This window comes from Schistocerca cancellata, chromosome 5 (genome assembly GCF_023864275.1).
Source record: "Schistocerca cancellata isolate TAMUIC-IGC-003103 chromosome 5, iqSchCanc2.1, whole genome shotgun sequence".
NCBI lineage: Eukaryota > Metazoa > Arthropoda > Insecta > Orthoptera > Acrididae > Schistocerca > Schistocerca cancellata.
This window is the reverse complement of record NC_064630.1, coordinates 434,684,269-435,260,984: the sequence shown is the minus strand read 5'-3', so window position 1 is coordinate 435,260,984 and position 576,716 is coordinate 434,684,269. Positions and strand designations below refer to the sequence as shown.

Below are 576,716 nucleotides of genomic sequence, written 5' to 3'. Positions count from 1 at the left end.
AGTATCGAAAATACGAAGGAATGGTTTATTTTTGTTCTGAAGTTGAAAGTTTACGAATTTCGTAACATAAAGAGAGAAGTGTTGTTAATATTATTGACGGGCTTTGCCCTAGAAACAAAACAGATCGTTGAATGTATCTGTCAAAATGTCACCTTTAAAACATAGTTTGGATTTTTGGTGAAGGTAGTGCCCGTAACTAAGAAAGTAGCAAAATATATAAACCTTTACTGTGATTTTATTAAAAGGGAAGCGCGTTCATTTTAAGGTCTGTGGATTATGTTAAAAGAACGGTCTGACCTGTGTATTCATAGTAGCGATTCCTGGCTACTCTGAAAGGTGAGTTAGAAAATTAAATTATTTCTGTTACAGGGACAGTTCTAGAGCACTACGTGTTACATACGTGTTTACACAAAATAATTTCAGACTAATTTCGATCAATGTATGGTATTTAATCTTTGGTATTACTGGACAGTAAACGATTAAGCAACTACATTTTTCCGTTAGTGCATTGACGTCATTATAGGAGGAACTACCTATCAAAAGTCACTGCTATTGTTCTTAACATAATAATAATACATAACGGAAAGGTGTTTAAAAACTAAATCGCTAACAATCTACGCAAATAGCTGCCCTCTGTGTGCTCAATTTTGTCGTCAGTAATGATTAGTTTGCGTAGTAATTAGAACAAAAATAATTTCATAAACATATATTCAGCTTACTGAAAAATTAATGTATAATAGATCCGTTTATGTTTCTATGCCAGAATTCGATTTGTTGTGGTAACTATTTAATAGATTTTTAGTTCACAAACTGCAACACCTTCTAAGCTTTTCATGCAAATTGATGCCATAGGACTGATGTAGGACATCTGTTAAGTCATCAGGGAATGACTTCCATGGTTCTAGAAGGAGCTGTAGAGGGTAAAACTGTAGAGGAAGACAGAGGTTGGAGTACATCCGGCAAATAATTAAGGACGTAGGCGGCAAGTGCTACGCTAAGATGAAGAGTCTGGCACAGGAAAGGAATTCGTGGAGGGATGGCATCAACCTAGATGGTCTTTTCCGAACGTACTTCTGACCAAAAAGTGTTTCTGCTTTCATAATGAAATATTTTCTTAAAACTTTTCATCCCCTATTTCAATCCCTGAGCGATGGAGTTTCGAAAAATCCCATCTTAACCGATGCCGACAGTATAAGATCAACGCCACCCCCCCTGCCCCCCCCCCCCCCCCAAAGTATGAAGTTACCATCTTTCGCCGTTTTTGCTGGGTGATGGTACGTCAGTGGCAGTCACAACATTTATTTTCATATATAGAGATTGTGTTATGTGTTAAGTATGAGTTTGTATTTTGTTACTGGTGTAGTAACAGAGAGAAATGACGTTTCATACATCTGAAGATCCATATGTTAGGCAGCATCCAGGTTACTCCAGGATACACGACGATCGTTACGTTCCGACCCAGCTGTCTGGCTACGAAACAGAAGGATCTGAACAGGTGCGAGTAGAATGGGTGGACGCTTGACGCACATTGAGTTTTTTATTGTGTGTCTGGAGATGTGTAACTGGTGAGTTGTGGAGAACATGACATGGGGGCGCGGATTGCGGTCGCTACGCCTGTCGGCTTTCGCCTGCGCCGGTCGCGGCTCGGTTTGTGGCGCCGGCAGAGTTTTTGTGTGGGTGCGGGGTGGGCGGGCCGCGACACAACACGCCCACTGTGGCCATAAGAGGGGGGGGGGGGGGCGGAGGGGGTTGCTACTGCGGGCCTTTTTGCCGCCCATCAGAGGCGCCGCCGACCGCCGGGCTGCGCGCTTCGCGGGCAGCGGAGTTTGCCAGGGCGGGCTCACAACTCCAACGCAGCGCTTTGCTGCCGACTACCGAACCAGAGCGTCCCAAAACCAGCTCTTTGTGATCAAGAGGGTTAATTCTCTTTTTCATTTTTTTTTAAATAATCAGTTCAAGATAATGTTACGGAAAGACAAGAGGAAGCAGATGAGATGAGAGGTATGATGTTGCTGTTGTGGTCTTCAGTCCTGAGACTGGTTTGATGCAGCTCTCCATGCAACTCTATCCTGTGCAAGCTTCTTCATCTCCCAGTACCTGCTGCAACCTACATCCTTCTGAATCTTGTTAATACATTCGTTTCTTAGTCTCCCTCTACGATTTTTACCCTCCGCGCTGCCCTCCAATACTAAATTGGTGACTCCTTGATGCCTCAGAACATGTCCTACCAACCGATCTCTTATCTTCTAGTCAACTGAACGCATTATTGTGGCCAAGATAGACACGAAGCCCACGCCTACTACAGTAGTACAAGTTTGCGAAGAGTTTCGCAGAGCACTGAAAGACCTATGTCGAAGCAAGGCCCCGGGAGAAGACAACATTCCATTAGAACTACTGACAGCCTTGGGAGAGCCAGTCCTGACAAAACTCTACCATCTGGTGAGCAAGATGTATGAGACAGGCGAAATACCATCAGACTTCGAGAATAATATAATAATTCCAATCCCAAAGAAAGCAGGTGTTGGCCCGCATCTCGTGGTCGTGCGGTAGCGTTCTCGCTTCCCATGCCCGGGTTCCCGGGTTCGATTCCCGGCGGGGTCAGGGATTTTCTCTGCCTCGTGATGGCTGGGTGTTGTGTGCTGTCCTTAGGTTAGTTAGGTTTAAGTAGTTCTAAGTTCTAGGGGACTTATGACCACAGCAGTTGAGTCCCATAGTGCTCAGAGCCATTTGAACCATTATTTGAAAGCAGATGTTGACAGATGTGAAAATTACCGAACTATCAGTTTAATAAGTCACAGCTGCAAAATACTAACGCGAATTCTTTACAGACGAATGGAAAAACTGGTAGAAGTGGACCTCGGGGAGGATCAGTTTGGATTCCGTAGAAATATTGGAACACGTGAAGCAATACTGACCTTACGACTCACCATAGAAGATAGATTAAGGAAAGGCAAACCCACGTTTCTAGCAGTTGTAGACCTGGAGAAAGCTTTTGACAATGTTGACTCGAATACTCTCTTTCAATTTCTGAAGGTGGCAGGGGTAAAATAAAGGGATCGAAAGGCTATTTACAATTTGTACAGAAACCAGATGGCAGTTATAAGAGTCGAGGGACATGAAAGGGAAGCAGTGGTTGGGAAGGGAATGAGACGGGGTTGTAGCCTCTCCTCGATGTTATTCAATCTGTATATTGAGCAAGCAGTAAAGGAAACAAAAGAAAAATTCGGAGTAGGTATTAAAATTCATGGAGAAGAAATAAAAACTTTGAGGTTCGCCGATGACATTATAATTCTGTCAGAGACAGCAAAGGACTTGGAAGAGCAGTTGAACGGAATGGACAGTGTCTTGAAAGGAGGATATAAGATGAACATCAACAAAAGCGAAACGAGGATAATGGAATGTAGTCAAATTAAGTCTGGTGATGCTGAAGGAATTAAATTAGGAAATGAGACACTTAAAGTAGTAAAGAAGTTTTGCTATTTGGGGAGCAAAATAACTGATGATGGTCAAAGTAGAGAGGATATAAAATGTAGACTGGCAATGGCAAGGTAAGCGTTTCTGAAGAAGAAGAATTTGTTAGCATCGAGTATAGATTTAAGTGTCAGGAAGACGTTAGTGAAAGTATTTGTATGGAGTGTAGCCATGTATGGAAGTGAAACGTGGACGATAAATCGTTTGGACAAGAAGAGAATAGAAGCTTTCGAAATGTGGTGCTACAGAAGAATGCTGAAGATTAGATGGGTAGATCACATGAGGAGGTACTGAATAGGTTTGGGGAGAAGAGGAGTTTGTGGCACTGCGAGAAAAATTTGACAGACCACAGGAAGACCTATGTCAAAAAAAGGCCCCTGGAAAAGGCTACATTCCCGCAGAACTGTTGATATCCTTCGGGGAGAATAGGTGTTCACATTTCGCTTTTAAACTTCTCATGTTTGCCTGTCAGCCAAACAGGCAAGTCACCGCCTGTTATCAGCAGAACGGGCAGGCCACTTTACTCCCATCCAAGCCAAGCTATGCCTAGCCCAAGCTGGCTAAAAGACTCTAATGTAAGTCTGCAGGCTTTCGTGACCGTTGTCACTGAAGTTAGAATCTTCTGCGTTATTAGGCCGCGTCATGTTTCTTCTAAAATGTTCGATGTTTCGACCCCTCTGCTGGGTAGTGGACACCAAAAAATCCTGAGGAAGATCCCAGCAGAGGAGTCGAAACGTCGAACATTTTAGAAGAAACATGGAGTGGCCTAATAACCCAGAATATTTTAACTAATAGAATCTTGCTTGTCTGCTCGTCTTCCCGCTGTGCTACACTACATAGCAGTTTATTCTGTACACTTTCATTCTGGTATAAGTAGGATTCGGAAGTTGATGAAATGTATTATTTTTACCCGAGTGTCACAAGACGAGGCTGAATGAAATATACATTCATTTTCGGTCACTGTAGGTAAAAATATGGTGGATTTCATGTGCCCATTTTTTCCTTTATTTCGATATGAAAGATTTTCTCTGCAACTTCATCAACTTTGGACTAGTAATGGCTATTCTCAGTTCGAACCATCACCAGATCAGCTCTAGTACATGTCCTCTGAAAGTCGAGATCCTTTACACCTATGAATCTGAAGTTGTCTATTATACTAACGCTAACTACAGCAAGGTTTAGGAAGTCTGATTTCCGTAGCCTAATTGTGTTCTAGCCGAATATGACCCCAGTTATACCGATTTTAATTACTTTTTACAGGATGTGTATTGAATGTTCGGTGAATTCATTCTAAGCGGCCAGAATAATTCAGTCTAAATTCCTCAAATTTATTTTAGCAAACACGAATTTCGTTTTTCGTATTACGTTAACTCAAAAAAAAACACATGTCTGAAAGACGATGCTTTTCTTTCATACTAAGATTTTTTCGCACAACGTTGCGTACCAACCGAATATGGTTTTTAATATCCACTCACCTATACCTTTTTCCTATTTCAGTTAATGTTTGTGGTAAATATAGATAGCCTATGTACTGCTAAAAGGCCTCAAGATTTTAGCACACATTTCCACCAAATGTTTGTCCTCTTTCAAAATATTTATGGAGTGAGGATAATGCTGGTCAATTTTACAAACATGTCGTAATATATTGGGAGTTCCCGAATGAGTGCATAGTAACTTTTACACAATTTGCATTGCGAGACAGCCACCGTTTTTTTTTTTTTTTTTTTTTTTTTTGGCTGTCTCTTAAACACACAACTTTTCGTCTGCTGGACTTAGACTCTGCTTCGTGACTGATTTATATTCCCCAATTCTTAATTTCTTCTCAGTCTTCTTCAAGTTTGGTTTGTTCCATTTGCTGCACCTATTTTTATGATAAATGAGCTGCAGTGAAATTACCTGCGCAAACGCATAAGATACCTGGCTAGTCATGTTGGATTGATAGCGCAACTGTTGTCAGGTGCTACAAGCTGAAAGGGTCCCGTGAATCCTGCCAGGCTTGCGGGCACCCAAACTGGCCTGTTTTAACCACTGTGTTTCAGTACATTTCTATCCTTGCGACTCCGTTGCCGCAGGTTGAGGTGCTTTGACGGTTGCGGCGGAAATAGGTCAGGCAAGCTGGAAGGAGAATTTGTGCACGTCTGTGGGAGGACCAGCATGATAAGACTATTCCACCTGGCATGTATCATGTATGAGTCAGACGAAAGGTCCTCAGACTGTAACAATTCCTATTCCAAAGGAGCCATGTACTGACAGTTGTGAATAATACTGAGCCATTAATCTTATAAGTCACGTTTGCAAAAACTGACGCGTATTATTCACAGAAGAATGGAAAAAGCTGGTAGAAGCTGACGTCAGGGAAGATCAGTTTGGGTTCCTGAGGAATGGATGTGGCGAAGCAACACTCGCCCTCCTTCGTACCTCACAAGACAGTCTAAAGGAAGCAAACCCACGCTTGTAACATTTGTGGAATACAAACAGTTTTTGACAATATTAACTGGAATACTCTCTTACAAATTCTGAAGGCAACAGAGATAAAAATTCAGAATGTAAAAAGTTATGCTCAGCTTGTGCCGAACTCATACTGCAGTTATAAAAGGCGAAGGAAATGAAAACGAATCAGTAGTATAGAAGGGGACTGATACAGGATTGCAGCCTATCCCCAGTATTATTCAATCCGCGCATTGAGCGATCCATGAAGGAAAATATGGAGAATTTAGGAAAGGGAATTATTATTTTCAGGGGGAAGAAATAAAAACTGATGCTTGTAGATGCCGTTCTAATTTTCTCAGAGAGAGCAAAAGTATTGGAAGAGCATTTGAGTGGAATGAACAGTGCCTTGAAGAGAGGTTATAAGATGAACGTCAACAGAAGTAAAACAAGGCTAATGGAATGTGGTCGAAGTATATTGGGTGTTGCTGCTGGAACTAGGTTAGGAAATAGGAGACTTAAAATTTTTGATATGCTTTGTTATTTGGGAAGCAAAATAAGTGATTATGTCCGGAGTATAAAATGCGGGATGGCAACAGCAAGAAAAGCATATCTGAAAGGTGCGACGTTTGTTAAAATCGAATATAAATTTAAACGCTGGAAGTCTTTTCCGAAGGTAAACGTATGAATCGTGCCTTTGTAAAAATAGGGAACGTCTACAGTAAACAGTTTAGACAAGAAGAGATTAGAAGTTTTTGAAATGTGGTGTAACAGGAGAAGCTGAAAATTAGATGGGTGGATAGGATAACTAGTGAGTAGATACTGAATCAAACTGGGGAAAACAAATGTCATAGCTTGATTAAGAGAAAAGATGAATGGATAGCATACACCCTGCAGCATCATGGGATCGTCGATTTTGGAATGTGGGGAAGTATTCGGGGTAGAAACTGTAGAGGGAAATCAAGGCGTGACTACAGTAAGCAGGTTCAAATTGTTGTAGGTATCTTAAGTTATGCAGAGATCTTTGGACTGACTATCGTAAAAACAACAACAACAACAACAACAATCACAACAATCTTCCGACTAATTGGATGCTGTAGTCCAGCTGTGTTTACTCTTGTTCTACTCCTCTCCTCCTTACGTAACTACTACACCCAATATCCTCTATAGCCTGTTTTGCATATTCTAATCTTTGTGTGCATCTCTTATTTTCCTCCTCTGCTGCTCTCTGCTGATCGAACTTAATTATTCCTGGATACCACAGAACATGTCCCACTAAACTGCCCCTTCTTGTAGCCATATTTTCCATAGACACCAGTCCCCACCTTTTTTTGTAGTACTTCGTTTGTACTTCATCTGTCCTGTTAATTTTTTACATTTTTCCTGAGCACTACATTTCAAATGCTTCCAATTTGTTCTTCTTCGGATTTCCAATGGTCTATAGTTTCTACCATCTTTCACTCTATTTCGATGATTATTAGGAGTCAGATATTTTATTGAAGGTAGTCGTAAATTATTTACCTGGGCGTGAAAAATTCGCAACCTGATAAACGAGGAAAGGTCAAGTGCAGAAACTTATTTAGAAGGGGGGGGGGACTAAAGTTCTAAAATTTCCATATTTGAGATGACTTGTTCAGTGAGTTTCAGGACGTGTCGTAGCCAGAGATCTGTATTTGCTATGAATTACATATCTTATCAACGTATGCATTTGAGAATAGAGGGAAGTATTTGAGGTAAGAACTGCAGAGGGAAATCAAGACTTGACTATATGTGGGTGTATCAAGGTGATAGTAAACCTGCTTGACTACCATCACCACCAGAAATTTCAGAGCATACAGGGTGATGAAAAAATGCCACACTTGGCAGTCGGCATGCGATTGAGGACAAAAGTGTAACTAGCAAAACCTAGTCCCACCAGCAGGTTTAATAGAAACGCGATTTAGAAAATGAGGCTCCGGCACCGCTGGAATTCGGTGCAGCGTGGCCAGTTAACAGTTAACATGAACTTTGCCTTGTACCACAGCTGTCCCATTTGCTCAGTGAGAGCCGGCACGGTAGCTCAACATGTTCGGTTAGATGTTCTCTGTAATAAAAAACTGAGTTAATGGATCAACGATGAACTTGAACAAGCGCCATGGGACGTCCGCCCTCAACAAATACAACGACCAATAGCTAACAAAATGAGACCAACAAAAAATAAAAGTATTACGAGGTAATGATGTGGGCAACGGATATGCAGACTCGAGTCGAGTTCACACAGACTTTTGTTTCGTTTAAAGAATCAAATTGTGTCCAATTCACACCTCCACAATGAGGTATCTTACGTATTTCTTTTTGTTATTGTTACCTTTTTCAAACATTAAGACATAACATAACTTCTTGCAGACGTAAACGACCACTTGGTTTCATTCATGACATAAATAAAGCCAAGAGAAAGTAATAGTGTATACGGTAGTATCAACTGCATCCATCGAGGAACAAAAAACGAAATAAGTAAGCTACAATAGATTACACATTGTGCTAGGCATAATAATTCCATTCTGTATGTTTGACGTTTAGGACTATCGTCACAGAGCCGGTACGCATACGTACGACCAATGTTCACTTTACAGAAGATGTTCAAAGCGACCACTTCGCGTTTGCAAATACTTCGCCAATCACTGGATCGCACTTACCTGCATCTACCATTGCCGATGTGGCATGCACAGGAGCTATTAGATCATGTACATCCATAGGTGGAACACTATAAGTGCTCTCACAAAAAAAAAAAAAAAAAAAAAAAATGGATTAAAGTCCGGGGAACGTGGAGGCCAGAACATTGGACCTTCACGACCGACCCATTTCCCTGGAAACGCTTCATTTAAATAGTTGCACAAATTCAATCCAAAGTGTGGCGGCGCTCCATCATGATGAAAACATAGCTGTCGCCGAACACCAAGTGGAATGATTTCTAATACGTCAGGCAAAGTATTGCAAAGAAACGTACAATACAAGGGTGCATTCAAGTAATCCGGCAATAGATAAGGGCCCAAAATCAGCTCTCCCACGATTCCAGCTCGCCAAACCGTGGATGAAAGTCATGTTAATGAGTGACATGTCGGTTGTGTTTCGACTAATAATGACTGTTGTGGAGGTTGAAAATATCTTTTCGAATGAAGACATTGTCGTCAGACTTCGTCATGTTATTAATAAAATGTTCGTTATCTACCACTTGGTGGCAAAAGGCATTCACAAAACTGTAATCATCGAATGTAGTCTTCAGGGTGTTGGTGATGAGTAAACGTGTAATGATATTAATGCAATTTTTCATCTTACAACACTTCAACAACCAGTCTTTGAGACGTCTGGAACTGTCTTACAATATCATGGACGTTTCACTGAGATAATTGGTTAACAGCTTCAAGAATTGCTTGTGGAGTGCATATAGTCCTAGGAGGACCGCTATCTGTTATTTGTGAGTCGCGCGGGGTAGCCACGCCGTCTTAGGCGTCTTGTCATGGTTCGTGCGGCTCACCCCGTCGGAGGTTCGAGTCCTCCCTCGGGCATGGGTGTGTGTGTTGTCCATAGCGTAAGTAAGTAGATCTTACCACACATTTACATTATTTGTGGGCGAAGATTACCGGTTCCCTGAAGGCGTTGCTTCTGGCGACGAAAAACATTTTTATCATGATGGCGCCTTTGAAGGTAGTGTACAGCATATGCACGAGCAGCAGGAGCAGTTTGGTTATCGGATGCATCAAGCACACCAAAAGTATATCGACGTATTCGTCGTTTGTCTATTTCTCTGGGAAGCCGCCCTCCAAAAACTTGACAAAACGAGTTACGGTTGTGCAGTGCACGCTGTTTGCTGTTTAATGAGACCCACTGTCATCTGGTTGGCTATTGTCAGGTGACAAAATGCCGTCCTGCTTATAAACGACGAGAACTAGAAAATGAACGTCTTAAAAATGGATATGACGTGGATTCGAACCATAGCTCTATGATTGATGCGGATTTGATATTTCAGCATGCTACTAATCTTTTTAAACTCATTTTGTTCGTTGTGTTTGTTCGGGGTGGACGTACCGTGACACCCATTCTAGTTCATCGTGATCCGTTCAATCAGATTTTTATTACCGAGGGTAGCTAACCCTCTGACCGAAACGCCTTTTTTACATGTTGTTCTTTAGCGTTCGTTGCGTCTGGTCGTGTCGGACGTCACATGACAATTTTTGTTGTCTCATTTTGTTCATTATTGTTCGATGCATTTGTTCGGGGCAGACGTCCCGTGACACCCGTTTAAGTTCACCGTTGATCGATTTAATCAGCTGTTTTATTATAGAGGGCAGCTATCCTCTGACCGAACACGCTGAGCTACGGTGCGGTACTCATTGATCTACAATGGCTGGTATGGTAGTGTCGGGTTATACATATTCCGCTGTACAATCTGATGCGTTGCAAGATGTGACAGTATCGCCAATTTATGTTCTTCATGGAGTTGTTTTTTAAATGCACCTGATCTGATTTTGCTACATAAATTTTTGTCTTAATATGGATGAGAAATCGCATGCTAACCTCCAAGTGCAGCATTTTTTTTTCTTTACCTTGTTTATTAGTTGTATATCACCACAAAAAGAGCTTAGTATACAACAACATGTGGGGACACAGCGTTAAGTTACTGAAGGGCAGAAAGCCATTTGACGGAAATTACCATTGCTGTAATTAGGACATAGCAGCGGGAACATTCTCTATCGCTAACGTTTCAACCAGTAACAGAGAGTAAGGAGATGCTCTGGCAAATTATGGACAGAGGTAGAAGAGGAGAAGAGGAAGGAAACACTATTATCTATTACATTAACAAACACTGCAATAGAGAGTTTGACAACATACATGGGGTTAGCTAGGATGAACCACATATGCTAGGTGCTCACCAAACATATTTGACCAAGAATGCAACATAGGTTGAGAATATGATATTTCAGAAAACACCTGGTTAATAGTGCTAATATTCGTCCTGGAAAGTATCCACCGAAAGATAGGCAAGCATATACCGAAATATTACGTGTGACTAACGTACATGCCCGCATCTCGTGGTCGTGCGGTAGCGTTCTCGCTTCCCACGCCCGGCACATGCAGCTCTACTGTATGATTAAATGATGATGGCGTCCTCTTGGGTAAAATATTCCGGAGGTAAAATAGTCCCCCATTCGGATCTCCGGGCGGGGACTACTCAGGAGGACGTCGTTATCAGGAGAAAGAAAACTGGCGTTCTACGGATCGGAGCGTGGAATGTCAGATCCCTTAATCGGGCAGGTAGGTTAGAAAATTTAAAAAGGGAAATGGATAGGTTAAAGATAGATATAGTGGGAATTAGTGAAGTTCGGTGGCAGGAGGAACAAGACTTTTGGTCAGGTGATTACAGGGTTATAAATACAAAATCAAATAGGGGTAATGCAGGGGTGGGTTTAATAATGAATAAAAAAATAGGAGTGCGGGTTAGCTACTACAAACAGCATAGTGAACGCATTATTGTGGCCAAGATAGACACAAAGCCCATGCCTACTACAGTAGTACAAGTTTATATGCCAACTACCTCTGCAGATGATGAAGAAATAGATGAAATGTATGACGAGATAAAAGAAATTATTCAGGTAGTGAAGGGAGACGAAAATTTAATAGTCATGGGTGACTGGAATTCGTCAGTAGGAAAAGGGAGAGAAGGAAACATAGTAGGTGAATATGGATTGGGGGGAAGGAATGAAAGAGGAAGCCGCCTTGTAGAATTTTGCACAGAGCATAACTTAATCATAGCCAACACTTGGTTCAAGAATCATAAAAGAAGGTTGTATACCTGGAAGAATCCTGGAGATTCTAAAAGGTATCAGATAGATTATATAATGGTAAGACAGAGATTTAGGAACCAGGTTTTAAATTGTAAGACATTTCCTGGGGCAGATGTGGATTCTGACCACAATCTATTGGTTATGAACTGCAGATTGAAACTGAAGAAACTGCAAAAAGGTGGGAATTCAAGGAGATGGGATCTGGATAAACTGAAAGAACCAGAGGTTGTAGAGAGTTTCAGGGAGTGCATAAGGGAACAATTGACAGGAATGGGGGAAAGAAATACAGTAGAAGAAGAATGGGTAGCTCTGAGGGATGAAGTAGTGAAGGCAGCAGAGGATCAAGTAGGTAAAAAGACGAGGGCTAATAGAAATCCTTGGATAACAGAAGAAATATTGAATTTAATTGATGAAAGGAGAAAATATAAAAATGCAGTAAATGAAGCAGGCAAAAAGGAATACAAACGTCTCAAAAATGAGATCGACAGGAAGTGCAAAATGGCTAAGCAGGGATGGCTAGAGGACAAATGTAAGGATGTAGAGGCTTGCCTCACTAGGGGTAAGATAGATACTGCCTACAGGAAAATTAAAGAGACCTTTGGAGAGAAGAGAACCACTTGTATGAATATCAAGAGCTCAGATGGCAACCCAGTTCTAAGCAAAGAAGGGAAGGCAGAAAGGTGGAAGGAGTATATAGAGGGTTTATACAAGGGCGATGTACTTGAGGACAATATTATGGAAATGGAAGAGGATGTAGATGAAGACGAAATGGGAGATAAGATACTGCGTGAAGAGTTTGACAGAGCACTGAAAGACCTGAGTCGAAACAAGGCCCCGGGAGTAGACAACATTCCATTTGAACTACTGATGGCCTCGGGAGAGCCAGTCATGACAAAACTCTACCATCTGGTGAGCACGATGTATGAGACAGGCGAAATACCCTCAGACTTCAAGAAGAATATAATAATTCCAATCCCAAAGAAAGCAGGTGTTGACACATGTGAAAATTACCGAACTATCAGTTTAATAAGTCACAGCTGCAAAATACTAACGCGAATTCTTTACAGACGAATGGAAAAACTGGTAGAAGCCGACCTCGGGGAAGATCAGTTTGGATTCCGTAGAAATGTTGGAACACGTGAGGCAATACTGACCTTACGACTTATCTTAGAAGAAAGATTAAGAAAAGGCAAACCTACGTTTCTAGCATTTGTAGACTTAGAGAAAGCTTTTGACAATGTTAACTGGAATACTCTCTTTCAAATTCTGAAGGTGGCAGGGGTAAAATACAGGGAGCGAAAGGCTATTTACAGTTTGTACAGAAACCAGATGGCAGTTATAAGAGTCGACGGGCATGAAAGGGAAGCAGTGGTTGGGAAAGGAGTAAGACAGGGTTGTAGCCTCTCCCCTATGTTATTCAATCTGTATATTGAGCAAGCAGTAAAGGAAACAAAAGAAAAATTCGGAGTAGGTATTAAAATTCATGGAGAAGAAGTAAAAACTTTGAGGTTCGCCGATGACATTGTGATTCTGTCAGAGACAGCAAAGGACTTGGAAGAGCAGTTGAACGGAATGGACAGTGTCTTGAAACGAGGATATAAGATGAACATCAACAAAAGCAAAACGAGGATAATGGAATGTAGTCAAATTAAGTCGGGTGATGCTGAGGGAATTAGATTAGGAAATGAGACACTTAAAGTAGTAAAGGAGTTTTGCTATTTAGGGAGTAAAATAACCGATGATGGTCGAAGTAGAGAGGATATAAAATGTAGACTGGCAATGGCAAGGAAAGCGTTTCTCAAGAAGAGAAATTTGTTAACATTGAATATAGATTTAGGTGTCAGGAAGTCGTTTCTGAAAGTATTTGTATGGAGTGTAGCCATGTATGGAAGTGAGACATGGACGATAACTAGTTTGGACAAGAAGAGAATAGAAGCTTTCGAAATGTGGTGCAGGGGACTGATGACCATAGATGTTAAGTCCCATAGTGCTCAGAGCCATTTGAACCATTTTTTTTGACTAACGTACATAAACAAGATAGGACTGTTGATATTTTTAAAAATATTAGGAATCTAATATATCGATATTTAAAAAATATCATTATCGGCCCCCGATATTTCAAAAGAAGTATTGATATATCGACGAAAAAATATCGACAGAAAAATATCGACGTACCAGCCTACAAGTATCGGCTGCACATTGTAAATATGCTGGAAGTTTTAGACCTGTATTTTCAAGTATTGATTTGTTATTAGATATCTATACGTCAACAAGCTTGCAGCCCGCTTATCCCCCTCAGAGCAAGAATTGAAAGGGTAACGATGCACGTTCACGCTCGGCGATAATCACTTTGCTAACAACGGTAACTGCAAGTAAATGGTGCAATGGCAGGTGTCCGATGGGTCCGTCGTTCGATTTCGTCACATATCGGATTTGTCCAGAATACTTCAAGTCGACTTCCCGTTTTTCCATTTCTGCCAGTGTCAAAATGGTGAGGTGAAGTTCAACGTTGCTTTTTCTGTTGGTAGCGCCGAGCGCCGATTACGTCAGAATTTCCCTTCACACGTCTCCACCCACTGCAAAGACCAATTTGTCGTTTAGATTTTTATTCATAATTTTCAACAACTGTTTTTGAAGAATGCCGATGTGAAGAAATAGCATCCTAGTTAGGTTTTTTTTTTTTTTAACGCAAGTGGTGTGCCATTTCGTCACGTAGGGAATCTTGTTATTTCATTGACACTGCCACTCCCCAGTGTAATCGGACATATGCTCTGTGCCACCTATACCTGCTTCACACAGTCAAAGAGAAAGAATGGACGTGATGAAAGCTCAAAAAGTAATAGGATATCTGGACACAATGAACGTAAATTACGTTCTACAATAATTTCGAGAGAACAGTTACAAATATTTACCGAAAATTGTGAAATAATGTAATATAAAAGAAAAATATCGGCACTCGGTACTACCATATCGATATCAAAGTATTGATACGTTGTGGAACAAACTATCTCTAGTGTATATCGATAATTTTCGGAAAAATATCGATATTCCATCTACAACCCTAATGCTAGACAACAGCCCAAAAGGGGGAATAAAAGGCCAAAAAAGAAAGTAATACAATAAAATTATTACACTCATTTTAAATGGCATTTATGATACTAGCAAATGCATTGACACTCAGCATAAAAGACTGAATACTCTACCTGTGGAGTATATATCCTATGATGACCTGACAATGTTCAAACAGACCATGGAGGTGGAATTTACTACAGACATATAAAGTCGGTAATGGAATGATATGGAATAAACCATTAGTTTACATTCTCCCACGTGAAGGTGAGTGTTGTAGAATGTTTGAACAGGACAATAAGAAACCATATGTGGATTGGTAGACTTTCTCCTGCAAATAACTGAGCAGTATAGCTGAACTAAACATATTATAATTAAGACGATGTCAGCTGCTACAGATGATAATGGACTTCTAAATAGAGTATACAATCTTATTAAGATGGTCGATAGTACAAGCAGAAATTTAATGTTCGTGATTTGGTATATATTTTAAGATACAAAATGGCATTTGAGAAGTTGAAAGACGTGCACTTCATTCACCATTCAGTGCTCGTATTTCATATTCCTAATCCCAGCATTCTGGTATTCGGTAATTCAGGAATTCTGGTATTGGGTAATTCAGGCAATATTAATAATTTCTATGGGTTGCCTGATTTATTTGACGATTTTCACAGTTTGTCTCACGCTGATCTGTGAGGCGCCAGGAATTTTCTTTATTTATGAGCGAGGGCGGCAGTCTTCCTAGCAGCCATGATGGCTCCCCGTTTCCTATCCTTTTTCCGATCGCCAGGGTAGCACGTGGTGTCGTTTGGATGTTCAGTAGTGGCCAAAGTTTCTCCTGTTCTCAGTTCCCCAACCTGCCTTACCAACCTTGTGAACGCTATTTCTGCTCAATTTTAACGCCGCGAGGCCGCCTCCCTGTGAAATTCCGGCCCTATGATTGGCCAGTTCAGGTGCGCGCCTGTTTTTCGCGGGCGGGCGCCAACCGCCCTCCGCGGATGGGTGGTGGACAAAGGAGCAGTAGGGTAGTTTTAGTGTGACCGTGCCGGAGACTGGAGGTGCCGCTTCCAGGAGATGAAGTTCGGTAAGCATGAGCGCCGACGTGCACTGTAGATTCGCGCCCTGCGGCCCAGAGGGAACCTGATAGGTCATTGTGAATAGTTTCTCGTCTTGTGGGTTCTATTGCTTTAGTACGGGAGGCTACCGAGCGATTCACGCACAGTAGCATCTTCTTAGTCTTTATCTAATTCCTGGTGGTGGTCGTTGCACGCCTGCAACCCCTTCCTTTACTAAATGGAATTCTATTTGGTAATACGGCGATCGTTACTAAAATTCCTTTCCTCCTGCTATCGTGGCGTGTTATGAACGTACGCTAGGGCAGGCTGCTGAACTCGAATCTTTCTTCCCCCCACCCCCATTTGGTTGTATTGTTGTTCGATTCTCAACTGTTTAAAAAATGAGTCCGTAAATCTTACATTCTCTCTCTTTCCTTACGTGAACTCACCCCTAGTGTAACAGAATAATGCGGAACTATAACGGTTGCTATAAGCTCGTGCAGGTCTCGCGCCACTAACGATAGTATAAAGATTCTATATCGCGCGCCTGGCACGACCATTGCACTCATGGCACCGATAACAGTAGTAATCATGTTCAACTATTCCCCACTGATAAACTGGGAAGTGTTCACGGCTCAGTGTGAGTACTTGAGTACTAAATCCACTTGATGTGGTGGAAGTAATGGCCTCTGTTCTGCCTCGCTGGTTTAGACAACAAATATCAAAAATCACAGCCCCTACAGCAAGGAATAGTAACCTGTAAAATATAAAAAGTTTTACCTGCCAAACTGATCAACGGAGATATTCATAGCTTCCAAAGTGCATCATGCAAACCTGAGAACTTACATCTTAGAGGACAGGGTTGTTAAAAAATTGCTGGAAGTCTTTACACAGAGAAAAAACAGAGATGTTCTGAACCAAATGTGTTTCTCGTGGAGTGTGTTATAAGACTCCAAGAATAAGTCTTTACTTAAGTGTCTATGCTTCTCATTAAAGAAAACAGCTGGTTGAATGTTCTTGATTTGGTATACAAGCAGGACACATAAACCTCAGACTATGCCGTAGCTCGACATGAGTGCTAGGGAGCACAAAAGAGGTGGTGGCTGTATTCTCGATAAATTACCGTTTGAACTGCGCTTACCTGGATACAATTACTGTGGGCCTGTAATGAAGATGAGAAAGCATCTAGCTTGTAGTGCTAAGGGAACTAATATATTCGACGACACCTGCAAGGAGCACGATACTGCTCATGCTACAAAAAAGATCGCTGTGTTGTAGATCGAATATTAGCCAATGAAGCTAGATACATATGCGGAAGAAATGATACAGGAATAGGGCAATGTAATGCAGCATTCATACTTGAAAAAGCAATGCATGAGAAACTTAAATTGGGCGCTTGAATAAATTTCAAGCATATTATGGGTGCAGTTAGCCACACACTAAATAAGAAAAAACCTGTAGGGTATTTTTCGAAAAAAATTGTATCCAATCAGCCATGGCAGCGGCTGAAAGTGCTTTGAAGCCGAAAGGAAGGAGAAGAGGAAGTTGAGTTAAGACGCCTCGGGTTCTACCAATACCTAAGACATCAGGTGGAATCGTTCTAATTCCAGCACTCACAGGCCTATCACCAGTCGGTTCACTCGCTGGAGGGGCTGCTGCCCCAGCTTCAACAGTGAAGGATGCACAAAACACAAAGAAGCAACTACAGGAAACTGAAACACATAATAGGGCAATGGAAACCATCGCTATCAGTAAAGGATTATGTTCAAAACCACACAAGTAGGACTTGGATTGTTTATAAAAAAAGAGCTGTAACTATACTACTAGGTAAACTAATACAGATCTGATTCAGTTCCTCAAGTAATACAAAATCCAACTATTTCATGGAGTGTTGTGAGCCGGATTCTTTGGTAAAGACAATGCGGAAAGAGAAGAAACGTTGCATTGTTAATTTAAATATTGCAGGAGGATATGACATTGACTGGGTTGCATGTGTTAAAAAAAAAAGACTCATCATCTGCTACTTTGGCTCGTACGGTGATTTAAGACCACCCGAAGAATTGTGTCGATACTTTACTGACAAGAACCACGTGTTGTACAATTTTCGCGGCTACCAAGACTTCAGTCCATATCTCTGTGCACATATCTGTTTACTGCTTCCCCTGATGAGTACATAAAAACCAGCAATATTGTAAGGTGTCAGGCAAATCCAACACCTTCCATGAAAACCCTGACATGATAAGCATATCCAGTAGTATGTCACATAGCTCCGAATAAATCGTGACATTAAATTAACCAAAGTAATACGAGTAACGAGTGAGCAAATGGAATACCACAGACTAACACAAGAATGCCTAAATGCATGTCATACCTTCCCTCCGTGAGACAGATGCAGTTCCGAGGGGAGAAACGAGAACAGAAGCCGAGAGCAGAACCGTGTTAAGCTGAAGGCCCTAAGATAAGGGACGGACACCCACATCGCCAGCTAACCGCTAGGACCACCCCCAGCCCATGTTAAAAGCTAGAGCCCTCCAGAAGAACAGTATAGATCTTACGATAACACAAAAAGGACCACCCCAGCCGCAAGTTTTAGCATGAGACGTTTTCGCATCTCTGTTACGTCAGGACCACCCCCCAGCCCATGTTAGAAGATAAGCCCTCCAGAAGACCAGTATAGATCTTACGGTAACACTAAAAGGACCACACCAGCTGCAAGTTTTAGCGTGAGACTTTTTCGCGTCTCCATTACGTTGCAAACTTTAAAAACATTGCCCCACCACGAAAAGTATAACGTTTCTCATTGGATAGACAGAATTTTTGTAGGCAGAGCTTAAGGTTAACATTGAGACCCTGATTGGTCAGATGAAAACACAGCCAGATAGTTTTTTTAAACCAACTTCGGTAAATTGTAGTAAGGAGAAGTTAGGAGAGAGTTGCTTCCGAGACGGCGAGGTGAGAAGAGCTGTGCTGCCCGCCGCCCCCTGACGAACGCCGACAAGGTAATGAATGCACGCGATGCCACATAACAGCGCATAAAGCTTCACTCAGAACCGCAGAAGTCTCATCTGTTACACCCCTTTTTGCGTAATACTAGTGTCGATCGTCAATTAAAGCTCATGGTGTTCACATTTGCCACTTGAAGTAAAAATCTGAAACGCGATGATTTTTCTGTTACATAGTTATTGAGAAGCCACATCAGCCACTGTAATTTACGACAAGTTAGATAAGGAATTAAAGATAATTGAGGGTCACTGTAGACCATTTTGATAGTTTTCTCTCTTGTGGAACTTAATTTAAACCTAGATTATAGATGTGATATGGCATAGGTCATCCTTCGATCCATTGTAGAACTTGGAAACCCATTCAGGGAATATTCGTTCACATTTTTGTTGAACGCAGTTGGTTTTTACCATCCTGTATTAAAACATTTCCTTTTATCAATAGTGCAATTTATAAACAATGTTTTGTGAGTAGAATAAAATTTCCAATGGTAAACTTAACTGCTTTTTCGACGTTATTTTACCAGCTAACTAAAAATAGGAAAGACTTGAACCCCTTCCACTAAATTTAGTTAGTATTAAGATTCTTTTACAGGGAGTGCAGTGGAGCTGACGCTGAAATCATTAAGTATTTGGTTATATCATCGCTAGTCTCACTGAACTCTTCTGAACTCTACATGCCATGTGTGGTCTGGCGTCTCCTTACCAGCAACAGGTCCCAGGTTCAAACTAGTCAATTCCCTAAAAAACACGCTCTGAGCGTCGTTGCGCGAAAGTGGTAGGGAGACACGTTATAGAACAAACAGACACCACGCAGAATGTTAGAATATGACTACCACTACGTCAGTTGAGCTCTAGCTCTTAGTTTAAAAGAGCGCTCGTTGATATTAAGAGCAAACTACTGTAGTTTTACAACTGATTACAGTTTATGAGTGACTCTCGAAGATGGAGTATTCCTGGTTACAGAATACTGCGGACATACAAATAATGTGTAGGGAAACAGTATGTAGTATCGGGAAACGCCAAACGATTGTACAGAGAAATACGTTATGTTAACTGGAAAAAAATTGTTTCACAAGCAGAAACCACTGAGAAACTGTGACAAGGTTCACCCAGTATAATCTAAGGACTCGGCGATGTTTGGTGTGGAGAGAAAATTCATCGACAAACATCCTTCAGCTTGTTCCTGAAGCGCACATGTCGATTAATACAGCCTGGAGACAACAGGAGCAGCAATTCCGTCCCTAAACATAAACAAGTTGTGCACCCAAAGGGGTCAAATGATTGTGAACCTAGACATCAGCTCTCTCAGAAGAGTATATTGCAATGAATGCAACTGAACTATTGCTTGATGTTCAACAGTTTTAATCTATGAGCTGAGGTTAGTGTCAGGTGTAAGCTTTTAACGCCAAGAAAAAAAAAACTTGTTTTTGACCATTTGTTCTCAGTTCAAACGGTTCAAATGGCTCTGAGCACTATGGGACTTAACTTCTGAGGTCATCAGTCCCCTAGAACTTAGAACTACTTAAACCTAACTAACCTAAGGACACCACATACATCTATGCCCGAGGCAGGATTCGAACCTGCGACCATAGTGGTTGCGCGGTTCCAGACTGTAGCGCCTAGTTGTTCTCAGTTTAGGGTTATATACCGTCTGTACAGGCTGCCTACATAGCTGGGTGATTGGCATGGCTGACTGACATGCAGAGGGCCTGGACTCATTTCTCAGTGCGGCCAATGATTTTTATTTGGTGGGAAGGCTGGAATGGAAACCACTCAACCTTGTGATACCAGCTGAGAAATACTTGAATAAGAAGTGGCGGTTCCTAGGTTTGGAAAGCCGATATGACACGGCGGCCGCTCAGCGTCGTGTAGCCCTCTGTGCCTGATCGCACATTCACCTTTTTACCTTTACCATGTGTACAGTTTTTACCTAAGAAGTCCCAGGAAGCGCTGATACATCTAGTAATGTAACGTCGTACCCACTCTCCACCCACAAGGTGAAACTAATTTTAGACTGGGAGATACTAAGAAACAGAGATAACAGCTATTATCTTTGAGTCCATGTGAAGGTATATCTATATCGTATAAAACCAGAAACGTTGTTTTAATTAAAGACTTCGAAAGCCTTCTGTCTTTAAACTGTAACGAGTAAACGAAATGTGTGACTTAAGTAAAAGGCCCCTATAATTTGTCCGTTTATGCAAAACATTGACCCAAAATTAATTACTAACGCTATCTGATCACGGGTTAGTGGAAATATTCAAACGTAGGGGTTCTTTCATTGCACAATGAGAAAGAAATTGAGCATGGAAAAATGTTTTAATGACCCATAAAGATCACGGTTTACACGTGGTACTGACCTAGCACGACTGAGAAGTGTGAAAGTAACATTCCACGCTCACTTTTTTATTTTTTAAATCATTTGTGAAAGATTGCGACTGTGAAAACAACGCGTTTTTTTTATAGATAACTGTTCTGCCATCAGTCACGACAGTCAGGATTTTCTTTTATTAATGTTTTGAGCGACGCGTTTCAGGAAATGATTCCCATTTTCAAGTGCATTTTTCTCTGTGTACTATGCCATTTTTTAATGTTATTGATTTGTGAGGTTCTGCATTGTTCTGCTGTCTTTACCGAAATGCATAAAAGCGCTCAATTTTCAGTTGATTATCGATCTTTCTACGTACTGGGAAAATTTGGAAGATCTTGTACTTACAGTTTCCTTGTTGGTCATTTGAGCAGAGTCTCACACATGATAAGCATCACACACAATTTTCTGTGCACGATACAGGCCACCCATTTGGAAAAATAGAGCAAGATGTCAGAGCACTCCACCGGATAAATAAAGGGCATAAAATGGATCTGTTGGAAGAATTGGAGATTTCAGATTGCTGAATGTATGAAGATAAAATACTGAACGAAAAACTTGACGGCGAATCAGTGAATTTCTTCAAATGCTTTGACAGCGTTCTTAAATAAAAATAGTTACGCATAGAAATAAGCACCACTGTGAGTAGATAAGAAAATTATGATCCAGATTATTAAGATAAACAAAAGTATATCATATTCTGTGGAAGATCCATAGCAATATCTCTGTGGACTACAGCTAAAAACATCTCCGTAACTATTTGTTTATGTACGTTTGTTCTTTCGACATATACTGTGGACAGAAAGTTATATGTGATGTTCAATATGTGTCAGACTCTACACAAATGGACCACAAGAAAACTGTAAGTACAAGTTCCTACAAATTTCGCCACTAACCATATATAAAGATCGATAATCAGCCACAAAATTGCGTGTTTTTGTACATTACAATAATGACAAAAGAACAATGCAAACTTCACACATCAAAAACATTATGAGAAAATGACATAGTGCACAGAGAAAAAGCTCTTCAAAATGGGAATCATTTCCCGAAACGCGTCGTCCAAAATATAAATAAAAGAAAATCGTGACTGGTAGAAGAATAAACAAACCCAGTGACCTCCCTTATAGTCACATCATATTAGATGATACACAACCTCACACTGTAAGTCTAATATTAAACACAAAAAATATTAAATGTAACAGTTACGTCGACCACAATATTGAGCAGTATGAAGTCTCGTAGTCCCTACTGAGGTGTCTTGGCTTGTCACGGTTCGCGTGGCTGCCGCCCCGCCGGAGGTTCGAGTCCTCCCTCGGGCATGGGTGCATGGGTGTGTCCTTAGTGTAAGTTAGCTTAAGTTCGGTTAAGTAGTGTGTAAGCTTAGGGACCGATGACCTCAGCAGTCTGTTCCCATAAGATCTTACCACGAATTTCTTTTTTCCCGTTCACTTACCTTATGAGCTTTAAAGGCATGCAAAGAATTCGAGATATTCCTGTAGCTGTCACTCTGACTAATAATTCCGCTAAAGGCAGAATTCGCCGTAAAGTTCGTGTCCAGATCAAGTACAGTTTCAAGAGCAAATGTGCAGTCCAGGTATTGGGCGATTTATGAATGCGTGGGGCAGGAAAGTAAATCAAAGATGCTTTAGTGAAATTACTGATTATTAATAAGCAAGTAAATGACTAATGACGAAAAATGAATTTACATTTGTCCCACGAAGGGTCACGTGTTATCGAAAGTTGCGACGAATGAAAATCAGAACAAAAGAAAACTGTAGCAAAATCCAACGCCTTAGAAGAGGTTTCCAAATTTTTCCTCTGACGGAACCCTTTGTGAATCCTTGTACGTTGATGGAACCCCTTGTTTATTTTAAGTTTAGTAAGCATTTTAAAAAAAGAAAAAAGGCTTACTTTGTTCCGTAATTACTTCACTTTTATATCATAACTAATAACACAGAAATCTAATACAATTCTGTAAAATATAATTAATATCGTCAAAATGTCGAAAGATAGCCATTTTATTTATAGTTTCTCGAGGAGCACTTATCCACTTCTCGCGGATCGCCAGTGTTTCACGGAACACAGTTTGGGAAACCTTCACTTAGAGTACATCAGAATTACTTTAAAATAGTTGCATTTCTCTCCTCTGTAATTTCTATTACTTCAGAACTAGAACAAAACAGATAGAATAACATTTAATAATGCTGAAATTGTATCGGCGACTAATTAGCCAAGCATAAAGGGAAATACTAGAGCTTGACGACAAGGATGGAAAGAAAATGTACCACTCTCAAACTAGAAAAAATGGAGGTGAACTCTCGGAACCTCAGTCAAGATAGTACCTGAGTTGTGAGCTGTCGCCTCAGTTGCGAGGTTGCGACTAAGAAGAAGTCCACAGGCAGCTGAGATACGCACCACACAGCTGCACCGCCTGTTGGAAATGAAGTAGCCATAAATGTAACGAAATTGAAAAGCGCAAATGCTCCAGGACAGGATAACAATCACACCGAGGTTCTCAAACAAATAAAAGTGAAAGCTGTTACATTCCCATTCTACAAGGGGTATGATGCCTGCCAGGTGGAAATTAACAATCGGAAAGTCCAACTATAAAGTACTGGCTATTTTTAAAAGCTATAGAATAATCTGTCTGATCAGTACACTTGTCAAGGTGGAGGAAAGAGTCCAACTGAAGATGAGTTAAACAAGGCAATCGAAACAACAGACATATACAACAAAAATACGCAATTGTAAAATTAGTGCTTATCGCGGGAACATTCGACAATTTACGGTGACCTAAGTTGTTCGCACTTATGCAAGGAATATAGGTGCCCCAGTGTCTTTACTACGGTTCAACTGATTACTGTAGGGATATAATTGTAGAATGGTCATAGAATACACAAAACGTAATCAAAAGAATTACATTGAGGTGCCCACAGGGTTTGATTTGGCAACCGTCTTGGGTCAAACGGAAGAAGATGATCAAGTCGATAGTGTGGTGACGTCGATTGACGGTATCTTGATTGTGGTGTCGAAGAACTAAAGAGCTGAGGTGGAAGGAGTGGTAAATGGGAATGGGATCCTCTCACGCATCTAGCGACGCACTGTAGATAACAAATGAACTACAGCCCAGCAAACAATTACATACATATTCTTCAAAAGTCAAGTTACATCACGTACAGATCCTATAATTACAATAGAAAACTTCATCATCATCAGAAAAACAGTAACACAGTACTCTGGAGTCCAGCTGGACGAAAAGTGTAATTTCCTACAAACGTTCAGACAACTGTATACAAGAATGGTAGAGCACTTGCACTTGCCCGCGAAAGGCAAAGGTCCCGAGTTCGAGTCTCGGTCCAGCACACAGTTTTAATCTGCCAGGAAGTTTCAACTGTGTACAAAGCTAGCAATATTACGCACGAAATTTCCAGTGTCCGCACAACTAACCACAATCTACGATGGGGAGCTATCTCGATGCCACTTTCAAGGTCATAACACACGTCGCAGAATGTGTTTGGCTCGGAGACGCTTTCGTTTTATATCCTGTGCTATTCCCAATCAGTTACAATACCCGGGATCGATCCAGTAGACATTACGGTAATATGTCATGTGGCCTCCTAGTTTTACGTTAAGGGATTCTGACAAAAATACAACATATCGCAGATCGAAGAATAAGAACCAACGCTCAACTTCTGAACTCGAAGATAAAGGCATGGCATAACAACTGGAATAACAGTGAAACGGGCCAAAAAGTCCAAGTACTTTTTCAGAACGTTCACATTTCCACATAGACGCTACCCAAGGAATAGTACATCACGTAACGGGACACGGCACATATTCACTTTACTTACACAAGTTCAGCATGACACATAATGATATCTGTTAGTGTGCGGGAGCATCCGTACATATCATTTTGAACACGGACGCTTATAATAAAATTATCAAAGCAGTCGAGTCTAACTTGTAAACAAACTTTTAAGCAATCCCGAATAGTGGACGATAATATTTGTCGCAGAAATCTTTTCGGGATATAAAAGAGACAAATACGCTGACGGAAAAAAATCATAGCATCAAGAAAGAGTTGTGCGACATAAAGAAAGTTGGTAGCTGTGTTTCTACACCTGGAAGGTGATGTCTATTCAGATTTCTCGCCAGTCACATAAGAGCGGCGGAAGTAGTGCCACTATGAGGATAGAAATCAGGTTTGCCTTAAATACACGTTGTAACGGTCGTGAGTGTTAGAGAAATTGGAAGTGGTGAGCTCATGTTAGTCTAGAATGCCTTTAACGCGACAGGCGATGTCGGTGGCTGACACTGTCGCTGAGCCAGATGCTGTCGCTTGTCCGGTTGCAGAGGAAAGCTCTCAGCCTGCAAGATCCGGACAATCATAGAGGGTGGGATAATTGATAGTTGGGAGCTCCAACATTAGGCGCTTTATGGGCCCCTTAGTGACATGGCTGCTAAGAAGGGAAAGAAAACCAAAGTGCACTCTGTGTGCATACCGGGTGCAGTCATTCCAGATGTGGAACGGGTCCTCCCGAATGCCATGAAGAGCACAGGCTGCAGCCAAATACAGGTGGTGTGTTTCACTTTGGATCAGAAGGGATTCTCTCTGTTTTCGAGCGGCTTACAGAAGTGATAAAAGCTGCCAGTCTTGCGTTCTAAAATGAAAGCAGAGCTGACCATTTGCAGCAAGGTCGACAGGACCGATTGCGGACCTCTGGTACAGAGCCGAGTGGAGGGTCTGAATCAGAGGCTCAGACGGTTGTGCGACCGTGTAGGCTACAGATTTCTCGACTTGCGCCATAGTGTGGTTGGGTTTCGGGTTCCGCTGAATAGGTCAGGTGCCCACTATACGCAGGTGGCTACACGGGTTCAAATGGCTCTGAGCACTATGGGACTCAACTGCTGTGATCATAAGTCCCCTAGAACCTAGAACTACTTAAACCTAACTAACCTAAGGACAGCACACAACACCCAGCCATCACGAGGCAGAGAAAAGCCCCCCCCCCCCCCCCCCCGCCGGGAATCGAACCCGGGAACCCGGGCGTGGGAAGCGAGAACGCTACCGCACGACCACGAGATGCGGGCGGCTACACGGGTAGCACGGGCTGTGTGGTGTGGACTGGGCGGTGTTTTAGGTTAGAGGGCCTCGGGAAAACACAAGAAGGGCTTCAGTCACAAAGGGTGCAGGCCGCACACAGGAAGAACGTAGATACAGAAACCATCGGTAAAACAGTTGTAAATTGTCGTAGCTGTGTGGGGAAAGAACCAGAGCTCCAAGCGCTAATAGAAAGCACTGATGCTCAAATCGTTATAGGCACTGAAAGCTGGCTAAAGCCGGAGATAAGTTCAGCCGAAATTTTTGCGAAGAACCTAACGGTGTTCCGAAAGGATACGCTAAACACGGTTGGCGATGGCGTGTTTGTTGCTGTTAGAAGTAGTTTATCTTGTCGCGAAATTGTAGTAGATACTTCCTGTGAGTTAGTATGGTCAGAGATCATTGTTGGCCGACGCTCGACGAAAGATTCGTACCCAAAGACCAATATTCAAGAAAGGTAGTAGGACCAATCCACTTCATCACTGGCCCATATCAATAACGTCGATATGAAGCATGATTTTGGAATATATATTGTGTTCAAACATTATCAATTACCTCGAAGAACACACCTCTATTGACACACAGTGAACATGGGTTTAGAAAACATCGTTCCTGTGAAACACAACTAGCTCTTTATTCACATGAAGTGTTGGGTGCTATTCACAAGGGATTTCAGATCGATTCCGTATTTCTGGATTTCCGGAAGGCTTTTGACACTGTACCACACAAGCGGCTCGTAGTGAAATTGCGTGATTACGGAATATCGTTTCAGTTATGTGACTGGATTTGTGATTTCTTGTCAGAGAGGTCACAGTTCGTAATAACTGACGGAAAGTCATCGAGTAAAACAGAAGTGCTTTCTGCGTTCCCCAAGGTAGTGTAATAGGCCCTTTGCACTTCCTTATCTATAGGGTGGTCCACTGATCGTGACCGGGCCAAATATCTCACGAAATAAGCGTCAAACGAAAAAACTACAAAGAGCGAAGCTTGTCGCAGCCATCGTGGATTTTCCGTTGACCAGTAGTGCATATTATGCCGGTTTACGTAACCGCTGTTGGTGAATGACGCATCGTCGCTAAATAGAACGCATGCAAAAAATCTGTCATCGTCCTGTAATTTCTCTTGTGCCCAGTGGCAGAACTGTACACGACGTTCAGAGTCGTTGCCATGCAATTCCTGGTGCATAGAAATATGGTACGGGTGCAATCTATGTTGATGTAGCATTCTCAACACCGACGTTTTTGAGATTCCCCATTCTCGCGCAATTTGTCTGCTACTGATGTGCGGATTAGCCGCGACAGCAGCTAAAACACCTACTTGGGCATCATCATTTGTTGCAGGTCGTGGTTGACGTTTCACATGTGGCTGAACACTTCCTGTTTCCTTAAATAACGTAACTATCCGGCGAACGGTCCGGACACTTGGATGATGTCGTCCAGGATACCGAGCAGCATACATAGCACACGCCCGTTGGGCATTTTGATCACAATAGCCATACATCAACACGATATCGACCTTTTCCGCAGTTGGTAAACGGTCCATTTCAACACGGGTAATGTATCACGAAGCAAATACCATCCGCACTGACGGAATGTTACGTGATACCACGTTCTTATACGCTTGTGACTATTACAGCGCCATCTATCACAAAGCGAAAAAAATGGTCCAACTAAAACATTCATATTTCTTTACGTACTACACGAATATGTAATAAAAAATGGGGGTTTCTATTTAAAAAACGCAGTTGATATCCGTGTGACCTATGGCAGCATCTAGCGGGCCGACTATAGCGCCATCTGTTTGCTCCCTCAAGCTAGACGAGTTTCGTTCTTTGTAGTTTTTTCGTTTGATGCTTATTTCGTGAGATATTTGGCCCGGTCACTATCAATGGACCACCCTGTATATAAACGATTTGGGAGACAATCTGAGCAGCCGTCTTAGGTTGTTTGCAGATGACGCTGTCGTTTATCGACTAATAAAGTTATCAGAAGATCAAAACAAATTGCAGAACGATTTAGAAAAGATATCTGAATGTTGCGAAAATCGGCAGTTGACCGTAAATAACGAAAAGTGTGAGGTCATCCACATGAGTGTTAAAAGGAACTCGTTAAACTTCGGTTACACGATAAATCAGTCAAATCTAAAGGCCGTAAATTTAACTAAATACCTAGGATTACAATTAGGAACAACTTAAACTGGAAGGAACACATAGAAAATGTTGTGGGGAAAGCTTTTTATTGGCAGGACACTTAGAAAATGTAACACATCTACTAAGGAGACTGCTTGTCTGTCCTCTTTCAGAATACTGCTAGGCGGTGTGGGATTGTTACCAGATAAGACTAATGAAGTACATTGAAAAAATTCAAAGAAGGGCAAAACGTTATGTATTATTGCGAAATATTTGAGAGAGTATCACTGAAATGATACAGGATTTTGGCCAGACATCATTAAAAGAAAGGCGTTTTTCGTTGCGACGGAATCTTCTCACGAAATTCCAATCATCACCTTTCTCCTCCGAAAGCGAAAAAATTTTGTTGACACCGGCTTACACAGGGAGAAACGATCTGCACGATAAAATAAGGAAAATCAGATTTCGTACAGAAGGATACAGGTGTTCGTTCTTTCTGCGTGGTATCGGAGATTGGAATAATAGAGAATTGTGAAGGTGGTGCGATGAACCCTCTGCCAGGCACTTAAATGTGATTTGCAGAGTACCCATGTAGATGTCGATGTAGATGCCATTATCAACACCTCACTGAGTTTCAATGAGGCCGTGTAATAGGGCCACGAGTAGCTGGATGTTCCTACTGCGAAATACTTGGAAGGATTGTAGCCACTGTACGTGATTGCTGGCAGCTGTGGTCACGACAGTGTACGGATGCAGGAAGGACGGGCTCCGGACGCCCGCGTGGCCGTACCGAGATGATAGACGATTCTGTGTGGCGTACGGCTCTGGCGCATCGTACTGCATCTGCAGCAGCAATTTCAACAGCAGTTGACACCACAATGACACAAAGAAATGCTACAAATCAGTTACTCCAAGCCAGATGCCTTGCGGCGTGCTTTCCATTGACCGCGACCTCAGTGGTGTCAAGCGACAGCTCATTGGAGGATAGGGTGGAAGTCTTTTGTGTTTTGTGATGAAAGCTGGTTCTGCCTCGCTGCTAGTGATGGTCGTGTGTTGGTTAGACGGCGGCCCATTGAGGGCCTGCAACCTATCTGCGTGCTAGACACAGCGGACCTACACGTGGAGTTACAGTTCGGACGCTCTCTCGTTCTTATCCCACGCATCCTGAATGCAAATTTGTACGTCAGTTGGTGATTCGACCTGTTCTGCTGCCATCTGTGAACGGTTTTCTTGGAGGGGGGGGGGGGCGTGCTTGTCAAAAGAATAACGCTTGCAAGCATATCACTATTGTGGTGCCGAGTGTCGACATGTTACCCTGGCCTGCTCGATAATCAGATTTGTCTCCAATCGAGCACATATGGCACAACATCGGACGGCAACTTCAGCTTCATCCACAAAAAGCATTAACCGTCCCTGTATTGAGTGCCCATGCGCAACAGGCATGGAGCTCTACCCCACAAACTGACACCCGACAGCTGTACAACACAGTGCATGCACGTTTGCATGCTTGCATTCAACATTCTGTAGGTTACACTGCTTATTGATCTACGAGCATTTCATATTCGTAATAGCTCATCTCAGATTACTTAATCTATGATGTTACAATGTTGCTTCAGTCTGGAACCGCGCGAGCGCTACGGTCGCAGTTTCGAATCCTGCCTCAGGCATGGATGTGTGTGATGTCCTTAGGTTAGTTAGATTTAATTAGTTCTAAGTTCTAGGGGACTAATATCCTCAGCTGTGGACTCTCATAGTGCTCAGAGTCATTTGAACCATTTGTTTGAAACGTCCCCTTTGAAAAATTATACAAGACTGTGCTTAAACTGACACAATATTTTTATCGCAACGCAATCTGACTTTCAGAAATCCCTACAAAGGAATGGCCCTGACTAACATTAACCTATACCTTTCACAAATCACTTACCTCACAAAAATCTTCGTTACTCAAGCTACAGCAATACAGCGAGCGCCACTACTGCCAGCTAAATAACAGATTCAAACTACGGAAGGGACTAACTACTAGTAGGCATAGTTAGCAAATGAAAGATTTTAATAGAGAACAAACATTGTATTTACCTTAATAGTCATAACATATATAGCAGTTCATAACATCCATTCTTACAAATATCAAAACTCCGCCATTTCTCTCCCCACACCCACCACTGCTGGCGGCTCACCTCCAACTGCGCAACGCTACGCGCTGTTCACATCCAGCTGCCCAACACTACAATGGCTGACAACAATGCAAACTGGCCACAGACTGCACACAGCACAGCCAGTGATTTTCATACAGAGCGCGCTACGTGGCGGCGGCGTTACCAATATAAGAACCTGAACAGCCTACTTAGATAGCCCCCTTGCTCCCCACAAAAAATTTGATAAATTGTTTTGGGCAGCGGCCAATAATGATTTGATAAAATTTTTCATAATTACAATAACAAAGATATCAAATGCACACACTTATTGATAGAATGTTGGTCAAAAGCTAAAATTTTCTCACAGTCCATAAAGACAGTCCTGATCATTCATCACAGTAAAACTGGCGTTTCTTTTCTCAAAGTCTGAGTAGTCAAAGACAATGCACACGGAAGTAGTGGATTTCCATGCAGTCTTGAAGAAGTAGTGTTGTCCTTCCAACGGAAAGACAGTGCTGACTCTTGACATGCAGACAAGTAATGGGCCACAACAGAGCAAACCCACGCAGAGTCAGTCGAAGTTTTGAAGAATATAGGTAGGTAGGTCATCACAGAGCAGACCCACTGTCATTATTGTCACAATATTTCACATGACAACACAGAAAAACACAATTTGAAGAGCAAAAATAGGGGAACACATTAACATAGCACTGAAAATAATATCTAGTTAATTGCAAGCGCAGCTGCGAAATACTTGGTGCAAATCTACATGCATGCCTCAACTGTTTTACTGTACAAGAATGAAAAACTACAACTACAAAGGAAATTCTCTCTACAATTACGTGCTAGCAATAAACAAAAGCTACACTAATTACACAAACTAGAAGAAAATATCAGAAGATTCCAGTGATGTATCCTCGGCTAAGGGTCGTCATATGAAACGTCCCCTTTGAAAAATTATGCAAAACTGTGCTTAAACTGACACAATATTTTTATCGCAACGCAATCTGACTTTCAGAAATCCCTACAAAGGAATGGCCCTGACTAACATTAACCTATACCTTTCACAAATCACTTACCTCACAAAAATCTTCGTTACTCAAGCTACAGCAATACAGCGAGCGCCACTACTGCCAGCTAAATAACAGATTCAAACTACGGAAGGCACTAACTACTAGTGGGCATAGTTAGCAAATGAAAGATTTTAATAGAGAACAAACATTGTATTTACCTTAATAGTCATAATATATATAGCAGTTCATAACATCCATTCTTACAAATATCAAAACTCCGCCATTTCTCTCCCCACATCCACCACTGCTGGCGGCTCACCTCCAACTGCGCAACGCTACGCGCTGTTCACATCCAGCTGCCCAACACTACAATGGCTGACAACAATGCAAACTGGCCACAGACTGCACACAGCACAGCCAGTGATTTTCAGACAGAGCGCGCTACGTGGCGGCGGCGTTACCAATATAAGAACCTAAACAGCCTACTTACATGTTATAATGTTGTTGTTGTTGTTGTTGTTGTGGTCTTCAGTCCTGAGACTGGTTCGATGCAGCTCTCCATGCTACTCTATCCTGTGCAAGCTTCTTCATCTCCCAGTACTTACTGCAGCCTACATCCTTCTGAATCTGCTTAGTGAATTCATCTCTTGGTCTCCCTCTACGATTTTTACCCTCCACGCTGCCCTCCAGTACCAAATTGGTGATCCCTTGATGCCCCAGAACATGTCCTACCAACCGATCCCTTCTTCTAGTCAAGTTGTGCCACAAACTCCTCTTCTCCCCAATTCTATTCAATACCTCCTCGTTAGTTATGTGATCTACCCATCTAATCTTCAGCATTCTTCTGTATCAACACATTTCGAAAGCTTCTATTCTCTTCTTGTCCAAACTATTTATCGTCCATGTTTCACTTCCATACATGGCTACACTCCATACAAATAGTTTCAGAAAAGACTTCCTGACACTTAAATCTATACTCGATGTTAACAAATTTCTCTTCTTCAGAAACGCTTTCCTTGCCATTGCCAGTCTACATTTTATATCCTCTCTACTTCGACCATCATCAGTTATTTTGCTCCCCAAATAGCATACTTCTTTACTACTTTAAGTGTCTTATTTCCTAATCTAATTCCCTCAGCATCACCTGACTTAATTCGACTACATTCTATTATCCTCGTTTTTCTTTTGTTGATGTTCATCTTATATGCTCCTTTCAATACACTGTCCATTCCGTTGAACTGCCCTTCCAAGTCCTTTGCTGTCTCTGACAGAATTACAATGTCATCGGCAAACTTCAAAGTTTTTATTACTTCTCCGTGGATTTTAATACCTAAACCGAATTTTTCTTTTGTTTCCTTTACTGCTTGCTCAATATACGGATTGGATGACATCGGGGATAGGCTACAACCCTCTCTCACTCCCTTCCTAACCACTGCTTCCCTTTCATGCCCCTCGACTCTTATAACTGCCATCTGGTTTCTGTACAAATTGTAAATAGCCTATCGCTCCCTGTATTTTACCCCTGCCAACTTTAGAATTTGAAAGAGAGTATTCCAGTCAAGATTGTCAAAAGCTTTCTCTAAATCTACAAATTCTAGGAACGTAGGTTTGCCTTTTCTTAATCTATTTTCTAAGATACGTCGTAGGGTCAGTATTGCCTCACATGTTCCAATATTTCTACGGAATCCAAATTGATCTTCCTTGAGGTCGGCTTCTACCAGTCTTCCATTCGTCTGTAAAGAATTCGCGTTAGTATTTTGCAGCCGTGAGTTATTATGCTGATAGGTCGATAATTTTCACATCTGTCAACGCCGACTTTCTTTGGGATTGGAATTATTATCTTCTTCTTGAAGTCTGAGGGAATTTCGCCTGTCTCATACATCTTGCTCAGCAGAGTTATTAATGTCATACTGGCACCATATTTCACCACAATTCTGCCCAATGCCACCGTGGGCGTGACGCATGATCAGAAACTTGTCACACTGCTTCTTACACACATTTCAATCCTTCTCTGGGCTAGAGGTGAGAATCGCGACGCCTAGCATTGAAACAGTGCACTTTTCATACGAGCGCAGAATCGGCACGGAAAGACCGCAAGGTGTGGCATAATGGACTTCAGTGAAATCACCCTTCCCCTGAGCCGCCGATTCCCACACATTTCGCTTACGAAAAAGTAAGATCTCAGTGCGATGAGCATCAGGAAGATGTTCTTCACAGCCTTTGGCACTGATGTCACCCTCGGTCATTTCAGTCCTCCCTTGAGAACATTGTGGGACTGTCTCCCTCCCAATCGTACGTAATAGCACCCTTTAGAGCGCAATATTTGCTCACATGTACAGCTTGACACCATCAGGAGCCGTTCAAAACCATTCGACGAAATTTGAACGTTAGCCGAGTCAGCAAAGGGTGCTAATGCTTTTTCAGCGGGTATATTTTGCCTTCTGTGGCATGATCACGGAGCAGCGTGACACTGACATACGCGTGAATATACAACTAGAACGGCAAACTTTCTCTGTAAGACCTCGACTCACCCTCACCCTCAGTGTCACCGCCCCCCCCCCCCCCTCCAACTTTGAGAATTTTAAAAATGTGCCTCTGCGGATAGAACCTATGACGAAGTCATAGGTGCTTGCTTACTGACAACCTCTTTAACACCATCTGACTCCGGTTGGCTTAGTACGAGGGTTATTCGGAGAGTAAGCAACGATCGGTCGCGAAATGGAAATCGCAGTGAAAATCCGATGAAGTTTTGCACAGGTGAGTTGGACAGTGTCTCTAGTATGACCGTTGATCTCGTTACGTCGTTCTTTTCAGTTCTGAGCACACATGAAGATACCTAGAACAATAGTGTCTCCCGCCAAGTACGAGGGCGTGGTGAGAAATTTTGCCTGAAGCTATGCAGCCAACGTTACATAACTATTATGTGTTTTCTTCTTCAAGAAAATTCTCAGCCGCATTCTGCAGGCGCAATGAAGATGCTCCTGCATCGTTTTCAATTGGAAATGTTTGATTACCCACAATACAGTCCGTAATTGTCTTCCTCTGAGTTTCATCTCTGCTCACATGAACCACTGGCTACGGAGACAACATTTTGGCACAGACAACGAGCTGTAGGCCAGCATAGAGAATTGGCAGAAAGCACTGGCGACTGCCTTCTATAACGATGGTATTGGAAAGTTGGTACGACGCTACGACAACGTCTAAGTCGGATTGGCGACTATGGAGATAAGTAGCTGGAAGCTGTAGCTAACTGTTGCAAATAAAACGGTTTTGATTTTCACTGTGGTTTCCATTTCGCGACCTATCGTTCCTTAACTTCCGAATAGCCCTCGTATAAGGCGGAAGAACAGCAGTGTAGTGGCGAAATAGCAGCAGCGAAGCCTGCCTGCATGCCCCTGGGACTCTCGTCACGGGTTCTATCTGTGTTGGTACATTTCTTAACGTGCTCAACAAAGGCAGATGTGTGGCACCGAGGATTTTTTCGAAGTGTGGGGGTGGGGGGTGGTGGTCTTAGAAACAGCCTTTGCTGTTTCATTGACGCGTGTGTCAACGACGCGACTTCCTCCCCCCTCCACCCATGATCACGGCACAAGAGAACACGGAATAGGAGGGATTCAAAAGCATAAGCAACTTCTGCTGCGCTGGATCACGTTCTAATTTCGTCTGATGGTTTTAAATTGTCCCTTGTCGCTCCAACTTGCGCACTACAGCGAAAGTTGCGGTCGCGCTGCACTCCAAACGAGAGCGATCACGTTCGAATTGGATGCAGCCCCATAACGTCCTTCAAGAACGGTTGAAAGGATGAGGGTGTCAGCAATGTCAAAGGTTGCGATGAACGTTTTCTTGTTGCTCATCGCACTGCAAATTGACATTCGCAACTGTGAAATGTCTGGGAATCAACAGCCCAGGTTTTATTGACGCCCTTTGTGCTACCCCTTGCCACCTTCTCGTGAGCGGCGATGTGTCTGGAATGTTCTTCTAAGACACTCATAAGAAAACCGGATGATTTCAACACTGGGCGTCTTGTTCTGAAATGGCTCTGAGCTCTATGGGACTTGACTTCTAAGTTCATCAGTCCCCTAGAACTTAGAACTACTTAAACCTAACTAACCTAAGGACACCACATACATCCATGCCCGAGGCAGGATTCGAACGTGCGACCGTAGCGGTCGCGTGGTTCCAGACTGTAGCGCCTAGAACCGCTCGACCAGCCCGGTCGGCCGACTTGTTCTGACATCCACGTCTAAAGAAGAAGTGAAACATGGGTTAGAATGGGTGTGGCGAACTTCTCATCGTGTGACACATCCATGGTGGCACCAGGCGCTATGAGGCACGCAAGCTGGATTATGCAGCCACCTCCAACTGTCCACCGTTGAAACTTCGCACGCGGACCAAACAGAAAGACAGCTAAATGTTACACAGTTAAAGAGTCACAGCAAAATCAACATGATTCAAGTTTCCACGGAAACTAATTCAGTTCATTCACTTTAATTAAACATGACCAAATTAGACTCACCCGTCATTACTTGCTGCAACTACACGCTCCTCCACAAAAGTCAGTAATTCACACCCGCAGATGGGAACGTATTTACAAAATCGTATAACTCTTTAGAAGAAAAACTTGGTCGAACATTGTGATCCACTAAGTTTCGACTTCACAAACATATAATACTTTTGCCTACCATCTCCGCTTTATAGGGACCGTGACTGATCTCTCCCCTTGCCTCCCCCACCCCCTCCTGACTATTCATCTTTCTGGAAAGATCGACAACCAGGTATCAAAATTGTTCAGTCAGGTCTTTCAGCCAAATAAACCTAAGTCTAGGACCTTTGTTTTTGTTGGCAAATGCTCTACTGACTGAGCTACCCAAGCGCCACTTACTTCCCCGACCTTACATCTTAACTTCCACCAGCACCTTCCTCCTTCTTTCCAAACTTCGCAGAAATTCTCCTTAATTTAGCTTACACTGGTTCAAGTCCTGACCGGCTCTCAGTTTAACCCTTGGATGGTTGAGTAGCAGGACTCGCACAAAAATGCGTGATAGTGGTCTATTAGGCCCTACCTTAAGACTGGTACAAAGTGTTAGCAATAAAACAACATTATCAAATTTTTATGGGTTTGGTGACTGAATGAATAAGAAAATATTTATTGACCTTTATTTTAGGAGGATATGAAAAGAAATATTTTAAGTTATACTTTTCAGATATTAAAGAGCAAACTTTCATTTTTCTGGGCCCATCCCCGAAGTTTTACTTTAAAAAAATACACTCTATACAAACTCTTACATTACGTTTTTTACAAATATTTTCTCTGAACTTGAGTATGTTTGATCACTTTCTATATCTAAATATATTTTGCTGAAAAAATACTGAATATATTTGCAACACCCTCTGTACGGGACAAGTTGTTTGTCTTTCATTAATGTAACATCGGGATGCATCCTTCGTCGGCAATTTTCTGCGGAAAGTTCCCAGACGTAGTGAAATTGCGCCATGTTGTCACTCTTGCTACTGTTGTCTAGGATCTGCTCCTCGTCAAATATCAAAACTCTTAATACATTTTCAAATACGTCAATTGATGATGTGTCGAAGTAAGGAAGGGTGGTAAAACTGTAGTGATCTAATTCTGATTGACACACCCCTTTTCCAGCAACACCAGCAATAATCAACATTCCAAAAATGCATTCGTTTCCTATTACAAAATTGTTAAGGGTTTCGTCAGAAAAATCATTAGATGAACGTCGGCCGAAGAACCCGAGACAGAAGCCAATAGGCAGTTTGTCGTTTCCTATTAGGTAATATTGTCTAATTTCTTTCTTTATATCAACAACGCGCCTATCTTTTAAATTAATACAATGTACGATCTGCTCTGACATTCTTTGTGATATAAAATAATCCCATGCGTCGTTAGAAGAGACAATTACATCACCTCTTACTCGATTAGCTAGAATTTACATCATGTTGTGTACCTGAATTGCCGGCCGGTGTGGCCGTGCGGTTCTAGGCGCTTCAGTCTGGAACCGCGTGACCGCTACGGTCGCTGGTTCGAATCCTGCCTCGGGAATGGATATGTGTGATGTCCTTAGGTTAGTTAGGTTTAAGTAGTTCTAAGTTCTAGGGGACTTATGACCTCAGCAGTTGAGTCCCATAGTGCTCAGGGACATTTTGTACCTGAATTCTCTTCAGTGGTGGTGATATTTGCCCAACTGAGTTACAACATGAGCGATACGCAAATCAACACTTCCGTAATTTGTCTCATCAGATTCTCTATGGCGTTGTTCACATGAGAGGCTAGAAGACGCGGAATCATTGTCTTAGGGCCCATCAGTGTCTCACTGTCATATTCAAGCTATTCAGATATTGTTGCTTCAAAATTTCGATCACTTGTGCCGAAATGATATAATGTTTTATTGTCCATTGCACGGAATATGGTATTCATGCTGTAAAAGAAAGGATAAAATTATCCCGCAGAATTATTTTGTTTATGGTACTGAACTTGCTCATGGAAACCTGTTTTGGAGTAAGGAAATACACTCGTCGGTACCATTCAACAGAATACTCAGTTGTAGCTTTCACAGTGCTTATGACTTTACAACAATAGTGAAACTTTATCAAATTGCTAATTGTTACCAGACGTTTTGGCAGTATAACGTGCTATTCACTTCAGGTGTTCCCAAACCTTTCGATTGACAGAACACTTTGGGGATCTTGGTACTTTGCTGGAACAACTTGTTAATTGTGAAGGTTAATATTTAAAAAAAATGAGAGACTTGTTTTATTCAGTGATTACTTCATTTTTAAATCATAACTAATAACACAGAAATCACAATAAAATTTTAAAAATACAGTATCGTCAAAATTACGAAAAAACCGCATGTTATCAATAGTTTTTCGCGGAGCACTTATTCAGTCCCCGACGAACACCAGTGTTCCTCGAAACACAGGTTGGAAACCCCGGTTTAGATTATTAACTAGTAACACATTCGATAGGTCGCTTGGTCGCTTAAGTATCATTAGATTCATTAGGCGTGTCGGTTTATAACTTTCATAAATAAAAATAATTTATTTGATTTCCGTCAAATATCGTTTTTCCTCTAACACGTCGATTGTATTTCCAGAGATTACGCTAAACATAGACTAAAAGAAACTAACAAGTTTGTTTGTGTGGCCATCCTCCGCTGAATGCGTATAAATACTTGTTTTGTAAATAAAACTGCCTTTTTCTGCTGATAGTTACTTTATTTATCCCATACGCGTTTCGACTTTTCCTGTTATAAGGCATCATCAGTGGGATCTATAACGATACAGTTTTGTTAGTTTTAGATTATTAAACAGTTCACTTCGCGATGTTTTGTAAAAAAGTAATTACTTACGATTTGCCGATCTGCGTTTCCTCACATCTGGTCTGGAGGTCGCACTACCACTTTTATCACTGCAATATAATCACAAGGAATTGGAAAAAGTGTCAAACAAAACTCATCTGACCAGATGGCTTTCTTTCATTGTCCCATAGCTCAGGTTTTATCGACACGTTTTCCTGTTACCGGAATCTGCATCAATGATGACAGGTTTTGGAGTTCCAGATCGCCATGCCGTTCCCTGATTTGTGTTGTTTTGCTTCTGACTGGGTTCGAGAGTGTGACATTCAGTTCTCTAATGACTTCTGCATTTGTCGTCCTCTTATTTTTCGTCATCTACATCTACATGGATACTCCGCAAATCACATTTAAGTGCCTGGCAGAGGGTTCATCGAACCATCTTGACAATTCTCTATTATTCCTATCTCGTATAGCGCGCGGAAAGAACGAAAACCTATATCTTTCCGTACGAGCTCTGATTTCCCGTATTTTATCGTGGTGATCGTTTCCCCATATGTAGGTCGGTATCAACAAGATATTTTCGCATTCGGAGGAGAAAGTTGGTGACTGGAATTTCGTGAGTCCGCCGCAACGAAAATCGCCTCTCTTTCAATGATGTCCAGCCCAAATCCTGTATCATTTCTGTGACACTCTCTCCCACATTTCGCGATAATACAAAACGCGTTGCCCTTCTTTGAACTTTTTCGATGCACTCCGTCAGTCCTACCTGATAAGAATCCCACACCGGGCAGCAGTATTCTAAAAGAGGACGGACAAGCCTAGTGTAGGCAGTCTCCTTAGCAGATCTATTACATTTTCTAAGTGTCCTCCGAATAAAACGCAGTCTTTGGTTAGCCTTCACCATAATATTTTCTATGTGTTCCTTCCAATTTAAGTTGTTCGTAATTGTAATTCCCAGGTATTTAGTTGAATTTTCGGCCTTTATATTTGACTGATTCGTGTAACCGAAGATTAACGAATTGCTTTTAGGACTCATCTGAATGACGCACACTATCATCCGCTTTGCGACTCAGTTGATGATATTTTTTCGTTTTCCCCGTATGCATTGTATAAACCTTCGGTAAGGTGCACCTTGTAACGGCAGAAACTTCGTCTGGATTGATTATGGAAGCACCCATCGTACTACGACCAACAATTTGCCCACGTTCGAATGCAGTGAGCTCCGACATAAGGCACCCAAAATTACACAGAATACTGTTCTGACCACGAATGACACTCGTAATGTATTGAGAACGTCACACAGGTGCAGCTCGTGGTCAAATTCAACAGCGCAACCGGAAGGGTTGGTTAGCATCTGCCTTTATGTTCAAGCATGGAATTCTCGCGATGTTTCCATACTTTCGTGCACCCTCTGCAGAGTACAACATTAACATCGTTTGTTTTGTTTCTAATGTTTTGTTCTTAGTGGGGCAGTTTGAAGTGTAGCCCATGTTCTAGGTTGCACTGGAAGGTGGCAATCTGAGTGTGAATGAGTGAAACCAACGAATGTGAAGTGATGAGGATAGCATCATACTTGTTAGGAAGTGCATTTTACTCATATTGGATTCAGATGAGTGATTTATACGCAACAATTTCATGACGTCGTGAATCAAATCAGACTTGTCGTATCTGTAGGTTCAATATTTCCGTAGCTGCTTTGAGAGCAGAAAGGAGCTTCCAACTTGAGGCGGAGCCACAATTTACTCTCCATTTCTGAGACGCATCCTGCATAATAAACATGGCTCGTGCCAACCGGTTGGGTTTTCTCTGGAAATGCGTAATTACCGCACAAACAGAAGTGGTCCAGAGCCAACAGGCGGCGGGTGTTACTTACGCCTGCGGCCGGCCGGTATGAGGCGCTGTTTGACCGCGGCTAGCGAGCCCGGCCGCGTGGGGGAGAGGGCAAACAGCCAGCCCGCGGGCTCCGTAACTCGACACGGCGCGCCCGTAATGGCGCTGAATATTCATGCCGCCCTGGTGGGAAAGGTACACGGCTGCTAATCTCGCCTCCGCGCCTGCCGCAGCCGCCGCCTCATACCACCCTCTTTCACTCATCCGTTGCACCAGCACTACATTCAATAAATTTGCTCCAGTATGCCACCATTAGGCAAGTACTTTTTTCTTAGAGCTTACCCTAGCATCCTGCGTCTCTTCATCCTCCGTAACTCACAGAACACTTTTCATATTTCCCTCCTCTGCCTTCAACCTCTATCGATAGTCCGATGTTCTGTAGTTTCGGTCACCAGACCCTAGGATAGTTTGATGCAGTCCTCATTCCAGCTTTGCCAGTGTTCGTCAGAGACAAGGGCATCGCCAGGAGTGCCCCAGGATAATGTTATAGGACCGCTATTATTTTCTGTACAGAATGAAAAATATTCACAAAATACCGTACCACGCACACTATTTTTAGCAAATGAAAATAAATATGCCTCGACCCAGAATCGAACCCTTTACCTCCTGCACGGTAAACCAAAACACTAGTCACTGCACCAACTACACAGCGCTGTTCTAGGCGGCTGACACAGGTAGTTACCGTACATGTGATTACAGCGTTGCGAGATTGCCGGTCTTTAACGTCCATTTACTGCCCGAAATATGAGCAGGACGAAATTTTGTGACAGACATTTTTGTATTGCCAGAATGTGAGGAATCACGCTGCGAAGTCCGAGTGCGCGAATATTTCTTCACCTTGTATACATAAATTACCTGATGCACAGGGTGCGCAGCAGTCTGCGGTTGTTTGTTGATGATGCTGTGGTGTACTGGAAGGTGAAGTTGAGTTAATGTAGGTTAATTATTACAAGGAATAAAACAGCAACCAGCCACTATTAATACTGCTATTCATTTACTTTTGCAGGGCTGCTACGTGCATTAATCTTTACTTTTAAGTAGTTTGGTGTTACTTTTGCTGATAGACATTGCTTGCTATATTTGATGTTGAGAATTGTCTTTGTTAGGTTTCTTCTGCATCTTTTGAAATCGTGAACATTTCTCAGTACCTGGCGAGGTATGCCTAACGCTATTTTGTCTAAAACTGACATGGTGAGACTGTGGCTGTGTACAACTGGCTGGTTGCTGTTTTCTTCTTTGTAAGAATTAACCTACATTAATTGTACACAGCCACGGTGTCACCATGTCAGTTTTAGACAAAATCGCATGAAGTTGAGTGACTGTAGAAGGATACAAGATGACTTAGACAAAATTTCTAGTTAATTTAATGAATGGCAGCTAACTCTAAATATAGAAGTATCTAAGTTAATCTGAATGAGTAGAAAAAACAAACCCTTAATGTTCGGACAAAGCATTAGTAGTATCCCGATTCACAGAGCCATTCCGTTTAAATATTTGAGCGTAACGTTACAAAGCGATATGAAATGTACCTTCAGCTCCCGGCACTCCCCAACTAAGTGGAGTTCTAACGAAGACCCCTCGAAGATGATGGGAAAATAAAAGTCGGTAACATAGCGTGTGTTCGAACGCTGCATAGCTCTTTGTAAATAGGTCCAAAAGTAGAACGGAGAATTTTGATCCCTCAGGGAACAGGTAACTGACTGCCCATCCTTGACCCATTCAGTGGTACGATATTTGGCGGTGGAATAACATGTGTCCTCCGAGTGTGCAAACATACGTGGTTTGATCGCGTCTGGTGGCACTCGAATATGACAGGCAGCCATTTGCGGCAAGAACTGTCAGACATTGTGAGACGAGGCGTAGGTCAGATGGTGGTCACCAGGGTCGAGTTGCTGGCAAAGGAGGCAAAGGGGGGAGTCCGACAAACTGATATTGTGCAGTTGCCGTTTTGTGGAAAATTTCCTGTTGACTATGTGATACCATCATCTGTAGGGAGGGAGGGCTGGCGGATGGTACTCCACACTATGGGGCATTGGGTGGAGAGTCATTTAGTCTGCACCACGTTACGAGGAACTCGGCACAACAGTAGCAAAAATCCTTGGTACAGGGAGGACGCATATCTGGGAGGCCGGTATGTGTGCAACTATAGTCGACGAGAAAGGGTGAAAGTGAAACAAATGAGGTGCGATGAAGCCGACAGACACCAGTGGTGAGGCAGATGCAAACAGGAGGACCTCATGCAAGCTTCGCATAGTACTCATATACACAGATGGAGCCTGCATACCGACGTTGATGAGGCTTGGGAGCAAGATAAGTGTCCCACAACAGACTTTAAACAGGGAACCTGCCGTAAGATTACAGCCAAGGACCGCCTGAAGGTTGCGCCCAATCGCCGTTATCAGAAGGAGCACTTGTGCTACGTGGACCAGTTTTGATACTACATAACGATTAAGGAACTCAACATGTTGAAGTGTGTGCTGGCAGCGCAGGAGGTTGTGGCGGCCGTTACTGTGGATGACGTGTAACAGGTGATTGAAATTCGTCGTGGCTGTGCATGTAATGGTGACTGTAAAAGTAAAGACCAGGTACCAGAACGTTCGCAAGAGTGTCACTTCACCATCCTGGAGGCCTCGTCTGATGAACATCACAGAAGATTTGGCTAGTTCATGGCACTGCCTACAGCAGCCCCACAATGTGTAATCAATTTATGGACTGTCGAATCTCAGAGACTGAGCAGATTAGGAGGAGTACATCATCAGCGTATGTCAAGCAGTGAAACGTGTGATACCGAAGGGTGAGTCCAGAGAGCTTGGTCGTCAGGCTCCCAATAATGGGTTCTTGGGCAATAACGTACAAGAGGTTAGAGAGGCCACACCCTTGCCAAATTAAGTGGTGGATGAGTATCGGCCCTGCCAAAGATCCATTGACTTGGACTCATGAACTAGCCCGGTTTAAAGTCGCCAGATGACGTCGATGAAGGGAGGTGGGATGCCCATGCAGGCTGCCGCCGAAAGCAGGAAATGGTGGCGCACTTTATAGAAATCTTTAACAACGACCTCTACACAGGATCTGCAGGTCGCCGCCACCGCAATTAAGTCGCGGCATTCTCCTGTGACAGTCTGTACGTTAGCCTGTTCGCCAGGCGTCGTTTGCTTTGGGGAGACGACACGAGGGAGCATCATCTAGAGGCGCATCGCCAGATGAAAATCTTGTAATCTATGTTGAGTAGAGTGGGTGGTCTATAGTTCGATAGTTCGTGACCATCAAACCACAGGCTTGTTTGTGGGCGAGAATGATGCTCTCAAGAAAGGCTGGTGGGACTACTTGGTCATATGTCATCAGTTCCTGGAACATAGTCGTCCATCACGTTGCCATGAGCCCTGGAAGGCTCGGTAATACTCAACTGGTAAGTTGTCGATGCTGGGCGACCTGTTGACGGCACCCTTATATAATTGCGTCGTCGATTTCGTCTCACGTGACCGCCACTGTTAAGGTATCCGCTTCCGTGTCAGTGAATGTGTGCGCGATGTAGTGCAATACGTAGTCTGCTACTTTGGGATCGGCATCTTCTTTCCTATAAGTACGTTGCAGTGTTCGACGAATATGTTAAATGTATCATTCTGGCTGGTCACCTGCAGCTCATGAGACGCGACAAGAGTGTCGATAAGTTGTCGTCGGACACCATATTCCAATCCCACCTCATCCGAGGGTCGCATCTGTGTCACCAACCGGGATCGAAAAGTAGAATTTGACGGTGTTGCGATGCCATTCATTGGTGTCCTCCGGATCGCTGGTTTGGCTCAGTCCATCCATCACGTCAATGTCGGTCGGTAACTGGGAAGGCGTCGTTCACAGGATGCCCATGTCTCGTTGACTTGCTGGTGACAAGCCGGGTCGTACAGTTTTCATGGCGCACGGCTGCGCCATGCAGATTGGGTAGAAGGAGGACCATGCAGACAGAAGTGCAACGGTCAGAAAAGGCCAGTGGCTAGCAGTCGGCGTTCCATGCCGCTGATGTCAGATCCTGTGAAATATATATCCTATCTAGATAGCTTACAAAATGGCTGGTAATTAATTAACGGCCAGAACAGTCGCCATGTTGAGCTTCTCAGGTATCATGGAGCAGGAGGTCATGCACCACTACACTTAGTTGCTCGCACATAGTATAATGTGGAATCCGATGTTTTGGATACACAATGCAGTTAAAATCACCACCTAGCAGGAAGGGTTTTATCGCCCTAAAAACAGGCTAGCGATGTCCTGAGAATAAAATTGGGCCCTTTCATGTCATTACTTGGTGCCCAATGGGCATAGACATTAATGAATCGTGTCCCCATGGTAGTGAGTGTCATGCCCCAAACTGATCCAAGGAAGATGACATCAGTGACAGGAAGCTCTTCGCAGATGTAAGTTGCCATTCCACAGCCCAGGGGATCACCTGCAGAGGTATGGTCATTATAGCCATTGATATCCAGTAAACTGGCCAAGTGTACTTCCTGCAAGAGGGCGAAATCAACATCAGAAGCCCAGAACATCTCCTGGGTAAGGTGGAGTTTCACCCTTGAATGGATGTTGTTGGTGTTGATTGCTATCCAATAGTCCCGGTGGCAGGCCGCTGGAGGCTGATCCACTGTGGCGTCAGTCGAAAAACTTGGGTGTCATTCCACTCAATCCCAGAGGGATCAGGAGAGAGTCTGATTATTATAGCGGCGTCGACGCTATGAGTCCTGCTCGTCGACCTCCTATTCGTGCTATGCCGTGGAGGCGGGAACCGGTGTATCGTTTATTTTGTTCTCAGAAGATGGAGTAGTGGTTCGTGGTGTAGTTTCGGCCGTGCTATGTCCATTAAATAGTTCAGCACTCTTATGATGCTTTTGGGAGATGGGCGCAGGCACACCGATGGATATCGCGGTCCTCACATTCTCCTTCGGAGGGGGAGGTTTCGAGGGGGTCGTTCGGGTCGACGGCGGCCTCGTCTTCGGCCTGCAACGTGTCCTGTTGGTCAGTGACGGTTCGGCGCCTTCTCTTGCGACGTTTCTGAGAACGTTGTTTCATTACGAAATCTTCAGCGATCGACGATGGTAGGGAGTCGCGTCGCTCCGGAAGAACGGCCGCCATAGGGACGATGAGCGAGTCGATCTCCATCTTGTTGCCGAGGATTGGTCAGCGGCTGGCAGCGTCGGCACCTTCGAGGCGGGGTCGGCTGCTGGCAGAGGCGGCGCGCCGTCCGAGGCGCCCTCTGCTGAGATATGATCTGGCTCAGGTGTGGCGTCAGGGCGTCGCTGCGGGGCGGCAGGAGAAGCGAGATCACCGGTAGCACCGTATTTCGCAACGCAGGTGGTCTGTTGGCGCCTGAAAGTTGCGTAATGCGACGTTGCAAGCATTAGGATCTAAGGTGGCCTTCGCCGCACCCAGAACGGGCCCGAGGCTGGTCGTCACACATAAAAGGCTATTTTCCTATGTTAAAAATTTGGTTCGGGTTATTATTCTGATTGATTATAACATTTGAATAGCATTTACGGTCAATATTCTCACAAAATAATCTGTTATTTCCCTGTAATTAAAGCTTAAAAATCATTAAACATCACGATCTGGTCAGCTTTATTGGCTGATGCTCTGCTGACATCACATACTAGTAACACGAAGCTGTACATGTGTTATGGAAGCGGAGCCGAAGTTACAAAGTTCTCACGTACTTTTTCTGCAAACAGCTTAGCTATTTAATGATGGAAAACGAAATTATAACCTTTAAGTAACAATAGGAATTTTGCGAACGCTGTCAATGGAAGTCTTGCTAAAGTTGATGAGGTTATGCTCTACCCATTTAGAGCGGCGATATATGCAACGATAGTCATTCTTTTCCTGCTCCCTGCAACATCATTAAACTCACTCAAAACTAAGGAATTGTAGAAATTTTGCAAATGGGTCCGTCTATTATAACTAAATTATCGACTATCAGTCATGAGCTACGAACAAAAGCACAATAAATTATTCTTGGCAATACTTAGTGCTGATTTTCTTTCTAGAAGATACTCAGTAGATATTATACAGCTAGCAGGCGTTCGTTGGCGCAATATATAGCGTTGCAAAGTACGGAGAAGGAATGCACATGTCTGAATCCACGAAAAGTGATAAACTTTTAAAAAGTTTTACACGAAATACGAAAATAGCGTTAGCAAGAAATGATTGCAGCAGTTGTTTCTACTGTGAGCTATATTGTATATAGCTTCATATTAGTTTTAGTCTGAGGAATGGATAAGAGAGGACAAACGCATTTACTTTGCGAACAAACAATTAACTTTTTTGGGAAGCATTCCTATTAGTGAAGATATCATCATACGCCTACAGTACAACAAGCTGTAGGACGATGTTATACGAAGAAATATAAAGCGTGTACAACATGCAGGTGACAAAAACGTAAGGGCTATGATGTTTGTGAGTGTAAACTAACGTTAGAGTCTGAGGTAGACTTACTTCATCCTTATGTAATATGGTGAAACTGCAAACGTTTCAATAATAAGGATCATAGCTGAACAGTACGAAGATAAAAACATTGTTTCTAATAAAGTAAAAAGTGTGTGGTCACATTAACTGGAAAATATCTTTTTGAACGTAACGTGCGTGAACAATGATTACAATGTAAGCGCATATCAACAGCAAGGAAAACACAATAACATTCTCTTTCTCTTTGGTGTGGTGTAGTTTTGTAATTGCGATTTGGTTTTTGTAGGAGAGGACTGTCGAATCGTTTTACAAATAAGTCAAAATGTTCTTTCGGATTAGAGTCGAACCAGCGATCCATCGGCAACATCTTATAAAATTCGACGGTTTCCCTCTTTAATAACTGAGCTACCGAATGATTGAGACGTTCAGTGGTAAAACGACAATTTTCAGTAGGTGTTTAATTTCGTTTAATGACGTAAGCCTTCGTTATAACAGTGCATATCTCGGAGGTAAATGAATGTTAGCTTTACAGTGCAATACATTTATAATTTAGTGAACTTGTGCGTCGACGTGGTGGCAATTTGCCGGTACAGTTCAACCACATTTGCGCATGTTCTCATTCTCTGGAACATTAAAAAACTTTCAGGAGATTTTACAGACGTATTTGTACATTATGGTACTACACGCCATTTCTAATCCGTTTTCTGAAATGTAAATTACATAACAAGACATCGCTGTGGATTAGCATTATGACAGTAGGAGCATCGAGCTAGGCAGTGATCTCACAGGCATCACGTGACTCGAATGGAGCGTTTTAGCGAGCTTTCAAATTATTTGAATTTCATTTTCGTTTTTGTAAAAGAACGCTGAAATTCAAGAGGAAGGAAAGCATGTTAGGAACATAAAATGACATAAGTAATCATTTGAGACAATGTCCAGAAAACACTGAAATACCGTGTTATTGCGCGGTATCCTCCGATCTGTAGGTAGGAGACCAATGGTGACATGACGAACGCCGTTTAGGACAGGATATGTCCGAAACTGCATCCATTTTTCCGCAGTATGGCCGTGGACTATGTCGTATGATCGGAATGCTACAACTGCTGGAAGTTGAAATGGCAATTAGAAATTGCGTATTGTAAGCATACCTAAGCCTGCATGGTCGATGGTCACCGCCCCGACAGTACCGTCAGGATGACAGAAGCGGAACCCCTGTCTGGTCTCATGTAGGATGCGCTTGCACGTCGCGTCGTTAGCGATATTAACATAGACCATGCTGTTCACGATAGATAACTGTATTCCTATGATGTCAGTCGGCGGGGTCTTGACTTCCTCGCGCAGAAAACGCCCCGCCTTTAGTGCTTTGGGTCGAGCTAACTCGTTGCAGACAGTAAATCGGAGTGTAGATTAATGGTAACGGTTCGCCATGTGTCGTAGACGCTAAGCCGGCACGCAAGTCACTGCCGTCAAAAGGTAAACAAGGCGGGCTCGCACTCCGCACACAGACACACTAGCGTGTCAGCTCCGTTACCCTTCCAAAGGCAGACTGACCACTTCGGCAATCCGAGGACACTTCCAGATCCAAACCTCCATGTGTAACATTGTCACAACCCTTGTGCTCGTACAATTCGTAATTCTCGCGTAGGGAGACAAGCATTATATCCTAATTTTGGCCCATCGATGCATGGACACACCTTTGATGGTTACAATTCTGTTTATACAGTGTCCGTATCTTCACAATACAATGTCTTTGAGACATTGTAACCACCACTGGTGTATCCTGTTCAAGCCTCTGCACCTATGAGTACTGCCGCAACCAATATCCATTTGAACTTGCTTTCGGTCCTCATGCTAAGGTCTCCTTACACAATCCCCCCCCTCCCCTCCCCCTCTTTCTCCACTCTCACTCACTTCCCACCATTACAAAATTGAGATGCCTCAGAATGTATTCTATCACTGAGATCCAGCTTTTAGTTTGGTTGTACTGTAAATTTCTTTTCCCTTAATTCGATTCGCTACCTTCTCATTAATTATTCAATCTACCTATCTAATCTTCAGCATTGTTCTGTAGGGCCACGTTCTCAAAGAGTTTTACTCTCTTATTATATGAAATGCTTATTTATTGGCCATGTTTCACTTCCATGCAAGGCTGCACTCCAGATATCTACCTTCAGAAAAGACTTCCCAAAACTTAAATTTGTGTAAGATGTTAACGAATTCCTCTTTTTCAGATATGCCGGTTTGCTATTAATAACCTCAATTTTATGTTCTCCCTACTGCGGCGGTTATCACTTATTTTACTGCCAAATAGTAAAACCCATCTACTATTTTTAATGTCTCATTTCCTAATATAACTCCCTCATCTAATTTAACTATGCTATGTTCCATTACTCTTGTTTTACTTTCGTTGTTTCAAGAACCTATCCATTCTGTTCAACTGATCTTCCGAGTCCTTTGCCGTCTCTAACAGAATAACAATATCATCGATAAAATACAAAGATTTTATTTGTGACCAATGAACATTAATTCCCTATAATTCCCTGTGGCTTTTATAATGATGATTTTCTGAGTGAGTCAAACAAGTTCCATCCTCATTACCTCTTAAAATCACAAATTAAATATCAATGTTAACAATGCACATTACACCTTTTCTGGGCTTGGCATTTCGCGGCATCCCGTAGCTATAGGCTACACCATTTCGCTTCAAATAAAAAGAATGAATTCCCGTCTTACCCCTGCTGTTATTGCAAATCTGCCTCAGAATGGAAGACATTTCATTCCATTCTACATTAGCAGAAGCTCTGCGTAAATTCAGATTGCGTTTGACAAATTTTATTTTGGACAATGCGTACTTTTAACAATGGAAAAACATATTGTTTTTTATGTCATTAAATTCTGTTATCTATCCTGACTACATTGATTTACACTTCATTTGATTTGGAATCAATATGACTAATATGACTATATTTGGAGTCATGGTCGTGTACACTACTCCACCGCCATTATTTAAATTACAGGAAACTATTAGTATTTCGCAAAAAACGTGAAATATTTTTGTTCATAGAACTTCTGTTTGAGATATAAACAGAAGTGACAAAAGTCATGGGATACCTTTGCTCAGTGAAGTGCAGCAGCTCGACACAGACTCAAAAAGTCGTTCAACGAGGAATTAGAGGGATTTCAAACTGGCAGGTACCCTTTCCGGAGCTCTAACCACGGTCCTTCCGGGCGGAAAGCCCAAGTGCACAATTCAACAGAGGGAGAAAGTCCAGATGCAGGAGAGGAAGATTAGTTTAGTATATTTTATTTATTTTGGGTGGGAAACGGAAGTAAAAAGCGGCACTAATTACGTAATTAATCACTGGTCCCAGTTAAACATTATATGCATAGCGCTACACAAGGAGCACCCAAAATCGCAATATAGGTTAAAAATTGCAGATGTCACACAACTGGTGTTATCCTGCTGGAAAAAATTTCACAATACCACTCAAAACTAGAGGCAGACATACTCAAACTCTACATAGGATGAGCCCTTCACCTACGAGCTGGCAAGAAAGAAGGCTGGAGTGGAAGGTGCTATCTTTATTTTTGGTGGGAAATATGTTCAACTGACCAGATGCTGGTGTTCGACAGACAGAAGTCTAATAATTGTATTGGTTGTAAGCAAGCAGCTGAGGACGGTCTATCGCTGTTTGACGTCAGAGTTCGCTACAGACGCCTCCCTCTGCATTGCTCTACAATCACCTTGCAGCACAGGTGATGAGCGGTTACAAACTAATCAATTTAGCGGTACTCATGCTTCCCCTCATCCCTCCCTCTCTCTCCCTCTCCCCACCATAGTTAGGGGTACAACAGGCCTGTTCTATCTTGTCACCGAAGATCTCCACCTAGTGACAGTGATATACTGTCTCCAGCCTGTGGAACTCAGAGATGGATGCTCCCTGCAATCTGTTGAACGTATTTCTCAGAAGGACTGTAACGACAACGAAATTCCAGACACTTTCCAGATCAATTTTTCAAACAGACAGCTACTACCGCTTCTGCATGCAGGCACGCAATCTAGCCCCCCCCCCCCCCACCCCAACCCCCCATCCCCCCTCCCCGCCCGGTCGCTAACTGTGCTCAGAGGTCCAGGTGATCCAGGAGGTCGGTGAGCACTAACGATGCCAACATACACAACGGGGTGAGATGCCGGCGAGTCACAGAACAAAGTGAGACAAATGACAACTACACCGACAGTGATATGTTTGTCTAAACTTCAGCTGGGCTGCACTGTCACCCGTGCTGCCAACATACCACCCCTGCAAGCTCCTGCAGTTCTGTGATGAAAACACTTAACTGCAACAATTGTATTTAACACCAACACGGCTCCTATAAGCGAGCATCTGTTAAAAAAGAAAACACAATCACAACAATAATTAACGTCCTGTTTCCATAAAAATAGGTGCAGTCCACTACGTTTTAATTTTCTGCGCAAAATCGTTATTTTTTTACTTTCGACTGCAGGATACAATTTGGCTCACTCTCTCTCCCAGCCTCCTGTTATTTTGCGACATTTGACGAAATTAAAAAAAAAAGATAACTACTGTACTGCCGCTGATTACAGATGACCAAACTGCATATGTATTAACTTATCGCACATCTCCTATACATGTCAATCATGCATAAAACCGAAAAAAATCCAATAATTTGCTGCAAAAACTACAATCACTGCAGAAGGTCCTCCTTATTTCTAAACTTTTATCATAGTAAAGAAAAGGCGGGAATTTAAACTCCAAAGAAACAACATCTATGCTGAGTGATTTCTTTCAGTCCGATGGACAAAATTTCATGATTTTGAGTGCGTCCCTCACATTCAAATCAGTATCTGTATATAAGATCTTCCACGTGTGTGTTACAAACATTTCAGATGCGTGAAATAACATTACAGAACACACCCTTTCACGCCATTTGCTCACATATCCGAAAAAAACACTGTAATTTTAAGTTAGACAACAATCTGTAATTCAAGAGGACATTGTTGTTTTGTATAGGTCCCATTTTACCAGTGCAATGCCCTATCGCGCTGGCGTTCTCGAAACGCAAAAGAATGTTTGATAGCATGTATTGTAACAGAACCTCCTAATGACATCTAGTAGAGAATCCTGTAAGATTCCTCCGATACATCGAAAACAAATACCATCTGCATGCTGACATATGACATTTTTGCTCCATAACCCCTCTCTACCGACTTGCAATATGGTTTCTACCAGCCGTACTTGAAGAAGAAGTCCACATCAAGCTTACTATCATTTGGAACAGAAGCAGATTCTTGCACTATAGTTTTGAAAGCTATTTGACCCTCATCAAACAGCCTGTTTTACACAATCTACTCACATTTCGGGAAAACACTATTATACTTCCACAACGAGCTATAATTCAAGTGCTATCTACTGTATGAGGTTATGAAATCTGGAGTAACATAAGGTTATGAAATGTGGAATAACACAGAACTTGTGGTAGTTCATAATTTTAAACATACGATCGCGATGATAATAATAAAACAGTCGTGATTCCACAAGAATACATAAAATCATTTCCATTAGTTCTATTAGCGAAATTGGTGTAGTTTGAGAGGATTTCCCTTACTGAAATCACAAATTGTCATGCACGAGAACATTACATTCATTTCAGACCTATGAAATACTGATACAGATCAGCATCGATACACTCATTTATTAGGTTTGAGAGCATTGTTATTTTGTAACAGCTGGAGTAAGTTAAAATCTACAAACTATCTGCATCCAAACTTTAACCTCTCATACCACTCCTTGTAATAGAACCTCCTATAAGATTTTACCACATCTCTCTCTCCCAATATATCGAAAAATAAATACCATATGTGTGTTGGCATCGAAAATATAGCATGTATGTATATATTGGTCCACTGAGGCAGGGGGCCAGTGATCGAAGTTGCTTGCACAGGTCTGTGTAAAGTGTTGTACCCTGTACTGGAGGAAGATCATAGGCTACCGACTGCCATTCACAAGAGAGAGTTCCTGTGTTGTTCTTTCATAAGCAGTTTGATGCAATGTTTTTCAGCTGTAACACATCCAAGTAGTGTATGACCACAGCTTTGTACCATACTCTTTGTTTGTCTACGATGACTTCGAGGTCTGTGTCAGGTGCTGAACTGAGATTAACACTTTTCAATGCATTGCCTCTCACAGAAAACTGAACATTGCATGGTGTAAAACATCCTGCTCCCACAGTACACAGGGTGGTAGATGTAAGACACAGAGGCGATGGTTCTTATCGACAAAAATATGGAAGACATCACAACATATGGAAACTGGAAGAGTTTGCGGCATTGTGGAGCGTTTGCAAACAGCTGACCGAAGATGATGACCCGTACAGTTAATCTCATCTTCCACAGTGACAGGGTAGCAGATGTCTCAGTGTTCCGATTCTAAGAGCATTGTCTCCTCATTTTGCAGTCATGTACATGATCACTGTTCCAATGTTCCATCGCTGGTAGGGTAGTAAAAATAAAATGAGGTACTGTTAACTAACTAGTGAAAAAGATGTGGAGGACATTGTAGCATATGGAAATAGGATGAGTCCGCAGCATTGATGAACATCGCCAAACAACTGTCTGAAGGTGATGGACCTCGACATTTTACCTCATGTTTCACAGTAACAAATAAGAGACGTCCAGGCTTCCACCAAGGCTCGCTCCATCTCAAACAAGTAGTGTCAGTCGATCATTATGTGGTAATCAGCAGTGTACCATTGGACAGATGCCATGGAAAAGACACCATTGATATGGGATGCTGTACTGTAAAAAGCACTGCAGTTCATAGTCTGATCAATTTTAGCAATTTCACCAGTTGTTCTGTAATTTCAATGCCAGCCAATGACATAGCAGAATGCTTCCATATTCTTGTATCATCGCTTAACCACCCCTCCATTACTTTGCAATTACCATACACTAGACTACAAATACAGATAGATGACTGTGCAGTACATCCATTCTTATACTCCAAAGTACGCCAGGCAGTGTCCTTTACCGATGAAGTTAGGTTATCTACATATTTCTAGGACATCGATCATAATGCAGCATTTACGATTGGCCATCTTTCCCTATGTCACAGAGTATTCCCGCATTCATAGGACAATGTCGGAGATTGACAGATTCCCCGGCATTGTCCTTAACCAACACTCCCTGCAACATGGTAACCGATTTACTCTGCAACTTACCAGAAGTAGGAGGGTACTATACCCACTACAATGTATGTTTCTTGAAGGAGAAGAGCGAGCTGCGTCCACGAAAGCTGTTCAGCGAACACAGCTCCACACTGGTCTTACTCACAGAAGCCATCCAATTGCACAATATCTCACCAGATGCGTGCATGTCGAGGACGTTAGCACACTTATCAGTGTATAGTAGACATGAGATTGTTGTGGTGATATAACAGATGGTTGAGAAGAAATCAGTGGTTAATAAATGATGGAGCTCCAGATGGATGGAATTTGAAACGCCGGTCGAAGTGGCCGAGCGGTTCTAGACGCTTCAGTCTGGATCCGCGCGACCGCTACGGTCGCAGGTTCGAATCCTGCCTCGGGCATGGATGTGTGTGATGTCCTTAGGTTAGTTAGGTTTAAGTAGTTCTAAGTTCTAGGGGACTGATGAGCTCAGATGTTAAGTCCCATAGTGCTCAGAGCCATTTGAACCATTTGAATTATTGAATTTGAAACATTTTGTCTAAATCAACTGTGCTATCAATTCTGGAATATTATTCCAGTGTCTGAAGTCAGTACCAAGGCAGTACCGACACAAGAGAAGAGATCGTTGAACATAAACACACTCTCCTATGACTACACGGCTCTGCATCTAAAAACGCTACATTGTTAAAGATATATGGTTTCTGAGGCGGAATGCAATGCTCTTAATACTCTAATCCATAACATACCTGTCCAACATCAGACATACCACTACCCTACAAGTTTCCTACCCCAATCACTACGGTGACAAACTTTAAGATGATAAAAGTACTTTCTTTTACAGTCCTAGGAAGTGACCGAGCTGTTCCTCGCTACGAAGGTATCGTCGCTGCATATCCGCCGCTCGAACTGCTTGTGAACCAATTACAATGGAGTCAAGACACCACAGTTCTGTCTCTTAGGAAACTGATGGATTTTATGTCTTTCTAAGTCGGAAATGTACGTACTCCCAATCACATTTCCCACATCATCCTTGCTTATTAGTAGTAGCAGCGGTTTTGACAAATGCAGCTAAACTCACTAGGAAGTAGAGCGAGGAAAAAACGACATGAATATTTTCGATACTTGATACACTGAGTTACCACCCACGCCCAGCAGCAAGAAAATGCACACGAAGGAACAGCGACTTCTTACAAGGGAGTAAGCGCCAGAGACAGTAGCCAAAGGAGATGTAACAGTCTTACTGCTCTTTACAGTAGCATCACCATGGCTCTAGTAGCATTTTTCTTGCTCATAGAAGTCATGGCCTGATGTCAGATAGTTTTGCTCCTATGTAGGATAATACAGCATTTTCCTTCTAACACCACACCTTCAGAGTACACCCTCATCAAACTATTAATCTGAGTCCACTCTCCTGCAGAACACACCAGGGAATAGTTTAAGTCTCATAAATACACTGATTCTTCTTCAGAATACTTATGGAATAACATTGCTTGTGAGAACCAACCGTAATTCGGTTGTATCTATATTCAACGGCACGTGTGAGAACACAGTCCTGCACTGGGATACATGCGTTTCGCCCGTTTTAATATAGCGCTTCTGTGTAATACTTATATCGCGGTTGTTGAAGACTGTGTTATGTAAAACCACGTAGTTTGCAGGGGCACGGGGAGTATTAAAACTGAGCACAAAGAGAGCATAGTTTTTCAGAATTTCTCTATCGTGGGTGTCCGTTTACCCCCAGCCCACCTCAGATCCCCGGATTTCATGGTAATTTCTCTCAAACTTTATGTATTTTCAGTCAGTTTACGTAATTTCGCAAGTTGACATATTTTCAGTCTTACTGAGAATACGATTAACAGAATGCAGGAAGCTTCCATCTGTCACTGAGTTTTTCAAACCGCAGACAGTTTACCACAGCCACCAGATGGATCTCTTTGTACACCATCAGTGACAACATGGAGCAGAACTGTCTTTATCCCTACCTATGATGGGGAGACGGAGGGAGAGAGAGGGACGAGGGGCAGCATGAGTGGCTCTAAGTTGGTTAGTTCGCGACCGAACATTGAGGAGAACACATATGCAACTGCTACCACTCTTTCCTGGTGCAGTATTTTGGGACGACGATTTTCCCCAATACCCTTTACATGTGTTACATTACGACCCATTGATTGTGAGTGCTCTTTTTTTCATGACTATTTCGATGAGTAATTAGAACAGTTAAGCATTTTCTATGAATTGTGGTAGCATGTTTTATCTTTCCTGAATTTCAATTACCTGGGCTGCTGGGTGATTGTCGAATAATGCAGCAGCAGGTGTCTGCAGAGAACTCTGACGTCAAACAGTGATAAACACATTCCTCAGCTGTATGCTTACAGCTATATACAATTATTAAACTTCTCTCTGTCCAGTACCAGCATCTTATCACTTAAACATATTTCCCACCAAAAACTAAGATAATACCTTTCACTCCAGCTAGATTAGTATGATATTGCGAAATTTTTTCTCAGCAGGATAGTACCAGTTGTATGACATTATCAATTTTTGAGCTGTATTGCGATTTGAGGCGATCTTTGTGCAGCGCTATTCCTATAGTTGTGTAATGAGGCCCTGTCTTCATGATCAATTGTGTATTTAGGACTGATCTTTACATCAGTCCCCCACCTAAAATAAATAAAGTACACTAAACTAATCTTCCTCTCCTGTATCTTGATAGTTTCCCTGTGTTGCGATGAGCACTTGGGCTTTGAGCCCAGAAGGATTGGGTTTCGAGCCTTGGAAAGGGTACCTGCCATTTTGAATTTCCCGCCAATTCCAGCGTGTGGGGTGAGAGGAGACGTCAACAAAGCCTTAGGGCAAAAAAATTCAAACTATTTTTTGAATTTCCCGCCAAAATTCGAAATTTGCACCAAAATTCGTAATTCCCACCTATAGTGCTGGCGGGGGAGCGGGAGGGGAAGGGGCTGGGTAGGGGAGGGCACGGCAGATGTAGGGGAGTGGGAGGGGAGCCGGCCAGGTCAGGGACCCTCTTGTGGGGTGGGGAAAACACATGATGTCATCTGGGGGTGTGGTTGGGGGGAATGGGTGGGGGTGGGAGGTAATTATTTGATCAAATTCATTATTTTGCATATCAATTATATCAAAATTGCGCCCATGCTGCCCTCATCTGGCTATTCATGAATGGCTGAAAATGCTCACCAAGTAGCCAAATATAACCAGAGGACGGTCCATTCCACGTAAACACAGCCCACACCTTTTAGCTGCCTCTACCAGTTTGCACAGTTCCTTGTTGACAACCAAAGTCCATGGCGCCACATTCGATCCCTACCATCAGCTTTTACCAACTGAAATCGGGATTCATCTGACGAGGCCACGTTTTTCCAGATCTCTAGGTTCCAACCGATATGGTCACGAGTCTTGGAGAGGCGCTGCAGGCGATGTGCTGTTAGTAAAGGCACTCGCTTCAGTCGTCTGCTGCTATAGCCACTAACGCCAAGTTTCGTCGCACTGTCCTATCGTATACGTTGATCGAACGTCCCACATTGATCTCTGTCGTTATTTCACGCAGTGTTGCTTGTCTGTTAGCACTGACAACTGTACGCAAACGCTGCTGCTCGTGGCCGACGGCCACTGCGTTGTCCGTGGTGAGAGGTGAAGCCTGAAATGTGATATTCTTGGGAGTGTCTTGACGCTATGGATCTCGGAATACTGAATCCCCTAACGATTTCATGAATGGAATGTCCCAAGCGTCTAGGTGCAACTACGATTCAACGTTCAAAATCTGTTAATTCCCGTCGTGCGGCCATAATTACGATGGGGACCTTTTCACATGAATCACATGAGTACAAATGACAACTCCGTCAATGCACTGCCCTTTTGCACCTTGAATAGGTGATACTATAGCCATATTTTGTATGCATATCGCTATCCCATGATTTTTGTTACTTCAGTGTACCGTATGTGTCGGTAAAACTGCTGGTTTCCAGCACGTAAACAGTTTTCCTTGCTCCCCTTTATTTTCGATTTTGTGAAGTGCTTTGTTTACATCGTACTGAAGGTTTGTTAACTAAGTTCCACAGGTACACGTGTGTGTAGATAAGCATTAGTTCACAGTAAATACTATATGAAGGAGCAGTGAAAGTGACGTCTGGTGGGGTAAGTCTAGAAGGCACTCCCTCCACCTTCTCTGTACGATTCCGTCACTCGTGTTCTCGCCGCACACCCAAGTTGCCCGAAGTCGGAAGCCTTCGGTCCGCAGATGTCGAGCCGATCCCAGACAACTGTGCCATCACTTACTGCTTTCTGTATCCTCAACGCATGAAATGGCTCTCACTTGAAAATATGGTACACGAAATCGGAGGATAGCACATTACAATAATGATTTTAGAATCGAAAGGGGACACTGACTTATTTTAAACAATTTAATATGGCATCGAAACCGTACGTCAAGAAAATGCTTTGAATATATTGTAATGAAACAGTAGCCTCTTGGTATTAATGTATTCTCATGTGTTTTAGAAGGAATTTTACAGGCAAATATATTCTTACTGCTCATTTGTTAAATCATAAATCTATTTCGATGTTAATAATGTACACTTTTAAGCATTCCTTTGTAGGTTAGTTTTAATGTTGGTGGAAAACAGAAAATGTGGATCATCTGCTTCTCACAAATAAAACAGATGAACAAATCAGCACAGGCAGTTCTGGCAGCTTTCTTCTTCACATTTATTTATTTTGGAGGGAAAGGGGAGGAAAGAAGAAAGGGGAGACGATAGGAAAAGACAGCGAAGAGAGGGAAAACAAAGGTCACAACTCTAGGGACGGGTGGAACAAAAATCAACATTTAATGCAGTTTATTGCTCTTTAATTATCCTGTTCTAAGCTCGTTATCCGAAGAGTCATTTGAAGCAATGGTAATGCTTTCAACGAACTTTCCGACGATGCCTTCATTCACAAAGTCATTTTCACGCAGAATTTCAGCTTGGCCTACATACTTAATCCAGACTTGCACGGTGCACCAGGGACGTAACATGGTGGAGGGGGAACGGGGAGGGGGGGGATGTGTGGTGTACAACCGTGAGGGTAGGTATTTGTAGATCGCCGGACTGTGTCTTTGTAGTTCCCTCCTCCATAGGTATGTAAGTGCAAGTCGAGCAAGTGATTCGCCACTCTGTTTACCCCACCACGTCACAAGGAGAAATTACATGTTGTTTCACACAGTTATAAGGACCCTCCAGAGTGTGTCTTGAGAATAACTGGCAACGCAGCCAGAAGACATGACGAGGGGTGTTTGTTCTTAACGCTACATGGAAAGCAGTTGTGAGTTACTAATAATACTAACGAAAGTTACGCAGATGGAGGGATTCTACGTAAATCTCTTCACACTGTTCTAAACTGCTACAATGAAAATTGGTTCTTAGTCATCCTGTATTACCAAACTTGTGTTTATATTTTGGAATCATTTTCAGTTTGCCGGCCGCGGTGGTCTAGCGGTTCTGGCGCTGCAGTCCGGAACCGCGGGACTGCTACGGTGTCAGGTTCGAATCCTGCCTCGGGCATGGATGTGTGTGATGTCCTTAGGTTAGTTAGGTTTAAGTAGTTCTAAGTTCTAGGGGACTTATGACCTAAGATGTTGAGTCCCATAGTGCTCAGAGCCATTTGAACCATTTCATTTTCAGTTTATTGGATGACAGCTTATTTGCGGTTGTCAACTAAAGTTTTACGTAAAACACTTCACTATAAACAGTGTTTGCAGTGCTGGTGGGAAAGGTATTGGACTGGTATACAGGGAGAAGCGAAATTCGCGCACTCGGGCCCCGCAGCGTGACTCCTCACATGCCAGCGGTGAAAAAAAATGTCTGCCGCAAAATTTCGTCCGGTGAGTGCATACGGCAGAAAATGGACGTTGAAGATTGGCAATCTGGCAACACTGTAACCACATATATGGTAACTACCTTTGTCTTTAAATGTTATTCGTGCTGCGCAGTTGGTGCAGTGGACAGAGTTTTGTGTTAGCATGCAGGAGGTCGTAGCTTCGATCCGGGGTTGGAGCGCATTTTTTTTATTTGTTAATTTCATTCTGACATTTCATACTGTAATATAAGCCGTTTCTTAGATCTCATGTATACTAAATTTACAACATTTTGTAACTCTGAACGTAACAAATACGTGGTTAGACAAATAAGAAATAGACAATTGAAGCAAATGACCTGTCACAGGACAGAATAGCTACAAAAACAATATCAATTTCGAGATGCTAAAGATGTGCCTGTTCCATGTAAAGCGCATTACCGCTCCGACAGATATTGTTCTGCATGATTCATGCCGACTAATTATGGAATGTTCTGTTTCTAATAACACTGTGTCCCTAACAGTAACAGACGTGATGTTTCCACAATCCCATCGATAGAATAATAATAATAATGCGTTGAAATACGTACTAAACAGCATGCGGCTACCAGCCTCAGTGTTGAAAGGCATGGAACCAAGGTGTTAATCCATACAAACAGTAACCGAGTTTGGATATTATTCGCAAAGTACTTTGGTAGTCCTATTGGTAACGTAAGGCCCTTCGAAATGTATGGACCTGAACAAGGCAAGAATAATAGTTGCTACTAATCTCTGGGCGCCGGCCGCGGTGGTCTAGCGGTTCTAGGCGCTCAGTCCGGAACCGCGCGACTGCTACGGTCGCAGGTTCGAATCCTGCCTCGGGCATGGATGTGTGTGATCACCTTAGGTTAGTTAGGTTTAAGTAGTTCTAAGTTCTAGGGGACTGATGACCACAGATGTTAAGTCCCATAGTGCTCAGAGCCATTTGATCATTTTGAACTAATCTCCGGGACCATTGGAGGAGGATACAAAAAAACCGGTTTCGCATCTAGTGGATGAGGTAATTGTGAAATTCCATGACATGAAAAGGGCTTCTTTCAAAGCTGACCAATCTTCCATTTCTATGATTGTAGTATGTAAGTGCAAGTGTTTTCTAGAGGAGCCGCTGCAATTGCTGTTGATGATTAAGATGCCAGATACCGTACCACCTGCACTACATTCAGCAAATAAAAAACGAAAGCCTCGACCCACGATCGAACCGTCGATCTGCAACCTAAAACTTTATCCACTGCTCCAACTGTACAACACAAGGATGTGCTGACAGAAGTAGTTACCTTACATGTGGTTACAGTGTTGTCAGATTGCCCCTCTTTAACGTCCATTTTCTGCCGGATCTACTAGCCGGACGAAATTTTGTGAGAGACTTTTTTTATCCTTGGCTTGTGAGGAGTTGTGCTGCGAAGCCCGAGTGCGCGAATTTCTCTCCACCCTGTATATGGCCCCTTGCTGCTTTCTATTCTTGACAGTGTATTGTAAAGCTATGTAATTCTGTTTTAGCCACTTGGTGATGGATTAACGAAGGACCAAAAGTTACTGCACTTCTCTCATCATGAATTGTGTTAGTGGTAGACTGCATAAATCTTTCTGGCACTACTAGAGTGGGCTGCACTCAGTGGAGTCACATATCAGACATTCCCAGTATACCTTCTAAGATGGATGTGAATATGTCTGATTGTATGGCACCGATCATGTTGTAAGTAGGCTGTCTAGGTTTCTATGTTGGTAACGCCACGTAGCGCTCTGTATGAAAATCACTCACTGTGCTGTGTGCAGTCTGTGGCTGGTTTGCATTGTTGGAATCTGCTATTGTAGTGTTGGTCAGTTGGCTGTTACCAGCGCGTAGCATTGCGCAGTTGGAGGTGAGCCGCCATTAGTGGTGGATGTGGGGAGAGAAATGGCGGAGTTTTGAGAGCGGATGATCTGGACGTGTGTCCATCAGAGACAGTAAATTTGTAAGACTGGATGTCATGAACTGCTATATATTATGACTTTTGAACACTATTAAGGTAAATACAATGTTTGTTCTCTATCAAAATCTTTCATTTGCTAACTATGCCTATCAGTAGTTAGTGCCTTCTGTAGTTTGAATCTTTTATTTAGCTGGCAGTAGTGGCGCTCGCTGTATTGCAGTCGTTCGAGTAACGAAGATTTTTGTGAGGTAAGTGATTTGTGAAAGGTATAGTTTAATGTTAGTCAGGGCCATTCTTTTGTAGGGATTATTGAAAGTCAGATTGCGTTGCGCTAAAAATATTGTGTGTCAGTTTAAGCAAGTCATTTAAATTTTTTCTAAGGGGACGTTTCATTGTTCAAGTCTAGAACAGTCATCTGCCGTAATCCATTATCTGACTTATGCTGAAATATCTGAAGTTTTATAACTCCTATGTGACCTACTTCTGTTTCAGAGTGATGCATTTGATACCCCTCATTCTTTGAAAAATATTCCAGTCAGAGATAGTGGGGAGAATGAAATCGATATTGCCGAATACATACTGACAAAACGTTGCATTTGGAAGAGGCTCTTCAGTGTGGTAGACAGTTGACAGCTTCTGATACTGAATTTTTTACATAATACCTCAGTAAACAACTGCAAATGAGTACTCGTTCAATAAACTGAAAATAACTCCATTCTATAAACACGAGTTCAGTGCGGTTATTTTGTCTACTCACATAAAGGAACTGGACAGGAGATGGGTGAGGTATATAGTCCGTCTGTGAACTGAAAGATAAGCAGCACTCATGGTGAGGTAAGTTAGGTTTCCCGGAAGAACAATAGAGCTGCTGTATTGGTCGACTAAGAATCATTTTCCCCGCTAGCAGCGTAGAACAGTCTGCAGAGATTTACGTAGATTCCGTCCATATGTGCTACTTGCGAAAGCATTAATGATAACTGACATCTGCTTTCAACGTACGTAAACGCCCTTTGTAGAAAATAAATACCTCATGGGCATGTCTACTCACTGCGTCGCCAGTGATTTTTTAGGCACGCTGTGGGAGGGGGGCGGGGGGGGGGGGATATAATTTTTTGGAACATCTTGTATTTGCTTGTGGGGTAGACAGAGTGGTGAATCACCTGTTCGAACTACAGTTTGCCCACCTATGAAGGAAGGAACTACATGAACACAATCCAGGGACGTACCCTCCGTCGCGCTTCTACCCTATGTATCTATATATCTCCATCCCCCCCTCCCCCTTGACCCTGTTACGCCGGGGAGCACAGTTTGTTTCTTAAAACGAGTCTACTGCACTTAGGTGCTGTACACACATTTAATAGTTGTTTTTAATCCACTTCTTTTAAAGATAATTAGTTTTACACTGTTAGAACAGTATTTTCAGTAATGTGCGACTTTTCCATACCCTATAACGCGGAAACTTAAGTCCTAGAGAAAAAATGAGTGGGACCTTTTTGTAGGAAATTTAATGTAGTTCAATATTTTACTGGAAAACATTTTAGCTAGGAGCCGCTGTTTTCGAGTTATTAGAAAAAAACATATAAAAGTGATCTTTAAACGATCCCCAACCATTACGCTCGCGCCCTACCGGTCTGGATTTTTAGTGTGTTATCCAGAACACTCCCTGCTAGCACTGTGCAAAAATTTGCGACTACACGAGTTTTCCCCTAATTTTCCTTCTTTGACTGAACTAAAAGATTATTGCGATGCCTTAATTCCTCGAACATCTCCGCTTTTGTGTAGTGGCTAAAACTGACTTTTCTCTTCTAACCATAGTGCAATTTCTTCCTCGTCTGCACTTAAATTACGAATAAGCTTACTCTCTTTTTTTCTTGAATGAGTCATGAGGATCACAAACCCGCTTCTAAACACACAATAAATCTAAAAAAGTATTTAAATACATCACTATTCATTTGTTAATAATAATCTCTGTATTTTCAGTACGTAAGTATTAGCTTGGCGTTTTTGCTAAAGTCATATTCAGATGATCCTGCAGTTTCCCTTGCCACTCGATACTTTCATCCTGCCATTGCCTTTCGAATCCTGTTACATGATTTTGATTGATCCAGATCGCATACAGATAAATAACAGAGCGATCATTATTTTCTTTCTTGACCTGCCTTTTTTGCAGAAAAGTAGCCCTAGCTGCAACAGTATCGGATGTCTCCAAGGGATATTCCATCGTCACATTTTCTGTACCTAAATCCAAAAGGTTTAAGAATTCTGCCACTCGAATGGCGGTCCTCTGTGCAAGCAATCTTGTCGTTTAAAACATGTGCTACTTTTTGCCTTGTGCGATACTCACCAGGGTTATAAAATTATAATCCAGTGAAAGGATATCAAATCAGTGACAATTATTATTCCATTCCAATGTCTTTTCCCACAGACTGAAACTTCATCCCTTGTCCTCAGGTTTCCATTGTCCGTCCTTCCACAATTATTCTCTGTACGGTTCGCGGTGAAACACTTCAGGGATCTGCTGTTGCAGTCAGCGGCGGGGAAAACATTTCGTCTCTTTGGCATCAAAAATGTCTCTGAGCACTATGGGACTTAACTGCTTAGGTCATCAGTCCCCTAGAACTTAGAACTACTTAAACCTAACTAACCTAAGGACATCACACGCATCCAATCCCCATGCAGGATTCGAACCTGCGACCGTAGCGGTCGAGCGGTTCCAGACTGTAGCGCCTAGAACCGCTCGGCCACTCTTTGGCATCGCCTTTAAGGTCACGCAGAAATTCGTATACATTGTTTGGCTCTGTGTTTCTTGAACTTCAAGCCATCTTAACTTGGAGACGCAATACTACCCGATGATCATCATTGTGCTCTTCCACGTAGCGCAGACATAAGTGAATGCTGGATTGCGGATAGCAAAAAATTTGTAAAGCCTTGCTAGCAGCAGTCGCATGAATGAAGAGCAGTGCGGCCACACAAACCCTGTTAACAATAGGTGTTCGTCTGGTAGCCGTTGCTTCTTACGATGCTATCTGGACGGCACGCTGTGGGGAAATGGCACTGTGGCAACAGTGTGAGCTTACAGTCGCGGGTCAAACCAGGCTAGGCCAAAGGCTTATCAATGGCACCTACATACGAAGGCAAGACAAGGAGTGGAGAACAGACTTATCCTCAGCCATCACTTTCGCTGCTCCCTACAATAACAATGCCTCACTTCAAGCAGTTCGATAAAAGAAAATTTAGGGGCAGGTAGTTTACAAACAAAGCAGCCCATGCTGCCGGCCGTAGTGGCCGTGCGGTTCTAGGCGCTGCAGTCTGGAACCGCGAGAGGCTACGGTCGCAGGTTTGAATCCTGCCTCGGGCATGGATTTATGTGTTGTCCTTAGGTTAGTTAGGTTTAACTAATTCTAAGTTCTACGGGACTAATGACCTCAGAAGTTGAGTCCCTTAGTGTTCAGAGCAATTTTGAACCAGCCCATACTATCGAGAGGAACCCTCGCGTAAGTTATTCAGGGGTGATTCAAATTTTTATGTGAACTGTGAAGTTTTATGTAGTGGATCCTCAACGTTTACTATTAGTTAGCTGTTCAGTTACTTTCAGACAGTCTACACCATTACGTCGTTTACTTTTCACCATTTCTCTTACGAAAGAAGATGCTCTGATAATCAATAACTGATTATGAAATTATTTCACAATACCCACCAGAATTTTACACATAATGATAACTTAAATGTAGAATTGTATTGCTATTGTTATTGTTATTGCTCGGAAGCCGTCATATATTCATTTATGTAAAATATATTTATCTCCGTATTAACCTCATGCAAGAAAGAGAATCCAGTAGTTATTTTTACTGAAGTATGTGAGCATAAACATAACTAGCATACATTCTCCAATGAAGCAATATATATTAAAAAGAATGCCGACACAAATCTCGGAGGTGAACGAATGCCACAGGGTGAAGACTATACTTCAGTAATTTTCTGAGGCACATTTTGATACGGCTCAAAACTTAATTCGCAATTTCTCACAAGTTGTACTTTTGACAATTTAGGTACATATATCTCCTTAAGTTTGTTAATCATTGCATTAATTTTTTCTGTAAACTTCAAGTGTCTATACCTATCTTGCAGAACTAAACTTGTAATAGTCGAAATTTTAAGGCCATTGAAATATATAGAACTGCACTTGAACGTGGCAATACCACATTCTTTAGAAATGGTTATGAGCTTCAGCAGGAAGAATTTAAGAGGATTAGTCATAAATATTTATTTGTAGAAGCAATATGCCTTTCTACCACCGTTAACCAAATAAACTTCCAAATTCAACTTCTTAATAAGGAAGGAAATAATAATTTGCCCACTACCAATTACGTCAGGGGTGACCAAAAGTTTCCGTTTGAGAACGTTGCTGAAGGATATATGCAACATAGTGCGACACCGATGCGGGTATATAAGCACCGACATGTAGGAAAGAGATTATTGTGAGATTTGTGTCTTTCTGACTTCCGTGCGGAAAATGCGGAAGTGTGGAGATTTTGTTAGACCCACTTTCACATTATGTCGTATTTGGATGGTTCTGGCTTGTCGCTGGGCTGTATACTCACGCCACATTTGCTGTATTGTTACCATGAACGATGAACGACATAATGCTGATGGAAGAAACGACGAACACGCTAATAGCGCTCCAGAAACTCTCTTTTTTTGCACTTTGAGATTAGTGCCAAAATAGGGTCTTAATCTGGCTCCCGTCGACAAAAATTTTAAAACAAGGCGCCATCTTATGTAAGTAGCCTCTAAATTCCATTTGCGTTTTTATCTTTAAGCACAGACTTCTTCACTGTTTGAAGGACATTTCATATGTCTTGGGGTCAGGAGCCTTTTGAATGGCTCCACGAATATGTTAAATAAAAGAAAACCGGAGCATATCTCATTCACAGCGTGTGAGAACCTATTGATTTCTGTTTTACCGACCGTGTCTGGTAATCTAAATGAATTAAATATAAAATTACCCAGTTTACAAATAACATTTCGTTTTCTAATATGTGTGTTTGATATCTGTGGGTGGCGATTCTATTGTTATTAATTCGTTATAACGCAGTGCGATGTTTGGCGGAGAATTCGGACAAAGTGTAGGCCTATTGCAGAATTATAAAGTTATATCGTCTTAAAGCTCTCAGGGAAAAGGATTGGGGAACTATTCTTTTTCAGTGAAAAACTAATAGTTCGGCTCACTTGGGTTACTTCCTTTAGACAACGTGAAGCGTAATTTTATACTTGACATTCAGGTACTATCGTACGACTTAGTAAGAGTCTCACGTCCTCGTATACTAGAGTTTGGTGGGTTTTATTATATTTACAGGAGTTTCAAAGAAATTCTTCTTATCGGTTTCTATTCTAATATTTAGTCAGCATTACTTGCCTCCGAACACATTCTACAACATTCTCCATTTTCAGTTTAAAATAATGTTTTCGTCACGGAGATTGTAAATATATGTCCTACGAGTTTGGCAACTACTTTTTGTATCTGTTGTCTGTAATTATTGTTACCAGCTACTTGGTAAACGTAGTCGCTTTTTTTCTGTACTTGACTTACTCACCGAATATAGTTAGTATGTAGTATGGTTGAGAATGCGCTCTTTTCAAATGTTGATTTCGGTAGCGATATACGAAACTCGCGGGTACATGTGCTTTGTTTATTTCTCGTTGCAGCTCTCGATATGACACAAATGGCTAAACTTGCTATCAACAAAAGTGGAACACATGAATGGCTACGACAGTCGACGATGTTGAATTGCTGTTTCAATGGAATTACAGGCAGGGAAAACTGACGAACATTGACAGTATAGCCCCGTCCAGTCACATATAGTCGGCTAACACTAACAGTCACATATGGAGGTTTACTCTACCAACGGTAAAGCGCTAAGCGCATGCTCTATTCCACCACCTTACATTCTGATCGGAGTGAGATAGTATAGCGTTTAACACTGGACTCGCGTCCGAGAAAACAACGTTAAAATACCCGTACGACCATCCAGGTTAATATTTTCCGTGGCTTTTGCTAATGATAATGGTCTTATTTTACGTGGATTAAAACTGAAATTATAACCAGTTTGTTTTTGCTTTATGTACAGTGACACACAGAACACTGCAATAGATTGGTACCATTATTAAATCAACTGATTTTTGATAGTTTTTTCTGTTTAAATTTTTACAATCACCGCATAAAACGAATTGATCATATTTTTATGAAATTTTCATTGTCATAGCCGCTGAAGTTTCGAGTAGACCGAATTCCCTTTCAGATAGGTCGACCTGCAGGAACAGGAATTATACATATTTGAATTACACGTGTATGAAATCTTATTTTTATAGCATAAATGACTGGCCTAAATACAAGTCACAGTCACTGACTTCTTAAAATGTGCTAGTGTGCTCTGTGCCTCAGCTTCTTAAAGCCGATATTACTTACAAAACAAGTCTACTTACGGACATTTATCTCTAATCTTCGTTAAAATTACACTGAACCTCGTAATTATTGTGACGATAAACGTAGACTCTGTCAAACTCATTGGAAGATGCTTTGTGACTTAAATATTTATTTCTTAGTGCTAACGTCATCATCATGGTTTCAGGGATTAGCGACCACAAGGCAGCAGCTGCTAGGCTGAATACCGTAACTCCTACAACCATCAAAAAGATACGTAAAGTATATCTATTTAAAAAAGCTGATAAAATGTTCTTAAAGCCTTTTTAAGAGACAGTCTGCACTCCTTCCGATCTGATCATGTAAGCGTAGAAAAGTTGTGGAATGATTTCAAAGAGATTGTATCGACAGCAGTTGAGAGACATATACCACATAAATTAATAAGTGATGGAACTGATACCCCACGGTACACACAACGGGTCAGATCGCTGTTGCCGAAACAGCAAAAAAAGCACGCCTAATTTAAAAGAACGCAAAATCCCCAAGACTAGCAAAGTCTGACAGAAGTTCGAAATGTAGCGCGTACTTCAATGCTAGATGCTTTCAATAATTTCCACAACGAAACTTTGTCTCGAAATCTGGCAGAAAACCCAAAGATATTCTGGTAATATATAAAGCACACCAGTGGCAAGACGCAATCGGTACCTTCACTGCGCGATAACGACGGTGATGACAGTGCCACCAAAGAAGAGTTATTAAACACGATTTTCCGAAACTCCTTCACCAGAGAGGACGAAGTAAATATTCCTAAATTCCAATCAAGAACAACTGCCAAGATGAGAAACGTAGAAATAGATATCCTCGGAGCCGGCCGGTGTGGCCGTACGGTTCTAGGCGCTTCAGTCTGGAACCGCGTGACCGCTACGGTCGCAGGTTCGAATCCTGCCTCGGGCATGGATGTGTGTGATGTCCTTATGTTAGTTAGGCTTAAGTAGTTCTAAGTTCTTGGAGACTGATGACTTCAGATGTTAAGTCCCATAGTGCTCAGAGCCATTTTTTAGATACACTCCTGGAAATGGAAAAAAGAACACATTGACACCGGTGTGTCAGACCCACCATACTTGCTCCGGACACTGCGAGAGGGCTGTACAAGCAATGATCACACGCACGGCACAGCGGACACACCAGGAACCGCGGTGTTGGCCGTCGAATGGCGCTAGCTGCGCAGCATTTGTACACCGCCGCCGTCAGTGTCAGCCAGTTTGCCGTGGCATACGGAGCTCCATCGCAGTCTTTAACACTGGTAGCATGCCGCGACAGCGTGGACGTGAACCGTATGTGCAGTAGACGGACTTTGAGCGAGGGCGTATAGTGGGCATGCGGGAGGCCGGGTGGACGTACCGCCGAATTGCTCAACAGGTGGGGCGTGAGGTCTCCACAGTACATCGATGTTGTCGCCAGTGGTCGGCGGAAGGTGCACGTGCCCGTCGACCTGGGACCGGACCGCAGCGACGCACGGATGCACGCCAAGACCGTAGGATCCTACGCAGTGCCGTAGGGGACCGCACCGCCACTTCCCAGAAAATTAGGGACACTGTTGCTCCTGGGGTATCGGCGAGGACCATTCGCAACCGTCTCCATGAAGCTGGGCTACGGTCCCGCACACCGTTAGGCCGTCTTCCGCTCACGCCCCAACGTCGTGCAGCCCGCCTCCAGTGGTGTCGCGACAGGCGTGAATGGAGGGACGAATGGAGACGTGTCGTCTTCAGCGATGAGAGTCGCTTCTGCCTTGGTGCCAATGATGGTCGTATGCGTGTTTGGCGCCGTGCAGGTGAGCGCCACAATCAGGACTGCATAAGACCGAGGCACACGGGGCCAACACCCGGCATCATGGTGTGGGGAGCGATCTCCTACACTGGCCGTACACCACTGGTGATCGTCGAGGGGACACTGAATAGTGCACGGTACATCCAAACCGTCATCGAACCCATCGTTCTACCATTCCTAGACCGGCAAGGGAACTTGCTGTTCCAACAGGACAATGCACGTCCGCATGTATCCCGTGCCACCCAACGTGCTCTAGAAGGTGTAAGTCAACTACCCTGGCCAGCAAGATCTCCGGATCTGTCCCCCATTGAGCATGTTTGGGACTGGATGAAGCGTCGTCTCACGCGGTCTGCACGTCCAGCACGAACGCTGGTCCAACTGAGGCGCCAGGTGGAAATGGCATGGCAAGCCGTTCCACAGGACTACATCCAGCATCTCTACGATCGTCTCCATGGGAGAATAGCAGCCTACATTGCTGCGAAAGGTGGATATACACTGTACTAGTGCCGACATTGTGCATGCTCTGTTGCCTGTGTCTATGTGCCTGTGGTTCTGTCAGTGTGATCATGTGATGTATCTGACCCCAGGAATGTGTCAATAAAGTTTCCCCTTCCTGGGACAATGAATTCACGGTGTTCTTATTTCAATTTCCAGGAGTGTATCTTCGGTGTCGGGAAGCAGCTTAAATCACTTAATAAAAGCAAGACTGCCGATCCAGATTGTATACCAGTAGGGTTCCTCTCAGAGTATGCTGATACAATAGCTCCCTGTTTAGCAATTATATACAACCGCTCGATCACAGAAAGATTCGTGCCTAAAGCTTGGAATATTGCTCAAGTCACACCAATACCCTAAAATGGAGGTAAGAATAATCCGTTGAATTACATGCCCATATCACTAACGTCGATTTCCTGTAGGATTTTGAAATATATACTGTATTCGAACATTATGAAGTACCGCGAAGAAAACGATTTATTGACACGTAGTCAGCAGGGCTTCAGAAAATATCGTTCTTGCGAAACACAACAAGCTCTTTATACTCATGAAGTAATGAGTACTATGGACAGGGGATGTCAAATTGATCCATATTTTTAGATTTCCAGAAGGATTTCGACACCGTTCCTCACAAGCGTCTTCTAACCAAACTGCGTACCTATGGAATATCGCCTCAGTTGTGCGACTGGATTTGTAATTTCCTGTCAGAAAGGTCACAGTTCGAAGTAATAGACGGAAAGTCATCGATTAAAACAGAAATAATATCCGGCATTCCCCAAGGAAGTGTTATAGGCCCTCTATTGTTCCTGATCTATATCAACGACATAGGAGACAATCTCAGTAGCGGTCTTAGATTGTTTGCAGATGATGCTGTCATTTACCGTCTTGTAAAGTTATCAGATGACCAAAACGAATTGCAAAATGATTTATATAAGATATCTGTATGGTGCGAAATGTGGCAATTGACCCTGAATAAAGAAAAGTGTGAAGTTATTCACATAAGTACTAAAAGAAATCCGCTAAATTTCGATTACGCGATAAGTCACACAAATCTGAAGGCTGTAAATTCAACTAAATACTTAGGGATTACAATTACAAATACCCTAAATTGGAACGATCACATAGATAATGTTATGGGTAGAGCCAACCAAAGACTGCGATTCATTGGCAGATCACTCAGGTGCAACGGGTCAAAGAGACTGCTTACACCACGCTTGTCCGCTCTATTCTGTAGTATTGCTGTGCGGTGTGGGATCCGCATCAGATGGGACTGACGGATAACATAGAAAATGTACAAAGAAGGGCAGCTCGTTTTGTATTATCGCGAAGTAGGGGAGATAGTGCCACAGACATTATACTTGAATTGGAGTGGCAAAAACTGAAACAAAGGCGTTTTTCGTTGCGACGGGATCTTCTCATGAAATTTCAATCACCAGTTTTCTCCTACGATTGCGAAAACATTCTGTTGGCTCCCACCTACATAGGGAGAAATGATAATCACGATAAAATAACAGAAATGAGGGCTCGCACAGAAAAATTTAAGTGCTCGTTTTTCCCGCGCGACGTTCGAGAGTGGAAAGTAGAGAGACAGCTTGAAGGTGGTTCATTGAACCCTCTACCAGGCACTTTGTTGTGAATAGCAGAGTAATCACGTAGATGTAGATATTTTGATTTATTCTTTCAGTACTGATTCTATATATTTATTTTAAATAATTAGCTTGCCTAATGAAACACAAATTATGACATCATCATAATGTTATGTACTTGTCACTAACCCTGCTCACGTGGTATCATTATCCAAGGTGACGGAATCCATGCCATCATGGTAGTGTTTCTTTTAATGTTAGATATGTGCTGTGAGCAGATAATTTGTTTTCAAGACCTGCATAACGCCACCATGACATCATCGATTCCACCATCTGTGATTGTGAAAACATGCAGTCCAGGTCAGTGATCCATATGTGATGTCATTATGATGTCATAGGAAGGGAGTGTGGAAGTGATGTCATGGGAAAGATACTGACCTGTTGACATGATGTCAAACATCTAATTAAGCATTTTGCTTGTTGGAACAAGTCTGCACACGCAACTTCTTGACTGTTCACTTTTGTTTCTTGGAACAAATCACAACTTTCCAGAATAAGTCTGAACTTCATAATTAGACTTCCTTATGTCTGTGCAAGTACACTGATGCAATCTCCAAACATGTCACAGTTTGTTGAGCCAACGTAAATGTACATACAATTTTATGACAGTCATCATATCACCTGATTATCACTGCTCCACCCAGTAGTATACGCAGCTAATGCAGGTCACCATATCACCTGATCATCATTGTCCCTAATGCATTACATGTATGAATTAAATTCTGATCAATTCAGCTTTTTAAAGAAATTCCGATTCTCTGAATTTTATTCTGACCTGTTCTGTTCAGACCCATTCCAGCCAGCACATTCCAATCCATTCCATTTTTTTCTGTTTCTATGTCAATGATATTCCAGTCCATTCCATTCTATTTCATCACTGATACAAGCAACAGTATCCAGCGGGTTACGACAGTTACCATCAATTTTGACGTAATTTGGCGATGTATGAAGCAATTTGTTACATTTTTTGCTGCAACAAGAGACAGCTTTTACAAATTTTCTGTAACATGGGCATTTTGTTACAATTTTTCTATATCATAAAGATCAACATGTTACAGATTTACAATATTGTCCACAGTTTGTTACAATTTCACTGTAACTTGATGGTGTGACTCAAAACTATTCAAAACTTAGTGAGTGATGTAAGGGACGCCACGGTGAGATGTGTGTGTACTTATGCTTATACACTACTGGCCATTAAAATTGCTACACCACGAAGATGACGTGCTACAGACGCGAAATTTAACCGACATGAAGAAGATGCTGTGATATGCAAATGATTAGCTTTTAAGAGCATTCACGAGAGGTTCGCGCCGGTGGCGACACCTACAACGTGCTGACATGAGGAAAGTTTCCAACCGATTTCTCATACACAAACAGCAGTTGACCGGCGGTGCCTGGTGAAACGTTGTTGTGATGCCTCGTGTAAGGAGGACAAATGCGTACCATCACGTTTCCGACTTGGATAAAGGTCGGATTGTAGCCTATCGCGATTGCGGTTTATCGTATCGCAACATTGCTGCTCGTATTGGTCGAGATCCAATGACTGTTAGCAGAATATGGAATCGGTGGGTTCAGGAAGGTAATACGGAACGCCGAGCTGGATCCCAACGGTCTCGTATCACTAGCAGTCGAGATGAGAGGCATCTTACCCGCATGGCTGTAACGGATCGTGCAGCCACGTCTCGATTCCTGAGTCAACAGATGGGGACGTTTGCAAGACAACAACCATCTGCACGAACAGTTCGACGACATTTGCAGCAGCATGGACTATCAGCTCGGAGATCATGGCTGCGGTTACCCTTGACGCTGCATCACAGACAGGAGCGCCTGCGATGGTGTACTCAACGGCGAACCTGGGTACACGAATGGCAAAACGTCACTTTTACGGATGAATCCAGGTTCTGTTTACAGCATCATGATGGTCGCATCCGTGTTGGGCGACATCACGGTGAACGCACATTGGAAGCGTGTATTCGTCATCGCCATACTGGCGTATCACCCGGCGTGATGGTATGGGGTACCATTGGTTACACGTCTCGGTCAACTCTTGTTCGCATTGACGTTACTTTGAACAGTGGACTTTATATTTCAGATGTGTTACGACCCGTGGCTCTACCCTTCATTCGATCCCTGCGAAACCCTACATTTCAGCAGGATAATGCACGACCGCATGTTGCAGGTCCTGTACGGGCCTTCTGGATACAGAAAATGTTCGACTGCTGCCCTGGCCAGCAAATTCTCCAGATCTCTCACCAATTGTAAAGGTCTGCTCAATGGTGGCTGAACAACTGGTTCGTCACAAAACGCCAGTCACTTTTCTTGATGAACTGTGGTATAGTGTTGAAGCTGCATGGGCAGCTGTACCTGTACACGCCATCCAAGCTCTGATTGACTGAATGCCCAGACGTACCAAGGCCATTATGGCCAGAGGTGGTTGTTCTGGGTACTGATTTCTCAGGCTCTATGCACTCAAATTGCGTGAAAATGTGATCACATGTCAGTTCTAGTATAACATATTTGTCCAATGAATACCCGTTTATCATCTGCATTTCTTCTTGGTGTAGCAATTTTAATGGCCAGTAGTGTACATGGTAATGGCAGTCACGCTCTAAAATTTTCATCTTCACCCCACTGTAGTACCAGTCATTTGTTCAGGGTAATGGCGTCACCGACTGCACATACACAAAGCGAGCTACTGGTGCTACAATACGGTTATAACAAACAGTAGCCGATATCTGCTGTAGCTGACAACCTAGTACCTGACTCCTGCAGTAGTTGACATCCACAGCAACTGTACTGTGGCATAGGGCTATTTGTTACGATTTTGCTGTAACATTAGGCAATATACAGGGTGAGTCACTAACTATTGCTACCTAGAATAACTCTGGACGTATGATAGTAGCTGAAAGGTTTGTGGGACATACGTTGCACGGGACAAGGTGGGGTCGCGTCAGAGATATGAAGGTCAACTTTTTTTTATGGTATGATATAGTTTCGTACCTATTTTTTGATAGCGGCTATCGAGACAAATCCAGTGACGTGTAACAGTAAGGTCTTTGAAGGTCAGCGAAGGTCAAAAAGGTGGCATGAACGTCTATTTACAGAAGATGTTCGAAGTGATGACCTTTGGTATCAGTTCAGTGCTGCAATCTTCTTATCATGGATTGAAAGGTATTCCTTATTACTTCGGAATTTATTGAAGCACATGCTCTGACAATCCTATCTCGAATATTGTTCAAATAGTAAATATTCGCTGAATATGGCGTATCCGTCTAACTTGCCATTGACATATAAACACCGTTCTACGGTTTCGCAGTACAACACTAATAGGAACGGTATGACTAGTATCGTCGAATAAAGCGAATATGAATATTGTATTCCTTCGAAGAACAAGTTGATTTGCTTCTCGTTTATGGAGAATGCCAACAAAATTCATGGAGAGCTAGAGACTTACACGCTGAAAGATATCCTCCACGTACTCACCCTACACGTCATACATTTTAATATGCGTATGATAAATTGAGAACAACTGGATCTTTAACGCACTGAAAATATACCCGGCAAAGGAAAGTTACTAACGAGGAAACGGAAATTTGTTCTCTTGCCACTGTGGTTCGAAATCCTTGTGTTAGTTCGCGTCAAATCGCAAGGGAATCTGGCGTGAGCCAGAGTAGTGTTGTCCGTGTTCTGCTTCGCCATAAATATCATCCTTACCATATCAGTCTCCACCAAGAATTAACTGGTACGGATTGTATGCATCGCATTGAATTCTGCCGATGGGCTCAACTTCAGATTCAGAGGGATGACACGTTTATTAATTTGATTTTATTTACTGACCAGGATACATTCAAGAACCATGGAAATGTTAATTTGCATAACATGAATTACTGGACAACTGAAAATCCGTGTTGGTTGTGGCAAGTTGCACACCAAAAACCGTGGTCGGCGAATGTATGGTGTGGGTTCTGTAGGACAGAATTATAGACCACTATTTCATCGAAGGAAATCTTAATGGTAGGAAGTACACCACATTCCTGCAAGAATCATTAGGTCTGTTATTGGAAGAAATACCTTTTCGAACAAGGAACAGAATGTGGTATCAACATGATGGGTGTCCGGCTGATGGCTAGAAATGAGATGCAGAGACAACTCCCAAATCGTTCGACTGGATGGGGAGGAGATGTGTCGTGGCCGGCTCGTTCGCCACACTTGACGCCTCTGGATTTTTTCTAGTAGGGATTCGTGAAAGACATTGTTTATAAAGACGTTCCAACTACACCTGAAGTTATGCGGGAGAGAATTGTCAGAACATGTGCTTTGATAAGTGCCGATGTGATAAGGAATACCACTCAATCCATGATAAGAAGATCGCAGCACTGCATTGATACCAATGGTCATCACTTCGAACACCTTCTGTAAATGGACGTTCATGCCGTCTTTGTGACTTTCGTTGACCTTCACAGACTCCACTGTTACACATCATTGGATTCGTCTCGACAGCCGCTATCAGGAAATAAGTACCAAACTGTAGCATCCCATTTAAAGAAACAAAGTAGACCTTCATATCTATGTCACGACCCGACCCAGCAACAAAAAATCAACTTCATATTATGGCCCCCATTGTCCCATGCAACATTTGTCTCACAAACTTTTCAGCTACTATCACATTTTAGGAGTTATTCTAGGTGGTAATAGTTAGTGACTCACCCTTTATAACAATTATTCTGTAAAATTACGTAATTTCTTACAACTTTTGCTTTAGCATGAGAAAGTTACCCACAAATTTTGCACTAACATAGGACAATTTGATACAACTAATGATAATCATCCCTGTGTATAATGTTGGTCACCCTGTAACTTGACCATCATAGCCACATGGTAATCATGTTGTAAATTGGTTGTCATTGCTCCTAGGGTAATCATGATGACCTTGAACCATCTCTACCCTAGGTCACCCTGTAAAATGGCCGTCATTGACCCACCTGTAAACTGATCATCATTGTCCCTCTGTAAACACAGGATGTATGACACATTTTTGCTGTAACATGGAAGCCAATTTGTTACAGTTTTACTGCAAAATAAGTCAGTTTTTTACACATTTGCATTAATAAGGGATAATTTGTTACAGTTTTGCTGTAACATGGTAATTTATTATGTTTTTTTTCTGTAGCACGCGGAAATTCTCTACATCATTGCAGTAACTTTGTGCTGCATGGACAGTTCGTTGCAATAGTGCTGTAGCATCGTCGTGTATGTGGCAAAGTGTTATGTAGTCACCAATGAAGACGACCTTTTTGTAATGCAAGATGAAATTAACATCCTAGCTTCAGGGATGCTATATTGTTTGCTAACTTTGAAAGTGGCTAGTTTAAAGGATTGCAACGTTCATTTTTCATGTACATGAATGTGTGTTAGTACTATTCATTCTACTATTTCGTAAAAGTGTCATATATCTTTCACTGTATGACACTATAATGTAGCATTATCAGCAGAATGTGACAAATGTTTTGAACTGCGAGATGAAGTTGATACCACAACATGAGGATTTTGTTTGACTGACTGTGAATTCGATTGTAGAGACGAGAGTTTGACAAATGACATGTCAATAACATTGTTTACTTTGGTAATTCTAATTAATAAGTCCGATTTAAGCTCTAGGTTAAATCATCAGTTGTGTCTATGTGTCGTTTGTAATGTTACAGAACAAATTGTTATGTATTGTGGTTTCTTTAATGTGTTGTACAAATGCAGAATTGTGTTTATCGACTAGTCTATAAGTTATTTCTGTAGGGACAATAACTGAACCATGTCTATTTTGATGAATAATATGGACAAATTAGATGTGGAAATATCTAATTTGGGGGTCCATTGAGCTTTAAAAGTGTGGTACAAATATCGAACTTTGGTAATCAACAAATGGTGCTTAACTGTTATCGCTGTGTCAATAACCACAACATGTGTTTTTTAAATCTTGTAACACAATTAATTTAGAATTGTAGCGCCATGTGTGTTCTGCGCTCAAAATGTTACATATTTTATTTATTTATTTGTTAGATCAGGTTAAATAAATAAATCATTATTTTGCGAGAGAATACAATTTTATTTTGTGTGGAGATGGAATTTTCTTTCATAATCAGAGATCTGTAATTATACCTCTTTATTACGATAAACCAAGTGTATGTGTGCTTTTGAACACAAAATTGTTATGCAATTCGATAAATACGTCTTTTGGCACAAAGTTTTCATTTTTTGAAATATGCACCTTTCATCTCTGTGTTTTTACACAAATGCCTTGGGCCATGTTTACATTTTGTATTCAGAGGACTGTGAAATTACATTTGCGTATTTCGAAAATGGGGTTTAGTTTAAGAATTACAATGCAGTAGAGTAAGCATTGAAATGTCTTCTTACCTGCTAAAATTGCGATTGGTCAGTGTGTTTGTCTGTGGCTATGTTGAATATCTTTACATTGTATATTAAGGATCACTATGATTAAATTTTTGGCGTTATTTAGTGGCTGATTCTGGAAATATGTGTATAGTGTGTAATTCAGTTGCAACCTTCCCCAAAAGATTATATTTGCACATAAGCTCTAGTATACCTAATTCAAATGTAATAAAAGACATGTTAGCCTGTAAATAACAACAATTATATGTTTCTAGTGTAGAATATGATGCATTATTTTCTTCTCCACGAAAACGGTGTTTTGCAGGGTGAAGTTTTACTGAAAACCTGCAAGAATGTCAGGTGACATCATTTTGTTCTCTGTACAGTCGAAATGTCAGCAACCTTTATGTATTTTATTATGTATTACAGATGCAGATATACCACTATAAAACTTGATATGAACATTGTTTGTGTGTGTGTGTGTGTGTGTGTGTGTGTGTGTGTGTGTGTGTGTGTATGTGTGTGTTTGTGTGCATGTTTGAGTTTGTGTGGATGTATGCATGTTAGTATTTGTGTACATGTTTATTTTTGAGTAAATGTTTGCCTTTGGATGCATGTTTGTGTTGTATGTTTATGATTTTGTTTGTGTTCGTATGTTTGTAGTTGTCTTTTGCTGGAGTGTGAATGAGATCAGAGATAAGGGGGGCCTGGTTTGTCAAGTGATGATGATGACATCATCAATAAATGGGCACAGCTTGTGATGCCGTGGGCAATATAGTTACGGGTTTTCTAACTGGCTTGCCCTTTTCAAGGTCATTTAAGTGCAGAATGTATCGCCTTGAACATTGCTCTACTATTGGTACTCAGCGTCCAGGTTCCAATTGCTTACATCTGATGGCCACAAGAGAAGATTGCCGAACTCTGCACTTTGTAACCCATTCGCATCTGCACCTACTGTCAAAGAACGAGTAATGAAGTTCCTGCAACATTCTGCATCATCCCTCATTATTGTACAGAGACTAGCAGCAAACGGACTAGAGAATTACCATCTGAAGTGTAGACTGCTGTAAAAACCACAACACAAAAGGTTGGATTTGGAGTGGTGCCAGGACAAGAATGGATAGTGATCAGTGTGTTAAGCAATAAAAGTTGTGGTTCTGCAATACCCTTTATAATCATTGTTGGTGAGTACAGTGACGACCATCCTTACAGTGTTTCTGAGAGCTACAGCTGTGTTACTCCTGTTGCTGTTGCCATGGTGTGGCGAACGATCAGGTCACAAATGGTGGTGATCGAGGGAACTCTGACAGCACAACTGTACAAGTTCTTGCATTCTCACAAGTTATCTCTTGTGTGACAGTATCACTGTGCTATTTTTCAATGGGAAAATGCTCGTTCTCTTGTGGCACTTATCTCTATGAACAGTCTGCGTAATGTTGAGCTGCTACTGTGGCCATTAGGATTCCCAGACTGGTGATCAATACAACATGTGTGGGACCAGCTTAGATGGCAGTTGTGTTCTGCAATCAGTGTCTGGATACTGAGGACTAATTAAAACAGTTATGGGGCAGCTTTCATCAGGAGAGGATGACACCTTTCCCAATAAAATCAGTGCATGCATTCAGATGACATGGGATGCAATGTCATAATGATAAGTGGGCCCATACTGCCTAGTTCTTTGCAAATCTGACTCGATTTTGTCCTCATTGAAATAACGTCACATACTTCACAACCCATCTAGTTTCATTTCGTTTCCTCTTCTCCTTCTGGGTGCTTCACTTATTTGTCAGGCAGTGTGTATTGTGCCAGATCCAAGGTCAGGCAGTTAGCTGGTAGTACAGCTATGTCTGATACATGTCACTCGAATTTGTGAACCATGTCAAATGACAAAATTATGGACTTCAAATATTTTCAGCTAATGTGTCATATGAAAAAAGTACTTTAGAAATTTAGACTGCTTTTCGGGCTTGGTTTCTGAATGTGATACAGTGCCAACATTAAATAACTCCGCTGTACAAACTACGATACTAAATTTATACATATTGCCAGTATTTGTCTACAAATACATCTAGATGAGATTTTCAAAAATTTTAATTAAAACGTTTCTATGTGGCACTCTGAACATTTACATTTGCATTCAGTCCCTTGCTACACTCCTGGAAATGGAAAAAAGAACACATTGACACCGGTGTGTCAGACCCACCATACTTGCTCCGGACACTGCGAGAGGGCTGTACAAGCAATGATCACACGCACGGCACAGTGGACACACCAGGAACCGCGGTGTTGGCCGTCGAATGGCGCTAGCTGCGCAGCATTTGTGCACCGCCGCCGTCAGTGTCAGCCAGATTGCCGTGGCATACGGAGCTCCATCGCAGTCTTTAACACTGGTAGCATGCCGCGACAGCGTGGACGTGGACCGTATGTGCAGTTGACGGACTTTGAGCGAGGGCGTATAGTGGGCATGCGGGAGGCCGGGTGGACGTACCGCCGAATTGCTCAACACGTGGGGCGTGAGGTCTCCACAGTACATCGATGTTGTCGCCAGTGGTCGGCGGAAGGTGCACGTGCCCGTCGACCTGGGACCGGACCGCAGCGACGCACGGATGCACGCCAAGACCATAGGATCCTACGCAGTACCGTAGGGGACCGCACCGCCACTTCCCAGCAAATTAGGGACACTGTTGCTCCTGGGGTATCGGCGAGGACCATTCGCAACCGTCTCCATGAAGCTGGGCTACGGTCCCGCACACCGTTAGGCCGTCTTCCACTCACGCCCCAACACCGTGCAGCCCGCCTCCAGTGGTGTCGCGACAGGCGTGAATGGAGGGACGAATGGAGACGTGTCGACTTCAGCGATGAGAGTCGCTTCTGCCTTGGTGCCAATGATGGTCGTATGCGTGTTTGGCGCCGTGCAGGTGAGCGCCACAATTAGGACTGCATACGACCAAGGCACACAGGGCCAACACCCGGCATCATGGTGTGGGGAGCGATCTCCTACACTGGTCGTACACCACTGGTGATCGTTGAGGGGACACTGAATAGTGCACGGTACATCCAAACCGTCATCGAACCCATCGTTCTACCATTCCTAGACCGGCAAGGGAACTTGCTGTTCAACAGGACAATGCACGTCCGCATGTATCCCGTGCCACCCAACGTGCTCTAGAAGGTGTAAGTCAACTACCCTGGCCAGCAAGATCTCCGGATCTGTCCCCCATTGAGCATGTTTGGGACTGGATGAAGTGTCGTCTCACGCGTTCTGCACGTCCAGCACGAACGCTGGTCCAACTGAGGCGCCAGGTGGAAATGGCATGGCAAGCCGTTCCACAGGACTACATCCAGCATCTCTACGATCGTCTCCATGGGAGAATAGCAGCCTGCATTGCTGCAAAAGGTGGATATACACTGTACTAGTGCCAACATTGTGCATGCTCTGTTGCCTGTGTCTACGTGCCTGTGGTTCTGTCAGTTTGATCATGTGATGTATCTGACCCCAGGAATGTGTCAATAAAGTTTCCCCTTCCTGGGACAATGAATTCACGGTGTTCTTATTTCAATTTCCAGGAGTGTATAACAACCCCTTCCAGCTATGACAGATTTCGGACAATTACAACTGTTGCTTTGACCATTCTACAGTTAATAATACAGTAAATTACTTTGCTTGGGTATAGTTCTCACCTGGCTCATCCCAAAGCCCACATAAGTTTATGTACATACAATTTGATAGATGTATACTTTGTACTTCCTAATTGCAAGCGCACGCGCGCGCGCGTGTGTGTGTGTTTGAGTTTATTTACTATGTCTTCAGCTATTATTGACAATGACATATTAATAAAGTTTATCTTCGCTCCTGATAGATTTTCATTTTCTGGTGTTGACATCTTGATTCGATAATTTTCTTGTAAAGCTTGTCTGCTCATCTTATGAGTACTCTTTTGACTATTTTTGTGTCTTCTGCTAGTATTTGAGTGGTTGTTTTAATTTTATACATATGTAAAACAATATTGAATGATTTTATTCCAATATCTTCGGTGTATAATCCATTTTTTTCTGCAAATGGATTCTGAGTACTGTTTTAGATAGGTATTTTATAGATTTATTCGTATTTCTTCTGCTCGTAAGGATGTTTATCTGCAGTATGTTATTTGTATTATAACTAAGGTCGGGACACTATTTTTGAGTATGCTTCCTACTGTGTGCATTAATTTGTGGTTCATTGGAATCTTTTATATCTGTATGCGATCTCATTAGCATTTGTGATTTGCGTCTTGATGGTTGGTGAGGTGCTAAGATGCTAATTATCTCAATGTTGGATTTCTTTTGCAGCTGCGTTCTAATCTTCCTACACACGTTGTGCAATTGTTGTCTATCACAGCCACTATTTCAAGCTATGAATTCAGTGGGGTTTTTGCTTCTGACAGGACTTTTCAGTGAACAAGATTCCAGACTGTACAGCATGTATTCCACTCTACGTTGTTATAATTGTTTGGCACCAAGAGTACATCTGTTGCTATGGATCCTTGCATTTATTAATAGAGTCTTTCTTGTTATAGTTCTTAATTTATGGCCTAACAGAATGAAATAAAGAACTCTTACTATTGAAGTTTTCTAAGCTTTTGTGAGGTTTACGTAACGTAGATAGATTGTCAACCTTGTAAGTACCTGCATAGGTAACTTTGAACTATGTGATGTAACTATATGAAACATTATACTTTCAATGTAATTAATGAAAATATTTCTAAATACCTCTAATAATGTGGAGGCCATTGGTAGACACTTCCAGCATGTAGACTCTTCTAGACAGAAGTCAGTAACGGACAGTAATTTTGTTCTGTTCTTATGTTCAGAATATGTTTTAGTTCAATGATATGTCACATATGAATATACTTACCAGCTTGCTTTTGGATTTTCTTTAATGAAATCCATTTTTTCATCTACTGGGAAAGAACGAATCGCTCTCTCTGTATTATATAACAGTTGTATTGTTCTTGGTGACATGTGATGATTGTGTTCTACCAATTTCTTGGTGTTCTTTAGGGTTCTATTAGTTGTGAGCTCATTTCTTACATAAATTTGCATCAGTAAACAGTTATCTCCGTAAAATTTACAATTGGTCTAATGGAAATATCTGCTTTCTTAAGATGTTGTTGGCAGCCAAATCTTCTGTTTAATGGATTATATTGCTCTTGATTGGAAAGAACTTTAGTATTCGTTTTGTTTGTGCAAAGTAAAACTTTCATTTGTTAAGTAGCTTTGTTCTGTGATCGTTCCTTATTGGAGAGAACTGTAGTATTCTTTTGTTTTTACAAAGTAAAGTTTTCGTTTTTAATTAGTTTTGTTCTGTGATCTTTTTCCTTTCTCATGGCCTTTGTTTGGTCTATTTTCAGTTTGGTTATTTTATTACTAGCTTTCTTGTATGATCTACGAGTGTATCGTGTATTTTGCTCTCGCCTTCGTCTTCTTGCTCTCAGTCTATTCCATTTCTATGATGAAGTTCTCAATATGTTTTTCATTGTGTTTTGAATATTGTGATTTAGACCTTTCTCCCCAAGCTGTCTTGCATCTTGATTTAGTTGTGTATCCTTACCTTAGAGTGTTGTACGGCTTTTATTGTGGAGTTTAAAATGCAGCCTCTTGTAGATATTGTGAAGATTTGAGTTGGATGTTTGACTTGACAAAAATATTTCCGTGTGATCTGTTTAGCTCTCAGTTGAGTTCCCACTGGAAATTGTCGCTTTCTTCTATAATAATCAGCGGTCACTAAGTGTTCGTGTTTACACTCAGAACAATTTCAGTTGAATTTCTTGAGATAACAGTGAAATTTGGGTGGAGTGGAGAGAAAATGTGAGACTTCTTCTCCTTGTCTGAATTTGGAATATTAGATATGGTCGAAGGCACAATGAAGGCAGGCGAATATGAAAACTTGGTACGTAATGACAGGCCTCCTTAAATGTGACGACATTTTGGAACTGTGGTTTGGGTGTCGATGTAAGAACGGTCCTGTTCACAAACCAGAGAAAGAGCTCGACGTCAAAGGCTTTGTAGGTGCATAGAACACCTCTGTGACGAACCACTCAATATACTGCGTCGTCATATGCCCAGCAACAGCGTCTCATCGTCTTTTAGGGAGAAAGGAACGAATTCCGCCTTCATTTAAAAAGAATAAAATACATTTCTTTCCCGAAGATTAAGCGTTGCAATAATAATAAGACTTAAGAAAACTCGAGAAACTTTCATAGAATTTATTAGCCTAGAAAACGCGTTCGGCATTGTGAAGTAGTGCAAGACGTCAAAAATGATCTGTGAAATTTATACGCTGTAGGAAAAACGCGTGTAACATACGCGATCAAGAACATAGAAGGAACAATAAGAATGAAAGATTAAGAGAGATGTGTTGGAATTAAAAAGAGTATAAGGCAGGAATGCACTCTTTCTCCCCTACTACTCAATATGTGCATCACGGAAGCGATGGTGGAATTAAAAGAAAGGTTTAGAAGCGACACTGAAATTCGTAGTGAGAGGTAATCATTGACAAGGTTTCCTGATGATACTGCTGTCTCTGAGAAAGTGAGAAACTACTGAAAAACAGTCTACTGTGAAGAGAACTAGCATTAAGAGTAAAGAGCCAGGAGCAGCAGATATGATATTAGTTACAAAGTTAACAGCAAAATTAAGGACCCTGCAGTACACGAAGAAATTCTATTACCTTGGTTACAAAATAATGCATAATAGATGAAGTAAGAAGATCGTAAGAACCAATGTAATACGAACATAGAATTCTTCTGCAAAGAAGCGAAGTACCAAACAGAAGCCTAAATTTGAGAAAGAAACTTTTGAGAACGTTCATCTGGAACACAGTAGTGAGTGGAAGTAAGTCTACAGAGGAAGGGACTCGAAGGAGTTAAGATGTAATGTTACACCAGGATTATGGATATTAAACTGATCGACAAGATAAGAAATGAAAAGATTATTTGTAGAATCGGCGAAGAAAGGAATATGCACAAACAGTAATTACAAGAAGCAACGAATGACGGGCTATGTGGTAAGACGTTCGGGATAACACCCATGGAAGCTATGGAGGGTAAAATTCTGGGAAAGACAGAAATAAGCGTATATACAACGAATCAGTACGTTGGGTGTGAGGGCTTCACTGCCCTCAAAAAGAAGTTTTGATATTGGAAGAAAAGACGAGAACTGGCTAATACAAGAAAGGAAAATTTTCCTCAGCTTTAATGTAGTCTAACATGGCCTTCGAATTAAGGACGATATAGTACTCGAACGTTCTATAGAGAAACTCGTATCACTGGCGGCATGTGAACGTCATTGCTCATGGGGATATTAGAAAACTGCCTTAATAAGTAAACAACATAGGAGTAATAGTGCTGTTGCGCTCTTCAGTCCGAAAACTGGTCTGATGGAGCACTCCGCGTTATTATATGCTCTGCAAGTCTCTTCATTTTTGCGTCACTATTGCATCTACATCCATTTGAACCTGCTTTCTGTTTTCATCCTTTGATCTGCTTCTCCCATTGCCTCCATTACCCTACTGACAAGTTCTCGAGGGCTCAGGATGTGTTCAAATGATTCCTTCTTTTAATCCAGTTGTGCCATAAATTTCGTTTCCCTCAGTTTGATATAGTATTTCCGCTTTAGTTACTAGATCTACTCATCGGACTTTGAGCATTATTCTGTAACACCAAGTTTCAAAAGCCACTACACTTTTGCCTGATCTATTTGTTGTCCACGTTTCACTTGTGCACTAGGCTACATTCTGAGCAAACGCCTCCAAAAGAGATTTACTAACCCTTAAATTTATATCAGACGTTGACAGATTCCTGCTTCTAAGAAGCACTTTTCTTTCTGTTACCGGTCTGCACATTATATCCATCCTACATCGTCTATCTCGTCTAGGACGATGATTATAACAGGTGAGCTGATTTAAACAGACTGTCGTAAGACTGGAAGTAACTGGGAACGACGTCGAATCAAGGCAATATAAGGGGCATTCAGTCACGTGATACTGAGACAGATGAAAAAAAGTAAGTAATTTGTTTATTCTTCCAAAAGTAAATGCCGTTAGTGGTAATACATTTATCCCAGTGTAAGAGAAGACATCCAGTGCCTACATGGAAATGTTTGCAGTTGTTTCCGGAACCATGTTTGTATCCAGGCGCACCCACTTGTTGCCAACGTTCTTTCGACTACGTTTCACTTGTGCTCTAGGCTACATTCTAGGCAAACGTCTCCAAAAAAGACTTACTAACCCTTAAATTTATATCAGACGTTGACAAATTCCTGCTTCTCAGAATCGCTTTCCTTGCTGTTACCGGTCTGCATTTTATATCCATCCTACATCGAAGAAGTTTCGCTGGCAAGCCCTTACAAATCCTGGGTACGGTTCTGATCTCTCCCCATGCGATTTCCATAATTTGGAGCCCTGAAGAAAAACATTCGTGGCCGCCGATTTGCTTAGGACGAGGAGGTGAGCAACTGGGTACAATCATAGTCCCGTAGTCCCTAGGCAACCATTTTTCCATGAAAGCACTGGCCATCTTGCCTCATATTGGGATGAAAGAATTAACAATTACGGTGATTACTTTTGAAATTATACACAGTTTACCTACTTTTTCCCATGTGTCTCGTCTTTACACGATTGTTTCTTATACTAATACCCCGTACGTTGCCTGCACAGGTAAGAAAGCGAGGGAGAGAAAGAGAGAGAGAATGAGAGAGAGGGGGCTAACCTACTGTTTTGCGGACTACGACAACTACGGTAAACGGCTGCTGTAAGATTGTTAATTTGATATTGTGGAGCTACAGTCTTTCCTGTGCAGTGTGCGATGACTATTCGGAAAGTAAGGTCCGATAGATCTCGAAATGGGAACGACAGTGAAAATCCGATGAAGCTTTGCGCAGGTGTGTTGGGCAGTGTCTCTATATGGCTGTCGATCGCCACGTCGCTCTCCGACCGAGCGAGGTGACGCAGTGGTTAGCACGCTGGACTCGCAATCGGGAGGACGACGGTTCAATCCCGCGTCCGGCCATCCTGATTTAGGTTTTCTGTGATTTCCTTAAATCGCTTCAGGCAAATGCCGGGATGGTTCCTTTGAAAGGGCACGGCCGACATCCTCCATCCTTCCTGATGGGAGCGATGACCTCGCTGTTTGGTTCCTGTCCGCAAAAGCAACCAACCACTCTCCGGTCGCGTATGGATGCCCGCTGCAAGGTTTCACCTCATTTCATGCAATGATACATAACGTACCTGTCTTGTATTTCCTTCTTTATCGGCCAAACACTGCGCTTTCGATGGGTTGTTTTTCATCACACACCATACAAAATTGTTCAAATGGCTCTGAGCACTATGGGACTCAACTTATGAGGTCATCAGTCCCCTAGAACTTAGAACTACTTAAACCTAACTAACCTAAGGACATCACACTTATCCACGCTCGAGGCAGGATTCGAACCTGCGACCGCAGCTGTCGCGCGGTTCCTGACTGTAGCGCCTAGAACCGCTCGGCCAACCAGGCCGGCCACACACCATACAGCCGGGACTTGGCTCACTCAGATGATCATCTCTGCTCACATGGCTATGAGGACAACATTTTGGCACAGACAGCGAATTTCAGACCAGAGTAGAGAATGTCGGAAAGCACAGGCGGCTGCCTTCTACGACGAGGGTACTATAAAGCTGATACAATACTACGACAAAAGTCTAAGTGGGAGCGGCGACTACATAGAGAAGTAGCTTGAAGGTGTGTCAAACTACTGTAAATAAAACATTTTTGATTTTTATGTGCTTTTCATTTCGGGATCGATCAGACCTTCTTTACGAATAGCCCTCGCAGTTACATTGCTGTAAAGCGTGTTCTGTACAGTGAATAGTCTTTTGGGAGCATCAGTAGATGCTATTTAAATGAAAACAAGAATTTCTTTTGGCTCTAGACATTTGTTGGTAATCGGAAAATTGATTATGACCGCATTAATGGGCGAAACGACAGCGCTCGGCGGAACATATTGCTTCGCTTCAGCACGCTGGCTGGTGCGCGCCTCCGGATCAAAGGCTACTCACCGGGTCAAGGACAATAGCTGCAGCGATGAATGGCCCCCTGTCCTAGCAGAGCTCTCGTGTGGGGACGACGCAGGACACAAAGAACAAGACAACACCACTCTGTAAGCAGCTAGTCTTTTATTTCAAACTGGCTTTCATTTCTTTTCTTAAAAAAAAAAAAAGAAGGAAGAGGAACTTAGCACAGTAACAAGGACAATTTACTGTACACGCAATCACTCGGAAACAAAAGATATATGTATATGTATGTTACAGAGAGAATATTTACAAATGAGACAACATCGTGATTAACACAACGGCAACAACTGTGCTCTGTACAGTGACAGTCTCCCACACAGCGGCTGTGCAGACGATTTCACGATGAGCTGCACAGCTTTTAGTCTGTTAACCCTTACGTTCGAACAAAAATGGCAATTACTCTTCGTCGCACTATCACACTGGTGTGATGCACTTTGAAACTCAACGTCCCATAAATATTTTCTTAATTCGGAGAACAATCACACTGCAAGGAGGAAAGTAAGAAAGAAACGATCGGTGAGGGCTCGGCACGGCTAACATTGCGGCACTCGGAAGAAGCACACACAAACAATGTCCGACGGTTATCGGTTTGTAGCTGTCTTTGAGAGACTGGAAGCACTCGAACGCAGTGGCGACACCTGAGCGCCGGTGAAAGATGAGCGCTCCGTAGGTCGCGAAGGCGCGCGCGGCGGCGTCCACTCGTCTCGCGTAGTTGGCACGGGCGGCGTACCTGGCCGGCCGGCCGGCTGTACATCGTCTGGCCACGCAGACGTGACGCGGAGCACAGCGGCGCGCTGTGGCGCATACAGAGGGCCGTCTGTGCGGCGTCCCGACGCCGCCTCTTGCCTTGGAGGCACGCCAGCTGTGGGAACATGGCGACGAGCAGAGCGTCCCGATGCTGCGGCGTCGTTTCCTCATCGGTTGCTCTTCAGTTCTCATCACAATCTTGACTGTCGTTGTTGAGCACCCGGAACAAGTACGACGGTATTCTCGACGTTTCACGTCGGAAATCGGCAGGAAGCACTTTTGAACATCACACTGACGACAGTACCGAACTACATTCACGCACTGCCAAATGTACAGTTTTCCATCACAGATGTTCAATAATTAGAAAGAGGTGCACTCCGAACTAAACTGACAATCTCATTTGTAGCTCCCGAAAGTTTCGACTGGCGATTTGCGTGTGCTCCGTGCACTCTGAACTCACAAAGTGTTCCGATATGTGGACACAGTGGCGACTCGTAATTTAAGGCTCTGGAGCGCATCGGCATGAAAATATATACTAAAATTTATCATTCCAGTAAGGTATTACGGAACTGAATTATCAGGAAGCATTTCAGATATCTTTCACAGGGTTTTAAATAACAAGAAAAAAAAAGGTTCAAATGGCTCTGAGCGCTTTGGGACTTAACTGCTGAGGTCATCAGTCCCCTAGAACTTAGAACTACTGAAACCTAACTAACCTAAGGACATCACACACATCCATGTCCGAGGCAGGATTGGAACCTGCGACCGTAGAAGTAGCGCGGTTCCAGACTGTAGCGCCTAAATAATAAGAGTCAGCGTTTTTAGAGCTGTTGATATCGAGTGATGTTCCTTAAACAGGTACAGCCTGAGGTCCACCTCTTCCCAACAAGATATTTCGATGTCTTAGCATGGCGTCTTCAAATATGGGAGCCGGTCAGCAAAGCCGAAACACCTCAGCCGCGCGGGATTAGCCGAGCGGTCTCAGGAGCAGCTGTCATGGACTGTGCAGCTGGTCCCGGCGGAGGATCGAGTCCTCCCTCGGGCATGGGTGTGTGTGTTTGTCCTTAGGATAATGTAGGTTAAGTAGTGTGTAAGCTTAGGGACTGATGACCTTAGCAGTTAAGTCCCATAAGATTTCACACACATTTGAACATTTGAAACACCTCATGAGGATGCCGAGTTACGACGTCGAAATATCGTGTAGGGAAAGCGCGAGCCACCGCCAGTGCACCCGATTCTACGAGATGACAACGAATCGCCGGGAAAGTCTAACAAATTATGGGTGTTAGGTAGTGTTAACGTTGCGTCTTCAAATTTCGGTTACCTCCTCCTAGTCCTAGCGTGCTACGGAGTATAGACGTTATTGCCTTTTACAAGAGTGAGTAAGTTGAGTCTCAAGGGTCGTAGCATCTTGGACACGATTTCCACATTTCGCTGCTTACAATAAGGAGAATCAACGCCATCTTAACTTGCCCTTTCGAATCCCAGTCCTTCTATCTGACTTTTACGATGTAAGTGCGTTGTTAAGGAAGTGCGGTGTTCACGACCTTAACAATTCTTTCCAGTAAAGTTAAGGAATGGCAAGTTTGTAAATGTCTTGCCAGAGTGCACTAGAATGCGGTAACGTAACTGTCATTATTTAGCGACAGTTTAAAGTATTATAGTTTTAGATGAAACAAGGGTACAAAATATGTTGCTAAAGGCGTTTTCTTGATAAAGTACATTATTTGCAAGATTATTATTTTTTTCCAGTGTATTTTGACGATTTTGGCAAAAATTCGAATTTTGAGACATAACTGAAGGAGTGGAAAAAAATCGCTGGGATTCTGCGGAAGGTAAGAATTTGACCGCATTGGTAACAGTTTCACAGCCTTCCCCAAATTACGAGTTGCCACTGTGCAGAAACGAGTTTTAAGTCACTGGTGTCAGCGAGTAGCTTCTGTATCACTTTAGTCCAGACGCGTCGAGTTCGTAATATTCTGGAAAGCATTCTCGGCAATCGCAGTTTGTTAGGTGAAACGGCAACAGCAGCGCCGTCCCCGGGACTGGCGGTGAGAGGCAGAGGCGGAGCAGCCGTTGCGCTGAGGGCTGCAGCGGCCGCAGCGGCAGCCGCGGCTAGAGCGACGTGGCCTGCCCCGCCGCGGCCGCCGCCGCCGCCAGCCCGTGGTGCGAGCCGCAGCCCTGCAGGTACATGTAGTAGCTGCTGTAGTTGTCCGCCGGGCCGGGCGCCGCCACGGGCGCGGGGGCGGCCGTCGCCGGGTGCTGCGGGGGCGGCGGCGCGCGGAAGGCGGCGGCCGCGGCTGCCGCTGCGGCGGCGGCGGCCGCGTGGTGGTGCGCCAGGATGTCCGACACCGAGTGCGACGACACGGACACGGGCCACGCCGGAGGCGGCGCCGCGCCGCCCCCCACCGCGCCGCCCGCCGTCGCCGCCACGGACGGCGGGGAGGCCCCGGGCGCGCTGGCCACCTTGCCCGCGGGCCCCGGCCCGGCCGGCTGGTAGGGGTAGGCGGCCGCCGGGTAGATGGAGCCGTACAGGTGCGGGTGGTGCGCCGCCGCCGCCGCCGCCGCCACCACCGCCGCCCCCGCTGCCGTGCCGGCCGCCGCCGCCGCCGCCGCGGACGCCGGCGAGTGGTGGTGCGGGTGGTGCACGAGCGCGCCGATCTTGTTGCGCAGGATGCGGCTGATGCTGCTCACCGACGGCACGTTGTACTTGTCGCACACGCCGTCCGACAGCAGCCGGTCGCGGATCTCCCACGCGAAGATGCCGGGGTCCTTCTGCTTCAGCTCCTTGATGTACGCCACCACCTGTGGTGCAAAGCAAACCAGCTACACTTGAGTTTCTGTTATATAACAAAACAGCAATTTCTTTCTTTCTTTCGCTTGCGCCTTTTCCCGCAACGGCTCAGGGTCGGCAAGGTTAATCGGATTTGGCAAGGTTAACTGAAGGGGTGGGCCGATGCCGTTTCTGCCGCCACCCCGTACCCCCCAGGATGGAATTAGTGTACCCCAACTGTCTGTGTCCAGTATAATCCATGGAATAGTGCGAATGTGTTTAGATGTCTGCGAGCTTTGTAACTGAGGCGGGACGTGGGGACAAGCTCGGTATTCACCTACTGGGATGTGGAAAACCGCCTAAAAACCACATCCAGGCTGGCCGGCACACAGGCCTCCGTCGTTAAGCCGCTGGACGGATTCGATCCGGGGCCGGCGCGCCTACTCGAGTCCAGGAAGCAGCTCAAGGCTAACCTCGCGTGTGTAACAAAACAGCAATTGCGGGTCATAAAATGGGACGACATGGGCGTAAAATCATCCAGGCGCTGACCATTGACGCTCTGGTAAATGAATACAGTTGCCTCTTGCTTGTTCCCATGTTTTGGGACATCGCAGTCTAGTCCCTCTGGCATCTCATACACGAGGGTTGTCGCGAGCGCCGACGACCTGATACTAGTGGTTTCTTCAGACAGCCAGTCATCAATGGAAATTAAAGCCAGTGGTATCCTGAATATTATTCAACATTGGTGCTACACAAACAATTTCAGCACATAAGAGAGTCGAAACAAGGCCCCGGGAGTAGACAACATTCCATTAGAACTACTGAAAGCCTTGGGAGAGCCAGTCCTCACAAATCTCTATCATCTGGTGAGCAAAATGTATGAGACAGCCGACATACCCTCTGACTTCAAGATGAATATAGTAACTCCAATCTGAAAATTACCGAACTATCAGTTTAATAAGTCACGGCTGCAAAATAGTAACGCGAATTCTTTACAGACGAATGGAAAAACTGGCAGAAGCTGACGTCGGTAAAGATCAATTTGGATTCCGTAGAAATATTGGAACACGTGAGGCAATACTGACCCTACGACTTATCTTAGAAGAAAGATTAAGGAAAGGCAAACCTACTTTTCTAGCATTTGTAGACTTACAGAAAGCTTTTGACAATGTTGACTGGAATACTCTCTTTCAAATTCTGAAGGTGGCAGGGGTAAAATACAGGGAGCGAAAGGCTATTTACAATTTGTACAGAAACCAGATGGCAGTTATAAGGGTCGAGGGGCATGAAAGGGAAGCAGTGGTTGGGAATGGAGTGAGACAGGGTTGTAGCCTATCCCCGATGTTATTCAATCTGTATATTGAGCAAGCAGTAAAGGAAACAAAAGAAAAATTCGGAGTAGTTATTAAAATCCATGGAGAAGAAAGAAAAACTTTGACGTTCCCCGATGACATTGTAATTCTGTCAGAGAGACGTACAGCACAAAAGCGTACAGGCCGACCTCGTCTGTTGACTGACAGAGACTGCCGACAGTTGAAGAGGTTCGTATTGTGTAATAGGCAGACATCTATCCAGACCATCACACCGGAATTCCAACCACATCAGGATCCACTGCAAGTACTATGACAGTTAAGCGAGAGATGAGAAAACTTGGATTTCACGGTCCAGCAGCTGCTCATAAGCCACACATCACGCTTAAATGCCAAACGATGTCTCGCTTGGTGTAAGGAGAGTAAACGTTGGACGATTGAACAGTGGAAAAACGTTATTTGGAGTGACGAATCATGGTACACAATGTTGCGATCCGTTGGCAGGGTGTGGGTATGGCGAATGCCCGGTGGAAGTCATCTGCCAGCGTGCGTAGCGCCAACAGTAAAGTTTTGTCTGTCACTATTACAGCACAGACCTACATTGATATTTTAAGCACCTTCTTGCTTCCCACTGTTGAAGAGCAATGCGGGGATGGTGACTGCATCTTTCAACACGATCGAGCACCTGTTCATAATGCACGGCTTGTGGCGGTGTGGTTACACGACAATAACATCTCTGTAATGGACTGGCCTGCGCCGAGTCCTGACCTAAATCCTGTAGAACTCCTTTGGGATGTTTTGGAACGCCGACTTCGTGACAGGCCTCACCGACCGACATCGATACCTCTCCTCAGTGCAGCACTCCGTGAAGAATGGTCTGCCATTCCCCAAGAAACCTTCCAGCACCTGATTGAATGTATCCCTGCAAGAGTGGAAGCTGTCATCAAGGCTAAGGGTAGCCCAACACGATATTGAATTCCAGCATTACCGATGGAGGGTGCCAAGAACTTGTAAGTCATTTTCAGCCAGATGTCCGGATACTTTTGATCACATATTGTATGTTGCTGAAAAGCATATTCAGTGACATCCATCGATCAAAATACGTAATATGAACAATTAAAGAAAAAGAGCCACACGGTACCTGAGAGCCCGCATCGAAGAAAAACACAGTTTCAGCCATCACGAATGCATGGCTACTGGTAAAGTAGAGAAAATATTCTACAAACACGCACGCATAAGCGCTCCACAGTACAGACTGCCAAGCACACGCATCAGGGCATAACACTGCGCTCTCTGCGAATCGGTGGTGAGCTTCACAGCAAGTGTATGGGCTCATAGGCTTGCTCCAACAGAACTGCAGCGAGGCTTGGACAAAGGAGACTACCCCTCAAGCTGTCAGGGCCTTTCGCACTACCTCAACAGAGCTGCTATGTGTGGTGTTGAGTGTCTTCCTTATTCACATAACGAGTATGCCGTATGCTACTGCCTTAATAAGCTCAAGGAAACAACAGGGGAAGATATCGAACACAAACGTCAACCAAACAATTGTCACTGGGATGTCTGCCAATGGGAGATGGACCAAAGTGTCAAAAGTCCTGAACATCAAGGGATGTATCGTGCCAACCTTGACCGTTCCTGTCTGGGCATGATCTATATCCAGCGCGAATACAGCGCTTTTCACGTTCTGTGGACGGCAACTGCCAATGCGGTGAACGTTGTTCCTCTGAATGCATGGTGATGTAATGTGAGCGGTACTCACACGTATGGCGAAACATAGCAGGAATCACAACGGAAACATTACAACTCACACAAATGGGGCTACCTAAATGAACTAACAGACCTCATCTCCAGGCAGAACACACCATCTATAAACACATGAGATCTTACAGGCATTGTACCAGACGTCAAAGAGGCGACTGAGTTAGTTCGGATGAGGACTCTGGTACTACAGGCTCCTCCAACACCGACACAGAGGACATAAGACACGAAGAACAACATGTAGATACCCAAATACAGGAACATTAAACATAGATGAACCACAGAGTCATATGTTTCCATGTAATCGTGACTGGTTATTGTACCAAGCACCACATTATATGTGTAAAACATTAACCTAGCGTGAAGTAGATTGTCTTACCAACATATCATAGTAAATAACCTTAGGAGGCGCTGCACAGGGGTGTCGGACTCCCTTGGCAGCACTGGTGAAGGGACCTCTACTATACAATCTATCCAACGCTCTTTCATTGCTCTTCTTCAACAGTTTTTTCTTTTATAATTTCCAGTATGATGTGTAATATAGCTGCTCTTTCCACAAAGAAAGAGGACAACGGATCCCTCGGTCACAGCTGCGCAGCGTGAGAGCTGCGTGGTGAGGGCCGTTGGTCCCGGCTAAGTGGACGCAGTGGAGCACTGCGGCCGGCACAAAACTCGTTAGATGGCGGGCCCTACTAGTCCAAAGACAGCATGAGACAAAAAATTCGAACATCGATAAACACCCACAGATTGAATTTCTTTTGGGGGAAAAAATTAAAAATAAAATAAAAAAATCATGATAGTCGAAGGAGTCCAATATGTTTTAGTACATTCGGAAAGCCGAAGCGATTGCCATGACAGACCGCCCCTCAAACACTCTGTAATTGGAAGTCCCATCTGACAATCGGTAATTCCAATACGAGCGCGCGTCTTAGCAAGAGGCATACACTGGTGTCTAAAATTGAAGTAATAGACTGTTATTTCCCCGTCCTATATCTAATTCACGATATAATCCTACAAAACGTCAACAGGTGTTTTTACGATCTTGTTCAGCACGGAAGATGGTATTCCGATCAACGGACAAGCACGCCAGCGATGACGTCAGGGTAGCTATCAAGCGGGATAGTGTTGCCTCCCTCCACAACCACTGTGTACACGCTCACATACGGTGCAGTATGCCACAGAGAAGACACCTACAGACTCTCTGCTGAAGAGAGTCACATGAAGAATGGAAGCAGGAGAGTCGCAAACTTATTGGCCTGGTGGCTTATTGTGAATCGTTTTGTTAATTCTTGGATGAGACGACAGTTTATACAGACTGAAACTGTATCCTGAAGACCAGGACAGGGTCGACCATGTGTGACATCAGAAAGAGTGGACCGTTATTTGACTGTAAGGACACGACGGTACCGCCTTACTACTGCACTGCAACTGGCGTCTGGCCTCAGTGCATCCCCTGGACGAATTGTATCGAGGGAAACGGTGTACAGAAGGTATTCAGCAGAGTGCACTTTATTGTTAGAGATCTGCTGTCTGTTTACCTCTGGCGTGTCTTCCAGAAGGGAACGTCTAGAGTGGAGCCGTCAACATGCTGCCTGGACGGTCGAACGTGGGGCAGTGTTGTTTTCGCAGATGAGTCCTGATTTGGCCTGGAGAGTGATTCTCGACGGATTCCCATCTGGAGGGAACGTGGAACACGATTTCGGGACCCAAACGTTGTGGAAAGAGACCGATATCGAGGAGGATCCCTAATGATGTGAGCAGGGATTATGTTTACCACTGGAATACCTCTTCATGAAATTGTACGGGGGAATCAGCAAGATTTAGCTGCTGTCAGATACCGTGAGGAGATCTCTGGATCTCATGAGCGGTTGCTGCGAGGTGCTGCGGGCGCAGACTCGTATTGATGGACGATAACGCCCGACCTCATAGACCATGGGTGGTTGATGCTTTTTTGGAAATTGAAGATATTGCATTCATGGCCTGGCCTGCTGGCTCTTCCGATTCGAATCCCATGCAGAATGACTGGGACGCAGCAGGGAGACGGGTTGCATGACGTCAGCATCCACCAACCACTCTCCAAGAGCAGCTCTGCAAGAGAAATGGGCGTTATTGCCTCAACATGAGATTGATGTCACCATTCACAACATGTCCGTCATTGTTAGGCCTGGTCCAAAATGGTTCAAATGGCTCTGAGCACTACGGGACTTAACTTCGGAGGTCATCAGTCCCCTAGAACTCAGAACTACTTAAACGTAACTAACCTAAGGACATCACACACGTCCATGCCCGAGGCAGGATTCGAACCTGCGACCATAGCGGTCGCGCGGTTCCAGACTGTAGCGCCTAGAACTCCGGCCGGCTGTCAGGCCTGCACTGGTGCCAGAGGTGGCCATACCCCATACTGAGCACATTAAGCAGTTGTCAGAATGTGTGAGCAAATCGGTAAAGTTGGAAAAAAAAGAAGAACATTTTTGTCTACCGTTACTCAAGTTGTAGTTGATAACGTTGTCTACTCTTTGCAGTGTTTCTACTTTACTATCACCTGTTTATACTGTTTTGCGGCAAAATAAACGCAACCTTGCAAGGTATCCGTTTGTTGCTTTAATTTTGGACACGAGCGTATTTCAATTACCACTTATTAAAGGTCGAAGAGAGGAACTTCGGTAATGCGAAGAAACAAAGTCTCGATACAGTAGGACTAAAAGGATGTATATTTCGATGTTACGACTTCCAGATGTACTACCGTCTGCTTAAAACAAATACCCATCTGAACAACTAAATTGTTCTTCTAACCTGATAGTGTTGCATAGCTATGCAGCCATCATAGTGCAGGTGCAGTGTTTCAGTGAACTTGGCAAAGCTACGTTCAACGGAAGAGTGTGCATATCTGACTAAAACCTCATTTATACAATCAGCATCGCTTCTGCATTCAAGCAGTCTACATCGAGGCACATTAATTAAATTTTTAAATGATGATATTTGTATGTCAGTGTCACAGTCTGCCTTTCGTCGATCATATTGTAACAGTGGTGTTAGTCAGATACGCATATCCTTTCGTGCCACTTTGGTTTTTCCACTTCATTGGGATTACACACCTACACTTTGAAGACTGAATAGCTATGCAACACTATCAAGTCAGTAGAATATGTTTGTTGTTACAGACGCAATTATTTTAAGCAGACGGAAATATAGCACCAAGTCATGATATTGAAATGTGTGTGTTTTGGTGCTATTCTAAAGAAATTTTGTTTCTTCGTTTTACCAAAGTTTCTCTCGTGCACCTTGAATAGACTATCGTTCAAACGTCTCTCGTGTTAAGACGTTGAGTTTTCCATGCGAACGGCTCGCACCACAGTTTTCAAGGTGACCGATTCATTTTCGTGCGGTTCTGTGCGTTCGAGGTCACAAACTCGTCCATTGTCGGAGAAGTACGTTTGACATTCGCAGAAGGCCTTGGAAGAGAAGCGAACAAATGCATGTACCGAAAAGTATGTGGATTCCGTCATCCAAGCTGCTGACAATTCTGAAGCAGAAGGAAAGATTGCTAAAAATATGTCATGGAGAGGCAGAAAGCGAACCCGGCGAGATGAGTTCCCGCCTCATGAAGAAGGCTTCATGAAATGGGTTAGTTAATGGAGAGGACGAAACAAACTTGTCGGAGGTTATATAATTTAAAAAAAAAAAAAGCTATGTTACTCGCTGTTAGTCTGGGCATTGAACAGTTAGTAGCCAGTGAGGCAAGGCACGCTATAAATTAGTGAGACACAGCTTCGGAACGCGGAGAAAGTACTTGCGTTGGTGACACTGTTTGTTCAGCTTGGAAAAATGCGTGAAAATGAAGTTTTTTAAATGTTTTTTCGTTTAAAATGTTTAAATAAATAAAAGTAACTAAAGATCAATTCTCTCTTATTATGAGTTTTAGTTGTCACTGGTTACTTCACGTTGAGGTATGTATGTTTTTGAAACTAAACACTACTTTTGACTTATAATCGTATTCTTATTTCGACTACTTCGCGATTCCAGGCTGATCAGTCATACTTCCGTTATATCGAACTCAATGTTATTAGACCTTTTTGTTAGGTCCCTTGAACTTCGAACTATGGAGTGTCGACTGTATTTGTTCCAGTCCCCTTAGTCAATGACACCATATTTAAGGAAAAAAAGAAAGAAAAAAAGAAAGATTATTAGAGACGGAACGCATCCTCGTAATGGGAAAAAAGGGAAAGGAAATTAGGCTGTTCGCTTTCCACACGAACCAGACCGGCATTTACTTTATGCGATTCAGAGAAATCGCGGAAAATCTAAATCGAGAAGTCCAGACGGGAATTCCCCATGCCATAATGTGACTAGTTCTTCAAAGGTCTCAAACAAATTTCCTTCTTTATCCTTTTCCAACTGAGTTGGTGCTCTATCTCCACTAGCTTCATTATATACATGCTGTTAAACTCTAACATCCCTCCTACCTTCTGGAGATCAGAAGACAGAAAGTTCCTTCCTGAATCGTTGCTCTCTGAGGACCCAAGTCATGGAACGGACTGTGTTGGCAGAGAATTTTCTTCGAAAATAACTGCAAGGTGCGCCACCTGCGTCATAAGCACTCATGTGCCAGTCAAGACAGTTGAAACAGGCGAGAGCAAGCAACAGCAGTTGAGCTCCCTGCGTATCAAATTCGTGGTTACTTGGTTAGCCATCAGAAAAATACTTGCTTTCGTGCAAAAAAAAGCAGCTAGTTTAATACAGGTGTCTTTACCAACATACTGGTATCACATCATAAATTCACGAAGTGTTGAGTGCTGTCTGTCCAAGAGACACCAGACGTGTAACGAATATCATGTAAGAGCTGTTTTTGCTTCCGCTACAGACTTAATAATTGGGGAAGGCTTTCACACTAAAGTATGATACACTGGAAGCGGAATTTATTAGCATTCTTCCTCAAACCTAGTGAATAGCAATTGCCAAATTAATTCCTTGGGAAACCTACACACAACGTAGATAAAGTCAGAGGTTATCACACTCTTGACATAGTGGTCATTAGACGCGGAGGTCAGTTGTACGAAAATGAGGTAAGTTACCGGCAGTGGCCTTTTTAAATGAACCATATACAGATTTGCCTGAACTGATGTATGATAGCAGGAAGACCTCGGCTAGATATAGATTTGTCACACGTCCTGCCGAATGTCAGTTCCTTCTATTAAACACTCCAACATTGTTCTCGGTGTGCACCACCCATTTAAACCAGAACAGATTCCTCGAGATATTGGCGAATTCAGCAAACTTCACAGAATTTCTTCGGGTCACGAGGCAATGTCCTTCGTTCTAGTGGTATAGAAAAGGTCCACTTCTAAATTGTTGCCTCACGGTGTAAAACATTTTATTTTCTGAAATGCTTTCATTAAAACTTCTGTTCGTTTTGGGATTGCGAAATTAGTTACTAGTTAATGTCATCTCCAGACGTTCATTTAGCAGACTTTTATCAAAATTATGCGGAACGAGTAGGTTTACAGGCTACGTATACGTGAGTGTCTATGACATTTAGAGGTTAATAAATAGAACGGTAGCTTAAACTTAGTAAAAATGAACGTATTAAAGTGTCTGACAGATAAGAAAGCAGAGTTTAAATTTTAAATGTAGCCTAAACTCATTTCTTCAGAGTAACTTCTTCTTTTTTTATAGACGATTATTTAATTTTAATATTATGATTGATTATACGTAATGAATTTCATGAACGAATTCATAAATTACGAAGATGCAATTGGAATGCACGTCTCCGTGAAGAGGCAACTCCAGGGTGAATGTGAGCAAAAGCCAAATATGATTCTCACTGCTCACTTTTGCGCAATCGGTATTTTTTTTTTTCAAGCAATAAGTTGCCCCAGAAAATTGTACCATAGGACACTAATGAGTATAAACATGTAAATTTTTTTTGTTTCGAAGTGCAGCAGTTATGCGAAAAGCAGACGCTGTTGAACTTAGTTGTCTGAGCAGATAAACATCATGTTTCTTTCGCTTCAAATTTTCAGCAATATTTATATCCGTATATTTTTTCCATTGACATATTCATATGCTTAATTTACTGTTAATGATATCCTAGTTGTTGTACAGAAGTGAATATACTATGTTTTTCCGAAATTAAGGAAGAGTCCATTTGTAGACAACCACTTATTAATCTTTTGAAAAATAATTAACAATGCTCTATAAGCAGATTGATTACAACATTTGTGTCATCTGCAAAAAGTAGTGGCACTGTCTGATATTCGTTTAGTTGATGGCTCCAAGATCAATAAGGATAGGGGCCCCGCACGACGACTCTCCCTCTACCGGCTTACAAAGCTGGCACAACGCAATGATGTATGCACTGTTTGACATGAAACAGTGTGAGCCATATACGCCCATCTTAGCAGTAAATCAAGTAACGTGAAAAATCACTGCATAAAATCTTTTTTCTTTGCTTTTAAGATTAATGACAACGTCTTTTGCACCTCACTAAGCGACATCGTGCATTCATTCATGTGGACAGTTGCTTCACCGCGTCCACAGAAATAGGCTTGTAATTCTCCTCGGCAGATTGTAAGTACGGTGCGCCTTGAATGTCGGCAGTTCATGTTAATCAGTACCTTAGATCTAGCAGTGCAGTGACTGGGTACGACACTTGCCTAATGCTTCGTCCCATAGTAGCATCTCTGTACATGCTTAGGTCTAAACATATCTTTCTTTGGCAATGACCGAACTTGTGGATCCAGAACTCAGTCAGACTTCTTCGCTGCCTCAGAGTGAAAGAAAACACGTCTCTGATCTTCACACACAGTGAATACTTTGTGCAGTGAAAGTAGCAACACAGGATGCTAGAACAGCTCCCATTGATGTCTGGTGGCGGAAGTAGTGCAGCTCGCTAGCTATCAAACACCAACTAGTTTAAATCGAACTATAGATAGTCGGAAATTTGGGGGGAAGTTGGGGAGATGCTAGCACCGAGTCAGAGGACGAGGATACATGGATAGCTCAGCTGGCAAGAGCGCAGCTTTTGAGGTGAAAGATGAGTGTTCGAGTCCCGGTCGAACAACATTATATAATTTGCCAGTATGTTTAGTTTCCAAATTCTTATGAAGTGGCACATTCGCGTGAGTTCCGTGAAACACAAAATTTGCTGTACATACTGTCTCAGCATGGCAGCAAGTATTTTGTTCACAAAAGAACATCATGGAACCATCAAAAGCTGTTGAGTTGTTGTTGTTGTTGCAGTCTTCAGTCCGAAGACGTTCTTCACGCTACTCTCTCCCTTGCAACTTCATTTTTAAAATGATGTTCCCATCTGTGTTAACTACTGTCACATGCATCCATTTTAACCCTCTTACTGTGGTCAAGCCCGGATTTCCCTCAGTTATATTTACCACATATAATTCCTTTCATTACCAAATTGAAGATTCCTTGAGGCCTCAGATTGTGTCCTATCAACCGATCCCTTCTTTTGTCAGGTTGTGCCACAATTTTTCCCTCAGTTCGAGTGAGTATGTCCACATTAGTTATTCGGTCTATCCACCTATTCTTCAGCATTCTTCTGTGGCATCATGTATAAAAATCTTATATAAAAATACCTTCAAAAAACACTTTCTAGCACTTAGATTTATATTTTATGTTAACAACATTCTCTTTTCAGAAACTCTTTCTTGTAACATGCCACGTTGCATTTCATATCCTCCATACTTCATCCATCGTTAACCATTTCGCAACCCAAAAATTAAAACGTCTCGGCTACTTTTCGAGTCACATTTCCTAATCTAACACCCTGAGCATCATCGCCTGATTTAATTCGAAAATATTCCATTGCTCTTTTTTTACTTTTGTTGATGTCCATCTTACGACCTCCCATCAAGACACTACCCATCTGATGTAATATATATATATATATATATATATATATATATATATATATATAGGACGACAAAAAAAATCTGGTGCTGTAAATATTTCATGCACTTTAAGTGCCAACCCAACATACATAATCGACACCCCAGGGCAGATGATGGTAAGCTGCGCTACCAATCTTAAGGTGCATGAAATATTTTCCAGGTCTGCATTACAAATGGTTCAAATGGCTCTGAGCACTATGGGACTTAACTTCTGAGGTCATCAGTCCCCTAGAACTTAGAACTACTTAAACCAACTAACCTAAGGACATCGCACACATCCATGTCCGAGGCAGGATTCGAACCTGCGACCGTAGCGGTCGCACGGTTCCAGTCTGTAGCGCCTAGAACCGCTCGGCCACCCCGGCCGGCCTCTGCTTTACAACTAGTTTCTGTCTAGCAATAATATTCAAGTTACATATAAAGATTACATCAAGTCAAAGGAAGGTTCCTTGGCGTCAGATACGTAATTGTTTTCATTAACAGTATTTGTTGCGTAACTGTTCAGAAGTGGATAAAGAATCTGATAGTCGCAATGCAAGTTTTTCAGCATGGGTGTCGTATGTTCACACTATCAAATAAGTGCTTTGTCTAATTTGAATTAGTGGAATGTTGCTGTAGCGAGGGTTGTTTGAATGTTAGAACGTGAAAACGAAAGGGCACCCTTTGGACGACAACGCTACATCTGTCATTGAAGTAAATAGGTTTACACTCACATACCGCCTGTCCAAAATGTTCCGAGACTGATTCTCTTCCTAGCGTGTAAGCAGCGTTAGCGCAGTAATTACTGTGGTAGTTTGAATGTTCAAATGTGTGTGAATTCAAAATGTTCAGATGTGTGTGAAATCTTATGGGACTTAACTGCTACGGTCATCAGTCCCTAAGCTTACACACTATTTAACCTAAATTATCCTAAGAACAAACACACACACTCATGCCCGGGGAAGGACTCGAACCTCCGCCGGGACCAGCCGCACAGTCCATGACTACAGCGCCTGAGACCGCTCGGCTAATCCCGCGCGGCGTGTGTTAACTGCTAAGGGACCAAACTGCTGAGGTCATCGGTCCCTAAGCTTACACACTACACTACTTAAACTACCCTACGCTAAGGACAACAAACACACCAGTGCCCGACGGAGGACTCGAACCTCTGGCGGGAGGGGGCGCGCAATCCGTGACATGGCTCCTCTACCCGCGCGGCCATTCCGCGCGGACGGTAGTTTGAACTAGCAAACAACTGTGAACAATAAATGCGCATTCGACCAGTCAGTTGGGAGCAGGCATTGTTAACAGACCATGACGTATCAATATTATTGCATCACAAATCGGAATGGAACAACATTTCTAAATCAAGTTTTCAAGACATTCTGCAGAATGTTTTCATAAACAGAGAGGTGCGCTCAAAGTTTGTATCGTGCACCTTGACTCCCGAACTAAAACGACACGTGCACGCCTGTCGCGACTGCATGGATGTCCAAAACGTGGACAATGCTTTTCTAGAAAAATACCATCACGGGTGACGGGACTTAATGTTGTCGGTTTGAAACTATTACAAAACGACAAAATGCAAAAATTCACATGGTCAACACTTTGAATGACATTGGAGCCAATGTGATAAACGAGTTGAAGAAGGACTTTTCTGACAGTTCCACGTGATTATATGAACATTCTGTGCGTTGTACTCTAGTGGGGGGGGGGGGGGGGAGGTGCGGGGGAGGGGGAGCTTTCAAATGGCTCTGAGCACTATGGGACTTAACTACTGAGGTCATCAGTCCCCTAGAACTCAGAACTACTTAGACCTAACTAACCTAACGACATCACACACATCCATGCCCGAGGCAGGATTCGAACCTACGAGGTTCCGGAATGAAGCGCCTAGAACCGCTCGGCCACCGCGGCCGGCGGGGGACCTTTATAAGGCACCTAAACCATTGAAGCCACCATCTTCACCTTTCTCTATTTGTATTAATCCAGAACCGAAACAATTGGGACAGGCCGGGTGCAGTGTAAAAATACGTGACCCACAGTGAAGTGACATATTTGAGTTAATGGAATGCTGCTGTAGCGGAATGTGTTTGGATAACGTAGTGTTAATACGTTACCTGAAGACAGTCGCTTGTCTGAAAGTGGTTGACTAAAAATAAATATACATGTCAACAGCGTACGTTTCCATAAACTAGTTCTTTAGCTACAGTGGAGGTGTGCAGCAGAACCTACAGGAAATATAATAAACTGAGCGTGTGCGGTGCCTACCTTGGGCGTGGTGACGCGCGGCTTGCTGCCGCCGATGGCGCCGGGCAGGATGGAGCCGGTCTCGTGGTAGCGCGCCAGGATCTTGGAGACGCAGCCGTGCGAGACGCGCAGCTGGCGCGAGATGTCGCACGGCCGGATGCCCAGCTGCGCCAGCTCCACGATGCGCATGCGCACCGCGTTGGGCAGCGGCCGCCCGTTCACGAAAACGCCGCCCAGCTGGTTCACCTCCCCGTACTGCTGCTGGCACTGCGACTCTGCAACACAGCACGGCACGCCAGCCGTCACATCTCTGGTCGCAGGCAAACGCACTCAGTGGAAGTACACTACTGGCCATTAAAATTGTTACACCACGAAGATGACGTGCTACAGACGCGAAATTTAACTGACAGGAACAAGATACTGTGATATGCAAATGATTAGCTTTTCAGACTATTCACACAAGGTTGGCGCCGGTGGCGACACCTACAACGTGCTCACATGAGGAAAGTTTCCAACCGATTTCTCATACACAGACAGCAGTTGACCGGCGTTGTCTGGTGAAACGTTGTTGTGGTGCCTAGTGTAAGGAGGAGAAATGCGTACCATCACGTTTCCGACTTTGATAAAGATCGGATTGTAGCCTATCGCGATTGTGGTTTATCGTATCGCGACATTGCTGCTCGCGTTGGTCGAGATCCAATGACTGTTAGCAGAATATGGAATCGGTGCGTTCAGGAGGGTAATGCGGAACGCCGTGTTGGATCCCAACGGCCTCGTATCACTAGCAGTCGAGATGACAGGCATCTTATCCGCATGGCTGTAACGGATCGTGCAGCCACGTCTCGATCCCTGAGTCAACACATGGTGACGTTTGCAAGACAACAACCATCGCCTGCGATGGTGTACTCAACGACGAACCTGGGTGCACGAATGGCAAAACGTCATTTTTCGGATGAATCCAGGTTCTGTTTACAGCATCATGACGGTCGCACCCGTGTTTGGCGACATCGCGGTGAACAACGCACATTGGAAGCGTGTATTCGTCATCGGCATACTGGCGTATCACACGAGGTGATGGCATGGGATGTCATTGGTTACACGTCTCGGTCACCTCTCGTTCGCATTGACGGCACTTTGAACAGTGGACTTTACATTTCAGATGTGTTACGACCCGTGGCTCTACCCTTCATTCGATCCCTGTGAAACCCTACATTTCAGCAGGGTAATGCACGACCGCATGTTGCAGGCCCTGTACGGGCCTTTGTGGACACAGAAAATGTTCGACTGCTGCCCAGGCCAGCATATTCTCCAGATCTCTCACCAATTGAAAACATCTGGTCAATGGTGGCCGAGCAGCTGGCTCGTCACAATACGCCAGTCACTACTCTTGATGAACTGTGATATCGTGCTGAAGCTGCGTGGGCAGCTGTACCTGTACACGCCATCCAAGCTCTCTTTGACTCAATGCCCAGGTGTACCAAGGCCGTTATTACGGCCAGAGGTGGTTGTTCTGAGTACTGATTTCTCAGGATCTATGCACCCAAATTGCGTGAAAATGTAATCACATGTCAGTTCTAGTGTAATATATTTGTCCAATGATTACCCGTTTATCATCTGCACTTCTTCTTGGTGTAGCAATTTTAATGGCCAGTAGTGTACTATTGCGCACAAGAGAAGAATCATAAGCTAATGAACTGCCGATGGATTAGCATTTGCCTCTAGCCATCACTCCACCATCGCATTCTACCTGCACGGTGGACCTGAATGCCACCAATAAAATTTCGGAAATTGTTTAGGGTTCATCCTGTAGATAGTAATTGTGGTCGTTATTATATGATCTGATAGTATGTATACAACCTGTGCTTAAAAGTTAGACGGCCCTTTCTTTCACAGCGGTTTTTTTATTAAGCACAAGTTTAGACGAGCCAGTGCCGTGGCGTAGCGGCTGTAGGCAAGTCTGGTAAACTGCATACGACTCGTGACGTAAAACATAAACAATCGCGAGACTGAGTACCGCCTATTGGCGCTAAGGGCACATGACACGGCAAGGAAAATGTACAAGCGCAGCAGAGACCAATAGGGAATCATTCATGCGTCAGTACGGGCCGCATATGGTGAAGCAGGTTGACATAGACAACGCTGATAATCATCAGGTAGCTATAGCACGGAGGCTGGGAACAAGCACATCAAACGGCGAAGCTGGTAGGGTATTCGTGTGCTACTGTCGTAAATATCTATGGAAAGTGGTTAAAGGATGTCGGTGCCGCGTGTAGGCAACAAGGTACTGGACGTCCTCGCCTCATCACAGAACGTGGAGGCTGGTGACTCGTCCGCTCTGTAAAGTGGGATAGGCGGAGTTCTGTGGCAGATCTGACAGCACAGTACAATAGACACAAGCGTTTCAGAGCACACCGTTGAGCCCACACTGTTAATAACGGGGCTCCGCACTAGACAACACGTATGTTCCCCCAACGACGTCTGAATTACGATTGAAGCGGAGATCATCGAGATTAAGCCGCTGATCAATGGAAACGAGTCATCAGCTCGGTGAGTTACGGTTCTTGTTGTAGCAGGTCGACAGTCCTCTTCGGATGCTTTGTAATCCATGAGAAGCCTGCTCGGAACCTGTAACACGTCACGGACACACGCCGCTAAGTGTTGTATTATGCTCTTCGAGACATTCACCTGGCCTCGAGGTTTGTGGACTACTAGAATATTACTGAAGACCACGTGCATCCCTTCATGCTTAAAGACTTCCCCTGCAGGAAGCAGGGTAACTGTCCCTGTCACAAGGTCAGTGGTTTGCGGAATGTGCTAGCAAACTCACGTTGATGTCTCGAATACCAAATTTGACTGACCTTAACCCTATGGAGCAAGTCTGGTTCGCTATCGGGCGATGTTTCCACTCCCGAAAGCCACTTCGGGAATTGCTTGACCGGTGAGTGGACATCTGGTGCCACATACCTGTGGAAACCTACCAACCACTTGTAGAATTTTTGCCACGTGAAATCACAGCGGTATTGCGTTCCAGAGGGGATCAACCTGCTGTTTAGCGGGTAGTCATAATTTTTTGGCTCGTCAGTGTACACATTCTTTTGACAAGATATATGAGCGCTAAAATATACTTCTTGTTCCTAACTGCCTCTTCAATCCGAATAGCTCTATACTCCACATATCCTCCACCTTATTTTCTACTAGTCTGAGAATTCTCCTAATGAGAGTCATTGTTGTATGTGATGCGAAATTTTTGGCTGCCTCCTCCTTTGATATGGGAACCATGATGCTTTTCTGGAGACGGTCGGTACATTTTCCGTGCTATGCACGAAAAACTCGACGTCTATTAAAAGTCTGGAGGCTGGCCTGGGACATTTTCCGGTAATTTTTGGCGCAACGGACCCATGGCCTCTAGTGGCTGATCGCCATTTGCCTTTGTATCTGTACCGCAGTGAAAACATCTGAACAAATTAGCAAATTCGACGGTATGCACTGTGTGTTTTGTTCGGAAACAAACATGTCCCATTCGCTCGCGCTACTTTCAGCTGACAACAGTAGTACCCCCTGCACATTTCGCTCTAAAACTTACATTCAGTGCTCCTCGGTTCTGCCTCTGGCTTGCCTTTACCGCAGTGATACTTGTACGGCTATAGTGAAACACAGCAGAATGTATAGGAGTACTGATGAAGCTGGCCGATATGCACCTCGAGTATGTGCTCACAAAATGCACAAAGGTAACTGTCGTAACAAACCGAGGAAATCATAATTACAGTATTAGTCTGCAACAAGCCATTGGAGACAATCGGTACCCTTGACTTCTTAAGTAATAGAACACAGTACGTTGTCCTCGATGGTGAGTGTTCATCAGAGGTGAGGGTATCATCTGGAGTGCCCCAGGGAAATGTGGTAGGTCCGCTGTTGTTTTCTATCTACATAAATGATCTTTTGGATAGGGTGGATAGCAGTGTGCGGCTGTTTGCTGATGATGCTGTGGTGTACGGGAAGGTGTCGTCGTTGAGTGACTGTAGGAGGATACAAGATGACTTGGACAGGATTTGTGATTGGTGTAAAGGATGGTAGCTAACTCTAAATATAGATAAATGTAAATTAATGCAGATGAGTAGGGAAAAGAACCCCATAATGTTTGAATACTCCATTAGTAGTGTAGCGCTTGACACAGTCACGTCGATTAAATATTTGGTCGTAACATTGCTGAGCGATATGAAGTGGGACAAGCATGTAATGGCAGTTGTGGGGAAGGCGGATAGTCATCTCCGGTTCATTGGTAGAATTTTGGGAAGATGTGGTTCATCTGTAAAGGAGACCGCTTATAAAACACTAATACGACCTATTCTTGAGTACTGCTCGAGCGTTTGGGATCCCTATCAGGTCGGATTGAGGGAGGACATATAAGCAATTCAGAGGCGGGTTGCTAGATTTGTTACTGGTAGATTTGATCATCACGCGAGTGTTACGGAAATGCTTCAGGAACTCGGGTGGGAGTCTCTGGAGGAAAGGAGGCGTTCTTTTCGTGAATCGCTAATTATATTTGAGGCTGATTGCAGTAAAATTTTACTGCCGCCAACCTATATTTCGGGGAAAGACCACAAAGATAAGATAAGAGAGAGTAGGGCTCGTACAGAGGCATATATAGGCAGTCATTTTTCCCTCGTTCTGTTTGGAAGTGGAACAAGGAGAGAAGATGCTAGTTGTGGTACTTGGTACCCTCCGCCACGCACCGTATGGTGGATTGCAGAATATGTATGTAGATGTAGATGTACCCTGATAATAAAATACTCTGAAAGAATCCTTGAACAGTCTCTAAAATATTTGTCGGTGGTGTTAATTTTCAGCATGTGTAGTAACAGCCGCATGGAATATGGAAAGCGGTACACTAGAGCAGGGTAAAAAGCTCTCGGGTTGGTAGTGAAGGATTGCGCTAATGTGAATAATCCGTTTATTTTCTAAGTATTCTCGATTAAAGTCAATGCACTTTGCATCATCGGTGACATCAGTTTCCTCAGGATTAGGCCGTAGCGAATTCTCGCAAACGATTACCTCCATTTAGATCTATATTTATATTCAAAGAACCGCTGTGTGACAAAGGGTTCTCCTTCTTGTACCACACCTTAACGTTTCATTCCATTCCCTTCACGGGAAAGAGGACTTTTTGTACACCACTATGTGAACTGTCGCTTACCTATTTCTTTCTTCGCAAGGCGCAAAGAATATCGCTTGTTTACGCCCTGAAAGACAGATTTCGAAGTTTTCTGAGCAGGTTCCCATGAGATTTAATCGTCTTTCCTCTACTGTCTAACAGTAAGTATGTGAGTTGTGCTGTTATCTGTACTCCCTGCCTGGGCTCCAACCAGACTATGAACCATTGTTGCACACGCGCCGCTATTTGTAAGATGGATGTGAGTTCGACTCGCATCTACGCCCTTTGGCGCTCTTTAGTTTTTCAGCGCCCGTGCTGATATTCGCTCAAAATCACAATCTCTTAGCATTTTCCAGCTCTGGTGGATATGTCTGCAAGCTATATTTTAACGACCGATGACCTCAGCAGTCTGGTCCCTTAAGAATTCACACACACGTTATATTTTAACAAACTGAATTCCGAACTCCAAGCTTTTTTCCAAAAAAAAAGAAAAAAATAAATAAAATAAAATAAAAATAAAAAGTAAAATAAATGAAACCACCATTCATGTTTGTTACCTTTTCCGACACATTTACTCGATAGACTCCTTAATTAGACTCTCCCAGATAGTTTGCGTTTGCACCACGATGCTGGTCTCCTCGTATTTCATTTCGTGATTATATTGAGGACATTTCTGGGCAACAGTTTATTTGCTTCTTTGATTTAGTCAGGTGTGTCGCTGATGTTTCTTGCCTCTCTCCTCGACTGTTCTGATAGGCTGCCCCACGTAAGACATGCCAAATTCGCATGGAATGCGGTACAAACCCGGATTTCGGATCGTCTTTAATATTACGAAGAAGGCTATTTATCTTTGTTGACGCTAGTAAAATGAAATGATCCCATGTTTCCGTAGAAGTCTACTGATCTTTCCGGATATTGGACAGGGTAGCCTTAAAAGAACCCTTTTCCCCTGCTAGCAAAAATGGAAACAGGGACAAAATCTTTCTGTCAAGGCAGTGGTACAGTACGTTATCAGATATCTTTTTCTATTGGCAGCGTGAAATTATACCAACCCTTTCTACTCAGTCATGTTTTTAGACGATAGTTGTTGTTGTTGTTGTTGTTGTTGTGGTCTTCAGTCTAGAGACTGGTCTGATGGTTTGATGCAGCTCTCCATGCTACTGCAGACGATTAGCAACACATAAAAATATATACTGCAGGAAGGGTGCTTTACAAACAAATAAGAGTCGTATTGAGAGTCTTCAAAAGTACAGACAATTACGAAACACCGATTGAATAATAACACCACTGAAAATATGGCAAAGAGTGCACGAATTATCGCACTTAAGCACAAAAGACATACCGGCAATCATTGCCAGGAAAATGGGATAGTTACGGTCGCAGGTTCGAATCCTGCCTCGGGCATAGATGTGCGTGATGTCCTAAGGTTAGTTAGGTTTAAGTAGTTCTAAGTTCCAGGAGACCGATGACATCAGATGTTAAGTCCCATAGTGCTCAGGGCCATTTGACCCATTTGAAAATGGGATAACAGGAGTTAATTGGAATCAACAAGGATTAAATAAGGGTAGCGAGGAAAAGACACTGATAGAGGGAGATTCGCAGATCACCATGAAGCGGCAGCAGAACTTTTTTTAGTGATTACCTGAACGGCAGCTTGGTTGACGCTTGGCTTGGTGATGGTCCCCCATTCTTGATGAAATCGTAAAATTAGCATTTGTGGTACCTCATTTTGCGTGTGTGCTACCCCAATTCTTCTGAGCTTCAGAATTCAGCGACAACTTAAATTTATATGTTGTCGAACCTACAAGTCTGCTTAGCCCGGCCTCAGACTATACCGACCGTGAAAGCGCGTATTCTCTCTTCAAAGTCCACCCATCATGTGTGGGATGCCTGCTCACTCTGCGTACTGTTTCTGCATAGAAAAAATAGACTACCGAAAATGACACTAATTTTTGTGACCGAGCTGTGTCTTACTGCAACAAGATCTAGCAGGACCCGTCTGTAATGTTAGGATTCTATCCTGCTCGCGACTAGTGTATCGCCAAAAATGGGTTTCCTTCTAGCGTCAATCGCCATTTTAGTGTTAACTGCCAACTTATTAACGTCAGTAAATATTGATCCAAAAAACCCGGGAAATAACTCTCACACCCGAGAGACCTCAGTACGTTATCGTTATCTCTCGATCTTCTCGGGAACACTTCTGAAATAAATATTCGAATTTCAATACTTCATAACTCACAATTTTTATATCAATGTTCCGATCATATCCTCTGCTTGTTTTACGCGATTTTTAAATATAAGTACAACATTGCCATCCTTTGTGAGTGTGACATCACGTCCTCCTACACTCCTGGAAATTGAAATTAGAACACCGTGAATTCATTGTCCCAGGAAGGGGAAACTTTATTGACACATTCCTGGGGTCAGATACATCACATGATCACACTGACAGAACCACAGGCACATAGACACAGGCAACAGCGCATGCACAATGTCGGCACTAGTACAGTGTATATCCACCTTTCGCAGCAATGCAGGCTGCTATTCTCCCATGGAGACGATCGTAGAGATGCTGGATGTAGTCCTGTGGAACGGCTTGCCATGCCATTTCCACCTGGCGCCTCAGTTGGACCAGCGTTCGTGCTGGACGTGCAGACCGCGTGAGACGACGCTTCATCCAGTCCCAAACATGCTCAAAGGGGGACAGATCCGGAGATCTTGCTGGCCAGGGTAGTTGACTTACACCTTCTAGAGCACGTTGGGTGGCACGGGATACATGCGGACGTGCATTGTCCTGTTGGAACAGCAAGTTCCCTTGCCGGTCTAGGAATGGTAGAACGATGGGTTCGATGACGGTTTGGATGTACCGTGCACTATTCAGTGTCCCCTCGACGATCACCAGTGGTGTACGGCCAGTGTAGGAGATCGCTCCCCACACCATGATGCCGGGTGTTGGCCCTGTGTGCCTCGGTCGTATGCAGTCCTGATTGTGGCGCTCACCGGCACGGCACCAAACACGCATACGACCATCATTGGCACCAAGGCAGAAGCGACTCTCATCGCTGAAGACGACACGTCTCCATTCGTCCCTCCATTCACGCCTCTCGCGACACCACTGGAGGCGGGCTGCACGATGTTGGGGCGTGAGCGGAAGACGGCCTAACGGTGTGCGGGACCGTAGCCCAGCTTCATGGAGACGGTTGCGAATGGTCCTCGCCGATACCCCAGGAGCAACAGTGTCCCTAATTTGCTGGGAAGTGGCGGTGCGGTCCCCTGCGGCACTGCGTAGGATCCTACGGTCTTGGCGTGCATCCGTGCGTCGCTGCGGTCCGGTCCCAGGTCGACGGGCACGTGCACCTTATGCCGACCACTGGCGACAACATCGATGTACTGTGGAGACCTCACGCCCCACGTGTTGAGCAATTCGGCGGTACGTCCACCCGGCCTCCCGCATGCCCACTATACGCCCTCGCTCAAAGTCCGTCAACTGCACATACGGTTCACGTCCACGCTGTCGCGGCATGCTACCAGTGTTAAAGACTGCGATGGAGCTCCGTATGCCACGGCAAACTGGCTGACACTGACGGCGGCGGTGCACAAATGCTGCGCAGCTAGCGCCATTCGACGGCCAACACCGCGGTTCCTGGTGTGTCCGCTGTGCCGTGCGTGTGATCATTGCTTGTACAGCCCTCTCGCAGTGTCCGGAGCAAGTATGGTGGGTCTGACACACCGGTGTCAATGTGTTCTTTTTTCCATTTCCAGGAGTGTATTACATACGTGAAATTAGACAAGTAGTACACCTCTATCGTCACCTGAACGCTATTTTTGACTCACCACGCAGATTTTATCGAACTCCTCTGTAGATGAGTGGCCAGCGCGTCTAACTGCCGTGCGGAGCATCTGGATTCAATTCACTGGAGCTACTAGGCAATATTATTTGGCGGGAGGACTGGAAAGGGGTCCACTCAGCCTCGTGATGCCGATGTAGGAGCTGCTTAAATGACAAATGGTAGCTCCAAGGTCTGGAGAAACGACAACGGCCAGGAGAGCGGTGTGCTGAACCCATGCCCCTTCACACCACGTCCGAATTACATCACATGGGAAAGGATGACAAGGCGGCCGGTCGGTTAACGCGGTTCTCTCTGACTGATTCAGTTTTTAAGTCACTTTCAGCTGAATCCAATCGTTGATGATCATATCCCGTGGAGTTATCAAATGGCGGTGACGCTGATTGCTCATCCAAGTAATAAATAAAAAATCTGTGTGAATTCCTAAGGGACCATACTGCTGAGGTCATCGGTCCCTAGATTTACACACCACTTAAAGTAACTTAAACTAACTTATGCTAAGGATAACACACACACCCATGCCCAAGGGAGGACTCGAACCTCCGGCGGGAGGGCCGTCCAAGTAATAGTCCCCACATTCTACATCTTATCACTATCTATATACATATTCCGTAACCCCTATACGGTGCACTACCAAATATTCCCTTTCATTTTCCACTGTCAAATGAAGCGGGCACGCTTGCGTAAGAGCCTTAATTTCTCCTATCAAGTTTTTAAGTGAAACGTAGGTTGGCCGCAGTAGAATCGTTTTACAGACAGCCGCAAATGCCACTTTTCTAAATTTTCTCGACAGTGTTACGCGAAAAAAACGTCTTCTCTTCTCCAGGAATTCCCATTTGAGTTCACGAAGCATCTCCGTAACAGCCGTGTGTTGATCGAACTTATCAGTAACAAACTTAGCAAAATCCTAGCACCTCTGAAATGCTTCCATGTCTTCCTTTAATCCGACCTGTTGTGGATCCCAAACACTCGAGCATTGGCTCAAATGGTTCAAATGGCTCTGAGCACTATGCGACTTAACTTCTGAGGGTATCAGTCGCCTAGAACTTAGAACTAATTAAACCTAACTAACCTAAGTACATCACACACGTCCATGCCCGAGGCAGGATTGTAACCTGCCACCGGAGCGGTCGCTCGGCTCCAGACTGTAGCGCCTAGAACCGCACAGCCACTCCGGCCGGCACACTCGAGCGTTACTTAAGATTGTGTCGCCCTAGTGTTCTCTACGCGGTCTCCTTTATAAACGAGGTACACCTTCCTAGATTGCTCGCAGTAAACCGAAATCGATCATTCGCCTTCCCTATTACCAGCCTAGTGTGCTTGTTGCACTTCATACTACTTTGCAACATTGCGCGTAGATTTTTAATAGACACGACTCTATCGTGCAGTACACCATTATTACTATATTCGGATATTAGACACTTGTTTATTCGTCTATTGGTCTGCATTAACTTACATTTTTCTACATTTAGAACAAGCTGCCATTCATCAACCCAAATAGAAATTCTATCTAAATCATCCTACATTCTCCTCAAGTCATTTAACGAAGACACTTCCGGTACACTGTAGTAGCATCAGTAAACAATCCTAAATTGCTGCCCACCCTATCCGAAAAACTGTTTGTTTATTTTCTACGGTATTAAGATCAGATGTTTTAGCGGACAAATCGCTGTGCGATAAGATGACTGACAAGGGAATGGTCAGACTTGTCATGTCGAAACCTGTGTTGCTTTTTTTACCACTGTGAGTTAACATTGCAAGAAGTCTGTATGCAGAATTTTAGCTGCTGACATGACCTGGAAGTCTGTAAACAATTTTATGAAGTAAGACATTATTGTCGCATGGTTTCCGCGCTTATAACTGCCTCTTGTACAACCCTGATCTCTCGCTACGTTATACCAACGCCATCTATGGACAAGGTGGCGTTAGCTACGTGCCGCTCTCTTGCCACAGCAGTGAGAGAGCTGATTCCCCAGTGAAAGCGATCGTATGATAATTAAACATTCGTTGACAAATATGGCTGATATGTTATCTACAACATACTTTCCAAATAGCTATGAAATAGACACAAATAAATATACGGTTTAGAACACGTCCAAATTTTATTTCTTGTAATCACCGCAAAAATGCGAAATATGGATACAATGTTCAAAACATAGTTTTTTTTGTGCACCAAGAACATACAAGCCAAGACGACACATGGCAGCCCTGCGAATCACAGACGTTGTTAGATGTCCGTAGACAAAACTGGGCTCGTGTTAGGAATGAATCAGGCCTAGTATCAGTATATTTCGAGGAGTGCCACGCATATTTAATCAAATTCTGGAACCGTGGGGAGGAAAATTGATAATGTACTACTGATTGCAGCTTGAGAATATTGTCACGGTGATAGACAGGAAATTTCAGTGATCTGCACACAATAATTTTCTCTGTTAGTTTTCTGTAAAAGGCCTTCCACTGACGGAAAAATTCTCTGTCTAAAGGTTGAATAACGTTCGTCGTGCCGGGTGGAATCTGAAGTATCTCTACTTCTTTGTCAGGGTGGGCTCGAAATACAGCTTTTCATGAATCAGACCTTTTATGACCTGACCACGAATCTAGGAGAAGAAGAGATTTGTTCCCGCAGAACGGAAGAAAAGCATGACGCATGAAAACTGTAACGTTTTAATTTCCCATTTTTCAAGACTTCGATGCGTCTACCACAAGATTGTTTGCGTAGAACATTGTTCTTTTGACACATGGTCCAAAACGTGCAGTTGTTTCTTGAAGACACACATATAGTTTAGGCAGCAATGAACCATCCAGACTAATTATGGGCATTATAGTGTATGAATGGGTGAGTGCAGTCGTGGACTGTGCAATCGCCTCAATATGTTTTTCCCCTTTGAATGACAGTGTTCTTTTCGCACGCATTTCTTTTTGAAAACCTGACTGATCTGCATTATACACGTACGATTCAATAAAACTAGCGATCTTATTTTTTGCATTCGTAAGAAAAGCTTCTATCATTTCGATTTGTGTCACTTCATTTTCCGACCTGTTTCTCGATACAAATTTTGTTATTTTTCTTGCCACAATTTTATGTGATCTTTTGAAGCGACTAATCCAACTTTGAGAAGCTGTAAATTCTTTAGCGCCTATCGCGTTGGCAATCTCTAACGCCCAATCACGCAGTTGTATCGCTGACACTAAATGACTGTTGTCTGGCATCGGTAAATAGCTCAAAGTCGCGCATTTATCTCCGTAGCAATTTCCAGTCGACTCTTACGTCGTCCAGCGACTTCCTTTTTCCATCTATACAATTCACGTTCAGAACGGACAAAGCGATACTTATTTTGAACAGTACTGACACGTAGGCGTTTCTTACCACTTTTGTTCAACCAATACGTCACCGCTTTTTCTTTGTCTGATAAGGTAATTGTAGTTGCTGGTGTTACTTTCGGAGATAATTGATGATAGTACGTGGCACTATCACTCGAAGAGTCTTCATGAGTGCAACTTTCGTCGGTGTCTTTGCCTTCTGTAGATTCACAGTCTGCAATATCGAGTGTTTCAGTTGTTTCTAGCCACATGTCTGCGCCATTTACATGCTCGTCTAGAAGTTTAACAACCATGTCGCACAACACATAGTCTTCCGCGTGTTTTCTGTTGATTGCTTCATTTGGTGTCTATGGTATATCTCCATGGCAAGCAACAAAACATTTACAGGGTTCGACATCACCTGTGAGGGGAGATTGAATGTTCACCGTAAAGTGGCTTGCGGAGTATAGATGAACATGTACAGAACATCTTTCACATCTCTAACCAGTTTCCGGACGGTATGTTTCGAAATACGTACCAGAAATTAAAAGGACGTGCATGCCCCAGAAACGAATATTCGTTTCCCCTTTCCACCAAAACCGCGCAGCGATATTCCTCTTTAGTGAACGCCGCGATAAGACGGCCGCACTTCCCGACCATGCGCACAACGCTCGCGACTCGCCATTTCCAGGGGTGGCCAGCCGTCACTGCAAGCGCCAAGCAGGAAACACAGCCATGTTCGTGATTTTTTTTAGGTGACTTCCAGTTCATGTCAGCAGCTACAATTTTGCACACGGACCTTTTGCACAGTTAAATAACAGTACTAAAAAAAGCAATACATGTTTCGGCATGACAAGTCTAACCATTCCCTTGTGAGTGTTCCCCAAACTGATAATGTATGCGTGTAGGGCCCGTGAACGCGGCTGTTGTTATCCTTCAAAACAGGAGTGTCCACAACATGCTCATGCCCCTCCATACAGCATCCAAGTGACGCCATACGGCTGAAAGTGACACAGCACCCGAACGACATGGCGCAATACTCCAGCGCTTATCGCGGAATTTAACTTTTTGCAGTTACTATCCGCTCACTTCATTCCACGCCGTATGCATACAGGATGGGCAAAATACGGGTAACACTTTCCACAGAATAACTCGTGCACTCCAAGATAGGCAGCCATTGATGCGGGTGATGTAACCTAGATTACCTATCTCACAGTCAATCAAGTAGAGGGTGTTAAAAAAGTATCCATATTTTTAGAGGTGGTAGGGTGGACAAAAAAAGAGATAAATGTTCAGTTAACATGGTGTCTAAAATGTTTACCTTAAGATCTCTAAGTACTTGTTCACATTCGCTACTGTGAATCATATCTTCCAGTGTAAGCTCTCAGCTATTACGAAAGACATACAGAAAGCAGTAAACGAATGAGGATACATTCGTCTGTTGCTGTTCATGGATACAGTATGATGTGAACATCTGTTAGTGTTGTTACAGTAAACACTGTTCACAGTTCTGGGCAAGTGCAATACATACATATAGGGGGCGATCAGAATGTTTCCGTTTGAGGTGGTGGCTGCAGCATATATGCAACGCAACGCGACTACGATGCGGGTATACAAGCACCGACCTATAGGCCAGGGCTAGTGTGGCATTCGAGTCTTTCCGGCCCAGCACGGAATTTGTTGCGATCCGACACAGTAGTCCCCCAGAAGGCAAATGTCATAACGCATAGTCCTGATCTCTCCCCATGGGATTTTACGACTTCTTTCCCTCAGAGAAGGCCTAGAAGGGTCTACGATTCCTGTCGGACGAAGATGTGCAGCACGCAGTGACGGACTTCTTCACGCAACAGGAGACGATGTTTTACTAAACGGGTTCCTTCAACCTGATGCGTTGGTGGGTTGAATGCCTCAGTGCTCACGCCGATTTTGCCTGATTGGCATTTCGTTCTGGACTGTACGGCCTTCGAATGGAAACCTTTTGATCGCCCCTGATTTATTAGTTCCAAAGAAACCGGCTTACATTGTGATAGTTTGCGAAAAGCTGTTACATTGTAGTTTTAGCTCTGCCCTTAACAGCATAATGGAAGTCTCTTATTCCACAAGGAAAACGGCAAACATGATCCTTTAGCGATGGTTCACAAGCACAGGTTATACGTAATTGACCCTGAGCACTATGGGACTTAACATCTGAGCTCATCAGTCCCCTAGAACTTAGAACTACTTAAACCTAACTAACCTAAAGTCGTCACACACATCCATGCCCGAGGCAGGATTCGAACCTGCGACCGTAGCGTTCGCGCGGTTCCAGACTGAAGCGCCTAGAACCACTCGGCCACAACGGCCGGCTATACGTAATTACAAGACCAGTATACTGGAAGCCCTGTTGTTTCACAGTAACAGAGTAATACGTTGTCTTTTTTTTTATTACTTTCTGCAAGTCGTTCGTAGCGGCAAAGAGCTTGCTTCAGAAGGCATGTGCTTAACAGTTGCGAAGGTGAACAAATACTCCTAGCTCTTAAGGTATGCCTTTTTGATTCCATGTTTACTGGACGTTTTGTCTTATCTTGGACCATACTACCATCTCTCAAAATATGGAACGCTTTATTATTTTTTTATAACACCCTGTGTTTGACGGACCAGTTTTGCTTTGCCACCTCGTACGAGTACATGAATTTAATGTCAGTTTCGATATGGCAGGCCATTAAATGTTTATTCAATGAGGAATGGCTGAGGTACTTTACGAAAGCTGTCTACAAAGTCTACGCCTGATCTGCCACCAGCCCCTACCGGTGCGCTCTGCAGGTGTGGCGGCATTGTCCCTAGGCCGTGCGGAGCTAACGAGCCGGCGCCTGCCTTGCCTCGGAGGCCGACCTGCCCACTTCCTGCAGGGGACGCGACACGTGCTGGACCGGCCGCAACCTCCCCCCCCCCTCCCTCCTTCCCAGGCGCCACGTTTTCAAGATTCGCTGCAGAACCACTGGACACGCCAAGTGCGACGAGGCGTGTCTGAGAGCTGCAGATCGAGGATCGAACTCGTTTCCCAGGACATCGCCTTCCGAGATCGATTGGCACAGGACGCCAGCGCAACAGAAGGCTACGTCGCCATCATTTCGTAATGTACACACACTGATAGGCCGTCAACACAGCGTCACTTCTGTTAGCCTAATACCTAGTACCTAGGTTATGAGATACCACACGTGATATAGAAGTCAGAATATAGTACCAAAATATAGTACTTCCTGTGTCATCAGAACAAGACACAGCCAAGGCAGGAGCATCGTAGGCGCAAAGATGCGAACTGGTGCCAGTGGCATAGGGACTCGCCACTTGCGCGAGTTCCACCAGCGCGATGGGCGACGCTGAGGATGAAGACATCGACTTCGCCTCGGCCAATTGCCGGCCGAGTACAATCCGCCAATGACCGGACGACAACGGACAGAAGCCGACTCGGGAGACAGAAGAGCAGCTCTCGTCCACTTGGTTATATATCATCGTCCAGGGCTGACTTAAATAGGAAATGTCGTTTAGTGAAATCTTTGAAGTGGACAGATTGTTGTTGTAAATGGTTCAAATGGCTCTGAGCACTATGCGACTTAACTTCTGAGGTCATCAGTCCCCTAGAATGTAGAACTACTTAACCTAACTAACCTAAGGACATCACACACATCCGTGCCCGAGGCAGGATTCGAACCTGCGACCGTAGCGGTCGAGGGTTCCAGACTGAAGCGCCTAGAACCACTCGGCCACAGCGGCCGGCCTGTTGTAAATTGCATTTGTTATGTACTGTAAAGTTCACTTACGATTATTTGCACTTATCCATTGAAGGCCTTTTTTGTGTTATATTACAAGCAGCGTTGCAGACTTTTTAACCCATTTGTGTGACTTTGTTACTAATTTGATGGAGTGTTGCAGAACCTTCCTTTTCCTATACTGTTACCTGACCCTGGGGCATAGCTGAGTAATAGTGGCAGAGAGAGAAATTGTCTTAGCGGTGTACTGTACCAGGCGCCGTTTCACGAAGTCACTAACTCGGCAACTAGGCCTCCACAGCAGTAACGAGATGCCTTTACGAAACTGGCGACGGGGGTTTACAAAAGTAGTAGCAGTGATAAAGTTCATTAATGGCCAAAGCAAAATTCGTAGTGAATGTTCTTGACTAAGTCTGCACGGTAAACAGCTGTGTGGTGGCGCTCGATCCGGAGGCAAACAGGTTCGTATCCTGGTGGGGATGAAATTTTCACTGCCAATATTTAGCCGGCAAGGAGAGGAAAAGTGGGTGCGTGAGCTCCTTACCACCAGTCATTGAGCGAATGTCCCGCATTAAATTCCAAACTTCTCCTAAGGGCCTCTTGAAGTGAGACTGCTGATGGTGATCCGCCCACCAGATGGCGACGTTAGCTCTGTGGCCCTTCGGGATTATTAGAGAGGAGTAGGATATCTGCCGGCACCTGTTTCACCCCCTGCCTTCTCTCATCATCTTCTTAGAACACATACATAACGCTGCAGTGTACACACTTGCACCACATTCGCCTACACTATAAAAATACACATACTTTCGTCATGTCTCGCACACACACGCTAGTAAAGGACCAATGCGCGCGAAGGAAGAACACCCTTTCCGCGGAGGAAGAACACCTTTTCTCACAGGTGGCTTTACCTACCCAGTGGGTTTCCAAAAATGGTTCAAATGGCTCTGAGCACTATGGGACTTAACTACTGAGGTCATCAGTCCCCTAGAACTTAGAACTACTTAAACCTAACTAACCTAAGGACATAACACACATCCATGCCCGAGGCAGGATCCGAACCTGCGACCGTAGCGGTCGCGCGGTTCCAGACTGTAGCGCCTAGAACCGTTCGGCCACCACGGCCGGCCCAGTGGGCTTTCCCAGCCAACAATGTCATATGACTTGGTTTTTTTATTTCTGTAAAGACATACATGCAAATACATCATACAATATTTAGAAGGAAATACAAAAGCCCTTTTTACCTTATCCATTGTGTTTTTGTTCTCCTTCTAAGCGCCAAATAACGTCAAAAACCTATATTTCTCTACTTAAATAGACCTACATCTTAATTTTTTAAAAATGTTATTCATTTCATAATTTTACCTGCTTTTTTATGCATGGTGTGGACTTTTTCTGTGATAAGGTATTATAAAATCTAAATCATTTGTCGTCTTTTGTGGATTCAGTAAAAAATATTCTTGTGCTACTGGAACTTTTAGACTGAGTCACGGATAAAAAGCAAGAAATAAAATAGAGATTAAAAAGACACGAATGCTCAAATTTCACTACCATATAAAGTGGATTCGGCGAGAGTAGCTTAACTTCCGAAGTTAGCAGATGACGCCACCGTCCTCTCACCAGCATCAACGTCAGAACTTTCTTCTCGTGGAAACCTGACGCAGATGTTCCGCACCGTGCCATTGACGGCCTTTGTGAATGCCGCCATTTGACATGCGTTATGGAACGTTTAGACGTTCGGTTCCGGCTCGTGAATTGAGAATTGACTTTCGGCCAAACTGTCGGATGTGTTGCGAAGTTAATTTATATGGACAGCGGCGCAAATGGGAGTGTGTTACGAAGGATACATCGTAAAATCCTTTCGACCGCTCAACAAATTCGCAAGACACTGTATTCAACAGCACCGCGAGTCAAACTCCTGCGCGGCCTTGGAGATTCTGGTATCTATGTCATCTTATTGCGTCTGCGTTCCCACACTGAACTCGCTTCCGGAAGGAATTTAGATTTTCCGTGGTTTTCCTAAATCGCTAAAGGCAAATACTGGGACGCTTCTTTTGAAAAGCACACGATTAATTTCCTTAGCCACCTTTCTCCAACTCGAAGTTGTGCTCCGTCTCTAATTACCTTGCCGTAGACCGGACATCAAACCTTCATCTTCCTTCGTGTCTGCTAGAGACTTCTACACTTATCTACAGTCGTACTTATTAAGAAGATGTTTTTCTCTTCAAACGTGTACTGCGTTATGACGTTAGCGAACTTGAGTTCATTCTGAGAGATGGAAGTGGACTCCAGAGCTGAGATACGCAACATTAAAGTGTGTTTGAGTTAACGACATCAGTTTTGAATTTCCTTGAAGATCCACCCAGATACCTAGAGTAATAATGTGGTAAGACAGTCTCTATACTTGTGGGAACGTGGAAATCTTAGATATTTGGTTAAGGACTTATTAAACCTACAACCAAATTTTTACTCAGTTCTGTACGAAAACTAACTACATACATGGACACGAAGAGTGGCCTGTCGACAGTTTTGGCGAAGTTTTTGGTTTTGTAGGTTAGCTTAGTTAGGTTAGTGTTGTTTAACGTCCCGTCGACAACGAGGTCATTAGAGACGGAGCGCAAGCTCGGGTTAGGGAAGGACGGGGAAGGAAATCGGCCGTGCCCTTTCAAAGGAACCATCCCGGCATTTGCCTGAAACAATTTAGGGAAATCACGGAAAACCTAAATCAGGATCGCTGGAGACGGGATTGAACCGTCGTCCTCCCGAATGCGAGTCCAGTGTGCTAACCACTGCGCCACCTCGCTCGGTTTGGTTTTGTAGCATAACCACGTCTATCGTATGACTGTATTTACATACAGGCTGCTTCTGCAGTATGATAACATATCAATGTTAACAAACAAAGATAGCATCCAGTTATGAAGTTTAATATCAGTACTGAAATTTAGTAATTTTTTAGACGTTTACGTCACATATCTATAACGTGCTAGCTACACTGCGCGATGTCCATTGAAAAGCGTCTGATGTATATGGTCACGTCGTGCGGCTGTGGGGGGTGGTCCACGCGCGTGTATTTTCTACAAGTGGTCTGGAGCAGCAGGTGGGTGTTGGCTCGGCTACCCTTGTGGATCCTTCGCCACCCCAAGTTCCCAACAACCCTCCCCAGGAGCAGAGGGGAGCGTTGCCCTTGTCCCGACAAATAAATTTCTCGCCCCATTTGTGTTTATTTCGTTCCGCTCCAGTTTGTCTCTCGAACCACATAGCTGGTGGCTCAGTTTCTTTCTTTCTTTTTTTTTTTTTCACTGTTACCTCGAGTTTTATGACTAACAGCGTGACCTACAACCCCAGACAGAATAATATTCAGATGTCTAACATGATGCCTGAGAAAGGGGAATAACGTTAGCCATGGATAATATATCAGTCTTGTGTATAAAAACGCTGTTGAATTACAGAAGGATGGAGTGGCCTCTGCATTCGTAGTTATTATTCCAACGTTCTTAAGCGTTTCTACCATGAATGCAGAAACATGTAAATTTATCTCTTGACAGCATAGACCACATGAACTAATTAATGTATAAAAAGATTCTGGAAGACAATAACGGTCAACGAAGACGAGTGTTCATCGTGTACTGATGGACAATGAAATATGGGTAGAGGTTTCTGCGTGCTAGACATGTTGATCTTTAGTGAGTGTTCCACAGTACATAGGAATTCGTTCGGTTGAAAAGGAACACAGTTGAAAGCTTCCTTTTTAAAGATAGTAAAATGCTTCTCTTTCCTAGTGTTTATCGTGTCATATGGGATCCACTGTAGTCATGATTCGGCACATTTATTGCTATTTTAACTTGGCGGCCAGATGCCATTTCTGTCGCCGTAGTGATCTTTTAACATAAAGGAAGGAAATCCTATCTATCTGTGAATCGTGTAAACATCTTCATGTATGTTCTCGTACGTTAATTATTTGTGTAAAGTACCGGGTGATCAAAAAGTCAGTATAAATTTGAAAACTGAATAAATCACGGAATAATGTAGATAGACAGGTACAAATTGACTCGCATGCTTGGAATGACATGTGGTTTTATTAGAACCAAAAAAATACAAAAGTTCAAAAAATGTCCGACAGATGGCGCTTCATCTGATCAGAATAGCAATAATTAGCATAACAAAGTAAGACAAAGCAAAGATGATGTTCTTTACAGGAAATGCTCAATATGTCCACCATCATTCCTCAACAATAGCTGTAGTCGAGGAATAATCTTGTGAACAGCACTGTGAAGCATGTCCGGAGTTATGGTGACGCATTGGCGTCGGGTGCTGTCTTTCAGCATCCCTAGAGATGTCGGTCGATCACGATACACTTGCGACTTCAGGTAACCCCACAGCCAATAATCGCACGGACTGAGGTCTGGGGACCTGGGAGGCCAAGCATGACGAAAGTGGCGGCTGAGCACACGGTCATCACCAAACGACGCGCGCAAGAGATCTTTCACGCGTCAAACAATACTTCATTTTTTTGGTTCTAATAAAACCCCATGTCATTCAAAGCATGTGTGTCAATTTTTACCTCTCTATCTACATTATTCCGTGGTTTATTAAGTTTTCAAATTTATACTGACTTTTTGATCACCCGGTATCTTATGAGACAGAGATTGAAGACTATCTCACCATTTGTCTAAAAAAGCGTGGAAAAGAGACCAACAACCACACTCGGGTTGCCTTGTGTCCTAGGCTAACGGTCGTTACTCTCCGGGGTGGTATTAATCCAGGCGTGGCTCACTTCCTCGTCTCGCAAGCTAGCGTGCTGAGTGTTAAGCTGTAGGAGCAGGTTAAAGGAACTCTCTGAACTAAACACACACACAAACACGCGCACGCACGCACGCACACACACACACACACACACACACACACACACACACACACACACACACAAGCGCGCGCTCAAACGACAGAGACATGCGCGCATGTATTAAAAACTTGGGTTTCATCATTCATCCAAATACAGACTTCAGTCCAGATGGGAGTTAAATACTAAAGCCGATTTATATGATTCGCTGATCACTAAATGACAAGTGGACGAGCCAGCCACTCTCCAAAAACTGAAACATCTAGTCCATAAGTTTAACCCAGACTCTGGACAATTCGTAGAATTTTAAAACATGTACTGCTCTTGTCTCGTAAAGAATTAACAGAACAGACTCGCCAATTAAATGTACCGCTGCCCTATAGTCAGAATGCAAAACACACTCCACAAGCACCACAAACTAATGCAATATGTTGCCGACTAGAAAGCTGTGGGTAAATAACATCTATGAGAACAGGCTAGTGTCACCTCATTCCGCCTGTGCCACGAGAAGGAAGGACGCCACCACCGAACTGTTGATTTCACCGACAGCAGCTTATTTTCTGCCACTTACAGACATTCTTCCCCTTTTGGTCCTCTGTCTCAACAGCGAGGATGCGGTTCAGAAGTGGCTAGATACAACATTGGCGAACTGGCGTGAATCTCTGTTCAGCTCTGTTCCTTGTTGAAGAGTAAACGCAAAATGACGAATAGAATTCTACATTAGGCTGACACAAGGAAAAATGTACCAAAACCATGTTTAGGAACATATTTTATTCTTCTCGTATGCAGTCATCCTAATCATTAGTCTGTGAAAGAACTAAAGTGCTCAAAAGGTATTCCGCACTTATATCGCTATAGTACTTCAGAAATTTTAATATGAACTAACCTACTTAAAAGTCCTAGTGTTTTCACAACTAATATTTCGCTTTGTACAACAGCTTCCTCAAAAAATTCCAGCTCATGCTGCATCCAGTAGCAAACTAATATTGTACTCGTATTTGCGCAATATGGTTATTATCTGCTGCGTTTTCACGCCATATGATTTCATATGTGGGTTTCAGGTGCTCTCCAGGACGCTTCCATTTTACTGAGAGATAGTTCCAAAGAGTCATCTTTGTGTTATCTCTTGTGAAGGCATGTTACAACTGTTCTATGAGTCACCAGGGAGATTGTTACGCACCAACTGTCAAACGTGTGATATACGTAACACAATATATTTCGAGACTACGTTATCTCATTATTACGTGCTATAAAACAAGGAATAATAAATGACTAACCCATACACAATGGCGACTATGTAAACATCTATTTATTCCTGTAGTACAATGTACCTCAAAGGCTTCTATGCCATTAGACACGGTCAAAAGTAAAAAGCCAGCATGAATTACCAAACATAAAAGGAGTTACCAAACATAAAACCTTTCCTAAAACATTTCATCTTGACGCATCATGCTCCCTCAAGGCCCAATTGTAAACTAAAGGCAGTTGCCTCACATAACAAAGATAATACTAACCCATAATGAAGGTACCACAGTCCGGAACAATGCTACCTCTGCATTGAAAATCTTTGACGTTATTTGACAAGTCTCAGAAAATTCTAAAAACCGATACTGCACCTACGCTGCAGTTTGTGCATCCATACAAAAAAAACCAACAGGAAATATCACACCTAAGGCCGCTAATTAGAATAATTTGGTAGCTGCTTCTCAAGAAGGGCGTCGCTAAAATGGACCCAGAAATGCTTCTTGGCCACTTTTTTCTTCTCATTTAACGTGAGAACACATTCATGAATAGAATCAGTAATCGCCACTATTTCTTCATAAGGATACCAAGAATTTGACGGAAAAGGAGACCCACTTAGCAATGTTCTCAGCCCACGAGTACATACTGTGATTAAAGTACATGGAAAAAGTAAGCAGTGATTTAGACGCTATGTATGTAAAATTTGTTGTTTTGAAGGCAAAGGTTACGTTGATGTTTTTTTGAAAAAATGAGTCCGATTCAACACATTTATTTAAACAGACGAGGTGTCAATTATTAGTCAGGAAATGTTCAAAAGTGCCTCGTTACTTCTGAGGTTAAGACTTGTAGATTCACAACCATCATTTTAAGAAAATGATGCCAGTGACATTATCTACCAACAAACAAACCAAGTTCATAAATTTTATGTTAAAATAAAGTAACTATAGAGATAACAATGTTTACTTGGAAAACAGAACACGAAACCGCAATTCATATAATGTTTTTAGTTTTTGTATTGGATAAAACTTTTTTTGAATGTGATAAAATTTGTTTCCTGTTTTGTTAGATCCAAAAGAGATTTTCACTTGTTCCTATTCACCCCAAAGATCAATAAATCGACAAAATAATAAAATTCACAAAGCTGTTTGTGCTCACTCCTCTCTAACTTTACTTTTTATGTTATAAAAAGTTGAGCTGTGTCCCAAAACTAAAAGTAAGTTTGAAGTCACGCATAGGACCTGTAATCTCATATAATCTTGACTTCCATATTACATTTAAATTTATAACTTTTTCCTTTTGAACTTGAGAACTATTTCTATTCATCCTACTTTGCGGTACCTATTTTGAACGACCACGTAAATTCATTAGTTGGGGAGGCCGATGCCAGACTCGGAGCTATAGGGACAATTGTAAACAATGTTAAACAAGAAACAGAACGATTACAAATCCCTTGTTCGATTAAACCTTGAATAGTGTTCGATGGTCTGAGCTAGTTACTGACAGAGAAGAGGAGATTGAAAGAAGAATTTGGAGCATCGTTAGAGGTTCGTTTGTTTATGGCGTCACAGAAACTCCCAACAAACTGTAGTAGGAAATACTACAAGGAAGGAGTTTCGTCGCGAAGAGTCTTTGAGAATTCCGAAACGAGTCAAGAAACACAGTACTCCCCCTAACACGCAGCTCGCGTAATGACTGCGATGGGATTGTGTAGAGTGATACTGACAGTCTTCCCGTGTACTAGAATAAAAAAACAAATGTGTGTGAAATCTTATGGGACTACGCTAAGGTCATCAGTCCCTAAGCTTACATACTACTTAACCCAAATTATCCTAAGGACAAACACACACACCCATTCCCGAGGGAACCTCTGCCGGGATCAGCCGCTCAGTCCATGACTGCAGCTCCCTAGACCGCTCGGCTAATCCCGCGCGACATATTGGAGTAGGAGGGTTGGTAAGGGGGGGGGGGTGATGAATACGTTGTAGTGTACGCTGTCCACCACACTCCGTACTGTGGCTTGCCGAACGCAATTGTGGATGCAGAGTGTTCGATTCCGTCGCTATATAACGTAGTTTTGTCGCAGTCCAGATGAAGCAAGGGCGGTAACCGTGTCTTCCCTGAGCCATTTCGCCCATCATCCGGCAAAGACCTCTCACAGTGCGAACAAAAACCGCCCCGGCCGCGCACTAAACGACTGCTGTGGCGTAAACAGTGATACACGGTTCGGGGAAAGCCGCTTGCCGCAGCCGTGACGTCTGCCCGGCGGGAACAGGGCAGATCAAAGGGCAGGGAGAGCGGAAGCTACCGCCCCCGCACGGCCGAAGCGAGCTGCGACGATCGCAGAACGACTGCGGGCGTAAATTGCGACAGTGAGCGGGCGAGCGGGCGCGTAGAATGGCGTCGCCAGGGTGTTCCCCCGGTAACGCCGCGGGGCGCTGGGTGCGTCGCTTTGAAGCGGTGGAGGGCGCGCGCCGGAGGAGGCGAGAGATGACGGACGGCGTAGTCGGGTCCAGTTGCACAGCGGAGCGCAGTCTTTACGACTGGCGGCTCTCAAAGCGGTCGGGCCCTGCAGCTGCGGCCTGACCCTCAGAAATAGACGACACCGGCCTCCCAGCCACAGCTGCCGGCCGGCCGACACGCGGTTCCGGTCTGCTCCTCGTTATTCCCGGACCGCAACGCTACAGACACTCTCACGGTCCAGCTCGTGGGCGTACCACGGTCCTCAATGATCTTGAACTTCCAAAACGTAAAGACAATATACACTACTCTCCTTGATTTTCAAAATGCGGGTTCTGTGGACGAAGAGGTTTTATCTGAGCGAAGGAAAGGAAAAACTATTGGTCTCATCAATAAATTTTTCATGTCAGCATTATTTTTATTACGAGGGGCGTCCATAATTAAGGCAACACTTTTTTTCCGAAAGAGGTACACTACTGGCCATTAACATTGCTACACCACGAAGATGACGTGCTACAGACGCGAAATTTAACCGACAGGAAGAAGATGCTGTGATATGCTAATGATTAGCTTTACAGAGCATTCACACTAGGTTGGCGCCGGTGGTGACACCTACAACGTGCTGACATGAGAAACGGTTCTAACCGATTTCTCGTACACAAACAGCAGCTGACCGGCGTTGCCTGGTGAAACGTTGCTGTGATGCCTCGTGTAAGGAGGAGAAATGCGTACCATCACGTTTCCGACTTTGATAAAGGTCGGATTGTAGCCTATCGCGATTACGGTTTATCGTATCGTGACATTGCTGCTCGCGTTGGTCGAGATCCAATGACTATTAGCAGAATATGGAATCGGTGGGTTCAAGAGGGTAATACGGAATGCCGTGCTGGAGCCCAATGGCCTCGTATCACTAGCAGTCGAGATGACAGGCGTCTTATCCGCATGGCTGTAACGGGTCGTGCAGCCACTTCTCGATCCCTGCGTCAACAGATGGGGACGTTTGCAAGACAACAACCATCTGCACGAACAGTTCGACGACGTTCGCAGCAGCATGGACTATCAGCTCGGAGACGATTGCTGCGGTTACCCTTGACGCTGCATCACCTTCAGCAGCGCCTGCGAAGGTGTGCTCAGCGACGAACCTGGGTACACGAATGGCAAAAGTCATTTTTTCGGATGAATCCAGGTTCTGTTTACAGCATCATGATGGTCGCATCCGTGTTTGGCGACAGCGCGGTGAATGCACATTGGAAGCGTGTATTCGTCATCGCCATACTAGCGTATCACCCGGCGCGATGGTATGGGGTGCCATTGGTTACACGTCTCGGTCACCTCTTGTTCGCATTAACGGAACTTTGAACGGTGGACGTTACATTTCAGATGTGTTACGACCCGTGGCTCTACTCTTCATTCGATCCCTGCGAAACCCTACATTTCAGCAGGATAATGCACGACCGCATGTTGCAGGTCCTGTACGGGCCTTTGTGGATACAGAAAATGTTCAACTGCGGCCCTGGCCAACACATTCTCCAGATCTCTCACCATTTTAAAACGTCTGGTCAATGGTGGCCGAGCAACTAGCTCGTCACAATACGCCAGTCACTACTCTTGATGAACTGTGGTATCGTGTTGAAGCTTCATGGGCTGCTGTACCTGTACACGCCATCCAAGCTCTGTTTGACTCAATGCCCGGCGTATCAAGGCCGTTATTACGGCCAGAGGTGGTTATTCTGGGTACTGATTTCTCAGGATCTATACACCCAAATTGCGTGAAAATGTAATCACGTATCAGTTCTAGTATAATATATTTGTCCAATGAATACCCGTTTATCATCTGCATTTCTTCTTAGTGTAGCAAATTTAATGGCCAGTAGTGTAGTTTTTATTCACGATTTCGATGCACCACACTTTCCACACCCTTTTGGTTACAAAATCCTGTTATCCAACATAATCTCCGTTGAGTGCGAGTGCCTTACATCACCTTATTGTGAGGGTACCATTCTAATGGTCGACATCTGAGCCACCGTCTTCCTTCATCTCCACGTCATCTACATATTGTATCCTTCATTCGACCAAACTGATGGAAGTCTGATGGTGCAAGATTCGGACTGTAGGGTGGACGACGAAGAACCGTCCAGCGAAGTTTCATAAGCTCCTGTCTCGTGCGCAGAGTTGTATGAGACCTTGCGTTGTCATGGAGAAGGAGAACTTTGTTTGCATTTTTTTGGCGACAAACGCGCTGAAGTCGTTTCCTTAGTTTCCTGAGAAAAGCACAAGATACTCCATAGTAGATCGTTGCGGCATGAGGGAGGACATCAAACAGAATAACCTATTAGGGTCCCAGAAGACCGTCGCCATGGTTCTACCGGCATAGGGTGCGGCTTTGAACTTTTATTCGGGGGAGCGGTGGTGTGGCGCCACTTCATGGACTGCGTTTTTGTTCCGGCTCGAAGTGATTAACCCATGTTTCAACGTCTGTGATGGATGTTCGACAAAAAACTGTCACCATCAGCCTATCAATGCACAAGGAGTTCTGCGTAGATTGTCCTTTGTTGCTCTTTATGGTCTTTTGTTGGGCTGCGAGGAACCCAGCGAGTACACACCTTTAAGTACCACAAATCGTGGACGAGAGTGTCATCACTACCAACAAAGGCGTCCAGTTGTGCAGCGAGGTGTCTGATTGTGATCCGTCGATCACATCGAATGAGAGTGTCCTCAAATTTCAATACTGATCACTGATGTCTCGCCCAACGTCTCACCGTGCTTTTGTTCACTGATAGTTCTCGCTAGGCATTCTACAAGCGCCTAAGAATATCTGCGAGACTGTGGATTTCCACCAAAAGTAACTGAATGACAACTTTCTGCTTTGAACGTACCTCTGTTACATTTACGGAATTATTAAGATCACACTACTTGACAACGGTCTTCATTGCTCTGCAAAAGGCCGGAATTATACAGGCTTGTCAAAAGCTTGTAAAGGTATTTCAGGGTAGGTTCTGCTGAGAAATAATTGTTAAGAAAAAAGTTGACACGTTTTGCCGTTTACGAGTTAATTGTCCCCGAAGTTAGCCAATCAGGTAGCTGCATGTGCAGATTCAAACAGCCCGCCAGCTTGTTACCTGCTCATCCTTAGGTCTGCGTTTGACCCTTGCTACCATGCCATGTCCAGTGTTTGCACCACTCTCCTGTTCGGCTTAGGAAACCAAATGAAAAACACGATTGGCGATACCATCCTTGGCGGACCGTGTACTCAGGGCGTTTCAAAGTCTTTACGACAAACATCTAGCGGTGATAGATCACGTCATGGGGAAATTTTTTTTGTTAGAGATAAAATGTTCGATGACGCTTCCCAGCGACAGTAGGTATCGTTTAAGACTGGTTGTATCCCTGAGACACGGGAGGGCAAAGGGGCTCTGCTGCATTCGTATGCAGTAAATGTTGCCTATGATCCAGTCACCAACTCCGCGTGAAATGTGCTTGGCTGAGCAAAACTGAAGTTCGTAATTCGCTTCTAAAATATATTTCTCTGCATAGTGGCACTTATGCTTGTGGTTTTCTTGTCGATAATCAATTTTCTGGGATAGATGGTATGCAGCACACCCGGTTAAAAAAGTGGTTCAAATGGCTCTGAGCACTATGGGACTTAACCTCTGAGGTCATCAATCCCCTAGAACTTAGAACTACTTAAACCTAACTAACCTAAGGACATCACACACATCCATGCCCGAGGCAGGATTCGAACCTACGACCGTAGCGGTCGAGCGGTTCCAGACTGTAGCGCCTAGAACCGCTCGGCCACCACGGCCGGTGCACACCCGGTTAGTAGACCCTGCTAGTTCGATGAAATCTCGTGGTCTCAGGACCGGCGAACATTGAAAGACGCCCACTGTCACTGGGAAGCGCCAGTGAACATTTTGTCGCTAAAAGTCGTTCCCCTTGACGTTGTCTATCGCCCCTAGACGTCTGCTGCAAAGACTTTGACACACACTATATATTTTTTTCTGCACACAGAAATTGAAATATATCTTTATCCGTGCTCTTTCGGATATTTTCAAGCCACTCAAAGTCACCAAATAGCTACAATGCAATAATTTTCCATTTGTGATTAATCCGCACAGTTTTCCACATCATCCTTAATCTAATTTGTTGTAAAAAACGGTTTCTTTTTGTTCTTCTTCACTTCATGTATGAGGCAAATTGCTTGTTACATGCCGGCCGGGGTGGCCGAGCGGTTCTAGACGCTACAGTCTGGAACCGCACGACCGCTACGGTCGCAGGTTCAAATCCTGCCCCAGGCATGGAGATGTTTGATGTCCTTAGGTTTGTTAGGTTTAAGTAGTTCTAAGTCTAGGGGACTGATGACCTCAGAAGTTAAGTCCCATAGTGCTCAGAGCCATTTGCTTGTTACATACTCCATCTCTTGTATGGACGTCCTACATTAATTCTTCACGTCAATTTATCTTGCCCTTCGTCGTAATCAGGTAATCTGTTCTGTGAGGCTAGACAGAGTACTGTGAGTACGTTTATTGCGTCCCTGAATCGAATACAGGACCATCGCAGATGTTACAGGTGACGTGACTACCATTTCTGAGCTTTATCAAACACAGCTCTTAACTAACGCTCATTAATTGGCGTGGGTAGTATCTTTAAATATCTCTTCTTGAACAATCTCCTCCTTCTCCTCCGTCCAATTTAACGTACTTCATTCTTTATTAAAGAGTTGGGAAGGTACGGGAAATCATTTTTCACTCTGATGACGACATCAAAACAGCCTCTTTACGGACAGCATTCGTATAAAAAAAATAGACGGATTGGCAACCGACACCTGATAAGGCTAACAAGATAGATTCAGGTCTAATATGTAAATACCAAAGCGGAAATTGATTTTTGAAATTCTTTTGAACGCAAGTAATTAGATTCTCCGTCTCATAATCGAAAATGTCGCAAATCAAAAATAAAAGGAAGAGGAACCCATAGAAACGCAAAGATTTGCTGATAAAAGATTAGTCGCTTTAGTGAGGGAAGATGAAAATTTAACGTCCCTTTGACAAAGAGACGATTAGAGATGAAGCACAATTTTAGGTGAGGAAGAGCAAGGAAGGAAATCGTTCCTGTCCTTCTCATACGTAACTTACCAGTATTTGGCGTAAGCTATTTAAGAAAACCTCTGCAGCTCTCTCTATCGACAAAAACTTTTGAAGGGAATGGACACTATTTACATCATTATAATCTTAATTTTATATAGCCTAAATGAACTACTGAAGGAGCCTATTTTAGGTGCCTAAAACACACTTTTTTACGACCTAAAATTCCGTGGTCTAGTCATCAACCTCAACGCAAGAATGACATCGGCGAATAATATTCTGAAGCACCCTGACAAATATCCCTGGTGTGGCTCTCATGTTGCCAGGTCCTTCGTTTCTTCTTTCCAATAAACCAGTCTCCCGCGTTCAGTCGATCGAGAGAAATAAACACTCGTTCTGACAGAAGATGATGCCTGTTAGGAAATCGTTCCCTGTACAGCGTTTCGGCAACGAGTGCGTTGCAACGTACTTCGCCATATACGAAGTACATGTCATTGAGTTCTGCTTTACTGTACCGGTACTGCTCCATCGCATTGTACTGTACGTCTCTCAATAATACTGAGTTTGTCGTTGATTCACTGCACGTTCTGTCATGGGACAATGTAAATACGGTACAACAGAGCCACCTTATCGACAAGTTGTTGTTGTTGTTGTTGTTGTTGTGGTCTTCAGTCCAGAGACTGGTTTGATGCAGCTCTCCATGTAACTCTATCCCGTGCAAGGTTCTTTATCTCCCAGTACCTACTGCAACCTACATCCTTCTGAATCTGTTTAGTGTATTCATCTCTTGGTCTCCTTCTGCGATTTTTACCCTCCACGTTGCCCTCCAATACTAAATTGGTGATTCCTTGATGCCTCAGAACGTGCCCTACCAACCGATCCCTTCTTCTAGTCAAGTTGTGCCACAAATTTCTCTTCTCTCCAATTCTATTCAATACCTCCTCATTAGTTATGTGATCTACCCATCTAATCTTTAGCATTCTTCTGTACCACCACATTTCGAAAGCTTCTATTCTCTTCTTGTCTAAACTATTTATCGTCCATGATTCACTTCCGTACATGGTCACACTCCATACAAATTCTTTCAGAAACGGCTTCCTGACACTTAAATCAATACTCGATGTTAACAAATTTCTCTTCTTCAGAAACGCTTTCCTTGCAATTGCCAGTCTATATTTTATATCCTCTCTACTTCGACAATCATCAGTTATTTTGCTCCCCAAATAGCAATACTCATTTACTACTTTAAGTGTCTCATTTCCTAATCTAATTCCCGCAGTATCACCCGATTTAATTCGACTACATGCCATTATTCTCGTTTTGCTTTTTTGATGTTCATCTTATATCCTCCTTTTGAAGACCATGTCCATTCCGTTCAGCTCCTCTTCCAGGTCCTTTGCTGTCTGTAACAGAATTACAATGTCATCGGCGAACCTCAAAGTTTTTATTTCTTTTCCATGGATTTTAAGTCCTACTCCAAATTTTTCTTTTGTTTCCTTTATTGCTTGCTCAATATACAGATTGAATAACATCGGGGAGAGGCTACAATCCTGTCTGACTCCCTTCCCAACCACTGCTCCCCTTCCATGTCCCTCGACCCTTATAACTGCCATCTGGTTTCTGTACAAATTGTAAATAGCCTTTCGCTCCCTGTATTTTACCCCTGCCACCTTCAGAATTTGAAAGAGGGTATTCCAGTCTACATTGTCATCATGGACAAGTAAAGTAAGTAAAATCTGCATCGTGACTTCCTAGTAAACAGGCTTGTCCTCCTTGTTTTCTTGTAAATATGAATAAAGAATGTTTGTGTAAATATATAGCACAGAACGTGAAACATTTACATTGTCAGCATGGACAAGTAAAGTATAGTAAAGCATGTTAGTTGTAAATAAGCTGGAAAACAGTAATGCTAGATAAAGCGGTAGACAAGTTTACTGTCATATCTCCTAAAGCTGGCTTCTCCGACCGGAGGTTTTCTATCTCAAATTGTTTATTGAAGCACTCTCTATGTCCTGTTACATTTTTGCACCCTTTTACGGAAACACCCTTTATAACGTACTTTGAAAGAAATTGCTTCCTACTACAGTTACCAAATACACTCCTGGAAATGGAAAAAAGAACACATTGACACCGGTGTGTCAGACCCACCATACTTGCTCCGGACACTGCGAGAGGGCTGTACAAGCAATGATCACACGCACGGCACAGCGGACACACCAGGAACCGCGGTGTTGGCCGTCGAATGGCGCTAGCTGCGCAGCATTTGTGCACCGCCGCCGTCAGTGTCAGCCAGTTTGCCGTGGCATACGGAGCTCCATCGCAGTCTTTAACACTGGTAGCATGCCGCGACAGCGTGGACGTGAACCGTGTGTGCAGTTGACGGACTTTGAGCGAGGGCGTATAGTGGGCATGCGGGAGGCCGGGTGGACGTACCGCCGAATTGCTCAACACGTGGGGCGTGAGGTCTCCACAGTACATCGATGTTGTCGCCAGTGGTCGGCGGAAGGTGCACGTGCCCGTCGACCTGGGACCGGACCGCAGTGACGCACGGATGCACGCCAAGACCGTAGGATCCTACGCAGTGCCGTAGGGGACCGCACCGCCACTTCCCAGCAAATTAGGGACACTGTTGCTCCTGGGGTATCGGCGAGGACCATTCGCAACCGTCTCCATGAAGCTGGGCTACGGTCCCGCACACCGTTAGGCCGTCTTCCGCTCACGCCCCAACATCGTGCAGCCCGCCTCCAGTGGTGTCGCGACAGGCGTGAATGGAGGGACGAATGGAGACGTGTCGTCTTCAGCGATGAGAGTCGCTTCTGCCTTGGTGCTAATGATGGTCGCATGCGTGTTTGGCGCCGTGCAGGTGAGCGCCACAATCAGGACTGCATACGACCGAGGCACACAGGGCCAACATCCGGCATCATGGTGTGGGGAGCGATCTCCTACACTGGCCGTACACCACTGGTGATCGTCGAGGGGACACTGAATAGTGCACGGTACATCCAAACCGTCATCGAACCCATCGTTCTACCATTCCTAGACCGGCAAGGGAACTTGTTGTTCCAACAGGACAATGCACGTTCGCATGTATCCCGTGCCACCCAACGTGCTCTAGAAGGTGTAAGTCAACTACCCTGGCCAGCAAGATCTCCGGATCTGTCCCCCATTGAGCATGTTTGGGACTGGATGAAGCGTCGTCTCACGCGGTCTGCACGTCCAGCACGAACGCTGGTCCAACTGAGGCGCCAGGTGGAAATGGCATGGCAAGCCGTTCCACAGGACTACATCCAGCATCTCTACGATCGTCTCCATGGGAGAATAGCAGCCTGCATTGCTGCGAAAGGTGGATATACACTGTACTAGTGCCGACATTGTGCATGCTCTGTTGCCTGTGTCTATGTGCCTGTGGTTCTGTCAGTGTGATCATGTGATGTATCTGACCCCAGGAATGTGTCAATAAAGTTTCCCCTTCCTGGGACAATGAATTCACGGTGTTCTTATTTCAATTTCCAGGAGTGTAATTCACGAAGTACCAATATGAAATGCCTTTTAGACCTACTACAAGCGAAAAGTTTTATGTTAGGAAATAGTTTCATATTTCATTCGTACGCTACAGTTTCTCAAGCATGAGATCGAAATGTGATAGTACGAAATTTTTATGTAAATTTGGTACCGTCATATTTTCCATATAATTTTTTTGATATCCCCGTTTCTTTTGCTTCCTCGTCCTAAAAAAATTTTGTCATTACTAATTATGTAACTATCCCTGTCATTGTCAAGACTTATTCTCCGTTTAACTTCGGTACCACTGCCAGAATCACCGGGTCAGTTATCCCACGTTTATTTTCCGATTAGGCGTTATTAAGTACTTTTACAATGCGTTTTTCGCGCTGTTTCGAGAATAGAACTTAAGCGGCTGTGAACCAGGGACTGTACAACTGGCCCTTAGTAGTGTAGCATTCTGACAAATATTTTTCTTGGATACACCGAGAAGATAATATGTAATCTTTCTTACCTGTTATTCCTGTTAGTTGTTTATTTCCAATTTGTAGTCTGAGTCTATGGATTTCGCTAACAATTACAACAACGCTTATCATTTGCATACCAGTCAACCACACAAGCAAACAACGATTGACATTCACGCGTTCGTGTTTTTATTCGGCCCAGCTCGTAGAGCCCCGCTCCCTATTGTCAGCGGGAAAGCTTTTTATTTCTAGATGCGGCGAGGATTCCCCGGGGAGACACATCACGTACACCATGTACACTTCCAAAAATCAACTTATGATTCGTTCAGAAATCAACTTAGAATGTGTTCAAAAATGTTCAAAAACCAACAGGGATGCGTTTCAATATCATATGAACAATCGATAGACCAATGTGCGCTGGATGCTGGGGCTTGTCGAAACAAGGTTTCTTCCTTCAAGAATATGATTTTGGCGCCCCCTGAAACTGCCGCCCAGGGCAGATACCCCGGTTGTCATCCGGCGCCCGTCCCCCACTCCCTCTAGATCCGGGCCTGACAGCACGCGACACTGGGAAGAAGTCTGCAATTTATTCCAGGACGCTGGAGCAACATCTGGTGATCAGGAAGAGTACACCACCTACCCTGGCCTTGCCGGCCCTTCACAGGCGTTGAAACTTCCTTCCACTTCTAGGGCAAAAGTCTCGTCAGGAGTGATTCATGGAAATGCCTTGGCGGCGCTCTTCATAGACGATATGTCGGACAGAGTGAGCAGCTATCTCCGACTGTTTGCTGATGAGGGTGAGTTTTACGGAAAGAGTCGTCGTTGAGTGACTGTAGGAGGATACGATATTACATGGACAAAATTTCTGTTCGTTGCGTTGAATGGTAGCTTTCGCTAAATGTGCAAAAAAAATTAATTAATGCAGATGTCGGAAAAACAATCCTGTAATTTTCCAGTATAGTATTCGTGGTTTGTTGCTTGGTACAGCCACGTGGACTAAGTATCTAGGCGCAATTTTGTAAAGTGACATTCAACGGAAAGAGCACGCAAGGTCAGTTGCAGGGAAGGCGAATCGTCGACTTCGGTTTATTAGAAGAATTCTAAGCCATTTATAAAGTAACAGCGTATAGTGCGTTTGTGCAATCCATTTCTAAGTACTGCTTCCGTGGTCGGAATCCCCACCACGTCGGATTAAAGGAAGTCATCGAAGCAGTTCAGAGCCATGCTACTAGATATGTTAGCGGTAGGTTGGACCAAGACGAGAGTATTACGGAAATGCTCCGTGAACTGAAATGGGGATCCTTCGCGGGAAGAAGACGTTCTTTTCGCCGGACACTATTCCGAAAATTTAAAGAACCAACATTTGCGACAGAATGCAGAACAATTCTACCTACTACGGTGTTTAATTTGCAAATACACTTAAAATGTTCGGTTAAAAAAAGACCCGATTTTTTTTACGTTTCTTGTAAGTATACTTTTACACATTCGGGTACTGAAATCATAAAGAAAGTTATTATTTAGATAGTTTAACGTATTTATCATTCAAACTGCATAATGGAATAGTACAACAATACAGTAATCAAATACTATAATTATGCGTGTGTTGATCTTATTGAACTATACCTAACTTGTACTAACAGTTTTTACATCCGTATGTAAGATGTTTCTTTCAAACGATTTTTTTACAATTAAATCATTTCACTGAACTTTAGTTATGAGTTTTTCCACGTGTACGACATCTGCCTCCCTTCTTATTCCTAGAATAACTTTCTTCTGATGTGGAGGGTGCAGATTCAGACGATATTCTTCTCTCTACAGCTTCTCTTGTAGCATTTCCTCTTAGAAGATGTCCTCGTCTCTTCATTCTCCACCAATTAGCTGCTCGCCAAGAATAGGAATAGTCTTCTTTGCTGTAGTGTGTTTTCTTTCCAGTTGGGGTTAGTTGCCTTGTACAGCACGTAAGAGTTATACGCAGGTATGTCGATGATAGTTGAGAACACAACAATAGGCCTTCTGTTTGCCTTTTTCTTTACTATATAATTCACCACCATCTTGTAGAGTATGTCCACAGCTCGTTTCGCAGACTTAGTTTAAAATAATTTCAGCTTTTCTCTTGTTGACATCACTGATTCAATTGCATCATAGTGCAGAGCGCTTTTCACAATAACTCATTTGTTTTCTTTACACTCTATGATACAAGCGTTGTGTCCTTTGTGAAAGCAAATGTAGATGTGTAATTAGGAATTCTCCTGGTCTGCAATAATTTTGATGGGATGAAATGCTTGCTCTTTGTACATTTCCAATCATTGTGATATTTCTCTTCATCAGCATTTGTCCTAGCCCATAGGAGGTGAAAAAATTGTAGCAGGTAATGTTGTGCCCTTTCAAGCCATAAGACAAGTCAGTTACAAGCCTTAGGTCTTGGACCTTTTCAGGTGCACTACCTGGTCGTTTCCCAGTATATGGCTGAATATTCCATACATAACTTTTTTCACTATCAAAAAGCACCCAAAATTAGATGCCATACGTTTTCTGTTTCTAGGCATATCCCGGAGGAAAGGGTAGTTTCTCCTGAATGCAACAACTTGTTCGTCTACTATAACAAATATATTGGGATTGTATAATTTAGGTAATATCTCTACCCGTTTCTCCCACAAATCCCTTATAGATGCAAATTTGTCTTGATCACGTCTTCGTCGTCTTGTCTCGTGCTGATCAAATCGAATAACCCCTGATATCTTTTTAAAGTTTCTAGTGAAATTGTATCTCTGAAAAATGGGCGACCCTTGTACTCATCCCGTAAACTTTCAGTTGATTCATTGTGTGACATATAAACTCCGGCTAATAACAACAGAGCTAAGTAAACATTTAGGTCTAGAAGATCTAATTTCTTTCCAATTGTCGCCATATAAACGAATTCCTTCAGCATTAGAACGGGCGAGTATAATGTTTTGAAATGCTTCAAGAAGGAACAATTTGAAAGTCGTGTATTCATTTTTAATGCGAGAAGTGGCATACCTTGTTGGTCTTCGAATCAGGCGTACTATATATTTCATGTTGCATACCATCCAAGTTGAGGTAGCGGTCTTCCATTCAACTGATTTGTCATTTGACGTTATAATTGCACTGCTTACCATTTGCTGCTCTGGTGTATCATTTACGGCTTCTAATGTACATGAAGAGCTGCAGTCCGAAACATGACCTTCATCCTCGAAAACTACATAATCACTATCATTCAACAGTATGTCTGCTGTTTCATTATCTTGCAAAGAGGCAATTATCTTGAGGAAAAAAAACTCTTACAAAATGTATGAATTGTGAAGTTAGAAACTTAGTGACCTGAGCAGAAGTGAATCACTTTACAGACTAATTTAGTTACAGGAAGAAACTGTGACTCCCACTGCCCCTTCCCTCCTTTCCTCAAAGGTAGACATTCCATTGTTCAAAACAACAATAACCTCACCACCTCTTCATACCAGTCTTACTGCGCCCACACATGTTCCATTGCTGGCAAATTCAATATTGTCAGAATCTGCTGTAATAATGAAGGTGAAAATACTCAGGGTCTAAAAAGACCGTAACAGCATGAGAAGTACTATTTTTGTCGATGCCAAACTAAAGCTCTCAATATTTATTTTTTTCTGTCAGAATATACTTCACTACGGCACAAACAAATTTAATGAAGGTAATTTATCAAAACGAAATATTTTCAGAGTTATGGACAGTCAAAAATCCTTGTGGGTCAAAACAGACAAGAACGCTTTATGAGGGTTAAAGGAAGGCATCGAAGCAATTCAGAGGCATGCTGCTAGATTTGTTATCTGTAGGTTCGATCGGAAATGCTTGACGAATTCGAATGAGAATCGTTGACGAGAAGAAGACATTCTTTACGCGAAATTCAGAAAATTTACATAACCAGCATTTGCGACAGACTGCAGAACAATTCCACTGCCACCAACGTACATTTCGCGTAAGGACCGCGCAGACGAGATAAGAGGAATCAGGGCTGTTAACCTCAGCTACTGAAGGGGCTTTTGGCTAGACACTACACTACTGGCCATTAAAATTGCTACGCCAAGAAGAAATGTAGATGGTAAACGGGGATTCATTGGACGAATATATTATACTAGAACTCACATGTGATTACATTTTCACGCAATTTGGGTGCATAGATCCAGAAAAATCAGTACCCAGAACAACCGCCTCTGGCAGTAATAACGGCCTTGATACGCCGGGCATTCAGTCAAACAGAGCTTGGATGGCGTGTACAGGTACAGCTTGCCCATGTAGCTTCAACACGATACCACGGTTCATCAGGAGTAGTGACTGGCGTATTGTGACGAGCCAGTTGCTCGGCCACCATTGACCAGACGTTTTCAATTGGTGAGAGATCTGGAGAATGTGCTGGCCAGGGCAGCAATCAAACATTTTCTGTATCCAGAAGGGCCCGTACAGGACCTGCAACATGCGGTCGTGCATTATCCTGCTGAAATGTAGGGTTTCGCAGGGATCGAATGAAGGGTAGAGCCACGGGTCGTAACACATCTGAAATGTAACGTCCACTGTTCGAAGTGCCGTAAATGCTAACAAGAGGTGACCGAGACGTATAACCAATGGCCATCACGCCTGGTGATACACCAGTATGGCGATGACGAATACATGCTTCCAATATGTGTTCACCGCGATGTCACCAAACACGGATGCGACCATCATGATGCTGTAAACAGAACCTGGATTCATCCGAAAAAATGACGTTTTGACATTCGTGCACCCAGGTTAGTCGTTAAGTACACCATCGCAGGTGCTCCTGTCTGTGATGCAGCGTCAAGGGTTACCGCAGCCATGGTCTCCGAGCTGATAGTCCATGCTGCTGCAAACGTCGTCGAACTGTTCGTGCAGATGGTTGTTGTCTTGCAAACGTCCCCATCTGTTGACTCAGGGATCGAGACGTGGCTGCATCTTCTTCGGCCGGCCGGAGTGGCCGTGCGGTTCTAGGCGCTACAGTCTGGACCGCTACGGTCGCAGGTTCGAATACTGCCTCGGGCATGGATGTGTGTGATGTCCTTAGGTTAGTTAGGTTTAATTAGTTCTAAGTTCTAGGCGACTGATGACCTCAGAAGTTAAGTCGCATAGTGCTCAGAGCCATTTGAACCATTTGAACCCTCTTCTTCCTGTGGGTCAAATTTCGCGTCTGTAGCACATCTTCGTGGTGTAGCAATTTTAATGGCCAGTAGTGTATTTGCAGGTCAATTATTCGACGAGTTTTTCGGCAGGCCTGCACAAGGGCACAGTGTTCGCCCGCCCTACTACATCAGAGCAGTAGAACTGAAAGAACGGGTGCTCCTGTAATTGAGGTCCGTTGCGGCTGGCATCGGTTGCCGCGGATCACAGAGAGGTTACGGAAGCTAACCAGGCGTGTGGCGGCGGCAGACAAACAGCTGGCCCGCCCCCAGCGCCCTGAGCTATTGTAGTACTGTACTCCCAACTGCAGGTCGATACAGCCGCTGCGCTTTCATCCAGCCGCAGAGACTCGCTGTACCTCCCACAGCATCACTTTTGTCGCCAGACGCTGAAATAACGAACAGGTAGAAATGAACAGCTAGCTGACTGAGAGTTCCACACATCTTCAAAATCTGGGCACAAAAAAAGGTGGCAAGGGGGGGGGGGGGGAGTTAGACCAGGAACTGCTCTTAGGATCTTGAGGTGCCTCCTGTAATGTCCTGCCCCGTACAATGCCCATTTGCAACAAAGGTCATTTTGATTGTAAACAAAATGTTATCTACGACATGATTGTAATTTGACCCGTCCAAACTTATCTAATCAAATATTTCGCTCAAGGATATTTATTGACGAAGACGGAAATTCACGAACAACGGTCTGTGTTTCCAGCTTCGACTGTGTACCTGCTCCTTCGCCGCACAATGCTGTCTTGCAGTTTCGTAACCCTGCAATACGATCCAGTTGCGACGACAACCCGGAATTGAACACCAAACGTCGATGCTGGAAACACTGACGATTCTTTATGTTTTACAGTCACCATAAGTAAAAAATTAGCGTAACAGGTGAAAAATATGAGGCAGTGCTGTCGTTTGGGCACTTAAAATTACACTTTACACGACATTTCGCTTGTAATGGAAACCAAGATAGTTGCAATGACAACTACGTCGCTTAAAACACGTTATACAATGTTGAAAGAGAAAATTAACGAACAGATACTACATAAATATTAAAAGTTCGCAGAAAAAGAATCAAACACGAGAGGTTGATATTACGAAATATAGAAGCTGCGAAGGCTGACCCCGTTACGGGAATAGTTCAAGTTAATAATTACTACCCGTTGTAACAAATCGTTTCTGAGGTTTCATGGGAACAATTATCGGATTTAGGATATTATTTTGCGTCCATTCGGTCTGATCAACCGCGCCTTGGAAACGTGGTCTTGCCTGTTAGCGACGCAACAGTTGAGTTTCCGCGATCGCTTTGAAGCTGGGACCAGATTCGCAAATTTTCCCTAATCCACGTAAAGAGAGCAGCATGTCTGTTTCACATCTCCTGCCGAATGTTGAATTTTGACGCTACTGGGCTGCTTAGTGGTTACAGACTTTTTAATGCCATCAAGTACTCTCCCAGAAGTTTCAAGCTGGAAATAATAATTCATCAGTCCAGCCGGAGACGTTCTGTTGGAGGGAAAATGGGTCGAGCAGTGAAAATGTCCGCATTTGAATCATAAGTTAGGTGGTTATAGACCGTTTGAACGATTCTATTGTCGAAATGATACAGAACGAGTTGTTTATATGATGTGTATATATGATTGGTTTTATCATTAATGACCATATAATTTTTCCCTATTCATGGAACTACACTGAAAAATAGTTTTTTAGACTGCCAGTTTTTAAATAAAAATTCGCTCATGGAATAGAAGAAATTAACCAGGAGAAATGATTTTAGATTAGATTTAAAGCTTGCTTTGCTACTTCCCAGACATTTTATGTTATTGGACAAATGATCAAAAATTTTTGTTGTTGCTTATTGAGGTATTTTCTGAACCACTGACAGCTTAAATATGGGTAATAAACGCCTTTTCTCCTCTAGTACCATGGGCATGGACATATCTATTCCTCCAAATGAGTGAGAGATTATTTGTGACGAATTTCACTAGCGAATGTGTTGTGATAGTGTAGCTGAAATGCCTAACAAAAGGACCATCGGACCTATTAGCCGCAGATTTTGATGAGTGTTAGGTAAGGTGCGGAGGGTCGTATCCTGAACACCTGGCCGGCAGCGTTTCATGCGACGGCCCCTGGTTCGCAGAAAATAGCTGTTGAAGTCTTACGCGTAACTCCTACACCAGTAATGTTACTCACGTTTCGACGAAGCGAGCGTACCGGCTGAAATTCAATGCTAACACGCTGGTGGTACGGGTTCGAAACCTGCCCGCGTTATTTATTTTCTTTTTTTTTTCAGTTTCATCGTTCGGAATAGTATTAAATCGTACGGCTCATGCAAACTTATTCAAAAATGGTCATTTTCGGCGTAATAATTTCGTTAATAAATCAATATTTACGACAAACATTCTTCAAATGTTACAGAATGGATTACAGAATCGTCTTACATGCTATCGCTTGCTGTCCTGGAACAGAATTTCCGATAGTATCTGTCGTAGAAGCAACCAAAACGCTTTCGTAGAGCACCACACACATTTAATGGAAGCTATCGCCTAGCATCCGCACGAATTTTTCAGGAGCGACACTACAACATAACATGACACCGTAGTCTTCGCGCACCAGTCACGCAGGGAAAGTTCTTCCCGTTTGGGCATGCGTGTTTACATGCAGTGCCGTTAATTATTGTAGGAGGTGCAAACGAGAAGGAGAAACTCTCATTAAAAACTATACTTCATAAGATTGCAGGAAACACCAACTATTCAAATCACTCCATGAATAGAATGAAGATGGAAGAGGAAAAAATTGATACAGGTACTTCCATGGCTTTATTACTTCTAAAAGACATGTAGGAAGGAGAAAAGCTGGCCGGGGTGGCCGAGCGGTTGTAGGCGCTACAGTCTGGAACTGCGCAACCGCTTCGGTCGCAGGTTCGAATCTTGTCTCGGACATGGATGTGTGTGATGTCCTTAGGTTAGTTAGGTTTAAGTAGTTCTAAATTCTAGGGAACTGATGACCTTAGAAGTTAAGTCCCATAGTGCTCAGAGCCATTTTTGAAGGAGAAAAAAATTCAGTTTTTAGGTAACATTATCAAACAGGTTATTAAGAGACTGAAACATAATAAGCAGGCAAAAAGGAATACAAACGTCTCAAAAATTAGATCTACAGCAGGTGCAAAATGGCTAAGCAGGGATGGCTAGAGGACAAATGTAAGGATGTAGAGGTATATATCACTAGGGGTAAGACAGATACTGCCTACAGGAAAATTAAAGAGACCTTTGGAGTAAAGAGAACCACTTGTATGAATATCAAGAGCTCAGATGGAAACCCACTTCTAAGCAAAGAAGGGAAAGCAGAAAGGTGGAAGGAGTATATATAGGATCTATACAAGGGCGATGTACTTGAGGTCAATTTTACGTAAATGGAAGAGCATGTAGATGAAGATGAAATGGGAGATATTATAAGAGTTTGACAGAGCACTGAAAGAAATGAGTCGAAACAAGGCCCCGGCAGTAGACAACATTCCATTAGAACTACTGATAGCCTTGGGAGAGCCAGCCCTGACAAAACACTACCATCTGGTGAGCAAGATGTATGAGACAGGCGAAATACCCTTAGACTTCAAGAAGAATATAATTATTCCAATCCCGAAGAAAGCAGGTGTTGACAGATGTGAAAATTACCGAACTATCAGGTTAATAAGTCACGCCTACAAAATACTAACACGAATTCTTTACAGACGAATAGAAAAACTGGCAGAAGCCGACCTCGGGGATTCCGTAGAAATGTTGGAACATGTGAGGCAATACTGGCCCTACGACTTATCTTAGAAAATAGATTAAGGAAAGGCAAACCTACGTTTCTAGCATTTGTAGACTTAGAGAAAGCTTTTGACAATGTTGACTGGAATACTCTCTTTCAAATTCTGGAGGTGGCAGGGGTAAAATACAGAGAGCGAAAGGCTATTTACAATTTGTACAGAAACCAAATGGCAGTTATAATAGTCGAGGAGCATGAAAGGGAAGCAGTGGTTGGGAACGGAGTGAGAGAAGGTTGTAGCCTATCCCCGATGTTATTCAATCTGTATACTGAGCAAGCAGTAAAGGAAACAAAAGAAGTAAAGACTTTGAGGTTCGCCGATGACATTGTAATTCTGTCAGAGACAGCAAAGGACCTGGAAGAGCAGTTGAACGAAATGGACAGTGTCTTGAAAGGAGGATATAAGATGAACATCAACAAAAGCAAAACGAGGATAATGGAATGTAGTCGAATTAAATCGGGTGATGCTGCGGCAATTAGATTAGGAAATGAGACACTTAAAGTAGTAAATGAGTTTCGCTATTTGGGGAGAAAATAATTGATGATGGTAGAAGTAGGGAGGCTATAAAATGTAGACTGGCAATGGCAAGGAAAGCGTTTCTGAAGAAGAGAAATTTGTTGACATCGAGTATCGATTTAAATATCACGAAGTTGTTTCTGAAAGAGTTTGTGTGGAGTGTACCCATGTATGGAAGTGAAACAGCCGCGCGGGATTAGCCGAGCAGTGTAAGAGCGCTGCAGTCATGGACTGTGCGGCTGGTCCCGTCGGAGGTTCGAGTCCTCCCTCGGGCGTGGGTGTGGGTGTTTGTCCTTAGCATAATTTAGGTTAAGTAGTGTGTAAGCTTAGGAAGTGATGACCTTAGCAGTTAAGTCCCATAGGATTTCACACACATTTGAACATTTTGAAGTGTAACATGGACGATAAATAGTTTAGACAAGAAGAGAATAGAAGCTTTCGAAACATGGCGCTACAGAAGAATGCTGAAGATTAAATGGGTAGAGCACATATCTAATGAGGAAGTATTGAATAGAACTGGGGAGAAGAGAAATATGTGGCACAAGCTGACTAGAAGAAGGGATCGGTTGGTAGGACATGTTCTGAGGCATCAAGGGATCACCAATTTAGTACTGGAGGGCAGCGTGGAGGGTAAAAATCGTAGAGGGAGACCAAGAGATGAATATACTAATCAGATTCAGAAGGATGTATGTTGCAGTAGGTACTCGGAGATGAAGCTTGCACAGCATATAGTAGCATGGAGAGCAGTATCAAACCAGTCTCTGGACTGAAGACCACAACAACAACGTTGTAGTACGGCAACTGTAACTAGTTTTGTTGGTCACAGCGTGGCAGGTGATCCTTGTTAGTCTGTTTCACTAATGTAGCAATGCGTAGAAGTGATGTGGGTCTGGCGATAGTCAATGCTGCAATCTGTTGCATGATTTGTCTCGTGCTCAGCACTAGAAGCACGTGGATTCCGGTTGCAAAAGAGAGTGAGAATCTACGCGATGCCACGACACAACAGACGCAGGTTTCATAAAGCGTAAATGTCGAAGCGCACTTGTATGCTTAGTTATCAATGAAGAACACGAGATATATAACTTCATATGACAAGCATTAGAAAAAATAATGAACCATGCCATGGAAGCGGACTATAGTTTGATGACTGCTATGGTAAGCATTTGCAGTCAGTGAAAATCATCGATTGCCGGCCGCGGTGGTCTAGCGGTTCTGGCGCTGCAGTCCGGAACCGCGGGACTGCTACGGTCGCAGGTTCGAATCCTGCCTCGGGCATGGGTGTGTGTGATGTCCTTAGGTTAGTTAGGTTTAAGTAGTTCTAAGTTCTAGGGGACTTATGACCTAAGATGTTGAGTCCCATAGTGCTCAGAGCCATTTGAACCATTTTTGAAAATCATCGATAACAAATCGGGATACCTTGTAGCATTAGTACTACTGTTCCTCCACTTAGAACGTTTTTGAAGTGTTTTGAGACAATACTTCGAAGCATTATTAGTTTAGACTACAATGATCATACTATTCCGATTTGCCGCCTTATTGTATAGTGGGGCAAGGCTAGCTTATGTTTTAGTACAAGGAAGTTTTGATCGTCTTTGGTACGCTACCTACCACTAAGAACATTTGCTACATATGGGAAGACGCAGCGTACAAAGCCAGAGCAAGTCTTTAGACCATTCCCACTTCAAGACGACAACGCTCCACTGCATACTGCGATGCACGTGTCAAGTTTTTCCACTGCGCAGGAGGTATTGTTTCCTCTCTTCCTTGCCTATTAAACTTCAATATTGTCGATTAAGAAGACATACTTTCAGTTGACAAGTGCTGCAAAAGCGCCAGAGTGAATATTTCTTTCTGTAAAACAATGTATGCTGATTATCAGTGTGAAACTGGTTGCCTAGAGTTAATACCCGTGAAATGTGGGTTCGGATAGAAAGAGTGTCGCGGAGTATACCCTACAAATTCACTACATACTTTGAAGCTAAGGCAGATCGGTAAATCGACGCAAGACACTTGGTACTCGGCAGTACAGTCCCCTAACTCTGAACATTTTTTGCTTTAATATCATCAGCAGTTCTCTTCGACTTAATTTTTATGAATTTCCTATGACTGCTGATGGTGATGTAATTCCTTGGTCCAATTTTGTGTTTGACGGACCATAAATGAAACTGCGGTTCAGTCTTGACCAACTAATGGTCTGCCGCCAAGAAATAGAAACACGTTTTACATGTCAGCGGACATTTTCAGTGGCTCTTCCGTTACCTTTGCGTGAATGTCCTTTTGGAAGATATGTGGGCGGAAATGGTGTAAAACTGGGGAGGGTAACATGTAGTTACGGCTGCATTGCTGAAATATGAATATCTCTGGGCTCGCACGTGTTTCCAACTCAATATTTTAAAGACTTTGAATGGAGAATGAGTTAAAAGTAAACAAATTCTCCGTTTTAGTTGTAACATTGTTAAAAAGTATCTTAAACTTGTGTAGTAATTTATTGAAAGTAAAATATTGACTACTTTAACACATAGCATTATTTAAGAAAAACTTTAAGAAAAACATAGCTGCACAGTACTAATAATTTAAAAGTCAATACTATCGCAATAGAAGAAAAAACGCGAAGTAAAGCATTGGGGAGAAAATGCGTTCTTACTCTGCAGTATATGGCTTTGTGGTCGCATTACTGAGGACTGTTTGTGGGAAACGGTATGAGTGTCAAATGGTACTTTTTCAGCAAACGAAAAAAACATCTCAAATCTTCTGCAATGTGTATTTTCGGTTAATGGTTTTATTGGTCACAAATACAAATATAACTAGTATTGAAAAGCAAAAATATCCAAAATAGCATACACGGAAAAAGAATTGGCTCAAATGACTCTGGGCACTATGGGACTTAACATCTGAGGTCATCAGTCCCCTAGAACTTAGAACTACTTAAACCTAACTAACCTAAGGACATCGCACACATCCATGCCCGAGGCAGGATTCGAACTTGCGACCGTAGCGGTCGCGCGGTTACAGACTGAAACGGCTAGAACCGCTAAGCCACAGCGGCCGGTGAAAAAGAATTGTTAGGTGTGTGTTTTGAAATTTTACTCCAATTCACTATTTATTACAATTGCTTAATTGACAAATGTTTCTGTAAACATGCGATACTTCTTATCCACGTAAAGAAGCGTAGGCAGAAGATCTTTCCTTTTTTCGGAACTTATTTCAGGTGATGGATTTAACTGTGAAAGATACTTCAAATGTGTCACATTTTGCATTGTATATCCTTTCTTAAAAACTGAACAAGAATTCCATTCCTCAATTTCACTAAAGGTTTCCTCGACTAGAATTTAATTTGAGTTACTCACTTTAACTGAAGAGCGTTGGGTCAGCTTTTGTTTGGGTTTATTGATGAACGGATTTGCTGTAGCTCCCGTATCAAAACTGTCTTCACCTTGCATGTGAATGACTGTGAAGGGAGCTTTCAGTCTGGCTGACCTGACCATATTTTAAGGTTATAAAGACAATACATACCTTTCGTACTGGAATATTTGCTGGTTTATTCATACCCGTTGTGATGCAGTGTAAGCCTTTCCACGAACTCTCAAGTCTTTCCTAGCAGGCGACATTATGTATTGAGGTCCGTCTTAACGGAATAATATAATGAATAACGAACTGAAGCACGTAAATCTGCGAGGGTTGCCCAGAAAGTAATGCACTGCATTTTTCTTCTCAGTCGAAAACAGTGCTACGAATGCTAAACGTTACGTATGTATTATACGAAGTCTCCTGAGTGAGCACTTCCGACAGATAGCGTAGCTGCAGGACTGTTTCAAAATCGTGTCTGTAGTTGATGTACGTTACAAGCAACGTGCCGTCATTCAATTTCTCACTGCAGAGAAAGAAACTGCAGGGAATATTCACAAACGCTTGTGCAAAGTCTATGGAGTATTTGCTGTCGACAGAAGTGCAGTTAGTCGCTGGGCACGGAGGGTGACGTCATCAGAAGGCGTTTCGGCGTAGATCCACGATTCGCAGCAGTCGCGGAGGCCATCCACGGCTGTCACATCTGACATCTTGCAGGGAGCTGATCTTGTCATTAGCTGGGACAGACGCTTTACGACTCGGAAGTTGGCGCTGCATCTGTCAATGAGCAAAGGAAGTTCACACAGTGAAGCAGTGGCTCCGCCACCATGAAAAGGATTGGTACCGACAGGGCATACACACCCATATTTCGCGCTGGAGGGAGGCCATAGAACAGGACGGAGATTACGTGGAAAAATAGGGTGTGCAGATAAAACACCATTCTTTGGTGTGTGATATTCTCATTATGTTTAATAAAGAATTGTTGAAGAAAAAAATGCGTCGCATTACTTTCTAGGCAACCCTCGTATATGTTCTCGGATAAAGCACAGAAAACAGAACTTACAGGAGGCCTCTACACTAATTATCAATGTAGATGGCACTTATATCGGTCTCCATGGAAAGTGTAGTGGAGATACTCCAGGTACCATATTTGGACAAGTCTGTTGCTCGACAAATGTAGACTTAAGTTAGAGCCGTGCTAGATTTTGTTGTCGCGCGGCTATACACGTTGCTAAAAACTATTGTTACCGGGCTGCGCTGCGATCTGAGATGTAAACGTAATTTATTTGTTATCAATAAAACACGCTGTTAACTTTGCGACTGTCGGCTCCTGTTCTTCACTGGTTCTTTTGAAACGTATTTTCTTGTACGAGAAATATTTAAAAACTCTTGAAAAATGATAGTACAAACCAACAGCTGTATTGTAATTCAACATCCAACTAGATTCATCCCTTATCTGACCATTGGTGGGGTTGTTACTGCTACGAAGATATGGATTCCAATTGATTTTGGCCCCGCTGCACTCGACTTGGCTGGTCGCGCATGCTGGTATAACATGCTTAATAAGTTGTACAGTTTCCATTTGAAAAGTCTGTTACTGTGGTTCGTGTGTGATGGTGGATTACGCTTGAGGCCTGAAGGTGACGGATTTTGGCGTCGAAACTGGTAGCACGTTTCGAATGAACGACGCTGGAGTACAATACAGCTGTTGGTTTCAGTTATCGTTATTCAAGCACACCTCGTCTGGCTGCTGTCCCTCTGTCCTCGATATATTACCAGAGACTTTAAAAATCTCTGCAGTTCTGTTCCGCGTATCACGACCAAAACAATTATGACTCTGTGGGCGGCACGAAATGACTTCGCGGGCCGCACGTTGGCGACCACTGGTCTAGAGGCAAAGAGAAAGATTTTATTTAGAATGCGGCAGAGTGAAACAAAAGAGGAACGTAGAAGACAGATGCGGTTGCCGAGACGTATGGGCAGTGACATGCCCTCTGCGCAGGATCTGAGGGTGACTTGGAACCGGGAGCGGCCGCTCTCGCTGTAGCGCCGTAGAGTGAGTCATCCGGAGACAATAGGGATCAGCGTTTTATTTGTAAGGCAGTCGCGGGCGATTATTTAGATAGGCGTCGCGCCGGGACGAATTCCTGGTGGCCCGCGGCCCGGCTCTGTAGGCGAGGAACTAAAGCGACCCGGGCGCGGGTGAGCGGCGGCGGCATCGCCAGCCGGAATGTTGGCTGCCTGCTCTGCCCTCTGTCCTCTGCCCGGCCGCCGTAAACAGAGAACGTGTCGCAAGCTTCCGCGGCGAAACTCAGCTCTGCGCACGCGCTCACTCGCGAGCCGGCGCTGCTACCAGAGATGTACAAATTCTCGTTCCATCCTGTCTGCAGTGCAACCACTAAATCAGCTCAACCTGCAGCAACGGAGACACAAGACTGCAAGCGTACTGAAACACAGTGGTTAAAGCAGGCCAGCTACGGTTTCCGCGAGCCTAGCGAACTTCACGGGACCCGTTCACACTGCTGCAATGTGACTAGCCAGGTTGAACTACCAATCCAACGTGTTCAGCAGGTAGTTTCACTGCAGCTCAATTATCATAACGGTAAGAGCAGCACTATAAACGAACCAAACTTAAATAAAATAGAGGGAAAATTAAGAACTGGGTGGTTACAATTAAACAATTAAGAACCGGGTTGTTACAGGTAAACTTTTCCTATTTAACACGTTTGTAACATGGAGACAAATTACTGTACGAGTCCAAACTTCCGTAGCAATAATGTTAAGGACATGGGGAAGAGATATAATGCAGAATTAATCCAATTGAAACACTTTTAATGTGCTGCTACGGTACATCATACCATTACATACCGGTAGTATTACTGCTACGAAAGGGGCTCAATATGGCGCCAATCAGTGTCCACAAGAATCTGAAAGTGCAGGATTGCATTCAACACAGCAGAACGAAGCATGTCCGTAGATAATCTATGCGCTTCAGATCAGCACATGTATGAATGTTCTACTAGTAAACGCTGTCCTTCAAGTAGCCCCAAAAGCAGAAGCCACAGGGAATGAGATCAGGTGATCGTGCTGGCCGAGCATTTGGAAACGATTGGCAGGTAATTCGATCGTTTCCAAATGTGTTTCGCAGAAGTAGGTGACTTCACTAGCGATGTGCTGTGGGGCCCCATCTTGTATGAAAACTGTTGTGTTCAATGCGTCTCTCTCCTGTAGGCCGAGTATTATATGCTGACGAAGCATGTCGCAGTAACGCTGGCCAGTCACACGTCACGTCTTTGGTCCTTGGGCGCCAGACTCTTCAAAAATGAATGGGCCAATGATGAACGTAGCCGTGAAGCCACACCACACGGTGACACGTTCACCGTACAGAGGAACTTCATGCACAGTCACTGGAAGTGAAGATCACCACACTCGGCAATTCTGTGTGATCACCTCACCAGTTAGAGAAAAATGAGCTTCGTCTGTGCAGAGCGTGGTCCAGGGCCAGCCCTCGTCAACTTCAATTGTTGCGAGAAAGTAGAGAGCGAAGTCAACACGTCGTTGTGCGTCTTGTGGTACAAACGTCTGTACGATATGGATCTTGTGCGGATACCATTTGAGAATGGTACAATGGACTACAGGATGTTCAACTGCACTGCCTGACGCTCGGGAATTGCGCGCAGCGTTGTCTGTCATAGCAACAGTTATTACATCAGCCACCTATGGTGCAATCGGTCGTCGGCCCCTTTCCGGAGCGGCGCCCAGTTCTCCAGCTGATTCGAACTTCTTCATCATGTCCGCACAGCAGGTGGAGAAAGAGGCCTCTTCCGTAATCCTTTCAGCTGCGATATTCTCAAAATGCAGCTGCAGCATTACTGTTGTTTCGATAATAGAGCGTCGCCAATAATGCCCTGCTCCTTTTGTCCAAGCTCATGCTAACACGTCAACAAGTGTTCTGCGACTGGTCAGGTGTGTTGAGACTATGAATCACGATGATTGATCACGGCACCTGGTGGCAATAGTTGGAACTGGACGGTGGCGCTGTGACGTATGGAAATCATGCAGCCCATACTCTGGACGTTAATGCTACCATGTTTGATACTCGTACCGTAATTAGTTTCCGTGTTATAACGTGTTATGTAGGGAAAGTTTAATTATAACCACCCGGTACATCGGTCACGAAATAGAGCCCAGGTCCATAAGGGGAAATGTTTTCTTGTGTTTATGGGGCAGCTTCAAACAAAACGTTATGTGTCTCAATACAAATAGTATAAAAAATTACGCAACACTCATTTGGGAACATCGAGTTTTTTCGACAGAATTTGACCAGCAGTTTCCTCACTCCATAAATACGAGGCGTGTTTTTTAAGTAAGTAGCGTTTTGAAATTAGAAAGAGACCTGCTAAGATATCTCAATAATTTTATTTTTAGATGAAAGCCTGTACCTTAATCTACTTTTCTACATAATTTCCGTCAATATTGAGGCACTTGTCATAACGTTGCACCAGTTTTTGAATACCCTCCTCATAGAAGTCTGCCGCCTGACTTGTTAACCACTGCATCACCACTGTTTTGACTTCGTCATCGTCTTGAAGACGCTGACTGCCCAACTGTTTCTTCAGGTGCAGGAACAGATGGTAGTCACTGGACGCAAGATCGGGGCTGTACGGAGGGTGATCTAGAGTTTCCCATCGAAAAGATGTGATGAGATCTTTGGTCTGATTCGCCACATGCGGACGGGCATTGTCTTGCAGCAAAACGATGCCCTTGCTCAACTTCCGTGGACTGTTGCTTTGATTCTGGTGTGACGTAGGCCACCCATAACAATTTGGCTTAAGAAATCATCACCGTGGTTGTGGTACCGCTCAAGGAAAGTCAATGCACTGTCTAAACGTTTGGCTTTGCGCACATCCGTCAACATTTTCGGTACCCAACGTGCGCACAATTTCCGGGAATTCAAGTGCTCGGTCACAATGCCATACAAAACACTACGAGAAACATTATGAAAGTCATCCCTCAAGGAGGAAATCGTAAAGTGTCTGTTTCCTCTCACCTTACTGTCCACTTCCTGCACCAAACTTTCATTAACGACCGAAGGACGCCCACTCCGTTGTTCATCATGCACATTTGTGCGGCCATCTTTAAATGCTCTCACCCACTTTCTTACCATTCCATAATGTTTTCTCCGTAAACTGCACAGATCTCACGATGAATATCGATCGCTTTTAGGCCTTTAGCACTAAGAAATCTTATAACAGCCCGTACTTCACAGTCGGCGGGGCTCCCGATTATCGGAGGCATCTTAAACACTCAGTACACAACGTAAACAATGAAAAATCAGACTGCGCGTAGATTAAGGTGCAGGTTTTCATGTAAAAATCAAATTATTGAGATATCTTAGCACGTCTTTTTTTAAATTTCAAAACGGTACATACTTAAAAAAAAACACGCCTCGTACATTAAAAGAGGATTCAGACTTAGAGGCTGACAAGTGTGCGGAAATGTATGCTAAGTACTTAAGGCCGAATCATTGTATAGGCTTTCTAAATTTAGAGCCAATATTGACTCAGATAGGGAAAAAAGGCTCAGTGGCTATTAAAAACCACATTCTGGTGGTATAAAACGTAGCGCGAAAATAGCTTACTATGAAAGAAAAGCTTCTTCTTTCTAACCCGTACTTTTTAGATTAACACAATGTGAAAAACGGACTTCGTGTTAGCTAGAATGCATTTTGGGAATTTAGAATGAACTATTTTGTCCACTTAGAACGAATTCAGCGAGCCTGAAATGCACATTCTGGAAGTAGTAATTAAAACTGGTATAACTGGGACCATATTTGACTGAAACACAATAAAGTTACAGAAACTAGACTTCCAAAATTTTACGCTAGTTGCGTTTTCCAGTATAACAGACGTCTTCAGATTCTTAAGTGCAAACTATCTCGACCTTAAAAGATGGTTCTGTTTACTACAGATAACGCATATTAGAGGTGAACTGATGATGGTTCGAACTGACAATAGCCAATACTAATGGAAAAGCGATGAAGTTGCATAGAAAACCGTTCATGCTGAAATAAGTAAATAAACTCTAAGTACGCCGAAAAGGAAAAAGGGACAAATAAAATCCACCTTATTCTGGCCTACAATGACCCAAAATGAATGTATATTTCATTTGGCTCGCCTTATGACACTCAGGTTAAAAAAAAAAAACATATTTCATCAACTTCCGAACTATTCATAAGACTACAATGAAGGCGTACAGAATAAACTGCGACGCAGCGTCGCACTGCAGGAAGACGGACGGGCAGGCAGGTCAGCAAGACACCTTTAGCCTGATTGGATTGAACATGGCTTGTCTTGGATGGGAGTAAAGTAGCCTGCCCGTTCAGCTAATGATGCGCGGCAGCTTGCCTGCCTGACTGCCTGCCTACCAGCGAGCATGGGCAGGTTAAGAGCGGAATGTGTACACCTCTGGCTGCAACACCGAAGCCGTCGTGAATTTGTGCTGGCAGCCTGCTGCACTAAGGGGAGGAAAACACTTCAGGATCTGATGGAGCGTACAAGTATTTCTCCAATGGGCACGACCAGTGCAGTGAGGAGAGGGCTGTCTCGTAAGTCACCTTTAGATTAAACTTGTCACTAAACACGCCGAAGCAACGAATTAAGAATCGAATATAACACCACATAACTACATCTACCTACGTCGCTAGATTTGTAAAACTACTGTAGGATAACATAGACAGACCATCGTAAGTAAGGGTAGTGTACAGCAATTTTCCTAAAAGCTTTGGTCAGTTAAAGACGTAACTGAGTTACCTGCACGTTAGGTGTGTTGCATACCTATCGGGCGTTATCTCAAATGTTCAAATGTGTGTAACTTCCTAAGGGACAAAACTGCTGAGATCATCGGTCCCTAGACTTACACACTACTTAAACTAACTTAAACTAACGCAGGCTAAGAACAACACCCACACTCATGCCCGAGGGAGGACTGACTCGAACCTCCGGTGGGAGGGACCACGCAATCCGTGACATGGCGCCTCTAATCGCGCTGCCACTCCTCGCGGCGGGCGTTACCTCATTTCGATCTCTTTCTTTGCGCATGCGCTCAGCGTCTTACTACATTCTCCTACAAACCGGAAGTGGTGAACCATTTAGAAACTGAGTGTAGATATATAAAGGGCTACATAACCTAGGGATCATTTTTTTCAACATGCTTATCCCCCCGTATTTTATTTAAAAATAAACAATATTTATAGCAAAATTGAATTTGTCATTGTTTAATCAGGTTTTACTTGAGAGTTGTTATTTTATAACTTCGAGCAGACGGATGTTGTAGGAAAAACAAAATACAGCTTTATCATATAGCGCTAGAAAACGCAATTTTCTCAAGAAAGGTAAAAGTAAAAAATATGCAAAACAAAAACATATCAAAGATTTCAAAATAGTTCACGGGTGACCTGCTAGATGTCAGATAAGAACGGGTACAATACTTCGGCAGACGAACTCGTTTCCATCGTCAGGTGTGCTGCTGCACTGTTAATCAGCGCACCTGATGACGCCAACGTGGTCGTTTGCCGAAACATTGTGCCCGTTGGACACTGCCATCTAGCAATTCATCCGTAAACTACTTCGATATGAAGTGCGTCCGGAGAAGCTGAAGAACCACATGTCAAACATCGCTTTAATACTTCGTCGAGCTTCTATAAAACATATTTCTGTTACTGCTAAAAAACTTTCGCACTTATCAGTTATAACAGGAAACTCTTGGCTTCGATCATGATGAAGAACGTTCTATTGAGTAAAAAGTAACAACAATAATTATGTGTTTTCTTTTGCATTTGTGCATGTAAACTACACTTGTATCAAAAACAATTATTTTGATTACATAAAAGCGCAGAAGTTACTTGAGCAGCTACTTATAAAACTCATTTTATATTTTTTAGGTTATAAAACACAAAATAGACTAACTTGAACGATGTACAGTTCTAATTACATGCAAAACAAACAAACAAACAAACAAAAACGAAGATACGTCGTCGGCTCACTCTCTCATACGTTCATTTGGCTTTCTTCCTCTAACAATATTATGAATACTACTGCTAATTCCGTGCCCACCCGGCTAGCCGCGCGGTCTAACGCGCTGCTTCCCGGGCCGGAAGGCGTGCCGGTCCACGGCACGAATCCGCGCGGCAGATCAGTGTCGACGTCCGGTGTGCCGGCCAGCCTGTGGATGGTTCTTAAGGCGGTTTTCTACCTGCCTCGGCGAATGAGGGCTCGTTCCCCTTATTCCGCCTCAGTTACACTGTGTCAGCGATTGCTGCGCAAACACCGCTTCCTTGTACGCGTACACCATAATTATCCTACCACCCAAACATCTGGGGTTACACCCGTATGAGATGGTCCCGGGGGGGGGGGGGGGGGTTAACTGGGGGCGAACTACACAATAACCCTGGGTTCGGCGTGGGGCGGCGCTGGGGTGGGTGGACTGCTGTGGCCTATTGTGGGGTTGTGAACCGCTGAGGGCTACGGCGGGACGATGCCTCTTCGTCGTTTCTAGGTACCCGGTTTAATATTCAATACACACCGATAATCCTACACTTTTGTACGTCATTTATATCTTGTACCAAACATACCGAGCCGTAGCTTTGACGTAGCGCAACTATAGCCTCCATCTGATCTCGAATCACATTCATGGCCTCTTCCCGAAATATACGCAGGAGAAAGAAACATATTGGTTGTCTCTTTTAGGAATGAACGCTCCTTTTTAATACTAAATCCGATGCAGAACGCGTCTCCCGTAGCGTCCACCAGTGCTGTTGATTGGGAATGTCCGCGACATTTTTGTACTTCTTAAAAGAGCCTGCAACAAAGCGCGGTGTTTCTCTTTGGATCTTCCTATTTCCTCTGTCAATCGTATCTTGCACGATCCTAGACTGACGAGCAATATTCAAGTATTCATCAAACGAGAGTTTTACAAGCTACCTCCTTTCTGGTTGCACTACACCCGATTCTTCCAATGAATCTCCGTCTGGCATCTGCCTTACCTGCGATTAGTTATATGTGGTCGTTTCACCTTAAATCGTTCTGTACGCTCCCTCCTAAATGTTTTATAGATGTGATTGCTTCCAGCAATTGTTTTACAATCGTTTGATCATACAGCAATCTTTCTGCACGATAATACACAATAGTTAGGTCTGTTTATGTTGGGGGTCAATTTACAATCCATGCACCAAGCGTCGATTATATGCAGGTCTTCCTGCATTTCATTACAGTTTTTTGGCGTTGTGACTTCTCCGTATACAGCAGTATCATTCGCGAAAAGACTCGTGTAGCTTCCGACGTTATCCACTACGTCATTTATATATATCCTGAAAAGTAATAGTCCTATAATACTCCTTAGGGTACGCTCAAAGCTACTTTGACGTCCGAAGATTTTCTTCTGTTAAGAATGACACGCTGTATTCTGTACAAGTAGCTTAATACAACTGGTATGCACTCAGACACGTCAGTTATAGGACGCAGTTACAGGACATTACCGTTCGTTTTGTTCGCCACTAATCGGAAGGGAAATATGGCAGATTAATTTCTGTTATCATTACACAATAATGACATGGCAGATAGAATCAGGCAGTCTCTGACTTCTCGCATATGAGTCAACCACGCACCTTCTCTAATATTTCATAAAATTTTTAAATAAGATTTTCGGTAAGTTGTTGTATGAAAATGGCTGCGAGTTTTTCTTTAAGGCTAATGTTCTTAACATTTTAATGCATTGACATATAGAAGTAACATTTAAAAAAAAATAAAACATGGTCCATTTTTCAACAACGTTCGATACCTCGCGAAAAGACAAGTGTCAGCTCCGGTTTGGAGGTTCACTTCTTGATGGGGTCACAGTCTATCACTATCATCCCCCCTTCCTCCCAATAATAACGTGTCGGCACTCACACTTTCAAATAAAGTAAAAAAAACATGTATAAATGTTGAACAATAACAACAGTAGTGATAATTTTTACATCAGTGCTTAGAACATCAATTTTACGTAACTTTCAGGAAGTTGAAGTTTAGAGAAATACGTCATTTAAAATGGATTCGTCTCGAAATTTGAGAAGTGCCTATGTCATTCAATTAATTTAAAGAGTATAATAGCAACAAACGCTCACAGCTTTGACAACGGTACAGTTTGCACGATGTAAAACCGAAGTGTGCACTCATCATTACCAGTGATTCACTTGGTCCTATCATTGTGAACACAGGGCTGCAGACAGCAACAGTGTGAGTCTGTGAATAAGGAGAATGTTGTTTCTTGTAAAATGGTAAATGTCCTATGGAGCGGTGGGGGGGGGGGGGGGGGGAGAACGGGGAAAATGAAACATGACCCCTATGACCCTCCCTTGGTTCCTCGTCAGACTACTGCAAGAATACAGCAGACAGCGTGGCAATGCTTACATTGCAATTTCCGCAAAAATGCCGAAAAATATACTAAACGTGCGTTCGGTACAACGCAGTAGGGATGGGAAAATGAGACCGGTTAAAATCAATACCGGTACTTCAGTTATGAATAACCGGAATTTTTCGTTATTTGTTTGGTTTCGGTTATGACATGTGTTTTCTATTTTTTACTAATAACCGAATATAAAACCGCATATTAATTACCCATAGCAGCAATGCTAAAGTTTTCATTTTTAAGGAAGTCCTTTTTATAAAAGAACTAATTTTTATTGGTCTGAAATGCGATCAGTGTAATTTTTATAACAATGCCGACAGAAACGAGAGACAAACACATGGCTAAAAATTGTTACAACATTACTGAGTCAATAATGTCCCTTTTGCCGCGTGTCGTGGCTTAAGGTGCGCGTGAACGAGCAATGGGCAAGTCTTGCACCCTCCTCCCCCCCCCCCCCACCCTAGATTATCTGTGTGGCAGTTTCTTGCTGTTCCCGCCGGACATCCGTTGTGTGGTAGAACAGCACCAACCCTAGTCTGGAAATATTTTTATGTGGTGACGCATCAGTGAAGTACAAGTACAATGCTTCATGTGCTTGAAAGATTAAAGATCTGCCTGCCTTCTCTATGAAATAACAGTAATAAATTAAAATTTTATAATTCATAGTACACAATAAAAATAGAAAGTAGCTGACCTGCTGCCTGTGTCTAGATAATATGCCTTTATCTGCTTTGAGCCACGGAAAACATGAACGACAGATTTCTATAACTGCAGTTTTCACCCTTCAGCACTGACTATTCATAATGCGCAAATAGCGATATGATCCCCGATTATAACATGATTTTTGAGCAGGGTTTCAGAAAATTTGATCAATGGAAGAACACGTGATTTTTTGTAGTATACAACCACTTATCACTTTTCGAGAAAAGAGCGAACGGTGAACGGACAAAGATTTCTTTTATTTGCCTATTTAATTTAATATTTTTTTCTACATATCTTGAAACTTAGAGAGTTAACAATTTTTCAGTCTTTGTTCGATTTTTACGTTTGTTACAGGAGACAACAGGAATAAAAAATCGGAAATTGATTATCTCAGAAACCGGTGATTTTGAGTGGTTTTAACACTCAGGTGAAACCGGCATGGAAAAACAGGTATAACTGAAAACCGGTTATTTCAATAACCACCGTCCCTACAGCGCAGTTTCATCTTAATAGCCTATGTTTACAAGGAAGTCATCAGTGATGGACAAGCCAGTTCTCGCTTTCGTCGTGGCATATTCGGCACATTCTCAGATTCTATTTTTACGGCAGGTTTAACCGATAACAGTGATATGCGCTGTATTACTGAACACGTGTTTTCAACAGAAATCGAATTCCTTAAAAAATACTTATTTACATTAAGAGTAAGTTATACGCTTCTACAACTTTCTGAATGATAAATGTATACAGTATAAAGACCAAAGCGAAAAGTCCACTTTCATAACATCAATCTGCAAGACATCAGATAACTAAAAACAATTATGTGTTCTTAACTAAATTTTTTGTGCTGATTTTAAATCTGTTTTAATAGTCTTTTATCACGTACAGTTTTCTCTTAATAGAATAAAGTCTTTTAATTTTAGATAATGCAAATCTGTAACGCAACCATCTGTGTCGATTGCTTATAATTATGTATTATTTATATTTTAGGAAAACTAATCAATAAAGAACGCACCACATATTCTAATGAAAGCATGCAAGCCGTCTGACGATGAAGTGTAATGATTCGAAACCGGTAATGGTACCTTTTGAATAAAGGAACTTAACTTTGTGGCTGCTTTCTGCCTCAACACCATCAACATTTGCTGTAGAGCTTCTTTTGCGATACACAATTTGTTTTCTTTCATATGAAAAGATATAGCGTTTCTTGTAATAACTATACTGATTTACTGCTGATAACTACGTACATCCTTTACTGTTTACTCCATTCTCCACCTGAGCTCTATAGTTGAAATGTATTTTCCAATGTTAACTTCGATTTATTTACAACCTCTTTTAGTTCATCCTGTGTATTTTGGTCTCTAATATTGCTGTAGATAATCGATTCGGTTTCTTTTCCTAAAATGGTTAAAGCTGTTCTTGTCAAATCAGGCGACGAGTTACGACTGGAAAGTGACGAATTACTTTACAGTGTATCTATAATATTATTAGACTGAAAATATGTCTACAGAAATGTTTCTAAATTAGAAGTGTGTAGCTTTCCTGATTCACCATTGAATGGAAAACACAGACCAGTCATACAGCACAGACGAGACAGCGGCAAACAGCGCCATGATCTAGTTTTACAGCTGTGTGTATGTTTTGTCGGCTTGTTTACTTCGCGCTGAGTACGTCTATAGATGTCATATTAGAGATTTGTGGTGCAATGGCACATTTGTGGCTTATAGTGCGACATATTAGTGGACAGTACATGGGTAGCCCACTCTCAACAGTGGTAGCGAATTTGTACATGGAGAACTTCGAGGAGGAAGCCCTGTCGTCATCCGTATGGAAACCTACTTGCTTTTTCCGTTACGTGGACGACACGTTCGTCATCTGGCCACATGGTATGGATAAACTCCTTGACTTCCTTACACATCTAAACTCCATACAACCCAACATCAAATTCACTATGGAGACTGAAACGGAGGGTAAATTACCTTTCCTTGACTTCTTGGTCAAGAGAAGGGCTGGCGGCACCCTAGGTCGTGGGGTGTATCGGAAGACAACGCACACTGATCTGTATTTGCACGCAGACAGCTGCCACCACCCTTCACAGAGGAACGGGGTACTTAAAACTCTAGTATATAGGGCGCGCACTATCTCTGACGCAGAGAGTCTACCCCAGGAATTGGAACACCTGAGAACTGTATTTCGAAAAAATGGGTACTCAGAGTGGCAGATTCAACGTGCTCTCCGCCCAACCACTGCAGCACAACCTGTTGAGATGGATGAAGTCACGAGGGAGGAGGTAGGCACTGCATTTATTCCATACACAGGCGCACTCTCGGGCAAAATCGCCCGCATTCTGAAGAAACACCAGGTCGGAACTGTGTTTTGTCCTCCAAATAAAACTCGTGCACTGGTGGGGAGCGCCAAAGATGACCTCGGTTTGAGGAAGGCCGGCGTGTACCAGATTCCGTGTCAATGTGGCAAGTCGTATATTGGTGATACGATGCGTACCGTCGAGGATCGATGCCGTGAACACCAGAGGCACACCCGACTGATGTATCCGAGCAAGTCGGCGGTCGCTGAACATTGTTTGTCGGAAAATCACGCCATGGAGTATGACCGCACGAGGATTCTGGTACAGACGTCGAGATACTGGGACAGCGTTGTTAGAGAGGCCATCGAAATTCGCAACAATGACGATCTCATAAACCGTGACTGTGGCTATAATCTTAGCAAGGCTTGGGAACCAGCGATTGGGTTAATCAAGAGTAACTCTAGCAAACGTATAGTTGTGACGACCACGGGGGACAGAGCCATCACACCGACGTCATCTCAGACGCCGTGGCAATCTGTTCCACCGCGCGACCGTGGCGCTGGGCGCGGACGATGGAGGGAGCGCGCCGCGGGCGGAGGGTATTTAAATCGGCCGCCGCAGCGACCGAACCCAGTTCCCTCTGAAAATCCATAGCGTACGGATCTCCGTGCCGGCACGTTCACAGGAGCTCAGTCCGTCAGTTCACCTGATGATGGGGACTTGTATGATCGCCGAAATATTGTGCCCGTTGGACACTATAGACCGGTAGCACACCCGTGGATATTTTGATTATTAAATACGCCGGGATAAACTCAAGAATCACAGTACTGTAGTGGTTCATATACCATATATAGGCAACGACATTTAACTTGTTTGTTTTTCCTTGACGCGTATTAAGTAGTTGACACTGCTAAGACAATATAAATGTTTTGTGTTTACTCACTGCATATATAAGACAGCGTTTAGAGATAGCTGGTGGACGTTTTAGGGAAAGTGAAGATCAAATCGCATTTTTTTTTTTTTACACGGTTATTGTTAATCATGCAGTACGATTTTATTTGTTGGGCTGTTTTACCTGGGTATGAGAGACAGTGTCAGACGTGATTTTCAGCCACAATATACAGGGTGTTCCGAAATTCCCCTTAGAAACGTCTCGGACCTGTAGATAGCAGCGAGTACATAATATTTTGAACAGGACTCTACGTGTGGAAACGTCATCCAAAGACCCCCTATGTGTATACAGAGTGACTCCATGATGGTGTTACAAACTTTTAAGACTGATGGAGACGATTAAATGTATTAATTTGAGGTAAGGGTTCCTGGTTCGGAAACGAAAGAGTCGAAAGCTACAAGGAAGGTTACATGTATCAATTTGAGGTAAGAGGCGCTGTACCCGAAAAGAACAGGTCGAAAGTTATACGCGAAAATCATTCTTATACCTTGACAACAAAAAAAAAAAAAAAAAAAAATGGCTCTGAGCACTATGGGACTTAATATCTGAGGTCATCAGTTCCCTAGACTTAGATCTACTTAAGCCTAACTAATCTAAGGACATCACACACATCCATACCCGAGGCAAAGTTCGAACTTGCCACAGTAGCAGCAGCGCGGTTCCGGACTGAAGCGCCTAGAACCGCTCGGCCACAGCGGCCGGCTAACTTTGACAATGGAATACTTTTAAAGGTACTGTTGTTGCTAAGAATGTAGGGTCTGCAACTTTCAGAGGTGGTAGTATGGGCAAACACAAGAAAAAAAGTCTAGTAAACATTGACTGTAAAATGTATACCTGAGGAGATATGAGCACTTGGTCGTCTTCGCGAACGTGAAACACATTTCCTCAACTGAACAAGTGCTTATAGCTTTTAAGGTATGCGTTTTATAACCGGTGTATACTAGACATTTTGCTGGTTTTAGTCCATATTGCCACCTCTGAGTGTTGCCTACTCTACAATCTTAGCAACAACACTACCGATACGTGTACCCACTGTCAGAGGTATCAGAATGGTTTTCACTTATAACTTTCGATCTGTTCGTTTTCCGGTACGTGTGTCTTTGTCCATCATCCTTGTACGTTTGTAAAATCATCACGTTTGTAAAATCATCTCCCTGCATATACCCATATATACAGGGATCGACGCCTGTAACACTGAGGCTCTGTAGCGTCGTTGGATGACGTTTCCGAACATGGGTTCCTATTCAAAATATTATGTACTCACTGCCCTCTACAAGTTCTAGAAGTTTGTAACGGGAATTTCCGAACACCCTGTATGTTCCCTTTTAGTAGCCAAAAGCTTCTGTTACATGGGTCGATACTGATTGTTCAGCGTGGCTGACTGCCGTGCGGAGGACCCGGTTCGATTCCCGGCGCTGCCAGTGATTTATCTTTGGTGGGAGGACTAGAACGAGGTGCACTGAGCCTCTTGATGACAACAGAGGAGCTACTTGATCAAGTTGAAGCTGCTCCGGGTCATGAAAACTGACAACGGCTGGGAGAGCGGTGTGCTGACCCATGCCCCTTCACCCCGCCTCCAATTACGCCATTGACAGAGGATGACACGGCGGTCGGTCGGTTTCAACGGGCCCGCCAGAACCTGTTGGCAGAGCTTACGTAAGTTTATTCTCTGTTACATGGGCCATCTTTGTTCGCATCGACTTTTCATTAAAAGACTGACAAATGAAATGGAAAGTGTGACGTGTAACGCTTTGAGCAATGTTTCCGAGACGAAAATGTGAAACATACAATGCAATGATGTAATCTGCAGCAGAGACAGGCAGTGTAGCGTTTAATAAGTGGATTTCCTATACTGTGGAATGCGTGTACTGGTCTATGCACAGATATACCGATTTAGATTCTCCGCAGTTTCCTCATACCAGTTCATACCGAATATCTGATGGATCTTTCGGGAAGACTGTGGCTGGTTTCCTTCCTTATCCACGTGCAACCGAAATAATGCTACATCTCTGATAACTGCGCTATCGACGAGCCATAATGTTCTAACCATGTTTCCACCCCATTAATCTGTGCTTCGATGTAATCACTGATTATGTGACTCATCCAGTGCCAGACGACGATGTCTGAGCAATCTTATCCAAGCATTACGGCAAATACCAGTAAGTTTCATGCTTTCCTTCTCACAGAGCGCGTGCCGCATCTTGCACGCCCCAGTTCATTTATATTCTCAGTCGTTTCTTCGAATCACTTCAGACTAATGACGAAAGTTACTGCCTGGAAATGTCACAGAGAATTTCTTACTGAATTATTATCGTGTTAGCATATTATCTTGTGGTCACAATGACATTGCTTGTTGAACTGTAAACCATTTTGAAAGCAACAGCAGTTGTAAGCACTTATCTTATCGAAACCCAGAGAGATGGAGTGCTTAACAATTTCATCCATATTAGTGAGAAACGTAACTGCCTGTATAAGATCGACAGGTTTTACAAGCAAATCGGTGATGATTGCATGGAGACGCGACGGAATGCATATTAAAGTACTGCTGCGAATCTCATTTTATACACAAGTTTGAGAAACTGTTCGGTTATAGAGAAGGAATAGAGAAAATGAAACGTTGTATTATTAATAAAAACAAGAAAAACGGACAGACAGCACACTTCGAATTAAAACACGACACGAGTAGACAAGCTGGGACCGTTGATAAAGAGAAAGACATTTAATGGATCTCCAAATAATGCTGTAACGAAATGGAAACATGTGACAAAACCGAAAACTAATACATTATATGCCTGTATTACTTTCATTTCATCTAGTAGCCTGAAGAGCATACTATGTTCCAATTCCAGATAAAACAGTCTTTCTTCCTACACTCTCTTCCATAATTGTTCTTTCCGGTGAATGAGGATTTATACGCTGTTTTTTCAGTTTTCTTCGAGACACTCTCTATTAAACTAAAGTGTACAAATTTTCAAGAACATGAAAGGTATTCTCAGTTGCGAATATGGAAAACCATCCGCTGTGTAGTGGAATGATGGCAATGGAAGTTTGTACCGGACCGGGACTAGAACCCAGATTTATCGCTTTTCGCGGGTGGTTGCCCTAACTTTAGCCTATCTGAGAACGCGTCACGGCTAGACCCAAACTTCGATATGCCGTGAACCACGTATCTACATGCAGCCACATGTCTACATGCGTGTCCGAAGAAACAGTGCATCGAAATTCTGAACAACACAGGCAATGCAATATCTTATTTATTCGCCGACATCGCGCAAACGACTTTCCATTAAAATGCCTCCCGTGTACAGGAATATACGTAATGAAAGTACGAATGTAGTTTCTAGACAAATGATTGACAATGTGTGGAAGTTTGGAACTGGCCATGTAGCATGCACGGGCAGCCTAATGGTAGCGCGATCGATCGCAAAAAGTGGGAAATACGGGCTGGAACCCCGGTCCGGCACAAATTTACACTGTCGTCATTCCGTTATACAGTTGATGGTTGTACATATTCGCAACTGCGAATACATATCATGTATTTCATGACGACTGTAGTCGCCGTAGAGCCTGTTCCTTCAGACATGCATGCATGACTAGTATCCTACAGTGTACCTTCCTCCACGTCCCCTACGGTGGCTTGTGGAGTATGTATGTGTGTATGTCGACGATATTTCATCTACATTTTTCCTCTCTAATGAAATGACATAAACTGCCACTGTTCGAGCTTAACATTTCTCCTTCTACAACTTATTCTCTTTGCTGTATCTGCCAATGTGAAGAGTGTGTTTTACAGACATATATCCCCATAAATCAATGCTTACCATGTCCTACTACAACTCGGGTGTTGTATTCCATCTTCGGTACTTCCCTGAAAGACTGATGTCCAAGAAGTCACTTGAGAGCTCGTTGTACGTTTATTGTAGGTAAAACAGTGACTCCGCTTACACAGATCACATCAAAAGCTAGAGTAGCATGCAACAGATAACGCAGAACGCACACAAAAAATTTTAATTCTTTTGTGAGATAGTCGACAACATTCTCACAGAAATAAATTATAATAATCCCAACCTCCCAGTCCGAACACGGTTTTCAGGAGCTTTCTGTTGATCATCAACCAATGCCAGAAATGAAAATCCCGACTCAAAGTTTTTCCAACTGCGTTTCCCGCTTCCCCACCCCCCAGCCAATTGGGATATTTCCCAGTTTTCGTAAAAAGTAATAACGCCGACATCAGCTGAAACAATATGCTTTTCTGTAAAATGTTATATTGCCTTTCCTCTTATAAAAGGCTAGTGTTACAATATTTTTCACCATCATAGACACATATTTAACTTCAGACTGAACATTATCATCAGCTTTAGGTTCACTAGCACTTACAAGAACACCTACATAAAATGGATTAGTTTGGAAAACAGTATTTCTGGCACCGCCCTCTTTTTCAATACTTGTCCAATCACTAACTTTACTAACAGTTACAGATTTCTCTGGACCATTGTAGGTCACAAAAGGTATGTATTTTTACTTGTATACTTCCTCCAAGGAACACCTGTTGAATCATATCCTTGGATACTGAATTTACCAAGCTTATTACTAACACAGAACTTAACTTTCTCCATATTACTATGTTCTTCAAAAAATTTCTTATTAGCACTACTATCCAACTTAGTCTCTCTACCCTAACATTTATACGATAGATATATGTCTTCAGATTGTTAATTATTACATTCTGATATGTATTAGCAAAAAAATTAAGTTCATCCTTAATATTATAATGTCTAAAAAAAGTCAATTGAACGGCATATGTATCGAATTTTCCTTCCACACGATCTGTTTTACCACCATATTTAAATTCGACGTTAATAGTTTCCACATATTGCGTTCGCCAACGACACATGTTGCCCAAAGTAATAGATGACGTGATTTGTTGTATTCCGGTTTCTACAACAGCCCAACCAGCTCTCAGGAGAACGGAATAAAAGATATGAAAAAATGTGATAACCACATGATACTCCAAAGACCCCGTCCAATGACGCCTTAAGAAGAAAACTGGACGATGGTATCACGAAATCCCCTAGTCTTTATGGCAAAATTAACTATAAGCGGTGTGCCGGGAATGGTATTTCTGTTCCACATTGCGCTCTGCATCATACCGCTACAATTAGTGCTCCGATTGTGATGCTTTGAAACACTAGTTGCACTCTGGAACCCAAATAGACATCTCATCTTAGCTTTCACTCAGATTAATACCAACCAAGGATCTACAAAAAAGATATCTCACCTACTTTAATGAAAATAGCAGATTAACTGCAATGGACAGGCAAGAGGTAACTACCATGCGTATTTCAGATTTCAGCAAAGTCTTCGATAATGTTGACAAAAGACATTTTACTTATCAAACTTAGGGTCTCAATTTTTCGAGCGCTATAAATGGCTTCGCTCGTACCTGAATTCCAGCCATCGCCCTGGAATCAACTGAGTTGGCGCAGTGCTTAGACTTTGGACTCATATTCGAAAGGAACGGTTCAGATCCACATAATGCTGTGATATATTGTACTAAAGATTGTACAATATTTATAAGAAGATTATTTAAAAAATTACCAAGTGCAGTAGTAAGATAAATTTCACTCAAACCATTACCAAACAATAACATTACAATAGTTTCAAATAAAATACTGTAAAGCAATGCCGTATGTGAAATACCTTATAGAATACACGACTATTTACAAACTGCATGCAAGCTACTGTAGCTTAGATTTTTCACTGCGTTAAAGAAATTTATTGGCCTTTTATGCGGGTCTTTTCACTCACTTTATTTTATGTGCATTTTTTATGTTCGTCATCTGCTAAATATGGTTCGGCGCACTTTTGTTCAAAAATGGCTCCAAGCACTATGGGACTTAACATCTGAGGTCATCAGTCCCCTAGAACTTAGAACTACTTAAACCTAACTAACCTAAGGACATCACACACATCCATGCCCGAGGCAGGATTCGAACCTGCGACCGTAGCAGTCGCGCGGTTCCGGACTGAAGCGCCCGCTCGGCCACACCGGCCGGCGCACTTTTGTTCTGCGACAGTTTAGATATAATGAAAATGTAAAAATATGTGGCATTCTTGACTGGAATATCCTACGGGGTGGGTTCCACCGTCTGTGGTGAACGGTGTTGTTACTCAGCGCACATTGGCCCTTGTGGACACATGAGACAGGTGTGTAGGTGATGTGATGGATGTGTGTATATGTAGTGTTATATTTGTGTCGTATGATGGTGGTGGTGATGAGAGAAGGCAGAGGATGAAATTCGGTGCCGGCACAAAGCATACGCCTCTCGAATAGCAGCAAGTGGACTGCCAAGCTTAACGTCCCCGCCGGCCGTTGTGCCGAGCGGTTCTAGGCGCTTCAGTCCGGAACCGCGCGACTGCTACGTCGCAGGTTCGAATCCTGCCTCGGGCATGGATGTGTGTGATGTCCTTAGGTTAGTTAGGTTTAAGTAGTTCTAACTTCTAGGGGACTGATGACCTCAGATGTCAAGTCCCGTAGTGCTTAGAGCCATTTGAACCAATTTTTTTTAACATCCCCATCTGACAGTCAACTGTTACGGCGTAAAGACAAGCGGCGACACGCCAGTCGGGAACGAAAGAGAAGACGGCTTTGAGAAGAAATCAGCCAATCGCACGCTGACCGGACCTCCTCCCCCCCCTCCACCCCCCACCCCCAGGACGACAACACAACAGCAGCGGCCCCTATGTGGTGCAGAGGACATTAGCGCCGCGACCGACTGGTGAGGGCCCAGTTCAATAGCAGCTCCAAGATTAGCGACTCACTAGCTGCGTCAACGCTAGTCACTTCGCTTGTAGTCTCTATGCAGCACAGACTTGGGTTTGTCTATACTAAAAAAGATTGATTATTTCGTATGTGGTCTTTTGCTTGCCACACATCTGTGTAATTGACAAAGTTAAGTATTGTATCTTTTCTTATAGTAATAAAAGTCATAAATAGGACTTGTTCGTGTATTCGTCTAGCGAACAGTGTATGCAGCCTTCCGAGACACTACGAGATTGACGACTAAGCTGGACAAAAGATCAACAGTGTCAGATGCCCTCACTTCTTGAGACACTGCGGGGAGTTTGGATTTAATCCAGAAGATTGGGAAATATTCGTGATCAGGAACTGTCCGCCACCACCTCTGCTCTCCTCGCTGGCCAAGTACTGGCAGTGAACATTTAATCGACGACCAGGACTCAGATCGGCTATCCCGCAAGTCGAGAGCCACCGCACAGGCCTGCATTAGCGACTTTGGTTACAGAGGAATGTATAATTATGATAAGGCAACCTCACGGTTGAGTTCAGTTAACCCTACGCCTTCGGTTATTGGTTTCAGGTTTTTAAGGTTACAGATGTGAATGACATTACCGAAACGCTAAGTGGAGACTGTAGTAAGATTTGCAACGCATTACGTCTCAATCTGCTCTATACCCTGAGGTGACAAAATTCATGGGAATATTGTGTCCGATCTCCTTTTGCCCGGCATAGTAGTGCAGGAACTCGGCCCCAACACGTCTTTAGAAGTCGCCTGCAGAAATATTGACCAGTGCTAATTGCGAATGTATTGCCAGTGTAGGATTCTGTGCAAAAACTGACCTCTCAATTATGTCCCATAAATTTTCGTTGGGATTCATGTCGGGCGATAGCGTGAATTGTCCAGAATGTTCACGCAAACAATCGCGAGTAATTGTGGCCCGGTGACATGACGCGTTGTGATCCATAAAAACTCCCAACATGTTTGTAAATATGGCTGCAAATGGTCTCCACACAGCCGACGTAACCATTTACAATCAATGATCGCTTCAGTTGGATCAGAGGACCAAATCCATTCCACGTAAACACAGCAAATACCATTACGGAGCCACCAGGTGTCACAGTGTTGTGTCGACAACCTGGGTCCACGGTTTCGTGGGGCCTGTGCCACACCCAAACCCTACAATCAACTGTTATCAGCTGAAATCTGGACTCATTTGACGAGGACACGGTTTTCCAGTAGTCTATGATGCAACTGATATGGTCACGAGCCCGGGAGACGCGTTAAAGGCGATGTGCTGTTAGCAGAGGTAATCGCGTCGCTCGTCTGTTGCTATAGCCCATTAACCTCAAATTTTGCCGCACTGTCCTAACAGATATGTTCATTGTACGCCCCACATTGATTTCTGCAGTTGTTTTACGAAGTCTTCCTTGTCTGTTAGCACTGGCAACTCTAGGCAAACTCCGCTGGTATGGGTCGTTAACGGTAAGTCGTCGGCCACTGCGTTGTCCGTGGTGAGAAGTAACGTATGAAACTTGGTATTCGCGAAACACTATTGACACTGTGGATCTCGCAGTATTGAATTCCCTAACGATTTCCGAAATGGAATACCACATGCCTCTAGTTCAACCACTATTCCGCGTTCGAAATCTCTTAATTCCCGATGTACGGTCATAATCAAGGCAGAAATCTTTTCATAAGAGTGATCTGAATACAAATGACAGCTCCGCCAACGAACTCCCTTTTTATACCTCGTGTAGGCGACACTACCGCCATCTGTATATATACAAATCGCTACCCCATGACTTTTGTCGCCTCAGTTTATTGGACTGCGGTACGTCGGGTCTTTCCCAATAGGGTCTGTCAACTTTCGCTTCTTTCATCTCTGGCAATGATTTGTGTACGTACGCGTGTAAAAAACTTCCATATACAGATATCAAAAAAGTTTTGCATCACCCCGGATCCCAGAAGTCCTGAAGATAGACGTTGACTGTGGATATTTTATCACAGACACAGTCACTTTGACTGTTCAGAGGTGTCCCACCCCAAAGATCTAAACAACTATGCATGAGCAGCGCCTATTAGATGGAGGGAGTCAGACGGCCGATCAGTTCCAGTCATTCCAGCAGGAAGGAGGTACACGGCTCGTACTGTCTGTACTTCAGCCATGCCTAGACTGTCAGTACCGCGGTTCGATCGCGTCCGCATTGTTACTTGGTGCCAGGAAGGACTCTCAACAAGGGAAGTGTCCAGGCGTCTCGGAGTGAAGCAAAGCGATGTTGTTCAGACATGGAGGAGATAGAGAGAGACAGGAACTGTCGATGACATGCCTCGCTCAGGCCGCCCAAGGGCTACCACTGCAATGGATGACCGCTGTCTACCGACTATGGCTCGGAGGAACCCTGACAGCAACGCCACCATGTTGAGTAATGCTTTTCGTGCCGCTACAGGGCGTCGTGTTGCGACTCAAACTGTGCGCAACAGGCTGCATGTTGTGCAGCTTCACTCCCGACGTCTATCGCGAGGTCCATATTTGCAACCACGACACCATGCTGCGCGGTGCAGATGGGCCCAACAACGTGTGAATGGACCGCTCAGGATTGGCATCACGTTCTCTTCACCGATGAGTGTCGCATATGCCTTCAACTAGACAATCGTCGGAGACGTGTTTGGAGGCAACCCGATCAGGCTAAACGCCTTAGACACGTTGTCCAGCGAGTGCAGCAATGGAGTGGCATTATGTGGGGCCGACGTACTCCGCTGGTGGTCATGGAAGGTGCCGTAACGGCTGTGCGATACGTGAATGCCATCCTCCGACCGATATCGGTAGCCTATTGGCGAGGCATTCGTTTTCATGGACGACAATTCGCGCCCCCATCGTGCACATCTTGTGAATGACTTCCTTCAGGATAACGTCATCGCTCGACTAGAGTGGTCAGCATATTCTCCAGACATGAACCGTATAGAACATGCCTGGGATACATGGAAAAGGGCTGTTTATGGACGACGTGACCCACCAACCACTCTGAGGGAACTACGCCGAATTGTCGTTGAAGTGTGGGACAATCTGGAGCAGGAGTGTCTTGATGAACTTGTGGATAGTATGCCAAGACGAATACAGGCATGCATCAGTGTAAGAATACGTGCTACTGGGTATCAGAAGTACCGGTGTGTACAGAAATCTGGATCACCACCTCTGAAGGTCTCGCTGTATGGTGGTACAACATGCAATGAGTGGTCTTCATGAGCAATAAAAATGGCGGAAATGATGTTCATATTGATCTCTATTCCAATTTTCTGTACAGGTTCCACAACTCGCGGAACCAAGGTGATATAAAACTTTTTTTGATGTGTGTATTTTGGAGTCGATATTAACAGCAAATCAGTTCAACGGCCGGAGGAATGCAAGAACATACCACCTGTAATAGCATCGTGAAACCAATATTTGGGTTGAGCACACATTTAGTTCCCTTGTGGTTCGCAAGAAGGACGTGGTAGCACGTAATTGGAGTAATAAACCGTGAAGAGGAGAGGGGACAAGAAGTCGTTACGAATTAACGACAGCACAAGAGCTCGCCCAGCAGCCAAGTGCCCAGGAAGAATGGGTACAGACGTTGGCTCACGCCGCCGGCGAGACATTTCGGCGCGGGCACGTCATCCAGCCGGCGGCGCGATTTGTCCACGAGGCGTGGCGCGCGTGTGTGGCCCACTCCATTCCGCGCGCGCGTGCCCTGCCAGCAATGGCCGGCGCAACAAATTGCTTGTCCTGTGACCTGAAAATTGGTCTTTTTAATGCCGGCGCGCCGCGGCGGGCAGAGCGCGCCCGCCTGCGCCTTGATGCGCTGACAGCGGACGGATCGCTGCCCCGGTTGGGAATGCCGTCCTCTGCCCGGCTAAAAGTAGAGCGGCGAAACGGGCCACCTCGCCTCTCACCCCGGGGGTGTGGCGGAGGCGTTTGTGTCGTCACTACCCATGTCGGAGGCTACGCAGCTAATTTATAGAAGTCCGAGTCCTAAATATTATTGCTCGAAAACACCAACACTATATGGAGTTTATGTCGTTTTTTATTCAAATAATAATAGTAGTATTAATATACGCTCATCAAAAAAGTTAAGCATATTTCAAAATTACAAACCAATAGTCTCTATGGACGTTGCTTTTGTGTTTCTATAGGAAGTTGGTTCTGTACATAATGCGAACTCTGTCTCATCAGGGGCCGTGCAATCGCTTCTTGTAAACAAGCGCATTACACCAGACCACACATGTGCCTCGTAGTGCAGTACACACATCACACTGATGGGACAAAACGTGAGGTAAGTTGCCGTTGCGAATATTGTTCACGTTTATCAATGTGTTGTCTCCAGACTGCGGAGAAAATTCCAGGAAACGCATTCAGTAGCGGATCGACGTCCACGCAAAACTACAGCAGCTCAGGACCGGTATGTAACGACATCTGCATGGAGACACCTACAAAGACAGTGACTGCTCTGCGCCACGAGCTTCGAGAAGCCACAGGGGTTACCGTAAGTACCCAAACTGTGCGCAATAGACTTCATGATGGCGGACCTTACAGCCGAAGACCTCTCAAGACTCCACCGCTCTGTCCACATCACAGGAGTGCTCGAGTAAGGTGGCCTAGTGCACACGAACATTAGACACCAGACCGATGTACCAAACCGCTGTACACAGACGAATTGCGAATAAGCTTGCACCCTGACGACAACTCTGTTCGAATATGGAGGCGAACAGGGGAAAGCAATCACTCCTCAATGCCTATGGAACATCACGAACAATCTGGTGGCTCAATCGTATTCTGGGCAGGTATCCTGTACGGCGTGTTTGGTGTGCATTATCGGCCATCCGATTGTCTTTTAGTATCAGCCGGAAGCAACATAAACTTTTGAATTATGTTTTCTTCTTCTCAATCCTTGTCAGACTGAAATGGATGAAAATGAAAAAAAGTAGGAGGAAAATGGAATGAAGATTGCATGAAAATGGCTGTGAAAAAGGTTGCGTGTAGCAAAATGACCACGAGAGAGGCAGCTGAAGCGTTTTCAACAATTAAAACCGAAAAAATCAGCACCAAGGAGAAGACAGTTCAAAAGCAGAAAAAATAAATCCTGAAAGAGAGTTGAAGAAAGCTGAACTTAAGTATGATGTTCCAAGATAAAATAAACACCCTAACTTGACAATGGAAACCCAATTACAAAGCGGCGAAGACAACTGGAGTTTACTGGAAATACTTGGTCAACAAAATAGACTAAAACGACTGTTATGTGTTTGGAACCATCTGAAGAAGACTAGGTACTGTGTATCAAATGCAGGCGCAGGGTACTCATACATGTTGAATGCGTCGACTAGGAGAATATTTTATTTATTTTATTTGCGATCTCAGTAAAAGAGTGAGCTAAATATTAGTGAAGTGAGTTGAAATAGTGACAATAAGTTCCCTAGCTTCTGTCAGAGGAGCGTAACATTAACAACCGTAATTATCACAGAAAAGACAATGGTCGATACTGCAAGACACTTTCTGCAAACCTTGCTATTGTAGCTTTCTTACTTCCTATGGTTCATGGTGTGGGTTCCTGTAGTCATGTCCTAGTTCATGAACCACGGGCAACGTATGAGTGGCCAAGTAAGTGGTCCCGACAGTCGGGATACCAGTTACTTTGGAAGAAGGCTGGGCATCTCGGACATATTCTGAGTCGTGGTCATCTTTGTGATCATACGGCAAAGACTACCAAATCCATCGGTTAATCCCTCAACCGTTAGGGGTAAAACCCAATGGGACTCGGGGCAAGTAAGGCTAGCAACCTGCTTCCCTGGTACTTTAAATATGATGCTGGCAACAATCAGAGCAAAATGCCTCAGACCTTTGGAGGTGACGGAGTCCCACCTCTAATTGACAAACCAGGGACTCCTAAGATACGACTTGGCAAACAAATGGTAATGAGATGGGGAGCTATTAATATCAATGGGGGCTACTCTGGGAAGAAGGTAGAGCTGGCAGAGGCTGCAAGTAAGATGGGGCTGGACGTTTTAGCTGTTAGTGACATTCGGGTAAGGGGTGAGAAAGAAGAGGAAGTGGGAGAATACAAGGTCTACCTGTCAGGAGTCAAAGCAGGAATAGCACAATGGGGTGTAGGGCTTTACATCAGGAAAGAAATGGAACCCAGCGTAGTTGGAATAAGGTATGTAAACGAACGACTGATGTGGATAGATTTGACAGTGTCCAGCAAGAAAATTAGGATTGTGTCAGTATATTCGCATTGTGAAGGGACAGATCAAGATAAGATGGATAGTTTTTATGAGGCACTCAGTAATGTCTTTGTTAGAGTAAAGGACAAGGACAGTGTTCTGCTCATGGGGGATTTTAATGCCAGGATTGGAAATCGAACAGAATGGTATGAAAAGGTTATGGGTAAATTTGGAGAGTATACGGAGGCCAACAGGAACGAGAAACAACTCTTGGATTTCTGTGCCAGTATGGGCTTAGTAATCACAAACTCCTTTTTTAAACATAAGAAAATTCATCGGTATACTTGGGAAGGCAGGGGAACCAGATCTGTCATTGACTATATAATAACAGATCAGGAATTCAGGAAGGCTGTGAGGGACACACGTGTATTCAGGAGATTCTTTGATGACACTGATCACTATTTAATCTGCAGTGAAATTGGGATTGTGAGGCCGAAAGTGCAGGAGGTCAGGTCCATATGTAGGAGGATAAGAGTGGAGAAACTTCAGGATAAGGAAATCAGGCACAAGTACATAATAGCGATCTCAGAAAGGTACCAGTTAGTTGAATGTAGTCAATTACATTCATTGGAAAAGGAATGGACAAGGTACAGGGACACAGTACTAGAAGTGGCTAAAGAATGTCTTGGAACAGTAGTGTGTAAAAGTAGGATGAAGCAAACAGCTCGGTGGAATGACACAGTCAAGGCAGCCTATAAAAGGAAAAAGAAGGCGTATCAAAAATGGCTACATACTAGAACTCAAGTACACAGAGAAAGTTATGTTGAAGAAAGAAACAAAGCCAAACAGATAATTGCAGCATCCAAGAAGAAATCTTGGGAAGACTTTGGACACAGGATGGAGACTATGGATCAAGCTGCTGGAAAACCATTCTGGAGTGTAATTAGCAGTCTTCGAAAGGAAGGTAAGAAGGAAATGACAAGTATTTTGGACAGGTCAGGAAAACTGCTGGTGAATCCTGTGGATGCCTTGGGCAGATGGAGGGAATATTTTGAAGAGTTGCTCAATGTAGGTGAAAATACGATCAGTAATGTTTCAGATTTCGAGGTACAATGGGATAGGAATGATGATGGAAATAGGATCACATTTGAGGAAGTGGAGAAAATGGTCAATAGATTGCAGTGCAATAAAGCAGCTGGGGTGGATGAAATTAAGTCGGAACTCATCAAATACAGTGGAATGTCAGGTCTTAAATGGCTACACAGGATAATTGAAATGGCCTGGGAGTCGGGACAGGTTCCATCAGACTGGACAAAAGCAGTAATCACACCAATCTTTAAACATGGAAACAGAAAAGATTGTAACAACTACAGAGGTATCTCTTTAATCAGCGTTGTGGGTAAAATCTTCTCAGGTATTGTTGAAAGGAAAGTGCGAGTATTAGTTGAGGACCAACTGGATGAAAATCAGTGTGGGTTTAGGCCTCTTAGAGGTTGTCAGGACCAGATCTTTAGCTTACGGCAAATAATGGAGAAGTGTTATGAGTGGAACAGGGAACTGTATCTATGCTTTATAGATCTAGAAAAGGCATATGACCGGGTTCGTAGGAGGAAGTTACTGTCTGTTCTACGAGATTATGGAATAAGAGGCAAACTTTTGCAAGCAATTAAAGGTCTTTACATGGATAGTCAGGCAGCAGTTAGAGTTGACGGTAAATTGAGTTTGTGGTTCAGAGTAGTTTCAGGGTGAGACAAGGCTGCAACCTGTCTCCACTGTTGTTCATATTATTTATGAATCATATGTTGAAAACAATAGACTGGTTGGGTGAGATTAAGATATGTGAACACAAAATAAGCAGTCTTGCATATGCCGATGACTTAGTTGTGATGGCAGATTCGATTGAAAGTTTACAAAGTTATATTTCAGAGCTAGATCAGACATGTAAGGACTATGGCATGAAGATTAGCATCTCCAAAACGAAAGTAATGTCAGTGGGAAAGAAGTATAAACGGATTGAGTGCCAAATAGGAGGAACAAAGTTAGAACAGGTGGACGGTTTCAAGTACTTAGGATGCATATTCTCACAGGATGGCAACATAGTGAAAGAACTGGAAGCAAGGTGTAGCAAAGCTAATGCAGTGAGCGCTCAGCTACGATCTACTCTCTTCTGCAAGAAGGAAGTCAGTACCAAGACTAAGTTATTTGTGCACCGTTCAATCTTTCGACCAACTTTGTTGTATGGGGGCGATAACTGGGTGGATTCAGGTTACCTTATCAACAATGTTGAGGTTACGGATATGAAAGTAGCTAGGATGATTGCAGGTACTAGTAGATGGGAACAATGGCAGGAGGGTGTCCACAGTGAGGAAATCAAAGAAAAACTGGGAATGAACTCTATAGATGTAGCAGTCAGGGCGAACAGGCTTAGATGGTGGGATCATGTTACACGCATGGGAGAAGCAAGGTTACCCAAGAGACTCATGGGTTCAGCAGTAGAGGGTAGGAGGAGTTGGGGCAGACCAAGGAGAAGGTACCTGGATTCGGTTAAAAATGATTTTGAAGTAATAGGTTTAACATCAGAAGAGGCACCAATGTTAGCACTGAATAGGGGATCATGGAGGAATTTTATAAGGGGGCTATGCTCCAGACTGAACGCTGAAAGGCATAATCAGTCTTAAATGATGATGATGTAATTAAGTACTTTAAATAAAAAATAAAAATCATTTTACTGTGCTATTCATAGAATATGTCTCGAGGTAAGAGAACAGTATACTAATATTCACATCAATCACCAAAAACGTGTAACTGTAAAGTATGTAAATGTATAGTTATGTAACTGTGAAGTATGTAAAGACAAAAACTTAAGCCTGCCGATACTACACCTCTCTCCGCTATAAACGTTACAATTTTATGCATTTCATCTTTAAGTCGTCTTTGATATCTGTTAGATAAAAAGAAACAAACCAGGACTACAATTTCTAAGACTTTCCCGGAGATTTGTTGTCATCTCGTAGAATCAGAGGTCAGAATACCTGATGAAGACGCCGAGTTACTACGTCGAAATATCGTGTTGGGAAGACGCGGACCACGGCAGAACACCCGACTCTACGAGATGACAAACCAGGACTAGTTATCTTACGAAGTCTAATTTACGAATACAGAATGAACCAAAACTTGACCGACAAATTTTCAGGAGTTGTTCAGAGATGCCTTTAGAGTATTTTGGTATAAGGAATCCACGGTCTCCCGCGACTCGTTACAGATTAATAATGTAATTATGATTGATTTGGCTTATTACCGCGATCACACTTGTTACAGTGAAAATACCTCCAAAGCAGTGAAGAATCCTGTAATATGCAGCAACCAAAACGAACAATACGCAACACAGAGTAATGCAACAACCCTCAGACGGAACACTGTACTGCGGTGTGATTGCCGTCGCTATGGGCAGATCTCAGCATAGCGTCACTGGGCCGGTCTTCCCTTACATTCAGTGAACCCACATACGAGGTGCTTATCGACTTACTCTTCATCGGCATGTCTGTCCATATAGCTGAGTATCACTGTTAACATGCAATTAACACTGCCGGAGAAGGTACTGAATTCAAGATTTGACATGAGTAAAACGCATATTGCTGTTGTCAACAACAGGTACCTTGTGCGAACAGAAAAAAGAGCATATCGTCGACATTTGCATTGTTGAGCACTATTCTGCGTCCGATACAGATAATTGGGGGTGAAACCAAACGAAATGCAATAACTCTGTAACGAGCCACCGGATACTGTGGGCTCCTACAGAAAAATACTCGAAAGGTATGCCTGAACAGCCCCTGAAAGCTTGTACGTGGAGTTCTGGTTCACCCTAATATGAAAGCGAAAAATGTAATATTAACAAAAATGGCTCTGAGCACTATGGGACTTAACATCTACGGTCATCAGTCCCCTAGAACTTAGAACTACTTAAACCTAACTAACCTAAGGACATCACACAACACCCAGTCATCACGAGGCAGAGAAAATCCCTGACCCCGCCGGGAATCGAACCCGGGATTAGTATAAACAGGACGTCGATACTCAGTATCATGTAAAATATTCCTGTGTGCATGAATACCATGGACTAGTGCTACTGTTTAGTGGAATAGACAGTTTCAAGTAAAACAGGGTGTGGCCTTCAGCTGGCGTTAGCGCAGACACGCTTACGAACAGAGCATCTGCAATGTTTGATATCGGCCATACAATCACTTTCTATTAACAAGTGAAGTGTATAAACGCGACAAAATTTATTATGGATTAGTGTGGAAGTAGAACCAGTTTAACATATAACAAATATTAGCTGTATAAACAGCCATAAGTTCTTTTCTTTCCAAAAAAGTATGTAGAAGCTAACTTAGAACTACTTAAACCAAACTAACCTAAGGACATCACACACATCCATGCCCGAGGCAGGATTCGAACCTGCGACCGTAGCGGTCGTGCGGTTCCAGACTGAAGCGCCTAGAACCGCTCGACCACACCGGCCGGCTAGTACCAGCAGTCTGATTTCAAGATATATATATTTTTTGAAACTACACAGTGGGGAAACGGGACCTTTGAAAAATGAGCGCTTCAGTGAAATTGTGAGTTGAGACGTGAGACTTCGAAATGAAACAGGCGATCTTGAAAGCCAATCTTTTCACGAATCAGTCCAGATGCCTCACATGCAAAGTAAGTGGACAGGAAACGAAAGATTACACTGAAAGACTGGCTTTAGAGACTGTTCGGACCTCTAACATGCACCTGAAGGCTATTTGTGTTCTGTTTGCAGTTTCAACAACCTGAATAATATTTTCGAATAAAGCAATTTTTTGATATTAATTCGCTCCATTAAAAAAGACTGCAACAACTAAACCACTGACGTTTCGATCGTCTTTGCAGCGGTCCTCTTCAAATTGATCAACTAATTGACCAACTACTGTTAGTCGCCCCGAAGAGAACTGTTGCAAACCCGATCGAAACGTCTCTGGTTTAGTTATTCAAGTGTTTTATAATGACGCGGTGAGGTTAATATCCAGTATTAACTTATTAGAACTGACCGTGGCCGTGGAAGCCTACGAGCTTGAACCTGCATGCTCCTTTTGGCAGGGCAGGCATTAAAGGTGTGGGGGTGGGGGTTATGATGTTCTGGAGTACATTAGAAATAGAATAGAGTACAAATAGAAGATGATGGAGAAGCTGATTAGCAGTAGGTTGGGGACACTAAAAAAGCCTCTATGCAGACGATCCTTGAGAAATGGACTAGGATCTTTCCTACAGGTCTGATTCCCACTCACCAGAAGCATTTCGGAAGTTAAACGTTTGAACAGCGTGCGAAGGAGTATCGATGAGATGCTATCGAGCCTCGAACTGCCAAACGCGTCACGCTAGAAACGAAGGCGGAAGTACAGCCCGCTAGGTGGCAAAAGCGAATCTAAAAGCGGAAATAGCAGAAAGTTGGCGGCGCTGGCGGCGCCGACCCCAGCGTCGCTTTATAAATAAATGCCGCGCCGGCGGCGGACCGGGGCTTCCCGGCGCGTCAGTTCGTTCGCAGCTGCCCAGCTGCCCGCCCAGCGCCTGCCGACCACCCCGATAACCTGTGGCTGCAGTCACACGAGGTCAGGGTCAGCTGGCAGCATTCAAGGCCTGAGATGGATTTCCGGACTCAAGCACAACGGAGACAAACCTGGGTTTTTAAAAAACTCCGCTTTCTGTAAAACACGATTTGTTTTTCTCATTCTTTATCCAAAAAAGACTCGACATCATACCGTCATGCTCAGAGGGTATTGCTTTACACTAAGCGGCCAAAAGTCATGAACAGGACTGGCACTACGATACGAGTTGGTCGTCGCTACTGAAACTGACACTGTCTCATCAAAAGTGTCCGAACGCTACTAGTGGATACTAACATGAGCTGTATCCACCCATCGTCTTTATAACGGACTGGGGACAGTTTCAATGAGGTGTCTGAATGTCAGTGGAAGAATGGCAGCCCATTGTTCGCCGATAGCCGAAAGCAGAAAGAGATCAAGCCGAGACTCGGAACAGGACAGCCCATTTCACGAATGTTATTGTCCTCAATTCATTGCCTCACAGACGGTTCCTTACGACTGGCTGCAGTGTCATCAGCATTATCGTCTCCAAACTGTTCGTCTACTTTCAGCAGTCCACAATTCTGTAAATTGTGTTCATATCCTCCCACGTTCAGTATTTTCTTAAGCTTATTAAAGGTGCCACACCCTAACCACGAAAAACACCCCAATACCATAACATCACCACCTACGCACACACTGTTGGTAGATAATATTGTCTAGGAAATCGCCCGAACCAAACGCTTCCATCGGATCCCCGCTAGGTACAGCGTCATCATCGCTACAAATCACTCATTTTCGGTCATCCACTCTCCAGTGGCATCGCTCGTTACTCCGCTTAAAGTATCCCTTGGCAATGACTAGAGAAACGTCAGGCCTACGAGAAGCTTCTCGACCATTCTACCCCATTCTTCTAACTCTCTATGCATTGTCATTGTCCTAGCCGGGCTGTAGGTATCACTTCAGAGCACACGGTTCATTCCTTTCGCTGATTTCACGTGAATTTTTAAACCAACCTCCCCAATGCTCCACGGTCACTGTCCGTCAATACACGAGGTCTCCCTGGTTCTGATTTAGCTGTGGTTGACAAAATAACTCTCGGGTGAACAGGCTGGTATGTGTCCGCCCGCGGTAGCTGAGTGGTAATCGCGACAGAATGTTAATCCTAAAGGCCCGGGTTCGATTCCCGGCAGAGACGGAGATTTTTCTCCGCTCAGGGACTGGGTGTTGTGTTCTCCTAATCATCATCATTTCATCCCCATCGATGCGCAAGTCGCCGAAGTGGCGTCAAATAGAAAGACTTGCACCCGGCGAACGGTCTACCCGACGGGAGGCCATAGTCACACGACATTATTTTAAGCCAGGTATGTACATCAGTGCACTTGATGATGGCAACGTGGTCGATTGCCGAAATACAGTGTCCTATGCACACTCATATCAGGCTGTTCACCCGAGATTTATTTCGTCATAAAATACGCCTGGAGAAATTGAAGAATCACATTAGCTGTGGTTGTTCATTCACATCTCCACTTTACAATTACATCATCAACAGTCGACTTGAGCAGCTTTCGAAGGCCTGAAATTTCTCTGGCGGAGCTGTTCTCAGGCGACATCCGCTGACTAGACCACATTCGAAGTCACTGACCTCTTCTGACCCATCCATTCTGCTTACTGCTTTTCCACTGATAATACAACACTCCCCGCCCGTTTTATATTGCCGGGTCCGCCTCTCGTAACATCTAGTAGTCAGTTTCGAATTACATAGCGGTGTTCGGATATTTTTGGTCAAGCAATGGATGCGACGCAATTGTCTCGTGGTACAGTCCTGCTGGAAATCTGTTTCTGACTCGGCACCATCTAAGAGGCGGCAGTCTGACAGTGGACCGTCGATGGCCCACTATGGCTCTGCCGAAATGACGTGACAACCGTTCGTTAGAAACTTCTCGTCGTTCTATGAGGCGTTTCACACGTGTGCAAACATATTACTTTCTACAACTAACATATACTCTAAACGCTGTTGACCTCGCAGAATCCGAATTCTGTGATGTACTACGATCCGTTCATCTTGCACCGATTATCGTACCTCGTTCGAAGTCGGTTAACTTGTAGTGTACTCCCACGTGCACTACACACTTATTTGTAACACATTGTTCATATACCTCATCTACATTCGTGCTATACGCAAGATGTAGCCTCAACATTCGGCCATCATACACGGCCGCCGGCCAGAGTGGCCGAACGGTTCTAGGCGCTACAGTCTGGAATCGCGCTGCCGCTACGGTCGCAGGTTCGAATCCTGCCTCGGGCATGGACGTGTGTGACGTCCTTAGGTTAGTTAGGTTTAAGTAGTTCTAATTTCTAGGGGACTGATGACCTCAGAAGTTAAGTCTCATAGTGCTCAGAGCCATTTGAACCATACAGGGCACATCTTAAAGGAAACAACGCTTCCCTCTTTTTGGTCTAATTACCCAGTACATTGTAAACATGTGTTTAATAACGTCTTGATCTATCTTTGGAACGTGACACAGCAGCGACTCCACGTGGCATAGATTTGACAGGTGTTTGGTAGGTTTCAGGAAGAATGTGGCACCAGATGTCCAGACACAAATTACGCAATTCTCGTAGGTTACGAGTCAGTGGTTTGTGGCTGCGGACCTGGCACGCGGTAGTGGATTGAGATTAAGTGAAACTGGTCATCAGGACGGCAACCTCAGTTCACTATCATGCTCCTCAAACAACTGTAGCGCGATCTGGCCTTTTGACACAGACAGTTAATCCTGCTGCAGATGTCAACGTCGTCGGGGAAGACATCAAGAGTGAAGGGACGCAGGTGATCCACAATAATGTTCAAGGAATCCACATCTGTCATAGTGTCTTTAGCTACCACCAAGTTCTATGATGTGGAGTGGACATCCAACACCTTATCACCCGGTCGTGGATTCATTCTCCTTCAGCCACTTTCCTTAGTTCCCCACGATAACAGCTTGCGAATAGCCTACCAGCTTTGCCATTTCCGAGATGATTGTCCCCCAGCGGCGGACCACAACAATCTGCCCTTTGTCAGAATCTATAGCAACGCGGAGCATTGCGGGCAAGCACCGTTGTCGCAAAGCGCCTTGGCTCGCTGTCGGCGACCTTCCGGGGCTATTGGTATATCCATGTAGAGCTGCATGTCAGTAAATTCCCCCATTTGCGGCCCACTTCATCACTAGATTGCCTCCCCATTCATCTCTGCACCCCTTAGATATACTTAGCTTAGAGCATCGTGTGTCCGAAACGCCACCAGCTGCCATTCAATATCACTTTGGGCAATGGTCATAGTGTTTTGGCTCATCAGTGTATTTCTGTAAAATATTCTTCCAAACTCTTCGTTTATTTTCCGTTTCAGGTTTAAAAACTGCAAATCGTACGTTTTTTTATTTCGTTGTGAGACTTCACCTGGAACTGCATTAACTTTAAATGTGGGCTCCTATAGATTGGACTCTTTGTATTTGTTTTACGGCTTGACAGCAAAACATCTACAAAGGATAAATATTTTACATACTTTCCCGAATAACAAAAATTACCCTTTGAACAAAGAAACATTCTTCCGACTACTCTGGACGTCAAGACAAAAACCTCAAAAATATATGCCAACCTGTACAATCCCATCTTTAAAATTAATACAATTTGAGGCGAGCAGTACGAACTAAATATTTAAAATGTACATCTTACAGTTTTTAGGCTCAAAATAGAAAACTAACCGTTTCTTTAGTATAATATTTTGCAGAAATTAAATATGCTTCACTGAAGGTGGTGCTCAAGTACCGAAACATAATTGGGTAGATAATCAAAAATGTATAAATATTACATTTTAAAGAAGGCCGGAGTTTTATAAAACATAAATTTAGTTCGTCAATACCGAAAAGCAGCAACATGAGCTTCCAGCTCCATGAGGATAACAGTTGGATTACCATCCATGAGTCACTATCATATTGCCGGCTTTCGAATATAATTAATGGTGGCCATCAACTACGTACCCACAGAGACTCAGAGTTGAAATATTAAAATTTTTGGTCTGTTTCGTTGTCTAGGAGCAGGGATACGTAGTTGCCACATTACAAGCCAAATACTGCTGAGTCTACAGTATACAATACGAATATACACATGAATCGAATGGTCGAAGGTTCCTATCAGTCGGCAACTTCGAATTTTGAATGTAACATAGAAATTTACAAACGAAAGATTGCAGTTAAATAAAATCTTACAAAGTTACTTATAATCTTGATTGCAAAATGTTTATTCATATGACCGGTTCCTCTAGAACCATCTTCAGATCTGATATTTCGGTTACAGGAGTAACCCGTCCGAAAACAGCAACTTTCACATGCTGCGTCACATCTGTAGGTACTGTTTTAACGACTTTAAATGATGAGTCGATAGCAGAGGTACCTTTAAGAATGCCATTTATTACTGCAAAACACTTATTGGTGTCGATGGTCCAGCAATTAAATATAATATTGGTTGAATAACAGGGAAACAATAGAATCCTACATCACGTAATTAGTTATGAGCAACATCATAGCTCGCGAGATATTCACTTCTAAACGCATACTACGTCTTCACTGCAGAAGCCACGGAAATATCAAAAGTGCACCAGTCGGCACTACGAGCTATTTCTATCTCCCACGACCACACGCAAGCTGCTCAACCCCCTCCAAGTATTTCCTGCAAACCGTCCGTCGCGCCTTCCCGTCCAGCACTCCCCCCATGTCCTCTGCCACCCGATGCTCCTCCCACCATTGACTTCGGTAGTCGCCTACCATCGTAACGAGCACTGTGATTGCCTAGAGCGCTCCCACCATGTCTCCAAGCCAACGCTCACTCACAAACATATTGAAACACGTATGAAATACTGGATTTACATTTAAATAACTTGAAATTAAATAAATATTCCTACGGCTAGACCATAAACACGCTCTACCACACATTTTTAAATACATAAACAAATTAAACAAACTTATATCAAAGGAGTAGAAGCAAAAGGCAGGCCAGTAGCCTAATGTCTCTATGCTTCCTAAAACACAGTAAATATTTGACCAATTTCTTCATGAATAGTATATGTCGGATATAAATAGCGACATAGAAGAATAAATATATTTATAAGCATGCTGCTACCATTTTTTTTTTTTTTGTGTTACTGTGAAGTATTTACGGCCTGACGCGATCAATAGTAATCGGTCACTTTGACCTCCAATAAGTCATGTACTATTCAAGTTACATGCCTGTGATTCATACCAATTTAGGTTTACACTAATATCTTTCTAAAGACACGTCGATCGACAAAATCGGATGAACTGTTTAGATTTTGGAAATTCGTTGCTGGGAGTTACTTGTATAATTTACAGTTAGATACTAAACTTTAAACTAATAAAGATATTGAAAATCTGATTACACCATCAGAATCGTCGTGCAAATAATGGTAATGTACATGTTTCTTTTTAAGGTATCATGATTCCTCTGGCTATTATTAATTTCTACATGAACCATGAAATGTCTGCCATTATGGTTTCACAAAGTCCGCCATCTTTGTCACTATCGGCATATAAATCTCCTTCATCGACACAAAGCACAGTCCTCGACACAGCGTCAACGTGGAATTCCCAACCACGCGGTCGGCCTGGACCACGTACTGGGGCTACCCCACTTGCTCCGGCTAACGTTCGGAACCACTCGATTGCTGACGAGCCCCGGCTTTTTTCAGGGCGCTACAACTCGCCCGTTACCTCACAACATGCAATACAGAAAAGATGAAATCAGTGATACACTCTACAGTCACAATACTGTGAACACCTGTCAGGAGTCTCAGTAACCACTTTCTGCAAAGCCAACTGCTGAGGGGCCGTGCCGGAAGGGATTCAGTGAGGTTCTTGAAGGTACCGACAGGGATGTGGAACTTGCCGACTCCACTGCCGCGGACAGCTACGCTAAGATTTCGATGGAGGACCCATGACGCGAACAGTGCGATCGAGGTGGTCCCACAGATTCTCGATCAGGTTTGATATGAGGAGTTTGGTGGCCACGGGAGTACGATAAACTGATCCTGGTGCTATTTGAACCACATCCGTACGCTGTGAGTTGTGTGGCATGTTGCATTGTCTTGCTGGTAATGCTATCGTGCCGAGGAAGAACAAACTGCGTGTAGGGGTGGACATGGATCCTAATGTGCCTTCCAGAATGACGAGATCACCCAGGGAATGCAACGAAAACATTCCCCAGACCATAACGCTCCCTCCTTCGGCCATGACTCTTCCGCTGGTTGTTGCAGTGTGTTTGCTTCCTGTCCGATGGAGCATAAAACGTGATTCATCTGAAAAGCCCACCTGTCGCCACACAGTGAACGTCCAGTTGGGGTACTGGAGTGCAAATTCCAGCCTTCGTCGCCGATGAACAGCAATCAGCATGGGTGCAAGAGGCCCACACGCAGCAACGTTCGCTTAGCGGTCGCTGAGGAGACACTGGTGCTGGCCCTCTAGTTCATCTGGGTGGTCAGCTGCGCAACAGTAGCACGTCTATTCGCCCGTAAAATTATCCGCAGCTGCCGTTTACCCTTTTATCTGTGGCCCGCGATGCACCACAGTCGCCTCAGCCCCACTTTTATGGATAGAACTATTTTGCCATGCATGATATACTTAACCACGGCGCCAGGTGAGAAGTTAACAAACTTAGACGTCTTAGAAATATTTCCAACCTTGGACTTGCGCTTTGGACGTTACATAAATAGCTCCGTTTCTGCATTACAACAACGACTGCAGTGTTTTCCGCGTTTCCCGACACCCATTATATACCCTCCACTGCTGTGTTACCACCGGCCGTCTGTGATTAGTTATTACACGTTGACGTCGAACGTAGGCGGTGGTCAAATTAATGTGATTGGACATTTATTTTCGAAAGTGCATACGCGCATCGTAAACAAGTACAGAACCAGTATCACTTTTCCTGTCTGCTATCGATATATTTTCATTGAGTTTGTGTATTTCAACTCCTACAATGTAATTTGAAGAAGTCCAATGAGTATTCGATAATTCATAACGACTCGAGAACCTCAAACATTTCCCTTCCTTCTTCGGTTTGTATTTCGAAAATGTGGACTACTGCAGAGGAAGGTAGCACATAATGACTTGGATTCGGACAAAATAAAAGGGCCTCCACTCTGAACTCTGGAACCAACAGTCTAGACCTACGGCATCTTATGATAATATTTAAGATGCTGAAATTCACGATCTGAGAACGTCGACCAGTTGTCTGGCCGCTCATCATGAAAAGTATTGACTAATAGTCTAGCATTAAACAGAAATGCTCTCGAAGAATTATTATTATTATTTTTTTTAAAGCACTATGCGACTTAACTTCTGAGGTCATCAGTCGCCCAGAACTTAGAACTACTTAAACGTAACTAACCTAAGGACATCACACACACCCCTGCCCGAGGCAGGATTCGAACCTGCGACCGTAGGGGTCACTCGGTTCCAGACTGTAGCGCCTAGAACCGCACGGCCACTTCGGCCGGCGAAGAATTTTTTATCAGAATTTGGCACAGGAGGAGAAGTGTGCAATTAACCTGCGACAGATTCTAGATCCTACCTCATTATTTTACGAAGCAGTCGACGGAAATCCGCTCCATCTGGAGAATAGGTTAAGCACAATAGATCCATAATGCTTTTCGAGAAGACTAGGCGAATACCGGTACAGAGTGAGACGTCTCTCATCCATCAATTACATACACAACATCACAACCATGACACTACATTTCATAAGAAATTCTCATATCTGACAACTTTGCCGGCCGCGGTGGTCTAGCGGTTCTAGGCGCGCAGTCCGGAACCGCGCGACTGCTACGGTCGCAGGTTCGAATCATGCCTCGGGCATGGATGTGTGTGATGTCCTTAGGTTAGTTAGGTTTAAGTAGTTCTAACTTCTAGGGGACTGATGACCACAGATGTTAAGTCCCATAGTGCTCAGAGCCATTTTTTCTGACAACTTTGCACATTACACATTTGTGTGTCAAAGTACGTAACGCTAAAGAATTTCCATTAAGGCGTCACCATCCAGAATTTCCACATTGATTTCGAAGCTCATGAATGAATGTGCGACTTAAGTTTACCAGCTGCTGTACGTCTAGGTGATACGAGATTTGAAACCTACGCACTGGTTGGTATTCGCGTAAATCTCTATTTCAATTCACACACTAACTCAATCTCTTAAAAGTGATGTCACATTATTTGTATTGCATTGTACCACATACACTTTTTCAGTTTTATTTAAAAGTTAATAGCTTTAAAGACGATGAAACAGATGATGTTTCAAACCAAATGACAGCTTTTCTTGATTAATATGGGGTTCAAAATAGAAAAACAGATTATTTTTATTTTAAGCCTTATCTTTTCCTAGTGTCTATCACCCTATCGATATTAGTAACAGTTCGGATTCATTTTTACGAGACATTACAATGGGTATTATGAAATTTAAGTTACAATTACATTTTAAACTGCAAACAGTACACTTCATTCGCAACTGTGTGATTGTGCGCTCGTTGTTGGATGCTCTGGATTCCTATTCTGCATGAAGGCAATCGGACTTTGGTGAAAAATAAAATTTTATCTCTTGTCTCGGTGTCATTGCTTTTCTTTGGCCAATAAATATATGAGCAGGCACTCTATTCTCTGGTAGTGCTAAGATTTTAGGACTAGGGAAGTTGATTTAGGTCGTTATACGTGGTATCTGTAATTAATAAATAGAAAATAGTTATACAGTCACCGTGTTTATTTGAAGGACTACAATGGCTTTTTTTCATTGTTAATGTGTCACACAGGTGCGTCCGTCTACTGCAACAACCAAAATGCTAGAGGGCGGTGTATTAAAAAGAATCTTCGTTTATTACAAATATCAGCTAAGTGTGATATTCTTACATATAACTGCAAAATACTAATACATTCATGTCTGTTTTCAGCGCCGTTTAGCAGGGTAGAGATGTTAATTTTAGAAATGACAGTAACGCGAACGTTGATGATGGCTTGCGGTAATGTTCAAGAAAATTGATACGTATGTCGCGCATGAATTTATACTGTTCCTGATGTATATATGCAGACTGAAGCGACGTATGAAAATTTGTGCGAAAGCTAGGATTCGAACCCAGATCCCCTGCTCGCTACGCAGATGCGCTAACCACTACGTCACGCTGGTACAGCAGCTATGCAGAAGTGCATGGACCACCCTAGTGCCTCCTCAATCTAGATTCCCGTTCACGCATCATCCCATTTCGTATTCCCCCTAAACTTGATAAGAATTGCAGAGGTTCTCCAACTGTATTAGAACAGCATTTTAACATCAAAAGAAATGTAGGATCCTGCCTGAAACACATGCATAGGTGCTTAATGAAATGAAACTATATGGGTCCAGAGACTTTTCAAGTCAAGAGTTTAGGGCAAAAACCAAGTGGGCTAAGACGTGAATGATAATTTGGATTGAGGAGGGAGGCGTGCTAGGGTAGTCCGTGGAGTTGTGCTAAGTCACTGTGACAGGGTGGTGTAGTAGTTAGCGCATCTGCCTAGTGAGCAGGAGTCACCGTTTCGAATCCTGACCTTGGTACAAATTTTCATTCGTGGCTTTAGTTTGCATATATAATCATAGATGTTTGAGACTTGAAAGTGTCCCTGGGACCATACAATTTCATTTGACAAATTCATACCGAAATCCGTCAGCCGCCGAGAGTCATCTACAAACACGTGAAGTCTACGACGAATAGATTACGGGTATATCAGTGGTACGAAGGCGAGTGCAATGGTTCCGTAAAAGTCAGGAAATGTTCACGATGAGGAGTGTTGTCAGCGACCGTCTCTGGTGGCAGATTACTTGATCTGTATTGCGGAAGAGAAGATGAAGGAGAATTAATTCTTGGAAAAAATGACGTACTGTCTTGGAGATTAAGTGCCTGTGTTATGATCTCTTATTTTTTATCTTTTTACGACACACGCGTATGACCATTTCACAATGATTACAATTAGTAAAAAATATTAAAAAAGTGATCTGACGATTTGGCATCACTATTGTCTCTGGATATTTTCCACGAGTGACCAGCTCGCAGCTGTACGACCTCATGACGCAAAAACTGTGTGCCCGCTATAGACCACGTTTACTAATAGATGACCTTACAGTGCAGCTAACGACGAATATATTAATGTCTTTGTAATGAAGGAAGAGTTATGTCGTGTTGGGTAACATCTGATTGGAGAAGAGTTACGGCTGTTGACTCTAGAAACGACACGATAATTCATGAATGGGAGGCGCACATCCTCAGCACTAAAGACCAAAGTCAAGACAGTTGTGACGTCCTTAACGCCCAGCACTCAGCGTCTTGAGACAGTAATGTGTGCTGCTAACTGAAGGTTCGCGATTTAGCTATCAACGTCAACACATATTGTTACATTCCATCGACAAATAGAGTAATTGATGTTACTGAGACGTTATTTCATCAATGAAAATGATCGTCTCAAAGCTGTGGCTGCAACGCAACGATCCCAACGAACGTCGTCCGAAAAATATTTTTCTCCATGTTGCTCCGACCCCATTAGTTCTGAATTACATCTGCCTTCGAATCGGAAAGGTTTCTCATCAGGCAAAAGAAAAAATATGACATTGCTACTAAAGAAGCTTTCTTCGTTTTTCTTTGAAGTGGAATCGTTCTTAGAGGTGGGAAATTAAAATATGAGTCTCACTGCGCCAAATGTATAACGACAGACAGTAAAAATACTGTATCGTAGATTTTTTTAATCCGATTCCATAGCTTAGTTTCTAAATATGCCATGTATATACGCACGGTACAGTCACATTAAGGCAAGCACCTGTCAAAAGCCTGAACACTTTTTGGAGCCTAGCCTTTCAGGAAAAGAATCAGTGAGGTTCTGGAAGGTACCGACAGGGATGTGCAACCGTGCAGAATCCAGTGCCGTGCCCAGATGCGCTAGGTTTGACAGTTCAGGATCCATGGTGCGAACAGACCCAATGAGGTGGTCCCACAGATTCTCGATTGGGTTTACATCCGGAGGGTTTGGTGGCCAAGGGGTAAATAAATGTAAATGTCGTGTGACTAGGGCCTCCCGTCGGGTAGACCTTTCGCTCGGTGCAAGTCTTTCGATTTGACGCCACTTCGGTGACTTGCGCGTCGATGAGGATGAAATGATGATGATTAGGACAACACAACACCCATTTCCTGGGCGGAGAAAATCTCCGACCCACCCAGGAATCGAACCCGAGCAGTTAGGATTGACATTCTGTCCCGCTGACCACTCAGCTACCGGGGGCGGACGGCCAAAGGGAGCGGTAAACTCACTCTGGTGCTCTTCGAACCACGCACGTACACTATGAGCTGTGTGACACGTTGCGTTGTCTTGCTGATTGGTGCCATCGTTGTAAGGAAAATAAACTGCATGTGGGGGGTGCATGGCCCCAAGGATAGATTCGTACTTGAGCTGGTCCATTGAGCCTTCCAGAATGACGAGATCACCCAGAAATTGCCATGAAATCATTCCCCAGACCATAACGCTCCATCCTTGTTTGCTTTCAGACATTTTGATCGTACACGCCAAAGGCCATCTGTCCGATGGAGCGTAAAACGTGGTTGATCTGAAAAGACCACCTGTCGCCATTGACTGGACGTCGAGTTGCGGTATTGGTGGGCAAATTCCAGCCTTCGTCGCCGATGGGTGCCAAGAACAAGGCGCCTGCTGTGGAGGTCCATATACAGCAACGTGCCGTGCCGTGCCGTGCTGTCAGTTGCTGAACAGTTACACATCTGTTCGCCCGTACACATCTTAGAAGCCGTCATTCACACGTGTCGTCTACGGTTCATTATGCACCGCAGTTTCCTCGGTGCCGGTTTCCGATAGCCTCATTTTGCATGCTCGGTGCACTTTGACTACTAGGACACGCGGACAGTTTACAAACTTAGCTGCTGACCGGGGGAGCCGAGCGGTTCTAGGCGCTACAGTATAGAACCGCGTGACCACTACGGTCGTAGGTTCGAATCCTGACTTGGGCATGGATGTGTGTGATGTGCTTAGGTTAGTTAGGTTTAAGTAGTTCTAAGTTCCAGGGCACTGATGACCTCAGAAGTTAGGTCCCATAGTGCTCAGAGCCATTTGAACCAAACTTTGCCGTTTCGGAAATGCTTCCACCCTAGGCCAGAATGGCGATGACCGTGCCCTTTTGGACGTCAAATAAATCTCTCCATTTCCGAGTTAAGAGGACTGTACTGTTTCTGTTTCGCCTTGGAACGCTGTACATACCCTCCACTACTAGTGTTGCCGCCTGCCCTCTGTGAGTGCTCATTCCTCGTTGACGTCGAATATTAGCGGTGGTCACATTAATGTGACTAGAAAGTGTATAAATTTACTGGAAATTCCGTGATTTAGTATCAGTTTACAGTGAAAGCTTTAAACTCGTCCACATAGTAAATTCATTCATACCGCTGTGTTACCGAGCCAGCAGTCTCACTTTGTGTAAGGTAATCATTGTATCTTGTTCATTACAAACAGTATGATATAGTAGCCGAAAATCTTATAGCGCTAATTTACATATTAAATGTCGTGGGGATTTGAAACTGAAGGATTACATAGGCTCATTCATGATAAAGTAGGTGGCAGACTTCGATTCATTGGTGAGATACTGAGAAAATGCGGTCTAGAAAGGAGATTTCTGGTGAAACACTTTTGCAAGCCATCCTAGAACATTTCTTAAGTATGTGGGACCCATAGCGTGTATGACTAACAGGGGATATAAACATATACACATATATAAAGAAGGGCAGGACGAATGATCACGGGTTCGTCTAAACTATGGATGATCATCACGGAAACACAGAAGAACCTGAACTGACAGACGGTTGAAGATAGGCCCAAACTATCATGCAAAATCCATAATGAAGTTTCAAGATCCAATATTAAGTGGAGAATGTACGAATACTACGTTTCGCTCCCATAGGGACTCTGTGACTTGCCCAAAACTGCCCTTACTGCCATTACCAAAATTGCGTAACTAACAGCAGACTTCAGGTTTTTCCCCTGACCACTTTCAGCGAAACATCAGTAAGCCATATTACAGGAATTAAGTAAGAGGGTAGTATTACATTTTTATTGCAGAAGTAAAATTATACTAACTATAGTGCATAAAGAGGCATTCAAGCAGTCATTTTTGGTTATGTTCCATATACCATAGGAACAGGTAGAAACCTTAATGTGTGACAGAATTCCAAGTACCGTTGCTATGCATGTTACAGTATTCGGAGATTATGGATATGAATGTTAATATGAAGACACGGTGTCCCTGGTCGGTATTTATTGATTTGACAGGAACGGCCATTTGAAGCAAAAAACTTCATGTGGACATGGCCTGTATCCTATTCCGAATTTTTTCCGCTATAGAACACATTTAATGTACGTTGTTATTTATTTTATGTATCATTCAGTCCATTTTGATGTTTATACATGTATGACAGTTAGTAAACATTGCGGCATGCGCTTTACAAAGTATCAATTGAAGAATACGTATTTTTAACATAAAGACCTCGTAAGCACTATCGTACACGTCACATTACATCTGTTGTACAGTTCACGATAAATGTTCGAATATTCCAAGACCACTGCAATTGTTCACTCTTGGAAGAAGATGTGTTGCTTATCTGAGTGTCCATGAGGCAACAAAGCAGTTGATTTCGCCTATTCGCCTTTCACTTGTACACATCACGGACTTCTTCCAAGCCCATAAACAGAAATCCAGTGAAGTGAAATCTGACGATCTTGATAGGCAATTAATTGTAGTACCACGACCAATCCAGCGATTAGGGTAAGAGCGATTGAGATGTTCCCTCACATATCTGGTAAAATGTGGGGGAGTTCTGTCATGATGGAAGTACATTGCACTCCGCGTGGCCAAAGGGCCGTCCTCAAGGTATTCAAAAAATGAATTTTCCAAAATTTGGAAATTTGTGGTAAGGTCTTATGGGACAAAACTGCTGAGGTCATCGGTCTCTTAGCCTACACACTACTTAATCTAACTGAAACTAACTTACGCTATGGACAACACAGCCATGCCCGAGAGAGGACTCGAACCTCCGACGGAGGGAGCCGCACGGAACATGACAAGGCGCCCAAGACAGCGCGGCTACCCCGCGCCGCGAATTTTCCAAAAAATTCAATTAATTCTGTCCCGCCATTCGCTCTTCTAAAATAACTGGACCTTTTAACATGTTAGCGATCATACCGCTCCAAACACTAATCGAAAAACGAACTTCGAAAATGGTTTCCATTGTACCGTGTGGATTTTCCTGCGACCATCGATGATTATTGCGTGTATTGTTGATACCAGATCGTGTAAATTGGCTTCATCGGTGAATAGTATTAATGGAAGCAAATGACGATTGCCATTAAACCAGTAACAATGTTGAAGTCATGTGGCATTGTCTCCATTGTGAAGATTGTGGATACGATATAAGCGAAATGGGTACAAGTTTTGCACGTGTAATGCTCGCCACATACAAGTGCGTGGGATTCTGACACGCGCAGAAACTCACCGTGTGCAGGAAGTAGGACTACGGTGCAGCATTTCAACAACGTGTTGCTGCTCCTGTACAGGTTGTTGAACTACAAGTTCAGAAGAAAAATTGGGAACTTGGAAGAATATCTGTTTCATGCAAAGTGCTGAAAACCCTGTAAAGTCTGTAAAATCAGGGATTCGACGTGTCGGAAAGCGCCAACGGTATTCTCATACAGCAGCAGGAGCCCCATCCTCGCGTAAGCCGTAACCGTACACCATATATTCATATTCTTCATCAGAGTAGGTGTGTGCTATCCTAGCGCATATAGCCGGTGATTCTCTCTGATACACCCTCAGTCCCTCTCATTACTTTACCTACGACACACCATGGACAACTGCGTGTTCAAGAGTATAGTTTAGTGGCAGAAAGAAATCCTGGACAAAGATGAAATTACATTCTCCTGGAGACACATCGAGTCTCAACTTTATCTTCGATAAGGATAGAAGCTGAAGTAATGAACTAAAATTTGCACCAACGCTAGGACTTGAACGCAGATAAAGTGCTTAGGTGGCAGACCTGTTACCCACTACACTACCCTGGCAATGTGGGTAGCACAGGTGCACCGTCTACCCTACTTCAATGCCCTTTCCTAACACAAACTTCAGTTCACACCTCAGCCCAACTTGATTTTCCCCTTTTTAAATCGTTAGTATTGCCGAGATTCTCATATTGGAAGAGCACCCCAGTTTTGTATGTGAACGGAAAATCCTGTCGGTTCCTCAGGCATAGATGATCTATTAATGTGATGGAATTATAGTTTCCTGGAGACATACTGAGCCTCAACTTTATCTTCGATACAGATAGAAGCTGAAGTAATGAACGGTCTAACGCACGGCTTTCCGGAATGGGAAGGCGCGCCTGGTCACCGGCACGAATCCGCCCGGTGGACTTGTGTCGAGGTCCGGTGAGCTGGCCAGTCTGTGGATGGTTTTTAGGCGGTTTTCCATTTGCCTCGGCGATTGCGGGTTGGTTCCCCTTATTCCGCCTCAGCTACACTATGTCGGCGATTGCTGCGCAAACAAATTCTCCTCCACGTACGCCTACACCACCATTACTCTAGACGCAAGTATTTGGAGTTACACTCGTCTGGTGTGAGACGGAGGGGCGGGGAGGGGGGGAGGGGGGCGTCCACCAGGGGGCCGAACCGCACAATAACCCTGAAAGAATGGTTCGGTGTGGGGCGGCGGAGGGGTGAAGTGGACTGCGGTAGTCGTCGTGGGGTTCACTGCGGCTGCGGCGGGGGCGAAGCCTCTCCGTCGTTTCTAGACCCCCGGTTCAGATACAATACAATACAAGGAACTGGGATGCTATTCCAATATCGGCGAACCCCGGAAATACTGAGGATTTAAGAAGGGGAAAATCAAGATTGGCTGACGTGTGGATTTAAGTTTGCGCTAGGAAGGGCATTGGAGCAGAGAAGTCCGTGCAGGGGTGTCAGCCACAGTGACAGCGTGGTGTAGTGGATAACACATCGGCCTCGTAAACAGTAGACCCAGATACAAATCACAGCCTTCGCACAAATTCTATCCCGAGCAGAGATGTTGAAAGCAACGCTGTAGGTTGAGCTAGAATAAAACGTCGGAAAGGTTGGGTGGGTAAGACACATACGTATTCGTCACTAGCCCCAAAACATACATTAAGTGTGTTCTATGTCAGTAACCATACGGAACGGGGCATATGTGCATATGAAGCTTTTTGCTTCAAATGGGCGTTCCTACCACATCCTTAAATGTTCGCCATTCCTCCTGGGACATCTTGTATATTTTCTTGACAAACTAACTAGAAATACAAGTGTATTGATTCTGGCAATACAGGTGAGAAGTACACTTATTTATAACCTTTTGTATCTGAAAATATCACAAAGGCCTCTAAATTCCCATTCCCAATCGTTCTTGACATTTACAACCGATGCATTCCAACTTGTCTCATCATACACCTCTTCCTGGTGGCCGTATATCAACTAACAGTCCTCATTTAGGTGTAAAGTGCAAGAAATTCCCGTCACTCGTAATTACCAATAGAAATACGCCGAGTCAGCGAGGAATTCCTCAGAGGCAACAGCAGAGATTTCGTCTGATGAATGAGTGACCTACACATAGTTTCTTCACAATGTGACGGCCGATGCGGATCGTTTATGCCTGCCGAGACGGGAGAACGGAGGGGTGTTGTGTGTGTGTGAAGGCAGCCGGTGTCAGAGAGAGAGAAAGTGGAGACGTGGAGATAAAAGCGGCCGCACAAAGAGGCGGCAGGTGCGGCTCGGGCAGGGCGAGCTGGCGATGAATACGGGAGCGCAGAGCGGCGCCAAGAGACACAGGCGGACACGGCAAATGAGAGCCGCGGCCACGGCTAGGCGGCCGCCGTCCACACGGCACTGACTGCGCGTGTCGCGGCGTGGCGTGGCGCGCACACGCATGCCTGCCGCGCGATTCCACCTGCTGTCAGCGCGCTCGCATACCGCGGGTTTTAAAGAGTCCGGAAATATGTCTCTCGACCGTTTGCGGAAGCTCCCAGGGCCAGTTCTCTTATAGGGGTAGGTCAAGATGGAAGGCTAGCACAGTTGGGTTTAACATCCCGGCACGGGGTCCCGGGTTCGATTCCCGGCGGGGTCAGGGATTTTCACCTGCCTCGAGATGACTGGGTGTTTGTGCTGTCCTCATCATTTCATCATCATCCCGGAAAGTGGCGAGATTGGGCTGAGCAAAGGTTGGGAATTAGTACGGGCGCTGATAACCAAGCAGTTGAGCGCCCCACAAACCAATCATCATCATCATCATCATCATCATCATCATCATTTAACATCCCGCCGACGAAGAGGTCATTGTATTGTATTGTATTGTATTGTATGTTAACCGGGGACCTAGAAACGACGGAGAGGTTCCGTCCCCGCCGCAGCCGCATTGGTCCACAACTCCACGACAAGTACCGCAGTCCACTTCACCCCTCCAAAATGGTTCAAATGGCTCTGAGCACTATGAGACTTAACTTCTGAGGTCACCAGTCCCCTAGAACTTAGAACTACTTAAACCTAACTAACCAAAGGACATCACACACATCCATGCCCGAGGCAGGATCCGAACCTGCGACCGTAGCGGTCGCGCAGTTCCAGACTGTAGCGCCTAGAATCGCTCGGCCACTCCGGCCGGCTTCACCGATCCGCCGCCCCACACCGAACCCAGGGTTATTGTGCTGTCTGGTCCCCGGTGGACCACCCCAGGGAACGTCTCACACCAGACGAGTGTAACTCTTATGTTTGCGTGGTACAGTAATGGTGGTGTACGCGTACGTGGAGAACTTGTTTGCGCAGCAATCGCCGACATAGTGTAACAGAGGCGGAATAAGGGAACCAGCCCCGCATTCGCCGAAGCAGATGGAAAACCGCCTAAAAACCATCCACAGACTGGCCGGTTCACCGAACCTCGACACAAATCCGCCGGGCGAATTCGTGCTGGGGATCAGGGGCGCCTTCCCAGTGCGGAAAGCCATGCGTTGTACCGCACGACCAACTGGGCGGGCTAAGAGGTCATTACATACGAATTCGGGGAAGTTGGGGAGGAAATTAGCCACGTACTTTCAAATGTACCACACCAGCACTCGCTTGAAGCGAGTTAGGGAAATTTTAGTAAACCCTCTGGAGGCGCGAATGTAATTGTTGCAAGTGGAAATTACGTTTTGTACGTTAGTGAGTGTTGGGATCTCATCGTTACCCGATGTGTCAACAGTTTGTGCTTCATGAACCGAAAAGTCGTTTCCACACAGTTTGTAAGGTGGCTATAATTCTGCACCTTACAAGGACTTATCCACATACTTTGCCGTGAACTACAACCACAATTAGGTATCATTTGATAGGGTGTACATCGTATATATGAATATTTAAAGGAGACTGACATTGTACGTCTTGTAAATAATTGTTAACACTTATTGCATGAAAAGTGACGGATTGTCTTTATTATCACAATGGCGCAATGAATGATTGCCTATAGTCTACTAGTAGAGGTTGCAACGCCAGTGGAGAGGAAACGGCAGGCAGAACTCAAGCTCTGGGTGGAAGGCCCGCACAAGTATTGGTCCTGTTTAAAAAACGGGAAGTAGCTAGACAGACGTCGTGGCACCTGAGCTCTGGAGCACAATAAGGTGACGGCCGGCCACTATTGAAGCAGGACTGGAGGGAACTCTGCAAATCTTGGACGCAGGTGAGAGGAAACCACACAGGCTGGGTTATTTCCAAGGATTTTTACTCAGAAGCGTACCATTGTACAGGTATAAGTTTTCCCCTGCAAACTTTCCGCGCTGGACGACAAAAGACTACAATATGATTGGTCGGTGTTCGGAAGAATCTGTAGAGAGCTAGAAAGTTCCGTGGTTTCGGGAATATGATTCGTTTTCGGAATTACGAGGGTGCGGAGCCGAGCCTTGCTGGGAAGCCAGCAGTGGAGAGACGAGGTCTTCCATTGTGAGCGCCCCTGTGTGACGGTCACTCGGTATCAGCGTTGTTTGTACAGACGGACTTGCTGTCTTTGCTCGCAGAAGAGTTTATAGTTAGAACAGATAGGCACTCTACTATTGCGAATGTATACGATTCTGGACTTCACCTCCGGGTTCGAAGTCATCGTTGAGTATGCAGCGTTCAGTAATTGAGAGCACTTCTTCTGCCTATACTTACTTTCAGACGTTATCTGAACTCTGTCCTTGTGCCTGGGAGTTCGCGTTTCCCGTCTGTAGAACACAGAGAGGAGAAGACAGTATTAGAGTATATCAGTCAGAGGACCGCCTTCTGCCAACCTAGTGTTTGAAAGCGTTTATTTGTGGCTGGGGTTCTTCCATCATCACAGACGAGTACGAGAATCATCACTTCGACGCACCGGTTACAGTACATACGGTGATATCGCAAATTGTTTCGGCTTATTAGGGCTATAAAGCTAAACAGCTGTGAGCACGTTAGTTTATTTCCACTGAGGTTCCACACCACCGTAGATCATCTTTGAAAGTAGCGTCTTCTAGGGTTCGGTACGTAGATGATCTCAGTCATTTCGCGTTAGTCATATTAGACCACGCAGTCATAATAAGGGGCAGAGTTGAGGAATTGATTAATAATTTTAGTTAGGAAATATAGACAATTTTACTTAAAGGGTTGATTTCAATATATAATAAATATATATTGAACAACAACGTTTATTATTTAGTAGTATTAGTTGCCTTCATCATAATTTATGTTTAGAGTGTAATTTATATGATAAAAAGAGCATTAAGAGATCCTAAGATCTGCTTCAGGGGGTAGTCAGACAGGGCCAAATCATCATTTTAGCGTTTATTATTTTCCGTTGCGCACATTCACTTTTACACCCGCCTGGAGTAGCATCTTGGAGGCTGAAATTATGTTGAAGAACATAGGGTAGATATATCAAATGCATGTTCTCCTGCTAGAGTATGTGGATGAACAGAGAATGTCTCCCAAAGCGTCATACTGGTCCCATCAGCCTGCATCCGTGGCGCGCTGCTTGTTTCGAGCTGCCGTTCACCTCTATTACGGCATTTGTGGACACGACCATCGACGTATTTTAGCAAAAATGTGATTCATCGGAACAGCCGACTCGTTTCCGTTGATCGACTGTTGAGTCCTGATGATCCCGTGCGCATGGCAATCGCAGTTGACAATGTCGTTGGGTCGACAAGTGAACGTGTAGGCGGCGGGGGGAGGGTCTGCTGCGGAGCTGCGTATTCAACAGTGCACGATGAACGGCGAGCACCGAAACACTTGTGCGTGCACAAGCATTGTGCTCTTTCGGCAGATGTGCCACAGATCACGACCTATCCTACTTTCCAGACCAGACAGGCCTCCGAACCACGCATTCTGTGAAGAGTCGTGGGCGTCCAACCATTTAGCGCCTAGTGGTAGTTTCAGTATCCTACCTCTTTCCGTAGATGCACACGACAGTAGCACGTGAACATGTTCCCAGCTTCGCCGTTTTCAAGATATTCGTTCACAGACTCTGCGTGATAATAATCTCCCCTTCCTCAGAGTCGCTTATCTCAGTGGATTTCCCCGTTTGCAGCCTATATCTTCACTAGGGTGATCCCCCTTCTGTGTCTGCTCCATTTACATAATTTTATTACAGTTTCACGTGCCCGCAACCCTACCAGGCGGCATTCATCGTCGTGGTGATCAGTAGTCATTACGTGTTTACCTATCAGTGTAATTGCAGACTAGCAATAGCAGGAACATTTTTTTCTGAAAAAGACGAGTACGCCAGTAACTAATATAAACTTTAGTGTTAGGAAGTCAGCAAAAGAATTTATCTGGAATGTAACTTTAGACGACAGGGAAACGTGGACCATATAATCAATACAGACAAAAGGAGAACAGACGTTCTGAAACGTAATTCTACTAAAAAATTCTGAGTATTCGATGAATAGATCTGGAAATTAATGAACTTGTACTGCACCTTTCAGAAGAAACATTAATGGCAAAGCTTGATTAATAGAAGGAATCGATTGACAGGCCATACGTTGTGATCGAGCGGTTCTAGGCGCTTCAGTCCGGAGCCATGCGGCTTCTGCGGTCGCAGGTTCGAATCCTGTCGCGGGCATGGATATGTGAGATGTCCTTAAGTTAGTTAGGTTTAAGTAGTGCTAAGTCTAGGGGACTGATGACTTCAGATGTTAAGTCCCATAGTGCTTAGAGCCATTTTTGATAGGCCATATTCTGAGACAAGGATGATGAACAGAAGATACAGGCAGAGAACTGAAGCTTTTGAAATGTGAACTTACAGAAGATTGCTGGAGACTAGGTGCGTAGATAGGAAAACCATTAAACATTCACCGAATCGACTCGGGGGGAGGAGGGGAGGGGGAATTATTTATGGCAACAATTCACTAAAAGAAGAGAGAGGTTGATATGAGACGTTGTAAGGCGTCAATGGATAGTTCGTTTAGTATGGAGGGATATGTAGAGGGTAAAATTTCTAGAAGGGACACCGAGGATTAAATGCAGTAAACAAGTTCAAGCGGTTGTCGGTTGTAGTTGCTATACAGAGATGGACATAAGTACAGGAGAGACTAGCGTGCAGAATTGCAGCAGTTCAGTCTTCGGTCTTCAGAATGAAGGAGATCATAACAGCAGAACACAAAAACCACTGTGCCGTATTTTCAGTTACTCTTTTGCATGACGTGTAATCCAGTGTGATATGGAGTATGCAGTAACTACATAAGTTCCATCAGTAATAATTATTTTAAATATGGCGTGGTAACATATCCAGAAAACTTTCATGTTAAGTAAGCAGTAAGTCTCCAAGGAAATGGATCCCGCCATCTCCTTCGCCAGTTTACCAAAAAAGGCTCGAGGTTTTGAAATGAGGTCGTCAAATTATAATACGCAAGGGGACGAGTATTTTGTTATTTATGTATTATTTGTAACTTTTTCGACTACAAATGTTTTTAATAGAAAGGTGTTCGATAGACTGTGAAATAGAAGTACAGTGGTGTAGCGTGTGTCAATGTTGACTTTAAGACTTTAACCAGAGATGGTAGGTATATCAATATATGTAAATTATTTTTGCTCCCATTTCCTTGCAAACATAGCCTTAAAAGGTTTCTAGTAGTAGTAGTAGTACGTAATAGGAATAAATATTTTTGCTGTATAGTTAGCTATATACCAAGATAGCGAATAGTGTATGCGTCAAGACAAATCAGTTTTCTTTGCAAACATTCGCATAATGGACTTACCTTGTAAAAGCACTGAAACCAATCTTAATGTCATAAACCCTTCTGTAAATCCCAAGGCGCCGCCCATAAACACCATGAATCTGAAATCGTGACACAGTTGTTGGAACTTGGATAGCAAAGAACGTTACGAAGACGAAAGCACGAACTGCACAGCACAGTGGCTAAGTTGCTAATGGATGCTATCGTTTACGAGTCAGGAGAAGAACATCTGTGACGAACATTTTGTCCGTAGTATTAAGTATGACTTTTCGTTAAGAATGAATGAAATTGTCGACAGTCAAAGGTAGATCACTGTCAATGATAACATTCCCTGTAGAAACTCCACAACACGAAGTGAAATTCATTGTAATTTCAAGGCAAGCATTCTAATGATCACAATCGTCGCACACTGTATTTGAACACATCTGTTTTTAAATGAGTGTAAATCAAATTACATCCTCCCTATGAAAGATTCTTGTCAAAGGATACCATTTACATCTGTAATCAATAACATATCCCTTGCCGGTGACTTTTTTACTCAAGTATTCTACGGATTTTTAAATGAGATAAATCTTGTACATTAATTACGCAGATCTGGTAAATCAGTCGATGCGAATCAGGAACTTCTAAGTTACTTTCACGCACATTGGGACTCCCCCACTGGGAAAAGTAAACACCGTTGAGTTCCATTCATATTATGATCTGGAGATCAGTACGTAGAATCTCGTGTGGTGCGAAGCGACTTCTCGTGCTGTAGTTACGAGTAGCGTAATGGCGCTAGATCGTTAACAGAACCGGAACATTATGCACGTCTCATAAGTCACATTCAGAACCGTGTCTTAGTCGTTTAAATGAGTATCGTGCATCCAACTAACCTCGTCGTCTGTCGTGTTTTACACAGCGTCGAGAGAGAAGAGTTCGCTTGTTGCCCCTGTCCTCAGAATGCTTTCTTTGCAGTATTGCCACAGGCACTCAATTTCACTTGTCAGACTGGAAAGCTTCTGAGCTGTTCTAAAGCACTCACAGTGTGATTTTATTAACTGTAATTTGTTTCTTCATTTATCAAGTTGATAGTGTTAATCTATTTCTCCACCTGGTTTGTACAGCCAATTGGCTATGATGATCTGTGGCTTGAGATAGGACAAGCTACGTCGCGGTCTCGCAAGATGAACAGAGGTTTTCTGAGATTTCAGTTGATATGCTGTTCTCATTTTAGCAGTTACTGTAATGTGTAACGTATTACACTTAATTTTGAGGTCAGTAACCGCACTACCGATTTTTTAATCTCGCATCACAAATTTCCCATTTCACCTAATTATTTAGGGCAACGGCCGTGCCGCAGTGGATCCACCGGTTCCCGTCAGATTACCGAAGTTAAGCGCTGTCGGGCGTGGCCGGCACTTGGATGGGTGACCATCTGTGCCGCCATGTGCTGTTACCATTTTTCGGGGTGCACTCAGCCTCGTGATGCCAATTGAGGAGCTACTCGACCGAATAGTAGCGGCTCCGGTAAAAGAAAACCCTCATAACGACCGGGAGAGCGTTGTGCTGGCCACATGCCCCTCCTATCCGCATCTTCATCATGAGGATGACACGGCGGTCGGATGGTCCCGGTGGGCCACATGTGACCTGATGACGGGGCGCTTTCACTTAATTATTTGGGCGTCGAGGAGTTATCGTCATAGTTGCATGGACATCTCCGTGCTTTTAGCTTTTTTGCAAAAGTTTTGAAACATATGTGCAAAACAAAGAGTAGATTTTAAGACATATGGAATCCCATTTGCTGCTCGTTAAGTTATCTTTCCCAGAGAGTTAAAGTAAATTTCCATCGAAACTGCGCAGTTTTTCGATGAGGTTCACTCCCATAATCTTCTGGCGACGTGATATCTTCTTCTAAAGGTTGGTACCATTGTGTCGAGAATCCAGGAATTACTTAGTAAAACAAATTATCGCTGATAGTGATAGCTATACTAGTATATTCAGTCCAGCGCACTGATCGCAGAGTACCTTTAGAACAGGAGCAGTGGTTAAGGTCTCGCAGTCCTCTTTCTACAAACTTTGAAGTACACTCCTGATACGTTACGTATAATAACCAGTATAACCCGGTATGAATAATGCGTTCTAAATGTTCTACATAAGTTTGTAAACAGTGTATAACAGAATCCATATAGAAACAGCAATGAATGAAAGTGAGTACCCCACGAGGAGACAACATTTGAGATGAGCAGGTGCAGACCGCTAGACAAACCACGATGCCATGCTACTACAAGATCTAAATGTATTCATGTTAATTTTTTTAATTGCCATTTTTGCTTACTTATGAGGTTTTTCCTCGAAAAATAATTTATTAACAAACTTACAAGAAGAATTATGAGTAGTGGCGGTTTTTCTATACAAGTTTTAATAAACAGTCACCGTCGGATAAAAGTTGATATGGGTTTAAATTATATAAGTTTTCGTTAAAAAAAATGAATGTTTTAGTCTACAGTCGCAATTTTTTATTTTGCCTATGGGCTACTTGTTTCAACACACTCCCATCCTACGACAAAAAAAATTCCAGTTCATACTTATAGTAATAATGGAAGAGAAATTTACAGAATATTATTCCCCGGGGCAGCAAACGTATGGTATAGATGCAGCCTTAAATTATGTATCTAGCCTCTTACCCCAGGCATGTAGCCTTCACTCTCGCTTCCAAAGGAAGCGTGTCAAACACTAAACTGAGCTTTAAATGGATGCAAATTGCGGCCAGCAGTGACAAGAGTGCCCCCCATGTATAGTGCTCCACTTTCATCTCTCAAAAAAATAAATAAATAAATAAAATAAAAAAACAGCATAAAATATGAGATTTAAAAAATCACATAATACAATAAAAAATAGAACAGCCATTAGTGTATTAAAACATTAAGAGCAAAATAGCAAATCTATTACCCTAACATACACACAGTGACATTATTGTAAACAAAAACCACATCAGTTTTTTCGACTGTCGTATACACTGTGTAATTCCGATTAGCTTCATGGGCAACCCTTGTCTGGTATTTAAAACGGCAGATCACATTATGATCGGCTTCAAGCTCACAGTAAACAGACGAGTTGACTGAAGCGCCCCCATTCTCAGGTGCAACAATATTGTGGTCGACTAATATGTAGCTGAATTTACATGGAGCTACTGTATACGGTTTGTATCACTGAAAAACATCGACATAGCCATGGGATGGTCTGAGGATGATACTGCGTACCGAAATCGGCAGTTCGGCAGTGAGTACGCAAAATAAAGAATTGCGAATGAAGACTAAAATATGTTGGAGAAATGGATTAACACTGTCAACATAATGAACACGACCGCTACTGCCATTAAAACAACTGAAACAGAATACAGCCAAAAAAATTACATTGTGAGTGCCTTAGAACAGCTCAAAAACTTTTCAGTGTGGGAAATGAAATCGAATACATGCTACTGTATTGCAAAGAAAGTATCCGGAGGAAAGGGGAAACGAGCAAACTCTTGTCCAAATGTTCTTCCTTGCTGTGTAAAACACAGCACGCGGAGAGATCGGTCGGATGCACGATACTCATTTAAACGAATAAGAAACGATTCTGAGGGCAGTTTACGACGCGTGAATAATTTTTCGTTTCAGTTAACGATCTAGCGCCATTACACAGACTCTTAACTGCAGCGCAGGCAGTAGCTTCGCGCCGGGTGGGACGCTACGCGCTGATCTCCGTCCCATAAAATGAATGGAGCTCTGTGGTGTTGACTTTTCTCTCCGAGGGAATCCTAACGTGTGCGAAATTAACTTCGAAGTTCCTGACTCGCATCAACTAACTTACCAGTTCTGCATATTTAATGTACAACGTTTCTCTCATTTAAAAATCCATAGAATACTTCAGTAAAACTCTTGAGTTAAATCACCGGTAAGGGATGCGTTATTAACTTCGGATAAAAATGGCATCCTATGATCATTTATAGGGAGAATATAATACGAATTAATTCATTTTAAAATAGGTATGTTCAAATACATAGCACATGACGATTGTGATTATTGGAATACTCGCCCTGAAATTCCAATCAGTCTCTCTTTTTCTTTCTTTTACGGTTTTTTCAGTGGGTCTGTCGTATGGGGACGTTAGGGACTGCTGCTGTTCAAGACGACGAGGTAGGAGCCGGCACCGCCACACTTACCAGTGAAAAACAATTATCGTTAATACGAGGATCACTCCAAAAGAAATGCACACTATTTTTGTAAAAATACAGTTTTCATTCTGCAGGTGTGAAAGTTTTACAGTGTGTAGATACATCCTTCCCGCTTGTTTTCAAACTTATTTCAATCTGTTCCCGTGAGTGGCGCCGTCACAGCATGTCTTCAAGATGGCTGCTACACTTGACGTTCGTCAGAAGCAACGTGCTGTCATATAATTCCTGTGCTGTGAAAACAAGACAGTGGGAAACATCCACAAGAGGTTGAAAAAGGTGTACGGAGATGCTGCTGTCGATCGCAGTACAGTTAGTCGGTGGGCAAGCAGGTTACGTGATGAAAGCGGGCACGGCAATATTTATGATTGTCCTCGCAGCGGCATGCCTCGTACTGCACACACTCCAGACAATGTGGAGAGAGTTAACGAATTGGTGACTGCTGACAGACGCATCACAGTGAACGAATTGTCACGCTACGTTGAGATAGGGGAAGGAAGTGTTTGCAGAATACTGAAAGTGTTGGCGTTAAAGAAGGTTTGTGCCAGGTGGGTTCCCAAGACGTTGACAGTGGCTCACAAAGAAACAAGAAAAACGGTATGCAGCGAAATTTTGGAAAAGTACGAGAATGGCGGAGATGAATTTCTGGGAAGAATTGTGACAGGTGATGAAACATGGCTCCATCATTTTTCACCAGAGACGAAGAGGCAATTAATGCAGTGGCATCATGCAAATTCATCCAAGAAAAAAAATAATTCAAAACTACACCTTCTGCTGGAAAAGTTATGGCTACGGTGTTTCTCGATTCCGAAGGACTCTTGCTTGTGGACATTATGCCAAGTGGAAGCACCATAAATTCTGATGCTTATGTGACGATACTGAAGAAACTTCAAGCTCGACTGAGTCGTGTTCGACCACATCGGCAAAAGCAGGAAGTTTTGCTGTTGCACGACAACGCACGACCTCATGTCAGTTAAAAAACCATGGAAGCGATCACAAAACTCGGATGGACAACACTGAAACACCCGCCTTGAAGTCCTGACCTGGCTCCATGTGTCTATCATCTCTTTGGGAAACTGAAAGACTCTTCGTGGAACTAGGTTTGAAGATGATGACTCCCTTGTGCACGCTGCCAAACAGTGACTCCAACAGGTTGGTCCAGAATTTTACCGTGCGGGTATACAGGCGTTGGTTCCAAGATGGCGCAAGGCAGTTGAGAGGGATGGAAATTTTGTGGAGAAATGAAAATATTGTTCCTAAAGGGTATATCTACACACTGTAAAAGTTTCAAACATTTAGAGTAAAATATGAATTTAAAAAAAAATAGTGTGCATTTCTTTTGGAGTGAGCCTCGTACATGAAATATATTCGCAGTTGCGAATATGGAGAACCGTCAGCTGTATAATGGAATGACGAACGAAAATTTGTGCCAGAACTAGACTCGAACCCGGATTTTCTGCTTATCTTGAGCGGTCACCTTACAATTTTTGTACCCGAGCACGACTCAGCCTCAGTCCCAAAGTTCCATATGTCGTCAACTCTATATCCAATCTGCACTCGTACATCCATTACGTACATTCCCGCACAGCGGAAACATTTTACTTGAGTGTCGCTTGGCCGGTGTCCGCGGATAAATACGATTTGCAGTCCCTGTGTTATTCCCAATTACGATGCAAAGTTGCTTTGGACTTGCGTGACTGAAGGAACTTTGCACCATAACTCGGAATAACAGAGGCACTGCTACATCGTCTCGTATCGTATCACAATATACTTAAATTACTTCAAGCGAACACATGGACGCGATACTACATTAGGCCGGGCTTATTTATTTCCGCATTTAGCCCTTTTCGGGTTTACTTTTCGGAAGGATTCACTATAAACTTTTACAAGTATTCCAACAGACAACATGTCGGGAATATGTACGAATGCATGCTTTCGCGGCGATATCCGTTAATAAAACATTCTGGGATTTCAATCCGTGTCAAGTGGTTTACTGCCCACGAGCTTTCGGCAGAGACCACCTCTGTCATTGTCAAATGGATGACTGTCGTGTGGTTGTCATTGCTGTGCTTATATAGCTGCGCCGTCGCTCGTGACGTCACTGTTGCTCGGTCCCGCAACAAAGAAGGTAATGTTTTGGCCGCGTGACTGCCGGGCCCGCTTCAGCTCCCTCAGCACCGTATCCCACGCTGTACTCAGCTGCAATCCACCGTCTCCATTGAAGGTGTAGTCAGAAATTCTAATCTATATGGCCTCGTTTATCAAGCTATCCGAGGAGCCATTTGTCCGTTCAATAACAGACGTCTCATCGAATGCAATTCGGTGTTCGTTTTCCAGAGCACGTTCTGCTACAGCTGACTTTTCGGGATAGCGCAGACGTTAACACCTTTCATGTTCTATGCGGCGCTGCTCAATAGTGCGAACAGTCTGGCCGACATAGAACTGCCCACATCCACACGGTTTCTTGTAAATTCCTGGCGTTCTCAGGCCTCCATCGTCTTTCACAGATTTCATTAGTTGCCGGATGTTTTTCGGAGGCCTGAAGATTGTGTCCATTTTATGCCTCTTGAGGAGCTGACTAATCTTACCTGTTGTCGAACCACAAAACGGTAAAACTGCAACCTGCTTGGTGTCTTCTTCCGAGGTCTTCTTCCTTTGAGGCTTGGATGACACTGCTTGTGAGATCTTTTTGTTCTTGTAACCGTTTTCCTTAAAAACGTTGCGTAAGTGGCTCAACTGTCTCGGCAAGTTTTCAGCATATGAGACGGTTTCAGCTCGATATACTAAGGTCCTCAGAACTCTGACGTCATCACACTCTGACGTCATCGTATTTCTTACATGATGGTGAATATCTTAACCAAACTGACGGCGTAGCGATGGGAAGTCCGTTAGCTCCAGTAGTAGCTAACCTCTTTATGGAGCATTTCGAAGACATCGCCTGGGACACGGCTCCTACAAAGCTGTTTTTATCGCTACGTCGACGATACCTTCGTCATTTGGCCACGTGGACAAGAAAAGGTAGAAGAGTTCCTGGAGCGCGGCCAAAACATTACCATATATGGCGCGGGACCGAGCACCAGTGACGTCACGAACGACGTCACGAGCGACGGTGCGGCTATGTAGGCACGACAATGACAACCACACGACAGTCATTCACTTGACGCGCCTTGAAACCCGAGAATGTTTTATTACTGTCGGGAATATGTCAGTTTTCGTTGTCGGTGAATTCAAATCCACACTTCAGTTCCCGACAAGCCCAAAATCTGCCAAACCGTTTTCGTGAACGTCTCCAGAAAACCCCGACGGAATATCTCTGGCGGGGGCCGCAGGAAATATGTTGGATCAGTTTCCAGTTATGTTGCGTACATAGTTCCGCATAGTCAGCGCGTACACAACTTTCCCACTAGACCGCGCCCCGCTAAGCACAACAGCGCAGGCGCAGCACTCGTCCGCCTCCGCACTACGAGATGGCGCTGTCTTAGAGACGGACCAAATTCTGCTTCCGCCGATCCGCGTATTAATATGTAACGCAGCCAATGAGATGGCTGCTAACGTAGAACCTTTTCTCCTCGCGGATCACACTCTCGCAGTGATACCTGAACGCGCGAGGTATTATAACGAGTGTACAGACCTCTGATTAGTCAGTCTGCATTAGTCTGTAGTCAAGTTTCAGTCTGTGCCTAATAAGATTACCATATTCCTGTACATAGCCATGAAGATACATGAATGGACACTTTGTCAAGTATCAGAGATATGTGAGAATAAGATTAACGTACCTAGACCAAAGGAACTTTAGATTGTCAATTGTAACTAGCATCAAGAACCAAGTTAAGTTATTTTTATGCTTGTTATTATTTTAATAAACGTGTTTGAAAATTAATCAAGTTCTGTTTAAAGTTGGTCACCGTCAATCTGCTACTCTAAGCGTGCAAGTGGTATTTCTATCGTCTGACCTAACGGCAGAAGATAAACACGCCACGATAAGACCACGAGACGTATTGCTAACATTCGCCTACTTCGTTAGAGCGACAAGTCAAATAATCTGATGGTGTGTGTACCGAATGTCTTACAGTACGCACACCACAAGTTAGATGTGTTGTTAACTACAAAGTGACAGCCGTCACAAAACCCTTTTGCAAGCAGTGCAGTACAGCTCCGAGCTCGTTGTCACAGCGAACGGTCCCGCCTATGCTCTTCGGGACACACGTGCTGCGTGTTTATTCTCGGAGAGACGGACAGCGACGCTCCTTTACTGCCTTCGCGCCGGCTACGGGCGCGGCGCCGCTTCGTCTGGCCGCGGGACGGCTATCGGCGGCGGCGGGGCGTCGCGACGTGCGCCCACAATGCACCGCGCCGTCACGCTCGGCCGCGTCGTCGCCGCAAACGGCCCGTGGCGAGGGCCGCAGGGCGGAGGACGTGCCGGGCAAGCGAGCCCACGGCCGCCGGCCACGCCGCTCGTAACTCCGGGCCCGCCATCTCGCCCCGGATACAAATTTCATAGCTCGTGTTGCGCTGTCTGCTCTGCGGGCTTTCAGCGCCAGGAGGAATAAAGCTAGGTACATCTGTGACCGCGTGGTTTGGTGAATGTAAATAATATCTTCTCGGGTTCCTACCGTGTTTTTGAAGTAAGTAACTTTTGAAGTATGGCCGCTGGAGCTTTGTGGTCGCCATACTGCACATGCTCGCAATTTATTTTCAACTGTTGGCTATTTGTTAGTACACTGATAACCCAAAACATTATGACCACTGACCACGGCGACCCTGAATGCCGCCTGGTGGCGTTGCGGGCGTGTGATACGGTAACAAAACTACACTGATGCTCATAAATTAAGGATAATTGCAGAATGTGGTGCCACACAACGTGGCACTACACAAAACTGGCGCTAATAGCATAGGCACATAGGAAACACACGACACAGATATGTAAGTCCACGGTATTCGTGATAAGTTGATAAAACCGTCTCGAAACACTTTTGTTACAAAATGCCACTGTTTCCTGCGCATCTACCCCGACATCAATATGGGATATGATCACCATGCACATGTACACAGTCCGCACAACGGGTTCGAATACTCTGGATCAGGTGATCGAGCAGCTGCGGGGGTATAGCCTGCCATTCTTGCAGCAGTGCCTGTCGGAGCTCCTGAAGTGTCGTAGGGGTTTGAAGATGTGCAGCGATACGTCGACCGAGAGCATCCCAGACGTGCTCGACGGGGTTTAGGTCTGGAGAACAGGCAAGCCACTCCATTCGCCTGATATCTTCTGTTTCAAGGTACTCCTCCACGATGGAAGTTCGGTGGGGCCGCGTGTTATCATCCATCAGGAGGAAGGTGGGACCCACTGCACCCTTGAAAAGGTGGACATACTGATGCAAAATGACGTCCTGATACACCTGACCTGTTACAGTTCCTCTCTCAAAGACTTGCAGGAGTGTCCGTGCACCGCCGGCCGAGCGGTTCTAGGCACTACAGTCTGGAACCGCGCTACCGCTACGGTCGCAGGTTCGAATCCTGCCTCGGGCATGGATGTGTGTGATGTCCTTAGTTTACTTAGGTTTAAGTAGTTCTAAGTATAGGGGACTGATGACCTCAGAAGTTAAGTCCCATAGTGCTCAGAGCCATTTGAAACATTTTTTTTTTGTGCGTGCACCAATCATAATCCCAACACACCATCAAACCACGTCCTCCATACAGGTCCCTTTCAAGGACATTAAGAGATTGGTATCTGGTTCCTGGTTCATGCCACATGAAAACCCGGCGAGAATCACTGTTCAGACTATACCTGGACTCGTCCGTGAACATAACCTGGGACCACTGTTCCAATGACCATGTACTGTGTTCTTGACACCAGGCTTTACGGGCTCTCCTGTGACCAGGGGTCAGTGGAATGCACCTTGCAGGTTTCCGGGCGAATAAACCATGTCTGTTCAGTCGTCTGTAGACTGTGTATCTGGAGACAACTGTTCCAATGGCTGCGGTAAGGTCCCGAGCAAGGCTACCTGCAGTAGTCCGTGGACGTCTGCGGGCACTGATGGTGAGATGTCGGTCTTCTTGTGGTGTTGTACACTATGGACGTCCCGTACTGTAGCGCATGGACACATTTCCTGTCTGCTGGAATCGTTGCCATAATCTTCAGATCATACTCTGTGGCACACGAAGGATCCGTGCTACGACCTGCTGTCTTTGACCAGCCTCCAGTCGCCCTAGTATTCTACCCCTCAGAAAGTCATCAAAATGTGTTCTCTGAGCCATTTTCAACCCACAGTCACCATTAGCACGTCTGAAAACGTCTGCACACTTACTCGCTGCACCGTACTCTGACATGCACCAACACACCTCTGCGTATGTGGACTGCTGCCAGCGCCACCGTGCGATGACCGCAGGTCAAATGCACCGCTTGGTCATATTTAAACCCGCAAACCGCCCAGCACAGCGTTGTTTCACCATGTATCAGCATTGTCCTTAATTTATGAGCATGACTGTGTATTGTATACAAGCGGAGCAGACACAAACGGGGGACCAACCTAGCAAAGATATGGGCTGAAAATCGGGAGATTCATTGAGATAAGCGACTTTAACAAAGGGCAGATTATTGTTGCGCAGAGTTTTTGAACGAATATCTCGAAACCGGCGGAGCTGGTCACATGTCCACGTGCTACTGTCGTGAGCATCTACGGCAAGAGGTAGGGCAGTGAAACTACTGATCTTACTAGGCGCTAAATGCTTGGAGTCCACGACTCTTCACAGAACGTCGGGTTCGGAAGCTTGTCTGCTGTGTAAAGCAGAATAGACGGTTATCTGTTGCATCCCTGCATAAAGAGCGCAATGCGGGCGCAAGCACAAGTTTTTGGAGCACACTATTCATCGCACATTGTGGAACGTGGAGCTCCGCAGCAGACCACCCCTCGTGTTGGCACGTAGACCCGACGACTGCGTCAACTACGACTGCAATGAGCACAGGATCATCGGGATTCGACCGTCGGTCAATGGAAACGTGTCGGCTCTCCGGGTGAATCACGTTTTTGCTGTACTAGGTCGATGGTCGTCTCCACAAATGCCGTCATCATAAATGCCTTCATCGATGTGAACGGCGGCCTGCAACGTGCGGCCCGCCATGGACGCAGGCTGGTGGAAGCAGCATTATGCAATGAGAGGCATTCTTCTTGCGCTTGCATGGGACCTGTGATAGTAAACGAAAAAACGCTGACAGCTGCGAACTACTTGCATCCCTTCATGCTTGATGTCTTCCCCGACAGCGATGTCATGATTCAGCAGTATAATTGTCCGTATGTCTGAGTCACAACAGCGCTACAGTATTTTGAGGAGCATTGCACTGAACGTACGTTGAAGTCTCGGTGACCAAATTCGCCTGACGTAAATCCTATGGAGCCCATCGGAGTCGCTATAGGGTGACATCACGTCGTACGCAAATCAGCGGCCCCTTATTTACGCTAATTGCATGACCTGTGCTGAGACATCTAATGCCACATAGCTCCACAAACCTACCAGGGAACTGTCGGATCCCTGATACGAAGAATCAGTGATTTATTTCGTTCCAAACACTGACAAATAAGCTGTTAAGCAGGTAGTCGTAATGTTTTGGCTCACGAGGGTAAATCTTGGGGACTTCGCCAAAAAAAAGTTCATCTTTATTTCGTAAACGCACAATATACGTAAAAATTTTACCACATCCTTAAATGAGTTATCCCGCAAGTTCCTATGCAGCCAACAAACTCCTCTGACGGATTTTGGCACATTAACAAAATCATTAACCTTCATATCGCTTTTTTGGCACCGAGCGAGGTGGTGCAGTTGTTAGCACACAGGAATCGTATTCCGGAGGACGACGGCTCAAACGTGCGTCCTGCCACACAGATGTACTTTTTCTGTGATTTCCCTAAACCGCCCGGGGAAATGCTGGGATGCTTGCTTGGAAAGGGCACGGCCGATTTCCTTCCCTTCCTTGACACCATCCCAGCTTGTTCACCGCCTCTATTGACGTCGATATCAAAGGGGCGTCACACTCAATCTTCCTCCCTCATTTCTTGCATTGGCATAACTGGGCTGATATTACGTTTGCCTTCCTCAATTCTACTTCTCTCTTCTCCAATATGCGATCCGAACGACTCCATTAAAGCACGTAAGGAATCCTCCAATTGTTCCAACAGTTGATCTGGCTTCTTGCCTCCACTAGTCCCACTCACTTCTCTCAACCAATTCTGATAGTGCAACTTGCTGGTCTTCAGTCTTCGCTGCTGGGCTAATGATTGTGGTCCAATATCAGAATGTTCCCTAACAGCTCGCACCTCTGTGACGGCTGCCTTTGTTGGCACCAGCCTTTCATTAACCGTTTTACTGTTGTAACTTCCAGCCCACCGATGACTTGTTTAAGCACATTAAGTTGTTCTGATACTGTACCCTCACAAGCACATCCTCGAATACCGTAGTTTTTACCGCAGTTCCTCCTGTCTGAGTAGTTCCGCATCCCGCGAAGTACGTGCGCGCATACAGAAACAGCACAGACCGAATAGCAAAGCAAGTTCTAAGTTACGAGCTCAGCCACAGTCGGCCCATACGATGTACTGCCACACGTTAGCCCTCGTCACGTCGAACGTGATATCCATTTTCCAGTGCATATTCACATATATTCAGCAGATATTTCCCTGCAGTATTGTCGCAGACACCTTTCACATTCAGTCCGGCGTTGCTTTATCAAACATACGGTCCGCCGTTGTGATACACTCCACACACACACAAGACAACTATCTGCATCATGACGAGGGCCTGGCGGGCCCACAACTGCTTCACAGTAAACAGTTTAAGTCGTAATGTCACAAAGGCTCACATTATGCAATTTCAGGCAAGCCAAAAATGAGGAACTAGCACCAGAAGTACACATTAATTGTCAAGTATTAAATGCAACAATGTGTGTACAATTGCTTCGAGTCTCACTTGATTACAAATTTCAAAAGAGTGAATACGTCAATAAACTAATCAAGAAGCTCAGTGTACAGCAAAGTTTGCTCTTGGGTACGTTTCTCATTGCCCTGACCCAAAGACGGCGTTATTGCCTTGCTCTGCATCCTTTCATTCCCAGTTGTCTTATACGCTCGTACATTTATCTTCTGGACCAGTACCCTAAAGTAAACAAAGTATTTATCGTGCAGAAGGGAGCAGTTACAATATCTTGCGAAGTCCTTTTGAATGATTTAAGAATAATTAAACTCAATTCCCAATACATTTATTCCTTAATGATTTCCGTTGTTGACAGTGAAATGATTTTCACCTGAAATGTGAACTACAGAATCGCAAAACAAGGAAGAATAACAATTCTCGTGTGCGTTTTCCCTCTTTGTCTACAGTTTAAAGTGGTGCTATAATACACCGGAGAATACAAGGGTATTCGAAATGATTCTAACATTAAGCAAGACATTAGGAATACTATCTAATTCAAAAGACTATTAAAAACATAACTCATTAGCCACTACTACAAATTATCTGAATATTTAGATTCAAAGACTGCTAAGTTCTGTTGCCTGCATGGCAAGTAACAGTGTCCATTGAAAGCTGCATCACAAGTAGTAATGCATTGTAAACAGATATCAGTATTTACAGTTGAAGGTAATTATTTTCATCAAAAACTACCAGATCAGTAACTACTCAGATCAGTATTAAGCTACAACAGCAGCTATTTAATATTACTGAGAAAGGAGCATCAAGCAGCATTGTGATAAGATATTATTAGTACAGTGTAGAGACTAAATTTACATGTTTTCCATGTCTTTTGTTAATGTGTACCTCGTTTCCCATTCCTAAAGTTTCTGGTTTTTTATGTTATCCGCGGAGCACGATGAGTGGCGCCGCTATACCCACACATGTGACATGGCGACCTCTCGTCGCTGCTTCTATCTTCGGCACATAGTGCGACCCACGCTAGTCATTCTCTACGGTGTTTTCAGATTTTATAGTTATTACCGCTAAACCATCGTTCTCCACATACAGTCTGAGTACAGACTCTACAAGTACTACAGGTACTGCGGTTCCTCAGGACGGTTGCCGACAATAACTGCACCAATAAGTTGATTGTCAAATAACAGAGATATGACGCTGGAATTTACTGTTTGTGTCAGTGTTGTCGCAGTAGTCGTTGTGGTCATCTCAGGTTGAAGTTACTCCATCAAACACAACCTGTTCAGCCGCGTGGGGTAACCGAGCGGTCTAGGGTCGTCTTGTCACGGTCCGTGCGGCTTCCCCCGTCGGAGGTTCGAGTCCTCCCTCGGGGCATGGGATGGGTGTGTGTGTCGTCCTTAGCGTAAGTTAGTTTAAGTTAGATTAAGTAGTGTGTAAGCTTAGGGTCCGATGACCTCAGCAGTATGGTCCTATAAGAACTTACCACAAACTTCCAAAAATAACCTGTTGAATCAGTTCGTCATCAGCAGTCATCCTTCCACAAAAAGTATACTGCGTAGTATTCTCCTTTCCCATAGAGTTTCACAGCAGATAAACGAACTGCGCTTTCTTTTAAGAGTGGGAAGAGAAATCGGCCACCTCCTTTTCAAATCGGCCTCCCGGCATTTTCCTTAAGAGATTGGAAAAACTACGGCAAATGGGCTGGTTGGGAATTCGAACCATCGTTGCCCCAAATGCAAGTCCAGGTTCTTCACCATAGTGCTGCCTCGTTCGGCGATCTATATTAGTAACTTGCTGCAGGCGTTCTGCCGAAGACACTTCAAAACAGTAAGACCGGTCACTGACTGTCAAAGCAAGGGTACGGCGGATTTAAGCGGCCATCATTTCAAAGGCTACGATTTTAAAATAACTATATTTGGGAAACAGATGAGAATAGAGCATACATGTATCCGATGTTCACTTTTGGAATGTCGCCTTTCAGCGTATCGCTGTGTCCTTCTTAACGATCCCGTGTTCAGGTTTTTTCGCAGGTCTCGCTAAAAGCTGTCGTGGTCTTCCCTGACGCTGGTTCTGCAGTTTTCTCAGTTCTGAAGGCAAACATTCATTTAGTGCCGCACCTGTTAGCTTGTGCCCCGTGTCTGCTTGTTTACATTCCTACGGAGCAAGTTGGCCTGCCGGCTGGCACGGGCTGCGACTGATTAATTACCTCATTCTGCGACCGCGGAAGGCGACGCGACGTGTCTGTCAAAACACAACTCGCTGTGGAGAGAAGCTGGTGACTCCTCTCAGGTTGATAATTTGCCCATTACTAATCGTAGGATTAATCTTAGGATTAGCATACTACTATCGGGAGTAAGAATTTAAAGCGAAAGCCGAATATAATGGCACTCGTGTGTGCGATTTTTGTAAATAATTTCCCACATGCATCTAGGAGAAACTTAACATCTTCTCCATCTTTCTTCCAGATTTAAGCAGAGAAACTGTGTAAACAGGTTGATCATACTATAAACCCAACCGCTTACGCCTTCGGTTTCCTCCGCAACGTTAATTATACGATTAACCCTGGAACACTAAAGGAAGAAAATATTACATTGTTACTAAGATATCGTAAATTTTACAATTCCACGTATGGTTTATGCAGTAGTTAATTACAATTATAAGGTCTCCAGTAGTACGTCACATATAAAATAAGTACAAAATGTTCTGTTTTACACTCTATAATGACAATACCAGACTGGTGGGAACCGCACGTTGGTACCAACTGCAATCGTAAATTGGCCTTCCGGTCAAAAAAATTGAATATATTCGTTTGAAAAAACATTTATTGCTGGTTTTAGTTTTCTATGAACCTACTTTACTTTTCCCCGCAATTGCTGCTCACCCCTAAGCATTTGTCGTAACGCTGTACTAGCTTTTCTAACTCCTCCGTGTAGAAATTCTCCATCTGGGAACAGAAAAATTAACATTGTTGGTCTTCAATCCCTCGTAATTATGAAACCATTGCCCATTAATTCAAATTCAAATGGCTCTGAGCACTATGGGACTTAACTTCTGAGGTCATCAGTCCCCTAGAACTTAGAACTACTTAAACCTAACTAACCTAAGGACATCACATAGCCTAGTGGTCGTGGTCGTGCGGTAGCGTTCTCGCTTCCCACGCCTGGGTTCCCGGGTTCGATTCCCGGCGGGGTCAGGGATTTTCTCTGCTTCGTGATGGCTGGGTGTTGTGTGCTGTCCTTAGGTTAGTTAGGTTTAAGTAGTTCTAAGTTCTAGGGGACTGATGACCATAGATGTTAAGTCCCATAGTGCTCAGAGCCATTTGAACCATTTGACATCACACACATCCATGCCCGAGGCAGGATTCGAACCTGCGACCGTAGCGGTCGCGTGGTTCCAGACAAAATCAGTGCTATTTCAGAACTGCAACAGTGCCTAGAATTTATTGTGGTCCGTTGTTATACAGCATTGCTTGCATTTAGCCGACGCTCACAATCAATACCACGCATTTCTTTCTTTTATCTCTGTCTGTACAGAAGCGACCAAATGAAGACTTCTTATTCACACAACGTTATCTTTACTGCCACTGCATAACAGAAAGGAAAAAAATAATCTATTCCTTAAACCTTGCAAAACTAAGAATCATGGCTGGTGATAAAAACTGAATATCGTTAGATTGGTGTCCTGGTTTAATGTAATATACCATTTTAATTACGTGAACTCAGTACGTAACTACATGGCATTTCACAGACTTTCAAAAAAATGGTTCAAATGGCTCTGAGCACTATGGGACTCAACATCTTAGGTCATAAGTCCCTTAGAACTTAGAACTACTTAAACCTAACTAACCTAAGGACATCACACACACCCATGCCCGAGGCAGGATTCGAACCTGCGACCGTAGTAACAGACTTTCAAAAATGTTTTTTTAACATACAATCAATAATTTAGTAATTAATCTAAATCGATTACCATCTCAGTTAGAACATTCCTTATCGTTTACTTCCTTGGTTTCGTAGTATTTCTCATAGCATGGAGGGGACATGAATGTTAGGTTTGTTAGTCAACGGAGAAAACTGAATTTATATGAAAAGGTAAATTTTATTCAAGCCAAGTGTTGTGTACATAGTTCCGCGTAGTCAGCGCGTACAAAACTTTCCCACTAGAGCGCGCCCCGCTATGCACAACAACGCAGGCGCAGCACTCGTCCGTCTCCGCACTACGAGATGGCGCTGTCTTAGAGACGGACCAAGTTCTGCTTCCGCCAATCCGCGTATTAATATGTAACGCAGCCAATGAGATTGCTGCTAACGTATAACCTTCTCTCCTCGCGGATCACACTCGTGCAGTGATACATGAACGCGCGAGGTGTTATAACGAGTGTACAGAGCTCCGATTAGTCAGTCTGCATCAGTCTGCGTTAGTCTGCATTTGTCTGCACCAGTCTGTTCCAGTCTAACTTAGTCTGTACCAGTCTATAGTTAAGTTTCAGTCTGCGCCTAATAAGATTATCATATTCCTGTACATAGCCATGAAGAGAAATGTATAGACACTTTGTCAGTATCAGAGATATGTGAGAATAAGAATAACGTACCAAGACCAAAGGAACTTCAGATTGTCAATTGTAAACAGCATCCAGAACCAAGTTAAGTTATTTTTATGTTTTTTATTACTTTAATAAATGTGTGTGAAAATTAATCAAGTTCTGTTTAAAGTTGGTCACCGTCAATCTGCTACTCTAAGCGGGCAAGTGGCATTTCTATCGTCTGACGTAACGGCAGAAGATAAACACGCCACGATATGACCACGACACATATTGCTGACACTCGCCTACTTCGCTAGAGCGACAAGTCAAATAATCTGATGGTGTGTGTACCGAAGGTCTTACAGTACGCACACCACACCAAGAAAGTTCTGAACACATATCTGGAAGAGACAGTACGAAAAATGATATTCAATAGTACTTTTTCGTTTTCTTTTGTTCGGCTGTTGGTGATCTAACATCATTCATCGTCTATGGAGAAGATGCGGATTGTATGGCAGGTGTGAGTTCTGAAATTCTGAAGATGGGAACATGTGCTCTCAAATATACCAACAGAAAGCTTGAAGGAGAATGTTCCACTGATACTGTCAAGAGGAGCAGGATTCGGTTTTGTGCTGGATGTTTATCTCGCAGCGCCGATATCCGCACGCCAGCTGTCATAACATTTGCCAGCGTGAAACCTCTCACCCGAACAAAAATTAAAGGAATAAAATGAGGAGCTTTGGTAACCGTTTGGCAATTTGTTGTCATTCTTGTAACATAAACTTCAAAGCCAAATAGGTCAAACAGCGGCGCTCTTCCCGTCAAAGCGCGAGATCTGTGAAAAGCGCTTGACACGTACTAATTATAGCCATCATCTGATTAATGGCCAATCGCTTTTTGTTTGTTCTCGATGAACTGGTGACGCCCGGATCGCGCGTGCGGTCGTTCGCCTGTCCCCAGTCCTCACACGTGTGCTTGCGACCTATATCAACGAGGTACACCAGGACGAGGAAGCAACTGCGAACGCCTTCTGAACGTCTTCGCCTCGATTCATGTTTCTCCGTGCTCAGAAACATTATAGAAGGATAGCTCCAGTCACTACTGCTGCGAGCTTTAATTGAGATATCAATCAACTCTCATCTTTTTTTTTTCTTTTTTTTTGTGACCAATGACTCCACAAAGATTTCTTCGTATCAACGTTAATGATAGGAACGATCTAGTTCATTTCTCCTTTTAGGCAGTAAATAGGACAGAATGGCAACTTGTTTTACTAATGTCCATATTGGCAAATAAGTAAAATATAGTAATAAAGAATTATTCGTTGAAAACAGTATATCCGAAGTAAATACCGTTTTTGATAGTTCAGTAGTAATTATTGTAGTAAAATCCTTCTCTTAGACCTAACTTACTGTTTCGTGCAGCCAAAACCGTTTACAGATACTTTATTGTAACTCCGTCACAACTGCATTTTATTAAACTGACGACTAGTTTCGAACTACGAAGTTCATTTTCAAGCCAGGCCTATTAAAGTTGCACTAATAGTGCATGGTTAGGCCAAAGTCAGTTCACACATACGTAATATACAGTCACAAAGAGGCCAGACAAGTTTCGCAATATAGACGTACTCATAGTCTAGTAGAACTAGACTCGACTAGTTCAACTGCACATCATGAATGCATCTACATTGTAAAACTGGTCTGGCTTCCATGTGACTGCATCATGTGTGTATGTGTGCACTGACTGTTGTCAATCCAAGCACTACTATTGCAGCTTTGATAGGTCTGGCTTGAAAATGAACTTCGTAGTTCGGAACTGGTCGTCAGTTTAATAAAAATCAACTTTGAAGGAATTAAACTAGACAATTTGTTAACCAAGCTGATGGTCGTGCCCTGATTTCATGTTGTAAATACGTATAATTATATACATCTAATACTTTTATAGCACTTGCCATCAGGAATGACTTCGAGATGTAGAAGAGATTTTTGACATTGACATCCAAAGAAATAGAAGAATTCATAGTCTTGGTCACACTTGCATCTGTTCAGATAAATCTAAGTACGACATATACAGAGGTTCCTTCAGTTTATTTGTATGATATGAGACGGTGATTTTACTCTTCCATCTGTTTCAGTTTACTGAGTCGATATAGACTTCTATGAAAGAAATCTCACACTGGGCGTAACAAGGCGAAATCTGTTCTTGCAAAGTACAACAGGAATACTCTGCAGACAAGAAGCGACGGCAAATATGCCGCTTATCAGGCAGTGTATCTCGTAGGTCTAATGGCCACAAGCACATTTTCGGTCACTCAGCCTAGTAGTTCGACGGGTGCATTATCAGTAATAGTAATGCATGTATATCAAGACGTCCTGTTATCTTCCACACTGTAGTTTAACCGCATTTGAAATCGATCATGTTAGTTACTAGATCTTGAAGGGAAACGTTCTCGTTGTACATGTTGTTTTCAAGAAGTAGTCTTCCATCACCCGATTTCGTGTTTTTTCTATAAAGTTTTTAATACTTACTTTCTCGTTTTTTTTGCGATGTTTACTCCGAAGGGCAAGGCAAAACTACAGATTTGATTCATCTTTGACTGCTTGCTTCCAAGTGCTCTTCGGCCTGCGAACTGAGTTACTGCGCAACTACGTTCCTCAACACTCATCTAAATACAAGCCCCACTGAGCGCAATGGTGACAATAGCGTACTGAAGTGCAATACGCCACGTTTGAATATTGTCGTTACCATAAAAACACTCATCATAAACACTGATAAGCCAGAACATTAAGACTGCCTGTTTACTAGCGTGATGGTCCAACTCTGAAACACAGTACAGAAGCGATTCTGTGTCGCATCGATTCGAAAAGTTGTTGGGAGGCCTCCGGAGGTATGTCGCTCCAGATTTCGACGCATAGCTGAATCAGTTCCCATAAATTGCCGGTCGATGGTTTTTGGGCGTGGAGATGGCGCTCGACAACGTCCCAGACGTGCTCCATTGTGCGCAGGTCATGAGAATTTGGTAGCCAACACATCAGCGTGTGTTCACTATCTTGCTCGAGAAACCGCGGTCCTTGTGCAATGGACAGTTATCTTGCTGGTAGATGCCATTGCGACAGGGAAGACATCAAACATGAAGGGATGGAGGTGATCCGCAGTAATGTTTATGTCGTCCAGATCTGTAATAGGGGCTTCGATTACTACCACAGGTCTCATGATAGACCAGTTCAATGTCGCTCATAGGATAATTCTGCTCCCAACGGCCTACATTCAAGGTGGGGTGAACGTTTCGAACAGTCTTTCGCCTATATGAAGGCGTGTCCAGACACAACCACAGACCTAGTGAGACAAAACATGTGATTGGCCCCACCAGGCGAAAAGTTTCCATTGACCCACAGTCCAATTTCGACGATCCCGTGCCCACTGGAATGGTAACAGCCGGTGTCGTTGGGGCAACACTGGGATGCACAAGTGTCATTTGCTGTTGAGCCAAATGATCAACAGTGTGTGTTGATCGGTGTGCTCTGCAACATCTGTGCCTGGACCAGCAGTGTACTCTGTCGTCATATCTGCCACACATCGTTGCCTATCCGTCTTTACAGAACGGGAAAGCCTCCCACCTTCACCTTCTGTGATGAGGCGCGGACGTCCCACACATTGTCTCCTACACGAGGTTTAATCGCCCTTTACCCACTTTCCACAGATACTTACGACAGTAGCAAGGGAACAGCCTGCCAGCTTCACCGTTTTCAAGATGCTCCTCAGTACCAGACACCAGGGCCATATCAATCTACCCTTTGTAAAAGTCACTTAAATCAGTGGATTTCCCATTTGCGGCCTGTATCGTCGCTAGAATAATTCCCCGTTCGTGTCTGCTTCACTTATATACTTCCCTAACTGCGTCATAGTCCTCAATGATACCAGGCGGCATTCAATGTCGGGGTGGGTGGGCAACGGCAATATTTTTTGACTCAATACTCTATATCTCAGTACACAGTTTAAATCAGTAATACACAGTTTAATCAGTAATACAACACATTTTTTTCTGAAAGCAGGTAAGCTTTATTCGAGATTCTAGTAAACCATATTATTCCCAACTCTTCTGCTGCAAAATCCTATTTTTGAACATAATCTTCGATCAACGCGACAGCCTTACGCCATCTTACTAGGAGGGCCTGTATCCTAGTATGGTGCGACTCTATTGGTCGACGTGAGAGCCAACGTCTTGCTACATCAATAACCTCCGCCTCATCAACATACAGCTTCCCGGGGACTGCATTCCTGATTGGGCCAAATAACTGGAAGTTGGAAGATGCGAGATCCGGGCTCTAGGATGGAAGAGGAAGAACTACATCTACATCTACATACATACTCCGCAATCCACCATACGGTGCGTGGCGGAGGGTACCTCGTACCACAACTAGCATCTTCTCTCCCTGTTCCACTCCCAAACAGAACGAGGGAAAAATGACTGCCTATATGCCTCTGTACGAGCCCTAATCTCTCTTATCTTATTTTTTGTGGTCTTTCCGCGAAATATAAGTTGGCGGCAGTAAAATTGTACTGCAGTCAGCCTCAAACGCTCAAAGCCAGTCCAGTCCAATGAAGTTTTGTGAGGTTCTCCCAGGTGCGCAAACTTGTGCGAGGCCTTGCGCTGTTATGGTGAAGTTCATTTGCATTTTTATGGCGGCGAACACGCTCAAGTCGTTTCTCCAATTTCCTGAGGGTAGCGCGCACTGCAGTGTGCGGCTGGGCGGTGCGCGGGAGATCGGACAGGTTAACGCGACCTTGTTACGATGATGACAGCCGCCTCGCTCAACGACTCAGCGTGCTTTTGTTCATTGCCAGGTCTCCGTAGACATTCTGCAAGCGCCTGTGAGTATCTGCGATGCTCTGGTTTTCCGCCAAAATAAACTCAATGCCAGCTCGCTGCTTGGAACGCACCTCCGTCATAGATGCGATTTTGAAGGTTACTCATAGCGCCCCGACAGGTCGGAATTTCATGTAACTATAAAGGCTGAAACGGAAATATTCCATGATTTCCTACAACAAATTCTGCATTTTTTCAGCCGAGATTGGTCGAGAATAAAATTTGTTGCATTATTTATTGAACGCCCCTCTTACCTACGAGTACAACGGTTGCGGAGCTACAGGACTCAAACAAAATATCTATCTCAGAAAACAAAAATTAAAATTTTCTGTATAGCAATTCACATACAGCCTCAGTGAAGCAATAACTGGGGATGATGGTGACAATATCTGTGGCATGTCAACATCCTCTCCCACTCTCAATACGACGATCACTTTCCTCAGCTGCGTGCGTGCTGGGATGCGTAAATGTATCACTTAGTTTTACCAGTTCGGACAGTCTGTTGCTGTTTTCCTCAACCAGAGCGCTGTTCTGCGACCCCCATATATCCGGAGTTAATGGCTGGCGTTTCAATTAGTGCACGCGGCCCGAGAGAATTCTGACAGGCTGCGGCAGCCAACTGGATGACACAAGCACGGAGGAGTTAATTGGCGATAAAGGCGCCTTATAATGTCGCGGCGGAGCGACGAATAGCCCTCGCGTCCGGCGTAATGGCTGTGGATTGTAATCAATTCTGGGAAACAGTGGCGGCCGGGGCGTTTTCAAACAGAGCCTGCGCTCGGCGCTGGCCGCTGTCGCGGCGGCCGATTCATTTCTAGAAATTTACTGCCCCCTAATTGCCGCCCCACGGGTATGACGGACCGCTATCTGCCCTGCTGCATCTCTTTGCACTCAACTACGAGTGCCAGCACATTGACGAGTTCCCACCAAAAGAAAAACAGGCAGCTATGTGGCGCGGTTGTGAAACTGGACCTCTTATTGGTCAAAACCGCGGTTCAAATTCCCACCAGCAATTCCGATAAAGAATTTCCGTAGTTTCCTAATGTCTGGACAGTGTGCATCGTCAAAAGTGCATCAACGCTATTTTACACCACTGGCCATTAAAATTGCTACACGAAGAAGAAATGCAGATGATAAACGGGTATTCATTGGACAAATATATTATACTAGAACTAACATGTGATTACATTTTCACGCAATTTGGGTGCGTAGATCCTGAGAAATCAGTACCCAGAATAACCACCTCTGGCCGTTATAACGGCCTTGATACGCCTGGACATTAAGTCAAACAGACCTTGGATGACGTGTACAGGTACAGCTGCCTATGCAGCTTCAACACGATACCACAGTTCATCAAGAGTAGTGACTGGCGTATTGTGAAGAGCCAGTTGCTCGGTCACCATTGACCAGACGTTTTCAGTTGGTGAGAGATCTGGAGAATGTGCTGGCCAGGGCAAGAGTCGACCATTTTCTGTATCCAGAAAAGCCCGTACAAGACCTGCAACATGCGGTCGTGCATTATCCTGCTGAAATTGTAGGGTTTCGCAGGGATCGAATGACGGGTAGAGCCACGGCTCGTAACACATCTGAAATGTAACGTCCACTGTTCAAAGTACCGTCAATGCGAAAAAGAGGTGACCGAGACGTTTAACCAATGGCACGCCATACCATCACGACGGGTGATACGCCAGTATGGCGATGACGAATACACGCTTCCAATGTGTGTTAACCGCGATGTCGCCAAACACGGATGCGACCATCATGGTGTTGTAAACAGAACCTGGATTCATCGGAAAAAATGACGTTTTGCCATTCGTGCATCCAGGTTCGTCGTTGAGTACACCATCGCAGACGCTCCTGTCTGCGATGCAACGACAAGGGTAACCGCAGCCATGGTCTCGGAGCTGATAGTCCATGCTGCTCAAACGTCGTCGAACTGTTGGTGCATATGGTTGTTGTCTTGCAAACGTCCCCATCTGTTGACTCAGTGATCGAGACGTGGCTGAGCGATCCGTTACAGCCATGCGGATAAGAAGTCTGTCATCTCGACTGCTAGTGCTACGAGGCCGTTGGGATCCAGCACGGTGTTCCGTATTACCCTCCTAAACCCACCGATTCCATATTCTGCCAACAGTCAACGACGGCCAACTGCTGTTTGTGTATGAGAAATCGGTTTTCGCGTCCGTAGCATGTCATCTTCGTGGTGTAGCAATTTTAATGGCCGGTAGTATTGTTGTACAGCATTTACAATATTATGTTATTTGTGAAAATATTGAATGAAAATTCAGTTAATACGCAAAGGAATGAGACAGTGGCCGAGAACGGGAATTATTGAAAATCAATATGGGGAAAGTTGAAATCTTGTGTCGGACCATGATTCGAACCCGGGACTCCTGCGTACTGGGCAGATGCTCTGACTACTAAGCCTTCAGGACACAGCGATAATTGCAACGGCACGGACTACGCTAGCACACGCCCCGTCAGACCCGAAGTCTTAACTTATCCACAGATTACTAATGTAGTGCCCTTTGTCCACATTATCCTCATTATTCGCGGTATTTCGTCGATTTCCGTTAGAGTTAGAGCCCGTTCTGCAACTGCACAGAGGAGGTCATTTGCCGTCTCGCTTAATTATATTAATGAGCTGCAATCTCTGACATATTTTCATTAGTTTCTTGTTGTTATAGAACATGAGAACTCTTGTACCATTTTCGATTTTCTTTTTCTGGTGTCTGTCTTTGGGTGCTTATCACGCAGCTCTGTTTTGTTTCTGGTCGTAACTTATAAAATATACGAATAAATTGGTAAAGCAAATATACCCGCAGGAGCCATTAGAAAGCCGTTGTGAACCACTGATTGTATACCATGCTGAACTCAAGAATTTATTTAAAAGGTAAAAATCGATTTTTAAACTATTCATTGTTAGCAAACATGACCTACATCGCTGCTAATCATTGTGTACTTCTATTTAAGTTAGTGCTTTACAAGCAAGTTTATGGCTCATTTCCGAGTAGTTTGCTTTAAACTTCTGCGAGAGATAAAATAGGTAACGGTAGAAGGTTGTATGTAACTTCTCCACAGACTGCATTTTTGCAAGTACTACGTGTCATATATATCTGCATAACCGATCACGGTCACTTATTTGATTTAATAATAGTGGCAGTAAAATGGTTCAAATGGCTCTGAGCGCTATGGGACTTAACATCTGAGGTCATCAGTCCCCTAGAAATTAGAACTACCTAAACCTAACTAACCTAAGGACATCACACACATCCATGCCCGAGGCAGGATTCGAACCTGCGACCGTAGCGGTCGCGCGGTTCCAGACTGAAGAGCCTAGAACCGCTCCGCCACAGCGGCCGGCTACTGGCAGTAAGAAAGGGTTAGCTGTCCTGGAATACTTAAGATTTTCACCGTCGCGAAACACTTGCATGTTTTCCAGAGATAAGACGTTATTCCTGCTTTATCACGTCACATTTACACGGAATCAGAGTCTCAGCCATAAAATATTTTAAAAAGGACTTCACGACTTTGGAATGATACATACATTTATTGAGATGACTTACAAAATCGAAAAATGTGACATTTTATAGTAAACAATCTCAAGAGTGATGTGTCATTAAAACCCCACCGGCAATCAATGTTTTCCCACACTCTTTGCAGCAAAGCGAGCGTAACTTGTGCAACGGCAACGTAGATTCGATTTTTCAGGTCGTCTGAATTGTTTGATAGGGAAGGAACATACACAGGGTCTTTAAAGAAACCCCAGAGAAAGAAATCCAGTGGTGTCAAGTCCGTAGTGCGATATGGCCATGCGATTTACTCTTCACGGCCAATCCACCGACCTGGGAATGACTATCGAGGAAACCTCGAACTTCAGTGAGTAAATGAGGTGATGCACCATCTTGCTGGTAATAAACCATCCCATCTGGGTCATCTTCATCGGTATGTGGAATTTACGCCGAAGAATTGTTGCAGAGTTCGTTTCATGAAACTACAACACACAGCGAGCACGCTCCACGCCAGTGAAAGTAGCCATTTTAACTGTGCACTATACTGGTGGCGGAATGCACTATATGAATCAAACTTGATGTTGTTTGCACACAAAATGACATTTTTAACGATTCTGTAAGTTATCTCAATAAATTTTTATATCATTCAAAAGTTGTAAGATCCTTTTTGACTCACACTGCATATAAGAAAACGAGACACTATTCTCTACACATGATGCGTGATTTGACGGTTCTTTGAAAGCTGAGACATTTGATGCTCTGCAGCATCCGAGGAAAGCAACAAGTTAGTCACAATGATAGGAACAGTCTTAATAAACAAATAAACTTACAATTACTTCATACTAAGTGATTACATTCTTCGACCATTGCAACTTTTTTACAGGCCAAACCGAGCGAGGACGCGCAGCGCTTACGACAATTGGCTTGTAGGCTTGTATTCTGAAGATCAGCAGTTCAGATCCCTGTCTGGCCATGCATGTTTTGGTTTCCTTAAACCTTGTAAGGCAAATTCATGGATGGTTGCTTTGAAAAGGACACAGCTGGTTTCCTTCCCCAGTCCGCCGACGTGACTTAAAACCCAAATATTCCTCTCCCTTATTTGCCTACACTGTGTTTGTTTGTTTGTTGTGTGTGTGTGTGTGTGTGTGTGTGTGTGTGTGTGTGTGTGTGTGCGTGAGGGGGGGGGCAGGGGGGAGGGAGGGGTGAGTGAGTGCTTAGAGATAACAAAGTGCGAGATTATCAGAATTTAGGTTAGAGTAAAAATATACAGTATCGAACGTAGCAAGATGTGTTCCCCCAACAATCAAAAGCCCTCATACACCCCAAGAGTACCGAGCGGTAGATCTCTCACTTCAGCAATTTTTAAGCTCATCCTTCTCTGGAAATTGCATCAAATGAGAATTGACGAGCCAAAAATGTTCCTCCACGCTGAAAATTTGTGTCGTGCCGGCTTTGTAAGATTAACTTCGCAGAAGACTCTCTCTCTCCTACCAACTGATTTTGATCGGACTTCGTATTTATATTCCATTTAAGCCATCCTGATCGGTATTTCCAGTGGTTTCGCTAAATCGCTTAAGACCAACATCATCAACATCGGAAAGGCTCCTTCAAGAAGGCAACTGCGGCTTGCCTCCCGCACCTGGACGTGTCTTCCGTACCTTATCATGTCGATACTGATGGAACGTTAAACTCTTAAGTTATCTTCCTTCTTCTTTCTCCCTCCTCTGAAGCGTGTCTCTAAAACATCGCTAAATCCGTCGAAGCAGCGTAGACAGCCTACTGCAGACCTAGGATGTTTCGGCGATTCATCCAATTTCATAAGATTATATCTTCTATGTGAATGAAGATGACACTTGGAATAAATTTCAATTCACGCTTACATTCGACCTTGTTGCAGTAGTAGCACCGGTTCCCATAAGATCACTAAGATTTAGTGCTGTCGATCTTGGCTAGCACTTGGATGGGTGACCGTTCGAGTCCGCCGAGCGCTGCTGACAAGCTGGTGCACTCTGCCGTTGTGAGCCAACCGAGGAACAGCGGTTCCGGTCACGGAGCCGACAACGGCCGGGAGAGAGGTGAGGCTCGCTACATGCCCCTCCCTATCTGCATCCAGTGACGCGTATCGGCTGAGGATGACATGGCGGTCGGTTGGTTCCATTGGGCCTTCTGAGACTTGTTAGGATGGAGTAAATATCACTTGCATGAATACAAATACAACATCAGGGTAGTTTTTACGATTACGTGTAGGATCAAAGTTTTCATATACCTCTACAAACGTTCAATGTACTCTTCACCGGACGCACTACAAACATGTAGACGATAGTCAAACTTCTCCCGCACCTTCGGAAGCACATATGGAGTTCCTGGATTCACTACCGTGTTGTTATGAGACGTCGCAGATCATCCGAAGATGTAGGAAAGGAACCAACGTAAATGGAGTCTTTCACTAAATGCCCTTCCACCGACTCCCCCCGAAGAAAAAGCGAGATCCGTATGCCTCTTAGGCTGATCCATCGATGAGGCAGCTCATTTTCAAGCAATGCTTTTGCTTTCAGACTTAACACAATTGCACCAACTAAAATAGAAACTGAGAAGCTCCTTTTGATGCTGTGTTATCGCCATCTCAACTCGACGCGCATTGGCAAAGAAAGAGCGAGTGACGGCTGGGGAGACCCCTACCGGCAAGCACGTGAACCAGGAATTCACAGTTGGTGCCAACGAGAGCTTTTAGTAACGATACGTAAGTAAAAATTCATCCCAAGTTTTTGTCTTCATCCGTGAAGAAGATATAGATCCAATAAATGTTTCAGAAACAACATATATTACATTATCATTTGTGAAAATTTCAGCGCCAACAAGGATTCCTGTAACTGAAATTTGCTTTGTACCACGGATTAGTTACAAGACAAGACACAAATAATTATTATTACATTACTGCACATAATATCTATATGATGTGATGGCGCCACGTCCTACGAACAGAACCTTCAGCCATCGGACATAGTATTAACGCAAATTTATCGTATGATGCCTACATTTTTATTTAAGTTAATACTTATGTTTACAGACGCCATAATTGCAAAATTGTGCTTTGTATTTTAAATAACTCCGTTTGTGTTACAGAGAAACTTAACGAAAACATAACCGATATCTTGCGTTACTGACAGTGTCGATTCTTTAATTCCCATATTATGGAAGTTTCAATACCATTTTGGGTACTAAAATCGATGCCAATCTCGAATCGGATTCGGCACTGGAACCTTCCTAGTCAATTCTCTTTACAATTTTAATCACTTATTCCTGGTACACTATTCCACACAGCCTTCGAATTACGATTCACTTTGGTCTTTCATTATTTGACATGCAATTTACTAGAAAAGAAAATGAGAAAAATTATGTCCTCGTTGTAAACCACGGGAAAGACCCACGTACTTCACACTGCAAATACTGACCAGATATCTAGATTTTTAATATACCGGCGACAACGAGTTTAATAGGAACAGAACACTTGGTACTTCATTCCGGTAAAACTCTACTAAATTTCAGCAAAATTACAATTGATGAACAACAACGACTTCAGACATATCGGCACTAAAACACCTAAAGAGACGCGTGTCATAAGGTAACTGTTTTACACAGTAGACAATTTCATCGCCAACACGAAACTAGCGGCAGCGGAAGAGGAGCTGTCTAGTACATTATACGTGTGGTGTGGTTAAAATAGGGATCTTTGTACTGCTTCTGGAACACAGAATAGCTTATGATTTCCAGAGCGAAAAGCAAGTAACCGCCCGAAACGTTATGTTTAGTTACAACCCAATGAAAGACGACTATAACTAAAGCACATTGGGATACATTCCATTGAGGTTCTAGTTTTGGAACAAATCGTACGTGACAATAAACGAAACTAAGCTTGTCTTCAAAGATGGCCTATAATTTCCTACTTGACAGTCTGATAAAATCATTTTCATTTGCCGACACAAACATAATATAAGTAAACTTTGACACTAAGTTCTCATCATTTAACAGTTTGTTCCAGGGAGAAACAATACTGAAAGGCAGCAAATACGAACACAAGGGATTAGCAAATGTATGTCAGACAACATGGATCAACAACGTGAGAGAGATTTTTGTGTGTTACGTGTAATGTACTCTAGGTTAATTCAGTGCTATAAATGAACTTTTTGACTGTGCTGTATTCGCATCTGCTACCATATGGTTTCCTTACAGTCACGACCGTTAACCGCAAACTAAAATAACTGCTTTGCAGCACATCCAATAAAAAATTAGAAGTGTTACAAAGATGTGCTAATAAACATTCACATAATCGTTCCCCAGGCAACCGGAAATATGTTTTTAATTTTAGAATAATCGCTTTCAAGTAGCGGAACAGGAAAGTAACGCGGCAGGGGATAATATCAGTCAAGTCAATCTGAATTTACACGTGACTTGTACGACATAATGTTATTACAACGAGACCTGGTACACTGTCAACAAGTTATGATGTATATAGTTCAGTACACCAGTGACAGAGGGTTTGTTTTAATCTATGTAGCGAAAATTACACACTTTTTACTCGTACACAAAGACGGCATTATGCTCGATAATTCCCACAAACAACTTTTTCAGCAACCTGAAATATAATAAATATTATCAATTAACACTACTTTAGTTGCTGGTAATTTCTTATCTGAACGAATTACGAGGAAGAGTTTTCGATACGTGCAAGGGAAGAAGGGCGTGTCAAGACAAACTGCAGTGCTTGGTTCCACATGAGCAGAGACTAACGCCAATTCCTCCCACCTCTCTCCACCGGCGCGGCTATCAATAGAAGGTGCGTTTGTGATGTAACAGTTACGTATGTTGTTTGTGCGTAGAAACCTACACCTCACTTTTATAGCAGTTTCATTCGAGTAGTAAGCTAGAAGCCTCGACAAATCAGGCTACCTTTCGTAAAGTAAAGTGCATATAAGCAGCAAATCCATAGGTTTACATTTTAATTTTATTTATTATTATTTATTAGCCTTTGTAGTCTACACTTCCACCAGTGAAAAGAAATGTGTCAGTATTAAGCTGGTAACATTGTTATTCACACATAGCTTCCCGTTTCGAACAGATACTTACCTACTGATGAATATATGGCAGTAGCAAAATATCCTAAAATATCCACAACTCTGCTCGGTATCTGCGTTTTGCTCCGTATTTTTGTTGCGTGCAGTTCTCTAAGTCGTTCTGAGTACCACAAAAACATCCAAATTCACGCTGGTGTTGTTCATAGTAAGCAGAATTCATTCTGAACACGTGTACCGCGAAAGCCCATGTCCCAGTAGCCTAACAATAACGTTTATACATGGGACTTCACAACTGCGTTGGTACATGAAAGTAATATTCCGCCAGCCACAAAGACGAGCAGCGTAAGTTTACTCGTGCCTTGTTTTCCGCACAACTATTGCTGACACAAGAAACGGATCCTAAGAAATACGTGGAAAGGGAAAGAAACTGGACGTAACAATTGCTGAAGATGACTGAATAACTCAGCAATATCAAGACGAGTGATAATTTATTCGTGGAAAATGTTACGTTTGGGATGTACTTTACAAAAGATGCAATTCTATGCGTTGTGGTGTCACAGAGACCTTACAATATTTTCTTACCGACAATTAGCCCATAAATGTCTCCGGTTGCATACATTTTGCTCACCTGGTTCTAATAACTCTCTGGATAGAACGTTGCACCTGCATTTTCCTTCCATGTAAGCGAAGACCGTTGTTCAGTAAAGCAAATCGAATCATCGACCATATGCCTTGTGTAATTCGCAATAACTTACCAAATGCATAATCAGTTCTTATTATTGGAAAGAATAATCGTATATACGGAGCTTACAAAACATTTTTCTATCACAAGACAACAAATAGCCATTATCTTCTACTCTACTCCGTCCGTCGAAACTGAAAATTTATTTATGAACAGTAAAAAAAACGAGTGTTTATACGGAACGTCTATCCTTTCTCACTCAGTTAAACAGCTCGCACTCCCTTACTTACACACTACAACCACAACAGCAACAATGACGATAAGATTCTTCGATCGTGACTCTTATGGCGTCGGTGTACCTTCGCCACATCCAAGACCAGAGTTGCGGGTTCGACTGGGGAGTCCTTTGGGATTTACTTTACTATTATTGTATATATTCCGTGTAATATTAGACAGTTATGTGTTAGAACATAATCCATGTTTTACATTGGTTTCGGATTTCCCCGATCATACAGAACACAAATATTAAAAAGAAAGTCAGTTGCGTGATACGTAAATACAATTCGCCTATACCATCATCTAAGGCTTTTTTTAATACGAGGGTTATTTGGAAAGTAAGTAACGATCCGTCGCGAAGTGGAAAATACAGTGAAAATCTGATGAAGCTTTGCACAGATGCATTGGACACTGTGTCTAGTATGCCCATCGATCGCATCGTGTCGCTCTTTTCAGTTCTGAGATCACAGTGAGAACGTAAAGGTGGCTAGAAAGTAGCGTCTCCCGCTAAGTATGAGGGCCTGGCGAAAGATTTCGCCTGAAGCTATGCAATCCACATAACATAACTGTCATGTGGTTCGTTCTACAACACAATTCTCAGCTGCACTCTGCAGGGACAATAAAGATGCTCCTGCAGAGTTTTCGATGGGAAGTGTTTGATCACCCACAATACAGTCATAGTTGGCTCAAATGAACCGCTGACTATGAAGACAATGTTTCGACACAGACAAAGAGCTGCATCCCAGAGTAGAAAATTGTCGAAAAGCACTGGCGGCTGTCTTCTATAACGAGGAAATTGAAAAGTTGGTACAACACTACGATAGATGTCTAAGTTTGAGCGGTGACTGTGTAGAGATGTAGCTTTTAGGTGTAACTAACCGCTGCATTAAAACAGTTTTGATTTTCACGGTGGTTTCCATTTCGCGACCTTCGTTCCTTACTTTCCGAATAGCCCTCGTATATGAAAATAACGTAGTCTTTCCGTCTTTGGGTTTACTACACTGCACAGCAAAACTTAAGGATGGGATAGATAAAGTACCATAACATATGAAATACTCGGTGCAAATAAATGAAAGTGCGAAAACATGTTGCCAGACGTCTCTTAGTCTTGCACGCAAAGCTGGACGCGTCTTCATGTCAGCGTGGCTATAGCGCCAAATGGGGCTGCCCCCACAACTCGAGGCAGTTGAAGTAATGGGAAAAGACACTGTGTGTTAATCAGTAAGCAGTTACAGAGCAGTGTGGTGGTATCCTTCATAAAAACATGGTCCAGAGATAACACCTGGATGACTTCACACAGGGAAGAACCACCTGGAAACTGGAAGAAGGTCGAAGTGCGACGAGTGTAACCCAAGAGTTTGGTATTGCTGATAGTGCTGTTTCACGTGAATGGGGAGTGTTCCGAACTACGGTACTGCTGGCAGAAGGAGAGGCGGCGGTCGACCACGTTCAACTAGCGGCGGTTGACGACTACACTGCCCAACAGGCAAGAAGGAACCCACGTCAAACGGTCGGTGCAACTGCAACAACATTTAACAGGATTGAAAGGCACGCAGTCTCACCCTTTACTGCAGAACGGCAACTCGATGGGTGTAGTCTCTTGGCCCGACGATTAGCATCATGTGTTCCATTGAGGCCTGCCCATAGGCGGCGCCATTTGCGATAGTACCAAGAGCGTAGGGACGCGACCAACGAGGAATGGGATCGCTTGCTCTTCTCGGGCGACAGCAGATTCAGTCTGAGTAGTGATTCTGGACCTAGGCTCATGTGGCGGAAGCGGGAAAACTTAATGGACCCAGGAAAATCGTCGAACATGGCCGTTTCGGTTGTCCATAAGGTATGGAGTAGGAAGGCATAATGCCGCATGGGTGTACTGAAAACGGTGCAGCCACCGATCACCCTTATTGCGACACTGTACACATTCCCCAATTGTGTCTTTAAAGGATGCATCCGGCGCTGACTACGAATAGAAATGCGCGACCGAATCGCAATGCGCAGGTAGAGGAGTTCCTAGAACGAAAGGGATATTTGGTGAATGAACTGGCCTGCCCATGGCTCGTATGGGATGCGTCCCCGTGTTGCAGCACGTCCACGAGTACCAACAACCATTCCTGACAGACAGTCTCCACTCCTCCCAAATTAACAATATAAGTGTAGACCAGAGGTGGTTTGAATTCAAAGAAATAGTATCGGCAGCAATTCAGAGAATTATATCCAGCAGTTGTCAACTGCGCTGGAGGAAAGTGGAACGTTTTTCCACAAGAAATACTTGCCAAACTTGCGACCAGCTTTGTAGCACCTTGCAGAGCATGCATTGCTGTCCGTGACGATCATATATCCTATCAAGAATCACATCCCGACTTTTGTAATGTCCAGGGGATCATGACAAACCACGGTGACTTCGATGTAATTATTGTCTTTATATAAAGGTATTAACGGCCTTGCCGAAGTGGATACACCGGTTCCCGTGAGATCACCGAAGTTAAGCGCTGTCGGGCCGGGTTGGCACTTGGATGGGTGACCATCCAGGCCGCCATGCACTGTTGCCGTTTTTCTGGGTGAAATCAGCCTCGTGATGCCAATTGAGGAGCTACTCGATCGAATAGTAGCGGCTTCGGTCAAGAATACCATCATAACGACCGGGAGAGCGGTGTGCTGACCCCACGCCCCTCCTATCCGCATCCTCCCCTGAGGATGACACGGCGGTCGGATGGTCCCGATGGGCCACTTGTGGCCTGTAGACGGAGTGGAGTGGTATAAAAGTATTATTTCTGCTCGTGTTAATGGTTCAAATGGCTCTGAGCACTATGGGACTCAACTGCTGAGGTCATTAGTCCCCTAGAACTTAGAACTAGTTAAACCTAACTAACCTAAGGACATCACAAACATCCATGCCCGAGGCAGGATTCGAACCTGCGACCGTAGCGGTCTTGCGGTTCCAGACTGCAGCGCCTTTAACCGCACGGCCACTTCGGCCGGCCTCTGCTCGTGTTATTGTGCATTTCTTTCAGTTACCTTGTGTTCTATACTGTAGCAGTTCTTTCTACATACGAACCAAGTTTCATGGAGCTATGTTACTTCGTAGCGACAAATTATGCGAGAGTGACTTCGTCCTTAAATTTCGCACCAGTGCACTGTTACGATGTATATGGCAGTTATATTTGGACATTTAAAATAGAACTTTTACTGTAGGTCTTACTCTATACCACAACTCGTCTGTGTTCGATAATTTTAATTGTACAATACACACGACAAAAGTTATAGAAGAATTCAGAATTCTTGGGAATTATCCACAAAACGGTATAGATCGTATATATACAGGGTTATTACAAATGATTGAAGCGATTTCACAGCTCTACAATAACTTTATTATTTGAGATATTTTCACAATGCTTTGCACACACATACAAAAACTCAAAGAGTTTTTTTAGGCATTCACAAATGTTCGATATGTGCCCCTTTAGTGATTCGGCAGACATCAAGCCGATAATCAAGTTCCTCCCACACTCGGCGCAGCATGTCCCCATCAATGAGTTCGAAAGCATTGTTGATGCGAGCTCGCAGTTCTGGCACGTTTCTTGGTTGAGGAGGTTTAAACACTGAATTTTTCACATCACTATGCGTGAAACTTGCCCGCTCGCGTTCAACTGTTTCTTCGCTCACTGCAGGCCGACCCGTTGATTTCCCCTTACAGAGGCATCCAGAAGCTTTAAACTGCGCATACCATCGCCGAATGGAGTTAGCAGTTGGTGGATCTTTGTTGAACTTTGTCCTGAAGTGTCGTTGCACTGTTATGACTGACTGATGTGAGTGCATTTCAAGCTCTCGAGCGCTCTGGCGGCAGAAAACTGAAGTGCGGCTTCAACCGAACAAAACTTTGTGAGTTTTTCTACGTATCTGTAGTGTGTCGTGACCATATGTCAATGAATGGAGCTACAGTGAATTTATGAAATCGCTTCAATCGTTTGTAATAGCCCTGTATATTTTTTAAATCTGCATTAGGGCGAGTTTCGGCACCTGCCACCACCCAGTCAAAGAAAACAAAGATGAAGACTATGTATCTCGTAAGCTTTTCGAGATACATTGTATCCATCTTTGTTTTCCCTAATGTGATGGTGGCTGATGCCGAAACAAGCTAATAACAATTAATAAATATATGTGATCTGGACAATTTTTACAGTATGGGACACGTTATATTCTGGCCAGTGCTGTTTATGGTGGATAACATGTGAGACAGGTTATAATTTTGTGTGCTATGCTCTGGTGGCTACCAACGCGGAATGTTGCCCAAGCTGCTGAAAAAGTGAACCGTTGTAGTAATGTGATGTGTTGATTTGCTGGTGTCACTCCTAGTTGCATAGTCAACCCATGACGGTAACCCGTCTTTCCTAGATGTAACGATCATTATTTACTAATCTTGTCATCACACTGTCGTTTACACTGAAGCGAGAACGCAAGTTGTGGACGCCATCTATCTGAGAAACCTGTAAGTACTGTTCCGTTAGTTTTCTGGCATTAAGTCTGAAACAGAGGCTCTGGTTGGGGTTGGAGATGTCAGATGCGAGAAACAGGATTACAAAACAAATGCTTGCCTATCTACCAAAGTAACTGTCGTTAATTCGTCACATGGTTTCAATCGGAGTCTGTTTCACCTCCGTGTCTCACGGTAAGCCTTAAGCTATAGGAGCAGGAAATGTTTAACGTGAACTAAAGAAACTTAATTTCTAGACATCTCAACGTTTGACAGAACAGCATTAGATAATTAAACATTAACTTTTAGTAGCTTGAGATCTGGTGGTTAGTGTAGCTGCCTCTAGAACTCCAGGTTTCCGGCCGGGTCGGAGGTTTCTTTAGCTCGGAGACTAGGTATCTGTACTGTCCTAATCATTTGATCATATCTTCATCGACGCGAAAGTCGTCGAAGTGGTCCTAGAATTTTTGCTGCCACTTGTCGGTTCTTTCACCTCTGACAGTAGTTGGTATGTATCATCAGTGCCAACTTGCGTCGTGGTTCGGAGTCCACGTTATAAGATGTCTCCTCTACAGCTTAGTGAATAAATCAGTTCAGATATTTGAGGAAGGTAAGTGCACAGAAACACAAATAGGATCATGCCTGGTACATCATTGCACAACTGAAACCTACATCCAAAGTTGAATGCACAGACAGCATTCACATTCGTTGCTTCCTCTTTCCTGGGAATGTTCTGGGTGACTGATGCAACCAGAAACAACCCAACCTTTGTCGGTATTTTCCCTATTTTTCGTAACTCATTTGGCAAGAGCTTCGAGTACCAGTCCGATCAGAGTTGTAAAATTACCGTAGACTGTCATAAGTAAACGTAGACTAAGATAGTTTCTAGAAGCTATGGGCAGTTAACGTTGTATCCGCATTACCTGTATGTTAGATGTGCTGCATACATAACGGGCGTTACCTCATAACGATCTCTTTCTTTACATATGCAATCAATGTCGTACCGGGTGCGGTAAACAGTCTAGAAGCCGAGTGAAGATATATAAAGGGTTGCGGCCTCAGCAGAACTTTTTTGTTCAACATAGTTATGTCCCTGCCTGTTACTAAAAACAGTATTTATTGCAAAATTGAAATTTTCAATGTTTAATTCGTGTTTTATTTGAAATTTCCTTGTTTCAATATCAAACAGAGGGATGCTGTAGTAAAAATAAAGAAAACAATACATATTTATCATATAGCGCTAAAAAGGCAATTTCCTCAACAAAACAGTAAAAAAAAAGCCGCAAAACAAAAATACATCAAACATCGCCTCAATATTTCGTCGAACTTATACAAAACATGTTTTGTTATTCGTAAACACATTATGCATTTATCGATAGTAATAGGAAAATCGCCTTTTATCGTGATGGAGAGCGTTCTGTTGAGTAGAAAATAATAACAGTTTTTAATGTTTGTGCGTGTGTACTGCAATAGCATCAAAAGTAATTGCTTTGGTTACGTAAATGAGCAGAAATTACGTTAACAATGATTTTTTATTGTTTATCAATGATTTTTTATTGCTTTGTATTGTGTAAGGATATAAAATGCTCAATGGAGTAACAGTGAATGATGTGCGGTACTAATTATGTGCAAAACAAGTAACCTAGCAAACAAAGAAAAACTAAGAGAAATCATCAGCACCCAGTTCCTCATTTACACATTCATCAAGTTTCTTTCCCTACCAATGGTACCAGTACCACCAGTAATAATATAGTTTACTACATCATTTATGTACTGTACCACAACTACCGAACCGTAGAGCAACTCTAATACCAATAGACATTATTTTATCTATTAGGAATGTTCAAAGCAGCACGGTATGTTGCAGAGCGAACGGTTCATTCCGGAAAGTTCACCTTATCTTGTACAGAAGGCTGTCGTGAGCTATCTGTTACGTCTACATCGAGGTCATCAGAGAGCAAACACTATAGTCCGTACGAGCCTTGACAGTCACTTCAAGTAACGTGATTTTGTATACGTCTGTATGGAAATGTCTCACTGTTCCGCAGCTCGATAGATGCTTTCCGGTTGAAAACTGGCGATAGTGACTGCCAGCTATGAGGCCAGGTAATGGTTCGCGTCCTCTCTGTAGATGAACCACCCCACCTTTCGCTTTGAGTCATTCAAGAACAATCGCGGAAAACTGGATTCGGTGTGGGCGGACGTGGAGTTCAAACCCGGGGCGGCGGCGGCGGCGGCTGCTAGACGGGACAGGAGCGGCTGGTGGCTGGCAACTGGTGCCGGCGCGCCTTTATCGGGCTGCTCGGGCTGCACTAATTACGGACGCGGCGCGGTTATCAATCAGGCGGTGCGGGCGCCATCTCACAATTAGGTGGGCGGCTGTTGACACCTCGGCCACGTGAGACCGGCACAAATTAACGCTGTCATAAAGCACGCGCCCTATCTTAATTTGTGCTTCAAAGAGAATGCGCGAGATATATCGCCGGCTGCGGTATAAAAAGCCGCTCCCGCCGTCGCCTATCGGGGCCTGGCTCACCTCCACGGCGGCGAGGCCGACGCGGTTCACATCGCCCTCTCTCTCCCGGCAGCCCGGTGTCAAGTGGCGAATACACTCCGGCAGCGGCCGAGCCCAGGGATCGTAACGTTTCTCTAAAACACACGTGAGGGTAACACGTCTGCTACATCGGTAACTGTTCAAAATATTCGAGTGTGATTTCTGGGCCAGGTCTAATAGCAAAATCGTATCTTTCCCTGTGTGTGCGTTCCAGCAGGAGAACACATTGTTCTTTACTCCAGGATGAATGACCTCGTGAACGCCCGAGCTGTTATGTAGCTTACAGCTTGTGTATTTGTGTTTGCATGATGTTATCTCCGTAGGAGAATTTTCATGCTTACAAATGAATAAATTGGCCCTGCCATTAACAACCACCGACTGGAGTGGCCGAGCGCTTCTAGGCGCTACAGTCTGGAGCCGCGCGACCGCTACGGTAGCAGGTTCGAATCCTGCCTCGGGCATGGATGTGTGTGATGTCCTTAGGTTAGTTAGGTTTAAGTAGCTCTAAGTTCTAGGAGACTGATGACCTCAGAAGTTAAGTCCCATAGTGCTCAGAGCCATTTGAACCATTAACAACCTACAACTACAGATTTCCATAAAAGGAAGCATCGTACTGTGGTTTTACTTCGATTCAGTTTACCACATCACACCAATAATTCCTATCGGGATACTGCTAGGATAAATCACAACTTGATACCGTAAATTATCTACTCTAAAAATATGTAGAGTTCAAAAAATTGTATAAATACTAAGTACACAATGTCGTATCGGCCCAAGATGTAATATCGAGATAGGCAGAACGTATGTTTGACTTTCTTTAGACCGAGCCCACCGTTATTAGACAGACGTAAAGTTGGCTGATACTGACTAGCGGTGAGAAACAGAGACGTGTACCGCGACTGGATATTTCAGGCAAAAACTCTGTGGACAAGCAAATGGAACTCAACACATCTACTGTGAGTGTTTCTCTATCTGTCGAACAAGGGTGCGCATAACACTTATGGAAGTACCGATGATCTGCTCGTTGGGGTGTGGTCCGTTATGCAGATGATTTGCGTGGTGTACCGGCAATTTCCTACCTATACAGTGGGCGCAGTATACCGCACGGAAAAGCCTAGTGATGAAATTCCCGCACTACAAGACAGAACACGAAGCAAGATTTGTATTTGCTCACTAGCCAGGAACAGAAAATCCACTCAAGTATTATCAAACACTTCAATATACAGGGTGTTTATAAATGAATATTGGGGTTTTAACGCTTCATAATATTTATTACATTATACTTACAGTTATAAATGATATGTCAAATGAAAGAGCAACTCAAACAGTTGTGTCTGGCACCAGTGCGCATGCGCAGCGTGCAATGTGTCCACGACTGGTTGAACTTCACTGTACCCAAGCGTCGGATAGGCCGCAAGGGGCCCAATGACAGGGCTTGCTTTGCATGGTCACCACGTTCACCCGCCATAACACCATGCGATTTTTTCCTTTGGGACTTCGTCAAGAATCGTGTGTACGTGCCTCTGCTACCAGCAAACCTCCCTGAATTAAGAAACCGGATTGAAGCAGCTGTTGCTACAATCACTGAAGACACACTTATCAGCGTTTGGGAAGAACTCGGCTTTAGAATTGATGTGTGCCGTGTGACAAATAGTGCTGACATTGAACATTTATAAGGTTCTTGTTAAAATTGTTTGAGTTGCTCTTTCATTTGACGTATCATTCATAACTGTAGTTTACTATAATAAATATTATAAAGCGTTAAAACCCCGATATTCATTGATAAAAACCTTGTATATCAGACTCCACTGAGATCTAAAGAATCGTCACTCAAGTAAACATAATAACAACTCTGCTTACCCGGGAAACGACTTCACGTGCTCCTTGTATTCCAAGTAACATTTCTCAAAATATCACTGGCAGTTTCGACGCCGTGGCTCACGCCAGGTAAGTCTCTGGGTCGATCCCCAGAGGGAAACGTTTTCAGTGGATACCCGCTAACAAGTGCTCTCCTCGTCATACCCTGCCCCCTTCTGGACACGCAGTGTCTAAGTTTGCTCTCAGGAGACGAATCCTAGCGGCCTTTACAAAAATATTACCTCCCAATACATGAGTCACAAATCTGCCAGCCAGTTACCTGAGGTTCATACTCCTCTCAGAAGATTTTCTGGAAGTTTCCATTTCCGTTCGTACATCCTTAGCACTCCACCAATCAAACATGCATATCTGCTTTTGCGAAGTAAGCGTGCCCCGGTGCTTCCTGTGAGAAGATTCCTCACAGGTCAACTCGTGACCTCTGACTGTAATCCTGCATGTTCTTCCACACAAAAAGCATGTCTTTTCACTTTTTTCCCAATGCTCTTTCTCCAGGTACGCTATTCTGATTTTTTTTCCGTTCCACCAGAGTGAAACGTCCCGTCCACACTGTCAGCGCTTCAGAGGTTTTGCAGCCTCCACCACTGTAAACCGCTGCCTGCTCACTTTCCTCTCTGGGCAGGCGTGAGCAACAGCGCCAAAACTGGTGGTTAGATTTTGAGAAATGATGCTTGCAAGGAGCGTGTGAAGTCGTTTCTCTGTGAGCAGAGTTGTTATTATGTTTACTCGAGTCACGATTCTTTAGATCTCAGTGGAGTCTGACACATATTGACGTGCTTAAGGAACTTGAGTCGATTTTTTGTTCCTGGTTAGTGAAGTGCAGAACATGACAAGTCTCTTCCCAGCCGTTCTTTAATCGACAGAAGCTTCTGAGGAATGCCCACGCCGCCCTTTCTATCAATACTCAGCTTTAATTAACTCCCAGATGTGTTGCACTACGCCGGCCGGAGTGGCCGAGTGGTTCTAGGCGCTACACTCTGGAACCGCGCGACCGCTACGGTCGCAGGTTCGAATCCTGCCTCGGGCATGGATGTGTGTGATGTCCTTAGGTTAGTTAGGTTTAAGTAGTTCTAAGTTCTATGGGACTGATGACCTCAGATGTTAAGTCCCATAGTGCCCAGAGCCATTTGAATTTGTGTTGTACTACAGAAATAGTTAGTCCGCGGAGCTGACCATATCAGCCAATGACATTATTAACAATCCGATTGTGCATCGTAAACAGTGATCTAACATAAATATAAATCGGAAAGAATAACAGAATATTAAATGTAAGGTGGCAAACTCTTGCCTCATTACAGGCTTGAATTTGCACATACGTGGTGGTCAGAAACAGGCTGTAAAGACTTTAAGAGTGTTGTAGGGTATGTTGTGCTGACCAGTAATTGTTAAGAAAAAATTCGATACCTTGCGCGTTTCCAAATTAATTAGCATTGAAGTTAGTCAATCAGGCCGTTGTGCATGCAAATTCAAGCTGCCCGCCAGATACAATTATTGTCCCATAAGCTGCGAATTGCTCGCGAATAGAACAGCGATCCAGAAATTGTAGAATAAATTTCTTTTGTTTATAATCACAAAATTGTTAGGTTCTTAGACTACCGGTTTCGGTCAGCGAAGACTATCTTCAGCTCTGCAGCAAAACATATGAAAAAACAAATACAACTTGTGGACTGTCTATATCTTAGAACAACAAAGTAGGCCATAATGAAGAGTATTACTGACGTACATGTGGAGAACATGCGCTTAAAATAAGAGGAGACATGCCTGTTTTAAAACATTTCCTAATATAATGAAGCCATAGTGACATCATCAAAAGATACACATAAAATCAGCATAGCTTTGTCGCTACTGCAGCGCATTTTGTCATGAACAGTAGCGTTGTTAACAAGAGGATTTCACCGACACTGTGGCCTAGTATATAGCATATTTTAAATATGTGCTAGGATGCTATGCTGATTATATGTGTATCTTTCAACGTTGACACTGTCCGTCAGTACATGAGGTGTACCTGGGCTTAGTTTAGTGTGGTTCTTCTTTCCCGTATCCGTTTTACAATGACATCACCAGTAGTTGGGTTGGGCAGCTTTAGAAACGTTGAAATGTTTTTCATAGATTCGTCACTCTGATGATATCCAATGACTAGTCCATGTTATAAATCACTGAGCTCTTCAGACCAACCCATTCTGTTTCTACCGCTTATCTGCTCACAACACAGAACTCCACCGGCACGTGCATCACTAGTGATCCCTTGAAGTCTCAGAATGTGTCCTATCAACCGATCGCTTCTTTTGGTCAAGTTGTGCCACAAATATCTTGTATCCCCAATTCTATTTAACACTTCCTAATTAATAACGTGATCGACCCATCTAATCGTCAGCATTATTCTGTAACACCACATTTCGATGCTTCTGTTGTCTTTTATGTAAACTGTTTGTCGTCCCTGTTTCACTTCCAGCTATGGCTACATTCAAGACAAATACCTTGATAAAAGAATTCCTAACACTTAAATCTACATTCGATGTTAACAACTTTCTCTTCTTCAGAAACGCTTCTCTTGCCATCGCCAGTCTACATTTTATATCCTCTCTACTTCGGCCATTATCAGTTATTTTGCTGCCCAAATAGCAAAACTCATCTACTACTTTAAGTGTTTTATTTTCTAATCTAATTCCCTCAGAATCACTTGATTTAATTCGACTACATTAAATTATTCTTGTTTTTGTTTTTGTTGATGTTCATCTTATAAACTCCTTTCAACACACTGCCTATTCCGTTCCACTGTTCTTTCAAGTCCTTTGCTGTCTCTGGCAGAATTAGAATGTCATTGGAAAACCTCGAGGTTTTTATTTTCTAATCTATCTACTCTATATAACGCTTGAGCCTCGTCCCGCAGCTACGCAGGGTCAGCCATCGTTAATCGGATTTGGCATGTTAATGGTTAAGGGATGGCCGGTTGCACTTTCTGCCGCCACCCCGTACCTCCAGGACGGAATTAGCGTACCCCAACTGTCTGCGACTAGTGTAATCCATGGGATAGTGCGACTGTGTTAAGATGTCTGCGAGCCGCGTAACTGAGGCGGAACATGGGGACCAGCCCGGTATTCACCTAGTGGGATGTGGGAAACCGCCTAAAAACCACATCCAGGCTGGCCGGCAAATCGACCCTCGTCGTTAATCCGCCGGGCGGATTCGATCCGAGGCCGGCGCACCTACCCGAGTCCAGGAAGCAGCGTGTTAGCGCTCTCGGCTACCCTGGCAGGTCAAGGTTTTTATTTTCTCTCCCTAGACTTTAACTCCTATTCAAATTTTTTCTTTGGTTTCGTTTACTGCTTGTTAAATGTACATATTGAATAGCATCTGGGATAAACCACAACCCTGCCTCTCTCCCTTTTCAACCAGCGCTTCCCTTTCAAGCCCCTCGACTCTTATACTGCCGTCTGCTTTCTGTACAAGTTGTAAATATCCATCACTCCCTGTATTTTACCCCTGCTATCTACATAATTTGAAAGAAAGTATGCCAGTCAACATTGTCAAAAGCTTTCTGCAAGTCCAGAAATGCGTATGTCGTCGATATTCCACAGATTACACATCGTGGAGTGCCGCTTGGTATAATACCACTCCTCTCCACAAAATGGCCTGTTGTCTGTGATGTGATGTCCCATAGGCAGAATAAAATAACTTTGCGATTGACAGGCTGCAGTGGCGGGGGGAAGAACTGCTGGTGTGCAGCTAGCCACGCTGGACTCGGCTGTGTCATGGCAGGTGGCACTCGAGAAAGAACTTCGACTGCCTGTTGGCCGGCCACGGCCACAAGAATCTTTGAAATGTCGTTCACACAGTTACTTCCATCCAAATATTGTACTGTACCTTGCAGGTATTCAGCGACTGAGACTGAATGTAGTGGTGTTTCAGATCCTTCAAAAGACTGTTCACTAAAAGACATGAGCCTATACTAAAATGGTAGGTCATCAGTACAAGACGCAGACTGTCCAATATTAAAATAGGGCAATCTACCATTAGCCAAGTAAGTGAATTTAAATATCTCGGAAGCACAATAACTGAAGACTTGAGATGTCACTAGGAGGTGAAAACTCGAATTGCCATAGCGAAGGAGGCATTCAACAGAAAGAGGAGACTCTTATGTGGCAAATTAGATAAAGGACTAAGGAAAAGGCTTGGCAAATGTTTTTTCTGGAGTGTGGCACTATATGGGGCAGAAACATGGACACTGAGACGAGAGGATGAAAAAATGTTAGAAGCATTTGAGATGTGGATGTGGAGGAGAATGGAGAGAATAAGCTGGATGGAAAAAGTGAGTAATGAAAGAGTACTGGAAATGGTTGGTGAGAGAAGATGTCTGCTGAAGGTTGCAAGAGAAAGGAAAAAGAACTGGTTGGGACATTCATTGAGAAGGGAGTGCTTGCTAGTAGATGCTTTGGAAGGATTGGTTTATGGAAGAAGACTGAGAGGAAGAAGGAGATACAAGATGATAGACGACATAACGGGAAGAGGAAATTATGCAGACTTGAAGAGGATGGCAGAAGACCGGACAGCCTGGAGAACTACCATGTGAAAACCTACCTTTAGAGAGAACACTGATGATGATGATGATATACTGAAATGTATTTCATAGATTACCCATAGAAACAGTACCTATCTTACTACGAAAAACATACTCTTGAGCAACCATGTACGTATCACTCTTTGTTTTTGTTCTCTCCCCCTCCCCCACCTCCCCCACACATACTGCATACATTGCTTTTTCCTGGAATATAATTTTTTGTTGATAGGACATAATAAAACGAAATCCAGATTGTTAACCGAAGCTTCCCAAACGGCATCCCCATGGTCCAGTTCTCATACCACTAAAATCTGGATGGACAAAACACGGAGTTGCACTATAGCCATTAGACGGGGAATGAAACGTAGAAAGGTAGAAAGTCGAGTGTAAAAGATTCTTTGGAAAGTAGGAAAGTCGTTGATGTCGTTTGCGCTACAGAATTGTTTGAGAAATTATCTCTGAATTAATTCATAACACGTATAAATCTCAGAAACTATTGTAAGAACAAAACCAATTAGTCTAAATAGCTCAATGGTCCTCCAGTTGGTTGGACTTGAATGGGACTGAGGAATCCGCTCCAGACACTTTCCACTGCTTGTGGGCTGCATTGCGGGCTGCATACCGTCTAGCACCTCACAGGGCCCATCTGGTTTCTCTTCTGATATTTATACGCCGGTAACGCGATTGTAGGTGGCGATTCTTAGAAATGTGTTCAGAACTGCACGGTTCATTTAAAAGACAACACCGAAGAGCAGCAGTCACAACGAAACAGACGTCTGTGACTTTATGGTTTACAGATTTACTTACTTTTAGGCTGAATACATGAGAGTCACGACAAATAAAGTGATGTTGCTTCCGAAATGGAAGACTTATGTAATATTAGAAGTAACAGAAGATGATTTTCACAATATAGCACCATTAATTCACTTCGAGTTGCCCGCGACAGGCAAGTCTGAATTAATCAGTGTATCACCAAATGATACTAGGTAATGCTAAACGTGAAGTGAATCCATTTATTTTGCTTATTGTCAATTAAATTAGTATTAAAACTAATTTCGCACTTGTACTAGTATAATAACTCTAACACACACACACAAAAAAGAGACGCACCACGAAGGAATTATCCTAATAGGACAGAAATCAGTAGATGTGATGTCTATGAACACACAAACAAATGCTTACAATTTAAGGAAACTTGGATGTTTTATTCAAGACAAAGAGCTTCACAAATTGACCAAGTCAATAACGCTCAGGTCCACCTCTGGTCCTGGGATAATTCTGAGGCGAGGTGAAACGAAATAAAAAAAAGGGTTCAAATGGCTCTGAGCACTATGGGACTTAACATCTGAGGTCATCTGTCCCCTAGAACTTAGAACTACTTAAACCTAACTAACCTAAGGACGTCACACACATCCATGCCCGAGGCAGGACTCGAACCTGCGACCGTAGCGGTCGCGCGGTTCCAGACTGAAGGGCCTAGAACCGCTCGGCCACACCAGCTGGCAGGTGAAACGAAGATGGAGTGTATGTTGAATGAGGTGTATTCGGTTCCAAAAGAGAATTAGAACAAAAGATTTAATTCTGTCACTCAAGCTTACTGCCGGTAAGCAAATGTAGCAATATGAAATGAGGAAATTGCATGTGTTAATGTGAGGGGCGAGAGATACTCTTAGAGCTGAAGAAGACACGAGAGTGATACTCAGCTTTCAGCAATAAAGAAATGACTATGACTAGAAAGTATTACAACGAGATGAAGAAGAGAAATTTAGAAAGACGTGGCATAAAGTTGTAATTGTTCTCATATGTACAGTTGTATGTTCATTGCTTACATTCAGGAAGCTATAGATCGAATTCACGTAACAACTGAGGGGAGAATCAAAGTTTATCCGCACATATGTCCCTACTTTGTAATCCAATGTTAAAGACATGGCAGACGGCTCTTCCAGTTGCTCCGCAGTTTAGGGTTGCTTGCCATTCCATACGCGCTTAAAGCGCAGGAAGAAAGGCTGTTTAAATGCGTGTGTACGTACAGCAGTTAGTGTACTCTTGTCTTCGCAGTATATCTTGGAGTATTGTGTCACGGAGACTCAAGAAGGCGCAGAGAAGGTCCTCACCACAATGGAAAGGGTCTCGTGCAACCAACAGAGATGAAGATTAAGTAGAGGAAGAGGGAGGGGACACTATGCGGCGCTGAATAATAATATGGAACTCAAAGAATGAGAACTTTGAATTGTAGGAAACGAACTAGATGAGTTAGAAGAATTGAGTAATGTTGAAAGGAAACGTCAGAAAGAGAGCATGATAAAAATATAGCTGTCGAAATTGTGTTTAATTCAAGAAAAATTATATTCGGTAAAAAAACAAAATCAGACTCGAAATAAGGAAGCGAGCATTAAAGAACTTGTCCTGTGCCGTGTGACCCTATACGGGTATGAAATGTGGATAGTAGAAAACAAAAGATGAGATTTGATGCTGCAGGGGAATGATGCATGTGAAGTGGTTACCCATGAAGGTATGCTGGTAACAACACAAGGAAACCAAATCATTCTGGAAGCACATATAAAGAAAGAGAAACCAAGTCGTAGGACATATTTGAAAGAGGCAATATTATTGGATCAGTTGTAGAGGGAGCCAGGAACGACCAAGCAGGTCAGACAGTGAGCAATGTAGTATGTGGTAGCTGTGTGGAAAAGGAAGAAAGCAGACAGATGAGTGAAATGGCATGCTGCTACAAATCAGCCTCTGATCTGCACTCTACTAAGAGGGAGTGATAGAAAGACGGAGGGGGTGGTGTGGGTGCGGGAGAGAGGAAAGATATTCAGCTATAGAGACAGTAATCGCACAGACTACTTTGTCCAAAGAAATGTTAGCCTTACGACGAATCAGTCATACGCTGGTAGGGTCTTTGCCGTTCTGGCAGAGTTCACACGAAAGCTCTCTTACGCAGCCCTCGGGAAATGCGTCTCGCGCGTGCAAACACACAGAGAGGGTCGTTGTTGGCGGCTGTCCGGGAAAGATGGACGCGACGACTTGATGCGAAAGTCAGCTGTTGTCCCGTCGCGGACAATGCGTCATCTGGCGGTACAGCTGCACCACAGACTGAGGCGTCCGGCTTAGTCTTTTATAGCGCCCTTAAACGCGTCAGCTGCCAAGATTTATCTGCCGAATAGATTTAGCGACCGCAAATTTCATCTGTATATATTAAACTGCTGGAGGGAGATTTACTCAGATTGTCCACATCAACCTGTCGGCGCTTTAGCTGCAGAAGCGCTCACATGTTTTATTGTGCTCTGCTTATACAAACACAGCGCATCGCCATAATCTCGCGTCAAAAGTTTCCCTCGGCGACATATTTCTTTCTGTGTGACGTTTGGCTGTAATTTAATACTCATCAGCTGCTGAAGTAAGGAAACATCGCCAGTAGGGTCTAACATTATACACAGGCAGCGCTATAGGTCCATTATGAACCATAACTGCTCAATTGCCCTCCACACCACAAGAAGACTATCAGCACGCCGTTTCCTAGCCTACTGACAACTTCTAAAATTTTCTCACTAGCTCGGATGTCTTCAGGAGCACACAACGGTATCTGTAAGCATCTAAATGTTATACAGTGTGATGAAGCTGCCTTTACCGCTGCCGTTTTATGCAGCCCGCAATGTTATAGCAGGCCTTCATAAACCACGGGCGAGATTTTCATATTCTGTCACTCGGTACTTGTAAACTATTAGTCCTACATAAAAAATGAACAGAAGGGTGTATAGGAAATTTAATGTAGCTAAATTTTGTACTGGGATACGTTTCCGCTACAGGCCGTAGTTTTCAAGTTATTCAAGAAAAACTTACAAAAGTGACCTTCACATGCGCTCACACTCCCACTCTCAGCCCCCGCCTCTAAGGATTTCTAGTATATTGTTCATAGCACCCTCTCCTGCGACTGTACAGATATTTGCGACTACACGAATTATTTCCCATATTCGACCTTTTCTGGTCTTCATTGACTGACCATATTACGCCACTGGCTTACTCGAGCACTTAAAAATGGTAAAATTAGATTTTGTGTAAATTTTGCCTAGCGGTTCTGTGTATATTAACAGTACAATATAAAGAATTACATCACTGTATTCGTCAGGCAATTCGTCTGACAATGAAACTACTTTGCATGTAAGGGTTTAAGTTTGGATAGAATTGTCAACGCAATTAGTCTTAGCGTAACGTTTTCAGAAGTCATATTTCGTTGTTTACCACCAAGAGCACGCTTAAAGTAATAACCTTAACGATGTAGCCGACTATGCTGGTGGCTTAATAGCCCAATCAATGAGAAAGGCCGAATATCAGGAACAATTCGTGTAGTCAGAAATTTTTGTACAGTGAGAGTTGGGAGTGCCACGAACAACGTACTAGAAATCCTGACTGGCGAGGGATGTGTGTGGAGTGCAGGTACGTTGGAAGGTCACTTTGTATTTTTTCTTGAATAGCTCGAAAATCGTGGCCTTCAGCGAAACTTAATTACATTACACTCGTATTTCCTACAAGAAGGTCCTGCGCATTTTTTCTGTTGGTAGCGTAGCGAGAGAATTTGTAAAACTCGCGCGTTGTTTATGAAAGACATATATAACATCGCGGGTTGCATAAAACTACAGTGGTAGTGTAACCCTTGTATAGATTAGGAGTACGTTTATTTTAAGTAACTGTGTATCTGCAATTTATGAAGTGTGAATTCTGTGTTGTTTGAACTCCTTGATGTAAGGCAAGAAAATTGGAGTTTTGTAATGCATACATGAAAAAAGCGAAAGAATATGTTGAAATTTTAAATTATTATAATATGAATATGTTTATGAAAGAAGTATATTCGTTAAAAGCTGGTTCATGCTCAGGGCACTTGTATTTGTAACATGTAAACGCTGTAGGGAAGTCCATCCGCAACGAAAGTGGAATGGCGCGATGTAAAAGGTGGGTCTGGCGGTCGAACTGAGCGGCTCCTTTGTGTGAACGGCACGGAATGTGTGGCTAGCCCTAGCACGGTACACTGCCACGGTGTTAAGAGAGGCAACTGGAACCTGCATTAGAAGGAATTTGCCTCGCATGTGGATCTGGCTATTATTTGGTATTCACGGAATAATGGAATGGCTCTAATATGTTGAAAATCCGACGGCAAGAAGAGATTTTATAGAGCATTCGCACATCAAGAGCCCTGAATACAGTTAGCCGCAATTTCGCCTGCCACTAATCTTCGCCATTGCTTCACAGACTTCATACAATCAGTTACGTAATTTATATTGGCATGGGCCAGTTAATTTGTGTGTCGTTTCAATAACAATCACATAAAACGTCAATTCGTGTTCGAAACCATAACTTCAATCCTGATCACGAACCTACGCTGGGTCCTCACCTAAGTGCTACTAAAACCGAGCACCCTGATTTAAATGACCAATTGTGGCATTTATGTGTTTAAAAGTGATTTCTTGTCTAAAGTAAAAGGAGTAGCAAAAGTTAAAGTAAGAGTAAACTTTGGATGCTTTGGTTATGGACTACTACAAGTGAAACTGTTAAGGTAAGAAGTTTAAAGATCAATTAATAGGAAAGTGAAAAGCTTAATTATTTAAAAGCTGAAACCATGAAAATGAAGTTGGATAGGCTTTTGCTAAAGTATCCTTAGTTTATTATAAAATATAGTTTTGTAGGATTACAGTGCAAGATTGTGTAAATATTATTGCCAAGAATACCTGCTTCACAGGTGATTAAAGTACAAGTACATATAAATCTTTAATGAACCGATTTGCGGTACTACTATCAGAAGTGAAGTTATGCACATTTTTAAAGATAGTGTAGTTTTGATACCCATCATGAGTGGTTCCTTTTGAAGTTAATTAAGCCCAGTGTTGTATTTTATTACCTATAAAGTAATTTAAATGAATGATTAGCTTTTAGAGATATTTTTTTACTTTTGCAACAATCAAAGAACCTTGGCTAGTGAAACTATACCAGTTCGTGGGTCCCCATCATATTGTCCTCCTATTAAGAAAAAAATGAACTATTATTGTTACTTTTTGTTGTCTTTATTTGTGTTATTAATGTCAGTCAAGATAGAAGCCGCTCATGTCCAAAGTTAGTTCTGCACTTCATGCAGCGATGTTTCAGTATTTTAATCAGTATTTTAATTTAGTAATGCTATTGATTGTGGCTGTCATTAGTATGAGTTCGGTGCAATTTTGCTCCCCGTAATTTACTGGTGTGTGTGTTATTTATAACTGCTGCTACGCACAGTACAGAGTGCACTGTGTCAGTTTGTATCCTGTTTGCTATTCAAATGGAAATCTCAACAGAAGTAACTTCTGTAACTAATGTTCAATTTTCTCATATATATATTTCCAAATTAATGTGCCTAATTAGGCTGGCGCCCGTTCATTTTTTTTTCATTCACTTATAATTTTACGACTTCTGCTAACTCCCAATGTTAAGGCCCGCTTGGTTTTACTGTTAACTTCACAAAATTCGAAATTATAGTCTGATTCCCCTTTCCATTAGACACACGCACGGTCGAACTTTGAAATCCTCTCAGAGGGTCACATGAGCGTGTTTCACGGCACGTTAATGTTATAGAAGGAGCAGCTGAATCATTCTGCATACTCCACAATTAAATTGTTATCGATTTTCTGTCCTAACATTCGCTTACTGAGCGAGGAAAAAAGAAAAAAGCACTCTCTAGCGTCTCTTTACGCTCTCTGACCTTCCTTGTTTTCATGAGCCATACACGAGACTGACAACGGTGGCAGCGTTATAGTCGCACAGTCTTTTTCGAAAACAGGTTGTGTTCCAAAGGATTACCACATAGATTGTGCTAGCATTTCTGTTACACTTTCGTGTCGGCTATAACAATACTCTAGAATTAGTAACACCAGTGTCTTGTATGCCATGTCTTTTACAGATGCATTGCAATTTCTCAGAATCCTACTATTCCACTTTGCTAATACTGATTTTGAGTGATCGTCGCATTCCGTATCGCTTCTTAGTATTATCCCCGGATACTTATTCGATGTGGCGTGTTGAAGACATTCACCGCTGATCTTGTAATCACATACTGTGGGGTTCTATCTCTCTGTTACAGCCGCCATCCTAAATTAATTCACATTTAGGGAGAGTTGCCATTCATTACAACAATCGGAAATTTTGTCCAGTTAAACTTCTTTGGGGCATACTCAATATTACTTGCTATTCTGTAGAACATTCGCCGTCCAGTACAACGTACTGGGTTCTATTAATCAGATATTAATCGAGCCAGTCACATTTTTGTGAAGATATGCCGTATAAAAATCTTTGTTGGTAGTGGACGATGTAGCACAGTGTCGAACGCCTTTCGGAATCTACTTGTTCATCTGCATATATTGTCTGCAAAACATCTGTATGAACAGAGTAAGCTGAGTTCTACAAGAGCGGTTTTTATTGGAAAGTGCTCTGATACAACTCAGGGGAAGAGCACAGATCTTATAAGATGTAAAGGTATTGGAGATTACAAGGATGGTGAAGGAAATCAGTCGAGGCCTTTTTCAAAGAAATCATTTCTGCGTTCGACATAATCGATTTTGTGCCAAAATATAAAATATAAATCTTGAGTGCCTTACCGGAATTCGAACCCCTCTCCACCCAAATACAAGTCAATCACTACACTAGCTCGTCCCATCTACGGAATTCGATAACGTTTGGGGAAAGCATTCCTTGCTTAACGCACTCGACCAGAACGATATTCTATGTAAGGTGGCAGGCATCCACGATCTCCCAGTAGATTCCTGTAAAATAATGTCTTTTAATAGGAATAGTTATCATACTAGTAATAATTGCTCTGTATGCAAGTGTGATGTCATTATTATTAAAAGGCACGTGAATGTAGGAATAGTGTCGTAGAAAAGAAAAAAGGCCTATTGCAGAACAAAAGGTAACAGCCAACGGTGTAGAACGGATAAATAAATAAATAAATATTATCTTACAGGATATGTTATCCATCTCCTATGGAATTTTAATGGCAGATTAAAGAATTGAATAGTAGAGTGAGTCGTGTTTGGAAAACTCAATTTATAAAGACATTGCCAGGCAAGATGTGACTTCGTGTCCCAGTCCAGCACCCAGCTTTAATCCATACGAAAGCTTAATTGCAAAGTACATTCCGCTGCTGAGTGGAAAATCCATTCCGTAAATTTCTTTGTGGTCTTCAAGTCTGTGTAAATATTTCTATATTAAGTGTTGCTGTGTTAGTTAACGAATGCTCAACAATTCTTGTGGTTCTAATTATAAGATGCTAAAAAGAAGTATCTTGTGCGTTATCCTTAAAAACTTCTGGTATCGCTGAACATTGAAATAAAGGGGTGCATCAGCAGACTAAGCGAATCATATCGGGACATTAAGATGAGATATTTTGGACTCTTGGTCCTATCATCTCGATTCACGTTTCCTGTTCTCGGTGATTTGTGTAAAGCTCTCCGGACGAATGTCGCGGTGCTTCCTTTCAACCGTCACGGTTGGTCCACACCTGCACCTGCACGCGAATTGATTTAGTGCTTAGTCTGTAATAACGACTCTGCTTTCATACTCACCGAGAAAAAAATCTGAGTTCCATGGAAATTTCTTATAAAAACATACTCTCCTTAAGATACGAAAGATATGCTGGATGTAAACTCATGAAAGAGTACGCCGATCTTTATTCTTTTCTTTTCCTTTCCTACTTGTCGTGCCGTCTCAGGCTTCCACCTGCTTAGATACCATCTCTTCCCATCTTAAACTCAATGTGTCCTTTACGTACCTACTACATCAAATATTTCCAATAATTTAATGTTTGGGTGTCCCTGTAATTTTATCTTATACTGTTCTATCCAGTACATTTCCTCCTATCTTTGAGAAATGTCTATTAAGTTACTTAGTTCTGTGCTCCATGGATCATTTTTACGATTAATCGTACTGATGTGGATCGAGTTATTTTACGTTCGTATTACACATACGTATACAAACATCGCTAAGTGCTGACAATTTACAACTTTTTTTCTTTTTTGTGATACAGATATTAATTAGTGATTCCTACGCACCACCTCTTACATATTAAAAAAATATAAATTTTTCATTATATTTTGAAATTTAACTTTGATGTCTGTAGACATTATGTATCATAGCGTAAGTGATCAAAATTTTGGGTGGCAGGATTTTGGATCCATTTTTATGTTAAATACAATCTTAGTGTGGAATAATGAATGTCATTTTTTCTGCTATGGTAATTACGTATAATACAGTTTCTTTTGAAATGAAGTGAGTCATTTACATAAACCTTCATGACGGAATAATCATACTGTGAAGCGGTAGTGAAAATGTCTGATTTCTGAAGTATATGTCTACAATATAATCGTGGGGGAGCACGACTCATTACACTTAGGGCACGTTTTTGAGCAAAGGGGACTTCCTTTCTGAAAGGGTTTATACGAAAACGTGTTGAAATGATTTCGTAAGGAGTACTAGCTAGCTCATATTACGTAGGTATTCCTACAACTCAAACGTAGATACGTTCATATTAGCGCTATAATTCTAGTTTTCACTATGCTTTCCACTCGATGGGGCAGTTTCCCGTTTAAAAGGTACTAACGTACACACATTTTCATAATTCGGCTAGAATAAAGAGTTATGGGTAGAAATGAACATGGTTTCCTGAAGAACAAATTTTCTCCTTCAGAAGTATCCAGTGCAACTTCAAAATTCTGACGAAAATACTCAAGTTATTTATGTATATAAACACTCTGATCGGTTGGGCTATCAGCTTTCTCACATTTTCCACGAAGGTGCTCTCCTGGTAGAATGTCCTTTTTCTCTTTAACTCAAGATTGTTTCTACTTATTTGACGTACTGAAACTTCGAGAGAAACTTATTTCTCTCCAGGCAAGCAAAAATATGCTCTAGAATACCGCAACAGACGGACGTCAGTGAAATTATGTAATTCTTTGGATCCGACTTTTTACCATTTTTGCTAACAGGAGTCACAGGGCACTGTTCACGCCCAAGAGATTCTGGAGTTCATGACCAGCAGCTCTTCAGCTAGTTCGTGCGTTCCGTGTGTGACGACGTATTTGAACTGATCATGGTGTAAGTGAAATTATAAAAACGTCAGTAACTGATTGGGTGGCTCGTAATCTATGGGATGGGTACATAAGAACGGTTCACTAAACTGAACGGATGGATGGAGGGACGCCTTCTAAGGTCTGCCTCGTTTCTTTCGTGTTGTCATTTGTTGCTAGTTCCGAACTTCGTCTCGTTCATTTTTGGATTGTCACACGCTTCTCTTTCCAGTCCCACAGTTCTTAGTAGAGTTCCGAATTGTAGTTCTCTTCGTTCATTGCTGTCGCCCGCTCTCGTTCAATTTCAAACGTTTCCTTAAAACTCGACTTCCAGTTCCTTCCGTATTTCGTTCAGTTTCCACAAGTGGTAATTTATAATTTCCTGATAATAATATTTTAAAATTAACACAAAAAGTATCGATTCGTTGGAACTGGCTTTTAGAAATGCAAATCCGTGTTTTTGGAAATAGAGTCCCCACTGTTTTCACATGAACTTTCACAAAGAATATTTATGAACAGCAATGTTTAAATTTGTATATACTGGGTTGTCAGAACCACTCTGAAAAGCTAAGCGTGTTACAAGGTAGGTTGCGCTGAGGAAACATTGTTATGAAAGAAATTCGTCACGCTGCGCCGTTTCCGAGTTAATTAACATTAAAGTTAGCCAATCGCGCAGTTGTGGGGGCAAATTCAAGAGGCCCGCCGGATACAAACAATGTCAGATGTTTTCATAGCGCAGGAGACGGTTCAGCCGTTGGCTCGGGTTTGATTCTTAGTACCGCCCCATGTCCTGTTTTTGTATCGCTCTCTTTTCGTTTTTAGGGAACCAAACGAAGACCACGTTTGGCGACAGCCTCTCTGGAGGCCCGCTTTAATTAGTGTGCGCAACGGCCAGGTCGGTTAACAGTCGGAAACTGTACAACAGACCGATTTATTTTTTGTTAACTAATATTTCTCGCCACAATCTGCCCTACAATATTCTCAGCTTTTCAGACTGTTTGTGAAGCATTTGCTCTACAAAGCCGGCCAGTGTTGCCGGGCGGTTGTGGGCGCTACAGTCTGGAACCGCAGCGACCGGTACGGTCGCAGGTTCGAATCCTGCCTCGGTCATGGATGTTTGTGATGTCCTTAGATTAGTTAGGTTTAAGTAGTTCTAAGTTCTAGGGGACTGACGACCTCAGAAATTAAGTCCCATAGTGCTCAGAGCTATTTGATTTTTTGCTCTACAAATTGTTACAAACTAAAATTTTAAAATGAAATTAAATGTTCCTTTTACGATTTTCAGTGTTCAGCTTCTAAGGCATAGGTGATAATTCTCTGGGGGGGTTAAAGGGCAGTCGGATTGTCTGGAGTCCATTATAATCTGTTTCGTTCGTTCAAGTCAGCACATTATTTTAATTGGAATTTCGAAAATTTGACTTATATACGATTGTTATCCAATATTTGAATTTTTAAAATGACTTTTCTTATTATCTGTGTAAACCTGTTAATCATTGAAATTTTATGCATTTTAATTTAAATGGCTGCTATAATTTTTGTCCAATATTCTTACAGGGCATGCGCATACCCGCCATTAGGGCGGGGGAACGCTGTTGACCTCCACCGACGTAAAAAATTTTTCACAAACCTAACTCTCATCCTGCGCCGCGACACAGGCAGAGCTGCTGTCTGAAGAAATGCGGGACGTCTAATGGGTACCGACTAGTACAAAGTGAACCCATAAAGAGACGGTGAAATCTCGAAACTGTTCCGTAAATGAATGACTTGCGCCCCCCCCCCCCCTCCCTCCTACCCCACCATCCACCGATCTCTTCCTCGGAAGCTGGGTACTCTCTTGTTACTGGTTGCAGCATTTGAAGTTTTGTGTTTTCTTATTTTTCGTCTTTTTGCCTTTCCACGTGTCTAGTGCTTGGTCAGTGTTATTATGCTCGTTGAGGCACTGTCAGTGGTAGGTGGTGGCCGGATGGCGTTGTTACGTCACTGCTTCCGAGGGACGGAATCTGTGTATCCATCTGTCTGCTTCTAGAGTAAATCTCATGCTCAACGATGAGAACGTTTTCAAGATGTTTGGTGAGGCGCAACGTGGATGTCAGGCCGGTGTTTAGCTAACTGGAGGCGAGAAACCGCCTGTAAACCATATCTAGGCTGACTTGCTCAGAAGTCCTCATCGTTAATTCGCGAGGCAGATTCGATATGGGGTAGGATCGCCACCCCATATCCCGGAACCGGCGTATTAACGCGCTTGAGAATCCGTTTTTTTTTTTTTTCTTCTTTATACACTGTTAAACCCCATACGACATTACACAACCAAGTAAGAGAAGAACGGTGCACGACACAACGGATCCCAAACATTCCCGAAGATTACCAAATTGGATCCATTAAAGTTCTGCAGTGCTGCCTCATCAACCTTTTTTTTCTAATATTTCGGTCATATGCTTTTCGGCCATCTTCAGAGTCAGCCGATACTCTGAAGCGAGTGCTCCGTCGTTCTAAACACGCGTATCACGCTTCTGCGTATGTGGCCACAGATAAACAAGCGTCAGAGACGTCGATCGGCGCAAAGAATGTGCCTAAATTGAATCTGTGATCACGCGGTCGATTCACAAATGTATCATTATGAGCTTCACTGTAGCGACGTCTTTGCATGATTATTAGAGAAAGCGCCTGATTCCGTAATTTGTCCGGCTGGAACCGATATCGTTGTTAAATTCTTCGCCAAACGAATTTCAGCTACTTATTTTACAACTAAGTCCCAAGATGATAAAATCGACGCTAAAAATTCACCATTTCATACCACATAGAAGAAATAACGTTTATGTGGCAGCACTCTCGAAACACGCCAAATCAGTAATTACGCCAGGAAAATATGAAAATGCCCATTAACGAGTTTTCCCGTCTTTATAATTGTCGAAACCGCTAGTGGCAGTTTTAAATAATCGTGACTGGCGGAAAAGATTGAATAACTGTAACTGTGAATAGTCAGTGGTCACATTAGCGGCGGGGTTAAGCAATGAACATTAACGAGTATTCCCGTCTTTATAATTGTCGAAATCGCTAGTGGCAGTTTTAAATAATCGTGACTGACGGAAAAGAGTGAATAACTGTAACTGTGAATAGTCAGTGGTCACATTAGTGGCGGGGTTAACAAATGAACATTAACGAGTTTTCCTGTCTTTATAATTGTCGAAATCGCTAGCGGCAGTTTTAAATAATCGTGACTGACGGAAAAGAGTGAATAACTGTAACTGTGAATAGTCAGTAGTCACGTTAGTGGCGGGGTTAACGCGCTGCAGGCGGAGTACAAAGGAGCGCGGGCTGTGTGCTCGCCGCCGCTGGTGGTCCGGGCGTGTCGTGCGAGGCGCGCGTATCGCGTTACGCACGCGGCCTTCTCGCGTTCTGCACGCACCGCCGGCCGCTCTGCGCGCCCTCGCTGGCTCGCACAGCCGCACGCACGCCAACGCACGGCCCATTACGCGTGCCTTGCGGCTTCTCTGTTCCTTTTCCGCCCAATAGCCTTTCAACCAGCACGTGCACAGCTATGCGGCACCTCATACAGTGACCGGAATCGAAGGTGTTACACCGCGATCACCTAGAACGAACACTACCAAACCGATACGTCGTTATTTCTATATTTGTGGTATATGCCGCTTTAGATGTGATCCATACATGAGCTGATTTTCAGTACAGACAAAAGTCATCCTTACAAATGAATAATAACGTGAGTATGTGGTCGCTATGGGTTGTGTCTAACGTTACGGAACGTTTAAGTGGATATAGTCTTTAACGTACCGGTCACATTCTTTTGAATGTTCTCCAGAGTCCCAAAGTTTTAGGGAAAAGAAAAAGTCACAAGGACTCAGATCAAGTGAGTATGAGGCTGTGGAACAACAGGAATGTCTTTTGGGGTAAAAGATTCTATGATGGAAATGGCCCTGTGGCTTGGGGCGTTCTCATAATGCAACGTCCACTTCTCTGCAATACCTGGTGTCACTCTGTTCACTCTTTCCCTGAGCTTTTCTAGGACATCTTTGTAAAATACTTGGTTGACTACTGGAGGAACAATGTGAATGCCTTCTGAGATAAAAAAAAAAAAAAATCCGTGATCGAAGTAGTCGTGTGATGGGGGGCGTTACCGTGATGCAGCATCCACTTGTCTGCTGTGACCAGTCTCATTCGATTCAGACTTTTCCTGAGCCTTTCACAGTCATCTTTCTAAAACACTTGGTTGACAGTTTCTCCTGGAGGAACAAATTCTTTATGCACGATACCCCTATCGTCAAAAAAGCAAATCAGCATTGCTTTGGTCTTTAATTTGCTCATTCGAGCTTGTTTCGGTCGAGGAGACGTCGCAGTGTGCGACTCCTCACTCTGCCGCTTTGTGTCAGGATCATACGAAAAAATAGGATATTCATCACCTGTAATCACACGACTGAACAGCTTGTGGTCACTGGCAGTCCTCTCAAGAAGACTGACGCACACGTTTCTTCGATCATCCATGCGCTCAGCTGTGAAGTCTTCCGACATCATTTTGGCACAAACCTTTCGCACATCCAAACCCCGGTCAGAATTTGATGCACGCTGAAAGCGTTTAACAGCTCATCCATCATCATTATTGTTAAATATCGGTCTGGTGTCACAAGAGCACCCACATGTTCGACGTTTTCTTCGGTGATTGATATTGAAGGTGTCTCTGATCGAGCTTCATCTTCATCGTGTTCTCGACCTTCCAAATATGATTTGCGCTAGCGAAAAACTTGTGCTCTTGATAAGGAATTTTCCCCATAGCCTTGTTGCAACTTTCCAAAGGTCACACTAATGGATTGCCCTAGTTTAACACAAAACTTGATGGCATAACTTTGCTCTGAATACCGCTGTTCGTAACACACAACAAGAGCACAACTCCACTCATGGTGTTAGCAAAAATCACGTGACTGAAACTCTGGCTGAGCATCTGGAAGGGATGAACGAACTGGTCTACACAAATAGAACAACACAGCATTGCCAGACCACTCGGAGTGTAAACAGTCTCATTACATTTGTCAAATACTTCGTACACAACAGAGATTTGCAGAGCATAGACCCAGTTCATGCGGGACAGTGACATTTTGTGTTGCTTACCGATGGGGCTCCCTTCTGTTTGTGGAGGTTAGATCGTCACCAGCGTGCCAGTAGATGAGCTGGTAAAAGGTACGAGGAAGCAGTGATACACGATACCTGTACTTTTCCAGCTCCTGAAATCATGGTGTAGGGAGCTATTGGGTATGACATCAGAAGTAATGAAGGGAGGCTAAATGCTCACCAGTCTGTGGCAAGAATGGTGAAAGTTGTTGTCATACCTATCATGACTGGGGTACCATATGACATATTTTGGGAAACTGTGCAAGAGTTTACACTGTAGTTTATACCACAAACGCCTTGACATATGTATGCATCGTTGACTGGTCTGCCTATTCCCCAGATACTTCAACAATAGAAAATGTCTAGAGCGGAATGGAAAGACGTACGCTTTCGTATTAGCTACCAGCCAACAATCTTCATTACTTGAGACAACATTTGTTTCAGGCACTGCAGAAATCCCTCAGATGATAGTCTAGGCTGTTTGCTTCCATGCCACAATGAGTGCAAGAGTGTATTCGTGTCCGTGTGGGCCATAGCTCAACTGACGTTGACGATGGATATCAGTTCCGAATGTAATGAAAGCTTATTCATGTAACACTCCATCTCCGCGTAATTTGATAAATATCAGACTCCTGCTTCATGATGCAAAACTTACTACTTTCTTTTACCTAGACGAACCGTTGCACATTCTACAAAATGCATTCACATTGTGGTATAATTTACAATAAGAAATAAGCTGCTTCATTTATCCCGACACAGAAAAATTCTTGATGGGGACTCTCAGCAGCAAGTGAATTCTCTGCCACGTTTTTCGATATATATATATATATATATATATATATATATATATATATATATATATATATATATATATATCCTTCCTTTTAGATAGTCAAACAATAATCTGTTACAGTATGCACTAGAGATCTGTGTCACGTTTTCTCGGAGTGGGAGAATTATCCACTTGATTTAGTTAATGGCTTTATTTGTTCAGTTCGTTACTACATACCGTATTCTTTTACTTCTCATTCATATTACTTATTTCAGGAGTGAAGACGCAATATAATACTATCAGTTCCTTGTTTTTGTAATGCATTACTTTGCGTTTATTTCATTTAAAATATTAACATTTGCTTGTTCGATAGACACATGAATACTATTGACGAGTTCTTCTGTTACTGCAGCGCCCACGGTGTCACAGTGCTTACCTTGCTATTTCCCACCTCTGTGTCAAGACTGTTGATCGTCATTTTTACAGTAACTCTTATTCAGTCCCCGGATTGTAGTGAGGAACTATTCATCTTATGAGTGACCTTTTCTGTGATAAAACGTTCTCGAGCCGACTCGATGAGTGGATCAGACATCGTAGTTGCACTAGTAATCGCAATGGTGTACACATCCATTCGGCCGCTGCGCCGTGTGATCCTTTGTCGGGCAAAGGTAACGTAAAACAAGCCAAATTCGATTTACATGAATGCGAAGTGAAAATTTTTGTCGTCGCGGAAAACACGTCTTTTAGGCCAAGATATTCACCTCTTGAATCTCTTTCTTCTACGAAAAATAAGGCAACACATGGAACTGTGTTTTGTCTGCCACGACCATAACGTGATGTGTATTAGCAACAGTCCATTTTCTAACGTCTACGCCATTTCCACGGCAGGAAATGAGACTACCACGAACATGGTTCAGAAGAGGTTCGAAGCAACGAATGAGAAAAGAGCGAATTAGGCATAATGACGATAAAAACTCCCTCGCATCAAGTACGTAGCTCTCAATAATCAGTGTAAGTATGGAAGTTTTGTTACAAATTTTATTTTATTTTTCATAGACATGTTGCGTTTCAATAAACATTCTCAGATGAACAATAAAAACGATCAATAACAGAAAGAATAATGTGTTTTGAAACACGCCGTGTCAAGGCTTTCCTATAAAATCAGTAAACTAAAGGTATTCGCATAGTTCTATAACGACTTTTTGTCTCATGTTATTGAGTCAGTATCTCTGAAAGGGCGATGTGTGTGAACTGTTCAAATGCTTCTGTTTTAAAACTGTATCACGAGTGAACTAACGCAGCCATTTTGAATAATATTCCTGGCGCCATTGATTTCCTATTAGAAAATCAGATAGGAAGGCATATGAAGGTTTAGCAAAGTAAAACCGTGGAAGAGCTCGCCGACCAAATAAAGTAAGGCGCAACTAGAATTGTGCTAACGGCAACAGTCTAACGACCGCTGTTCTGAAGGGGGCGGATTGTGGTTCACCCGCGCTAACGACGATGTGGCGGCGGAAAGGGTTTTGCTCCACATAATTGTAACTAGGAGCTGCTGATTAACTACGGATAACCTCCTCCGGCGAGTCACGCTTTCAGCTTCATAAGATCGATGGACTTCGGACGGACAACGACGGAGAGTAAACAGTTAGCTGCAATTGTCAGAATGCTATGGGGATAGCTTTATGATCTAAGAATGTATCACTACCATTCTGAAGAAGCGTTATTCATGTAGAATATAGGAATACACGCTTGATGGATTTAGTTATAAATTAATTCACTGTCATTCGCCCGTAGGTCATGAAATATTTAAACGCCTTGTCAGACTGACGGAAGTATTGTAAAATGGATAAATGACCTCGTTAAGGACCTCAAAGTTCATTTCTGGCCCCAAACGACTCGGAATGAATATTTGATGGAACTACTCAGTCATCGCCTTCGCTAAGTGAATTCTCTGCCACGTACTCGTCAACACGTGTAGGGAAACACTTCGAATGACATGGCTGCAATATCTGTGGAGACCGTTCAGAATTTTATTGGGTCGCGTCCATTTCGTTGAACTGCCATGTGTGCTGGGGACCAAGGTTACTTTTTGTACTTGCAGGTGGTCATAATAATCCGACTTTTGTAGGGGCTATGAAGGGTTAATATGTGAAACTGATTCCCTATTACACCTAAAGCTGATTTATACAAATTTGTATTATATATAAAAAAACATGGTATTTATGTTACACAAATTCACGTCTGCCCAAAAATTCAAATGGCTCTGAGCAGTATGGGACTTAACGTCTGAGGTCGTCAGTCCCCTAGAACTTACAACTACTTAAACCTAACTAACCTAAGGACATCAAACACACCCATGCCCGAGGCACGATTCGAACTTGAGACCGTAGCGGTCGCGCGGTTCCAGACTGAAGCGCCTAGAACCCCTCTGCCACACCGACCGGCCCACGTCTGCCCATAATCTATTATAATGTCACAGGCCAAGTGAACTGAACTACAAATTTCCTGACACAATTTTTGGAGTAACAGTGAAAGAGTGACTGACGCATTCGTTCCGGGTTACCTAAGTGCATCTGGCTAGAAAGTAGACTACATGGTGACTTCCTCTCGCCGTGATGTCGACCGAACTCATCGCTGACGCATTTTTCGTGACACTGACATCGTTGTTCCACCCGTCTTAGTTTTTTATCCATTCTTACAGGCAGCTCGAGGAAGATGCGGTCTAGACTTTTCAAGCCTTTTTTTGTTTTGTTTTGTTTTTGTCTTTTTATTACAGATAGCTTAATTGGTAGCTGATGAACTGTAAGTTGAGAAGCGAACAGTGTGATCCACATGTGCTCCGTTACACAGAATGGTGCATCGAGAGATGGGATTAAGTCATTACCGAGCCGAACGTAAAACACATCACACCAGCAAATTTATAACTTATGGACAGTTTGCAAGATCTGTCTACTGTGGGCACAGTTATTTGTAATAGAAACATTATACCATCGGGAAAAATTTGATTTTAAATTCGAAATGCAGTGTTGAAACGAAATAAGAGCATCACAGTGAATAAAACTCTGGAACTGACAATATAAAAAGCCAAGCATTTGTCACAAGTATTTCACTTTAAGAAGACATTAGAATGTGTTCATCGATGTTTTACCGAAGCTTGGAGTCCCAACAGAAGACAAAGAAGAACACTGGTGTAAATTCTAAAGAATAATTATCATAAAAAATTATCCGAAGGGTGTACTAATGACATTAAAATTTGCTGAATGATATCTATTAATATTAGTTACTACCTTAAACGGTATTCAGTTCAAATTCACACTTAGTTTCTTCATGCGAGCTATTTTATTTCGAAGCCAAATTATTTTAGTGGCAGCACGATTCATCTTTTTGTTCCATCTGTGCTGAGATACGATAGTGAACTTTGAAAGTAAGAGGCAGCGGTGGACCACCGATTAAGATTCTTGAGCTGTACACAGTAATGCCCCGACGAGCTTGAGACTATATGCTAGCACAGCGCCAGTGCCAGCTGCAAAGTCCGTCGTGTGACGTCACTCACCAAAGTGGTCGTGGCTGAGAGCGAGCGGCGCCATGGGAACCGCCGACTCCACTCGGGAAGGCCACTCGTCCTTCATTTGCCGTTGCGCCCCTGCAAAGAAGTCAGTGCTCGTCATTCGCCTAAAATTACATGCATTATGGCTCCACCGCAATGCATAAGTCCCATAAACACACTACCGCCAATTTCAGCTACAAGCAGCCATCATTTTTACCGCATCAGAAATTTATCAGTGAAATAAGATACTTCCATGACAACGCCTTGAACACAATATAACGTTTTTGTTTTTCTCTGGGAACCCAACGTGTCTCAGGTAAGAGAGTTTCTTGTTTCATTTATTGTGATATATGCAGGGTGTTCCAAGTCTTTCCGTCAAACGCCGAGGTCTGATGGATCACTTTATGGGGAACAACTTTTGTTAGAGACAAAGTGTGCACTGGCGCTTCCCGGCGACGTTAGCAGTCCTTTAGTATTCGCCGACCCTGGGTGACGAGACTTCATCGAACTAGCAGAATCTACTAACTACGTGTGCTGCACACTACCTATTCCAGTAAAGTGATACATTAATTTTCAACAAGAAAAATTTAAGAATGAGTGTCTACAAGCGGTTACAGGTATTTTAGAAGCAAACCAGAAACTTTAATTTTGTATGGCTTACCTCCCTTCAAGCAGAGCAGAATTCCTATGCTCCGCAGTCTTTCAGAGGCATAACCATACAAGCAGACATCTGTAATTGTCAGGAAGCGTCAGTGAACATTTTGTCTGTAACCAAAGTTGCCCCCATAACGTGATCTACGAATCCTACACGTTTGGTGCAAAGACTTTGAAACATCCTCTGTGTGTGCGTGTGTGTGTATGTGTGTGTGTGTGTGTAACGGTTTGGGAAGGGTGAGCAGTGGGGTGGGAGGTTCACGAATTTTCGTAAGATATGAGCGCAGAGTAAATGTAACACATATCCAGTTTCAAAATGTAGTTTAAAAGTTGTCACCATGACAGAACTATCAGAAACAGTAAGAAAAATTAATTGAAACATTTCTCCTGCTTCGTAAATTTCATAACCGTGGATACAAACAACGCCTTTTCAAAACCATCGGGAGAACGTAGGATAATTACATCGAATTATAACGCAGATAGTGGTTTCTAAAACAAGGAGTATGGTTCAGTCCCACCACATTGGAAACCGCGTTGTCACTCACTTGACTAAACAATGGCCTGTAGTTTATGATTTAAGGTTGGGCGATGCCGACTGAAAATCCCGTAATCCTGCTATAAATTTGATTGTGTTGGATAATTAAATTATTCACAAAAGTATCATTGTGGACTTCAACGTGAAAGAAATGTTCTTTCCATAGGGAGAATTGTCACAAAAACTAAGACGTGAATACGTGTCGGAAAAAGGTGAATAGCAATTCAGTAGTAGTTCGACTACAACCAACGGACAGTGTGAACAAAGAGCTCAAATAAACACATTCAATTATATTACTATTTGCGCCTCTAATTATTCCATAGATAGTACGTTTAAGCATTATTAGTTGCATGTGACGTTCCACCCGGAGAAGACAGCAGGTAAACACTCAAACGCGAGACAGAGATACAACGTTTTTTCGTGAAAGAAAAAATACGATTATTACAGAAAACGTGATGGTTCTAACCACACGTGTATATATTGGTTAGACAATAAATAAATAAATATATATATATATATATATATATATATATATATATATATATATATATATATATATATGTGTGTGTGTGTGTGTGTGTGTGTGTGTGTGTGTTCTTACATGCAAGTTGTCATTGATTACAGTGCAACAACACTGAAACACATCTGGGGCAAATTGAAAATACACTGTATCTTGCCCAAACAAACATAGTAGCGCCTCGGTTTCCATCGAATCAAGGAATATCTAAAAACATATAAACAAACACCTGAGATTGCGTCTAAATACATTCTTGCTTTCACCATTATGGGGTTCAGTGGTGTTGTTAATTTCCCCGCATTCACTTTATAAGTTATCGAAAACAGGTCAAGATAGTATCCAGCCGGGTTGACAGATTGTTGTCCACAATAATTGGATGATAAGCTCAGATGTCTTCGTTTCGCGAGCTACACGCTGAACGTCTGGACGCCAAACGTCGAAATGTTCTTCCTGGGACGCATGACTCACAATGACAGAGTAAGTGATAGAAAAGATGGACAGCTGCAATGGGGTGCGAATTCGGAGCTGTGGGTTACTGGTAAGGCTGCACGAGATGTGTTTAGCGTACGAGACTTGTTGCTAAGGGAACGTCGGGCCGAGAAACTGTGGAAGAGTGGCCAGTGTCTGGCAGTCACGGTGCTAACACGATCTCTTGAAACTAAATGTATGGTGCGCTGACTGTCGAGAAAGCGAGAAAAAAGTGATTGGTGTGTAAATATAACCAAACACCTGAAACATTTGGAGGTAGCCTTAACCACCAAGAGTCTTTGTAATTTGTACTCAGTTGAAGGACACTATAGCACTGAAGGTACGTCTGGAAAATTGGTTGCATAATTCTTTGTTTCATTTCTGGGGTAGTACTTCTCCATTGGCTGAAGGGTATACAGAAAGCAAGAAGGTTTTTGTGTTAATTGAAGGTGGAAGGGGAAAGAGGAAAGGAAAGGAATTAGTTATGTCAGCTGTAGCATTAAGCGGAGTCAGTGGCGACGAGTGAAAATGTGAGCCAGATCGGGATTCGAACCAGGGAACTCCTGCTCACGAGGCAGGTGCGTTAACCACTACACAACTCGTAATACAGTGTTTAGGGCAACTGCGCCAAGTATCTCGGCACGCTTCGTGGCCGACTCATACTCCCAACCAGCGCCACCTATCCACTGTCCCTGTCCATGTCCCCCATGATCGCCACACTGAGATTCCTGCAGGAGGTCGGACATATTTGTGCACTGAAGAAGGTGGATTCGTTGCCCATCGAGGCGAATCGATTATGTGAATGCGTAGTGTCTGTTCTTTCGGACGTGTTCGAAAGGATAGACACTGCTCACCCATATAAAGTTTCTTTTTTTTTTTACTCATAGTTACGTTTGTTCTTGACTCTTTGGCGCGATCACCCACAGTTTATGTTGTTTCATAACATAGTAAATCGATAGCATCTAATATACACGGTGTCTGAAAAGGTACTTAACAAACTTAAATGTCACATAACGCGACTTGTATTTAACTTAGATGAGAAAAAAGGTGAAGTTAGCCTCATGCACCAACACAAAAAGCATTTTTGTGTAAGGTAATGAATAAATGTTTTGCCTTCTCAAGTGTCAAGAGCAACATAACCGAAAAGCGTTTATTTCTTTGTTGTTGCACTGTGGTAGTGTCTGTTCTTTCGGACATGTTCGAAAGGATAGACACTGCTCACCCATATAAAGTTTCTTTTTTTTTTTTACTCATAATTACGTTTGTTCTGGACTCTTTGGCGCGATCACCCACAGTTTATGTTGTTTCACAACATAGTAAATCGATAGCATCTAATATACATGGTGTCTGAAAAGGTACTTAACAAACTTAAATGTCACATAACGCGACTTGTATTTAACTTAGATGAGAAAAAAGGTGAGGTTAGCCTCATGCACCAACACAAAAAGCATTTTTGCGTAAGGTAATGAATAAATGTTTTGCCTTCTCAAGTGTCAAGAGCAACATAACCGAAAAGCGTTTATTTCTTTGTTGTTGCACTGTGGTTGCAGCATCATAAATGAATGAAAAGAACGGATTGTGCACAGGAAAAGGCACAATGTGTTGTCTGGTTTATTGAAACGAAGTCATACGCACAAGTTTAGAGAAATTTCAGGACGCGAGAGAGCCACTTATGACATCTAGTTGTCAAATCCGCGCTACATAGATGTGCCCACATACTTTTGATCAGGTAGTGTAGCTGAAAAATGTAATGAGCGGAGAATTTTAAACAGTAGCTTTATCAATCAGCGGTTGTTGAACGGCTGTTGTCGCTGCTGCTGATAATAATGATGGTTGGGGGGAAACCGAAACTTGGTAACGTTATACAGTCAGTCCCTTTCGGATAGCGCGAGAGATCAGCAGACTTAATGGTCTGTGCCAGAAAAACGTACCACTGGCATTTGTGTAACAAGCCCTCACTGCCTGAGACCCCATGGCAATATTTAGGATTTAAGCCAAGGATTAGACACACAGCGGTGCCCATTCCAGCTATGTTCTAGTGATGAAGATTTCTTTCTCCGCCTCTGCACAGACGAATATCCTGTCCGGCGACACCGTGGTAGTGAGGCGTAGTGAACACAGGAGCACGTGAGGGTAAAGTCAATGTGCCTCTAGCCTCTACCTCTGGGTGTGAAGAACGCAGCCGGCAGCTTGACGGAGGGGGGAGAGTGGGGCAGGCGGAGGGTAGGAAGCGCAGACGACAGCAGCAGCGGTGGGGGCGGCCGCCCTGGACGTAAATAGGCCCGGCGTTAATTAGAAGTGGCGCGCAGGGCCGCAATATGTTCGGTGATTAGCTTAGGTAAACGCGGAGTCCGCGCGAATAGCTGCGCTGGCCGGCGTCCAGGTGGCGTCGCTAGCGCAAGCGGGCCTTTGGCAGCGTCTCGGCGCGCTGCGGGGCTCAGCCGTGTCTTTTGTGTCGGGCAGGCCTCTGGGCGCCGTCACCAGTTCCCCGAGCTTCCGCGCCGTTATACCTGTTCCACCTACACTAAATACTCGCGTATTACCCGGTATTTCAGTAAACCAATATCCCGGCACCGCATTTGATTGGTCGTACGGACACTCTTAACATCGTAAGGTCTCTTGAAGTGTTTGACGAGCATTCCATGAGGTTTAGGGAATACAGCCGAATGACATCGTCTTCTTGCCACGACATTGAGGAAGACAAACAGGGAGCTATTATTAATTACTATACTGCCCACATTGTCGCAGTAAGTAAGAAGTACGTTTTTCGACCTAGCGGGAAAGGTAATTATCGTTCTTGGGGACACGATAATGTGTTTCCTATCTGACGAGATACACTACTGGCCATTAAAATTGCTACACATTGAATATGAAGTGCTACAGACGCGAAATTTAACCGACAGGAAGAAGATGCCGTGATATGCAAATGATTAGCTTTTCAGAGCATTCATACAAGGCGACACCTACAACCTGATGACATGAGGAAAGTTTCCAACCTATTTCTCACACACAAACATCAGTTGACCGGCGTGCTTGGTGAAACGTTCTGTGATACCTCGTGTAATGAGGAGAAATGCGTACCATCACGTTCCCGACTTTGATAAAGGTCGGATTGTAGCCTATAGCGATTGCGGTTTATCGTATCGCGACATTGCTGCTCGCGTTGGTCGAGATCCAATGACTGTTAGCAGAATATGGAATGGGTGGATTCAGGAGGGTAATACGGAACGCCGTGCTCGATACCAACGGCCTCGTATCACTAGCAGTCGAGATGACAGGCATCTTACCCGCATGGCTGTAACGGATCGTGCAGCCACGTCTCGATCCCTCAGTCAACAGATGGGGACGTTTGCAAGACAAACCATCTGCACAAACAGTTCGACGACGTTTGCAGCAGCATGGACTATCAGCTCGGAGACCATGGCTACGGTTACCCTTGACGCTGCATCACAGACAGGAGCGCCTGCGATGGTGTACACAACGACGAACCTGGATGCACGAATGGAAAAACGTCATTTTTTCGGATGAATCCAGGTTCTGTTTACAGCATCACGATGGTCGCATCCGTGTTTGGCGACATCGCGGTGAACGCACATTGGAAGCGTGTATTCCTCATCGTCATATTAGCGTATCACCCAGCGTGATGGTATGGGATGCCATTGGTTACACGTCTCGGTCAGCTCTTGTTCGCACTGACGGCACTTTGAACCGTGGACGTTACATTTCAGATGTGTTACGACCCGTGGCTCTGCCCTTCATTCGATCCCTGCGAAACCCTATATTTCAGCAGGATAATGCACGACCGCATGTTGCAGGTCCTGTACGGGCCTTTCTGGATACAGAAAGTGTTCGACTGCTGCCCTGGCCAGCACATTCTCCAGAAACGACAAACGGCAATCTCTGTAGGACACGATCCTGCAGCTGTCGAATACCGACACGAGCTGGTAGGCGTCTCGCCTTCTTTCGTAAGACAAAACACATCTTTCCACTAATTAATCAATTAATTAATTTAAAAAAAAACAGCGTTAAAGTGTGATTTCAGCATGAGAAATCTTTACATGAAAATGTATATGACGTGACTGGCTTTTTCGGTTGTCCTAAAATGCCGGCCGGGGTGGCCGAGCGGTTCTAGGCGATACAGTCTGGAACCGCGCGACCGCTACGGTCGCAGGTTCGAATCCTGCCTTGGGCATGGATGTGTGTGATATCCTTAGGTTAGTTAGGTTTAAGTAGTTCTAAGTTGTAGGGAACTGATGACCTCAGAAGTGAAGTCCCATAGTGCTCAGAGCCATTTGAATCATTTTTTGTCCTTAAATGCTAACAACTTACATATCCAAGCACTCTTCAAGTCAGTTTGATGTGTGTTACATAGCGCCTTAATGGTGTTGCAGTTTTGATGTCCAACATTGTATTCGTACGACGAGATGTGGCTCACACGTTCGCCACTAATATGGTAATCGTATACTATTGTTTCTTTCTTTGTTATGAAGGTTATCTTGTATATAACAAGATTTAAACAGAACTGTCATTCATTACAACTGGAATTTTTATTCGAGTCTTTCTGTATTCCCTTACGATCGCCCAAACACGACACTTTTTTTTTTTTTGTTAACAGCATTAGTAGCGAACAGTCTGTTAGTGATGCAGACCCCATCTAATAAAACAATTATACATACTTTAAGTCAAAAAAAGAAAAAAAAAAGAAAACGACGCATCACGAAGGAATTATCCAAATGGGACGGAAATCGGTAGATGTGACGTACACATACAAACAAATGAGTACAACTTCAGAAAAATTGGATGATTTATTCAAGAGAGAAAGAGTCACAAATTGAGCAATTCAATAACGTGTTGTTCCACCTCTGGCCCTTAAGCAAGCAGTTAATCGCCTTGGCATTGATTAATAGGATCACTGGATACTCTCCTGGGGAATATCGTGCCAAAATTATGTCCAGTTGGTGTGTTAGATAGTCAAAATCCCGAGCTGGTTGGAGGGACCTGCCCATAACGCTCCACACATTCTCAAATGGCGAGAGATCCGGCGACCTTGCTGGCCCAGGTAAGGTTTGGCAAGCATGAAGACAAGCAGAAATGTAAGCGTAGGATGGCTTTCCATGAAGGACAGCGAAAGAGGGCGTAGAATATCGTCGACGTACCACTGCGCTGAACGGCGCCACGGATGACAACCAAATGGTTCCTGCTATGAAAAGAGATGGCATCCTAGACCATTCTCAAAGTTGTCGGGCCGTATGAGGGGAGATAGTCAGGTTGGTACCCCACCACTGTCTGGGACGTCTCCAGACACGTCTTCGGGCTGGAATCTCATTGACTGGAGTAGAATTGTCTTGAATGACGAGTCAAGCTTCGAACTGAGCCCTGATGACCAATGAAGACGCGAATGGAGACGCCCTAAACATCAGTAGGATACCGACCGTCCTGACTGTCCCCTACAATACAGCACAACACCCAGGAGCGATGGTGTGGGGTGCTATTTCATTACATATGAGAACCTCTCTGGCTGTTATCCGCGAATCCGTACAGCACAGCGGTGCGTCGACGCTCCGTTTTGCTGCCCTTCATGGAAAGCCATCCTGGGCTTAGCCGGCCGCGGTGGTCTAGCAGTTCTGGCGCTGCAGTCCGGAACCGCTGGACTGCTACGGTCGCAGGTTCGAATCCTGCCTCGGGCATGGGTGTGTGTGATGTCCTTAGGTTAGTTAGGTTTAAGTAGTTCTAAGTTCTAGGGGACTTACGACCTAAGATGTTGAGTCCCATAGTGCTCAGAGCCATTTGAACCATTTGAACCATCCTGGGCTTACATTTCAGCAAGATAATGCCCGCCCGCACGCAGCGAAAGTTTCTACTGCTTGTCTTCGTGCTCGCGAAACTTCATCTCGGTCGGCGAGGTCTCCAGATCTCTCCCTTATTGAGAACGGTCGGAGCATTATGGACAGGGCCCTCCATCTAGCTCCGGATTTTCAGGATGTAACGCGCCCATTGGACCGAATTTGAGGAGGACATCCAAAAACTCTGTAAATCAATGCCCTACCGAATAACTGCTTGCATAAGGGCCAGAGGTGGACCAACGCGTTATTGTATTGCTCAATTTGTGAAATTCTTCCTCTTGAATAAATCACCCAGTTTTTTTTTTTTTGAACTGGTAATCATTTGTTAGTCTGTACATGTACATCACATCTAACGATTTCCGTCCGATTCGGATTATTCCTTCATAGTGAGTCATTTTCTTCTTCCTTCTCCCCCCCCCCCTCTCTTTCTCTCACGCTCTCACGCTCTCTCTCTCTCTCTCTCTCTCTCTCTCTCTCTCACACACACTCTCTCTCTCTCTCTCTCTCTCTCTCTCTCCTTCTCTCTCTCTCCTTCTCTCTCTCTCCTTCTCTCTCTCTCCTTCTCTCTCTCTCCTTCTCTCTCTCTCCTTCTCTCTCTCTCTCTTAGAATATAGATTGAGAACATTAGCGGTCCTGTTATACTTCCTTACTTGCGTTTCTGTTGAACATTCTGCATCCACTTTAACATAAAGGTTTCCATTAGACATCAATCCATCGTGTCAGTCGGATATGTGTGAAGATACTCTGTTCAGTCGTAAAAAAAAAATGGCTCTGAGCACTATGGGACTTAACTTCTGAGGTCATCAGTCCCCTAGAACTTAGAACTACTTAAACCTAACTAACCTAAGGACATCACACACATCCATGCCCGAGGCAGGATTCGAACCTGCGACTTGAGACCGCTACGGTCGCCCGGTTCCAGACTGTAGCGCCTCGAACCGCTCGGCCACTCTGGCCGGCCTATAGGACTGGTGGTGTGGGGAAAGTTCCAATACTGACCATATCTAATGTACTCGTATTATATCGTACCATGAACTCTGTTGTCAGAATATGCCATTTTAAAGTTAAGAGCAGTAAAAAGAGTTCGTTAATGTCCTGTAACAGCTATTGTAGCGATTAAGACACGAGAGAGCCCAGTTAACATACTCATGCTGGGACAGACAATAAGAAAAAGTGGTCATCCAAAGACACGGTAGATGGACACGGTGGAATACTCCTTGAGTGTTGTGTGGTGTTTGGGAGGACAGTGCTCGATCAAGAAGAGTGGAGAAGTGCTGTATGCTGATGGTATGAGGAAGCGGCTGTGACTCTGTGGAAGATGACAGAAAACTTGTGTTACTCGAAATTGAGAGAAAAGCATTTTCCAGGGAGACATGTTAGCTTCCGGAACGAAAGCTGCCAGCTACGGTGACTTCACACTGATAACGTGGACGTGTTCACCTCGTACACAATAGTCTTCTGACAGATAAAGCACAGACACTGTAACTTGCTGACACAGTTTCGTTCTAGCAGATTTTCGCCACTGTGTTGCTTGAGGTGATATTACTTACGAAACAGTTCCGTCACAAAACATCGTACGATGACATTTAACGTAACTGCCAGGGTAGTTATCTACAGAAGATGTACGTTGCCATCCCCTCTCTCTCTCTACCCCAGTTAAGATTAGAATTAAAATGTGTGTGTGAGTTCCTAAGGGACCAAACTGCTGACGTCATCGGTCCCTAGACTTACACACTACTTAACCTAACTTATGCTAAGAACAACACATACACCCATGCCCGAGAGAGGAGTCGAACCTCCGGCGGAAGGGGCCGTGCAAGATTAGAATTCCCTCAGAGCAGAAGGGCTGCAGAAATATGTTACAGTTGGATACTTTTACTGGAGAATGGTTTTAACGCTAACTAACAAGAACAACTTCTTTTCAATGTCTGAGGTCCACAACACAATGAAGAGATTAAAAATCAAATGATACAAAATGCGAAACCGTCAGAAGCACACCTACATCTACATACATACTCCGCAAACAACTGTGCTGTGCGTAGCGGAGGGTATCCTGTATCATTACGATCTTATCTTCGTCGTCTTTACGCTAAATGTATCTCGGCACAGTAGGGTCGATCTGTAGTCAGCTTCAAATGCTGGTTCCCTAAATTTTCTCAGTGGTGTTCCTCGAAAAGAGTGTCGCCTTCCCTCCAGCGATCCCCATTTGAGTTCCCGAAGCAGCTCTGTAACACTAGCAGCCCGCCTCTGAATTGCTTTAGCCGGCCGAAGTGGCCGTGCGGTTAAAGGCGCTGCAGTCTGGAACCGTAAGACCGCTCCGGTCGCAGGTTCGAATCCTGCCTCGGGCATGGATGTTTGTGATGTCCTTAGGTTAGTTGGCTTTAACTAGTTCTAAGTTCTAGGGGACTGATGACCTCAGCAGTTGAGTCCCATAGTGCTCAGAGCCATTCTGAATTGCTTTACTGCCTTCCTTGAATCCGACCTGCTGTGGATCTCAAACTCACGAGCTGTACCCAAGTACAGGTCGTACTAGCACCCTATGTGCGGTCTCCTTTACAGATGCAGCACGCTTATACAAGGACAAGAAGTGTAGTATCAGGTTCATAGTGCCCATTCTTCGACTACAATCTAACAGAGCAAACTTTATCATTTTATAAGAAATATAAAATGGGGAAAGAAACAGGCGACTGGGGCGAGCACACATGTTAGCCCTTAATATAATACCAATGTTGATATAATACCAATGTTTTCCCACCTTTACATTCATTACACATAGCGCTGGCGATTGCCTTTCATTTATTTCCAAATTTTATTCGTATTTATCACTACAAATGTTATGTATACATGCAATGTGTTTGCCTTGTCTTCATAAAGTCATTTCATAACGAAACGTGTATCTTTTGTGCACGGTCATTATTTATAAGAACCTCATATGAACTGATTAGGCTTATCGATAAGGGTGAAATGTGCTGTCACCTTTAGTACACTACTTCTTATAATAATTAGAGAACCGTGAGTGAATAATGATAAATGGATGAAATTTAATGTAAATATTCCCTACTGTGATACAAATAATATTTAATACGGAAGATAATAAAACAATATCAAAGGACTTTAATCAGCATTCCGTGAATACGATATGGGTAGCGATAAGCGTCTAAACATGTCGTGCTAACGAAATTAAGTGGCTCTGGAGGTGTCCATAAGAAACGGCATTCGACATAATGCACACGTATTTAGTGTGAAGGATGGATTTGCGTCGAATGCCGGTCCTTGCACCGTGAGCATTATTGATATCGACGACGGAGGCAAATTCATGGCTATTAATAATCTAGTTATACAAACATTCCGAGAAATGAATTTTTCCATGTTACAACCTTCAGCTGCTACAATGAAACGTTATTTGTATTTAGCTTCGTATACATCTTAGAGACGTATTTATTCTATCAAAATACGTAAGGTATTGTAGTATTCTCATCTTACAAAGTGTATAATTGCAGTCATATTATAACACTCTGTAAACAGGACACAACAGAGTTTCGTCACACAATGGTTTCAACATATTATTATTTCACTGCTATATAGCCCAAAAAGAAAACAACTCAAAAAATGGGAAAATGTAAAGAAAGAGAAAGATATTCTAGTCAACTGGATACGATTGCGTTTAACAGTTTTTCCACGATTCTTCGGCCCACCCAACGTAAGCTTTGGCGTATCAACTACAAGTAGCTTCGAAAACAACAAATTCGTGAGGCCTTCTCAATTGTACATAGAAAGAAATAAGTATGTTGCTCCAACAACTTGTGCACAAGCGAATAGGTCAAACTATGGACAAGCTACTGGATTTGATAACTGGCGGAAATTGCTTTGAATAGTGGCGACTGAAGATGGTTGTGATGGTGACATTAGAAGAGGCCGGCCGGAGTGGCCGAGCGGTTCTAGACGCTTCAATCTGGACCACTACGGTCGCAGGTTCGAATCCTGCCTCGGGCATGGATGTGTGTGATGTCCTTAGGTTAGTTAGGTTTAAGTAGTTCTAATAACTAGGGGACTGATGACCTCAGAAGTTAAGTCCCATAGTGCTCAGAGCCTTTTGACAATAGAAGAAATAAGTGACCATATGAGGAAATATAAAGTTTCTGAAATACTCTCCTTACATGACACTTTACCGGCTTCGAAAGAAAGAAAAAAACGATGACCGAAATGGAATTAAGATAGTATTCAGAGACTCGTGTGAACTAGAGTAATTTTTGTATCGCCGGCGGATGTCCGTCTATCCGTATGGGCTCAAGTCGAGTGTTTACATTCAGGACAGATCATCACTGGCAGACAGCAACTGCGGCTGCGCGGCAAAACATATGGCGCTGCGTGAAGTCGTAAAAATTACCACACACAGCGCTGGCCCGAGATTAAGCAAGCGTCGATTGGCGTTACTACCTCCTCGCGACACAGTTCTGGTTCACTATTTTCCATTTATTTTGCGTTTAAAAACCTCCTTTTACGCCCGTATTTCTGAGAAATGACCGGAACAGACTGTGTGAACACGACCTCGAGCTCAGAGACAGCCGAGTACGTGTGATACCTCAGCGGAACATCGAAACTGCAAGTTTGGGTGAGCTTGGTACCTAAATAAAGTGGTGCCTCCTACTTCTTACGCGACTGCTTTCTTAGTACTTTTTTCTTTCTCATTACTGCATAGCAACCACCAGTTGTCGCAAGCTCTATACATCGGAAGTATGGTGAAATGTATGAACACCATCCTCAGGCCACGTGTTAGTGACAGCAGGTCATAGAGCTAAGTCCGAGATTTCCGAAGGAAGCAATTGCAGAATAAATTGTGGTAAGATGAACGGTTGGTTAACTATGGAGTTTCTAGGTTGGAGAGCATGAGGACGGAGTGGAAGGAAGGAATGGGTATGAAAGAAGCACAGTGACTGCTATCGTATTCGTTTTGAAACTGTGCACTTTTATTTAAAATGTTCGGAAAAGTCGTTACAGTGACTGAAGGAAAAAACTATAGCCGATGTTTAAATGGAGGAGTTGCTGACAATGCTTTGATATTTGTACGGATAGCGGGACGAAGGAGGTACGCCGGCACCGGAACGAATCCGCCCGGAGCATTAACGACGAGGGTCGGTATGACGGACAGCCGGGATGCGGTTTTTAGGCGTTTTCAGCATCCCACTGGGTGAATACCGGCCTGGTATCCAAGCCCCACCTGAGTTACTCAAGTCGCAAAAATTTCTCTGACTTGCATGTGGGCAGCGCGGGATTAGCCGAGCTGTCTAGGCGCTGCAGTCATGGACTGTGCGGCTGGTCCTGGCGGAGGTTCGAGTCCTCCCTCGGGCATGGGTGTGTGCGTTTGTCCTTAGGATAATTTAGGTTAAGTAGTGTGTAAGCCTAGGGACTGATGACCTTAGCAGTTAAGCTCCATAAGATTTCACACACATTTGAACATTTTGAACTTGCACGTGAATAACACTACCCGAAGACAGTCGGGGAACACATACTCCGTCTTGGGGGTAACGCGGTGCAGACAGTAAGGCTATCCGGCAATCCCTTAAATTAATCATGCCAAATCCATTAATAACCATTCCAACAGTGCGCCGAAGAGCAACAAAGGCATAATAAAAAGAAGTTGAAGACTAACTACACTTTATTAGAACTGAGGGTGTGTCACTAGTAGTTTAATAATGCTGCAGACTCCTCAGCGTCTTTGCTGACAAGGTGGAGACACGGAGCACTAGACATTTTGTACAAATGTGGATTTCGAGGAGAAGATTCATCAGTAGTAAGACATGACAGATGTAGAAACTAAATGAAACGGTTGAAGTGGACCTTACGAAATTACTACCGTAATCTCTAAAATCAAATTCTGACTCATAATAGGCAAACGAGTTGAAAACAGTTTAATGAAACAGGTAGATGAACCAAAGAAGTTAAAGAATCATGCTTTAAACTAAACGCCTCCAATTCCTGAAAAGTATAAATAAAATCTGAGATGAATATGAAAACATTAGACCGGTTATGTTGCACATACTTTTAAGGACGAGTATAGACACAAGTTGTTGAACTAAAGTGTAAGTGACAACAGGCATTGAGATGATATTTATAATCGTATAGTCACGGAGATACGCTGTACTTAAATTCTTTCGAAGAGGAGGGAAGAAGAATGATAACAAGAGATTCGAATGTGGGCAGTAGCAAACAAACAACGTACGATAACACAAGAGTCGGACGTTGTTTGATATATGCAGCACTTCGACGAAGTTGCTGTAATAAGACGGATAAGTGCCTTCATTTTTACCTCCGTTTAATTTCCCTCAGCTGGCGATTAAATCCGAACGTCAACAAACAACGGGTTATTTTATGTATTTCCAGATAGCATTTGTTACTGGTCGCTTTGCAGATGTTCACCGCGTGTCGCGTACAATTACAAAAATCGAATTCGCTCGATTAAAAGTTCTCAGTGTAATATCATCACGCTGTCAATTTAATATTTTTTTATTTTGTTGCGAAATATGCACAATGATTATTAAACGAAGTTTTATGCTTTATCATTTACACACACACACACACACACACACACATATACACACACACACACCCTCCTCCGACATTGGGTTAATAATTTCTGTACTATTTTTGCCTAGTGAATTTTCTCTAAGTTTCCGCAGATATAATATTAGTCTGAACGATTAGTTTCACAAATTACTGCGTCCGCACAAATGTTATATATTATAGAATGTGTAGACAATTTTGTATGTTCTGCTGTGATGTTGCTGCAAAGTTTGTACACTCAGCTGTTGGGCACTCTCATGATCCTGACTCGGTACAAAATTCACAGTCGCCCTTTCGCCTCTTCATCTTAAATAAACGTAACACAGCCCCCACAAGAAAGAAAGTGTCAGAACCGTACAATGTTTAGAAGTATCTTTGTTACCTCCGATATCCAACATTAGGCCACTTTCTTATTTAAATGCAAATATGTAACTTCCGCTTTAGTTCCACCCAACAATGAAATTTTGACATCCCTTAATGTGAATCTGGATAGGACCTTAAGCTACTGACAAATCTAACGAAGATCGCCGCTAAACTTCTAACTAGGAAAAATGTTTAGTTGAATTTCAGCTCTGGTTGCTGCGTTCTGGTGTGGAATATAGTGCACCAATGTGGCTCAATAGCGTTCGTGTAAAGAAGGATGACGTAGAACTAAAGCACACCATGAGAATAATATCTGTAAAGAAGGATGACGTAGAACTAAAGCACACCATGAGAATAATATCTGGAGGAATAGGGTCTACTCCTATCGGCTCACTACGCTCAGTTGCACACACCCACATTAAGTACGGTGTGGCCATGCTCTTGTTAGAGAATACATTAAAATACAAAGTAATATTTTGCTTCCAATTCACAAGCTATCTGAAGGTATGGAAATCAACAGACTGCACTCCCCTAGAGTCCCATTGTACTCAAAACTCAGGAAATTACATGCCGACAATTTTAATATCACCGAAGCGTGAAAAAGGTAATGGGAAGAGCTCGCCAGTATATGTCTACGACCTTCCCAGTAGCGCAGAAGCATTCGCAGCCTCCGACTTACTCCGGAAAATATGAGCCACCCTCAACAGAATGAGAATAATTCAAGGCAGACAAGCGGGCTTATACCAATGGGAAAAGGCAGCTTCACCAGAATGTCAATGTGGTGACATTGGGCAAAGCATCCACCATATAACATCAGCATTCCCTTTATGATCTTCCTCTGGACAACTACCGGACTTCTTCAGTATGACACAAGAATCAATCGAAAACATAAACAACCTGGCAGTTGTGATTTTCTTTCCCTTGTTTTTATATGAACTTTTAATGACTTTTTTTAACTTTTGTTTATATCTAATGTAATATATGATCACGTGCGACTTGCTGTGCCATTTGTTACATAAAACTTAATTTACGAAATACAAAGTACGTGCGTCTACCGGATTTAGACCGACCCCATGTTGTGTGCCTCATATTGTTGATTACATTATTTGTATTTACTTTGTTAAAAGCAGGCTCCTCCACTATACCTTCTACCTTGTCTAGCAATTGTTACCAATAGATGAAACTTGCTACTTTATAGCGCGAGCTACCTGACGAAACATCGTTACCGCTTCTAGCCCCAGCCGGAGAAGCTATGATGCCCACTTTGCGCTGTAACGGAAAGGATCCCCTAATTTTCTCCAATTCTGCAGCAAGTTTCATCGGGAAAGGTCTATCCGCAATGCAAAAGAACTCAAACCCACAGCTGAGACCAGAAATCTCTAATACCGTACCCTAGTGAAATTAGCTGTGGTAAAACATGTTCGTAGACCTAATGTGATTATAGTGCTCATGCCAGAGTTATTTTGTTATATGTGCCGCTATGCTTCACGGTCAAAGACATTGGACTCAAATATAGGGACTGTTTTCTACTTTAGAATTAATATTTTGTTTACCTTCGTGTTATTCCGGCTGTGGATTGTATTTGTACCTTCCGATGGTCAATTTTACCGTTGACCACCTTGCAAGTAAAGCGTCGATTATTGTATATTGTTTAATTCTCGTTTCTACTCTCAACTCCCTAAAGCAGGAGAAAGTCATTTATGTATGCTATTATATTATTCCCAGCACTGTACTTTATTGTAAGTGATTTAATAAGGACTCCTTATTAACGTCTTAAAATATGAGACTGCAAATTGGACCCTGCGGGCATCCCACGGTGAACATCATCTTGGCAGCAACATTTACAGTTTACAGATTACAGCGTTGCCTCAGTCCCTAAGACTGACCACCTACTAATTACCTAAGACAGACCGTCTACTTTAGCAGATAGACGGTGGGGGTCACCGCAGGTTTTCTAAGGTAAATACCCACTATTATGCCGAAGACATACAGGGATTGGACAAACATCTGGAAATACCGAGACAATTGCATGGCCGGCCGGAGTGGCCGAGTGGTTCTAGGCGCTACAGTCTGGAGCCGCGCGACCGCTACGATCGCAGGTTCGAATCCTGCCTCGGGCATGGATGTATGTGATGTCCTTAGGTTAGTTAGGTTTAAGTAGTTCTAAGTTCTAGGGGACTGATGACCTCAGAAATTAAGTCCCATAGTGCTCAGAGCCATTTGAACAAATGCATGCTTGAATATAAATGGAGATGCTAACCGAGCCTGATGGTTGTGGTGTAATGTCCTCAATACGTTTCAAGCGTCAGGCGACGTCATAACAGTGTCCTCTGTAGTTGTGAATGCAAGAGGACGACTGCAAAAGTGACGGCAGAACTAAATACAGCACTCGATGACCGTGTAAGTATCGAAACAACAGGAACGGAGCTCCATACGTCAGATTTTGCTGGACGAGCTGGAATTCGAAAACGACTCATCAGTGATGCAAATGCCTGAAACAGGAAAACCTGGAGCCGAAGCCATAAGACCTGGACTATGGAGCAACGGAAGAATGTAATTTGGTTGTATGAGTCTTGTTACACAGTTTCTATCTTCTGGCCGGGTTGACGTTCCAAGGGTGAAATATGTCGCCGGTTCGATGATAATTTGGGCAATAATATCGAGTCTACAAGGTCGCATTACTGCCAACGAATATGTGACAAGTTTGACCATCCCATGGTGCAATATTTGTTCCCCAATGGTAAATTTTCGCATTCATCCTGGCCACTACAATCAACAGAATTCAGCATTGTTGAGCCTTCATGGCCTACTTTTGGGAGAACGTTGCGTGATCGCTATCTACCCCCGCCGTTATTACCTGAATGTGGCACTATTTTGCAGATGGAATACTGTAAGATTTCCTTGAAAACTGTACAGGTCCCTTATTTTTGTTTGTTTGTTTATTTTGACATTTGGCCTGAAGGCCATACATCCAGACCCGTAGTTATCTATTCCGAGACGACTGGAAGCGAAAAGCCTTGCCGCAGTGGCAACTCCAGTTCCCGTCAGATCGCCGAAGTTAAGCGCTGTCGGGCTGGGCTAGCACTTGGATGGGTGACCATCCGGTCTGGCGAGTGCTGTTGGCAAGCGGGGTGCACTCAGTCCTTGTGAGACAAACAGAGGAGCTACTTGACTGAAAAGTAGCGGCTCCAGTCTCGTAAACTGACATACAGCCGAGAGAGTGGTGTGCTGACCACATGCCCCTCCACATCCGCCTGTGCGCTGAGGATGACACGGCGGCCGGTCGGTAACGTTGAGCCTTCATGGCCTCTTCTGGCGGAATTGGTTAGCTACAGACGACTGGAACCTGTTTTTAGTCCCATCGGGTTTCCAACACCGTACTGGGCACGGTAATGTGCTGTTTCGACATTTCCATATATTTATCCGCCGCCCGTATTTGTAATCAGAAGACTACACGCTTTAGCTCGCTAGGTTGTCAGCACTGCACAAACCTAATTGCTTTTTGTTCATTCAGAAGGCAGGATGGCTTCCCAGACTGTCGAAGGTTAATAAACTTCAAGGCATATCTTAATGATTGAGCGTCTCACAAAATTTTTGCAGCTTCTGAGACTTATCCTCACTCATCGTAACTATAACGACTTCAGTCTACTGTCAGATACGACTGTATTTCCCTGTTATAAACATTCGTTTTGAGTTTTGTTTGTACGCTTTAGAACTATATCAGATGGTAACTGTACTAGGCTGGGTGCCATGGGCTACGAGTGCGCTGTTTGTGCTACAGCTTTGTTTTCAAATAAAGGGTAAACCTTTGAGCAGGTAGCCTACCCTGTTTGATATTTATTTCGAATTTTTTGTTTTACTATTTTTCTTGCAGTTCATCGTGGCCCACATTGCAAGAAGAATCGTCACGTTAGCAGAGGTTGTTTGTTCCTGTGGAATGTTAATTCTGACAACCTGCTCCCAGTGAACCCTCACTTGGCAGCCAATAGGGAGTGTAGGCTGCAAGTCACAAGCTCTGTCTCGCTCTGACTTCCAGCAGGAAGTGACGTGATTGATTTCCTATATCTTTTCGCGGACTTTGTTCCTACAAAAAATTAATTTCATCTTATGGCCCGTCAAGACTACCTAATGACCTTACAGATCGACGTGGGCACACTCCTATGTGTTCAATATTGAATGTACGTTATTTTGTGATTTGTTAACCACTTTTTTCATTTGTTCAAAAATGTGTGTGAAATCTAATGGGACTTAACTGCTAAGGTTATCAGTCCCTAAGCTTACACACTACTCAACCTAAATTATCCTAAGGACAAACACGCACACCCATACCCGCGGGAGGACTCGAACCTCCGCCGGGACCAGCCACACAATCCATGACTGCAGCGCCCTAGACCGCTCGGCTAATCCCGCGTGGCTTTTCATTTGTAATACGGTTCAGATTTCCACATGCTCGCCAACCTGACCAGTCGTTTCTGCACTTGTACACCATATTAATTTGTCGTAATTGAAGACACGGTGTCTTCCGTAACCGTGACCACTTGTCATTGTAAGAAAAACATCGTTCGCTCACTCGGCATGTTTTTGTTGGAATAACCGGATTCCATCTGTGACGCGAGTAATTCTCAAATCTATACAATTAACAGCTGCGAGGTACAGCTTGTCGCCGGCCGTTGTGACCGAACGGTTCTAGCGCTTCAGTCCGGAACCGCGGTACTGCTACGGTCGCAGTTTCGAATCCTGCCTCGGGCATGGATGTGTGTGATGTCCTTAGGTTAGTTAGTTTTAAGTAGTTCTAAGTTCTAGGAGACTGATGACCTCAGATGTTAAGTCCCATAGTGGTTAGAGCCATTTGAACCATTTGTACAGCTTGTCAGCATGACGGGAATCGAGAGGAAATACTTGCAAAAGTGTTTCCACTGTTTCTCTAAATAAACGAACAGAGGATTCCGACCGAGAGCAGTCTTCTATAAGGATAAAGATGGAAACCTAATTAGAGATAAAAGCAAAGTTTCGGAAGATGGCAGGTATATTTTGCTCAGTTACTCGATGAAAAATGGGGGAGGTAACAAAGAAGAAATCCTGATCGAGGAAGAGGAGGAATTGGATTCGGAATTGTAATTGGAACTACAAGCGGAGGAGCAGGTTGTCGAAACAACGGATTTACAGGAAGTGAATAATGCAATAAAAAACTTAATGAACAGTAAAGCAGCAGGAGAAGACGGCATAGAGACCGAAGTTTTAAAATTTGGGGGAAAGCAGGTGGACACAGCTGTTAATGAATAAATAAAGGAAATATGGATAATGGAAGAAATGCCTAAGGATTGGAGCATGAGAATAATCTGCCCATTACGTAAGAAAGGGAATAAAGCAGATTATAGAAATTACCGCGTTATTACCCTCTTAGATAAAACGTACGAGTTTAAGATCTTTGGTACGAGTTTAGTCTGTCGTCTGGAATATCAGGTGGAAAGGATGCTGCGAGATTATCAGGCTGGATTTAGGAGAAATATATCCAAAAATGAACCAGGTCTATTTATTGAGACAAGTGCTTGATAAATTTTGTAAATATGACAAGCAACTGCATCAATTATATATTAATTTGAAACAAGCATACGACAGTCTAGACAGAAATAAGATTCTCCAAAGCATGAAAGATCTTTGGAGAAAGTAGGTTCGATAGTAAAAAAAGGTAATAGAACAGCAGTAGAAATTCAAGAAAGAATAGGAAATGGAAGCCGATGCTATTATTCTTTACAGGCCGTATTCAAGTCCCGGAATGTTAGGAGGAATACAAAAATCAAAATATAGTTGACTACATTAAGACCTATAGTAATGTACTGATCCGAAAGCTGGATGATGACTACAAAAGACCATGGGTGGTTATTGAGATGGTAAAGGAAGATTTTGACAAAAATATTTGGGGCAGTGAGAGAGGAAGAAATCTGGAGAATAAGAAGAGATGCTGATGACAGGTGATCATTGAACAGAATATCAAGGAAGGAGGAATAAGATGGGCTGGTAAGATACAGAGAATGCCAGAAACTAGAAGTGTTAAGTAAGTGTTTATAGGAAACTTCGAGAGGACAATGAGAAGCAGAATGAGAAGGAGAAGGAGAAGGAGCAGGAGAAGGAGAAGGAGCGGGAGAAGGAGAAGGAGCAGGAGAAGGAGAAGGAGCGGGAGAAGGAGAAGGAGCAGGAGAAGGAGAAGGAGCGGGAGAAGGAGCAGGAGAAGGAGCAGGAGAAGGAGCAGGAGAAGGAGAAGAACCAGAAAAAGCTCGGTTGAATATGGGGGTGAGGATGTCAGAGCAATGGGTGTCAGGAATTGGAGATGGAAAGCAATGGACAGAGATGAATGGAAGAGGGCGACGAAAAAGATCAAGGTTCTACAAGGACTGTAACGCAGATCAGTAAGTAAGCAATATCATGTGCGTTTGACGGTCAGGTGATCTCCGGAAATTCTTAGAAGAGTACGAAAACATGTAGCCTGAAGCTTTCTTTCCGCTGCTGCACCATAAGGCATTGCTGACCAGATACCTTTCGCTTCCATCAAGCGAAGGCAGCGCAGTGAACTCGCATTCGGGAGTAACTGGGATCAAACCTACGTCAGACAACTTTAATTGAAATTCTTAACGGTATTTTGTGATTTTCGTAAACCAACACAGGTCGTCGACGATTTCCTTTTCTGTGCAGCTTGTAATCGCTCTATAATGACCTCGTTGTCGCCTGGACGTTGAACCATATCCTTTCGTGTTTTATCGTCCAAATTTCGTTAGCTAATTTTTGCAGTGATCCAATGAACGTGATTTGCTACGTGAATTAACTTGTAAGCAATCTGTCTTTTTAATTACATGAGGACTCAGTGCTGTGAAACTGCGACGCTAATTTATACATTCCCTACGGCTTGGCTCGTAATTCGTTTTTTCTCACTTCGAGAATCGTGAGCTTCTGAGGAAAACGACGCCTTGTGTGGGAGATATACGGGTTCGTCTGGGAGCGATAACCGATAAAAGAATCCCAGGACGTTAAGCCGGCTCCAGACAAGGGGCGGAGATTACGGCCGAGTGACGCAGCCGGGCTGTTCTCCTCCAGCAAAAACTCGCGCCAGATAGCCGCCGTCTGCCGCTTTGACGCGCGGTCCGCCCGTCCTTGCACAGCGCCGCCGTCTCTCCAGTCAAACTCTGACTCGCTGCCTTTCTGTACGACATGTTTCTTGTCTTCACAATTTTGTGATAACATACGACGCTACCGAGCACGTGATGGACTGATCTTTTAATATGTGTGGATAAAAAAATCCTATGTCAAGAAGGCTGAAACTTCTTCATTGATTACTACTTTTTCAGCTCATTGATGATCAGATCAATAAAAATTATCACTTAATTCATTGTGTATGAGCCACTAAGCATGTCATGTAAACATGATGACCTACTTTAGTGTGTGCATGACAACAAGAGCGATTCAGCTGAACAGATTATGACGGTGGGTGATGCCTGGTGGCTGACACACACTGAATAAATAATAACTTTTACTGATCTGTAAATGGCTCATCAATGAACTGAAAGTAGTAATCAATAATGGAGTTTTGGCAGTCTTGCCATAGGCTTTTTTATCCACACATTTTAACATAACAGATCTTCCAATTTGACAGTGTCAAATAAGAAAGTGATCTATTAATGCCCAATTCCCCACCATATGGAATACGTAAGCAACTGAACGAGTAAGATGTCACCGTGTGTCACGCACAGTAAATTAGAAACGCTTTTCGACCAGGATGTATAAGATCTGAAATTAAATCATTCATTCTACACTAGTCCTCTATATACTAGAGAGCAAAGCACAAATTTCGCCCGAACTACCGGGTGGTTATAATTATAGTGCAACTACTCATGGACTTAGAGAAAGCTTTTGACAATGTTGACTGGAATACTCTCTTTCAAATTCTAAAGGTGGCTGGGGTAAAATACAGGGAGCGAAAGGCTATTTACAATTTGTACAGAAACCAGATGGCAGTTATAAGAGTCGAGGGAGATGAAAGGTTAGCAGTGGTTGGGAAGGGAGTAAGACAGGGTTGTAGCCTCTCCCCGATGTTATTCAATCTGTATATTGAGCAAGCAGTAAAGGAAACAAAAGAAAAATTCGGAGTAGGTATTAAAATCCATGGAGAAGAAATAAAAACTTTGAGGTTCGCCGATGACGTTGTAATTCTGTCAGAGACAGCAAAGGACTTGGAAGAGCAGTTGAACGGAATGGATGGTGTCTTGAAGGGAGGATAAAAAATGAACATCAACAAAAGCAAAACGAGGATAATGGAATGTAGTCGAATTAAGTCGGGTGAAGCTGAGGGAATTAGATTATGAAATGAGACACTTAAAGTAGTACAGGAGTTTTGCTATTTGAGGAGCAAAATAACTGATGATGGTCGAAGTAGAGAGGATATAAAATGTAGACTGGCAATGGCAAGGAAAGCGTTTCTGAAGAAGAGAAATTTGTTAACATCGGGTATAGATTTAAGTGTCAGGAAGTCATTTCTGAAAGTATTTGTATGGAGTGTAGCCATGTATGGAAGTGAAACATGGACGGTAAATACTTTGGACAAGAAGAGAATAGAAGCTTTCGAAATGTGGTGCTACAGAAGAATGCTGAAGATTAGATGGGTAGATCACATAACTAATGAAGAAGTATTGAATAGGATTGGGGAGAAGAGAAGTTTGTGGCACAACTTGAACAGAAGAAGGGATCGGTTGGTAGGACATGTTCTGAGGCATAAAGGGATCACCAATTTAGTATTGGAGGGCAGCGTGGAGGGTAAAAATCGTAGAGGGAGACCAAGAGATGAATACACTAAGCAGATTCAGAAAGATGTAGGTTGCGGTAGGTACTGGGAGATGAAGTAGCTTGCACGGGATAGAGTAGCATGGAGAACTGCATCAAACCAGTCTCAGGACTGAAGACCACAACAACATACTCACGGATGTCAAGTGTGGATTGTAATTACTGTATAGCAGCGAAACTTGGTAAAAATGCTAATACGTCCATGCGAAACCGATATACGCTGAAAAAACATTAGTTTCAATTTTGGCCACCAGGTGCAGATCTGGCGCTTTGAGTACGTATATAAATATTTCCATGTATAACGGATTATAAATAGGACGTGGACATTAAAGGTCAACCTAGTGAGAAAGGCATAACGTTAATTTTATTATTAACCGCTGCTAACAGTTTGTTGAATATGAGAAACCTGTAAAGTAAAATGTGCCTCATCATTCCATAGAATATTGCCTGGCTACTTGTCAACTTTGATCTGTGACAGAAACTGAAGAGCAAATTCAGAACGTTGCTGCACATTCTGTATCTTTTACTGGTACCAGTGCAATAAAGACCACAAAACTTTCCGCTCTGTAGACCATGGAATGGACAATTCTCGTGACACAGCACGATCATTGCACTACTTGACGCACGAGCTGCATGGTCAACTAAGGAACAGCAACCTTGTCAATAACTTCCACTGGGTTATGACGCATTCCTCTTCCAGGTGCCACACCAAGCTCACCTGTATTTTCGAATTTCATTATGAACTTCTTTAAACCATTTAGTAACATCAGGCCTGTCCTCAGACCTTTCAGTCACGATACTCTCTCCAGTGCAGTACCGTAATTGCTGCCGTTCACATGGAAATGGAAATGAGCGTTTGGCGTCATTGGCCGGAAGCCCCTTGCAGGGCAGATCCGGTCGCATTGGTGCAGGTCTTATTACACGCGACGCCACATTGAGCGACCTGCGCGCCGGATGGGGATGAAATGATGATGAACACAGCACAACACCCACTCCCTGAGCGGAGAAAATCCCCGACCCAGCAGGGATTCCAACCCGGGCCCGTAGGACGGCAGTCCGTCACATTGACCCCTCAGCTATCGGGGCGGACGCCGTTCACATGAAACAATGTCACTAACAGCGCACGGTCTCTCTTCTCGATAGCCATACCTTTCACTCGTCAAATGACATCGTGGATATCATACCGTAATACAAACAGATTACAGCGCCAAATGTGAACCTGGTGGCCACAATTGGAACTGATTTTTTTCCAGCGTAAATTGGATCTGCATTAACACGTTAGCATACATATCAAGTTTCGCTGCCACAACATAATAACAGCTCACACTGGACATCTGTAAATAGATGCACTTTAATTATAACCACGCGGTACCTGGCCGGATCTGCGACTGCTTCTTGACACGCAGAATGCTGTATATATGTCACTAAACGACTACCCTAGTTAATGGTGCTCGGTCCCAATTGCATTTTGCTTATCTAATGGCTTCCAGAGGCAACAAAAATTAGATTTTCGATATTCCATGTAATTGTTGTTCTAGTGGAAAACTTTCAAATTCTGTCATAATCTACCGATTAAGAGATATAGACGTATGTAAAAGGTTTTATAAGTCAATTATTACAGTGAGAAACTGTGGAAATGTCATGGTGCAGAGTAGCTCATAGCACGCACGTTTCCCACACTATATTCATCCAGTATTTGAAGATGAGAGCACATAGCAACTCCCAACAAACTTCACACATAATTTTAAGGACCTTTCTGTCACTGATACGCCATACAAAATGATGAAAGGAAAAAAGTTTGTTATTTACTACATTTTCGCCATTTATGCAATACAACATCATTTAATTTCTTATGTTTTTACTTCTAATTCAACTCGAAACACATTTTGCAGACAGTATCCACATATACCACTGAATGTACCTGCAAAACTAATCACTGCCGGCAGTGACTGATAAAGAGAGCACTTTGTGACTTCCAACAAACTTTAAACATAGTTTCAATCCTTTTCTAAAGTATTACTCGCTTACAGAATTAACGTCAACTGTTTAACACATTAACTCATTTGTAATCAGAAGTTTGAAGCTGTTTCATGGTGGGAGTTGGATTCTCTATATAATTTGGTCTGGTGCTATCCTGAAAGGGGAGACATCTGCACCCAATTGTATCTAGGTCTATAATCCGCAAGTCACTTTACGGAGTGTGGAGGAGGGCACTCCCGGTAGCAGTATCACCTCACTCCTCTCTTGTTCCAACCACGAATAAGCCTCGGTATGAGCACAGGAAACATCTTCCTGTCTTTTTCAAAGGAAGCATCCGATTAAGTACTTCGGGGAAACTGGCAAAAATCTAAATCTGGATAGTCGGATGAAGATCAGAACTGCAGTCGTTCCGAATATGAGTCCACCGTTTGAATCACAGAATCAGTTCGGAAGTAAGAGTCAGAAAAGAACGGTGACAGCTAACAAACGGGGTTGCTGATAACAGCGTCAATTGGATGGCGGGATTACAATGAACGAAAAGGTGAAGATATGAGCTTGATCACATCTTCTCAAAACAACAAGAAGTAATTAAAAACTTGAAGGGACGTATGAATCGAGGTTAGAAACGGGCTTGTGAGAAGCTAATTTCTCACAGCGGGTTTGGGCACTGTAATGTGAAAGGCGATGAATGTCACTGCCCTCAGGTCTGACAACATGTGAAGGCACCAAGAATGTGGGATAAGTGTGTGTTATATGCCAATACGTAAGAGATAGTGACCAAGGTGACTGATATCGGGAGGTAAGGTCAAGGTTGGCGCGAGATAAGGCAGTATTTGTGTTGATAATATCTTTAGCAAACTTGCAGGAACTCTTTTGATTCGTCTGTGCACGGCGAACTGATATGCATATCTCTTTATAAATTAGTGTAAAGTATGTGAGGAGCATTGACGTATTCAACTGACAAGTACTATAGAATCTAGGAGGTTTAGCATGGTTCTGCTTTTATTTCTTCTTTTGTGAATCGCGTTATAAGTTTTCTAACCGAGTACGTAAGCTTCAAACGAGAAATCAGTTTCTTTCATGAAACTGATAATTTTTGATAAAGCCTTCTGAGCTTGTGGTCGTATTACGTCTTATAATATCATAAAGTTTCGGCCACTACTACGGACTATCTTTATCAGGGCTACGACATGTACCCTATTTGATCAAAAAAATCCGGTCACTCGTCTGGCAGGTGGAACTGATCAGATTACACAGGAGGTGGACACGCCAGTGTAAAAGGAGGTCGGGAATACTGTGTTGTCAGTAGGGAAGCAGGAACAGCAGAATGCATAGGTCAGAAGACCCGAGTGACTTCGAACGTGGACTAGTCATTCGACGTCACCAGAGTAACAAATCGATCAGGAAAATTTCTGTCCTCTTAAATCTACTCAAGTCGATTGTTGGTGATACGGTTGTTAAGTGTAAATACGAAGGAACACGCACGCCTAAACCAAGATCAGGCAGGCTTCATGTACTAACAAAGAGGGACCGTCGAGCTTTGCAGGGAGTGGCTGTAAGAAATCGCATGCAATGAGAGGCAGGAATCACTCGTGACTTCCAAAATGCCACCAACACTCCGGCTAGCACAATGACTGATTGTAAAAACAATGAGATACGGGGAGCGAGTTGCTCCTCATAAACCATACATTTCAGTGCCAAGAGCCTCTAGGGGTGGAGTAAAAAGCGAAGCTACTGGACAGTGGATGCCTGGAAACGTGTGATTTGGAGTGATCAATCACGCTACACCCTCTGGCAATCCGAAAGGAGGGTCATATCTGGAGAACGTTATCTTCCATCATCTGTAGTGCCAATAGTATAGCACGGAAGAGGTGGTGTTACGGTATGGGAGAGTTTTTTGTGGTTAGAGTGTGGTCCCTTTATTACGCTTAAGCAAACGTTAGAGCATTGTGCACTGCATATAACAGAGGAACGGTTCGAAGACGACGACTGTGTCGGCACGACAATGCACCATGTCGTAAGGCAATATCTGCGACGCAACGGTTTGTGGACAATAATATTCTTGACATCTAATGGTGTGCACAGAACCTCGTCCCGAACCCAATGGGATACGTTTGGGATGACTTAGAAATACGACCTCGCTCCAGACCCCAACGCCCAACATCACTACCATCTCTGGTTTCGATTCATGAGGGAGAATGCTCTCCCATTCCTCCAGAGACATTCAGATTCCCAGTGAAAGTCTCCCCGGCAGAGTTCAAGCCGTCATAAACGCTAAGGATGAACACACCACATATTCATGTTCACTTATATGTGTCCGATGACTTTTGATCACATAGTGTGCATCGATTAAAAAAGCGGAAGACTTTTATTGATAGGCCTACTGATAACGATGGTGGAATCCTGTTCTCATAAAATAACAGTAATAAAAAAATTAGCAAGTACGAGGGTCGTTCAATAAGTAGTGTCCCACATTTTTTTCTCAGAACATATTTATTGTTAAGAGTCAGAATTTGGTGACAATATACATCAACATGCCTTTTCTATGTCCTATTTTTCTACGTAGTCTCCATCAAGTTCCATGGCCATACGCCAACGTTGCGGAAGAGCCTGTATTCCCTGTTGGTAAAAGCTCTTGTCCTGGTAGGCGTAGCCATGTTTTCACTGCATGATTGACACTCTCGTCATCTTCAAAGTGTTTCCCGTAGAGAACCTTCAAGCTCCTACAATTCAGATGAAATGACGTTTCTTTGAATCATGTGGTCTGCTATGAGCATTCGTGGTGCACGTCGTGAGCACATCTTTGAATCTCCGAGAGTCTCGATCATTGCAGACGCACTTCAAATGCTTACCGACAACTGTAGAGCCAATTGTCGAGTTCTGACGCGCCAGTCGGCACGATTCAGCATGTCTGGAGCAGTGGCTGTGTCAGGATGTCCCGAGCGTAGCTGATCATGGAGCTGTGTTTTTGCATTTCCAGAGGCTGTCACTTTCTTTACCCATCGCTCAACTGTACTCCTATCAAGTACAGCATCGTCACACATTGCACACAAACTCTTATCGATGTTCGCCACTGTTTCTTTATCTGCACACAAGAATTCAATAATAGCACGCTGCTTGTAACGTGAGTCGTATGTAGACGCCATTTTCACGCTGTACTACGGCTCTGCCATCTGTCAGAAAGGTTCGAAACTTCACCGGCGCACAGATCAAACATCAAATGTGAAGCACCGACAAGGACGTTTGTCTATGTATGCTAATGGCTTTGTTAAAAAATGTGGGGCATTACTTATTGAACGACCCTCATATACGACGCTTCAGAAATTACAATCTCTGTCATTCATGAATTAGTATTTAGGAGTTAACAGCACTTTACCAATCGTAGGTATTCATAACACGCCCATCAAGTCAGCTGTGGATTCAGCGTGCTGTGAGAATAAACGTTTGGTGCCACGTAACGCAGTGGCGGACAGAGGCCTTTAACACAGGGAATACGATCACAGATAACACTGTTGACGTGCTGAGTGCGGAGTGGAGGACTCTGTTTCTAGGATCAGCGAATGACGTCGCTTACATGACAGAGGAGAGGAGAGGAGAGAAGCAGAGGCCGCAGCTGAGCGGTGCCTGACCCCTCAACCGCGGCCACCATTACCTCTCTCCTCCCAGTTCCATCGCCCCCCCCCCCCCCCCCACACACACACACACTGACTCCAACAGCTGGGGGCGATCACAGGGGCGACTCCCAAGGATAAATCTTAGCACTGGAAATTTCGAGGCTCGCCTCACAAAGAGTCTCGTAAAATAGGACGAGTTAATTACGCGGCATCAGTGCGAGATAAGGTCGCACCAAGACACGTGTTCGGCCGCCTTTGATGTCTGCGGCGGCGAACTTTGACCCCGGTGCGGCGGATAGCGCTCGAGACAGGCAGGCCGACACCCCCGCGTTCCGTAGCCGGCTCCCGTATCGGCCACAACCGTGCACTGCCCATCCTCGAGGACCAGCGACGCAACGAATGCGCAGGAATCTTTGTCAGCGATTTATAACAAAGAGTGCTCAGTTTATTTACTCGGTCGAAGTTACATAGAGATACCTAATCTCTATAAACAAAGTAAGAGCCTACGGAACATCAGACCAGCTGTGTGGCTGGATTGAAGAGTTATTAGCAAACAGAACACAGCATGTTGTTATCAATGGAGAGAGGTCTACAGACGTTAAAGTAACCTCTGGCGTGCCACAGGGGAGTGTTATGGGACCATTGCTTTTCACAATATATATTAATGACCTAGTAGATAGTGTCGGAAGTTCCATGCGGCTTTTCGTGGATGATGCTGTAGTATACAGAGAAGTTGCAGCATTAGAAAATTGTAGCGAAATGCAGGAAGATCTGCAGCGAATAGGCACTTGGTGCAAGGAGTGGCAACTGACCCTTAACATAGACAAATGTAATGTATTGCGAATATATAAAAAGAAGGATCCTTTATTGTATGATTATATGATAGCGGAACAAACACTGGTAACAGTTACTTCTGTAAAATATCTGGGATTTGAAGTGGAATGATCATATAAAATTAATTGTTGGTAAGGCGGGTACCAGGTTGTGATTCATTGGGAGAGTCCTTAGAAAATGTAGTCCATCAACAAAGGAGGTGGCTTACAAAACACTCGTTCGACCTATACTTGAGTATTGCTCATCAGTGTGGGATCCGTACCAGATCGGGTTGACGGAGGAAATAGACAAGATCCAAAGAAGAGCGGCGCGTTTCGTCACAGGGTTATTTGGTAACCGTGATAGCGTTACGGAGATGTTTAGCAATCTCAAGTGGCAGACTCTGCAAGAGAGGCGCTCTGCATCGCGGTGTAGCTTGCTCGCCAGGTTTCGAGAGGGTGCGTTTCTGGATGAGGTATCGAATATATTGCTTCCCCCTACTTATACCTCCCGAGGATATCACGAATGTAAAATTAGAGAGATTCGAGCGCGCACGGAGGCTTTCAGACAGTCGTTCTTCCCGCGAACCATACGCGACTGGAACAGAAAAGGGAGGTAATGACAGAGACACGTAAAGTGCCCTCCGCCACACACCGTTTGGTGGCTTGCGGAGTATATATGTAGATGTAGATGTAGAAATCTCACATGGCACCTCCGTCAGTACTCAGTCGATACATCTTCTTTTTCTTGTCCTTCTTCTTCTGTTATGACCTCCGCAGGATTATTTGTAATTCCTTCATGGATTGCTTTTTATTCTTCTCGTCCCAGAACGTCTTTATCCTTTTTCTCTTTCGCTCTCCCGCTCTTTTTCCCAAATCATTTCCTCTTCTGTTCTGTACTCCAGTGGTCACTCGCTATCATTTTCCCATATCCTTCTCTGTCGTTGATCTATGGCATATTGCTCTGTGTGTACGTCCTTTTCCAATATGCCTTCCTCTACCAAATTCGGGCAATTCTTCCTGAGTTTAGCAACCCACTTTGTTCTTCTCTTTCTTCTCGTTCTCGCCTTTGTTTCTCATACTTTTTTGTCATTCTATCCATCCTCATCCTGATGATATGTCCCTCCAATCCCACCCTTTCCCTGATATTGCCCTCATGTTTCGGTACAGATCTTCCGTAAATATTCCTATCTGACTCTCATTCCCTCTTTAGGCCCACATATTTCGCTCAGTATTTTTCTGTTCTTTTTCTGGTTGTTCTGCACTGTAATTTCTCAGAATTACCGCCATAAGCACGTGTAGTACAGCATTCCTCACTGCTAACTTTCAGTGTTTAATCTTTGCGTTTGTGGATACATGACTTTCATTGTGTATACACTGCATGTCACCATATAAATTGTTTTTGGTCTTGTAGCTGCTTCAAGTCACTTTGAGAAAACATGTTCCACACAGTCTAACACAGATATCTGCCCCATGACTTCAAGTAACTCCCTATTACGGTAGGATCATCAGGAAATGTACTCAAGACACTTAAAGAAATATCTTATCACTTGCCTTGTGAATGAAGCATTAATTAAAATTGTGGGCTACAAGCTGCGTAGGAAGTATAATTTCTCTTTTTCCATTTATTATTAGAAATACGTTTAAATGAAACACATTACGACCATGTTTAACGTATTCCAATAAAATCGCTGCTGATGCAATAAAAAGTATACAATAATCATTTATTAAAATAAAAATTAGTTATTTTGAAGAGATAGACTTCATTACAAAATTTGTTTCCTTGAAAAACTTGGCATCTGGTCAGTTGATTCAATTTATTTCCGTATAATTTCTGATAACGTGTGCTCAACAACGATGTTCCATTTTCTTCAAGCCTCTGGACAGTAATTAACGAAATAGATGACCCTCTTGTCTCTCTTCTTTTTACCGCATTTCATTTCTATTTACCCGTGATGTATTTTAGCTGTATACTGTAGCTAGTTAATTATTAAACCACAAGGATATCAGAAGAGACTAACGCTACATTTCGTAATAATCTTACGATACGTGTTACTAGTACGTCGAACGTACACTTCCCGATAACTGCCAACAAAAAGAGGTCCGCGTAAAGATATCTCTAGTTTATGAACCGCAAAATATTAATTAGCTATACATACATCTACAACGCAATATCTGTCGTACATAAATTCGAGATTTCGTCGTTTTACCCGGCGCAGCGTCCATCACTCATGAAACGAGTGTTCCTATCAGTGAAATAGGAACCGCTGCTGATTCTGCTTGTCTCAGTAATTCAGAAAGGTTCCTATCGCTTCTGAGCTTGAGTTGTTGATGATCGTCTGCTTGAAATAGTTCTCAAGCAAACTGAAAATAATGCCCACCAACGACGCTGCAAGCATGTGTTCAGTAGAGGTCACTTCTGGAAAATGATATGCATCGCATCCTTAGGTTCTGCACTAGTGCTTGCGAAGTCGACAAATTCTCTTCTAGCAGGAGTCGGTTTATTGAAAAAATGTGTTGTATTTTCAACCTAAGTACTGTCAAAACAAAACTGTGTCCCTTTTTTACTTACTGAAAACGTCGGAGTCGTAGCCGAATATTGAATAACAAATTTATGCACTGGTTTGTACATTGAAGCCATAAATAATAGAGCGTCACTGCTTAATTGTAACTTGTTCAGCAGACGAGTTAGCACTGTCTGCTTTATGTAACTTTAAGGTTCTCAAATAATCTACTTCTAGTTCTTGTTCTTTTAGGTTGAAGTAACTTACACACGACGTCATGTTTAACGGAAATCAGACAAATTCACTGGTGTTGGTATGTAGTAAGTGTTGGTAAAAGTACATTACTGTTCTGTAATTCTGTAAATGATGCATTATAACTTTGTGAACTGAAACTAAGAATGAATTACAGCCTGACTTGTTGATATCGTAATGAAGATCCTTCGATAACAACTGAGGCGCTGATGATGAAGCTGTGTTTCGAAACGTACAATGATGGAGGTAAAACGCTACTGAAAAGTCCGTAGATGGACGGTACTATTAGGTTTCCCAAAACGAAATTTTTGAGTGCGTGTGTCAGCCACAGTGTTATTGTGTATTATCGACTCGGCTCATCAGTTTTCGATATTGATCGGATGAGGAAACGACATGACTTACGTTGTGTGATTCCAAAGAGACAGTTCCGCTGCTCGGATTATTTGAAGAACATGACTAGGTCATTCGTCGAAACATGGCATCATGTATTTCGTCAAATCTTCTACAAATCCAGAAACATTCACTCGTTTAAACAGTTCGACTTTGAGTTTCCAAGTCAGTAAATACCTCAAATTATTCGATTTTTGAAATTGTAAATGTAGCAGACGCTGACCACCTATTATCAAAATCTTTAACAACGTCTCTCACACCCGTGACCAAACTCTGTATACAAAAATATTCTCAGACCGCGGCCTAAATCGCAAAATTCAGGCGCCATCAAATTCAATAGAGCAACGATATCAGTTGATCTGTTATTGGAATCAGGATTTGGAAAGAGTTCTGTAAGACATGAGATCAGATGAGGCGGACGACATAGATAAGATCCCTGAGGAATTTATAAGTGCGATCCAGACGATTGTTCATGTAGGTGTGTAGAGTCTGTGAGACTGGAGACACAATATAGTACTTTAAGATAAATACTCTTCATACCTTACCGAAGATATCAAAGGCTCATAAATACGAAAAATATCGAACAATTATCCTAACAGATGCAGTTGTATGTAAGAATAATATAGAGAAGAATGGAAAACATAACTGAAAATCTGCTACATGCCGATTTAGTTTGGCTTTAGGTAAGGTAAAGGCACAAGAGAAGTAGTTATGATGTTGGAGGGAACAGTTAAGTATCAATATACTTAATAGAATTAGTAGAGCTAGAAGAAGTGATCGATAATGTACAGTAACGCAAGATGTACTAAATTCTCTTAAAATAGAAGCCATATAGAACAAGAACCAACAAGGAACAACGAGACAGGATTAAAAAGGACGTAACGCAAGGATGCAGTCTTTTCACCGTATTGTTCTACTTGTACATCCATGAAGTAAAGACGGAAATACAAGCAAGGTTCAAGAGTGTGGTTGAAACTGGGGATGAAAGGATGAGATTCGTTGATGACATTATTATCCTCAGTGAAAGAGATGGAGAATTAACAGATCTTTTGTATGGAATTGCCTACTGTGTACAAAATATGGACTGAGAGTAAACTAAGTAAGATGACAGTAATAACGAATAGCAGACATTAGACTAACGGGTTTGACGAAGAAATTTCTGTAAATGTACGTCTGTAGCACAGCATTGTGCGGAAGTGAATTATGGACTGTGGGAAAGAAGAGACACGAAGTTTTTCGGATGTGGTGTTACAGAAGATTGCTGAAGATTAAGTGGACTGATTAAGATAAAATATGAGGAGGTCCAACGCACAATCAGTGAGGAAAAGAATATATGAAGAACACTACTCCAAGTAGGGACGTCAGGAAGTAAACTAGACATTTCTTCCCACGGTAAGACAACTGCCCAACAAGAGTCCCCAGAAGAGAGTACAAATTCTTGCTTTCCTGCAGACGTAGCTCTGCTGCGGAACGTATAACAAGTGCATACCAGTGTGTGATTGAAATAGAGCGGCAACCGAAAACGTACTCCAAGTGGAAAACAACTAAATTGCACACAGATTCACCGTAGAACTGTGGCCATATATGAACCAATTGCAGTGTCATTCAGCCATAGTGAATTGGTGCCAACAATTTGACGTGCGTGTTGCTGGTCGAAAAGTCTGGCTCTTGTACCATGCGATTTCTCTCTTTTCAGCAAGTTGAAAGCACATCAAGGGTGGGGAAGATGGGGGGCAGGGGATATTTGCCAACATGAAAACTGAGCGGTTCGTGAATGACAACGTCAATAAGTAGTGAAGTTCCGTCGTCCAAGAACTGAACTGTTGGTAGAAGGTTCCTACAGTTGTTTGCAGAGCAGTGGAAATAATTATTTAAACACATTTACTTAATTGGATAATTATTTAATAACTTCCCAATTTTAACAAAGTCATTTAAATAAAAATGAAATTTTAATATACCACGTTTTTAAAGCGGACTAAAAAGTATACAATAATTTCTCCTAGTTCCATACAGATTCCTAACCCCACAAGGACACCTCCAAAAATTTGTGACTGTCTGATATTAATAGCTATGAAAATACTTATAAGATTTAAAAGAAAAGACGTGGGTTGCATGTAATAGATAACAGTAAGGATATGAACTACTCATACCTCAGTTAAAAATAGCGTAATACTAAGGAGATGAACTATTCATTGCTCAATTATGTATTGCATGCATCCCACGGTTCTCGTTTTAAATGTTACAAGTATATTCATAGCTATTAAAAGTTCACAGACTCAAATTTTTAGGACTATTTGTATGGGGCGACTGATCTATATGGAATTAAAAAGTTTAAAAGCGTGGTATATTAAAAACTCGTATTTATTTAAATAATTATTTTTTGCTTTTTAGTCTTGTGTGTGTTAAATTTTTCAATCTGTTTCAAACATTTTGATGAGATTACAACAGAGACATGTGCTACATTTCAGATTTATTTCAGTTTCCTTTCGCCTGGCTTCCTCCTACGTATATAGTGTGAAAAAGAGTGAAGGTAAAAATTGGAGAGATTTTCCAGCATTTGTTCTACCAATGAACAATTGGTGACTGGAAGAGGAAAAGAAGGACATAGCAGTGGTGCACAAAGGATACTCCGCCACACCCCAGGCAAGAAGGCGAGTTAATATTTTATCATCCATTCATGAGCTACATTATGTCATCAAAAGTATCCGGACACCTGTCTGAAAATGACTAACAAGTTCGTGGCGCCCTCTATCGATCTCCTGTAATTCAATAAGGTGTTGAGGTGTTGGCCCGCGCTTATCATTCCACTCTCGCAGGAAAACGTTCAATCAGATGCTGCAAGTATTCTTGGGAAATTGCAAACCACCATTCTTCACGGAGTGCTGCACTGAGGAGAGGTATCGATGTCGGTCGGTGGGGCCTGGTACGAAGCCGGCGTTCCAAACATCCCAAAGGTGTTCTATAGAATTCAGTTCAGAACTCCGTGCAGGCCAGTCCATTACAGGGATTTTATTGTAGTGTAACCAACAGCAAAGGAAATGACGGGTAGTGATACAGGGTATTCTACGCGGAGTATGTTTGTAGATGTACACTACTGGCCATTAAAAGTGCTACACCAAGAAGAAATGCAGAGGATAAACGGGTATTCGTTGGACAAATATATTATACTGGTACTGACATGTGATTACATTTTCACGCAATTTGGGTGCATAGATCCTGAGAAATCAGTACCCAGAACAACCACCTCTGGCCGTAATAACGGCCTTGATACGCCTGGGCATTGAGTCAAACAGAGCTCGGATGGCGCGTACAGGTACAGCTGCCCATGCAGCTTCAACACGATACCACAGGTCATCCAGAGTAGTGACTGGCGTATTGTGACGAGCCAGTTGCTCGGCCACTATTGACCAGACGTTTTCAATTGGTGAGAGATCTGGAGAATGTGCTGGCCAGGGCAGCAGTCGAACATTTTCTGTATCCAGAAAGGCCCGTACAGGACCTGCAACATGCGGTCGTGCATTATCCTGCTGAAACGTAGGTTTTCGAAGGGATCGTGTGACGGGTAGAGCCACGGGTCGTAACACATCTGAAATGCAACGTCCACTGTTCAAAGTGCCGTCAGTGCGAACAAGAGATGACCGAGACGTGTAACCAATGGCACCCCATACCATCACGCCGGGTGATACGCCAGTATGGCGATGACGAATACACGCTTCCAATGTGCGTTCACCGGGATGTCGCCAAACACGGATGTGACCATCACGATACTGTAAACAGAACCTGGATTCAACCGAAAAAATGACGTTTTGCCATTCGTGCACCCAGGTTCGTCGTTGAGTACACCATCGCAGGCGCCCCTGTCTGTGATGCAGCGTCAAGGGTAACTGCAGACATGGTCTCCGAGCTGATAGTCCAGGCTGCTGCAAACGTCGTCGAACTGTTCGTGCAGATAGTTGTCTTGCGAACGTCCCGATCTGTTGACTCAGGGATCGAGACGTGGCTGCACGATCCGTTACAGCCATGCGGATAAGATGCCTGTCATCTCGACTGCTAGTGATACGAGTCCGTTGGGATCCAGTACGGCGTTCCTTATTACCCTCCTGAAGCCACCGATTCCATATTCTGCTAACAGTCACTAGATCTCGACCAACGCGAGTAGCAATGTCACGGTACGATAAACCGCAATCGCGATAGGCTACAATCCGACCTTTATCAAAGTCGGAATCGAAGGCATCACTACAACGTTTCACGATGCAACGCCGGTCAACTGCTGTTTGTGTATGAGAAATCGACTGGAAACTTTCCTCATGTCAGCACGTTGTAGGTGTCGCCACCGGCGCCAGCCTTGTGTGAATGCTCTGAAAAGCTAATCATTTGCATATCACAGCATCTTCTTCCTGTCGGTTAAATTTCGCGAGCATCTTCTTCCTGTCGGTTAAATTTCGCGAGCATCTTCTTCCTGTCGGTTAAATTTCGCGTCTGTAGCACGTCATCTTCATGGTGTAGCAACTTTAATGGCCAGTAGTGTAGATGTACATTCTCTCTACTCTTTCCTTTATTTTTGCTGCCTAAGTATCAAAAAGCACCTAGTAATTTTAGTATCTCATTTCCTGTTCTAATTCCTTCAGGATCGCCTCATTTAATTCAGTATTCCTTATCAAATCTACAAACTAAAGACTAGCTAATGTACAGGAAGGAAGCTGCGGGGGACACGCCAGTGGAAGCCGCGTGGCACCTCCCGATGGCGACAGCGTCGGTGGTGCGACAGCAGGTGGACACGCGGTGGAATGCCACGCCGGCTAAAAGCACTTGCCCAGGGCGGAGCGCGGCCAAACAGCGGCGCGGCGGGCGCTGAGCGCTGCTGCGGACAAGCTGTTTAAGCGCCGGCCGGCCAGCCGGGTAAGACCGGAGGCGGACGCGGCCGCCCCCTCTGTCAACTGGACCACGCGCCACAAACACGGCACGCCCAGCCGCCGCCGCTGTTTGCCCACGCGGCCGGAATGCTCTGCTCTCTCGCCCCGCTCCTACTGACCCGCCGGAAGCGCCTCACTGCAGCTGGCTGCTTCTACATCTACTCTGCTGGCCAACACCGGGAACGATAGCAAATAACTAAATTTTACTTGTTTGTTGTTGTTGTGGTCTTCAGTCCTGACACTGGTTTGATGCAGCTCTCCATGCTACTCTATCCTGTGCAAGCTTCTTCATCTCCCAGTACCTACTGCTGCCTACATCCTTCTGAATCTGCTTACTGTATTCATCTCTTGGTCTCCCACTACGATTTTTACCCTCCACGCTGCCCTCCACTACCAAATTGGTGATCCCTTGATGCCTCAGAACATGTCCTACCAACCGATCCCTTCTTCTAGTCAAGTTGTGCCACAAACTCCTCTTCTCCCCAATTCTTTTCAATACCTCCTCATTAGTTATGTGATCAACCCATCTAATCTTCAGCATTCTTCTGTAGCACCACATTTCGAATCCTACTATTCTCTTCTTGTCCAAGCTATTAATTGTCCATGTCTCACTTCCATACATGGCTACACTCCATACAAATACTATCAGAAACGACTTCCTGACACTTAAATCTATACTCGATGTTAAAAAATTTCTCTTCTTCAGAAACGCTTTAGTCCGCAGCTCGTGGTCGTGCGGTAGCGTTATCGCTTCCCACGCCCGGGTTCCCGGGTTCGATTCCCGGCGGGGTCAGGGATTTTCTCTGCCTCGTGATGACTGCGTGTTGTGTGCTGTCCTTAGGTTAGTTAGGTTTAAGTAGTTCTAAGTTCTAGGGGACTGATGACCATAAGTGTTAAGTCCCATAGTGCTCAGAGCCAGAAACGCTTTCCTTGCCATTGCCAGTCTACATTTTATATCCTCTCTACTTCGACCATCATCAGTTATTTTCTCCACAAATAGCAAAACTCCTTTACTACTTTAAGTGTCTCATTTCCTAATCCAATTCCCTCAGCATCTCCCGAGTGAACTCGACTACATTCCGTTATCCTCATTTTGCTTTTGTTGATGTTCATCTTATATCCTCCTTTCAAGACACTGTCCATTCCGTTCAACTGCTCTTCCAGGTCCTTTGCTGTCTCTGACAGAATTACAATGTCATCGGTGAACATCAAAGTTTTTGTTTCTTCTCCGTGGATTTTAATATCTACTCCGATTTTTCTTTTGTTTCCTTTGCTGCTTGCTCAATATACAGATTGAATAACATCTGAGAGAGGCTACAGCCCTATCTCATTCCCTTCCCACTTCCCAACCACTGCTTCCCTTTCATTTCCCTCGACTCTTATAACTGCCGTCTGGTTTCTGTACAAATTGCAAATAGCCTTTCGCTCCCTGTATTTTACCCCTGCCATCTTCATAATTTGAAAGAGAGTATTCCAGTCAACATTGTCAAAAGCTTTCTCTAAGTCTACAAAGGCTAGAAACGTAGGTTTGCCTTTCCTTGATCTAGCTTCTGAGATAAGTCGTAGGGTCAGTATTGCCTCACGTGTTCCAGCATTTCTACGGAATCAAAACTGATCTTCCCCGAGGTCGGCTTCTACCACTTTTTCCATTCGTCTGTAAAGAATTCGTGTTAGTATTTTGCAGCCGTCGCTTATTAAACTGATAGTTCGGTAATTTTCACATCTGTCAACACCTGCTTTCTTTGGGTACATATGGGATGCTCAAAAAGTCTCTCCACAGTGCCGTATGATTGTTAGCCGCACTTGCCGTATGCCACAGTTAATGTACTGAAATGAAACTCACTGCAGTATCGTTGTGCGTTTATTGTTTCGTTGAAAAATATGGGACCCACAATCCGACGTCTAGAAGCTGCAATACAAACTCCTAATTTCACAGAATGAAGTGGTTCCTCATGAATACACAATTTGATTTGCAGTACTCCACATACGAGAATTTTACGAATTCATGTACCCAGAAAAATGAAACCACGCCTCATCAGTGATAAACGTTTCATTAAGAATATCCCTTCCATTTTGTTGAACTAAATTTTTGAACCATTGACAATAATGCAGTTTCTTGCCATGATCAGTATTTTTCAGCTCTTGCACGACTATCGCTTTGTATGGGAAAAGTTCTAATTTTTTCCTTACAGCTGTGTGGGCCGTTCCGACACTAACATCGATTTCCTGGGCGAGTTTTCTTACTGACTTGTTCGGACTCATTGACATTTTACCGGAATATCGAGTAGTTTATCCTCAGACAAAATGCTAGGATGACCACATCTCGGTGCATCTGTCACTGAACCCGTACTTCGTAATTTGTTGATCAAATCTCGCACAGTATCGCGATGTCTGAGTGTTGTCTCCGGGAAAACTGAATTAAATGTTTGACGAACTGAAGCTGTGTATTTACCGCCAGGTTTGAAACTTTTTCGACTAAAAACCACACGTTCTTCAATGGTTAGCATTTTAACACTGACAAAAATGAAACAAACGAACAAAGGAGCTGAACTTAAACGTTCATGTCAACACGTAACGACACACACCAACGATACTACTGACGGAAGTAATCCAGGCAGGCGAACGATCATACGGCATGCGCGGCTAACAATCATACGGAGAGACTTTTGAACACCCCGTAGTTCCATAGGAAGAATACGTGATTAAATATGCAGGTGATTTGGTGCGAAATATAGTACACAGCCCTATTGCAGCAGCAACGGCTCTAACTCGGCTGGGCGTGGTGTCAAACTGAGCTGGCAGTAAAGACATTGGCACCTCGTTCCACGCTGCCTCAGCTGCACGCCACTGTTAATCAATTATAGTAGCCGGCGAGCAGTCCATAACCAGATGTATTCAATGGATGAGAGCCCCGGAGAATGTGCTGCCCGCGGCAACATTCGAACACCTACTGCATACCATGAGAAGCACGGGGTCTTGTGTTATCTCATTGATAAATAACGCCACGGAGCCGGCCAGAGTGGCCGAGCGGTTCTAGGCGCTACAGTCTGGAACCGCGAGACCGCTGCGATCGCAGGTTCGAATCCTGCCTCGGGCATGGATGTGTGTGATGTCCCTAGGTTAGTTAGGTTTAAGTAGTTATAAGTCATAGGGGACTGATGACCTCAGAAATTGAGTCCCATAGTGCTCAGAGCCATTTGAACCATTTAACACCACGGAGACCTTGAAGATGGAGCACAGCCACAGAACTTAACACGTCAGGAATGTAACAACAGAAATCTAAATTACCGTCTATGTGTACCAGTGGCACTGGGTGTATCTAGATGACAAATGCAAGCTGGCAACGACTGTTCTCTTTCAGCATACAACAAGATAATGTAAACAGAACGGCAATTCATCTGAAAAAAAAAGCGATGTGATACCACTTCTATGTCCAGTGCTGTCGTTGGTCACGCTTCTCTCTGGTGCCGGATCAAAGATAGCCGCAACAATGGTCGTCGTGCTAACGGTCTGAGGTGCTCCAGACGTAGTCGAACCGACCGTATGGATTCTAGTCTTACTGCAAACAAACCGTTTCCTCACACGAGGTACGTAACGTGGCTCCGCAATCCAGCACAACCGAGCGAACGTACAGCGTGATTCTGTGATGATGTTACAGAGTTTCAGGCACGATGGACAAAGGTAAATGTATCAACTTTATTTAAGGGAACCTGGTCCGGAAACAACAGAGTCGAAAGTTATAAGAGAAACTGTCCTGATACCTCTGTTAGTGGAATAGATTCTAGTGTAGGCAACCTTCAGACCAACATAATAAAAAAATTCATGCGAAAATGGGCTCTAAAACCCATACCTGCAGACCAAAACAAGAAAACATTTCATGCAAAAACGGGCTCTAAAACCCATAGCTTACGAGCTGTGAGCACTTGCTCACTTTCGATCCTGTGAACAATCTCTTCCACTGCAAGCTCTTTGGTTTCCGTATTTTTGGGGAAGGTAATATAGACCAAAACTAAAAGAAGTCCAGTAAATATGAACTCTAAAATGCGTACCTTAAGAGCTTGGAGACTTGTTTAGTAGAAGAGATGTGTTTTACAGACACAAATATGACCAAGTGATGCTAGCTCTTAATGTATGCACTTTAGACCCATTGTTTACTGGACATTTTTTTTTCTTGTTTTGGTCCATACTAATGCCTCTGGAAGTTGTCTACTCTAAAATTTTAGCAGCAACAACGTGGGTACGTATATTCCACTGTCAGAGGTATCACAACGGTTTTCGCTCTTATCTTTCGTCTCAGTCGTTTCCGTACACGGGTTCCTTAACTGAAATTAATGCATTTACCGTTCTCCGTCATAATGGAAATTTGTAAAATCATCAAGGGATCACGCTGTGTAATCACTCGGGTGACAGTCCTGCGAGGCCTTTAAGATCCACTGATTGTGGCCCTCCTGAAAACACCGTTCACGTCTTTCCGCGGAAGTCGTGAAACGCGATCAGCAGTGTCGGGGAACAATAAACCAGAGTCTCGGCAAGCATCCGATCCTGTGGCTGTTGAATTCTGAAATTTCTCTCCTTCTTGCACGAGCAATAACATAACCTTCTCACAAACAACATTCAAATGCGATTTCTGAGTGATAAACCCATTGAGTAGAGTCTTGTGACTGTAACTGTTAGATGAAGAAAGATCTACTCTAAAGGACAGCAAGGGTGGATATGATGCTTATATAGAAGTGTGAAAGGAATGTAAATTGTGAATAATGTTTTTTTCTTAAAATAAAAAGTCTGAGGTAAGACTGCAGCACTGCGCTTATAATTTGTAGAAATGATTATTGGCAGCTGGTTAACTTTGTTCACTTGCTAAGAAGTGAGAGAAAGACAACCCCACATCCCTGAGCCAGGCATAAAGATATCAACTGATTAAGTTGTCTGACTTTTATAGCTTAGCCGCTGCCTGCTTGCTGTTTGCTGTTATGCTTTCGACAAAACTGTAACAATGTTGTCAAAAAACGAGGTAAGTGGGAATTTTTATTATGGGCCGGATAACTGTTTTACTTCTGCAGCACATTTAATATAAAGGCAAGTTGTACTCAGGTTAGTTACAGTTAAATTCAAATTAAGTTCTGTTTTGTCAAAGGTTATTATACGAGTTTAAGTTGGATGACATTTGCGAATACATAGATTTTGTAATACGTAGACTTTTATAGAGTGGGAGGTGAAGTTGGGCTAAATTTCATACAGAAAAAAAATAAAGTGGGGAGGTTACACATATCGACCTTGGTGCCAGGTTAGTTCGTTGGTTCTTTTGGCAACACGTGGTCAAATAGTGTTGGATTTCGGAAAGCAAAAATACCGCTGTGCTACTTTTATTTATGTTATACTTCTTTACAGATAATTCATCTAAAATTTTATGTTCAGTTTGTGAAATTTTGGTCGTGTGACCTTCGATTAATTTATTACGTAAACAGTTGGCATAATAGTACAGGTTTTGTGCGGTTTTCACTCCTTGTTCAATATTTGCGTGTGCGATAGTACAGTTTTGTTTGTTTGGTCATTGCAGCAATTCTATTTTACCAACAAACAGTATTTCATCAAGTTTGGCACAACAGCAAATAATATGAAAGTTCGTCGTAGCACAAGACAAAAGAGGGTGTTACAAAATAACAATACGGTAAAGGATGAGATAAACTACCTTGACCAATTAGCAACTACCAATAATTTACATGAGATTGCAGGATATTGCGCTGATCCACAATTATTAACCAATTTAGCGAACAGCAACGAGAGAGAACAAATGATGGGTAAAGAACATGCAAATTCTGAAGTTGAGTCGGTCGGCGACAAGTCGCCATAGTCCAACGAAAGCTTGCGAAAGTCGTGCGAAATTTTACAACTGCTAACAGACACATCAGAATCAGCTATTGTGTTAATGTATCTTAAACGAACACATCACCTTCAGCGAACAATCGCACAGAACCACACTGTGCGGAACCTACATATTTTCTAGAATCAATTCGTCAGATGCTTAAAGAAACACAAGATGAAAATAAAGAAGTCACTTAGGGAAGAAACAAAAAGAATCTCGGGAAGAGAACAGGAAATCACAGGTAGAAAATAGTAATTCACGCAGGGAAGAAATTAAAAATTACGTTCAACCAAGAATTGGCAGTTTCTCAACTAGATTACATGACCTTGGAGCAGAACAGGATAACTGGAAAACAAATCGGCGTCACAGCATGGACGAATTCTTAGCTAAAGTCAACATCGTGGTGCCGAGTGCAATAGTTACACCGAACATCACAACACAACGCAAAAAGAAACTAGCGAACAAGTGCAAACTTTGACACTAAATTCTGAAGAACAAAAAGAATAGTTGAGCAGAATTAAAGAATAAGTTGTTGATACCGTAAAGAAAATGGCAAATTTGTCAGCCACTGCAGATAGAGATTCAAATGACGCATTGCCAGTACAATTTCCAGACACAGTAGGATACCAGTCACTAACAAATTTTAAAGACAACAAGGAGACAATTAATCAGCAAAACAAGCGTTATAAAAACATCATAAATGAAAAAGTGGAGTGTCTTGAAAGAAAGCTTAACCGCGACGTTGGAAAGGACGAATCTGACCGTGTACATTCACATTCAAAAACCTTTGGTGACCATAGAGGTTTATGGCGTTTAGATGATTTTCCATGAGAACGGCACTAGACATCCATATACGACAATGAATCGCCGATATGGTGTAATAGGGAACAATGTGGTTCGTATAGAAATGGTAACTTCAGTTACAAACACTTTCTAATAGTACGTAAATTCAATGTTTTCAGGAATTACAGTAAAGAAATTCACCCCCCCCCCCCCCACAAGTTTGGATTGATCACTTCTTATATACATTCTTTACCATCAAATTTGCCATTTGAGCACAATTAGAATTTCTCAGCGGTAATTTGGAAAATAAACCTGGGGCAAGAATGCGCTCAGTAGCCAGAGAATGCAATGCCTAAATGATTTCGGTCGAGCACTTTTGTCAACCTAGTGGTCGCAGGCCACACAAAATCGGGTAAAACATAGCATTACAATGTCACGAAATTTTGGACAGCCTCACTTCTCCAGCGCAGCAAAATACTTTGTAGACATGGTACGCGGAAATCAGTAATTATCAAACCCATACAGTTTGTTTAACGAAGTTATCTACACACTTGAGACATGTAATTTTGGCCGGCAGATGTAAACATGATTTAGTAGCATTTCAGATATTACCTCAGGAACTGGAACCAGACATTGACAAAAGCTTAACTAGAAAACATAATAGCAATCACAACATAAAGCATGACACGCATGACGCTTTTGTACCGCGTGAAAACAAAAAAGTATGGGAACTAGCATAACAAACACAATCATAGAAACAATTACAGATGGGATAACCGACACCGCCCGTATGAGGCACAATTCTCGCAGTTGAATGATGATTATTTTGATAAAGGTAATTTCCGGAGCGTACCCAGATAATAGAACTACACGTCACCTATTTCTAAAATAGTTCTTGCGTTACACCGCACAGCAACAGTTGGCGATAAGCAATGCTTCACCTGTTTCGAAAATAGTTCTTGCATTACAGCACACAGCAACAGTTAGCGAAAAAGCAATGCTATTGCACCGCATGCCAGCACGACTACCGTCGCTCGGCTGGAAGCTTTCGACAAGAATCGAGCGACTGTCGTCGCGCAACGAACTTCGTTTATCACGCAACGAATCAAGCAATTTGCTGTCACGGCGCGTACTATAAAAAAAAACTGCTACGAACTTCGAAATTTCACCTAGAATCAGAATAAGAACAAATAATTTCTAATAAAACTAACATTGACAGTATTTCTTAAACCACTTCTTTTAGGAAACACAGATTATCAGCAATGTGTTGTTCACCTGAGAAATATTTTTTGCTTGTACACAGTGATGATAATACAGAGACATACAACATTTCTCTTACGATTATATGTAAAGGCATTGCGGTAGTAATTGTGTTGTCTGGAAAGATGTTTTTCAGGGACTTTTGTCATGTAGTGAAGTTGTGTTTACTGAACTGCAATATTTATTATTTAAGCTATGAGGCGTCGTCTATGTGGAAATAAGTGGTCGAAAACGGAGCAGGCAATTGTCATTTGAAGTGTATTTTGAGACGAAGGCAGCGAATATGATTAATGTTGTAAAAGGATAATGAGATTTTTGTTGGTCAGGTACATGAGATGAAAATTATGGCATTTATGATGTGTACTGTAATACAATGATGCAATGGTTATGATTATTAATGTAGAGAAAGAATAAGTAATGGTTACGGCATAGGGACCCAGTTTCTTGTCCTTGTCATAGTCAGTTTTTATACGATGTTGATGCATTTCATGTTTATAAGCGTAAAACGTAAGTTTGGTTCAAGTGGCTCTGAGCACTATGGGACTTAACTTCTGAGGTCATCAGTCCCCTAGAACTTAGAACTACTTAGACCTAACTAACCTAAGGACATCACACACACCCATGCCCGAGGCAGTATTCGAACCTGCGACCGTAGCGGTCGCGTCGCTCCAGACTGTAGCGCCTAGAACCGCTCGACCACTCCGTCCGGCAAAATGTAAGTTTCTGACAATATGTGGCTAATAACAATAGTGAATGAGGGTAAGGTGATTTGAGACGACACAGATTTTTCTATGATGTGGAGTTTATTATTATCTGATGCAAATATTCAACCTTTTACTAAACATACAATGTTGTTTTTTTTTTTTTTCATCGGAATAACACATGTGGCAATTACGCCAGTTTTACTATAATTCGAGAAGTGTATGTTTTTCTCTCCATTTGCGCACAGCAAAAAAAGTTTTGTGAAGATTTGGCTCAGCATTGATTGCTACTCTGTACTGCGACACACCCTTTTAGCATATGGTATCTCATCGAACTTACTGTGACTTGTCTTTGTGTAGTGTCTATTTTCTTGTTTCTGTTGATGAATGACTCTTTATCTGGTTTGTATATAGCTACATGCACGCAATCTTTAACTTCTACTGAATTATGTAGAAGTAATCTGCCGTTTCTTTACATATATATAAAACGATATAATAGCAATATTGTCCATTAGTCTAGGTGTTTGGATAATTTCGAAATAAAGATGACATGGGTAGACAATAAGTGGAATAAGGAAAAGGGCGTTCTGCAGGAACAAAGAATATAATGACGATTTTTTTTACTTTTAAGCTTTATTCTTTTTGCCATGGCATAGGGTAAGACTCCTTTATACATATTTTTTCTACGAAAATGTGTGACATTGCAAATTAACTGGCCTCTTATATGTACATAAGATGTAACATACAAACATGCATTGCTTTACCTTACGGAAATTTCCGGTTGAATTTGCCTTTTATAGCTATGTTATTTATTGAATTCCGTATAACGCATATCCTCTGTTTAAATTGTTACTGTAGGATGTGGTACCATTAATATAATAATTAAGTGCAGTACTGTAGGGAGCTCTCATATGTCATGAAAGTTGTATAAGAAGTCATGAAAGGCGTGTAAGGTGGAAGTAAAGAGGAAAAGGTAAGGAAGGAAGCTGTACAATATATACTTGAGCAAAGAAATGAATTTGAGATGACAAACGGTTAGGTAGTGCAATGGTGCTAAATAATATGAACTTATAAGAATGTATGAAATATATGACAGAAAGAAGCAAAGAGATAGAGTAAACAGTGATATTTGTTGAAAGTTAGATCAATTGTGGGATTGAATGTTAATGACTGACCATATTAGGTGTAATAATAGACTGATAGCATAAAGTATTCGTTGATGTGAACCTTGGTTACTCCCTAATCTCATGTTTTTCCTAATTATATATTTGTCTTCTCCTTATCTGAGTGTGTGACCATCATCCTCGTGCATTTATTTCTTTTGTGTGTTCACTATCATTATGTGTCTCGTTCTTACTCCCTATACTTTTGTATATTTTTTACTGGTGAACACACAAACACAGTGGTGTGAATAGATATAGACTTTCTGTAGGTCAGTCTGTTCACGTATAATAATTGTTTCTTGTCATGACTATTATTGTACACTATTTCACATGATTTACTTGTCTGACGCTTCTGTAATTCATTATTATAAAACGACGATCCCATTTTTTCTCACTTTTTTGTAGACATAGAAACCTGTTGTTACCGTTACACTACACGTGTATTTCATATGCACAACGATGTAAAATATTATTACTCTGGTCTTAATAAAGGTAACTGTGTCTTGTAAATGTAACAATTGTAACTAATTGACCATTCATCACAAATGATTGAGACTTGCCAGGCCAGAAGACACATGTCTACTTATTATATACTGAAATATTCTTTGCCAAATGTTGGCGTACTTCCCCGATACAAGCTGTGACTGGCTTTCATAAGGAACTCTTCGATACTACAAAATGGATCTGGAGTTACCAATGGATCTACAGTCTGCTTCAAGCAGGTACTACTACACATTATACTGTCTGTGCATATGTGGGGTTGTCAGTTGATAACTGTTCTTATTCTCACTGAGTTTGCTTCCACATAACTTCCCACAAAAGTGACATTATTGCAACGAGCTAAAGAAAGTTGGTCCGTTGGTGACAAGGACATTCTTCTACCTACTTTCATCGTGTAAATTACTATTGCAATAAGTGACTTTGCTTCAGAAATATAGGCCTTGTGTGACGTAGCTACTATAACCCATTCCTTGTGTGCTACAAAAACAGTGTAGATCAACAGTACTACTACAATACAAAATGTGACATAAAAACTTTCAAAAGAGCCCTCTGCAAAACGTTCTCATAGACATAATGAAACATGATAACCAAGCTGTGGTGAATCCTATTGATCACTTAATTCGTATATTCTCGAATTTTGTAAATGTTTATTACTTACAGTTTTTTAACTCATATTTTTGTAAAGCTATTGGAGGTAAAGTTGGGCTAAATTTCAGACAGAAACAAATACAGAGGGGAGATTACAATACTTCATGCATATTTGACAGTTATTGTAAGCCGCCTTCATTCTGATGCAATTGTAACGTGTAGCAATATACATCCGTACGCCGCAAACCACGGTGCGCTGGAAGCGGTGGATAGCGATTACCCCATTCACTTCATATTTCATTTTCAAATGGTACGCTTGAAGAAAGATTAAGTTTTCGCATTAGTCTGCGTAAGAAGAATTTTAACTACGTTCATTACGCCACGTCGCTGTTGGAAGGAGTAATATAATTATTAGTACTGAATCGTGGACTCTGTACAAGTACGTAGTGTAACTAACCAGAACAGAAAAGACACGGGCAGTCTTAGGGAGTGTTCAAAGAGAAGATTAAGTTTTCCGTGGAGTAATTTTGTTTCGCACTCGGGTTACATTTGGGTTTGCCCAAAAGATTTGAAAATCCGTCAACCATTCTTGGCAGGGTCGATAGGCGATTACCTGTCCTATTTAGGAACGTCTGCCCGTTTAGGAACGAGGTCTGCAAAGCAGTCAGGAAACAAACAAGTCCTAGCAACCTGCGTGTCGTCACGAGAGAGAACTTACGAGATATGTTGACACACTACGGCGACGACCAATAGGCAACATTGGTTCCTCCCCCATGTTCCGTATTGGCCACACACAGCGAGTGCATAGGAGTAGTTTTGTCCTCACCAATTGCGGAGGAAGAATCTCTGAAACAGCGACAATCTTATTTATTATTGAAGACTATAACACAACACAAAAAAGGGTATGGTAACTACACTGACTAGGCATTGTGTTCAACATTCGGAATTTTGAGATAAAGGCTTTCCGCGGATCACGACGTGTTTTTTCTCGTTCCGAAGTGCACTGTAGTTGGTTCAGCGTATCTGTGAACGTGGTGTTCTGACTAAACTAACCCGTAAAGAATCACGCGCTCTTCTTTGACTCCAGTCTCTCTCTCTCTCTCTCTCTCTCTCTCTCTCTCTCTTCGGTTGTTCCATCTCCTACATGGGTGGATCACAGCATTATTATGCCTATAGACGCTAGTGTGGCAGCCGCCTTCCAAAGGACTACATTTATATGATCGCTACACTGCGAATCGCTCCAGACAAGTACTACAAGGCATTTGAAGCTGTTGACTGACTACAGTGACTGGTGCCCGCATGGCTAACCTACACCAGTTCTTTTATTCATTATACGCATTAAACTCCATTAGTTTGCATCTGCTAGTCAGCTGCAGTTTTTGGCACACTGCGTGGTGCAAGCGAAAGCGAGCTTGGTTGTGTGGTGCCCTGTCCTGTCCCTCGGCTCTGATAGTCGAATGGAAACCTGCAAGTCACAAAAAGGAGGGCTGCGTTACCCCGCGTCACCAGCGTCCCAATGTGGACCTGGATCAAAGGGTAGCCAAAAAGTCAAATAGTTCCATAACCAGAAAATAGGTGTATGGGAGCAGATACAGAAATCCTGAATCGCTGTACTAGACGAGGCCGCAGTGGAGGTAGTTTGCCGTTGCCGTCCTCCGGTCTTTTAAGAAGTGTCGAGTGTGCATCGGTGTCCTGTGAGTGACCGTGATGAGTGCCTCTCCAATGTAGTGTTAATTTGTGTTGCTATGAATTAAGGGAAGAGAGAGGGTGAAACCCGGTGCAAGCATGTAACCTGTTCTTCTCGAATAGCTCGAAGGAGGTCTCAGAGTTTCATGTCCCCATCTAATGGAAGATCACTGTCAACAGCGTCACGTACCCTCACTTCATGAGACATTGCGAAGGGCTTTGTAATTTAATCCATTTGTAGTATAATTTAATCACGCAAGGTCGTCAACCGGCAGATAGCCGAGAGCCTGTTGCCCGCAGCGGATCGGATCTGCCTCGCTGATATGGTCTTTAGGTGGATTCCCATATACAACCACTGAATACCCGCGTGGTACGCACGTCGCGACTCAGCTACACGCTACGCAAGCATTTAGAAAAGTAATCACACTAGACCATGAATCATCCTAGAGGCAAACGGATGGCTACACCGATTCCGTCCCGGTGGAGTAGTAGCGTGAGGAAGGGCATCTTGGCCACCAACTGACGCTAAAAAAGCCTCGACTTATATAACAGTTCCGACGCCGCAGACGAAAAGTTAAAAGGTAAAAGAAGAAGAAGAAGCTAGGTGATCAGGAACTTTACATCACCAACTCCCCTCCCCTTGCCGGGCAAATACTGGCAGTAAGATTTTTCACCACAAGTATTCGAAATGGCTTACTTCCGAGTCGAGAGCCAACGCACAGACAACGGAGGCGGGTCTAAAGGGTAGGGCACGGACAAATTATCGATACTTTTTGGTATCGACTACTTTCATCTCGACTCAGAAACGTTTCTCACGATGCTTTACAATTGATACTTTTACTCATAACTGAGCTTTATAGCAGATATTATCGTAGCAGTGACATATTATGTCTTCACTATTTACGCATAACTCAGTTCCAACAATGAACAATCAAATACGTCGGTGCCAACAAGCCAACGATTGAACGAGCGGTGTGCGCGCGAGGGACAAAGTGAGCAGTATGTGACTATAACTAAAATTGTGCCAATGGTCAACGGTTTAAAAGCGTAGATATATGTTTAAATAAGTCTCATGGCAATGCTGATAGCAGTGTAGCATTGGCAGTTAAAGATGGGCTAACGGGAAGGCAAGAAAGAGAGAACGCAGAATTGGATAAACTGAAGATAATCATTGGCTGCAGCACCCTACTTGCTTTACTGAAGATTGAAAAAAGTACAGTTTCGGGATTCCAAAGCTTGTGCAACATTTACAACAAGGCATTTATCTGCACCTAGCAGTGAACCACGTAGTGATTCTTCTCTTGAACCGGTGTATGACTTTCAGACTCACCAAAAGACATTAGCACACATCAAACAAACAAAAAAGAAGAAGCAGTCACCTCTTTCGAATACGCAGTGGTTGATCAAAAAGATGATATGAGCTTTTATTTGGCTATAGCTTTGTAATCCAATAGAGTAATTGGAAGACACTGAAGTTTTATCCGCCAATTGTGTAAGGCAGTCGGCGAGTACCTCGCAAATCCAGTGACATCAGCGCTGTCCGAGTGTTATTTTCAGACAGCTAACAAGTTGTCAAAGTCACGTAACAGACTATCAACGAAGCGACTGGATAAACTATTGTTTTTGAGTGACTGTATGGCGGAAGAATGGGAAGTTTACGTAAGATTTAATTTATTTATTTTGGGTGCTAATGAAAATCAGAACATTGCTTAGTTTAATGCTGAAATTATTCTATTTAAAACCTTTGAAAATTTGCTGCTTCTCTAAGTAAAGCTGTCTTGTATGATTACTTCATGCGCTTTAAGATAGGCAACCTGACTTACATTATCCGCCCCAGACGTGGATGATGTAAATTGGGTTGCCTAGCTCAAGGTGCATGAAATACTCGTATTTCCAAAGCAAATTTTAATTTGGTCATCCTGTAGAAAGATTTTAAAAAGAGAGACGGAGAGATGGAACCGATAGAGAGTATCTACTCTAACATTTTATTTTTTTTATCGAGGATAAGTATAGATAGGTCAAAGTATCACTACTTTTCTTTAAAAACTTTCATGAGTACGATGCTCTTCTTACAATACGAGTATTAAGGTGTATATAGTTTTCGTTAGATATCCTGTCTCTACCGAAGGGGCGATGTCAGAGTCAGTCCTGTGTTTACTGCGAACGACTTCAGTATCTTCTCGCTACAGCCTAGTTATCCCATATTCCCTAGGGGACTTGTTTCCGCTTAGACGACTCTTCAGTTACTTGCTCGTAATTGTTGAAAAATCATGATTGCCCTCACCTGCGTCAATCAGCTTTCTACACAACCAATTTTATTTATTAGGAGACTATCGTAAGGTGTCTAAATACAACGAAAAACCAAACTAAATCACAAGGAATCATTACAAACTTACACTGTTATATCGTGATGACCTGTGTGAGAACCCATAATCACTATTAAGCATCATGTTACAAATCGGCATATCCATTCAAATCAGGCGCACACAGGAGTGTAGAGTAAATTTGTGCTGTATCGACGTCACATGTGATCTTCTGTCATAAATACTTCATTAAAGATGACAAAATAGAAGGAAGATCTACTACACAGAGTCAGAGAGCACTCTACTGGTTTTATAGCAGGTGGCAACTCGATATATGACGCCTTACTACTGTTGAGTCAACGATAGTAATCTCCTCAACGATATAAATGTACGGTTTGTTGAGTTGGTATTGCTGCTAAAAACGGCAGAGTGTCTTCGGTTCTGTGTGGTATCTCTTTCCGGCATTATACCGTCTTTGATGATGTATTGACAACTGTAAATCATGTGTTGCATCAGTATTGCTCGTGCTTCACCACAGATTTACAATAAGCTGTATGTGCTCCTGACTTATGGTTGAATAGAGATGTTGATTTGTAACATGATGCTTGATAGCGGTTATGAGCCGTCGCACATCTAATTACAATGTCACAATGTAAATTCTCAATAGTTTATGAATGTCGATTACTACATTTATGATTGTTTTTGTAATGATTCATTGTGCCTTATTTTAGTTTCTCGTTGTATGTAGGTAGCTGAAGATGGTCTGCGTAATACTGAAACTGGTTGTGTAGTACATTTATAAATACAGCTGTGTGCAACCAAGATTTTCCAACAAATTTTACAAGCAGTAAATCAACCCCTCCTCAAAATAATGTTAACTACTGGTAATTCTGGCACTGGAACTTGTGCTACGCTCAGGTTTGGTTTGGATGTTCTTGCACCTGGTCTCTCTGTAGCCGCAATTGTGTTCGTCTAGGTTTCCGTTGGTTGTCTATTTATCCCTAATCCGGAGTTCCTACAGAGTATTTGAACTAAACTTGAGTTATAAGTGGCGATCAAAAAGTTTACATTTGAGGACGTTGCTGAAGCGTGTACCCAACGTAGCGCGACCCCAATACGTGTATATAAGCACCGACAAGTAGTCAAAGGATTAGTGTGGCGTTTGTGTCTTTCTGAAATGCCTGCGGTAAATGCAGAAATGTGAACTATGACGACGTTATTGCCAAATGCTTTCAATCATGACCAATGTGCTGTTATTCTTTTCTTGAATGCCGTAAGAAGGAAACAGGTAGACATCCACTGGAGTATGAGTATTTTGTATGGGGCAGCATGTTTTTCGAAAACCACCTATGTGGAATGGTGCGCCAAGGTCCGTGCTGGTCGCGATTCGACACAAGACGCCCCATATCGCAAATGACGTTTCACGGAAGTTATGCCAACTCAATTGGGAGACACTCGAGCACCCTCTCTATAGTTCTTTTCTCTCCCCGCGCGATTATCAAGCCTTCGGTCCCTCAAAAAAGCCCTTGAAGGGTCAACGAATCACGTCGTACGATGACGTCAGAAGGCAGTTACGGACACTTTTAAGCAGCAGGACACGGCGTTTCTCGAATCGGGCATCTTCAACCTGTTGCTTCGGCGGCATGATTGCCTCAATGCTCATGGAGATCTTGACTCATTGGCATAAAGATTCTGGACTGTAGGCCTTCTAACGGAAACGTTTTGATCGTCCCTTGTATTTCAAACACAAAAGGCGGGAAGATTAGAATCGGTAGTAAAAACCGAAGAATTTGTAGAGCAGACTTGACTTTCTACAGGAGTGATTGGCTTAGAAATAATGAGTAAATTAATTACTCTCATCTGAACTTTCGCTCTCGAACGCGTCACTTCCTTTGTGGCACGATAAACTTTCCCAATGAGATGTTCAGCCTCATTACATTTACACATCCACAGACCTATGTGAAGAATGTCCTTGAAATGAACGAAAGTACTCGTGCGCGGATAGTTCCGCTGATTTCGGACGACCGCGGGGCGTTCGCGGCCACCTGCGCCCCTTGTAAGGAGCAGCCGGCTAATGCAGGCAGTCATGCGGCCCTCGCCTCTCCTGTAGTCACCTGCTGCCTCCGCGGAATTCCTGTGCTCCAGGCGCTGCGAACGCAAATATCGCCGTAATGCAAGGAGCTGCGCCTTACAGCACTGCAAACAGATTTGTCTTGTGTCGGCAAATATACTTTGACAAATTACTGATGTTCTATCCGCGACCGCATTGAGTAACAGAACTGGACGGAGGACAACGATGTACTGAACCCGGGAAAAAAAGCTGCGGATGTTTGTAAAAGGTACATTACGGCTAACGATACGACGGCGACGATCTGGCCTTAGCCGTCGAGCAGGTTTGGGTTTGGCGGGAGAATCGGCAGTGTCATTTGCAGACGAACCACTCAAAACCAAAAACCTGACAACCGGATCGGCAACTGACCACCGGCCCTGCTGGCGCGAGTCCAGTGTCTTAACCAGGCGCCACCTCACTCGGTACGTATGTTTCAACCAAAACTAGATCGATGTAGAACATTTTCGGTGATACCATCACCCCCGCTTCAGAAGTACACAAACAGATGGTGAGGCCATGGAATGCAGCATAGATGGGACGGTAGCAGATATATTCTTAAACACACTAGAAGAAAAACTTTTCAGCAGCACAAACATGTTGATTAAAAAATCGCATATAATTTTATATACGTCGATGATTCACTAATGCCAACAGATGGAGACAATAAAGACGTCCTGCATATACAAAGACACCGAATGCACTACAGCCTCAAATTAAATTTACAAAAAAACCAGAAAACTAGTCAACAAGAAGATACAATGATGCACCTATGAAAATTAAAAAGAGCGTATTGCAGAAAAATAACAAGAAAGAAATGTTTAATTCCATTTTTAATTGGATACAAACGAATACACAAGCCTAAACTAGCCGATACCGAAATTCGTCTACGAAAATAGATCCAGTTATGTCAAATGGACATGCAAATAATAAGGAAAATATGTAACAGCTAAGGAAACAGGACCACCAAAATTTGTAAATAATACCATAAATTAAAAAATACGCACAATTATAAAAAATAAAATGCATTGATGCAGATGAAACACACAGAAAAAGAAAAAATAATTATAGTATCGACCGTCAATACCTAGAGGGTGCCAAGAAATTAGGGGCGAATATTAAAGTGCTGTAGAACATACAAAATTTATTGAAAAAGTAATAGATTTTTTGTAATCACATTAAGTAACATCTCCCATTTATGTATGAAAAAGTAAAAATTATGTCCTCCGTATGACCGCCCAAGACCGCAAGGCAACGAGCAGTGTGTTCATTGAAGTTCTCGATGTCGCGTTCACAAGTATCTGGTGGGATGCCGTTAATAACCCTTTTAATTTCATCATTCAATTGGTGTACTGTTAGTGGTTTATTCACGTATACTTTCGATTTCACAAATAGCCACAAAAAATATCACAAGGCGTAAGATCGCATGACCTGGCACGCCATTCTGTTTGCCACGCAAGGAGATAATTTTTTGAGGAGACTTTTCGTTCAGCAGAGCGCTCGTTTCACGGGATGTATGACCGTCACTCCATCTTGTTGAAACCAAAAGTCGTCATTTTCATCAATAAGAGGGAAAAACCAATCAGAAACCGTGTTTCGGTAACGATCGCCGTTCACAGTAACGGCAGTTCCCACATGATTCTCAAAAAAGTATGGGCCGGTCACTTCTGCTGCCCAGAACACGCACGACAAAGTCGTGCGTTGTGAATGCATCTCGTCTTTCAGAGTCATTCGCGGATTTTCGTTACCCGAAGTAGTGCGGTTCTGCTTATTGACATACCCACTGAGGCGGAAGTGCGCCTCAACTGAGAAAATTATTCTTATTGTGTAGTTCTTGTTCTCCGCTTGTCGAACCAAGACCCATTAAGCAAATCGATGTCTCTTTACGTGATCTGCAGGCTTCAACTGTTGTGTAAGTTGAATCTTGTACGCATGCCTTTTCAGATCTTTTGAAAGGATTTCATGCAGTGAATTTGGTGATAAAAACAATTGCTGAGCTCGTAGGCGAACCGATTTTCTGGGGCTTATGGTCACATTGTCGCGCACGACAGCAATGTTTTCTGGTGTTCGAAACAGAACCCGTGGTCTCTAACTTCCAGATCAGCTTCCGAACTGACGATTCCGTTGGAGCAGCATTACGTTACACGCAATTCACGAACGGTTGCCCTGGGACTTTCACTATTTTTGTAATAACTTTTTATCACTTGGATACGTTGCTCAGTTGTCATCTGCTCCATAAACATCAAACAACAACGCTCACCACACGAAAAATATCAGGCTAGTGATGGAGAGGACCGCAGATAACAAACATGAAGAAACCACGGCTGCCAACCTTCATATGACAAAATGGCGCAAAATTCAAATTCGTCCTTACTTGCTGAACACCCGTTACATTAAAGTAAATATAAACAGAACTGCCTCTAACCATACAGTGTCGTAAGATTATTTGTCAAATAAGCTGTCACCAAAATAGTGATATAAAGAATATAATCTGACAATTACATAAAATAACAAATCAGATAAAGTGATGACCAAAAACACCAAAGGAACGTAATTAAAGGGTAAATAGACAGTGACATGATCACCGATATTGCACGGATGTCAGAATCATGAGACATAGGTAAAATGAATAATAATGAAATCTATTTAATAATTACCTATAAAATTAGATATAATGTACCAAAATTATGTGTCATTACTTACGGATAACTTGATGATGGCAATTCAGCCGAGATAGGCCTATTGTAAAAATACAATCAATCAACCTTAGTACCGTATTTGGAATTATAATTATACAATTTCCTTAGAAACATGTATTACGCGTCGGTCCCAGAAGAATATAAAATTGGAAAATAAATGTTAGTGTGAAACGCCTATCGCAGCTGAGCTAAGAAAATTTTAAAAGATATTCGCCAAAAGACTTAATAACACTGGTTTCAAGAAGGTTCCAAAATATTTACCTAGTAGACGAAACAGCTACTTAAATTTTGACGTGTGTATTGTGCAGCTTATATGCTGGTATTCACCGTGGAAAGGTCTCACACGACCTCACTGTTAATAAAGCACTCAACTACGAAAAATTTCCCCGACTGATTGCCTTCAGTGAATAAATGTATTGAACATTTTATGACTGGGTGCTCTGCGCCGTTATTTTAATACCGTGAACTTCGAATGATTTACACCCACCTCCCACAAAAAAAAAGTTTAAGAGAGAGGGAAATGTTTAGCGAATAACTGAGTGAACACAAAAAAATGATCAATATCAGTTGTTTAACAACGTGGAATACAAAAGAAAGAAGATTTCAGTTCAAAGTCCATGTCACATGACATTTAAATTTTATTTATAATTTAACTTCAATTGTTGTTGTTGTTGTGGTCTTCAGTCCTGAGACTGGTTTGATGCAGCTCTCCATGCTACTCTATCCCGTGCAAGCTACTTCATCTCCCAGTACCTACCGCAACCTACATCTTTCTGAATCTGCTTAGTGTATTCATCTCTTGGTCTCCCTCTACGATTTTTACCCTACGCGCTGCCCTCCAATACTAAATTGGTGATCCCTTGATGCCTCAGAACATGTCCTACCAACCGATCCCTTCTTCTAGTCAAGTTGTGCCACAAACGTCTCTTCTCCCCAAGTCTATTCAATACTTTCTCATTAGTTGTGTGATCTACCCATCTAATCTTCAGCATTCTTCTGTAGCACCACATTTCAAAAGCTTCTATTCTCTTCTTGTCAATACTATTTATCGTCCATGTTTCACTTCCATACATGGCTACATTCCATACAAATACTTTCAAAAATGACTTCCTGACACTTAAATCTATACTCGATGATAACAAATTTCTCTTCTTCAGAAACGCTTTCCTTGCCATTGCCAGTCTACATTTTATATCCTCTCTTCGACCATCATCTGTTATTTTGCTCCCCAAATAGCAAAACTCCTTTACTACTTTAAGTGTCTCATTTCCTAATCTAATTCCCTCAGCATCACCCGATTTAATTCGACTACATTCCATTATCCTCGTTTTGCCTTTGTTGATGTTGATCTTATATCCTCCTTTCAAGACACTGTCCATTCCGTTCGATTGCTCTTCCAAGTCCTTTGCTGTCTCTGACAGATTTACAATGTCATCGGCGAACCTCGAAGTTTTTATTTCTTCTCCATGGATTTTAATTTCATTTATGTAACTGGAATAAGTTATAGTAATCCTCACTGTGGATTCCTATACAATAATATGAAACTTGTATGTTAATTTAATCTTAACTTAATTATTGTCAATAAGTTACTAATTCGTTTACTGAAACAAGTTTTAACGTTCAATATCGGTTTCAGGTAAATATACATAGAAAAATAGTGAAGCAACTGGAAGGAATAGTTCGTTGTAGACGCTATTTCGTACACGTACATACCATCAGTGAGTATATAAACGATTAGAAACGCCTTGATGTTGTCACCATCTGACCGCTTTATCGGACATGACAAAGTACTTGGACGTGCGCTGCATCAGACGGCTAATAAGCACTGTGAAGGACCGCGGAGAATGTCTCATGCTAAGATAACTTTACCACTGATAAGTGTTGGAAAGGGGCAAGACTGTGAGTCTGCATGTTGCCGGTTGGTTGAATCACGTAATATCCAGTCCTGTGGAGCGATAAGATATGATAGTGGCCCTCGAGGCGCTGGATGGGAATGTTAGGGAAACCTTACAGATCGTCAAGTTTGTGCGCTAGCAAGTCCTACCGCACCGAAGGAGGAGCTCCGTACTGTGGGTCAAGCACATAGTTGCTCCTTCATACATTCGCCTGCATCCGCGCTAAAGTAATGGACTGACTACGACACAACCCGTCACTCGTCGTCGCTGTTCGGAGATCCGTGGCTACTGAATTCCCGTCCATGCGAAGGCTGTCGTTAATACCGCCGATCACACGATTGCGTTTAAGCAAAAGCGGTGGAACATGGTGTAAGTAGGCTGTTTAGGTTTTTATGTTGGTAACGCCACGTAGCGCTCTATATGAAAATCACTGACTGTGCTGTGTGAAGGCTATGGTTGGTTTGCATTGTTGGAGTATACGCTATTGTAGTGTTGGGCAGTTGGCTGTTAACAGCGCGTAGCGTTGCGCAGTTGGAGGTGAGCCGCCAGCAGTGGTGGATGTGGGGGGAGAGATGGCGGAATTTTGAGAGCGGACGATCTGGACGTGTGTCCATCAGAAAGAGTAAATTTGTAATATTGGATATCATGGACTGATATATATATTATGACTTTTGAACACTATTAAGGTAAATACATTGTTTGTTCTCTATCAAAATCTTTCTTTTGCTAACTATGCCTATCAGTAGTTAGTGCCTTCAGTAGTTTGAATCTTTTATTTAGCTGGCAGTAGTGGCGCTCGCTGTATTGCAGTAGTTCGAGTAACGAAGATTTTTGTGACGTAAGTGATTTGTGAAACGTATTGGTTAATAGTCAGGGCCATTCTCTTGTATGGATTATTGAAAGTCAGATTGCGTTGCGCTAAAAAAAATATTGTATGTCTGTTTAAGCACAGTCATGTATAATTTTTCTAAGGGGACGCTTCAATGGGAGTAAAACTAACCGTTAGCTGGAGGTGATACAACTGTTTAATACATCGTCTCCGTGTCTACATACAACTCAGTCGCTTCTGGTCTATGATATGGACCCTTCCCTGCCTATTCTGGAAGGAATAGCTGCGTTTTCTTTCGGTACCTTACACCAGTTACATGTACATCTGTGGGACGTAAGACCTAATTCGTATCACGTAGTAATAACACATAATATTAGTACATTACAGCTTTTAAAATATGTGGCAGTGTGCGCTACCAGAACCTGTATTACAAATTATTACCAACCAAAAGGGAAATTAAATAAAATATCCGCAAAATTAAAAAAAAATGAAACACTGGAAATCCGGCCAGCAATTTACTACTGATTATTTTCTCCCTATCAGGTTTTTGCTTATCTAGTACGCCATCTGTTTAGCGATGAATCACAGGATATTAGTTACAAACTGATCAGCCAGAACATTATGACCACCTATCTACTAGCCGGTATGTCGACCTTTGGGAAGGATAACAGCGGTGGCGCGTCGTGGCATGCAAGCAATGACGCCTTGGTGGGTCGCTGGAGGGAATTGGCACCACATCTGCACACACCACTCACCTAATTCTCGTAAATTCCGGGGAGGGGGCCAATGAGTTCTGGCGCCGCATTCAATCACATCCCAAATGTGTTCAATCGGGAGCAGATCTGGTGAGTTGGAGGGCCAGCACATCAACTGGAAGTCGCCACTGTGTTTCTCTAACCACTCTATCACATACTTGGCCTTGTGACATGGCACATTATCCTGTTGAAAAATATCACTGCCGTCGGGAAAGATGATCGTCATGAAGGGGTGTACATGGCCTGCAGCCAGCATACGATACTCGTTGGCCGTCAAGGTGCCTTGCACGGGCTCCATTGGACCCATGGATGCCTATGTGAATATTTCCCATAGCGTAAATGGAGTCGCCGCCAGCTTGTCTCTGTCCCGCAGTACAGGTGTCAAGGAACTGTTCCCCTGGAAGACGGCGGATTTGCGCCATCCCATCAGCATGATGAAGAACGTAACGGGATTCATCAGACCATGCAATGCTCTGCCAATGCTCAGTGCCAATGGTAACGTGCCCTGAGTCGTAGTTGCCGATATCGTGCTGTTAGCCCTGGCACGCGCGTGCGTCGTCTGCTGCAGAGGCCAGCCGTTAGGAATGTTCGGCGCGCTGTGTGTTCAGACACATTTGTACTCTGCCCAACGTTAAAGTCTGGTTTGATTCCGCCACAGTTTTCCGCCTGTCCTGTTTTAGCAGTCTGCCACATCTACGATGTCTGACGTCTATAATGAGAGGTGGCCGCCCAACCCCACGACGTCTGAACGTGGTTTCATCTTAGTGTCCCCACGTAACGAAGACACCCACCACAGGACACCTCGAACACCCGACAAGTCGTGCAATTTCCAAACTCCTCGTGCCGAGCATCCGGGCCATCACAATCTGCCTTCGGTCAGAGTCTGATAGATCACGCGACTTCCCCATTCTGCACAGACAGCACGCTCACTGATGCTACAAGCAACGTGCGGGTTTATATCGATAGTAGCTCGTTGGTCATAATGTTCTGGTTGATCAGTGTACGTAGCCAAAAATATGAAAGAGTAACATCAGTTTGTTGTTCATTTGTTTACTTCCCGTCTGATTGTATCTAGCAGTCACATTCGTCGTCAGTCATGTATATAAATGGCAGTTCTATCTTTTTGTTTCGAATTCATCTCCCGTGGCGACCTTTTCGTCTCAGAGTGCAGTATAGCCTTAAAAAATTGTCTGTTACTGTAATGACCTCTCTCATGCAGTATTCGTTCTAATGTTGTAGCTTAGCTTTTATTTATCGGTCTTCCCTAAAATTTTCTGGCTGTCCATAGATTCCAAAGTAGCTTGCATCTGTTCGACTCTTGGTTATTTTCTTGGCTACTTCTTGTATAAGCCACGTTCTGTAGGACGGATTTGTGCTACCCATCTTGCCAGCAGCTGCATACCGTCACTCCGTCTAAAGGCTCAGGGTAATGCCTCAATTTACTCTAAGCATTAGAGCATGAAATGCCTTTGATACAGTAGTAAAATCACACCATCAGATGTAATAATGAAACTTCAAGAGTCGTGGGACGAATGCCGGGAGTGGAAGCTAGTAAATTATCCTGAAATTAGACTATGTGCATAAGAAAAGCAGTGGTCTTGCACACGACATGTGATGTGTCAGCGAAGGACGTACAGCTTCCGCCAAGCTTAGCATTTTCCTATAAAAGCACAACAGCCTACAATATTCGTCAACTAATATAGAATAAGACAATGGAAATTTTGATGAGAGTCAGCATAATGTACAATGGCATAAAAATAACCTACAATATCCAATCTCGATAAATAAACCTAAACATAAAAAAAATCAAGTTTTTTAAAGAATTACGTACGATAAGATTGCAGGTAATCGTAATTACTGTCGGGATTATTTATAAGCAAATGAAATGTACGAAATGTTGGAATCTTTCAGAACAAGAATAAGAGTGTCAAAGAGTGCAAACATTAATTATTACATTTGCAGATGGCATTACCAAAGTAAGGAATACTGGTAGTTGGAAGAAATTTTGAGTGGAGTAGACGTACTGCTAAGTGCAAGATTTTGTTTAATGATAAAAATAAACGAAACCTATGAACAGCAGTAGAAAAGAAGGCAGCGGAGTGCCTTGCTAAACATAAAATAGAATTGTCGGGAACGCACTTTAGAAAAAGGGGAAAACATACAACTTTCAAGAGTACGGAAACATGTGATAAGCATGAAACCAAACTGGCACTGGTGACAATTTTTCTGCAATGAACAGTTCTTCCACTATCAAAAGCTGACACAGATATTTATGCTACTGCAACTATCGGATCCTGCAGTGAAGCATGGTCCGTGGATTTTTTACTGGTGGTGGGAAAGAATACGTAATTAAAAGGTATTAAAGAAAACAGGCAGGTAATAACTGTACAGAAGAATGAATAAGTTATTGGGTTACGGTAACCGATGTTCAGAGCTTGCAAAAAACGGCTTTCGTAGCGGTAAGATGTATGGTCCTTCGGAGAGTGGTTTTACATGCTTCAAGAGTGCGAGAGATTTCCGCAGTTGTTACTTGAGCATGAGTGTGTGGGCGGAATTAAGCAATCGGTAGATATCCATCAGTGCAAGACGCGCCGAAGACTGCCTCACTAAAATGTGCCACCTTTAGTGGCTTATCAGTGAACAACTAGATGGATTTTCTTTGTGCTACATGTAGTTGTCATAAAAATGGTTGGCAGTCGTCATAGAGACCTGGTCCCAATTCTCAGAGAGTATTCCAAGACATCAGATGGAATGTTTCCGGCCATTGGGATTTAAATAATAGTGGCATCTTACCAGGAGTAGTGTCCGCCCCCGGTAGCTGAATGGTCAGCATGACGGATTGTCAATCCTCTGGGCACGGGTTCGATTCCCGGCTGGGTCGGGGAATTTTCTCCGCCCAGGGACTGGTTGTTGTGCTGTCATCATCATCCTATCATCCTCACCGACTGCAGGTAGCCGAAGTGGCGTCAAATTGAAAGACCGACACTCGGCCAACGGCCCACCCGACGGGGGGCCCTAGCCATACGGGGAAAAAAAAAAAAAAAAAAAAAAAAAAAGGAGTAGCACATAGAAGAAAAACGCAATTAATGGAAGAGTAGTAGGATTTATTGGTATGTCCCTTCGCTGAAGCAAAAGCCTAATAATCTCTGATGACTATGCAAATTGGTTGAAACAATTGTCTGGAGTTGTTCAGTATTGGAGATTTTGGTGAGTCACATGTTAACCCTCATGGAGAATGGAGGGGTGACTTTGACGTCCTGTAAGACGCGGAAGAAAGAAGGAATAGATACGGCTGTCTTTGCTAAAGAAGACGAAACTAGAGCTTAACTTATTGATGTGATTAACTAGAACCGTACAGTCTGGAATCGATATGCCAATCAGGTAAAATCGCCGTGAGCACTGAGGCAAATATCCAGCTACACATGAGGTTGAAGATTCCCATTTGGTAGAACACCGTGCCCTGCTGTGTGAAGAAGTCTGCAACTGCCGGCTGCACATCCGCGTCCGAAAGGAATCTTTGACGCTTCAAGGCCTTTTTCAAGGAGCCGAATGCGTGATAACCGCGTGGAGAAAGATCAGGATTATAGGGCAGCTGCTCGACTGTGTACCACTTGAGTTTTCCAGTTGAGGCTCAGGTCGACCGGCGTCTTGTGACGAATCACGACCAGCACGGAACTTGGCACATTATCCTACAACGGTGGTGTTCGGCAGGCATCCATCCTGGTACACACTCGTCCTTCGGCAGGCAACAAAAGAGTAACAGCACGTTGGTCCTGTATGGACACATCTCTTAATAACGTTGTCATGGTTTACGTTTTCGCGTTTACTTCAGTCTCGTCAGAAGACACGAATGCCGCACTAATCCCTTGCCTACACGTCGGTGCTTATATACCGGCACCGTAGTCACGCGACGTTGCGTATACGGTGCAGCAACACCTTCAGACGGAAACTTTTTGATCGCCCTTATACTTTAACTGTTGTCTGAAGACATTCCTTTTGTGAGATCCAAGGAAGCAGCAAGAAACTAAAGAAAATCAAAGACTACCGAGAAAGCTTAATCGATTATTCTTGAAGTTCTTCTGAGTGCAGAATACAACAGGACTAGAACCAATGGCGTAGAAACTGTAACTAGTAATTAACTTCATCCAGCAGTTAATAGGTAGTATGGAAAGAGTGTTAGAACTGTTTCACATATACTGGGATATATGAGGTTCATCTAGATCCTCTAACAAAATGTTCCGTTCAGCTGCAATGCCGTAATTTCGTTATTTAACGTAACGGCTTGCTCCACTTGTTGTCAGGTCTTCTTGGACAACAAAGGTGGATGCACTTTGTAAATACGCCGTAAAAAGAACAGAATTTACAATGCACTGTGCTAAGGCTCTGAGGAACCGTTACTTGGTGCTGATAGAAGCAGTATGGAGGAATAAAGATGAAGGTAAGAACATGTACAAGAAAAATTGACGCGTTCCTTTCGTCCGTGCCTCGGAGGTTCCCTTGCGTCCCGCAAATGATATTCGTGGCCGCGGCCAGAATCCACGGACTTTCGGCAATGTGCTACACGCGAGAAAATTCGCGCGACCTACCACTCCGCGGATTTAATCTAAAATATTTATTGGAGGACCCGGGTTCACTTCCTATACTGCTACACATGTAAAATCAGTCTAAATAAATGTCGCCAGTCTCGTTTTGAGCCGCGAGATAGTGTTAAAGTTCGCACCAGTCGAAAGAGAACACCATAAGTAAAAGTTCCGTTGCTAACTGAACACAGGAAATGTTCTGAGGCCCGACCACTGGACTAGAATATGTTCACCGTTAATAGTTGTTTACGACACCGCCCCTAGCTGTGTACCAACTCCCGTCGATACTCTCCATACAATCAAACAACGATACAGTTCAAAGTCAATAGGAAAAGCATCACACCAAATCATCACTCTTAAATTTGCAAGGAAACAAATGAAATTTATTGGCATGAATTATTTTCTTTCTTTTGTTGGGCCGTTTTTCCCGTGGATACGCAGGGTCGGCGTGGTTAATCGGATGTGGCAATGTTAGTTGAAGGGGTGGCCAGATGCCCTTCCTGCCGCCACCCCGTACCCCCCTGCAAAGTATTAGTGTACCCCAACTGTCTGCGACTAGTGTAATCCATGGAATAGTGCGAAAGTGTTCAGATGTCTGCGAGCCGTATAACTGAGGTGGGACGTGGGGACCAGCCCGGTATTCACCTAGGAGGATGTGGAAAACCTCCTAAAAACCACATACAGGGTGGCCGGCACAAGGGGCCTCGTCGTTAATCCGCCGGGCAGATTCGATCTGGGGCCGGCGCGCCTACCCGAGTCTACATCTACATCTACATTTATACTCCACAAGCCACCCAACGGTGTGTGGCGGAGGGCACTTTACGTGCCACTGTCATTACCTCCCTTTCTTGTTCCAGTCGCGTATGGTTCGCGGGAAAAACGACTGTCTGAAAGCCTCCGTGCGCGCTCTAATCTCTCTAATTTTACATTCGTGATCTCCTCGGGAGGTATAAGTAGGGGGAAGCAATATATTCGATACCTCATCCAGAAACGCACCCTCTCGAAACCTGGCGAGCAAGCTACACCGCGATGCAGAGCGCCTCTCTTGCAGAGTCTGCCACTTGAGTTTGTTAAACATCTCCGTAACGCTATCACGGTTACCAAATAATCCTGTGACGAAACGCACCGCTCTTCTTTGGATCTTCTCTATCTCCTCCGTCAACCCGATCTGGTACGGATCCCACACTGATGAGCAATACTCAAGTATAGGTCGAACGAGTGTTTTGTAAGCCACCTCCTTTGTTGATGGACTCGAAACCTGGCGAGCAAGCTACACCGCGATGCAGAGCGCCTCTCTTGCAGAGTCTGCCACTTGAGTTTGTTAAACATCTCCGTAACGCTATCATGGTTACCAAATATCCTGTGACGAAACGCGCCGCTCTTCTTTGGATCTTCTCTATCTCCTCCGTCAACCCGATCTGGTACGGATCCCACACTGATGAGCAATACTCAAGTATAGGTCGAACGAGTGTTTTGTAAGCCACCTCCTTTGTTGATGGACTACATTTTCTAAGGACTCTCCCAATGAATCTCAACCTGGTACCCGCCTTACCAACAATTAATTTTATATGATCATTCCACTTCAAATCGTTCCACACGCATACTCCCAGATATTTTACAGAAGTAACTGCTACCAGTGTTTGTTCCGCTATCATATAATCATACAATAAAGGATCCTTCTTTCTATGTATTCGCAATACATTACATTTGTCTATGTTAAGGGTCGGTTGCCACTCCCTGCACCAAGTGCCTATCCGCTGCAGATCTTCCTGCATTTCGCTACAATTTTCTAATGCTGCAACTTCTCTGTATATTACTGCATCATCCGCGAAAAGCCGCATGGAACTTCCGACACTATCTACTAGGTCATTTATATATATTGTGAAAAGCAATGGTCCCATAACACTCCCCTGTGGCACGCCATAGGGTTACTTTAACGTCTGTAGACGTCTCTCCATTGATAACAACATGCTGTGTTCTGTTTGCTAAAAACTCTTCAATCCAGCCACACAGCTGGTCTGATATTCCGTAGGCTCTTACTTTGTTTATCAGGCGACAGTGCGGAACTGTATCGAACGCCTTCCGGAAGTCAAGAAAAATAGCATCTACCTGGGAGCCTGTATCTAATATTTTCTGGGTCTCATGAACAAATAAAGCGAGTTGGGTCTCACACGATCGCTGTTTCCGGAATCCATGTTGATTACTACATAGTAGATTCTGGGTTTCCAAAAACGACATGATGATCGAGCAAAAAACATGTTCTAAAATTCTACAACAGATCGACGTCAGAGATATAGGTCTATAGTTTTGCGCATCTGCTCGACGACCCTTCTTGAAGACTGGGACTACCTGTGCTCTTTTCCAATCATTTGGAACCTTCCGTTCCTCTAGAGACTTGCGGTACACGGCTGTTAGAAGGGGGGCAAGTTCTTTCGCGTACTCTGTGTAGAATCGAATTGGTATCCCGTCAGGTCCAGTGGACTTTCCTCTGTTGAGTGATTCCAGTTGCTTTTCTATTCCTTGGACACTTATTTCGATGTCAGCCATTTTTTCGTTTGTGCGAGGATTTAGAGAAGGAACTGCAGTGCGGTCCTCCTCTGTGAAACAGCTTTGGAAAAAGGTGTTTAGTATTTCAGCTTTACTGTTTCAATGCCTTCATCATCCCGGAGTGTCTGGATATGCTGTTTCGAGCCACTTACTGATTTAACGTAAGACCAGAACTTCCTAGGATTTTCTGTCGAGTCGGTACATAGAATTTTACTTTCGAATTCACTGAACGCTTCACGCATAGCCCTCCTTACGCTAACTTTGATATCGTTTAGCTTCTGTTTGTCTGAGAGGTTTTGGCTGTGTTTAAACTTGGATTGAAGCTCTCTTTGCTTTCGCAGTAGTTTCCTAACTTTGTTGTTGTACCACGGTGGGTTTTTCCCGTCCCTCACAGTTTTACTCGGCACGTACCTGTCTAAGACGCATTTTACGATTGCCTTAAACTTTTTCCATAAACACTCAACATTGTCAGTGTCGGAACAGAAATTTTCGTTTTGATCTGTTAGGTAGTCTGAAATCTGCCTTCTATTACTCCAGGAAGCAGCGCGTTAGCGCGCTCGGGTAACCTGGCGGGTCAAATTTATTGGCATGAATTAACCCTAGCTAAGTGTGTCAGTTTTGTCCAACACCACCTCGAGCTAGCTAATGTTCCCACGGTCTGCTCTTAGGCACCTCTTTTTATCGAACGAGTACACACACATTAATGTGCAACACTCCTCGAGAAAAACAGTAACTTACGTGAGTAGAATGTCATGCCCGTGCCCGGGAAAGTACTTCGAATTCCCTCATTCTTCCGTAGTGATCTCAGTACCTTCCGAGATACGTAACGTAAACACCACTTCTGCTCTATAGGACACACGACTAATAGACCTGCCGACTGAGTCCTTGATTTCACGAGATGCGCACTGCTCCTCAAAACTGTTTAACTTATAGGCCTTTCAGTAAATCAGAAGCAGCGGAATGAAGGTATTCTCAGTGGTCATTACCTGCTCCTGCTGCTGTAAGGTGCTGGCGAGGTTCTAAGAACCTTCTCTACAACACAATGGAACCGTCCGTTCTGACCACAGCCACTTAGAATGATTAGGGAAAGCCAAGCTCATCATATTCAGCTCGACAAAAATCCCCATCGCCCTGCAAGCGAAAACTGGCCAAGGTGACTACATAACGAAACTGGGTTGCCATCAGAAATGATATTTCTCTGATGGGCATCCATTATTTACATCTTAGTGATGGTTAAAGGACACAACCAGGGTAGATCCCAATGCCCAGTTCAGAGGTTTATGTCATGTAGCTAAAGGTACTCTTAAGGTAACATTTTTGCTGGATCCATTCGTGGGGAACAAATCTGGATGGGCTGCTGAGAATCAATGTGTGCTACCCAGCCAGCTAGCTGTATTACAGATCAAGCGAAACTGACTGGCTAATGCCTAAACTAGCATGAGATTCTTGCTGACACGTTACCAACTCACAAATCTGACGATCTCATCCCTGGCTCTGATGAACCGATGGAATTCCAAAAGATGAGAAAGGAGAGAGGATGGCTTTATGGAAGGTAGAAGGCATCAGAAACCTCTTTTATCTCCCACGGCCAGCGACAAGGAAGAGAATTCGCTGACCACCAGGTTACACTGGAGTCGACTCGACAAAGGTTTGCGCTGTGCCCACAGACATCGCTGCTGGCGAAGCGACGTGGAATGGGGTGAAAGCTATTTAGAGGCTACGCTCCAATCTATAGGGTTATTCGTTTTTCCGAGTTAATTGTATGCTGTGTTGACTTTGTTGTTGTATTCGGATTCATCTCTCTTGGTTGTTGTATTCTATTGTTCTTGATAGTCACAACGTCTTGACTGTTCTCACACGTCTATAAAGAACGAGAGTCACGCTTTCTGTCGTTCTCTCACATCCGTCAATGGACGAGATTCCGACGTTGTCTCTCTAAAGTTCTGCGAAAGTCTGAGATTTTGAACTTAGTAGCAGCCTCCTATTCTCAAACAGTGTTTTGTGCTTATTTTTTGAGGAAAGAAAGCAACATGTAGAAGCAATGAATCTATTGAAGACATAAAGTCTGAAAATGAGTCCGTAATCATATTTTTGGTACTTTATTTTACAGGTCCGTCTTGATCACATAGTTTTTTTTTCTTTTTTTTCTTTTTCGTTTCACTATGACCGGTTTCGATTACTGCCATCTTCAGATCGTAAAATATTCTTATGTAGTATCAACGTACGTACCTACTATGCACCCACATGTTTAGTTTCACGCTGAAACTACATGAGAATATTTTATGATCTGAAGATGGCAGTAGCCGAAACCGGTCATAGCATAAAAAAATGATTATGTGGTCAAGACGGACCTGTAAAATAAAGAAGCAGTGAAGACTAATGTATGCAGAAACGTAGATCAGGCCTTTAGCCAGCAGTGAGTGACAAGTGGCTGATGATAATGATGTAACAGAAAATTTTAAAGACGTTTGATCTAACAGGTATACTGAAACGAAAACATTGCTACACGGCAGGTATAGACTGAAAATGACATCTAACTTCTTATGATTGCTACCCTGCCTGACAGAAAAAGTGAAGTACCAGGAGAGGAGTACGAAACGAAACGTAACTTAACGAGTTGAGATGGTATGCGATGTCATCTCAGTGACCATAAAATCAAGCGAAATTCACGAATATCCCGCCAGTATCAGTCCATACTATTATGCCTCTGGACTCGAAGCAAGGACTGGTTGAATTGGTAAGGGGTCATACAGTCGCTGCGTCCTCACCTGGAGCAAGGTGACCAGCAACTGTTGTAGCTGCTCCTGGATATCTTGGATAGTGGCTCTGGGGCGAAGTTGATGTCCGAGCTGGTCCGACAAGTAATGCATCGTGGACAGACCTGCTCTTGTTGGGCACATGAGTCCTAAACATCCTGTACGCGACAGAGATATTAGCCAAATGTGGACGAGCATTTTACTGTTGAAAAATGTCATAACGATAGTGATTCATGAAAGGTAACACTCGGTTACGCAGTATGCCGGTAACTTACCGTTGTCCCGTTAGGTTTTTCTGAATCGCTTCCAGCCGTGACATGAAGTCATACATGATGGATCCCCACACCTCTATTCATATCCAAAGCATTGGAAGAATGGGACCCCTCCTCAAGTCGGCACCATACTCGCCGGCGACGGTCATTCCGGATAGTGCACAATCGCGATTCATCGCTGAACACAGTTCAACGCCATTTATCAGCAGTCTATCCTTCCCGGGTCACGGCATACAAACACTGCCGTTTACGTTGCGGTGTTAATGGTAGCCTATGCATTGGACGGTAGTTCCTTAGTCCGACTGGTGCTTGTCTCCGACCAATGGCATGGGATGACAGAATGTTGCAGGGAGTCCATTACTTGTTATTGGGTGGCAGGCGAAAATGTGAAGTGGTTACAATGAGCTTGGTACACAATGAGGTGGTCCTCCCTTGTGGTGGTCAGACTGGTAGACAAGTACGCCTGCCCTTGCATTCCCATGCAGTCCATCACTGGGCCAGTGTCACATCTGGATGCCGTAAAAATTGGATACTGCACGACTCGACCAGTCGGCCAAACGGAGACGCACAACGAGTCCCCTTTCACAGTTCATCAGGCGCTGATAACGCTATCTCACATAAGTACGCGGCATCTCCGTGCCGTTGACAATACTCACTGAACACCTCATGCTGTTCACGCCTACTAACAACACTAAACATGAATAATAGTAATGCACTTTGCAACTCTAATTCAAGTACTCGATTGTCATCTTAAGATAGTAGTGATTTGTTAAAGGGCATGGCAAGCTGGTCTTTTCTGGATTTTTGTTCAGTGGTAGCTATGCTTTGCTGTAATGATGACACGCCCCCTGGACTCGCAGAGAGGGGTGTCGACTTCTGGTGTTCACAGCCGGAGCAGACCTGAGTGAGACGGTGGTGTCGCGAAGGGTGGTGGGCGCGGCGGCGGCGGCGGTCAGCGCTTTCCCAGGCGGGGGCCCGTGTTCCCGCTGGGGACTCACTTTTTGTGGGGGCACCGCACCGCTCCGTACCGTGCGCTCCCTGAACGTGGGCCGCGGACAAATTGCCAGAGCAGGCATGATTGCCAGCCTAATGAGCGCGGAAAGCAGCCGCTAGCGTGCCGTGCCAGGCAGCCGTGTGAAGGTGGCAGCGATCCGCACGTGCTCATACTTACGAGGCAGCGTTGATCAGACACATGCTTCTCACATTATCAGGGTAGAGTCCTAAAGAATAGGAGCTTTACTATTTTATTTCCACCAGGATGTTATGATTTTCACGGACCTGTAACCCAAGCCTCCCACACCTCATCCCCTATCCATCAAATTTAACTCGGCGTCAGCCCCACTTTTACTGTACCTCATATGCCTACGATAATAATAATAATAAAATAATAATAATAATAAAATAGAGGGTGATCCGACGGCCCATTAACATCTGAAAACGCACTATTTCACGGAATAAGGTAGGTAGAGATGTTTATTTAGATACAAATACTGAAATGACACGAGGTGTCATTGAAACCAAAAACGAGTGGAAAAACTGGCCAAAAGATGGTTTTGGACAGCAATACGTCGCCACATCATAAACGTATATAAAATGAGCTGTAGTGAAAGAGGGAGTCAGATCATTCCTAGCCTGGCTGACATACACCTGCTGAAGAGTACGACTTTCATGTAGGATGGCGCTTTACTCACATTGCTACACCTGTGAGAGATCTCTTGCACAATTCGTTTGATGAGGACCGCGTGCTGAGCCACCACTTCCGTCGCGCTTGCCCTTCCAGGTCTCCCGACCTCAGGCCGTGTGATTATTGATCGTGAGGCTACCTAAGTCGAAAGCCCACAGCGATCGTCCGTCCTCATTCGGGAATCTAAAAGACAAGATCCAACGGCAGTTTCTCACTAGGCGTACTGATATGCTTTACAGTGCTGTGCACAAAGTTATCCCTTGACTAAAGGTATTGTTGATGAATGGCGGCCGACATGTTGAGCGTTTGTTATAAAAAACATCGCCTTTGCAAAAAATCAGTCGTTATGTTAATTATTGCTTTTGTATCATATGATGCGCCGTTTGTTGGTCATTTTGTGCGCTCTTTTTATTTCAATAAAACCCATGTTATTTCAGGTGTGTGTATCAATGTTTACCTCTCTAACTACATTATTCCACGACGTACTCAATTTTCAAATGATAAAAAGCTTATCATTACAGAGACAAGGTAGGAAACGATGGAGGACAGGATTCAATCAGTCGAAAAATCGACGAGAAAATAAAATTGTCTTCCCAGATCTAAAGAAATTTGTGGCTGGAAAATTCGAGGTCAATAAGAAGGTTATTCGCGTCTTCTGGGACCGCACTTCAGCGGCGTTTTCTTTTTTTCTCCCCCTCGGAGTCATCAGTCTTCAGACTAGTTTGACGCTGCCCACCATGTATTCCTCTCTTGTGCCCACCTCTTCTCAGAATAGAGGTTGCAACCTGCATACTCAATTATTTGTAGAATGTATTCGAATCGCTGCCTTTTCCTACAGTTTTGCCCTCTACAGATCTCTCAAGTACCAAAGCAATCAATATCTTAACACATGTCCCATCATCCTGTCCCTTCTTCTGCTCAATGTTTTCCATACGTTCCTTTCTTCGCCGATTCTGTGGAGAACCTCCTCATTCCCTATCAGTCCACCTCATTTTCAACATTCTTCTGTAGCACCACATCTCGAATGCTTCGACTCTCTTCTTTTCCTGTTTTCCCACAGTCCATGATTCACTATCATATAATGGTGAGCTCCAAACGCACATTCTCAGAAAATTCTTCCTCAAATCAGGGCCTATGCTTGATACTAGCAGACTTCTCTTAGCCAGAAACGTCCATTTTGCCAGTGCTAGTCGGCTTTCTATGTCCTCCTTGCTCCGTCCATAGTGTGTTATTTTGCTGCCTAGGTGATCCCCAATTCTGACGTTAAGTTGATCGCTGTTCTCATTTCTGCTACTTCTCATTACTTTCGTCTTCGACTTATTCTCAATCCATATTCTGTACTCATTACACTGTTAGTTCCATTCAACAGGTCCTCTAATATTTCTTCACTTTCATTGACGATCACTATCTGATCATTTATATCCTTCCACCATGAAACTTTCTTTTATTTCCGACATTGTATACACTGAAGAGCCAAAGAAACTCGTAGACCTGCCTAATATCGTTTAGGGCCTCCGCAAGCACGAAGAAGTGACGCAACACGACGTGGCATGGCCTCGACTAATGTCTGTAGTGCTGGAGGGAACTGACACCATGAATCCTGTAGAGCAGTCCATAAAACCGTAAGAGTACGAGGGGTGGAGATCGCTTCTGAACAGCACGTTGCAAGATATGCTCAATAATGTTCATGTCTGGGGAGTTTGGTGGCTGTTCTTGGAGCCACTCTGTAGAAATTTTGGAGGTGAGGGGTGTTTCATTGTCCTGTTGGAACTGCCCACGTCCGTCGGAATGCACAATCGACATGAATGGATGCAGATGCCCAGGCAGGATGCTTACGTACGTGTCACCTGTCAGAGTCGTATACAGACATATGAGGAGTCCCATATCACTCCAACTGCACATGCCCCACATCATTACAGAACCTCCACCAGCTTGAACAATCCCCTGCTGACATGCAGGGTCCATAGATTCAAGAAATTGTCTGCATGCCCGTACACATCCATCCGTTTGATATAAATTGAAACGAGACTCGTCCGACCAGGCAACATGTTTCTAGTCATCAACAGTCCAATGTCGGTGTTGAAGGGCCCAGGCGAGGCGTAAAACTTTGTGTCGTGTAGTCATTAAGGGTACACGAGAGGGCCTTCGGCTCCAAAAGCCCATATCGATGATGTTTCGTTGAATGGTTATCACGCTAACACTTGTTGATAGCGCAGAATTGAAATCTGCAGCAATTTGCAGAAGGGTTGCGCTTCAGTCATATTGAATGATTTTTTTTCAGTCGTCGTTGGTCCCGTTCTCGCAGGATCTTTATCCGGCCGCAGTGGTGTCGGAGGTTTGATGTTTTACCGGATTCCTGATATTCACGGTTTACTCGTGAAATGGTTGTACGGACAAATGCCCACTTCATCGCTGCATCGGAGAGAATGTGTCCCATCGCTCGTGCGCTGACTATAGCTGAATTAAATCTTGATAATCTGCCATTGTAGCTGCAGTAGCCGATCTAACAACTGCGCCAGACACTTTTTGTCTTACAGAGGCGTTGTCGACTGCAGCGCCGTATTCTGCCTGTTTACGTATCTCTGTATTTGAATACGCATGCCTGCATTAGTTTGTTTGGCGCTTCAGTGTATATTGAACTGTATGGGCAAATGACTACTCCCTGTTTTACACACTTTTTTCCCAACATTTCGTCCTTGGTCATCTATTCTTATTGTACTCTCTTGAAAATTGTAGATTACTCGTTTTTCTTGTAGCTTACTCGTATTTTTGTCAGAATTTCGAACATCTTGCACCATTCTACGTTGTCGAACGCTTTTCCGAGGTCGACGGATGTTATGAACATTTTGTGATATTTCATAAAGCTCGATTCCATTATAAGTCGCAATTGGAGAAGTGCCTCTAGTTCCCCTACCTTTCCGAAAGCCAAACTGATCGTCATATAACAGGTCCTCAATTTTCTTTTCCATTCTTCCGTGTATTATTCTTGTCATCAACTTTGATGCACGAACTGTCGTGCAGTAATGTTTTCACTTACCCGCCATCGCTGTCTTAGGGATATTGTGGATGATGTTTTCCCGAAAGCCTGACGGTATAATCCAGACTCTACACACCAACAGGAGTAGTCGCTTGGTTGCCACTTGTCCCAATGATTTCAGAAATTGCGAAGGAATATTATCTTATTCTTTGTGCATCATGTGATCGCAACTCTTGCAAGTCGCGCGGGGTAGCCGCGCGGTCTAGGCGCCTTGTCACGGGCCGTGCGGCTCCCCCGTCGGAGGTCCCAGCCCTCCCTCGGGCATGGGTGTCTGTGTTGTTCTTAGCGTAAGTTAGTTTAAGTTTGGTTATGTAGTGCGTAAGCTTAGGGACCGATGACCTCAGCAGTTTGGTCCCACAAGACCTACACCATAAGTTTCCAAATTTTCAAACTCTTCCAAAGCTCTATTATATTCTAACTCTGAGACTGGTTCCCCTACTTCTTCCTGTCGACTCACATATCTTCCCCAGTCACGTTTTTACACAAGTCCTCCTTCTTGTATTCGGCTTCAGTGTATTCTTTCTACATCTGTATATACATTTACATCTACATAGATAATCCGCAAGCCAGTATACGGTGCGTGCCAGAGGGTATCCCGTACCCCTACTAGTCATTTCTTACACTCACTCCATCTACATGCTCTCTTCTCTGCGCTTAACGAAGGAATTCCGTTTGTATTCGCAATGTTGGCACCAATGCTTTTGATATCTACACTATGTAAAAACGTTGATAAAATTTTGTTGACACAAGAGAGGATTTTTTTTTTTCAATAAATAAGCGTTCCCTACCAGGAGGAGAGCCACCTTGCTACTTGTACAGAGATTAAACAAAAATATGGAAACACCAAACACACGAGATATTACAATGGCTAATGATTGGCATTCTAAACAGCTTGCAGTTGTCTCGGAATGGATAAATACAGGTCCTGTAATGTTTTAAAGGCAGCCTCACACATTCTTCCTACACAGCTGTGGCAATTTCAGTAACGATAATGGAGATGGATAGCGTTCGCGCACCCCTCTCTTCAAACAAGACCGCAATGGCTCAATAATGTTGAGATGTGGTGACTGTGGTAGCCAGGAGAAATGCGAAAATTCATCCTCGTGCTCATAAGAGAAGTCGTGGACGATTCGAGTTGTGTGAGCAGAGGCCTTGCCGTCTGGTTCAAATGGCTCTGAGCACTATGGGACTTAACATCTGAGATCATCAGTACCCCAGAACTTAGAACTACTTAAACCTAACTAACCTAAGGATATCACACACATCCATGCCCGAGGCAGGATTCGAACCTGCGGTCGTAGAAGTCACGCGGTTCCAGACTGAAGCGCCTAGAACCGCTCGGCCACAACGGCCGGCTTTGCCGTCTCGGAACACACCGGTGGGAAACAAACATTGCACCATGGGATGAACCTGTTCAGCCAAAATAGTCACACAATCCTTGGCACTAATGTTAGCATTTTTTCCATGTTTCCACATTCCAAGTTTTATGGCTTTGGCACCATGTTTTCCTGTTAAGGGCATTTGTTACAGCGGTGAGTGGTTTTGAAATTCCAATTCGCACTCCAATTCCCTGAATATAGAGTTCCTTTCGTGTTGTTCTGGTGCCGAGAGAGGTCGCGAGTGCGACTCTCAGTTCTGCAGTGACTTCTGCAATTCTCATCTCCTTTTTTTCGTCACAACCCACTTCAATGACCGCGTGTCACTGCACTCAAACATACTTCCGTTCGCGTTATAATTTAGCGGATGATTTATTTCCTCTTTCCCTGTATGCGCTATAAATCATCGATACGGTGCCCCTGGAAACACCAAACAGTTCGGCTCTCTTGGTTACAGAAGCACACACCGTACGAGCACCAGCAATTTGTATTGTATTGTATTGTATGTTAACGGGGGACCTAGAAACGACGGAGAGGTTCCGTCCCCACCGCAGCCGCAGTGGTCCACCACCCCACGACGACTACCGCAGTCCACTTCACCCCTCTGCCGCCAAACACCGAACCCCTCTTTCAGGGTTATTGTGCGGTTCGGCCCCCGGTGGACCCCCCAGGGAAAGTCTCACACCAGACGAGTGTAGCCCCTACGTTTGCGTGGTAGAGTTATGGTTGTGAACGCGTACGCGGAGAACTTGTTTGCGCAGCAATCGTCGACATAATGTAACTGATGCGGAATAAGGGGAACCAGCCCGCATTTGCCGAAGCAGATGGAAAACCGCCTAAAAACCATCCACAGACTGGCCGGCTCACCGGACCTCGACACGAATCCGTCGGGCGGATTCGTGCCGGGGACCAGGCGCTCCTTCCCGCCCGGAAAGCCGTGCGTTAGACCGCCCAGCTAACCGGGTGGACCAGCAATTTACTCACTTTCAAATTTCCTTATCTCCGACATAACCCACTCACTACCTCACAGAACACTGTTCTGACCGCGACTGACACTTGCAACGTATTGAGGACATTGCACAGGTGCCGTTCGCGGTCAAATACTAGTCGCGAGCCGAAGGCTTAACTGTTGTTGTTATTGTGGTCTTCAGTCCTGAGACTGGTTTGATGCAGCTCTCCATGCTAATCTATCCTGTGCAAGCTTCTTCATCTCCCAGTACCTACTGCTGCCTACATCCTTCTGAATCTGCTTAATGTATTCATCTCTTGGTCTCCCACTACGATTTTTACCCTCCACGCTGCCCTCCACTACCAAATTGGTGATCCCTTGATGCCTCAGAACATGTCCTACCAACCGATCCCTTCTTCTAGTCAAGTTGTGCCACAAACTTCTCTTCACCCTAATCCTATTCAATACCTCCTCATTAGTTATATGATCTACCCATCTAATCTTCAGCATTCTTCTGTGGCACCACATTTCGAAAGCTTCTATTCTCTTCTTGTGCAAACTAATTATCGTCCATATTTCACTTCCATACATGGCTACACTCCATACAAATACTTTCAGAAACGACTTTCTCGATGTTAACAAATTTCTCTTCTTCAGAAATGCTTTCCTTGCCATTGCCAGTCTACATTTGATATCCTCTCTACTTCGACCATCATCAGTTATTTTGCTCCCCAAATAGCAAAACTCCTTTACTACTTTAAGTGTCTCATTTTCTAATCCAATTCCCTCAGCATCACCCGACTTGATTCGACTACATTCCATTATCCTTGTTTTGCGTTTGTTGATGTTAATCTTATACCCTCCTTTCAAGACACTGTCCATTCCGTTCAACTGTTCTTCCAAGTCCTTTGCTGTCTCTGACAGAATTACAATGTCATCGGCGAACCTCAAAGGCTTAACTAGCATCTGCTTTTATGGTTCGAAATGTTCAAATGTGTGTGAATTCCTATGGGACCAAACTGCTGAGGTCATCGGTCCCTAGACTAATACACCACTTAAACTAACTTACGCTAAGGACAACACAGACACCCATGCCCGAGGGAGGACTCGAACCTCCTGCAGGAGTGGCCGCCTGATTCGTGGCATGGCGCCTCTAACCACGCTGCCACTCCGTGCGGGCATTTATGTTCGAGCATGATTTTCTCGCGGTGTATCCAAATTTTGGCCATCCCCTGTATGTACAGCTTACAATGTAACATAACATCTTGTGGTCGTTTTGCCTTCACGTGAGGGGTGGTGGTCGCCGGCTTCGAGCAAAGCCTTCTAGGTACAAGGCCTACGCACAGCGGCCATATTGGCATGTGACGTCACACACTGTTGGCCATCTAATGTTCAGTCGGTTGTCCTGTTGCCGTGTATGTTGTGTTGAAAGTGTGTGACACGTGAAAGTGATATGTATTTCATACAGTATTCGCCTACAGTTCTTCGAAGTGTGGGATACAAGTGCTTCGTTCCCTTTTGCCAGGGAAATTATAAATCCCAAAAAGGCATTAAAGTGCACATGTTTCGATTTGCCAAATGTGTGAAGTTGAGAAATCGCTGGATTGCAGCTATTCGCTGAGAGGAATTTGTGTCTACGCATCATTCAAGGGTAAGTAAATGACAAAGAAATTTGTAGCGTGTTATTTATTTCCATTGCACCACATTTGCCAATTGTTTTTAAAAGCAGTTATGTATCATGTACCAGTATCATTTGTTTCTTAATTCTGGACCATTGCTGCGAGGTTAATACGAAGCTCGCTGTGAAACGTCTCTCAAATGTGCCACTATTGTCACATAGAATAGTTATATTAGTTAGTGTGACTCGAAAATGTTTAGTATTCCTTATAATTCCCACCAGATTATTGAGTTGCCAGTACTTTCATTTGGAAGGGCTACAGAATGATTTTGTTCAGTTTTACTTATACAGCCATTCGGAAATAATTTCAATTTGAGTAAACTACCTTAGAAAATTGCTTTAATGAATTCTGTGTTCGACAGATTAAGCAGTATAGAAAGCAGAATTTCGAGGTAAGTGCATTATGATTAAATTAACAGCACTCTGTGATACGAATTTCAATCAAGGATATAGGAGAAAAAATCTTTTCATGTTTAAGGTTCTAAAGTTCTGGAGAGACAGGGAAATAAAATATTTTTTCTGGTTTTTTGATTTATTAAACATTATGTCAGGAGGTGCTCGATTTCGTCGAATGATTTGAGTTTCGTGTGAGATCAGCAAATTTTGAAGTGGAGAGGATAATTTACAAAAATAACTAGGGAAACAAATTTTTAAATTCTGTAGGAGCTCCAGCTGCTTTATTTAAAACCGGAAACATCTGCTTCTTGTTGCATAGTGCCGATTTTTTACTCCAAGAAAGCGTAGTTCCTGAGGTAAAAGACAAAATTTAAAATTACAGTTTGTATTCAAGAGTAGAAATGCGTATTTAATGCAAATCGTCAAAATAATTTTGCACCTTGAAATAACATGGGCCAGTTTTGTTCAGTTACTTTACGCAATGATATAAATTTCCATACTTTCATTACAAGGCCATGTAGAAGAGGATAGCACGAGAAACCCTATGCGGTCTCAGCTCCAAAACTCGTAAAGTTCGTATAGCTGCAGAGTGCTTAACAGGAGCGTTCCGATACAGACCCGGCCATCAGTATGTGACGTCACAAGTGCGCGCGCAGGCCTGTAGTCCAGGTGGTGCTGCTTCGAGCCCGGCGCGCCTGCACGCGGGCAGCTGGGAGCCCGGAGCCAGCCCGTGGCGCGCCGTTGTTGCCGTTGCCGGCGACTGTACCGCGGCTGAGCGGAGCGGGCCGGGGCAGAGTGGAGTGGAGGTAACAGGGCGAACACACAGCGCCCCACTCACCCCTGCCACAGCTAATCCTGGCGTGTTTGCCCACGCTTAAACCAATTTGCGGAGCCACAAATGTGTTGGAAAACACTCGCCGCCCACCCGGCGACACAAAACCGCTCATTAACCCGAGGGCCCCGGCACCGGGCGCGGGCTGCCGGCCGCCGCCTGCATTCCGGGAAACTGGTCGCTCTCCGGCCGTGGCGGGACCTCGCCGAACTCGTAACGTAATGTTCACGGCGTATTTGAGGACAGCAAATGAACAATGCGCGAGTATTACGGATGCACACCGTCATGTCGCTACCTTCACATCCCACGTGGGGGAGCAACTCCTCCGAGCCGTTTACTGCGCATGGATATAATTCTCGTTCTACTTCATTATTGATCATACTTGTTGCATTCAGTTGCCCATTTTTTCTTATTTCCAAGCACTTTTTCACCTCGCTGTATTTCATTTCTTTAGTAACAAGTGTGACTTGTGCTTCATCTTGTTTTCATCGAATTTTTCTGTTATTCTCGTCTTGATTGAGCATGACGAGACTGATACTGCATCTTCAGTTAGCAGTTGTCAAAGAATGACCCAAAGTATATTCTCGCATTGCCAGAAATGGCCTCGGATACTAACTGTCGTCTATTGTGTCTCTTAAGACTCGGATCTATGAGTGCTTGGTTGCGGTACCGTTAGATTGATTTACTTGATTATTTTCATGTAAAAACTTGAACTACAATAAAATTTAGGAATAATTACATCCATTGCGGATGATGAATCCCAGCTGTGGTTTAATTCATGAATTATGTAGGTATAACATGCAACCAGTCGCTTTTGGAATTTTGTATGGTTTATTGTCCTATTAATTAGTTTTAGAGCCACTGCAGGCTCATCGGATGGCGGTGTTACTGGAACATCATATTCTGATTCGCAGCTAGGCGTTAGGATCATCGTGATTGCACTACTGCTTAGTATCCATGACAAACTCATTACGTCCATTTAGCCAGCTTACACACACACACACACACACACACACACACACACACACACACACGCACACATACACATACACACACACACACACACACACACACATAGTATTTCAGTATTTAGTGTCCCACAGTCATGTTTCTTATTTAGGATGTAGAAATTTAGGTATGAAGCTGTGATAAGTTTACTATCTTTTTAAAGCGTCAGAAATTAACTATCATAATTCATTTGTGCATATGAAGTAAATAAATTTGCTTCAGGTCATTTAAAAACAAAGGGCAAAGGAAACAAAACTAAAAGTTCGTAAAGACAAAAGCTTTAAATCAAACGGAGGACAATAAGGACAACCAACTAAAAATACAACGAAATACAAATTAAATAGAAAGTGGTCTAGTTGTTAGTTCCGTGTGCTACAGACGCGGAAGTTCCTAGTTCGAATCTCGACGATCACGAATTGTTTGTGGGTGTGTGGGTCCAGAAGAGTTCTGCTCAACCACCTGAGGCCACATGACAAACCGCTTTAGTAAACAATTAGCGGACTTTAACACGCAAATTACCAAAGTGGCTTCAGGTTGAAAGCATTAAAATACACTATGAGTCAGTCAACATTTTGTTTCTTTCCCTTTAGTTCGTTAATTGAGCTTTCCGTAGTTTCATTTTCTAATCACGGCTCTCAGATTCTACTTTTGTTTGTGAGAAAGGTTGAATAATGCATCCACATTTATTTGTGACTCCTAGTAATGAGTCTGTGCACACACTAATAGAAGTATGGCACAAGTAAAGCTTTAATGAAGGAAGATCATTTCCATTTTAGAGATACATGACTGCTATTAGAAATGTAATTGAATGTATATGATATAAGAAGCAAGCTGTATACTTGTTAAACGTATCTCAACAACATGGACAAACAGATATCAAACAAAGAATTTGAACGCTCCTATACGTTCACCTCTATGACACCGGGCTTAGTGGTTGATGATTTAGAAAATTAAAACGGAAGCTAAGTTTCAAAAGGTAACATTTAGATTATATTATTTAGTAGTTTATATTTATACCTTATATATCGATATTATATATTAGAATGTATTTTTGATATGGTACTGAAATATTTTCGCGGTAAACGAAAAGGGCAAACAATCATTTTGCTGTGGGTGCCTTCCAAGAGCCACGGAAAACAACAGTGCCAAGAAATGTGGAATGTATCCCAACAAACAAAAGATACATATGCGACATTACAGTCTCATATTCACTCGTCTTTGCGGCCGAGGCCGCTAAAGCACGCTTGGGTGGCGGCAATCGACCCGTGGGTAAGCCGGTTCGAACCCTGGTGGTGGAAAAAATTTCACTGTCAGTATTTGGCCGGCAATGGGAGGAGAGCAAGAGGCGTAAAGTTCCTGATCACCAGACTTTGCGCCAATGCCCTGGTTTGAATACCAAACCTCACCGCAGCGTCTCGTGAAATGAGGTCATGTGACACTGTTACGTCCGTCGGATGGGAAACTTAAGCTTGGCGCCCCCCTCGGTGCTATTCGCGAAGAGTAGGCTATGTGCTGGTACCAGGTTTCACCCTCTCACTTCTCTCCTCATCATCATCATCATCATTATACAACACAAACGTGACACACCACTCCACACAAACACACACACACACACACACACACACACACACACACACACACAAACGCAAAATACATACATGTAGCATTACAAATGTTGTAATGGAGTATGTAGTAAATAACTAAACAAAAAAATAGCTCGGGTTCCAACAAAGCCGTGGCTTACGAGGACACACTTGGATCGATCTACGATTTCCATCATCATGCGACACCGCTTTTACAATGTTTCGTTTCCTGTCCATCTGTATAGAATCATTATTTTGCGATTCCCTGCATGTAAGTGCGATTCTGAGTCAGACGTTGATGTAAACCACATCTTATTTTCGTTGACAATGAACGACCGGCATTTTTGAAGAATTTGACGAGTGTGGGTTACCTCCTCCCACAATCAGCGTCTCCTCTTTTGGTTTCTAAAGATACTTGCCTTTATAATGTGTTTGTCAGTTTCCTTAAGAGTATAGGGAAAAATCTATAGATTGTAGTAGGACTCATATTTTCTTTTATTTGCATCACTTATTATTAAATGTAAGAAGCAGTGTGAATTAATAACATAAAAGTATCCACTTTGCTTTCCATTCTGTTTGCTGAACATTTATAGTGCAAAAAATTTGACGACTCGAACTTTCAGTTCTGTAAATATGCATTTGTGTATTTTCTCTGTACAATTATCTGTTTCATGTAAACAAGTGATTTCGATGACTAAATAGAGTAAAAACTATGGAGGCCAAATAAAAAAAAATTAGATTCGGAAAAAGCAGCGTCTATCCTCCTTCCCCATCTAATTTAGATCTTCAGACCTTTTTCTGTAACACTACATGCAAGTTTCATGGTGATTCTTTCTACAAATACATACACATTGTATTCCTAATTACTTCAGGAATAAGTGTAAAATGAAATATTTAAAGACACGTTAACTTCATTATTTGATGTTTCATATATGAACTTAAAATTAGAAATGAGATATCAGTATTACTTCACAGATACCATTAAATTGTAAACGTCAGATTAACAAATGATTTTCAGGTAAACCGACTAACTTGAAACCAGTTTTAGATATCTTGCCACACTGTTTAGGTGAATGCTGGAGTAGTACTTTATCTTTCCACCAATGTGACTTACTACACAATACTCTTTGGGTCAATGAAACAAGATCATCCACAATGTTGCAGCCTTGTAAACAACAGACACTGTAGAGCAAGCGAAATATCTTATGCATGTGCTCGTACTCACGAGTGAAGTGAACTCTGAAGGCCTCCAGAACGTAAATGGCTTTTATTCTGTCTTGTTACAAGAGAAACTGTTACAAATAGGATATTCAACTCTTGAAGTCCGTATCCCCATGAACATGTATGTGTCTCACATGAGATTTTTTTTCAGTGCATTAGCTGTTCAAAATAATATCTTCATGCAGTTGTTAAATAAAATTTAAGTATTTCGTATGCTTCATTGTATCGCTATCTGTTTATAATTATACCTTTTAGTTTATTCCTGCTTCTACCTGCACTGGTAAGTAATGTAAACAAGGTGGAAAAACAAGACAGAATTGTTAAAGACTATAAAGGGGAAAAAATATAATATGTGTCTTATGCTCTCAAGCAATGTTTCTTCATTTCGCTGAATTTTGCTCCTTCTTCACTTTAATAAAGGGTCCTAACAAGCAGCGTTGCTGCTGTGCCTACCGTTGAAACGTTTGTGTTCCTCATAATGTTCTACGAGGCATTACGATGGAGCTGTAACTCCAAAACTGTACCGAGATGTCTACTGTTTCACGTGGTAGCCCTACGAAAGAAATGGTAGCGAGCGGCAGTAATTAACATTGGAATACACATGGTTGGCAAATATGTACAATTGTTTCATCGCTGTTAAGAGCTCCATCAGACTCGGTGGAACTGGTAGGGCGCACAGCTGTCACAACACGAGAATTAGCCGACACCGCTGATGGGAGTACTGTGCAAATAGGACGGCGGGTATTTTCGGACGGGCGACAATGTAGCTGGCGGCAGTCTACAGGTCCGCCTTGGATATCGACGTCCGTGTTAGTAGTGTCAGCGGGATTTCATGCTGATCTCTGGAGGCACGGACAATTTCAGCTTGGCTTCAGACAACAGTACAAATACCGTAAATGTGCGAACGTTGTAGACAATAAGGAATATGTTAAGCCAAGACGAATCCGGGGGAATTAGTTTCCATTTCCTGCTGTCATTGCATAGTACATGCGGAATTTTGAATACTAGAGATGGCGGTGATATTTCGAAAAGTATTGAAAATAAAGAAGATACCACTGAAAATAACAAAATACCATAGACAAAATAACATCATCGGAATTAAGATATACATTAAGAGAATAAAAAAATAGAAAAGCTTTTCACGTAGGCAAAATAAACACTAAATTGCTAAAACATGTGGAAATGTTCTGAATACATAATAAACGAGAGTTAGGAGAAGTGTGAAATACCATGTGCATGGCATTCAACCGAACGAATATCTCGTTTTAAGAAAGGTGAAAGAAACTACTGCAAAAACTACAGAAGGATCTGCCTAGTTAACTCCGCCTGTTAAGTACACAAAGAACATCTTCACTCTAAAACAAATGATAGAAAATGCCTAGAAGTCGACAAGGGAACTCATACTGCATTTATAGACCTCAAAAAAGCATTCGATAAAATAAGAAAATCTAAACTATGGCAAATTATGACCTTCACAGCCATTTAATTGAAATAATAAAAAGAATGTATTAAACAACTGACATTTTAATCAATACCGAAAAACTAAGAATATGAAATCAAAACTTCTGAAGAACTAAGACAAGAGTGTAATAATTCACGCCCATTATTTAACATATACATTGATCATATCGTTATGGAATGGAAAACAGAGATAAGCCCCAGGTTAAAAACAAATCTTGATACAGCAGTTGACGTTTTACTATTTGCAGATGATCTTAGAGTCATACAAAAAAGAGAATATGATCGTCAAAGATCTGTGTAAAAGAGCTGAACAACAGAAAATCAATACAACAAATTTCTCGTTTCTGTTGTGTAGGAGCAGACATTAATTACAATAAAAATCGAAATATACAACCTAAGATTCAATGTTTTGTAAACGTATACAGCACTACAAACATAACATCGAATAAAAAGCCAGTAAAAGGTAACAGAATCTAAAGTTATAAAGTACTGTCAGTACCAGTTTTAATGCATAGGAATGAGACTTGGCCGCCTACACAGAGGGAAAAGAGAAAGATCTAAACACCAGAAATGAGATTTTCAAGAAAGGTTAAAAGATGCTCAAGATAAAACGGAATAGCTAACGAATACACACGAACAGAACTCTGTAGTATTGGGGAAAGAGTGAATGATCACAGAAGAAATAGGAAAAAAATATTAGCCGAATGCATGAAGATGTATCTCCAGACTATATAAGGCCCAATAAGCCGCAAGGAAGAAGATATTTTCCAAGATCTAGGGAAATATGGGAACAACTCTGAATGTGAAGTCGGGACCGACATTCTTCCTAGATCATAAGAACAAGAAGGTCGAAATTATGAAGTACCTATTGAGTTTTGAAAATTATAAAATACCTGTTTCTGGGAAAATTACGCAAATACTCGCAGTATTTGGACTAAATCATGGATGCAAAGAATTAGTATCTAAAACTAGATACTGAATGATAACGCAGTTGACTAAAGGAGTGAATTCTGCTACCTTGGAAGAAGAATAACGTCGAATGGACGAAGTCAGGTGGACATTAGAATCATATTATTGCATGGAAAGTGAGCATTTCTGGCCAAAGGATCAAACATAGGACTCAGTTTGAGAATAAAATTTCTGCGAATGATTGGCTGGAGCACAGCATTGTATGGACGTGAACGATGGATTGTCGAGAAAAACAGAAAAAAAGAGAAGCTAAGTGTTTGAGGTGTAGTGTTATAGAAGAATGCTTTAAGTTGAGTCAAATGACAAGTGGACATGTTCTCCATAGTACCGGCGAGAAACAGAGGTTGCGGTAATAACTATGTAGAATAATGAAAATGAAGAAAGGACACGTGCGAAGACTCTAGCGTGTAACTCTCATACTACCACAGGAAGCCACAGATGGCAGACAGTAGTGGTTGGAATATTTCAAACAAATGATTGAAAAATTCCTCTTAGAATAAAATAATGGGATGCAAATGAACGGAAGCATAAAATTTGAATTCGTAAGAACATGTGTCTTTAGCTGTTGTTAGGATGATCATATGCTCACAAATAATAAAGAACTGGAAAGTATTTCACATTCGTTTCAAAGAAACTGGGAGAGGGGGATAGCATGCTCTGTATTGGTCATAACTTGTTGACAATATAAATATTTTACAATCGAAGCTCATGCCTACAACAAGAAAGGACAAAATACAAGAGTCACTGAAACCAATAATATGGTGTTCGCGGGGACCATGAATATTACTTTTAGACGAATGCAGGCAAACCTCCTTCTGGCTGCCGCGTAATGATACGTCTCGTTCACCTTTCAACTTGAGAGTTTTAGAAATAAGGACCATCTTAAATTAGAAACGATTTGTTTCTAGGATTATCCTCCTTCACACAATTTGCAGCCAAAGGGTATTTGTACAACACCTATATTCCCTTCGTTTTATAACCAGATGATCTTTCTCGTGAAACATCATTACCTTCATGTGAATTTAGCGTTATCTAATATGCCATCTATTTCCAAAGTGGATAAACAGAGTTCTGTGTGTCTAAGTGTTTTAGCTGCTTCTGTCGAACCCATACAACAACGACTCACTAGGTGGTCGCTGCACCAGACCAGCTTCAGTTGATCTGGCCATCCAATTCGATATGTGTTTGGCCAACACACGTGTCGTTGCGTGTCAGCGTTTTTTCCCTTGATATTAGAATGGAATTTAATAAGAGGAAGTATCAAAGCAGATTATTTCTATTTTTACAATTACTGGATCTTATCTCCATCACGCTTCGCAAGTCACCTAATGATGTGTGGCGGGGGGTACTCCTGGTACCGCTAACTGATCCCCCCTACCCTGGCGCATGGATACGATGAATGTCGGCAAGGCTCTCTGGTGTCTCTAATTTCTCCAATTTTCTCGTTTCGGTCATTACGCGAGTTTTATGTGGGAGGAAGTAATATGTTGGTTACATAACATGTGTCTAAGCGAGCGAAAACTGTTGTACGACGTATGACGTGAGAAAAAATGAATAAGCCTGCAGAGTTTTCTCTGCACCACAGACGACGTTAACACGAATAACTCGAACTTAACTGCCACATTCTGTATAATAATCAGCTACGCTGGATAAAGAGTATTTGGTTTCCGAGCTCTTAAGCGTAATTTGAATATGAAGGATAAGACAAATTATAGTATTAATTCTGTTGAGGATTGACATATTATTCGAGATTTTTAGATAGTGACAACTAAATGCACTAAAGGCAGTGTTTGAAATAGAATAAATGCCAAAGAACTGTACTCGAGAGAAAACATCTGAAACGGACAGGTTGTTGTTGAAACTCGCCAGTTAAGAGTAATGTCTTTCCAAGACGATTCCAAAAAGCATATATAAATTATGCAGAGAAAAGGATTATTTTTTATGTTTATAAACGCAGTGACGGGATCAGCGTTCCACTACAAGACTTATGAAACCAAGACAGTAGCATACCGTCGCAATCTTCTTTACACAAAGGTACCATGCTGCACCGTTCCTTTAATGGTCTTTTCTGCTACCTTCTTCATTTCTTCGTCGCTCCGACAACTTGTTCTTTTCGTAAGATTCAGGTTATCGCTTTCTTTAACCGTTCCTTTTCTTTCTACTTTTTTCGAATTTTCGCTCTCCGAATGCATTTCCTATCTGTCAATTTTTGCCTGAATGACCCTGTATCTAAAATAGACAACGATTTTACCTGGGCTCTTTCTAGCTCTTCTGAATCCGAGGAACAATTTTCAGTTATTTTGTGTATGTACAAATTTATTGGTAACTCTTGATACAGTGACTCTGTGGATGCGTCACGAAATTTTAATCTTTTTTCAGATGTCTGCTTTGAGGTGAGGACTATATTTCTGTTGTGTACCGGCGTTTTAGTCTGACACTTCCTCATAATCTCGCGCCCCTCTTTCAGGACGGTGGTGAGAGATGTGGCGAGCCTTGTGCCTCGTCATCAGTCAGTGTTACGCCACCGCCTGATACTGTACTTGGCAGTTGGCTACTGCGTGGCGGGTTCGCCTGCCTCCCGTTGCCGGCCAACGACGGTCCGCTCGCCGGCTGCGCACTCGGCCGCTCGCCGTTCTGCCTCCAGACTCCACAAGCAAAGGCAGGCCACGGCACATCTTGCTCTTGTGGGAAAGCGCGCATCTATGTTGAAAATACCAATGCATCCGTCGTGCCCGCTGTGGACGAAACCGGTAGCGGCTACCAGGCCACGTTTTATTCATTTAAAGTATGGACAGACAATATTTCTTTGTCATTATGATTTTCAGCTCCTTGTGTTGGCCGTGTTTGCAATTGAAATTGTTGGATTTGAGGTCCGCCAGTTATGCAAAACACCGTTTTTTCTCGGTACCCAAACATGTTTCGACACCAATGTGCCATCATCAGTGTGTTTTCGTTTTTATTTATTCTGTAATGTTAACATTTTTGTTAAATAATTATAAAATTATGTGGATGTTTAGTTCAAACAATAAATCGTTTCTTTTTGTAAATATCTTGACATTTGGTGTGCATGAATTTTCCGGATCACTTGTGTGCTAATTACTACAGGTAGGTTGTCATCTGCAACCAAACGATGTTGATGAGGAAGTTTTTTGATGGGAATTAATCTATATTCTAGAATGTAATTCAGGCTGTCGCGATGTTTTCGGGCCTATATTCGTTTTTACTTACGTTTTCGTGTGGCAAGCAAGAAAACATCTAACTCCCCTTCTTTTATCGGTATTGCTCTGAAAGTACTGTATGGATTTACTGAATGCAGTAGGAAAGCGACACAATGAAGCTGCGGTGAGCTGTTTTTTCAATGACGGCAACCACATCACAGTAATTCAGCATCTGTGCATAGGCGACGACGAGAAACAGGACGCTTCCGTTCTAGAGTGGAAGACACTGGCAATGGAAGGTACGGCAGAACATCCGATTTAGGTACGGCAGAACATCCGATTTGTAAGATAACTTGCACGCGACTGGCCTGCCTCTAGAAGGCACGTTGCAAGAGCTGTGAACATAGCCAAACAACTAGAATGAGATTTTCACTCTGCAGCGGAGTGTGCGCAGATATGAAACTTCCTGGCAGATTAAAACTCTGTCCCGGACCGAGACTCGAACTCCAGACCTTTGCCTTTCGCGGGCAAGTACTCTACCATCTGAGCTACCCAAGCACGACTCACGACCCGTCCTCACAGCTTCAATTCTGCCAGTACCTCGTCTCCTACCTTTCAAACTTCACAGAAGCTCAGCGGAGAGCAGAAGAGCTTCTGTGAAGTTTGGAAAGTAGGAGACGAGATACTGGCAGAATTGAAGCTGTGAAGACCGGTCGTGAGTCGTGCTTGGGTAGCAGAGCTTCTGTGAAGTTTGGAAGGTAGGAGACGAGGTACTGGTAGAATTGAAGCTGTGAGGACGGGTCGTGAGTCGTGCTTGGGTAGCTCAGACGGTAGAGCACTTGCCCAAGCAAAGACAAAGGTCCCGAGTTCGAGTCTCGGTCCGGGACAGAGTTTTAATCTACCAGAAAGTATAATAGCCAAATAACAGTTTTGAGAATCTGGTAGGAAGAACAACAACTACACCATCTCAGAGACTGCTTATTACAGGCTTTTTCTGTATAGTGAAGGTATTTGGATAGAAAGAAAGGGAGAATCGACTCTTCGTAATTCGAACCTCGAATAATCGAATTTCCTTTTACAAAGAGTTTGTTGTAAACTCACTCGAAAAATCCTCGATAAATCGAAGAAATCATGTATGTTTTGGTACACTGGATAAATCAAAAAGCTTGTCATTATAGACCGCCAGATACACTCTAAGACAAGAAAAAGGTCGTACAACGAAGGACTTATTCGAATGGGACGTAAATCGCTAAATGTGATGCACATATACAGGGTGTTACAAAAAGGTACGGCCAAACTTTCAGGAAACATTCCTCACACACAAATAAATTAAATATGTTATGTGAATATGTGTCCGGAAACGCTTACTTTCCATGTTAGAGCTCATTTTATTACTTCTCTTCAAATCACATTAATCATGGAATGGAAACACACAGCAACAGAACGTACCAGCGTGACGTCAAACACTTTGTTACAGGAAATGTTTAAAATGTCCTCCGTTAGCGAGGATACATGCATCCACCCTCCGTCGCATGGAATCCCTGATGCGCTGATGCAGTCCTGGAGAATGGAGTATTGTATCACAGCCGTCCACAATACGAGCACGAAGAGTCACTACATTTGGTACTGGGGTTGCGTAGACAAGAGCTTTCAAATGCCCCCATAAATGAAAGTCAAAAGGGTTGAGGTCTGGAGAGCGTGGAGGCCATGGAATTGGTCCGCCTCTACCAATCCATGGGTCACCGAACCTGTTGTTGAGAAGCGTACGAACACTTCGATTGAAATGTACAGGAGCTCCATCGTACGTGAACCACATGTTGTGTCGTACTTGTAAAGGCACATGTTCTAGCAGCACAGGTAGAGTATCCCGTATGAAATCTTGGCGGTGAATCGAGGAAGTACAGTACATACTGACGAAACTAAAATGAGCTCTAACATGGAAGTTAAGCGTTTCCGGACACATGTCCACATAACATCTTTTCTTTATTTGTGTGTGAAGAATGTTTCCTGAAAGTTTGGCCGTACCTTTTTGTAACACCCTGTATAGACAAACAAATGATTACAATTTCAGAAAAAAACTGGATGATTCATTCAAGAGAAAGAGCTCAAATTGAGCAAGCCAATAACGCTTTAGTCCATCCCTGGACCTTCTGCTAGAGTTATTAGAGTTATTCGGCTTGGCATCGATTGATAAATTCTGTCTAACTGACGCAATAGATCATCAAAATGCGGAGGTAGATGTAGGGCCCTGCTCATAATGTCCCAGATGTTTTCAGTTGGGGGCGGGGGGAGGGGAGGGACTTGGTGACCTCGTTTGCCAAAGCAGAATTTCATAACCACGAAAACAAGCAGAAGAAACTCTCGTCGTGTGGAGGCGGGCATTAGCTTACTGAAATATACGCCCAGGAAGGCTTGCCATGAATGGCAACAAAGCGTACCGCTTTGTTGTAAGGGTGCCGCGAATGACAACCACAGGGAATGAAATGGAACCCCACACGCCAGCCCGTCATGAAATGACACCCTAGAGCATCACTCCTGGTTGTCGGGCCTTTCGGAGGGCGACAGTCAGGTTGGTAACCCGCCGCTGTCCGGAGCGTCTCCAAACTCCACTGAGGGTCGTCAGGGCTCATTTCGAATCGGGACTTCTTTCACGAAAAAATCTGGTTACTGGGGCAATGGAATTAGTAGGGAGAAAAGGGATATAGCTAAAAGTTTCAGAGATCCGTTATCTGTGGCCGAGCGGTTTTTGGCGCTTCAGTCCGGAACCGCGCTGCTGCTACGGTCGCAGGTTCGAATCCTGTCTTGGGCAAGGATGTGTGTGATGTACCTAGATTAGTTGGGTTTAAGTAGTTCTACGTCTAGGGGACTGATGACTTCAGATGTTAAGTCCCATAGTACTTAGAGCCATTTGAACCATTTTGAACTATTATCCAAGTTATCTAAAATCCTGAAGCAGAAAAATAAGATTACTGTACTGGAATACTCTCTTTCAAATTCTAAAGGTGGCAGGGGTAAAATACAGGGAGCGAAAGGCTATTTAGAATTTGTACAGAAAGCAGACGGCAGTTATAAGAGTCGAGGGACATGAAAGGGAAGCAGTGGTTGGGAAGGGAGAGAGACAGGGTTGTAGCCTCTCCCCGATGTTATTCAATCTGTATATTGAGCAAGCAGTAAAGGAAACAAAAGAAAAATTTGGAGTAAGTATTAAAATCCAGGGAGAAGAAATAAAAACTTTGAGGTTCACCGATGACATTGTAATTCTGTCAGAGACAGCAAAGGACTTGGAGGAGCAGTTGAACGGAATGGACAGTGTCTTGAAAGGAGGATATAAGATGAACATCAACAAAAGCAAAACGAGGAGAATGGAATGTAGTCGAATTAAGTCGGGTGATGCTGAGGGAATTAGATTAGGAAATGAGACACTTAAAGTAGTAAAGGAGTTTTGCTATTTGGGGAGCAAAATAACTGATGATGGTCGAAGTAGAGAGGATATAAAATGTAGACTGGCAATGGCAAGGAAAGCGTTTCTGAAGAAGAGAAATTTGTTAACATCGAGTATAGATTAAAGTGTCAGGAAGTCGTTTCTGAAAGTATTTGTATGGAGTGTAGCCATGTATGGTAGTGAAACATGGACAGTAAATAGTTTGGACAAGAAGAGAATAGAAGCTTTCGAAATGTGGTGCTACAGAAGAATGTTGAAGATTAGGTGGGTAGATCACATAACTAATGAGGAGGTATTGAAGAGGATTGGGGAGAAGAGGAGTTTGTGGCACAACTTGACAAGAAGAAGTGACCGGTTGGTAGGACATGCTCTGAGGCATCAAGGGATCACATATTTAGCCTTGGAGGGCAGCGTGGAGGGTAAAAATCGTAGAGGGAGACCTAGAGATGAATACACTAAGCAGATTCAGAAGGATGTAGGTTGCGGTAGGTACTGGGAGATGAAGGAGCTTGCACAGGATAGATTAGCATGGAGAGCTGCATCAAACCGTTCTCAGGACTGAAGACCACAACAACAACAACAACAACAACCGGTAGAAGTATCGTAAAGAGAGAAAAAGCAGATCCGAACCGGTGTGTTTGCGCCTCTAGAAGAATGCTTATTGAAATGTCTTAGTCAATGCAGAGGCCAAAACAGTCCTGTTGGAGGTCATTTGCTCCGAAAAAAGCTGTCATACGATGCGCCTCTAGAAGAATGCTTATTGAAATGTCTTAGTCAATGCAGAGGCCAAAACAGTCCTGTTGGAGGTCATTTGCTCCGAAAAAAGCTGTCATACGATGCTAGTCTGGACACTGACAAGTTTACCGTCGTCTTTAAGATGATTTGAGGGGAAAATGTGAGTAGCGATGATTCAGTTTGTTACTACAGAAAGACGAAAGAACATGAAGTTTTATACATCATCTTTCGTCTGAAATTTGAGGAAATCATTTAAGAATTTTAAGCCTTAGCTAACAGTTTTGTTGATCCTATTCGTATTTCGTGTAATATTATATTGGGGTGTTTCTTCGGTTTCATCTGTAAAATAGCTACACCGAGGGGAAGTCACAGAGAAAGCGAGGAAGTGGCTGTTCGGGGAACGAATAGTCTGAGTGAGAGGTAATACAGGTTGCACGTAATACAGTTCAACGAAGGTGCCTCTCATTATTCGGCACCTATCGTTCGGGATGCAAAGACACGTGTAGTTACCGTCCATAACACCCAAAATTCAAACGTAATACGAAACTAGGCTGACGAATAAATCAATCATGTTGAAGTGTTGACACAGTGCACGAAGTAAAGAAGAGTTACAGAAGTGTACAGGGCGATGAAAAGAACACTGTAAATACAAAACAAACAACTCAAAGTCCAAAAAAAGAAAGACCGGGGTATCGTTTATGCTACAACTGATCTCACTCAACAGATCTGTGATCTTCTATATTTTAATGCGTAGGATAAAAATGATTACGATTTGTAAACACAGGACGAATTAAGTGCATTAAGAAATACAAGTGATTAAAAAAATGGTTCAAATGGCTCTTAGCACGAGGGGACTTAACTTCAGAAGTCATCAGTTCCCTTGAATTTAGAACTACTTAAACCTAACTAACCTAAGGACATCACACACATCCATGCCCGAGACAGGATTCGAACCTGCGACCATACCTTAGTGATGCGAATAACATTTTAGAAGCATTTGCGTTGTTACTGTGTATCTACACTCCTGGAAATTGAAATAAGAACACCGTGAATTCATTGTCCCAGTAAGGGGAAACTTTATTGACACATTCCTTGGGTCAGATACATCACATGATCACACTGACAGAACCACAGGCACATAGACACAGGCAACAGAGCATGCACAATGTCGGCACTAGTACAGTGTATATCCACCTTTCGCAGCAATGCAGGCTGCTATTCTCCCATGGAGACGATCGTAGAGATGCTGGATGTAGTCCTGTGGAACGGCTTGCCATGCCATTTCCACCTGGCGCCTCAGTTGGACCAGCGTTCGTGCTGGACGTGCAGACCGCGTGAGACGACGCTTCATCCAGTCCCAAACATGCTCAATGGGGGACAGATCCGGAGATCTTGCTGGCCAGGGTAGTTGACTTACACCTTCTAGAGCACGTTGGGTGGCACGGGATACATGCGGACGTGCATTGTCCTGTTGGAACAGCAAGTTCCCTTGCCGGTCTAGGAATGGTAGAACGATGGGTTCGATGACGGTTTGGATGTACCGTGCACTATTCAGTGTCCCCTCGACGATCACCAGTGGTGTACGCCCAGTGTAGGAGATCGCTCCCCACACCATGATGCCGGGTGTTGGCCCTGTGTGCCTCGGTCGTATGCAGTCCTGATTGTGGCGCTCACCTGCACGGCGCCAAACATGCATACGACCATCATTGGCACCAAGACAGAAGCGACTCTCATCGCTGAAGACGACACGTCTCCATTCGTCCCTCCATTCACGCCTGTCGCGACACCACTGGAGGCGGGCTGCACGATGTTGGGGCGTGAGCGGAAGACGGCCTAACGGTGTGCGGGACCGTAGCCCAGCTTCATGGAGACGGTTGCGAATGGTCCTCGCCGATACCCCAGGAGCAACAGTGTCCCTAATTTGCTGGGAAGTGGCGGTGCGGTCCCCTACGGCACTGCGTAGGATCCTACGGTCTTGGCGTGCATCCGTGCGTCGCTGCGGTCCGGTCCCAGGTCGACGGGCACGTGCACCTTCCGCCGACCACTGGCGACAACATCGATGTACTGTGGAGACCTCACGCCCCACGTGTTGAGCAATTCGGCGGTACGTCCACCCGGCCTCCCGCATGCCCACTATACGCCTTCGCTCAAAGTCCGTCAACTGCACATACGGTTCACGTCCACGCTGTCGCGGCATGCTACCAGTGTTAAAGACTGCGATGGAGCTCCGTATGCCACGGCAAACTGACTGACACTGACGGCGGCGGTGCACAAATGCTGCGCAGCTAGCGCCATTCGACGGCCAACACCGCGGTTCCTGGTGTGTCCGCTGTGCCGTGCGTGTGATCATTGCTTGTACAGCCCTCTCGCAGTGTCCGGAGCAAGTATGGTGGGTCTGACACACCGGTGTCAATGTGTTCTTGTTTCCATTTCCAGGAGTGTATTATGCTACTGCTGATGATCAGTATATCGTGAAACACACCGTCCGAACAGGCCTCGAAGGCCCAATGGTACCGACCAGCCGCCGTGTCGTTCTCAGCTCTTAGGTGTCACCGCATGCGGCTACGGAGGGGCACGTGGTCTGCACACCACTTTCCAGGCCATTCTCTGTTTTCGTGGCCGGTGTCGCTGCTTCTCAGTCAAGTAGCTCCTCAATTGGCCTCACAAGGGCTGAGTCCACCCAGATTGCAGATTACAGATCCAACGGAGAGCAGCGCGCTTCGTTACAGGATCATTTAGTAATCGCGAAAGCGTTACGGAGATGATAGATAAACTCCAGTGGAAGACTCTGCAGGAGAGACGCTCAGTAGCTCGGTACGGGCTTTTGTCAAAGTTTCGAGAACATACCTTCACCGAAGAGTCAAGCAGTATATTGCACCCTCCTACGTATATCTCGCGAAGAGACCATGAGGATAAAATCAGAGAGATTAGAGCCCACACAGAGGCATACCGACACTTTCTTTCCACGAACAATAAGAGACTGGAATAGAAGGGAGAACCGATAGAGGTACTCAAGGTACCCTCCGCCACACACCGTCAGATGGCTTGCGGAGTATGGATGTAGATGTAGATTGCCAACAGCACTCGGCAGATTCCGACGGTGACCCATCCAAGTTCTAGCCAAGCCCGACAGCGCTTAACTTCGGTGGGACGTGAAAAGAAATAATTTATTTTCGTGTTTTTTTGTATTACTTTACTTGGTGTCGGACATTCTGTAACAGCTAATAATGAACTGTGTCAATGATTACACGATCCTCACATCGCAAATGATGCCGAAATGTCGTGTTCACTAAGAGCTGACAAAGAGTGCAACTCTCCAACAATTAATAAGAACTTTGATTTTAATCTCTTGCTCAAAAACATAAAGAAAATTAAAATCGTGTATGATCACCAAAACTCTGATTTTTATGATAGTGGACTGAATTAAAGAAACGAATTACTTCTTGGTTCACTTTTTCCATTCGCGACCGTGGTGCGGCTTGTAAAAATAAAAATAATAAGATTAACCACTAATGTCGGAGTTATATTTGTCATTGTCGGAAGCTGCTCTGAGATGCTTTATATAGTTGTCCAGAACAGCTTCACAGAACGACACAGCTGCAACCAACACCCTTGAAAGTAGCAGAAAGTGACATTTCCGTACAAGGGTAAAAATAATACGAAAATAATTTTGTTCAGTATTTTTAGTGTGTGAAAAAAGCATCCAGTGAGATCAAAAAGGCACTTTGCTAACTGAAAATCAAATTTATTAAAACCTATAGAAAGAACTTAAGACTCAATAATTTCTACCCTATGCGAAAAAGTAAGCGCTAGCCATGGACATAACCAAAATGATTCGAATGAGGAATCTGACAGAGAAGATATTGTACGTTGAGAAAATGAGATATATAATTGAACAGCGTTAGCACGAACAACAAATTAATGAAAACCGACTTGCAATAGACGATGTTTCTTTTGATTTACCAATATTTGAAGCCGTTCATGGCTTGCCGATGGTGCTGCAATACAAAATGCCCGCCTCTACGTGTCTGCTACTCTGCAACAGTAATACAAACTGGGCTGCAGTGTTGATGCTCCTGTGGAATCATCCGCCTCATACTTACGTTGGCTGTAAGTGCACACGTTGGTCATGACGATCCCACTAATAAGTTAATACCTGCGGTTCTCGCGAACTAACCAGTGAATACGTTAAATTAACATCATGAAATAATAGGTGCCGACTTTGTTTACTTGTAATGCCGGCTTCACAGTATGTTGGGTATCTCATCGTTTCGGTGCCTTAGTCTTTTGCGTACCCAGTAGCAAACGGAAAGGTGTCGATTGTATTTATTTCCTTTGTCAGGAGGAACTAGTATGAAGTAGTGATAATCGTGAACCAAAAACATTATACCTTTTACTGATAAAATTTGTACGGAAATATCAACAAATGTTGTGCAGTAATACAATTTTGCAATAAAAACGAATTCAGTAACAATGATAAATGACTAACGAAAACCACCTCAGCTGTATAATTACACATTTAGTGTGCTACGACCGGTTTCGTTCTTAGAAAACCTTCACGTTGCCGAATTGTGCTGAAATAATATACATGACGCTAAAAAAATACTAAGAATGCGACAGTCAGAGATTGTTTTTATTACTGATTGTCTCTGAATGTAAGTCCACAGTTGCTGTAAACTCTTGAAACGGCTTCATATGTCCTGCAACTGTCAACTATTTGGTTTACATTTCCTTAGTATTCCACAATAGTAGGAAAAATATACCAGTGAGTTCATAGTTACAGGCAGTATAGACTTATTTCAAAAATTTATAGCAATTCTGCACTCATACATAAAGTACCTTAAAAATGTCTTGAGGCCGAAATTCTACAACAATACGGATAAAATAAACGGAGAACGTGACAGTCGCAGACAGTATGGAATAATTTTTAAGCACTTATTCAACATTAAATTATACAGCTTTTTACCCTCGATGGGTGAATGAAATCGTGCCACTGAAATAAATACGATAGTTTGCTGCATGTATTGAAAACGTATGGATCGAGGAAAATCAGAATAAAACTTTTAAGCTGTTTTTTCATTTGTTGAATGATCGAAAACTACTTGCACGAAATATTAATGCGACAGTGTTGCGTAAACGGACAGATGAGAGGACAAAACTACTTCCTTGTAGTTGAATCTAGAGGTAGGAGTGCACACGCAGTTTATCCGTGTGCCAGTCCTCATTTCAATACCAGCGCTCAGAGCAGCAGATTATGGTATTCTGCCGAAGTGAAGGCGCGTATTGATAGGTTTTACTAGTAGCATATAGTGTTACATAACACTATAGTGTGACATAACACGCTGTGAAGATGACGTTTAGTTTGTGGGGCGCTCAACCGCGCGTTCATTAGCGCCCGTACAAAGTCCCCATTTTTTTCATAGTCTAATTTTGTACACAGTCCAATCCAGCCACTGTCACGAATGATGATGATGACGATGAAATGATGAGGACAGCACAAATACCCAGTGCCCGGGCAGAGAAAAATCCCCAACCTGGCTGGGCATCGAACCCGGGACCACATGAACCAAAGGCAGAAACGCTAGTCACTAGGCCACGAGCTGCGGACACACCTTGTGAAGAACGTAATTTATGTGGCGTCCTCCAGTGATAACGCCTTTACACAATAGTTACTCAGTAGATAATAACGACAGGTATTTGTTTTGATTTGAATTCGACAGAAATTTCGTTCGCACAAGATTTAATGGCTCTGAACAAGAAATAATAAGCTGCAATTGTTTATCGAAAACGAATTCATTTTCGCCGGCCGCGGTGGTCTAGCGGTTCTGGCGCTGCAGTCCGGAACCGCGGGACTGCTGCGGTCGCAGGTTCGAATCCTGCCTCGGGCATGGTTGTGTGTGGTGTCCTTAGGTTAGTTAGGTTTAAGTAGTTCTAAGTTCTAGGGGACTTATGACCTAAGATGTTGAGTCCCATAGTGCTCAGAGCCATTTGAATTCATTTTCTTTATCTACGTGACTTCTTGGATCCGGTTTCAATCATGAGAACTCAGGAAACAGAACACAGAAATGAACACTTTTTCTGGATGTTAAACCGGGTATTGCTTGCAAAATTAATTTGTCATCTCACCCATTGACCCAATAGTTAACATGGATGTATTCTACCCAAAGAACATCTCTCTGTGAATGTAATAGTAAAAACCGCTGTGTCGTTATAAGTCGGCTCCTGGGAGCCACACACTGTGTAAATAGTCGTTTTTCATTCGTCCTTCGACAGCATTGTCCAAGGCGATAAGTGGATATAGAGCGCGGCGGCTATGCTGCCTGATGGTTTGTTTACGCTCGAGATCTTTATTGACCACTCCGGAACGTCAGGCGAGGAGAGCCAATTAAATATTCCCCGTTCTATTTCAACGTATAGCTGAGAGCACTCAATGACGAAAGAGTCTGTCAACTGCGAGGCATTAACGCCTCATCACCGCCGAAAAGCAATAGCTGTGGTATTTCGAGTAATGTTATCCGAGTTCTCGGCTCTCTGAAAAAGTAGTGTGGATGGCGTGTTGTGTAAACGGTGTCGCAAGGGCCGTCATTTCTGGGAATTCACGCATTAGCAGCAGCAGTAGTCAAACAGAAGAGCTTGCAGCTTGCAGCTTCTGCCTGTTCCCGGAGGCGGTGAAATGGAGCGGGATGCAACTCATCGCTATACTGCGGAGCCTCAATGTAGTTTTTAGTCTTTTTTTCACTGCGTACCTCTGGTAAATAGTTAACCACTTATATAAACAAATAAACACACTAACAAGAAATTTCTTTTCTGAAGTCATAGTGCAATTGCACAGAGATTTTAGTACAGTGATCATGAAGCACCAGTTCTCCACATGTATGATTTATGTAATTAAAAAGACACAGTATAATCCGGAAAGACATGATCCAATAGCAAACTCTATAAATAATGGAAAATGATTCATTATTTCACACACTGGCAAGCCCACACTGGATATCCGTTGCCCACCTAGTATACGTATCTTAAAACTATTATGCAATTAGGCACAGTCAAAAATTCGCAAGCTAGAAAAATGCTGTATGCGATTGCAGGCTTTCTCGGCGTATTTCAGCTATGAAATCTTCACGGGTTATCAGCCGAGTGACGTCGTCTTCTAGTCGCAACGTTTCAATGGATTGCGTAGCCATCATCTTCAGGCGAAGACTAGTGCTCACAGCATGCATTATGAACTGCAAACTAGAAACTTTAAATCATTTTTAAATTAAAGGATACAATGTACAGAGCCTTCTTTTCCCAAGAACATCGCTATAGTGATCCCATAAATCCCCCCTTGAACACTTCAGTCTCTTCGTCTAATACACTCACTCGTTCCCTAATAGCATAAGATAGTTCTGTTTCCTAAAATTCGTTAGCAGTCTTTTTTTTTTCTAAAAATGCAATATGGTCAAGCTGTCTGTGATGTTCCCCAACATTTGAAAAAGCATTTTTGTAGCTATGAAATCTTCACGGGTTATCAGCCAAATGGCGTCGTCTTCTAGTCGCAACGTTTCAATGGACTGCGTATCTATCATCTTCAGGCGAAGACTTTTATACGGTCGCGCCACTTTATATCGTGTATTTCCTTATGTTACTTCTTCCAGTCTGTGTTCTGCAGCCGTGTAATCATACACTAACACATCATTCCGACAATTTCGTGTAATACGTCACATTTATTTGCGCTGACGGCGAAATGCCAATTCCTAGACCACGCAGGTCTTCCTGCATTTCGCTTCAATTTTCTAACTTTGTGCTTATTTACATAGAACAGCATCTTTCGCGATCTGCCTCATAGAGGTTCCGACTTTATCTACGAGGGTATGTATATATACTGCGAACTGCATAAGTCCTACAACAATTCCTTGACGTATGTCAGAAGTTAATTTCACGACTGAAGATTCCTCTCCGTTAAGATTGGCGTGCTATGTTCTATTTGTTGGTTTCTTTGTTCGTTGGTTTATCTGGCTTCCAGAGTTTATACTCTAGTTAGCCATCGAAGACACATGTTGACATAGAATACATAATTGTACAGATAAAATACGTTAATGCATATTTACAGAATTGAAAGCTCTAGCTGACAATTTTTTTCCACAACAAATATTAACAAATAGAACGATAATTAAATTAGACACAATGATGTTGTCAATGCGCACTGCTTTTTAAATTTAATTATAAGTGATATAAGCAAACGATAGTAAGAGACCCATTAAAATCTACAGGTTTCTCTCTATACACTTGAGGAAATTGATAATCAGTTTATAAAGGCGAATGTCCTCAGAAACCAAAAGAGAAGACGGTGATTGAGGGAGGATGTAGCGCACACTCATCGAAGTCTTAAAAAAATTCCGATTGGTCATTGTAAAATCTGGAAAACGAAAACAAGATGTGGTTTACATCAGCTTCTGACTCAGAATCACACTTACCCGCAGGGAAATCATAAATACAGCTGTACAGGAAACGAGGCATGGCTACAGCGGAGTCGAATGAGTGTGGTGGAAATTGTAGATCGATCCAAATGTGTGCTCGCAAACCACGGCCTTGTAGGAATTTGGAGTTGTAATACCGTATAATAATCATCTTTCGTTTGTAGGGACACATTCAACAGCTCTTGCCATTGCAGTTTTCCACGGCTCTTGACTTTGCGTAATGTGTACGGTAATTTCAAATCGAGAACAGTTTCCGTAGATGCTGTTTGCTTCGGTAAGACATCAGCTTCTTCGTTACAGCGGATGCCAGCGTGGGAATGTACCCACAGCAGAATGATTGTCTACCCTCTCCGTTTACAGCGAATACATTCCATTACCGCATCCAAATCGCTGCGGTTGGTTGTTTTATTTCATCTGCGTTGTTGAACACTTTTAAGAACACTCTGGGAGTCGGACACCATTAATATCTTTAAGAAGGAATCTGAAGGTTCAAACTTAATTGCTTCCAAGATTACCAGTCTCCACAGTAAAAACTGAAGTACTTTTTGGATGTTTGTAGGCTTAACAGATTTAGATTTGAGGGCACAGAAAAGGACATACTGTATACTCCTTTTGTGGAATTTGGTGTTCATCACTATATAGCGTGACTCTCATAAACGTTTAAGAACCGCCGAAGCGACACAGTTGACGCTGAGGCAAGTAATTTAATGCAAGATACATGGGGCCGCAAATGTCGAGAAATTCTCCAAAAGTGGATGACAAATGTTGAACATACTTCGCCGCATGTGCAGCGGTTGAGCCTGTCCGTCTGTCACACCTGATCATCCATATCCAAGTTCAGGATCACGTCGGTGAGACTTAGCGCGTGGGGCTCAGAGTTCGAGTCACGCATCTAGTAGACAGTATTTTTTCAATTATGTGTTCACGAATTTGGAATAGGAATTAAAATCCTGAGGAAAGAAGTAAAACCTTTGAGGTTTGCCTATGACATTACAATTTTGGCAAAGATAGCAAAGGACCTGAAAGAGCAGTTGAACAGAATGGACAGTATTTTGAAAGGAGGATATACGATGAACATCAACAAAGCAAAACGTGGATAATAGAATGCAGTCGAATTAAATCAGGTCACGCTGAGGGAATTAGATTAGAAAATGAGATACTTAAAGTAGTAAATGAGTTTTGCTATTTTGGAAGTAAAATAACTGATGATGGTCGAAGTAGAGAGGATATACAATGTAGACTGGCAATGGCAAGGAAAGCGTTTCTGCAGAAGAGAAATTTATTGTCGAGTATAGACTTAAGTGTCAGGAAGTTCTTTCTGAAAGTATTTGTATGGAGTGTAGTCATGTATGGAAGTGAAACATGGACGATAAATAGTTTAGACAAGAAGATATTAGAAACTTTTGAAATGTGGTACCACAGAAGAATGCTGAATATTAGGTGGGTAGATCACGTAACTACTAATGAGGAGGTACTGAATACAACTGGGGAGAAGAGAAATTTGTGGTACAACCAAACCAAAAGAATAGATAGGTTGGTAGAGCACATTCTGAGGCGTCAAGGGATCACCAATTTAGTACTGCATAGAAGCTTGTGAGGTAAAAATTGTAGAGGGAGACCAAGAGATGAATACAGTAATCAGATTCAGAGGGATGTAGGTTGCAGTAGTTACTCGGAGATGAAGAGTCTTGCACAGGATAGAGTAGCATGGAGAGCTGCATTAAACCAGTCTTCGGACTGAAGACCACAAGAACAACAACTCGTGTTTACATTATGTATTAATTTGTTAATTTATTTAATGGTCTTTTGGTCTCCGTTGCTTCATTGCAAAGTACAGTACAACAAAAACTTACCATATTTCGTGACAACTAAATGGGTATAAGCTTCCGAACTACGTCATTATCGGTAAATGATCTACGTTCTATCTACTACACAAGGTCTGTAAACAAAAAAAGAAGGAAGAAAAGGAAAGAAACACAAAACAAGAATAGCTTCTGCGTAGTTACAGCAAGAACAATTTTTAACTCTTACATTTACAACAGATCACATTTAGAAAGGTGTTCGAAACTTCCACCACTTGTTTGAATGCAGGTATTGCGTCGCTCAATCATCCATTTATGTAAGGGTTCCAAAATCCCCTCCATATTATGGATGTGATGTCACATGTTCAATATTTGACATCCACTTTGCTGGCCGCTGTGACCGAGAGGTTCTAGGCGCTTCAGCCCCTAGCCCCGCTGCTCCTACGGTCGCAGGTTCGAATCCTGCCTCGGGCATGGATGTGTGTGATGTACTTAGGTTAGTTAGGTTTAAGTAGTTCTAAGTCTATGGGACTGATGACCTCAGATGTTAAGTCCCATAGTGTTTAGAGCCATTTGAACCATTTGAACATCCACTTTAGGGGTATTTGCCGATATTTGCGGCCCCTTGTGTCTTACATTAAATTACTTTATCAGTGTCGTCTAAGTCGCTACGGGATTTTTTGAACGTTAGTAAGAATCACACAGTATATGCAGAGATGATCAGGTCACTGAGCTTCAAAGACATGAAGAAATCTGCCGCTTACGTGAACACTCGGGGGCTTACCATATTATAATGGTAGACTGAAACGTGGCGGCTCAGTGTCTCCCTATCCACTGATGTGACATCGGCACTTGGTCTTCATCTACATCCACATGATACTCCGCAAGCAAGCTAATGGTGTGTGGCGGAGGATAGTTTTTGTGCCACTAACTGAGCCCTCCAATCCTGTTCCACTCGCGAATAGCGCATGGGAAGAATAATTGTCGATAAGCTCCAATTTCTAGAATGTTCTCCTCATGCTCATTACGCGAGACATATCTAAAGGGAAGTAATATGTTGTCCGACTCTTTTCGAAAAGTGTTCTCTCGAAATTTCAGTAGTAAATCTCTCCGTGACGCGCAACGCCTCTCTTGTAACGTCTGCCAATGGAGTTTGCTGATCATCTTCGTAACGCTCTTGTACCCACTAAACGATCCCGTGACGAAACGTGAAGCTCTTCGTTAGATCTTCTCTATCTCTTCAATGAGTCCCATATGGTAGGAATCCCAGATACATGAACAATACTGAAAAATGTATTTCTTGATGCAATAATTTACCAAGAGCCGTATGTATTGTAGAAATTTATTTTATAAACTTCTTATGTGCTACCAGTTTCGGCATTACATTGATGCCATCTTCAGGCACCACAAGTCATAGTCGTAAAATCGCTTTACACGGAAGGATTGCATCAAGAAATACATGCCAGCCGTTGTCCCACGGTCCATAATGGATCAACGAAGATACTCAAAAATGGGTCAAAATGCTCCTGATAAGATACTTCCTTCGTGGACGAGTTACATTTTCTTAAGATTCTTGCTATGATTCTGAGTCTGGCATCTGCTTTTCGTACTATTTGTTTTATATGGTCATTCCATTTAAGGTCAAATGGCTCTGAGCACTATGGAACTCAACTGCTGAGGTCATTAGTCCCCTAGAACTTAGAACTAATTAAACCTAAGGACATCACAAACATCCATGCCCGAGGCAGGATTCGAACCTGCGACCGTAGCGGTCTTGCGGTTCGAGACTGCAGCGCCTTTAACCGCACGGCCACTTCGGCCGGCCATTTAAGGTCACTCCGGACAGTAACCCCTAGATATTTTACGGCAGATACTGTTTCCAACAGTTTGTGGCCAATAGTGTAGTTATACAGTAATGGATTTTTTTCCCTACGTATGCGGAATGTGTTACATGTATTTACGTTCAGGGTCAACTGTCAGAGCCTACACCATTCATCAGTTCTGTGAGGGTCATTCTGCAAATCGTCAATATCTTCTGGCGTTGCTGCTTTGTTATAGACAACCGCATTATCTGCGAACAGCCTTAGAGAGCATACGAAGCTTTCAACTAGATTATTTATATATATTGTAAACAGTAACAGTTCTGTCGCACTTCCTTGTGGAACACAGAAAATTACCTTTGCATCTGTCGATTTTGTTCCGTTTAGAACGGCGTCTTGAGTTCTTTCTGCAAGGAAGTCTTGAATCCAGTCGCAAATCTGCTCCTATACTCGGTAAGCTCTTATTGTTTCCACCAAACGGCAGTCTTCATGAGAGGTCCGAAGTGTTGAAGAAAGACGCAGGTTTCATCGGACAGGTTTCGTTGATGATGGCGCAGCGTTACGGTCCGGAATGCTTAATTCTACAGACCGAGAACGGCCTGCAGGGTAACGTTACCTCGCTCGCCACCTCCATCTACTCCCACGCGTCCGTCGGGCTTCCAGGAAAAGCGCACGGTCGCCCTGTGACGCGCAGGCCAGTAAATTCGTCAGGCGCGGCGCCGCCGGAACCATAAATTCCACGAATATTACGGAGAGCGCTGATTTACGCCGCCCTGGGCCGGCCGCCTTGCAAAACAATCCCGGCTGCATTGTCGGTGTCGGCTGGAGACGTCACACTCCGCCGGAGCCAGCGCTGCGGTGCCCTGTCGCTTCTTGCTCGCGTTCTGCAGGCAGCGCCCCAACAGATTCATGTACCGACCTGTTTTTGCATACTGCTTATGTGTAGTTTAGATGATTCTGTTCGCTAGGAATCACCATGAGACGTTACTCCGTCCTGCAAATATCAGCACGTACGAGAATTTGTCATGAGGTTTTAATCATCACCCAAAAATATAAGCTACGTTATTAACATTTTCTTCCTTCGCGGACAGGTATCTGTACTGCAGTTCTCACACCACAGTACTGTGACACACCGCTAGAGGATTCAAAACCACTTTGAGTGGGCTGTGGTATTTTGATTTGCTTCGCCTAGCTGTGTGCCACAGTACTGTGGCGCCAGAACTGCAGTGCGTAACAGGACTTCAGACATGTACCCGCAAACAAATAAAAAATTACTTACGTAAATCTTCTTTTTCGAGGTTATAAGCAATACTTTACGTGTAGCCCTTGTATTTTATCGATCTTGATCAGTTCTACTGAAAGAAGTTCAGAAGGTAACGCTAATTTTTTTCGTATAGGTTAGAAACTCCATTGAACTAAGGCAAAGCATCTTTCATTACGAAGTAATAATTTTGGTCAACGTCAGTTATTCCGTTTGTAATATCGTGTAAGCACATCAAATGCGCTAAATTGCTACTTCGATTTCAATTTATATTGCTAGTTTTTGTTGTTGTAGTCATCAGCTCGAACACTTGTTTCGCATAGTTCATCACGCAACACTATTTTGTGCAAATCTTTCTATGTAGCTACTGGACTCTACAAACTCCTGAACGTATATGCTGTGTTCTACGAGTATCATTTGTCTCCCTCTACAATTTTATTCCTCGCACTTCCTCCTATTACCAAATCAACTAATCTGTAGTACCTCAGTATGGTCAACCTATTCCTTCTTTTAGTCAAGTTGTGACATAAAGCTGTGTTCTCCCCGATTCGATTCACTACCTCGTTCTAGGCGCTTCAGTCTGGAACCGCGCGACCGCTACGGTCGCAGGTTCGAATCCTGCCTCTGGTATGGATGTGTGTGATGTCCTTAGGTTAGTTACGTTTAAGTAGTTCTAAGTTCTAGGGTACTGGTGACCTCAGATGTTAAGTCCCATAGTCCTCAGAGCCATTTGAACCATTTTTTGACGGTGCAGTTCGCTCGTAATTTAACTGGTTCTTTGTTCAACTTGAATGCGAAGTTCATTGGGTAATACCTCCAGTTTATTTGAAAATGCGAGTGGTGCAGATAAGGAGCTCTGATTTACTTTTTCTTTCAGTCTCCAAGCGATGTCAATCAAAACCTCACGCAATTGCCTACTGTATTTCATTTTAACTTTCTGTGTTTTTATTTTTTTAAGAGTCACATTGCAATAAGATTCTATGTTGGTTTTTAATTTGAATAAATATTTGGTATCATGATACCAACTTCCATTTATGGACCATACTTCCTACAAATCCTCCCCTGGTACGGCGATCTTTATTTAACAAATATAATCAGGAATACTCTGAGGCGTTGTTTCAATTTCATGACGTTTTTGTTGTGCGCAGGGGCCAAATTATTAACTGAATGTTGCAAAGTACACAAAGCTGTTTATTGTGGTGACGACTGAGTAGCGCTCCCAGGTTTTTCAAATGGTTCAAATGGCTCTGAGGACTATGGGACTTAACTTCTGAGGTCATCGGTCCCCTAGAATTTAGAACTACTTAAACCTAACTAACCTAATGACATCACAAACGTCCATGCCCGAGGCAGGAATCGATCCTGCGACCGTAGCGATCGCGCGGTTCCAGACTGTAGCGCCTAGAACCGCTCGGCCACTTCTGCCGGGTCCCAGGTTTTTATTCCGGAACGTGATCATTACTAATGCAGAATAGTTTCAGTATATTACATCAGAACAGGCACGAGCAAAAAAAAAAAAAAATTGAGGATGTACACAACATATATCGATTCGAGTAATACAAATTCTTCTGAAATACTTTATTGAAAAATTAAGTTATGACTCGGGAATGAAAAAAAGGTAAAGACTTCTAAATTTCAGACTAATTTGACAGACACTAAACCCGTTGTCTTATTTTTTAAATTTTGTTCAAAACCTTTTTCACGACATGCGGTACCCGGTCATTACTAATCTAAATCGTTACGATCTCGTGTCATTGCACGCGAAATATTAAATTATTGTGTGATGTAAGTCATACGCTTGCAAACCCACCAAACGGAGCCAATGATACCGAAAATGTCGTATAGGTGTTCCAGCGTCAAAAATACGAGACACTGAACACTCCATTTTAACATCTCCTAATAGGCTACATATCGCCTACAAGTAGGGCCTATGCATCTCTGCATTCTCCCTTTTCGTACAGATTAGAGGCATGCGCCTTGATATATGTCCGATAATTTATTTCACTACATAACTGCAAGATACTGTTGCCGCAGAACACTTGTCGAAACTATATTTACAGGAAGACAGTGTTCGGTGTTTGTTGTTGAAGCCTGCTGGATATAATTGCTGAGATATACGGCATTATAGTCGATGAAATGAAACGAGCATCACAAACTGGTCAACAGGAAAGATCCGACCGTTGTGACCGAGCGGTTCTAGGCGCTTCAGTCCGGAACCGCACTGCTGCTATGGTCCCAGGTTCGAATCCTGCCTCGGGCATTGATGTGTGTGATGTCCTTAGGTTAGTTAGGTTTAAGTAGTTCTAGGTGTAGGGGACTGAGGACCTCAAATGTTAAGTCCCATTGTGATTAGAGCCATTTTAACCATTTGAACAGGAAAGACGTTTTAATGAACCAAGTGTTCAGAATAAATGTGCAGGAACTACACCAATTGGCTCTCGAAGAGACTCTGAATCTGCCGGAGATGTATCCAAACGATTAACATTTTACTACGCACCCGGGCTATTTTTTACCGGAGAAAAAGTTCAAAAATGTAGCAGTTCAAAACAATTTTCAGGAGCTCCGTCCAGCACAACGAGGCTCTAAGAATATATGAGAGGTATAGTAAATATAAGCTAGCAGATCATTTTTAGGTTGCTTCGTGTTCATTTCCGCCAAGTTACTTCTGTTTATAATTTCTATATCTTATGTATTTCATGTATATCAACAATCTGAAAAATTACTTATCTCCTTTCCGAAATGGGTCCCCTAAGAATAAGAATGCTTCTTTTCCCTCTAGTTGCCATTTCACGATCTGTTTGTGCTGCTATACCCTTGTCGAATCTCCACAGAACACACCAACGATTACTGTGAATAATAAAAAAAAAGATACTTGCGGTTCCGAATTGGTCGATACTCAGCTGGCATGGTCCGGCATCCAATATCACTCCCAGTTCGCAGCTTTCTCGTAACATCCTGCAGACTATACTGTTTTGTGCGGAGGAGCAGTGCTGCCAGAATAACCAGTCGCCGCTCATAAGTCGCAGTCATTCAAAGGGTAATATGCCTAACTTGCCAGTGCACTTTGGTATAACTAATTTTCACAATACTAGACGGTTTGGATATCCAAACAATGGTCCTGTTGCCTCTGGTAAAGTACACATGATAAACTAAATACGGTACACAGCTACGTGGCTTGTACTAACTGCAAGATAACTACCACCAGTACGCAAAATTTGTTTACGTGAAAAGTTGCATTATCGCGAAATAAAATTCCGAGTTGTTCACAAAGCCGTGTGTAGGTCTTCTGAAACTGACGAACTGAACTAAACGGGTAAAAGACTTCACAGAAAATTTTACCATCAACGAGATACCGTGGGCGCAACGAAACCACCTGTGAAAATTTAAATACAAGAATAGAAAAATTTAAAAAATGAAGTAGTATTGATCAAAAAATGTTCAAATGTGTGTGAAATCATACGGGACTTAACAGCTAAGATCATCAGTCCCTAAGCTTACACACTACTTAACCTAAATTATTCTAAGGACAAACACACACATCAATGCCCGAGGGAGGACTCGAACCTCCGCCGGGACCAGCCGCACAGTCTATGACTGCAGCGCCCAAGACCGCTCGGCTAATCCCGCGCGGCATTATTGATTACGCCGAAAGCAAGGTTGAAACGCAACAGCGTTCTTGTCTTATGGAGAATAACTATCAGCTGCGATCGCCATCTTTCCGTAATAACAGACCGAGGAGCACTTTCCCCTACTAAGCTACGCTTAATACAATTTAAATGGAGGCAACTAATATGTCTCACTAGCACCGTCAAACGCAGTTATGTTAAAAATTAAATTGTTACAATGATGCTGCTGAGAAGCTAGAGGTTATTCTGACTTTTTTGACGTAAATGCTTAGTCAATGTCTACATCAAGTTAAATAACGTAGTCTGAAAACACTGGGTAAGAGTAAATATGTATCTTCTACTTTCTCAGTTAACAGCCTCAGTCACAGCTCGCAAAATAGTTCTGTGGCATCATGGGTAACTCAGCGTAGGATGTTCGTGCGAGATTGTAGCAAATAATAATCGCAATGGGAGGTTCCTGGGAGGTTCTTAAAATACGTATGGAATCATAACATCTACAAAGCAAATAATTTTGAAAGCTACAACTGAGAATTTAAAATATTATATGTCTGACTTCAATATGGATTTGATCCACCCTAGTTTGGCATTTATTTTCCATTTCATCTCGTCACATGCTGATGTGCTTGGAAACTGAACGTAATCATCACAGATAAGGCCCCAGATACTATAAAACGCGGAGTTCTGTCCAGGCAAACGCAAGTGAGCTCGCACTGAGGTCCACGCCAAGTCCGAAATCGGCGAGGCTGAGATGTGCGATTATACGACTGCCAGTACCACGGGACAAGTCTGTCCTGTCGTCCGAAGCCAAGAAATGTCTGTTATAATATGCACTCTGTCTCAGTAGAGTTCCCTCCAGGTTCTCTACCAGCCACCCCTCAGTTCGTCGTCTCAATCTGTCGTCACCTCTTGGATACCAGCAACCTACCATCTATGAAACTGAATATACGTCTCGCATACCTCCATTTGATTTCCATCGCGGTCGTCGCTACGTCCTCCAAATTGGTCTGTTCTTTCCTCATGTGCTTGTTTTGTAATTGTAATCCCTAGGTTTTAGGGGTGTTTAGTTGAATCGACAATATTTAAATTTGAGTGATGTTCGTGTATCAGAAATTTTACAGATTTTTGTAGCATTCAGATTAGAGAGTAAGAGAAGCAGAGAGCCTAAAATGCTTGCTTGGAAATCCCCAGATATCACTTGTTTTACCTGTCACATAGTACAAATCCGTGATAAACTTCTTAAAGAAGAAAATTTTCTGTGATATATCTCCATTTCATTTTTATTTTGTGTACTACGTTGTTTCTGCTGTGTACCCATTCTCAAGTAAATGTAACCCCATTAATTACATATGTTTTGGATTTCAGTCATTTTCATGGGCAGTTCGTGGTTGGTTAATGCTTTCAGGTCCGGCCAAAAATGGAGTCCAGGCAATATTGATATCTGTGAGCTAACACGTTGGCGGAGTAAGGTTTCTACAGTGATTGGATCTTTTACTCCATGGTGGCTTCGTCAGTGATATATCCTTGCTGAGACTCCTTTGCTCGTATTTGACGTTGGCAGAAATGGGAGAGTACAAGTAGCTGAAATACAAAAATCGTCAGCTTCAAAATCGCCAGCTTTTACCAATCATTGTAGATTATCTCGTCGTAGAACAAGTTTGCACGCAATACAGTTTTCCATATGACGAAAACTGAATGCCGTCAGTGACAAGTTAACATTTTAAAGGGAAATTCGATTTTATCACCCCGGTCAAATATGTTTTTCGATCTTCAGTTGTTTCACACGAATGGTGTCTGGAAATCAGCTGTGCTGGTCATATTTAGTCAGTACGACGGCTGTTCCTGCTCAATCAAATATAGGAGATGAATAACTTCCTGCTGTGCCTAATTTTTTTTTCTCCTCCGCTTTATAAAAAGTCACTTCGTCCAGATCAGCCGATAATTAAGTTGATACTTAACAACCCAAACTTTCTCTGCCTCGTGATGACTGGGTGTTGTATGATGTCCTTAGGTTAGTTAGGTTTTAGTAGTTCTAAGTTCTAGGAGTGCTCAGAGCCACTTGAACTTGAACAACCCAAACACATTCCAAACACGGTAGAGCTTTTACATGAGAGTGAATAGCCAATGTGGGAGAGGGAATGCGGCACCTGGAACCACATTTACAGAAACAATATCGAAGTGTCTATACGCCCAACTAGCAGCGTTATTGAAAAATCTGTATACAGAAAACGAATTTGGGAGCCCCATGTAAACATAATGCAAGTTCCCTTCAGGAGCATCTACTGTTGCTGCTAGAACGCTGCGTATTTGTGCCTGTATTAGCTTGTTTTTGTTTCTGTGTCTTACAGATAAATAATTCACATTAAAAAAAATCTACCTCAGTAGCAAGAACGGTCTGTTTGTACATTTTGATTTCCTTACAGTTTCCTCCGTAAGTGTTCGCATTAGGTGTCTTGATTTATCGGATGCCATGTAGTATCACCCCCAATGAACCATGGACCTTGCCGCTGGTGGGGAGGCTTGCGTGCCTCAGCGATACAAGATGGCCGTACCGTAGGTGCAACCACAACGGAGGGGTATCTGTTGAGAGGCCAGACAAACGTGTGGTTCCTGAAGAGGGGCAGCAGCCTTTTCAGTAGTTGCAGGGGCAACAGTCTGGATGATTGACTGATCTGGCCTTGTAACAATAACCAAAACGGCCTTGCTGTGCTGGTACTGCGAACGGCTGAAAGCAAGGGGAAACTACAGCCGTAATTTTTCCCGAGGACATGCAGCTCTACTGTATGATTAAATGATGATGGCGTCCTCTTGGGTAAAATATTCCGGAGGTAAAATAGTCCCCCATTCGGATCTCCGGGCGGGGACTACTCAGGAGGACGTTGTTATCAGGAGAAAGAAAACTGGCGTTCTACGGATCGGAGCGTGGAATGTCAGATCCCTTAATCGGGCAGGTAGGTTAGAAAATTTAAAAAGGGAAATGGATAGGTTAAAGTTAGATATAGTGGGAATTAGTGAAGTTCGGTGGCAGGAGGAACAAGACTTTTGGTCAGGTGATTACAGGGTTATAAATACAAAATCAAATAGGGGTAATGCAGGAGTAGGTTTAATAATGAATAAAAAAATAGGAGTGCGGGTTAGCTACTACAAACAGCATAGTGAACGCATTATTGTGGCCAAGATAGACACAAAGCCCATGCCTACTACAGTAGTACAAGTTTATATGCCAACTACCTCTGCAGATGATGAAGAAATAGATGAAATGTATGACGAGATAAAAGAAATTATTCAGGTAGTGAAAGGAGACGAAAATTTAATAGTCATGGGTGACTGGAATTCGTCAGTAGGAAAAGGGAGAGAAGGAAACATAGTAGGTGAATATGGATTGGGGGGAAGGAATGAAAGAGGAAGCCGCCTTGTAGAATTTTGCACAGAGCATAACTTAATCATAGCCAACACTTGGTTCAAGAATCATAAAAGAAGGTTGTATACCTGGAAGAATCCTGGAGATACTAGTAGGTATCAGATAGATTATATAATGGTAAGACAGAGATTTAGGAACCAGGTTTTAAATTGTAAGACATTTCCAGGGGCAGATGTGGACTCTGACCACAATCTATTGGTTATGACCTGTAGATTAAAACTGAAGAAACTGCAAAAAGGTGGGAATTTAAGGAGATGGGACCTGGATAAACTGAAAGAACCAGAGGTTGTACAGAGTTTCAGGGAGAGCATAAGGGAACAATTGACAGGAATGGGGGAAAGAAATACAGTAGAAGAAGAATGGGTAGCTCTGAGGGATGAAGTAGTGAAGGCAGCAGAGGATCAAGTAGGTAAAAAGACGAGGGCTAATAGAAATCCTTGGGTAACAGAAGAAATATTGAATTTAATTGATGAAAGGAGAAAATACAAAAATGCAGTAAATGAAGCAGGCAAAAAGGAATACAGACGTCTCAAAAATGATATCGACAGGAAGTGCAAAATGGCTAAGCAGGGATGGCTAGAGGACAAATGTAAGGATGTAGAGGCTTGTCTCACTAGGGGTAGGATAGATACTGCCTACAGGAAAATTAAAGAGACCTTTGGAGAGAAGAGAACCACTTGTATGAATATCAAGAGCTCAGATGGCAACCCAGTTCTAAGCAAAGAAGGGAAGGCAGAAAGGTGGAAGGAGTATATAGAGGGTTTATACAAAGGCGATGTACTTGAGGACAATATTATGGAAATGGAAGAGGATGTAGATGATGACGAAATGGGAGATAAGATACTGCGTGAAGAGTTTGACAGAGCACTGAAAGACCTGAGTCGAAACAAGGCCCCGGGAGTAGACAACATTCCATTTGAACTACTGATGGCCTCGGGAGAGCCAGTCATGACAAAACTCTATCATCTGGTGAGCACGATGTATGAGACAGGCGAAATACCCTCAGACTTCAAGAAGAATATAATAATTCCAATCCCAAAGAAAGCAGGTGTTGACAGATGTGAAAATTACCGAACTATCAGTTTAATAAGTCACAGCTGCAAAATACTAACGCGAATTCTTTACAGACGAATGGAAAAACTGGTAGAAGCCGACCTTGGGGAAGATCAGTATGGATTCCGTAGAAATGTTGGAACACGTGAGGCAATACTGACCTTACGACTTATCTTAGAAGAAAGATTAAGAAAAGGCAAACCTACGTTTCTAGCATTTGTAGACTTAGAGAAAGCTTTTGACAATGTTAACTGGAATACTCTCTTTCAAATTCTGAAGGTGGCAGGGGTAAAATACAGGGAGCGAAAGGCTATTTACAGTTTGTACAGAAACCAGATGGCAGTTATAAGAGTCGAGGGGCATGAAAGGGAAGCAGTGGTTGGGAAAGGAGTAAGACAGGGTTGTAGCCTCTCCCCGATGTTATTCAATCTGTATATTGAGCAAGCAATAAAGGAAACAAAAGAAAAATTTGGAGTAGGTATTAAAATTCATGGAGAAGAAGTAAAAACTTTGAGGTTCGCCGATGACATTGTAATTCTGTCAGAGACAGCAAAGGACTTGGAAGAGCAGTTGAACGGAATGGACAGTGTCTTGAAAGGAGGATATAAGATGAACATCAACAAAAGCAAAACGAGGATAATGGAATGTAGTCAAATTAAGTCGGGTGATGCTGAGGGAATTAGATTAGGAAATGAGACACTTAAAGTAGTAAAGGAGTTTTGCTATTTAGGGAGTAAAATAACCGATGATGGTCGAAGTAGAGAGGATATAAAATGTAGACTGGCAATGGCAAGGAAAGCGTTTCTGAAGAAGAGAAATTTGTTAACATCGAGTATAGATTTAAGTGTCAGGAAGTCGTTTCTGAAAGTATTTGTATGGAGTGTAGCCATGTATGGAAGTGAAACATGGACGATAACTAGTTTGGACAAGAAGAGAATAGAAGCTTTCGAAATGTGGTGCTACAGAAGAATGCTGAAGATAAGGTGGGTAGATCACGTAACTAATGAGGAGGTATTGAATAGGATTGGGGAGAAGAGAAGTTTGTGGCACAACTTGACTAGAAGAAGGGATCGGTTGGTAGGGCATGTTTTGAGGCATCAAGGGATCACAAATTTAGCATTGGAGGGCAGTGTGGAGGGTAAAAATCGTAGAGGGAGACCAAGAGATGAATACACTAAGCAGATTCAGAAGGATGTAGGTTGCAGTAGATACTGGGAGATGAAGAAGCTTGCACAGGATAGAGTAGCATGGAGAGCTGCATCAAACCAGTCTCAGGACTGAAGACCACAACAACAACAACATGTAGTATCATCTCCAAGGGAGTAGCACATACGGAAGTTGCTGAGACCTCTTTCTAGATTGCCTGCTCCACTTCAGGTAATGTCTGAGGTGCAATTTGTTTTGCGTGTCACGCTACCCTCTGCTCGCCCCAGGGTTATGGAACCCTATATCCCTTTACGCAGTATGAAATTTAGAAATATGCGTCAAAAGCATCCAGTAGGGTTAAGTAGCTCAAGTCGTACACCTTGAGGGAGAATTACTGTATTTGGTACGGTAGTTTGTTTTGCATAAAGTGAATCTTTATTTTTCAGCTATCAACCAGCTTCCACTCATACACAAAAATCTTTTCTGAAAAGTACTTTTCAATCTTTTCAAATCTGGACCTTCGGTACGATTAAGACGCTTAGTTTCCTAATCCGTACCGCCTAAGTCGTACTCAAAATAAAAAGTCAGCGACGACATAATAAATCCATGGAAGAATGTAACAAAACGCCACAAATCATAAATCGCAAATTATAAACGTAACTTTTCTTCCATAGTTACACGTAATGAAATTACATATAGAAAACAAGATGTAAATTCTTAACAAATTCAGATGCTTAAATTGGTACATCTCAGATCAGCTGATTTGAACACAGATACCAGAAAAATAATTTTTACTTTTACTTTCCATACCAGCGCATGGGTCATGTAATCGAAGTTCACATTGCGTACACTGAATGTCTTCGTCTCGATCTTCAATTACACAGCTGACATAACTAAGTTACTCCTTTTTTTATTCTCGTTATATTTTTCATCTATCTGTCTCTTTTTATAGATCTGTGCACGGATTTCTTCTCTTTATTTGCTTTTTCTTTGGCTTCTATTTCATTTCTGTAAGAACTTTATGTTAATTCCGTTGTTCGTTTGAGCTGTTTCGTATTTCCTTGACAACTCTTGTTACACAGGGGATAGGAGACAAGGTATTCAAGTGAGACTTGATTTATTGACTGTTAATTTCTGCGATTGTTGCAATATTGTTTTCGGGTCCACCTTCTTGACACACTGTAGGAGGTCCAGGCTGATTATTGAATGGTGTTACGACGTTAAACGGCCTTCCAGCTTTTCTCGTTGTTGCTTCAGTTCCATCAGCAGTTTCTTGGTCAGACTGATCAACAATATGTACAGTGGAAATGGAAATGAGCGTTTGGCGTCATTGGCCGGGAGGCCCCTCGCGGGGCAGGTCCGGCCGCCTTGGCGCAGGTCTTATTACATTCGGCGCCACATTGGGCGACCTGCACGCCGGATGGGGATGAAATGATGATGAACACAACACAACACCCAGTCCCTGAGCGGAGAAAATCTCCGACCCAGCCGGGAATCGAACCCGGGCCCGGAGGACGGCAATCCGTCACGCTGACCACTCAGCTACTGGGGCGGACAATATGTACAGTAGTAGCTACAAAGTCCTTTTCTTTCACGATATTTCTATCACATGGCCACAAGCATGTTGTCTTTAAATCGTTTAATTCTATGTCCGCACAAATTGATCTGGGATATGCGTTACCCAGGAGTTCTGCAATGTTAGCTTGTTTTGTGACCTGCCTGGATTTGGACGTAGCCACAAAGATGATGCTTCACTGTTGCTTTTTTGTTTTAGTGCTTTAAAGAACGATCTGTCCAATGGCGGTAGACATTGAGTCGTGTCAACAGGAAATGATAACATGCTTATACCATAATCACGAGACAGTTGAAGTGCTTCTAACTTTCTGGTGTGTGTGTTGTGTCCATCCAGTAAAAGCAAAATCTTTTTCTGGCCCCTTTTTTCTACTTTTGTGCGTTTTATGAAATGTTCCAGCGGTCGAACAAACAATTCTGACATTATCCATCCATCTGTAGAGCGTCCATATGTTGTTTTTAGTGAAGTTCCCTTTGTTCGGCGTCATTCATTGTGCTGCGCTGAAATATTAACGTCGGTGGTATGAATTCGCCTGCCGCATTCATTCATTACATGTACACAGTTAATTGTAAGCCCCCCCCCCCTCCCCGCTTACGATTGCACACACTTGGTGTTTGCCTTTTTGGGGAATTACCTTAGACTATTTGTGAACTGGGATAATGCGGTTTCAATCGCGTAGTATATTTTGTCAGCAGAAAACTTACGTTCCTCTAGTATTTCCTTACATTTCTAAAAAAAAAAAAGAAAAAACTCATTAACACGCTTTTTATTAAACCCCTTCCCTCGTACCATCAATACATTTCTTCGGGAACTCGCAAGGACAAAGTGCGATGATCTTTCATAAACCTTTAGTACCATTTTTTACCAGCTACCTTTTTTGCTTTATTGAAGCAATACAGTAGACGATATTTCTCAGCAAGTTGGTAGGCAATTTTCCCTAAGGGGGATAGGAAGTCAAAAATTTAAAAAGAATCGATATTTCAAAAATACGACTATTTTGTAGCGCACATCTCCCTGAATAGTTTGATGTATAAAACACATCTATTTGAGCGATTATAATGCACGTTATTTGGTCTTAGGCAAAGTGTACCAAGATGTAGCGCCACACCCTTTTGCACAGCATTCTTCTGTGATTCGTAAGTGTATTTCGCTCCGCAGCATTTGAATGTTTATATTTGCGCCAGAGATTGTCATACTTGAAACAAAGGACTACTTATATCGAAGAAATGTCTTCGTGGAGGTACCCAAAGTCCAAATAAAAGTTTTAACCAATGTGTATGGGAAAGATTGACAAAAACCATTTTTGTGGGAAGAAATGCACTTGCTATTGGTGTTTATGATGCAGTTTCATGTTTTAATGGTGGTGCGCAAAGCAGGAAATATGTTTCAGAGAGAAAGGGAATTAAGTCCGGAGTGAACTGCAGCAAAGCTTTGTATGCAATGGACAGAGAGCGTGTAATGAAAGCAGGTTAATAATTTTTGGAGGTGATAAAATCAAGAAGAGTGCATCATAGGAATGTGAAGAGGAAGGAAACTGATTTAGAAAATGAAAAAGAATCTGCTTATGGTGCTGGACAGCTCTAAAAGAATGTAAAGTACAAGCAGAAACTTTAACGGCCAATTTCCACAAAACACAAATTTCTGTACATAGGTACATGTAACATCCAAAATAAATGTCCTATTACTTTCAGACTTGGTATTATTATCAAACACAAACTCCTTAATGCGAGACTCTAGAATCCAAATCTATTAAAAACTGAGGTAATAATTGAGATAATTAACTATAAAATTTGAGTTTTTTCTAAATATGAAGTTTAAAATGTAACAGCTCATTAATTTTTTCATAAATTAAATAAATTCTAGCGTTTCATACTCCTACAAGTATGGTTTGTATGCTGTGCAAAATTCATCGAAGAATCTCTGTTACTTATGAAAAACTGCACCTCTAGCAACAAATGCAGTCAATAGTACGTGAAAAAATTATGAAATTTCACATGTAAAAAAAAATTTTTATTATGTTTTTGAACTTCCACTGCTATGATTTTGAACCCTGAAACTTTCCTGGACATGCTGAAAAAGTTTTATGAATATATTTGTAAAAGTATAGAGAGTTGAAATTAAAATGTCCTGTGGTGCCTCTCCTGCCCCTAGTCGGCCTGTTTCACGTCCTACTCCCTCAATTCAGTAATAGTTACCCCGAAGAAACTAGCTTCTGAATTAACTATATATACTCTGCTAATGCATCTTCCATCTCTAGTGTCATATAATCAGGTCTTCCAAATTTTTATGTTTTATTTAAACCCCTCCAATGGCAACACAGTGTAGCCTTTGGTATATTAGTGATACCGCTACTGTTTCAAACCAGAATTAAAGCCACAACCTCAAAGTTTTCCGCCGTTTTTATTACGCTTAGATGAATGGGAGAGAACCACGAAAACTGACATGATACAAAACAATTACTTTATATCACACTCCTCTCTGAAATCGCTTACAAATGAGCAGGAGACTGTAACAAAAAGAGTCAAACTTACCTATTAATTACTTTTATGTCACAACACCTAGTGGTGCGATTACCTGTTTTTGCCTACTCGCTAGACTATTTAGTTCAGTTTTACTCCACTCGTTGTTGTATTTTATAAACCTGGAGTACGACTTAGGCTATGGTACGACTAACGCAAATTTTACCCCGCTAAGGCGCAAGCTAGACAAATTACTTTTTGTAGGTTGTTCTCCACATTTAACTATTGCAAAATACCAGCGGACGTCTTAGCTACTCTTACACAGACACAAAAGCTTTTCCCCTTCAGTAAACGCTTTAAACAAATATGTCGTGTTATAAAATTAATCTTTTGTAGGGTCACACAGGGCCAACATATTTTCATACGCCTTCTCCACAGCGGACATTAAATCTGTTCACTTAAGTTGTCGTCGTGTGGTAGCGTTCTCGCTTCCCACGCCCGGGTTCCCGGGTTCGATTCCCGGCGGGGTCAGGGATTTTCTCTGCCTCGTGATGGCTGGGTGTTGTGTGATGTCCTTAGGTTAGTTAGGTTTAAGTAGTTCTAAGTTCTAGGGGACTGATGACCATAGATGTTAAGTCCCATAGTGCTCAGAGCCATTTTTGAACTTAAGTTGTCTGGACGTAAGGTATGATAAACTGGCATCTAATGTATTAGATTAGCATAATGTTGATGTAAGAAGGAAAAAATTCTACAGTTAGTCGTATAGAAAGCTAGATGATTTCCAGTAAATTGACGTTGTAGGTAAGCAAAGACCTATATTCAAGTTGCGTCCCAATAAAGAATTAAACTCAGTAATAATTAACTTATTCTTGTGAAATATATCACATTTCTTATACCTTTTTCATCTGTAGTAGGTATCATGATCACGTCAAAGGACTGTTAAGAAAAGTCAGCATAATCTCCAGAATGGAGGCAAAAACTGAAATGCTACGCAGAATATTGAGTAAACAGAAAAATAATCGTCAAGTATCTGTCAGCTTGAAAAACAGCAGATATCACATAAGAGATAATCAGCGTCATTTCATTGTTCTAGTTCTTCTTTTCTGACTACTGAGTGTTGGTATCGAAACGTATAGTACTATTTAGTAATATAACTGAAAGCAGTTTATTTGCAGCCCAATAATTTCAGCATTTGCGTGAAGAGAAGCTAAACTAAGAGGAATTTAGAATTAAGTGTCAAGTATTTCGTTCTGAATTTGAAATCAATATTCATTAGAGAACGGTTATGAAGGAATCACATTTGATCGATTTCACATCCTATTTATTTGACAATGCGCTTCTTTCTTCTAAAGGGGGCACACAATAACGTAATTCCTACGAGAGTTAAAATTTTCTCAGAATAACCAGGTATTAGGCTACAATAATGTTTATGTACAGAACCGAAATTAAAGTGCAAGAAAAATCACAATTCTTCCATTCTTGTAGGCCTGAAAACTCTTATTAATGCATTCATTTCCAGATTCTGTCGCTTATTATAGATTTCGAATGGGATCTGTCCATTGCCCAGCTTAAGTGCAATAATGGTTACAGTTAATCTGTTTTGCTCTTTCAGCTGACTTTGGAAATGGAGCCTCTACGAAAGTAAATCATATTCCTGTCGTTTCAAAGTAATAGATGCTTCACAATGCGCAGAATATTGGGAAACAATAAGTGTGAGAACTACATTCATACCTTTGCTCATGACACTTAAAAACATATTTTCATTGGCCGAGCTTTCAAAGAGCTTCTTGCGCCATAATATTTTGAAGCAAATACGAGACACAAGAAATTAAAGCGAACTGAAGCGCTAATTTAAATGCAAAAACGCATGTATTTACACTGATAGCTAAAGGAAATAGTTCCACGTGCATATGGAAAAATATATCGAGTTATCAGACATATGCATAAACATGAATAGAGTTGGTTATCTTTCAATTTACTCGTCATTATAATTTAGTAAACAGTTTCAGGCAGGCGTACATCTCATGTAGCTTTAACCTAGCGTCGTTTTTACGTATCTTCAGCAGCCTCCTCGGCTAAACAGTAAAAACGAGAAGAATTTACTGCCGTTGTTGGCTGAGACAAACCGTTACAAGCTCGCTGACACATTACGCGCCGTTAGTCCCTCCGAAACCGCCACAGTCGACGCCAATGTCGTAAGAATTTAATGATGATTCTCCGCTGCCGTTGCTGTAGTTTCTTCTAAAAATTTCAACGTAAAATTCCAACAGCGATATTAATTAGCAAGAAAACTGGGAAATGTGTCTGTTAGAGATCAGTGAAGCGGAATACTTTCGGCATCGAGCAGAAAGCTTTGAGGACAGCAAATTGTTTAATTCCGGTTCTTATATGTCGATGGTTAGCCTGTTAACTGTACGGATAAATTGTTATAATTTAATTTTGTTTCGTATATTGTAAAAATATTTCCAACTGGTTGTTGCTCCATCATCAAATAGTATATCAAACATCGAGGCCATTATTAAAAGAAAAATTTCAGTTCTGAGACAGGAATGACTTATTCCAGACAAGCATATTACTCCCGTCCAGTTAACAGCAGAATAATAAGACCGCTGCAGGGTAATTAATGTTCACTCCCTCGGCATCGCGGTGCGTCAATTGTAGCCTACATTGGACACCATGCCTAGCTGGTAAGGGGTATGATTATAAGCGTGTTATTTTGCAATAGTCAGATCATTTCCTTTTACTGGTGAAACATTAAATTTTATATCGCACAAAAATATTTATAATATGAACAGTTATTTCTGCCTCTCCAAATAACTAATTTATTCATCGACTTATATAATATTTTTGCTTTTATGTAGGTTATTTATCAACGTTAATAAAATGTGGCCTGTAAAAATTATGAAGTAACACGAATTTGACAGAACACAATGTAATGTATTGTGGAGAACCCATGTGGAGAGTGTATTACAGTCCACTAACAATCATTTTCAGTCTCAGTCCTGTACTTACTATAGCTAACTAGAATGAAACTGATACTGTTCAAAGTAAGTTCTCGATAGCGTAAGTAAAAATGGCGAAGCAGCCTCTGGAAAGAACACCTATCCGTATGTTAGCGCAGTAGCACTCTTCTTATTATTTAATCTTCACCATGTTTATTTTCTTACAAACTACTGTTAAAATAATAAAAAATGTATTTGCATAACACCATCGACCACTTCAAGTTGCCTATGATAGAATCCAAAAGTACTCTGTAGCAAAACAATGTCTTGTACTGGTTAAAATATTCCGGGAAGTGTTTGTTTTGATATTAGAAGTCAGTATTTCAGTAAGTATATTTCATTATAACTGTCCAGACAACGTAACATCCAGATATCGAATATTTCTGTTCTCCCAGTCGTTTTTCGTTAAAATTGTGTGGTGCTGACCCGAAAACGAAATCTGACTACCGTTACTTAAACAGCGAATAATTAGCCTGGCCCCGAGCATTTCCCGTGTGGACGATTGCCTGTGAGGAATCGCAACTCCCATTCGGTTTTTTTTAATACGCTACACGCAAGTCTCGCAATACCACGAGAGACCCGTAACGTAACTGCTCTTAATAATCCGCAATTCCTTTCGTTTTTTTAGAAATAACATATAGGTTGAAGTAGAAATTCGCCAGCTTACCTTCGAACGTCAGAGATATTTTTTTAGTAATATGATATAAGGAAGTGATGGCTTGTAGCATGGTAACTCTGTTTCATTTGATTTCTTGGCCAAATTTTTGTATCTATATTGTACTGAAAATATTTGCACAATAATGCAAATTTCGATGACGTGCGCTGTGTGTCTTGTTTGGAAACAAACTTGCTCCACTCACTCTGCTCCCTGGTCGGGGGAGGCCCAGACAGCAGGGAACACACAGAAGCTGTATAGCAGCAGGGAAAATACGTTGTCAGGTACAAGTTTAGGGCTCCAGTAGAACTTTACCCCTTGAGTACAAAAAGTTTCGAGATTTGATTAGTGAAAGATACGAAAACGGTAAAAGGCTGGTTTTAATGCTTCAGGTGTACTACAACCCTCCCACTCTCCCCTCCTCTCACTCCACCTGATTAAAATGCACAGAACGTTCATGCAGTCATCTAAAACTGTAACAAAAGTCCCTCGTTGGTACGTTGTACAGCATGTGAGTCACATTAGCTTAAATGTCGGTTATACCGTCAGAGTGTTGACCCTGCGTTTGAATTTCTGCACTTCGTCGTTTTCTGGTAGGTTCATATTGTTAACAACAAGCCTCGTTACGCGTGATGATTTTTTCCAGAAAAGAGTTGTCCGCGTTTACCATTTCAATCAAGTCGCGGCAGGCGTGCTCGCGCCGTTGTTTTGTTTGGGAGTCAAGGTGTACGGGACAAACTTGGCTCACACTTTTCTCTCCTTCAGAATATTCTGGATAATGCCTTGAACACAACGCTGACACACCAGGGCCGCACGTGTAGTATTTAAAGTGCCGGCTCACAACTATCTGGTCGACTGCAGGTCTGTTGTTTACAGTAGTTGATTCAAACTGCCACCACAAAATGGTTCAAATGGCTCTGAGCACTATGGGACTCAACATCTTAGGTCATAAGTCCCCTAGAACTTAGAACTACTTAAACCTAACTAACCTAAGGACATCACACACACCCATGCCCGAGGCAGGATTCGAACCTGCGACCGTAGCAGTCCCGCGGTTCCGGACTGCAGCGCCAGAACCGCTAGACCACCGCGGCCGGCTCTGCCAGCACAGTTATTGAGCCGACGTCATTTATACACCAGGAATAAAATCAGTCTCGCAACTTGTTTGACGGACGGTGTACGAACAATATCCTTTGCTGTAATCGGGAATTTATATGTTAGGCAGATATTTATGGACAGTTCACTGGAGCGAGTTTAGCGGAACTGGTTTTACATGCAAAGTGAGCGCTCGGAAACTGAAGCTTGGAACTACCGAAATTAAACCCAGTCGTTCAGGCCACAAGTAAGACTACATGGCGCAATGTTCTCCCAGCTTTACGAACACCACGAACCGCTCAGAGCATATTCAGGTTCAGGAGTCTCCTCTAATTGAAGGTGTGTGAACCTTGTCATTCATTCTGAATATAACAGAGAACTTCATACCTAATTTTTTTTTCAGAAATCACCTAAATATGCACGGCTAATATGCAAACCGGATAATGCGCAGCGTGAGATTGGCAGGCTTTGCGGACTAACAAGATACTCCCGAAAGGTGTCCGAGCGTTTGTCACTGGTGTTCGGGTTCACCAATATAGTAGGCCTTCTTAAATTTATCCGTATTATATGGAAATGTCTAGGAGCTGCGACTGTATCATAAATTTATGAAATAATTTCTACCGATTCAGTCAGTCATTAGTGAAGATATTAGCTCGACGGATTTTGCCAGCGAGCTAGCATCAACAGGCGCATTACAGTTACATATACGTTTCATTAATGTAGAGTGTGATGAGTACTATTTGCTGTGTGTGCCAGTAGGCCTGTGTGCTAAAATTTAATCGTATTTTCTGGAAATTTATTGTTTGGCACACAGAGCGCAGTAATAAACATCTGAATGTGAAATCGTTAAGTGATGTTTACGTTTATTACCGTGTGCCAGACAAACAAAGTTCCAGAAAATACGGTTAGTTTCGGTACATACCTGCATATCCAGCAGTCGTCATCATACCTCAGATTAATGCAACGTACACGTAACAGTAATGCACCTGATGGTGCCAGCATGCTGCCGAAACGCGAGCGTGGTAATAAATATTAGCAAAAAGTGACTGAAGCAGTTTGAATTATTTCATCAATTCACCGTGTCGTTTGCGTAATGATGAAATTACGCATGTCACGGCAGGAAAACGCCTCTTGTATCGAAGTGGGAGCACCAGCTATTTTCGTCTCGGTCCTTGGCAAACGGTGAGTGAACACTCGTGGACAGGCTCTTGGGCTGCAGTCTGCCGCCCCCGCACCTGCAGGCGGCCCCTGGGGCTGGCCACGGCATGTCGCGGAGCAGCACGTGTAGGCCGCCAGCCACTGCCCACGCACGGCAACACGCTCGCTCAGGGCCTTGCACCTCGTCGCTGTTATAGTGGCACCTGCAAGAGCTTGGGGATCGCCCATTTACTCGTCTGAAATTCTTCTTAGTTCTTGCGACAGTAACGCTATACGAGCAGGAGCACGGCACGGAAACGGCGAGGACTCTGCAATAGTTCCCTCAACAACTGGTAGAACGGCGGCACGGGCTTCTGCAGCAACTTATACAGGGGGGCCGCATTCTAGAATTCCCGTTTTCTATGCAACTCAGTACGTGTGTTTGAGAACATCTAATGTCCCTAGAACTATATTTTACAGGAAATACACAAAACTTACCGTATTTTATTAGGTCTACAAATTTGTTTCCGCCTCTGTTTCTCGAAGTTCGAGGCTTTATTGTGAAAAACTTACAAAAAATTGACGATTCAAATTTCAAGCCATCGCCGGCCACTACTTTCTCCCATCTTTCGGACAGCTTATGAATCCGGGGGCGGAAGAACTGGGCGTCTTTTGAGCAGATTCGTGAATCGATCTAATTTTGCTCTTGCTCATGCTATCAGAAGTGCTGGTCCACCAGCCCGTGTGCCATTGATCAAAAAGGTGGCGTCAGAGGGAGAAATTTCTGATGAGTAGGACTTCCAGTTCCAACGTTTCCAACTATGTTTTGATTTGTTTCGCGAAATGGTGTCAAGCATTGTCACGCTGCAAAAACACTTTTTCATGTCTGTCGCTGTATTGTGGCCGTTTGTCTTTCAGTGCTGAGATCAAATGCGTCAACTGCTTTCGGTAACGATCGCCTGTGAATCTTTCAGTCGGTTTCAGTAGCTTCGAAATCCTTCTTTGTTTCCACCACCACGCCGGTCACCGTTACTGTAGCGTTAAAACCATTCTCTGCACAATAATATTACCTTGGAACTCTTCCATTTGGTCCGTGTGTTTGCATAGAAAAACAGTAATATCAAAAGTTGAGTCCGCCTTGATGCAAAACACCTTGTTATTTGTTTATTTCTTTATTATCCCAAACTAGTTTCGGCGACAAATATCACCATCATCAGTGGGGTTTATTAATCTTATTTGTTGTATGTTACAGCATGTTTTCAGCAATTATTGGCACTGCGACATTTTTTTCTGTTACCGTCTTTTTACTTAGCGAAAATCATGTCATATTCTTTTCATGGTATGTGCCTGCTTTTATACACAGAAAAACAAAACTTTTGCACTTTGTTTCTGATCCAGAATATAACCCCACTGATGATGGTGATATTTGTCGCCGAAACTAGTTTGGGATAATTAAGAAATAAACGAATACCAAGGTGTTTTGCATCAAGGCGGACTCAACTTCTGATATTACTGTCATTCTCTGCACGTTCTTTCGGTAATAGGTGCCCCACTTAAGCATCACCCTGCATTTTATGAGCCTTAGCTGTAGATTTCTTCGTGTTAAAACAGAAAATTAAAACTTCCCGCAAATGACGAGAACTGGGCTCTTAAGTTGACGTTCAATCGGGAATAGTTATAAGACGCAAGCACAAATCGACTACTATTTTGATTGCGTCATGTTTACAAATGCCTAAGCTTCTTGTACGACGCTTGCGACCTATCAACTGCACCACCACTTGGCACTTTGCGATCTAATGCAAATCGGTGGAATCAAAATTGTAGACTGAATATCTTAAGCGATTGATTGTTATTCAGTCACTATTTTTTAGGGAGATTACTTAGATGCATAAAGAGGAAACGCACTAGTATCTGCAAAGTATATCTTCTAATATTAATACACCACCTCATAAATTCAGTATCTGAAATCACATCTTCAAGTGGTGAAATCCCTGATACTAAACCTGCTAGGAAATAAAGCTGATATCCAGAAAAAATATTTTCTTCCTCTATCATTAACGATACAAAAAACTATCAAAACGATGGAGCGAAAAATAGTACGTTGGTTGTACGAGGAAGATACAGAAACAAGATTAGGGATTCCATTTCACGTATGTCCTGCAAATTTTCGCATCCACCTTAATTGCAAGACAGTGCAAAAATCGCGGCAGTGCCAAGGAAACGGCATAATTCCACGCGAACAGAGTGAGAACTAAGCAAACCGAAGTTACATTGCGTTTGCTAAAGCAGTACTATTTCGCGCCACGCGCGGCAATGCTAAATCTCCACTGTAGTAGAATCGCGGTCACCAACTGCTGCAGGGTAATAAACAGGAAATCTGTTCCCCGATTCCAGGAGGAAGTAAGTGCCACTTTTTGTCCTCCCTCCCTCCCCCCTTTCGCCCCTTGCAGACGCATGTGACAGGGGTTATCCGCATCATATTGCCCCCAAAGGCAAATCACAAGAGCGGCTAACCAGAGTTCTTTGTCCCCCGTTAAACAAACTGCACTCTTCTTCCACAGATCATTTCTCAAAGGAACCTGCTATGTTCACTGCCATGTTTTTCCATTGAAATTCTACAAACTCTAGAACAATTCTGTGACATCGACCTGAACTAAAGATTAGCCTTCTAGATCGCATATATTTCTAATTTTAACCAAATGGACAACAAGAAAATTTCTTGTAACAACTGCGGATTTTCCGCAGAAAAAGACAGTATTTCTTATGTCATTTGTTCAAAAATGGTTCAAATGGCTCTGAGTACTATGGGACTTAACATCTGAAGTTATCAGTCCCCTAGAACTTAGAACTACTTAAACCTAACTAACTTAAGAACATCACACACATCCATGCCCGAGGCAGGATTCGAACCTGCGACCGTAGCGGTCGCGCGGGTCCAGACTTAAGCACCAAGAACCACTCGGCCACACTACCGGCCTCATTGTTTGTCAAACATTTTTTGAGAAGCTATGTAATTTATTCTGTCATTCAGTAAAATAATTCTTTCCACAAGCGTTATACGCAATACCAAGATCAAAACTGTCGAACGGTTGTAACACCCATACGGAAGCTGTGGAGAGCAAGTTGTGCAAGTACCTTACGAAGACAACAATCTGTTAACATACAGCCAACACGAATTCAGGAAATACCGTTCTTTATTGCTGTCAACAGAATATCTCAAGTTAATTCCATGTTTCTAGATTTCCGAAAGGCTTTTGACACTATCTGTCACAAACGGATTCTAATGAAATTGCGGGGCTATGGAGTAACCTATGGGGTCAGTTTTGCCACTCGATTCGTAATTACTTTTGAAAAAGGTAACTGACGGAAAGTTATCTAATAAAACAGAAGTGATATCTAGCGTTCCTCATAAAAGTGTTGCAGGCTTTCGTCTGTGCGTAATCTACAGCATCGATTTAGGAGACAATCTGAGCAGTCCTCTTAGGTTGTTTGTAGATGATGCTGTAGTTTGTCGTCTACTAAACTCGACAGAAGATCGGTAAAAATTAAAAAATGATTTATACAACGTATCTGCATGGTGCGAAAGTGGCGATTGATTCTGAACAATAAAAAGTATGAGGTCCTTCACGTTGATACTAAAAAATTCCGTCAAATTTCGCTTGCACGGTAGGTCATACAAATTTAAAGGTTGTCGATTCAACTAAATACCTAGGGATTACAAGCACAGACAACTTAAATTGGAACCATCACAAAGAAAATGTCATGGGTAAGGCGAACAAAAGACTGTGATTTATTGGCAGAACACTTAGGAGATGAAAATAATCTGCTAAAGAGACTGGCTACACTACTCTTGTCCGTCCTCTTCTGGAATACTGCTGCCCAGTATGGGACCTTTGCTAGATAGGACTGACGGTAGACATCGAAAAAGTTCGAAGAGAGCGGTTTGTTTTATATAGCCGATAAACAGGGGAGAGAGGGTAGCCCCAATATGATAAGCGATTTCAGGTGGAAATCATTAAAAACGGCGTTTTACGTTGCGGCGAGTCGCGAAATTTCAATGTCCAGTTGTTTCCTCAAAATGCGAAAAATTTTGTTCACTCCCACCTATATAGGAAGAGACGATCATAGAGACAAAAGAGATCGCAAGGTAAGATTTAGGTGTTCATTTTTCCCACGTTTTATTCGAGAGTGCTACGGACGTAAAATAGTATGAAAATGATTCTATGAACATTCTGGCAGGCACTGTGAAATCGCAGAGAATCCATCTTGATGTAGATTTAGTTGCAGATGTAGCTTATGTTAACCTGCACATCTACAGTTGCTTGCATTAGGAATTGGAACCTTAAACTTGTCCACCAAGGTAACAAATTTGGTAATGTTGCAGCGACTTGCATATAAGCGGGAGTGTATGAAACAGAGATAAGTCCTCAGTTAACTAGGAGACTTTGCAGAGGACTAGAAGGTAATAACCATAACTTGTAGTCAACAAGTGTCGCGATTGTTGATGACAGGGGCTGGCTTAGAAGGGACGGATGATTTCAAGAGCAATCGTCGAATATTTTGTCTTTACTTATGATAAAGCGCTATTTATCAAAGTTGAAAGCCTAGTAATATAATAAATCTGCTCTCTACAAAAATGAGAGTTAGTGTAAAGCTCTAACAAAACTGTGAAACGCAATATAACAGTTCAAATGAAGAGTGGCTTATAGTGGCGTATTGTCAACAAAACCAAATCAAGCGCTCCGCTCGTATGAGAACATTTGTGGCCGTTTCAGCGCTATAACGTCGAGGTGCGAAACTGTACACTCGTAAGCCATAATTTAAGGCACGTGACTGGTCAGATTATCCAATCAATTCATGAAAGATTACAAGTGCGTCCGCTCAACAGAAGAAAAAGATGGCGATGTGACAAGGATGCAAAATTCGGTGTCATCCGAGCTAGGTCTACAGTAGAAATCAAACAGTAGTGAAGGCAGAAATACTGACGTAGCTCTACCAGTGTCTTAGCATTGCGAGAGGGCACCCGTGTCAACACGTCTGGCAGCATAGCAGATGTATTCCACTACAGTCGAAACACTAACTGTGTATCTTTCGTTTACTTACCAGGACAGGCACAGGTAAATCGCGTGAAATATAGAAGAATGTCGACCACGGCTCAGCAGCACGAATAATAATGTTGTGACTTTGTCGTAATGGACTCGACCTCAGTTTCGAAACTGGATAAATAACGAGCAAACAATTGCTACGTGACGCTCTCCTGCCGGCCAGGAATTTTAAGTTCTTCTTCCTGGCGCACGTGTTTGAGAAGTGCCGCTCAATTGGTATGCAGTTAGTAGCCACGTCTCCGGGCATAAGACAGACTCCCTCGTTCGGACTTCGAGCAGCAAAAGAACCGCCTGAGGCGAGCAATCGGCGTCCTCTAGTGCTTAACCTCCCCCAATGACAGCGGCGCCCCGTTCCCATTCGGTTAACAAAAGGGCTATGAAGTCAGGACGGTTGCCACACATTATCTGCGTAAAATTTTAGAGTTGACGAACTGCCTTCTCGCAAGGGTTATTAACTGGTAAATCAAGGGCAGGAATTCGGTAAAAATGAGAATGGCAGAGCGTGAGATGGTTAGGTATAACATGTTGCGCATATGACACTGATGATTAAAGGAGTCTGAATGTAAGACCAAATACTGGTGTCCCGAGACCATGAAATGATGAAATAATCCATGAGACGTGTGGTACTACTATTTAGAGCGGTGGTAGTCAACTTGGTCCCTTACGCCCAGTCTTTATGGTGGACGGTTGGCGGGAAGGGTACTAGAAACGTTTTCATTAGATTGGCATGAAATTTTGAGATAAGGTGTTTGGTAAGTATTTATTATTAGTAAATACTTCAATTTTCTATAATTCTGCCTCGTAAATTTTATACAGTAAAGTTACTTCTCTACTTTACAAACCAACGTCACCGTGAAACCGGTGGACTGTTCGAAAATTTTACTACTAACAGAGATACGAAAGTGGGCGGGGGGTGAAAAACGTTGACTATCCCTGGCTTAAAGCGTCCATTTTTGATCGTTCTTGGTATTCGAGTACTTTGTCATTCAGATATCTGTTCTGCGCAACGCTCTGAATATTGACAAAAAGTATTTGTTAAGTATTTGTTATTATTAAATGCTTCAATTTTCTATAATTCTGCCTCATAAATTTTATAAAGGTACTTCCCTACTTTATAAATTACCATCACTGTGGAACCGGTGGCTGTTCGAAAATTTTGCTACTAACAGAAATACAAAAGTTGGCGGTGGGTGCAAAAGCTTGATTACCTCTGGTTTATAGCATCCACTTTTCGAGTACTTGGTCATTCAGATATCTGTTCTGAGCAACGCTCTGAGTTACGAAACTTTCGGTATCTGTATTTAGCCAACCAGCATACCACATTAATCTAACGTGCTGTGTGAGAAGATTGCTTCTTCACTGACGCATAGACAGAACCATGGTTATTTAATACAACAATATCGAAATTCAGCCTCCAAAAAATATGATGTGGTCTCCGAAACACATACTGAATGTCGAAAAATTTAACTAACATGTCATTCAGGTAAAAGGTACGGTGGCTATATTTAGAACCAAAATATTCAGTGCATCTAAATGTGGGAGGCAAAGGTTACCTGACCATTCATCATTTACAAATAAAAATCATAATTGTAGTACGTGGCTTTTATTGCTTCTTTCTAAATAATATAACGCTTCGTGTAACGACACTTCATTTATTGTCAAATCTCAGAATCTGATTTTAAAATGAGTGGCTTCCACTGAGAAGAAAGTCTGACATAGCAAAAGAGAAACAATAATTTTTGGATGATGTTACATTTACCGCAGACGGGTACTGTTTTTTGTTTTCAGTTGCTCTGCTCGAAGTAATATTCTCTCTGCAACATAATTTTCGCGTAAAGGGTGGAACTTAGCTAAAAACCCGCGCTTGTCGATCAGTATTAATTTGATTGTGAAGACGTCTCTGAAACAAGTGCACCGGCATTATACCGTAGCGTGTTCCTAGATATGCGTGCAAATGAGGTGACTAGATTCGCAGCGGTTACCACATGAGGAGAAAAGCTTCAGGTATCCAAATCCACAACCACGAAGATACATTGCATGCATTACAACAGTGCTCTACCGTCACAGATATGCAATAAGATGTTTGTTGTAACATTCCTATCAGCCTATTAACGGTCAAGCAAAAAATTAAAAATTGAAAAATACATGATCGACACTAATGATCTATGTGCGAAGATACGTGTATTTGTACTGCAAGGAAGTAGTTTTGCTTGCTTATGGGAAATATATCCATTAGACAGTAGCATGTATTTTCAGCAATGTTAAAAGTGTATGCTAATGTGAGAGAGCTACACAATTCTGTTAGGAACTGGAACGACTTTCTGCTACAAGTTGTAACTCTAGCTTGTATAAAGATGAACAGAGCTGGTCCACTTTTTTCCACTCATCACCATATTTTAGTTAATAGTTTGAAGCAGGGCTGCCCCTCGAATGCAGTTAAAAAGACAGACGTTACTGCATATTTTCAAAAGCTCGGCTAGACAGTAAAAATGAGAAGAATTTTTATATCGTTGTTTGTCGCAGACATATGGAAAACCATTACACGCTCGCCGACACACTACGCGCCATTAGTTCTTCCAGAACGGCTCCAGGCGACGGCGGGGTCGTAACAATTAACTGATAAGCCATTGTCGTCGCTGTGGATTCCTTTAAAAAGTTTGACGAATATTGTTTAGTAAGAAAACTGGAAAATGTGTGTTTTAGGGATCAGTGAAGCTGAATGGATTCGACAACGAAGAGCATCCAGATCGCGGAAAGCCTTTGGTTCGACTTGACTGCTGATACGTCGATTGTTGTCCTGTCAGTTGTTATTTAATTTGAACGGACGTGCAAAAAATAAAAAATACATAACTGACACGAATCGCACGAGATTTTTCGACAATGCGATGAATCGCATACGGGCGAGAAATAAGTTTGCCGTCGCACGACATTGGCGGTATTTAAGGAGCGCAGACACTCGAGGCGGTAGGCGGAAGGCAGGGCGGCTCACCCGAGTCCATGGCAAGGAGCGGGGGCGTCGCGGCCCGGTCAGCATCCAGCGGCGGCCGCCGGCCTCTCGACGCTACGCCACGCTCTGCACGCGTCCTTCGTCGGCCCGCCTGCACGCCAGCACGCGCGACTCACTCGACGTTGCGTCGCCTCACGTCGCCTCACGTCGCTTCACGTCGCGTTCCTCACTGTCCGTGGAGCGGTGCGCTACTGCGTGGCCCGCCACTCATCCGCGGCGAGCGGCAGCGGCCCGCCCGCCGGCCAGGCCGCGCCTACGGCTGTCCCGCCGGGCCAATGGCAGCGGGCCAAGCGGCCAGCCCGTCGGCGATTGGCCGGCGTCCGCCTCCAATGGCCGCGGACGAGGCCTGGGAGGCCGTGCCGGCGCGGGCCCGGCATTCGGGGAGTTGATAGCGCGGCGAGCACCTGCGAATCAGCGCTTCGGCGTCCTACTGTGCTCCACCGCCCGCCCGTTACGTCGCCGGCGCGTGCCGGCACACTCTCTTCCAACCGTTGTGCTCACGCCTACTAACGTTATGATTTTACAGCATATGAGAACGGTTAACTGCCGACTGTGATTTCGCGGCAGCGTGAACCATTTTCACTGTCACCCGGTTTTCCCTGTTCCTCTGCCATGCAATTAGCTGCTTCTCATCTACGTATATTACAATATTTCATCAGGTGGACTTCTGGAACTGATGAAAATATTTATAGAATAAAAATCTGCTCCAGATGCCAGTAATTTTTTCTTAATTGATTTCACAATCGGTTTTGAAACGTTAACCGTCATCTTCAGGTGCCATTAAATAATGACTAGTTACTTTCGTGCGTGCTGTCCAGGCGGGGGCTCTGGTTGCTGGCTCAACACTCCCATGCATTTGTTTGACGTGGGTGTGATTACTCACGAGTGACTAGCCCGACCGCGTACGCATTAATGTTCTCAATATTATTTGGTGGCACCTTACGATAAAGCTTTAAGCTCGAAAGCGGTCGTGATATAAATTTAAAAAAAATTTAGTGGTAACTGAAAAGGATTTTTATTCCATAAATACGTATGATAAATGATGCACGAAGTTTACTGACGTAAACAGTTTCATGCAGTCAAGGCTGCATTCTCGAAACTCACTGATTGTTTCCGGGACAACCTGCAGACATTCGAATTACTTTCGAACTGCTTACAAACTGATTTTGCTTCCGCATATTAGCTTTAGTATTATCCATCATCTCACGTAGCTGATCGTAGCAACTTATATTTCAAACATCTTATGAGAATGCAGACCGATGCCGTCTTCCACAACCACCGATATTTTGACAGCACCACCCTATCGCACAAATTCAAGGAGAGTGCGCTGGTGAGGAAATTGGAAACCTTGGCATGCGGGGCATGTGCGGAAAAGCACAAGTAGTGCCAGCGCACAGACAGAGATGACCAAACGTTAGAATTTATCGATAGTGAATATTATCTACCAGCAGGTGAACAAGTAGCATTCTCTCGCCCCTCTGTTATTTTATCAGCGAGAGAGCAGGATTGCAAATAGAATCTAAGCAAAAACCTTTATATCTATTTATAAAGTCACTTGCTAATTAATTCTCAACTGCTTCCTTAATGACACTACCCCAGCAGCTGGAAGTGCACACGAGAACTGCTGTGTTGTTATATTCCAGAGGAAGAACAGTGCCAAGGCAGTTCAAAATGGTTCTGAGCACTATGGGACTTAACATCTGAGGTCATCAGTCCCCTAGAACTTAGAACTACTTAAACCTAACTAACCTAAGGACAACGCACACATCCATGCCCGAGGCAGGATTGGAACCTGCGACCGTAGCGGTCGCGCGGTTCCAGACTGTAGCGCCTAGAACCTCTCGGCCATTCCTGCCGGCGTGCCAAGGCAGTGTTCTGCAACTCTGTACTAAATTCTTTTTAGCAAATGTGTCAGTATACCGGTTCCCCATGGTCCTGATGGGTATGACCAATGTAGTTACAAAATGCAAACAGTCGAGTTGGACTGCATTGGCCACATTGGAAAGAGATATACTAGTAGGCTTCGTCGCTTGCTTAAAGAGAAGAAAGGTTAAGTGCTTCAAGATGGGAAACGATTAGGAGAAATAGGTCGGTCTAGACTTACACTTAAAGAAATTACAAATGAAAAGATGAATATTGTGTTATGTTCTGCAGTATTAATTCGTTTTGTTAACCAGTTTTACGTTACAAGGCCACCATCAGACTTTACCTGGCTGTTGCCTTCAAAGAAGGTACTACAATATTCCTGAAAAACATTGAAAAATATGTTACGAATTAACACTGAGCTATCTTTGACAGTGCAGTGGTAAAGCAATTAAAACGTTAAATTGAAACCGTAAATAAATGTAAAGGAAGCAAACCAGAAAAACATTAACGACGAACTCGAAAAAAAAAACAGTGCCTATGTAACAATGTAAGTTACATTACAATCCCAATAAAATAAAATTAGTAGGTGACAATGTACTGAACATTGTTTTGAAGAAGAGAAATAGAATAAAAGAACTGACGGTTATAACAACAGTATATCTGAAGAAGCATGTATTCACAATCACAATCACAATCACAATAAATCACAATAAAATATGGATTAATCGAGTGGAACGGACAACGTAGGAAGCATTGCAAAATGGTGAGGATTTAGAAGAGAGAAAGTACTAAGCTCTGTTTGGCCATTTAACACTAAATCCGGACAGTGGGACAGATGCTCGTCGATTTTTCAGGGCTACCAAAGGATTACGTTTTTGACATTTATTTGCTAAATAGAGAACGTGGGATTGTGGGTGGTAGCTATGGCCCTCACTTAGCAGGCCTACATGGCCAGCAAGTGTGGAGTCAGACTTCTGCAAACTCCAGCTGTGGCTATGTTAAGCCAGCGTAGCAGCCATGTTCTTGCAGATGTGGTTCATGTTCAGCCAACCTAATTGCTACGTCTCCGCCTAATTGACAATAAAAAAATTATCACATTCTGGAAAAGTAATTTTGTATATGTCACTGTTGGCTAATGATTGGGGCTCATATTTACTGTCGAAAAATACAATGGGCTATTGTGTTCTATCTGTTTATACTGCAGAACATACAGAACAGCTTATCGTGCTTCTCATTTGTAATTATGTAGCTGCTCTTCCAAGAAACGACAAAAGAATCAATTAAAGAAATTGATTCTTTTCATTTATTTTAATTAATTACCCAACCACCAAAAATTAGTCTATGATTTGTGTTGAAAAGATGATATAAGCAAATAAACATATCCATAGAAACACTCTGTTCCAGAATATGCTATCAATGACATTAAGCCCACATTTAAGTTTATTGCAAACCCTAATTTACTGAAGAAACGTCTTCATAAGCAAACGCAGAGTGCGGATTGAAAGCATTAATAATTTAACTTGGGTTAGACGTCCAAAAAGGACGTTTTATAGAGGTAATGAGCTGAAAATTGTGTCTATGCTTCAGCGAGAATTGAAACAGTAAAGAGAGCTGGTGTGTCTCTAATTGCGGTTAATGCGAAACTCTTTTAGATCATCGATGAGAGCAGAATACACAAAGCTGAAAGAGCGCTGTCTCATAGTTAAGTACATGCCGTACAGAAAAGAAGAGGGGGGGGGGGGGGGGAGGGGCAGGAGAGAAACCTCGAGGATGAAGAATATCACTGTGGCGGATTTTAAAATTCAGGTTAGCCCGTTACACATTCAATAACCTACATAAATTTTTAAAATGAATTTCTCTGTTTGACATTTTCATATAATGAGAAGCCTTTTCTGAAAACATAAAAGAGCTAATGTTAGGAAATTTTGAGGAGCCGTTCAAAACGTATTTCTATGTAACTGAACAGAAAAACAATCCTTAGTCACTTTCTGATTTGTAGGCCTGCATTATAGCAAACAGTGCTTAATCTGGATTATGCCAAATTCAAAATTTTATAAATAGTGAAACTTAAAACACACCTTAATGATTGGGGTTCAATGAGTTTGAGCTATTTTCGTGGTGAATGTCGACATAGTTTTGAGGTTTAATAACAAATTGGCCTGGATGCATTTTCTGATTGTCAGTAGACTGACCAATGTGTAGTCTTACTTTCTTCAAATTGTCGGTGAATTATACGTCTGTCTGTGTGATGGGGACGGGTTCGAGTTCGGTTTACGAAGATTTTTTTCTCAGCGAACGAGGCAGTCACCCCAGCCTCCTACCCCCCTTGCTACCTGCTGGATAAAATCTTGCTGTAATGCTAACCGTACTACGATACATAAAAGATACAGGACGAGAGCTTTAGACGTTAGATAAGCGCTCTTCGCTCTGGTGTCGTGCGCAGTATCTGCTTAGGAAGTTACTGCTGATGACATACATGTTTAGTCTGTTCCATGCAAGAGATATTCCCGGAAGATACCAGAAACTAGGACACTACACAGACAAGCAAACAACAGTTTTCCCATCCGAGATGCTGTCCGTGAACAGTGTCTGAAACAAGATAATACAGTCGTAATAATGTTGCACTTTGCACTCATTTTTTTCCAGATTGTATGCTGCACATTGTAAAGCGTTAATTTTACAGTTGAAACTTCTTACATCTGCAAACACAAGGCGTAATTATAAAGTCATAAATGATCACCTCGAAAGAATAAAGTTAAGTATTTGGAAAAATTTTCCTAAAAATTAGGAAATTTGTGGTAAGGCCTTATGGGACCAACCTGCTGCGGTCTTCGGTCCCTAACGACACACAAACCAGTGCCCGAGGGAGGACTCGAACCCCTGACGGGGGGAGCCACGTGGACCGTGTCAAGACGCACTGCACACGCTGGCAGATGACGTTCACCGGGCCATTCGCCATACCCCCACCCTGCCATCGGATCGCCACACTGTGCACCGTGATTCGTCACTCTACACAACGTTTTTACACTGTTCAGTCGTCCAATATTTACGCTGCTTACACCAAGTGAGACGTCGTTTGGTATTTACCGGCGGGCGTGATGTGTGGCTTATGAGCAGCCGCTCGACCATGAAATCCAAGTTTTCTCACCTCCCGCATAACTGTCATAGTGCTTGCAGTGTATCCTGATGCAGTTTGGAATTCCTCTGTGATGGTCTGGATAGATGTCTGCCAATTACACATTACGATCCTCTTCAACTGTCGGCGGTCTCTGTCAGTCAACAGACGAGGTCGGCCTAACGCTTTTGTGCTGTACGTGTCCCTTCACATTTCCACTTCAGTATCACATCAGAAACAGTGGACCTAGAGATGTTTAGGAGTGTGGAAATCTCGCGTACAGACGTATGACGCAAGTGACACCCAATCACCTGACCACGTGCTAAGTACGCGAGTTCCACGGAGCGGCCCACTCTGCTCGCTCACGATGTCTGATGACTACTGAAGTCCCCGGTATGGAGTACCTGCCAGTAGGTGGTAACACAGTGCACCTAATATGAAAAATGTATGTTTTTGGTGATGTCCGGATACTTTTGATCACATGGTGTATTTAGGCAGACCTTGATGAATTTTCAAAGTGGCGCAAAGACTGGCAATTTGATTTAGATTTTCAAAGAAGTAAAATTACACACACCACAAAACGCATAAAAATGGTATCCCATGGTTACAATATCAATGACTCATACTTGTAATTACTCAACTAATACAAATACCTAGGTAGAAGAATCTATAGTGATATGAAATTCAGTGGTCACGTACAGTCAGTTGTAGGTAAAGCAGGCGGTAGACTTCAGTCCATTAGTATGATATTGGAAAACCGCAATGATTTTACAAAGGAGAGTGGTTACAGAACACGAATGCGACCTGTCTCAGAGTACTGCTCAAGTATATTCGGCCCATACCACATAGGAGTAATGGGGATTATTGAACTTAGGCCTCTACAAAGAAGTATAGTGTCGCTATCCAGTTTCTAGTGAAATTTGTAAGGAAGCTGCCACAGTGTGTTGCAGCAGCAATTCCAGCCCAGTAAGCATGGTGTGGTGACGTGTGGGTTACAATGATACATACGCAAAAGGATTATGACGTGGACTAACTATGCTGAGTCGTGACTTGACTCCCACAGTGATAGCCAGAGCGGGCAGGGTGATGTCACCACACCAGAGCAAGTCCATGTTGTGAGCTGGGAAATAGGACAACAAACGCGCCACACAGCTGTATAAATAGGTGTGAATTCTGAGACAGATTCATTCAAAGTCCAGCAGATCCACGCTAGACCATGACACGGCTGGGCACCAGCTGCGGCACCCTTGGGTTTGAGACCGGGTCAGGCCAGCCGCCCGCTGCACTGAGACCCTTTGTGGGACTCTGTGCCACGACACTGCAGACCTACCGCCAACACCTGTCGCCTCCAGACTCCAGCCAGGGACAGCGGGTCACGTCCTGTGCACGGTAATCTCCACCCGCTTCCGTGGTGGATGCGAGTGGGGCCTGAGTCGGCGAGTGCGCCCATTTCACAGGGGAGTGCCAATGCGGCCGAAGTAGAGCACTGCTGAAATCCAGGCCGAGGTCTGCCGTCAGGCTGCTGGCCACTGCTCGGCCCTACGTCACCATCGCAGGGCGCCTATGCATGCACGCGCAACCACCTGCGAGTTGATGCCGGGCGGCGTCGCCAGCATGGAGTGTATCTGCCTCACATTGCTACAGTACTGGCCATTAAAATTGCCCACAAAGATGACGTGCTACAGACGCGAAATTTAACCGACAGAAAGAAGATGCTGTGATATGAAAATGATTAGCTTTTCAGAGCATTCACACAAGGTTGGCGCCGCTTGCGACACCTACAACGTGCTGACATGAGGAAAGTTTCCAACCGATTTCTCATACACAAACAGCAGTTGACCGGCGTTGCCTGGTGAAACGTCGTTGTGATGCATCGTGTAAGGAGGAGAAATGCGTACCATCACGTTTCAGACTTTGATAAAGGTCGAATTGTAGCCTATCGCGATTGCGGTTTATCCTATCGCGACATTGCTGCTCGCGTTGGTCGAGATCCAATGACTCTTAGCAGAATATGGAATCGGTGGGTTCAGGAGGGTAATACGGAACGCCGTGCTGGATCCCAACGGCCTCGTATCACTAGCAGTCGAGATGACAGGCATCTTATCCGCATGGCTGTAACGGATCGTGCAGCCACGTCCCGATCCCTGAGTCTACACATGGGGACGTTTGCAAGACGACAACCATCTGCACGAACAGTTCGACGACGTTTGCAGGAGCTTGGACTATCAGCTCGGAGACCATGGCTGCGGTTATCCTTGACGCTTCATCACAGGCAGGAGCGCCTGCGATGGTGTACTCAACGACGAACCTGGGTGCACGAATGGCGCAACTTCATTTTTTCGGATGAATCTTGGTTCTGTTTACAGCATCATGATGGTCGCATCCGTGTTTGGCGACATCGCGGTGAACGCACATTGGAAGCGTGTATTCGTCATAGCCATACTGGCGTATCACCCAGCGTGATCGTATGGGGTGCCATTGGTTACACGTCTCGGTCACCTCTTGTTGGCATTGACGGCACTTTGAATAGTGGAAATATGTTACGACCCGTGGCTCTACCCTTCATTCGATCGGTGTGAAACCCTACATTTCAGCAGGATAATGCACGACTGCATGTTGCAAGTCCTGTACGGGCCTTTCTAGATACAGAAAATGTTCGACTGCTGCCCTGGCCACCACATTCTCCAGATCTCTCACCAATTGATAACGTCTGGTCAATGGTGGCCGAGCAACTCGGATTTGATCACATGTAAACGTGTATTTTGTCGAAGCGTACGGTATGTGATAGACCAATGCATTTAAATGTCTCCATCATCGGAAATCTAATACTTTAACGTCAAGTTAACGGTGAGACCATGCTGCTGGCCCTCAACGACCAATGCTTCGCCCATTCTCCCGCTCCGCGAAACCGATAATCTAGTTTTGATGCCAGTAGAACTTCAGAATTGTAAGTGAGGAATGGCTGATGTAGGAGGCAGTTGTAACTGCTATGACGGACAACATCTTCACAGTCAGAGGAGTAATTAAGGAGACGAACACAACCAGTAAGTAGTAGAATTGAACTTCAACAGGTAGACAGGCCAAACCCCTAAGTGCTGACAGTTTCCGACACAAGTAGATTGGTCCATATCCCCGCCAGTATATGTTTCTTGAGATCAGCTTATCACACATTTTCCAGTTTTAGCCAGTATTATCTCCGGCATATTGGACACTTGCTTAACGCAAAAGCGTTGCTAGAATAAGTTCAGAGAGACTGGGCGCTAACGAACGACAGCAGTCATTTGCCCGGTTTCCGTCTGCAATCGGGCCAGAAAATGGACAACTGTTACAGCAGAGACCAAAAATGCACACTCGGACGAACAGGAGGATACATTTTAGAAGTGGTTTCTGCGTAGCTTTTGCCCTGAGAGTGGGAGACATCCGTGATCTCTGTGGCCAGAGGGGCAGGGCTGTGACGCGGGAGGTACACGGAGAGCCGGAGCAGCCACAACAAAAGAGTGCGGCCAACTGGAGCGGCGCTATCGCCGCCGGCCTGCCAACTGTGTCAGCGGGGCACACACCCGCCGTCTGGAGCTCACCTCGGGGCTTCTCCCACTGAGCCACGGCTCACTTCCGCCGATCACTTCCTGACCGCGAGTTGCGTCACGAGTGCCACGTGGCGAATTCTGTCCAGCACGGACCCAACACCGGTAGTTTATGTTACAGCAGCACGGGCAAGAAAAATAAATCCGCCCGTATCGTCAAACAGTAAATGACCGAGTCATGTTCCGCAGAGTTTGTTGAGGTTCGATTTCCTCACCTGTGCAAATCTTTTCATATCAGACTGGCACCTGTACCCAACGTCATCAGTTATTATGAATCCTCAACTATGCTGCGCAAGGCACTTTACAGTGTACGGCGTTGGGTACTCCTGGAAATACTATCTGTTTCACTTCCTTCCAGTGCCGTTCGCGGATTGCGCGACAGGTCGCGTGGGAAGAATGATAGTTCGTACATTTTTCCGATTTTCTCCTTGTCGTCATTTCGCGAGACGTGCGTGAGAGGAAGTTAGATGTTACCCGACTCTTTTTGGGATGTACCCTCTCGAAATTTCAACAGCACATCTTTCATTGGTGCACAATATCTCTCCTGCAGGTTCTGCCAGTGGAGTTTGTCGAGCATCTCCGTGTGAGATAACAAGCGAGTTGTGGCGCCCTGAAAATATTCTATGTTCGAAGTTGGCGTGGCCGGCCTGGGGCGGGCTGCGGCTCGGTAGCAACCGCGTGATGCCGCACCACGGCCAGGCCACGTGGTCCATCGGCCGCGTGGCTGGGAATTCCACGCAGTGTCGGTGAACGAGACATGCAGGGAGTGCCAAAGATGGCGGACTTTGTGAAACCTTAATGGTAGAAATTTAACAGTTTGCGTAGATATTAATAGTAGCCAGATGAATCATGATGCCTTAGAAGAAACATGTGCATTACCATTATTTGCATGACGATTCTGATGGTGTAATAAGATTTTAAATATCTTTATTAGTTTAAAGTTTAGTATCTGACTGTAAATTATACAAGTAACACTCAGCAACGAATTTCCAAAATCTAAACGGTTCATCCGATTTTGTGAATCGACATGTCTTTAGAAAGCTATTGTTGTAAACCTAAATTGGTATAAATTACAGGTATCTAACTAGAATAGTACATGAGTTATTGGAGGTCAAAGTGGCCGATTACTACCGATCGCGTCAGCTACACGAAAAAACGGTAGCAGCATGCTTATAAATATATTTATTCATCCACATCTTTGTTTATATCCGATATATACTACTCATGAAGAAATTGGTCAATTATTTACTGTTTTTTAGAAAGCACAGAGACATTAGGCTACTGGCTTACTGCTGTTCTATTCCTTTGACATATATTTATTTAATTTGTTTACGTGTTTAATAATGCGTGTTAAAGCGTGTTTATGGTCCAGCCGTAGGAATATTTATTTAATTTCAAGTTATTTAAATGTAAATCAAGTATTTTGAATGTGTTTCAAAATGTTTGTGAGTGTGTGTTGGCTTGGAGACATGACAGGAGCGCAATCGCCAGTGAATAGCTCCGAGCACTATGGGACTTAACTTCTGAGGTCATCAGTCCCCTAGAACTCAGAACTACTTAAACCTAACTAACCTAAGGACACCACACACATCCATGTCCAAGGCGCCAATGAATGGACGGGGAGTTTTGAACAGGGCGGCGCGAGGGACAGTCGCACAGGACACTGGCAGTTCTGAACAGTGCGGTGTGGGGAGTGCTGGACAGTACGGCGCGACGGACGCTCGGTCGCGGCAGAGACTTGGAGAGTGTGGAGCAGTTTGCGCGTGTTCGCGGGAGATAGAAATATTTTGTAGTGCCGACTTTTGCACCTGTGAGGTTTCCGTGGCTTCTGCAGTGAAGACGTAGTATGCGTTTAGAAGTGAATATCTAGCGAGCTATGTTGTCGTTCATAACTAATTACGTGAAGTAGGAATCTATTGTTTCCCTGTTATTCAACTTATATTTTATTTAATTGCTGGACTATCGACACCAATAACTGTTTTGCAGAAATATACCGCATTCTCAAAAGTACTTCTACTATCGTACTCATCATTTAAAGTCGTTAAGAAAGTACCTGCAAATTTTATTTAATTGCAGTCTTTCATTTATAAATGTCTATTCGTTCAAAATTCGCAATTGCCTAGTAAGAGGAACCTTCGACTATTCGATTCATGTGTATATTCATATTGTATACTGTAGACTCAGCAGTATTTGGCCTGTAATGCGGCAACTTCGTATCCCAGCCCCTAGACCACGAAACCAGCCAAAACTTTTAATATTTTAACTGTGAGTCTGTGGGTACGTAGTTGAGGGCCATCCCCTCATTTCATTCTTAATTTGAAAGCCCTCATCCGTAACATTCTAGTGGCGAGTAAACGATCTCGTGACCAAACACTCTGCTCTTCGTTAGATCTTCTGTATGTCTTCTATTAATGTTTCCTGGAAGGGTTCCGAAATTGCTGAACAATACTCAAGGTTCTCCCAACGAGTCTCAGACTCGCATACCAATTATAGTCGTCCCGGGTGGTTACTCCTAGGTATTTCATGGTCGTCACTGTTCCCAGTGCTTTATCGTCAATGGTCTAATGGAACACTATTGGATGGCTTCCTTTGTTTCTGCACTATACGCTACATTAATTTTCGTCAACTGACAGCCCTTCTCTAATAGTCGATCCTCTGTAGGCCGTACGATATTTCGCTGCAGTCATCTGGAGTTGCAGCCTTCCTTTAGACACCAACATCGTCTGCGAGAAACCTCTCGGAGCCTCAACGTGAGTGACTAAATCATTAATGTAAATTGGGAACAGTAACGGCCCTACAACGCTCCCGTAAGGTACTGCCGAAATTCCTTTTCATATGTCAATAGCATTCGTTAAGAACAACGTTTTATCTTCTAAATGCAAGGAACTTCTGTATCCGATGACAAATCTGGTCCTATACTCGGTAAGCTCATACTTTGTTCACTAAAATGACACTGCCGAACTATGGAATGCCTTTCAGAAGTCAAGGAATACGGCATGAACTTAATGCCATTGTGTACAGAAGTCTGAATCTCATGGATGAAGGCAGCGAGCTCAATTTTACAAGATCTCTGTTTGTGGAATCCATGTTGACTTTAATAAAGGAAGTTTTTTCCTTCAAAAGCGTTATAACGTTTGTCATATATATCCTAATCTCTCTCTTTCCCTACGATTATTGCCCTTTACATCTCTCTCAAGTACCGTAGAATTTAACACATATATATCCTAATCTCTCTCTTTCCCTACGATTATTGCCCTTTACATCTCTCTCAAGTACCGTAGAATTTAACACTTTAGCCTGACACTCTCTCAAGAAACAACGATAAAGCGATAAAAATTATAACTATACCTAGGTTAAAGAAAATGAGTCACTTGAGGCAAAAAGTCAATTCAGGAACGTTAATCATTAATGAATGTACAAATCTGCATATCATTGTTATGTGTGATGCGAGGGCGATTAAGAAATAGTAAGTAGATAATAATTCGAAGTATAGAGGTATTTTTTCTCGATTTTTGGATATTTGCGTTAAGAAAGTTACTAATTATCTCCAAGATGGAGATTTCCATTCACTGTAAGTCCTTAGGTTAATTAGAAAGCTGTCACGACCAGGAACATATCTGCAACGTAAAGTTGGCCGTTAGAAGACGCAAGTGCCCGACAACTTGACATCCCAGATTGGTCCTTCCCGAAATGCTTCGTAAGTGAGCGTTTATTTATTAAACGTGCCCGGGATATGAAATTATTAAAAAACTGTAAGAGCGTTAATAACATGCACGCAGAGACTAATTACATAAAAATATCAGTTACAGGGAAAATTTAATAAAACACAGACAGAAAGCAGTAACAATAAAAATAAAAAGATTAATGTGTACAACAAGAATTTATAAAATACAGATAGGAAGATAAAAGGGAAATAAACATTCATATTCTGTGCAGAGCCCAGTATCCAGCGGTGTTGACTGCTCTTTTGTTAGACCATTGGTAGTACATGTATCCTGCAGACCAGCATACGATGTTGGTCCTGCAGGTCACCACACTGGCGAATTTCCTCTACTACTGCAGAAGCTTCATTTCCTGTGGGCGTCTTCGCCTCGTGACAGCCCACTTTTCAGCCTGTTCGTCATCTAGCGCAGATGTGAGTCTGCGACTGATTCTACTTCGACTTTCGTCTGGTGTGCCTCAGGTAAAAAGTCTCGCCAAAGTTGCACTCAGCGAGTTCAGGGAGATGAAAGGAGCACTGTAATTGTCTGCTTGAAGCTTTTTCTTGATCTTACTCTGTATCACTGAGGCTCGTGACCAAACAAGGGACATCTGGGATCAGTTTTGTATATTATGTTATCCAATTCTGAATCTGTTTTCCTGGCATACCTGGCGGAGCTATGAGCAAACTAAAATTTGATACAATCTCGTTCAAGGCTGTTTAAACCTGTCTGGCCTATAAAGAATTTTGCCGAAAGTTCCTGTAAGATTGCAGATGAGGTTGTTCCTTGTAGATTCTTTGAGCTTTGTTTCTTTACAGTTGACTCTGAATGTAAGGGAACGGTCCATCTTTACTCAAAGGCATTTGGGAGTATCGCATTGGGGTAGTTGTTCTCCTCTCCATGTGATGTTTAGTTTCCTTTTAGCTTCCCTACTTATCTGACATACTCGTAGTTAGAGTGGCCATAAAAATGTGGTGCGACTTTGGTCTCACGAGTGTTTTCTTTTGGAGTCGAGGTTTTAATTAGCACCCAAATTGAACAATGGCTTTCAGTTTTTGGACCACCCTGCAGAGACCGACACATGCTTTTGCGATGGGTACTGTCAGCCTCCGGGCCACGTGGACCTACGGTGGAGGCGCCGTGTTGCAACAGTGTTCCTGAGTGATGAAGTCTCAGAAGCTTAAAGAAAGGTACCGGTTTGCTATGGGCAGTCCATTTAAGTTCCTTGTAGATAGCTAGTCGCGACAGCTAGATTTAGCGGTATTCTGATGTTAGTTCCTAAGTGTGGCCGCATCCGAACCACTATCAAGGAACCTCTTGAGTGCGAGGTAGCGAAATGCTAAGGATGTTTACAGCACCCGAGACCCACACATTGGCTGCTAATGGCTACAGGGGGCGGGTCTGGAAGTATCCAATAGTGCGCACAGCATGAGGCTACGGAACGTAGTTAACTGCTTAATCGACAAGTAACTACTACGATGTGCACATTAAACTGCACGCAACATCGATTACAGTGATTTCAAGGGGAGCAGTGGATGGTTGCATAACTTCAAACAGTGCTACAGAATCGGAAGACGTAAGATAATGGAATTTCAAAGTGTAAACTCGACAATAAACATCAATCTGTGAAATCAGCCGAAAATGTGTAGATGGGATAAACAAACTTATTCCATCGTTCGGTAAGGAATTTGTTTTCAACTCCAACCTATCGGATTTGAAGAGGAAATGCATATGAAAGAAACTCTGGAAATTAGAGGAACCAAGAGAGTTGTATCAAGATCAACTAATATCATTGTTTAACGCAGTCGTATGGAGTTATGTCGACAATTAATCAGTACGTTAAATTGGCTGGAAAGTTATTTAATGCACTGAGAGAAGTTGGAGCTGTTGTGTCCCCTACGAGTCTTTCTCGCATCCATGATTTTGAAAGGCAAGGAAGGAATATTCATGTCACAACAAGCAAGAGTGGAAAAATGGGAATAAAAGAACTACAACTATGGTATGAGTACTGTTTTTGGTCAATGGCTAGTCAAAATAACATGCTTTTGCTTGATTCCTGGTCTGCGTATAAAAAAAATTGTTCAAATGGCTCTGAGCACTATGGGACTCAACTTCTGAGGTCATCAGTCCCCTAGAACATAGAACTACTTAAACCTAACTAACCTAAGGACATCACACACATCCATGCCTGAGGCAGGATTCGAACCTGCGACCGTAGCGGTCTCGCGGTTCCAGACTATAGCGCCTAGAACCGCACGGCCACTCCGGCCGGCGCGTATAAAAAGCATACCCCTTTAGATTAAACTATCCCTTCTGCAAAGTGTGTGACAAATTCGGCCTCTGGATGTTTAATTTTTTCCTTGCCTATAAAACATATTATCGTGCTATCTGCAGCTACACTTTAAAGGTTACCCAGTTTCACGGTAAGCTCCTCGACAGACCGTTTCGGTTGCATTCCATCTCGTTCACATTTCTCATCACCTCGTTACACCAATGTGATTCCATATGCCTGTCTACCGTAGAGAAAACTGCTGGGGAGGTAGAATCAGCACAATGAAGAGTACATGCTATTGTTCTAAGGTTGACAATTAAATCAAGAGTATGCCATGAAGTTTCGGGATTGCAGCCGGATTACATCGACTTCTTACCATGATATTTCGGCTGACAACGATTCAACCATCTTCCGGCAAGTGTTTTTCACTGAAGATTGTTAGTTCACATTGCTAACTTCATACCAAAAACTGGCGCGGAGACGCATGCACAAAGGCAACCGCTACATGAGCGACCTCTGTCGAGTTTCGCCCACTCTTCGAATACTGCTCCGTCTGCGGCGTACTGGCACATCCGTAATGGTGATATTACATGGACGCTCTCTGTAGAATGCGAGCTCCCGGAGTTAAAATACAGGTGTCGAAATTAATAAATTAACCACTGCTAGATGTGTCATTAGTCATAAAATGTTTTCTTTGCGAAGGAATCAAAGAAATCACCGGGTCCCACCCCTTATCCAGCTGAAAGCCATCATCACGATTAATAAGATCTTCCACCAAACGGATTTCCACCGATTCTTTAATAATTGACTCCCAGAAGAATCTCGTCGAGGCCAAGACTTCCGTGGCAAAATAATCTGTCGACTGTCCTTTGGAGGTATAATGCTCGGTTATGGCTGACTCACTAGGGTGCGAAAAGCGAGTTCAGCGACCATGTTCAACGCGTCTAACGCATCTTTCGCGCACTACGAGCTTTATGTGACCAATGTAGGCGTTGTCACATTGGTAAGCTATTCTGTAGAGTCCACCCCTACGTAACTCCAAATCATCCTTTGCCAAACTGAGAACAGCACAAGTCTTTGTAGGTGGGCGGAAGATTAATAATGTTTCATTAAGATTCTGCCTAATTTCGACGAAATATTGCCAACACACGAGAGGAATACCTGGACCTGAACCGCTCCTTGTCCTCTTGATCTTGTGGATGGTCATGTTTCTTCTTCCTCAAAATGGTTCAAATGGCTCTGAGGACTATGGGACTCAACATCTTAGGTCATAAGTCCCCTAGAACTTAGAACTACTTAAACCTAACTAACCTAAGGACATCACACACACCCATGCCCGAGGCAGGATTCGAACTTGCGACCGTAGCAGTCCCGCAGTTCCGGACTGCAGTGCCAGAACCGCTAGACCACCGCGGCCGGCTTCTTCCTCCAAGCTGTGCTGATGTGATGTGGAGAATATCCGTTAGCTTTGAACACAGATTGTAGGTGTTTCAGCTCCTTCGCAAGGCAGTCTCCGTTAGACAAAACATGTCGCCGGTGCGGCAACGTTCGAAGGACGCCCATACTTTGTGATCCTTGGTGGCAGCTAGACGCCTGCAAATGCAGGTCTGCATGAGCGGGCTTACGGTAAACGGAATAACCCAGTGATCCATACACTTTTCGATTGACCAAGGCATCCTGAAATGGCACACAGCCGCCCTCCTCTACTACCATCGTAAATCTGATATTCTCGTGGATAGAATTCAGATGCTGCAAAAAAGGTGACACTTTTTCTTCAGCGTGGGGCCACACTGCAGAAGTGTCATCTAAATATAGCCAGAAGACTTTTGGTTTAAGTTCTGCCGAATCAAGTGCCCTCTCCTCAGACTCTTCCATAAAAAAGTTTGCTACCAAAGGGGAGTAACATCGTCAATATGCTAAAACTATTCACTGTTGAATAAAAAGTAGGTTGTTTAAAGGGCGTGATGAAATAGCTCTGTTATATCGACTTTGGACTTGTTGCTGATGAGTGATTCAAAAATGGTTCAAATGGCTCTGAGCACTATGGGACTTAACATCTGTGGTCATCAGTCCCCTAGAACTTAGAACTACTGAAACCTAACTAACCTAAGGACATCACATACATCCATGCCCGAGGCAGGATTCGAACCTGCGACCGGAGCGGTCACGCGGTTCCAGACTGAAGCGCCTTTAACCGCACGGTCACACCGGCCGGCTGCTGATGAGTGACATCGAATCCATAAGTGGAACCCTAGTGTAGAGTGGGACGACATCGAAGCTTACTAATAAATCTGACTCGTTGAGCCGAAGTGAGTTCAGTCTACTAATAGTTATCGAAGTTGCCAATATGATGCGCGCACTTCACTACTAAAGGCCTCAGTCAAGACCAAGATGTCTAGCCCAGTCATACGTAGGAGCGCCGATATTGTTCACAATAGGACGTAATGGAAAATCTTCTTAGTGTACCTTGGGAAGGCCATACAACCGTGGTGGAACAGAGCTTTGAGGTCTTCATCGTTTCGCAACTTCTTGCGGAAGGGAAGAAGAATTGAATAGCACTGATTTTTTTCTACTTTCCTTGTGGGGTCTTTGTCAGTCTTCCGGTACATTGGTTCACTCAACAAGCTATAAATCAAAGTGCAGTGGCGGTTCCCTTATCCGCTGGAAGGACCACCGTGTGAGGATCAACTTTCAGCTTGCATGGTGAGGCCCTTTCCATAGAGGAAACATTACTCTTCTTTAACATGTTTTACATCTGATTTCTTCTGTAGTGTCACGGGAAGAGGTCTATCAGCTTCTTCTACAGCACTAATAAAATCAGTTACACGTAAGGTTCTACGCGTAGGCGTGAAGTTCGAGCCTTTTCCAAGCACTGACAGCGTCACGTTGTTCAAAACATTATTCGAAAAATTTACCACGGATCGTCGAAAAACATCTTCTTGCGGTAACGTTGCTGACAGGCGTGCAGACTTCGAGGATTGTCTTGAAGCAGACCCCTTATAGACCCAGTCCGACTTGACCCAGGTCACGCCGTCGACTCATTTCCAAGAGACAGATAGGAGATTAGAAGCAGTCTCTGTAAGCAGATAAAACAGCAGTTCACGGTGAGTAAAACGAATCCTCTCCTAGGCTTGCCTTATGTCAGATGAATTTCGCAGTGGCTGTCTCGTTAAAATGTATCATTCTGGGAAACCTCGGAATGAGGCCTTTTCTTCGATATCCGCGACGCTTTTCTCTCATTGCTGGCCTTACTTTGTCCATCAGCATGTCTGAGTGGTAGTCACTGTTTGTTGTACGCCGATCTTCCGTACAGTCACGAAAGCCGACACCTTGGGCATCCCAAAAAACAGTCATCGTGACTTTTCCCGCTGCTGCTTGCGTTCTGAAATTCTTTCGGACAGGTGAGCTGGTGTGCTTCCATTCCGTGCTTTGTCTTTTGGGCTCTGGTTCAGAATGACCAACTCAAGATTCATCACACGATAAAATCTTGTTTAGAAAACAGTCACCTTTCCTTTCATACCTTTCTTTCAAGCCTGTACACACTCTGAGGCTTGTTTCCTTGTGTTGTTGCGTTAACAGGTTCGGATCCCACCTTGCACTTCTTTTGCTCTACTTGGACTTGTTACTGTTAACGTTATGAGTTGTGCTAATACTTACTGCAACTGTTTTTGCTATATGTTCAACTTTAACACATTGGTCTTCCCGAATAATATCGTCATTGCGACTTTCAAGCGGAGTCGACACCTCAACTGGTCAGCAAAAACGTTGTTCGTCAGTCACCAAGGTTCTACCGTTTTCAAACTGTTCTAGCCGCTTATAAAAACTTCCGTGGTTCATATAATTTCTACCATACTGTAAAATCATTCTAGGAAAGGTTTTAGCCGGTTTTTCACCTTCAGAAAGCAAAAACCTTTGGTCAACTGATGTGGAAATTTCAATATATCACACCATCGTTAAATGCAACACTGATCTACACCTACATGGATACACTGCAAATCATATTTAAGTATCTGAGAGAGGATTCATCGAACCACCTTCACAATAATTCTCTATTATTCCAATCTTGTACAGCGTGCGGAAGAAACAAACACCTATATCCTTGCGTACGAGCTCTGATTACCCTTATTTTATTAATTTTATTATGATGATCGTTTCTCGCTATGTAGGTCGGCGCCAACAATATATTTTCGCATTCGGAGGAGAAAATCGGGGATTGAAATTTCGTCAGAAGATTCTGACGCAGCGAAAACGCCTTTGTTTTAATAACGTCCACCCCGAACCCTGTATGATTTCAGTAACACTCTCTCCCGTATTTCACGATAATACAAAACGTACTGCACTTCTTTGAACTTTCTCGATGTACTCGTCAATCCCATCTTGTAAGGACCCCACACCGCGCAGTAGTATTCCAAAAAAGGACGGACAAGCGTAGTGTAGACAGTCTCTTCAGTAGAGCTGTCACATTTTCTATGTATCCTGCCAATAAAACGCAATCTTTGGTTAATCTTCCCCACAACAGTTTCTATGTGTTTTCCTTCCAGTTTAAGTTGTTTGTAATTGTAATTCCTCGGTAATTAGTTGAATGTACGGGTTTTAGATTTAACTGATTTATTGTGTAACCGTAGTTTGACGGATTGCTTTTAGCACTCATGTGGATGACTTCACACTTTTCGTTATTTAGGGTCAGCTGATAATTTTTGCACCACTCAGGTATATTTTCTAAATTGTTGCGCAATTTGTTTTGATCTTCTGATGACTTTATTAGTCGATAAACGACAGCACCATCTGCAAACAACCTACAACGGCCGCCCAGATTGTCTCCTAAATCGTTTATATAGATAAGGAAGAGTAAAGGGCCTATAACACTATGTTGGCGAACGCCAGAAATCACATCTATTTTGCTCGGTGACTTTCCGTTGATTACTACGAACTGTCACCTCTCTGACAGAAAATCACGAATCCAGTTACGTAACTGAGACGGTATTCTATAAGCACGCAATTTCAATGCAAGCCGCTTGTGTGCTACAGTGTCAAAAACCTTCCGGAAATCCAGATATACGGAATCCATTTGAAATCCCTTGTCAATAGCACTCAACACTTCGTGCGAGTCGAGAGCTACTTGTCTTTCACAAGAACGATGTTTTCTAAATCGGTGTTGACTGTGTGTCAATAGACCGTTTTCTTCGAGGTAATTCATAATGTCCGAAAACAATGTATGTTCCAAAATCCTGCTGCATACAGACTTAATGGTATGGGACTGTAATTTAGTGGATTACTCCTACTACCTTTCTTGAATATTGGTGTCACCTGTGCAACTTTCCAAGTCTTTGGGTACAGATCTTTCGTCGAGCAAACCTTTGTATAAGATTGTTAAGTATGGAGCTATTGTATCAGCATACTCTGAAAGGAATCTAACTAGTATACAGTCTGGACCGCACGAGTTGCTTTTGTCTAGTGATTTAAGTTGCTTCACTATTCCGAGGATATCTACTACTACGTTACTCATGTTGGCAGCTGCTCTTGATTCGAATTCTGGAATATTTGCTTCGTCTTCTTTGGTGAAGGAATTTCGGAAGGCTGTGTTTAGTAATTCTGCTTTGGCAACACTGTCTTCTACAGTATTTCCATTGCTATTGCACACATAAGGCACTGATTGTGTCTTGCCGCTAGCATACTTCACATACGACGAGAATCTCTTTGGATTTTCTGCCGGATTTTGTGTTAGTTTAAATTTGGCATGATTTTTTCGTTGATTTTTCAACAGCGTTCTGACCTGCTTTGTGAGCCAAGGAGGGTCAGCTTCCTCGTTCGCTAACAAAACAGTTTTTAACGGTCAGCTTTTCTCATCTCGTGCCACTAATGTCAGCCTAATGTCCTGTAAGTGCAAAACTCCTCATACAAACTGTTTCATTTCTACATCAATTAGTTTCTTTAAGTATCGAATGACTCTCGTACATGTAACCTCTCACACAATTATAACACTGTAGAGGGCTGGGTTGAGAACCCTACTTTGTCGGGATGGCGGAGCGTGGAGTTTGGTGGAACAGGCCGATAAGTGCGTAGGGCGCTAATGATACAACATTAGCACAACAATAATTTATAGGATTACAGTTTACAAACGTGTTTTATTCCCTGTGTCGGCTCCCAAGCCGGCAGCAGTTCAACACTCGGCCTGGGAACGTGCTGACGCTCTCTCTGCGACCTCTAGTGGACGTCGGCCAGCGGCGTCCGGCTACCGTAACCACGGCGTCGGGCGGGCGGCAGGCTGTGTTGGCTAACCTCGTAACCGTTCAACAGACCTCGCTGCCCAGGATATAGACTGAGTTTTACCAGAACACTCTCTTAAACGTCGAAGGGGTGTGCTTGGGTAATCTCTCAGCAGCTCTGCACGGTGAGGAGATGAACGACAGCCTAGCCCTTCCACCAAGGAAAGCCAGGAATGTAGGATGTTTGCTTACAGGTACTACTGGGAGACAGCAGCGGTTAGCGTGACTCCCGAATACTGCGACAGCTGGGCAGTGCGCCAAACACAATTACACAAAAGACCCAAAGAAACTGGTACAACTGACTAATATCGTGTAGGGACCCCGTGACCAAGCTGAAGTGCCGCAACACGACGTGGCATGGACTTGACTAATGTCTGAAGTAGTGCTGAAGGAACTGACATTACAAATCCTGCAGAGCTGTCCATAAACCCGTAACAGTACGACGGGGTGGAGATTTCTTCTGAACAGCACGTTGCAAGGCATCCCAGATATGCTCAATAATGTTTATGTCTAGGGAGTGCTTAAACTCAGAAGAGTGTTTTATTTCCTCAGGAAGCTATAATGCACCTTCAATGCTTCAAGCTCACTACCCCTTATGTAATGGTGGTTTTCTTACGATGTATGTCGCTACTACATCGGCCCTTATGTGATTTTGCCTGGCTCTAAAAAATTTTGGTTTTCCCTGTGAATGTGTATTAACAGGATCGTGTACCAGTGTCCGTAATTCTTTCTTGACAAGAGCCATTATTGTCAATTTTAAAGATCTGACATGTATACCGTTTGTGGGCTTCACTAATATAGTAATGCAATGTTTTTATTTTGGCTGTATATGCCACTGGGCGTAGGTTTCTCGGCGTAAGCGCCACCTACTTTTTTGATGTATAACTACATTATTTGTACCAATGCTCCCATACTGTTATAACGAGAGTGTTAATTTCCTTCTTTTTTTATTGTCACTTTATCTAAAGACGTTATTAATATTGATAATTTACACGTTGTCCTTGTACGCCAATTGGCACATGTTTCTCGGCACGAGCGGCACCTGCCCTGCTTTCGGAGTAACTACGCTCGCCGATTACACTCAGTCGGTTGTGAGCTCTGCAAGATCCATGAACTATTTTGTATTTACGTGACAAACCCTAATTCTATGGCTGTCTTTCATTTTTTTACAAATGGATCCATGCCGACAATTTTAAAAACGGCGATGGTACATTAGTCCTTATTAATGTAAAATTGTAAGTACCAGTCGTTGTTATCATATTTCTGTAATGCAAGAGTTCTCTAATTTGTGTTAAAACTTATTCTTGGCTTAAGTTTCATACTGTTCTAATGTAAACTATGATGTTCATTATCCTTAGGCTACCTTCTGAAGAAGACAAATTTATATTTGTCGAAACCTAGGTAAAGAATTTCTTTATCCATACCAACTGGTCGGCTGGTTATAATTTTATTACGTGGAACCGTTGCTGTTGTGCAGCTATGTTCAAAAAAAATCAGAAGAGAGTTCCTGGAGCCACTCTGCAGCAATTCTGGACGTGTGGGGTGTCGAATTGTCCTGCTGGAATTCCCCAAGTCCGTCGGAACGCACAATTGACACGAACGAATGCAGGTGATAGGACGGGAAGCTTACGTGCGTACCACCTGTCAGAGTGGTATCCAGACGCATCAGGAGCATCGTATACTGCAGCTGCACACGCCCCACACCTTTACAGAGCCTCCACCAGCTTGAACAGTCCCTTGCTGACATGCAGGATCCACGGATCCATGAGGTTGTCTCCATACCCGTACACGTCCATCCGCTCGATAAAATTTGAAAAGAGACTTGTCCTGCCAAACAACGTATTTCTAGTCATCAACAGTCCAATGTCGGTGTTGACGGAGAGAGGTGGCGCAGTGGTTAGACACTGGACTCGCATTCGGGAAGACGACGGTTCAGTCCCGCGTCCGGCCATCCTGATTTAGGTTTTCCGTGAGTTCCCTAAATTGCTCCAGGCAAATGCCGGGATGGTTCCTTTGAAAGGGCACGGCCGACTTTCTTCCCCGTCCTTCCCTAATCCGATGAGACCGATCATCTCGTTGTCTGGTCTCCTTCCCCAAACAACTCAACTCAACTCATCGGTGTTGACGGACCCAGGCGAGGCGTAAACCTTTGTGTCGTGCAGTCATCAAGAGTATACGAATGGATCTTCGTCTCCGAAAGCCCATATCGATTATGTTTTATTGAATGGTTCGTACTATGGCTCTTGTTGATGGCTCAGCACTGAAATCTTCAACAGTTTGCGGAATGGTTGCATTTCTGTCACACTGAACGATTCTCTTCAGTCGTCGTTGGTCCATTCTTGCAGGATCTTTTTCCGGTCGCAGCGATGTCGGAGATTTTATGTTTTACAGGATTCCTGATATTCGCGGTACACTCGTGAAATGGTCGATAGTACGGGAAAATCGACACTTCATCGCTACCTCGGAAATTTTGTGTCCCATCGCTCGAGCGCCGGCTATAATACCACGTTCAAACTATCTTAAATCTTGATAAACTGCCATTGTAGCAGCAGTAATCGGTCTAACAACTACGCCAGACATTTGTTGTCTTATATAGGCATTTCCGACCGCAGCGCCGTATTCTGCCTGTTTATATATCTCTGTGTTTGAATACGCATGCCTATACCAGTTTCTTTGACGCTTCAATGTAGGATATCTGCTTACAGGTACTAGTGGGACGCAGCAGCGTTAACGTGCCTCCGAATACTGGACAGCTGGACAGTGCGCCAAACAGAATTAGTTCGGCTCAGAAAGCCAAAGGTAGACGTCTCCAACTCTTCTCAGCGGTGGTTGCAAGGTCAGCAGCTCACAATAGTCGAGTACGATAGATCGGACTGGTAGTAGACTTGAAGGCGTAAGTCTTCTTGGCGAACGGTAGCAGCACATCAGAGGTTTGGTCTTATAGCTGATGTACTGCAACATAAAGATGGAGACCAAGGCTCAGAAGCCCGAGTATTTGTCTGAAGCAATGACGTTATAGCTGGCATGTGATTAGCGAATGTGGCCTACTTTCCCGGGCTCGTCAAAGGTCTTCACCACTCTCTTTTTGCCTTCCCGCCTTATCAGTACTCTGGTAGGTGTTCTCGTGAAACTTTTACTTTCTCTTACGAAGTTGAGCTGTTAGAATGACGCGATATCTCCTCTTCGCGGATGTCATGTTGCTGAATTTACAATTCAAGCCTCTTGCTGGCGCAACGTGAGGCAATATCTTTTGGGTTTGTTGTGCTCTCCACAATGTTGGCGTACTGCCTGTTTGTCGTTTTGATTGAAATATGGGCATTGGCATGAATCGCCTTGGCTTGGTGCTGGCTCGAGAGGTTGCCGAGAAAATTTTACATCTGCGCATAATACATTTCCGCTGTCTAACAATATAAGTGTAAAACCACCATTGAATGTTTACCTCAAATAATAAAAAGAGGTTTACGTAGCGTAACTCATCCAATGGACGTACTTGGTGTAACAAAAAGAGGCATAGCCCAAAAAAAGTACAATGGGTTTCAGTCAAGCATTCAAGGCACATAAGGGTAAAAAAAAGTAGGCTTTATCTTAAGATACAATAAAATGAAAGACGGGTTATGCAGAATCAAAAATGGTTTATATACAAAAAGGTGAAAATCATTTACCCGCATCATAGGACACTTTTTCACAGAAGCCAAGTATTTCTCTAACAACAGTGACGCAGCACAGCACTTGGAGAGTGTAAGACTGTACTGGATGGTTTGTGTGCAGCGATACATCAGGCCAACTTCTCAAGAATAAACCCGAACAACAAGATATGGCCGGCCAGGTGGCCGAGCGGTTCTAGGCGCTACAGTCTGGAACCGCGCGTCTGCTACGGTCGCAGGTTCGAATCCTGCCTCGGGCATGGGTGTGTGTGATGTCCTTAGGTTAGTTAGGTTTAAGTAGTTCTAAGTTCTAGGGGACTGATGACCTCAGCAGTTAAGTCCCATAGTGCTCAGAGCGATTTGAACCATTTGAATCAACAAGATATGCATAGTCTCTTATTCATACATCGCTTCATCCTTTGAAAAAAAAATTAGAGAAGCTCCTAAACACAGAAGAGTCTGCTTCCCAGAATAACATTTTCATAGTTTCAGGTGCATGAAAATCTAGCATATCTAAACATTGCGCGGTTGTCTCCAAGCACACGTAGACGTCGAAGTCTGCCCGGAAGACGCACGGGTAGCTCTCCGCCTGGTGCCTGCTTTGGCAAAGTACGTGCTCCAGGCCGTGTGTTATTCCGCATTCCGAGGCGCTGTTTGAAGCGCAGTTAAACACGTCTCTCGCCTGTCTGTGTTCAGAGCGTAAACATCTGCAGCAGCGAACGCGACGCATCCGCAGTACTGGATGCCCTCATCTTTATCTCCTCACTTTCTGTTAAACACTCACTCACACCAAGTAATTTGGCCAGTAAAGCTTTCCGTTTTTTCTCTACTACGTACATCAATTTCACGATTGCGCGCCATATGTAAATGAACGAAATAAAGATGTCAACATGCAAGATGTATCGTAATTAATAGCGAAAACACAGATCCGCAAACAAGGCGCCACTGAATTCATTATCCTAGTTACTATAAAGATATTTAAATGTAAGATAATTCCCCAGGCAATGGGTCTCCCCAAGTTAGGGAAAAGAAAGCAGCATTTGGGTTAACAGCCGTCGACAACGAGGTCATTAGAGACAGACCATAAGCCCGGATTGCTTCAAGGATGGGGAAGGAAATCGTCAGTGTACTTTCAAAGAAACCATACCGAGGAAACGTACATGAGGGTCGTGGGACGTGGATTTGGACCGTCGTCCTCACGAATGCGAGCCCAGTGTGCTAAACACAGTGCCATCTCGCTCGGATCCGTGGTTGGTGAATGAGGTAGGATGCTTGATGTGCACCGGCACTTTTTGCTACTGATGTAAGACGACATCTAACGTGCCTGTGTGGTCCAATCAGATCACATGACTTCAGTCCTATATATTTTCTGTCTTGGTCACCTCAGAAGTGAAGTTTACAGCAGTCCTGTTCATGCAGTTGAAGAACTCAGGCAGCAAATTCTACAAAATATACGAGATAATCCGGGGAAGTTTGACAAAATTCCAGAGTGCGAGGACGACACGTAGATCATGTCCTTCAACAATACATTTTAACACGCAAGGTGATGAAGTACACCCATGCTCATAAATTAAAGGTAATGGTGATACATGGTGAAACAACGCTTTGGTGGTCGGTTTGCGGGTTTAAATCACCTCGGGGTATGGCCATGTGGTGCATTTGACCTGCGGTCGTCGCACGGTGGCGCTGGCAGCAGTTCACATACGCAGAGGTGTGTCGGTGCATGTCAGAGTACGGTGCAGCGAGTAAATGTGCAGACGTTTTCAGACGTGCTAATGGTGACTGTATGTTGAAAATAGCTCAAAGAACACGTATTGATGACGTTATGAGGAGTAGAATAATAGAGTGGCTGGAGGCAGGTCAAAAACAGTAGCTCGTAGCATGGGCCTCCGTGTGCCACAAAGTGGGATCTCAACATAATGGCAACGATTCCAGCAGACAGAAAGCGTGTCCAGGCGCTACAGTGCGGGACGTCCACAGTGTACAACAGCGCAAGAAGACCGTTACCTCACCCTCAGTGCCCGCAGACGGCCACGGATTACTGCAGGTAGCCTTGCTCGGGACCTTACCGCAGCCACTGGAACAGTTGTCTCCAGATACACAGTCTACAGACGACTGAACAGACATGGTTTATTCGCCCGGAGACCTGCAAGGTGCATTCCACTGACCCCTGGTCACAGGAGAGCCCGTAAAGCATGGTGTCAAGAACACAGTACATGGTCACTGGAACAGTGGTCCCAGGATATGTTCACGGACGATTCCAGGTATAGTCTGAACAGTGATTCTCGCCGAGTTTTCATCTGGCGTGAACCAGGAACCAGATACCAACCCCTTAATGTCCTTGAAAGGAGCCTGTATGGAGGTCGTGGTTTGATAGTGTGGGGTGGGATTATGATTGGTGCATGTACACCCCTGCATGTCTTTGACAGCGGAACTGTAACAGGTCAGGTGTATCTGGACTTTATTTTGCATCAGTATGTCCGCCTTTTCACGGGTGCAGTGGGTCCCACCTTCCTCCTGATGGATGATAACGCACGAACCCACCCATCTCCCATCGTGGAGGAGTACCTTGAAACAGAAGATATCAGGCGAATGGAGTGGTCTACCTGTTCCCCAGACCTAAACCCCGTCGAGCACGTCTGGGATGCTCTCGGTCGACCTATCGCTGCAAGTCTTCAAACCCCTACGACACTTCAGGAGCTCCGACAGTCACTGGCGCAAGAATGAGAGGCTATACCCCAGCAGCTGTTCGACCACCTTATCCAGAGTATGCCAACCCGTTGTGCGGCCTGTGTACGTGTGCACGGCGATCATATCCCATATTGATGTCGGGGTACATGCGTTTTGTAGCACATGTGTTTCGGGACGGTTTTCTCAACTTATCACCAATACTGTGGACTTACAGATCTGTGTCGTGTGTGTTCCCTATGTGTCTATGCTGTTAGCGCCAGTTTTGTGTAGTGCCACGTTGTGTGCCGCCACATTCTGTAATTATCCTTAATTTATGAGCATGAGTGTAGTATTGTATTACTTGTTAACTAAACTTCCGGAAAAAAATTAATACACCTGTAAAGACGACATCGATTTTGATCCGATAACGTCATGTGCCGTCTGGAGGATAGTAGAGGTAACTGATAATGGTTTCAACGTCGTCAGCCAACAGATATCATAGTGAAAAAGCTACCAGAGCGCCATCTGTGTCTACCGTTTAATAGGGAATGCTCACAGTCAGAAGGCTCAATGTGTGAAACAAGCAGACAACCACACCACGGAGATGCACTAGGTTTTCCTGCAGCCAAATGAGCAACTTTGAAAGAAGTCAAATTGTGACCTTCCCAGTTGCAGGACAGTCTTTGCGGAGAATTGCCTCACTAGCTGGAGTGCAGCGACAGTTGTGCAACGATGCTGCTATTAGAAGTCACGTGAACTCTCACAGCCATAGACGTCCACTCAACACAGACACCGGCCATAATCGTCGTACTGTAAGGGCAGCAGTGGCTGATCGTACAGCTACGAGGGTGAGTCAAATGAAAACCTTAAATATTTTTTTAAATATTATTTATTGTGCAGAAGTAAGTGCATAAATTCCTTTAGAAAAAAATTCTTTTGGCAGTCCGCGCAACCACTCATGCACCGCGTGGCGTACCTCTTCATCAGAATGGAACTTCTTTCCCCCCATTGCGTCTTTGAGTGGTCCAAACATATGGAAATCATTTGGGGCAAGGTCTGGTGAGTATGGTGGATGAGGAAGACACTCAAAATGCAGATCTGTGACTGTTTTAACTGTTGTATGGGCAGTGTGGCGCCTTGCATTGTCATGTAGCAAAAGGACACCTGTTGACAGCAATCCACGTCGCTTTGATTTGATTGCAGGCCGCAGATGATTTTTTAGGAGATCTGTGTACGATGCACTGGTGACAGTGGTCCCTCTAGGCATGTAATGCTCTAAAATGAAGGCTTTTTCGTCCCAAAAGAGAGTCAGCATAACCTTCGCTGCTGATGGTTCTGGTGACGAGGAATGGCGCCATTCCTTGCTCGCTCTCTTCGTTTCCGGTTGGTGGAAGTGAACCCAGGTTTCGTCCCAAGTAATGATTCTTGCAAGGAAGCCATCACCCACTCCTTCAAAGCGCCGAAGAAGTTCTTCACAAGCATCAACACGTCGTTCTCTCATTTCAGGAGTCAGCTGCCGTGGCACCCATCTTGCAGACACTTTGTGAAACTGGAGCACATCATGCACAATGTGGTGTGCTGACCAATGACTAATCTGTAAACACGCTGCAATGTCATTCATTGTCACTCGACAATTTTACTTCACTATGGCTTCAACTGCTGCAATGTTCTGTGGAGACATAACTCGTTGTGCCTGACCTGGACGAGGAGCACCTTCAACTGAAGTCACACCATTTGCGAACTTCCTACTTCACTGTGACAAACATGCATCACTGTACTAAACCTTCATTCATCGATGAATTTCAATAGGTTTCACACTTTCACTACGCAAAAACCAAATAACAGATCGCTGTTCTTCCCTGGTGCAAGTCGCAAGTGGGGCGGCGGTTTTTGTACTGATACTGCGACCTACAGGCCATTCTGCACGCTGTTTGTAGCCCGCTTACCAACTTACTGGATAACGGCGCGAAATTTCGATTTGTTATTACGAATTTAAGGTTTTCATTCGACTCACCTCGTACTACAGCACAGATAAGAGAGCTTGTCAGCCACACATGTGAACACGAACTGTTGCGGATCCAGTATTAGCAGTGGGCCTACAGACACGCACACCTCTAGTCGTTTTCCACTCTCGCCACAGTGTCGACGTGTGCAGCGCGACTGGCGTAGTTAGAGGACCACTTAGAAGATGGAATGGCGCGTCTTGGTCTTCAACGATGAAAGTAGGTTCTGCCTGCAAGCAAGCGATGGTCATCTGCGCGTACGACATAGACCTGGTAAGCCCTGTTTCATAGAGTGCATTCGTTCAAGACACACTGGCTCCACTCCAGGTCTTATGGTCTGGGATGCTATAATCTACAACTCTCGTTCACCTTTGCTGTTTATGGAGGGCACGCTAACCAGCACTCGGTACGTGCAGAATGTTGTTAGACCCACTCTTTTGGCGTTCTTGCATCAGGAAGGTGATTTTTCGTTCCAACAGGATAATGCTCGCCCACACAGTGTCCGTGAAACTTAACGTGCTCTGCAAGATGTGCAGCAACTTCCCTGGTCAGCACCATCTCTGGACTTGACTCCAATTGAGCACATGTGGGGTACGACGGGAGGAGAAGTGCCTCGTGCGGCTCGTCAATAAACAACTCTTACAGAGCTACGTGAACAGGTCGAGCACGTACCTCAGAACCGCTTGTGCTATTATCTGTAAATGTAATCATTTCATATACTTCATATGCACTGTTGTACTAATAAATTTTGAGTGAAATGGAAACCTTTAAAATGGTGTACTATTTTTTTCCAGCAGTGTAGTAAATGGGCTGACCTGTGAGAACAAGTAGATGGGCACTAGATCGAAAAGTTTATATATGCACTAAATAGGGTAACATTTCATACTGAATGTATCAGTTATAGTGAGTGGAAGGATTAAGTTGAATTCGGTGTGACCTATTGCTTTAAAAGAGATTGGCTTTATTACAATTTCAACTTCCAACAAACACATTTGTTTAAAATAATTGAATCCGCTAGAAATTTCCTTATTACAACTTTCAAATCCCAAAATTCCCAGAAAACGTTGACTGCAATGTTATAAAGAGCCTTTTGGAACCATGAGAAGCATGAATTCATATCAGGAACGGCTGCAGATTGGAGCACTACCTTTTTATTAAGCACCCATTAATTAACAATGGGACGCAACCATCCCTCCCCCCCCTCCCACCACCCCACCAACATGCTGCAACTTGGGCACCACAAACCACAAATTAGGAAAGAAATATGGGAATTAAGATGATCTAACAATTCCCTCAAGAAGCATTTCATCAATAGTTCAAAAATGGTTCAAATGGCTCTGAGCACTATGGGACTTAACATCTGAGGTCATCAGTCCCCTAGAACTTAGAAGTATTTAAACCTAACGAACCTAAGGACATCACACACATCCATGCCCGAGGCAGGAACCGAACCTGCCACCGTAGCGGTCGCGCGGTTCATCAATAGTGGCCTGCAACAATTTCATTTGAGGTGGTGACAACCTGTATGGTGGACGCATTACGGGAATGTTATCCGTCATTTCAATGTTATACTCGACTTAATCCATCATTGTGTACATCACTAAATCCTTCACGTAACTTAGCAATGTGCCCCCTACATTCGGAATGCAAATGTCCGAGGATTTACATGGTAATATCAGCATCCAGCGAGTTAATTACACGCTTCCGGAGCCCTACACCGCCATCTACTAAATGACAAAACTTAATACTCTTCTCATGTGCAGACTCAAATTACAACTTTCTCTGGCTCCACTGGGGAACTAATCCAACCTTATAGATAAATTCCGAACCCAAAATAGCCAGCACAGATAGATTACAAACCATATTAAATGAAAATTTTCACATGAAATCACCAATCCGGATCTTAATCTTAATCGTCCCCTAAATTTGCATTAGCGCGGAATTGACTAACTGACAGGACTCAATTCCACCCGACAATTCTGGCAATTTGCAGTTCTCCCGGTGCGTTAATTCCCTTTCCTCGCTGCTCAGCATGTCATCCACGTACGCCACACTGGTCGCAGTGTCCTGGACACGCACCAACTGTGATTCGTGGTTGTACTCGTACCCAATAGCATCGCACACCATAATTCAAACAAACAGAACCTTCTTTCGTCCGAAAACACTCTCTGATGCCATTCCTGTCCCCAGTGACGTCTAGTATGTTTCTACACCTTCGTGAAAGGTAGGCGGAGAAGTGGACGGGACGACGTGCCCTGCTCACAGCGCCGGTGTAATCGTAACTACACATTAGCACGTATCTCGAAAACGGCTCATTTGGGGATCCGTGTTAATCGGGGCGTTTTGGTGTTAATTACGACCATGTACAAAATAGCTATGATCATCTCTTGATATTGATAACTTCCTTTTTATCTCATCAACGGTCCGCCTCCTTAGCTGAATGGTCAGAGCGACAGAACGCCATGCAAGGGTCCCAGATTCGATTCTCGGCTGGACCGGAGATTTTCTCCTCTCAGGAACTGGGTGTTGTGTTTTCTTCATCTTCTTTTCATCCTCATCGACATGCAAGTCACTGAATTTGCGTCAATTAAAAAGACTTGCATCAGGCGACCGGCCAACCCAATGTAGTATTTATTTACTAACCCCTCCTCCACTTATAACAGATCGATATAAAAATAACTATTTCTGATTTTGTTCAAAGTAACAAATAATTTACATTCAAACTATACTGTTAGGATGAGAAACTAATTAAGAAAGGAAAAGAAAAGACACTATTCTAAATGTATAAGGGGCAATCAGATGAAAGCGAGACGGATGAAAATTAAGTAAACTGTTTATTATTTGAATAGTAATCATCATAACTATTAACACATTTATTCCACCGTGTGACAAGGCTGTCTGTCTCTTCCTGGAAACATGTTTGCGATTGACTGTGACACCATGATTGTACCCAAGTGTGCTTTCGTCTCAAGCAAATCGGCAGCCACGAAATGTCTTCCTTCAGTGCCCCAAAAATTTGGAAATCTCTTGTAGAGACATCGGTACTGTGTGGAAGATGTCTAAGGTCTTTGCAGCGAAACTTCTGCAACGTAGCTGAAACAACTTTGGCAAAAAGTGGGCCTACTTCATGCGAAGAGGTACACAGCTCGGTACAATCATGGTTCCTTAGGCAACTCCAGATATTTCTCCATGGAGGCACTGACAGTCTTGTCACACAGTTGTATAAATGTATAAACAGTTATGGTGATTACTTTCTGAAATAATAAACAGTTTACTTATTTTTTTCCATGTTTTTCGTTTTCATTTGACTGCGCCTTGTATACAGCCGCTTGTAAGTACCAGGGGTGTCATAAACTTAGTCTCTCTCTTGCAAATGACCTTCTGCTATATGTATGTGCTACACCACAACCCCAGAAACAGTCGTGATTAAAATGGTGCTTGGGAATTCGTTCAGCTGCATGCGTTTCACCTTCCATTAATACATATAATACACACTTCAAAAAAAAGTTTTACATCACCTCGGTTCCGAGGTTTCAGGAACCTGTACAGAAAACTGGAATAGAGATCAACAAAAAAATCGTTTCCGCCCTTTTTATGAAAACCACACATTGCATGTTTTGTACCACCACACAGCGAGATCTTCAGAGATGGTGGTCCAGATTGCTGTACACACCGGTACCTCTAATACGCAATAGCACATCCTCTTGGATTGATGCATGTCTATATTCGTCGTGGCATACTACTCACAATTTCATCAAGGCACTGTTGGGTCATATTGTTCCACTCCTCAACGGCGATTCGGCGTAGATCCCTCAGAGTGTTTGGTGTGTCACGTCGTCCATAAACAGCCTTTTCAATCTATCCCAGGCATGTTAGACAGTCTGTCATGTCTGGAGAACATGCTGGCCACTCTAGTCGAGCGATGTCGTTATCCTGAAGAAAGTCATTCACGAGACGTACACGATGGGGGCGCGAATTGTCATCCATGAAGACGTATCCCTCGCTAATATGCTACCGATATAGTTGCACTATCGGTCGTAGGTTGGCATTCACGTATCGTACAGCCGTTACGGCGCCTTCCATGACCACCAGCGGCGTACGTCGGCCCCACATAATGCCACCCCAAAACAGAAGGGAACCTCCACGATGCTGCACTCGCTGGACAGTGTGTCTAAGGCGATCAGCCTGGCCGGGTTGCTTCCAAACACGTCTCCGACGATTTTCTGGTTGAAGGCATAGGCATGTTGTTGGGCCCATCTGTATAGCGCTGCATGGAGTCGTGGTTGCAAAGATGGATCTTGCCATGGACGTCGGGAGAGAAGTTGCGCATCATGCAGCCTATTGCGCACAGTTTGAGTCGTAACGCGACGTCCTGTGGCTGCACGAAAGACATTTTTAAACATTGTGGCGTTGCTGTCAGGGTTCGTCCGAGCCATAATCCGTAGGTATCGCTCATCCATTGCAGTAGTAGCCCTTGGGTGACCCGTGCGAGGCATGTCATCGACAGTTCCTGTCTCTCTGTATTGTCTCCATGTCCAAACAACATCGCTCTGGTTCACTCCGAGACGCCTGGACACTTCCCTTGTTAAGAGACCTTCCTAGCACAAAGTAACAATGCGGACGCGATCGAGCCGCGGTATTGACCGTCTCGGCATGGTTGAACCACAGACAACACGAGCCGTGTACCTCCTTCCTGGTGGAATAACTGGAACTGATCGGCTGTCGGCCCCCCTATGTGTAATAGGCGCTGCTCATGCATGGTTGTTTACATCTTTGGGCGGGTTTAGTGACATCTCTGAACAGTCAAAGGGACTTCAATTGTTATACAATATCCACAGTCAGCGTCTATCTTCAGGAGGTCTGGAAACTGGGCTAATGCAAAACTTTTTTTGATGTGTGTATATCAGCCTCGTGCACAGTTCAATGCTGAAGCGGTGTCCAGAAAAATGCAGACACTCTTTAATCGTCAATATTAATAGAACAAAATGACATACCGTTATTTGCTGTGTTCAAAGTGACCCCCATTAGTAGCCAAACAACGTCGATGCCACTGAACTGTTGACCGAACCATGGCTGTGGTAGCCGCACGGGACGCATCGATGGTTTCTCGTAGCTTGTTCAGTGTAGCTGGGTTCTGTTGGTAAACTGTATTTTTCAAGGTCTCCCATAAGTAGAAGTCAAAAGTTGTAAGGAATGGAAACCGTGTTGGGCACTCAACAGCTCCTCTTCGACCCGTCCATCGTCCAGATAGGGTGTCATCCAAGTATGCTCTGACATCTGTCGTAGTGAAGCGGAACGCCATCTTGTTGTAGGTAAAATCTTTCATTTTCAAACACCTCCTGGATGTTTGCGGTATATTAAGATACACCTCACCAGTTACGGTCTCTTCATAAACGAAGGGGTCAGTCAAACCGCGCGGTGACAGATCACTCCACACATTAACATGTTTGTCCAGGTGAACGTGAGAATTTTCTGGAGCCCAGTACACGCAGTTGTGGCGGTTTCAGTTCGAACTGCGCCTCATCGGACCAGATAACCATCTTTGCAAACAGTTCATCTTTGCGAAGCATGGGTTCAAACCAATCACAGTACTCCATCCTTCGATCCGGGTCATCGTCGTTCATAGCGTGCAGCTATCTTGGAACGTACACTTCCCACTTTGCAGCCTTCAGAATTCGCCTTACGCTTGATCGGCTTACCCCGCTTTCACGTGCACCCTGCTTCATAGATTTCTGAGATGACCTAGAAGAACGTCTGCACCACAATAGAGCTGGAAGCATGACATGTTGATATTTTCGGTTGGCCAGACCATTCTTTGCGTACAAGCTGAACACCACCTTCGGCATCAAATTTATCCCGAATAAGATAAATTGTAGTACGTGTTGGCGGCTGAGTTCCGTACACATTATGCCATTGCCGTTGTACCTCCTGCTGTGTTGGCAGAAGAGCCAACACCGTGTTGCTAGAGGAGGCCGAAATGCACGCGTTTAAGCTCACGCAGGCTGGCGTGAGGTCTGGAACAGTTATAGGAGTTGAGTCTAGTAAAAAAAGGAGGTAACTGGTAGAATACTTAACTTTAATCCACAATTGGTGAACATCTCTCTTGACTGTACGTGCTCCACAAGATAAATATCAAATGCTATGGCGCCTTGCTAGGTCGTAGCAAATGACGTAGCTGAAGGCTATGCTAACTATCGTCTCGGCAAATGAGGGCGTATTTGTCAGTGTAGCATCGCTAGCAAAGTCGTCTGTACAACTGGGGCGAGTGCTAGGACGTCTCTCTAGACCTGCCGTGTGGCGGCGCTCGGTCTGCAATCACTGACAGTGGCGACACGCGGGTCCGTCGTATACTAGCGGACCGCGGCCGATTTAAAGGCTACCACCTAGCAAGTGTGGTGTCTGGCGGTGACACCACACCTCCGTCATGTTTCCGTAGTTCCAGTACCACTTCAATACGGCCTTGCGTTGCTCAAACGACAGTGCATTGTCATCTGCTGGAAAATGCGTGCCAAGATCTGTTGAGAAAATAACGATATGCCATTTTGTTCCGAAGATATTAACTATCAGAGAGTCTCAACATTTTTCTGGACCCCTCCGTATTGTAACAACATTCTCATATTCATGTTCCGCAGGAGTATATACGCCTCAAAATAAAAATGAGGCAAACCTACGCGAGTAAAGAAGTATTGTGAAATAAAGTTAATGATTTTTCGATCTACGTTGATCAAGTTGAGGAACTGTGGATCTCTTGCAAATGTACTTCACTCAAACAGTGTCAGCCTCAAAAAATGCATCACAGCGAGATTAGAAATTAAATGGCCCTACACTACTTTCTGAAAGACACAATCATTCGTTTCATTCATTTACACCGCATTTGTGAATCTCAACATAAAAATCTTTAGTGCATAGTGATCACTGGCACCTGCTACATGTTAGACACCGCACACTTTGACACAGTGAGCAAAGCACTTTACCAATATTAAAACAGTGTTTGTCAAAACTGTTTCTCACTCTGCCGAACAACACTTGGCGCTCGGGCATTAGAGGGAAGCAGGGGGGAGGACTGAGCGACGAACAGCCGGTGCGCGCCAAGTCTGGAAACTGTACATTCAGAAAATGCGTACTATCAGAATTATGGCACAAATTTTCACGCGGAGTCGATTGCTGGGGCTGATGTCTTCCAAACGTGCTCTTTTATGAGATCAGCTTCCTAACGGTGGCTGCGTCTTAGTGGTTGTCGTCAGTACCTGTACTTCCAGAGGTTTACTGCTGAAGTAGGTGAGGCCACCGAGTGGTGTTCGTGCGTTGCAAGGGGATTCGTAGCGTATGGAAGGATCGATTTGGGCAATGGGCAGTCTTACGATAAAAGAGCTGGCCCTCTGACGAAACAACTCTCCGAGGGAAGGCGCCTGACTGACCCAGTGGACATGTTCAAAGTAAACACGTTGTAAAATGTTGTTATTGACGGAAGTCTTACACGAGGGGAGTCGCTATACATTACCTCGGTTTCGTGCTCTTAGACCTATCATCGGGTGTATATAAAACCTAGTAGTAGTAGGACCTCATGTCCATGTCGAAACAACTAGTAAGCAAACAGTTACCGTAGGTGGACCATCATAACACGTGGGCTGTTCGGAAAGTAAGGTCCGATTGGTGCCTAACTGGGAACCACAGTGAAAATGAAAAATGTTTTATTTGCAACAGGTATCTACATCTTGCAGCTACTTCCCTACATAGTCGTCGCTCCGACTGAGACATTTGTCCTAGCGTTGTACCAACTTTCTAGTATCCTCGTCACGGAAGGCAGACGCCTCTGTTTCCTGCCAATTGTCTACGCTGATCTGCTGCTGTTGTCTGTGCCAAAATGTTGTCGATAGTTAGCTGTTCACGTGAGTAGAGATGAAGATCAGAGGGCTGCGTGGTGGGTGATCAAACACTGCCCATCGAAATCACTGCGGGAGCGTCCTCATAGCCGCTGCCATGGGTGCCCAAGAATTATTGTCTTGAAGAAGGAAATGCACGACAGTTACGTTATGTGGGCTGCATGAAATCATGTGATATCTCTCACAGGCACTTCTACTTGGTGAGAGGCATTTTTTCTAGGCGGTTTTACGTGCTCATTTAGGGCTCAGAACTGAGAAGGACGACTAGACGCGATCGATAGGCATAATAGAGACACTGTTCAACACATCTTTGCAAAGCATTGTCGGATTTTCACTATGATTTCCACTTCGCGACCTACCGGACCTTACTTTCCCTATACCCCTGTGGCATTCCACATTTAGGCTGCGAAGAACCCCATCTTTCAAGCGCGGCCTGGGAAAATGCCTCTTGTAGTTTCACAATTGCCACTCGGAAGGCATGCAGTCAAATGCCCGTGTGATCGTGTGACTACGTGTGACTGATGTGGATCTTGCCGTAGCCACACGGGTCACACAGGTGTGCCGTATCAGTGTTCGACTGCATTCATTGCCAACGGCAATTTTATGACAAGAGGCATTTTCCCAGGCCTCATTTGACGTCCTATTACTGCTAGCCGGCCGGTGGGGCCGAGCGGTTCTAGGAGCTACAGTCTGTAACCGCGCGACCTCTACGGTCGCAGGTTCGAATCCTGCCTCCGGCATGGATGTGTGTGGTGTCCTTAGGTTAGTTAGGTTTAAGTAGTTCTAAGTTCTAGGGGACTGATGACCTTAGAAGTTAAGTCCCATAGTGCTCAGAGCCATTTGAACCATTACTGCTAGAGCCGGCCGCTGTGGTAGAGAGGTTCTAGGGGCTTCAGTCCGGAACTGCGCTGCTGCTACAGTCGCAGGTTCGAATACTGCCTCGGGCATGGATGTGTGTGATGTCCTTAGGTTAGTTAGGTTTAAGTAGTTCTAAGTCTAGGGGACTGATGACCTCAGATGTTAAGTCCCATAGTGCTTACAAGGGAACCTCCCCATCGCAACCCCCTCATATTTAGTTATAAGTTGGCACAGTGGATAGGCCTTGAAAAACTGAACACAGATCAGTCGAGAAAACAGGAAGAAGTTGTGGGGAACTATGAAAAAAATAAGCAAAATATACAAACTGAGTAGTCTAAGGCATCATGAGCAACATCAAGGACAGTGTAAGTTCAGGAGCGCCGTGGTCCCATGGTTAGCGTGAGCAGCTGCTGAACGAGAGTTGCTTGGTTCAAGTCTTCCCTCGAGCGGAAAGTTTACTTTTTTTATTTTCGCAAAGTTATGATCTGTCCGTTCGTTCATTGACGTGTCTGTTCACTGTAATAAGTTTAGTGTCTGTGTTTTTCAACCGCACCGCAAAACCGTGCGATTAGTAGACGAAAGGACGTGCCTCTCCAATGGGAACCGAAAACATTTGATCGCAAGGTCATAGGTCAACCGATTCCTCCACAGGTAAACACGTCTGATATATTCTATACGACACTGGTGACGGCATGTGCGTCACGTGACAGGAATATGTTGTCGACCCACCTAACTTGTACACTTGGCGAATGGGTAAAAAGATTCTTCTACTTTGCCCGTTTTAGGTTTTCTTGTGGATGTGATAAACATTCCCAAAAAAGTGATGAAAACATAAGAGTTTGTCAGATAATAATTGTCTGAAAATAAAAAATTAAATTTTTCACCCGAGGGAAGAAGACTTGAACTAAGGACCTCACATTCCGCAGACGCTCACACTAACCACGGGACCACGGCGCTCCGGAGCTCACGCTCTCCTTGATGTTGCATATGTTGCCATGGACTACGCAGTTTGTATATTTTGCTTATTTTTTTCATAGTTCCACACAACTTCTTCATGTTTTCTCGAGTGATCTGTGTTCAGTTTTTCAAGGCCTATCCACTGCGCCAACTTATAACTAAATCTGAGGTGGGTGCGATGAGGAGGTTCCCTTGTTAGAACCATTTGAACCATTACTGCTAGATTTCAGATACACCTGACGAGGGGGACTAAGAACCCGAAACCACGGTAGCGTACAGCGACTACTGTCATGTAAGGCTTTGATCAATAAACGCCTTTTACAACTGTGGCGGATTTTTTTACCATGAGCATGTTGTAACCAGTCGTGGATGTCCCATAAGTAAAAATTTACGATCCGGAGGAGATGGTCCGATGGAAAGCCGCTGGACAGGTACAGGGCAAGCCGGAGAGGGACACCTTTTGTTCACTTGCTGCTTATTTTTACCGACCTGATTGCTTACAGTGGGTCATTTATTGCCTCTAGGCCGTTATGGCCGGTGTATGGGACCCGTGTGGAGCTGAACAGCAGTCTCACTCGACACCCGCATCCGATCATACCGTTGCCCATGTCCCGTCACGTGGAAGCGGGCTTGTTATTCATTTATATCTCTTTGTTATACCTTTGTTTTGTTTGTTTTAGCAGCTTCGTACTTTTCACAGAATATGTCACATAAATTGGAAGCGAAAATATGAAAAAATAGTTTGTTGAATTTAAGAAGAAACAAAAGGAAAGATAGGAAAGAGTTAGAGACGTTAGTTCCGTAACTTAAATGGCTGAGGGTTGATACATCGGTATGTACTTCGAGCCACTGACCCTCAGACATTTTGCATGTTAGTAATGAGGGTGGCCGTTTTACTATATCCCTTTATCGTAACTGTTGTGTCTAAATACGTATTTACAGGCCTACAGGGCCCTTTTCCGTAGGCAATTTGCAACAATACGCTGGCACTTTCAAGGCTTATTTATTCTCTAGTACTTCTATTTATTTATCTAGTAAGTGTTTACACGTTTATAGTGTCCGTTGTCTTGGAGAGCTTGCGACAACGCGCCGGCACTTTACTAACTATCTTAGTCTAATGTGCACTACCAAGTGTCCATGATTAGATATACATATTATTACAAAATATACCTACGGTTAGTTAGTGTCTAAATCGAGTAGCGGTCTAGTTACTTAATATGTTGTCCTCTGTACCGTCTGCAGTATTGCTCTCTGTGTCGTATTTCGTGTCATTATCAACCCTGTGGAGTCTGTTATCTTGCTGGATATTGACTTATCTTTTGTATGGTGGTGTGCGTAGATATTTTTCGCGTGTTGCTTTTGAAATCTTGTCTCTTAGTATGTTTAACTGTGTTTAATATATTTAATAATTTAATTTCTTATCGCACCGTATGGTTGGTGCTCCGTGTAAATATTGTATACCTGTATTGTGTCCGTGATGTGTCGGGTAATTCCCGCAGAATAGGACTGCATGTTCGGGCGATTCCATCTCCCAGCATGTATAAATAGGTGTTTGCATCAGACTCAGGTGGTTCATGTACGTGTCCTGTTAAGAAGTGAACCATACCGCGGCTAGGATCGGCATGTTTCATTCACAACCCTTCTGATACGCAGGAAAAGAATGTGTAGACTCTCTGTCCCTTATCACTTGTGCCGCACTCATTCTACCAGTTTCCATTCGCCACAGTTAAAACTGACGCTTGTTGTTTGAGGGAACAATGGTTATTTAGCTAAAACGGTCTAGTCTGCCCATATTTATCCAGCACTGTGCTGCCCGTTATCTGATGATGATATCGTTCGGTTACATTCCGAGCACCACGCATAGTGCTCCGACCGACTGGTGTCGAAAGCTCCCGATAGGCTAAGAAGAACACTTCTCTGCCCCCGTTTTACCTCCTTTCTGTTAGTGGCAAGCGTTAGCCAGTGTGCCCATCTACTTTCTGAAAAACTAGGTACTGATTCGAAGAGTTAACCGTGGTATGTTCTCATTAGTGACAAGGGTAGTCTGCATTGTCCTGAATTTAGCCTTGTCAATTTGTGTAGTAGTTTTTCTGCCTTGTCTGTAGTTATTCTGTGTTCGTGGAAGTTTGACTTTTGGTCTATGTGTAATCCTAGATAGTGTGTTTCAGTCATGCTGTGTTTGTGTTCCCAGCTTTTATTGAACGATCCCATTTCAATAGACATTTCAATTGGATACATGTTGTTTTGTGGTATGATATCTGGAGTTTGTTTCTTGTGCATAACTGTGCGTCGGCCGGAGTGGCCGAGCGCTTGTAGGCGCTTCAGTCTGGAACCGCGCGACCGCTACGGTCGAAGGTTCGAATCCTGCCTCGGGCATGGATGTGTGTGTTCTCCTTAGGTTAGTTAGGTTTAAGTAGTTCTAAGTTCTAGGGGACTGATGACCTCAGATGTTAAGTCCCATAGTGCTCTGAGCCATTTGAACCATATTTGTGCGACTGTGTGTAGTGTGCCACTTGCATTCTCTTCTGCTAGGCTCTACTGTTTGCAGAAACTAGTACCAGCAGGTCGCCTGAGTAGGCAACAACTCCATCAGCCCTATTGGCCCCATTCAAGAAGTCTAGGAGGGGATCAATAGTGATGTCTCAGAAGATGGATCGACAGATCGATCCCTGTGTGCATCCTTTGGTAATCCTCCTGATTACTTTGAGATTCCCCACGCGTCATTCCACTACTCTGTCCCTGCAGTAATCCAGGAGACTATTATACGGATAATGGGTTACCTCCAATTGTCGTAGCCTCGCAAACAATGCTGACCACCACAGGCTGTCAAGGCAGCTGTCGTTTTTGTTACTGGGTATTTGCTTTGTGTATTTGTAACAACTTCGAGTGCTTGATTAATTGCGTCATCGCCGGCCGGAGTGGCTGTGCGGTTCTAGGCGCTACAGTCTGGAACACAGCGACCGCTACGGTCGCAGGTTCGAATCCTGCCTCGGGCATGGATGTGTGTGATGTCCTTAGGTTAGTTACGTTTAAGTAGTTCGAAGTTCTAGGGGACTGATGACCTCAGCAGTTAAGTCCCATAGTGATCACAGCCATTTGAACCAATTGCGTCATCGATGGATTTTCCTTGTCTAAAGCCTAATTGATGGGGAATAAGACGGCGGAGAATTCTGTAGGCCTCTAGTCGGCTGTACAATTATCTAGGATTTTAGCCATTGTGTTTATAAGACATACTGGTCTGTATGATTTGGGATCTGGAGAATCCCTGTCTGCGGATTTTTGTATGATCACTCAATTTGAGGTTTTGCACACTGCAAGCACCCTGTCAAGCCTTAAGGCGTCATTAAGTATTTTGTTACATATGGGACGATCTGTGGCGCAAATGTTTTGAGTATCTCTGAACGGATACCATCTGGAGCCGGCGCCCTTTTTAACCATTGATCCTGCTACCGATGTACTGGAGAACAGAGAGGAGGCGTGCAGGCGATGTGTTGACACGGCTGCGGCGCTGCCCCTCAGACGTGCCGCCTCCCGGAAATCGTATTCGCCGCCGCTCGCCGCGTCGCCGTCCCTGCAGGACAGCCGGCCTACGGTAGCGGGCGACACGCAGCTCCACGCCGCGGCGGCAGCCTTTGTGACTCGCGGGTCACTGGCTCCGCTAATGCGGATCCACATTTCAGACGTTAATTAAAATGGCCGCTATTCGCACTCAATTCCACCCACGCAGCCGCCGGCGGTAATTGGCTGGCCGCGGCGCAGCGCGGGCGCAGAAATAGCGACGAGGCGCGGCACGGCGTGGCGCGCGCCCCTAGCAGACCCGCTGACGCCTCCTCTGCAGAGCGACCTGCACAGCGCTCCCGGCCGGCGCTCCTGCCCGCTTACCAAATTGCGGGAGCCTAGGCCAGGAACAGAATCAGATCACAAGGATTCGGGCACCTACTACGGGACATTAACGCGGGGTTGTCAACCTTTCGCCCTTATGTCGGTTAGAACTCTGCTGAGGTGACAATGTCCGTGAAGGATCAATAGCCCATTCTTTCTCAAGAGCCAAAACGTGATCTCGTAGTAATGTTGGACGCTGGCGTTTGGAGCGCAAGGCAACGTTCTAATGCATCCCGAAGGAGTTCCATCGTATTCAGGTCCGGCACTTTGGGTGAAACAGGCCATTTCAGGAATGTTATTGTCCACAAACAGAATACGAATATAGGAATGTTTTTATGGCTTTTGTAAGTGTGTGGTGATGTAAAGTTGAGCGGTCCAATAAAGAGTACTTGTACTTGGGCGTTGAGTAAATAACGCAAACGAATTTATTCTAGGCCAGTTTCAGTTGAAACAAATGCGGAATTTGTTGTGGGACACCGTGGAATATTCCTACTTCAGCCTCTACAGTTTCATGAAGTTCCGATAGGTGGTAGAGCTATACGCAGCCTTCAAATTGGCGTCTGTAACGGAGGTGCGTTCCAAGCAGAGAGCTGTTGTCACTGAGTTTCTTTTGGAGGAAAACCAGAGCATCGCAGATATTCATGGGCGTTTGCAGAATGTGAGAAATGGCATTGAACAAAAGCACGGTGAGTCGTTGACCGTGGGGTCTGTCACAACAGTAACAAGGTCGCGCAAACTTTCCCGATTTCCCGTGTGTCGGGCGGCCGCATATTGCTGACTCCTGCAATATTGCAACGTGCGGATATTCTCATTCGAGGTGTTCCACGGGTCACACTCAAGAATTCGCTGCACAACTGGACGTCTCTCTTGGTTCAAAATTGTTCAAATGGCTCTGAGCACTATGCGACTTAACTTCTGAGGTCATCAATCGCCTAGAACTTAGAACTAATTAAACCTAACTAACCTAAGGACATCACACACATCCATGCCCGAGGCAGGATTCGAACCTGCGACCGTAGCGGTCGCGCGGTTCCAGACTGTAGCGCCTAGAACCGCTCGGCCACCCGGCCGACCCGGAACATTTCACTTTCAATGAATAACGACGTGATCTAACTTTACCGTATATTCTGTAGTGAGCAAGAAGTTTCTCATAGCGCCGTGCGGTTCTAGGCGCTACAGTCTGGAACCGCGCGACCGCTACGGTCGCAGGTTCGAATCCTGCCTCAGGCATGGATGTGTGTGATGTCCTTAGGTTAGTTAGGTTTAAGTAGTTCTAAGTTCTGGGGGACTGATGACCTCAGAAGTTAAGTCCCATAGTGCTCAGAGCCAAATGTTCCGGGGTATTAAAATCAGGGTCATAATAAATCATGAACTTGTAGGTTAATATTTAAGACAGTGACTAGCTTTCAACAGACACTCTAAAATTTAATGTCTTAGTTCAATTTATAGTTCGAATTAGCACTGTACTGCGGTAATATAATGCCATTTCACTTTCATAGTCATCAGCAGCAGCAGCATCATCATCGTCGTCGTCGTTGTCGTCGTCGCCGTCATCAGCCAATTTGATCACTTGGTGATGTGGCCTCGGCGTGCGGCTTAGGATCCCTGCACGTTCTTCCATTTCTACCTGTCTTGAGCTTCCCGTTGCCAGTTCGGCCCGACTCTCTTTCTAAAGTCTCTGTTCCATCTGTCCGGTGCTCTTCCTCTTGCTCTTTTTCGTAAATTGGGCTCCAATCTAGTACTTGTTATAACCACCTGCCATCTTTTCTTCGAACGACATGACCAGCCTACTGCCATTTCAAGCTATCCACTCTTTCCTCTTAGTCACTGACATTCGCAGTCTGTTTTGAATCAATTGCTTTCTTTCTGTCTTTCTTTATGTAGTCCAACATTGATCTTTCCATTCCTATTTGGGCTAATATTAGTTTTATAACAATGAATTCATAAATGTCCATGCCTTACAGTCGTAAGTTATTACTGGAAGTATAGAGTGCTGCCCGCGTCTCGTGGTCGTGCGGTAGCGTTCTCGCTTCCCACGCCCGGGTTCCCGGGTTCGATTCCCGGCGGGGTCAGGGATTTTCTCTGCCTCGTGATGGCTGGGTGTTGTGTGCTGTCCTTAGGTTAGTTAGGTTTAAGTAGTTCTAAGTTCTAGGGGACTGATGACCATAGATGTTAAGTCCCATAGTGCTCAGAGCCATTTTTTATAGAGTGCTCATAAGCTGTTTTTCCCAACACGGCCGACATAAGGCTTCAAAAACTGAAGAGTATCTTATATAAGCTTACCAGTCTAATTTAATATGACGAAATATTTCTGGTTTTAGGTTTCTTTCATATTTAGCAGGTGACCACGATAGATATATTCTGTGACTCTCTGCAGTCTCCATTCATTCATCATGATCTTGGTTTTATCATATTTCATATTTTACGACAACTTCAGAGCAGACTAACGTAATTTCACTAATCAATATTTGAAATCCTTCTATACTATTTGCACACAGAACATTATCAGCAGTGAGCCTCAGGTTATTTAATGTCTTTTCGAGAATTTGAATTCCCTTTATTTTCCAACCCAATTTAGACATTGTTGTTTCGATGAAAACTGAAAATAGTTTTGGAGATACAGTCGCATTGTTTTGCACCATTTTCGATGGAAAATGTGTTAGTTTCTTCAGCTACATTCACAAACGTTGTGGTTGTTTTGTATCTGTTGTATAAGACTTTAACGTATTATATTCTTTGTTCTGTTAGAGCCTTAAACACAGTTGGGTGACTGATCGAATAGAATGCCTTTTCATAGTCTATGAAGGCAAGGCAAAGAGGTAGGTAGTACTCATTTGTTCTATATGTTTCGTGTAGAGTGAGGGTATGATCAGTTGTATTAAACCCCTTACAGAACCCAGCTCGCTCAATTGGTTGGGACAGTTCAAGTGTAGTGAACAGTCTGGTAGTCAGAAATATAGTAATAATTTTGTACAGTATTTACAAGAGGCTAATAGGATGATAGTTCTTTATACACTACTGTTCGGAAAAAGTGAAAAAAATGCTTCAAATGGCTCTGAGCACTATGGGACTTAACGTCTGAGGTCATCAGTCCCCTAGAACTTAGAACTACTTAAACATAACTAACCTAAGGACATCACACACATCCATGCCCGAGGCTGGATTCGAACCTGCGACCGTAGCGGTCACGCGGTTCCAGACTGAAGCGCTTAGAACCGCGCGGCCACACCAGCCGTCGGGAAAAAGTGAACTCCAAGACAGAAAAATATGATCATAATGAAATTTATTCCATCGATTGGGGACATGACACTACACAAATGATTGGATTTACAGATCTGCACATGCACTGTGACTGAAAATTCAGTACGGAGTAGCGCCACCACGTGGTGCAATCTGAGCCGCTAGACGTCGTGGCATGGAATCAATGAGCGCCTGAATATGCGGCTCGGGAACACTCTGCCACGCGGTTTGTGAGCGCGTCCACAAAGCATCAGCTGTGGCTGCAGGAGTACCTGAGCGAACAGCTTGCCGACCGAACGTTGCCCAGACGTGTATGACTGGCGACGTGCCAAGCGAACGGTCAGACCAGGGAAGCAGTGGTACACGTCGTTTCTCACCACATGCAGCCGGGCGTTGTCCTGCTGAAATTGGTATGTGGAGCGGCCTGCATGAGGGTCAGTGTCTTGGGCTGTAAAACCTCCCTGATGTAGTTGTAGCTGTTCAAATTGCCCTTATGACGTAGGAAGTGAGATGGAGTGTTATAGGCAATGGCGCCCGAAACTATCACACTTGGCGTTTGTCCGCTTTGCCGCTCAACAATACAGTCTGCCCGACTGCATTCGACACGCCGGTCTTGAACGTATATGTGGCCACTACTTTATGACAATTTGTAGCGGAACTCGCCCGAAAACACTATGTGAGATATGTGCGCAAATGAATAATGCATCTGAAATGTGTCCGCGGCTCGTGGTCTTGCGGTAGCGTTCTCGCTTCCTGCGCACGGGGTCCCGGGTTCGACTCCAGGCGGGGTCAGGGATTTTCTCTGCCTCGAGATGACTGGGTGGTATGTGTTCCATCCTCATTCACGCGCAAGTCGCCGTAGTGGCGTTAAAGAAATTGTGGAGCGGTCATAACAAATTAATCAGAAATGCCTCTGTCACATAACTAGAATGCATGAATTAACAAAAGTGAAAGTTTGGGATCGATTGTAGAAAGACAAAACAGCTGTTCCCTTTTTCAGTCTGCATATAATTTATTAACTGTGCTTTCAGGGGTCAAGTGATACACAACAATCATGTTCAATTACTTTCAACACGCCGGCCGCGGTGGCCGTGCGGTTCTGGCGCTGCAGTCCGGAACCGCGAGGCTGCTACGGTCGCAGGTTCGAATCCTGCCTCGGGCATGGGTGTGTGTGATGTCCTTAGGTTAGTTAGGTTTAAGTAGTTCTAAGTTCTAGGGGACTTATGACCTAAGATGTTGAGTCCCATAGTGCTCAGAGCCATTTGAACCATTTGAACTTTCAACACTCAATAACAAAATATTTAACTCTTAGACATACTGAACTGACAATTATTAAATCGTTATCTCCACAAATGAAAATGTTATCACAGGCAAGAATGATCAAAAATCTTCATCTATTAAATTTACTTCTACAATATGGTAGCTGGTCAATGCACTAAATTGGTGGAGAATAAATTTACCTTTTAAACCAATGGAAAAACTCTCATGTACTCAATATGAGGGCAGGTTAGTATCCTAGCTTTTGATATTCAATGGTCAAATCGTACACAGGTTAGTCAGCAAAATCTCGACTCAACATTTACTGTGGCCTAATCCGCTATGGTACTTTACCAATCGAGATCTGCAATGGCATTGTCTCCGTGCTGGATCTGAAACGCTAATTCCCTACTCTGGCCTTGACTGAATTCACTCAGTCTCAAATTTCCTGTGTTCCATAGAATGTTAATGTTTTCGTACTCAAAATAATGGCTATTGCACACTCGCTGATGGTTTCAGCGACGTGCACAATTTCATTGCCTGCAAAAATTCCCGGAGGACTAATCAACTGCCTCTTTGCAGTCTGTCGCCACGATACGTGAAGCATATTGTCCAATCTTCGCAGATGCAAAGCTCTCAATGCCCTCGCTGTTTTTCCACACACTTGTGTGGTACACCGCGAAATGAGAGAGATCTAGAAATTTTTAGTTCTCTAAATGCTTTTATGTAATGGAGATCTCCCCATCATGTCGCGTTTGCATCTCCCAGTATGGCTTCAGCCAACTACCATCTCGTTAGAGGTGAATTTTTATTTTTCTTGCCAGGTCGCCGCTGGCCCTGTTAAAGCCGTCCAGCCACTTAGCCTCATTCCCGGCCGTATTTACGTTAAAATGAATAATGTATTGTGCTGCCCTTATTCCTTTCTGCACTGAAGCTCAGAATACTCTTGTTAAGTGGGGTCTTCCAATGCCATTAACCACCTGCTCGGTTAGTCTCCAAAATGCGTTTAACTTATTTATGCATGTCCCTGTTCTTATATTGGTAGATATTGTTTTGTTAGTTTTTGGTACATGAGATTACTGCAATTGCTTTTTGTTGATTATATAGTTTTCTGAGGATCTCACACTGTATCGTACTGTCGTTATAGACGGAGCTCATGTAAGGTCTGTAAAATCCGGACGCCTTACATGTTGCCAGTGTCAGCGTTAACTTACCCACTACAGTCTGCAGCATCGGCGGGTCCTGGTCAATGAAAGCTGACGCAATGGCATGCATGACACCAGTCCAGCCTGCAGAAGGTGGTGTCAAACCTTTGACGCAGATATGTCCTCACCCGTTGCAGTGCTCCAACGTTGCGCCAACACTGTGGACGAAGCTTTTCTGTCCGTTACAGCCAGGTGGATGAAATGACGATAATCTCACGCCGTGACCACATTGTATCACCAGTGTCCTGTCGCCACTGTGATCGATTCTCTTCTCTCTACTGGTTCCACGAACGCCTCACTGTTGAAGCAGAGTGCCCTGTAGCGGGCCGCAGTGTCGCGGAACGACTGACCCGCCTCCCGGATATCAGTCATTCTGACCCGTCCGAATGAACTCACATGCCGATATTCCACCCTGCGATGTCGGCGAAGCATAATGACACTTGGTTAAACGTTTACACTTCTTATGACGGCTGCGCAACGACTGAGCTTTGCGTAATACTGACCTGTCCGGTTTACGTGCACGCCACCTTTCTGCCATTTAAATCATTTACAATGGTTCCGCTGTTCTACACGTCCTGTTATCGTGGCGTGTTGCAGGTCGTTGCTTCCGAGTGTTGCACTTTTTACGAACAGCAGTGTATCGTTAGCAGTACCTTTCTCACATGTTAGAGTTGTTTTGGTTTTATTCCAGTCTCTTGGAAATTTTCCACTGTGCAAAAAAAATTGAAAATATTTTAGTTAAATTCTTTATAGATAGTATTATTGTACGTTATCCGTCTTGAGCTGACTACAATTTAATTAAAAAGAATTATACCGCTGCGTTTCGCTTATACTTAGAAAGCATCTTCAGTGGTTATTCTGCAAACTGGATACATACGTTTGTACATTTTTTGTTGTGTTATGTTAAACCAGCGTTTTGTTTATAAAGTTGGTGTGCGAGTTACTTACGGCGTTTCTTTATTTATTTATTCTGCCCCTTCCCTCCTCCCTAACATCGGTTGGAGTCGAAAGACTTCGTTTCACATTTGCACATGACAGTTTTTGCCATTCTGCAGGATTTCTTGCGCTGCATTATTTACACTTCACTTCCTTAAACTCACAACATGAACGACAACAAACGATCATACATGAACACTGTTGCAGTGCGGAATGAGAACCAGTTTAAGAAAGTAAAGCGTAAATAATGCAGTGCAAGGAATACTGCAAAATGGCAAAAACTGCCAAGTGCAATTTTGAAAGAAGTTTTTCGACGCCCGCCGCTGCTAGCAAGGAGGGAAGGTGAAGAATATGTAAAGAAACGTCGTAAGTAACTTGCTCACCAACTTTACAAACAAAACGCTGCTTTTAACCTAAAACAACCAAACATATAGAAACATATGTGTCCAATTTGCAGAATAACCGCGGGATATGCGTCATAAATAAAAGCGAAACGCGTCTGGTGTAATTCTTTTTAATTAAATTGCAGTCAGCTCAGGATGGATAAGCTATAGTAATAGATTTTAGCAGCTACTGCGGAAGATGGCCACGCAAACAAACGCTTTACAGTCTTAAGCCACCAGCTTTAAAATATCGACTGAGAAGTCATCACTACCCGAAGCAGTTCCTATTTTCCATTTTGTCTATATGGTTTAAATGGCTCTGAGCACTATGGGACTTAACATCTGAGGTCATCAGCCCCCTATAACTTAGAACTACTTAAACCTAACTAACCTAAGGACTTCTCACACTTCCATGCCCGAGGCAGGATTCGAACCTGCGACCGTAGCGGTCACGCGGTTCCAGACTATAGCGCCTAGAACCGCTCGGCCACACCGACCGACATTTTGTCTGTAGAATGTTAGAATTTGAGGGGAGTATTTCCAGGATTTGGAAAACAGAAGCATCCAGTTCGTCTGGGATATTATCGTTGACCTTACTTATAAGTTACTATAAAAATTCTCAAAAAATTCGAGTATTTCTTTCTTATCTTTAATTCGGTCTTGGTCTGTGTCTAACGGTATTAGTGATTCATTCCAGTTATAAGTTTCCGCTTGAACATCTTTAAACTAGATTTATTTTTAACACTGTACTTTTAGCAAATATTCTTCATACTTCCTAATGTCATCTCTCATGCACAGTGAAATGTGCACATTTGAAAGCAAACGAGAGAAGCAATGCTTTTAGATAAGCACGTTTCGCTGGTATAGTTTTATATTAAATAAGCAAACGAGAGAAGCAATGCTTTTAGATAAGCACGTTTCGCTGGTATCGTTTTATATTAAATGTGCAGCTTTGACTTGTTTCCAAGCCCGTAGAATACTCTTCGTGGGATCCATGGCATACAACCAATGCAATGTAGAAGTAGTCAATGTAATGTAAAGAGCAAGGAGCTAGCTGCCAACCGACACCTCTCAAACCTCGCCTCGGTAAAATTTTAAATGCGATTCGTGAGTTGAAACTCAGCACAAGCTTCCACCTCTATTGATGTAGAAGATATTGTCTTGTGTAGTGGGACTATTTTTTTTTTTCGAATCACCCAGTATGATAAGAAGACGAATGTCAGTAAGTTACTATGTCTGTTTCAGCTCACAGAGTGAGCTACGTTATTTTGCATGCGTGGTCCAGCACAGAGGAAACGGTACGTCGTTTGACGTCGTGCTCAGAGTAGACTCCCTACTGGGCCCCCATCGTAAGGCCTGTTGAGCCAGCCAGCCTGTGTTCTGGAAGAGCGGCGACTGACGTGACAGCCGACAGCAGCAGCCTATCTGCCCGCAGAGTTCCGCGTTGTGCCGCACGAGGCGGACGGGGAAGCAAACACCAGCTGTGGCGTGGCCGCGGTATCTGGGCCGCCGCGCGCCTCTCCGCAGCGCAGCTCGGCTCGGCTCGGCTCAGCCAGATAAGCGCAATTTGCGTAACTCCGCCGCTTGCCACACCGCACTTACGACGCAGTTTCCCCTCCTTACCGACCAAGTCTGCCGTGAATGGATTTCACTGCCCCGAGCACAACAAACCTTAACTTCATAACTATGTGCCACTGAATAGAAACGCACGCAAGAACGGGGGAAACATCGACAACAGGTACTTGGAGACTAACCGAAATATTGAAAGAAATGCGATCGAAAATTTTTATGACGAACAATAATATTGTTCTCAAAATACTGTTATCTGAAAACGGGATTTCAAACCTTGGAACCGGTTGTGATAGTGAACAAATGGTTCAAATGGCTCTGAGCACTATGGGACTTAACTTCTGAGTCATCAGTCCCCCTAGAACTTAGAACTACTTAAACCTAACTAACCTAAGGACATCACACACACCCATGCCCGAGGCAGGATTCGAACCTGCGACAGTAGGATAGGGAACAAATAACTATTATGCAACCGATGATGGTTTATTTAATTAACTAAATTCTATTTTATACTTGCAAAATCACGTTGTCTGCATCCTGAGGCTGCAATTTATACATGATCATTATTCATGCAATTTACACGGTCAATTTCGTAATGCACATCCCATCATCATAGGTATATTGGAAAACAAGCTGATGTCTATCGATTCGAAGAAATACGTCCGAACATAGACACCCAATGGCGTCTTGTATCGTGTCATGCCACATAGGAAAATCATAGGCCTATACGACAAAACGGTTTAGCAGCATGCAAGGCGTCAATGCTTGGACGTATTTCATTGAATCGATATGCAGGGTGATTTTTTCCACCGTGTACAAACTCTAGGGACTGACCGATGAGAGGATACTGAAAAAATGTCTAATGAACTTATGGCAGGAAAAGCATGTTTCCATGCTACAGACCATACATTGTTTTCAGAGACTGCGGTCTAACACGCGTTGTACTATGCAGCGACAGTTACAGTATGCATGGTTTCCTCCTAGAAAGTGGTACTGTTCCTCATACGTCATGCCATAGCATCATCTCCCCACATAGTCCTTGGTAACACATAGTGACTGGTAATGTACTGTCCGATCCACTCCTCTTCCTGACTCACCTTGTAGTGGACGTGATACAGCGTTATGCCCAATGCTTCTATGCCGCGCAGGGTAGCCGCGTGGTCTAGGGCGCCTTGCCACGGTTCGCCCGGCTCCCTCCGTCGGAGGTTCGAGTCCTCCCTCGGGAATAGGGGTGTGTGTGTGTCGTCCTTAGCTTAAGTTAGTCTAAGCTACATTAGGTAGTGTGTAAGCCTAGGGACCGATGACTTCAGCAGTTTGCTCCCATAGAAACTTGCCACAAATTTTTAAAAGAAAATGGATCTGTATTCGAATCGAGAGCTTGCCGACATACTGTTTACTTACGGAAAGGCAAGTGGCAACGGGAGGCAGGCATAAGGTTGTATTAGGAGACCTATCCCCGCCGACAACAACCACAGCATTCAATGTTTGCAACAGTGTTTCGCGGTTCGTCAGACAGGATCGTTTCAGGAAGCAGGAAATCATGAAGGACGTACCCGAAATGTTCGGACCCCAGACTTGGAGGAAAATGTGATTAACACTGTGGAAGGCGACCGCCCAGTCAGTACCAGGCAGTTGCCCCGCCAGTACAGGGTAAGCCAGATGACCGCCTGGAACGTTCTCCATGACAATCGTTACTACTCTTATCACTTACTAACGACAGACATTCCACATCGGGAGTAGTTTTGTCACTGGTTTCTTCTCTAGGCAACCACGATCATGGGATTTGTGTCATCCTTATTCGGAGAGGTGTCTTCAGCTTTCATAACAGTCATCTGTGGGATAGTAACGCAGAAACTCCATGGTATGGTGACAGCGAATTATCAGCATCGGTGCAGCCGGAATGTGTGGGCCGGGTTAATTGGCAACCGGATTTTGGGAGCAGTCTTTCTTCCTCGTCGCCTAACAGGCCGGAAATATCGGCGTTTCTTGCGGGTGACTTTGACTCCCCATCTGAAAGAAGTTCCATTGATACTTCGAAGGATTTTATGGCTGTTACATGATGGTGCTCCAGCCCACTTCGCCGTTAACGTCGGACAATGATTCGGACGAGGGGGTCGAGTTAAATGGCCTGTTCGTTCATCCGATCTAATCTCGTGCGATTTCTGGCTATGGAGCCATCTCAAAAGTATCGTGTATGCAGAGCCCATTCCAGATATGGACTGCCTTTGACACTGTTTGGATGCAGTCTGGCAGATGTGAACGTGTGAGACACAACATGCTACGGCGCGCACACGCATGCTTTGAGACACAAGGAAACCAATTTCAACACTTAATGTGACAGTGGCTACATGGTACAGTCTCTAACATGGAAACCATTCATTTCCGGACATAAGTTCATTAGACCTTTTTCGTTCCGTATCCTCTCATCGATCAACCCCTAGAGTTTGAACACGGTGGAAAAAGTCATCCTGTAGATCATCTTGGTTTCTCAGATAACATCCGATGGTGCAACGTGTGTTCGGAAATCTATCAAGTAAGTTGTAAGAGTAAGCAACATCAATAAATTGTAGCCTGAGCGAAGTACGTAATCATTCACATACCAACATACGCTCCGGATGAACCTCTATGTCATCAACAATAAAGAAGAGATAAAAATTTACTTATTATTATTATGCTAGCGGACCTCACAGCTTTCACACGAATAGGAAACTTGGAAATTTGTGGTAAGGTCTTACGGTACCAAACTCCTGAGGTCATCGGTCCCGAAGCCTACACACTATTTAATCTAACTTAAGCTAACTTACAATACTCACACCTATGCCCGAGGGAGGACTCGAACCTCTGACGGGGGAAGCAGGTGCGAACCGTGGCAAGACACCTCAAGAGGTAGCCGCGCGGTCTAGGGCGCCTTGTCACGACGGTCGAGTCCTCCCTCGGGCATTGGTGCGTGTGCGTTGCCCATAGTGTAAGTTAATCTTGATAACCTACCATCGTAGCAGCAGTAACCGATCTAACAACTGTGCCAGCCACTTGTCTTATATAGGTGCTGCTGACCGTAGCGCCGTATTCTGCCTGTTTACATATCCCTGTATTTGAATACGCATGAGTATACCAGTTTCTTTAGTGCTTCAGTGTATATACCCAACCCCTCCTCCTGAATCAGTCTACCTATTAATGGAAATCATATCAAAATCCCTAGAGTAGCTCCACCGTGCGATATGGGGCTGTAATTAGCACACTGGCCACCCATGCGGTAGGATGACGGTTCAGATTCGTGTCCGGCCATCCAGATTAGGTTTTCTGTGATTTCCCTAAATCGCTTAAGGCCAAGGCGGGCATGGTGCTTTTGAAAAGCGCACGGCCGATTTCCTACCTCTACCTCTTCTAATTCAACTTGTGCTCGTTGTCGACATGATGCTTATTTCTAACCTTTTTTCCTTTTACAGTAGTTCCTCAGATTAATGTTTAGACACAGACAGGAAAACGCGAGGGGAGGTCTTCACCATAGCTCAGCCAATTTCCACGAATTTATGAATTATATTGAAAAACCTTATGACAATCCCTACAGCAGTTTCTCAGATTAGACTTGACACACAGATAGAAAAGCATGGCGGAGTCTTTCATTTAAAACTGTGTGTACATTCTCGTCGGGTCTTCACACAATATTTCAGCGGTCCATCTGGCCGCCGTCCTTAGGTGAGAACGCTCTTTGCCAACTCTCACTGTTCACGGCAAAATGTGATGACTGCATTAAGCCAGCTGGGGATGGACGGGAGTTCAAAGAACGTCTTGGCGAAATAAAATGTGAAATATGCTGTATTTCAGATCATTGATACACAGCTATGGTGTTCACTTACTGTTAAGGTTGGTTAATTGATATTATGGCAGTTATTAGTTGCTTTTCTTAATTGAATCTACATATACCTCGAACGTCCTGGCAAACGATTAGGCTGTGTTACGGTAACTTCGAAGTCACGCGGTAATAGAAGTGTTAAGAACGACTAGGAAAATGTTATGTCTCATTATACCTGACTTGCTAATTATTTGGAACACACATGTGAGTAGCCAGCACTATCACAGACAGTAGTAATTTGCAGGCTCAAATATATTATTTCGACATTTAGGCTTCGTGTTAGTAACTCCAGTCGCAGTAGTATATGAACCTGTTAATTAAAAGGACTTAGGTGTTCCACAGGCAATATACGTATTGCAAAAAAGTTTCAGCAGTCCAGAGGCAGAAGAAGAGACATAAAGACTTAACTTCCGAGAGAAGTGGTGTAGTGGTTAAGCAAATGGCTTCGTATTCTGTAGAAGTGGTGTTCAAATCTCAGTATGGTCACTCAGATTTGGTTCTTCTGTGTATTCTTTGAATAACTTAGCTGTAATGCCGCGAGTCTTCCCCTGAAAAACACACGGGCCGATTTGCTTCCCCACCCACCATTTCAATCCTGAGCTCCGTCTGTAATGACCTTCATTTCTGCCCTTTTCATTGCTCATGAAAACCACACATTGCATGTTGTACCACCACACAGCGAGACCTTCAGAGGTGGTGGTCCAGTTTGCTGTAAACACCGGTACCTCTAACACCCAGTAGCATGTCCTCTTGCATCGACGCATGCCTGTATTCGTCGTGCCATACTATCCACAAGTTCATCAAGGCACTGTTGGTCCAGATTGTTCCACTCCTCAACGGCGATTCGACGTAGATCCCTCAGAGTGGTTGGTGGGTCACGTCGTCCATAAACAGCCCTTTTCAATCTATCCCAGGCCTGTTCAATAGAGTTCGTGTCTGGAGAACATGCTGGCCACTCTAGTCGAGCGATGTCGATATCCTGAAGGACGTCATTCACAACACGTGCACGATGGGAGAACGAACTGTCGTCCATGAAAATGAATGCCTCGCCAATATGCTACCGATATGGTTGCACTATCGATCCCAGGACGGCATTCACGTATCGTATAGCAGTTACGGCGCCTTCCATGACCACCAGCGGCGTACGTCGGCCCCACATAACGACACCCCAAAACAGCAGGGAACTCCCACCTTGCTGCTCTCACTGGACGGTGTGTCTAAGGCGTTCAGCCTGACCGGGTTGCTTCCAAACACGTCTCTGACGATAGTCTGGTTGAAGGCATATGCGACACTCATCGGTGAAGAGAACGTGATGCCAATCCTGAGCAGTCCTTTCGGCATGTTGTTCGGCCCATCTGTACCGCGCTGCATGGTGTCGTGGTTGCGAAAATGGACCTCACCATGGACGTCGGGAGTGAAGTTGCACATCATGCAACCTACTGCGCACAGTTTGAGTCGTAACACGACGTCCTGTGGCTGCACGAAAAGCATAATTCAAAACGGTGGCTTTGCTTTCAGGGTTCCTCCGAGTCATAATCCGTAGGTAGCGGCCATCCACCCTTGGGCGGCCTGAGTGAGGCAGGTCATCGACAGTTCCTGTCTCTCTGTATCTCCTCCATGTCAGAACAACATGTTTGGTCACTCCGAGACGCCTAGACACTTCCCTTGTTGAGAGCCCTTCCTGGCACAAAGTAACAATGCGGACGCAATCGAACCGCAGTATCGACCGTCTAAACATAGTTGACAACACGAGCCGTGTACCTCCTTCCTGGTGAGGTGACTTTAACTGATCGGCTGTCGGATCCCCTCCGTCTAATGGGCGCTGCTCATGCATGGTTGTTTTCATCTTTGGGCAGGTTTAGTGACATCTCTGAACAGTCAAAGGGACTGTGTCTGTGATATAATATTCACAGTCAACGTTGTCCTCAGGAGTTCTGGGAACCGGTGTGATGCAAACATGTTTTAATGTCTGTACAAATCATTCATACTTTATTGGTGGACATAAATCCACCTGTTAATTAAGTTGCAATACTCCGAAGCCGTATTCGTATAATAAATTTAACTGGTTACAGTAATTTGTATTTTAAATTGAACCTGCAGCAAAAAATCGTGTCATGATATACACAAAGAAGACTGACGTAACAAATCTTAGGTATATGTAAGCTAGCGTACAGGTGTAACACTACACAGAACTTGCCTTCAGATACACTAAACTTGGCAGTGATACTGCGCAGGGGAACTCCTTATGGCTGTCGGAACTGTTGCTACAACCTGAACAATTCACATTAACAAGTAGCATCCGCAGTGGCTTTGACCCATGTAAGCTCGAATTGCTTATCTCCGTCTGTTAATACAGTATTATGTCAATATTTCGTCAGTCTCTTTTTCGCTTATTTAATATGCAGAAATGGCGATTCAATCACAAACATTTTTCCTTCATGCATAAGTTCCTCCAAACGAATCGGTACGGCGTGTGCGATATGTCAAACCTTCATTTCCCGCCAGTACAGGATTTAAAAACAAAAGCAAATAAGAACACTTCAAGAATATTTATCAGTATACTTCTGAAATAGAATGACCTTCAGCAGTTGTACACAACTGATAATGTTGAGCACTTGTTTCACGTGATGCAACCCATACATAACACCAGCTCACTAAATCCGAAGAGAGAATCAAATGTGTTACTAATGTGACACAGAGCAGACCATGAAAGGCATAAATTTTGTCCTGTACTTTCTGTAACACGAGTGCATGTTTCTTGCGTCATCAAACTAGGTTCACAATGTAAAGTTATTTGTCATTTAGGTTCAAATGGTTCAAATGGCTCTGAGCACTATGGGCCTAAACATCTGAGGTCATCAGTCCCCTAGAACTTAGAACTACTTAAACCGGCACATCCATGCCCGAGGCAGGATTCGAACCTGCGACCGTAGAGGTTGCGCGGTTCCGGACTGAAGCGCCTAGAACCCCTCGGCCACCGCGGCCGGCTTGTCATTTAAGAAGAAGTTTGTTAACAACTACATCTTCTTGATTGTTTACTGTTCTTCTAAATACACCTCGTAAAGTACGTCAGCATTTCGTTTTCTATTAGCAACATTGTATACTATTAGGTATTTGGACATGTTAGTTCAGTATTTGTACGTCTTAAATATCTATCTGTTCTTATAACTATTTTACCTCCATGATTATAACTATTTTACCTCAATGTAACAGAAAATAAGCAATAGCCACATACTTACGCTACACATATTTTACACAATAGGCCAATCTGTCGTTGGAACCGCAACGCTCGCAGAATGACTTGACCGGAAGATTTGGAGGTATAACCGCGCCACACAATATGGGAAACGTTCGTACTTATTCAGTTATTAGAAAATATATTAATAATTTTCTGAGACTTTTTCGCGCATAATGTAGCTGCCGAAACAACACTTAAATTTTCCATGTAATCAAGTTTTGTACGTTGTTGTTGTTCTGGACTTTATTCCGAAAACTCGTTTAATGGAGCTCTCCATGTTGGTCCATCTTGTGTCAGCTTCTTTAATTCTGTATAACTACTGTAACCTAAACAAGTTTGGACCTGCTTACTGTAGCCAAGCGTTAGTTTTTCCTCTACAATTTTTACACCCTCCACTTTCCCCCATTACCAGGTAGACGATATCTTTATGCGTCTGTGTCCTATCAAGTGTAAGTGTTCTCTTCTAGTCCTCAAGTTGTGCCACAAAACACTTTTCTCCCAGTTCTATTGAGTACCTCCTCATTAACTGCTCGACCTATCTACCAAATCTTCAGCATTCCATGGTAGTACCTACAACGGCAGATTCCTTCTCTTTTTCTCTGCAGCAATAAGACGTAAGGACACTGTAACGGGACATCCTCCTCTAGCATTACTTTTCCGCGACAGTAGTTGTCTATACTAGTATTATTTTTCTAATTATAGACAGGTCAATATTATCTCAGATGCTTTTCTGAAAACTTTCATATAATTTTATAGACAATATGTTATATTTCATGCCAAAATTTATGAAAAAGAAATACTTCATTTTGGATGTTATAATCCATAAATACTAGTTCTTAATGTGCAGTTAAAATTGCTCTTGAAATTACGAATTATTTGGTAGACGAAAAATTACTTTTATTAATTACGCTATCTAGTGCTGTTTATTATGTTTATTTTTGGATCCATTTATGAAGTAATATTCGAAACTAATAGAAATTCATTTGTCAAGAAAAATTGTAAACAATTTGGAATATTGTTATGACCGCAGAGTGAAGTAGTAGTAGTAAGCATGCCTCTGATGCGATCGGACGTATTTTTGTATTTTGGGCAAACAACGTAATTTCGGATTTGTTAATGTGAAAATTCAGAAGACTGTATGATATACAAAAATGTGACCAAATATATTAACGTAACAATAAAAATTTTGCAACAACAATCTTCAAATTTATTTAGATCAATTCAACCGCGAGGGTCTAAAATGTCATAATTTCAGCTTCAAGAATCAGGTCCCTAGACAAGAAGAACTAGAGCCAACTCTACACGAAAATCTAAGTAAACTAGAAAGTTTATTTTAATCTTCGCTCTTCTCAAATTTTCCGTGAAAGACTTTGCTTATTGTGGACAATAGCTGGAATCAGGAAGGAGGGGCGAAATAACAACACTACGACCCTGACCGTCGCTCGCAAGGAAGTCGGCGGAGTTTCGAAATGTAAACATAGCACTTAGATTACATCCATGGAAAGTACGTGTTTACACAGAAACCGTTGTTCTACAGCAGAAGCAGCCGGCTTCCCAGCAGACCTTGTCCAGCGGTTCAGCGTTCTCGGTAATCTTTGTCGTCTTCCTTCCCAGAAGTTTTTAATTGCTTTCAGGGTCACTTGCATGCCACCAAGAAACTGTAAGAAACCGTGTAGTGGATATGAAGATAAATTTTCGCTCGCACACGACTGCTTGTTCAGTTGGTAATGCGATACCTCCCAAGATGAATAACGATCTGTACTTTTTACTGCTGGATGCAACCTGTTTTGCATATTGCTTAAAGGATGTATCTCTTACCATCACAGGCAACTAAAGACAGAAAAATAACGTTTTAATATTGAGTTTCACGAAGTCGTGTTTTCTGTCTGTTTCATTTCACTGGCAACAGGAATAAGCAGAATGACGGTATGTTTGGTACCAATCTCCGCAGCAGCAGTGTGTGTAATTTTTCAATGGCCCCATACCTAAATAAGTTTATTTCCACAGACACGCTCATACAATCTGTTAGTCCATTAAAAATAAAAATAAAAATAAATTATTTTCCGACATTAATGAACGTCATAGAAAATATTGCATAAGAAAATTAATTTTTCACATTCAATAGGAAGAATACTATATGTTCCTGCATCCTTTGAAATAAGTTTCTTGTAGCAATGACTTCATAAATCTGCCTTTTTAAGCACAGAATATTTAAGTTTTTTAAAAAACAAAACAGATACGCAAAAAGTGGTTCAAATGGCTCTGAGCACTATGGGACATAACTTCTGAGGTCATCAGTCCCCTAGAACTTAGAACTACTTAAACCTAACTAACCTAGGGACATCACACACATCCATGCCCGAGGCAGGAATCGAAACTGCGACAGTAGCAGTCGCGCGGTTCCAGATTGTAGCGCCTAGAACCGCGCGGCCACTCCGGCCGGCACAGATACGCACACTAAGGGTTTGAAAGAGTGATTAACTCTTTGATGCACAGATTTTATGTTTAATTAATTTTTTAATAAAACATGCATTTTCTATGTCTGGTGGGGTTGCTAATAAAGGAAAACATGAATTAAAATTTTTTATTGTATTGATTTTGGTTTTAGATGGTGGTATATATAATATACCACCATGCCACTTAGGGCCGTACCTAAAGTTTTTGAGATATCTTGGTTTGTGCTTGTAACTCACCTTTAAATTCTACTCTAAGCAGTAATAATTAGTATAATTAATGTAAAATAATTTTATTTCTGGCAATTGGTCATTTACAATACAAAATCAAATTACAAACCTTACAAATAAAATATGTTTCTTATTCCTTTTTGTGAAAATCTTGAAAGCACCTTTTTGTTTTGCTAAGGCACAAAGGCACTTTGCATTCAGCGCACATCCAGAAAGTGCGCACTTGCTTCTTTTTTGTACTGCATTTCGCACAACGTCTGGCGGTAGTACGCTCTGGCTGGTGGGATGAATTGTCGAGACGCTGGCGTGAGGAAACATATGGCTTGTTTTTCTTTACGTGGACTTGACTCTCATGAAGTCTAGATGGCCTCAATGGTGTTTTCTGGGTTACTAAGCTTTGCAGGATACTCATCCTGAAGACTTTGGCAGTCATTTTTTCTCTATCGCCTAGTTCCTTCCAAATTATATAGCTGTTGACGATACTGACATCAAGCAGGTGAAAGAATATTCGGTGCCACCACTTTTTACTTCTCCGGCTTATTTCATATGATTTTTTCAGTTGGTCGAACTTGTCGACATTGTTCATGTGTGCATTGTAATCCATCACTGCTTGAGGACAAGGTAGCTCTATGCGTGAACCATCTCTTTCACGGCGAGTCACTGTAGTAACTTCAGGACTGTGAAAATTTGAAAGGAGATGAACAGCTCTCTTATCTTTCCACTTCAAGTAGAGGATGCCACAGTTGCTGACCCTCCAGTCAAATTCACCTCTGCTTAATTCTTTGTCTGTTTTTAATTTGGGTAAATGTTTCCTTGTTGGTTGAACTGTCCCACAGGCATATATGTTTCTCTGCTGTAAACCAGCCAACAAGTTATAGCTATTGAAATAGTTGTCGAAATAAAGATAATGGCCTTTATTTACGAGTTCAGAGGACAAACTCAGCACTACATGCTCCCCAAGGCCTGTTTGCACTGTGTCACCTACTTTTCCGGTGTAAATATCAAATTTCAAGTTGTAAGAGGTCTTGTCACACAGCATCCACACTTTGTAACCACGCTTTATGGGTTTATCTCTCATGTATTGTTTCATACTGTTGCGGCCTTTGAATTTGATCATTGACTCATCAATTGCTAGGTGTTTGCTGGGTTGGTAACACTTGGAAAAAGATTCAGATAGTATCTTGATCACTGGTCGCAGCTTGTACAGTTTGTCATAACCTGGGTGTCCTTTTTCTGGATGCAATGTGTTATCATTCAGATGAATGTTCCTCAGTAACCATCCAAACCGATTTACTGCCATCAGAGATGCAATATAACGATCATGAAGTTCTGGGGCACTAGACCAGTAGTCTCTGTATGCTGGCATACGCTTTATACCCATCAAAATGTTGATTCCCAGGAAAGTTCGTATTTCATTGTCAGTTGTTGGAGTGAAAGACTTGCCAGATTGCGTCGCATATAAATTTGTTTGGAAAACGATTAGCTCAACTAGCTCTTTTGGAAATATTTTTTCGAATATATCGATAGGTTCTGGATCATCAATGTCCCTAATAAAAGCACTTGGTCCTGATTCACTGTCGAACTGCATTCCTGAGGTAGCATTGAATTGTTGTCCCCAAGTTGGCGCTGTGTCAGCAGCGCGTTTTGGCGGAGTGGACTCACTTTCTTCCTCGCTCTCTGAAACTTCGCCTTCAGACGACACAATAGCCTCCGCAACAATGCTTGCTTCATAATCAGATTCGTCATCTGTGGTGTCAACAGTGGAATCCTCGTCTGATGGAATTTCACACAATAATCGTTCGATTTCTTCATCTCGTAAGCCTCTTCTTGACATTTTCATTTTCAAACAACAGCCTGAATCCAAGTAAAGAATACGTAAGCAAAACAAAATGGAGAAAGAGCTAAAATAAGTCACAACACAATTAAAAACTAAACTTTGTAGCGGAGGATTTCGAATTTTATACTAGGAAACGAAATGCAATAGAATACTGCTACATGCACGGTGGTACAAATAATATACCACCAAAATAAATTGTATATAAATAACGGAAGATTGTGCATATGAATGTATACATGGGTTCATACCGTAGCTGTGACGTCCAAGATATGGAAAAAACACAGGCGCAACAAGAAATTCGTTATAAACCACTATTCACACGCAAAAACCATGCACAACTCAGCACGCAGCTTTCACAGTTGTAATCTATGCAATTCTTGGCGGGAACTGATTCCTTATAGGCAGTGAGTGCCATCTGTCTGATAAGTAGAGAACTAGGTGAGCATATTAGAGTGGTGGTCGTGCAGTTAAACCACTGTGCAAAGAGCCAAGAAAATTTTCAAAAGGTGGTATACTATGTATACCACCGTGCTCCAAAGAGTTAATATTAACAATCATGCTCATAAATAAAGGATAATTGCAGAATGTGGTGTCACACAACGAGACACTGCACAAAACTGACCCTAATAGCATAGGCACATAGGGAACACATACGACACAGATCTGTAAGTCCACAGTCTTGCTGATAAGTTGAAAAAACCGTCCAGAAACACATGTGTTAAAACGCCACTGTTTCCTGCGCATGTACCCCGGCACACGTACACAGGCCGCACAACGGGTTGGCATACTCTGGATCAGGTGGTCGAGCAGCTGCTGGGGTGTAGCCTACCATTCTTGCACCAGTGCCTGTCGGAGCTCCTGAAGTGTCGTAGGGGTTTGAAGACGTGCAGCGATACGTCGACCGAGAGCATCCCAGACGTGCTCGATGGGGTTTAGGTCTGTAGAACAGGTAGGCCACTCCATTCGCCTGATATCTTCTGTTTCAAGGTACTCCTCCACGATGGCAGCTCAGTAGGGCCGTGCGTTATCATCCATCAGGAGGAAGGTGGGACCCACTGCACCCCTGAAAAGGCGGACGTACTGGTGCAAAATGAAGTCCAGATACACCTGACCTGTTACAGTTCCTCTGTCAAAGACATGCAGGGGTGTACGTGCACCAATCATAATCCTACCCCACACTATCAAAACACGACCTCCTTACAGGTCCCTTTCAAGGACATTAAGGAGTTTGTAACTGGTTCCTGGTTCACGCCGGTGAGAATCACTGTTCAGACTATACCTGGACTCGTCCGTGAACATAACCTGGGACCACTGTTGCAATGACCATGTACTGCGTTCTTGACACCAGGCTTTACGGGCTCTCCGTGACCAGGGGTCATTGGAATGAACCTTGCAGGTCTCTGGGCGAATAAATCATGTCTGTTCAGTCGTCTGTAGACTGTGTGTCTGGAGACAACTGTTCCAGTGGCTGCGGTAAGGTCCTGAGCAAGGCTACCTGCAGTACTCCGTGGCCGTCTGCGAGCACTGATGGTGAGATATCGGTCTTCTTGTGGTGATGTACACTGTGGACGTCCCGTAATGTACTGCCTGGATACGCTTCATGTCTGCTGGAATCGTTGCCATAATCTTGAGATCACACTTTGTGGCACACGGAGGGCCCGTGTTAAGACCTGCTGTGTTTGACCAGCCTCCAGTCACCCTAGTATTCTACCCCTCATGACGTCATCAATGTGTGTTATTTGAGCCATTTTCAACACACAGTCTTCATTAGCACGTCTTAAAACGGCTGCACACTTACTCGCTGCACCGTACTCCGACAAGCACCAACACACTTCTGCCTATGTGGACTGCTGCCAGGGCCACCGTGCGACGACCGCAGGTGAAATGCACCGCATGGTAAAACCCCGAGGTGATTTAAGCCCGCACACCGCTCACCAGAGCGTTGCTTCACCATGTATCAACATTATCCTTAATTTATGAGCATGAATGTATTTACAAGTAGCTTATATTACTGCAGCTAAAATGTATAAAAGATCCAGTAATATTTTAATCCATGCCACTAGTCCTCTTCTTCAGGAACTTTCAGTCGTTCTTCCCACGCACAATTCGTGAATGGAACAGGGAAGGGGGGATCAGATAGTGGTACAATAAGTACCCTCCGCCACACACCGTAAGGTGGCTCGCGGAGTATAGATGTAGATGTAGATGTAGATCTTTACAATATTGTATGCTTTTGTACAGGATGAATCTCACAACCCTCTTGTTTTTTATCTCCTTATGTTTGACTGTGATACTTTCGTTGTACATAGTGTGATGTAACAAAATAAAAGTGATGTTGTTATTCAATGGAAAATTTGGAATTTGAGATTTCGCTTACTGTTTTATAAATCACAAATGGCGTAGAATCATGGATTGACCATTGTCATAAAATATTGCGTTATGAAACGTGAATAGTTTTTACTTGCAGTTTCGCGTGGCTTGAAGCAGTCACAGCTAGCGTGCTATTGATTAAGAAATTGTATTATCGTCTTTATAATTACTTCATGATCGTAGATACGATCATACCCGGTTGTGAAGTTATTGTTATGACAAAACAATTTCCTAAGGGACCAGAAAGTTCTTAAGGGCTCAAAAACCACTGTAACATCACACAAAAGGAAAACTCAATATTAAAGCTGATGCAAGAAGACTATAAAACAGTTTTCTTTTTATCAATGCAACACGCACATTGGACTGCTGATTTTGGTGTCTGTAATCTTAGAAAAATGCATAATTAAAATGAAAATAATACTGAGGAGATGACAGGAATGAGCACTGCTAAATGATTCAGTATTTCCAGAGCAAATATTTATTATAACTAAAACATATATCGTACCTTAAGCTTAGTACTACATTGACGGTAGATTTTTATGTCCGTTTCATGTCCATTGAGCGCTCTTTTATACAGCCATTGTCCTCTTTGAGTCGCTCGTGCGTCGTCACGTTAAGTTATAACAGTTCTTTACACTTCACTCAGACATAACACGTTTTTATACATTTAGTAAAAAATTAGATCAGACCGCCACAAATCTGCGTCCGTCTTACTCAAGAAAAACAGTACAAGTGTTTAGCGCTCAAGGCTTCATTTGTCCTCCAGCGAACAAAATAGTGAAGGATCGCATATCTATCCGTATTTTTCTGTTTATATTGCCGCCCAAAGACGACGAATTACATTATTTAGAAAATTCCACCGTCGCTATGCGACACCTTATTATACATTAATCTTTCTTTATAAACAAGTATTTGCCTTCTGGCTGAAAGTATTAACTATTTGCAGTTTTAATGAAGTCAAAAATAGCGAATATCACAATAGGTACCTATGAAAGGTCCAATTTTTCGTTATTAGGAAATGTAAGACGAATGCATGACTCATAAATCACAAATGAAATCAAAGGCTTTTGCTTTTTTTTTTTTTTTTTTTTTTTTGAGGTGTATCTGAATTTTGAATAACACGCAGGACTGAATGCTATCTTTGACTGACGTATCAATTCTTCAACACTTCGTGGCGAGTCCACATTTATTGTAGAAATATGGTACCGCCTCTTACCGTAAAATCTGAAAGTATTCACCATGTGGATTTACCTCAAACGGTTTCCAACACAGACACTAATCTCAAGAGCGTTGAAGAACCTCTCAAAATTCCTCTTCTTTCTTCCATCATTTTGAGACAGGGACACTACAGAATCGGATGGTTCTTGTATCATTGTAAGTGTAATAAGGAGAGGAGTACTGTTAGCTCGTCCAGACGTGCCTCTCTTCAGTGGGGCGTGGGATGCAGTGGAGCGCCTACTGGCTATGCAGCAGGCGCGTCACAGCCGGGACGAGCTGTGCCAGTGTCCACGAAAATTGGACGCACAGGAAAACTGTCGCGAGAAGAACACAGTAGAAAATGAATGGATTATCACTTGGTTTCACGCTTTCATACATGCATTAAAGCCTTGTCTAGATCCTCTGTCATGTCGGGAATTACCTATGCCTGAGGGATTTCAAGTGACAGGGAACTTAATACGCGAGTGGCAGCTATAATAAGACTACGTCTTACGAAACAGGTCATTTCCAATTCTAAAATTTATCGGTGTACATTGCAGGACTGTTTTTTTTTTCTCTTAGCGTATAGTTATTGAGTTCCTCCCGTCTTTGAGTAAATATGATGTTTATACAGGTTATAACTAAGTTGTGGAAAACCTTTGGGAAACGGATAATTGACTTAAAAAGAAAGAAAATAGTTAATACATACATATAGTCAGTTTCCATTATCTTCTTCGTTACAGACACTTTTTTGTTGTAACATACTTGCTTATTTCCTGTCTCTTTGTTTTCAAATTTGCAGCTTGGTTCTACAAGTATTTTTTTATTTTCAAATGTCTCCTGATGCTAAATGAAATGATAAAAAGGTTTACCGTTAGCTCTTAATACAAGCTTCTAAGAGCAGCATTATGGATTGTTTTATTCAAGCCCATATTTCTCGTGTCTGCTGTATTTGCTGAAATCGTTCATGAGCACGCTGGCGAAGAATGTCAGTATTGGCAATAGATCTTGAGTATGCTAAGTCTTTTAAACGTAACTAAAAAAAATCCAGTTGATGAAGATCAGGAGATCGAGCAGGCCAAGGTGTTACTTCCCCACGACATACCCGTTTATCATGGAAACGCTCATTTAAAATTGTTCTCTCTTGCAGAGCAAAAAATTTTATATGGAGAACTTAGATTGAGGCGACAATATTCACCACGGCGTTGTTCAACAATAGAGGTACGTGAATGTGTTCATCTCTTTCCCTTCGTGGCCGGCAATGTCAATTTCGATGTATTTTCTGCGACATTCAGAACCTGCAGTCTTTCTTTTCATTTAATTTGGAAGTCAGATAATTTTCCTTCTTAGATGAATAAATGTAATTAAATCACAATTCTTTTTATCTAGGCCACAGGGAATGATAGTACTTAGAACGTACATGGCTCTATCCCGATCGTACGTTCGCATACAACTGGGTGTGTACCGACGGAACTATATTTATGGTCCATTTCCTTTACGGTATTAATTCTTATTTTGAACCACTCACTCGCGAATGTACGTGCCCTCTTAATTTGTGTTGTCAGTCGGGCGTATTCTGTAATAATGTTACTTGTGATATCCAGTGTGTTAGTTTCCACAATTGACCTTTGCCTGTGTCGTAACGGTGCTTCACACGAAATACTCATTACGTGACCACCGTAACAACTCTCATTTCAAAACTGCGACACCGGCTGACTAAGCTTCCAACAATTTAACAGGGGGATTACAGCCTCTACATGAGTGATGTGAAAATTCTGCACTCCATTCCTGGTAAGCTTTGGTTCATCAGTTAATGGTATGATAGACAGAAAGCGTTGGTCTTGAGCTCACATATCCAGTAACCACGAACAAAGAGCTTTTCTGGATAGAAATCTGTTTCAGCAAGACCTTACACTATGTGAAGATGATAAGGACGAAGTAGTTGCTCTCAAAACACTGCCCACACTCTTATATGATTCACATTCACAGTTTCTGCTATATCTTTATGTTCTACAAGTGCAAGACAAAATGTTACCTTCTTTAATATTATCGTCATGCTCTGTCAAGTATCGATGGCGAATTCACTTGATTCTACAAAACATGCAAAATACGAAAGCGTGCTGAAAAGTAATGCCTCCGAATTTTTATGGGATAAACTCTTAAAGCTTTTAAATAAAACAAACGATATTAAAATTCTACGTCTTTATACTTCATTTCTACATACTTGCAGCCCTCAGCAGCTAGAGGAATCCGAATCGAAACGTGTAGCATGGCGGTATGTAATGAATGTCGCTGCGTTAGAAACATCGTGCTGTAATCGAGTTTCGAATCTGAAAAGTTCGTCCGCACATGGAGCACCATCTACTTCAGCATTACAATGCCAGACCACACACATCTGCAACGATCGACGCCTTTACTTCGCTGCCATCGATCATCCTGCATACAGTCACAACTTGACCCCATCCGACTTTCATCTGTTTCCGAAACTTGAAGGCCGCCTTCGAAGACTTGACTTTAATAGTGATGAAGCAGTACAAGCAGAGGTGGGGTTGTGGCTCCGTCAACAAAGTCAAACACTCTACAGTGACGTTATTAACAAACCGGTCTTTCGTTGTAAGAAATGTGTTCGTAGTGGCGATATTAACAAATAAATTTGATGACATGATGAGTGAAGATGTAGAATGCTAATAAAGTTTCTTTTGGGTAAAAAGCTTTAAGAGTTTTCACATAAAAAGTACGGAGGCGTTACTTTTCAGCACACCTTCGTAGTTATGTTCTTTGCTGGATTTAAAGGCGGCCCTTGAGCTTTCTACGCAATAATCGGCGTTTGCGTGTTTCAGACAGGGGAGAGAAGTCAGTGAGCAGTTTATTCGTCACGAACGGTATCTGAACGAGAATGTTTAAACAGAACGAACACCGACCGTGAAAGCCGTCATTGAATTAACGGACACCACACTCTAGCGGGCAATAGGCGAGAAAAACCCTGCCTGGAAGTCTCTAACCTGTGCAGTCGCTGTACTGTTTTCAAGTAAATTTTATCACTGCATGCAGCATAATGTTATTCAATATTCGGTCGAAGTTCTTTCCTTAGGAGGCTATATATATTAGCGCTGGCCATTGAAACTGCAATTCCGGGAAAGATAGCGTATAAATAAATTGTGCTATTTATCTAAAACTCATATATTGGATTTTAAGAACTCCATTTTATTTATGCAGTTTTTTGCAGGTACTAAAGTAAATCTGAAACACCTCGTTTTTAGAGCAACTATTGCCTCTGGAGGAAGGAAACAATTGGCGAGAACTGAAAACAAAGTGTCAAGGGGAATTCCAGTTGCCAAGGACATTCCGATAACCTTTGCAAAACGCCTTTTGGTTTTTCTTGAGGATTTACTGTAGCATTTTAACAAGTCACAGGTACTCTAACACGATAACAGGTAGCCTTGACAACAGGCTGAGCGATAGCCTGTCAGTGTTCGAGTCACTGCAAGAATTCCGCGGCCAAGAAGACCTAAGCTAGGGAATGGCCTGGGTGTGGCTCAAAAATGGTGTTTCACGGAGAAGGATATTCACACCGATCCTAGAAGATTGTTATTAACAAATCACATTGCCGAATTCCGGTGGTTATGGTGGCAGGGCCTCTGTGGCAGGTGATCGTTCAAGGAGGGAGGAGAAAGTTCGAGACGTGGGACAGGGTCGGAAAACGGCCTAAATTATTCGGTAGGGGCAAGAGCCCGGGAGATTGCGAATGAGAAGAAATTAACTAGAGTCGGACAGCAATCAGCTGTTCGATAGACATATATTTTTTTCCTCATCGATTTATTTAACCTGGCAATATCAGGGTCATCAGGCCCTGTGTTGCGTCTAAAGAGGCACGTCATAAAACGTACATTGATAGGGAAATGAAAAGAGGAAAAAGCGTAATCGCGAGAAGATGGGAACGTTTGCTTTACTGTTTCATAGAAGGACATTGGCCAAATACGTTATCTTTGGGGGGAAACGTTATGAGGGTGACGAAAGGAAGTGCTTAAGCTTTTTAAAAAGTGTACGTTGAATTGTATGCAGAGTGCAGGGTAGCTTGTTCCAGAGGAGGGCAACTGCAAAAGAGAAGGAGTTTGCGAATGATTTTGTACACTACTGGCCATTAAAACTGCTACAACAAGAAGAAATGCAAATGATAAACGGGTATTCATTGGAAAAATATATTATACTAGAACTGATATGTGATTACATTTTCACGCAATTTGGGTGCAAAGATCCTGAGAAATCAGTACCCAGAACAACCACCTCTGGCCGTAATAACGGCCTTGATACGCCTGGGCATTGAATCAAACAGGGTTTGGATAGCGTGTACAGGTACAGCTGCCCATGCAGCTTCAACACGATACCACAGTTCATCAAGAGTAGTGACTGGCGTATTGCTGGCCAGGGCAGCAGTCGAACATTTTCTTCATCCAGAAAGGCCCGTACAGGACCTGCAACATGCGGTCGTGCGTTATCCTGCTGAAATATAGGGTTTCGCAGGGATCGAATGAAGGGTAGAGGCACGGGTCGTAACGCATCTGAAATGTAATGACTACTGTTCAAAGTGCCGTCAATGCGAACAAGAGGTGACTGAGACGTGTAACCTATGGCACGCCATACCATCACGTCGGGTGATACGCCAGTATGGCGATGACGAATACACGCTTCCAGTGTGCGTTCACCGCCATGTCGCCAAACACGGATACGACCATCATGATGCTGTAACCAGAACCTGCATTCATCCGAAAAAATGACGTTTCGCCATTCGTGCACCCAGATTCGTCGTTGCGTACACCATCGCAGGCGCTCCTGTCTGTGATGCAGCGTCAAGCGTAACCGCAGCCATGGTCTCCGTGCTGATAGTCCATGCTGCTGCAAACGTCGTCGAACTGTTGGTGTAAATTGTTGTTGTCTTGCAAACGTCCCCATCTGTTGAGTCAGGGATCGAGACGTGGCTGCACAGTCCATTACAGCCATGGGGCTAAGATGCCTGTCATCTCGACTGCTAGTGATACGAGGCCGTTGGGACCCAGCACGGCGTTCCGTATTACCCTCCTGAATCCACCAAAATTCTGCTAACAGTCATTGGATCTCCACCAACGCTAGCAGCAATGTCGCGATACGATAAACCGCAATCGCGATAGGCTACTATCCGACCTTTATCAAAGTCGGAAACGTGATGGTTCGTATTTCTCCTCCTTACACGAGGCATCACAACAGCGTTTCACCTGGTAACGTCGGCCAACTGCTGTTTGTGTAAGAGATATCGGTTATAAACTTTCCTCATGTCAGCACGTTGTAGGTGTCGGCACCGGCGCCAACCTTATGTGAATGCTCTGAAAAGGTAATCATTTGCATATCACAGCATCTTGTAGCACGTCATCTTCGTGATGTAGCAATTTTAATGGCCGGTAGTGTATTATGGATTGCCACTGGTGGGATAGTAGATAAGTGAAACGTTGTGTTCTGTTACGGTGAGATGACGGATACTTGAGCGCTGATGCGAGGTCCTGGGTTGCATGCGTGCTGTACTACTTATTAGTGACACAGGAAAATTTGTCATATGGCTATCTGTGCACGCCCCCCGGACCGACTCAAACCTCCATACGTCACATTTGTCCACATCTAATAAATAGTACAGCTAAATTCAATTTAGATTCACAGTGTGCAAATAAAATTTCGTAATATTTGAAGATCAGCTGTGGATCGTCAGCAGGGTCTATTCATTTAGATATGTTTGCATGTCTGAAGTGACATTGTATTAAGAAATATACAATGTATTAATAAATATATAAAAATAATAAGTATTACATGCCTCGACGGGCTAAAACGACGATCACAACGGATGTACCTCCCTGTTCTGGGACTCACAAAATAGTTGTGAGAGCATTAGGAGATGTGAGCAAATAAGAATATGGAAGTTTTGGTCGGTAGGAGAGGGCTGTGCAGGGACAGCCGAAGTGTTTAAGGTAACTTGCCTCTGAACTCCTGGAAAAATACTAACAATTTTCATAAACTTTACACGGTTCTAAGTAAAAACGTGAGCTCTTAGTGGGATTAAAACGGTGGATAATAATTCTGTTCTGCCGTGAACAGTTTGATGTACAATCAGTCACATGAGTTCTCATATTAACGTTATTACAATTTTTCTGAATCTCAGTGAATTAAATTTATGATTAACCAGCCCACACTTAAGTACTGATTATATATAGTACTTAGATGCTTCAGACTTTAAATACACTTTAATAACATGTGTATCTAGGAAGTAGAATACAGTCACATCATTTCAAACACAAGTTTTATTCTATAAATAATTACATCTGATAACCAAAAATGTTACTTTTTACAATTAAACAGTACACCTTTTTGGTCCTGTTGATAGTACATTAGTGTCTGCAGTCTGCTTTCCTCCAAATAATATCCTGGAACATTCCAAAAACTTTCTGACCTCTAGCTCAAATAGATTTTTTGTGAATAAAATAAACAGTTAGAAAATCTGCCTCTGGGAAATTCAGTTCAAAGTTATGCAGGGCGGTCAGAAACAGTCTGAAAAGTTTGTAAGGGTGTTGCAGGGAATGTTGTGCGGAGAAATAATTGCTAAGAAAAAAACTTGATACGTTGCGGCGTTTCCGAGTTAATGAGCATTGAAGTTAGTTAATGAGGCCGTTGTACGCGCAAATTCCAGTGGCCCGCCAGAGACGGTGTCGGCAAACTAAAACAGTACAAGAGAACGATACAAATGCTGGATATGGGACAGTGGTAAGAACCCAAGCCAAAGACTGAGCAGCCTTGTGCGCTAAGAGAACAACTGACACTAACAGTAGCCGGTGAACTACTTGAATGTGAGCGGCAACGACCAATTGGCTAACTTCAGTACTAATTAACTGGGAAGAGCGTAACGTATCGAATTTCATTCTCAGCACTTATTTCTCAATACAACATACCCTTCAACACGCTTACAAGCTTTCCATATTGTTTCTGACCACACTGCATTTGATCTATGACTCATTTCTCTGGATCCTAATGAATTCCAGTTGCTCAATCTTCTTGGTTTTTGTGTTCCTCATCTTCTCTCTTCCTTTTCTTGTATCTCCTTGTTACTCTGGCCTCTTTTGTTGACTCAAGGACACACTTTACAGCTTCACTAACTGTCATAGACGCCCGCATCTCGTGGTCGTGCGGTAGCGTTCTCGCTTCCCACGCCCGGGTTCCCGGGCTCGATTCCCGGCGGGGTCAGGAATTTTCTCTGCCTCGTGATGGCTGGGTGTTGTGTGCTGTCCTTAGGTTAGTTAGGTTTAAGTAGTTCTAAGTTCTAGGGGCCTGATGACCATAGATGTTAAGTCCCATAGTGCTCAGAGCCATTTGAACCATTTGAACTGTCATAGATTCACTCGCTACCACTTACTGTTTCACACTGAATTCAGAACATGTATCTAACAACAGCTGCTAACTGTGTTATCACTGAAACAAATTACAGCATCTAACAAACCTAATCTCATAGTTTTGAATCCGACAATCAGTGTTATAAGTGAAACAACGCTCGAAAGCCAAAGGTATTCCAGGGAAAAAAATAAGGGCATCGCAAAGTGTATCTTCTAACAGAGCTGGCAACTCGAAAGACAGTTGTAAATTGTATCTTTCTCGAATAGAAGTCTAGTGACAACATTTGACACGTGAAAGCAGAGGAAACATAGACGCGGCTGCATATCGAGAGATCTTTAAGTTCTGAAACAACTTCCAGGTGGCCAATTCAATTCGTCTATTTAACATTTTGTTCAAAAACTACAAACATCAATTTAAAATGAAAAACAAATAATCGGATTTTTTTAAGTGAATAGATAAGCAAGTGACATCAACGCGTTCGCTCGCGATAAGCGGGAAATCCGGTTTCGAGTCCCGGTCTGGCACATGTTTTCATGTATTACTAATAAATAGTAAAGCTAAAGTCAATATAGATTCGCAATATGATCATAAAATTTCATATATTTAAAGAGCAGCTGTGGATCGTCAGCCGTTCTGCTACGTTAGAGATACGTGCATGTCCGGAGAACATTATATAAAGTGAATTGTAAACACCGACATTGTACCATAAACATAAAATATTTAGGTGTCACCCTGGATGATCACTGAGCTTCAAGAATCATCTGTCAAACATAGCTGCCAACCATAGAACTCACAACAACAGCTTGCAGAAACTTGCTGGCACTTTCTGGGGATCTTCAAGCGCAGACTTCAGCTTTAGGTCTAGTCTATCCCATAGCGGAATATTTTATACCGATCTGGCTCAACAGTACTCACTCTAGTCTCATCGATATCCATCAAGTCAGGCGGTCTGAGGCGCCTCGTCACGGTCCGTGTGGCTCCCCCTGTCGAAGGTTCGAGTCCTCCCTCGGGCATGGGTCTGTGAGTTGTCCATAGTGTAAGTCAGATTAAGTAGGGTGCAGGCTTAGGGACCGATGACCACAGCAGTTTTGTCCCATAAGACCATACCACAAATTTCCAATTTTCCATCTAAGGCAAAATATCCGCCTTATGACAGTCATAATAAAGGACACCAACCTCCTGGCTGGCTACCCGCACTGAGCGACATAGCTCCTTCCTCATAAGAGACGAGAGAAAATCACTCATTAGCCAAATCAAAAAAAAAAAAAAATAGGGAACAGTCCTCTTCTACAAATCCATCAAGACATCTCCGACAGCGAGAGAATGAGACTATACTCTAGACATCTACCCTTAAAAAGTGCAACAATTTTAGGTCAAAACAGTGTCAGTGCAGTTGATCGCTGGAAAGAGGAATGGATGAAACAGGCATCCCTTCCTTTTATAATATGCCTTGCCTTACCACCACACTACTCGCATGCCTGTGGAGATGCGGTAGAACACATGAGCAACGTGGACACTCGGCTATAGTCGGGTTCCCGGATATTTTGTAATTATATATATTTTATGTATTTTTATATCTATCCTTTTTCCTTTTATGTGACCGGCATGTTTTATATGCATATTTAAGGTTTCTACAGTATATTATTTATATGTAATTAATTCATGTGATTGTCTACGGCATACGCTAAATAAGTACATAAGTAGCTTGTCTTGTCGCAACCACCCTAATTGACACACTACCTATTGACGTAGTCATATAAATGTACACTCCTGGAAATGGAAAAAAGAACACATTGACACCGGTGTGTCAGACCCACCATACTTGCTCCGGACACTGCGAGAGGGCTGTACAAGCAATGATCACACGCACGGCACAGCGGACACACCAGGAACCGCGGTGTTGGCCGTCGAATGGCGCTAGCTGCGCAGCATTTGTGCACCGCCGCCGTCAGTGTCAGCCAGTTTGCCGTGGCATACGGAGCTCCATCGCAGTCTTTAACACTGGTAGCATGCCGCGACAACGTGGACGTGAACCGTATGTGCAGTTGACGGACTTTGAGCGAGGGCGTATAGTGGGCATGCGGGAGGCCGGGTGGACGTACCGCCGAATTGCTCAACACGTGGGGCGTGAGGTCTCCACAGTACATCGATGTTGTCGCCAGTGGTCGGCGGAAGGTGCACGTGCCCGTCGACCTGGGACCGGACCGCAGCGACGCACGGATGCACGCCAAGACCGTAGGATCCTACGCAGTGCCGTAGGGGACCGCACCGCCACTTCCCAGCAAATTAGGGACACTGTTGCTCCTGGGGTATCGGCGAGGACCATTCGCAACCGTCTCCATGAAGCTGGGCTACGGTCCCGCACACCGTTAGGCCGTCTTCCGCTCACGCCCCAACATCGTGCAGCCCGCCTCCAGTGGTGTCGCGACAGGCGTGAATGGAGGGACGAATGGAGACGTGTCGTCTTCAGCGATGAGAGTCGCTTCTGCCTTGGTGCCAATGATGGTCGTATGCGTGTTTGGCGCCGTGCAGGTGAGCGCCACAATCAGGACTGCATACGACCGAGGCACACAGGGCCAACACCCGGCATCATGGTGTGGGGAGCGATCTCCTACACTGGCCGTACACCACTGGTGATCGTCGAGGGGACACTGAATAGAGCACGGTACATCCAAACCGTCATCGAACCCATCGTTCTACCATTCCTAGAGCGGCAAGGGAACTTGCTGTTCCAACAGGACAATGCACGTCCGCATGTATCCCGTGCCACCCAACGTGCTCTAGAAGGTGTAAGTCAACTACCCTGGCCAGCAAGATCTCCGGATCTGTCCCCCATTGAGCATGTTTGGGACTGGATGAAGCGTCGTCTCACGCGGTCTGCACGTCCAGCACGAACGCTGGTCCAACTGAGGCGCCAGGTGGAAATGGCATGGCACAGGATTACATCCAGCATCTCTACGATCGTCTCCATGGGAGAATAGCAGCCTGCATTGCTGCGAAAGGTGGATATACACTGTACTAGTGCCGACATTGTGCATGCTCTGTTGCCTGTGTCTATGTGCCTGTGGTTCTGTCAGTGTGATCATGTGATGTATCTGACCCCAGGAATGTGTCAATAAAGTTTCCCCTTCCTGGGACAATGAATTCACGGTGTTCTTATTTCAATTTACAGGAGTGTATATTGCAGACGTAACGCACTGGAGCATCCGTAGATGGTGCTAACCGTTGAGAGTTTTCAGTACATCAGTCGTGTTGCATCACATCACTGTAGTTGAGCGTCAGTAGAATGAGTGATTGCACAAGCTTACATTTCTAATGCTGTGTAATTTTTTTCGGAAGAGGGCACAGAGGTAAACGGAAATGTTCCTTCATGTGTAGCAACAGTAATTTCTGGTCCGTTGATGCGCTCATTTGAAGTTACACCCAATTTCTTCACTGTTTTCTGGTACTGACAGATTGTCGGTAAACTGGACAATGGCAGTCTTCAGTTCTGGATATTAGGTAAATATGGAGTTTGTAGGCATAGAGACGATATTTACAGGACGACAGAACCTACGAGATGTCATTGATATGCAAGGAGAACAGTACTGGGCTCAGGACTGGCTACTGAAAGAACATGCTTAGTGTACAACTTTCCATCAACACATTTCTGTCTGTTTTTCAAGTAGTTTCAAATCGCTTCAGGCCACTATCAATAAATTTTAGCTGTCTAATTTTTCTCGGCAGTTTGTCTAAGCTTGGGGAATCATATGCTTTTCTTGAGACTATAGCGTAAATATTGTTTTCTCACGGACGTCCATAGTTAATCTGTTACCTCAGTTAGTTCAGAACCTGCGCTATTTGGTTTCCGAAAAGAGCACTGATTTTTTCATATAAAGATAACACTCAGAATCCACCCCATTTGTAAAAGACGTTGCTCAGAAAATTCTGAGGTATTTTGTCGTGGGGTTCTATGTAGTAATAGAGAACTGGAGAGCACAGTTCTCAATCACAGACTGGAAACCAATGTGTTGCCTCTTGCATAAACTTTCAGCGCTTCGGTAGTGTTCGTATGCGTGATGAAAACTTTATTACATTTTGTTAATGTGGAACAGAATCCAGTTAGTTAAAAGTGATTAGGGACTGTTTGTAGTTCTCTTTGTGTTCGTGAGTTTCATTTTCACTAGACTATAGTCTTAAGTATTTTTACGTAGTTTACTGTAACCAACATTGTTCGGTTGAAAATCTCCTTTGTGTCGTTTCACCGATGCAAGGAAGAGCCGCAGACTTTTTTATGCAGTCGAGGAACCTAAGGAAGTCTAGTAGGCTGGTAGCTCTTGTCTGACATGGCTTTGACTTTAAAGTGAGACTGGTATCTGTTCACGACGTAGGAGATCGGAAGGCACCGATACATTCGAAATCCTTTCTAAACGCGTCCGATGTCTAGTCAACAAGTGAGCCTCGACATGTAGAGGTTCAAAGCGCATGCACATACTGCACGTCTCACCATTTGTCTGACATCCAATGCAGCCGCCGAGCCGTCCACTCCTGTTTCACAATGTCGCCAGCTCCCCCCCCCCCCCTTACCCCTCTCCTCCCCTCCCCCTGTCAGTCTGCAGACCCGGAGACTCACAGACCGGGAGCCTGTGCCTAATGAGAGGCGCGCAGCTATCTCCCCGATCCTAGGGCTGCTGCTAATTAATACCCAGCGAGAGGGAAAGACGTCGAGTAGGCTGTCATGTGTTAGTCGCGGGTCACGGCAGCTGAAACTACCGTCGGACACGCCTTCCCCCTCCTTCCCTCGGCCATCTTACCAGCAACTAGAGTAGGAGGCTGCTGCCCTGCCTTTCCACGTTTTGCTGGTTAGCCATTGTTTGCCTCCTTATGTAAGAAGTTCGTTTAGTCCTCAGAGGCTTTGAGAAAGTGTTTGACATTGTCATAGACCAAAAACCATGTGCCATAACTGAGAGCAAAGGAAACTGCACGTACCACAATCAGTGGTAGAAACGAAATCTTACAAGAAATGAAACAGATGACAATCAAAAACTAACACATTTAATGACAACAAATAAATGTGTGACGAAGGCTGCAGTTTGCCCACTGCATCATGTAATAGACTGTATAAGGTGCAATATTTTATGGTTTACTTATCCTAGGATTGAAGACAACTGTTTAAGTTGAAATGACATGTTTAATGTCGCAATATTAGCACAAAAATACACGCTTTTACACAGTTTCCAATGAGACAAGAAAAAACGGTTGTCAGGATAACGCATCTCGTCAACATCAAAAAGTGAAATACTCCTAAACACAACAATATTAAATATTAACTCTGAGAAGGTTAAATTATCCTAATCACGACAATATTAAAGTTTAACTAGAAGTTTCTTTACAAAATTATTCCTACACTTACATTATGATGTTGGTCAGTACTACGAAAACCGTCCAATTCCAGTTGAAAGATCGGTACTATTTTTAGGATGACAATCAAGTCTACAGTAGATGGTTGGTTATGTGACAAATTGAGCAAAAGATTACCCAAGGTCGCTCGAGTTTACAGTGGATGCAAGCTGGTGAACCAACAAGTTTACACCTCTGCACGTGGTTATTACCTTAAGCTGCTATGAGCTGCTGAAACTCCTATAAAACTAATTACACTTTTGCTGAATTTTCCAGCAGAAGCTTCCCCTATGTTTCTCACTATGTGAGAGAACATATACTCATCCCTAGTCTTAGAATGTGGCGATATACAGGCACATGGTTGGAGCAGCATGCATATTATAATGCACTCTCAGTTCTTTCAAGAACAATTAGTTAATTGGATGGTTTGTTTCTCCACAGTTGGAGCTAAACAAAGCTACAGCAAATTTCTAGCTGGATATAAGCCGCTGTGAACGCAGTGTTCACACAAATTACTCCTCTGCGTCTTACAGATCGTTATGCACTCCATTCTGCCAATTCAGAGATGAGTCCTCGAAAATTTCCGTCTTGTCTTACTCATAGCAGAACTGCCTCCCCACGTCGGTTCTTTCTTTCTTCACGTCACGACTTTTTTTTGACCAATAGGAGTGTTTCTTTTATTTTTTGGAAACTCCCTCTACCAATCACAAGGTCCTTACCATTAAATTGCATCGAAACTTTGGCTCTTTTCTCATTCGTAGCGCGTTTCCGCAAATCCGACGTTTTGTGCCTGTTCCAGACGCCTAAATGCGTACATTGACTCATGTCTGTACCACTCGCTGAACACATGATCGAAAATGCGTCACTGGTCTTGTTTCGTATCCATCTGGCTTTCCGAAACGCAGTTTTCTAAAAGCTTTCTCTCCTGTCCTCCCTGAGATGGGCCATTATACCCGCTCTCCCCGTCTGAGTCACCTGGTCGCTCATTGACTTTCCGCCTGGGATACCCTTTTAAGTGGTTTCCTTGGTACCCCCTGTAGCGCAGCCTTGCCTCTGCCCTCGTCCCTCTGAATTCCAAACTAAAACGCGTCTTGCTCCTTGTTTCAGGTTCTGCTCAAACACACATTATAGGAACGGTGTGTTAATTGCAATCGATTGAGTGTCATCCCTTTTTGCATTACATACTGATAGGCAAATTTGCTCATTACCGCCAAGTTATGTTAGGTTTCATATTCACCTTCCCGTTGCGATGTATAAAGCTCTCATGTAAGGTGTGAATTTAACCTTCATTTGTTCTGCCACCTTGCAACTGCCATTGCTACTTACGTATCAGAATTTATAATTAACGTGGGCATACAACAGAATTAGCATTCTGGTCATCCTATTACGCTGATTTTTAGAAAAAAGATTAAAAGAACAAAGATTTCATCAGCTTAACTTACTGAATGCAAGTAGCCTGGAAAAAACTTAATGAATTTCATCGAATAAACCCCTACCAGCCCAAAGTTGTTGTTGATAACAAAACACCAGTGCAAGCAAAATATTTTAATCCCATTGCCTGCAACATTTCTCTACTGATCCATCATACAAAAAATGTGAACACATTTAGTTTGACGTTTAGTGTAAAAAAATGCAAAAAGAAAGAGTTCAAAGCATCATATCAGTCGATTTTACTGTATGAAAGTTGTGGGTTTGAAATCATAAAAAGGACAGGAGGCCGTGGGATCGTACACCCCTCCCCTCGCCCCTCCGGTGCCCAAAAGAGGGAAAGGAAAAATCAATGACAACTTAAAACAATAAGTTTATAAATAGAAATACTGCATACATCGATGTACATTCAAGTATTCCATAATACACTGAGGTGACAAAAGTTATGGGATACCTCCTAATATCGAGTCGGACCACCTTCTGCCTAACATAGTCCTGCAACCCGTCGAGGTACGCACTCAACAAGTCGTTCGAAGTCCCCTGCATAAAAATGGAACCGTGCTGCATCTACAGCCGTCCATATTTGCGGAAGTGTTGCCAGTGCAAGATTTTGTGGCTCAAATGGCTCTGAGCACTATGGGACTCAACTGCTGTGGTCATAAGTCCCCTAGAACCTAGAACTACTTAAACCTAACTAACCTAAGGACAGCACACAACACCCAGCCATCACGAGGCAGAGAAAATCCCTGACCCCGCCGGGAATCGAACCCGGGAACCCGGGCGTGGGAAGCGAGAACGCTACCGCACGACCACGAGATGCGGGCAGATTTTGTGCACCTCTAGATTATATCCCATAAATGTTCGATGGGTGGCCAAATCATTCACTCGAACTGTCCAGACTGTTGTTCAAAGCAGTCGCGAACAGTTGTGGCCCGTTGACAAGGCGCATTGTCACCCATAAAAACTGCATAACTGTTCAGGAACATGGAGTCCACGTGTGGCTGCAGATGGTCTCCAAGTAGCCGTGTATGACCAGTTCCAGTCATGATCGGTTCAGCTTGACCAGACGGTCCTTCAGTCGTCTACTGTTCCAACTGACAAGGTCACCAGCCCAGTATACGTTCGACGTACGTCCCATGTTAATGTCTGCTGTTATCTCACGCATTGTTGGTTGTCTGTCAGCACTGACAATTCTAGGCAAACGCTGCTGCTCTCGGCCGTTAAGAACAGGCAATCGGCCACTGCGTTGTCCGTGGTGAGAGGTAATGCCTGAAATTTTGTATTCTCGGCAAAATCTTGGCACTGTGGATCTTGGAATACTGAATTCCCCAACGGTTTACCTCTAGCTCCAAGTACCATTCCGCGTGAAAAATCTATTAATTACTGTCGTGCGGCCACAGTCACGTAGGAAACCCCCTCTGAGTAACACTTTCCTTAATTAATTTACAATAGTAAATATGGCACGAGCTTTGAGACAGACTTAGCATGTGCATCAGGTTGCCCTCCATGGGGTGGGTGCACGCAACGACTGTGGTTATCTTGGGTTAGATAGAGCAGCAATCAGTCGTAGAATTAAGTTACTTTAATTGACATTTATAGTCACAACGCAGATCAGATTTCGACCTGTGTCAGGTCATTATCAACGCAGTGCGGAATTATAGTAGTTGTTCGTGCTCAAGTGAATGCTTACACAGTAATGGTTGAACTGTGTAAGCATTCCTTGAGCACGAACAACTGCTACAATTCCGCACTGCGTTGATAATGACCTGACACAGTTCGAAATCTGATCTGCGTTGTGACTATAAATGTCATATTAAAGCAACTTAATTTTACGACTGATTGCTGCTCTATCTAACCCAGACTTAGCATGTTTTATCCGTTTTATTGAACACTGATGAATTTTAAAATAAACATGAAAGTTTACTTTCCTTTAAAATAATTTTCCCCGTCATCTCTTTACTTAAAATAATAATAAAATGATAAAAAATGAGCTGATAATGTTGTTGACTATTGCATAGATTTAAAAATTTATAACAGTAATAAGAGTTTATCAGGCACTCACGCATACTTTCCACCCCAAGTTCTGAAGGTTTTAAAAAACACTAGGCTCATTATAACATGAGTCATCAAAATACAAATGACAGCTCCGCCAATGCACTGCCTTTTTATACCTTTATATGCGATACTACCGCCATTTGTATCTGTGCATATCGCTATCCAATGACTTTTGTCACCTCAGTGTATGTTAGCGGTCGACAGATGTGTTCAATTACGAACAGAACGATGGATAAACGAATAGAGGAGCATAAAGGCAGCTATCAACGATAGTAAACGGATAAATCAGCTCTTGCAGGATACGCAGTGGTCTTTCAAGCTCGCTCAGTTGTCTGCAGGAAGCACGGGTGCGTCTCCGCGGTATGGTTGCTGCTTCCCTCACACGTTTGCACAACACTGAGCTTTCTGACTGTGACCATTTCCTATTAGAGGGCGCTCTGGTAGCTATGGCACTACACTGTCTCTTGGCGGACGATGATAAAACCATTATTAGTACCTCTACCATCCCCGAGACGGCATATGCCGTCATCGGATAAAAATCGATGTCCTCTTTCCACGTGCACTAATTTTTGCAGCAGTGGATACATGGTCTTTGCCATCCATCCAAAACGAGTTACAGCTTCTGGAATAGGAAACGACAGCCCATTCTTTGGAATGCCATTACCTCCAGCAGTTCTCGGTAATCATTTCGTACTTGTTACTCGGAGAAACTTGGTTTTTTAAAAAATCCAAGAATAACAGACCGCACATCATCAGATACTTCGCTGCTACGGATTACGCAAGCGTTCTTGTCGAGATTCGAGCAAGTTATTCTAAATTTCGTGAAAAGTTCCATGTTCGAGCCATAAGTTGCCCCCGTCAGTGAATCGACACGGGACCGCAACACCAATTCTGAAATGTGATGACGACAGTGCAGGTACATCAGGTGAGGAATAAACAATTTTTCTAGATTTGCACAGCTGGCATTTACTCGATCTGTATTGCTTGCTGCCGTAGCACAGCAAAGTGCTCAAAGTTTGTCAGCTATACTCCACTTCTCTAATGCCCGATAAACAGCCAGGGACTTATCTTCTCCAGAAGATGTTGGGATTTCAGGCACTCGCAACAATTTTTCCTTTTTTGAGAAAAGTTACGAACACTGCCAGCTTGTCTACCTGTTAAACACCTTCGAGCGCTGGGATCAACTTTCCATACCAGTATTCCACTAACTCTTGGCAGTCATTTAGGATGAATTTGTGTTGAGTATCTTCATGTTTCACTTCTCCAAATTTTTATAAGACGCTGAAAACAAGTTTCATCCCAGAAAGCTTGTGCAGCAGGCATTAATAGGTAAACCCCATTTCTGACACTGATTTTGCAACTATCAAAAACATCACAAAGACAAGGAGTAAAAGAATCAAGTGTATCTTTAGCTTTTATTACTGCTTCGGTTTTTACTCCTGTGCTGTTTGTTAAATAACAACACAGGCATTTTCACTGTCGTCGTTGCTGTCACTCCCTTGCCTTTTTGTTGTTGAAGATATTTGTTATACATGAGGATTAAATATCATTATGTATTAGGATTACAGTGTTAAACAGGATTATTAAAAATAAGTATTTTTAACAATAAGACTTTATTTAATAATAACGACATGAGAAACTGTAACAAAATTCACGCAGCATAATTTTTAGACTTTATGGTCGATGGGGTCGTCTTGTAGTTGTCCGACTGAGCTAAAATTGTTCACATGTAATTTTTTTATTGATTGGAACAAAAAGTGGTGACGGGGCTAAACTTTTAGAAAATCTAAAAATAAGGGTCACACCTGTCAGAACACCAGATGGCAAAGTTTTGTCGTGGCTGGCTCTCTCAAGGGTATCAGTAGTTCTGAAGGAATGTTACCTACTCCTGGGGGCTTGTTTCGACTTAAGTCTTTCACTGCTCTGTCAAATTTTTCTCACAATAACGTACCTCCCATTTCATTTTCATCTACGTCCTCCTCCATTTCCATAATATTGTTCAAGTTCACCTCCCTTCATCTTTTCAGCTTTCCTTTCCTTCTTTAGGACCTGCTTCCCATCTGAGCACTTGATATTCATACAGCTGCATGTCTTTTTTCGAAAGGCCTCTTTAAGCTCCCCGTAGGCGGTATCTATCTTCCTTCTTGTGTAATATGCTTCCAAGCCCTTAAATGTGTCCTCTAGCTATTCTTGCTTAGATATTTTGCACTTGCTATCAATCTCACTTATTATACATTTTGATTTCCTAACATCTGTTTCATTTACCTCATTTTTATATTTTCTCCTTTTCCCAAACAATTTCAATGCCTCCAGTGTTATCCAAGGATTTCTATTAGGCCTTGTCTTTTCACATTTTTGATCTTCTTTTGCATTCACAATTTCGTCTCTGAAAGGTAGCCGTTCGTCTTCTATTATATTCCTTTCCCCTGTTCTAGTCAACCGTTGTCTAACGCTCTCCCAACAACCGCTGGTTCTTGCAACTCATCCAGGTCCCAACTCCTTAATTTCCTACCTTTTTTGCAATTTCTTTTGTTGTAACCTACAGTTCATACCCGGTAAATTGTGGTCAGAATCCATAACTGCCACCGGAAGTGTCTTGTCATTATATAATCAATCTGAAACCTTCCGCCTAAGAAATACGACACAGAAATAAAAAAAGCTTCTCAAAGAAATTTGTTCTGACTTGACCACGTTTTCAGAAAGCGAAGTCATTCAGCTGGAAATTTTTAAGCGTTGTTGACAAAAATGGCGATGAAATAAGTGATCATTCCCGGTATAGTGAATCGCTCGATCCGATTATTAACGAATTGTTACTGGAATATGTATTAAGACTACATTATCTTCCCCAGCCTTTCTGAAGAAATTGGAACAGATAATTTGCAAGGAACAACGTAAAGTCCCAATTACCTTAGTTGAGAGTTTATTATCATTAATTAACGAACGTTTCAAAAGTGTTTTGCATGCAACTACCCTGTGAGTTTGGATATTAACATTATCTTGTACAGCCAGGATACATTTGACTCATTCAACTCTCTGACAGATGGTGAATATCTCTCCTAAACAAGCTGTTTATAAGAAAAGAAAGTGGGTCTGGGGACGAAGATGGTACACGTAGCCTGCCATCTTCCTGAGATAGGTATGGTAAGAGAGCTTCAGTTCCCCTCCACTTACGGGGCAGTAACTGCCTCAACGTATAAGAACCATTCAGAAAGAGTAAAACTTGTTCAACTGTTGAAATATTTATCATCATCTGGAGAACTTACAAACGTTCTTCTGCTCAGTACACATAGCCAGCACCCTGAGAGGGTATTCGTACTTCGTCATTGTAACATTACAACAATGACAGGCCGGAATGAAATAAGCGAGCGACCTCTTTTCCCGGCGCTTATCTAGCAGCCCGTATATGGCTATCAGGAGACGGGGCTCAGCAGACAGTTGTTTCCGAAACGGTGGCTACAACAGGCTTAGGAGGGCGTCCGCTTTCCTACACGTCACGCTTGGCCCCACGGGCCAGGGCCGGCGCCGAATTTTCTGGACGTGACAGACAGACCAGATAACACCGGCAGCGCGCTACCCCAAGGGGTACACGCTTGTCTCGCTGCTGGCCCAAGTCACAGGCAAGTTTAAAAACTGTCAGCTAGTGAGGCGCCTCCCCTTGTATAGAACTTGCCAAGAGACGCAATTAGTAATTCCAAAATGTAGGTATTTTTGCAACAATACGATAATCGATTCTAGAGTATTGTTCCGACGTTTGGATTCCTTATCAAGGCGGCCTGCTAGCAGATACTGAACGAAGCCAGAGACGCGGGCTAGGAGCGTACAAGGTCGGTAAAGCCCACCCCAAAATGTGAAAAAGATAATCAAGGAACGTGAATGGGAATCGTTGGAGGAAAGACGACGTCCTTGCAAAACCTTGTTTCTTAAATGTAAAGAACCGGTATTCTAGAAAGTCTGTGACACAGTTTCACTGCCACCACCTCGCGAACAGATCATTTGAAAAAAACATAATGGACGAGGGTTCACCCAGGGGCAAATAAGATAGTTACAATGAGATGAACACCCTTAGCTGCTTAAGGCGTTGATATACGTCAACAGGGACAGATGAAAATGTGTGCCCAGACCGGGACTCGAACCCGGGATCTCCTGCTTACATGGCAGACGCTCTATCCATCTTTTCTTTTTTTTTTAATCTCATTTTGTTCGTTTTCGTTCGTTTCATCTGCTCTGGGCGGACGACGCAAGACACGCGTTTCAGTTCCTCGTTGATCCGTTAACTCAGTTTTTTTTTATTACAGAGAGCAGCTAACCCTCTGACCGAACACGCTGAGCTACCGTGCCGGCTATCCATCTGAGCCACCGAGGACACAGAGGATAGCGCGACTGTCCGAAAGAACAGATACCATCTTAGTATAAATAGATAGTTATTATCCCTCTCTCGCCCGCATCTCGTGGTCGTGCGGTAGCGTTCTCGCTTCCCACGCCCGGGTTCCCGGGTTCGATTCCCGGCGGGGTCAGGGATTTTCTCTGCCTCGTGATGGCTGGGTGTTGTGTGCTGTCCTTAGGTTAGTTAGGTTTAAGTAGTTCTAAGTTCTAGGGGACTGATGACCATAGCTGTTAAGTCCCATAGTTCTCAGAGCCATATCCCTCTCTCAGTAAGCGAATGGAGTAGCACAGAATCGATAATATTGGTGTAAAGTATCTTCCATCACGCACTTTTCCATAGCTTTCGGAGCATGCTTGTAGATACTGATAACATTATTGGGAAGATTAGGTGTGAAAACTGATTTATGACTAGCATGATCCCACTTGTACAAAATTACAGACAAGAGCGCGAAGTTTAGGCATTTGCATACCTGCCAATCCATGAACATCAATAACTCAGAAATTAGAACAATGTAGGACATAACAGACGAACTTGTCGTATAGTCTACCGTTAATTAAATACAGTATGTAAAGTGGGACAGGAGCAGCTGTAGTTTGTCATATAATTAAATTCGTCCACAAAGTCTGAAGTACCATCGATTAAGATCAGCGAAGCACACACTGAATTGCTACCAGAGAAATATTAATACCACATGACCACCGCCTGATAACCAAGATGCCATTTTGGAAACGTGCATTGTAGTTGTTCTTGTGCACTTCAGCTCGAGGAATGGTTTGATGCAGCTCGCACGCTATCCATCCTGTTCACGTCTCTTCATGACAACTGCACACTCTAAATCCACTGTAATTTTCTTGCTAGCTTTGGTTTACCTCAACAGTTTAATCGCCCCCCCCCCCCAACCGCCGCCTCCCCCCATTCCTTCTCTTAGTCGAGCTGTGGCACACATTTCTTTCTTCCGCAATACGATTCGGAACGTGTTCATTTCATAAGTTAACCGACCTATGTCTCCAATCTTCAGCACTCTCCGGTAGCACCATATTTCAAAAGATTCTGTCTGTTCTTGTCTGTACAGACACGTTTTGTTTCCGGACAATGGTACATTCAATACAAATTTCGTAAGAAGAGAATTCCTGAAACGTAATTTATATTGGACGATATCAAATTTCTCTGTCTCAGAACCACTTTTCTTGCTATTTCCAGGCTGTGTTAAATGTACTCTCTATTGCGACCATCCTCAGTTATTTTAGCGCCCAGACGGCAAACTCCATCTCCTAATTTTATATTCTCGTTTCCGAATCTACTTCTCTCAGCATCTCCTCTGATTCCACTGCATTCCAACACCCCTGTTTATTTTTGTTGATGTTTATTTCATAACTTCATTTCAAGACACTATACATTACATTCAACTTATCCCCCAAGTCCTTTGTCGCTCTGAGAATCGCACTTTCATTGGCAAGCTTTCATCCAGAACTTCACTCACCTTTTAAAATTTCTCTTTGTTTTCCTTTACTGCTTCGTCTGTGTACAGATCGAATAATGTGGGCTGTAGTCCTGTCCCAGTCTTGTTGTTTCATATGTCTCTACAAACTGATATTCCCTCAGATTAGTTCTACCAGTATTTCCAGACTTCTGCAATAATTTGTGTTAATATTTTGCAGTCACGTCTTATTAAATTGATAGTTCGGTAAGACCCACACCTGTCAGCAAATGACTCCTCAGGAGTTATTCTCACATATCGCGTATGCCAAATAGATAAGATTTGTCATGGTGGTTCCTCCTAAGATCATTATAATGATGAGGAAATGCTGTCTACTCCAGATTCCTTAATTCTACTTATGTCTTTTATCGCTGTGTCAAATTCTTATTTCAGTATCAACATCTATATCAACTTTGTCATCTCTTACTATAATATTGTCATCAAGTTTCTTTTTTTGTAGCCCCATCAACAGTTCTTTCGGCATTTCAGCCTTCATTCCATTGCTTAATACTGGCCTACCTGAGCTCTTAAGAGCAGTGTTTACCAGATGAAATGACCTACGATTCCATCATAAAATAGGGGTACACTCTGCCACTAGAGCGTTCCTAAAAAGAGAATTCAAAACATTAAGTATTTGGTGTATTTTTTCTCTGTTACGCATGCTCCCCGTCCATTCGACCGAACGTTCAGTTTTCATGTTGTTTCTGGAGTTGTAAAAACAAATAACATACGAACCATTGAATGATAGTTAACATTTGCAGAGATCTGTCCACGAGATTCGACTAACTCCTACACAACCATCTCAGCGACGTTGTACCATGAAAAATAGTGTTATATGATTCGGTATAACGTTTTGTCCTTGTGACTGAGGAATTCTGTAGGACAATGTTTCTTTAGAGAACTGCGTTTACATTCATTTTCATTTAAAAATTATCTGAGGCAATTTACAGTGAGAAACTTTCGTTATAATGTTTGGTTATTCCCACCTCTGTGTGCTATATGCACTGTAGCGAACTTCTTCAAACCCACAAGAAGCGTCTTCCTCTGTCTTTAACTAATATGTCTCTGAATTTGCTCCAAGCTATTTACTTATTAATTCCGTTTGTGCACTGGTCATCAACAGTACGTTGATGGTAAGTAAGGTAAGGATCACGTACGTATTACGTAGTGACGTCTGTGGAGTGTAGATATGAGATACCTTATTTCTGACAAGTTTTCGAAGTAAAACTGTAACCATAAAGAACGGCTTTCACTTGTTATAACTAGGCGAGATCAACTAGCACAATGGAACTGTTGTAAGAATGCGAGAAATGATGCCTGAAAAATTGCCTAATCGAGAAAAAATGGTTCGGGTAATTCATCGGGCAAGAGCTTTTAATGACGTTATCCGACGTGAAATATGTTCACTCATCTCTAAATGATACTGTTACTCCTGCTGGTTATACTTCCTACACCAGAATTGAGCTATGTCTGGACAAACGTATTTTGTGGTCTGCAAAACGTTCCAAGCTCTGAAATCCATTTATACGAATGAAAATAAAAGTGAAAAAGAAGAGGAAGAAAGGAGTCAAACGTTTATATGCTAAGAAGAGGAAGAAAGGAGTCAAACGTTTTATGCTAACTGACAATCCGATGTTGGCAAAACTGTGCAAATTCCTGCTATGATATTGACGACCCGACCTGCCAGTAATGTAATATATCATAGGCAAGGTAGAAATGGTCCTGTTAATAACATTATTCGTAAAATTTTCAAGATGGAATCGAAAACAACTTATCCAAGAGCACATGCCCATTCGTGGGATCGTCTCTTAAATGAGATGTCACTGGTAACGAAACGAGCGCTCATCACTCTGAACCAGAACGCTGAGACTAGGCTGGAATGTAAACAAGCGCAATCTCCCCAGCACGAGTCAGTAAATACAGAAATCTGTGTCTCAGCTCGATTCTGTACAATGACCTGACTCCTGCAATCCAGTTCGGACGGCCATAGACATGTCGACTGGTACTGTGGTGTTGTGTTATAATGTACGCTCAACTACACCCAACCCAGGTCTTCAAACTCTTGACTCGTTGTAATTCGAGAGACTGAAGTATATTCATCTTTCTCAATTGGATTCTACTTAGTCGACTTGAAAATTCCATAAAAAAACTGCCGGTTATCCTAGTATAAGGTTAGAAGGAAACGGTACCTACTTAGCTTATTATTCAGAGGAAATAATTTCTTGTAATGACAGCAGAAAGAAAATATTAAACTCTGTAAGAATGTTATTTGTGAACAAAGAAATTAATTTTTCCTCTGTTGTAGTACATAACAAAAATTGATGTTGAATATTTCTCTTAGTGTCTCAAGTAAAATAATAGTGTTCTATTTAATTCTGAATGTAACCTGGAAATAACTGACAAAAGTCTCCCTGCCATATTTCTTCATGCATTGGAAATGACTCGGAGAGAATTATAGATGAAAAAGGAAATCAACGTAATCTAATTACATTGTTAGCTGGAAAAGTAACGGGAACTGGAGAAATTTACTGTCACTCATACTTTTGGTACCTTTTCAAGATGGAACGTGGCTTATGGATCTTGAGAGCAGCTTGTCAGAAGACATTAACATGGTGACTGAGTGTACAAAATAACGTTGCGTTCCTGACAATGATGGTGAGGGTAGGAAGTGATAGTGTACGACAGACAGCTAGTGCGCGACTCAGAGTGCAGGGACTTCGTGCAACTTTCTTGGAAATCGTCTAAGCGGCCGCTAACTCTATCATCCCGATCACACGACCTGTGCCGCCAGTAGACAATACGCTGCAGGTAAGTGTGGAATTTATCCTGTAACATTGATGGTAATCAAGAACCTCTGCTCTCGTCCTCACCAAGTTATGACAATGAAAATTTCTTCAGTGCCTGCTTTCGAAGGGGCTTCAGCCGAGTCATCAACTAATGCGATTCACAGTCGCAGTACAAGACGCATTACGAAATTCTAAGTGGCTGCCACTACATGAATATGATTGAAAATATAGTGTCTATTGGGCACGTCAGTAATGTAACGCCAGCATTGTAACGCCATAAATGGTTGTACAAGGAGGTATCTAAGTAGAACTACGAGGAAAAAGATAACACCGAGATTGCACAACGTGGTGGCTAAGTATACTCTCAAGCAGGAGAGTGAAAATTGGGTTCTAAGAAAAGGAGGTGCACGGAGAATTGAAGCAGCCGAAGTAGGTTTTCTGGGATCACTTATTGGACTAACATCAAGAGACAGACTGTGGTATGTAGATATAAGACGTAAAAACAAGAATGACAGAAGAGATTAGACACTACAAAAAATGATATGACCACATCAAAAGTATGTCTCTTGAGCGTCTGTCATGGCAAACATTAAATTTCAACAAGATTTCCAAAACGGATATAGGACGGCCAAACAAGAGACGGAGACAAATTCCTTTTCGGAGCGGGCCAACACCCACTCCATGAAGTGGAAGAAGTTTTTACATTTCGTGTACAGCATCAGGAAAATTCTAGTAAAACGTACATGCAGATAAAAAAACGTTCAAATGTGTGTGAAATCTTATGGGACTTAACTGCTAATGTCATCAGTCTCTAAGCTTACACAATACTTAACCTAAATTATCCTAAGGACGAACAAACACACCCATGTCCGAGGGAGGACTCGAACCTCCGCCGAGACCAGCTGCACAGTCCATGACTGCAGCGCCTTAGACCGCTCGGCTAATGTACATGCAGATAGAACATCCCCAGAGTAAGCAAGGAACGCACCAGAAAACCCCATGACTCTTGGTGTTTTAATTGAATGAAGTGAAACGTGTGTCTTAAAAAACACATTTTAGTAACAGTATACACAGAAACGGTATTAATAAACTACACATTTTAGTAAGAGTATAACAAAAATGGTTCAAATGGCTCTGAGCGCTATGGGACTTAACATCTATGGTCATCAGTCCCCTAGAAATTAGAACTACTTAAACCTAACTAACCTATGGACATCACACAACACCCAGTCATCACGAGGCAGATAAAATCCCTGACCCCGCCGGGAATCGAACCCGGGAACCCGGGCGCGGGAAGCGAGAACGCTACCGCACGAGCACGAGCTGCGGACAAGAGTATAACAGCACCGGTATTAATAAACTATTGATACCATGTAAGCACAAACGGAAAATTTATCCAGCATTGCTCGAGAAGTATCTGTGAACTTCAGACGTGAGACGATTTAACGTATTTCGGACACTCTGACCTTTTCAAGTCAGTCAGAGTTAAAATTCTGAGATATTTGCAACCTGGAAACGTTTGTAGAGGAGTGTGAAGTATTCGGCCCTAGAGCACGGCACCGTGTTGCCACATTCGCGTCGCGCACAATTTTCTGAGTAGCGGGCAGTACTCAGAACTGGTAAAATAAAATTCGGACGTGTGAGCACGTCGGCATGTAACAGTAATCAGTGTCTCGACACCCTGCAACAGTGGCCGAAACGATGGTCAGTAGAATACCACAGTATCATGTCGCAGCCACATATTCCGTTTTCTATTGATAATTTCAAAAGAGACCTATAATCTTTAATCTTGGATTAGGCCATTTTTTTAGACTGCTGTCGTGTCCTTTTCTTGAGGTACTCCATTTCATTTCGTTCTAAAAATTGTAACCTAGCTTGTAGTCTTTCTAAACCCATTCTAATTACTCCTGTGTTCTTTTAATATTTAGAGTATTTTTAACGATACATCTCATTTTCTCGTATCCTTGACATCGCGTACAAATTTCGTTGCTTAGGGGAGCATCCACAGCCACGGGAATGAGTCCCAAGGACAATATTTCTACCCTCCCGTGATTCACCCCTGTCCCCTCTCCTGTTCCAACTCTCCTCTCTCAACCCCCCCCCCTCCAAAAAACGCACTCTCTCTCTCTCTCTCTCTCTCTCTCACACACACACACACACACACACACACACCCATTACTTTGATCACTCTCCTCCCTATTGGGTTAAACAGCAAAATTAGCGAGCAACAGTTTCCAAAAAAAGAGTCAGTTCTATTTTTAACAATTAAGTCGAGCGACATATAATCTTAACAACATTGTTTCTGATATATCAATATTAGAAATAGTTATGAGACCCTACATCTTTGCACATAACAAATACTACATACTAACAAACATAAATTATAAGAAGTGCAAAAACAAACAGTATTTTAATAAACGACTGGGCATAACTGGTAAAACAATTTTATTACGTTCAAAATAAAGTAAAACAATTTTATTACGTTCAAAATACAAACATTAAAAATAAATTAAATATAGTAATAATATCACTAAAAAATGAAATAATATTCAGTACTGTGCTGTAAGGCATTACGTAAGCGAAAAGTTAATTGGAGGAAGAAGTACATATTCATAATGTATGAAATTGCTAATGTACGGGTATTAACGTGCTTATTGATCTCTCTTATTTTGTATATGCAGAAAGGCCTATTATTTAATTGAAATCACCTTTTGATGCCCTTTAATTTGCTATTGATACTATTACCAACGCAGACAGCTGCTTCTCAGTCATTCTAGACAGTAAGTTTTAGCAACCGTCACAGTTCCTGTTAGAAACATCAGAACGGCTGTACATGCGTCAAGTAGCTCCATACCAATGACGCATGTTTTATTACAACAGCTCTGCTAAGTCTTTTACGCAAGACATTTTCGATATTTCTCCATCGAATTAAGGACTTTTCAGCATCAGATGTGCTTGGTACAGAGGAGAAACGGCATCAGGAATTATCACTGTAAAGCCACAAGTTTCATCTACATCTACGTGATTACTCTGCTATTCACAATAAAGTGCCTGGCAGAGGGTTCAATGAATAACTTCAAGCTGTCTATGTTCCAGCAGCAGCAAAAATACCACTTAAATTTTTCTGTTTTACTCGATGAGTTTTCGTCTGTTACTATGAACTGTGACCTTTCTGACAGGAAATCACGAATCCAGTCGCACAACTGAGGCGATATTCCATGGGCACACAGTTTGATTAAAAGACGCTTGTGAGGAATGGTGTCTAAAGCCTTCTGGAAATCCAAAAATCAATTTGACATCCCCTGTCGATAGCACTCATTACTTCATGAGTATAAAGAGCTAGTTATGTTTCAAAAGAACGATGACTCTGAATTCGTACTGACTATGTGTCAATAAATCGTTTTCTTCGAGGTAATTCACAATATTCGAATACAGTATATGTTCCAAATCCCTCATGCAAATCGACGTTATTGATATGGGCCTGTAATTTCGCGGATTACTCCTATTTTGGTGTGACTTGAGCAATTTTCCAGCCTTTAGGTACGAATCTTTCTGTGAGCGAGAGGTTGTATATAATTGCTAAATATGGAGCTGTTTTATCAGCATACTCTGAGAGGAACCTGACTGGCGTACAGTCTGGACCGGAGGCCTTGCCTCTGTTAAGTGATTTAAGCTCCTTTGGTACATCGAGGATATCTACTTCTATGTTTCTCATCTTGGCAATTGTTCTTGATTGGAATTCAAGAATATTTACTTCGTCTTCTTTGGTGAAGGAGTTTCGGAAAACCGTGTTTAATAACTCTGCTTTAGTGGCACTGTCATCAGTGACTTCACTGTTGTTATCGCGCAGTGAAGGTACTGATTGCGTCCTGCCACTGGTATGCTTTAGGTATAACCAAATTTCTTTGGGTTTTCTGCCAGATTCCGAGACAGAGTTTCGTTGTGGAAATTATTAAAAGCATCACGCTATATGTCGAACTTCTGCAAAACTTTGCCAATCTTGGGGATTTTGCGTTCTTTTAAATTTGGCATGGATTTTTCGTTGCTTCTGCAACAGCGATCTGACCCGTTTTGTGTGCCATGTGGAATGATAATGTTCCAACAAAGGTTGATGCAAATATTGCTTAAGTTATCTTGGAATTAGAAAAACGCAAAGAGGAACAAGAAAAAAATCAAGTGAAAAAATACGTTATACACGAGTGTTGACTTTTATCCTGTCAAGAAAACTTCCTTCACGCGGTTTTCTATCATCCACAATGACTCTTCAATGTGTAATTTGCAATCAGAACTTTGACGAGACTGTTGTTGTGAATGATGTAGAAAGAGGTGTCAAATTCATTCATAACATTCGCGCAAAGGATAAAACTGTGAAAGAATTTGTTTTACAGATTGTTGCTGCAGACCATACAAAATACCCAATTGCTGCAAAACCTTCTCCTAGGAATACATAATGTTCAGTGCTCATTCCATAAAATTTTCTTTTGATATTACAGAAATGGCTGTTGTAAAATAATTATTGTAAATAAAAAGTATAGTAAACTGAAAATATGTGCATTATCGAAAATAAACTAGATACTGGTATTTCTTAAATTGGTTGATGCTGTTTTTTGAATTCCTCGAATGAATTACTCAGTAATATGAGTCAAAATCAATTTAAACCATTTCCGGGTTTAGTTGAATGTGTCACATGCATTAGTCTTATGAAAGACAAGTATATAGTGGAGATAAGGAAGAATGCAATGCGTTTCAACAGAAATAGGTGGCACGAGTGCTATGTTTATACTTCAAGCCGTTTGAGGGTCGCCTAGCTTTTTGTTGGATTGTGATGAAATTATTCGCAGTCTGCTTTTCTGTCAACTGGAATACAAGTGCGAGGGGAGGGGGAGAAGTATCATATTTTCAGAAGATTAGGTATAGCTGAGGGCCACCCTGGTGTGAATATTACAGAACTATCGGTTTAATAAGTCATGGTTGCAAAACACTGGTACGAATTCCTTGCAGAATAATGTAAAAATTGCTAGAAGGCGACTTCGGGGAAGATCAGTTGAATTCCCGAGAAATGTAGGAACATGCGAGGCAAAACTGATCCGGGTAGGTTAAGGAAAGACAAACCTTCGTTTACAGCATTTTTAGACTTAGAGACAGCTTTTCACAGTGTTGACTGGAATACCCTCTTCGAAATTCTGAAGATGGCAGCGGTAAAATTCAAGGAGCAAAAATGGCTCTGAGCACTATGCGACTTAACTTCTGAGGTCATCAGTCGCCTAGAACTTAGAACTAATTAAACCTAACTAACCTAAGGACACCACACACATCCATGCCCGAGGCAGGATTCGAACCTGCGACCGTAGCGGTCGCCCGGCTCCAGACTGCAGCGCCTAGAACCGCACGGCCACTCCGGCCGGCAAAATTCAGGGAGCGAAAGGCTATTTACAACTTGTATAGATACCAGACGGCAGTTACAAGAATCGAGGAGTATGAAAAGGAAGCGTGGTTAAGAAGGGAGTGAGACAGGGTTGTACCCTATCCCCGATGTTATTCAAATGGTTCAAATGGCTCTGAGCACTGTGGGACTTAACATCTATGGTCATCAGTCCCCTAGAACTTAGAACTACTGAAACCTAACTAACCTAAGGACGTCACACAACATCCAGTCATCACGAGGCAGAGAAAATCCCTGACCCCGCCGGGAATCGAACCCGGGAACCCGGGCGTGGGAAGCGAGAACGCTACCGCACGACCCCTGATGATATTCATCTGTACACTGAATAAACAGTAAAGAAAGCCAAAGAAAAATTTGGAGTAGGAATTAAAGTTCAGGGAGAAGCAATAAAAACTTTAAGGTTTGCCGATGATATTGTAATTCAACCGCAGACAGCAAAGGACTTGGAAGAGCAGTTGAAGGGAATGAGCAGTGTCTTTGGAAGAAGGATATAAGATTAACATCAACAACAAAAACAGGGATAATGGAATGTAGCAGAATTAAATCAGGCGATCCTGAGAGAATTAGATTAGGAAACGAGATACTTAAAGTAATGATGAGTTTTGCTGTTTGGGCAGCAAAATAAATGATGGTGGCCCTAGTAGAAAGGACATAAAATGCAGAATGGCAATGGCAAGAAAAGCGTTTCTGAAGAAAAGAAATTTGTTAATATCGAATACAGATTTAAGCTTAAAGAAGTCTTTTCTGAAAGTATTTGTACGGAAGTGAAAGATGGACGATAAACAAAGAATGCTAAAGATTAAATGGATATACCGGTAACTAATGAGGAGGTACTGAATAGAATTGGGGAGAAAAGCAATTTGTGGCGTAACTTGACTAAAATAGGGGATCGGTTGATACGACACGTTATGAGACATCAAGGGATCTAACTTTGTAGTGGGGGGAAGATTGTGGAGGGGTGAGTTGGGGGTGGGGGGTTGGGGGAGGGGCAGCGTAAGGTTAAATATCGCAGAGAGAGGCAAAGAGATGAATACAGCAAGCAGATTCAGAAGGACATAGATCAGAGTCGTTATTCGGAGATAAGAGTGTTGCACAAGACAGAGTAGCGTGGAGAGCTGCATCAAATCATACCACCACAACATCATTTAGTTGACGACATTTTCCATGAACTATTTATGCTATGGTGACATTTGACATTGTATCTACATTCTGCTTTTGTCATTCTCAAAACAATCAAAATTTATGCTTAGGTAGCCTCCAGCCACTTTAGTGGCATAAAAAAAATTAGCACTGTTGTACTAATTAAATGGAATAGGTACTGAGTGGTTATGCAAAACTGCACGGAACAATAACTTTGTCAGGAGCTAGATAACTGCCCGTATCAATCCTTGGCTAATCAATTCCGTGACTCTTTTCAAGATTAGTCAACAGCCAGCTACCAGAAGCATGCTGATCAGTAGCCGACTGTGGAGCCAACATAATATTAATGCAAGCAAATAGGCGATATGGTATGCTTAATCGTAATCGCAGCACTGCAAGAAGAAAGAAATTAGATTAAAGCTTAATGTCCCGCCTGTGACGAGGTCATTAGAAATTCCCACAATCTCGGATTAAGGAATGATGGGCTAAGGAAACGGCTGTGCCCCTTCAAAGGAGCCGTCCCAGAAACTATCTTAAGTGATTTCGGGAAATCACGGAAGACCTAAATCTCGGTAGCCGGAAGGGGTTAGTTGAAGCGCCGTCCACCCGAATGCAAGACGCGTGTCTTATTACTGAAATGAAGTGACCGTGTGGCATTGATGGCCGGGAGTCCCCACCTGAGGAAGTTCTGCCGCCGTGTTGCAAGTCTTTTCAGTTGACGCCACTATGGGCGACTTGCTTGTTGATAATAATATAATGACGATAAAGGCAACACAACAGCCAGTCTTCGAGTGAAAAAAAACTTCGATCCGGCCGGGAATCGAACCCAAGCACCGTTGCATCACAGTCGGACGCGCTGACTATCAGCTAACTGACTACTGATGCACCTCGTTAGATCACGACACTAGAGTCGTGAATGCTGGGTGGAAATTTATGTAGTTGTGGTTAGGAGGTCAAACCAGATACGCCTGGCGAAGGGTTGGGTTGTTCGAGGGAAGAGACCAGCCAGCGAAGTCATCGGTCTCATCGGATTAGGAGAGGACGGGGAAGAAATTCGGCCGTGCTCTTTCAAAGGAACCATCCCGGCATTTGCCTGGAGCGATTTAGGGAAATAACGGAAAACCTAAATCAGGATGGTCGGACGCGGGATTGAACCGTCGTCCTCCCGAATGCTAGTCCAGTGTGCTAACCACTGTGCGACCTCGTTCGGTCCCAGGTGGCGAAGGTTTGCAATGCTGTCGCCCTCTGTAGAGTATAGACGGTTCCCTCTTTAGCACTCCTGTCGAAATTTGGTGACTATACTAAAATATAAGGAGAAATTATGAGACTGAAGTATACATTGCTATTACAATTACTTTCAACTGCTTCTGCTTGAAAAACCTCGCGTTGTGACGGCAGCAGACTATATAATGATGCAAGAAATGTTATGTTGCACAAATAAGCTGAAGGCAGCCATATGTTGTTACCTTGTACATACTCCTATAGTCGCTTTGGCGCAAAATGTAGCCCGAGAATTGAAGTGGTTGTCGTACCACTTCTACGTGCGTCTGACTCCTCCAGTTAAGTGACGTGAAATTGTGCACTTTTCAGAGACAGTGCCTCAGCGTTGTTCTGGCTATGTCGATCTCCAATGGTTTGTGTATGTTCTCGCTTGTGCTTAGCAGTACGGAGACGTGTACGATGTGCACACCTGTGAATTATATCTGTATTGGTGCACGAATGCTATGTTCGAAAAAATAAAAAAATAAGCGAAAATCGTCCGTTTGCTATTACCTTAGACGCAGTGCAGTCTTATTGTCGCGACGGCTTAACATGAATACGGACACATGCTTGTGCACGGCTCCGCTGGCTCGTGCACTTGGCTCACGATATGGGGCGAGGCGAATTACTGAACGTCTCTATGGAAACGCCTCGGTGTTGCTGGTCCTATGTTGACGTTTCTGTGGAAACTCCCTAGTGTTTCTGGTACTATGTTGACAGATATATTTTTGATTTTGTAGTCGACAGCACTTCGCATTTAAAACTGTCCGAAGCATTCACAGCTGTCAGTATTTTTCCTTACACCGTTTCGACTATCGGGGCGTATTGCTGGCACGGCATATGTACAAGTATCGACGGTCAGTTTAGATGTGTACCATGTGTCTATCCACTTTTCCACCCCAGTCTCTCTGTCCACTTCCCCTCTCCGCCGTTTATCTGTCTGCATCCTCCTACCCATCTCACTGTATCCATCTCCTCTATCTATGTCCTTCTTATCCTCCACCTCTCTATGACCAAATCATCCTCACCCATTTCTGTCCACTTCCTTCTCCCCCACTCTTTCCACTTCCACCTCTCCCTTCTCTCTCTCCATCTCCCACTCTCCATTGTCTATAGTCCACCTCCTCCTCCTCCTCCTCCTGCCCCCTCTTCCTGTCTGGCTCCCTCTCCCATGTGTTCCACTCCTCCTTTTCCCTCTCTGTGTCCATACCCCTGCTCCTGCTCCTACACACACTGTCTCTTACTGTCTCTTCCTCCCTCTGTCCCCTACCTTCCCCTCCTGCCTCCTCTCTCGGTCCAACTCTTTCTCCCCACTCCATTTGCCTGTCAATTCCTCCCCAGTCTCTCAGGCCAACACTCCCGCCCCCTCTCTCTGACAATCTCCTCCTTCCCATTATTCCACCTTTTTCTCTCTCTGCCCATCTCATCTGCTCCATCTCTTTCTGCCTATCCCCTCCTCTCCTACCTCTCTTCCCATCTCCTCCTCGCCATCTCTCTCCTCTCTCTGTCCATCTCCTCCTGCTCCTCTCTCCCTTTTATCTCCTACTCTCCTGACTCTTTCTTTCTCTCTTTCTGTCCCTCTCCTACTGCTGTCTCTTCCTGTCCATCTCTCCCCGCCCCCATCTCCCTATCCATCTCTTCCTCCCCACCTCTTCCTATACATCTCCTCGTGACCCCTCTCCCTAACCATCTCGTCCTGCCCCCTCTCTCTATTCATCTCCTACTCCCACCTCTGTCCCTCTACTCCTTTCCCCTCTCTCCATCCATCCCCTCCTCCTCCTCTCACAGCCTTTCTCCTCCTCCTCCCTCCTCTGTCAACCTCCTCCTTCCTCTCTATCACTGTCTGTCCTCTCCTTCCCTTCCTCTCCAACTGTTATCTTTACCTTTAATTCTATTTGTGACACATATGATCTCTTCTGATATGCTTTCGTTTCATTACTAAGCAAATCACGAGAGAATACGCATAGATTGAGAGATATTGGCTCATTACTATCCTGCGCAGAAGTCAGAGGCTCACAATGCAAAGGACGTACGTTGGAAGCTAAGGAACAAATACTGGATCGCATCCACGAAGCTCTTACTCAGAGTTCTAGAGGCATTACACTGTCGTTCATCACAGAGGAGCGTCTGCAGCCTTACCATATTCAACGCGTACAAGCATAGGAAGAACAATATTTTCCCCCATGACGAGAATAAACAAAATACTTGTCACAGATCAATCGTGTTTCACTCGCAACGGAATAGCCAATTTCCATAACATGCACACGTGGAGTGTACACAACCTGCGCTAATTAGTAGCAACACATTTTCAGCGCCGCTTTTCCGTAAATCTATAGGCGGGTATAATCCCTATACATTCTGTAAATGTATAGGCGGGTATAATCCATGATTACAGTACTGGGCCTTACGTCTTACCTGCACGATTGGCTGGTAACAATTACCGAACTTTTCTAGAGGAAATATTGCTATCAACTTTATTAGAAAATATTCCGTTAGCTGGACGGCAGAACAAATGGTTCCTCCACGATGGTGCACCACCCCACATTGGTCACAGAGTACGAAGATTTTTGAATAGACGATTTCGAGGACGATGGATAGGACGTTTTGGTCCACGTCGTTAGCCAGGACGCAGTCCTGACTTAAATGCACTCGATTTTTACTTTTGGGGCCATATGAAGGAACTTATTTATGCTCAGCAAATAAATAATGCGGACGAACTTACGCAGAGGATTTTCGATCGGCCTGTACCATAAAGGCAAATGTGCGTGCATGTGGACGAGTGCGACGAAACTGAGTTCGCTGTAATAAGGCATGTGCCGAATCGAATGGTGGGCATTTTGAATCATTATTGCAGTAGTAGAGTAATGTGGGTTTCGTTATCGCTCCGGTACTGTTTTAGAAAGGGAAAATAAACTAAATTTAATTTCCGTTATGATATTGCTGTAAAAAGGGGAAACAAATGATTGTAATTAACGCACAACAAATTACGTGGTAAGTGGTTGATTTTGTACAAAAGAAATACATTTCATTTGATGTTAATTTTTTTTTACTAGCACGACCTTCGTTATGGAAATGTTGTAAAAGAGAAAACGTCTGGTTTTACTTAATTCATTGTTTACGTAAAACGAATTACACGTTCCTGAGAACCCAGTGACTGTTTACATTTCTTGTTTCGGTAGTACGTAGCAGTCACGCCTCGTCGTTGTACACGTCCAATGTTTACATTTCTCTGGTCCGTCCGTTACCTTCTCCGCTTGCCGTGTCGATGTCGGTAATACGCAAGCAAGGTCATTTTCCGTCAGCTGACAATGTAAACAATAATGTATCTACTATAAAACCTACAAATATCTGTCTTTTAGAGATACGAAAACAAAGAACATGATACAACGACATTTCATTACACTTCTTTTGCAAAGCACACCGAGACGTGCCCATATCTTCACTAATATATGTGTTTGACATTATTGTACAATTCGCCTCCTCCACATCTTCTGTGTCCATCTTCGCCGGCCGATGTGGCCGAGCGGTTCTAGGCGCTACAGTTTAGAACCGCGCGAATGCTACAGTCGCAGGTTCGAATCCTGCCTCGGGCATGGATGTGTGTGATGTCATTAGGTTAGTTAGGTTTAAGTTGTTCTAAGTTCTAGGGGACTGATGCCCTCAGAAGTTAAGTCCCATAGTGCTCAGAGCCATTTGAACCATTTGTCCACCTCCCTTCCCCCATGTCATCTCATCCTCCCACCACTATCTCTCCATCTTCTCCTCTCCATTCTCCTTGCCTCTTCATCTTCTCCTCCACCCTCTCTTGTCCATTTCTTCTGCCCTCTCTGTCCTATAAAATCTCCTCACGCTCTTTCTGTCGATATCCTCCTCCCTCTCTATTCATTGGCTCGTCCAACGTCTTTCTTTTCCATCCAACCACTACAGCTACCGCCTGTCTCCCGGAGCTCCCCTCCTCCGCCCTTTCTCTGCCAATCTCCTCCTCCCAACTCTCTCTATCTTTTCATCTTCTATTCGCCCTTCTCTCCCCACAGCTCCTCGTTGCCCCACGCTCTGTTTATCCCATCCTCTTCCCTGTCTCTGCCCAATAACTCCCACTTATAGTATCACTTGATAACCTGAATTATAGCTTTCACCTGAGAGAGCGCAGCATTGTAAATAATATCGTTGGCTTGTTAGCGTTCCGTAACTTTTAACACACTTGTGTCCGTGACTTCACTAATGATTTTTTTCTCTGATAGTAGATGTATTTTCAGAGGAGGTGCACTTTTATTGTTAAAAAAGAAACGAGAGCAGCCATTGCTGCGAGATATAAGAAAATATTAATTTTGCTCATTATACGCTCTTGTAAGAAGATGAATATATACTATAATGGTTCAGCAATGAGAAGAACGTTTTATTGAATAATAATTGTTACCTTAAAAGGAAAAATTTTACTCATTTTTGAAGTGAATATTATTCTCATCTTTCCTCTCCTAGTAATTACGATACACAGTGCAAGTACGCAGAAGACTTAGGATTTTGAATGCTAGGTAGTACTGTGCGATCCCTGTTTAATATCACGGTCTTTTGGAAAGAACAGATTCTCTTTTGTGAAAAGCAAAAATTTGTGGAACTTTCCCTACCGACACAGACTATCATAGTTGTATCTGTCTGACTTGCTCTTCAATAACAGCGTCTAAGAATTTTTCAGAGCTACATTACGACGCTGTTTTTTATGTTGGCTGTTAAGAAGAACTTTAATCCTGACTGCGCTCGATGGCACTCCAGAGATGCCACACATTACGGAGAAATTAATATTTTATTCTTTTTCACCCAATAAGACAGTAATTAAGATCCACACCACCAAATGCCGCGTGGGGTAGCCGGGCGATCTGAGGCGCCTTGTTGTCACGGTCCCTGCGGCTCCCCTCGTCGCAAGTTCGAGTCCTCCCTCGGGCATGGGTGTTTGTGTTGCCCATAGCATAAGTTAGTTTAAGTTAGATTAAGTAGTGCGTAGGCTTAGGGACCGATGACCTCAGCAGTTTGGTCCCATAAGACCTTACCACAAATTAAGACCTAACCACCACCATCAAATATTTTATTTTTTATGAAAAGGTCAATTTCAACTTTCAAATTAAAAAGTAACACAAAAGGACAGATTTATTTAAATCATTTAATGCTAGGAAGGAAAGAGGACCTGGTAAGAGTAGGGAACATTAGTTACAATTAATTTTGCAGCGGGAAGTTTCAAGGCTGCCAGTCTGTTTGGTCTTTCTGCTCTTATCGGGAATACTAAATAATTTCTCTAGAGGCCAAGAGAGGCTCATTAAACCCTCTGTCTGACCACTTCCTCCTCACCACTCTCTCTACTCTCTCTGAGTCTTCATTTCCTCCTTTCTCTCTCTTGTAAACTTAAATCTCCCCTCTCTCACTAACCATCTCCGCCATCTTCCTCTGCTTAGCTGTGCCCATGTCCACATTTCTCTATTTGGCATGTATATACTACCAGCACGACAATGCCTTCTCGCATCTCTATTTGTCTACTTTCTCCACCCTGCTCTATTAGTCCATCTTATCCTTCACCTCTCCTCTGCCTATCACCTCCTCCTCCTCCTCTCTCTGTCAATTTCATCCTCCCTTTCCCTCTTTGCAAATAATCCTGCCTGCTCTCTCTATCCATCCCCTACAACTCCCTCACTCTGATCGTCTCCTCCTGCATCTCTGATCATCTATCCTCCCACCCCCCCCCTCTCTCTCTCTCTCTCTCTGACAATCTCCTTCTTCACCCTTCCTCTATCTTCTGCATGTTTAGCCTCTGACGTGTAGGCTACACTGCAGAGCAGGTCGGTTAGGCAGGCTGATACTACTCCCACAAAACCAGCCTGTTGTGCAGGGCTGAAAAAACACATTTTTGCCTTTATCACCGTATCTATGCTGTTCTTGCACCAAATTTGGTGGAAAATGGTCCAGGGGTCTGTGAAAAGATCCTGGACCTACATACACAAATGCAGCTTTATATACAGGCTGCTATACTGCCAAAGAAGTCTGTACAATTGGTTTGGCTCGTCTGAGATAGCTGACATAGCAGTAGCGTTGCAACTTTCATACTTAACCAGAATTTTTCAAAAGTCAGTGCAAGTGCATTATTTTACAAATGTGTGTTGAAGCCATTTGGATAGATCTGTCTGGCTTTGTGTTTTTTAGGTAAGGTCGCGCTGCTAGTTGCAGCGATATTCTTCATTGTTTGTGGTAGATATTTTATTAGGATAGCAGTCAAGATCAGACGAAAGCTATGACAATTGAATAGAAGCACTTATGTGGTTACTAGTTACTACAGGATTTTGTTGCTTAGATTCCTGTAAGTGCTTCACAGATACAATGGATCTGACACTGGCGAGCACTTGGCATGTATTTAAGTATGGCTACAGACAAATATTATTTGTACAAATCATGCGCTTTCACCGGTTCCTAGCATTAAGTGGAAGTAAACAAACCAAACACTGCAAATTCGCAGAATGGCGTCAACTGTGTACGATTACATAGCACCAGTTAATGTAAAACGTGAGAACTGTTGCACTGTTCTCTTAAGAAAGTAAGTCGTAACTGTTCTTTTGTAAGCAAAAGAACGGCCGTTCCTTATCCCTAACCATTAGAATACAATGATCCAAATTTAACAGGAAGTAAATTGAATAGCAAAGAATTCTTCACTATGAAGTCTGAAGTGTGGAGCTCAGTAACTATTACACTGACATTCAATGGCCGCATGCTGTTGCCGAGCGGTTCTAGGCACTTCAGTTCGGAAACGCACTGGCGCTACGGTCGCAGTTTCGGATCCTGCCTCTGGCATGGATGTGTGTGATGTTCTTAGGATAGTTAAGTTTAAGTGGTTCTAAGTCTAGGGGACTGATGACCTCAGATGTTAAGTCCCATAGTGCTTAGAGTCTTTTCAATTTGACATTCAATGCCGCAGTTCGGCGGAAACTCGGGAACACAAAAGTGATTCTACAGCTCCTTAGAAGAAAAGTTACAGGGGACACTACTTATCATTTATAGGGAACACTACTTATCATTAAAACTCTCCATAAAACGCATGTTTAAAAATATAAACGGTAGCATGCTATATAGCCGTTAACAAGAGTCGAACGCCAACAGCATTTGCGTTGGAGTTTATACTGCGAATGTATCAGCTACTACCTAAAACCTACGACGAATTGCTGTGCCCTTGCTTATTAAAATACCGTCTGCGTTCTTGGAACGCTAATCCACTGCTTTGATTCTGTCCTCCATCCTTTCCTATATTACACTAACGTTTTCATCTCTACCACCACCAAACTGGTCTGTTTCCAATACTCCAGGATTCTGATTTATCCTGTGTCTGTATTTAGTACAGAAATCAAGGGTTAGAACTAAGTTAAGCATATTGTCCAGCTCACTGAGACAAAAAGAAACGGAAATGTGGATCCAGTAGAAATAAAAAGGTTAGAATTTAGTGTCTAGGTGTCAATATAATCATTGAAGATGGAGTTGTTGCTCCAGACGGAGAAGGAATGGGCAAGAATCGATCTGGGATTTTCCCGAAGTGGTTTAGGGGCACTAAGATAAACTTAACCAGGATTTTTGGATTGGCATTTGGACGCCTCCCCTCCGGAAGGTGAGTCCAGTGCATTGGCATCGCATCACCTTGCTCTGCTCTTTCTGAGGTCGTGTAAGCTTCGCCTAGAGGAATACAAACGCTCTTCACCTTTCTGTTGCCGGCCGTGTGCGCTTAACGAAGGTTTTACATTAGGTAAAGGTTAATGAGGTGTTTCCTTTAATGGTGCCATAAACACATCAGTTATGATCGAATAAAGACGCTTGATAAAGCCGCGGCATGACGCCCATTAGTGGCACAAAGGCTCGTATGCGCAGCAGTAACCGCTTCCTTACAGCTCCAACAGCCGTTACACAAGGTCCGGCCACCGTAACTGGTGATGAAGTGTTAAGTAATGAAAAGTGAAGCACCTCCTTGTAGCTCTCCAAACGAAGCATTGATCAGCGCGCGTAACGCTGGCTGGCGAAAGACTTTTGTTGCCGAAGAGGAAAAAAAGTGTGTAAAGTAAGGAGGAGAAGTGGAGGTGGGAAAGAGCGTTTTACTATCAGTACCTGTGCTTGAAGTATTACTTTTAATTCTGAAAACTGAAATAACAATAACTGCTATGGAATTGCATTTTCATCCACAGGAACGAATACGTTATCAAGCAATTTCTTTTTATGCCGAAGATCTCAGATTACATTTATGCGTCAGATCTGGTGTTATCAAGTCTGATAAGGGCATTGTCCTGACGGGAATTTAAAACTGTCCACAAAGAAATCTCAAATTCTTTTAACCTTTCATCCAAAGCTGACTATCATTTTGTAAAAGGGAGATATAACTGAGAACAATCACCTTCATTCTCTATTACTCAATCAAATTACCGGTTGAGTAGACAGTATGGTTACTGTGAAGGCAATGCAAAGTAATATACATTTTCCTATTGTGCCAAAGAACCATACTGGTACAGTAAGTGCGTGGTAAGGACTCTGTTAGCTGGTCAAACTGCAGCGTACACAAACAATGGACTAAATTGTTTCTCAAGGCGGTGATGGAATCTTTCTCACGTTACGTTACTGCCTGCTCCCACCAGTCGGTGACAGCAAGCGTGCCTCCCCAGACTATGCGTCCCTAATCGACCAGCCGATTAGTAACACGTGTTTGATGTTTACAGCTAACAACATCGAAAAGTCCGTAATTTCAATGACACTCAAGAAAATTATATTTTCCATGACAGAAATGACGTACTCCTTCAATAACATTAACGAATAATGGCCGGCCGCGGTGGTCTAGCGGTTCTGGCGCTGCAGTCCGGAACCGCGGGACTGCTACGGTCGCAGGTTCGAATCCTGCCTCGGGCATGGGTGTGTGTGATGTCCTTAGGTTAGTTAGGTTTAAGTAGTTCTAAGTTCTAGGGGACTTATGACCTAAGATGTTGAGTCCCATAGTGCTCAGAGCCATTTGAACCATTTTTTGAACGAATAATGGCGGCAAGAAGATAGCGGCTCTCTGTTAGCTGAGAAGAGTCGCGTTGTTTCAGCTCAGGTCGAAGACATTGTACTCTGGCCGGACCTCACTTCTTGGATGATTACTAGTTTCCTTAGAGATAAGAATAATGTTGTAGTCTTTAGACCGAAGACTGGACTGATGCACTTCTCGAGGCTACTCTATCCACTCCAAGTCTCGTACTCTCTGCATAGCTCCTGTAACCTACATCCATTTCAACCTGCTTCCTGAATTCGGTCTTTATTTGCAATTTTTACTCCCCAACTCGCAACATTTCTCTCCATTCCCAAATTTATGATTCCTTGTTGCTTCAGGAAGCGTTCTATCAATATAGGTTACTCTTTTCTGCAGATCGATTTAATACCTCTTAATTAGTTATTCGACCTACCCATATAATTTTCAACGTTCTTCTATAGCATCAATTTTCAGAAGCTTCTGTTCCTCTCTTTTTGACCGAACTGTGTATCATCCACATTCCACTTCCATACGAAGCTACACTCCAGGCAAATACCTTCAGAAAAGACTTCCTAACATCTGAATTTATATTGTATGAAACAAATTTCTCTTTTCCAGGAATGATTTTCTTATTACTGTAAGTCTGTGTTTTACATACATTCTACTGCCTCGTGTCATAAGTTACTACGCTGCCAAAGTAGCAAAACTTATCTGTTACTTTCGGCGTTTCATCTACTAATCCGATTCCCTCAGCATCGCCTGATTTAATTCTGCTGTATTCCATTACCCTTGTTTTAATTTCGTTGATGTTCACCTTATAATCTATTGTCAATGCCTAATTCATTTCACTGAACCGCTTTTCCAAGCCTTTTGCTATCTAGGACATGATTACAATATCAGAAGCAAGCCTCAATCTTGTTATTTGTTCTCCGTAATCTATGGTTCCCTTACCAAATTTCTTCTTGGTTTCCTTCAAGGCTTGCTGACTTCACACGTTGAATAACATGGGTGAGGGGTTCCAATCCAGTCTCATTGCCTTCTCAATTACTGCTTCCCTCTTGTGCCCTTCAACTCTTGTAGCTGCAGTCTGGTTTATGTATAAGTTGTAAATAACCAGTCGCCCCTGTATTTTATCCCTTCTTCATTGAGAATTTCAAAGAGCGTATTAGAATAAATATCGTCAAACGTTTTCTCTAAATATACAAATGATATAAACGTTGGTTTGCCTTTCCTCAACCTATCTTCAAGATAAATCATCATATCAGCATTGCCTCGCATGTTGCTATGTTTCTCTCGAACCCAGACTGATCTTCTCTGAGGCCGGCCTCCGGCAATGATTCCATTTTTCGTTAAATAATTCATGTCAGTACTTTGCAACCATGATTTGTTAAACTGATAGTTCCATGGTATTTACACTTGTCACCAACTGCCTTTCATGGAAATGAAATTATTACGTTCTTTCTGATGCCTTAGGGTGTTTCGCCTGTCTCACATACGTAGCTCACCAGATGGAATAGCTTTGAGAAGTCTGGCTGTCTCAAGGATCTCAATAACTATGAGGTAATCTCCTCTAAAAAACGGCTTTGAGCACTATGAGACTTAACTTCTAAGGTCATTAGTCCCCCAGAACTTAGAACTACTTAAACCTAACTAACCTAACGACATCACACACATCCATGCCAGAGGCAGGATTCGAACCTGCGACCGTAGCGGTCGCGCGGTTCCAGACTGTAGCGCCTAGAACCGCTCGGCCACCCTGGCCGGCAATCTCCTCTACTGCAGAGACCTTGTTAGTACTTAGTTCTTTCTGTGCTCTGTCAAGCTCTTTTTACAGTATCACATCTTCCATTTCCTCTTCCTTTGTCTTCATTTCCCGCATGGTTCAAATGGTTCAAATGGCTCTGAGCACTATGGGACTTAACTGCTACGGTCATCAGTCCCCTAGAACTTAGAACTACTTAAACCTAACTAACCTAAGGACAGCACACAACACCCAGCCATCACGAGGCAGAGAAAATCCCTGACCCCGCCGGGAATCGAACCCGGGAACCCGGGCGTGGGAAGCAAGAACGCTACCGCACGACCACGAGATGCGGGTTTCCCGGATGTAGCCGCCCTATGTATTCCTTCTACCTCTCAGCTTTCCCAGTATTGGGTTGCCATCTTAGTCCTTGGTATGCATGCAAATATCTCTCTTTTGGTTTTCCCACCTTTTCCCTATTCATGCATGACTCTACAGTTTTTGATTTGTCCTTTAGTCATTCATCCATTTTGCACTTCCTGTCAATTTCATTTTCTACATCTACATCTACATCTATATTTATATTCCGCAAGCCACCCAACGTTGTGTGTCTGAGGGCACTTTACGTGCTACTGTCGTTACCTCCCTTTCCTGTCCCAGTCGCGTATGGTTCACGGGAAGAACGACTGCCAGAAAGCCTCCGTGCGCGCTCGAATCTCTCTAATTTTACATTCGTGATCTCCTCTGGAGGTATAAGTAGGGGGAAGCAATATATTCGATACCTCATCCAGAAACGCACCCTCTCGAAACCTGGACAGCAAGCTATACCGCGATGCAGAGCGCCTCTCTTGCACAGTCTGCCACTTGAGTTTGATAAACATCTCCGAAACGCTATCACGCTTACCAAATAACCCTGTGACGAAACGTCCGCTGTTCTTTGGATCTTCTCTATCTCCTCTGTCAACCCGACCTGGTACGGATCCCACACTGATGAGCAATACTCAAGTATAGGTCGAACGAGTGTTTTGCAAGCCACCTCCTTTGTCGATGGACTACCTTTTCTAATGACTCTCCCAATGAATCTCAACCTGGCACCCACCTTACGAACAATTAATTTTATATGATCATTTCACTTCAGATCGTTCCGTAAGCATACTCCCAGATATTTTACAGAAGTAACTGCTACCTGTATTTGTTACGCTATCATATAATCATACAATAAAGGGTTTCTAGATGTCAGTATTGGCTTTTGCCTGCTTCTTCTGCAGGACTTCTGTATTATTTCCTCTCAGCAATTAAATTCAATATTTTATGAGTTATTCGACGATTTCTATTGGGCTTGGGCTCTTTGCCTATTTGATCCTCTGCTACCTTCAATATGTCATTTCTCAAAGCTACCCATTCGTCTTCCATACTATTCCTTTCCCCTGTCTCAGTTAATCGCTGCAGTTTGCTCCCTTTGACACTCTAAATAAGATCTAGTTTTGTAAATTTATCCAAGTCCCATCGCCTTAATTTTCTTTTCGCAGTTCCTTCAGTTTCAAGCTGCAATTTATAACCAAGAAATTACGCTCATAGTCCACATGTGCCTCCAGAATTATTTTGCATTTTAAAATTTAGTTTCGAAATCTGTTTTACCATAATACGTACAACGTATCTGAAGCCTTCTGGTGTCTCCAGGTCTCTTCCATACATAAAACCTTCTCTCATGATTTTTAAAGCAATTGTGAGCAATGATTCAATTACCCTCTGTGCAAAGTGCTACCAGGCAGCTTCTTGTTTCATTCCTTTCCCCCAGTCCATATTCTCCCGGTGTTCCAACTTCTCTCCGCTTACCTACTATCAAATTTCAATCTCCCACCACAATCAAATTCTCGCCTCTCTTAACTACCCAAACAATTTCTTTTATGTCATCACACATTCTTTCAAACACTTAATCATATGCGAACCTAGTAGGCATATAAACCTGTACTACTGTTATAGGTTCAAATAGTTCAAATAGCTCTGAGCACTATGGGACTTAACTTCTGAGGTCATCAGTCCCCTAGAACTTAGAACTGCTTAAACCTAACTAACCTAAGGACATCACACACAACCATGCCCGAGGCAGGATTCGAACCTGCGACCGTAGCGGTCACGCGGTTCCAGACGGACGCGCCTAGAACCGCTCGGCCACACCGGCCGGCTGTTATAGGTGTTGTGTTTGTGTCCATCTTGGCCATGATATGGCAGGTTTAACCGCGTTCCCATTTTCTTATTCATTATTAGATATACTCCTCTTCCTCTACTTGATTCTTTATTTATGACCCTGTACTGACTAGAAATCCTGTTCATCCTGCCAGCGTACTACACTAATTCCCATTATTTCTCACTTCAGCTTATCCAATTCCCATTTTGAATCCAACCCGACTAAGGGATATAACATTCGCGTAGAATGCAGAACGCAGTTTTGTTTTTCACGATGACGACATCCGCTGGGAGATGCCAATGGGGGACTATTTTACATCCAGACTACTTTACTCATCATCTAGCCATGCAGTAGAACTGCATGCTCTCAGAAAAAATAATAGCTGTAGTTTTTCTTCGAAGCTGTTTGCAGTACCAACATATCAAGGAACTTTCAACTAACGTTACGAGGCCAGGTCAGTCAGTCATCAGACTACTGCCCCTGTAACTACTGTGGAGGCTGCTGCTCCCCACCCTCCTACCTCCCCTCCAGAGGTACCATAGGTTAGATTGACCTCTCCACAGATACCCACCCGTAGTGGTTGTGTCGTTGTTGCGCACAGGACGCCCCACCGCTGCGCAGTCCATGGTTTATGGGGGCGGGGGGTTTGACAGTACGATATTTAGTATTTAATCTTGTGGTATTCACTCATCTTTCCTTTTAGTGTCAGGTCACTTTATCTATTAGATTGATTTTAATATTTGCATGAATATGATAGCGTTAGTGGTAAGGATGATATACTTAGAGGCAATATCGCTTTTAAACTGAATGACTCAATCTAAGCCAACTATAAATTACATAGGTCACTGAATGGTTAAAAATACATCAAAGTGTATTTTATTATCGGAACTTGTCTCCGGCGGCGACACCATGGAACTGCAGATTTGTATCTTAGGCGTTGCACGCTTCAACACCTAAAGTTGTGTCGGTTGCCATTCATCATACTGGACACGTAGGAGTAAGGAACTCGTCGGCTCAACCACCAATGCGCTGCGACCTTATAATGCCACAAGTGATAGCCACCTACCCGCCTGTGTGGTGGCACTCATACCATACCAACAAACAATGGAAAAATTCTATGTAGTTATGAATGAGCAACCTAATCTGGAGAAAAATACAATCGCAACATACGGAAAAATATTACTCTCTCCCTACGCCAGTGGCAATAACTGTCATACATCCTGAATGAAATTTTCATTCTGCAGCGGAGTGTGCATCGATATGAAACTTCCTGGCAGATTAAAACTGCGTGCCGGAAAGAGATTCGAACTCGTATTTTGGATAGCCAAAGTTAGCCCGCAAAAGGCAAAGGTCCCTAGTTCGACTATCGGTCCGGCACAAGTTTTAGTCTACCAGCAAGTTTCATATCGCCGCACATTCCGCCGCAGAGTGAAAATTTCATTCTAGAAACATATCCCAGGCTGCGACTAAGGCAGGTCTCCGTAATACCCTTTCTTCCAGGATGCTAGTCCTGAAGGTGGTAGAATTAGCACTGCACAAGGCATGAGGATGCAGTAGGCAATGGAAACCACTGATTTAAAGTCACATAACGTGTATCCACAGGTCACGTGCGCTTTATCTGAAAAATGTCATGATGATCTCTCTACTGACAAAAGATTCCGGATCAGTCCCCCATTCTGAACTCCGGGAGGGGACTATCAAGGGGAAAGCAACCGCGAGAAAAAGATTGAATTACCAACGAAACGATAAAGGCTCTACGAATCAGGGGCATGGAATGTCAGAAGTTTTAACGTGGCAGAACAGCTACAAAATCTGGAAATGGAAATACTGACGCTCAATCTAGATATAGTGGGAGTCAGTGAAGTGAAATGGAAAGAAGTCAGGAATTTCTGGTCAGATGGGTATAGAGTAAAATCAACAGTAGCAGAAAATGGTATAACAGTTCCCTGATTGGGTTGTACTCATTATAATCGACAGCAAACCAACACCGGCAACAATAATTCAGGTATACATAACGATATCGGGGGCAGAAGATGTAGAGAATGTGTATAAGGATATCTAACGGATAATTCGGTACATAAATAGTCATTGGGGGATCGGAACGCTGTTGTAGGAGAAGAAGTAGAAGAAAGGGTTGTGGGACAATACGAGCTTGGTAGTTGTAATGAAAAAGGAGAAAGACTTATTGATTTCTGCAATACATTTCAGCTAGTAATAGCGAATACTCTATTCAATAATCACAAGAGGAGGAGGCATAGCAGGAAAAGGCCGGAAGATACGGGAAAATTCCAGTTAGATTACATCATAACCAGGCAGAGATTCCGAAATCAGATATTGGATTGTAAAACATACCCAGGAGAAGATATAGAGTCAGATCACAATTTAGTAATGATGAAGAATAGGCTGAAGTTTAAGAGACTAGTCAAGAAGAATCAGTACGCATAGAAGTGGGATACGGAAGTACTAAGGAATGAAGAGCTATTGATACTGCGACAAAGAATATCTCAGTAGGCAGTTCAGTTAAAAAAGGCAATCACAGAAGTTGAAAATAAAAGTTTATGTACAAGGAACGTAACAGCTGGCCGGTGTGGCCGAGCGGTTCTAGGCACTTCAGTCTGGAACCGCGCGACCACTACGGTCGCAGGTTCGAATCCTGCCCCGGGCATGGATGTGTGTGACGTCCTTAGGTTAGTTAGGTTTACGTAGTTCTACGTTCTAGGGGACTGATGACCACAGATGTTGAGTCCCATAGTGCTCAGAGCCATTTGAACCATTTAGGAACGTAACAGAGAAGAAACCGTGGGCAACAGAGCAAATAATTCAGTTGATCATCGAAAGAAGGAAATTCAAAAATGTTCAGGGAAATTCAGAAATAAAGAATACAGAATGCAGAATAAATCACTCAGGAAAGAGATTAATAGGAACTGCAGGAAAGCTAAGGAGAAATGGATGAACGAAAGATATGAAGAAATCTAAAAAGAAATGATTGTCGGAATGATTGCCCTCGGCATGTAGAAAAGTCAAATGAACCTGTGGTGAAATTAAAAGCAAGCACGGTAAGGCAAGGAATTCCACTTTGGACGACTTAAGATCAAATAAGGCAGAAGGAATAGACAACATTCCAAAGGAATTTATAAAATCGTTCAGCAGATTGACGACCAAACGGCTATTCATATTGGTGTCTAGAATGTATGACACAGGCGATATACAATCAGACTTCCGGAAAAATATCATCCACACAATTCCAAAGACACTAACAGTCAACAAATTCGAAAATTTCCGCATCATCAGTGTAACAGTTGATGCATTCAAGATGCCGATAACATACAGAACAATGGAAAGAAACTGAGGACCTATTATATGTCGATCAGCTTGACTTTATAAAATGGAAAGGCACCAGAGAGGCGGTTCTGTCGTTGCGCTTGATAACGAAAGCAAGACTGAAGAAAACTGAAGATATTTGTCGACCTGGGTGAAGCGTTAGACAATGTAAAATGATCCAAGACGTTCGAAATTCTGAAAAAATAAGAGCAAGCATACGGAAACACGGGTAATATATAATATTTACAAGACGCAAGAGAGATCAATGGGGCTGGAAGACCAAGGAGTAGTGCTCGGATTAGAAAAGGGTGTAAGACAGGGATGTTGTCTTTCGCCCCAACTGTTCAATCTTACCTCCGAAAAATTAATGACGTAAATAAAAGAGAGATTCAGGAGTGGTATTAAAATTCAAGGTGAAAGGATATCACTGATAAGATTCGTTGATGACATTGCTATCCTCACTGCAAGTGAAGAAGAATTACAGGATGCATTGAATGGAATGAACAGCCTAATGAATACAGAATACGGACTGAGAGTACATCGAAGAAAGACGAAAGTAATGGGTGGTAGGAGAAACGAAGACAGCGAGAAACTTTACATCAGAAAAAGGTATCACGAAGCAGACGAAATTAAGGAATTCTTCTATCTAGGCAGCTAAATGAGGGACGGAGCAAGGACATAAACAGCAGACTAGCACTGGAAAAAAGCGCATTCCTGGCCAAGAGAATCTACTAGTATCAAACATAGGCCTTAATTTGAGGAAGAAGTTTCTGATGATGTACGTATGATGCACAGTATTGTATGGCAGGGAAATATGGTTGTGGTAAATCCTGAACAGAAGAGGATTGAAGCATCTGAAGTGTAGTGCTACAGACGAATGATGAAAGTCAGATAGACTGACAAGGTAAGGAAGAGGAGGCTCTCCACAGAATCGGCGAGAAAATAAATGTATGGAAAATACTGACAAGGAGAAGAGACAGACAGGGTGATAGGACTTCTATTACAACATCAGGGAATAACTTCCATGGTGCTAGAGGGAGCTGTACAGGATAAAAACTATAAAGGAAGACAGAGATTGGACTGCATCCAACAAATAATGACGTGGACTGAAATTGCTACTGTGCGATAAAAATGGTGGCACAGGAGAGGAATCCGTGGCGGACCACATCAGACCAGTCAGAAGACTAACGAGTCAAAACAAAATGCATCTATTTTCTTAATATTAGTAATGTCTAACGATTGTGTTTATTCTGTGTGTTTGATTAATGTTAGCAAATTTGTTAAGAACTTCTGGCTGGAAATAATATAAACCCTAACATTGTCTGGAATAATAAATACAGAATCTGTACTTCTGAACAGATTAAACTCTATTAGAATTTTGAATTGACAAACCAAAGCACCTCCTCAGTTTTGTTCTTTATAGTTTTATCGCTGAAAAACTACTTACGGATAAAATTCTTAAAAAGGGGGGTATTTTTGAGAGGTCATCAAAAGAGAACTGTGCATGTTCCATTGTGGTAATTCCATATTTTTAATTGCGTTTTTAGTTTCATTGATAATTCGATTCTAGTGTAGTGCCAAAACTTTATTTACATTGAAAAGCCTACGTTACTTAACTTCTTATTACTGATGCTGTTCACACAACATGGTGGAGTGGTTGTCGTATTCACTGTTTGGATAGTTTTCAAGAGCTCTGATTAATACCAGTAATGCTTTACGGAACGGACACCGCGCATTTTCGCACCTAGAGCCTAAGGAATTTATGAGAAGCAAGATTTCATCCAGAGGGGACGCAGAAAGGGAATCTCTCCCTTGGCATTTCAGGCTTATATGTCAGTGGCTTATCAGGTTTCCCTGTATTCCTTAAGATATTGCAAGGGCTGGGAAACTGGAGAATACTATGGATCCAGTCTCACTGATCAACCCCTTACAGGTTTCAGACGATAAGTCCCTCATTTCATTGTCGTCGATGGCTAGATGAAGAAGATCTAGTTCATTGATGTTCATGCGATTTATAGCTAGTTCGAAAGTTTTTAAGTCACGACTATGCCATTTGTTTACTTACTGTCACAGATCCCAATCAAGGCCAAGTTATGTGATTTACATCCACATAACATGTAGGCAATCACGTTGCAGTGCCCTTCGACTACTCTGTTGTTACTACGTCGGTACGTGTTCGAACTGTCAGTTTTGGACATGCTGGATCTGTTTGTCGTTTATAAATGTACATTTGATGCCCGAAGGCCGCAAGCAAACACATTTTTTTTCTGAGTGCTGCGGAAAATTTGCTAATAATGCTTTTGTATAACAACACTATTTCATGTAATGTTTTACAATGTAACACCTTTTTCTTACGCTTCTCAAACTTTTATTTCATACGACCAAGGTAGCTGGACCCTAGTCCATGTTACAGTGGAAACAAATGCCTCGGACGTGTAGAATACACCTTTGTGAAGTATATAAATATGTTTTTCGTTGTTACTGAGTACGATGTTCCTCTAAGAACATAAGATAAAGTGAAATAAGTGAGTTGTGTTGCAGTGTGAGGTAGATTTTCGTCTAATACATTGCTATAGCGAAACACTTAACACCGTCTATATGCCCTTGAATTCTGAAGTTATATACTTTGTGTCGAATAATTATTTTTACACCTGTACTTCACGTTGCACGGCAGTGTTACTATAGTCTATGTATCGCAAGCTTCAACGCGGATGTTGATATTACGCTGTTTCTTGCTCATTCACTGACTTCTCCTTCCCTCAGAACACTAATCCTGATCCACACTGCACTAGCTCGTTGGAACATAACAGTTGAACAATAAAGTGAGAAATATTCAAATATTATTAAGTACAATTTATAAGAAGGATGAATTAGTATAACGTAGAATGCCCCTAAGGGTGCCAAGAGCACAACATACCTTTCTTCCTCTGCTGTAATAGCGAGCTGTTATTATCTGCCCCACATACTCCTGAGAAACCGATCTATAAAGTGACGAGATACAGGACGACGCAAAATTTACTCAAATTCTTAGTAAGAAGTCGTCGTCATAATAAGCTAAGTTACATCCACTGGAGGATAGCGTCTCCTGCATACTGAAGCATTTCTTTTTTCAGCTGCACGCAACCATGCTGTTTCTGTATATTTTCTAATACTGTCTAGCCTTAAGTTATCGAGTTTTCCTCTGTGTCCTCTTGTCTCATAAAATCGCTCAAAGAAGGTCCTTGATTCATCCTCTCTCAATTCCTCTAGCTGCGTATCCCACCCAGGTCTCTTTCATCTTCATTACAACCACGATCGTCTCTACGTCTCCTCCTTCTAGTCTGTTGGATGTCCATTTTCTTGTTTTCTTGTCATTTCTAGTTATTTCTATCCATTACTATCTGCGAAATACTATGCTTTCGAACAACTTACATATTGAAGTTAATGTCTCTCCACCGTAAGTCAAAAGTGACAGGCATTCCAGGGAAGTTTCTGAGATCTGTAAATTAAGGAGTCTATCGAAACAAAGACGTCGGAAAATCTAAGTAACCGGGAGAGATGTTTCAACTCAAGTAAGGCTTGGAACCCAGAAAAAAGTTTATTAAAATCTCGTTGGCCGCCTCACCCATTACAGGCGTAAAAGGTCGAGTGAATCAGCCTTTCACGGAATAAAAGTGCGAACTCCGTTAAACATCTGAGTATCAAAGGATGTGGCGTGCGCCGGGAGTCAAACTAGGTTATAAATAGCAGCGCAACATCAAAAATACGAGTACGTCATAGCCTGCTTGAAATCCAGGCAGCGAGTAAGCATTATAACACAGATTGCAGCAGCTGAAGAAGACGACCGTGTTGGTCGTTGAAATACCCGCGAATGTACCGTTCGAGACTGATTTTATTTGTGGCATACAGAGCGACGTCAGCGCTGTGACTACGGTGGCAGCCTGAACTAACATTTGCAAAGAACAGATAGACATTCGGCTTGTCAATTGCGAGCAGGCAGTGTAAAGTAGTGGACGTGAGGCGATAGTACGTCAACGTTTTTGTGTCACAAATCTCAGTGGACCAACATCTCAAATCAGTCTCCCCAAAGTTTTAAGGAAATTTTTAGCACAAGACCTCACTTCGAAATAAAAACAACGGCGTATGGACTCCTGCCGCGATTTGATTGAAATGGAAAGAAGGACTTATTCTTAATAACAAATTAAGAATGGGTCCGCCTTTTCGCAAGTACGCAAGCTATTGTTTTGTTTTAACACCCAAATATGTTTCACCACAGTTGTGGCATCCTCAGTGCGTCTTTTCTTTTATTTACCTTTTATTTTACTTTGTGTGTGTCCTGTAACTGCCAACAGAAATCAGCCATCGGCCTAAATTAGTATATCACGTCATCGTTGTAGTATTTGGCGAGTTCTGAGCTGTGACAAGTTTATTTCTATGTGCCAAAAGTGTTTTTGTGTAGCTGAAGTGAACGTTTTCTCCTACTCGTTTGTAAATACTGCGTCTTGCTATGTTGCTGTGGCGTGGACAGGCGTTTCACTGCACAAATTTGCCTTTCTGACGCGCTTCGGAGTCAAGGCACGTTTAACTGAAGAAATTTACGTTTCTGATACGCTTCCGACTGGAGACGGAAGCGCAGCAGAAGCGTAAATGTCTGCAGTGAAACCCTTGTCCAAGCCACAGCGATATAGCAAGACACTGTATTTACAAGCGAGCAGGAGAGAACGTTCAGCTCGACTACACAAAACCACAATTAGCATATAGAAATGAACTTGCCACAGCTTAGAACCAGCCAAATACTACAATGATGACACGGTATAATAATTTAGCCCTGTGGCTGATTTCGAATGGCAGCCGCAGGACACACACAATGTAAAATAAAAGGAAAAAAAAGCAAAAACCCACTGAGGATGCCACAACTGTGGTGAAACATGTTCGGGTGTTAAAACAAAAGCCGGCCGGAGTGGCCGAGCGGTTAAAGGCGCTACAGTCTGGAACCGTACGACCGCTACGGTCGCAGGTTCGAATCCTGCCTCGGGCATGGATGTGTGTGATGTCCTTAGGTTAGTTAGGTTTAAGTAGTTCTAAGTTCTAGGGGACTTATGACCACAGCTGTTGAGTCCCATAGTGCTCAGAGCCATTTGAAACATTTAAAACAAAACAATAACTAGTACTCGCAGAAAGGCGTACCCATCCTTAATTCATTATTATTTTTCTGCAAGCACGGGAACTGAGCTCGAACCTCAAATATGATCGGACAGTTATTTTCTGGAAATCATCAGGAGTGGCGCGATTTGGTCTTAAAAGTATGAAGCTACCACAGAACGACAAAGTGCGGAATCGGTCTCTGACTGAAGTTGGTGCGAATGTGTCTCGGGAGGTGAACAACATCCGAGAGAAGGGCGTTTCTGACAGTTTCACACGTTTTTTCGGTTCTCTGCGTTCTCGGGTAGGGCAGACTGTGTAGACACCAAAATCATAGCAACCACCATCTTGACTTTCTCCATTCTTTATTAACGCAGTAAAATGTGATGAACAATTCGGCTCACCACCGAAAACACGTCACTAGTAGTAGCAGAATTTTTGGTATAGTGAGCGAACTTACCGTTACAGGAATCCATGCCGCCCCGTGTCGTTCTTCCTGGATAAACTCTGCCAGTATGGAGACGTCGCGCAGTGTGACGCACGGACAGAGCGAGCGCGCGTTACGCGGGACTGGTCCAACAGGGGCGTCTGCCCAGAAGCGGCGTCCACCAGCCGGGCGCCGACCTGCGGCGCTGGTCCGCCCTCCCTTACATAAGGTGGCGGGCGCCGCGGCGGCCGGCGAGGACGCGCTATCTGCACGGCCGGACCCAACCGGACCAGCCGCGGCCGCGACACAGCGCCGCCGGCAGCTGGCGTCCTGACACTTTTGGCCATGCCTCCAGGCCCCGTCTCGCCAGCCCGAACTACCTTTTCCGTAACTTCAATTGCACTTCCACCGTTGAGCATTTGTAATAGATTCTCTGTTCCATACTCTCTTATTTGAATATCTTGCGTTTTGGCGTTCTCCCGAAGATTGAACAGAGGAATCCTATCACGAACTTCCGCGGCGATACAATTAAGAAAGATTTACGTACACTACTGGCCATTAAAATAACTACACCAAGAAAAAATGCAGATGATATACGGGTATTCATTCGACAAATATATTATACTAGAACTGACATGTGATTACATTTTCACGCAATTTGAGTGCATAGATCCTGAGAAATCAGTACCCAGAGCAATCACATCTGGCCGTAATAACGGCCTTGATACGCCTGGGCATTGAGTCACACAGAGCTTGGATGGCATGTACAGGTACAGGTACTATAGTTCATCAAGAGTAGTGACTGGAGTATTGTGACGAGCCAGTTGCTCGGCCACCATTGACCAGATGTTTTCAATTGGTGAGAGATCTGGAGAACGTGCGAACATTTTCTGTATCCAGAAAGGCCCGTACAGGACCTGCAACATGCGGTCGTGCATTATCCTGCTGAAATGTAGGGTTTCGGAGGGATCGAATGAAGGGTAGTGCCACGGGTCGTATCACATCTTAAGTGTAACGTCCACTGTTTAAAGTGCCGTCAATGCGAACAAGAGGTGACCGAGACGTGTAACCAATGGCACCCCATACCTTCACGCCGCGTGATACGCCAGTATGGCGATGACGAACACACGCTTCCAATGTGTGTTCACCGGAATGTCGTCAAACACTGATGCGACCATCATGATGCTGTAAACAGAACCTGGATTCATCCGAAAAAATGACGTTTGGCCATTCGTGCACCCAGGTTCGTCGTTGAGCACTATGGAACTTAACATCTGAGGTCATCAGTCCCCTAGAACTTAGAACTACTTAAACCTAACTAACCTAAGGACATCACACTCATCCATGCTCGAGGCAGGATTCGAACCTGCGACTGTAGCAGTCGCGCGGTTCCAGACTGAAGCGCCTAGAACCGCTCGGCCACCGCGGCCGGCCGCAGCCATGGTCTCCGAGCCGATAGTCCATGCTGCTGCAAACGTCGTCGAACTGTTCGTGCACATGGTTGTTGTCTTGCAAACGTTCCCATCTGTTGACTCAGGGATCGAGACGTGGCTGCACGACCCGTTACAGCCATGCGGATAAGATGCCTGTCATCTCGACTGCTAGTCATACGAGGTCGTTGGGATCCAGCACGGCATTCCATATTAACCTCCTGAACCCACCGATACCATATTCTGCTAACAGTCACTGGATCTCGACCAATGCGAGCAGCCCTGTCGCGATACGATAAACCACAATCGCGATAGGTTACAATCCGACCTTTACCAAAGTCCGAAACGTGATGGTACGCGTTTCTCCTCCTTACACGAGGCATCACAACAACGTTTCACCAGGCAACGTCGGTCAACTGCTGTTTGTGGATGAGAAATCGGTTGGAACTTTCCTAATCTCAGCACGTTGTAGGTGTCGCCACCGGCGCCAACCTAGTGTGAATGCTCTGAAAGGCTAATCATTTTCATATCACAGCATCTTCTTCCTGTCGGTTAAATTTCGCGTCTGTAGCACATCATCTTCGTGGTGTAGCAATTTTAATGGCCAGTACTCTATGTAGAGACTACAGAAAGTAACTTACACAATCGTCTCACATTAAGACCATTGTCCAGCAAGGATGGCGGTACGGATGACAGGTTCATCACAGTTTCCGAGTGAAATGGCGTGGCAACTGGAAACGTACTCCAGAGTTGAAGTTTGTAGGACAATACTATTGTTGTGGGCAAAATGTGCACTCCTAAAGCAATGATTGCACACGGACCAGCGCAGCGCCACGATACGCCATGAAGATGGCGCTGACACACGCGCCAGTGGAAAGAGCGAGCAGCGCCACACCCCCAGGAAGACAGAGTTCGGTGAACCCTGTCAACGCTGATTCAACCAGCCGCCCAAAACAATTCGGCGCAGTTCAGTCACATACTTCGAGAGCATCAGTACTGAGTAATAGGAAGACATTACTTAGCCTGCGTTCTGCGACTAGTAATAGAGTACTTGCAAATGGGAGGCATAGGCAGCGACTTCGTAAAGAGAAGTTATGTTTATCTTCTTATTACAAATAAAGTGTCCTTCTAGCTATAAGTGTTTTTTACAGATGATTTTCGATTCCTGCTACTGGCAATAATAATTTTTCTCCTTCCTTGTTTGTGTCGGTACGGGCTCGCACAGTAGCCGAAACAACACAACAATGCACACAGAATAACTGTAAAATTCTGACGATGTGAACATCAAATGTAATCTTACGTCAGCCGTAGTGATATAAGAGTCCTTGCAACAATCTGGCGAAGGCCATACAGACGTAGGTAATGTTGATCGGGAAGTCCAAATCTTACACGATGTGATTACATCTTTTCAGTAAGCTGAAAGAGCAACTGGGGGAGGGGGAGGGGGAGGGGGGAATTTTCCAGCCATGAGAACGAAGGAACGGATTTCTATCTTCGAGGAATTGCACAGTTGTAGAATGTTCTGACTGATCTTTACAGAGAATCGCTAACTGTGTTGAAAAATAGTGTTATATCTCTATGACACTATGAAGTGTAGTGCAGCAGTGAATAAAAGTTACATGCCCTGCCACGGTAATATATAATTCCCTTTTTTATATCCCCCTGTACTTCGGCCTTCTCTCTGTCATCTCACCTTTCGCTGTCAGTATGGTCAATGAGCGACTGAACTGATAATTTCGATTCACTTACTGACTTTATGTAAAACGGAACTATCTCATAATTTTTCATCAAAACAGTTGACAAAATTTTAGTCTCTAGTCCAGCGAACACTTCTTGCATTGTTCACCTTGCGTTCATTTAAGCTTCGTTCAGCTTTTTTTCGTCAGCTAAGCTTTGACTTCACTCAAATCTGCGAAAATCTGCCTTTGCTTTCTAACACGACTCCTAAACAACTGTAGTGGTTCCTCATCGTTCACTATTATTCAACAACCCACATTCCACATTGCACAAGTGGTTGTACTCCGATCTTCAGAGCTGTATATCTGTTGTTGACAACTCAGACACCGTGCATTTCGTATCTTGTCATTCCTGCTAGGAAGTTTTCAGGCTTTGAGAATATAGTCAATACATACTGCATTCCTCCGCATTGCTGCTGTACTCATTGTATCTGATGATCGCTGAAAAGCTGATGAATTTTAATAAACTGGCTGATTTCTGTAATCATCAATGTCATCAGCCATTTGACATCTATGTGGATATAAATCTATCCCTGGTGAATATGAGGCCAAGGCGTCAGACACAACTCCAAGGTGATAGGATGACAGTTCCTGGCAGCTAGATGAAGCAATACACCATATTTTTTCCTGCATTGCAGTCTTTAGCGATATGTTTATCGCAGCTTCTGCACATTTTCTAATGCTGTATCCATATCCGCCATCAGATCGTAGTCTCCGCTTTTTCTTAACTCTTTGAATAAAGCAAGTTACTCCCCTGGTCCATCTACGATCCTTTTGTCTGACAGAATGTCCCTACCACCTCCATGCCATTTTCGTTACGGTCGTATCGATGTCTTCCACTACAGTCTGTCCCCTGATCAATTTACGAGTTTTCCTTATTCTACTGGTAAAGCCCAAGACTCATCTCTCCTTTGCTCGGAGAGCAACCTGCTGTTTTGGGGTGGTTTCAAGTATCAAAAGCCTATTTCTTCCTGCCGTATGTCTAAACTGGTAACAGATACACACTGGTCGTAAACTTTCATTGTAATACATATCAGAAGCTTATTTTAGGAAACTCTATTAGTAAACAAATAAATTCAAAGCCCTTTTTACTTTTTTCTGTGAATCTAGTCCTTTTCTTTGACTGTACCAAATACAAAAACTTATCGTTTGGTTCTATGTCATCGTTGTTAATATTTACAATTCTCTTTTTCGGTGTATTGGAAAACACATTATTTCACTCTTATTTTATATATAGTCTATGCTGTCTGCAGGATGGGATGGCGGAAACAGTGGGGGTTCGTATTTTTACCATCGTACCTCTTTCCGACTGCATTGTCCTATATGGGGAGAGTCAGGGGTTCGGCGCCTAGCCATCCGTCCGCAGGAAAGCCTCTTGTGGTTTTTCTCCCTACTACGAGTTCATGGCTAAGCTCTGAAAAGACACAGCTGTGTTCTCCGAAGGAAGTGACTGTTGCAACGGCCCTTCGTGACCTCATTCTCGTCCGTCCCAAATGGCATAGCATCCATCTTTTACACCTCCAATTACAGAATCTCTGTAAAGAAAGAACAAGATCGTTAGTGCTGCCTCTCCAATAACCGCCACATCTGACTTTATGATTGTAAGTGCAACTTCTATATACTGTCTTTCATTAGCGTCTTTGCCAGTTCTATCTGTACTCAAGGGTGCGATGTGGCTAGCCAGAAAGAGTAGCTACCTCTCAATGTGTGAAGGTCAACATTGCAGCTACAAAGAGTTGTATGTGCACATATCTGAAGGAACACAGAAGTCTTTGCCGACTAGGGCAAGCAGAAAAATCAGCTGTTGCAGGCCGTGGTCTACAGTTAGCTAATAATGAAGTGAAGTTTTTTAAAATCCACACTGAGAAACTGTTACCCACGTCTGTATAAAAAAGCCTTCCAGATATGCAAACATGGCGACAATTTCAATATAAAAGAAGAAGCTGTGAAACTTATTGATATGTGGACAACACCTTTACAGACTCAATAAATAAGTTTTATCTTTGACTCATGACAGTTGGACTGTTAAGTTTTATCTCTGAGAAGGATTATCTTTACTGGCCATAAGTGAACTCCTACCACGCCCTCTTCGCATAACATTTATGTTGGTCGACGACGTCTGACCTATCGGTCAGTAAGACTCAGTGGACTCATGAACACCCCTGATGATGATGTCCACTGCAGCTCTGAACTGAACGAAACGTCTGGAACAAAAAATTTACGGATACGATGACCATATTGCTTGGAAGATTGATCAGTAGCTAAGACAACCGCTCGTGAAAACCTGCATTTTATGAAAACGAGGTTGGTTCACAGGTAATCCATTAATACGTTTTCTTTTCTTTTAGTCCACGAAACATAAGACATGCTCTAGGGCTATTGAGAGTAGTTTTGTATCGCCCACTTTGTGACACCGCTGACATTTGCCGTAATTTGGAGAGAGAAGTTTGATGGCGGACCGCGCTTAAAGGCCGCGCGCACGGCGAACGCTGAGGCCGGATCGTCCAGGCACCGGGCGAGAGCGGCAAGGAAGACGGCGGTTTCAAGGGGGCTGGCGGTTATCTGACGCCACGAGGGTTTACCCCACTGCAGCACACGGCTTTTAGACAATGATTTATGCGCTTCTGCATTGATTATACGCAAACGCAAATTAGTACAAGAAAGCGCGATACGGTAAATGAAAGAGGAGCTTGAGACGAATCATCCGACGCTGATACGACTTATGCGAATCTTACGTCAAAAGATATTACGTAAACAAATCCGTAACATGTGCAATTTAATGAATAACTTATAACTTTTGAACCAGTGCAGCTACAGAGTAGAGCGAATGCTCATTTTAAAGGTCTCGTCGAAACACAACGACTGACATACTTGTATAATTTGCAGCATTAATATTTCTCTGGTAAAACACCAGTTTTATTAATTTGATGCTACTAATTAACAACAACAAATACAAGACACATACACGAACAGCAGGGCACTGTAAAATAGCAAGTGTCGTTATATACATTTGAACATTATTAGATTGTGATATTTGTTATTATTATGATGGGGTGTCATTGTTTATTAATAATTTTTGCTTAGTTTTGCCCATATTTGTTTAACCATTTTATATACGTAAATTCTGATCAGCGGGTCAGAAGGCGGCTCAAATCCATATGGAAAATGGCGCCTTATAAAGAACTGTAGAGATATTTAGTCGTGCAAATGGACATAAAATATTTTGGCATTCTAAAAATATAATTGCAAAACATGAAAACATTAATTCTGGGAAAACTACTCCAGCTACAGATTTGTGTAACATAATTTTTTGGTGAGAATTTGAGCGCTCATATAATGGTGTAAACAGAGATAAGACTGCTCTGCTACGTAAAAAGTTATACAAAGAAGTGCTGATCAATGGAAAGCAGTTGCAGCTTGGGGGGGGGGGGGGCCGGGGGGCGTTCGGATCGAGGGTATTTAAGCGGAGGCCGACACGAAGCTCTTGGGACAGTCCTGCCCGCCTTTGCCGACACTGACCTGTGTCGCTCGACGCGACACGTTGGTGACAGTTTTTGCGGTTCCGGAAGTGTTGAGCTTGCTGAATTTCGCGTGTGCGTGCAAACTGATGTTTTCGGTGTGGAACACCATAGGAACCTGTGTTTTTCACGTGTTGTGTCTTTTGGTGGTCGATTTTCTGTAAGAAAACGGGACTTTGTAACAAATTCGTAGCTGTGGGTCTTTGTTTCCATTCCAGTGCCCCCACAGTTAGCCGTTTGATCATTCCGAATTGTGTTTTGAGATACCAACGCGACTCAGTTTCTAATACGGTCAGATTGTACTCTAATTATTTTCACCACGTGTAGGTGACTGATTCTGAAACAATGCCACTGGACTTTAACTGTATTTGAACCAGTCAGGACTTTGTATATTTTGCGGTATCCGACACTAAATAATTCACACTAGTGTCGAGTGAACTTTAGATCATCGGAATTTGGCCCTGTTTTAGCGAACTGATCTATCTGCTACGTATCTATCGATGTTCTTTAGCAGTGAACAGCTTTTATTAAAATTTATAGTGTGTTAAGCATCGCTATTGGGGGCTCGAGCAAAAATTAAAACGGCAGGTAACTATTTGGAAGATACCGCCAATGAGCTGTATTTAGTTATAAGTAAAAACTTGTGAATTTTAAGGAAGTTAACACACGCATTTGATTCGTCATTTGACCTCAGCCTCCTAGAGTGTATGCTGGTTAACATTTGCACCTGTCGGTCAGCAGCATCGAGAGTATTGTATTTATGCAGTTTAAGAGGTGTTAAACGCGCGTGTCTGGTGGTAGAAAGTGTAGGTGATCATCTCCGAGTTAGACGAAGAGAGCCAGCGATCAGAAGCATTTGCAGCCCTATACCATTCCGCCGACTGTAGCAAGTTATTCACTGCCTCAAGGGCAAAGGGTCCCAGGTATTACTTGTCATACCACGCATTCCATATAAAATTTCTGTTGCTCTGTACCTATCATTGCTAACTACAACAATGTCGTGATGTACAACACGAATGTTGCCGGCTCGAATTATGGTGTTCGGAGAAATGTTCACCATCATAGGGTGACCAGTAAGCACAGGAGCAGTCGTCTTGTTCCTCGTCATCTACAATTACGTTAATGTTTAGGATTAAAATGCAAACTTGCCTCACAAAGCCAAGGAATATGAAACTGTTTATATTGACCCATCCGCCTGCGAAGAAGTTAGTTTCAGCGACCTTGAAGCTGCCAGTACAGAGATCTAAGTTACGTGCCGGCGAAGGACGTCATCATCTCACATTTCTCTGACCACTATCGTCAACGCACTTCGAGTGCTGCAAGCTCCAAGCAAGAAAAACAATATTTTTACTGGATAATACATTTGTGACATAAAAATCGAGCAAACTGGGGCATTGTTTAAGGCACAAGAAGACAAGCATCACGAAGTAGCGAGGATCGAAATACTCTTCTGACTATCATCCAGGTTTATTTTTTCCGTGGCTCCTCTAAATCATATAAAGCGAAAACTGCTTTGAAAAGGATATTAACAGTTTGTTTGCCCGTTGTTGTCTCTAATGACGTCGTTAACACGACTATAAACTCTAACACTGGACTTTTTTTTAACGGCGTAACACCCTTAACTTTGGAAGTGGTGACACCAGTCCAAGCAATATAAACAGATCTCTCAAACAAGGTCACAGAACATGTTGTCTGCAAGCCAATAAGTGCATGCCAAGTAAATCTGATATAGAGAGAGAAATTATCATATTCACATGGGAAAAATACTATATGCATTTTATAATGATTTTGCAAGAAAGAAGGGGACAGACGTATAGCGCTGTTAGCTGTAAGACACTGAGAGTTAGCTTAATCCGCTTAATTGGAAAGGTTTCTCTTCTCCATGTTCAATGTTCAACACTTCCCTTACGTTAGCAAGATCGGTGACTCTGAATTAGGTCTACATAACTTTTGTTTATCTTCAGCGGCGACCAGTAGAAAAATCTGCTCCATGGGTCATCCATGTTCCGGTGGACTTCCCAGGAGGAAGAAATGGAGAGTGAATTTTAGAGTGAATCGGATAGGACGACCATAAAATTTTAATGGATTAAATGTACACTATCTGGAGTTGACAGTTTAGTATAGAAATGGAAGAGGTCCTAAGCAAGAGCTGGGTCTTCCCTATGGAGACGGATAATGTAGTGCCACACCTGTTTTAGTAGAATTTGGAAAGATTTGGAAGGAGCCGTGGTGTAGCATTGCGGAGTTACCACTGGGTCGAAAGCACAGCGTGGAGACATGTGGGTCACAATCACATGTAAGCAAAAGAATTGCATGACGAACTAGCCGTACATAGTGGAAAACTGCGCAAGGGCAATAGCTGTATCGGGCACGACAATGTCTCCATACCAGGGCAAGTCTCTTGTGATGAGCTATGTGACTGTGTGCGTGGTTTTAGTGTAACAAATGAGCCTCAGAGCCATTTAAATACGCTGACGGAAAGAAATCGCAACATCAAAAGAATTAATGTAGGGTAACGAAATTTCGGGAATACATTCGTCTACTTAATATATTTAAGTGATTAACTTTATAAGATCAAAGATTAATGTAAGAGCGAGATAAGCCATTGAAAATATGAAATTCTGGTAAATTAATAATCGGTGTAAAAGCCAGAATGTTGAATACAACCATAAAAACGTGGATGCATTGCTTCCATTGGTGGCCAATGTTAGTTTGTGAGATGGAGTTCCATGCCTGTTGCACATGTCAGTACAGGGACGGTTAATGTTGCTCGTGGATGACGCTGACCTCTCGATTACGTGCCATAAATGCTCGATGGGATTTATGTCGGGCAGTCTGGTTGTTCAGATCATTCGTTGTCGTCCAATGCTGTCCCGTATGTGCTCGACTGGAGAGTGATGTGGTCATCAAACAGGGCAAGGCAACATGTCGATACTCTGTACAGCACGTTGTGTTAGAACAGCGGCACGTAGACTCCGATACCCGTTGGAAAACATCCCTGGTAATGCTGTTCATGATGGCAGCACAACAGGTCGAGTCACCATATTGACGTACAGAGTTGCAGTCAGGGTGCGTGGGATAACCACGAGAGTGCTCCTGCTGTCATATGAAATCGCACCCCAGGCCATAAAATCAGGTGAAATAACAGTGTGTTTAGCATACAGACAGGTTGGTTGCACACCCTCAACTGAACCTCCTCCTAACCAACACTGTGACACAACCAGCTTTCATCAGAAAACACACACACCTCCGCACTGTCCTCCAGTGAGCTCCCACTTGACACCACTGGATTCACAAATGGCGGTGGTTCGGGGTCAGTGCAATTCAAGTTTCAGAGCGCTGGGCTCGGAGCTGGTGTCTGGCTCGGAGCTGTCCTTCAATTAAACGATTTTTAACAGTTCATTGTGTTACTATGGTGCCAATACCTGATGTAGACGGCATCTCCGCAGAGCTAGTGAAACGTTAGTGCCACAGGGACTTTGCTGTAAGCGACTGGTCCTGTCCTGTGACGGTTTGGAAGAATGAAATGCGGCATTCATGTGATCAGGAACTTTGTACTTTAACCCAAATAATGAGTAAGGTGTTGTGGTAATGCCATAGCTAACGATCTTGTAAATTTTAGCACAAACAGAAAATTTGGAGTGGAACAGATGGTGTCGCTAAACACACAGACAACTCATACATACCTGGCAAAGCAATTGTTGTATGAAGAATCTATGCAGAAACAAAACATGCTAAATATCGATGATGGAAAATGCATCTCATCTTACGAGAGTATTGACCCACTGAAGTAACATTTGCGGCAGGAAGCAGCCACCTGTTCTATATCTAGTAGCAAGAACGCGCTCTATAGGGCAGGTAGGGAACTGTTACGTCGCGAATGCCCGAAGGTTAAACCGGAAATCGTGCGAGTGGACAATGAACAAATTACCTGCCTCCCCATCTAGCCGGTGCCACGCAGAAGCCACCGCTGCATCCTCCGCCACGCACCCGAGACTGCCCCTGAACGATGCGAAGCACCGAGGAAACCATGCAGATATTTTTCGGTGTAGTTACAATAAAATAATACGAATGCAACCTTCTGACAACGAGCAAGTATCGGAAATACCTCCTCATGACAACTGCTACTCTGGCAATATCCATTCCCCCAAGTAAAGTTATAGCCTTCCCATGACTGGAGATAATTTTCCACGTAAAATCTCTCATACTCCTTACGGCTGTCAATTCGTTGACATCAAGATTTTACCCGTCAAAACCATACCTCCGTTATGAGAGGACATATCCCCACCCTCGTCATTTTCTTTGCACATGCCGGGACACTGACCACAGTAACTTTATACACCAATACAAACTTTATAAGCCTACCAATCACAGCGAATCTCTCACAAAAACGCTACTAAGTATAATACTTCACCCATAACTGAATGCTGGTGGCATGAAATAATACCGAGCGAAAAATCCGGGATGGAAGTACATGATCCATTTATTTTTCTTGCGAGTGGTACCAGTGGTCTTAGGAAGAGAGACGTAATCGTTTTATAACCGACCAGCTATTAAAAACACGATTGCAACGACTAAGCTACTGTAACCTTGCATAAAAGTGGTCTTGGTTCTACAGGCACACAAAAGTATTTCTAACGATATCCTTGGTAAAAACTATACATGCTTTATAAATCGCGATATGGTAGTGCTTCCGAATGAAGTGGTCTTCCACATAAATAATTCGACATTGACCATAAACGGTGACAGCTATGGTGTGTATTAATAGACCAAAGTGCGGGTGAACGTCGCCAGTGGTGTAAGCTCGTAACAAAATCACCCTTCTCACCGAATTTAGAAAGTTATTCGGCTAAGGAACGTGGTACTAAGCCGATATTTGCAATTCCCTCAGGCCGCTGCTAGATATTTCTCACGCTAATGAACAGTATTGATAACGCATTCTATCTCAGTGCGTTGTAGACAGTGTAATAGAGGTTCTGCGATATATCCACGGGGTAATAGGCTAGGGAGGGTAATGGTTGATTGAGAATGATCACATACAATAGGTGTGGGCTATGTGAGGAATCACTTAAAAACGCAGCGCTAGACTGAAGTCGTGAGAAGCGTACAAAATCCTTTAACCAACACACTAGCTTTTCAGATCAATAGTGTTACACTTTCTGGGAGAAATACTGTCTGCGATTTGGAATCATTTCTCCCCATTCAACTACACACTTGCGTTATCCATAGAGATGTCTTTTAATGACCACTGGTGAACCATATTTGTGGCACTCTCATATCTCGAAGCTAGTCACTTTTTTCTAATTTTTTTAAGGACCCCATACAGAAAAATTCCAGCGTGATTTTAGACAATCTCTCTGCATCTTATAACTGTTCCTCAATCTCTGCCCCAACCTCCCTGCAGCTTTGTCCATGTGATCATTCCAATTTAAGTTGGAACTGTGCTACATCTACCACCATCTGCATCCCTTGGAGAAACAGGAAGAGCTGAGTTAATGCAACAAGACCATGTTTTCATCACTCAATGAAAATGGGAACATGGTGTCATAGCTCTGACGACCATGGGCAATGTGAAAGGTCAGTGTCAAATGGCGCTTTCTCCTGCAACACAAGGTAGTAGGAAAGATAGTAGGAGCAGTTTCGTTGGTGTTTTTTATTGGGAAACTACGAAGACTTTGCATCATATGGGAACTGGAAGACGAATGAGGATTTTGCTACTGCATCGAAGTGTGTTTCCAAATTACATACCGGTACTGCAGTCCAAAGAAGATCTGCGTCTCTCAGGGTGCATTCTCGTCTGTCACTCATATATCCTCATTATTTTTTAAATACTATGAACATTATACAACCAAACTCCTAAGCTCAATACCATGCACTGTAATAGTACTTCACCAACATTGCCTGGTAGAGAAATAGATGAGATTTTACTACATCTCTCTTTCTGATACATCATAAATAAATACCATCTACATGTTGGCATCGAGCATGTGTGGTGATCCCATTAGGTATACACATATTGCTACACTGGAGCCGATGGCGAGTGATGGAAATCGCCCCCACAGACCTGTTTAAAGTTTCATCGCCTGTAGTAGAAGAAGACCATATCCCACAGACTATCATTGGCAATAGAAGTCTCTTGTGTTGTACTTTTCAAGCAGTCCGTTTCATACAGTGTTTTTTCGCTGTAACACAGCCAAGCAGTGTATGACCAGAGCTTTGTATAGCGCCATAATTTTTTTTTTCCACAATGACTTCGAGGGCTGTGTCAGGTGCTAAACTGATGTTAACACTTTTTGATCCATAGGCTATCACAGAAAGCTGGACAGCGCACAGCTTAAGGTAATGAGCCGTGGCTGGCTCGTGTTATGCTTTGCATTAAACCTTGGTTGCTATTCTGTGATTAGTCTCCCGTGGTTATCGCGATTATGCTGTTATCCTCTCTCTCCACGAGTCGCAGCAGCAGCATGTATCGGTATTCGCACCCTTGTACTATCTTTGGCCTCGCACTTATAGTTTCTGGCTGTGCCGTCTGCCGGCGGTTGGTCTGTTGGTGTGGAGCAGCGAGGAAGTCTCCGTGGTGCATATCTGGCCGGGGCTGCTGGCGGTGTCCACACACGGTAGTGTGAGGGGCTGTTTCTATTGCCACGAGGTCTGTGGCTCACTGATCCCAGACACGAAAGTTGAGTCTTTACTTAATTTACTTGCCAGCCCCAACTGTTCACATTGTGTCGTTTGAATTTCGTTGTGGGCTGTTGGGACATTCCTGCGAGCAACAATGTGTGTTTTCAAGTTGGCGAAGTTCTAGCCGCCCTCTTGTAGAGTCTAACTTAACTTGATTATTTTTTAATTGAAGTGCACCAGCGGAATCTCCTGCCTTGAGGCCGTGAAAGTTCCGGTTACCTGCCCTGGCCACTGACGTAAATTCAGGCAGTGTATTTTCTTTGTCGTCTTGTGGCTGTCCAGCACAGCTTGTAGTTTGACAGCTAAATGTGTAATTCGCTGTGGGCGCCGATACCTTCTGCGTTGTTACATTCAACTCCCTGTTGTATGCTGGTCGGGTGGAGCGGAAGTTTTCCTGTCGCTTGGTCTGTTGACTGTGTGTCGATTGGGTTACTGTCAGAATGGGAACTGTTGGGCCGACTGCCTGTCTCACATAAGCCAGCGTTAGTGTTTGAATTCCAGGCCGACCCTTGGAAACTTCTGAGCACCGTTTGATGTGCTGCCTTTTCTTATTTGTCCTTGTTGTTTGTTTATGCGTGGCTTCTAGCCGATTTTAAATTAAAGTTGTTTTGCCCTTAAGGTGTGAGATTGTTTGGGCATTCAGCCTAATTTAAAGGAATTTTAGGATAAGGCCTTCTGCCTTTTAAAATTCAGATTCCTGTTTTAAGCCTTAAATAATTGGCCTTCAGCCGATTTTAAGTTGAAGTTCTTTCGCCCTTAGGGCGTGAGATTGTTTGGGCCTTCAGCCTAATTTAGAGAAATGTTTTAAGATGAGGCCCTCTGCCTTTTGAAATTCAAATTCTTGTTTTGGAGTCTTAAGTGATTGGCCTTCAGTGAGTTTTAAATTAAAGTTGTTTTGCCCTTGAGGCGTGAGATTGAATGGCACGTTTAGCCGGGAATTGAGTTCTAAAATTAATGTTTGGCTTGCTCAGTTTTTAATGTTTTCCTTATTCTTGTAATGTTTCTCAAATGAATAAAGTAGTATGTTCGAGTGCAACTGACAGCCACTCATTTTGGCCCCTTTCCACAAATTATCTATCTGTCCGGTCCTGCGGGTATAGCAGAGGATCTCAGGTAAGCTGCTCCCAAAACACACAGAGGCCATGTTTCCTGTTGGCAAAATGTGAAAGACATTGCTACATAAGGAAACCGGAACAGGTAATCAGTACATTCCAATATTCTGCTTTCGAAAGAGCATAATAAATCCGCCACACTGGCGCAACTGACCACCGCCAGTAATACAGATCGGAATTCTTATCCTAGTATCGTAAATGTCATTCAGCGAACACTGCTGCCTAACAATTCCATCGATGGCATCCATCCAAGTATACATCATCTCTCTAGAGGAGGAGTGGTTAGCGGTCGTGCGGTTCTAGGCGCTGCAGTCTGGAACCGCGAGACCGCTACGGTCGCAGGTTCGAATCCTGCCTCGGGCATGGATGTGTGTGATGTCCTTAGGTTAGTTAGGTTTAAGTAGTTCTAAGTTCTAGGGGACTAATGACCTCAGAAGTTGAGTCCCATAGTGCTCAGAGCCATTTGAACCATTTAGAGGTGGTTAGCACTCCTTGTTAGCACATAACAGACATGAGCCAGAAACATTTGACAGTGTCGTCGTGATATAATTGATGATTAAGAGGAAGAAGAAATGTATAGTTTATGAAAGATGTCGCTCCAGATGGACAGAGTTTTAAACACATTACATAACTCGCTTAGTCTATCAATTCTTGATTATTGTTCTACTGTCTGGAGACCATACCAAAAAGGTATTGGAAAGAGAGGAATGATCTTAGAATGTAAACACAAATTCCTAAGGCTACATGGTCCTCCACTTAAATACGCTATAATGCTAAAGCAGTGTGGTTTTCCAAAATGGTTCAAATGGCTCTGAGCACTATGGGACTTAACATCTGAGGTCATCAGTCCCCTAGAACTTAGAACTACTTAAACCTAACTAACCTAAGGACATCACACACATCCATGCCCGAGGCGGGATTCGAACCTGCGACCGTAGCGGTCGCGCGGTTCCAGACTGAAGCGCCTAGAACCGCTCGGCCACACTGGCCGGCGTGGTTTTCCAGTATATTACTAGTGTAGAAATATATTTCCAACACCTCACATACATTCAGCCTGCAAATTTTTTTACCTCACTCACTTTGGCGAGAAACTTTAAGATGATAAAGCTAAAACCTTCTACACCAAAGAAACCAGACCTATTCTTTGTAATACCTGCACTATATAGCTTTCTGGAGATGTACAACGCTCAATTTTACATCAGATTACGGTTCAAAAATTATGTCACGCTTACATCAGTCCTGTAAAATGGTCGGCATCAACGGAAAATCCATGAAACAGGTATATTTTGTGAGGAAACGACAAATGCATAGCAGCTGCACTTAACTTGTGAAATTACACACCATACTGCACTAACTCCATGAACAGAACACAGTCTCTTCCACACACGACCTCAGAAACTCCTGTAACTGAAATGGAATTTGAAACGTTTTATATAAATTACTTGTGCTAACAATTCTGAAGAATTTTACAATGTTTGGAGTCCATACGACAAGAAGGTATCGGAAAGAGAGAAATAATAATGGAACATAATCACATTCCAAGGGCTACACAGTTCTGCACTTAAGCAAATAATAATGCCAGAACTGTGCAGTTTAGATCTATTAGTCGTGTGGAATGCAACACTGTTAATATTCCAGTGTAAGAAATATACTTCCAGCGCATGACATACATTCTCCCTGTAAGTTTCTTTCTCATAAACTATGGTGACGAACTGTAGGGTGATAACGCTACATCATTGCACACCAAAGAAAACATCGCTTCTTTGTAACACAAACACTACATAGATTTCTGGAGGTGTATGGCGCCCGCTGTTTACGAAGTTAAAGCCTGACATGCTTTGTAAATTATGATATATTCACAACTGTCCTACAAAATGGTAGTTGGCAACTGAAAATGCACATGAAAAAACAGCGATATCTTACAAGGAAATAAAGACCGCAATCAGTAGCCAGAGGAGATGTAAAAGTCTTATGGCAGTTTACTACTGCCCTTGGTAACCTTCCTCTTGCACAGAGAAGTCATGATCCGATGTTATGTTGTATTGCTCATGTGCAGGATAACATGTCCATTTCGCCTTGACACTATGTCTCTAGATTGCCTCCTCTTTCCACTATTGAGATGTGTATATGCAACATCAGTCCACTCTCCTCCAGAACAAACAATTTTACTGGTTTCAATCAGTACTCATTTTATGATACTTTTTCTCTAATTTTATATATTCTGTCAATTTTCGTAATTTTGCTAGGTTTTCGCGATTTTGCATATTTCATCATATTTCCCTCAATTTCACGTATATCACATCAGTTTTTCGTGATTACACAGTTTTCCTCCAATTTTACGGATTTTATGTCATTTGTCACATTTTTTCGACGGTTTTCCATATGTATCTCTCATATTGCTGACATACTCCTGTGCTGTTTGATTTTCTATGAGAATTTTGCGTGTCTTATACACCAAATCACTAAAAAATTCTAAGGCTTCCCCTCTCCCGATGATCCACATGCATGCATTTTAGATAGGACAACCATGAAAAGTATAGTAACAGTCACTTTGTACTTATATGAGGTTCGATGAATGGTGCAGATGACGGACATATGGGAAACTCGAAGTCTGGAAACAATTCCATGTAGTGCTCCAACTCATCAGAGACTTTGTCTGAAGACTCATGTAGTGCTGCACTTGATGGAAACTCAAAGTCTGGAAACAGTACTATATGTTCATTTGACTTCCACTCCATCGTGCAGAGATCTGCAACAGGGAGCTGACATATGTACAGAGTTGATTTCCGTTGATGCTCTTTTTTTTCTATAAGTATATGATCTTGTTGCTTACCAGATGTGCTTCGCTATTTCTGTTTATACCTTTCAACTTTGACACATACCCACAACCCTGGCAGAACATCTACAACCTCTGGCTATTGAGTATTTATTTTTATTACCCCAGTACTAACGATACATTACTTGACAGTGTGTCGACCGCAGGTAGCACCTTGGACCATAAGAGTTTCCCTTCTCTCTGTCTCTACTTACAGAATGTGTCTCCCCAGCAACGTCATTTATAGACGAACAGTTAGTAACTTATGTGTCTGAACTGCAACTATCAACCTCTGGCAGCTCTACACACATACACATAGAGACTCTGCATGCATATTACCAATCGCAAAATCTCGATTTCAAGCACTCGTACATTATTTTCGACAGTGCTACAGCTCTGCAAGTAGCATAATACTCTTCGCAAAACGGTTCTGCAAGCACATTTAAATTAATCCTGTTAAAGGGCATAACATCTTCGATATAATTTAAACCACCAAGATTTGTAACAAGATTGTCTAGACTCTCAATCCAAGGCATCCCACTGTGCCTATCACGCCTCATTTTCCACTCTGAAGGCCTATGACGACAGCACACGATCAACCCAGTCCCACTATTTTCTGTCCTAGATGTTCACAGGATGGAGGGAGACAGTCCTTCATGAGTATCATTCTTATGTACAAGATAGAACAGCACATCAGTTGTACAGTTCCAGTGCATTTGCTCTATTTTCTGTAAATCTGTGCCTGTGTGTGTGTCACGAATGGCTCACATAACTCAAAGTAGACACGAGTTAGTGTCTGGGTGTGGATCTGCCACGCATTATGTCTGGACAGCAGAGGAAGTGGATCCACAATACACTACGTCTGGGATAGGTTTTGAGGGTGGATCTGACACACACTATATCCAGACTGATGTTTGGAGATGGATCAACAATAAGCTACATCTGGGGTGGATCCACCACGCATTATATCTGGAACTGTGTCTAGAGGTGGATCCACAATGCATTACATCCGTGACAGGGTACGTGAGGTGGATCCACCACATGTTATGTCGGGAGATGTGTTCTGTGTTGGAGATCGATCCACCATTGGAAGGACTGGGTCAGATTTATGAATGCCATAAATCTTGTGTTTAGTGACACCATCTGCTCCACTCTCAATTTTTAGTTTATGCTGAAATTTTACAAGCACATGCACTTTTTTTTTAGGCCCACTGTCTGTGCACTGGTGTTCTTCCTTAACGGTAAGCAAATGTGTACCTTTCTGCTTTGTCCTCAGCATGCAGCATATCTTACTTGCCCCATATTCAATTTTCCTTGAACCTTCTCGATAGCTATGACACTACCACAACACCTTACTCATCATTTGGGTTAAAGTACAAAGTTCTCGGTCACATGAATCCCATATTTCATTCTTCCACACCATCACAGGACAGGACCAGTCACTTACAGTAAAGTCCCTGTGACGCCCACCCCACCATGTTGCCCTGCTTCTATGGGGGGCAGGGGGAAACAATTTATAGTAATATTTGTAACCACTATAGCACATTCATCTTATCGACTGAGCTATGTTGTAATGAGAGGGTTATGAAGTAAGAAATAACATATGATTTGGGAATATAGATATTTTATTTACACTTCAGCAATGGAACACAGGAGGAATTACATCAACAATAAAAAAATTACAGTATTCTTCGAGTAACCATTTCTTTTTAATATACTTAGTTGTATTTTCGATGCACATCACCACACCACACGCCAGTCAGTGTCTACTACTGCTTCTATGCCAATATTAAGGCACTTTGATCCACTCCCAGTTACATTATATGTAGAAGTGAATAGTAGTAGTGCATAGGGAGCTACCAGTATCTTCACATCATACTCTGTCCTCGGGCCATCACTTTAATGTTCTGCAGTTCAATGGATGGTGCGTATTTTGGGGTCCAGTACTGAACTATGCTATGCTGTTTGAAACCCTTGGTGCACTTCTGCAAGTCAGGGACAGGTTGGGCGCCTTCATAACCACACAAAATGATGAGTGACATATACAATAGCAGATCCTTGTCCTGTTATACACTCCTGGAAATTGAAATAAGAACACCGTGAATTCATTGTCCCAGGAAGGGGAAACTTTATTGACACATTCCTGGGGTCAGATTCATCACATGATCACACTGACAGAACCACAGGCACATAGACACAGGCAACAGAGCATGCACAATGTCGGCACTAGTACAGTGTATATCCACCTTTTGCAGCAATGCAGGCTGCTATTCTCCCATGGAGACGATCGTAGAGATGCTGGATGTAGTCCTGTGGAACGGCTTGCCATGCCATTTCCACCTGGCGCCTCAGTTGGACCAGCGTTCGTGCTGGACGAGCAGACCGCGTGAGACGACGCTTCATCCAGTCCCAAACATGCTCAATGGGGGACAGATCCGGAGATCTTGCTGGCCAGGATAGTTGACTTACACCTTCTAGAGCACGTCGGGTGGCACGGGATACATGCGGACGTGCATTGTCCTGTTGGAACAGCAAGTTCCCTTGCCGGTCTAGGAATGGTAGAACGATGGGTTCGATGACGGTTTGGATGTACCGTGCACTATTCAGTGTCCCCTCGACGATCACCAGTGGTGTACGGCCAGTGTAGGAGATCGCTCCCCACACCATGATGCCGGGTGTTGGCCCTGTGTGCCTCGGTCGTATGCAGTCCTGATTGTGGCGCTCACCTGCACGGCGCCAAACACGTATATGACCATCATTGGCACCAAGGCAGAAGCGACTCTCATCGCTGAAGACGACACGTCTCCATTCGTCCCTCCATTCACGCCTGTCGCGACATCACTGGAGGCGGGCTACACGATGTTGGGGCGTGACCGGAAGACGGCCTAACGGTGTGCGGGACCGTAGCCCAGCTTCATGGAGACGGTTGCGAATGGTCCTCGCCGATACCCCAGGAGCAACAGTGTCCCTAATTTGCTGGGAAGTGGCGGTGCGGTCCCCTACGGCACTGCGTAGGATCCTACGGTCTTGGCGTGCATCCGTGCGTCGCTGCGGTCCGGTCCCAGGTCGACGGGCACGTGCACCTTCCGCCGACCACTGGCGACAACATCGATGTACTGTGGAGACCTCACGCCCCACGTGTTGAGCAATTCGGCGGTACGTCCACCCGGCCTCCCGCATGCCCACTATACGCCCTCGCTCGTCAACTGCACATACGGTTCACGTCCACGCTGTCGCGGCATGCTACCAGTGTTAAAGACTGCGATGGAGCTCCGTATGCCACGGCAAACTGGCTGACACTGACGGCGGCGGTGCACAAATGCTGCGCAGCTAGCGCCATTCGACGGCCAACACCGCGGTTCCTGGTGTGTCCGCTGTGCCGTGCGTGTGATCATTGCTTGTACAGCCCTCTCGCAGTGTCCGGAGCAAGTATGGTGGGTCTGACACACCGGTGTCAATGTGTTCTTTTTCCAATTTCCAGGAGTGTAGTATGCTGACAGGTCCACACACACTGGAGATCGTTCCAACCTTTGCTGGTCATGAGAAGCTGGAGTTCTCTCAGCCAATATCCACCATCAACAGGCAAGGAAAGAATCCAGAAGGGGGAAGAGTAGGGTTTGGAACCCAGATGGTTGTGCTATCGAATCCCAGACAGCCCCAGAATTTTCCAACAAATATGCCAGTTCTAGTATCCACCAATACAATGAATGAAAAAATGTAGAAAGGGGACGTGAAATATTTGCAAATTGGGCAGTTGTGGAATCGAATCCTGAAACCCTCAGAATTTCCCGCCAAATACACCTGTCCTAGCATGCACCAACATGATGCAAGGAAAAAATTCGGAACAGGAGAGAGAAGGGTTTGGAAACCAGGCAGTTGAGGATGTAAACCAGGCAGTTGCAGGATAGACTCCCAGACAGCCCCCACACAAAAGGATATCCATTTAATTAATTAGTCAATCAATTTGATACAGTGGGGAAGAGGTTATTCAAGTAATACTGGTCTAACCTGAAGCAGGTCATGTTCAACAGAATACTGGGAGGGGAGAAGTGGCTTAGTAAGTAACAGGGGGTACCTCAATTGATCTATTTTTCGCAAGTTCTTTCGATCAATTTAATTAATTAGTCAATTAATTTGATATAAAAAGTGGTGCAGGGGTTCTGGGAGGGAGGGAGGCTGGGGAGGATTTCCCATAAGGGGGAGGGTTGACAGAGAAAAATAGCCCATAATCGGTAGCCATGTGCCGGCCAGGTAAAACGCCATCAAGGTGTTGAGGTGGGGGATTAATTAATTAATTTTATATCAAAAATGTCGTAATATCGCCATTGTCCTACTACTGTGGCCGCCCAGAGACTGGTCTTCTAGCAACCGTACATTTCTGTGACCATTGCTGCCAGCAATCATGAACAGTGGCCAGATTCCTGCCAAGTCTTTCTGCAATATCGCAGAAAGAGCATCCAGCTTCTTGTAGCTCTATTACACAACCTCATTCGACCTCAGTGAGGTGTTGTTAATGGCGTCTTTGTCATCATAAAGGCATCCTTGATTAATGTCAGCTCATCACGTTCAGTCTCTAAGATAATCAATGCTCACGTCCGTTACAGCATGTATTTAAAGCAAACTTCATTTTCGTCTGCATAGTGCCACTACTAGAGTCACTCTTACGTTATATTTCTAAATGTCCATAACGTTCTTCAAACCAATCGCGAACAATTGTGGCCCAATGACATGTTTGGGAACATGAAGTCCATGAACAGTTCCACATGGTCTTCAAGTAGCCGAACATAAACCTTTCTAGTCAGTGATGGGTTCAGTTGACCAGAGGACCCAGTCCATTTTATGTAAATAAGACCCACAGCTTTATGGAGCCACCCCGTGCTTGCACAGTGACTTGTTGGCAACATCTGCGCCACGCTCGAATCCTACTATCAGCTCTTCCAAGTGAAACCGGGACTCATCTGACCAGGCCACGGTTTCCCAGTTGTCTAGGGTCCAATCAGTACGGTCACGAGCCCAGGAGAGGCACTGCAGGCGATGTCGTGCTGTTAGGAAAAGCACTCGCGTCGTTGTCTGCTGTCATAGTCCACTGACGCCGAATTTCACCGCACTGACCTAACGGATACGTTCGCCGTAAAAATTTATGAATTACTGTGTTGATAAATCTCTTACATTATTTGATTTTCAAACAGCTGAGCAAAAATTAACGTACCCAGCCATTTCTCTCTTTACTTATTCTGATCAACACTAAACTGACACACAATATTTTTAGCGGAACGCAATCTGACTTTCAATAATCCCTACAAAAGAATGGCCCTGACTAACAATAACTTATACGTTTCATGAATCACTTACCTCTCAAAAATCTTCGTTACTCGAACTACTGCAATACAGCGAGCGCCAATACTGCCAGCTAAATAAAAGATTCTAACTACTGAAGACACTAACTACAGACAGACATAGTTAGCAAATGAAAGATTTTGATAGAGAACAAACAATGTATTTACCTTAATAGTGTTCAAAAGTCATAATGTATATCTGTTCATGATATCCAGTATTACAAATTTACTCTTTCTGACGGACACACGTCCAGATCGTCCGCTCTCAAAATTCTGCCATCTCTCTCCCCACATCGACCACTGCTGGCGGCTCACCTCCAACTGCGCAACGCTACGCGCTGCTCACATCCAACTGCTCAACACTACAATAGCGAATATTCCAACAATGCCAACCAGCCACAGACTGCACACAGCACAGCCAGTGATTTTCATACAGAGCGCTACGTGACGTTACCAAGGTAAAAACCTAAACAGCCTACTTACATTGTTTTTCTGTCAGCTCTGACAACTCTATGAGAACGCCGCTGCTCTCGGTGGTTATGTGAAGGCCGCCGACCACTGATTTCTCCGTGGTGAGAGGTAATGCCTGAAATTTGGTATTCTCGGCAAACTCTTGGCACTGTGAATCTCGGAATATTGAATTCCCCAACGATTTCCGAAATATAATGTACCATATGTCTAGCTCCAAGTACCATTCCGAATTCAAAGTCTGATAATACCCGTCGTGCAGCAATAATCACGTCAGAAAACTTTTCACATCAATCACCTGAGTGCAAACGACAGCTCAGCCAATGGACCGCCTTTTTATACCTTGTGTACGCGATATAACTACCATTTGAATACGTGCATATCACTATTCCATGACTTTTGTCCGCCTTTCGTGATATTTAGTAGTCAGATCCGCATGACATAGGGATAGCTGGAAGCTTTTGTTCGGACAGTTCTCCTTCGTTCTTGTCCTACCACTATACCATACGGCACTTGGTACCATTAATACGCGATGCGGTCCCCTGAAGCAGTCGTTCGGGCTGCAGATTTCTCGTGCCTGTGGCAGAGGTTCGGTGCTGCCGCTGGCCGGCACTCCGAGCCCGCTCTGCGGCTGGCGCTCCATAAATCGCCATTAATTTTTGGGTGCGGCGTGTCGAATGCGACCCCTCGCGCCGCGCCTGCCAGCAGCGCGCCTAATGGCGGCGTGGGCGGCACAAGGGCGCGCTGTGCTCGGCCGCTAATGAGCGCCGGGAATCAGCGAGCCCATGCGTCCTTCCAGACGCCATCGCTCACGCGCCGCGTTAGGCTCTCAAAGGCGGCGCGGCGCAGGGGGGCCAAACCACCCGAAAATTGGGAGCCATTCCTCGCGCCGCCGATGTACACACAAAGCAAACGCTCTGGGGACTGCCGAGCACGTGTCGAGGCCTCCTGTCGGCTAAGTTGGTGCCAGAGCGACAACATAGCACCCACAAGCTCGGAACCGCTGTGAGATAGTTTGACATCAAGTAGCTCCTTTAGCTGAGGACAGAAGCTGAAGTAATGAATTAAAATTTCTACCTAGACTGGGACGTGGCCGAGGTATTCTTCTTACAAGGCAGATCTGTTGTCCACTACACCACCCTGGCATTGTGGCTAACACAGCTGCACGGACTACCCTGCTGCAGTGCTCTCCCTAACACAAATTTCATTTCACTCTTGAGGCCATCTTGATCGTCAGTATTGCCGAGGCACTCTGATACTGGAGTAACATCCCAGCTTTGTACATAATGGGGAAATTCTGCCTGTAGCTCAGGCGTAGGTGAGCTATTGATCTGATGGAGATATATTCCTGGAGACGCATTTCCTGGAGACATTGAGTCTCAACTTTATCTTCGATAAAGATAGAAGCTGAAGTGATGAATTAATTTTGATAACATCTTCGCGCATGTAGATACCGCAGTTGGAACGTAGCCTGCGAACTTACTCTTTAAAACGACTTTATTTCATCTTGACTGAACTACTTGTATTTAGTGACGGCTTAGGATTTCTTGAACTAATTGCCACGGAAAGCACGGAACACTATGTTTCGACCAATGCCCACCGCGAGAGTGAATGCCTCTTTGCGACGTTGCAGTCACGCGACGTGATAATGAAACCATGTAACCGTAACAGAGACGAGTGAGGAATTATTCTAGCGACAATACGGGTCACAAAAGAGGATATTAGCTGACATGAGTGACTATAATAAAGGACAGATTATACAGGTTAACTTCAGGCTGATATTTTAAAACTGAGATGACGTATTAAGCACTACCAGCTTATGTTTCTTGAGAGAACACATGTGAATTCCAGTTAGATTAGGCGAGTAGCGGGCCGTCTTTGACTCGAGCTTCTGTAATATCTTCGTCTTCAACGGGACGTTAAACTATGCCTTCCTATGACTCGATATTCTACCAGATGTGAGGATGCAAACCTTCCAGTCAGAGCAAATGGAAATTTTAAATTTTTTATTTATGGAAAAATGCCGTGTTGCATCGTGGTCAGGAATACATGTTGAGCTGTATAACATTACAGATGAAATCTGCTCTTTAAGAGGTACGACCATCTTACTCATGGAAGTATCAGGAAGAAACACTAGGGCTATTGAACATCGATTTAGAGAAAGCCTTTGATAAAGTCAGTCATCAATATCTAAGGGTCGTGCTAGAACATTTGGTGCAAATCAACGGATATTTCACGGAGACATTCCCAGTCCAACGTTCTGTTCGACAGGGTTGTCCCTTATCAGTGATACCGTTTGTCACGTCTTTAAAACCATTAATCCTTACAATCAGTAAATCAGTTGGTGCACAACGATTCGCGGTAAACGCTCATGCTGGTGATGTTACCATGATTATAAAGAAGTAGCAGGGGCAACGATAAACAGTGAAAAAACACAGCTACTGTGGCTAAATGAAAGCGCTCACCCCATTCTCCGAATGTGTTGAAATGGAAGTGCTGGGACTGAAATTAAGAAAAAACCTAAACGAGGTAATTGACGCCAATTGCAAAGGAGTGGTCGAAAATGTGCTCTGATAGGGGGCATCACAAGGAAATTAAACATTATTCGAAGGATTGAATGGTTAAACATAGTGGCTCCATCCAAAATGTGCTATGTTGCACAAATCATACCCATCGACACAAAATGAATCTCACAAATTAAAAAGTATATTGGCTCGTTTATTTGGAAAGGTATGTTGTTTCGAGTAGCCAGGGAGTAACATACGAAACCAGTTAATGAACACAGCTTAGCTTTAACAAACTGTGAGGCAAAATATTCAGCAGATGTAGTAAAAAATCTCACACGTACCCTCAAATTAGCAGTTAGTCAGTCGGACTTACTAAAGGTGGGCTGGGGTATCGAGTCAGAAAACGGAGATAATAGAAGGATTCCAGCAAATTTAATTCGTCCCTTGCAAATTGCAACAAATATTTTAGATAAGACTCAAAAAGTAAGATTCTATACGACAAATAAAATAATCGAAACTACTGAGAAAAAAACTCCACGTTCCCCAGCAAACCAGATGAAACACAAAGACTTAAACTGGAAGACAGTCTGGTACAATTCTGCAGACAAATCCTTAAGTTCAAGGTTGCACTCAGCAGCTTACGTGTTAGTAAATGATTTGTTCCCTACAGCTTCGTGTTACTGAACCACGCATCATCGCTTCCGAAATGCTTACAGAATAACGTGGGGGGCTCTCCTTTCTCCTTCGAAAACAAGGCCGCTCGGTTCAAATGGCTCTGAGCACTATGGGACTTAACATATATGGTCATCAGTCCCCTAGAACTTAGAACTACTTAAACCTAACTAACCTAAGGACATCACACAACACCCAGCCATCACGAGGCAGAGAAAATCCCTGACCCCGCCGGGAATCGAACCCGGGAACCCGGGCGTGGGAAGCGAGAACGCTACCGCACGACCACGAGAAAGGCCGCTCGGTGCGCTCGCCTACTGATCCGAAAGGTAGAGCGGCTGAAAGATACAGAATAGGCCCCCTGGCTGGAGCGTTCGTAGTAAACTGCCTATTATACACTGAGGAGTCAAAGAAACTGGTGCATCTGCCTAACATAGTGTACGGCCCCACAAGCACGCAGAAGTGCAACACGACGTGGCACGGACTCGACTAAAGTCTGAAGTAGTGCTGGAGGGAATTGACACCATGAATCTTGCAGGGCTGTCCATAAATCCGTAAGAGTACGAGGGGGTGGAGATCTCTTCTGAACAGCACGTTGCAAGGCATCCCAGATACGCTCAACAACGTTCATGTCTGGTGAGTTTGGTGGCCAGCGGAAGTGTTTAAAGTCAGAAGAGTGTTCCCGGAGCCACTCTGTAGCAATTCTGGTTGTGTGGTGTGTCGCATTGTCCTGCTGGAATTGCCCAAGTCCGTCGGAATGCGCAATTGACATGAATGGATGCATGTGATCAAACAGGATGCTTACGTACACGTCACCTGCCAGAGTCGTATCTAGACGTATCATGGGTCCCATATCACTCCACCTGCTAACTCCCCACCACTACAGAGCCTCCACGTGGTTGAACAGTACCCTGCTGACATGCAGGGTCCATGGACAGATGAGGGTGTCTCCATGCCCGTACACGTCCATCCGCTGGATACAATTTCAAACGAGACTAATCCGACCAGCCAACATGTTTGCAATCATCAACAGTCCAATGTCGGTGCTGACGGGTTCAGGCGAGGTGTAAAGCTTTGTGTCGTGCGGTCATCAAGGGTACACGAATGGGTCTTTGGCTCCGAAAGCCCATATCGACGATGTTTCGTTGAATGGTTCGCACGCCAACACTTGTTGATGGCCCAGCATTGAAATCCTCAGCAATTTGCGGAAGGGTTGCACTTCTATCACGTTGAACGATTATCTTCCGTCGTCGTTGGTCCCGTTCTTGCAGTATCTTTTTGCGGTTGCAGCTATGTCGGAGATCTGATGTTTTACCGAATTCCTGATATTCACGGTACGAGTCGTGAAATGGTCGTACAGGAAAATCCCTACTTCGTCGCTACCTCGGAGATGCTGTGTCCCATAGCTAGTTCGCGGGCTATACTACCACGTTCAAATTAACTTAAATCTAGATAACCTGCCATTATAGCACCAGTAACCGATCTAACAGCTGCGCCGGACACTTGTTTGAATTATATAGGCGTTGCGACCACAGCGCCATATTCTGGCTGTTTATATATCTCTGTATTTGAATACGCATGCCTATACCAGTTTCTTTGGCTCTCCCGTGTACAAGCACCCGTCTTCGCGCTCGCACTGATGTGGCAAGAGCGCCGGCGCCGCGGCCCGGGACGTGCCATTTCTCTACATTGGTTCCAGTGTGAACGGCCGCGGTTGGGCGAGCCGAGGTGGGCGTGTGTCGGCGCGGCTGTATTATTTATGCTCCGCGCTGCGACAAGGCGCGCTCTCATGGCGCACAGAGGCCGGCATTGCCGCAGAGACTGCCTCCTTATCGGGCGCCGCCCCCGCCTTTGAAGTGCCGCCTCGCCGTTAAATACTGCGCGGCCAAATTTCGAAGAATACTAACGAGAGGCGCACCAGAAAAAGCGGAGCGCGGCGCCCGGCCGTGGCCGAGATGTTGTCTGGCTAATGAGTTTTCTGCCGGTGGTCCCGGGCCGGCCGCGAGGGGGCCCGTCCTGCGTCAGGTGTCGCCAGCCTGCCCCGTGGCGGCACCGCCAACACACCGCTAAGATCGCAGAGGCAACTCTCAAGGGACTAACGAAACGCGGAAGCGCTGTCTCCGTTGTCGTTTAGCACCGCAGACGTTTCACTGCTGCTTCTATCTATTGTTGTTGTTGTGGTCTCCTGGCCGAAGACTGGTTAAAAGCAGCTCTCCACGATATTCTATCCTGAGCTAGCTTCTTCGTCTCTGAATAGCTACTGCATCATACATCCGTTTCAATCTGCTTACTATGGGATGGTCTCCTACAATTTTACACCCCCCATCCTCCATCCCTCTCTCTCTCTGTCTCTCTCTCTCTCTCTCTCTCTCTCTCTCACACACACACACACACACACACACAAACACACACGCACACACACACACACACACACACACACACACACACACACACACTAGCTGCGCGCGCGCGCGTTTCCATGCGTTACCAAATACACGATTCCTTGCTGCCTCAGGATATGTCCAGTAAACTCAACCTTTCTTTTACATAGATTGAGTAATAAGTTCCTTTCCTCTTCAGTTCAGTTCGGTACCTACTGGTACCTACTCATTATTTATTCTGTCTCCCCGTCTATTCTTCAGCATTACTCTGTTGCAGCCCACCTCAAAAGCTTCTATTCCCTTCTTACGTGGACCGTTTATCGTCCATATTTCACTTCTGTACGTGGCTATAAGATAACAAATGGCCCGCATCTCGTGGTCGTGCGGTAGCGTTCTCGCTTCCCACGCCCGGGTTCCCGGGTTCGATTCCCGGCGGGGTCAGGGATTTTCTCTGCCTCGTGATGGCTGGGTGTTGTGTGCTGTCCTTAGGTTAGTTAGGTTTAAGTAGTTCTAGGGGACTGATGACCATAGATGTTAAGTCCCATAGTGCTCAGAGCCATTTGAACCATTTTTTGATAACAAATGACTATTTTCAGAAATGCTTTTCTTGCTATTCCTAGTCTGAATTGTAACATGCTCTCTACTTTCCTCATCATCAGTTATTTTTCAACCCAAATACCAAAACTCATTTACTATTTTTAGCGTCTCATTTCCTAATCCAGCATCCCTGATTTAATTCGACTAAACCCCATTACTCTTCTTTCACCTTTGTTGATAGTTACCTTCTAACGATTTTTCAAGAAACTATCCATTTTGTTCAACTTATCTTCCAAACCTTTTTCCGTGTCTGACAGAATTACGTCATCAGCAAACCTCAAATTTCCTTATTTCTTTACACCGTACTTTAATTCTCTTCTCAAATTCCTGCTTACTTTTCTTTACTGTTTCCTCAGTGTACAGACTGAAAAACGACGTAGAACCTTCTCTCACTCTGTTCTCAATTCCTCATTCCTTTTCACGTCCTTCGGGTCTTGCAACCGCAATCTGGCTTCTGAATAAGTTGTAGTTAACCTTTCCCTCTGTATTTGATCGCCGCTGCCTTCTGAGTTCCAAAGAGTGTATTCAAGATCACAGTTTCAAAACAAAACAAACAAAAAAATGAATCACCGAATGCTATTAACGGAGGTTTCCTTTTCTGCAGACGATCAGTTCTGCGATAAATTGTATGGTCAGTACTACCTCATGTCTTCCTACATTTCCCCAGAATATCCCTGGAGTCAGCTTCTACTATCTTTTTCTTCCATTCTTTTGCATATAATTCGCATAGCTACAGCTACATTTAACTCTGCAAGCCATTCTGTCAAAACAAGGGTTTCTTCCTGTCCCAATAGTGCGCTGAGCGTGGAAAGAACTCTTATATGTTCCTGCAAGCGCTGTATTTAGTGTAACCTCTTCCGTATAGTCCCTAGGGGAGCATTCCGTAAGTAGTTATAACACAGGGAGGAATGTGTGCAGACATTTTTACTTATGACTGAGTACAGCGCACTCAGCAATATTAGATCAGTATTTACTACATTAGCAGACTAATGTCTATAGCTATTTCGGATAATACGTTTTTGGGTTGGTTAGTACCTCCAAGTAAGTGTGGCACAAGGAAGCCAATGTTTATTTTCTATTGCACTGTAGACAAGATGTTAGTCGCAAAACGGATAATCTATATTCGCGTGCATAGTACATTTCGCAGTGCAGTTACGACTGTACAAAAAACATCAGGTACTAAATTACATGACGACCGGCCGGTGTGGCCGAGCGGTTCTAGGCGCTACAGTCTGGTACAGCGCGACCGCTACGGTCGCAGGTTCCAATCCTGCGTCGGGCATGGATGTGTGTGATGTCCTTAGGTTAGTTAGGTTTAAGTAGTTCTAAGTTCTAGGGGACTGATGACCTCAGAAGTTAAGTCGCATAGTGCTCAGAGCCATTTGAACCATTTGAACTGATGACCTCAGATGTTAAGTCCCATAATGCTCAGCGCCATTTGAACCACTTTGTGTGTGGGGAGACCGTTAGACAGATAGAGAACGAGTAGCATCCTGAAGTGGATACGTGCTAAGCTACCACTGATCGCAATATCTGTACCTATACCCTAGACCTCTCTATGTTCTTAAATTCCTCAGTTCGTAGTATCTCTTGAATTTTTGGAAGCAAGTTTTCGCGGGATAGTTGGCGTGTTTTATCAAGTGTCTGGCAGTTCAATCTTTTCATCATTTCCGTGTCGCCCTCCCGTAAGTCAAACAAACCCGTGACCATTCGTGCTGACCTCTTTTTTGTATTCATTCAGAATCACGTGTTAGTCGTATTTGGTACGCATAGATAATGAATGACGAGAATCCCTCTTCTATCCTAAGGAACACTGTGTGATAGCTTCCCAAGAAGCGAAAAACGATTTCACCTTTTATGGTGCAGGACCAGCAGCCTCCTCCCAGTGCTTTGACAAGGGTTCCGCTTCCAACGTGATGTGATCCACCCACGTCTCATCCACACAACAAATTCTTTTCAGCACTTTTCAGTGAACACGTAGTGCATAGTGGGGCGATCACTCTGTTGCAGAAATAATTCAAAAACCAAGATCGCTTAAATACTGTTTACTGGATAACCGGTTTCAACACACTAAAGGTGCCATCATCGGATCTGTGAAGATATAACATGACTGGTTTGAAGGAGGGCTTACATGAGTTGCACTATATACATTACTGTTAGTACAGCACCACATACCTGAATGTAGATTAACATTTCTAAACCATTTGGATACAACAATACATGAGGCAGACCAGCTGATATAAAATCATTGTCACAAAAAATAAAAAACAACTGCTCTCATGGTCATTCTTTTCCATAAAACATGTAAAACCGAACTCACAAGATAAAACTATTTGGTACATGACCGCTGCTCGACTAATAACTGCCGGCCGAGGTCGCCGAGCGGTTCTAGGCGCTACAGTCTGGAACTGCTGGAGCGCTACGGTCGCAGGTTCGAATCCTGCCTCAGGCATGCATGTGTGTGATGTCCTTAGCTCGGTTATGTTTAAGTAGTTCTAAGTTCTAGGGAACTGATGACCTCGGCAGTTAAGTCCCATAGTACTCAGAGCCATTTGACTAATAACTGTCGGCATCACATTGCCTATTCCGGGCAGGTATACCTGCTGAGATTCTGGTAGTTCACAACAGGCCACTAGATAGCGCCGTCCAAGCAGTGAACACACAGTCCCACGGTATAACCACTCATTACTACTACAATACAACTTTACTATTACTGCTAGTCAAATACCCATAGAGCGAGAGAGAAATGACTCTATCTATATGCCTTCGTATGAGCCCTAATTTCTCGTATCTTATCTTCGTGGTCCTTACGCGTAATGTATGCTGGCAGTAGTAGATTTGTTCGACAGTCAACTTCAAATGTTGGTTTTGCAAATTTTCTCTATAGCTTTCTCGAAAAGAACGTAGCTTTCCTCCAGGCATACCGATTTGAGCTCCTGTAGCATCTCCGCAACACTTGCGTAGTGTTCGAACCTACCGGAAACAAATTTAGCAGCCCGCTTCTGAATTGCTTCGATGTCTTCCTTCAATCCTACCTGGTACGTCAAATTCTTTCCGGAAATTTGCCCTTCATCCATAGTTCTCAGTATATCGTATCAGAAAAGCGCAAGCTGGGTTTCGCACGAGCGATGTTGTCTAAAACCATGCTGATTTATGGACGTAAGTTTCACAGCCTGAAAAAGTTTATTACATTCGAACTGAGAATATGTTCAAGGATTCTGCAGCAAGCAAAAGTTAGGGATACTTGTCTTGCGCACTTTCTCAATGATTTGCCCATTGTTTGGATTTTTGAGGTGATCTTATAGTTGATGAGCATGGCATGGCATGTCTGAATTCAACCGTCCACATTTCAGCTGTTGATAAGGAAGAACCAGAAACTGTACACATCTTCAACTATTTTGCTAGAGGAAATTTTATTGTTCCAAATTTCGATACTGTGATCGCGGGGTACTAAGTGTGTTCCTCATTTCCAACCATACAGAATCACCCCACAGCACAGCATCTGTACCTTACAAAATACTTTGCTAAAATTCCGTTGGAGATAAACCAAAAGCATTAATATTGTGACTGCACAGTACTCCCATCCATCCATTCGAATGAAACACATACGATCCGATTACTTGAAGAATTATGTAAACAAAACTATTTCTTACATCATGTTGCCTCTTATGTTATTGTGCAACATGTACCAACATACTAAAAACAAAATTCTATTAATGTCAACGACATCTCTATATAACACCGATAATTTTTTTCCTTGCCATCGTATGTCTAATAAATCTGAAGAAAAATAAACTATGCCTGTGACACAAAAGATTTTAGACAGTAAAACTACCGTTGTTCCTATTCTGCGTCCATCTCTCCGCCCAATCAAATATAATTCTCTTCTTTAATACACTCCTGGAAATTGAAATAAGAACGCCGTGAATTCATTGTCCCAGGAAGGGGAAACTTTATTGACACATTCCTGGGGTCAGATACATCACATGATCACACTGACAGAACCACAGGCACATAGACACAGACAACAAAGTATGCACAATGTCGGCACTAGTACAGTGTATATCCACCTTTCGCAGCAATGCAGGCTGCTATTCTCCCATGGAGACGATCGTCGAGATGCTGGATGTAGTCCTGTGGAACGGCTTGCCATGCCATTTCCACCTGGCGCCTCAGTTGGACCAGCGTTCGTGCTGGACGTGCAGACCGCGTGAGACGACGCTTCATCCAGTCCCAAACATGCTCAATGGGGGACAGATCGGGAGATCTTGCTGGCCAGGGTAGTTGACTTACACCTTCTAGAGCACGTTGGGTGGCACGGGATACATGCGGACGTGCATTGTCCTGTTGGAACAGCAAGTTCCCTTGCCGGTCTAGGAATGGTAGAACGATGGGTTCGATGACGGTTTGGATGTACCGTGCACTATTCAGTGTCCCCTCGACGATCACCAGTGGTGTACGGCCAGTGTAGGAGATCGCTCCCCACACCATGATGCCGGGTGTTGGCCCTGTGTGCCTCGGTCGTATGCAGTCCTGATTGTGGCGCTCACCTGCACGGCGCCAAACACGCATACGACCATCATTGGCACCAAGGCAGAAGCGACTCTCATCGCTGAAGACGACACGTCTCCATTCGTCCCTCCATTCACGCCTGTCGCGACACCACTGGAGGCGGGCTGCACGATGTTGGGGCGTGAGCGGAAGACGGCCTAACGGTGTGCGGGACCGTAGCCCAGCTTCATGGAGACGGTTGCGAATGGTCCTCGCCGATACCCCAGGAGCAACAGTGTCCCTAATTTGCTGGGAAGTGGCGGTGCGGTCCCCTACGGCACTGCGTAGGATCCTACGGTCTTGGCGTGCATCCGTGCGTCGCTGCGGTCCGGTCCCAGGTCGACGGGCAAGTGCACCTTCCGCCGACCACTGGCGACAACATCGATGTACTGTGGAGACCTCACGCCCCACGTGTTGAGCAATTCGGCGGTACGTCCACCCGGCCTCCCGCATGCCCACTATACGCCCTCGCTCAAAGTCCGTCAACTGCACATACGGTTCACGTCCACGCTGTCGCGGCATTGTACCAGTGTTAAAGACTGCGATGGAGCTCCGTATGCCACGGCAAACTGGCTGACACTGACGGCGGCGGTGCACAAATGCTGCGCAGCTAGCGCCATTCGACGGCCAACACCGCGGTTCCTGGTGTGTCCGCTGTGCCGTGCGTGTGATCATTGCTTGTACAGCCCTCTCGCAGTGTCCGGAGCAAGTATGGTGGGTCTGACACACCGGTGTCAATGTGTTCTTTTTTCCATTTCCAGGAGTGTATATGGTCGATAGTTGCTACTATTTCTACTGTTTTACTTCGTCTGTGCATTTTCATGTCGCAAACTAGTCTTGTGTTGATCAACTGATAGAGATCAAGTTCTAATCGTGTCGGTGGAAGCAGGAAGCAGTAAGAGGAGACGACAGACTGTGTGCCAGTGTTCTGAGTTAAAACCCAAACTTCTCCAGTGTTTCACGTAGCAAGAGCTTGTGGCACTGTCGACACTATTCGTCCATCAGATCTAATAAAGTAGACTGACACTTCCCCTAATTTCATCTCCATACTCATTCGCGGCAACACAAACAAAGCACAGCGCACGTTTTAAAATGGTTCAAATGGCTCTGAGCACTATGAGACTTAACGTCTGAGGTCATCGGTCCCCTAGAACTTAGAACCACTTAAACCTAACTATCCTAAGGACATCACACACATCCATGCCCGAGGCAGGATTCAAACCTGCGACCGTAGCAGTCGCGCGGTTCCGGACTGAAGCGCCTAGAACCGCTCAGCCACACCGGCAGGCGGCGCACATTTTAATTGGCTCTTTAATACAGATTTACGCTTGACACTGCGCTAATTTAAGAAATGAGGCATTGTGCCATCTTTTCAACATACACCACGAACATCCTTGCAAATTGTCTAAGAGTTTTGTTTCGAACAACTGGTAACAAAGAAAATATACAATCGCTACTACTTCTTTCCACAGGCATCGTTTCTCGTCTGTTCACTATGAAACTGATAGCTTAGCTGGCTACTCAATTTCAACACCCTTCCGCGAAATCTTATTTTAATTGCTTCTAATTACTCACTTATTTTCCATTGCCAATATTATGAATCTGGCCAATATCATTTTATATATTATGTTTAGTTCCAAGATCGTCCACCGCAGTTATAGAAAAAGGTTCATAAGAACCTGCTATTGTAATTGAAATAGCGAAATTTCACTCTGGTCATCTCTTACTTATCGCAGAATGCATGTGGCTAACGGATCATTGTGTTCTTCCAACGTTAGTGATAATTAGTAGCTTGTGTGATTATGAACTGGCAACATGTAAGTTTATATTCACATTAACGTACGCACGGTGGACATGAAATCAACACCTAACACCGTAGTAGAACATCATATGCTGACTAGATCATCAGATGATGAAAAGACTGCAATAATGAACGATGAGTTAAAGAAATTGTTCAGATCGTTGTGAGAGACATAAATTTGTGTTGAGAACTGAAAAAGGAAGAGAAGGAAAAATATTGGGAGAACATGGACTGCGAGAAATGAATGACACAGGAATCCATCTGGTGTAATTTTGCACAGAGCATACGTTAATCAATGCTAACGCCTGATTTAAGAATTGTGAAAGAAACGTGTATACGTGGAGTAGACCTGGAGACACCGGAAGGTTTAGAATTACATAATGATTGGACAGAGATCTCAAAACCAGTTTAAACTGCAGAAGAGTGACAGTGGTGCACAAAATGTCCTCCATGACATACAATAAAGTAGCTTGCGCAGGATAGACGTAGATGCAAATAGAACCACTGATTCTGCGGATAACAGTTCGTAACTTATCAGTTTACTTAATTGTCAACATCCTTTTATAATAACACCTCTCAAACGCATCGTTTACCCAAATTTTAGAGTTGGGGTTGGGTTGTCTTGGGGGAGGAGACCAGACAGCGAGGTCATCGATCTCATCGGATTAGGAAAGGAAGTCGGCCGTGCCCTGTCGAAGGAACCATCCCGGCATTTGCCTGGAGCGATTTAGGCAAATCACGGAAAACCTAAATCAGGATGTATGGACTCGGGATCATTTTAGAGTATTTATTTGTTTGTTAACATGTGACTTACATAAAACTGCCGTCAGGTGCTGTCGTCTACGTATCGTGGTGATGAACATGTTTAGAAAGTCGGTATTACAGACTAAAAGTATGTTATAATGTCCCCATTACTTACTTAAGACCAAATAATAACTTCATCAAGTTGTAAGAAAAATCCCACAAATAAGACACTATTTTTGTTAGACTGTCTGACTGTCTCCATTATAATCCTGAGTCAAAATCGGATACCTATAGCGTAAATAAATGCCCCCCCCCCCTCCAAAAATATACTTTGAGCAACAGAAACGAAAAGTTTCTTCGTTATCACTTGCGACAAACTCGTCTTGTGATGCACTGCATCAATCACAGACCCATCTTTTCTTGTCTCACGGCAGTGTTCTTACTTGTTTTATGTTACCTATAGCCTCTTCAAGTCAGAGCAGCACTTGCTTACGACGTTTGTTTGATATATTCAAATAACTTCCTTCCCAGGTAGTTTTTGCCGTCTATGGATCCTGCTAGAACCAAGGAAATCATTCCAGTAAGTCATAACATACGTTATCATGCGGTCTCTTCTTTGATATAGTGTTTTTCATTCTATAGTAGTCAGATTGCGTTGAGCTTGTATATTGTGGGTGATAAATGAATAGGTTAGGTTTGGGTTGTCATTGTCAGGGAAAATTCCGTAGGTCAGTTTTGAAATGATAAAATTAAGTAACGAGACAGTAGGTTCAGTTTCACTCAGCAGTTTCACTAACACCAAGAAGTTTCACCTGGCGACCCTGCCAGGATTTGAACCTGGAATCTTATGATTTTTCTTGTAGTTTGAATAATTAGTGCATGATTAGACATTAGTTCTTGTTTACTGCTGGTGGGTAATTCTATGTAGTTGTAGTTTCGTATTGTTGTACTGTATTGTCATGAGCAAAATAGTGGTGGCATGCATGTGGATTTGCACAAAGTATCTCACAGTCACTTTTGCAACTAATTAGAAGTTGATTATTTTCACTACTATTTTAGTGTGTCTTCCTATTTTTGCTTTTCAAATTGTTTTTGTGTGCTATTGTGCAAAATAGTGTGATAATCATGGCGAGTGAAAAGCGTAAAACTAGGCTGCGAAGCAAATTGAGAAATGACAGTAATGACAAGTGTAGCTTGTTAGCACCACCTTGTAACAAATGGACAAATGTTTAAGACAATAACATGGTAATAGTATGTAGGGACATGGACCAGGCAGTAAATAATTGAGTATAAATATCATACATTCAGGTTTCGCGTCAATTACTTTTCTCAATTAAGTCAAGACACACTTTCTGCTTTTCAAAATACGAGTACTGCCAGTGCGAACGCACTGATGAAAAACACACATTGTTATTGCAATTAATTCAAAAATTTGATCAAACAGAAAACAAATACAGTAACATATGGAACAAAATCAGGAGTGAATACAGCAACAAACGAAATAAAATAAGAAACAAACACAGCAACAACTTCAAAAGTTGGACATAACTGACAAAATTAAACAAACACTTGAACAAACACGTGAAGAATTAACCGCTGAGATACTCAAAATCGAATCTAAATGTAAAAAAAAATTCTGAAGATGTAAAGACACAAAATTGTGAGCATTTTTAGCCTTCATTGCACACGAAAATCACGACACCACGCAAGCTAAAACTGTCTCCGTTGCATCTATCGATACCGTCGTTCAACTTGTAAAAAATCAGGAAAACTTAAAGGACACAGTAGATACTATTACGACACAAATGCACACTAAAACCTGGTTTAGAAAAACACACGGAGAAAATCAGCACATTATCGGAAAGAGTAGCCGAACTTTCGGATCAGTTAACAAATTTATCTACGAAGGTAAATGATGATTTGAATGATACGCGATCGGTAGCCTTTATTGACACAGAGGAGTACGATGAAATTAGGAAATTCAAACAGAGTTAGAAATAAATCAATACGCAACACAAAAGAGAAATGCGGTAAGTACAAGATCAGTTGGCACAGGTGATACAAGAATTATATGTTTCAGAGGACACACGCACAGAAGTTTCAATACTACAATGATGAAACAAAACTACCTCAAAAGAAACATTTGTATTCTCACTATTTCGTTAGATTGTAATATTTATTACCTAAGACTTTCAAATATGAGTCTGTGGTTGCATTACGATGAGAAGGATACAAATGTATGAATGATGTTACTTGAAATTCATTCGTAGTTGGAAAGCGTGCCATAATTGAGCCACTTCCTTGTCACTCATTGTTTCCAGACTGGCGTACATTGCCAATTTATTTTGGAATATAAACGCCCTTAGTCTCAGCTTGTATGAAAATAAGGTGAATATTTTAACATCACATTATAAGGTTGCCAGCTTTTCTTCCCAAACCGAAACTGATGATGATCTTCGCGCGGAAACTTTGAAATAAGATGAAATCAGCAGGTGGCATCATTAAAAAATTCTACTAGCAACAGTTTTCCTCAGTTGGAAAATCGGCAAATACAAGCCTGGTTTCAAACACCATTTTCGAATCAGGAAGTTCGAATACAAAGTACAGTTTCTTCAGACTAGCTAGAATAACATACTGAAAATAGAACTCGCGGCATTTTGGCGAAAGGTTGACGCCGTGTACCATTGTTATTGGATGAAGCCTTAACCCACAACTTACAAGTGTTAAAGTGGATTTTATACTGATGTGCATTGGCCGAGAACAAAAACAGCATAAAAAAGATTGTGTTCGCGATAAGTAATATCAGCCATGGTACCGAGCAATATTTCTTGATTCAATGGAACATGTACAAAACATTGCATTTTGTCTCCACGTTAATTAACCATTTCGTCATTTTTTTAAAATGAGGAGTTTATTATTATAATTATTTTGTTTAAATCTAAAGTCTAATTTGGTGCTAGACTTTATTAGAGCTTCCACTGAATTATGAACTCGTTTATGAGTAACAGTCCCCGACAGTGGAACTGCATCAGTGCTGGTTATTATCCCAGCGAGAGTCTACACAGAACTTTCTGCCCTACTGACATTAGTGTATTATAGGTCGCTGGAATAGTTAATGGTACCAATCGATTGGAAAAAAATACATATTATTCCCGTTTTCAAGAAGGGTCATCAAACTGTGCATACGATTCTAGGCGTATATCGCTGACGTCAATCTGTCGCAAAATTTCTGGAACATACTCTATGCTCAAGCATTATGACGTTTCTGGAGAACGAAATTGTCATCTATAAAAACCAATATGAATCCGGTAAACAGAGATGATGTTTAACACAGCTGGTTCCTTTCGTACACGATATCCAGAGCGCCGTAGACAAAGGCGCTAGGGTTGACGACATGTTCCTACTGGAAGGCACTTAATGCAGTTCCACAGTGTAGTTTAGTGAACTAAATATGAGTTTACCGAGTACTGGACCAGATTTGTGACTGGGTTCGGGACATTCTCACAGATAGAACTGAATACCTTATTCTTCATGGGATGAAATCGATAGATATAAAGGTATTTTCTGTATCATCCCAAGGGAATGTTATCGGGCGATTACTGTTTACAATTTATATAAATGATCTAATAGATAACCATCGAAAGCCATGAGAGATTTTTTGCAGACAGTTCTGTTGTCTGTAGGGCGGTTGCAACTCTAGAAGACAGTGGCGAAAAGCAGAATAACCTGCAGAGGTTCGAGATGTGCAGAGTGTGGCAATTGACCCTTAACGTATATAAATGTAACACACTGCGCATTAGTGTTAGATTGCACTACCTGTGAAAAACCACTGGAAAGAGTTACAATCCTAAAATACCTAGTAATAGTCCGGAATGACGACATATAACAAATTTTGGAGATGGCAGTAAGAATCTTAACGAATGGCTTCTTACTTTCTTTTTATTTTATTTTAGCTTGTCAGTTCTTGCACCCTCTCTTAACCCGAGCCCATCTCACTGTGGCCTGTGACAGAAGTGTTCGAAAAACTTCAGCGGTAGTCGTTACAACAGAGGCGTTATGTACCACGGAGATGGTTCTATTGGAATTCCGAGAACATACTGTTGAAGAAGAGTTGAGTAACACATTCTTCCTATAGCCCATATGTCTTGGGACATAACCATATTCACCCAGGAAAGCAGCAGCCCACAAAACATTTCTTCTACCGATCCTGTTGTGTTGTTCACCTGTCTGGGACTCTTACCAAGTAGGGTAAACTGATGAGATAGGGAAGATCCATCGCAGAGCGGCACGTGTCGTCGCGGGATGGTTTAGTAATAGTGAGAGAGAGCCACACCGAGATGGTCCTGAGCCGTTGGTAGACCACCCACTTGCCGCCCCCCCCCCCTCCCCTCTTTGAAAAACTATCTTACCGCAATTTTTTCTACACTGATTTGTAATTTGTAAGGTAGATTCAATGTAATACAATATTTTTTAAATGAGACATATACAAGACACGTAATGCAAGCAACAAATTAAATATATCATTGTAGTAAATAGACATCAAATTGAGCAACTTTGTAAAATAACCGAAAGTAAAACAAGATCTGTGTTTTATTATTTATGTCAGCTATCGTACTTTGATTTTATTATGATGTATAATGAAGAACAGGTTTTATTTTCTCTTCATAAATAGTGTATAAATTTTTCACTAGAAATAATTTTAAAAAGGCTTCAAAAAGTGTTTAGAACACATTCCTTTCCCGGATTTATGTTTTTATTATAATTTTATTTCCTATACCCTCACTTTGATGAAAACAAACTCATTTTTTATAGCAGTCAAGTCAAATATAGCAGCTGTGTCGTATTCTTTCGACAAGACAACTGAATTTGACTCTCAGCTTCACCTGTACTCGACTTCAAGCAGTTTTTATCATCTTCAGTTTGCTGAAACTGTGTCGACAAGAAACTGCAGTCACTGTAATTATCATAAATAACCTCAAACCATTTGGGTAAGTATCTCGTGAGCATACTTTGAAGAAAAAAACTTTCAAAATATCCATATGGGAAGCTGCGACACTGCTCATTAGCTGTTTCGACTGGAACTGAAGGCCACTATTTCGTTAGCTAGCTCTACTACTTTTACACCAAAGTGCAATGCATTTTTTCAAAATAAAATACAGATTTCATTTAAGCGTTCCAGACAGAAAATTAAAGTGGGATGAAATGATGTGCTGTTTAAGTGAAATTTGTTTACCATTTCACTTATTGTTCTATCAAATACGTAGATTCAGACACTCTAGCTTCAACAGTCTCACTGCACTTCTCATTTGGCAGAAATCGGCAAAAATCGATAAGTTACATCAAATAGCATTTTCTTTCAGCATCCACTCGCCAACATTTAAGATAAAATACCGCAGCGAAGTAATAGCAACAACTTCATTGTTGAACATGAGGTAGCTGCGAAGGCGACAGCTGTATGAACCAAGCTCACTGTTGACATTTGCTCGATGCGACGTCTCTTCAGTAAGTAGTCATTTCTTTATGATGGTTCAAAATGGCTCTGAGCACTATGGGACTTAACATCTCTGGTCATGAGTTCCCCAGAACTTAGAACTACTTAAACCAAACTAACCTAAGGACAACACACACAGCCATGCCCGAGGCAGGATTCGAACCTGCGACCGTAGCGGACACGCGGTTCCAGACTGAAGCGCCTAGAACCGCTCGGCCACATCGGCCGGCTTTCTTTATGATGCTACCTGAAAGAAATGACTATGACAACACCGTGCGTTTACAGTCACTGGCCGAAGGAAAGGCTTCTTTTCACCGGCAGAATCCAAGTACACGATGGTCAGGAGCAGGAACGGCGGTTATAGCAGCAGGTTTTCGGATATATCTTTTTTTTCAACACCAGACTAACCTGAGTGTTAAAACAGCTCAAAATAACGAGTTTCTGAGATAACCAATTTTCGGCTTTTTATTCCCATTATTTTCTGTTATAAGCGTAGAACTCGAACAAAGACTGAGAAATTTTGACTTCCTCAGTTTCAAGATACGTAGAATCAACATATTAAATTAAATATGCAAATAAAAGGAAACTTAGTCCATCGACAGCTCGTTACTTTTCTCTAAAAATGATAAGTGGCTGAATACTACAAAAAAATCACCAGTGTTCTCCTACTGATTCTATTTTTTTGAAACATTGCTCAAAAATCGTTTTATAAGCGAGGATCGTACCATTATTTGAGCATTACGAATAGTCAGTGTTGAGGTTGAAGAACTATATTTTTCACGTTAATTCGTCCGTTTTGAAAACCTACAAGCAGGTAAAGTCATATTAGCCACAGGGAACAGATCATCTACTCTCTATTTTTATTGTAAACTGTGAATGAATTGCTAAGATGTTTATCCTTACGTGTCGCAAGTTTGTTGTGGTTCATACCGTTCTTAATCTTTTAAAGCAGATCGGTTATTGTACTTCATTGATACCGCACTTCGTGAAATACTTCCAGTCTAGGCCTGGTGCCGTTCTGTAACACAAGTAATGTCCGACGACAACAGCGAGACCAAATGGGCTAAGTCTCGCACACTGCATGAACATGCGTACCACCCAACACCCCATGGTAACAGGTACATCATTGTCTCAGCAAAGCTGTAACAGTTCTTATGTCATGTGTTTGTTGCTTGTTTTTTTCTGCATTGTTATTAAAATAGCGCTGATCGCTTTTCTCATTTTCCATAATGATGCAGTATTTCAAAGCAATGCAACTTTCACGAATAAAAGTTACTCAGTTTTTAAAAAAAGTTTATTTAAAAATGAAATGGCTGGCTCTGAGCACTATGGGACTTAACATCTGAGGTCATCAGTCCCCTAGAACTTAGAACTACTTAAACCTAACTACCCTAAGTACATCACACACATCCATGCCCGAGGCAGGATTCGAACCTGCGACGGTAGCGGTCGCGCGGTTCCAAACTGAAGCGCCTAGAACCGCTCGGCCACACAGGCCGGCTGAAAAATGAAAAACTGTAGCGCGATTGCCATGGCGAATTGGTTTGTAACCGACACCAAACATATACCGAAATATACCAGTTATTCAGAACTAAAATACAGGTATCGGTTTTAACCGGTCGGGTTTTCCGATCCCTAGTCAGAAGAACTCACGTACTTCTTCCTGTTAATTCTTAATTTTTTTTAGCCGTCAGTTCTTGCATCCCCTCTGTACCTGCGGTCTTGGCAGCGGCTCATCTCGCCATGACGTCGGTACGACTCTATTAAGAGACGCTCAACAGATTTAACAAACCACATTGGTTGTCGCTACAAGAGAGGAGTTAACTATCACAGAGGGGTTTCTGTCGGAATTGCAGGAGCATACGTTCGAGGAAGAGATGGGTAACACATTCTTGCAACATACGCCTCGCGAAATAACCAAGTCGAAGAAAATCAGAGAAATCAGAGTTCATCCTGAAGTTTATCGACAGTCGTTCCTCCCACGCGCGTTTGCGAATGGAACAGGAAAGGGGGAAAGTGACATTGGTTGCAAGGGTACCCTCCGCCTCACACCGTAAGGTGGTTTGTGGATTTTATAGGTGTAGACTAGGAATCACCGCAGTGCTACGTGATAACTCGGCGGGACAAAGCTGAGACTGAGGAAGAGAATACAGTCCACTGGCGCGGCCACTGCGCCGCAACAGGGCAAAAACTCCGTCCCGCCGCAGAGAGCAAACGCGGGAGACAGCAGGGCAGAGCGGAGTGGTCTGTTTTGCGGAGGCTCGCCCCGTGTTGACAGAGGCGGTGTTTGCGCCGGTGGCGCCGCGGCCGCTGCCGCAGCCGCCTGGCCTACAAATCGCCCCCGGGAGCTGTTGACACAGCCACAGCCCAGGAGTAGCGACCACCTGCCGAGCGGGCAAACTCGGCCCCCGCGGGCGGCCACCGCCTGCTGCCGCCGAAACGCCTGCTGTCGCCACTCTCGCTGGGCAAGCTGGCCACTGCGCTACGGCGCTTTCAGGAGGTCTTCTGGCGACTGGCAGCGGTCCTTTGGAACCTTCTTGAAGGAGTTGATAAACGATTGCCGGCACCTGCCGAAACAATCTGGAAAACCAAGGAAGTACAATGAACAACAGAATTAATGTCTCACTTTTTCAAAACCCCGTAACTCCCATCATTCTGACGCAAAAGTTTGAAATTTGGCTCTACAGTGCCTGCAGCCTTTCTCTGTAATAGTTTAAATGCCTGGCACACTGTGACGTCACCCTCGTGCTAGACAATGCTTCAGACAGCAACTTGTTGACAGACACGAAGAAAGGCCGCAGCTCAGAAGTTCGTGTGACGTGTAAGGTGGGTTAATGATGTCACATTCGCACAAACTTCGTCACAATTAAGCCCAAACCTGCCGTTGACATGACACACGGTGATAAGGTGTCACGCACCGTGTTGCCCATATTTAAATCCTTCTTTTGGCGCCTGTGCATTGTAGGTTAGGACCGTGACGCCCAGCGTTGAATCACGCGGTTTTCTTATGGGTGAGCGAGGAAAACATTCCAGGCACAATTCACTCAGAAATGGCACGTAAAGCACTCAGAGGATGGCGTAAACGGCGTCAATGAGACTAGTATTTTTCCTGGGTGGTGATTTCCAGATATTCCGCAGTCAAAAACGACCATTCGAAATGAAATGTGCAAACTGGAAGACGTTGTTCACAACTTTTGACACTACTGACGCCCTCGGACGTTTCACCTCTTCTCTAAGTATGTAAGGACATTTTCGGACTGCATCTCCTTTTGGAGGGCAGAGCGACTGCAACTTTTGCTCCTGTGTACGGGATGGAACCACCAGGGAACTTTCAAAACCATTTGACGAAATATGAAGGTGGTCCGTAGCAGAAACGGAACTTGTGCATTTTCATCCCTCCTTTTTCGCACCCTCCTATGGTGTCATCACAGAGAGGGGGTGGGGGGGGGGGGGAACAACGTTAAAGTCTGCGTGAATGAAACGACAAAAGGTCCCTTCAGGACCCGCCCCCCTCCGCCTCTGAAGTTCGGAAACACCATGGGTAGTAACCACGCGTATTAGTTCAGCACGTTACAAATCTACGAAATTTCGACACACATTTAGCCTCGTGGCTGTTCTAGCGCTTGAGTGTTAGGCAACCCTTTCGACACCTCTCAGGTAGTTTTCTTTTCTTGCCATCAGGTGTTGGAGCAGCCGCAAGGCAGAATGTGTGTTTTATTCTAATACATCTTAATGTTGCATCCCCTCCCGAGATCACGCCATAGGAGTGTGCAACAAAAGAGGGACGAAAGTGTATAAGAACCCTTTCCTGTCACGAATCACATTCATATTTCGTCGAACGGTTTCGAACGGTCCCTAGCGATTGCAGCCTATACACATGAGCAAAAATAGCCTTCGAGTTGTCCTCCAAAGGGATCAGATCACTTTCAATGGGAATGCAGCAATAGAATGTCCTTGGAGAAAGGTTGAAAGGTCGGAGGGTGTCAGCAGCGTCAAACGCTGTCAAGAACGTCTTCCTGTTGCCCATCGCAGTGCGAACTGTCGTTTCCCACCGCGAATGTCTAGTAATCAACGCTCAGGAAAAGGGGAGTTCTCATTGACACCGTTTATGCCACCCTCTGAGGCCTGTTCGTGGCGATTCTGACGATCGGTGTGTCTGGAATGTTTTCCTTGGCCAGCCATAAAAAACTGCGTGATTCCAACGGTGGGTGTCGTGGTTCTAACCTTCATCACAGAAGCGTCGAAAGAAGGGGTGAAATGTTGGTAAGAGGGGGTGTCACAACCTTCCGACCGTGTAACACGTCCACGATAGCGTTGAGCGGAATTGTGTTGAAGTTCGGTGCCAATGTAACATCATTTGGAAATTTATGGTAAGATCTTTTGGGAAAAACTGCTGAGGTTATCGGTCCCTAAGCTTGCACACTACTTAATCCAAGTTAAACTAACTTACGCTAAGGACAACACACACACCCAAGCATTCCCGAGGGAGGACTCGAACTTCGAACTTCCAACGGGGGAGGGGAGGGGGGGAGCCGCGCGAACCGTGACAGGACGCCTAAGACCACGCGGGCAACTTACCTCAAATCACATGAGCTCCTGAGATGTGGCCTTGTTTGCGCATGTGAAGCCTCATCGAGACTGAGGGTGACGTCACAGGGCGCCCCGTTTGTTTACCATTAGACAGGAATGTGGTAGGCATCTTTGAGCTAAATTTCACTCTTTTGCATCACAATGGGAGACAGTTACGCGGTTTCGAGAAAGTTATTCTTCAGTTCTGTTGGGCAGTGTACATCAGTATCAGAACAGTCAAAATCCTGAGTACATTTTGTTACTCTTATGTTTTCAGTTTTTATGTATAACACCAGGTGAAGATAGTGTAAGTAGGCTGTTTATGTTTTCTTTATGTAAGTTCAAAAATGGTTCAAATGGCTCTGAGCACTATGGGACGTAACATCTATGGTCATCAGTCCCCTAGAACTTAGAACTACTTAAACCTAACTAACCTAAGGACAGCACACAACACCCAGCCATCACGAGGCAGAGAAAATCCCTGACCCCGCCGGGAATCGAACCCGGGAACCCGGGCGTGGGAAGCGAGAACGCTACCGCACGACCACGAGATGCGGGCTTTTATGTAAGTAGGCTGTTTAGGTTCTTATATTGGTAACGCCGCCGCCACGTAGCGCTCTCTGTATGAAAATCACTGGCTGTGCTGTGTGCAGCCTGTGGCTAGTTTGCATTGTTGTCTGCCATTGTAGTGTTAGGCAGCGGCAGCTGGATGTGAACAGCGCGTAGCGTTGCGCAGTTGGAGGTGAGCCGCCAGCAGTGGTGGATGTGGGGAGAGAGATGGCGGAGTTTGGAAATTTGTAAGACTGGATGTCATGAGCATGTATATTATGGTTTTCCAACCCTATTTAGGTAAATACAGTGTTTGTTCTCTATTAAAATCTTTCATTTGCTAACTATGCCTATCAGTAGTTAGTGCCTTCCGTAGTTTGAATCTGTTA

The 576,716-nt window shown here is 43.3% G+C and overlaps 1 protein-coding gene and 1 pseudogene across 1 annotated transcript; one reads left to right on the top strand and one right to left on the bottom strand.

Moving 5' to 3' along the window:
- Positions 1 to 91,980: 91,980 nt before the first annotated feature.
- Positions 91,981 to 408,510, bottom strand: LOC126188591 (paired box protein Pax-1-like). The gene is made up of 4 exons (XM_049930193.1): positions 408,315 to 408,510; positions 272,669 to 272,758; positions 105,864 to 106,117; positions 91,981 to 92,670 (listed from the first exon to the last, which is right to left on the bottom strand). The coding sequence occupies exons 1-4, from the start codon at positions 408,322 to 408,324 to the stop codon at positions 91,981 to 91,983; spliced, it is 1,044 nt and encodes a 347-aa protein (XP_049786150.1). The 5' UTR covers positions 408,325 to 408,510.
- Positions 208,970 to 209,087, top strand: LOC126189090 (5S ribosomal RNA; annotated as a pseudogene).
- Positions 408,511 to 576,716: the final 168,206 nt, after the last annotated feature.

What these genes read in the sequence shown, in the direction of transcription:
- LOC126188591 (XM_049930193.1), bottom strand. An exon ending in TCTCAGCCACGACCACTTTG is followed by an intron (nt 106,118 to 272,668) that starts GTGAGTGACGTC and finishes GCTGTGTTGCAG; the next exon opens with AGTCGCAGTGCCAGCAGCAG. An exon ending in CGCGCGTCACCACGCCCAAG is followed by an intron (nt 92,671 to 105,863) that starts GTAGGCACCGCA and finishes TTTGCACCACAG; the next exon opens with GTGGTGGCGTACATCAAGGA.